At 37.0% G+C, this 576716-nt stretch overlaps 15 protein-coding genes and 2 long non-coding RNA genes across 36 annotated transcripts; 9 read left to right on the top strand and 8 right to left on the bottom strand.

Annotated features, from left to right (window-relative positions):
- Positions 1–15830: 15830 nt before the first annotated feature.
- LOC139963734 (uncharacterized) lies at positions 15831–27819 on the top strand. Of its 2 annotated transcripts, none has more exons than XM_071964849.1 (8): positions 15831–16036; positions 17045–17397; positions 18219–18371; positions 18737–18831; positions 19799–19922; positions 20939–21100; positions 25208–25351; positions 25819–27819. In XM_071964849.1, the coding sequence occupies exons 1-8, from the start codon at positions 16000–16002 to the stop codon at positions 26029–26031; spliced, it is 1281 nt and encodes a 426-aa protein (XP_071820950.1). In that variant the 5' UTR covers positions 15831–15999; the 3' UTR covers positions 26032–27819. The 2 variants fall into 2 exon arrangements, with proteins under 2 accessions (XP_071820950.1, XP_071820944.1); XM_071964843.1 differs by having other exon boundaries at positions 15839–16051.
- On the bottom strand, positions 27300–35275 carry LOC139963748 (serine/threonine-protein kinase 16-like). Of its 2 annotated transcripts, XM_071964871.1 has the most exons (8): positions 35135–35275; positions 34102–34324; positions 32790–32929; positions 32052–32172; positions 31359–31454; positions 30762–30886; positions 30314–30434; positions 27300–30106 (listed from the first exon to the last, which is right to left on the bottom strand). In XM_071964871.1, exons 1-8 carry the CDS (start codon positions 35209–35211, stop codon positions 30101–30103), a joined length of 909 nt encoding a protein of 302 aa, XP_071820972.1. In that variant the 5' UTR covers positions 35212–35275; the 3' UTR covers positions 27300–30100. The 2 variants fall into 2 exon arrangements, with proteins under 2 accessions (XP_071820972.1, XP_071820965.1); XM_071964864.1 differs by having other exon boundaries at positions 27300–30434.
- Positions 35276–35454: 179 nt separating this feature from the next.
- LOC139963720 (mediator of RNA polymerase II transcription subunit 24-like) lies at positions 35455–61326 on the top strand. Of its 3 annotated transcripts, none has more exons than XM_071964812.1 (24): positions 35455–35594; positions 36550–36729; positions 37706–37788; positions 37927–38045; positions 38201–38424; positions 39504–39581; positions 40476–40605; positions 41118–41292; positions 41793–41906; positions 42880–43010; positions 43930–44016; positions 44643–44730; positions 45620–45756; positions 46513–46633; positions 47912–47989; positions 52640–52806; positions 53425–53524; positions 54473–54654; positions 55420–55703; positions 56226–56417; positions 57089–57162; positions 58165–58342; positions 58913–59058; positions 60806–61326. In XM_071964812.1, exons 2-24 carry the CDS (start codon positions 36585–36587, stop codon positions 60929–60931), a joined length of 3159 nt encoding a protein of 1052 aa, XP_071820913.1. In that variant the 5' UTR covers positions 35455–35594; positions 36550–36584; the 3' UTR covers positions 60932–61326. The 3 variants fall into 3 exon arrangements, with proteins under 3 accessions (XP_071820913.1, XP_071820930.1, XP_071820922.1); XM_071964821.1 differs by having other exon boundaries at positions 35479–35594; positions 36583–36729; XM_071964829.1 differs by lacking the exon at positions 47912–47989.
- A 151-nt stretch (positions 61327–61477) lies between these two features.
- On the bottom strand, positions 61478–65609 carry LOC139963762 (serine/threonine-protein kinase unc-51-like). Of its 2 annotated transcripts, none has more exons than XM_071964891.1 (3): positions 65101–65609; positions 63920–64344; positions 61478–63342 (listed from the first exon to the last, which is right to left on the bottom strand). In XM_071964891.1, exons 2-3 carry the CDS (start codon positions 64043–64045, stop codon positions 62815–62817), a joined length of 654 nt encoding a protein of 217 aa, XP_071820992.1. In that variant the 5' UTR covers positions 64046–64344; positions 65101–65609; the 3' UTR covers positions 61478–62814. The 2 variants fall into 2 exon arrangements, with proteins under 2 accessions (XP_071820992.1, XP_071820983.1); XM_071964882.1 differs by having other exon boundaries at positions 63920–64334.
- Positions 65610–66538: 929 nt separating this feature from the next.
- On the bottom strand, positions 66539–68850 carry LOC139958446 (uncharacterized). The gene is made up of 3 exons (XR_011789786.1): positions 68630–68850; positions 67120–67212; positions 66539–66640 (listed from the first exon to the last, which is right to left on the bottom strand). It is a non-coding gene; the product is annotated as an uncharacterized lncRNA (long non-coding RNA).
- Positions 68851–68963: 113 nt separating this feature from the next.
- Positions 68964–72450, top strand: LOC139958440 (uncharacterized). Its single transcript, XR_011789785.1, has 3 exons — positions 68964–69221; positions 69553–69656; positions 70585–72450. It is a non-coding gene; the product is annotated as an uncharacterized lncRNA (long non-coding RNA).
- Positions 72451–116310: 43860 nt separating this feature from the next.
- LOC139963713 (serine/threonine-protein phosphatase 4 regulatory subunit 1-like) lies at positions 116311–176900 on the top strand. The gene is made up of 17 exons (XM_071964798.1): positions 116311–116649; positions 151199–151322; positions 154664–154770; positions 158233–158375; positions 160357–160503; positions 162803–162907; positions 165205–165270; positions 166152–166310; positions 166768–168042; positions 168405–168590; positions 169537–169698; positions 170465–170565; positions 171209–171329; positions 172299–172414; positions 172883–173043; positions 173754–173890; positions 174364–176900. Exons 1-17 carry the CDS (start codon positions 116376–116378, stop codon positions 174376–174378), a joined length of 3399 nt encoding a protein of 1132 aa, XP_071820899.1. The 5' UTR covers positions 116311–116375; the 3' UTR covers positions 174379–176900.
- A 15830-nt stretch (positions 176901–192730) lies between these two features.
- LOC139963702 (NACHT domain- and WD repeat-containing protein 1-like) lies at positions 192731–260740 on the top strand. Of its 2 annotated transcripts, none has more exons than XM_071964791.1 (11): positions 192731–193012; positions 215990–216342; positions 237787–237989; positions 239084–239342; positions 240016–240393; positions 243618–243949; positions 244892–245095; positions 246549–248285; positions 249261–249445; positions 251507–251631; positions 252192–260740. In XM_071964791.1, exons 1-11 carry the CDS (start codon positions 193002–193004, stop codon positions 252407–252409), a joined length of 4005 nt encoding a protein of 1334 aa, XP_071820892.1. In that variant the 5' UTR covers positions 192731–193001; the 3' UTR covers positions 252410–260740. The 2 variants fall into 2 exon arrangements, with proteins under 2 accessions (XP_071820892.1, XP_071820887.1); XM_071964786.1 differs by having other exon boundaries at positions 215972–216342.
- A 2341-nt stretch (positions 260741–263081) lies between these two features.
- Positions 263082–368056, top strand: LOC139963696 (WD repeat-containing protein 89-like). 3 transcript variants are annotated; one of them, XM_071964749.1, is made up of 15 exons: positions 263082–263481; positions 268175–268309; positions 270497–270600; positions 282716–282800; positions 284784–284833; positions 285919–286021; positions 295442–295505; positions 306513–306536; positions 348708–348839; positions 350633–350719; positions 351680–351724; positions 354630–354715; positions 357406–357511; positions 363386–363547; positions 363993–368056. In XM_071964749.1, exons 2-15 carry the CDS (start codon positions 268200–268202, stop codon positions 364092–364094), a joined length of 1260 nt encoding a protein of 419 aa, XP_071820850.1. In that variant the 5' UTR covers positions 263082–263481; positions 268175–268199; the 3' UTR covers positions 364095–368056. The 3 variants fall into 3 exon arrangements, with proteins under 3 accessions (XP_071820850.1, XP_071820870.1, XP_071820860.1); XM_071964759.1 differs by lacking the exon at positions 263082–263481 and adding an exon at positions 263637–263786; XM_071964769.1 differs by lacking the exon at positions 306513–306536 and having other exon boundaries at positions 263088–263481.
- A 6208-nt stretch (positions 368057–374264) lies between these two features.
- On the top strand, positions 374265–399762 carry LOC139963690 (serine/threonine-protein kinase H1-like). The gene is made up of 3 exons (XM_071964738.1): positions 374265–375663; positions 392465–392758; positions 394090–399762. The coding sequence occupies exons 1-3, from the start codon at positions 374806–374808 to the stop codon at positions 394174–394176; spliced, it is 1239 nt and encodes a 412-aa protein (XP_071820839.1). The 5' UTR covers positions 374265–374805; the 3' UTR covers positions 394177–399762.
- A 9481-nt stretch (positions 399763–409243) lies between these two features.
- Positions 409244–416462, bottom strand: LOC139963661 (lengsin-like). Of its 3 annotated transcripts, none has more exons than XM_071964673.1 (2): positions 416183–416462; positions 409244–412020 (listed from the first exon to the last, which is right to left on the bottom strand). In XM_071964673.1, the coding sequence occupies exon 2, from the start codon at positions 412016–412018 to the stop codon at positions 410597–410599; it is 1422 nt and encodes a 473-aa protein (XP_071820774.1). In that variant the 5' UTR covers positions 412019–412020; positions 416183–416462; the 3' UTR covers positions 409244–410596. The 3 variants fall into 3 exon arrangements, with proteins under 3 accessions (XP_071820774.1, XP_071820790.1, XP_071820780.1); XM_071964689.1 differs by lacking the exon at positions 416183–416462 and adding an exon at positions 413158–414063; XM_071964679.1 differs by lacking the exon at positions 416183–416462 and adding an exon at positions 412237–413104.
- A 7630-nt stretch (positions 416463–424092) lies between these two features.
- On the bottom strand, positions 424093–438761 carry LOC139963674 (dysbindin-like). The gene is made up of 12 exons (XM_071964705.1): positions 438587–438761; positions 437416–437497; positions 436257–436304; positions 433282–433314; positions 432921–432977; positions 432320–432380; positions 431012–431144; positions 430011–430143; positions 429343–429365; positions 428230–428370; positions 426766–427199; positions 424093–425887 (listed from the first exon to the last, which is right to left on the bottom strand). Exons 2-12 carry the CDS (start codon positions 437469–437471, stop codon positions 425831–425833), a joined length of 1176 nt encoding a protein of 391 aa, XP_071820806.1. The 5' UTR covers positions 437472–437497; positions 438587–438761; the 3' UTR covers positions 424093–425830.
- On the top strand, positions 432150–449756 carry LOC139963679 (biogenesis of lysosome-related organelles complex 1 subunit 4-like). 2 transcript variants are annotated; one of them, XM_071964728.1, is made up of 5 exons: positions 432150–432226; positions 445116–445187; positions 445737–445838; positions 447479–447604; positions 448494–449756. In XM_071964728.1, the coding sequence occupies exons 1-5, from the start codon at positions 432176–432178 to the stop codon at positions 448608–448610; spliced, it is 468 nt and encodes a 155-aa protein (XP_071820829.1). In that variant the 5' UTR covers positions 432150–432175; the 3' UTR covers positions 448611–449756. The 2 variants fall into 2 exon arrangements, with proteins under 2 accessions (XP_071820829.1, XP_071820819.1); XM_071964718.1 differs by lacking the exon at positions 432150–432226 and adding an exon at positions 442469–442688.
- A 3613-nt stretch (positions 449757–453369) lies between these two features.
- On the bottom strand, positions 453370–458647 carry LOC139963654 (uncharacterized). The gene has a single exon (XM_071964660.1). It carries the CDS (start codon positions 458440–458442, stop codon positions 457975–457977), a length of 468 nt encoding a protein of 155 aa, XP_071820761.1. The 5' UTR covers positions 458443–458647; the 3' UTR covers positions 453370–457974.
- A 3961-nt stretch (positions 458648–462608) lies between these two features.
- LOC139963638 (uncharacterized) lies at positions 462609–519921 on the top strand. 3 transcript variants are annotated; one of them, XM_071964647.1, is made up of 4 exons: positions 462609–462784; positions 508005–508233; positions 512841–512948; positions 518765–519921. In XM_071964647.1, exons 2-4 carry the CDS (start codon positions 508063–508065, stop codon positions 518849–518851), a joined length of 366 nt encoding a protein of 121 aa, XP_071820748.1. In that variant the 5' UTR covers positions 462609–462784; positions 508005–508062; the 3' UTR covers positions 518852–519921. The 3 variants fall into 3 exon arrangements, with proteins under 3 accessions (XP_071820748.1, XP_071820747.1, XP_071820753.1); XM_071964646.1 differs by lacking the exon at positions 462609–462784 and adding an exon at positions 498321–498513; XM_071964652.1 differs by lacking the exon at positions 462609–462784 and adding an exon at positions 498776–498906.
- Positions 470608–490416, bottom strand: LOC139963632 (uncharacterized). Of its 2 annotated transcripts, none has more exons than XM_071964638.1 (2): positions 490115–490416; positions 470608–476844 (listed from the first exon to the last, which is right to left on the bottom strand). In XM_071964638.1, exons 1-2 carry the CDS (start codon positions 490221–490223, stop codon positions 474899–474901), a joined length of 2055 nt encoding a protein of 684 aa, XP_071820739.1. In that variant the 5' UTR covers positions 490224–490416; the 3' UTR covers positions 470608–474898. The 2 variants fall into 2 exon arrangements, with proteins under 2 accessions (XP_071820739.1, XP_071820743.1); XM_071964642.1 differs by lacking the exon at positions 490115–490416 and adding an exon at positions 477040–477269.
- A 5830-nt stretch (positions 519922–525751) lies between the features above and the next one.
- LOC139963617 (leucine-rich repeat and coiled-coil domain-containing protein 1-like) lies at positions 525752–572227 on the bottom strand. Of its 6 annotated transcripts, XM_071964617.1 has the most exons (26): positions 572113–572227; positions 570397–570733; positions 569420–569637; positions 567544–567651; positions 566908–566966; positions 566534–566683; positions 565289–565390; positions 564584–564689; positions 562205–562352; positions 560968–561052; positions 559000–559099; positions 556427–556545; positions 555518–555652; positions 554960–555099; positions 554045–554161; positions 553141–553225; positions 550658–550737; positions 550080–550113; positions 548899–548970; positions 547291–547465; positions 545099–545262; positions 544745–544953; positions 543110–543247; positions 539960–540095; positions 538854–538993; positions 525752–531490 (listed from the first exon to the last, which is right to left on the bottom strand). In XM_071964617.1, the coding sequence occupies exons 2-25, from the start codon at positions 570672–570674 to the stop codon at positions 538868–538870; spliced, it is 3084 nt and encodes a 1027-aa protein (XP_071820718.1). In that variant the 5' UTR covers positions 570675–570733; positions 572113–572227; the 3' UTR covers positions 525752–531490; positions 538854–538867. The 6 variants fall into 6 exon arrangements, with proteins under 6 accessions (XP_071820718.1, XP_071820729.1, XP_071820679.1 ...); XM_071964628.1 differs by lacking the exon at positions 550080–550113 and having other exon boundaries at positions 550624–550737; positions 562205–562346; XM_071964578.1 differs by lacking the exon at positions 550080–550113 and having other exon boundaries at positions 525753–531490; positions 550624–550737.
- Positions 572228–576716: the final 4489 nt, after the last annotated feature.

The following is a 576716-nucleotide window of genomic DNA, read 5'->3' as shown; positions in this document are numbered from 1 at the left end:
GGATCACCAAACCGATGGTTAACATGAACTCTAAGGACATTGTAGAAATGTTCCATAATGCGTCTTGCCCGGTCCAAAGAGTGCTTGACCAATTTAAATGACCATTAAATCATTACTTCTTTAATGAGTGAAACGGGACCACAAAAAAGCTTTGGGCCCTAATCCATGCAGCACGCCTTGGATCACCAAACCGATGGTCAACATGAACTCTAAGGACATTGTAGAAGAGTACCATAATGCGTCTTGCCCGGTCCAAAGTGTGCTTGACCAATTTAAACGACCATTAAATCATCACTTCGTTAATGAATGTAAATGGACCTGCAAAATCTTTAGGCCCCAGTCAAGACCAGCACGCCTTGGACCACCTAACCAATAGGTCACAGGAAGTCCAAGAACATTGTAGAACGGTACCATGATGCGTCTTGCCCGTTCCAAAGAGTGCTTGACCAATTTAAATGACCACTAAATCATTACTTCGTTAATGAATGTTAATGGACCTGCAAAAATGTTTAGGCCCCAGTCAAGACCAGCACGCCTCGGACCACCCAACCAATTGGTCATATGAATTCTAAGGACATTGTTGAAGAGTTCCATAATGCGTCTTACCCGGTCCAAAGAGTATTTGACCAATACAAACGACTAATGCACAATCATTATCCAGTACATTCATCAATATCTTCTTTTTTGAATTTCAACTCTACGTCTGTACCAGTGTGGTGATACAAAACAAAAGCAACACCTTTGGCTCGCAAGTTTAATGCTAATTGGTGCTTTACAATCATCAGCATACAAAGTTTCCTTCCCATTCCGGAGAAACACACGCGCACTCTTTTTTTTTTTATGGGGGGGGGGGGGACCTTAGCGCAACTACATTTTCAGAATGAAGTGATTTCTGTAGACTGGCAACGAACTGAAAACGTTTTTGTTTTAATTATTCGTTCATAGAACTTAATTTTATTTCTTTTATTCATTTCACCCGTCAACCCTTCACATATTTACAGATTTAAAGAACAGAGAAGTGTTCTTGCCTCTCTTCTTGAAAGTGGTTTTGAACGCTTTAACCCCCTTCGTAGATTCTGAAAGATTCCACTGCTACATTCTAGAGCTGACCATGGAGCTATAAACAGACAATCAGTCATCTCGGGTCAAGCGGAGATAAACTGACTTTAATAGTTTATTTAGCAAAATAGTCTTCAAGTGAAATAGGTCTACCCAGACATATATTTTATGCCGAAATCCCTTTCTGCTTTATTTATGATCTCCATTAGCCATAGTTGGTAATGAACCGTCCAAGTTACCCTATAGTGCCATTCTATGCATTTTGATTTTATCGTGTTCCCATGCATGTGCTTGTTCTTTCTCTTAGTGATTTTTCAATAGAAAGTTTCTCTTGGAGTGTAGAAGGCAGATCCACCATAAGAAGTCTCACTGGGTTTATTCCAACTAAACATAGACCAGAGTTAGTGTGATTTTTTAGTTGATTTCCTTTCATTCAGTTCTACCTAATTATTAATTATAACGTCCATAATCTAGCCAGGGACGTCGCTAGAGGGGGTGTGGGGTGTCTCACCCCCCCCCTCCCCAATCTTGGTAAAACTGACGATAGTTGGAAAATTTTAGTGCGACAGTCGGAATTTCCGACTGTCGCACTCTAATTTTTCCGACTGGCGCACTCTAATTTTCAAATATTCTTGTAGTGACCTAAAATTTTCGGTCAAAATTGACCTTGAATCAGTCATATTTACTACGATTTCCTTGTCACAATGAGAAATTGTATGTCGCGATCTTTATACTCCACCATACAAAACTTCGTATGATTTTGAATACTCTAAAAAAAATGCCTAATACAACTACTGCACAACATATACGATTAAAACGCTCAATGCTAATCTACGGAAGCTTAAAAATGCCATCAACATAAGAACAACTTTGCCCCATAAGGTGAAATTTTTCTGTAAATTGTTTAGATAACAAGATAAAATGTTATAAAAAAAAACAGAAAAATGTTGCATTGCTTACTTGCTTTAAATGAGTAATTGAACAATTTTGTGAAAAATGTTTAATTGAAAACTAATCAAATCTCGTCAATTAGTCATTTTTTGCTGCAAAATATTCAATTGTTCATTTCATTCCATATGAGCAATTGAAACATTTTCTGAGAAATGTTTAATTGACAACTTATCTTATCTCGTCAATTGGACATTTTTGGCAAAATGTTCAATTGTTCACTTCATTCCAATTGAGCAATTGAAAAAATATCTGCAAAATGTTTAATTGACAACTTACGGTATCGTATAACGTCAACTCAACATTTTTCTGCAAAATGTTTAATTGTTCACATCATTCCAAATGCTCAGTTGGAATGAAGTGAACAATTTTTTTTATTCATGTGAGTGATAAATAGCCCCACCCCACCCCCAAGAAAATAATATTAAGCGCGCTAGGAAAAAGCACTGTATTTTTGGGTAATTCACTATGTCGTCGAATATAATTTGTTGACAAAAAAGTTTCCCCTTTGTTACATTAACATAGCTTTTTAAGTCAGTAGTCTATGTAGCTTACCAAGCAGATAACTTGTACTCAGTTGCTTACTCGCTTAACCAGAGTGATTAATAAGTTTGTGAAGTGAGGGCCAGTGGTACAAATGTACCGAGAAAAGTTTGGAACAAAAGTGCAGTCGCGAAAGATAGGGTGTCTGACTGACACTGACCAGGGTACAAGGCAGCAGTCGGAATTTTCTGGCTCCAAAACCCATCCAGTTGGAATTTCAGCCACTAAACCCCCAATCATCAGGCCTTTGCTACGTCCCTGAATCTAGCTATACAAATTTTACACAATACACAAAACACATTCAATCCATTAGCAAAAGTGCTAGATTTAAGGTCAATTTCGCGTTTGTTAATTTAAGTCAAAATTACACTTTCTAATCACTTACAATTGTATTTAATTAATGTATTAATTCTTCGGTAAATATCAATTAGGCTATATGCTGAGTCAATTATGGAAGTATAGAATATTACATGCTTAATATCCACCCCCCCCCCACCCCTCCCCATTTATTCTCTGATTGGATTGAAATATACTTGCAGAAGAGAAATGTTCATGCCAAATTACTCTAATCTGGTAGAATTAATACACTTTTACCAATCTATGTGCAAAGATGTTCCATACACTATTACTCAATACTTCATAAGATAAATTTGAATGAGCGGAATAAAGGACCATGCGTTCTGATTGTAATTGAATGATTCATTCAGAATGTTTCCTAGAAGTTTTCTCTCGTAAAAGAGCGCTTGAACATTAGGCTCGAACTAATTGATACCGATGAACGAGCTGACTGCCTACCGTCATTTAACGTCCATGGAATTACCTTTAAAAGGCTGAGAGTTCATATTAATCATAGCGTGATTGCTCCCTGGCGTCGAACCATTAAGCTTCATTGGGCTATCATGACAGTGCATGCCTGCTACAAGCCTGCTACAGCCTTGCTACGGCCTTGCTACAGCCCTAGAAAGATGCTGTCGCTTTATGCCATCGTGTTCAAATATCTGCCACATTGCAATTTTTCCCTTTTGATTAGGCTGAAATTTCGTAAGTGATTTGAGTAAGTTAAAGTGTTATATGCTAACATATCGATGAATTCGGAAGTCATTTAGAGGCTTTCTTAAATTGTATAAACTTTCCGATAGAATTTGGCCATGTATATAGACATGCTGCCATTAATTAGAATGCACTTAAAACGAGTTCTCTCTTTTTCATTCCTTGAGGGTCCAAAGTGCAATTTGTAATGCTACCGGTTGACACTAAACGCACGATACATAACATATGAGATGGACACTCATTTAAGAAGTGATGATGTAGTGGTCATTTAAATTGGTCAAGCACACTTTGGACCGGGCAAGACGCATTATGGTACTCTTCTACACTGTCTTAAAAAATCATATGACCCATCGGTTAGGTGGTCCAAGGCGTTCTGGTCTTGATTAGGGCCCAAATGCTTTTTATTCGTGATCCAGTGTTACATTCATTTAAGAAGTGATGATGTAGTGGGCATTTGAATTGGTCAAGCATTCTTTGGACCGGGCAAGACGCATTATGGTACTCTTTTACAATGTCCTTAGAGTTACTGTTATCCATTGGTTAGGTGGTCCAAAGCGTGCTGCATGGATTAGGGCCCAAAGCTTTTTCGTGGTCCCGTTTCACTCATTGAAGAAGTAATGATTTAGTGGTCATTTAAATTGATCAAGCACTCTTTGGACCGGGCAAGACGCATTATGGTACTCTTCTACAATGTCCTTATGGTTAATGTTACCGATTGGTTAGGTGGTCCAAAGCGTGCTGCATGGATTAGGGCCCAAAGCTTTTTCGTGGTCCCGTTACACTCGATGATGGAGTAATGATTTAATGGTCAGTTTAAATGGTCAAGCACGCTTTGGACCGGGCAAGACGCATTATGGTACTCTTCTACAATGTCCTTAGAGTTAATGTTACCCATTGGTTAGGTGGTCCAAGGCGTGCTGCATGGATTAGGGCCCAAAGCTTTTTCATGGTCCAATTACACTCATTAAAGAAGTAATGATTTAGTGGTCATTTAAATTGGTCAAGCACTCTTTGGACCGGGCAAGACGCATTATGGTACTCTTCTACAATGTCCTTAGAGTTAATGTTACCCATTGGTTAGGTGGTCCAAGGCGTGCTGCATGGATTAGGGCCCAAAGCTTTTTCGTGGTCCCGTTTCACTCATTGAAGAAGTAATGATTTAGTGGTCATTTAAATTGGTCAAGCACGCTTTGGACCGGGCAAGACGCATTATGGTACTCTTCTACAATGTCCTTAGAGTACATGTTACCGATTGGTTAGGTGGTTCAAGGAGTGCTGCATGGATTAGGGCCCAAAGCTTTTTCGTGGTCCCGTTTCACTCATTGAAGAAGTAATGATTTAGTGGTCATTTAAATTGGTCAAGCACTCTTTGGACCGGGCAAGACGCATTATTTTACCCTTCTATAAGGTCCTTAGACTTCCCATGACCCATTGGTTGGGCGGTCCAAGGCGTGCTGGTTTTGATTAGGGCCCAAATGTTTTAATTTCAGTTCCCGTTACATTTATTTAAAAAAATGTTGATTTAATGGTCAGTTTAATTGGTCAAGCACGCTTTGGACCGGGCAAGACGCATTATGGTATCCTTCTACAATGTGTTAAGAATTCATATGACCCATTGGTAAGGTGGTCCAAGGCGTGCTAGTCTTGATTAGGGCCTAAAGTGATTTTTTTCTGGTCCAGTTACATTAATTTAAGAACTCATGAAGTAGTGGTCATTTTAGTTGGTCAAGAACTATTTGGACCGGGCAAGATGCATTATGGTACCCTTCCACATAGTCGTTAGAGTTCATATGACCATGGGCCATTGATAAAACCTCTTTCCACGACCAAATGTTGAACATCTTGTAAGAAGCTTTTGTACCATTGTCGAATACGTAACTGAATAGGTAGCTCAGTTACTCATTCGCGAATATCGAACGAGGAACGGGGAATAAGTATCTAACTTCACACCGGTCGTGTAGAGTGTGTGGCCTCATTGAATGTAGCAGCCACTAAGAGCAGACACTAACAGCAGCCACTAAGAAAAAAAGGACAGTAAGACATGACACACAGTACTACAACTGCGGTCGTGTGTGTTTGTTATAACCAGTGTTACCAGCGACAGTTGACGAAAAAACGCTAGATTGGTGAAAATAAAACCCCAAACGCGCTGTATATACGTTATGTGTAATGATAAGAAAAATGGTTAATTTTTATTTTTTCAAAATCGATTAACTTTAGTTATGGAGCCTACTAGGATGTCCGGTTAGCACCATATTAAAGTAGACAGGTTCATCTTTCACGTGGTATACCTCTACTATCGGTAACAAAAATGATTTCTTGACCAAATATGGCCTTAAAGTTTTAACCCCGATCCGGACATCTCTAAACGCGCTGTATATACGTAATGTGTAATGATCAGAAAAATGGTTAATTTTTTTTTTTTTCAAAATCGATTAACTTTAGTTATGGAGCCTACTGGCATGTCCGGTTAGCACCACATTAAAGTAGAAATGTTCCTCTTTCACGTGGTATACCTCTTCTATCGGTAACAAAAATGATTTTTTGACCAAAAGTGACCTTGAAATTTTAACCCCGATACGGACATCTCTAAACGCGCTGTATATCTAAGGTGTAATGATCCAAAAAATGATTTTTTTTCTTTCTTCAAAATCCATTAACTTTAGTTATGGAGCCTACTAGGATGTCCGGTTAGCACCACATTAAAGTAGAAAGGTTCTTCTTTTACGTGGTATAACTCTACTATCGGTAACAAAAATGATTTCTTGACCAAAAGTGACCTTAAAGTTTTAACCCCGATACGGACATCTCTAAACGCGCTGTATATACGTTATGTGTAATGATCAGAAAAATTGTTAATTTTTATTTTTTTCAAAATCGATTTACTTTAGTTATGGAGCCTACTAGGATGTCCGGTTAGCACCACATTAAAGTAGAAAGGTTCATCTTTTACGTGGTATACCTCTACTATCGGTAACAAAAATGATTTCTTGACCAAAAGTGACCTTGAAGTTTTAGCCCCGATACAGACCCTTCTCTAAACGCGCTGTATATACGTTATGTGTAATGATCAGAAAAATGGTTAATTTTATTTTTTTCAAAATCGATTAACTTTAGTTATGGAGCCTACTAGGATGTCCGGTTAGCACCACATTGAAGTAGACAGGTTCATCTTTCACGTGGTATACCTCTACTATCGGTAACAAAACTGATTTCTTGACCAAAAGTGACCTTGAAGTTTTAACCCCGATACGGACATCTCTAAACGCGCTGTATATACGTTATGTGTAATGATCAGAAAAAGTTATGATTTTTATTTTTTTCAAAATCGATTAACTTTAGTTATGGAGCCTACTGGCATGTCCGGTTAGCACCACATTAAAGTAGACAGGTTCATCTTTCACGTGATATACCTCTACTATCGGTAACAAAAATGATTTCTTGACCAAAAGTGACCTTGAAGTTTTAACCCCGATACAGACCCTTCTCTAAACGCGCTGTATATACGTAGTGTGTAATGATCAGAAAAATGGTTAATTTTTATTTTTTTTCAAAATCGATTAACTTTAGTTATGGAGCCTACTGGCATGTCCGGTTAGCACCACATTAAAGTAGACAGGTTCATCTTTCACGTGATATACCTCTACTATCGGTAACAAAAATGATTTCTTGACCAAAAGTGACCTTGAAGTTTTAACCCCGATATGGACATCTCTAAACGCGCTGTATATACGTTATGTGTAATGATCAGAAAAATTGTTAATTTTTATTTTTTGAAAATCGATTAACTTTAGTTATGGAGCCTACTGGCATGTCCGGTTAGCACCACATTAAATTAGACAGGTTCATCTTTCACGTGATATACCTCTACTATCGGTAACAAAAATGATTTCTTGACCAAAAATGGCCTTGAAGTTTTAACCCCGATACGGACATCTCTAAACGCGCTGTATATACGTAATGTGTAATGATCAGAAAAATTTATGATTTTTATTTTTACAAAATCGATTAACTTTAGTTATGGAGCCTACTGGCATGTCCGGTTAGCACCACATTAAAGTACACAGGTTCATCTTTTACGTGGTATACCTCTACTATCGGTAACAAAACTGATTTCTTGACCAAAAGTGACCTTGAAGTTTTAACCCCGATACGGACATCTCTAAACGCGCTGTATATACGTTATGTGTAATGATCAGAAAAAGTTATGATTTTTATTTTTTTCAAAATCGATTAACTTTAGTTATGGAGCCTACTAGGATGTCCGGTTAGCACCACATTGAAGTAGACAGGTTCATCTTTCACGTGATATACCTCTACTATCGGTAACAAAAATGATTTCTTGACCAAAAATGGCCTTAAAGTTTTAACCCCGATACGGACATCTCTAAACGCGCTGTATATACGTAATGTGTAATGATCAGAAAAATTTATGATTTTTATTTTTTTCAAAATCGATTAACTTTAGTTATGGAGCCTACTAGGATGTCCGGTTAGCACCACATTAAAGTAGAAAGGTTCCTCTTTTACGTGGTATACCTCTACTATCGGTAACAAAAATGATTTCTTGACCAAAAGTGACCTTGAAGTTTTAACCCCGATACAGACCCTTCTCTAAACGCGCTGTATATACGTAATGTGTAATGATCAGAAAAATGGTTAATTTTTATTTTTTTTGAAAATCGATTAACTTTAGTTATGGAGCCTACTGGCATGTCCGGTTAGCACCACATTAAAGTAGACAGGTTCATCTTTCACGTGATATACCTCTACTATCGGTAACAAATATGATTTCTTGACCAAAAGTGACCTTGAAGTTTTAACCCCGATATGGACATCTCTAAACGCGCTGTATATACGTTATGTGTAATGATCAGAAAAATTGTTAATTTTTATTTTTTGAAAATCGATTAACTTTAGTTATGGAGCCTACTGGCATGTCCGGTTAGCACCACATTAAATTAGACAGGTTCATCTTTCACGTGATATACCTCTACTATCGGTAACAAAAATGATTTCTTGACCAAAAATGGCCTTAAAGTTTTAACCCCGATACGGACATCTCTAAACGCGCTGTATATACGTAATGTGTAATGATCAGAAAAATTTATGATTTTTATTTTTACAAAATCGATTAACTTTAGTTATGGAGCCTACTGGCATGTCCGGTTAGCACCACATTAAAGTAGACAGGTTCATCTTTCACGTAATATACCTCTACTATCGGTAACAAAAATGATTTCTTGACCAAAAATGGCCTTAAAATTTTAACCCCGATACGGACATCTCTAAACGCGCTGTATATACGTAGTGTGTAATGATCAGAAAAATGGTTAATTTTTATTTTTTTCAAAATCGATTAACTTTAGTTATGGAGCCTACTGGCATGTCCGGTTAGCACCACATTAAAGTAGACAGGTTCATCTTTCACGTGGTATACCTCTACTATCGGTAACAAAAATGATTTCTTGACCAAAAGTGACCTTGAAGTTTTAACCCCGATACGGACATCTCTAAACGCGCTGTATATACGTTATGTGTAATGATCAGAAAAATTTATGATTTTTATTTTTTTCAAAATCGATTAACTTTAGTTATGGAGCCTACTAGGATGTCCGGTTAGCACCACATTGAAGTAGACAGGTTCATCTTTCACGTGATATGCCTCTACTATCGGTAACAAAAATGATTTCTTGACCAAAAATGGCCTTAAAGTTTTAACCCCGATACAGACCCCTAACAAAACTGATTTCTTGATTAGATTTACTTATGATTCAATTTTGTCCTTCTTGTCGGAATAAACTGAATATTTGTGCTCCATAGCTACTCTTTGTATCAAATCTACTTCTGTGCTCCACCTGTACGGAAATATCAGACTATATAGACAAAATATGTAATCAAATAAAATTGATAACTTTTCGTCGTACTGTATTTTCTTTCAAAAGAAGTTAGTCATTTACCTTTTTGAGGCATGAGAAGAAAATCTTCACATCGTACCATAAGACCACATATAACCAACATGAAGTCTGTGTGGAATACATTGTACATTTAACACACGATCGGATACTTTTGTTAACTAGTACGAATCATCCTGCAGTATGATCTTGAGGTTCTAAAGAATGAATGATAATATTATCACAACAATAAAACGTCTTATAAGTTAAACAGACTTTCTATGAGACATGACAAACCCTATATTCACACTTAGTTACATCTAGTAGCATATCAAATACAAGCACTGGCGGATCCATTGCCTCTGTTTGGGAGGGGCCAAAGTGGCATTAGAGTGATATGGGGGAGGGGGTGCCCCCGTCCCCTTTGGAAAATTTTCTATTGCTGAATGCCCTCAGATGCAATTTGGTGCGACAAAAGTGTACAATGGTGATGTTAATTTACTTCTAAAAAAAATGTTTCCCAGGTGTAATTTTCTAAAATATTTATAAAACAAAGTTGGGATCATCTTTCTCAAGAAATTTTATTTCTCATAGGTTATAAATTTCTTACAACCAACCTGTAACTGCAAAATGGTGTTAAACTGTAAATCCTCATGCTCATACATTTACATAGCTCCCAACTCTTGAGAAGGCAAATGCTGGTCCATGCCACGAATCGCCGTCCTGGGGGAGGGGTATAAGGGGAGGGGGTGTATAAATATGCATTTTTTTTGTGTAACATCAATAAATTGAATAGTAGGTGATAATTCATTCTTTCCCGTGGCATGAAAATGTTCGCTGCTCGCCCCAATTCAAAGGTTCAAATGATGCTGTAAAGGAGGTTTTATACTCTATTATGCTAAATGCCAAAGAAATGATGGTTGCTAAGTCAAAATTCGATGCAAATTTTTTTATGTATACTTTACAATTACAATGCGGTTTTTTCGGACGCTTGTGCGGGTCAGCGGGTTTGGGTGTTAGACTGCGGGTCTAATTCCCGCGAATTGCGGGTCAGTTGGGAGCTCTGCATTTAATTTTAAACCAGAAAACGAAAAGGTTTAGACTAGTCTACCACTGCTATTCCTCTCGATTTTTTTTAATTTCCAATCATACGATTTAGCGGATGTTCGGAAACACTTTTTTGCTCACCTTTGGGGGGGGGCATGGCCCCCCTTGGCCCCCCCCCCCCCTTGGATCCGCCAGTGAATACAAGAACAAATGTATGATCCCAATCTATTTTACTCTCCAGTGCTTATGAAAGAATTGGAGACTGTTTTATTACCGTCATCTGCTTTTTGGTCTGGGATACTTCTCGGTGACTTGAACCGACATACTAATATAGATGTAGATATAAATAGTATTACCAGAAACGTTCGTAAAGTTTCGGTACCACGAACAATTGGTCATGCTGAATCGAGAATGAAAGTTCTTAAATCTAATCAGCTGAGTGATCGCAACATGAAAGGAATTGATGAATTACTTTCTGTTTATTACCAAGACTTGATTGGAATACAGAGACGATACAGTGATCAGATGATCAGTTCATACAAAACTAAGTGAAAACATAACACAAAGACAGTCGAAGAGTACGGAGAGCCAAACGTTCCATAAATGTCGAAAAAGAAAGTGGAGTGTCCAAGTTAATATATATGTCCAATTCGATATCAACATGTTACAATTCCATATGAACATATGGAGACAAAATACCAATATGTCATTACGTCTATCAACATGTCAAATTCAACATATATATACGTTATGTGTAATGATCCAAAAAAAGATTAATTCCTGTGTGGGCAATTGGGCCTTTGAGGTTGCTGCATGGGCCCCGTTACAGTTAAAAATGAAGTCGTTGGTATTTTTAGATACCGCAATGTCCAATAGGGCCAACACCTCTAAAAGAATTATCCTGATTTTGTTAACATAATCAAATCATGTGTGGGCCATGGGCACTTTATGGCTGTTGCCTGGGGCCCGGTACAGATAAAAGTCGTAGATGGTATTTTTTGGTTTCTCCAATGTATAAAGGGTCCAATGCAACTATAGAATAATCCTTGTGTCTTTGCACATGATCAAATCACGCGTGGGCCATGGGCCCTTGAGGTTGTCTGGGCCATGGTAGAGGATAAATTTGCAGTAAATCGACCTGTGACGTCATTATGATGGCTCGCATCTTGCAGTGATGTGAGCCTAGTTTATTGCATTGCACTGCACTTGGCCCGCGTTTACTTTCAACCCAGTCTGCATCGATTCGATACTCAACTGGACCGGGAACCCAGAAGATTTGAAAAGAGACAGAGGGTTTAATGGGCAGCTTATGTCCGTTTATGACCAGGATTCAATGTTATGTGTTGCTGCCGTGCCACACAATGTGCGTGTATGTAGTCTAAATGTGCCTTCAATTAAAATAGGGGGCTCAAATGTTGATTTAATCATGTGAAAGACGCAAGGCAAAAGCGCTGGATAAAACTCAAAGTAAGATACTTTTAGAACCATAGCAATGACAGTAATTGTACCTTGTGACGGGCCCTGCAGAAGGGCCCATCAAAATGGTATTAATCATGCGAAAAGAGACAGGGATAATTCATTTTGCGGTACACCAGTTAAACATTGGGGTGTCCCAAAATACTAATTACAGCAACTTTATGATGTACCAGGACCCATACAGCAGCCAGAAAGGGCCCATGGCCCACACATGATTTAATCATGTGAAAAGAGAGCAGGATGATTTCTTTTTATTGGGGCTGGACCATAAGGTTGTCGGGTATTAAAAAAAGAAAAACCTATGACTACAAATTTATCCTCTACCATGGCCCAGACAACCTCAAGGGCCCATGGCCCACACGTGATTTGATTATGTTAACAAAAAGCAGGATAATTCGTTTAGAGGTGTTGGCCCTATTGGACATTGCGGTATCCAAAAATACCAACGACTTCATATTTTAACTGTAACGGGACCCATACAGCAACCTCAAAGGCCCAATTGCCCACACAGGAATTAATCATTTTTTGGATCATTACACATAACGTATATACAGCGCGTTTAGATATGTCCGTATCAGGGTTAAAATTTTAAGGCCACTTTTGGTCAAGAAATCATTTTGTTACCGATAATAGAGGTATACCACGTGAAAGAGGAACCTTTCTACTTTAATGTGGTGCTAACCGGACATGCCAGTAGGCTCCATAACTAAAGTTAATCGATTTTGAAGAAAAAAAGAAATTCTGATCATTACACATAACGTATATACAGCGCGTTTAGAGAGTGGTCCGTATCGGGGTTAAAACTTTAAGGCCATTTTTGGTCAAGAAATCATTTTTGTTACCGATAGAAGAGGTATACCACGTGAGAGATGAACCTTTCTACTTTAATGTGGTGCTAACCGGACATGCCAGTAGGCTCCATACCTAAAGTTAATCGATTTTGAAAAAAATAAAAATTAACCATTTTTCTTATCATTACACATTACGTATATACAGCGCGTTTAGAGATGTCTGTATCGGGGTTAAAACTTTAAGGTCACTTTTGGTCAAGAAATCATTTTTGTTACCGATAGAAGAGGTATACCACGTAAAAGAGGAACCTTTCTACTTTAATGTGGTCCTATTCGGACATCCCAGTAGGCTCCATAACTAAAGTTAATCGATTTTGAAGAAAAAAAATCATTTTTCTGATCATTACACATTAGATATACAGCGCGTTTAGAGAAGGGTCTGTATCGGGGTTAACACTTTGAGGCCACTTGTGGTCAAGAAATCATTTTTGTTACCGATAGAAGAGGTATAACACGTAAAAGAGGAACCTTTCTGCTTTAATGTGGTGCTAACTGGACATCCCAGTAGGCTCCATAACTAAAGTTAATCGATTTTGAAGAAAAAAAGAAATTTTGATCATTACACATAACGTATATACAGCGCGTTTAAAGAGTGGTCGGTATCGAGGTTAAAACTTTAAGGTCATTTTTGGTCAAGAAATCATTTTTGTTACCGATAGTAGAGGTATATCACGTGAAAGATGAACCTTTCTACTTTAATGTGGTGCTAACCGGACATGCCAGTAGGCTCCATAACTAAAGTTAATCGATTTTGAAAAAAAATAAAAATTAACCATTTTTCTGATCATTACACATTACGTATATACAGCGCGTTTAGAGATGTCCGTATCGGGGTTAAAACTTTAAGGCCATTTTTGGTCAAGAAATCATTTTTGTTACCGATAGTAGAGGTATACCACGTGAAAGATGAACCTGTCTACTTTAATGTGGTGCTAACCGGACATGCCAGTAGGCTCCATAACTAAAGTTAATCGATTTTGAAAAAAATAAAAATTAACCATTTTTCTTATAATTACACATAACGTATATACAGCGCGTTTAGAGATGTCCGTATCAGGGTTAAAACTTTAAGGCCATTTTTGGTCAAGAAATCATTTTTGTTACCGATAGTAGAGGTATATCACGTGAAAGATGAACCTGTCTACTTTAATGTGGTGCTAACCGGACATGCCAGTAGGCTCTATAACTAAAGTTAATCGATTTTGAAAAAAATAAAAATCATAAATTTTTCTGATCATTACACATTACGTATATACAGCGCGTTTAGAGATGTCCGTATCGGGGTTAAAACTTTAAGGCCATTTTTGGTCAAGAAATCATTTTTGTTACCGATAGTAGAGGTATATCACGTGAAAAATGAACCTGTCTACTTTAATGTGGTGCTAACCAGACATGCCAGTAGGCTCCATAACAAAAGTTAATCGATTTTGAAGGGGAAAAAATTTGGGATCATTACATGTTACGTATATACAGTGCTTTTAGAGATGTCCGTATCGGGTTTAAAACTTTGAGGCCATTTTTGGTCAAGAAATCATTTTTGTTACCGACAGTAGATGTATACCACGTGAAAGAGGAACCTTTCTACTTTAATGTGGTGCTAACCGGACATGCCAGTAGGCTCCATAACTAAAGTTAATCGATTTTGAAGAAAAAAAATCATTTTTCTTATCATTACACATTAGATATATAGGCTACAGTGCGTTTAGAGATGTCCGTATCGGGGTTAAAACTTTAAGGCCACTTTTGGTCAAGAAATCATTTTTGTTACCGATAGTAGAGGTATATCACGTGAAAGATGAACCTGTCTACTTTAATTTGGTGCTAACCGGACATGCCAGTAGGCTCCATAACTAAAGTTAATCGATTTTGAAAAAAATAAAAATTAACCATTTTTCTTGTCATTACACACTACGTATATACAGCGCGTTTAGAGATGTCCGTATCGGGGTTAAAACTTTAAGGCCATTTTTGGTCAAGAAATCATTTTTGTTACCGATAGTAGAGGTATACCACGTGAAAGAGGAACCTTTCTACTTTAATGTGGTGCTAACCAGACATGCCAGTAGGCTCCATAACTAAAATTAATTGATTTTGAAGAAGAAGAAAAAAATATCAATATTTTAAAACGTTTAGGCCACTTTTGGTCAAAAAAATCGGCTTTGTTACCGATAGTAGGTGAAAGAAGAAATTGTTTTCTTTGATTTGATGCTAACCGGACCTCCTAACTAGGTCGATAACTCAAATCAACCGATTTTGAAATAATAATACGTTTGGATCATAACACATTACCGCGCGTTTCAAGCTAATTTTCCCATTTGCATCCCACTCCTGTTAGGATCGAACGGTTTGTAGCCATCGAATTTCAATAAATCAAAGTGTTACTGGCTGTTTTTTCATACCACGTGTAAGAGGAATAACTTAACATCGTCATTGTACCCCTCTTGACTGTTGCATATTCTCATAAATTAATTGTTTAGACATTTGAAAAAAAAAAGAAAAAAAATGGTATAAAAATTGCCGCAATTTACGCCTTTCTCCACAAGATTTGGTAGGATCACAAGTTTCAGTTCAATATGGATGCAGATTTCGTCCACCATTAAATTCCAAAATTATATTACATGAAAGAGCAACAACTCATCTCTCATATGGTGCAATTATTGGCATTTTACAGTATTCATAGCGTTAATTTTTATCGCTTTAAAACAGGTACGAAAAAGTAGCAGTCTTGTTATTGTCCGCTAATTTAGGCTGCCCTTAGTGGCTGCTGGGGATCCACTTTCCCGCCACAGCGTACCCAGCGCTCGTCACAGTGTACAAACATCAGTGGCCAACGGCGTGTAACGTTGATGTATACACTATTGGCTGCTGTTAGTGGCTGCTCTTAGTGGCTGCTACGTTCAAACAGGTCGCTTGATCAAGTGTAAACGATTATATCATCTGTGACCATTTTTGGTACTTTTGGCAGAATTGTTGTCTAGTTTTCATTGGCTAGTTTCGCAATCTTCACATGTGCATATAAAACATATTGTAATCGCGTGTGGCTGCGGAGACGTACACATGAAAACATTGACAGGCGAAATTTTCAACTCGTCTATTTGCTGTGTTGTAATATTTGTTATAAGTTGTGCAGAATGGGACGATCCAGTGGTACACGAGCCAGGAAAATTGGTAAAAGAGGAGCAGGTTTGTTGATTCGTTGAAACTTGAAAGTAAACACCATACAGTTTGCATACTCCTGTGCTAACTACATTGCTCGTGGAATAGGGCCAAATGTTATAGTATATCAAATATTAGTATTAAAGGCATTAACTAGCTGCCTTGCGCTGAGTTTATTATTTTAAGCATTGGCACTGTTTTGGATGACATTCGAAGAAAAGAATATTAAAAATTGACCTGCTGTTGCAATCATTATTTATCTGTGATACTTGAATTTTCACATCCAATTATCGGTAGGCCTATCTCTCAGTCTTAAAGGAATGTAGGCAGGCTAAGGCAAGTACAGTAATACTACTACTAGGTACTAGTAGTAGTACTACTGGGCTAGTAAGTAGTTTAGAGTTACCATTATGTTTGTTTCAAGAAGCAGTGCTGGCTTTTGGTCACAAACTCAACGACCAGTGCCAAAGGTTGTTGCAAAATTTCAGGGACATAACACACCCCTCCATGCAGGCTTGTATAGCGAAGTTACAAATCATGACTTACGTTGTTGTGCGACCTTACGACCTTTTTCTTCTGTATATTTTGGAAGGATTTAATTTTTAAATGTTTTCACTTACATATTTTATAAGTTACTAGATAATCATCAACATGTACAATGTAATATTCATATCATTCACAGTCAATTGAATGTTGCGACATTATGCAATGAAAGTTTAAAAACCTGATTACAAAAAAACAATGTGTCATTGCCCTAAGTTGTTGACATTTGAAAGTAGTCAAACTAAGAATTGGTCATGACAAAGAATATTTTATTATTTGTTCCCTTTATGTCATGTTTGTTAAACTAGTCAATAGTGAACTTATCAATTGAAGGTATTTTACTCACCTCATCATAGATAGATCATATGATAGATTTATCATTTAAGCCATAAAATTACATGATCTTGCAATATATCTTGTCTCAAATAAAGTTGAAGTCTCTTGTATGTGATCATGACTTACTTATCTATTCCACAGAGGCAAGACAAGAGAATGGGACTACAGATCCAGAAAGGAGGGCTGCTTTAGATGCAGCAATAAAGAGAAGAAAAGAAAAATTGGCTTTGAACAAACAGAAATCTGGAATGAATGGAAAGAATGGAAAGAAAGATGTCAAAGTTTCAAAGAAAGGAAAAAGGAATATCCAATCCTCTGTTAACACTGTTGATGAGTGCCTTGCCAAGGCACTGGAATCTATAGACACCTTTAATTTTGATCAAGCTAAGAAGTTTTGTAAGAAGGCAATAGAGTTGGATCCAAGAAATCTGAAGGCATTGGAGTTATATGGTGACATTCTGGCAGAGGAAGGAGAGATTGAGAAAGCAATGGAGATATCCTTTTCCAACTAATCCCACTTCCCCTACCCACCTCTCAAATTTAATCATCATTGAGCATATTGATTTGAGTCAAAATTCAAATTTACATTCTCTGTTTCAACTCAAATGAAAAGTGTCATTTTGATGATCTCTGGAACAAGTTACCAGATCACTTCCGAACATGCTCTAAACTTTCTACATTCAAAAGTCTACTTAAGACCCATCTTTTCAATTGTTCTTTTGTAAATTAATCTGCTTTCTTTGTAAAGCCCCTTGAGCAGTGACTTTTTTGGCGCTATATAAGTCTCATTTATTATGATTATTATCATTATAAAGTAAATAAAATGAATGATTTTTTTTCCAGATTACGTAGTTAATACACCTAGCTGTTTCGTTTCCACTTCTACCTAGTTAATATTGCTAGGATTGTTGTAAGACTTCAATTCCAGCACATTCAGGTGTGAGTTCCAATTGCATGTTTATTGCGTCCGCATATTAGTCTGACTGCTTACGTGCCCATGTCCCATTCCTGTTAGTTACATTGTTGCCAGATGACATTGATAATCTACAGGTGAATGTGAAATCTGAGTAATTTTGGAATGACTAGTAATACAAAGATATTAAAAGTAGTAATTTTCCTTTCTGGCTGTCAAAGACTGGTGGGAAGATAAAACTTTTCTTTTCAATAATAATTTAAAAAAAATAATCTGATGAATTGATTTACAGTATATTTAATAGTTTTAGTGGATTACTTACAGCTTCAACAGTGAAAATTTTCTGGAGAAATACCTCTTTCAAATTTGCATGGCTTCAAAATCCTTAATGTTCTTCTGCACTGCTTCAATAAAGCTATAGAGATTGAACCAAATGCTGGCTTTGCTAAATACATGTACTTGGGCCAACTGTCGGAAGGGTTGGAAGCAGTGAAACAGTATGAGAAAGGAGTGCACATAATGGAGGAAGAAAGAGATAAACACAACAAAATGCAGGTAAATGTCATATTACAATGCAACGTTTATACAATAGTAAAGTTAGTCATACCCGGCATCAAAAGTTTCAACCTGGCAATTAAACCATTGCCAAAATTTCAAAAAGTTGTGTTAGAACCTTTAAATGTATTTGTAGGAAAAAGAAGTATCTCAATGGCGAGTATTATTTGCAAGCTTTATTCTTGACACAAAATAGAATTAAAAGAAAGAGGAAATAGTCTTCTGCTATGTAAGTTGGAACGCTGAATTCTTTTCATAAATGAATTGTAAATGTGCAGCAAGGAAGTAGGTGACATGAAACCATGTACATGATGGCTGAATCATTGTTCGTCAAGGTCAACTTTATACATTCCTCTGTCTTTCAGGAAGATCAAGCATCAGGGGGAGATTGTCCTGTATCAAATATCGAAATATCCCAAGCGTATACATCCATCGCTGAAATATACTTGACAGATGCTTGGTAAGTGAAGAGGAAGTTATAATTATTAATACTGAGAGAACAAACTGCCCTATCTGCTGCACAAAGCCTGTGCAGGTAAATATGTAAAAGTTAGAGGTCTTGACATTTCGATCCTACCAGGATCTTTTCGGTGGCTAACCATTAGCCTCTGAAGAAGATCATGCTAGTATCAAAACTTCAGGCACTCTAACTTTTACATGAATATACACAATTATTAGTACTGGTAGATTTGGAAGCCTAATTTGTCAATTTCAAAAAAGACCCATTTCACTTACAGAATAGTCTGTAATACTCTTATGATAGATATCTCAGTAGAATAACTTTTAAATTTTTAGTCTGTGCAGTAAAGATTATTTGTCGGAATCTTTTCCCTCACAGCAGTAAATTTTTGTGTCTTTTTTTTGTATGCTTTAATGTATAATGTACTCACGTTCCAGCTAGTGTAAAGAGGCCATGGTGTAACTTTTCCTCAGTGAATTAATTGATTTTCAACAGCATACATAATCTACATTGACAGCATTTGGGTGTCAAGTTTGCAGTCTTTCTTCATGTCTTATGAAGAACTGTTAGCCAAAGTTAGCCTGCTGTCATACATAGTACAATGGAATAAATATTTGCCAATGATAAAATATGTGTTGGAAAACCAGTACAAAGAAACATGCTGCATATTCATTCATATACAGGATATTACAGTATGAAAGGATGCTGCAGCTTAGATTAGTGAACTCAGTGTAATAGGTATTGCTTACTATATATGATAAAAGTTTTGTTTCTTATATCACTCTCAACCCCATTGCCCCTTGCATCAAAACTGTGACCGAGTGATCGTGACGATGTTTCATGTCTAATGTACATCACAAATCCCTTGGAAAGGGAATAGATACTACACATGATCTTGGTACGCTAACTCAGTGTATACATAAGCGCTCTCATAATACCGCTAACAGTTTTGTTCCTTTCATCATAGTTTTGAAGACAATGCTGAACAAAGGTGTAAGGAATGTCTGGATCGTGCTGTGGAAGAAAATGTTAGGAATGCAGAGGCCCATCAGCTGATGGCTAGCTATTGGCTCAGTAAAGATGATCAGGAGGTAATTTATGCATGTGCAGGTTTATAACATTGGTTAATTGCAAACTATTTATAGATAAAGAAGTGGGTGTAATGTAGAATTTTTTTCAGAAGAAAATATCTTCACTTTTAATGCAAGTGATGTGGTTAAGGATCATAAAGTGAAACTGTTGTTGATTCTTATGTGGATGAAACTTTTAAATCAGTTTTGCTTAAACCAAAACTGGAAGGTTTGCAATTCTGATGTTAAAGATAAGGGCTTCTCAATTGGTGAAATGGGATGCTAATTAAATGCTGGTTAACAAAGACTGTTGGCCACTCTCTGTAAAATTCTTAGTTTCATTGACTGTTTATACTGGGAAGCATGCACTGTGTGCATCATGGCTGAACTTTTTGATTGGACAGTGGTCCAAGATGACTTATATATTTTTGTCACTGGGGCTTGAGGTGGTCCAATGCATAACCAGTGTATTTACAGTTGCATCAATATTAAATCATGCTTTCATCTACACATAATCTAATCAACCAACATTCATTCTGGATAACCTTAACAGCAAATCTAGATCATTCATGTGACTACTAGCAATTGTGATTACAAATTATTCCTACTCTTTAGAATAGTCTTCCATAGATTTCTAGTGGAAATCCTTTGCTCTGAGTACCTGAATAGTAGATGTAACGCATGGTGAATCCAGGATCTCGACAGAGGACTAGATGGGTATTGTTAGACATCAAAAGAATTCTACTGGGATAGTGGTGTGGAAAGAAAATATTTGATACAAGTATGCAGAATGAATTAAACACATGCAAAAGCATTCTGCGTTCCTGGGGTTTTTTTTGTTACCATGAACCTTGTAGTGGAAATAAATACAATTACAATTTTTTTTAGTGCTAATAAAAAATTCAGTGGCTTAAGGAGGATCCTAACTGGATCTGCCCCTGTAATGAAAAAGGTATACCTATAGTAGTGATGCATTTTGCAACTGTAAATCACTAAACGTGAGGCTACCATTATGCTCTTCTCTCCTGCATCACCAGAATGCTAAAGCTAGCATAGAGACCAGCTTATCTCTTTGGGTGAAGGAAGAGGAAGATGAGGAGACCAAAATGCCAAAAGATGAGGCAGAAGGCAAATATCCGATGACTTATCCATCTCGAATAGAATGTGCCAAGATATTAATAGAACTGGAAGAATATGATGTAAGTGTAACCACATCATTTCATTTTACCCTTAAATCAGCTTTACTATTTTTTTTATTTTATTTTAATAACAATGCTAAGACATATTTATCCCCCAACACCTGTGGTTTATTGGCTTGACTTGTCAAGTTTTATTTCAAATAATGTAGGAAAGTACAGGAAATTTTCTAATTTGTCTTTTACATGAATTTATAGTAACATCAAAAGTGTCTGTTGGGAATAAGGAGGGGAGGGGTATAATGTTATGTAATTTATAATCTTGCAATAATAGAGGATTTTTTTCCAATGTGTCTTTTACATGGGATGTAGATTAACATCAACCCTGTTTGTGGGATGGGGAGCGGGGGAGGTCAAATGTTTATAATTTAAAACCTGACAATAATAGAAGAGGATGTCTTACTTGCAATCTTATTGAGGAATGCTCGATCAATTTGGTAGAATTGGTGACAAAATGCAAAAAGACTGCAGTGACATCCTGTTATAGTAAAGCTGAAGTAGCAATGCTCTCAGTTAATACAGTGACTGCATTCCTGCCAAGAAAATTCTGGCTTTTTGGTTCCTTGCTTTAGCAAAAGGAACCTATGCAGTCAGGTTGGCGTGTGTGTGTGTGTATGTATGTATGTATGTATGTGTGTGTGTGTGTGTGTGTCTGTGACACTTGCTTGGGTACGCTCTATCTCAATAAGGGAATGTTGGATTGAGGCCAAACTTGGACTATAGATCCACCATATGGAGAAGGTGTGCCCTATTGTTTCTGGTGCCCACAAAGATCACCAAAGGTCAGTTATGGTCCAAAAACCGAAAATATTAAAACTGCAATAACTCCCAGTGCCAATGTGCGACAAGATTGATATTTTGAGACAAGTTGTGAACTGGTTAGGGGAGCATTTTCAAACTTAACGGTCATGTGATCCGAGGTCAACAAAGGTCAATTAATGATAAAAAACTAGTATTTTTGCGATAACTTGAGAACGAAATGTCCGTTAGGGTTGGGAGTTGCTTCAATGTAATCCAATTGTCGACCCGCACCTGGGTGACCCTTGACCTCAATTTGACCTTTGGTGACCTTTACGTGTTTTTGGGGATTTTTACAGTTTTGATGCTATTTTCAGATGTCAAAGGTACCTTCTGAACATAAATGTCAATAGGTTGACCCCGTGTGACCTTTATGTGCGAAGTTATATGGGGTCAAAGTTTTTCGGTCGGAGTTAGGATGGTTGTACAGACTTGTCGTTTTGTTTTTTGGAATCAGGAGATTAAACTACATTTGAAACCAAGGTCAAAAGGTCAAAGGTCACATTAGAAAAAATGTGCTTATTTTGGGAGGAAACAAGCAAAAAAGAAAATGTTTGGTTTTGATGCAAGATTTGGATACCAAAGGTACCTTCCGATCAAAAATGTCAATGGGTTGACACCCGTGTGACCTTCGTGTGCGAAGTTATACAAGGTCAAAGTTAATTTTCAGACATTTAATGCAATAACTCCCAGTTCCAAGGTGTGACGTGGTTGATATTTTTGGACAAGTTGCAAATGGTATAGGGGAATATTTTCAAAGTTAACGGTCATGTGATCCGAGGTCACCAAAGGTCAATTAATGTTAACAAACTAGTATTTTGGGAGGAGAAAATGGGCAAAGAAAAAACTGTTTGAATTTGTATAGTTTGATGCTCTATTTAGGTCTCACCGATCAAAAATGTCAATAAGTTGACCCAAGGTGACCTTTGTATGTTAAGTTATATGAGGTCAAAGTTAATTTTCAGACATTTAGTGTAATAACTCCCAGTGCCAAGGTATTACACGGTTGATATTTTGGGACAAGTTGCAAATGGTATAGGGGAATATTTTCAAACTTAACGGTCATGTGATCCGAGGTCACGAAAGGTCAATTAATGATAAAAAACTAGTATTTTTGCGATAACTTGAGAACAAATTGTCCGTTAGGGTTGGGAGTTGCTTCAATGTAATCCAATTGTCGACCCGCTTCTGGGTGACCGTTGACCTCAATTTGACCTCTGGTGACCTTTGGTGACCTTTTTGTGTTTTGTGGATTTTTACAGTTTCGATGCTATTTTCAGATGTTAAAGGTACCTTCTGATCATAAATGTCAATGGGTTGACCCCCGTGTGACCTTTGTGTGCGAAGTTATTTGAGGTCAAAGTTAATTTTCAGACATTTAATGCAATAACTCCCAGTTCCAAGGTGTGACGTGGTTGATATTTTTGGACAAGTTGCAAATGGTATAGGGGAATATTTTCAAAGTTAACGGTCATGTGATCCGAGGTCACCAAAGGTCAATTAATGTTAAAAAACTAGTATTTTGGGAGGAGAAAATGGGCAAAGAAAAAACTGTTTGAATTTGTATAGTTTGATGCTCTATTAAGGTCTCACCGATCAAAAATGTCAATAAGTTGACCCAAGGTGACCTTTGTATGTTAAGTTATATGAGGTCAAAGTTAATTTTCAGACATTTAGTGTAATAACTCCCAGTGCCAAGGTATTACACGGTTGATATTTTGGGACAAGTTGCAAATGGTATAGGGGAATATTTTCAAACTTAACGGTCATGTGATCCGAGGTCACTAAAGGTCAATTAATGATAAAAAACTAGTATTTTTGCGATAACTTGAGAAAAAATTGTCCGTTAGGGTTGGGAGTTGTTTCAATGTAATCCAATTGTCCACCCGCTTCTGGGTGACCCTTGACCTCAATTTGACCTCTGGTGACCTCTGGTGACCTTTTTGTGTTTTGTGGATTTTTACAGTTTCGATGCTATTTTCAGATGTTAAAGGTACCTTCTGATCATAAATGTCAATGGGTTGACCCCCGTGTGACCTTTGTGTGCGAAGTAATACGAGGTCAAAGTTAATTTTCAGACATTTAATGCAATAACTCCCAGTTCTAAGGTGTGACACGGTTGATATTTTTGGAGTAGTTGCAAATAGTATAGGGTAATATTTTCAAACTTAACGGTCATGTGATCCAAGGTCACCAAAGGTCAATTAATGATAAAAAACTAGTATTTTTGCGATAACTTGAGAACGAATTGTCAGTTAGGGTTGGGAGTTGCTTCTACGTAATCCAATTGTCCACCCACATCTGGGTGACCCTTGACCTCAATTTGACCTCTGGTGACCTTTTCGTGTTTTGGGGATTTTTACAGTTTCGATGCTATTTTCAGATGTTAAAGGTACCTTCTGATCATAAATGTCAATAGGTTGACCCCTGGATGAGCTTTATGTGTGAAGTTATAGGAGGTCAAAGTTAATTTTCAGACATTTCATGCAATAACTCCCAGTGCCAAGGTGTGACAAGGTTGATTTTTTTGGACAAGTTGCGAATGGTATAGGGGAATATTTTCAAACTTAGCGGTCATGTGGTCCAAGGTCACCAAAGGTCAGCTAATGTTAAAAAACTAGTTTTTTGGGGGGAGAAAATGGGCAAAGAAAACATGTTTGAATTTTTACAGTTTTGATGCTCCGTTTAGGTCTCACTGATCAAAAATGTCAATTGGTTGACCTAGGCTACGGGTGACCCTTGTGTGTGAAGTTATGTATACAAGTTCAAAGTTAATTTTTAGACATTTAATACAATTAAATCCCAATGCCAAGGTGTGACACGGTTGATAATTTGGGACAAGTTGTGAATGGGGTGGTGGAACATTTTCATACTTAAAGGTCATGTCATCTGTGGTCACCAATGTTATCATATCTGTTGACCCGCTTGTAGGTGACCTTATACTTCTTACATTTTCGACGCCATATTTAGATCTCAAAAGTGCCTTTTGATCAAAAATCCGATCACATTTTGTGATCACAAAAGTGTTGGCCATAGTGTTGGTTACTTTATGCGTACATGTAGGACCACAATTACTTGGACTATTTGAGCCCAATCTTGCTTGATAATATTATGTGTATTGTCATATACCCTAAGCAAGGAACCACAGTGCCCTTGGGCTCTTGTTTCTTCCCTACTTCTTTTAAGCTTGGCTTATCATTTCTCCGCCAGATTTGTTTCTATTGTTTATTGCACCAATGAAAAATTGTTATTTGTAATCCTTGTAGAACCTTTTGTTAACACATTTCATTTTATATTCAAATATTTCCACAGAAAGCAGAATCAGTTTTATGTGGCTTGCTGGAGGAGAGTGACCAAGTGGTACAAGTCTGGTATATGCTTGGACTTCTTCAAGTTCAAAGAAAAACCGAGGAAAGTAAACCATACGGCAGATATTATCTTAACAAGGCAAACAAGGTATGTAGGCCTTTTCATGCATATAATTTTTTTTATTATCAACTGCTATCAATGCAAGCACATATTGATTTTCCTCCCTACACACACACACACACACACACACATTTATAATAGGCCTGCTTTCAAGAGGAATTGTCAACACATTCTCATGAAATTGTGTGTGATGTGAATACCATCAATAGAGTCCTAAATTTGGACCATTGAAGACTTAAAAAGACTATAGAAAGTGTTATTATATCATATCCTGTCAGAAAGAGGTGTGCTATTAGCCTGTACTAGGGCAACTGATGTTAACAGTAAAGCCCCTATAGCACAATAACTGAAACTAAATGCCCAGTATTTAACCTATATATAAATAAACTGTATTGCAAAATTGCAGTTTACTCTGCAAATGACTTGCTGCAATATTATTTCTTTTGAGAGTATTTTACTACCACAATATCTACTTTACGATGTTTGTGAAACAGGTTTTTAAAGCCACAAGGTGTGGTGACAGACCTGTCCTGGAGCACATCGTTCAACTTTTGAAAGAATTAGGCCCAGGAGAGGGTGAAGAGGAAGGATGGTTGGAAAAATCCCAGATAGAGGAAGAAGACCTCAAGGAACTAGATGAAGAGGATGAGGAAGAAGATTCATCAGAGGAGGAGGAGGAAGAGGAGACGGAGGTCATGGAACCATGATAGTAAAAATGGTGGTACCTTGATAGAACACTAGCAATGATGTACAAGAAGTTATCAATCTTACTAGTTGTCGATCTCTTACCAGACCTAACTTAGTGTTGATTTCTATATAATCATTTGCTTTCTTGGGATGCCAGTCAGTTGTGACAGCACTTTGCAAACCATTTCACTGGGCTTCGGACTCGATGCAAAGCAGCAGGGAAGGGTTTTCTAGAGAAATTTGCAATTGGTATATGAAGTATCGGTAAAATCATAAACTGAAAGCTGACCGAGGTTTAAGAAGTAGTGATATGGTCTTTCTAAATGCAAGTATGCAATACAGAGAGTCGTACAGCTATGTATGTCAGTGTCTGTTCAACTTGACACTGTTTATCTCCTACCTCTCCTCGTCCCCTGTTGGTTTCCTTCTTTCTTCTCTCCATCCCTTGTCTACTAACCCCCTTTCATCCATCTCTTTGTGTTCACCATGCTCATTAACCTGTCTGTATTTTGTACGTGTTTTGTCCCTTCTGTTACTGTTACATGTCATTTAGCCTGCTAGGATCGAAACGTCAGGCCAACTTACTTTTACACAACTTGACACTTATAAGTTTTAAGTCTGCGAGTGTTTAAGGTGTCTTGAACACTTAAGGTATTTTAATAGTTACAATCCCATGTGCGATTGTCATCTCAATTCCTTCTGTTTTTCTTTTCTTTTTGATTTTAATATCATACCAATCTTCTTCATTGAAGATTTTTTTTGAAACATTCAAAATGGAATTAGAATAATATGGCACAAAAATATTTTAGGAGTTATTCAATTTCTCATAGATGAAATCACTCAAGAATGCCTGAATTTGGTGGGTGTTGTAATTTATCTATTGTTCTGATCTTTTGTTGATTCTTGTTCTTTTACATACAAAAAAGGAGAATATTATTTATCAGCAATGCTAAATAAATGGTGAAAATTGAAGAAAACCAAATGGTAAAGTATCTTCATCTCACAACAGCTTTTTTTGTAAGGTAGATAACCAAAAGGGGGGAGGTCCACCCACCCATTTTTGTTATGAAAATAAGCAAAAAGTTGAGGGGGTCCACCCATCACCAAGGTGGATTTCTTTTAAATTTGTAGCTTTCTAGTGGTGTACATACATCTCCATGGGTAATGCTACTGATTATTGAGTTGTGTGTAGAGAATTTGTCAGGAAATACTTGTACACACTCCAGAATTGGAATGGAAATAAAATCTTGAAGGTGAATAAATGGAAAAAAAAAACAGAGAGACAAACTTTCATTTATCTGGTCAATATATTAAACATTTCATGTTGGAAGATGGCATTTCTTAAAAGCTGCATTTTGCATTAACCTCACAATCTATTAACTATATCTAGTAACAAACCTGACAGTCAAAGAAAGGAAAGCCTATTACACCAGGAGCATTGAAATCAGGCAAATACAGTAGTTCAGTTAGTTTGCAAATGAAAAAAAAATAAAACAATACATTCAAATTTTGGGACACATTTTTTTTTGTATTGGATCTATGTGAAGCGACCGATAGTAGCGATTAGATAGATCGCTTAGTTAGAATGAAGGGGATCCGATTATAAATAATAAAAGATTTAGTTAAATTGATGCATAATTTATAACCCAATGCAATATGCAGCTTTGAATCATTTATATTATATTTGTAACATGTGGCAGATTACTAGTATAACATCAACACATCTTTAATTGAGTTGTCTCTTCTATGAAAGGGAATATAACATTTCAATTGGAATTTAAATTGAAAATAAACAATAAATACATGAATATAGTTTTCTATTGTGTTTCTCGGAAAAGCATGCTTTCTTTGCTACACCTATGTGGCATAAGTGGGGCTTTGGGGGGTTTCTCTTTGATAATAGCATGTTATATGTTGCCATTGATCTACAAAGATATATGTGAAACACAAATGTATCAATAAAGACCTAAAAGATTTCTCTAATTGCAACTGTACATATTTGTGTCACCTGTCCAAACGCCCGGCATAAAAAAAACCAGCATTTATTTAGCAAATCTGTGCATACTGCACAATATACAACCATGATGGTTTACTGTTACCACTGTCCTGTTCAAGGAATATACATGAAATCCAATTCAAGAGTTCATATCATCAAGAATATGTTACATTGTATTGTTATATTTGTAAGATCTGATGAAAGATCTTAAATAAACACAGAATAAAAGATATTGGAAAACTAACATACCAATGTCAAAGTTAGTAAGGATAAAAAAGATGAAAAGCAAATATAGGAGGAGGGACTACTCATAAACAAAGGGTTCTCATAGCTTGACTCACTCTGGTTTTCACATTTTAGTACACATTAGCTATGGAGAAATAGCTTGTGAAGTTTCTTTGAAGTTGGAGATTAAGGCATTGAAGACTCGCCCCAAACCGTGTGCGGCCATCTGAAAAAGTTAACTTTTTGTTGCTTGCAAGTGACGCTTTGTTCGTGTCGCTACAAAATGCAGACAGTAATGAAACGTGATACCTAAATTGTTATCTTTAGCTTACTGTGCTGTGGGTATTGACCGTAGCTGTATGTACTGACTATACACTAGTGTCTAATTACCGACGGTAGCAAGCTGTGTGTGTATTTTCTGGGATCGATGGTTGTGTTTAAAACTTCTGTTACACCTCATTCGAAACTAGGTCAAATTACTGGCATTAGACGTTTCTTTTGCACAAGTCTTCACACCCTTTAAGAGAGATGCAAAATGAACAAGGTGAAGGTGTTTAGTTTACTCTTGTATCCCTAAATAAATTACCTTTAGCAAAATTATTTGGTTATATTACACAGAAAACTACTCAATGCAGCACAAGGATTGAGTAATCTTTGGTCATATAACCTGCACCTTATAAATTTTTTTGCCTGAAAAAAACCTTTTTGCAATTTCTTTAATATCTCTAACTTTAGATTTCCAAACTTGTATGTTAGACAAAAGAAATTGCACATTTTTTGTAGATACGATAGCACATACATTTCTGACCAACAATTGCACCTAAATAAACCAATATTAAAAACTATCCCATAAACACGAGTATTCCCAACAAGATTGTGACATTCAAAACCACAACAACAACACAGAACTTTAAGGTATTACATTTACTTACAAATACTCCCGGCTTATTCTAAATGAGTATGAAATTGATACAACAATGCTTGCAAATGCTACTCATTTATTCTATTTATGGAAACTGAAATTATCCAAAGCCCCCAAACACCCCCACCTCCCCCTCACTCCCCTTTAAAAGTTCCAATTACAGACTGGATTGACAAGTGGAGAAAGCAAGAATACATGTGAAACACCCAAAATTCACATTATGAGCTACAGCACAACAATTCACTTGGGGCAGGGGGGGTGGGTGGCCAAGGATTGGACAATGCCCATAAAGTGAGCAACTGCCAGATCACAATAATGCATAATAAGATTCATTTCCCAAAGCTTGATCACATTTGATTAATCTTCTGGGTGGTCCTTTTCAAAGGCTTCAAGGCACATCCCCCCACCACACCCCCGCCTCCCATCTACACTCGGCGTTACGCCAATGAGTCCGAGCACTGCAGGTATACACCTTCAAGATAATGCTTTTATTACCTGGTTGACACAATGCATGCATTATTATACTAACTGGCCATCTTCCAGTGCTGCAGTTCTGTCAAATTGCCATCTTTCAAGAATTGATGCTGTTCTCTGACCTAGCCTCTGAAATCTGACATGACTTTGAGAAGTCAGTTCTTGACAAGTTGTTACACACACACTGATATGCGGGTGGAATTGCTTGTCTCAAATGAACAAGTCTGCCAATTCCACTTTAGCTATTGCAACCATATTTAACTTAAATGTACATGTGTCTTGGCTGTACTGCTTAATGTTATCATCATTCATGTGTCTTCTTTTTTCCATTCTGTGGATCTATTGCATGGTACTCAACTAGACCTGGTTATGGTACTCCACTAGAACTGGTTTTGGTACTGAACGAGCCCTGGTTATGGTGCTCCACTAGACCTGGTTTTGGTACTGAACTAGCCCTGGTTATGGTACTCCACTAGACCTAGTTATGGTACTCCACGAGACCTGGTTATGGTACTACACGAGACCTGGTTATGGTACTCCATGAGACCTGGTTATTGTACTCCACGAGACCTGGTTATGGTACTCCATGAGACCTGGTTATGGTACTCCACTAGACCTGGTTATGGTACTCCACAAGACCTGGTAATGGTACTCCACTAGACCTAGCTATGGTACTCCACTAGACCTGGTTTTGAAGATCCCTGTCTATTGTAGATAGCTTGTCCATTACCCAGTCTATGTTGGGCCTTTCTAATGCTTCCACTGTTAGCATAGAGTCCACCAATTCCTTGAGACCTGCAGAATACCTAAAAAGATAGATAAAGCAATGACAGTAAGTGTCACAGCCATGGGGCACAATATTCAGAATTAGCCACCAACTTACCAACTCATCCACCTACATCTCCCCCCCCCCCCCACCACACCCAACTTTAATGTATTTACCTACAGGTCCTACACAGGCTTTTTGCAGTACTGTAGATAAGAAATTTGTTTAACAGTTTTTTTTTTCTATCATTAACATGCAAACAAGTGTAATTCCATACATTAAGCAAGGAGAAAATTCAAATTTACAAATAAAGCTGAACAAATAAACAAATGTGTGTCATTTTGGACATGTCATATAATATACAAACCTAGAATTTTCCGGGAATTTGTAATTTCGTCCTAAAACGGCAAGATGTAGGCTGTCTCCTCTTTGATAGACTGGTTCAAAAGGTGATTGTAGGAATGCCATGTTATAGAAGACACATCCTAAAGACTGAAAGATACAAACAGGCGATATTGAACAAGATCATATCATTGCACATCTCCAAATGTGAAAGGAACTCCACTGTCATTCAACTGTGAGAGTTAACAGAATACGTAACAGTGTAAATGTTGGGATGAAAAAACTAACAAAATCAAATCAATGTCATAAAATAATAAATCATCTCATCAACTTAGACTTTCAACTGCCCATCTAAGACCTGCATGATTCAGTTATTCTGGACCAGTTGCATAAACATAATTTGTGTGTGTGTGTGTGTGTGTGAGGGAGGTGCAAGAGGTCCCACAGGGGTGAACTATTAATTCTGACCTTGTAGTTAACCTTGCACATTAAACTCTGCTATACCCTCTTATGGGGTTAAAAACTGACATTGAGCTAAAACGAACATCCAAAATATGAAACCGAGTCTATCCTTATAACTTTAAGGATTTGTTCTACAATAAACAGTACATAAATCACTTACCCATATATCAACTTTCTCATCTATAGTACAGTGACTGTCGACGTGGAAGAGTTCAGGAGCACGGAAGAGCATGCTGCATTTCTCTGCTGCTACATCCTACCATACGAATTAAAGAGACATGTATGATTAGAATAGTAAAAACCTGTATTATCCAGACCTGTCTTTGGATCCCAAATTCAACCACACCTCTCAAAAAGATCTTTCCCTACAGTCCAGTACTTCAAAATTACATTTAACAAAATACAACATCTTTTGCCACCAAAACTAAAAAGCACATTTTGGAAAGTTTCTCCACTCTATATTTCAAATTGCAATGTAGAAACGAGACTAAATACGAGTATAGGAAAATTTACTTGCGAGGTTTTTCCGTATTTATATAACCTCCTTTCGCAACCATTAATTCAGTTTTTACTGTACAAGGGAATATCATACAATGGAAAAATTCTCACTACAGTAATACCAGACCATAAAGGTCATTTGAAATTAACTTTTAATGTTGTCTTCAAAAACTTTGCAAACTGGTGAAGGGCAAGATTCATGGTGACTATGACAAGCACATGAAATCCTAAGTATTGAATCAGTTAAGTGATGGATTCCATTTGATTCATTCAAACAAAAATTTGTGTTTTAACTTAAACATTAATTCACTGAATTATTTACATTACAATGAATTATTCGTGAAGTGAACTTTACCTGAAGAGCGACTGCTTGAGAGCGTCCCTTAATCTCTTCGGGGCCTTGTGACATCGATCCAAAGTCCATGATGATGGGGTTGTCGTCATCAGCTAGCATCACATTACCAGGCTTTAGATCCCTATGAAGAGTAGATAGGTACATTGGTACCGTATTTTACATTTTATTATAGATCTGAAACTGGCAATATTTTGTGATCTTAATTGGTTTCTAGTCATAAAAATTGGAATTATAAACACTTCTTTATGATAACGATCCAACCAAGAGCTCATGCTTCTAACAAGTTATACTTTAACTACACCAAAACTTTATCCTAAAACCACTGATGAAAGACTGTGAATGAATACAAACATAGACCAAATAATATCAAATCTGACATGAAGAGAGAAGATCCAGTAAAACGCTACCAGTGCACTTTTCACAAGAGTTTGTTTGATATTTTGACATGGTATGTTTCATTTTAAAGAGTTACACTCCATGCTTCCACCGAATATTGCATGCTGAGGAGAGAAAGTCGACTACTGATCACAAATCAAGGTTTTTTAAAAGCGATGCTTCTTCATCTGTGATCAATATCTGAGGATGTCCTGAGTTTGTGACTTCACATTACAAAACCATTAAAGCATTATTTGGCAACATCTTCTATTCTTACTTGTACTGTTCAAGGTGAACTTTGAACATGGAGAGGACAACATTCATCGGTGTTCAATAACAGTACAAGACACAACTGAACTTTACCTGTGAGCAACCGGTGGGTCTGTATGGTGTAGGGCGTGTACTCCTTCACATATACCTCTAATTAATTTCCATAATCTCTCTTCTGAAAGATGCTCACTCCTCGCTGAGAGTTTGTCTAACTCATCTTGCAAGGTTCCTCTCTGAGGAAGGAATGTGAAAGTTTTAAGTCATGGCCTCAGAGTTCCAGACAGCATCTTGGCAGCAATCAAGCATTATTAAAGAAATTTAAAACAAATTGGCATTTTTATTTTATTGAGACAAATTTATGGATATTTAATATTAAGCTCCTGCGGAATGAATGGGATTATCTATCCTGGATGTAAATGGAAATCCCAGTGGCTGAAATAGATTGCTTAATAAAAGTGCTGGAATATTTCTTCATCTTTAGATCATAGCAACATGCTCATAGCATTTGTAATGACACAGATATGTTGTTTTCAAATCTGGTAGTATTTTGTGAATGCATCTGGAAACAACAGTGAGAATGCTTTCATCATGGTGATTCAGCAGGGAAAAAAGCTTTTTGTTTTCTTAATAATATTCCTTTAGAACTCACATTCACAGAGGAAATATTGTTTCTACAAAAAAGTTGAATTTTGTGAAATTCTAAATACAGAGAACATCGACAGCTAAGCAAACAAACCAAAAATATCACACTTCCCATGATTATAGTAGGGAAGTACAACCTTTGAAAACATCTACCATAGGGTTAACCCTAGTCTATCCCTAATCTATCACAGACCACCTACTGTACTGTGATCCAATCAGGCGTGTAGGGAGGGGCGAACCTGTAGGCAAACTATTAGAGCCGTAGATTCCGCACTGGAAACTATCTAAGCGTAGCACCACCATGGTTGGCGCGAAGCGTACAAGAAAATGGTGGCCGAACAGTGTAAGTGCATCTAAGCATTTTCTATTTTGAAATTACTAGCGATATCATAAAAACATACACAAAAAAATTTGCTCAAGGGGGGGGTGGTCGCCCCTTTGCCCCCCCCCCTTTCGCTACGCGCCTGGATCCAATCCTTGGAAGAATCAAGGGTTTAGCCAGTCAAAATAGGTTTACATTCTACCAACATTGAGTTAAAAACAAGCTATTGAGATGAGGTTTTCAGCTGACTATGGAATATTTTATTTTCTAGACCTATACATGTCACATTGTCTGCAACAGGAAGGCCACTTTAAATTGTTATCAAATTAAGGCTCTATATTGTTGCCTCTGTAGATCATCGTCCACCGCTAACATTATCTAGGACTTGTTACAGTAGGTTAACTCATATTATTAGAAACATCAAGCCCTCAAACCCAATACCTTTAAATATGGCAAAATCAGCAACACTTCTGAATCTTCCCCTGAAGCTGTCTGTTTGCACCAAGCTTCTAATGAAATTAGGTTTGGGCTATTAAATAACTGATGAAATTTAGCTTCTTCCTCAGCAGCCTTTTCTTCTGGAATTGAATGACACTGAATTCTTTTTAAAGCAAACTTTTTTCCTGTACTGCTCTCTTCCACCTGATCAACATAGCTAAATCCTCTATGGGAAGAGAGAAAAGAGAGAAAAAAAACTGGTAACAAACTACATGTCTACTGCAAAAGCCTGTGTAGGTAAATTTATAAGTTAGGAGGCCTGAAGTTTTGATCTTAGCAGGATCTTCTTCAAAATCAAACTTTAAACGAGGTGTGACAGGAGAAAATCTCCTGATCAAGCTGTGCGTACACAGCTTTTGCAGGATAACTGAATCAAAAACAGACCAAGGACACATTTAAACTTGACACATGATAGACAACTAAATGAACAATGAGTGGAGTAAAATAGACAGAACAAAGGAGGTGAAACGACTAGGACTTAGGAGATGAAATAGCTTTGGAGATGAACTCTGCAGATGGGTGTACAAATTTAGTAAGTAGATGAATGGGGGATGAATAAGTATCAATACCAAAAAACTTATTAATTTTTAATATATAATTCTTTGAAATTAATTACAAATAAAAAGGAAACTTTGGAGTTATAATGACTTCCAATGTTTTTTATAGATCAAATCCCTTCTTTCCCAATTGGATTCTTCCATAAATTTTTAACTGCCATTAAAGTGTCGTTCTCAATCTAATATGAGAATGACGAACACCTGACTTCTGTAATTGGGTTAAATGCTCTTACTAGGCCTAACATTAATTCATTATATAAAATAAGTAGACTAGCCTATATTAACTAAGTAAATGATATTGTAACGTGTCGTTCATAAATTGAGAATGACAAGTAAATTTGTTGATTTCAAAATCTTTGACAAGTAAATGAAAGACTCCGACCAGGGAAAGATGGAACTTGATCTGTTTTATATCTTACCCTTCACCAAGGCGTTTTATGACATAAAATCTTCTACCATCGATTGTTATTTTCTCTCTCGTGCAACTAGCCCCCATAATATTGCATAACAACACTAAAGTTAAGCCTCGCCTACCCTAAGCTAAAGACAGACCTATAACAAATAACAATTTACACAGCCCTCCGAATGATTATTAAGATCTTTTCGGTATTATATCATGAAACTTTCTTTCACAATTTAGAGTTCGCCCTTCCACAGAACATTTGATTCGCTTAAATTTTCGTGAGTTCTGGTTTGTTCTGGCTTACAAGACAAGTGCAATGCTGGCTGGCCTGGTGAACTTAGCAAAATAGATTGCTTGTTTATGGTCAGTCAACGTGTAGACAAAAATCTGTTGAAAGAGGAAAACGGCGGAAGAAACGAAGGCACACTCCAATTTCTCGAACACCGAAGGTTTCTTTGTTCAACTTCAGACCATAAGTAAACAGCTCCTTTTTATATTTCCTCTTTTTTGCACATTCGTTTACATTATGTACCAGTAATGTCGTTGTATGGCTACTTCGTTGCTTACCGTGATGATCGTGTTGACCCTAACAATATTAGCAGCTGTAGGAACTACGTTGGTAGTAGTTTGACGAGAACGCATGCAGTCTGTATATTACTATACTGTAGGCCTAGGAACAAGCTGGGTTTTGTCCGACAGATAGACGAATAAGGTGTAGTGGCCACACGATTCATCTGGCTGCCGTCGAATAAAAAAATGTATCACTTGTTACTCGGCAGCCAGACCAATAAGGTATACTTCCCTCCTTATTCTCCTTGCAGCTACATGAAGATGGAAATCTATGTTGATAGCCGCATGTCCTGTGTCTACTTAAAATGCCAATATTCCAACTGATTCAACTAACTACCACTATTCCCCCCAACCCCCTCACCTTCTTTCCCCTGCGTGAAGTTCAGAACTCATTTATTTGACGACTGAAAGAAAGCACCCTTTAGGAGGAGGATTCTAACTAACTGTTAATTGTCTATGTAGGCTATATACACATTATCAGCTTATAGTTGGATTGTCAGCAGGGTTGATCTTTTTGTACAGATATTAAGGATATTTAAAGATTACTATCATTCAGAATGTTATGAAAGTGATGACTTGGAAACTTGTGCATCAATGTATCTTGAAAAGTGTTGATAAAATTGTCACCGAATGTGGAGGGACAGTGACATGATTTTTTGCTGACACAAAATACAATTTTCCTCTTTAACAGACTTTCTCAAATCAGTATAAATTTGTGTATTTGCATAGTATGGACAGCGGGGTTTAATGGAGGTTTAGGTACTGTCAGGGGGCAAAATGTTTACCGTAAAATAGTTTCAAATAGATGCACTATTAGGAATTGTGTAACACTTAAATATCACATTATATTCCAATGTGTAGAATCAAGGATCTTCCTTGATCTGCTATGTTTAGGGATGATGATGGATGCCCAGCAAACATACACAGCAGTGCAGGAGCTCTTGCTGAGAGCATGGAAAGAGAGGCTGCCCGACATTCAGTGGAGTATTCAGATGAAGAGAGTGTTGAAAGGTGCCACCATCGATGGATATACACTCTGTGGTAAGGATACCTGCTCAGTGCAGAGAAACTAGTACAAATGATAGGAGCTTTCGTTATAGATCACCTGAAGTTTTTTTTTTTTTCACTTTTTTTATAATTTGGAGTAATACTTGTCGTTGCAAGGAACAAAATTACCAGAGATTTGCGGACCAAATATAATCGGTTGCTATAAAACCTGAGTGAATTCTGTTTCATACAATGCATACAACTCATACAATTCATACAATTCATGTTTCATACAATTCATACAACAAAGCATAATTATGGACGTTAAATATGGACGTTAAATATGAATGGAAGAGACTGACTTCGGTCAGCTTGCGGCTTTGATAAGCCAATGAGGCTTCTTCGCGAGTTCCTGCTTGCAGGAGGATCTAATATACATACATACATACATACATACATACATACACACACACACACACACGCATACATACATACATACATACATACATACATACATACATACATACATACATACATACATACATACATACATACATACATACATACATACATACATACATACATACATACATACATACATACATACATACATACATACATACATACATACATACATACATACATACATACATACATACATACATACATACATACATACATACATACATACATACATACATACATACATACATACACTATTACAAATATCATTAAGGAATATAATACTATAGTAATTCTTCCTAGGGCTGACTAGTTGACACATATTAGGCAGCCCTGTTGCAGATGAACAGTTTATAACCATCATTTGATTGCACCCTTCTGGTTGAGGAGAAATGCTTCATCATGATTTTGGAACATTGTCACTAAATATACTAATGTGTATCTGGTAGAAATTTGAATTTTTGATGTAAAAGTGACAATAGTGATATGCAACAGCTTTTAATACTTTATCTTTTTAATTTACCTCTTTAAACTTTTCTCTTTTTTGCTCCTTGTCATATTTTAACAGATATGATCCTCAGTCAGATGTTTATTGGTCCAAACCCTTCCTCTCTACTTATCTCTTACTTGAAGCACTCCATATGCACGCAGGTAAGGAATGGTTTAATTCAGTGTGATATTTGTAACTATAGAACTCTACCATATTGTTTTTGTTCAAGTTACTCATGACGCCATCTGCTGTATCGATTCTTTTACATTAACGGCTAACTCTGTTCAATTATCTTTCAGATGGTCTCTCATGTTGCCGTTCTTAGAAGTCTGGCCAAGTACGAAAATACCTGCGTCACTAGGCCATTCTGTATGAAAAGTCTTCTCGAAATTCTCAAGTTGTGCGTGGTAAAAATCAGGTGAACCGGTCGTTTTTCTTGCATATCACTTTTGGATATGATCACATTTAATGCTATCATTTTTTAGAACTGTTTGCAAGTTAATTTATTTACTTCATTTGCTATCCGGTCAAAGTTGAGGAATAACTGACGTATCAGTGATCTCTTTTTGACAGTTGTCTCGGCCCTCCAGACGAGTGCCTCCAAATTGCTGTAGCTCTGCTTCAGGTGATTCTGTGGTTAGTCAAATCGATTTGCCTGTCACTGGAAAAAATAGCAGAGAATGGCTCCAGCATTCAAATCGTAACCAACCTAATGCAGATGTGTGAACTTCTCTACGGTATTTGTGCTCAAGACCAGACCAGGATGCTACTCTACATAGCCAGATTAGAGGATGAAGGTATGTATGTATGTATTTTAGATCCTCCTGCAAGTAGGAACTAGCAAAGAAGCCTCTCAGGCTTATCAAAGCCGCAAGCTGACCGAAGTCAGTCTCTTAGATTCATATTTAATGTCCTTGATTATGTATTGTCCATTGTCAACAACTCTGTAACTGGACAACATACATTAATCTTGGAGTGACTCAAACTCGGGACCTTATGATTGGAAGGCACCGGCATTAACCACTGAGCTAACACTCTTAAATTACCCAAAAGAGAGGTATAAATACCTTTTTTTTATTCTGTTGTAGGTTACCCTATTTCTTACAGGAGAATCCAGTGTCCCTTCAAATCTCTGGAATGACATTGCTTCTTTCAAGTTTGAAAAGCTTTGCTACTTTATGACTGTTCTTCAACCATATATCAAACAATGAATTTTGGATATAACTGGTGGTGGAGGGGGAAGGGGAAGGGGTGGGCAAGGTCATCAAGGGGAGGGGGAGAGGGTTAGCTTTTGCACAAAAGCCTTAGTGCATCACTGGTATTGTGTGTTACCATTGCTAAAGGATAAATAAAATAAACAGATCATGAAGTCTATGGGTGACTGCTGTACAGATGGAGGGGATCTGTGCATGACAAAAAACTCCACTGGGGTACATGGAAAATGTTATGAAAGGCCATCCACTCATCATTAATTAGTCTTAAAAAGGAAAGCAAATTGATAAGCATCTGCCTCAGCAAAGATGGTCAGAAGCAATGAATCATTTAACCAAGAACGTAGTAGCCTAGGTGACGGTAATTCGAGATCTCTCACTTTCTCATGTCTTGCTATGGCAAGAGTTGGTTGGTATGGTGATGTTATTATTATGATGCAAGTTCTCTCTATCAGGTGTGCCTAAAGTGACAAACTTTCATATCCTGCTCACACAGAAAAGGATGTAATGACAGGTTTTGTCCATTCAGTATTTTATTTTAAATTTTGTACATTTGTTGTACTCTACCAGAGACTACAATTTACCCATGAAGCTATAAAGACCATCAATTACTGTAGATATGTGAATAGTCCTTGACACATGTGTCCAACATTCTTCATTAACAGCATTATGGAGCCAACTGGAAGGTGAAATAGCCTCGGTATCAACAATAATAAATGCACATGCATCAGGGACAAACAGAGGTAAGCTATTATACATGTGCTTCTCATAAAAGGGTGAAACTGTACCTGTACATGCCATCAGGCATTGTAATTAATCATTTTTAAGAAAGTCTTTATATTGACTTCAGCAAAAAAAGAAAGAAAGAACATTACAATTCTGCCATACTTTGTTTTAGTTCATAAGAATTGTACTGGGCATGATTTTAATGGTAGTTAGAATTTTCATACCAGTTTCCAGGCCGATTAAATTTGTTTATTCGATCAGTGGTGAAATACTGTTAAATGTCTGTTTACAAGAACTGCCAGGCAACTAACAATGTCGGCAAAGTTGAATTTACATCTTTCTGTTTTCTCATTACAGGCCTGTAGGTGGCATGAGTCATGTTGTGTTGCTTTACTCTATTGCATATTCTTTATTCATTTTTAAGTTGTGCATCCATCGGTCTATTTTTAAATGTGTCCCTACTCTTTGTTTCTTGTCTAGTGGGACTTTGAGTATGATCCTGCAAGGATGAAAACATCAGCCCCTATCACCTTTTATATATTTCCTTCATAGGTAATCATCTCAGCCCCTCTCACCTTTTATATATTTCCTTCATAGGTAATCATCTCAGCCCCTTTCACCTTTTATATATTTCCTTCATAGGTAATCATCTCACCCCCTTTCACCTTTTATAAATTTCCTCCATAGGTAATCATCTCAGCCCCTCTTACCTATTATGTATTTCCTACGTAGGTAACCATCTCAGTCCCTTCTACCTATTATACATTTCCTACATAGGTAACCATGTCAGCCCTTCTCACCTTTTATGTATTTTCTTCATAGGTAACCATGTCAGCCCTTCCTACCTTTATGTATTTCCTTCATAGGTAACCATGTCAGCCACTCTTACCTTCTATATATTTCCTTCATAGGTAACCATCTTGAGCAAGCCTTAAACAGTAACAGACAACAGCCCAGCCCACAGAGGAAAGACGGAAAGGAGAGAACTGTCAACGAAACGTTAAAGTTTAAATTAGAGAGAGCATTAGATAGTGCCCTTAAGTAAGTTGCTACTTCATCTGTGATTTGTTGACTCAGATTTTGAGTAGCTTTGTTTCTATGCTTCTCTCTGTTTTCCTGTCTCTTTTGTAATTGATTTGCAATTTGAAGGGATTGGAAGAAAGCCCATATGTCACTCGATTTGAGACGGTGCATATTGTGATCGATTATACTTTCACAGTTAGCCATTTGGGACATTTTTAGAAAAGAAAAAAAAGGAAATGTTGGCTAACTTTTGAATGGTTGATTCATTGTTCTAGATGCCTACAGCAATACATCCTTGTCGAGTCCCAAAAAGATACCTATGACAGTCAACATTTAGTTCATAAATCTGGAATAATATACATGTGTATACTAAATTCACATCACAGTGAAGTTCATTTAGATTAACTAGCCTTGTATAGTTTCGAATAATGGAGAAATATCTTCACTACTGAAAAGTTTTGCTTTATAATGTAGATATGTGGGATTTTCTTCTGATGATTAACTTCTTATGATGATAAATTAATTTTCAGGGTTCCAAATTGCAGTTACAGTGGTAAATACCTACCAACTACTCACAGCATGGAGTACTACACTGGCTATGTCAACTGTTATGTTAACATCATGACCTTTATCGAAACACATCTGACCATTACCCATGATCCTCAGCTGTTTGTTGATCAGATACTTCTTTATGAGAAGTTGCAGGTGAGATTGATATCCTATATATGTTTTTATTTATTTGAGTTATTTTATTTATTTAAAAAAAATACATTATTGGTAGAGGAGGTGCTTATATCATATTTTTTTTCCTCATCGTTTGAATTCATTGCATCCAATATTAAACTAGAAAATGTTTATTCTCAACAGAAATGTGAGAACCTCTTTACATTTTAGCTGTAGCACCTATATTAGCCAAATCATTTTAGGAACATACATTGGATAAGAAGTATTTCTTAGTGTTTCTTAAAACGTGTTTTGTATTTATGGACAAAAGGAGATCTCTGGGCAAGTGAGCAGGGGTTACAGAAAAAGCTTAGTAAATGAAATTTAACCCCTTAGTTCAATGTATGCTTAAGATCCTTCTTGCTCAACGTAGAAAATATTAGGAGTTTACCAAACGTTTATTAGTACAGAAAAAAGGAACAATGCCTTCAAAGATGAAATGGTAGCTTTTTAATTCTTTAAATTTTGTTCTCACCGCATAGAATTTATCCAGGAAGCAGTTGTACACCAGTTTATGCCAAGGGGCACTTCTGGGTCTTGTAGACTCCTCAGATGATACTGACCAGATTCGATCGTTTGCGTTTCTGTTTCTCAAGGTTAGTGGTATCATCTCATGGAAACATTACACAGTGGTTGTTGTTTTAGGCTATAAAAATAATAATAATAATCAGGTAGTTATTTTTACGATGCTTAAGCGACCAAGAATGTGGGAGAAGCCCAAAAGGGCATTTGGAGTATACTTTTCACGTCGGGTGGCTTCCAATTCAACATTTTAACTCAAATTTGGAAAAATTTTAATTTAGAAAGTCGTTTCAGATGGGAATATCGTAGATTGCTCATGGATGAAAACCCCACCTTCTATGACCCGGCCGGGGATCGAACCCCCGAACCTCCCGATTGCTAGCGTCATTGTTTCAAATGCCACCGCCTTTATCCACATGGCCACAGTTGTTTCTTGTTTTAACATGTAGGCATGTGTGTTGCGGAGAAAGGAGTAGGATATGTGATCATTTATCAAATTATATGGTGAACATATTCTGTGAGTGCCATTTATGCAGTATGTAGCCTTATTATACATGCTAAAATAGGCCCTTCTATTTTAAGGGATGGAGCATTCATAGAGTGGGATGTTGGATCTTGGTGGCAGTTTTTAGTCAAATGTTATTAACCTGTTTACTTAGGTATGTGATTTAGAAATTTATTGTTTGTGGCACATTATACCTTCAATTCAAATTTATGTCTCATATCATCGTACAGCAGAAAACCTTGGCCTCTCTGAATTCAAACCTCGTACTTTTAGGATCCTAATTTCCTAGACACATAAAAGGCAACCTCTTCTTCTGTACATGCTTTCTTACGTGTATCTTCTGTTGGTTTCATCTACGAGTGCAGATTGTCTCACAACCAAATTCAATTCTGCTGTTGGATAATTTGACAAGTAGCCTCATGATAAATATCTTTCATCTGTTCGACAGATATACATTGCTTAATAAATTGCCACTCAGGATAAAGTTCATATTTTCTGCGTCACTCATAAAGTTTCTTTGACTCATCTGTCTCTTTCTCTAGCTGCCCAAGATTCTGAGCTACCTCCATCATAATGTGTCATCCATTGATCCTAACAGTTCTGCTCTGTATCACGGATTAGACAATCTGTTGCAGTACGTCTCCCTGATCGACTCAGCAGATACAAAACACAAGTAAGAAATCATCCACGACTACTCGTTTTCTTCTTTCTTCCTTTTTCATTATAGAAAAGCTGTTTCCATTCACTTTTTAAATTATAAAAAATGTTTAAATACTATTCTGAAGTGGTCGAGAGGCCAAAATCATTTTGTGAACATAGTTAAATGACAATGTTTATTCTCTCTTTCTTTTCTCCATCCCTTGTCTACTAATCCCCTTACATCTATCTCTTTGTGTTCACCCTGCTCATTAACCTGTCTGTATTCTGTGTATGTTTTTGTCCCTTCTGTTACTGTTACTTGTCATTTAGCCTCTGTAGAAGATCCTGCTAGGATCGAAACTTCAGGCCAACTTACTTTTACACATAGTTAAATGACAGTGCATATATTCTTCCAAGTCTCTGGATTTGGTCCACAGGGCAGTTTTGAGAAATGTACCAAAGTATTGATCAAATGCGATAACATCTGAATGCATAAAGACACAGGCAGCTTGTTTTCATTCACTGAAAGCTACATGAGGAATGGTTAACGTTTTAATTCAATTCTGGCAAATTTCTTCAAGATGCTGCAGTTACATTAGTATTAACCCAAAACAAGCCCAAATAACACAGATTATTGACCTAAGAAGTTAAATGGTTTAAGGTGAAGTTCTGTAATGTGGATAGGGATATGGCATAGGACACTGTTGAAAATGGACATAAATGCTGGCCAATGACAACCAATGAAAAACCAGCCAGTCCTTCCCTCGACTCCCATCTCCTCTCCATTCATTCCCCTCTTTTGTCATTTCTATTCCTAGTAAGAGTCCTGTGGACTTGCATCTTTGCATGCTCATGTCGATTTCAATCAACATGAGGCCCATAAATGAGGTGAATTTATCTCCTCTCCTTGTTTTGAGTAATACCTATTGATAATTCTTTGAATCCTTTCACAGATGCGACTGCTTCCAACAATTCCTCAGCCAGCTTGTCAAACTTGAACTTCTGAATGAGACACAAGCTACAGAATTGATGGCTAAGAGGTAGGCGTACATTAGTTGGCCTTCTTTCTTCAAGATCGGTTAAGTCACATAGTCTACAAAGCCCGAGTCAAGTATTTGCTAATGTTGTTGCTACAATGATGAAGTTACTAACATTACCTGATATCAGTGATAAATTTTCTTATGTTCAAAGTGAAAATTTGGAAAAATAAAAAAAAAGGAAACTAGGAGATTTCACCTTTGAGTGGCCCTAAAATGGCATCATATGTTCATAAAATGGCTACTGCCATGACTTTTGAACAAAATCTCCCAAATGGAACGAAATTATTTGTTAGTTGTTTGGTGGAGTTGTTTATCAAACCAGATAAATAAAAAAATAGGATAAAGGATTTGGTTGGGATTGCTCCTTTAAATAATGGGAAATGGAGAAGGAACTAAAATGCCAAACTTGATCAAACAATAACAAATTGATAACATGTTAAGAAACACTGTTAACATATGTGTGATCACAAGGAAAGTCTTGACTTGATTCCAAGTACAGCTTTATCATTTTGTTTTATATTTTCTTTGCTGTTGATTTTTCTTCTGTTTTTCTTTCCATTTTTCATGAGGTGAAGAGTAAAGACAAAAATGATATAATCTTTTCTTGCTCTGTCTTTTGCTTTTAGGCAAGCGAGTCGTCATTCTCCAGCTGACACCACTCCTCAGCAGCACCTTGTGATCCAAGCAAACTCTACCTTGCCAACAATATTAGATGTAAGTCACTAAGTGTTCAACTCCTTGTAGTCAAGCTGTAAATGTAGTACATGTCTCATACACAAAATATCAGAATATGTGATCCAAGCAAATTCTACCTTGCCAACAATATTAGATGTAAGTCACTAAGTGTTCAACTCCTTGTAGTCAAGCTGTAAATGTAATACATGTCTCATACACAAAATATCAGAATATGTGATCCAAGCAAACTCTACCTTGCCAACAATATTAGATGTAAGTGACTAAGTGTTTAACTCCTTGTAGTCAAGCTGTAAATGTAATACATGTCTCATACACAAAATATCAGAATATGTGATCCAAGCAAACTCTACCTTGCCAACAATATTAGATGTAAGTCACTAAGTGTTTAACTCCCTGTAGTCAAGCTGTAAATGTACTACACGTGTCATACACAAAATATCAGAATATGTGATCCAAGCAAACTCTACCTTGCCAACAATATTAGATGTAAGTGACTAAGTGTTCAATTTTAGGAAAATATTTAGCTGCCAAATACTGGTTACCTTTAACTTGGAGTTTGTTTTGGTGATATGGCCTGTTAATGCAGGTTTCTAATCTTTCCATGGCAACATGTAGTACAGGTACAACAGCATGAGTCCAAGTAAAATTCCCCTTTATATCAGTAAGAGTACCAGTCTCTAAGCACAAACACGAGACTATGAAATATTGCACCAGTCTCTATGCTAGATTTCCAAACAGCCTTGAGTTATGTTAGAATACAAGTACAGACTCACTACAAATCCGGCTTTCATGTTCGTCGACAGCGTCTACAATTGTGAATGTGAAAGGAAACAAGTTTTGATCTTACAACACTGTTGCTTTCAGAACTGTTTTTCAATCATATACCTTTTATTCCTTCCTCTTTCAGTCCCTTGAAGTTCCTGACAAATCTGTCCTTGATGAGATGCCAAATGTTTTTCATCCTCTCATGAACAGTTTCCAACTCGTAGCGGCAACCTCGGCCGCCACCAATAAACTCAAGACTTTCTCCAGCAAGCTCATCAGGTATTTGAACAGATCATCTTTCGTCTTGCTTTCGTACGATGGAGGAGATCATTTCAGGAGGCTTAGCTTTGATACTAGTGTTCTTTGATGGATAAAAGGCTACTTGAAAGTTTAAAAATGGGAGATGTCAATATATGGCGAAAGAAAACACTGTTTGTGTTTGTTAATATGCTGTATTGTTAATCCAGCTTTGGTGAAATAAAGGCTTAGTTCTGATTCATTAATGTTGTGGCAATGTATCAGAAAAGTAAACATCGTTACAAAGTCACAGTCAGGAATGGCTCATGCTGATGATACAGTTATAATTTGCAGAGTTTTGCTTCAGGCACCAACAACACTGTTCTAAATATTATCCCTCTGGAAGTTTCATGAAATGTTTTACATAAAGATTTCTTTCCTTTTTACTGTTGTGGTCAGCTTAAAATGACATTGATGTACCTATTGGTTTAATAAATGAACATTCCATTGCACTCCTTGGATAACATGTGAATGTGAAATAGCCAATGTAACAATAAAATATGACAGCAACAAGCTTGCTTATAGTTAGCCCTTTACATTCTAACCACCCACCCTCCCCCCTTCCTCCCCTCCTCTCCCTCTCTCTATCTGATATATCTATATCAGTTTGTTTACAACGTCTACATTTCTAGTGAATTTAACCAAAGACACATCAACTTTTGACAACAAAATATCCCTTGTATATGAAAGCTACTCTTTATCTTTTCTTACTTTCTTTTAATGTCACAACTTTGACAGCTTCAATGAATTAACCAAAGCGACGGTGATTGATGGCAGCAAAGGATCGCATGTGCAGGCTGCCCTCTATGATATCTCATTTTTGATGCTGTGTCTGATATCGCAGCAGTACGGCATTGAGGTAAGATACATCAACACCACTGCCTTCCCTACCTTACACAAGGTTGTGTTATCCCATCTACATTTTGCCTAATCATCTGGTGTTAATTTCTTTAATTACCCTCTGAAATGACATTTGGATCTAATCTGAGGAATGCACAAGTAAATGCAATCGATGTATTAATCAATATTTAGTAGCAAAGGTTTTCTGCAAAGGAGTTTGATAAGACAAACATTAGATTCTGTGTGGGTTTAGTTGGAGGATTTGTCAAAAATGTAAAAGTAAAAATAATAAATACATTCCTAAGAGCACAGAAAAACCACCAAAATGACTGTCCATGGTCCTGAAGAATCAAAGTAATAGCTGCAAAGATGGGGTCCTAAGTTGACATTTAAATGAATTTATATTCGGAGAAGTTTTATTTGTAAAAAACTTCCACAGTGGCAAAGATGACCCAAACAAACTACATCAGCTCCTTTCACTTCTTCTTTGGAGTATTTCTTCTCACATAGCCCAGTATTGACTCATTTTAAGCATAACCTTAGTGGCTGGGAATAATGTTGTGAGGGTAAGAACCTGGAGGAAAATCATATTTGAATGTTTACATTTAGCAGTTTTAGCATGTAAAAAAACATTGAGAATGATACAGATGTCTTTAGTAGGTAAAAAGTGCTCAACATATTTTAGACACTGTGTCAAATAGCAAAGCTGCAGCAGCTGCAAGATGCCCTGCAGCAAGGCTGAATCAGTATATCAAACTATAGAGGTTAGCATGATAGACCAGTAGTACCGTGCCTATGGTAATCAATATATCAAACTATAGAGATTATCTTGAGAGACCAGTAGTACCGTGCCTATGGTAATCAATATATCAAATCATAGAGGTTATCATGATAGACAAGTAGTACCGTTCCTATGGTGTGTAACTGCACAGCACAACGTATTTTGTGTCCCATACAGCCTGGCGGCAGGATGCTACAGCCCCCTCAGCACCATACTTTTGCCTACAGTGACAATTCAACCAGTTTGCTCAATGTTTTGCTCATGAAGAGAAGAATTAAACTCTGACAGACTTTTGCAAACTTAACTTGCAACGTCAAAAGGAATAGTACAATATCAGGGAAATGGTGCACAAATTTTGAGTGAAACAGTGGAAACGTTTCAATACCATCACTCTCATATTTCTTACTCTCTAAGGCTGGTTGATATAAAGTGTGAGACTTTGTTGACCGCTCATCAGGGCTGACTGTAATTTCTTGCCTGTTTCTCTGTTTGTTTTGCCTCTTTTTATTCCATCAGTTGGTAAACACAGGCCAGTTCCAAGCTGATTCTTTGGGGAGATCATCATTAGGGTATCAGTGTCACTTCACTCAGCAGGTTTCGTAACATTTACCAATTTTTGCCTGCCGGTTTTGACCAAAGCGAGATAAAATAAATAAATAAACTTGCCAAAGAAGTTGCTTTTTAGGTGCATCATACACTAGCAAAAATAACAAGGAAACACACGAGTTGCTGTTAATTTTTCTTCTTTTTTTTTTTTTAATCAAGAGCATTACACAGCAGAAGCAAAATTTTGATGATGGAGATGACATTTTCTTGTAATTTGTTTGCAGTGAAAGAATGACTAAATGCTGTTGTACATACACTATTTCATGCCTCTCATATTTCATGCCTCCCTTCCTTTTACTTTAGAGTTGTTTTTGATCAATTTTTGATGCCATTTAATGCTTTTAGTCAAATATCAGTGTAGGTTATTTGCTTGATTAGTCCAGTTTCATTCAAAAGTTGCCATTTTGTTTTATATGCTTCATACCACTTTGAAAAGTGTGAGTGGGTGACAAAATGTTGAGAAATCTAATCAAATTCATGTAACAAGCATTTGCTCATTAAGCTTGAATTGGTCAAGCAATCAAAGCAAGGTGTATTTATAGTTTTGATCCATTACAATCTTTATTTGAGTCATATAGTACTTGGGTAAATTTGGTTAAATTGCCATCCAATGCCCAAAAGACTGCTTTTATTGCAACTGTAGGGGTTTATTGATAACTGACGATAATGTGCCAAACCTCTCAGTATTGCTCACGAAATTAACAAGAAACTTTTGGGCTGCAGAGGAATTAGGAGTCTTTGTGTATTGCTCAAAATATGATGGTAGCCTGTGATCAAAGCAGAAAGATACTTCACAACAGTGGTCTGCAAAATGTATGACAAGAACCAAAAATGGGCCACAAAATATTTTTAGTTGAAAAAAAGATGGTTAAAATTCTTTGACCATGAATGCTTTAGAATGAAATATTGATTGTGTTTGTTAAAGGTGTTACAGTTACTTAGTAACCACTTTGCAAAATAAGATTTCAACTCATAAAGATTGCTTTCATACAGATCAACAACTTTCAAACCATTTTGCCTTACCCTCATTTCCATCACGCCTTCACCACCCGTGCATATTTCCTACGTTTCCTTCTTTCCCTAACCCAGTCCCCCTCCCTGCCCCTATAAACCCCCCTCCTTGCTGCTATAACCCATCTCTCACTCATTTTCATGTTCATACTTACATATCATGCCCATCATTCTGTTGAGTATTGTTAGATTTCAACCTCAAGTAAATCATTTTTGGAGCAATGCTTGCATCAATGTTTGCCAACACCTCATTCATTGCTTTGTTTTCTCACCTGGTCCTTTCTAGCACTTTCAAGTCAATACGTTTTGGTCAGTGAGTAACTTAAGGGACAGTTGTGAACTTTTCCTTAATTTTTTGAAATGGAAACTTCATGAGTTGAGATATTGAAGGGAATATGGGGGGGGGGGGGTGGGGGACAGGGTTGAATTCATTTATTGCAACTAAAAAATATTAGTACTTGCTTCTTTCTCCTAATAGAACTTAAGATTTTAGTGAAACAGCTTCATCAACTTATGGACTTTAAATATGTAGGATATATTTATTAGGGTGAGATATGTTAGTTTACAAGTTGCATCATAAACCTGAAACAAATTCTGTTCAAAAGAGTTCTCATCATAAGTTTTGAAAATAGTTTATATTCTTAAAAATTCAGAATCAGATTCACTCAAAATAATTTGCATTGTCCATATTAGTACTTCTCTTTCAATGAGTTGAAGATAGCCTGTAACTTAACCTTTAACGATTCCTAATCATTTTACCATCTAATGCTTCCATTTGCTTATCATAGGCTAGGCCTCTTCAATGGTACATCTGCTGTGAGAGTGTTGTTAGCCTTTAACAATACCTAATCTCCTTATCATTCGCCATCTTCTGCTTATCCCACTTGCCTTATCATGTAAGGTGAACATATCTTATTTCAAAACATCCAGGACATGGTATTGATGTTGAGTAACTCATCATTTTGACACCTAGGAATAGTTATAGATATACTGTACACTGTATGTTAACAGGGATGGGTTGAACTTTGAGAAAACATCTGAGTGTTTGATGGTGCTTTGTTTGAAGGCCGAAGGTCAAATGCTCTAGATCCTGCAATACCTACATTTACCAGCTGGGAAATTATTCAATAATTCGGTTGCCTTTATCTGTGAGTGAACTCTTTGGTTTTACTCTTAAAGAGCTTACCCTCAACGTGTTGTTTCTGTGTATGGAAGACCAAACTGGCAAAAGTTAGATCATTCAGGTGCCTTTTAAGAAATCAGGAAAAGTTCTTGTGACACTTGCTCCAGGGATAGTAGATGGAATTTAGGGACAGTGTGGAGCTCTAGGACAGTTTCAATCTGGGGACAGTAAATGGAAATTGGGACGGTACGGTCATTTCTGTTAGCATTTAACATTACCTAAATTACTGAGTATTGTCTGCTCCCATGTCTGCCTATCATAGACTAGGTCTCTTGGTACGTCTACAGTGATAAGTGCTGTAAGCCTTGACATGTAAATGTAACATAAATGTAACATAGGTCCTTCCAAACAGTTAAAATGTGTTGACAAATGTAATATAGCAGACTCTTACAATATGCATGGTGTTTGAGTGGGTGGGTTGAGGGTGGGGAAGGTTGGGAAGAGGGGGAGGATAGTAAAACTGCTTTGCAAACCCAGACAGCTAATTAAATATTCCCAGTATTGTTGGGATATAACTAACACAAAGAATAATAATGTGGATTTCATCAGCCATAGCTCTTTCTGCAGCTTTTTTTATTTTTTATTCAGTAATGAAATTGTCAATTGAAATGTTATGAGAGTTCTAACCCAGAGTTTCAAAGTAAAGGTAAAAGTTGCATTAACAGTAGTATCAAATGACAATATTATTTTATGTTTGGTGCCTTCATCTTTACACCAGCTTTTAACAATGCTTCATTCTTACAACCATGTTATTTTTACATAAATAATGTTTTGAACAAATAGTTGCAAAAATTTAAGCAAACCATCATCTTTCAATTTTGCCAAGAGCTCTTGCAAGCAATGAACATTACAGCAACAGCAGGAAACGCTTGGCAAAATATCTTTTACTATTTGCGTGCCATGATTATGATATGATGCATTTTCCTGTCGGCTTGTAACTTTCTTTCCTTGTAACGAAGCTGGTAATAATTGCACACAATTGGTGCCCATCAATCATACTAATAAAGTTCCAAGTGGAGACAACTTTATGACTGCTGTTTATCGATGAGTTATTAGCCATTTAATCTATAACAAAAAAACAAGTTTTAAGATTTTGTCTGTAGTTGAAATGTTAGGGGGAAGGGTCATACACCCCCCCCCCCTTTCTGGATCTGTATGTGACACACTTGTTACTCCATGTTCTTGTGTGACACTTCATTTATCACTTAACAAAAGCTTGAACATGAAGGCGCACTCTCATAAAATCTACATGTTTTCAGGTTGCAAAGTAACCCAGAACCAAATGTTGCATTTACCATTATCCTTAAAGTAGTACTGAGGAATAAGTATCATCTGTTTGTCCTTTGCACCTTGAACTATGAAAATCTTCAGGTAAAATAGATTATCTAAACCCCATGTGTAACCTTGATGAATGATATTCCACTGGTAACATTGGAATCAGAATCTGAAATCATAGACAATAAATGCTCACATTCCAGTCTGTCTATTTTAACATTTCGCTACTTGGGTTGCAATCATATTTATAATGCTCCACAAATGTATCTGGTTATCGCCGTTTTGCCATTGCTAATTCGTGAGGTATTCATTGTTTAATACAATGCAAACAACTCTTTGTGTTCTTCATATTTAAATGTAACATATTTATGTTATATTTTGGTTTTCCAAAAATGTCTTTAAGCGTTTGCTTAAATTTTCATAATTTCTGGTGCATTTTTCATGGACTTCAGTGACAGACTTCAGTTACAAAGTATAATATTATCAGTGGAGTATGATACCACAAGAGAGAACAACTCCAATACAGACCACAGATATCACATACTATTCTAGACCTCTTTGTATCTTACATTATCAGTGGTATCAGATACCACAAGAGAGTGACAACTCAAATACAGACCACAGATATCACATACTATTCTAGACCTCTTTGTATATTACATTATCAGTGGTATCAGATACCACAAGAGAGTGACAACTCAAATACAGACCACAGATATCACATACTATTCTAGACCTCTTTGTATCTTACATTATCAGTGGAGTATGATACCACAAGAGAGTGACAACTCTAATACAGACCACAGATATCACATACTATTCTAGACCTCTTTGTATATTACATTAGCAGTGGAGTATGATACCACAAGAGAGTGACACAGACCACATATATCACATACTATTCTAGACCTCTTTGTATCTTACATTATCAGTGGAGTATGATACCACAAGAGAGTGACAACTCCAATACAGACCCACAGATATCACATACTATTCTAGACCTCTTTGTATCTTACATTATCAGTGGAGTATGATACCACAAGAGAGTGACAACTCCAATACAGACCACAGATATCACATACTATTCTAGACCTCTTTGTATCTTCTCCTGTCCAGCACTTAACCTGCCTTTTTCTTCTTCTTTTACTCTTTTTGCTTTCTTTGATCAGATGGTTTTAAATAACGACGAAGAATCGTTCTTTGAGCGCTGGGCTCAGCAGTGTCTCCCTGATGAGTTAGGTGCAAAACCCATGTATCTCCCCCTTGCCCAGACAGAACAGATGAAGATTGACCAATTGGTGCAACTGTTCTATACCTCAGGGGACATTAAGGCCATGTAAGATACATTACATACTCTCATTGGCTACTGAAAAATTACTTACAAATGATTTATGTTGATCTTTTTGTCACATGTCTTCAGTGATATGTTTTAATGTTTATAAAAACTTGACTATAGCAGATTGAAAAATAGCTTTAAGTAAATAATTAAGGGCAGAAGTGCTCAGCATTGTGTAGTTGATGATCTGCTTTGTAAATTTTATAGTAACATATATATAACATTGAGCTGAGAGTAATATTACACTCTGCCATGTGTCATATTAAACTTCATGGAAGTTGTTCAACATTTATTTAGATTTACCGTCGGTGAAAGGTTGTGTCAAATAGGTCACCTTAATAGGAAACAGGAAACAAGGCAATCACTACTATCACAGCATGATTGGATTTTGCAAAACTTCCTTTTATTTATCATTTTATTTCCCATTATTTGTGTTATGAATATGTATTATGAATATGTATTATTTGCATATGTATTTTTTATATTTATATGTTATTTGTATATATATATTATTGTATATATTATTGTATATATATATTATATTATGATACATTATTTGTATATTTATATATGAATATGTATTATTTGTATTATGAATATTTGTTTCCTCTCTTGCAGACAAATGGGCTGTGAAGAGCTTTGTCATTACATTCCCAGTGTTGTTGAACAGACACTGGCTGCCTGGGAGCATGATTATATTGGCAAGGAACAGGTCCAGGTAATAGTACATATAACATCTATGAGACATAAATGTTTCACTCCTAGCCACATGTTTCCAAGACAGAGCCAGCTAGAAACAAACCTTCAGGCCGTTCTCAAGAACGACGTATGCAGAATTTCGGTGCCTATGTCTCCTAGGTGGAAAATTTGAGCAGCTATGGTTGCTATGGCTATTATAATTTTCAAGATGTTTACTTTTAACATATGCTGAAATGTCTGAACTGCTGCTTTAAAGTTAGGTCGATGATGACTTTGGCTTCACAGTTTGAGGTCTAAATATTAAGGTTAATTAATTGTTATGTAATGTGTAATAAACTCAACCAAAAATATGTTCTTTAAATAACAGAGGACCTAAGCATGACATCCATTACCAGGTTCCTATATATTTGAAATGTGTTTATAAACATGTTTCTTTGAAGCCATTGAAACTTCATGTTTTTCTACTGACCAGTGCATCTGATGATCCTGTCCTGATGGCATGTGAGTTAGACTTAGTAGTTCAGTCACTTTGATTGATGAGTATCTGATGTTTAAAGGTTCATTTCTCAATAAAAAGAAAATGGTTTGTATAGAATTACTGTAAAGCCTGGACTATGGTTGTTATAAGAGAGCACTAGAGGGGGAAATTGGAGGGTCTTTTAAACACATTATCTGAACGACACCTGAGAGGAATATAAGTTTTATATGTTGTTGTCTCAGGTTGACTATAGGAATGCTATAGTGTGTCATAGAGTGAAGCAGAGATCATTTGAGGTCACCAGAGGTCAAAATTTGACAACTTTACCACTGTGAAAACAATTTGAATAGTTTTTTCTTTGACATAATTTTTCATGGTCATTAAAATCTCTGATAAGATCATTTGAAGTTGTCTATGATAATTTTGATTTCAATGAAACAATGTTTACATTGTCAGGGTATCACTCTGTTATCATATTCTTTTATGCAGAAAGTTGCAGAGGGGATCTGTAGTGAGATGTTTAGCCTGGGAGTCTGTGCAGCTGCATGGCTCAGTAGTAATGCTGTAGGAGTGGATGCTTCAGGAGACAGCAAGGTCTGGGCCTTCTTTGAGATGTTTCTAGAGCCCAAACCAAGCCAGAAAGTTGACTTCCACTTTAATAATACAGAGAGGTAAGATAATATTTCAGAATGGAACATAGTGAATAGCCACAAGAGGTTGGAGGAGTGGGGGGGAGTGGGGGAGAGCTTGGTGAACACTTGGTATAATTCTAGGGCCCAAACCCAGCCAGAAAGTTGACTTTCACTTTAATAATACAGAGAGGTAAGATGATATTTCAGAATGGATCATAGTGGCAAAACCACAAGGGGTGGAGGGGGGATAGGGAGAGCTTGGTGACCACTTGATATGTTTCTAGAGCCCAAACCCAGCCAAAAAGTTAACTTTCACTTTAATTATGCCGAGAGGTATAGGTAAGACAAGATTTCAGAATAGACATAGTGGTAACCCATTATGGGGAACGGAGGGGGGGGGGTAATAGTTGGGATCTCCCCTCTTTTTCACTCATCCCATAACAATATGGCTCAATAACGTGACTAGTTATATTTCATTTCAAATAGTGAATTAAAGATTTTTAACAAAAAGTTAGAAATTTCCAATTTCATTTTTAAATGTGTATAATAAGAGTAGGATGACAAAATTTTGAGAATTAAATGTGAATAATTAGTGATGGAAAACAATTTTTCACAAAAACATTGCCTACATAGGTGGGCTGTTTTATGTTAACTTAAGATTGGAATGCATCATCACAAAGGTCCAAGAATTTCATTTGACTTGCACGATTTGTCTCTTTTAGACTTTACTAAATGATGCTTGGTACGTATTTTCTGCTGACTATTTTTCTTCTTTTTTTTATACTATCTTTCTTTCTCTGCTAGAATTGCCATGATGACATCAGTCATCGAGAAAATGAAGAGCCATTCATCGGGGACCTCCGAGAAGGCCCAGGAATATGGTAGCAACCCCTCCCTGGCTTCAAAGGACCCCAGCACGTTTTTATTCTCCAGTGCATTCCAGGAGATCATGGTGAGGAAGGTGCTCTTTAAGAGGTTGCAGCCGCAGTTAGAGATGATGTTTAATATGTCAGGAGTGACCTGGATCTGTTGGAGTGTGATCAGTGAAGTCCTGAAACTAAACCGAAGAGATGATTTGGCATTGGCTGGTAAGTGTGGACAGTCCGCGACCGAAACATTGTAAGATGACTCTATCAAGAATTTATAAGATATTAACAACGTTATGAAGAAAGCTGTTCCTATTGGAGTGGGTGTAAATGTCCCTGAGAGAGAAGGCATCGAACCAGCAAAGCTTGACAGCTTATTTAACTGCCTGGTGTCTGTATGTCAGTCACTCTGTATGTTAATTGTCTTTAAAATCAGATTTTCAACACTAGGCATTAAAAATTCATTCACAAAACATCCTATCCCACACACCTCTACATTCTACCCTTCCCAATCATATTCAGACCCCTATCTCCATGCCAACACCCCCACCCACCCCTATCCCCTTGGCATATCAATGTTTTGCTAATGTAGATTGGTCAGTGAATCTTAGTGAGTTTCAGTTTTACTGAAGTAGGCAACAAAAATCTTATTCTCTTATTAAACCTCTAAGAATTAGGTGCACAGTCATGCATTTGTACCTCTAGGTTTTACAAAGATATGTTTAATCCATTGAATATTAACAGCCGAGGCAGCCTATGGAATATTCCAGGTGGACAACGAGCAACTCACCATCGCTCTCCTGAGAAGAGTCCTGCCCCGTCTACTCTCCGATCCCAGCCACAACAACAGCATCACAGACCCGAGAGGGCGTGCCTTGGCCAAGCTGACTGTTTGGTGCATTGCATCTACTCTAACCACACAGAATAGTTACAGAGGTAGGGAGGGGGTTGTTAGGGAGGGGCGTGTTTGTGTATGGATATCTAATATTTGATGTATCTTCTACTTTAATGACAGAAAAGAGCTATCAAGGTAGGGAGGGCTTTTATATATGGATATTGTATGTATTTTAGATCCTCCTGCAAGCAGGAACTCGCGAAGAAGCCATCATTGGCTTATCAAAGCCGCAAGCTGACTGAAGTCAGTCTCTTACATTCGTATTTAACGTCCATGATTATGAATTGTCATATGTCAAAAACTCTGTGACTAGACGACATACATTAATCTTGGAGTGACTCGAACTTGGGACCTTATGATTGAAAGGCACCGGCGTTAACCACTGAGCTAACACTCCACTATCTAAGTATTGCTGTATCTTCTTCCCAACCTCAGAGAAATAGTTAATGAAGTAGGAAGGGTGGGTACAGAAATCTCATGGTATTGTATTATCAAACAATTGAGAAATGTTATTAACAGACTCATTTATGGGATATCTACACAAATTTGAGCTGCAGAATTTTTGTTGAGGAATGAAAACTACACTTTTCGTATAAATCAGCTATATTTGTTTATGCTTTCTAGGGCCAGATTACGTTTACACCAATGCTCATTGATGCAGTGTGTGTTTTTCATCATCATCATCATCATATTATGGTTTTTATTTTACCAGCCGATCCAAAAGCCAAAGAGAATCCAATGAGAATCCGAAAACGAAAACGGACAAGAGGAGAACCAGATAGAGACGTAAGTAAAGAAAGAACTGCAACTTGTACTTTTATGATGGAAAACATTTTGTTTGTTTTAAAGTAAGAGGGTTACATTACGATGAACGTTTACTGCCACACTTTTACTGAGGTTTTCACACTGCTAGTTAAAAATTCCAGATATAGATCTTTGAAAATACTTGCCTTTGCCAGGTAAATGCTTTCTCCTTTCTCCCAGAGAGGGAATTTTAGTACTATAAGTAGGTTATCTGTGGTGTCATCAGTGCAAATGTATGTGTAGAGAAAACAATGTTCTCTAGTTGAATATTTCTTTATATTTGTCATCCTGTTGCATTAGTGTACAAATGTTATCTGTTCTGACCCAAGGTTAGAACTCACATACTAAAGGAATAGCATACTCCATGTCATATCCGCATTGACTTTCATATATCGAATTGTGAAACTAATGTGATTCCCAAGTCCACATATCTAGATGTCAATTCCACCCCTCACTAGATAGCTTTAGATTTCTTGCATCGAGCGCTCAATGTTTTGGTCACTTGTAAACAAACCCCTCTTTACTCACTGGTGAGAAAACTTGCCAATCTGCTCTTTGCAGGTGTAAAGTGGTCTAAAATGCCTTGATTGACTAAGTTTTACACAACATTTATTTTCCTTCATGCTCTGTAAAATCCAAGCCACACAACAGCCAAACGTAGGTATAATATATCTGAAATTATGTTCCCTTTGCCAGTTGACATCAATTTTGCTGAACACACAAGTGTCACTGATATAGACTCTATAAAGAGCGTTCCACTCGAAGGCTTCTTGAGGGTTCTGATGCTCAAGAATCTAATGAAGCATTTACAGATGGTCAAATGAGACCTTTTAGTTTGTATTTGCAAAGAAAACAGCTCCCCTGAATTGCAGTACAAAATACATAGTGTTATTTTTGGTATTTTCTAGCATATTTGTGGGCTCTGCTCCTGGGTACCCTTTATCACTCACATTGATATTTTATTTCCACTCTTGTGAAATTCAGAGCACCAGCACTTTACGGGAAGATAATCGACCGTCAAAGCTTCGCCGTCTCCTGAGCATTCCAGAGGATGAGAACGCTGCTTCTGGTCTGAACAGCACCACCCTAAGCACCACGTCCAACCCCCTCCTGGTACCTCAAACCTCCACACAGCTGGGAGAACCCCTGTACAAGGCAATAGGTAATATATTCATGATATGTTCTATCTTTCCTAACAACTACCTATGTTTTTTAAAATCGAGTTTTACTTTTAGTAACTGTATCACAAACCTAAACACAGTGTCATATCCCAGGGTGGACCTATCAGTTATTCATATCTATTGCTTGGCAAACCTGAGAGGAATCCAGTGAAAGAATATGTTTTGCAATTGGTCGACAATTGCCAGTAAGTTTACTATTAAGACTTATCGATTGTTGGTCACAATAAAATTGAAAAATGGCCAAACCAAAGGCATCCTCAGCTTAGATGAATATCAGTTAACGAATTACCCAGTCATGATTCTAAAAGAAAGAAAACCATCCCAGATTCACTTTTTTATATCAGTATCCATCTCATACAAAATAGTATAAGTGGTGAACTTTGCAAATTAAAAGAAAAAGACTGCTTTATGTCACATTTTCAAAAGTTGTGCAAAACAGAGAGGATAGTGCAAAGGTAATCTACCAAACACATCCTTTCCCCAATTTATTATGCTCAAAGGTTTGATGTAATCTTCTGTTAATTTGTTTGTTTGGTTTTTTATTTTTCCAGCATCCATGATGCAGTTGTTTGCCTCGGTCTTATCTGAGAATGCTCTCAGCAGCAGAACAGAGTTTATCTACTCCTTCCTCCAAGAGATTCTTACCTGCGGCGATGCTGTCTCGTCGACCGTGTTACAGTTTATGCCGGTCTCGATGGTGAGCTGCGTATTCTAACAGCAAACAAGATGGCTTCCAAATCTATCAATAAAGCAGCTAAATAATATATGATGCGACCAGATGGTGTGCTCCATGAATTTAATCATTTCTATGGTGGTTGGTAGATCTGGAACATGGAGAAGAATGAGAAGTTGTCTTATTGAGTCTCTGCTAACTTTGATGAGAAATGAACTGATGTTTGATATAAAACTAAAAAAAATAACTGACAGTATAGCATTGCTGTAATGCCATTATTTTGACAGAACCAGGAGCCCCAAATTAAACGGGCAAAAATAGCCTTTTATAGTTTTAAAGTTTTATCGCAACTACCAGAGAAGTACCCACAGTAAGACCATAATTGATCCAACCAAGACTTTTTGCAGCAAGATTTCTAAGGCTAAATGAGCAAGTAAATGAAGGAATTAGATTTGATAATGCATTGTTGGGATACTAGTCATATCAAATTACGTGCAGAGAAAAGAAGGTGCAAAACTTCAAAACGTTCCATTTTCAACTTCAGTATTTGAACTGAACCTTTAGTATTCAAGCTAGATGTACTACAGTGTGATGGAATTTTCACTCCAATTCTTAAGTACCATCAAAGAAATGTATTCACTGAAAATGCTGCAACTCAGAAAAGCTGCTTTTAAGTTTTAGTACCTGTTAAACAAGGCATTACTAAAAGGCTTTTTTATTTGCTTTTTCAAGCTTTGGAGATGAAATTGGTTAAGGAGGCTTAACCTTTCCACATCTTGAATGTTAATGGAAGATAATAACTCTGAAACTTTACTCCAATTATGATCAATGCTCTCAAATTATCATAAGGCAAAAGAAAAATGCTTGAATCTTAGATTTCCCATCAATAAATTTTGCATAGTTTCTTTGTGTTTATTTAAACCATTTTAGATGATTCCTTCACTTTTCTTAGCTCAATGGTCTGAGTGTGAGTCTAAAATTACTTAAATATCTTTGAGTGGTGCATCCCGATGATGTTTAAAATGTGTCAGTTGCTGCAAAAATAGTACCTGCAAAAACACTGTGAAAAGATACAACCTGTAAAAGAATTGAAAATGGTTATGACTGATTGCTCTTTGCTTCTGGAGGGAAACTAAATGAAAGTGAATACCTGCATACGTCAAGTTTAATCAGTAATGCTGCCCTCTATGACAGAAATATAAAAATATCTGCATAATCATCTTCGAATTCAACAATCTGCAATAGAATCTAAACGGCTTCAAACCAGACAGGCTCAGAAATGTATATGTGCTACAGGGGGAATGTTGACACAAGACCAAGATTGAGTCGTAAATGCTGGAAGTTAAACAAAATCATTAATATTCCACTATATGCTTTATAGTCCAAATATTGGTCATATTTTCAAAGAAGTGAATAAATCACGTATCAGACTTAACCATCCTCAATGTCTAGGACTCATTGGGTTGGTTTAAAGATTTAGAAAAAAACTACTTATAGAAAAGATTTAAGAAAAACTACTTTTGGAAAAGTTTGGCAAATTTTTCGGTATTGCATTTGATCATTATTGAAGATATTTTCAATGTGTAATTTGAACACATCGTAGATTTGTTCTTTCAATTATGATGAAATATTTAAAAGAAATTGTTGTTATGTTAGATGCGGGCCAATCACAGCTAACCTTTTATGTGATAGCCTACATTTCATGTTTTTTATTTGTCTTTCAACATTGTCTCATACAATGACCATTGCCCCTTTATCTCCTTTGCTGTAGGCTAACCATCTCTTCAGCACTATCAACAAGAACTTCATCCAAGACTTGGCATTAGCCATCGGACAGTTGGACAGCGTCGTGGCTCGAAGGCAGGCCGCGAGGGCACTCTGCATTATGGGAAGGTGATTTGGTATCCATAAAATGGACCAATCTTTGTAAGCCCATTCGACACCAGTAGCATGGTAGTGGTGATTGTACCAGTGGTAAACATACCTTTCACCTCTATAGGATGTGCAGCTAAATATCCAAATAAGGATGGAGATATTTTGTCAAATCAACTCACAGTTTGCAATGTCATAAAGGTTGATCTCTAGGCAGAGTTTTTGTGTTTATATGGTATTAGTCTCATAACAAATCAAAGACACCTGGATTGGAGGTGATGTTGCTTTAAAGGTTTTAGTTATGAAGAAATTCACCATTTAAATCATGTTCAATTTCTTTAATCGATCAGTAAGGACCTAATTGTTAATGTTTATCCATTCTTTTCTTAAGTTCTTATAATTCCACCGAAACATGTTCTTTCAGCTTCATATTTTAAAGCAAGGGAAAGCTACAAGCAGAGGTGCAACCATGTGTTTACTTCTAAAGGAGCTTTAGCCACCCCCCTGCCCTCCCCCTTCAAGGGACCTCAAAGGAGCCTCAAGGGACGTTGTGAGACCTTGCATCATATCAGGGAGGGAGGGGGGGGGAGTGTTTTGTGTCACGTGCCAATACATGGTGATATGTATGTAAACCGTTGCTCATTGTGGATATGAGAAAATTCATTTGTGATTATTTAGGAATGGGCCTCAGCTGCCTGGCTACTGGTACCTTATAGTAATGTTATCTAATCAGGTAGCTTATCATGTAATGTTATCTAATCATTGCATATATACCAATTGTGCGATTTAATGCATGTACAGCAATGTAAATAAATGGTTTTCATCTAAAACATGCAGTCTATTTTTTTCTATATTTTCTATCTTGAAAATACTTTGCAAAGTACAAATTGACTTCAGTTAATATTGGATATGCAGGGCCTCATTCCCCCTTTCCCTCCCTTTATGAGGGAGGTTGAGAATAGCATTCTTGAGGCTGAAATCATTCTCCTTCTTTGAGGGACAGCCTGGGTGGGGAGGGGTGCGTTCAACTTCAAAACACGGCTCTCAAGTCAGTATGTGAAAGGCGGAAGACGCACAGTGTGTATTTGGGTGTGTACGTATAATAAGTACGTCATAGATATCCAACAATTCTACTATAATCTAATTATTACTTGCCATCATGCATTGTACAAGTATTACATGATGAGAAAATTTAGTTCATCATCTCAAGTTTCCTTGTTCGATCCATGGCGGCCAAACCGTTATTGCGCTCAGTTACCATGGCAGTTATGTTTGCAGCATTGCCAGTGTGAGTCGAAGTTGGTTAAAGATCCTGAATAACCCACTCTACGTCGGATCAGCTACCAATATGCTATCCACAATAGTTTTATTCACAGAGGGAACAAATATTTTTTCCATCATGCATTGTACTCAACTATTAGATGATACCAAGATTTAGTCTTCAAGTCTCTCTCCTTGATAGATCCAACCTCTGCGCTCAATTATCAGCTGAGTTGCAACACTGCAAGAGTCTGGATCAGGTTTTATCGATCCCAAATTTAATGTTTTTCTCGGACTAGGATCCAATCAACTCTCCCCGATAGTTTTATTTGTCTTTCGCAGCCTAACGAAAAACAAGATTTCTTCCAATCATGCAATTGTTTCATAATATCAGAAGATTTAGTCAATTATCTCAAAGTCTCTCTTCTTGATCGAACCGAGACTTGTAAAACTTTCGGGAAATTACGGGACGCTTCATAGAGGAGCGAGTGTCAGGATCAAGTGCTATAGATCCTGAATAACTACTCGACTGTTTGGATCGGGATCCAATAAACGCTGGAACATAAATTTAGCTCCACAAGATATATTACGATGCCATCTCAGCAGACGGCTTTGAGACGCAAATGGTCGTTTTCCAAAGATCATGTATTAATAGATGACACCCACAGACCAGACTGTAGACTTGACCAAGTCGCACGCTCCGTTTAGTCGCTCGGGAAGTATGTTCCATAACAACGTGCCGCCAGCTGTAGGTACGATACATTTATCATTGACGACCTCCATGGCTAGGTCGCAATCGATGGCTTTAAGTTGATCTTGAGCACAAATCAACAAGTTACTGGGTTTCAAGTCTCCATGTACCCAGCCACTTCGATGGATAGCTACCACCATGGACACGAGTTGTTCGAGGAAGAAGAAGGCCAAAGTATCAGACAGCGGTGTTTGTCGTCTTAAATATGATGCAAAGGAAATGCAGCCGGTGGGTTTTTCCATCACTAGGCAGAACACGTCATCATTGCCTAAAGACATTTTACCGTAGCCGAGAAGATCCACAACACTGGTCACCGATTCCAACGCTAACAGAGCTGCTGCCTCTAAGGTATCCGTACAGTGGCATTTTGGGAAGAGTGGTCCATGAATTAATATCACTGCATTTGGTGAATTTGATGGCAACCCCTTGTAAAAGAACGAATACAGAAACATTAACAGTGTTACAGAAAGGTATACCAGAAACACAACACGTCAAAGTCTGTAGGCTACATTTTCCTTACGAACTAAACCATTAGTAAGCCACGGGATTGTTCTAATTGTGAGGGTATTTAAACGATCTTGAGATCAGTACGACACACATGAAAGTTACAGCCTAACAAATAACACCAACATAATATTAATAGCTTGTTTTTTGTTATACTTTATACCCAGGACGCTGCAGAATAATTAATTTACATCTCAAACAATTAAGAAATTATAAGCAGATATGTTATCATCGTTAGTTTCAAAATTGAACAGGCTTGATTAACTTTTCAAAAGTACTTTTTAATTTCCTCGGGTGTTTCTGACCTTCCATGTATTTTCCAGCCATTGAAGACAGTTATAATGAAAGAATAAAATTTCTAGTAAAGGGAAACTCGTCTTAACAGGGTGGCAGTAAAATGCATACTGAGATTGAAGCACCACTGACCTTATTTGAACTTTCACACATACCAGTGGAATATCACTGATGACCATCTTTTAATCATTTTTTTTTTTTTACCTTATTTGGGTCTCCTGTAGTATTGTTTAGTGGTTTTCCACTGTAGACCAAGTCAAAGCCGCCGTGTCTAAGCTGATCAAGAAGCTCGTAACCGGCTTGTCTCATTTCCGCCTGTGCCGTGGCCATGACGTCACGTGGCAGCACTGTTATCTGTCGGCTGGAACCAGGATTGGAGCCATTACTTCTGCTGCTATACCATTTCTGTGGTTGTTGCTGCCATTGTTGCGAGGAACGCCGCCGCGATCATAAGCACCACCGCCGCAACCGCAGTACCACCGTTGCCACCAGTGTCGGGTCGTGTGATGCTTTTAATTTGTTTGATCTATATAGTAACGTACCCACGCTTACATTCAGTAAGAATGAGTTGTCTATACAGGCATCTTTCGTCTTGATCTTGTTGTTAAGACCAGGATCTCTAGATCCCACTGTGAGACGGAGAGAGGAAAACCAGTTTAGTTTTAGTTGTAACGAGTTAAGGCACATGTTAATCAATTACTGATATAATACAATAACTATGCAGTCTCACATTTAAACTTAACTGCATATTTGGATAAGGCATCTGAATGGATTTTCATCCTAGCATAAACAAAAGGCTACTTCTAGTTCTTAAAATAATAAACTGAACCTGCTCAATCATTCTAATAATTCAATACATAACAATACAATCAATCTGGCGGGCCGTAAATACTTATTTCTATCTGGATCATTTCGGGGAATCCCCTACTCTTGTTGCTACGCAATGACGTTACCCCTCATGACAGTTCTAACGACCAAATGTACACGTTGTAGCCTATTCATAACGCTAGGTCACCGAGCAACATTACATACAAAGAAATTACCTAAAATGTCACACCCGCGGCATCCTGATACATATAATATTCTATTATTAACAACATCATGAAATAAATCACTTTTGTACTGATATGACTCGTGTAAATTATGATTTTGTACCACTAATCGAACTTCAACGACAAACAATTGTTATACGAATATACGTAGGCCCATGATAACACAGACATGTCCTACATGCAAACCTGACGGTCTCGTTTATAACTCTTATGTATCGATGGCAAATCTAGACCATCCGTCATAATGAAACACTTTTAATAACGACAAATATTTAATCAACAACCTAGTAATACTTTCATATTCACATGAAAGGGAATCAAGCATCATCTTACCTGTGAGACGGAAAGAGGAAAAACCAGTTCAGTTTTAGTTGTTGGTGGCATACTCCTATTAGAGTCTATATCAATCCGCTCGATTGTTCTCCTTCAGGAAAAGTGCCAAAAAGCAACAGGAGAACATCTTTTGTGACCTGTTATCAATCATAATCTAGTTTTTTTGTGGCTTTCATGTTGAAGAGCATGAATGGAAGTACATGTGGTGAGAAAATTGGGTCAATTGAGGCAATTTTAGACCCCTTTAGGCTTCCCAGGAGCAGCGTAGGAAATTTGTTTACCACTGAGTGAAGAGGTTTGTTTACAAGTGACGAAAACTTCCGGCTCGGATAGCAAAAAATTTTCACGGTCATGGTACGGAAAATTGATGGTGCCATGAAAGGCCAACTTGTCAGCTATCCGGTGATGGGTAGCGTTAAGCTAGTGAAAACTTCTATCTAGACTTAGAGACCACATTACTTTTGTGATTTAGTGTGTAAGTCAATGGGGCTTTTAATGGGCGTATGCTACCTGTTGTAACGAGTTAAGGCACATGTTAATCAATTGCTGAGGCTCCGCCCACCATACGCGCTATTGAACGCCAAAACAAACAAACAACAAAATTTTGGGTAGGGCACAGCTAATCATTGGTCGATGGACCAATAATAATTGGTTATCAAATGATGAGCTCTACAACGAAACCAACCAAACACCTTGGTCATCGATAGTCGCACATAGAAGATTGAGATTTTTCGGTCATGTAGCAAGACTCCAAGAGGACGCTCCAGCAAAGGTTGCTTTAAGAGAAGCACTGAGACATACTGCTAAACCAGTTGGAAAGCCCGTGACTACATTGCTTGGAAAAATAAAATCGCAATTCAAGGACATTAATATTAACAATTTCGAAGAAGCAATAAACCTTGCGCAAGATCGTGATACGTGGCGGAGGTTAATCACTGAGCATGTCGGATAGACGAGACTCAACTTACTACTACAGCTAATCATACCCATAACATTGTGACCGCTTTAGAAGTCTTTAAATAATTAAAAATTGTCGTTTTCTTTTGGAAAACCCTTTCCTGCATTTTCTTTCATGAGGTTTTGTATATGGAACATAGTTGTAGATTTTAAGAATTTAGACGTACATCTAAAAGATTGAACTTAGGTGATACTAGTCTGCGACGTTATAATGATGGGGAATAACGACATATTTTTTCATTATAATAGGCTCGCTGATTCCCATTATGCATGTTACCGAATGTAACTCACATTTAAAAACAAATCCAGGTAAAACAAGCCATTAATTTCACTACGGTGTTTGTCAGGTTCCATTCAGCAAATGCTTACTTATACCTAATATCCTCAAACAGAGATAACTACCGTATAACTGGGAGCTATGATATATGGATACTACAATTAATTTCTATTAATCCACAAGAAATATTTAAAAAATTGACACCTTTCTTTTCTTAGCATCTGGTCCATTTTTGGCGGACATTGCTCCTCTGCAACGACAGGAACGAAGTTCTTGTTTCAGTTTGAGATTTTGATCTTCAATCTCCTGATAGTGGTGAAATGCATGTGGTGAAAGATAAAATATCATCAAAATGAAGTTGTTTTCTTAAACTACACTTAATTGAATCATATAGAGTCGATTCAACAAGGAAATAAATTAAGGATGCATTTTCCGATGAATCTTCTATAAAAGTGACAAAGAAGCATCTATGAACTATCGGAACTATACAGTGGTTAACATTGAATGTCACTTTGTTTTCCTTCAGATATAGGGCTACGTAGTCTCAGGCGGTCTCAAGCAGAATCACATTTCCGTGGTAACAATAAACTAACACCGGGCCGATGAAAGAGAGGAGGAGGGGAGAGGGGGTGCTAAAATATCCATGATTGTAGGTACAACTTTATAGTGGACTTGTGTTGGCTCCCTTTCGAGTCCGAGTCCTCGAGTCTTAATTGTCTAACCGATTCCGAGACGTTAAAAAAAACTGATCCAGGTTAATACCCTTAATGTCGCAAAATACTTACTTTGACAAAGAGCAAACATCTAAGACCAGTGTATCAAACACTTAATCTATCTCTCGTCGAGCCTGGCGATTTCTTTGCAAAAGCCAAGCAGTCCTGAAAAAAAAAGTATTTTCGAATGATCCAATCAAATAAAGCCATTCGCGTATATCATGTTGTAGTCTGCTACTCTGCTGCCCTCTTTTCGTACTGGCATATACAAATAACGCTAACCTCCACCTTTCTATTCATTGTTATATATAGGACCCCTCGCCCTCATCGCAAATGACATAAACTTTTACATCTTCCAAAGTATACACAATTTCAATATTATCTCTTCTCGACGGTTAATGTGTCCATTCGTGTGAACAAGTAATATTTTATTGTACCAATACGGAACATATAGGCCTAGTCATTCTGGCAAATTTACACACTGCTGTGCTATTTTCCTTGCTATATATAAGTGAAGTTCGATGTTTAATTTAAACGCTCCTTCGATGAACACGCAGTATACACACCCACTCAAGCGAAACTTTCTTATGGTCATCGGACCTTATTTGACTCAATCGAAACCCCCCGCGTATTCTAATAAGTGCCACACAGAGACGTCCAGAGACTGGTCGGGTACCGGGCAAATTATGTCACCTGGTCCTCCTGTTACAGTTTTCATTTTTCCTCAATTATGATGAAAATCAAAATAAGCTGTTCGTTATCCCTAATTCCCGGACACCTTCCCGTTTTGGAAAGACCAGATATATTTCCTATAGAGTTGGTACTAGTACACTTCGCTGGTGGATTATGGGAAAATCAGTCAAAGCAAAACATTTTTTAAGGAGCCCATTGTAAACAATGTGAGTTACTATAATTACAAAAGTTATACTCACCAGCCAAGCGCAGCAAATCAAAATTATTTTGCTATTCATTCTGATGTTTCGATTAAATTACGAAGATATAAATAAGCTTTAGAAAGTACGTGTGCATGTAACACTCATATAACAAAACGCATATAATAATACTATGCTAGTACTATATACTGTGTTTGTTATTGTAGTCACATGTGAGGAAACACACGCTTTATTACGTCATATGTGGAAGCTATAGTGTCTGCGCGCACCTAGTGTCTTTGTGTTACATATAGTTTTTGTATAGCGCTAATAGAGCGCTCTATTAAATACATAGTAATGATAATAATAGCTGCGCTAAAACTCTGACAAAGCCATACAAGCATTTTATATTTTAAAAAATGCAAGAAAAGCTGCACCTTTTATTGGGTCACAGATCAACCAACCCCTTTCGTTTAAACATAACCAGAGATATGTTTACAGCACCGAGTCGCTAGACAATCGACTTTTTACAGAAAGAGAAGCCATACTGTTAATTTGTTGTCGTGTTAGGAATATCTGCCTTTGACGCAAAACAGATAAAATACATCGTAACTACAAATAAATCGGGATATTACCGGTATGATTCTTTATCTTTCCTTCCCTTCATCTCCTTAGAAACACTAGTTCCCTGACTTTAAGTCCAAACTTACCTTCTAAATAGTGCCTGAGTCTAGGCTACTTGTTTTAGAATATACTGCTATGGTTCCTAATATATCTGTACAACGAACGACAAAAATGGTTCGATCGCCATCTTGTAAACACGGCAAATCAGTCTCATGAACAGAATGCGCTGCAAGAAATTTATATTGTCAAAAACGTACGTGATCAGACGCGCGCGTGTACTGGCTTTACGTTTTTGTTGTAAACAGTATATATTCACTTAACCAGCTGCAATGTAACACGCTATGATAAAAAGCATCGAGAACGCGGTAATCTTCCTCAACATTATTGAAAACATAACAATCTTTTATACCGCATCATTAAAGTCTATGTAACTTGTAAGCACAACTGGACCATTAGGCTATTGCAGCCCTTTATAAACAAATAATTAATCTGCATCATGCAATGTAAATATCACTTCAGACCGAAACGTTGCATATAGCGATCTCTGGTTGTGCTTTAAGTCGAATATTAACCATGTTATTAATTTTTGATCTGATAGTGGTATTTTCCCCCGTGCTTTACCTGCTCTTTGACGCCGTTATTGTCATTATTCGAGAATGGAGATTCGGAGTTCGTGAAGTGAGTATCAATCGTTATATCATAGTTAAGAAAAGTTCTATAGAACTTAGTTAAGCTTTACATAGCCAAGTTTACGTTCAAAGGGTGTCTCTCTATACGACTATAGTCGTTTGGCGTAAGTTTGGTCAACTTTCCATACTCTTCCATATTGCGCCATGAATAATCGTTGCAACGCCTATACCGTGTAATGAGTAATACCGTCTGTATGCGCTGCGCACGGATTCTCATATATCCAACCACACTCACCGCTCCGCAAGAAAACGGTGTGCGAGCTGGGAGTGTGAATACAATACATTGTGTAAGCCAATTATTATATGCTTGTGTTTTATAGGGCGGATTGAGGCTTGACAAAGGCGATCAGCTCTCTACAAATCAGAATCAACAGCGAAAAGAATCAGATATGATGTAGAAGATCAGTATCTCTATACACCGTTGGTAAGAATATTTTTTTAAAGGGAACACAAATCCAGCCATCGTGGTTGTGCTGTGTTATAGAGATAATTGTCTTGAACAACTTCTCGAATCAGCTAACAAAATCAGAAAAGGAACAGGATGAGAAATTAAAAGGTTCCCAAATCATATTCGCTCTATGACATGGCATATATACAAATGACAGCTCCGAGACAGGACTTCAAAATATAGGATATCTTCCAAACGGAGCAAGATTTTCCTTAGCTGTTTGTGGGAGTAGTTCTTCCTACCGGGATGTATACATTGTACGGCCCCGTTAATGCGTTAATGGTGTAGTTAATTAGCATATATTGAGCAGAACATTACTTAAGATCTGTATGAGCGGACATTAACCTTTTAAGGAGGCTATATGCCACTATACTTATATAGAAGTAGCTATTATAGCAACACTTATCAATGATAACTTGAAAGATAAGAATATGTCAATTATTATATTTGTTCAGAATAATCTCTTTAACCTTTTAGACCCCAAACCAAAATGAAGATAACGTCTTTGCTTATGAAAGTAGGTATCAACGGGGGGGGGGGGGTGGGCGGGGGGGGGGCATGCATGACATATAGCAATAGACATTCAGATTCGCGGTCTATTACTTGTGTACAATATGATAAAAGATAATGTTTCTGTTGGGGATAGGAGAATAAAAACTCGAGATCGCGTCATGAATTTCTATTCACAGAAGCTCGTGACGTTATTCGATATTTAAAATTTGATCACGACAACCGAGAAAGTAATTTATTTACTTTTATATTGAAGGATATAAATGCCGGGTAATAGACATTAGTTTTGGGTTCATCTATATGATCATGCTTCTAGAACGAGACGCTTTTTGATAAAGATACCACTTGAAATATAACAATCTTACTAATATATAGTCTTTTCTGATTGTTTTAGGTGCCCGTTGATGAACCATGCTGCCTGCCTATATGTTCTCGCTGTGACTGCGAAGTTGCTTATCATTTTCGCTGAATCTCTGCTGCTCTGAGATGACATGAATAATCACATACCTTATACATCTGTAATTGTCTTTAGGGTTCTAATTAGCCTATATATATATCATTCTGAACGAGGCATATGATATGAAGCCTGCACTAATTGTGTAGCCCTCATTCTAGTTTTGGCTGAGGCTTCACCAACGCTATATATAGTCTATAGCATATAACTTAATCTGATGCACAAATGTTTGTGATCCACAAATTGTATGGAATTACTGTACAACTGCAAGCCAATATCTCCGATAAGCGCATGTACTTCTGAGTCACGACCCACCAGACTCCACCCATAATGGAATGCTCAGAATGTATGAATGGTAGCTAGGAATATGATTTTATATCGATCTAGGTGATGTAGACAAGCTCCGAAACGCTCGAGACCCACCGACAATTTTTCACAACCCACTTTGGGGTCGCGTCCTCTAGTCACACTAAATCGACAATTATATCAGTACCATGGTTACCTGATCTTTCCTTCAACAGTCGAGGACTATACTATACTACCGCAAATGTGATATAAATTCAACACAAAAACCAGCTTACGGATAAAGTCGGTAGTGTCCCTGCAAAGTTCTGTTCTAGCTTGATAAGGAAACAGAGGCTATGTATAGCACAGATACTGATGGATAGATCGGCATTATAGTATTATGCGTTCGGTAATTAGGTCTAGACATATGACGAATTAATCTGAATACACTTTCTCCCAGGCGCGTAGCCAAGGGGGTGGGGCGATGGGGCTACCCCCCCCCCCTTGAGCATATTTTGTTTGTATGTTTTTTTTATGATATCGCTAGTAGTTTCAAACTAGAAAATGCTTACAAGGCCTGGGAAGTGCCATTTCCAGCGACCTGAGAGGCATTTTCGGCCAAAATTTTCTTGTACGCTTCGCGCCAACTTATGGTGGCGCTACGCTTAGATAGTTTCCAGTGCCTAATCTACGGCTCTAATAGTTGCCTACAGGTTCGCCCTCCCTTGGCAAATTCCTGGCTACGAGCCTGTGCAAGTTCTCCATGAACTAGTCATTTTGGACTTGTCTTGTCATATTTATACGTAATTGGATACACCATGCAGAACCTAACATATAGAGTATGTGTGGTTACTACCGTTTTGCTACACCTTGGTGACGGGTTACAAAAATATTTCTGTCTCACCAATGTAATGTATTATTGCATGTGTCTTACATAATGCAAAGCTTTGGAGTGAGGTCATCATTAATTCTGCGAATTCAAGAATGATATTACTCTCTAGTTATCTTTCGTTTAGTATTATGATAAGCTACCACTCATTTTGACAAACCAACGCTAAAAAAATAAATGTCAAAGGTTACGAAAACTGGTACGCAATAATAGCCATCATTTCCGAGCACAGTTTATTTGTCCTGTTTTTAACTCACGCTGAGTTGTAGAGTGTTGTTTCATATTCTATAATTCATATAGTTTCATGTTGAAAGATATGCCGTTTCGGTCACTGGCAGTGAAAGTTCGCCACAAGTTTATCTTTCTCAAAATGAAGTCATAAAGAGAATATTAAGTCATACATATAGCTTATGCAATTAACGATGTCCATATTGACCGGTAATTCATTACAGACTAAGAGAGGATTAATTTAGGAAAGCTATCTATACACTGATAGAGGGTTTATGATTAGAAGACGGTCTTATCATAGTAAACAATTACGGAATTTTATAGTCAAAGTAAAAGAGCCAAAATCAGGCCCTTCATTATAGTGACATATTTGTGTCGTTTATGTGAATTATATATATATATATATATATATATATATATATATATATATATATATATATATATATATATATATATATATATATATATATATATATATATATATATATATATATATATATATATATATATATATATATATATATATATAGCGTGCCCCATGTCCCCCCCCCCCCCGGGTTTCGCCGCCCTTGGTTAGGATGCTAGCTCCTCAGTGCAGGCGTGCTAATGTTAAGCCATGGGTTTATAAATTATAACATAACTCATCCAAAATTGTTCCTTTCACTTCATATGAACAACTGAGCCCAATAAGATGGTATATCGTTTGGCCTTGACCTATTTGTAATACACTCTAAACTTATGTTGTTTGTGGTCAGAAAAGTCTTGTTTCCCATCCGGCGCGTAGCCAGGAATTTGCCAAAGGAGGGGCGAAACTGTAGATTCGGCATTGCAAACTATCTAAGCGTAGCGCCACCATGAGTTGGCGCGAAGCCACTGATCTGTACACTAACGATCAGTGCGCGAAGCGTACAAGAAAATTTTGGCTGAAAATGCCTCCCAGATCGCTGGAAATGGCACTTCCCAGGCCTTGTAAGTTGCTTCTTAGCATGTTCTCTTTTGAAAATACCAGCGATATCATAAAAACATTTAAAAAAAATATGCTCAGGGGGGGGGGGGCGGCTCCCCCTTCCCCCCCCCTTGGCTACGCGCCTGTTTCCCATTGAGTATTATGTTGCATTTGAGGAACTCACCTCTGATCTCTGTGTTAGACTAAGCAGTCCAGCCATTTTATTGATGAACCTCAGATTTTTAATCGGTATATAATCTGTATTGAAAAGTATTATTTCTAAAAAAATAAAAGTGGTGTGGAAAGACAACATGGATTATTATCGGCTGCAAGTTTTTTCGAAAGTTTAACCACATTAAATTACTTTTGTGGTTACACTGTCCTTTAATGAATTGTCGTTTGTTAATTAAAAACGCACACCTTCACAGAGATATGATCCTACATGGCACGTACTATTACTGGTATTCACATGTAAATGATTGATATCATTTGTCTTCTTGGGTTCTGTAGCTGTTTGGATCGGGCATGGGGACATCACGCACGCAAATTCTTATACCACAAGTTGTTGTTGAATATGGTATACTACCATTTAACATCTAATGCCCACGAGGGACGTGCACCCCCTCCCCCCCTAAAATTTTGCTTTACCCTACACAGTGGCGTAGCCAGGAATCTTTCAGTGGGGGCGCTGGGGGGGGGGCTTGACCATTTCCTGGGAGGGCAACTTGTTACTATCTAAGCGGAGCGCCACCATGGGTTAGCGCGCAGCGTACCGGAATTTTTTAGCTAACAAGGCCTCCTTGATCGTCGGAAATGACACTTCCCAGGCCATGTTAGCAGGGGCGTCAATCCGATTTGAAACTTAATCGACTTAATCGATTCGAGTTTTCCGATAATTCCGGCCGCAAGTACTATCTAAGCGGAGCGCCACCATTGGTTGGCGCGCAGCGTAGCAAGAAAATATCAGATTTCAACACCTGCCAGATCGCTGGAGATGGCACTTGCCAGGCTGGATAGCAGCCATCTAGTTGCGTGATATCGGGAGAAAATTACAAATTCGTCACTCAGGAAATCTGCAATAAAGTTCATGCGGCCTTAATTTTTACGGAATATGCTCCTATTTCCCCAATTTTAGGGAACAGGCACCGTCTTTGAAACACCATCTACAACTAAACAACAAATATGTACAGGCTTTTACTCTATAGCTATGAAGTGCCATGACTTCTTGAACTAGTTGTAGGCTCCGGCCGTATGGAAAGCCATTTTAACATTTAATCGGGAATTTTAGATATCTGAAATTGTTCCTTATTTTAGATATCTAAAATTATATTTCAGATATCTAAATTAAATTCGAGATATCTGAAATTTAATTCGAGATATCTGAAATTGAATTCCAGATATCTGAAAATGAATTCGAGATATCTGAAATTGAATTACAGATATCTGCAATTCTAATTTGAGATATCTGAAAATGAATTCGAGATATCTGCAATTGAATTCCAGATATCTGAAAAGCATATGCAGAAATTCCCGATTAAATGTTAAAATGGCGTAGGCCTACGTATGGAAAGCCATTTTAACATTTAATCGGGAATTTTCAGATATCTGAAATTGAATTCGAGATATCTGTAATTGAATTCGAGATATCTGAAATTCTATTTCAGATATCTAAAATTGAGTTCGAGATATCTAAAATTCTATTTCAGATATCTGAAATTGAATTCGAGATATCTGAAATTATATTTCAGATATCTGCAATTCTATTTCAGATATCTGAAATTGAATTCGAGATATCGGAAATTCTATTTCAGATATCTGAAATTGAATTGCAGATATCTCGAATTCAATATCAGATATCTCGAATTCAATTTCAGATATCTCGAATTCAATTTCAGATATCTCGAATTCAATTTCAGATATCTAAAATTCTCTGGTATTTCGAGATATCTGCAATTCAATTTCAGATATCTGCAATTATTTGTAGATATCTTAAATAAATTTGAGATATCTGTAATTTAATTTGAGATATCTGAAATTATTTCGAGATATCTGAAATTCTTTATTAAATGTTAAAACGGCTTTCCATTCGGCCGCACCATTATCCGCACACAGCTTGTGGTTTAAATCTGAAATTTCGCTCGACGCGACACACAGACAAAGTTGCAGGTCATACCGATGTGAAAACTCTCGTTCACTTTTCATAGAACTGAACTTCTAATATTCGATGATATGAAGCCCGAGATGTGTAAGCCCTAACCAAATAGAGCCACGACACTAATAAAATGTGTGTGTGGGGGGGGGGGGGAGGGGGAGGACATTTGATAGTGTGTCCCCAACGCATCGAAATTGGGGGACGTGTCCCCCCCCCCCCCCCCCAGGATTGACGCCCATGTTTGTAAGCTGCTCTGAAGTTTCCTCAACATCCCTCTGTAACATTATTAGGGTGATAGACTGATTCTCAGCGATAGTATTGTCTCCTTTCTTGAAAATTTGGTCGGCGCTTTTAAGAGCACAGGGTACGTCCCAGAAGTGAAAACCCGGCCTATATGCACTATGTCACGTCCGGTTTTTCGGCATAGCTTACCGCCGGTCCGCGGTCGAAGGGTCGTTCATGAGTGGTCATCGTGGAGATTCGAGACCATTCAGACCAATGATATAGTCTTCGCAAATGTAATTTTTTATCGACACCCAAAATCCCAGTGTGGGGGGCAGGGGACGGGGGGCAACAAGCTTTCATGGGGGGCTGTCGCACCCACGCCCCCTTGGCTACGCCACTGACCCTACACCACGATGGCTGGCTACACGCCTGGGGACATGGTCCCAGATCCTAAATCACAGTCGTATCCAACTTGTATATGCCATGATCCATATATGCATGGTATATAAAAGGGACTCATTCACTCAAGTTGTCTTCGTTATGAGCCTACGGCACATGTTCTTCAACTATACTATAAGACACATTTGCACGCGTGTTTTAGACCTAATCCCACATGATTATCCCTCTAATGTTATAATTTTAAACTTTGATTGCTGGATAATTCAAGAAAGTAAGACGTGAAGTAAAAGAGATTGCTTTCCGTCTTTATCGTACTTTGATAGCCATAAGAATAGCCTAAGGCTCAATGTGGAAGCCTATACCTTTGTATCACCTCTTACTTAGTTAACGTTACACATCCCAAGAACTTGGTGACCTTTCCCCATCATTTCAGGAAATGCATCATGGCGGGTGAGCAGTCTTTCTCAGTTCTTACTCTTGAGTACTAATACGGTCTTTAAGGGTACAAGACAGTGATTATTATTTTCACATGCTTTTCTCTGTTGTTTTTTGTTTCAGACGCGAACTTGATCGCCGATAATAGTATGAATGAAAATGGGAATGACTGTGAGTATCTCAGTCTTCGATACTTTATCCACTATTTACCGTACAAATGAAGTAGTACTAGTAGTAGTGTAGTAGTGGTAGACTGAATAACGTAGTTGACTACTGGCCTAAGCTACAAATTGTACGTGTTAATAGCCCTATGTTTGGCTATAGGCTTGCGTACTAATAACATGTAATAGGCATAGCCTAACTTTGTAGACGGTGTAATGGGAATGATAATCGGTAGGCAAACCTTCCGCCCAAAGGATGACTCAAGAGTTAATTTGATGTATCCACAATACTCAAAAGTTTATGTAAACTGTTTATCTGTCGTATTTCACAGCCCATGTAGAATATAAATTTGACCACAGTTTTAAAACTGTCTGCCCCCTCAGTCCTACTCCTAGTACTCCTAGTCATATTGCATAGGCTAGGCCTACAACCACTGATATTTTGTAACACTAGCTGTGTAAAGTTTAGAAGCCTGAGCCAATATGGAGGAATTGTAATATACTAGGGCTACACTACTAGGGCTATACTAGGGCTACACTCTTCTAGTGAAGACACGTTAGAGAAACTACCAAGGCTAGGTAATAATATATTCCAAACCAACATTCTCTAATGTCCTTGTACCAAAAGTAACTGTAATTCATCGGTATAAATGTGTTATACTTATCTTTCAAGATGTTTGCTTTAATCAATAATGGTTTGGGTATCCTTGATGTGTCAAGTCATAGCAGCTTTATATGAACCAGCATGTTGTTGTTAAGATATGACATGCAGTATTAATGTCGCAACCATTTACCTGTGAGTCTTGGAACAGCTTCTCTGCAATTTTACTTTCTCCTTTCTCACTGCCAGGACCGGTTAATTCAACATGTTTGTTGACAACTGTTTACCTTATGACTAGTAACAGCTTCTATTATTTAGAAAAAAAGTTGAACTTCTTCTTTAAACAGTTTCTATGTTCGTTCCAACGAACATACAGTGTTTTACATACCATAATTATCAATCTACTCTTGAATACATTCGTCGCAGCTTCCGTAATACTAATAATTAATTATCATCAATTCGAATGCTTGCTATTGCAAACTACAATTTTTCGTGATTCCTGGACTAGGGCTCGACAAGAATCCACCGCTATACGCCCGTGCATGCTGGTTGGCAGCCTCCTCGTCAGGATTGACAAATGGTTTCATTAAAATATTATGCTTCCCTTGGATGCAGGGGCGCACGTTCACCATTTTCTTTTTCAAGCGGGATGAAAAGCAATTTCGATACTTTTAGGTACTTTCCCGCCATGGGGAAAGTGTTTGTGTAGTTTCGGCAGAAAACCCATTTTTTCTAGATGGCACAAACTAATGTTTATCCTTTCTAGCAGAGTGACGGGTCACAGGGAAGTACTGTAGATGTTTCTTTCTAGATGTACTACTTATAAATATTCCTGAGAATGACACATTATAATGCAAAGCATCAACCTTTGGAGAAGTTGTTTCTTTTGAAATGCAAAGATGTTTGTAACAGTTATTGTACACAAGAACCATAGTATTTTGTAAAGGAACATTCACAGCCTTTAAAACTGCAATACAAATTTGAATACTCTCTGTACCACTTAGTAAACAGTTTTGAGAAAAAGCACATTATGAAAAACATTGACACCATTGCAAGAGTTGCTGTGGTGACTGTTTCTTAAGTGTGCATTAGGGATGGGGGATATTTGCTTCTTACCGTCACGATAAATAGTTAAAAAATTATCACGATATTTCGATAATTACGATAATTTTCCTCTAACAGAATTAACCTAAATGTTGAGCTTAGAGTGGATGGAGAAAGAATGATATATGGAGGGGACATTCAAAGAGAATATCTGAGTTTGTTATGAACTGTTCCCTTGAAATAAATAAATAACCATAGAATTTTTTGGGGGGGAAATTAATTGTATCATTTGCGCCAACAAATTTGTAATATTGACATTCCCAACTCTGGAACAAAGCAACTTTCTTAAATACATATACTGATTCCAGTACATGCTCACTTGAAGAAGTCCCAGTCGTATGACATTAGAATTAAAATAACACAAATAATAAGTTCTTCAATGCTTCTTGCCTACAACTCAACTAAAAAAAATTGACACTTAAACGTTGACATTATAGGCCTAGGTAGGCTAGCTTGTGTCACTTTCGTTCTTGATAATATGGCGCACTAACCTGAAAACACGTTATACTTCCATTAGAATGGGCACTTGCAAAGTTGCAGTTATAAGCGCACTATCTGGGCACGAATGAATGCTTAAAACTTTTCCAGGTACTGCACATGTGACTCGTAACGGTGAGACCCATATTGACTTCCCCCTCGATACAGTACAGCTGTTCAGTGCGTATTGTATATACCAGGGAGTTGTTCCACAACAACTCCCTGCAGGTAGTTCACATTAGAATTCAATAGTGAAGTAAACACTTTTAATACGGACCAAACACCAGGTCAAACACGCTCCGCAGTCTGGTTGAAAGTTGTCAGAACATAGTAATAATACAGCTCTGTGTATTGAACGTACAAACACATTATCTCGTAGTACTATGTGGTTTATACAGGGTGGGTCACTAACACCATTCTCTTTGTGTATATGTGAACGTAGTGAACATGTTGTAAAGGATGGGTTTGTTACGAAGTTCAAAAGTCAGTAAATGAAGTTGATAAACTTTATTTCTTTTTCTCTTTTCTTAACCATGGAATGCTAGAATAACATTTACACATAAAACGGAGAAAGGATAATCGCATTTTTTTCCACATTTATTTTAAATTTCTTTGACAAGAAATTTTCGTCATATGTTCAATCCTCAAAAAATATCGTCTTGAAAAAAAATTATCACGATAATAATAATTTTTGATATATCGCCCAACCCTAGTGTGCATGGTATTCTTAGCATGTCCTTATAACAGTAGGCACAAATGGACACTGAGTGAAAGGCCTACACACCTTTCCTGAAATCTCTCCGTCATTCATCCCTTCATGGGTTTCTTTTTTGTTCCATTTCAAATTTATTGAGTTCAATGAAAAAATGGAAAATAGTAAGTCATATATTTAGGGTCACAGATTGTACAAGCCTTGACTGGGTAAAGGCACAGCACAAAACATGTGAAATCAACAAACTTATACATACCTCATGTGCAAACTATATTAGTATGCCTATATTCTAGTAACAAAATTGTAAACATCACATATTCACACCTTTAGACAAACCCCTATGGCCCCTATCCAATCCTCCCCCCTCCCCCATCACCCTTCATTGTGGAACTTAAAAAATGTCCTTCTTTGGGAAGACTTGCACAGTACTTCTTGGGAACTTGGAAAACAAGTTTACCTTGTTTGTTAACAATTATTTCAAATGAGAGGAAGTTGTAAATATGGTTACTATAGGTTTAGTTGACATTCCAAGGTGGTTTAAAAGTTGGATATTTTTTGTTGTGATAAATGACAAGAATGACGAAAGTGTTACTGTTGTAAGTTGTAACTGAAGTAAACACAAGGGGTAAACAAAGGTATTGGGAATGGACATGCTACTTAGTGGTTTTTAGGTGAAATCACTTTCATACTAGAATAAAGGGACTGTTTTTTGACATTCTCTTAAGAAGTTTGTGATGCGTTCCATCACATGGTTTGTAACGGTTTACAGTTCGCTTTAATAGCGCAAGGCCTTAGCGCCAAGTGTAGAAACAGTTGTTCAGTTCAATTTCTTACTGCATTGTTTTAAAACATTTGGTTACTTTGAAAAGGATTTGATTGATAGAATGGAAAAATTTTCTGTTCAAACTTGTGAGCTCTGCATTGCTATGGGACTTTTAAGATACAATAGGACATAAGATTGACCAAAATCTGCACACAAGTTGCTTTACTACTATTTGAATGGGATTCTTAGATAGCTAGATGAAAGGTCACATGTATTGGAGCCAAAATTCAACAGTGCTTTAAAATTGTGTAAACTGAAAAGATTATCAATTTCCAGAAGTTTTCAACCGTCCAAATAGTTCACAGACATTCTAGAACGTTAATTAACTCAAAAAATGTTAGCTCAAGAAGAATCCCATTTTAGTCAATTTTCAGCATTGATATTGTCCAATATTTGATGCTCACAGCATATTTGAGGACAATTCCCCCCCCACCCCCCCTCCCCGTTAATGTCCCTATCTGCATTTCAGCATGAAGATTAAGTAGCCTTTACTTATCCCAGCAAAGAATCATATGATCATGATGAGGTATTCTAGCTCCTTTTGGCAAAAGTACCTCACCCTTCGTGGTAATGATGTCATCATTGTAGGGTACCTGTCAGCAATGGAAGAGCCGATTGAGGCTGTTAGATAAGATGTGACTTACAATTCTGCTGCTGCTGACTGGCTACAGCTACTAGAGGTGACGATAGCATCTTAGGAATGGCTGATGAATAATGGAGGGAATTAATTCGCGTGTGTCGTTATGATTGTGTGAGTAAGAGACAACCGTGTCCCCCGAGACCCTCAGTATAATCGACGTAGTACTATAAGATTATCTGGGAGGTTGGTAATGGTTTAATAAGTACCGTGATTATTTTAAGGCTGACTCAGAATGGATTAATCTACTATACGTACAGCGATTACAGTCAGTTTTTGTACGCCCAGTAATGATCTTTGCAGTGTACATATTTGGAAAGAAAATCAACAGAATTTTTAATTGCACAGTTGCAAAATATGATGGTGTGAATGAGACTGAAAAAGTTAAATTATAGCTGTTACAGAGAACTTTGTAATTTATGTTTGGTTTTATCTCTTTTAGTTTTGAATACAAATTAATAAGTGTTCTTAAAAACTATTGCAAATTACTGAATTATCAAAGCATAATGGACCTGAGTTTGATAACCTCTCATTGGTGTCAATGACATGGTTGCCATGGTGATATCTGTCGACTTACAATCAGTGCAATAAGCCATTGTCACTACTCAAGGAAATGACTAAACAATTCAATTTCTAAATCAAATAAATTATCAAATTGGGACAAGAAAAGTCTGTAGAGGTCGGTACCAAGCTTTCAGATTGTTGGTGGGTCACTGGATCCCTACCGTCACCTTTGTTCACCTCTTGTATTAACAGAAGAGAAAACTTCATTCATATTTTATTTATAACACTAATTATAACTTGAAACTATAGTGATGGGGTATAGCCTTCCCTTCATGACTGATATAGGGAGCTGCCTACTTTCATATATTTTGACACAAGTTTCACTTTTAATATTTATGATAGGAACTAGTTTAATGTTCACTCTCAGAAGTGGCTCTTAATTATGACATTAAAATTTGAAGTGATGAAGTCATTTTATTATTCATGACATGAACTCTCAGCAAGACATCTTTAGGTGTGGATACATCTCTTAGTGTCGCATCTTAACCAATGGCAGTTAAGTATTTGCAAACATATCCCTTTTAAAGTCTTGCCTTGTTAATGAAATGTGCAGCACTTGTAACAAATATCATGCTAGGATTAAAGGAATTCTTTAGTGGCAGTCTATTGGGTATATTAATAAACCTTCATAATTTTTTCATTGCCACAGTCCTAGTTCAGGGATTTTTCATCCTATGATTCAGGAGAAGTGAATTTTTGAATCCGCACCAACTTAATAATGTAATATATTTTGAACAGTGGAGAACGATGAGCGACTGTGACCACGGTCAGAAAAAATGTTTTTTTCCCTGGAACATAAATTTGACGAAGTCGGATTTCCCGCCGCGGAACGCAGTGTAGGGGGTGTCTGAGGGGGGAACTGAAGCTTTTTGAAAATTTAAGACCCAATTGACGCGATTTGGTGGACCATTTTTACAGTGATTGCCAGTGTACTACAAATGTGTTAAACCATGTTACGGTAGCACATGAGTCGTTTTGTTGCAACATGAATCCCGGTATCGTAACTACAACCGGTATTTTCCTCAACTTTCATCTATGGTTCAAAGCACTTAGTTCCGAGACTGTCAATGCCATACATTCAATATGCATAGCCTAGGCTACAGTATACATGTACATACTCTTACACGCACGGTTATAAAAAAAAATATAAAAAATAACACGCTATATTAGGGCCTTTGTTTTTTATCATACACTTCCAAAAGAAAAGCACAAACCTTGGAAAAAAACAACCGACACCATCCTTCATTCATACTCGACGTACGATATTAGATTATCACGTTCGCACATGGATTAAACTAGTAATCCGTTCTAGGGATCAAACGATTAGGCATAACAGAAAATACCGATTATTTTTTTCATAATCGTACCGATTCCGATTATTTCAAAAAGAGAAAATATCCCGTTTATACGAAACCAGCAATAAAATTTGTGATAGAAAAAATTATTGTTGTGATTTTCCTGTTTCCTTTTGCTTTCGTTGTAATACAAAGGCTCTTAGGTATCCTTTTGTTTGTATCAAACTACCTCTGGAGTTTCTCGGGATTTTTTTTTTTTTTTACAAATTTCCAAAATATGAAAATATGACATCCTACCTAGTCAGCACTGTGCTCAGCGAATGGCCTAACTACCTCGACGTGTATGTCACCTGTTAATGGCTTGAAATGGGCTAAGAATAGTTACTCAAAATATCCATCTCAAAAAGTATCTCAGACAAACCATCCATCTTCAATCTTTACCAAAGTGTAAATTTTATTTACATATTGGCTACATTCCGACTTTATTTTGTACTTATTTTCAGTATTATACCGTTTATGAAGAAATAGAAATGTTACAAACTTGAAGTTAAACATACCTATTTAACTCCATTCGAGTTCAATTAGAAAATGTATGCTCAGGCCAATCAAACTGAAAAGCAAATTGTACCATCGTAACTTGTTTAAAATTACTCTAGAATGTTACCAGATTGATGTAAAGAAATAATAACAACTAGAAACTACTCCAATATAAAATACAATTTTCCCTATTTAAGATATAGCACATACCTTCCAAACAAATGCCGATTTCCAGCAAATTGAAAGTTGTAAACTAAGCTACGCATTTTTTTTTTTTTTTGGCAAACCAATGGTTAGGCTACATTTCCCATTGACTTAGTGTGGTTGTTAGGCTAACATGCTTGTTGTTGCAGTATTTCATGGATATTTTAGTTTTAGCTAACTGCGTCACAATTTCAGCGAATAAAGAGATGCTAAGGCTAGATTTTCCCGTTGACTACGTGTGGTGTTCGGGTACCATGCACGACGATAGCAGCCTGGAAAGTATGTAAAAAAGCTACGCAAAGTATTGTTTTTTTGTTTTTTTTGGCGAAACGATCGTTGGGCTACATTTCCCATTGACTTAGTGTGGTTGTTAGGCTAACATGTGGTCGAAGATTGCAGTTTCCATGTATATTATTATATATTAAAAATTTTTGTATTTGCGACACAACTAGAGCGAATAAACAGATGGCTAGGTTAGATTTCCACATTGACTTAGTGTGAAGTAAGGCTACCATGTGGTCGGAGATTTGTGTGGATGTTAAGTTATTGTCGCTGGTACTGAAATTGCTTCGTGGAAGCCGTAATTTGCCAGTGACTTTGCGGGAAGTTCCCGGTGATTGTGCTCGACCCGCACTACTTAAAATTTGATGCGGGATTGTGAGAACTTATCGCGCTGCTAAAGCAAACGCATGTCACTATTAATTTTACACAGACACCTGATATAACGAGGGCGATTTTTTTTATAGTTCTCTGTTTTTGCTGTCTTGTTTTTTTTAATTTTTTTTTTTATCTCCGCTCCAAAATTTCCCGCGAGTGACGAATATTTATATTTTTATCTCTGCTCCAAAATTTCCCGCGAGTGACTAAAATTTCCCGGGAACCAGGTTCCCGTGTTACCTCTTTTTTCCTGGCCTGACTGTGACGTCATCCTGGCACATCGTTTCGGGGCCTACAGTGACGTTATCATTAGCAATCTACAGTGTAGCGAGGAAAGTTAACATTTCTGAAAGTAAAATAATGATTAAGATGAAAATTTCCTGGTTAGTTGCAAGTTAGCTGTTGGAGAGTTAAAATGTTCCAGAATTCCCTAACTAGGTTTTCTTCATAGTATGTTGTTCGATATTTGTTATTTGAGAGATTTTTTGCCATACGCAAAGTCTGAACACATTCCTGTGTATTGTATCAAGGCCAAGCTTATGGTGAGATCTTTTGTATTCACATCCATAAGCGAAGTCTGTACACATTCCTGTGAGCGAATCAAGGCCAAGCTTAGAGTGAGATCTGATTACTTCTGACCAGTGCGCTGCACTGATGTCACGTCTTGATGTAAGTCAGTGTTAGATTCAAATTTTCTGGCAGGATGGGCCAACATATTAAGCACTCTATCACAGAAACTAAAAATCATCACAGGACAAGGCTTAGGGCAGTATAAAGACCAAAAATGATATGACCGGAAGGATTGGATCCCATTTTTCACTAAAAAATTCCTTTAAGCTGTAGACATATATACTGTACATAATATACGTTGGAGTTATATCTTCTAAATCCAATTAGTTTGGTAGTTGTTTGTAAACAAGCTGTATTGGTTGAATTATTTGTTCTTCAATGCTATGTTTTGTCCATTCTTTATAAAAAAGGTCTGCATATTAGGGAAACTTGATCTCTCTGTGATTTTGTGTTTGTAGGTTACTTATTATTACTAAAAAAAACAGTTTTCTAAGCTTACATTTTTTTGGCATAAATTTTTGTGACATACTACTGTAAGAAAAATCATAACTGGTGCAGCTAAGAAATGAAAATTAAAGAACAGGCAATCCAGACACCTTGAATGCTATTTTATGAAAACATGAAATTTATATGGTTGCATTGTGTTATTCTACCATTCTGTCATATATAGTTGGCTATCTAATTCTGTTGGCTACACAGTCTTTTGAGGGGCATTGCATATTTCATAATTTATGAATATTCAGTTATTCAGTTTAGATGCATGTCATGGCCCTCATTAATTTTTACATGAGGATCAGGGTTTAAGGTCATTTGAGGTCAAGAAAGGTCCAAAGAATGAATTAGTTTAGGGTCATTGTAACATGCTGGAAGGGCACTGTATGATTTCCCTTTTGTGCCTGCCATCAATCATAATGCCTTCTTGTGTTATATGTGTTCTTCCTTTGGACGTTGTTATCGTCAACTGTGTACTTCAGGTTGAGTGTTTCACACGAACATATATATCAACCTTCGTCTTCAGTTTGTTTTGATATCCCCGGCATATATTACACAACTGTCAAGAAGGCTCTAAATTTTATTGCCATCGGTCTGCAGTCCGAACCCCCCCCATTCCCCCCTCCCTTCTCTCCAGAATAAATATTATATACGCACATGCCATCAAAGATGATCTGTAGATTTCTGTCGCTAGGGATTTCAATCTGGTAGTTGTTTGCTCTAGTTGTCCTCAGCATCTCCGGAATCTGCTCTGATAGTTTTAGACCTCTCACGTTTAACGATATTTACAATGAGGACCAATCCTCTGCTGTTGATGTTATCTTGACATTTAGGTGGGGAGAACAAGGATTTATTTGCTTCTTACGAGGGAGACTAATTCGACTGGTTTTAAAGCTGCAAAGTGGAGAGAGGTCTTCCCTTTTTCCTTGTTTTGCTATTTTGTTGGGTTTGAGTATTTGTGTTAAATTCTGCATATATGTAAGAAGACTACATTTAAAAACCAAAACAAAAGGAGCCAAAAAGTCTCAACTTTTTGTAGGATTTTAAGGATCTCTACTATTATAGTTTTGGAAGAACATTTTCTTGACGAATGTGATACTTTTTGGGGTATGTGGGAGGAGGAAGGTGGTGGGGGGGGGGGGGGAGATGTACAATTGATTTTGTCATCAATTCATGAACACAGGGGAAAAGATCAAGAAAGGCTGCAACTTATGTAGGATTTTGGCTTTTCACTGCAGGACATTTTGTTTAAAATATGATGCTTTCTTGAGATTTCTGCACAAGCTTTTGCACAATTTGACTGAGCTTTAGTATCGCTTCAACAGGACAGGAGAAAGCAAATGAATGATATTTATAGACGTACTTTGAATAATTTGTCTTTGTGCTGAACTACTTGCGTGAAAGTCGTCTGGTGAGAGAGAGGCGATGTGTCTGCAGATAATTTTGGATTGTTCATCTCTGGAAAGACGAGAGAGCAAAAGAGAAAAGATAAGAGGAAGAAGTGAAGTGAAGAGTGTTTCAGGTGTCTTAATGTCATAAATTCTACAAGAAAGGTAGTAGTGAAAGTTTTAACTGAGGTTGATTTGATTGATTTTAAAATCTTTCGCAAGAACTAAGACGTAACATTTTGTATCTGTTTCGAGAGATTTTGGATATTGATAAAACTATGACAATGACTGTTTATTCCTGCGAACTGGACAAGATGTTATGCCATTCCTGTTTCAGAGTGTAAATGAGTCTTTAAATTGTAAAAGGAACTGTTTCTTGAAATGGTGGATGGAGTAAGCCCTGCCCCCCATTGGTGAATTGTGGGAAAGTTATTGGTAAGTTAAGAAATTGTTCCAATAATTTTAATATACATATAATCATAATATGGTGGGATACTTCTTGATGCTGATTAGATTCCTGTTTTATTTTTAGTTTTTTGGGAGAAGATCCCTGAGATTTGAAGATTTTGTTCCCTGGCAATGTTGGCATGAATCTTACGGGGAGGTACGTAGTGCTAGTGAAGATGTTTGTCAAGGGGGAGCGTCCTAAAAGTGAAAGCTTGGTTTTCATTTTCCATTGATAGATTGTTGGTTTTTGTTTTCTTACATCACCTGAAAACTAAGTGACAGAAATAATATTGAACAGCGCCCTCTATTTTTTGTTTTTTAGTCAATAATGCCAATTGACGTAAGAAACCACCTTGGGTTGCTTCTTAAAGCTAAGTGAAACCTTAAAGGGGGATGAAGGGATTTCACAGGCCTCCAATTTGTCTGATAGACATCAACCATATATGTAAGAGGTAAATCAAAGTGAAATGGTTGTAACTTGTTTGTCCTCTCAAGTAGTCAAAGCATAAATCATTCCAAACCGTGTTATTTCTGATATTTTCAAGTTCCTTACCAGTAAGTACCCCACACTTGTAACTTTAGCCTTTTTTTTAAGGAGGAAATTGCCACAGCCAAGGTGATGTACTGACTGATATGTTTGAACTATTTATTTTGTACAACAGCAGTGTTAACAACATTTCAGATACACATAAATTCACTTCAACCCTCTCTTACCCGTCTCCAGACACATATACACTCGGATCTATGCTTTATTTGCAGCAGAAAATGGTTGTGGACTGCAATTGCATAGAGAGGGAACAGAGAAATAATTGTCAGTGTTTTGTGTGGATGTCAGCAAGTTATCAATTGCACACACTTAAACAAACACACGCGTGATATGTAGTTTACATTTGGACAGTGGTCCCAACTTGGAATAGGTTAAACCAAATACAGTGTGTCACATACTGTCTGTCCCATGACAATATTACACAACGTGACATAACAGTCGAAGCACCATGAAGACCTAAACCCAATTGTGGACTGAACTTGTTTACTTGCTTCACTACAAACTTGAGAGTGTGCACAAGCAATAGGTATACAGTGATAATTTGATAAAACTTTATTGGATTCTTGCTTTCCCTTTCACCTCTCAGTAACTGCACTCATGCTTTCCCAGAGAATGTGTTAACTGTAGATATAAGAGTAACCACAATGCAAAAATGCATTGTGGTTTCGATGATGTAACATGAGCAGTTTTCTTCATGAATCTGACGTAATATATAGTGAGGGTGTACATGTTTACAAGGGTTTCACGATTTGATCTCTGATGACCCCAAATGGCTTTTGACCTCCACCAAAAACAATAGGCTTCTTTAACTCAATGTGGTACTTCTACACACTAAATTAGAGGTCAGCCAAGCTTCTAGTATTGAGATATCGTGATTACAAGGTTTTCACAATTTGACCCCTGGTGACCCCAAATGACCATTACCCTCCACCAAAAACAATAGGCTTCTTTTACACAATGTGGTACTCCTACACACCTAATATGAGGTCTGCCCATATCGTGTTTACGAGGTTTTGACCCCTGGTGACCCTAAATGACCTCCACCAAAAACAATAGGCTTGTACCCACACACACATACATACACACACACGCACATATGCCATTATGAATGCAAAGGTTACCATTATCATCAAAACCAATAATTTGACTGAATTCTTCACTTCCCTTGATCCTCACGACACTTCACCCTCACTCTATCGTAAAGGTACACTGCTATATTATTGTGAAAGTATTTGACTGTTCTGACAGTATGTGACCATTCTGACAGTATATTCATGAATATGCATGTAAATCATAACTGTGGCTACAGAATAAACCCAATACAGACCTGTGTACTCTTGATATATTGGAATCGGTAAAGTTGATACAGAAGAGATATTACATGTGTATCTTTACCAGAGGGCAAAATTGGGAGCATAGCACTGGTCATCTTCTTCATTGTCGTCCATTCATGCCGATGTCAACTTTGTCAGGGTCAAACAAGGAAGAGCAGTTTCTTGTTTGTACCAGAGTTTTGCAATCCCTGTCCATTTCTTAAGTTTCATCGCTTTGACTGAAATACCTTCGATCAATCTGATTACCTGCAAACAGAATTATTCGGGTGCATAAATTATGATCGTGTGTATTAAAAAAATACATTAAATTTGAATATTGCTGTCTAAACTAGAGACGATTGTGTGGACTTTCTTGAAAAAAATGACATAAAAGGTTGTTTTGCAATCACAACGTCAAAGATACGATCGATTTTGCCTCCGTTAGAGTAAAAGCAGGACAGGGTTGACTCTCTCTGAGTTGAGCAACCTCTCTGTAACAGTAACCTTTTAGATATTTGGGATAATCCTATCCTGAACATAAGACTTTACTGTAGGAAGCCTTTGCAGGAAATTCCTTCAATATGTATCATGGTCTTTCACGATGTATCAGACAATTAGTGCAGAGGTCTAAAGAGAGCATCAAACATTCAAAGTGAGAATTTGACTGAATTATTGCTGTTGATAACTCGCAATAGGTACGGCAGAAGCATACACGAGGGAAATCAGGTTGGCTCAATGACCTGAAAGCAGGGTACAAAATGAGAATCACATGTATGTACGTTGCAATGGATGCTTGGTATTCTAGTGGGGCATCTACGTAAAAATGTTTCAAATAGTTGACTTAACTATACTGTAGCTACTTAAAGTGACACATGTATTTGATATGACCCACATATAAGCTAAGATCTTTTTATTGTTGCTCAAACTAAATTACTTAGTAACCATCCTAGTTTTTTATCAGATTTGATAGATTTCTACCTTTGCCTCTAAATACTTTTCTCTCCATCAATGCGTATGCTAATGACATTTGAGTTGAAAATTACAAAATCCTTGTAGAGTCATTAATTCAAGATTGCTGACATTCTATAAACTATTTATTGTGGTGTTGCAACGATATTGTTAATATCAGTATTTGGCCAATGACCGATATTTTTAAATCCCAATATCTGCCAATACCGATCTGATACCGATTACAATAATAAAAATTAGTAAAAAAAGGTACAGATATCAGACCGTTATGAGTGATGTCAGTTGATATCAATAACGCATGGCGATAATTTGTGCAACACCACTCTATGGGCACAACACTAGTCGATGGGTGCAACACTACTCTATGGGCACATCACTACTCAATGGGTGCAACACTACTCTATGGGTGCAATACTACACCATGGGCACAACACTACTCTATGGCTACTCTATGGGTGCATGCATCACTACTCTATGGGCACAACACTACTCTATGGGTGCAACACTACTCTATGGGCACAACACTACTCTATGGGTGCAACACTACTCTATGGGCACAAGACTACTTTATGGGTGCCACACTACTCTATGGGTGCAATACTACTCTATGGGCACAAGACTACTCTATGGGTGCAACACTACTCTATGGGCACATCACTACTCTATGGGTGCATCACTACTTTATGGGTGCCACACTACTCTATGGGTGCAATACTACTCTATGGGCACAACAATACTCTATGGGTGCAACACTACTCTATGGGTGCAACACTACTCTATTGGTGCACAAATTCATTCTGGGGGCTTTATATCTTCTTGCAAAATATACATTCATCCAATTTAGGGAAGAGGAGGAGATGATGAGGAGGAGGAGGAGGAGGAAAAATAGTCTGAAAAAAACAGCAAAGAAGAAGCTTAGCATATTCCAAAGGAGCTAAAGTTTCACATATTGCCTTAAATTATAGCTACAGCTCACCGTCCCTCCCCCATCTACTGCTGCCTTGTTCACACTTTTTGATGACACTAGAGGTGGATCCTATATTCATAGAAAATATTTACATATATATGGTATTTTAATGAAAAGAATCAAATTTTAAAAACAAAGGTACATATTTTTGCCTTATAAATCAGATGAAACCATAAATATTGGTGGTATGTTACATTTAGTTTTGTCTGTTTTATTTTTTTTATTAGTACATATAGCCTCTTATTCTACATCACAATTCACAACGGGCTTCCATGAGATTGCACAATTGATTGCTTCAGTGCATGATATTCATGTAATCCGTCTCTCAGTGTGATGTTTCGGTGGAATCCCAATCAAATTTTAACCCTCAAGTCTTGTCAAATTAAGGATTATCCTTGAACATTGTGAACTGCTTCACTTTCTTCAACTTGAGCACTCTTTGCCAAGAAGGACAACCCACAATCTGATAGAGCGCCACCATTTATGGTAATTTGCCACACCTAGAAGTGCCTGTCAGCACATGTGGATTAGACAAAGAGCAGGGCCCCTGCCAAGTTTGAATATTAAGTAGCGCCCTCAGATTTCCATTAGCCACTCCCTATTTCAAGTGAACAATTTTCCAGATGCCACGTGCTACAGTACAGCATGGATTCTTTGAAACATCATACATATTACATACATTGCAAGAGTGTGTTTTTGTACAGTAGCTTTGGAACAAGACACAAACTCTTGTGATGATGAAAACTCAGGGATGTCTTAAATCTTATGAATTTGCAATTTATCTCTGAGTGGGAAGAAACAAAACCGAGATGGTTAAAAGTAGGTTGTTTTAAGGGGGAGGTTACAAGAGAACAACTTATAAAGGGGGAGGGGGTGAAGGGGGGGGGGGAGAACAATGAAAGAAAGGAGTTGGAAGTGAAATACAAATGAGGGAAACATAAGTTCAATCCATTTCGAGTGACAATTAAGCTTCTTCTATTAAAGGGAACGAGTTGAGCATAGAAATGTTAATTAAGATTCCAAAACAAATGGAATAAAATATTGAGCATAATAAACTATAAAGTGCTCATGTGACTTGACCTGAATTAACCACTGGTACCAAAGGTTATAGACATGTATAATATCTGTCTGCCACAATTAAGGGAAAGAAAAGCTTGTTATTCTCCATTACGTACAGAGAATGAAAGTAGCTCTGCTTGAATAACCATGTAAAGAATATCAAAATGATTATCAAAATGAAAGTGAATTTTGAAATACATGCACTGAAAGACTACCGGCATTTGCACTTTGTAAGTCAAAGCCTGTATGATAATTCCCCATTGGTACAGTAGGCCTATATTCTATTCATGCACTGACATTCAGCTATCATTGTGCATGCACTCTTGTGAAACTGTCTGCAAAATATGGTCGTCTTTGAGACAAATAAAATACAAAAATTCTGAACACTTCATCCATCGTTGATGAATGATTCATCTTCTTCTACCTTCCCCTCCAGCTTCTAGTTTCATTTTTCTGAAATTTCTTTTGGGATAGTTTTGGAGGCAAAAAGCAGTCCCTATGGGGTTATGACATGATGCAAAAGAATACCATATATGTCAGCTCACATATATATATGTTGGAATTTACTAAGACTTTTCCCCCATGGATCAGTAATTGCATTATTTTTATTGGATTAAAAGCAGTGCTGTGGAATTTCATTTTAAATACAACCTTTTCTTCTTTTCTTTTTGAAGTACATAGTATTTCAGAGGCAAGATTACATAGAGAACAAACTGATGCTGCTTAAATCAAGATATTTTTCCATATTTTGATCGGTTGAGCTGGTCACACTCTTGTGACAGTGTTTGTCACACTTTGTATACTTCTGTTGGTATCATGGCCACCCTCATATTTGCCTTTATGGCAGCTTTAGCTGTGACCAATCAAACTGTATCAGTCATAAATTTTCATTAAAAAAGACCGAAAGTTAAAAGCAACTTCCAGAAAGACCTCTTTTATTCTAAATAAAGCTTTGGTTATAAACAGGGTACTACAAGACTAACACACTATCCTCATTTCAATGATCACCAAAAATATGAAATATGTGATATAATGGGTTTGAGCCATACTGTCAAAATTAGAATATTTTGTAACTGTGAACTCGGGGAAAGGTGAATACAATTGCGTTGAATCAATTTACATTTTCAAATTACATTTTGAGACCGGCGTAATGCTGTCGACTAAATTAGCACAGTGAGATAAATCTGCACATTCAATTAAAGCAAAAAGTTCAGAATGGTTTTGACTCATGGATCTACACAGGAGATACAGACCTCTGCCAAAATAAACAAATTTTTGTATACATGTCGTAACTATTGGCGTCTTTGTTTACACTATAATTTATGGAAGTTTATGCAACATTTTGACTAGTTTTTATAATCAATTTGTAGATAACATTAAAATATATTGTGAATCCCAGCGCATTCTAATTGAACAGTCCTTGTGCCAATATAATGCAGTATTTAGGTGTATTTGACTGCTTCATAAATTTGATAATTTGTGTTTTTATTTTCATGTTGTCATTCATACCTTTCTCATCAATGTTTTCTATCTAGACTTAATTCTTTCTTGATTGTACAGCTTTCGTGTTAAATATTTCTTTCAATGCAATGCATGATGGGTATTTCCCCCTCTTTCACAACTCGAAAACTGAAGTCATCCAGACAACAGTGGTGGTCAATTTCGTATGCTCCTTCCAATAGTCACTGTTCATACTCTTTTTTTAAAAAAATTTTATATTTTTTTTTATGTTATAAATACTTGTTTCTTTTGTCAGTTCCAAGAGAGAGAGGCCCTTTTCCAGTAAGGGAAGAGGCCTGCTAGTAGATGTAAGAGGTAGAAATCGCATTAAAACTTTAAATTGCCATAAAATTTTGATAACATCTCACATTATGTTGTGGATGATAATGTAGTGGAAAAGATATCCTTTTATTTATGTAAACTTGTCCTCAAGCAAATTGAAAGAGATCTTGGGTCTTTTATCACAATCATTTTGGAGGATGCTTTTACACATGTTATGGCAATAAAAGAGGAAGATTGGGAGAGTTCCTCAATTCTAAATCATGCTTTTTTATTCTTATTATTTTGAGTCATCAGTGGAATTCCACACTGTGAATGCCACCATGTTCAAATACTTCTTGAAAACGTTTTTCAGAGCTTCAAAGTTCCACCATAAAAAAAATAAAAAATTAATAGAAGATATTCAAAATTAATAAAAAGGTGTGGATTGATGAACTAATGTAGTATTACCTAACAGTATAAAAGGAATCTGAAAAGACGTAAAAAAAGAGACAATTCCAGAAAGACATTAATAAGAACAGAAAATTCCAGACAGACATTAAAAAGAGAGAACATTTCAAGATCTTCTTACTGGAACTTCCGTTGTTTGGTAATAATGTCAATACTTGTTTATATGCAGTTTGTTAGATTGGCTATTAAACCGACAAATATCTATTTTCTTTTATTTTGCATAAAAGAATCAAATAAGTTTACAAAAAGATAGATTAGTTTCTGGGATATGATTAATGCTGATTATTAGACAGTATCTGTGCTACCTGAAAGTGATTAAATTACCATGAATTTCACACACACAAAAAAAGGTATGTAAGAGAAGCTAAGAAATAGTGAGGGCTAATAAAAAGTCATGAAATGCATCTTGTTCTTTGGCTGTCAGAACCTCAGCTCGATCACCACTGTACAGTAGGACAGACAATCTGTAAGCGATATGCCTCATGTGGTCTCTATAAACATTCCAAGAACACAGGGAGAGCTCCTTTAAAGCATGGGTTGCGTGAGAATGTAACCGTCCCAAGATGCTCGTGAAGCTGCACTCTTTCAAAATGTGACTATGGGTCGGAACTTTTTTGGGGCGTTGCCCAGCCAAATGTCTATAAGTAGTGGAATATTCAAATTAGAACAATTCTTCGTCTGTTTTTATTCCTTCTTTGTGTGGTTTCTTATTTTTCTTTTCTCTTTGTTTTTATTTGTGTTCCACATTGAAGGTCAAAAGTTAATACATATGACCTTGCTTTAAGGAAGTCATATATTTCAGAGTGACTGGCTTGTGACCTTGCAGAACAAAGTAGCTATTTATACTACCAGGTTAGAACAGCACTGGGCAAAGGTACCTTAGGGGGGCATTGAAAATTAACAGCCTGAAGCAGGTGGCCTCTCTTGTCCTCCTAATACCTCTTGAAATAACAGGTGTTAACTTCTCCCTAATCTCCACCTCCTAAACTGCTTTAGGCGTGTTCAGGGGGTTGCCCACATAGCACTTTCTTTTCTTTTCATATATATGTGCTTGAATGTAGGTTGCTAGGGAAATAGTGGAAAAATAGCTGTCTGGTAATAAAATTGGTGGTTGTCCATTGTGTATAGTGTAAATTGTTCATGAATATATTTGTCCTGTAATAAGTAGATATGGGAAATCATTTTCATCCACTAAGACATAGCCAACTTATTCTCCACAAACTATTGTAAGAAACTTACTACTTGTTCTCGCTTACCTGTCTCCTCACAACCTATAGCGCTCTTGTTTTGGCATGACTCCAAGGGATCTGGTAACTTTAATCCTAAACAAATTTTTAGATTTGTTCATTTTCATGGATACAGCTATCCCATCGTTCTGTCAGGAAAGCAGTAAATGAACATCCAGGTTTATTCAGAGAGGAACACATAAACCGTGTTACACCTTTGTAGACCACGAGAAGATTATGTTGATCCGCTTGATGTGGAGGTATATTGGCATTTCTGCATGGCCACATTAATGACTCCGTCAGTTAGATCATGTAATGTACCTGTACTGTAAATATATAATAAGAACCCACAATATTTCATACATGAACTATAACTCTGTAACCATCTGATAGGTACCCTTTGTTCTGATTGGCTAATATGGTGTCATGTGACCATTCTTACCATTTTTTTTTTCTCACTCTTATGGTCAATTATCTTCACTGTAGGATACATATAAGTCCTTGGCAACAACAGGAAAACTTGCTTGTGGGACTTGTGACAGGTTGTTTTTCTTAGAGAGACAAGGAAGTTTTATACATGGATGAAGGTCAATACCCTAGAAACCAGGACATAGGGCTCTATAGCTGCCAGACAGTTCACCCCTACAGCACTTTTCCTGTTCACTGGATACCCCTCACTCTCCAACAACAACACACCCTCATTTGTGAAAAAAACTACCTATCTTGCATAGATATACTTTGCATGTTAAGATAGTATTTCAACATCTGTTTGCCACTTGCATACTAATAAGACCACTGAATGAGCTGTTCAGATTAGCTACCAATCATCCAGTGAGGTGAAAAGGCCAATTTTAGTTTTAATGTTAATAAAGTCGACCATAGTGATATCAAAGTACAGTACAATAGATTATGTAAGCTGATTCATGGTAGAGTATGTCATGACTCCCTCTTTGGGATGACCTTTGGTCCTAATTCCTGGCTTCTATATTTATCCAGATTGCTATATTAGGTGACATTCAGTTTCACATTGAATCTGTTTTGCTATCAAAGTAAAAGTCTCAATACGTGTTTGCTGATGAAGTTCGGAAAGAAAAACTTCCGAAGCAGATTCAATTTTCTTATTCTAAATTCACTAAGACCAGGTGGGTTTAATGGAGAAAAGCTGTTGCAATAGAAAGAAATTTATTTTCTGTTGCAGTTAGGGTGCGAACGATTTACCGTAAAATCACTGCCCATATCAGCATGTTCATTACATCGTCCACTCGTAACTCCTATGCCTAACGGTCGTAAACAATACAGAGAGATTTGATTGGCACATGATCTGTTGGGTGGGGCTTGCAAATTTTGAGTGAAGTTTGTTGAATCTACGGAACTTGTTAAAAATCTGGCGAATTTTATTCAGCTCAAAATGTTTAACGACAGATAAACCACTAAAAATAATGATTATTAATATGAAAATTGCATAGAACTGTGTTATTTTCACTGAGCTATTAGGGCAGTAAGCTGGAAAGATCGAAGGTAAAATTTTGCAAACACACATTGAGACTTTAAAGGGAGAAAATTGCACACAGGCTGTCCCTAGTTTTAGTTGTTATTAATTTTATTCCCCCCTCAACCTTCCCTCCCCCCCCCCAGTTTTCGATCTATACTTCCATTACAGATAAATATTTAAGAAAACCGTAATCACAAATAATGTAATTTTGATTGTATATGAGGTAAGAGTTCTAAGTAAGGCATCTGAAACTCTTTGCCACGTTGCCTTAGTTACTGTCATAAATTCTGTAGAAACTGAAATCAACAAAACTTGTCACAACAAAGACAGTATTGCAAGATAGGAGGGTACATTTTCTGTTGTTTCAAGAGAACTTGAATGTCAGAATATTTGCAATATAGATTATCACATGTGCCAACATCTGTACAGCATATCTGATCTTACATGTTTCTCTGTGGTGTAGCATACATGTACATTTTTCTGATGCTGCAGTAGTAGTAGTAGTAGTACAAGTTCTGTCATTTGTGAGTATTTAATGTCGTCTAAGAAAAAATTGTTGGCTAAAGTTGTTTTTTAATGAATTTATATAAAAGAAGCTTATAATAGCATTCATTGCCTAGTCATTACAGAACAGTATGCATTGCCTAGTCATTACAGAACAGCATTCATTTCATAGTTATTACAGAACAGCATGCATTACCTACTGTAGTCATCACAGAACAGCATACATTACATTACGTAGTCATCACAGAACAGCATACATTACATTACGTAGTCATTACAGAACAGCATACATTACATTACGTAGTCATTACAGAACAGCATTCATTGCATACTGTAGTCATCACAGATTCACAGAACAGCATACATTATATAGTCATTACGGAACAGCATACATTGCCTAGTCATTACAGAACAGCATACTGTACAGTTTAATTGTAACCAACAGTAACATGGTTAGCAGAAACTTTGGCAAGTATCAAACTTGACCATTAGAGAATGGGTTGTATTTCCTGAGTTTGCATCAAATGCTCACAAAATAGCATAATAAAACATAACAGTCCACCCCCTCATACGGATTTCCTTTCAAAAGCAAAATTTATAATTCCTGTACCACATGCTGCTATGACCACACATTGCTTCCTGTACAGTACCTATGTACACGTGTATAAAAATTAGACTCTTGATATGATTAACACCATTTATAAAAACTGAAATACCATATGTCTGCCAACCATTCCTAGTAAACTCTGCCAATTTGGAACCATTTTGAGATATAAGGCTAAATATAGTATGGATGCATCAGAATGACGGTGTCTTCTGTAATATATACAGTTTATTCACTCCACAATGTTGATCACCTCAATGTTGAGTAGTGATTTAGTCTTGCCCTTCAAACTAAATCATTGATGCCCTTGACTTATAATCTGACTTGTAACCAAAAGTGGTTTTGTAAGGCATATGGTTGCACCAGATGGTGAAGGAGACCTGAATGAACCTCATCCCCCATCTCCACCCCCTTCCCCCTATCCCCGTAAGGAAAAGGAAACATGACGTGAGGGCAATTGAAAATTAAACTATATTCCTTGCATCTTGAAGTGTAAGGAAGTGTATAACTTTGTTTAAATATGTCAAAATTTGATGTTCGTTGTATTACGATAATTCTGCTACAGTACCTACTGTAGGCTATCAAGTGTGGGTTGGTGAATGCAACCATGACTTGAGGTCTATTACATCAATGTGGCAATCATTTCCATGTGACACAAATGAATTATCTTTATCGACAGGAGAATAGGCTTTGTCGAAACGAGATGTTACAGTTCAGAGGAAATGACATACATACCCCACCTTTTTTATGATTCTTCCTTCATCCATGTTGCAGCCTCTATAACTATTTTTAACTGTGCAAGAATGACTCCATCAAGTTTTGGAAAATAACTCTAAATTTAATGTACAGTTTAGTAGGAGGTATGAAGCTTGGCTCTTTTTGTTGTAGGTAACATTAGTTTTTATGACCAAATTCCAAACAAAATGGTGAAAGATTGTCTGACAGGAAGGAAAGGAGTAATGCAGTGTCTGCTCCAAGACTAACAGGTTACTTCCTGACCAGAGAGCTCTTCAAACACTGGGCTTCTGAGATATTAGAATGAGAGGAACCAGAATGAAAGGCATTAAGATTGAACCATATGTGTGGTCGCCAGTAAAACCTGGATTATTCAGATGTGATAGGACCAGAGTTTTACCTGAAGGTGCAAACAACATTGATAATGAAGTTTCCCACACCGTAATAGGCTTGTCATCTAATCGTCTGTACATCTAGCGCAATCATCAAGTCATTTTTCCTGAAGTGAAATACAGCGATCAGTAATTGTTCACGTATAATACACAACTACTTGTCATAGCTTTAGAATTGCGTATCATAAAAAAATTGTACAAATTTTGCTGTGATGGTGCTGAAGAAAGCATATAGATATGTTGTATAATGCTTAAATGGAGGCTGAAGTACTGATGAAACATGTAATAGCTTTGATTGGTTGGAAATGGATTCTACAAATTATCATTTTTACAGTAAGAGTAATTTAGGTAGAAAGACTGATCACAGCCATCCATTCCCCCCACCCCTCCCCTCCCCTCCCCCACCCCTCCCCCCACCCATTGTCACTTCTGTGTATACTTTTTGTTGCAATGGTGCAATGTTTCCCAAGGTGCAACGATTCAGATTTGCCTTTCATCATTGCGAGAACTGCTCGCATGTTTAGAGATCTGCTTGACCAATTGAATCAAAGAATTCTTTGCTAATTTGACTAGGCATCTCATAAATATTCAGCAGTAGTTTATGCTTCCAAATTTGAGTTTTATTGCTAGACAGTCAGATAACGGTCACCCACGCTCAAATTTCAAAATGTATTTTACTGCCATTCTTAATGTAGTTGATATCCACACTAACATACTTAGTTGTATGGCTTGAAGTTAATTTTGATTTGTTTTTTTAATGCAGTCAAATTTCTCAACAAAAATTCAATGTGCTTGTTGCTACTTGTAAGTGATTAATACTAATATCCAAAAAAGAAAATGGCTGGGTGGCAAAGTGTCGGAAATGTTAAGAATTAAAGGTTAATGCAAGTAATTAGTGGGCTGTGTCATTTGTTGAGAGAATTAGAGGGAGCCTCAGTGTTTGATCAATTGCAAATTTTAGTAATATTAGTTGACATTTGGTAAAATTTCAGACCAAACATCAGAAACATGCTGCTTCAACTATAAAGCAACAATGCCTCTCCAAGGAGACATAAGGAAATGGTCAATAAAGACCATCCATGCAGGCAGCGTGTGACATAAACTGTGTAACCATATATACTGTAAGGCTAGGACAGTTCTGTACATTGCAAAGGAATGCATAATTACTTCATCATTGTATCCCATGATGATGTTTGTCAGCACTGACAGGGTGTAGACTTTTATGGTTGTAATAAAGCTCTCAAAGAAAAATATTGCTTTATTTATTTATGGTATTGGGAAAAAGGCAGGTAAGTTTCATTTAAATCTAAATCCCTATCCAATAGTGTAGCTGTCCGCCCATCATTTTGATACAACCTATTTGTTAGAATGGTACAGTCCATATCCTGGGGGTTCAATCAAACACAGTAGGTGGCATGTTTATGTAGAGATATGTTAGCAGTGACTTTGGCCTCTCACTACTACTGGAATGCCAAGCAAGCTATCTGCCAAACATGCTCCTATGCTATTTCTGGAGACTTCGAATGGGAGGCGGCAAATAGTGTTGTCCCATCATCTACATAATGTCTCTAGCTACATACATTGTAAGTATATATACTGACATATATGTATAGTAGTTGGTTATGGATGCAGAAACCTGAGGGGGGGGGGTTCATTTGGGAAAAGTGTTATACATTGCAATGAAGCTTGAGACAAAGGAAAGACAAAAAAACACAAATCAAAAAACAAACACACACTCACACAATGAACAAAGAAGTTGAAAGTGTTGCACTAAAAATAATCCTGTATCATGTTACACACTTTGCAGGCACCTTGAGAAATTTGAGAAATGTGGGAAACAGTAACATAGTATTCTTGCTGGTAGAATCCTTCACAGTGATAATTCTATAGATTAGATAATGTTTAGTGCTCAGTATTATTCTATTCAATTGCTCTAGTTTTTGAAACCTGTACAAAATGCTAAGTATTTGGTTACTGGGTTTTCTCCTCGGTTTACGACATCACCATTGTTACTGATAATAAATACAGGAAGGATTCTGTTGCCCTTTGTAAAGGTGGTGAAAACTTTGTGAGAATGTAAAAATGGTATACCATGAATCAAGACTATGTGATAGATATTTTGGATATCTGGTCATAAAGGATTATTATGTTTTTACCTAGAAGATCATCAGTATTGGCCCCAAATTTTAGCATCCTCAAAACTTGCGAGAAGTTTCCAAGTGTAAATTCCCGGCAGTTGTGCATCTCCTCAAGTTACTTCCAAGATAATGTGGCGTTTCAAATGAGACAATTTGATGTTTCAGTTAGGAGGAGGAAGAATACCTTGAGATGGCAGTAAAATTCTTGTTGAAATTGGAGTATGGCTGACCATAATATGACTACTTTCTAGCACTAATGACCTTCAATACTTATTCTATGCAAAGCAGGCTACCAAGATGCTACCATCTGTAATGAACACGTTTCATGCATCTAGTCTTAATTAGTGTTGTTCTTCTTACCTGAAATAATCAGATGCTCTTGAAGTAATTTCTTTTGTGACCAGTAATGAAAGAAGCAATATATATATATTGTGCAAGAGTTCGAAGCAACAATTTTGATGAAGGCTTAGGAGGAAATTAAATTACAGACGCAATAGGCTCCTTTAAACTATGTTACATGCGATAACATATACACCATGCAATAACATATACAATGCTTAACTGAGAGGTCACTGGGAACAGCTTGCATAACTTTATGCCTGGTTTAGTAAGAATTGTTTATAGACTTATCTGAATACCTCTGAATATCTCCTGATAACTAAAAGAATTTATTAGCTTCTACATTTTTTTTGTGACTTCATAAAGTGGTCAAGATAAGATAAAGGCCTCTTCTTGTTGTTTTACTCAAAACCCACTCAGCTTTTTAAGGTTACTTTTGGTGCTCACTTCCTTCAGTAAACATGTCAAGCTTGCAATTTCATGTTACAAGAACTGGAACAAGGCTTCAAATCATAATTTTGTAACCAGTGAGATATGAGAGTAATAAATGTTGCAAAAAAGCAAGCCTAAGTTGTCAACAAATTTTTAAAAACCTTGTGTTTGAATTTTAATTGCCCTAATATTTGAGCTCGACCAGAATTAAATTAGTGGCCGCATTTTTCCTCCCACTCGCTTGTATTGTATTGTAGTGCATTGTATTGTACTGAACTGTTCCAAAAATTCCATATGAATCGAGCAGGAACCTATGATCCGTCTTAAAAAACATGACTAATTGGAACAAATAGTTTTAATGGAGTCCTCATTTATTGACAAAGTTGTAATTATGGAGGCATTTTCAAGGTTCTCACTTAGGCATAAACAGCTGGATGCTTTATCACTGGGTTACAACCCATGGAGAACCCTCTGATGTAGGCAGCCAAATATTTCATAGCCAATAAAGATATACCACCAATAACATGATTAAATCTGCCTCCTGATTTCGAGACCCCTATGTGTGGGAGGAATTTACTCCTAGACCTCCTATGGGCTTTGGTATGAGGTGGTTTCATTTGATTGGTCACTAGTTGTTTTCACATCATTTTTCATCAGCATGGCGTGGCCCACGCAATCTGCCCCGGGATTCCGTTTATGTAAGGTACACTGACTTTGGGTTCAGAGTGGTTACAAATGATGATGGGAGTATCAAAATTTTCCCCCTCGTTTTATGGCTATTGGATGTTTTTGAGTATTTTATATAAAATGAAATATTAAATGAGCTGACCGAAGCCAAGGGTTTGACAAGTAATTTTGAAGTGTTTGAATCATCATCTCAAGGGATTTATCTGTTTCGTGGGTTACCAAGAATAGAATAATGGGTACTTGGCTGCTGAAGCATCTAAGATTAGCTCAGGTCCCTAGACATGTTAAATGGAATACTGTAGCCCACATGACATACCCTACCTCATTGTAGCATGCATTTCCAACATTAAAGCCTTTATTGATTCCTTGCTGGAGGCAGAAGGAATTTATACAGTGGTGATGGCATGTGTATGTGAGTTCATGTTAGTGTGCATGCGTGCTTGTGACACTTGCTTGCAAACATTAAACTCAAAAAGTTCATGGTGGATTATTAACATCATACTTGGTATGTGGATCCGTCTTCCTGAGTACAAGAACCCTATTTTTTTTTCTGTTCAAATGGTAATTTGGGGTCAACACAGATCAAAGTCTATGCAAAATTTGTGTGAAAACATGATAACGCATAAAGTACATCTTTGTCGAACTTCATACATGCTATGGCAAATCCAGCTTGGTGAATACAAGAACCCACTTGCAATTGGTGGAGGTCAAAGGTCATTTGTGGTTGATAATTAAGTCAAAGTCTGAAATATTGTAAACAGGCTTAACTCGAGAACTTCATCTTTCTTGAAGTTGATGCTTAGTATGTAGATCCAGCTTGGTGAGAGCAAGAACCTATTGAAATCGGAAGAGGTCAAATGAGGTCAACAGGTGTCAAGTCTGAAAACCTTTGTAAACATGAAAGCTCCAAAATTAAAGCTACAATTAGTATGTGAATACTCCAATGCTATGATTTTCTTTTGGTGTACATAGTTTTGGTCAAGTTCAGTTAAGTTTTGTTAAGGGGCACACACTATAGGTCTTCAAAATTGGTAAAAGAATATGTCCTTTTATTCATACATCTATGCATCTATATTTTAGGAAGACGTTTCTCTCCTTAATATTGACATTTTGGAATCAAAAATTCTATCCTGTAAAATCCTTACCAGTGGATTAAATGGTTGATGCCCACAAATGGAGTGCTACAAATAAGAGCTGAAAATCTCTAATGCTCACCTAATTCTTTGAGAAATTTAACTCACTCGCTCTGCATAATTAGTCAGATAGTTATTTGGAATTTTGAGAGATTAGTATGGCAAGGAAACACAAAGCGAACTGGCTTTCTGGTTCCATAATATTGTAAATTTTGGAATTTTTATCAGACTTTTCCAACAAAACTTTTTTACTCTCTTTTTTTTTGTCTATAGCTACTCAAACTTGGCGTGTAAGAAATGATGTTTATTGCTTTGTATTGGTTAATTGTAAATGCGATTTCGTTACAGCATGGTTTTCTGTATCTCTTGACATTTAGCAAATGGCATGTCCTTGCATTTGCAAAGGCCGCGAAGAATAACCTGTGGCGAAAAAATAACTGCTTTTGCGGGGAGAGCGCTCTGTGAGACTTCTCTTCCTCTATTTCATCTTCTCCTCTTCTTTCTGTTTTTATTTTATTCGTGGCTCGGTTTCAGCGCACTCCAGTAACTGTGACAACGGATGGTAAATAACTTAAATATCAGAATAAATGGATTCACCTTTAATTATGTTACAGACTGTGAACCACCGTGGAATCGTTTGAAACATTTGTTGTCAGATGTAGAATGGATGATTCAGATGCGAATAAATTATAAAATCACCTGCACGGAGGCTACCTTGGTCGGTTTGGAGCCTGAGGTCAGGTCATTAGTCACCGGGTGTCCTACTTTCTTCATTTTCTTTTTTGTTGTTGTAGGAGAGAATGCTAAGTCGACAATGATATTATACATTATTTTAGTAAATACTGAAAGTATCGACTTCTGCTACTTATCCCTTCGATGGCGTCTCATCTCTTGTGTTCCAACTGCATGGAGCAGCACATACACATACTTATTTCAGCCAGTCGTGTGGGATGCATAGAAGCTGCTACTTACAGTATGCTGGCATATCTGCGGCAGTGACGCATTGTTGTATCAGATGGCAGAGGTTCCACAGCGTTTACTCAACAAACGAAAATACATCGATTGTAACATCTCCAGGACAATCAGTTTCATAGAGACTTTTGTTAAGTTTAACTTGGACAACAATACCGATTTTCCTTTACTCAGGTGCACTTTGTGTTGGGTTGTGAGTTTGCGGCACCCTGACCAGAGAGTTGCCAGAGAAACTCCCTACCCTGAGCAATATGATAGCATACCCCTTAATATAGTTCTAAGAGATCCCTTAATCTAGTAGAAAGAGATCTTTGTACATGGCTTCATATACTGTGTACCTCCCTGCTTCAAATTTCGGAGTTTAAGGTTGATAGTAGGCACAAAGTTAATTTTGAGCTACTCTTGATCTTTAAACCACACACTGCTATCAGTCATGGTTGTATTCCTATACCACACTAAAATTTGGAGAAATGGCTCTTTCAGTAGTTGAGGTTCATCAATTAAAGTGACTGAAGCTTAAAGTCTAATACAGACAGACCATTTAGCTCAGTTCCACAGATCAACACAAAAAAAAAACTCAATGTGAAAAGAAGAGAATTTGATGGCCTCCTGTTTATAAGGTGTTACAAATTTATCAAGGACAAATGGTGTTTAATGTCATCGGAGGATGCTCTGTTGGTTTTTATGAAGTTAAAAGAAGGAGTCTTTGTTGAGTTATCATCCTTAGAATTTATGAAATGAAGGATTATTATTAATAGCCTACACTGAGGAGCTGAGGTCATAAAAGGTCAGCATCAATTTAACCTTAAAGGTGCATTTCAGAGATTAAAGCATTTATGGTGAATTACCTGAATATCTGGGGAAAACATTACCAGCACTAAAAGGTTTTCTTTCTTCTTAGGCTGTACAATATCAAGACCTAACATTCTGCCTAAAGCCATCCTTTAAATATGTTGTTTAGTTCAAGATACAGATAATATTGTGTTGGAAAATGTTTTGTGGTTCATGAATCATATTTCATCATTCTTGGCATGACCTTTATGGACTAAAATACTGTAGATTATGGTGTGAGAATCTCCTATCATTTTTTCTCTCAAGTGCTGAATATTAATGATACCACCAATCTCCACAAATTCTTGTAAAACCGTAGGGTTTCAAGAACAGGCGTCCTCCTCGACCTGCAAAGAGCCTGATTATACACATTATGATCATATCTTTCTACCATGGATTAACTTTGTACAATATTCAGTTAAACGAGGGGGTTTTACAAAGCCGTTTTGGCCTTGTGTGTGAAAGTTGTATGCAAGCACATGTTATGAGAAGCAAAGTTAAGGTGAGAAAAGGCAATTCAGCCTGTGCGTCATTTCTCCACGGTCGAGTTGAATTATTCGACTTTGCCAAATCCCATAATTTCGCTTGAGCGGTCAAGCATACTCGCTTCCATATGCGCCACCCGAATGCAGGCCCACAGTGCTAATTATTCTGCCCCTGGGTCACCCACGCAGAAAGAAAATAGTGCAGCGGTGGCCAGCTTTCATGCATTAAATATTGCAGGTCTAGCTAGAAGTGATCGCATGAACAGGGTTGGGTGAAGACGACTTTAAGCTTTAATGAGAAAAAATTGCGGTTTTACCGTCGCTGAGAAAAATATGGCTTTGAAGCCTCTGTGTCAGCTTTTGCCTGTAATAATATTATCTCAGGTTGTAGAGTGCAGTTGTTGTATATATATATGTTGTTTTAATGATCTCTATGTTCTGTTGGAACTTTGAAGATTTGAATTTATGTGGTTGGACTAGAATGAATGTTTTAGCGAGTGGACTAGAATGAATGTTTTAGCTTGAAATGGGAAAACAAAGGGGTTTGTCTGATTGACATCGCTGGAAGCAGTAAACAACTCGTTTCTACATTCAACCATACTTTAATGGTGGCAGGAGGAAGGGGAATAAGAGGTAGAAAATAAGGAAATATTAAAGAATAGCTCAGAAACTTTTCAGTATTGGATTAAAATGTGAGCAACTTCATGTCTAGGACTTTGCTAAATGGTGGTAACGTCATGGTTGTAACGTCACTATGAGGTCATGGGACCTCATAGTGAGCTTAAGAAGAATACAAAATTTGCATCTAAATTTTACTACATTGGCTCGGTTTGGGAAACCAAAAAGAGTTGTTGCAACCCAACTCCTCCCCAAACAGCAGCTCGAAATGTGTGTGTCTAAATCGAACAACCTTCCTATCTACCATCTGGTTTTCATTCTGAAAGAAAATACCAGCTACAATTGAGCTCTCAGAATTGATTATCAGCCATAGTATCCTGCAGATGAGGAGAGCTGGAGCCAACAGACTTGGGTGGTTTATTTCCTGCAACTTAAAATGGTAGTCTGTCACTACATGGTAACAAAATGGTGTCCATTAGTATGCTTGTAATATATATGTATATATATGTGTACCACACAGGTCTGTCTATACAAGACACTGCACAGTTACTTCCACAGTTGATGATAGAGGCCTGCCAAGTATTGGGCGGGCGCCCAAGATCCTTGAGATCAAAACTGAATTCCATATGCATGCACTGTATGTATGCGCTGGTATCTGTTTGTGTAGTAGGAAGTTGTGCAACAGAGAATATGAAGGGGAACAATAGGGTTCCTCTATTATACAATATTAAAATAGTGCTCTGAGGTCAAGTTTAATCACATTGTTGCTATAGCGATGGATAGCACAAACATTCCTACATTTCCTTCTTTGTTCCATGTCATGGGAATTGATGGAGATAAGCCAATTCAGGATAAATAAACTTTTCTGGCTGTCAAAAATCATGGCTGCCTTGCAGGTGAAAAGTTGGCCCAACTGTTCGCATCTCCACTGGGGAATGAGCTGAGGCTCAGACAAGGTCAAGCCGAGATGAATTATGCGTGTGACCTCTGTAGTTGCCTAGTGGCAGGTGTTCCTTTGGGCAATTGTTTCTAAATTGGTTCCCAGACATGCCTGGGTTATACTGGTTAATGCCAAACATTCCTCAACTTTTTTGGTGGATAATTTAATAGTGTACATGAACAGGCCATATTTCCTCCACTTGTTGACCCAATTTATGTGATATTCTGACAAAATATATTGGTGCATATGGATTCTGGAAAGATGTCAAAATAGCCTGATAAGAACTCCTCTACACCCTGGCAACTTCAAGGTTGTTATTTTAATGGGAGTTTTGTGGTGGTTGAAGTATAACAGTACTATGAAGAGAATTTATTGCACGACTCTCATAATGTGTGGTATATCTTTCTGCTGGCATTCATGTGTGGTGTGGACCTCTGTTGACAAAAGAAAAAAAAACACATGCACTGCAAAGTTCAGTGGATCATAGGTCAAAGATTTGCTGAAGCTCTAGTTGGTTGCAAAAGAGAAATTGTATTCCACTCTCATGGAGAGCTGTTATAGTCAGCCTTTAAAAGAACATGCAAAAGTAGGTACAATAAAAATGGTCATTATTTGTGACTTTTTAGCAGCATTTTGTATCTGTAATTGTTTATTGGTTTGTCTTCCTATTCAGAAATGCATGAGGTTTGCATGTGCCACACACAGTACTTACTAGAAGCCATACGAATGTTCCCACATGCCCGTCAAGCGTACTAAACGTTAGAATTGAAGTAATTAATTACGGGCGCATTATCATTTTCATTTCATGAAGAGCTAACAAAGTTTTGCTTTGGTTTGATCAATCAAGATCTTTGAATAGTACTCCCTGGGTTTGGTAAATTCGTTAATGAAAGAAACACAATGAGAGAAGGTATATTTTTTGATGGGAAAATGCTATTGTGACACCTTTTATCTATCAGTGACAGCTCATATATTTGTGACAGTTCATCTGCAATAGGTCCATATTGCATTTATTTGAAACTTTTAGCACTCCATTGTCACTTACATTCATTTACATGGCAGCAACTTGCAATTGAGGAAAGAGAGGTTACTGTGATAGCAAATTTACCCGGCGAACCCTAATTAAAGAGTAATTAACCTTTTCGTAAACATTGACAATTTTGTCGACCCAAACAATTATGCATGCACACCACACCTTTATTATTCATATGTAAAATCAACCAATCAAATCATATCTATCACGTGACGTTGGACAATAAAGAACCTCCGGTTCTGTTGCAAAAAGTTTCCTGGAGATTCTATCCTAACCTCAGCCCTCCCCCCTGTCCTTCCCCCTAATTAATTGCCAAACATTACAGATTGTAAATATATTTAATAGATACAGAGGATGTCTAAGTAGCAATTCCTACAGTTAATGGCAAAGTCAAGGAAGTATAGCCATAGAATTTCTTACATTTTTTAAGTCAAGTCATGAATTTGATCTAAAGAAACGGGGAAAAAAAAGGGAGATTCAAATTAGTCTTGAGGGTACTATTAGTGAAGGGCTTGTTGAAGTTACATGTGTTTAGAGCCAATTCCAAAGTTAACCTGTTGTTGTAGCACTGACTGTATTGAGAAAAAAGCTGCATTTGCAACTAATTTATGAATTCCCCCCATCAAGTGATTTTTTTGACAGAATCCTGACAAGAAGTCGGGTAAATATAATTTAGACCGTCCATGTGGATTTTAGTTTTTTTCTTTGCCCAAAACCCTCTAAATTTAATCGGATTGTGAATTCTCCGTCTGATCTACAAGTTTCTCAAGTATCAGTTTGACATGACTATGAACAGGAGGGATGGAATATCATCTTCCCTAAAGAATGTTGGATACCTGAAAAGTTACATGCATAGGGTAGTTTTCTGTTCTTGTTGTCAAACTCTAGTTGACTAGCACACTGTCTCTGCATTTCAAAGCTGAATTCTTAAAGGTTTACAATTGATGGGTATGATTTAACTAGTGTTACTTATCCAAGTTCAAAGCAAAATTGTCTTATTTTCTGAAATTTGTGTAACTAGTTTCTGAAACTAAGGTACATTGTACAGCTTTAGCCCACAGAACCTAACTAATTTTGGAACTTGTGAATACTTTTGGACAAACGTTAATTTCAAACCTTCCCTATTTTAGGTTGTAATTTTCTTCTTTTCCATTAATAGAGGAGCAAGTTCCTAAGAGTTTAAAGTGGCAAATTTATCGTCTAATTTTTCCGTTAAGTCTAACCTCCGTATGAGGCTTTAATGTACCGTGAGATCAGACACATAGAAAAAGACGACTTTATTTTTTTCTTAACGATATAGAATGTAGGCTACAAAGCAAAGCGTGTTCCGGCCATAAGAGAAAACGGAGGAGGAGAAAGCTCATGACCTATACAGAAAAAGAACTCTTTAACCGTAATGACTCCCTGCACATTTATACGAGCAAAAGAGAAAGTCTAGCATAACAAAGAAACACGATTGATTAATCATTAATAGCCAGCTACGCAAGCCAATTTGCAATGCTCAATTTGCATTTCATTTGCATAAGAAAGGTCTTTGACACTACAGTAGTATCCACACTACGGTCTAGGATTTGTATTGACAATGAAATGAGACGGACTTTGTCAAGAATAAAACTGTAATTGCATAGCATCTAAAAATGGATATTTGGATGGGGTAATATGGTTGTTTTGGTCTAGTTTTTATCTGATATTTGGTGATAATTGAGGAAATCAACTCCCCTACTCCTGATGAGCAAATCTCTTTCATTTCCCCTTTCCATTTCATTTCCATCCAGTAATTTTATCCTGGCCAAATTTACAAGCATATGTTTTATATTTGTATAGCAACAACTGCCTACATACCTCCACGATGCACCATACATGTTTATTAACTTTCATACTCTTGAGAGTACCGAAATTTGAAACGACTCAGTATTTTAACATTTGAGTTTCAAAACCAGCAACTTTCAATCTTGTTACCATTAGTGGGTGTGATAGATATGTAAAATACAAGCCCGAAAGAACTTTCCATTAAACCATATATGCTGAAATTCATACCCTCAGAAATGGAGAACTCCAGTTTCGGGACGAAATGAAAAGTTGGCTATTCAAGCTTATGAAGTGCCTAGACCATAGATACAGCATTTTGATTAGTTCGTATTTGTGATGTGGAGGTATCTGTTGATTCGTACAATACCCATTGCAAGTTATAGGCATTTGGAAACAGACCGGCCACACATGTTAACAATTTTAGATAGGCTTCAAGGTTGACATCTAATTGTGAACTGCTTTCCTTGAAATTGTAAAAACAAACTGGCTCAGCAAATCTGCTTCCCTTTAACTTAGACAGGAGCGAGCAAACCATGACAAAGTCGTGAACATGATGATGATACATTCAAAGTTGTCGCAGAATTTTGGCCTGTTGTAAAGTCAGCCTATGTCACACCATATTGTTGTTGTCAGTAGAAACATACCCTATACTGCATGCCACCATGCAAGTTTTGCCCTGCTTAATCAGGTGCCATTTGCACATAATTGGAATTGGATCTTTTTAGTTTTGGCAAGCTCTCTGCGTAAGTGAGAAACAAGTCTCTAAAGTAGTCAATTCCTTTGAGTAGTGGCTCATTTATGGAGTATGTAGAACATACATTACTTGTCCCATGTTTGGAACAACTACATCACCTCATCAAGATTGCAATTTGCACCAGTCACTTCTAGATTTATTCATCCTGGGGTGCCATTGTATATATATATGCTAAATAACTTGGCTGTCTGCTTTCCAGTACTCTTTGGTTTAGATCCCAAATAAAAAAATATTTCTTAATCTTTTGAAATTCTTTTCACAGTTAACATGCCACAAGTTGTTCTCCCTGTAGGTTATTTGATGCATGGTGGGACAGAGACATTATGAGGAGACTGAAACCTCAGGTTTCATCTCTCAGAAGGTTCTCACACATATATGTTTAACAGGTTGCTTGACAAGAGTGACCTCAAATATTTATGAGCAAACCCCTTCTGGCCTAGTGTGGTTAGCCTCAAGTATCTTGTAATGATAAACAGCCCAAAATTCCATCCACTTGTGGAAACAGGAAGTAAACTGTGTCATGGATTCCTTGCTGAAGGCACAGAAATCTTTGTGAGGTGATGGGATGTGTGTGTGTGTATGTATGTGGCATCTTGGCTTGTAAGCTCTCAATAACTGACAAAAGTACATTTTCTGTGAACTTGGTATTCGGTAATGTGGATTCACCTTATTGAGTACAAGAAACCATATTGTTTTCTGCAGTGATCAAAGGTCATTTGGGGTCAAAATCTCAGAACCTAAAACACAATGTTTAACTCAAAAATAAACTTTGATGTAGTTCATATTTGCTATGTGGATCCCACATTACTGAGTAGAAGAATCCTATTGTTTTCTGTTAGGTATAGTACCATCAGTTTGTATATATAGTGCAAAGCAAACTGTAGCATTATTTGTAACATGATGCTAAGTCTTTAAAGTTACAAGGGATTACATAGTTGCTAGGGGTTACATAGGTAGAAGCAATTCAAATATATTGCAGACAGTACTGGATCTAATGGATTTCTCTATGGATGATTCCACGTGGACCTATAAACTGTATGTTAGCTTGGTTAAAATAATTGACCAATGTCCCTCAGTGAGGAAGGAAGTGACCGTTGGTAATTAATTGTCGGCTGTTTTGTGACTTCTATTAAACATAATTAATCTTTTATTTCTATTTTCATCAGTGTAGAGGTTTCAGTCAGCGTTGATTAAGCTCTTCCTATCATGGCTGTTCACCTACTACCATGTTTATATGCTACTGGTATTGTGTACTAGAATATAGAAATTGGCTACACATCTGATGTTAGGCTAGCAAACGCAATGAAGGAATGATATTGCCAGAAAATATAATACCTTAATCCACAAAAAAAAAAAAAAAAATCATCAGAATCATAGTTGCAAAGACACTTGTCTTCCTGTTTTGTGGATACAGCTGTCTCCCCAAAATTATGGGGGCAAGAAAGAATAACTTTATATTGTACTTAAGTTTAACCTTCATGTGCTTTTCATTACCTTGTTGACAAAGTTGGCTGACTGCTGCTGTAAATTCCATGGCATTTAGCCAGCACAGTAAGGAGCAAGTAAGATAAAGCCTGATCTCACCACTGGCTTTGATTTCGATCCTGTGATATTACTTAGTAAAATACCCTTTCAAGACACATACCTATGATATGATGTGGCTTGCTCAGTTTTGTTTCGTAACATGTGGTGTCTTTTTAGACTGGGAAACATCTTTCCTGATGGCAGGAATTTTTTTGCCATTAGTAGGGTCATCTTTGGAGTGACACAGCGGTATTTCCTGATGTCAAGGGTAACGAGAGTGAAAGCCATCTGTGCCATTCATGTTGTCAAGCCTTGGATATGTGATATCAAGGATTTTTCAAAGTGAACACGAGAAGCCCGCAGAACTTTTTCGGGTCTACCTTTCCTATTCATGAAATATTCTTTAATTCTTACATTTGACAACATTTCAGGCAACTGTAGAATGTATTTGGCATACAAAGTATTTAAAAAAAAAAAACATTTTTTTACGATGGTGTTATTGTTTGATGGTTGGGAGTAAAACACAACAACCGTTGTTTTATTGTGTAGTTTTAATTAACAACCATGCACAGTAACTATTTCTGGTTTCTGTGTTTGGTAAAAGCAGTTAACTTTATGCACCGATGAAACAGTTCCACGGTACTGTCACATGACCGCATCGTGCGATCTACAGTAAGTAAAAATCCTACTGGGACTGTAACCGAACAGAAAGCTATAACAGGCAGTCGTGATAATTCAATGTCGGCTATCAGCTCGTTATAGAGCTCACTTGTGGGACAGCTTGCCAGCATTATTCATGAGAATGCAGATAGTAGTAATGGAAAGAGCTGGTTGGGAATAAATCCAATCTTCCTGTCGGAGAAAATGATAAGAAAAGTGATGGTAGACTCTGAGCAATGTAAAAGCATCAGCAACACAATTGAACAGGGAAAAAAATGGACTCGTTGGTTGTAGTGTTGCATGTAGTAGAAGTACGGCTTAGATACAGTTGTTTGTGATTATATGATTAGTGAAGGAACTTGGTATCCGGTAATAACCGTGAACTAAAAATATACCGAATAAGTAATGATTGGATCATATTACGTGGGTACTTTTAATTATCATCTTCAAATATCTTGTCAAGATATTTGTATGTCGTAAAGATTAAAATGTTAATCAGTGTGGTTTAAACAGAGAAAGCGAAACAGTTTGAAAGTGAATGAGATCATCCCAGTGTTGCCTTATTTTCCACAAATGCTGGACAGGTAAACTTGAAGGAAGGCAGCTCTGTAATTTGGTTGAATTTTAACTAGGCCAAAAAATATATCTCAAATAATAAGTTATTGGATCAAGGAGAAGTTCACCAAAGTTCATCACCCATTGATGAAAGTGCAAAAAGTGTTATATCAGTGAATGGTGATTACAGAGTTGATAACCCTGCTGAAAAACAAAACAAAATGTGTATGAATCTCTTTGGTGTTCTAGGCCAAAATATAATACTCTTAGCTGACATATATCAGTCCGATAATAAGCTGCACTATGATGCTGCCATTTGTGGAACCTTGTACAGTGATGTTAAAGCAATCTGCCTGGTCCCCTCCTCCCCCCCCCCCCCACCCCCTTCCACCTCCTGATTAAGTAGAAGGTACCAATATATTTTCCACCATGTTATAAATGAAGCTGGCCAGCTTGTTGAAAGCATTTTCTTGTATTTTATCCTGAAATTCATGTTACACTGCTCTGGAAAGCAGAACTTGATTAATTGCCCACATCTGTTTTTTACCAAACTTAGTACATTTAACTGTAAGATCTACCTAAAGACTTCATTTCTTAATTCATTTGATTGCAGTTGACTTGTATGTTAAGCACCTCGAGCAACTATTTTCTTGTTTCTGATTTGGCACTATATAAATCCACTGTATAATTAGTATTATCATTATGATTATTTTTAACTGAACACCAAGGTTCCACAAGGCCATATTTTACCCGCCAATATTGTGAGAACAGTTTACTGGAGGGTCTATTGGAATATGTGATTGGTCTGTCAGTGTATCCTTCCGGTGGATTATTTAAAGTCAATGAAGCAATTTACCATGGAAACTTGCAGTAGACGTCCACACACTTGTAGGTCCGGGAACCCAGGAGCTTCCATGAAAACTGAACAATGACTCACCAGGCCCCTCCCCTCCCCACTTCCCCCACTCAGGATTGGTGCTCAATGTGGAAAGAAGCTTGCTTGAACTGCTTGCTTTGAAAACCACAAATGAATTTCCCGATGTCGGGAAAATCCACAAAAATGTTGCATTCTTGCTTCACTTGTATAGAGCAGCTCTCTGGTAACTGTTTGGACATCAGAAGTATGGAAGGCCAACAGGGCCACAAATTAACATAATAATATTAGAGAACACAATGATAGTTCAAAAATACATGATGATAATGTAAAAGTATGTATGCTGATAATGCTAAGGTACTCAATGATAATGCTAAGGTACACACAAAGGTATTAAAGTATCATGGTGTATTTGTATTAAAAATTTTTATCACTTTATATCCTTACCACCTAGCATGATATAAAAGAGTGGTACAAGTTCTGAAAGGATTAGCAAATTCCATTTTAACCTTGGCCAATGTATCCTGTTAAGTAGTAAAGTTTCGGAAGTTAAATTTGCATCACTGAACATCCTTTAAATCAATGTTAAATTTCAGAGATTACTTTAGAAGAACAGACCAGTTTGAATGGAATAAAGTAGTTCATATTAAAAAGAAAAGCAGCATATTTGCATCACATATAAGTCCTTATTGCTTTGGCATGAATCAGTTTTAAGTAGTATTTCTCATCATGAGTGATCAAGGTATGTATAGTTACTCAATCTATCTGCACTATCTGCAAGATAACAGATCGACCTAAACCATAAACTTTGTCCTTGCAAAAACCGTAATCATTGACAACATCTTGATTCCGTGTACATCACAGTTCAGTAGGCAACATATCACTTGAATCTTTAACCAAATCAACTCAAACGTTAGACCTCTGTTTCTATTTCGTGACAAATAGGATTGAAGAAAATGTGAAGCTATCAAGGATTTGACTTGACAAAGCCATGGTTGAACCAAAATAATTCTTGGAATGAAGAGATTCTGAGGCTAAATTTTCTTTGGGTTTTTGGGTCCCATTGGAGAAGATCTGCAGTGCACTAATAGAGTAAATTTAATCATCGTCTATGTTCATACAGTTTACATTGCATATGTGTCAGCTGAGCATTGTAATCATGACAGAGGAATCGAACATACGGTAGCTCAGAGATGGGATGCATTCTACAAGAAACGAAGTTGGTTTGTTATTACTAGCCAAAGCTCCTCAATGGCATTTGCTAATCTTGTCGAAGTGATACTCATGAAAATGTCAAGCCTGTTCTAGGAAATAGTTTAACAGGGCAGATGATCGTCCCATTCAAGACAGGATGACGAGATTATTCATTAGTAAGAGGAGGACTTCTGGTTTAATGTCACTGTGATGATGCTATTTTGGGTGTGAACCCTTGCTCTTTGAACGGTGCAAGCTGCACAACGTTGAGATGGATGGAGCATCCTCGTCGGCTGTCGGTTTCGTCCCATGACTTTTAATTGGATGGCTCTTATTGTTATCACACACACACACATAAACATATACACCACCAAAATAGTTTGGTATTTTTGTCATCAGATGATGGGGAGCACTCGCATAGCTTGCATGCCTCTCTGGTTTCCGGCCAAGGGAATCATAATCATAACATATCGAAATTAGAAATCTTTATGAGGTTTATTCGCTGCTTAAATGTTTATTTAGATACAGCCGAGAGCCGGACAGCCTGGGATTCAGGCCCGCATGGCGTACCTTTCACCCGTACAGTGAAGGAGAGTATATATATCAGCTCCGTCGAGGAGGTTGCGATCATTTTTTTTTTTTACCGTTCCGTCCGGGAGATAACAACTTTGGGATGTGTATTATTGGCTTGTGACAGCTTCAAGATGAGTTACGTTCAGTCTGGATACGAGTGTATTCCTGTCTTAGCATGCGTCACTTTAGGTAAGCGATTTACTGTGATCTAATCCTATACTCGTTTTACTTGTCACGTTTACAATGCATGTTTGTTTCTAAATTGAGAAACGTCAAAGCTGGGGTAATCGTCGTGGTTGTCGTTGCCAGTAGTTACTTGTGTGATTTGTCCGCAGGCCGTGTGTGATACGTAGCTTCAGGGGGTGTTGTTTTTTGGGTACTACAGTAATCACTCCTCTCTGCAGGCATCACTTTTCAACCTCAAGGGGACGGTGCCTCTTTACATATCTTCATATAGGACAGAAAGAACGATAAATTCCGTCAGGTGCAAAATTTATTTTTGGCATGCATCGGCAGCGACTGTCAACTTTGTCCGTGCCACAACCGGGTCGAGATACTAGTCATTAGCAGGATGATAACGGAATGAATCAGAGAGTCAAACCATGCAGCCTGGTTTGATGATGATGCGGATCTCCATTGGATCTAGCCGGCTGATGTGGGTTTCCTCTCTACGACGAAGACGACGACTTTTGTCAATTTTCTGTGTTTTCAAAGGATGGCGAGACAGGATATGTATCGTAAAGTGGCCTCTTGGAGATCCGTTTCCTCGCACTGTAGTTACAACAACCAACATAAACGGAGGAGTTCCCCTCCAAGGCCTTCTTCACAGCCTCCACTGTCAGCAGTCATCTCAGGTATAGATAGCCCCGCTGCTCATCTAATGTTTACTTTTGTGAGAGAGTGGAGGGAGATCAAAAGGTTTTCTTTTGCACAGATGGGGCGTGACCCTTGACCGCTAGTCTCTTTTGTGATATTCCAAATAATTTGAATAGATTAGTTGAGAGACCCTAGGTATGTTTGCTTTTATGCATGTCTTGTGTTTGATCTCAGTTAAGACAAATATGTAGGTTTTTGCAGATTGATTTGCCTGTAGCTGTCTCTTGTAACAATATACCTGCCAATGTTTTAATCCTACTGAGATGTCAAAGGTCAAACATAGTGGAGCCTGCCAGTGAGCCTTGGAAGTAGGCCAGGAAGTAGGTCACAGGAGTCTCACTGAGGTTGCCTTTAGTGAAAACTTAAATGGCATGGGTGGCCAGGAGGTCAAATTTATTGAGGTGGAAGTATTTTCTGGATAATTTTTTGGTCTGTTAATTCTTGGAATGTGGATCGGAGTTGCCTTGATTGTTAAGTGTGTGAATTATGTGTTGAGTTTCTTCTGAGTTTGTGTCGATTTAGCTACTGGTTTCGTAAAGTGATGGTGGAAAGGTGATGTTTGTCATTTGTATTTAGTGACATCATGACACAAACAGTATCATTTGTGCATCTATAAGAGAAATGTTAGTATGCACATGTTACATTGGAATGATTTGCCATGCATGTTTACATGAGGGTGTTAATAGGGTATGGGCCTTAAGGTAACTCGGAGGGGGGGTGGGAGGAGGGGAAGGTGTTTACATGAGGGTGTTAATAGGGTATGGGCCTTAAGGTAACTCGGAGGGGGGGGGGGGGGGGGGTGGGGGGAGGGGAAGGTGTTTACATGAGGGTGTTAATAGGGTATGGGCAAAAAGGTAACCCAGGGGGTGGTAGGGTGGGGGGGGGAAGGTGACAGATGTGTTTGTTGTTTACATCTGAAACATGCTTACAGCTTTTTGAGGATGCTCTTATCTTGTATGTCCTCCACGTTTTAGCATCCTAAATGTACCCAAACTTTGTCAACAATTCTTTTCCGTCAAGTGTAGCATCTCAGTACTCACAATCTTCAAGCCTGGCAGTGAAGTAGTTGTTTGACCAAGTTTGAATGTGAGTGAGGGTGTATTTGATTTCTTTCTAACATTTTTGGCATCACCAAATTTCTTGGACCATTGCATTTTTGTGATGATCGTTGCATAGCAACATGTCATCGTCAGTGTATACCGATTGGCCTACTGGTTAACTGGCTTGGGTAAAAATGGTCCGGAACAGGACTAGTTTTATCTGAGGTGCCACAAATGCACCTCATTTTCAAGGTACCAGCAGTGTGCTCTTGGATTACTGAGACGGTAGCAATTCATGCCTCAGTCCATCCCCTCCCCTTCCCTCCCCCTTCCCCTCCCCCTCCCCCTTCCCCTCCCCCCTTCCCCCTCCCCCTGCTCAGTAGAGCAGTGATTGAGTTTAAGCATGTTTGCCATGTCTGACCACTTTGGTTTTCCCTTTTGGAACATTGCAATGTGCATGACAATTTAGATAAGGTTGCAACAAGTTGATTTAATTATATTAAGTTTGTAACTCAGTATTTTGAGGTGGAGGTTTTTGAAATATTAGGATTAGTCTTAAGAAATAAAGGCTAGAACACTTTCTTACATGTGGGTCTGTTTATTGAAAATGTGGACAACTTTGTGTCAGTCTACCTCTTGTTTCTATGCTTTTCCTCAAGAGGTCTTCATCCCCCTTTCCCTCCCCTCCCCATCCCTTCCCTCCCCTCCCCATCTCACTCCCCCTCCTCCCACCCATCATTCTATCTGTGTCCCCTCCCTCCCAGTCCAACTCCGTTATTCCATTTGCCTTTTAGTATATTTTTGCTTACCTCTGTGTAGGTTGCTTTTCTTCACTGCCAGTATTTGGGACTAGACTAAACCGGAATCAAACATATAATTATCAAAATTGTTTATTATTTATCATTTAAAAACAGCCTGTGTAATATGTTTAGTACCTATAACTAGGTGGTTCAGATTCTTAGCATTCACAACAAACATTTCCTACATGTGTGGTATAAGATTAACTGTAAAGATAATAACAATTTCAACATTGATTCTTATATAAATGCAAATTAGGCTAGGCTTATATGGTTTATATCTGCAATTTAAATGTGTGGTAGGCATAAGTGTGGGTTAATTTTCTCTGCAGGCAACAGCTTTTTATAGGGATAAAATATAACTCTCTCTCTCATTCAAGACCGGTACACCCAACCTAACAATATTTTATGCTTGTGTAATGATGTATGTTTGTGTGGGTGTGATTGTGATAGTGGGAGGTGACTTGTTATAAAAACACAACCAGCTGCAATTATTGATCAGCAGGTTTCTTACAAAATGATTCTGTTTTGTAGATATTCTGATGCATCTTGACATGAAGCAGACCTATGCCACCGATGACTCTGAAACTGATGATAAATTTGTAGCCGGCTTGTATTGAGTCCATACTTGTACTCATATTTCAGCATAGCTACCTATTATGGTACTCATAATGAACTTGGACTTCATAGTTATGACATTGACATGAGTCCATATATTGACATGAGTCCATACTTGTACTCATATTCCAGCATAGCTGCTTATAAAATAGAGTCCATAGGTAGTAGTAATGCAACATTGAATTCTCTCAAGGTGCTGCTCGTACTCTGTGTGTTGTATTCGTATTCATACTACACTCATGCCAAGGGGAATTTTACATATATATATATACTCGTACTTATCTCGATGTATCCGTCCTCAATATTTATTGCTCAATTTTTATCAAACCTAGTTTGATTATATAAATCCACCACCTCTACGATTTTGTTTTCTAAAAGATTGGGGGGAAAAAGGGGGTTGGGTAGGTAGTAATGTTATTCATTCATTGATGGTTTTCAACTGTTGTTCTTTTTTCATTTTTTTCCCCCCTTTTATTTCTTTTTCATTTTTTCAGAGCAGTTTTGATTGTGGAGAGTTATTTGGGTGCTCCCTTTCCATGAGAGCTACTTCTGTTTTTATAATCCCCATTTAATAATACCCTGAATATTTCTGAATGCTAGTATTCTCTTCTGTTTCCCACAAGGACTTCTCTTTTATCTCTTCACATTCTGGGAGCTAGACAGGACCAGTTATCAAAACAGCCCTAGGGATCAACCTGAATCTCAGGGGTACTGTCAAAACCACAAGATTATAAAGTTCTAAGGTCTTATTCTCCTCATTCCAGGCTTTGTATATTCCATTTCCTTTAGGATTTCGCAAAAAGACCCACCCACCAGCAAAATTTTTGTGTGACCTCTTGACCTCCCTCTCACTGTCTGAGTTTTCTTTTGTCCCTGATACCTAACTGCATAACTTAGACTATTGCAGTGTGGTGAAGATACTGTAAGGAGATAAGCAGTAGGACTGTCATAATGTTGAAAGCAGAAATTATGTGCAAAATATGCTCTGAAGTTTGTCAGACCACATTTTTTGTGGTTTTAACTTTGGACTGGTATCTGGCTGGGATAAGGATTTTCCCATTTCCCTTGTTCTGGTTAAAAAGGGACAATCTTTGTGGTTGAGAAAAGTGTAGTAGGAGCACTTCATTGCTGTAGTTTTAGAATATAATTAAACCAAGTTAACATATTTTGGGGGGATTAAAACAGTTTGCTGAGTAAAAGTCCTCATCTCATGAGCTTAGTTTTAACACTTTTCAGCTTGTGGTATAAAAGCAACTTTTGCAGTTGCTTGCCAGTTTCTGACGAGTTTGGAAACTGCTGAATATTATTAATGAGACAAGTGTACACAATTCTCTGTGATGTTATAGTTCAATAGTTGATGATTTATCTTGTATTTTGTTACTCTCACAAAACCTCCCAACTTTGTTCTTGGACAGCTGTTGGTTTGAAATTGCTTGTTGCATTGTTTTTTATTACTGGTTGCTTATGATTCTCCCTGAGCTTACTTCCCATAAAATTAAAATGTTAATTTAAAGGGATCTTCTGTTGACATAAAATGTGAAAATTATATTTGAAGGGAAAAATCCTTCACACTGCTAGTTGAAACCCCTACCTCAGTACATTGCTTCCTTACTCGAGATATATGTCTGATTGAAATAACCTATTTTGACTTGCTCTATCTTCAACTACCTACTGTACTCCAGGAAGTTGGATCACAGTGGGAGGTCTGTGATGTCATCTTGGCAGAAGATGTTCCTTTACAAAAGCTTTGTCTAGGCTTGTATATAATCTCCTTGATTTATCTCTAAAACCTGATAAAATTTGGAATGTTTGCTTTAATAGCTCTCAAAATTCCTTTGTACTTAGAATTTTATGAAAATGTAACTTTTTTTTTTGTAGAAATATTCTTTTCCTCTGTGGATAAATGATTGACCCCAAGTTATAAAGAAAACCAAAGACATTTCTATCTGAAGTGCCCTAATGATTCATCATCCATTTTGATGTTTCCAAATGTATAACTTATATTTACATCAAAAAATGTGTATCCCTGCTGTACAAAGACGCTATGGGGGATACACTTTTCGCCTACAAAGCAATCATCTTCAGTCTCCAGAAAATACTTCTTGAAAGCATTTTTGGACTGCTTTGAAGCCATACATTCAATTGTGTTTGTGTATGGTAAGCCAAACAAAGAAAGGCACTACCGTTAGTTTTATATTATGTAATATCTCCAAAATCCAAAATCTGCTAACTGTAAAGAAACGAAAGCTTCTAACAAGCAATTGGTTATGATGTACTATGGTATCCATGAGAATAATTCATTGGCCGGTGAAGGTAAAAACTTTAACATATGGATTTAACCACATGTGTGGGATGTCTCTGTCATTGTGGTGTATCCTGGCAGACATTAAACCATAAAGCGATACATTGACATTTGCCAGAAATGTATGGAATCTTAGGAATGGTGAGTAGTAACATGTACACGTACATAGATTAATGGTACCAGCTTACATCTCCTTCAAATCCAGTCTTCTTGTGTGCTCATTCGATAACAGTAATAATAATACATCGAGTGGGGGGTTGGAGGGTTCAGTATGTATGCTAAAGTACCATACCATTGTGTTAGGATGGCGCTTTCATATCTCCAACTTTGTGTATCATACCCAAACATTGAATTTAATTGGGTAATGGGTTTCCAATTTAAGTACTTTTGTTAACGATCTTGGTGGTAGGTTTTGTTCAGGTATTGAGAAATCTGTAAGTAATAAATAAAGGAAGTTATTAAGCTCTTGGTCATACTGTGGGCAGAAAGGGAGGTGGTATGGATGGTCATGTTGGTATATCTAACATAATAATTAAATATTGATATTCTTAAATCTGACAGTGTTTTGAGGTAAACCTGAGGAAAAGACTAAAGGAGGCAAACACTTTTCCAAAGGCCAGTTTTTATTTTTTACTTTATATTGACCAAGGAGAGAAGTATGAAAGGGAAATTGTGTTGATGTTAATTTTGGTCCTTGCAAAAAACACCCATTTGCTGTTTGATAGGACTCAAAGGAATCAATCATATCACATAGAAACACACATTATATTTCAACCCTTGCTGGTGTTCTTCAATGTCACCATTCAGCATTAGTAAATACTGCATGGTAAACTAAGTGATGTGTATAGCTTGCGTGTATGGTTTCATTTGTACCTGCAACCGATACACACTGGCTAATGCATATATATATGTACACTGATTTATATCATTACAAAATTTGATGTTGCTTTGAATGGACCGATCTAATCGAACAAACAAAGAAAAGTGGGAGAATGGAGGTAGGCCAAGCAGTACCATTGCTTTTGTTGACATGTATGCATAATTCACACCATGTTTGTGGTTGTTCTATTTGCCATTATATTCAAGCGTAGCTTTAACTGGTACTAATGTTAGAAACAAAAACAACAAACAAAAACAACTCCTGCTGTGAAAGTTGAGAGCTTGATAGTTTTCAAGATTATGGTGTTGTTTTAGTCCAGATAATGGAGGAAGGATCTGATCGACTCTTAATTGAATATTAAAACAAAGTACCAAATGTTATGTTTACATTATGCATAGTAATGCTTTGCTGCCCTAAAAATATCTTATCAGTGGGAGGGTTGGGTAATCAGGGATGATGATGATGTTATAGATAAATCCTTATGGATGGTGTAGGCTGTATATTATATATAGTTTTAGGCAACAACCTTGCGGTTTGTATAAAGAACTGTGGGTAGCTATTAATCGCTGCTTTCTGAAGGATAGTTACATGAACTGTGGTGTGGAAAAAATCATGTTATCTAGTTACTATGGATATACAGTGACAGCTTGTCAAAACTGCAGGATTCCTGTTTGCCATTTTCAATGAGTCATCGAAGCAAAGCGATTGATCGATTAATTTCTTGTTTGCTTTTTTTGTGATCAAAAAGACACAGAGTAACAGGGATAACATAATAACATCCTTTAAATCAATTCTTGTACCAGACCGACTAAATACATTCTCACATTAAGATAGCAATCAAAGGACCCTAGGCTGCCTTTTAGATTCCTTGACCAAGAGTTATGCATATTTTCTGGAATTGTTAAAATTTCATTACTCATGGTTTTGCAAACCGTAATGTCATATGATGTTCAAATTAAAGACCATCCAAAATATACCAAATTATTTTGAAAGCAAATCATGGTAGAGTTGGTGCCATGAAAGATACCCTTGTTGTCTCTGCAACTCCCTGAAGCGCTTCTAAGAGAAGTAGAATGTGTATTAGTCTTGTAATGTAGGAGTTGTTTGTCTACTTCCTGTTATCTTCTTTTTAGAAAGTTTCCGATAAAATTTGATTGAAACTCAAATATTCCCCCATACCCACAGCTTGACAGAATGTGTCTTAGTTGACCACTGTTATTATAACGTGTATCAGCGTTATATTGTCAGTTTGCATATTTGTTGGTTCACTGACTGGAACAATTTGAATGGACTCAATATCATCCCTATTTTATGCTAGAGAGAAAACAATTATGGTCACCAAACAATTATGGTCACGGTCAGCATTTGCTTTGATCATCAACCTGCAAAGCAGATGGTAAAGATGTTTTAAAAATGAGTCAGAGACAAAAAATGTTGCTATATGATCTATGAAGTTAGCCTTTAATTCCCTACATGCCTAGGAAAATGAGAAGGCTTCAACTAGGACTGAATTTTAATTTCTGGTCATTTTCAGCAACTTTGAAAATGTGAATATACTTTTCTCAAGGTTTTTTTTTTTTTTTTTTTTTTGCAGACATCTCATAATTGTTCCCAGATAGCAAAATCACATCATGTCCACAGGTCAGGGCAGCCTTGAGAGATTTGATTGAGCACAGGAGAAAATTCTTGTAAATAAATAGGATATTGCTTATAAAAACACGCATCACAGAAATTCTTTTATCTCTGAAAAACAGTTTGTATGATCGGATAATCATCCAAACAAATTTGATAAACTACTGTCATGTTTGATTTGAAGTAAAGGCATTCAACAGCCTGTTTTGTAGTTTGCCGCCATTTCTCTTGCCACTTTTGAGCGAACCAAGCCTTAATTAAGAAGGATTTAATCAAATGAAAGATTGCAGTTTAAAAATACCAAACTAAGGTACTGCCCACCCAATAAAAATCATAAAATCAGTGAAAATATTTGTTAAACATAATTTTTTTAAATTGTATTTTATTGCCCAGGCAATCGATAAATAATTAAGCACTAATCACATGCAATCAGTGTGTTTCAATATTTGTTATCATTTTGATTCCAAACTTCAAACAGTCAAACTATTAATGAATTGCAGTGCCCTGGGAATTTTAGTATCGCATAGTCATGGAACTTGTTCAAAATAAACCACAGGGCAGGCACTACTGATGTAAATACTATTTACAAGTCTGTGAGGTGACCAGACCAGTTTTAATAGTTGTAGTGTCTTATATGCGATTTGTGCCTCGTGGATGATATATATTCCTTTACCAAACGGGAAAACTATTTTCACCCGAGCCCGATTTGCACTTTGCATGTTTTCCAAACACAGAAATTTGTCAGTTACACCATGTTGAGTGGACCAGGGGAAGGGGGATTGGGCAGGGCAGTGAAGGGGCTGCGGTGTCCTGTTCGAACCCATGAATATTTGATGTTTGCAAATTTGTCACTGGAATTTGCAGTTACAGTCTACTAGTACATGAAGTATGTCCAATGTCGTGGATTCCTGTTGTAGTAGGTAATTATAGCACGTAATTATAGCACGGAATTGTTATTTAGATTGCATTGAAATGCCACAGAAAGGGGGATTCGGTTTGTAGGACAAAATATTGTAAACTTATCTCGGACAAAACATGTCCGTTTTGAAGAAGCAATATGGGTTGCGAACTATCTGCAAATGACATTAGTTTTATCGATACCGATAATCGGTGCAACGCTGTCTGTAATGGAGATGGGTGTTGAAAATGCAGAATCAAATATGTGGATGCTCTAAACATGACCTTAAAGATGATGATATTAAAACATGATGACATTGGTTTCAATGTCAACCCTTTTAATAGCATTCTATCATAGCATTTCACCTTGAAATATGAAAAGAAAAACAAATAAAAATTAGAATGTTCTAGGTTCCTTATGGCTCTTCTATGACATCACTGATTAAAAAATGTGACAGCCCCCAGACAGGACTTTTAAACTAGGGTATCTCCCAAACAGAACAAGATTCTTCTGTTCGGGAAGGGTGGGGGAGGGGGGAAGGGGTTTTTCATAACAAATGACCCTGTTATATAAGCTAAAGATGGCTGTTGGTCTTTTCTCGCCTTTAAATAAACTGTTCAGCTCTTGTATACATCAAAACAATGGTATCTCTTGGACAACTTTGTCAGGGTTAAATTATACCGATATGTTGGAATTAATAATTTAATAAAAAAAATAAAACCATGGAATGTTTCCTAGTTTGACCAATAGCTATCAAATTTGAACATCTGTTGTAAAGTAGACACAGGATATTGGTGTTAGAAACAAGACATGAGTGATTCTGGTTATTTTGTTATGATGCCTTGACCATTTCATTTTGTTAACGGGGAGCTAAATAGATACCGAGATGATAATTACTTTCAAATATGATAAGATTACCATCCGAGGACGAACAAAAACCATATCCTTCACTTTTAACTGTGTTCAGTAGTAATATATTTATGCTCCCCTGGAAGACCTCTCAGTTTGCACAGGCCTACACTTTAAAGCGTTGTATGTACAGTACGTGTCACTCTCCTACAAACAGCTGACGTACATATATTTTCTTGCTGCGCTTGCTCCCACAGCAAAGGCACATTGCGCATTAGATGATGACGACTTTTAATAGCGATCCCCAAAGCATATGGTTATAGCGCCATTAACATCATCAACCAGTGTAAGTACTGTCTTGGTAACGTAATTTCACGCTCTTCTGAACCCGGCTGAGATACAACTTTCTTCTCATCTCGTTACACATGGAGGACGACTTTAATAACAGTTTTCCTTAATTTGGTAAAAGCCAGCCCAACTTTTATGGCTAAACAAGATTTCGTCTTCGGTGGCTGCTGTACGGCTCGATTATAAAACCTGCAAATGGAACTCAGTGTTGTTTCTTACATGGTGAGCTTTTACTGGTAAGCTTGATAGAAAGAAATGAGAAACAAAACTGACTTCGGTTCTGTTTCATGTTGTAAAAATTCTCTGTTTCTTTTAAAAAAAATAAATAATACTTGAAAAGTAAAAGGCAAAATGTAAAAAAGGTTGTCAACTTAGAACCCTAGATGGAATAAACAATTTATAAAAATCATAACTCTCTCCCATATCCCTATGCTTCACTGTCTCATTAGGAACTAATTTCTTAAGTTGCAGATCTATGTGGAATTTTTAACGAGCAGGTATCTTCCGAGTCTGAGAAAAAAACAACAGAATAGAAAGTTCCTTTCAGTGGATTAGATTGGCCATCCTATCAATCTAAATCTCTGAATAACATACATCAGGAAATAATTTAGTGTTCACATTTAGTTTCTAGCATTTTTTAAAGGCTCTGCATTTTGTGTCTCTCAATCAATACTACAATTCCTGTGTTAGACAGTTCTGCTATACATCTTGAATATACATTTGTATAGCAACTTGACCAATTTGTATAGCATTTTGCGATGTGATACAATATAACTTATTCCCTGAACATATTGTTATTAAAGAATTAAAGTAACTAGTACAAAGATATTTTCAGGGAATAATTTCAGAGTACAAATTTTGTGTAGCAGTTTGATGGTTCTGCAGTTTTGTGTTGTAAACACACTATAGTTCCTGTGTACAAAATTGCCATACGTCCTTGCACTTGTACCGCACACTTTCACCATTTTCCGATGGAATTATGGATACGTCATTCCCTGGTGCTTGTGATCATATATTGTAATATATATTTAAGTTTCAATGTTGTGTAAATTGTCCCCTCCCATCGTCCTAAATATTCTGGAAAAGGTCCTACAACTATCACTTCAAATTCCAATATATCTCACCTCCCCCCCCATCCCCCCTTCTTCCCATTTCCAGCATGTCTGGGGAATAACATTGATTTGATTTTATTTGATTTTATTCGGCAAGATATCTTTCTTTATCTACATACAAACAAAAATTGCACATAAAGATAAACATTTAAAATACAAGATGGGAATATACTTGAATGCATCAAAAAGAAAATAACATGCCAAGGATAACCCTTTAAGCTAAAAGCTTATTTCCAAAGGGGTCCTTATAACCATAAAAATACAAAAGATAAGAAATAAACTATTAAAACATCTAAAACATGTATACAAACACTTTAAAAAAGAAAGATATTTACAAGCTAGACATTCATATGATTTAAAAGGTAGGCTTGGCATCTTTTTTAAAATTGTATTTCAGCAGGATGGATTTTATGTTTTCAGGTAGCCTGTTCCAGTTTTTAATTGCATTGTAATAAAAAGACCCAGCACTGTGCGTTTTAATTTTGGGAAGTTGAAAATTAAAAATACTACCTCTTGTGTTATGGCTATGAACACTATTTACTCTAATAAAAACATGTCCAGACAAGTTCTTTAGCAACCAGCTTTTAGCAATTTTTTTGGGGGGGAGGTGGTATGGTTGTTATTGTACGGCAAACACTGTGTACATTTGCAATAGGACAGGCAGACTAGCATGGAAAGAACCTACTCAGGATTGCTGTAATTTAGATAGAACAGCGAGTTTTGAATTTTGTCTGTGGGAGAGCTCTGTCTCCGCTAATAGTTATTGCAGTGATTAGGAAAGCATACCTGCTTCCTGAACCCTGATTATATTAACTGGGCTGTTGTGATGGCAAAATGGTGTCAAAACTCTAGTTAAACCTGTTAATTACACATGCTACATAGGAAGAGAGGTACCTAATACTCAGACCCATAGAATCGAATGAGAGAATTAAAACTGATAACAGACTGCTTATATGTAGCCTACTGGGCCTGACGTTTTCGATGGTAGCAGTATCCTCTACACAGCCTAACTGAATAGACAACGACAAAATGAGAACGGATAAGCAGATACAGATGGACAGACAGTTAAATTGGACAAATAAGAATGAATAGAGCAAAAATAGATGAAAGGAAAGATGGATGAGAGGATTAAAGGGATATGACAAGAGATTAAGGTCTGTGGAAATAAACTCTTAAGGGATGTAACAAGAGATTAGGGTCTGTGGAAATAAACTCTTAAGGGGTGTAACAATGGGATTAAGGATTATGTGGATTAACTCTGAGAGGTGTAACAAGAGAATAAGGTCTGTGGAAATAAAATGTTAAGGGGTGTAACAATGAGATTAAGGACTATGGAGATAAACTCTTAAGGGTGTAACAATGGGATTAAGGACTATGGGGATAAACTCTGATGGGTGTAACTATGGGATTAAGTACTAGGGAGATAAACTCTGAGGGATGTAACAATGGGAGGTAATTAGTAATGGAGGTGGAAAGTAAGTTGTCTTTACTACAGTATGGTTCTTTATTGTATATTACATATCATGGTGTATTGGCATGTAGACCTACATTGATACAATAGAGATACTGTAGAGACATCTCGCCTATTTTTCTCAATTGATTTTCTTTCATGTATGTGTATATGAAAGTAAAATAGTTACTCAAATTCAGGAAGCGAAAGTACCATATCCTTTGAAGGATGCTTGACAGATCCGCAAAGTGTTACAGGAGGTTTATAATGGTGAAGTATTTCCCTTTGTCAGCCATCCTCTGCCTCATTGAATTGTTACTCTCACGTCCCCTTCCATATCAGGAATTCCCCCCCCCCCCCCTTTCGGATTTCCACATTACAACTAGATTATCATCCCGGCAAATTTAACTTGTTATTATTTATTTGAATGAGGGACAGCTTTGTACTTTGCTTCTCTGATTCTGGATATTACACTGTTGAATGAGCTGTGCTTCCGATACCATTAGAAATAATAAAGTTAGAATAGCATGACTTTCAGTGAGTGCCAACTATTAATTGTACTCTCTCATAGTCTGCTGCACTTGATCTGACATTTCTCGGCTTTCGGAAGTCTTAGTTTGCTGGTGGTGCTGGTGCAAGGGTTTAAAACTCTTACTAAATGCATAGAGCCTTGAAATCGTTCATGTACTCATGCCAAGTGGTACTCTTGTGGTAATGGTTGTGTTCATTCTGTTGTGTTAGTACTAAAACATCTGACAGATAAAGCGTATTTAAGTCTTGAAGAATAAATCAACTCATACGTTTCTATTAAGTTGTTAGAGCTTGTCTGAAGTAATTTCATTTTTATATCATTTTCAAAAAGTTAATGGCCATTGCAAGCCTGTGGAGGATTTTATCCTCTCAACAGCCCCCTCCCCCCCCCCCCCCCACAATGTATTTTCTCCATCTTTGTAAGCTCTAGTTGAGATCAGATGGAGATACATCGCTTTTTTTTTCTTTTCTTTTTCTCTCTCTCTTTTTGTTCTTGGTCATATTCTACCTGTATACAAAGTATGTGTACAGATAACACTTTGGAATGAGTTTACTTCCAATACTGAACATCTCTATGGGTAGAGCATGTATGTATATACCTTGACGAATAAATTTATGAGTCACTTCTGTTCTTTTGCTAGAGCTTGCCTGAAGTAATTCATTTAAGTAAATTTTTATAACTGGTTAACTGGCCATTGCACCCCTGTGAAGAATTTTTATCCTCTCAGCAGTTCCCCGATGGATTTTAGTCTTTTCTCTCTTTTTGAGCTCTAGTTTAATAAAGATGAGACGGAGATATCGCTATTGTGTCATTTCTCAGCCTCTAAATATATAAATATGTGTTTTACCTATTCTTTCACCATACTGAGCTAGGGCCTCATTCAAAAAGATGCCTGATTTACATATAAATGGAATATGACAGAAAAAATTGCCACCTCTATGAATTTTGAGTAAGCTGCAGGAAATAGAGATTGCTCTTGCATGAAGATCATTTACTGGATTAAAAAAAATATAGAAAAAAAAAGGAGAAAAAGTATTAGAGATATAAAAAAACACGGTCTGGGTCAATCAGTTCGACAACCTTTGTCAGGCCGAGGTGGTTTGCTTCTATAAATTACTGAAATTGTTTTAAAATGACATCCTTTCCAATTGAGGGGTACTGCATAAGTGTCAGTTAAACTATGTAAAAATTGTGTAAATGCCACGTGTCATTTCCACTCCGTAAATTTAAGCAGATTTTTGGGGTCTGATTCATAGAATCTGGTGACCACACTTGACCATGATATGCAAAATGAAAGAAAGCTAGGGACATACTCTGTTTTATAAGGGCATGACAAATTTGTACCAGGAACAGTGAAATTAAGCAGAGATTTCAAAGTATTGGAAAGGGATGCATTAATACACTACCTTAAATTTGTAGGCTGCAAAATGTTTGTGTAGTTGATTAAATGGTAAAATGTGTAGGCCTAACTATATATATATATATATATATATATATATATATATATATATATATATATATATATATATATATATATATATATATGTGTGTATGTGTATATATATATATATGTGTGTATGTGTATGTATAATATAATATAATATACGTATAGCATGTTGTTACTGGAGTTTCACAAATGATCGGTGATAACTTCTGATGAAAGCCACACTCGGGTGAAACCTGATTAACAACATGCTATATGTTATCATATATACGTATACTATAATATGTACTTGCTCTTCTTCTATGTATTGAGCACTTTTGCAGCAGGAAGTGAAGAACTGAATCTTTTTTTATATATCTGTATCTATATGTATTTGGAGGCGGAAAGGATTTGAAGGGGTGGGGGGAGGGGGTTGGGAGGCATTCGATTCAATGTTGTACAGGGTATAATGGATGGAATGAAAAGTAGATTCTGGTTTAATTTGTCTTCAGCTTTGATGAAATATGAAACGTTCATATTTTTGTCTGATTCTGGCAAGAAGTGAACAAAGATACACAATGTGATGTGATTGATGTAAAAAGTATAAGTGAAAGGCTTCCTTTTCCTTTGGAAATACAGAAAATGGAAAAGTGAATGAAATGGTCCATATGTATTCAGTTTTAGCAAATACACTTAAGCTAGAAATGTGACTGTGCTAGTAAATTGCACTAGTAAAATCTCTACACTAGGCTATATACATAATTTGCTGGGGAGTATCATGAAAGTGCATTAAGTACTGTATACATATAGTTTCAAGCAGTGAGTGAGGTTTTAAGCTGCCACCTTCACTATGCAGTTCTGCCTCCTGATTTACCACAACATCTGCCAAATTAAGGAGAGGGTTCATGAACTTTTAATACAAATTTAAGGTGACCTGTGGGATAGGTGACATGGGGAGATTGATGGAGCAAACCACCATTTTGTTCTCAGGTTGTGTTTTACCAAGCTTCTTAATGGGAATTACTCTGCCATTAATTTTCTTCTCCCCAATATATAAAAAAACAGCATCCAGAGTTTGGTGGACTCAGTGGCGGAGCTAGGGGTATTGTTCAGGGGGGGCGAGAATGGTCTGTAGGGGCGCTTTCGACCCTAAGTGGAGCGCCACCACAAGTTGGCGCGGAGCGTACAGAATTTTTTTGAGTAAATATTCTCCCTAGATCGCCGGAAATGACCCTTTCAGAGCCTTGCTAATTTGCAGATAAAGAATTAATAGGTGTCATCGCCATTTTGTCAGAAAATTACATCAACAAAATGTGACAAATGTCAATAGGTATTTGAGAGCGCAATAAAAAAGTCAATAATCGCAAATAAGAAACAAGTGTTAAAAAGCTGAAAAGGGCGCCAGCAGTCCATTTGAGTCCGTCAGGGAGGTCATCCGCCCCCTCTGACTGTATGGACGCTCCGTCACTGGGTGGACTCTCTTGAAGCTGCATTATGTTATGAATTTGTCAAAATGTGATGCAAACTTTATTTTATTTACTGGAGAGAGCAGGTCCATAGAAACATGTAATCTGTTTTATGTAGTAAGTAGTTCACTGAGATTCAGCCCATGAATGATGAAATTTGTGCAGAAACGTCAGAAAGGTCAAAATGGAACGACAGAACGTTCCATTAAATTTGTGGGGCATGAAATTTTCTCGATTGTATTTCTTTCACGTTCCATAACTCAGTCACCTTAAAAATAGGTCTTGTAGTTCGGTTTAGAGGATTCGTCCAAGTTTTGCAAAATATCGCGTGAGCTTGTCAGAAATGCTTTGATGTTGGTCAATCAGCTCGACCTCGCCATGCAGGATGTAACTAGACAGATTTTGGGTTCCATTCTTTGCAGTACTTGTTTTTTATGTGCATGTTTAAATAAGGTTGTATGATAACTGCTGGGCTCTAGCAGTCTGCCCTGCAATAATCCTGCCAAAATTCTCCATCTTCTCCTGATCAGAGTTACACCTTATGCACTGCTAACGATAACGTGCAATTCCTTTGGTTTTTTCCGCTGTCAATCTCTCAAACCGTTCAGCTCCCTTTAAATATGACAATTACCTATTCTGGAAACAACGATATCATGCTGGAATCACAATTTCAAATCAAAACGAAAACAGAAAGAGACACCAAAAGACAACAGAACACAAGTGTTCCCCCCCCCCAAAAGGCATTGTGATAGTGAATGCAGCGCGGGGGCGGGCGTATGTACAGCCGATCTGTTTCAATTTAAAAAACATCTTACCTATAATCAGCTAAGTGGTTACTCCTTCATTTTGAGATTGAAATTGACAGGGAGAGAGATCATAACCAAGTATTGCATCTGTAGCCACAAACTGTCATTCATCCAGGGCAAGTAATTTACCGTTCAGAGTTTGTGTAGGTAGATTTAACATTTTGTACATTTTGTATTGATCTAAAAAAAATATATATATTATAAAAACACGAAAAAGATTTTTTTTTTTTTTTTTTTGCTGCAGTAAAACAAAATTGCTATATGTACATCTTTCCATATATGTTTAAATGCAATTTGACCCTTGTAACATCTAGGCAGTGTTTATTTTCTTATTTTGAGGGGGATTAATTTTTCCTGGCATTTGTTTTACTTCATATAGGGCAGTTCCTGGAGTGTTGTTATTGTTATCATTGAATGTAGCTATGAATATAGTAGACACATGTAGCACTATACGTAATACTCATAATTCAAGACAAAATCCATAGAGTCAAAGGCAGGTATTGCTGAAAATTAGGTGTCCAGTTTTAATATGATGTGCTCGTTATAGAAGCTAACAGTAAAATATTTTTCAAAATTATATGCTTCTTTCCTAATGAGTAATGCTGGCACAGCTTAATGATCATATACAGTAGATGTTGTTAATAGCCTTGAAGTCACTGAAATGGAATGTAAGTGGCTGTTTTGTACCTTGTGTAGTAAAGTACTAGTAGTAAAGTACCACGGAAACCTAGCCAGTTTGCCCCATAGTCAGTTCATTTGATGTGTTTGATAATCTCATTCAAAATCTGTTTTCGAAAAGCTCCTTTCGTTTCCAAGATAAACGCATTTCAAAGTTTTGATAAAGATGAGAAACTCAACAAATTTGTGTGAACTATGACGTGAAGTGTTGCGCTCATCATAACTTCTAATGTATAACCCTAAATAATTTAACCGCTAATTGCATGCCCACATATATATTATTTGAATAATGTGAAGTTTCTCTTTTCAAAGAAGACAAAAAATAATTCCAAAAGTCACCTTAGGCCATGAACCTGAGTTCAGTGTCCTCGAAACGAAGGTTGTAAAAACAAAGCAATAACATAACAGAAAGTTAGGCAGTCACTCCCTTTACATGATTAGTGTGTATAATTAGCTAATGTTTATTCATAAATGAAACTAGAATTAAGGAAAGACTTGTAAAATGGTCAATCTTTGATGGATTTTGATGGGAGTTGCAGCTAATTTCATGATTTCTATAATGCCTATTAGAGTGATTAGGACAATATTGTTCATAGGTGTCCATAGACCATTAAATAATGCAAATTTTAATGTCAAAGGGATGCTTACAAGAAGAAAGACTAGCTACTTATATTTATGTGTCCCTTCTGTTACTGTTACCTGTCATTTAGCCTTTGAAGAAGATCCTGCTAGGATCGAAACGTCAGACCAACTTAATTTTACACATTCTCTTACACAGGCTCTCTAGTGGATAAGCAGTTTGCTAACAGTTTTATTTTATTTTGATTGTTACTAATATTTATCAACACAAAGGGTAATGTATACCCAACATATGTGTGGAAGGTAATACTTTTATTAATTTATAAGAACAGCAATTGTCCAGTGTGTCTGCTCGTGGTGCAATGGTATCCTGTAGATGCTTTTATTCCACCTCTGCAAGTGTGGAGAAAATGTTTGCTAAGAAAGTATTGAGATGTGAGATAAGATTCATAAAACATATAATCTTCAGCTCGAGGACTGGCTCTCTTGTAATTGCTGTCCATTTTCCAGCAAATTGACCAAACCTGTTGACTTTTTGCTTTTTAAAGTAAGATTATACTGGGTCTTGCCCTTCTAGATGTTTCTATGTTACGAAGCTTAATTAGGTTAATTAACAAGCAATCAGTGATATCATTCTGCCCTTACAAGTCTGTCACCGATTCAACAGACAAAGACCAAAATTGGGATTGTAAAAAAAAAAAAAATTGAAGTTCTTGACATTATCATCTGATTCATGATGTAAGAGCTGGGTGAAGTAATTAAGCTAACGAGCTGTGTTTTGCCATAGAATTGTACTCTTTGAACCTATGAGAGGTTAAGTAACTCAGCTCACAAAGTTGCTGTAAAACCAATGCAGATTTCCTATGAATGACATTCAAAGTTTCTTTGAATCATTTACGGTTGTATTCCAAGTATTTGGTGGGAAATCAATTTTTACATTAATTTTCATTAGCTTCAAAATATGACTGCCACTACTAATTCCGTCATTCATATTGTTGGAAATTCATGCTCTCCTTTCCTGAATAAAATATTTGCACGTTATAACATTAACAGAAACCTTAGAAAATTCGCTCACACAGACTTGACATGTGCCAGAGATTGATTGTACCTTTCAAAATGTCAAAGGTAGGTGCCTTCTAGATAGAACATGGGCTTATTGTTCTGCTTGTAAGTAACTTAATTGTGAGTATTTGCAGAATTTAATTTAGGTTTCATTGACATGAAATGGTAATATTAGACAAAGCCAAGGATTAGACATTTCTTTTGAATTTTTGCATCAAAATAGTTTATTTAGTGACCTACAGGGGGCTTCTAACAATTCCTTACTTCATTATCATATTTCTCCATCCAGCCAATTTTCCCACCAAACTTTCCCTCCAATTTTTTTTCCCCCTTCTGCTTTTATTGGATTAGCTTCCTCTGGGGAACCATGCTGTTTGCCCACACTGTGTGTGACAGCATTGGAAAGGCTATGTTGCCTGTAGGGATCTGGCGAGGTCAGTGAGTGTTGGATTTCACTGATCAGAAAAGAGAAATTAAATCTAGCCAAGGGGTCACATTCCAAGATTTGCAGATTGGTATCATTAGTTAAAGTAATATAGCCAGAATCTGTACACGGCAAAGGCAATGTTGTCTGAGGGACCTATTTCTGTACTGTGGATCGGGGAAGTCTGAGAGAAGGAATGGGTGCTTCCTTCACTGTTGTATCGTTACTGGTTGAAAAAGCTGGAGATATTGTTGGGAGTCAATAGTTAAAGATTACACTCTGCAGTGACGAGAATTAAAAAGCAACGTAGGATATGTTCATATATTATACTCTTACATCACAGTGTGACTAAGTTAACAAGGTACACAGTATACAGTCATTGCGCTCATAATTCAGGGACTATAACAGTGGGGGAAAAAAACTGTAAAGGTTAAGTGTATAGTATCAGCATTGCGATAATACATAACTGTAAAAATGTTGTGCGACAAAGAAATGATAGTGTCAGATAAATCAAATCGGTACCACTACCGTGAGGTATGCACCTTGAAGATAACACAGTATTACATGTTTAAGTATAATTGAATTTCAAATGAGTCGCTTTAATGATGCATATATACATCACCCTCTGAAGTTGAAAGTCCACGTTCACAGATGTAAGCATTTCAGATGATTGCATAAATATGTATTAGATACAAACCATGCCATCAGTCACTGCCATGGGTAGCCAAAGTTAGCCCTCCTCTGAATGTGTATGTCCTGGTTCCTTCAGCCAAGTTACAAAAAATCCATCACTGGGTTTGACTATTATTCTGTTTCTTTGACCAATCTTGTTTGTGTATGCAAATGACCTAATGCCAAGTTCCAACAAGAAAGAGAACTCAAATTAAAGGCACTCTAGATAGAGTCAAATTTTCACTCTGGCCCAAAGGAGCTCTAGACAAAAACTATAGGATAGTTGGACTAAAATGTAATTGTGAGTTAGGGATAACCCCTTGGTTTTAAGCAGTATAATGTTATGGATGGACATTATTTTTAGTCAGTAATTTTTTTTTCCCCTCATGGTAATTGACGTAACAAAACTAAAGGGTATGATTACCCAGTCATGAAACTTCTTTATAGGTTATCAGCACATGATCAGGAGATGCAGGACCTAGTGTATTACTGATAAATCAGTCTTGTTTCCAATGTTTTACTGAATCCCCATTTCATTCTTTGATCATTAATTTAGGAAAACTTGCAAATATTAGATCCCTCAAATAATTGTCACAGTTTTGTATGAACTAATGAAAATGTGGTTTTAATGCCTTAAATTGTTGGTCCTGTAGCTGTGTTTTCTATATTTAAAAAGCAGCTACATGATATATTAGAATATTGATTTTCTAGTGTTTATGAACTAAAATCCCTGTTAACCAATTGAATTTAACTAAATATTAGGCTTTTGATTTGGCCATTAGCGATTCTTCAATCATATTTTAGCTTGATTAGAATGTTAAATTCTGTTCATTTCATTTCTGAATTAATACAATGTTAGAATCTCCCTCCCCAACCCTTCTACATGTATCATACTGCTTTAACTGTCATTTTCCTATCTTGCACTGCAAGCAATAAATCTGCAGAGAGCAGTACAGTTGTCAGCATACTGACACATTGTGTAAAGGGTGTGTTACTGCAGCATCAAAACCTTTAGCAGCCCAGAATCCTGACAAAAATCTCTTTTGATATACAGCTTGGAATGTCAGCTTTCTGGGAGTGAAAATGCTGGTATGGGTGACCTTACACCCCTGCCTTGTTAGTTAGTGAAAACAGGGGGTAAACCACAGGGAACCTAATCATAACCCAGTCATGTGTTTCAGAAAGGGCGGGAAAAAGCTGAACTCAGCACCAATAAGTAACACGCGGACAAGCTAGAAACCGATTCTGATGTGTCGTTGCGCAGAGCTGTGATAGGATAACTTTTTAACTGTAAGCACATGTCAAGTGGTGGAAGGTGGATTGAGGTTTCAATGCATACAGTCTGGAAAGTAACGCAGGAAGTGTGGAGAGTTGTTTCCCCATCCTGTTCTTCTTTCCTCCCGAGTCAGTCACATGTTGGAAGGAGTGAATCAGGACCTACTACAGTAATAGCAAAGTTGGATTTTTGCTTTCATTGAGCAGTAAGTTTATCCTTTTATTCTCCATTTTGAGTCACAAAGTTCAAATCTTGAATGGCCTAGTTTGGATTTAGTCCCTGTTTTTCCATTTATGGAGTGACTATATTCCTTATTGGAGTTTGACATTTTTTTTTTCTTTCCCTGTCTTCTTCTTCTTGATCTTTGTCATTCCTTATGTCGAGACGTCTCAACCACTTTTTGGTCGGAGAATTTCAGGTTCTCACCCATTTATTGCATCAGCCTCTTTATACACGTCTTGACTTGGGTTCTGCTTTTCTGCTTGGCTTTGAACAGTAAATTGTCAGTTATTTTCCTGTTGATCAAATGATCCCTTCAATTAGTTGATATGTGATAGGCCTTATTAATTTTTTTTTAAGTGTATTATCGATTGTACCCTTTTTTTAGGGCTAGTTTACCAGTTTTGTATGAAAATTCAAAAGTAACAGTAATAAATATTAATGCAATTGTTTTGAGGGACTAGCTCCTTTGATAAGCAGATGTATGCCCCACTCATTTCATGCTTACCACTAGAATTTCAAATCTCAAGGTGATTTAATAAAAGAGTATTCAGAAAGCAATGGCTAATTTTTCTTCCACACTTTTTTGTGGGAGGTAAATTGTAAGATTTCATAATCATGATAATTGGATAGTGAGAACAATTAGGTACTGTTCAATATGCTTACAAAGCAGTAGTATAAAGCCAAACATGTTTGATTTGTAATGGGTTCTCAAAGTATAGAAGTTGTTGGAAGCCCTCTCTCACCATCTGTGAGATTGTGTTTCTTTCTTGAGGTACAATTCCTCTCGCTGTTAAATCTCTCTTTCCAACTAATTTCTGCCCAGTCAATGTCAGTTAATTTGGCAATTGTATGGTGGAGATATCAATGTGGGCCTTGAGAGCCCAGCTGTAGAGACTTTTCTAGTCTTATTCCCCTTCTCCTACTATGGGAAGGGGTGCAGGATTCTAAGCCTGAGCAAAAGCAATAGTGTGTTGAATCTACTGTCAACCATACATTCTCAATGAAAGGTTTAGCATTAGTGGAAAGTAATATTCTGTTAATATAGAGGGTCCTGTCCGAACATTATTCAACGGTAGGATAGTACGGGCTTGTACATCTGACATAGTTGAATGTAATAGCTTAAATCATTCAGTATTTTATTTATTGAAATACTTCCTCATCTCTCAGCCTAAATCTAGAATGTTAACATTAGAAAAAACTCGATACCAATGGTCTATATTGAACGTAGTGCAACTGAATTTAAGTTCCCCTCCTAAACTGATTGATGTGATGGATGCATGTGTAAGAGCATTTGTTATAAAAATCAATCGTTCTGTGAGATAAGCCCTCTATATATATAGCTATAGGTATGTAGGAGTAAATTCATGTTTCAAATTACATCTCAAATAATCATTCAGCGGTTTTGAAAGAATTCTACCAACTATGCTAATTACTTGGAATTCAACTTCCCTCAAAACTTCTATTAACTAGTCAAGATGTAACATGACTTAATCGAGTCAAATGAGCTGCATTTTTCTTTTATGAATTTAAATATGATTTCAGTTAAGGCTGCATATCATAGATGAATTAAGTTTCCCTGCGGTACAGATATCCAAATTTTCTGGGAAATGTTTACTACCTTACTAGTAACTACCACATACATTCTATCTTCAGTGAACATTACAGAGTAACATTCCTTTTTTTGCCTCTATGTCTTTGCATTCACGACAGATTAATACCTTTAATGAAACTTAATGATATTGATTATAACTTTACACTTTCTGAGAAATGTTTATTACCTTACTAGTAACTACCACATACATTCTTTCTTCAGTGAACATTACAAAGTAACTTTCCTTTGTTGCTTCTGTCTTTGCATTCACTACAGATTAATACCTTTAATGAAACTGTTAATGATATTGATTATAACCACACATTTTCTGAGAAATGTTTATTACCTTACTAGTAACTACCACATACATTCTATCTTCAGTGAACATTACAGAGTAACTTTCCTGTTTTGCTTCTGTCTTTGCATTCACTACAGATTAATACCTTTAATGAAGCTTTTCATGATATTGATTATAACTTATGTTTGCTATTATCTTACAACATGGGGAAAAAACCTATTTGGATATATAGTTATTTTGTGTGGGTATATACAGTGCAATATATGAGCCATAGTGGAATCATTTGACCTTTCCCCTTTTAACGAACGAAAGGAAAAGTGAAAGCTGCAGTTGAATGCTGCTGAAGTTTGAAGCCTCCCCCCTCTCTAAAGTACTGTTTTGATCAAGTGTCTGATTATTGTTCAACATTGTTTCATATAGTTGATCATTCCTGACAGTGGGTCTGTGGACATATTGTTGAAACATGTTATTCCAATATATATACAGAAGTTTGAGTACTGTAGATTGAATGTTCAAATTGCAGGAAGATTGGTCGTATGTACTTGTCATGAAATAATGTGTTATCCATTTTTGTATGGGGGAAGACCGGAATTTTTTTTAAGCTGTTAATTTTTGACAGGGACTTATATGTGTAATTCATATTTCTAGTCCTAAGATTCTTCAAGTATGGGGTACTGTATCTCGAGTTGAAGATGGGTTTTCAAAGTTCTGTTAGATGTCCAATAAATTTGCCTCGTTAGAAGTAACTTGTATATATGTTTAGTTTTCTCAAAGAATTTGAACAATTTATGCAGTTTGACTCTATCGTTAAGGTCATTAGCATTGCTCCTGGATTTAATCATGCTGAAAGCACTTTTAAGCTTTAAAAAGGGTGTGCTTTGCTGGATGGTCCCATTCACATCATATTTCCTAGACATGGAGATTAAAAATTAGATGATAAAATGTCAAAGAGAGGGTCAAATGCTTTAAGGGTTGGAGTCAGTAAAATGGTTGACATTTTAGCTCATTTGCAGGACAAAAGTGATGAACCTTTAAAATCTGCAATTAGCATCTATAGGCTATAGCAATTAACATAGGTTGTTCATGTTGAATACCTATGACCCAAGCCATACAGCATGCAAAGATGAATTGGTACTCATCAATACTAAGTGTTTGCTGTTACAATAGCCCGATGGTACTCATCAATACTAAGTGTTTGCTGTTACAATAGCCTGGCTGATACTTAGAGACTATTAGTCCTGCAAATTGAATAATCTTATATATATAACGTAGAATGCATTTGTTCTGAGGTGATTTTATAGTACAAATATAGCAGCTTTTGATATTAGACTTGTGCTTTATCTTTAATTTTGGAATATCACCAGATAGGCCAATCCAACTCTTTAACTGCAGCTTTTATGTGTTGTTCACAATGAAGTACTCTAATTTCAGCAGTGCCACCATATATATGGTAATGATTTTTTCATTTTTTTTTTATTAAGAAGAGACCAACAACCCTGTTAATCAGTGAAATTATGCAAAGGATCTACTGTGAATCAACAATAGCTAATTTTCACCTCTAGTGTACCTCTAGTACCGGGATGTAGAACATGTAAATGTAGAAATGTTAGTAAATACTCTCATCCATGTAGTTGTAACATAAAATTAAGTCTAATTAAACATCTTAATACTATAGATTTGCAAAGTTTCAGATCGAGAAGCAAGTATACTATAGAAGTGGTTAGGCTTTATCCCCTATATAAACATGTAAGGATAGGATACAATTTGACATCGATAGCAGGTCTACTATAGAAGTGATTAGGCTTCATCACTTTGTTAAGATTTAAGAGTAGGATACAATTTGACATCGATAGCAGGTCTACTATAGAAGTGGTTAGGCTTCATCACTTTGTCAAGATTTAAGGGTAGGATACAATTCATTGTCTTTGGGTGCAGTATGTCAATATATGAAAGCTATTGCAAGAATTTGTATTCTTGCTACAGACTCTACTTACCTTGAAAAAATGTCATTTATTATTATATTTATTATTGAAATTAGAGCAATGAACTTAGTCAATGGTTTAAATACAACACAGGAAAACACCTTTCTAGGAAACTCTCTAGGAAAGTAGTTTAATTACGTACGTATGTGATAATATTACTTATGTACGTTGTAATTATAACGTACTTACGTAATAATCACTACCTACGTCATATTTATAATGAATTTAGGCCTACGTACATACGTATGTGTTTTTATTACATGATATAGCACAAAGCGAGCCTACGTGATTATACTGCGATATACATCTGCCTTTCAAAGATGAAATTGTATGATACATGTACTTAAGGTTTTACCCTTTAAATTGTCCATGTTATATCAGGAGTAAATATTCATCTGATTTGTGATCTTGACTAAAAGCAAATAGTGTTTAAATATTGAACAACATCCATAACAAGTATTTGATCGTATTTAAACTACCTTTGTCTGAAATGCCTCCTTCGTTCTTCTAATAAAAGGATGCCTAATTTGCATTAATTGTATTTAATGATAGTATTTACTGTAGGTGGACGAATTTTTGAATAGACAAACTAAAGGATAAGAATTCATCAAGAATTGGTTACGTAAATGGAGAATGAACATATAACTTCCATATTAAATATTAGCTTGTAACACTCTATTTGATGGTCTGTTTAATAGTTTATAACTGAATGGGTGATTCGGACCTTTTTTTTTTTAAATATCATTTTATTATGGTGAAAAATTGGCCATTTATCTATCCAAATAACTATTGTATCATTTGTTTCAATGGATTTATTAAGTCAGTCCTCAGATTTGAGAGAAGGAGATGAAAAGTTGGCATTTTCATTGCCGTTATTTATCAGATGTATTTCAGTCTTGTTCAGACAAGAATTTCTTCTGTTGCCAGTCGGGATGGAGTTTTAAAATCAGTAGGTTTATAATTCAAAGACGAAGCAGAAACGTTACAACCTGAATCGATTGGATTGCTCTTTTCTTTGAGTATACCGCTAGCAATCGTTGTGCCAGCTAGTGTTCAGATCTCAACGTCCTTCCTTCCCTTTTTTTAAGCATGTACATGTATCTCATCTATACCCTCACATAATACATGCCAACTTAATTTAGTATGCGGCACTATACTCTCAACGTAGCACTGCCAGCCAGCCCTCAGTGATAACGGCAGTGGCAACGGGCAAATAACGATACTGATGCTACCACTGTAGTAGTAGAGGGAGAGCCTCTGCCACAAACCGATAATATTGCAACAAGCCTCTGGCTGCTGCTGCTGCTGCCATGAAGAGAATATGCTGGTAGTCCCTGCTTGCAATCCTTAGCATTCACAGCCATTGGGCTGTGTGGAGGACTGCCTCCTCTGGTCTTGATTAATGCATGAAGCTAACAGCAAAGAATAAGGGAGAGGCTGAGATGTGATTAGTTGAATATTTTTCTGGAGGGAGCAAATGCATAGCAGAGCTGCTGCTATTAGTGTTGAGTGACTCATTGGATGCTACATGCATAATACAAGCTTTTCATTGTTAGACATTAACAGCAGTAGGCACAGTTCTCAGTTTGTAGAGCCGGCTTGCAGTAGTAGTGATAACTGTCAGAAATATGACCATTGATTCGAGAGCCAAGTGGAGGAGACGGCCAAAGTACGTAGTAAAATAAGGTTTTTTTTTCTTCTTCCATGTGGACACAGGAGAAAGGCAAGATTTGGGGTATTGTTCCATAGTAAGTCAATCATATCCATGTTCTTTGAATTTCTCTCTCCGAGTACTGCTAGTAGAAGTAGTTATGCCAGGTGTTGGACATATTGGCCGTTTCTAACAGCTTTGCTATACACTAGCCTGTTCATTATGTGATTTCAAATAGTAAATGAATTATTTCAGATTTTGGAAGTGATATGCTGCTACTCTCTTATGTAATTTGAACCTTTGGTGTTTACAGATTAGTTTTGACTTTTTCTTGGGGGGGGGGGGGGGAGAGAGCTATCTATGGTTATATCATTTTTAGTGCTTCCACTTCCTATATGATATAGTTGTTGCTTTATCAGTAAATTTTGAGTTATGAGCGTCTTCTTTGTAATATTTTAAGTTGCTTCTTTGTAGAAAATTTGCTGTTTTGCATATGAGTTTTCTGCAGTTATTCTCAAAATCAGGAATAGCTTTAAAATAATGATCTACTGAGAAATCATTGATCTTCTTTGTAGTATTAGCTATTGTACATTGTGATGGTCTTTGGTCATGTGCATACTATTTGTATTGATCATCCGTTTCAGTTTCAAATAAATTCAAATATTGTAATGTTGATCCTCAAATCAAGCAATGTTACAAGTGGGAATATGGCTTCCCATCATGGTTGGCTCTATCTGAACCAGAATTGGTTGGGAGAAGGGGATATGAAGGATTGAATTTTTTTTGGAGGGGGGAAGCAGAAGATAGTACCTTGAATACGTCTCTATACAATCACGAAATTGGCAAAGAAGAGATTTCAAGGGAAATTTGGCCAGTTGGGTGATGAATAAATTTGGTTTGTAAATGTTGCAGTGATTTTCCAGCTTGGTTCCTTCCAAAATTGATTCTTCAGAAGTTAGTGGCAGACCAGGGAAACTGTTATATAAAACTTTTCCTTTGATTTGGTCAGAATTTGTTGAAGGTTGTGAAAGAAAGTTGAATTTTTTTGGGCTGCACGATCAAACTTATTTGTGAATAAATTACAATTTTAAAATAGTTTGGTGGGTAGTTAAGTTTGCCTGTTACTTTGCAATACCAGCTGAATCATCAATCGTCATTTCCGTGAACACTTCTGTGTTTAAGACTCTTTTGATGTTAAGTGCTTTGAACTGGTAGACTTCATTTCCTTGAGTTCAACAAAGGTTATATATCCTAGCTATTTGATTTCTTAATGCTTTATTTAACCTGTAAATTCTGTTAACCTAAATTTTACATCATACACACACAAAAAAAACAATTTCTTTGGCCAATCTGAATTTTCACTGATCCATGGTAATTTTGTCCAAATATTGAAACTTGAATCACCATGTTAGATTGAATCCCTTAGATGTGGAAACAGCTAGGTAGGTCAGTTTTCAGTATTTTTCACTGAGACCCTTATATTTGTTACGGTATTTTACTGCTTGAGGTTTGGATCATTTCTGGAAATTCAAATAAACTTAGCAGATTATTAATCCAAATTTGTTAAATTGCAACGAGATGGAACTATGATAGCGACATTCCTAGATACTTCTCCTGAAGTACTTAGTAATTGATAACTTTCATTATTCTTTAATATTAATTGTCATACTAATATCGTACTACATTTCAAGGGTTGTTGGAGGCATATAAAATTGAATGAAAGACCTCACCGAAAGAAAAACGTAAAAATTGTGGCATGGGGCAACCCCCCCCACACTTCAATAGCTTTGAGAAGAGAGACATGTTTGTTACATCTATACAGAGCTAAATGCGGCCTATAAAGTCCATGGTTTGCTCATTGTCAGACTGCTTGTTTGTCAGCGTGAAGATGCCCAATGCAATTTCTTTTTCAAAAATTTTGAAAACGGCAGTGTTATTTGGGTCATTTTTCATTTGGCTAAAAGCTTTGAATTTAGTTTGAAAGAGAGATGGATTCTTTATTAATTTGTTAGAAGTTGTCGCTTCAGGAGACGGGCAGCAGATGCTGGATGGTATCTGGAAGGTTTCTTTCTCTTTTGCCGTATTGATTACAGTACAGTTCCGCCCGGGGACATTCTCTTAATTTGATTAGTGTACCCATTCTACTGTACGCTATGCATGTTGATGAAACGACGAACGGGGGTGTAGGTTTTTCAACGGGGAGAATATCACATCGGTTTTGATGTCGTCAGTAGAGTCTTTCGTTTGGACGGATGAAGTCAGCTAGCTTACTATTCGTGGGCGGGCGGCCAAGATTCTCTCATTCTGCTCATGAATATGTCGTTGCAAGTAGTGATCGGTGGGGGTTAGCATTGAAGAAACTAATCCCAGTGGTCAATGGTTCGGTGGTGTTTAGTGAAATGGTATTCTTGTAGGTAGTACATGTATGCTGATGATGATAGGCACAAACAAGTTAACCTTTTGAGTGGATCTTAATTTATTCTGTGATGCAAAGTTTTCTTGGACCCTTGTCTGTTTTCGTAAGTTTTGGTAGTTGTGGGACAATATTGAAGAGTGAAAGTGAAAATGTACCTACTTGCAGAGTGTCGAATAAAACCTTTCTTATTTGTATTAGAATTTGAAAGGTTTGGTTGAATTTCCAGAAACCTTAGACCAAATTCAGATCTATGTTCTCTGGAAGCATGTCTGTAGTTTGTTGGATTTATCATTTCTCCAGTGATTTATATCTGTCACAAAATTTTAATATTAATCATCTCTGAAATGAATAACTCGTTCTGACTGAAACAAGGGTTCAAGGCTATCTTTTCTAAAACTATTACCAATCTTTTATTTCTTTTTGTAGCCTAGAGGATTTTTCCCTCCCTCCTCTGCTTTCCAGTAATCCCTGAATTTCACCGACTTCACCTGTTCATTGAATTTTTTTATTAATTTAGTTGTTCTAAATGTGATACACAACCCTCATTCCTCAGGCAATCTGAAGTCTTCTAAACCCTGTCCATGAATTTGAGATCCAGTGGTGACTTCCAATTCATATTTGACAAAGGAATTAGAAAAAAACTTTCCTTGAATGAAAATCATTCTTAATCTGTATTTCCAGCTCCAATAAACTTTTAAGCTGATGTGTGTTTATACATGGAAGCACTGAATCAATATTGTAACACGATTTCACTTCACCATACAAAGAGAACTACAAGGACCAATGTATTGCAGTCACTATTTACTTCCCTTATAGGATATATGCATCATGTGCCTATACTTTATACTTTAGTCAGTGTACTAGCTCCCATATATATGAAAAAGATACATCATTAGCCGAAGTAGTGTATGGGGAGGTTTATTACATTTATTTTTATCAGAAAAGGTGATAAAAAAAGAAAGAAATCCTACAGGCCAGGTAGACCTCACAGGAAGGTATTAAGCTTTGACCATAGGAAGTGTATTCATCCAGGAATAAGCAAGTATATAAGTTAGCAATACAGCTGATCTGTGTTGTTGATAAGGGAATTGTACATTCATTGTGGTGTGGTTGGCTTATGGCTGGCTTGGACCTTGTCACCTTGTAATAATAGCTGAACAAAGGAAATAGTGTATTAGTAGAGGTTATTTAGTAAAGGGAGCTAGCTGTATGTGTAAATTAGCTTACCAGCCTCTTTAGAGATAAAAGATTGCTGTGAACATGTTGCTGGGTAAACCATCTGTTATAAAGAACAAAGGGAGGGAGGGAGAGAAAAAAAAAAGGCAGGGGTTTATATATTTACACAAAGGAAGATAGTGTGTGTAGCTTGGGCCACATGGTTCAGTTTGAATTGGCTGGGTGTAAGCAGTGGAAGATAAGACCATTTCAGTGTGGTACATTGGGAGGCAGACACATGATGTGGATCTTTGGCTGGCATGTTGGGCTAAAATTGTTACACCTTGTGTAAATATGTAAGTACCAAGAACAGCAACTTGTTTTACGTTATTTTTAAAACATTTCAGAAGAGGAAAGCTCTGACTTGAAAAATAATTTCATAATATGACATAACTTCTTGTATCATGTTGTATTTTTAAGCTGTAGTAGATTGTGCATGGTTGTTTGACACAGAAATGAGTTCTACATTAGTAGTCACAATTTGCAGTTACTAAGGTATGTCCTTATTGGGTTGCTTATACAATGCAGCTGAAAGATAAATTTATGATTATATTTGGATGCTTGAAAATGTTGTAAACCATTAAACCATTTCTTTTAAATCAGTCTGGCAGGATATCTGTAGATGATATTTTTGTGTGCTAAATGATTTTCATAGTTTGTGGTATACAAGGCTGTAAATCTACCAAGTTAACTAAAGGTATAGGAATTGGTCAAATGCTCCTGTGTGCCATTATGTTTCCCTGTTCATGTGTACAATTACTTTTCACTGACACATTCAGTTTTACAGTAATCACTGTTAATTTGTGCATAAAATGAATCGGTCATAGAAGGCAATGTTATAAGGGTCCTAACCACACAAGCAATGTAAGTGAAGGAGTACTAAGCAGTGATGGTTTACACTATTGTATTGTTAGAAACATATGGTTCCCCAATGATATATCTGATTAGCATCAGTACAGGGTCAGTGCATCATTTAAACTTTGCAATGTGCATTGCATCATTCAAACTTTGCAATGTGTAGTGTGCTGCTACTAAAACAATTAGCCAGTTAACAGAATATCCTGTTATTCTGTAGACCCAGATTTCTTGGGTTTATTAAGCCTTGCTGGAAGGAAGCAAAGGAAACACTACTTCCTCATTGGAGCAGCGCATCGAGTTACTGAACAGGCTGCACCATCATGAAAAATACATACATGTGTATAAATTAGGTGTATTTGATCTAGCCAATGTTTTAGACTGGTGTACAGGTTGTAGCATGTACTCTATGGAGCATGCTATGTATGTAGTATGGTCTATACCACAGTACTACACGTTTACCTGTGCTGCTGTTGTGGTGTATTCAAAGTTGGTGCTATATTAATAACATAGAAATAAAATCTTTGCATACATGTTAAGTGCACAAGAATCCTAGTAGTGGGTACATGGCTATACTGTATGCACAAGACTCCTAGTAGTGGGTAAATGGAACTCAGTTTCTGACAGGTTGGTAATTTAGGCACAGCTGAGATCAAGCATGGTTTTAAGCCTTTTTCTGTGTAACGCACAAAGGTATACCTTGACGCCACTTGATTTAGGAAACCTATATCTGTTCTTAGTGGATCAAGAGAGGCAAATTTATCCTGGTGTTTTCCTACAAGAGTATTTTTAGAATTTTGTATAGATTCAGTACATGGAGTTATGTAGTAGCTGATCAATAGTTTGTGCACAAAGTCGTCCTTGTAAGTTCAGTGCTATCCCAAGTCCATTCCAGCTGAGCTAATGTCTGGACTTTGTACAGTTTAATTGAGTATATAATTAGACTGCATCACTGCAAACAATGGACTCTTCCATCTCACAAGGCACTCTCTGCCGAGACCTTCACTGACAAAATGGGGTGACTAAGTACAAATTATTGTCGTTCATGCACATTCTTGATGATAATACTACTGTACTTGACATTATCATTTATGTAACATGGCAAGGACAGAGTCTTCAGGGATCAGAACATTTTAGGAAGCAAATGGTACGTGCAAAACATGCTCAGCAAGACATGCTTACAGAGGCATACCGAGAGAATACACAGTCCAAAGATCAAAGTCCAAAATGAAACCTGTCTGGTTAAAATTGTTAGAGATCAGATCGTTACTCGCATTTACCAATATTTACTGGGTTATAAAAATCAGCTGTTTGAATTACTCAATGCTGAAAGTAACTCGCTTTCGTTTCTGCAATTCTGTGGCCTTTCAGTAACAAAGCTGCTGCACTTTGAAAAGCTGTGGTTATTCTAAGAAGCTGTTAATTAGTTTTGTTTTTAAAGTGAGATCTAACTTGACAAAATAAAGAAAACCTTTGTGGTCTTCTTGTGTTGCGACAGCAGATGGGGATATGGTACCCACTTTCCCATCAGGAAAAGATATGAAAGTCAGATGTTGATCTAGGATACTTAATGCGTGTTGCTTTCTGTCCAGGTGAGATGGGGGGGGGGTTTCTATTCTAGGTAATAAGATGTAACAAAACTGCTCGTCTGCATTTTGAAGTACTGCATCATAAGAAACCCCTCATGTGTGTTCTCTAGCTTAGCTGGTAATTCCAAGCCATACGTTATTACTTATTACCTACTACTCATGATACTAAAGCTAATCAATAGTGTATCTTTGAAAGAATTACTTATGTTGTTTTCTTAATTAGGGAAATAAGTTGATATTAGATTCAACAGCTGTGTGCTATTTTTTTTGTAAGGTTCATCTCATATTTCTTGATAATTAATCTGAAGTGCACGTAGAGCCGTAAAACAGGAAGGCAATTTTCAAGACCGTGGCAACTTTCTGTACATTATATGTACTGCATATACATACACACTGTACAGTTGTGACTATCCAAGATACTGTACTTAGTAACAGTAAAACTGTGTGGGGGATATTGCCCAGACAGAAGGAAACAATATGCATGTCAGGATTTTTATAACTCTCATTTAATCGCTGTGACTTAAAGCTTGACGAGAGAGTCAGGTTAGTAGGAAGTTATTAACATCATACAGTACAACCTTATTGGAAAGTGGAAGTGTAGTCGAGATAATACACGCTAATTTCTACTGTATAGTGTGTGCCTTTGACACTACAGTATTTGTGCGGTTAAAACTCAACAGCAGTTAGTGCTAACATCCTGTGCTGTAAGGTGCATGCGTGGTATGTACCGTAAGCTTTCTCTGCAATTTTTGTATGTACCTTTCATCAGCAGATAGTACTGGCTGTAAACACTGTCTTGGACATACCTCACCTCATGTGTTACTCCACTGTGAATACACAGTAGTGTACATGTGGGATCTTGTCAGCTTAGGAATATTGAAACTGGTCAGTTCCTACAAAAGGAAAAGTATTCAAGCTGGGCAGGCAGTTTGTAAGAGCGTGATAAAGTTGGGGTTTTATAAGGCAACAGGTGGTGGGTATCCTATGCAGCTAAACACTGCAGAAATTGCTCATAGCTACAGTAGTTCCTGGACCCGATCTGAAGTAGTCAGCATATTTTGTAGATGGATGGTTTTCCATAAAATTCCTAATCAAAAGTAAATTCTTCAGCAGAGGTGCGATTCCTTCACATTTACTTTCTTCAGAGGTGATCGACTCTTTTCATTATTTTCAAAGTTTTGTTTTGTTTTTGCTTTCAGTTGGAGATGAAGCAGACGATGGATTGTCCATGGTCTCCACCGGGTTCTACCCCACTCAAGAAGAAACACTCTCTCCTCTTGGCAGGTTACAAAAGTACTGGGACAGTGACAATGTCTTCAATAGGTAAGTTCATCATTTTGTCCCCAATGTGTCTGTTTTTTTGTTTTTTTTTATGAAAACCTACCCTATATCTGCTGATTCTCTAATGTGTTGGATCAGGTTTGATTCTACAAGTATTAACTTACATTTTACAGGCACAACAGCTTTGCCATCTGCTCCAAAGACTGACCTTTTATACATCATCAGTCCCAAGGTATAATTCTTTGGGAAGAGCTTTCCATTTCCAAGGGAGTAAGTTTTGTAGAGAGAATTGCTGTGTTCTGGTCTACTATGTCGAAGATTGATATGTGCTAAGAAGCTAATATAATTCTTTTTCTTGGGTTAGTTTGCCCCAAGCTCTTAAGTAGTTAATTGGGTTACTATAAGGACCGCTGCAATACTGAGAAAGACGTTTGCAATACCGGTGATGATAGTAGCTTGGAAAAGAGGCCACACAGTCAAAGCCACTCACTGATTGTGTTGGATGCCAATTTAACCTAACACAGTCTGTCAATTACTCAATATAAGACTAACTCTCTAATAGCTAAGCGGTTTGGAAATCCACTCAGTTTGAAAATGTTGCTTTCGCAGGCACTTTCCAGGTATTAGTCTATCACATATCTATGTGAAAAGCCCAACTGGGAAACTTGACCTCAACTTTTGCATCATTATTTCAAATTAAGCTTGACTGATTAGCTAATGGACTACAATGTTATTAGATTTGAGTGTAGAGTTATGATTAAAAGTTGAACCACAATTGCCAGAAAAGTTGATTCAGAGGCAGAGTATGGAAGTTTGTCTCATCGGTGACAGCAGCGCATGAATCAGAAGCTTTTAGCCTGTCAAATCTTTCAACTGAGTGAATTTGACAAACAGAGTTAAAATGGTACCCTTGTCACCTTCACAGCATTTTCTTGGGCATCTCACACTGTTTCAGCAGTTGTATGAAATGGTACCATGTATTATTATATCCATCGAACAGTAGTAACCTTCATCATCTCCATTAAGAGTTAATATATTTTAACTTAAATTTTTTTTTTTTAGCACATTGCTTGAACCATCCACCATTTACCTTACTGTATTAATAGCAAAGACTCAGAACACCTGATAGCGCAGTATTTTTTCACACAAGAGATAAATTACCTCATTATAAAATGCTGTGAAAATGCAATCAGCTTTTTAGGCAGGAAATCATCTCTTCCCTTTCATCTTTTTTGTTTCCAGTGTCTTTAACACTGAAGAGTTTCTCACCCAGCCATTGTGCTGCCATGCCATAATGATTGCCACAGGCTAAGAGTGTATGAAGCCACTACTGCCTAGTGCATAGATTCATTCTAGACTAATTTCCTTATTAAGTTTTCCCTTGGCTGGATAAGTCCGCTTCTCTCAGAATTTCACACTCGGCTTAACGATTCCTTCTCTTGATGGGTGACATTTCAAGCAAAAAAAATGGATAGTGGTAATTTGTGGCTGTGAGAAAAAAGAGGAGAAAAAAACTGCCAGTCTTAAACCCACCTTGAGAAGAGTTGCTTATAAATTATGAAACCACTCCAAAGATTATACGTAGGTATGTTAGATGATCATATAAAGTTTATATAAATTGCACTGAGAAAGTAAGTGCAGTGTTTGTTCATAGTGATGTGTCTTTGTCTGGATTCAGTGGGGTGTTCCTTTCGTAATAATGAGGGGTGAAAATGTGAGAAAATGAACGCTTCCCAAACATTTGTGCATATATTGGAGGTGGAGATGTCATTTTCAAGCATGTGGTTTGCATCTACATTGCAACTTCTCTCACTCCATGTATAACGCATGTAAGTGGTTTTTAGTTTCCAGATGAATTGCTAGAAAATCTTCATGACTACATAGAGAAGTATCAGACCTTAACTGATCTTTCTTTTATACTAGTGTTAACCACGACCTACCCAAATTCACTACAGCCCAAGTTAGAGTTGAGAAGAAGTCAAATAAAATAATAATCAAAATAGCTCAAATCAAAACTATAATTTAACAAGTCCTGATATATATGCACAATGATTCCCATATAAAGTTTCATAAAACTGGTTCCCACCAAGAAAAATTTCCCCCCCCCCCCTTCTTAACATAATATTAAAAGACTCACACAAAGAGAGCACATACCCACAAATAATAGAGGAATTAGCAATGAGCTGTAGTTTGAACACTACTGTGCACATACCTGGAATGTGGCCTGATTGAAAATGACATCTTGCAACACCATTTATGGACATGTTTTGATATTTGTGGTGTTCAGTTCTTGGTGGGGTTGGTACCATTTTCAGGAGCCTTGTTACTGTTAACCATGCTTACATAAAGAATGGCATTTTGTCTGTCTGTAGGGATGGTTCTCATGAAAGTGGCTGATTTGTTATGGATAATTTTTTTATTATCTATAATCAGAATGATTTCATAGACATATATTTTATTTAATTTAGCAAGAAAATGTTAAATAACTAGATAACATTAATTTGTGGTATTGTAAGGCAAAAAAAAAAGGCTTAGGGGTCAAAACCATGATATTACAGTAAAGATCAAATATCGTTTTAAAGGCTAAATAAGAAATTGTTTTTTCAGCTGGCTTCTTTTGAATCTAGAACAGGAAACTGGCATCAGAGAATTGAATTAGTCTTGGTCAGAAATTTCAAAATTCCAGAGATTATAGACTTGGAATAAAAATGAAAACGTTTCAAATAAAACTTGGGAAGTGATGGCAGCAATGTAGATCAGTGTACAAATAGACTATTGAGTACTGTATGTGCCTACTGTAGGAGTGGGACATGCAGTATTTAGACTTACTTTTTTGGAAGATGTTAGTGACCGAGAATATTTTCCATAATTATCTGTCTGTGAGACAGAAAGAAATGATATGATCTGATACTTAACGAAAATTCCCGATTTGTCTTAGAAGTGATAATGTGATAATGGATTGTTCGTGTGAGACATAAAAAGAATGGGTTGAAATTGGTTTGTGAGGCACGTCAAGAAGGTTTTTCAGCTGTTAAATTAAGTCACACCATCACTGCCAGGGGACTAGTTTGTAAGTTAGGGGTGTAGGAGTTGGTTGCTTTTCATGGAGGGGAGGGGGTTGCTGTCTCCAAACTAGTTATTAGTGATTGGTAGATTCTCCATGATATCATGTCCTTCTAGACTCATGTTGGTGGAGTTTTTGGAATCCTTAGAGATAAATAACAACGATCAAGTATTGAACTAACAAATCGACAGACCGTCAGGTAGCAAACATGGCGGTAATAACTAATTAATTTTGTATAATTAGTTCCTAGTAACTTGAATGATTTATGACACATCAATGAATGCACTGTAACTATAATGATATTCTCTTTTAATTACAGGCAAATGGTTGCCAGGAACCTTCTGGACACCCTGAGGGCCATTTTTACCAACCATGAAGATCTCGAAGAAGGGTTGAAGGTACTGGTGTGCCTCTCGGAAGATATAGGTAAATGATAACATTCTTTAGCTTCTCATTAATGGATGTGGTAGTAATCAGGTGAAGAACTCATTTGGCTAGTTTCTGTATCTATTCTTTTCATCAAGACTGCTACCACAGTGACAAGTACAGTAATGTCAAGCACAGTCAAAATTGTAAAGTTTAGAGATAAAACTTAGTGTTAAGTTATATCTGTCCATCAAGGTCAATTCCCGATTCTTTTGAAACCATTTCTTGGTGGATAATGCATCTGGAGAGTTGAATGGATTTTGATAATTTTGTTTTGATGCAATGAGATACTTTGAAAATTCCATAATGATTTCAGCTGGCTAGTCAGGTTTCATTCTAGATATGGACCAAACTTTCTTTTGGTTTGTAACATTATCAGTACTATAACAGAGAGCATTTTACCACTATCTGCCCGTTCTCCCTCAAGTGTACCTGTACAATCTCTTAGCTAGTAGCAGAGACAAGAAGTCCTCCTACATCACACTGCCAAGAAGGGTTGCAAATAGTTCCTATTAACTGTAGCTTAAAACATAAGGCATGGTTATATACTTGTCCAAGTCCCATCACTTACTCAGTAACTCTCTACAACAGAAACATTATGCCTGGCTGTGCACCCATTATCTGCTCAGATCTCTCTAGGGAAGAAAGTAACAATTAGTGAGATGTCATTAGTAATGTCATAGTGTTGTTTTACAATAACCCTGCCTCTGTTTCTTTGGAGGAGCATGTCAACCTGAGGCCAGAGTAACATCCTGTCTAGCTCATATTTGGTCCTTACCTATTTAAAGTAGTTTTACATTTTATCTATTATTTACATCAGTGGACTTGCCATAGTCCATAGCAATATAGAGAGGGTTACATTTAATAGTTTTGGACTAAGTTTATTTCAAACATGCAGTAGTTCACAGTTTCAGCCAGCAAACGCCAATAAATCATGAAGTCACCAACTTCAAATATATGTAAATGGTAGCATCTCTTTCTCTTGTGTCTCTGTTAGCTCACACACCTCTATGACAGTAGAGGAGTGCAGTGACAGTAAAAATATATGATGGAACCGCTGCCAGCTGAATATTGAATATTAACAACTCGGAATAATTACAGTCTGGTCCCGGTACATTTGGTTAAGACCCTGGGGGGGGGGGACAAATGCAAAACGTGTGTTAAGGTTTAAAAACCACTAACCGTATGTATAAGTGTATAAGATGTAAGATGTATAAGTGGTTTATCATGATTGTGTTGCTAGTACAGTACTACTCATGATTTTCCTCTAGTACACCTCTTTGTCATAGTTCCTTTTCCTTGAATTGGACTTTGCTATTGCTACGGATGGATTCTTACCAAGTCATTGCTCTGGTGAAGCAATAACCTTTATAAAATGTGTGAGGTTGGTTGCTCAAGCACATCCCACACAGATGGCAAAAAGATACATATATTAGCCTCCTCCTGTCAGGTTCAAATTTTGGCATTTAGAATTTCATGAAGGTTCGTTCTGTTTGCGGTGTAGGCTTAATGAATTCCTCAGACTTCCTCATCTCCTATGCTTCAATACAGAGGGAGGCACAAGCTAGTGATGGTAAAATAGGATGCCCATTAGGGACGTTTGTCTTAAAATGTGAGGTCAGGACTATGAACATGTGCCTTACAGCCACGTGTTGTAGTTTGTTTGTACTGTGCTGTATCATCATCGATGGAAAGAGTTAAGAGGGTCTCTAGGAATCTCCACAAGCATAGAATCAGGGATGTTAAAATAATGCCCTACGCAGCAGTAGTATATCAGAGGTTTGATGAGAAATCAATGTCTGATGCATCAAAGTAATGTGGTCTGGAGGTAAAAAGTGTTGGACTGGATCAAACTTTATACCAAATACCCATTCAAGGAGTAGTTAAATAAATCTTTTTCATATTTCTGTTAGTTTTTGAGAATTAAGTTAATCAATATTTTGTTCCACAAATCGGTCGGCTCCTGCCCTTTGCAAATTGCACAATAATGTTTTTTGCGGGGGTTATTTTGCTCATTTAAAGCAGCTTTCATTGAGAAGATTTGATAAAGTTACATTTCAGATTTTTATAAATTGCTTATTTTGCTTTTTCTTAATGATTAATATTAGAATAAAATGTGTTGGGAAGAAAAATAATATAAATAAATATCAGAAATGAAAGAAGACAATTATTTGATGCAGTATATGAGGTTTGTCTTTGGGTTGATCAATTGAACACTTAGTTTGAGTAACACTGTAGAAGAATTTGGTTAGAACTGCCAACCAAGAGCCTAGGAGATACTTCTTAAAGCAGCATTTTGCGTTGGGTGCCTTTTTTCCACTTTTTTAACATGTGCATCGATTTTTTTACATGTATCAATCATAAAACAGCAATCTAAGATACCATCCAAGTTTCACCCTGCCAAGAGCGTTAATTAGCGAGTAATTAACGATTTATGTCGATAAATGAGAAGAGTGTCCTCGACAAATTTCACAGTTAAAATTAATCGCATACAATTCCGCCAAACCCACTAGTTTGAATTCAACCAATCAGAGATGCAGGTTTAGTTATGAGCCGTTGCTAAAAATAGATTCAAGACTTCGCGTTGGTTGTACCAGGGAGTTGTTATGCAACTCCCTGGTACAACTGCCATATAGACTGTACACAAATCAAGCGTGGTGTTATATTACGTATCTGTCAATGACGTTCGTAGTGTTTAAATATTCATATTATGGGCGAGGTTTATTGGGTTCCCAACGGAAAATATCTAGGAGAACAACAAAGTTGAAAGTTGCAAATTTTTCGACTTTTATGCCACCATTTGAAGTAAAATATAAATAGATTAGCTAGTTATGTATGTCGTTATGGCAAAGTGGAATCAGTGAGGTTGAGAAAAATCATAGAAAAGGACGCAAAATGCTGCTTTAAGGTCAGGCCTATATTATTATTTCAGCTGATTGGTGTTAGATTTGGTGTGCTTGGGTAGTATTCTCATAGGAGCGTACTATTCAGTCACTAACTGTGATGTTGTTTAGCTGAAACAGCGTCCACAATGTAAGTTGTAGTTTTATGAAGGCTAGAAGAAAGTTCCAAGTTTGAAAGGGATCAGTGTACCATAGTGGACATGAAACTTGCTTTGTAATAAGCGAACTTCTCTCTGTTTTTAACATGTATCCTTGGTATCTATCTGTAAGATCATAACAATGTGATGATCAAATTACTGTTTTGATTTGTTGGTGGAGTTACCATGACTACTCCCAAAGCCAAATTTTCCCCACAAAGTTCTGTGGGTCTGATTTCTTTACATCATGTTTTATGTTAAGAGACAAACAGCAGGTTATGGTTCTTTTATATTATGATGGATGGTGCAATGTACTTTAGAAGTTCAAGTTAGATAGAAAGTGCCTGGTTTAGTTTCAAAGAGGTTTCTTTCTAGCAGACATCAATTTTACTCCTTTTCCTTTTTTCTTTTCCTTTTTTCAGAACCAATGGTTCGTTCTGAGTTGATGGAACAAATCCCACACCTGGCTATGTTCTGTTCAGAAAACAGGGACTTCTTTCCCAATACTATCCACGACACTATTTTACCAACGGTGGTACGCTACTTGACAGATGGTAATAACCAGGTAAGTTAAACTGAACTAGATCTTGAATGCCCATTATTAGACCATTAGGGAATTGTTGACTTCCCTCATCAGATTTCAGGTCCTTGGTCTGCATCTCAGTACTCCATCTTTTGGGGATGAATTTTAGTCCAGAGAAATGATACAAGGAACCTTGTCCGATTGTCAGTAGCTTCATAACAAAAGGGTCTTCAGAAGAAACATATCCAAGTCAACCACAAACAAAACAATTAATGTCTGCCAAAATAAAACAATTTTAAATAGATTTGCTCCTTTCAGGAAAGAGAGTTAAAAGATGAAAGTTTCCTCTACAAAAGATATCTTACTTGTATACAACTATTTGGGAGGGAAGTACATAAAAAATATCAAATTATGTCATTTATACTTGTGTGGAAATTTTTTTTTTTTTTGAAGTAGGACGGTACAATTTTCTGCAGGCAACGAATATTTTAAGATCTACCCAAAACATCTCATGGGGCCTCACGGTTTGCTTCGAACAAAGATCATTTTATTTCCTGAAAAGCCGGGAGGGGCCCCCTTACTTTTATCAACGAACACTCTAAAATGACTGAAGACTGTTTTGCCTCTTCTTAATAAATTAAGTTCTGTCGGAAGTTTCTGCAATACATTTTGCATTTTCTCGCTGTTACAGAGTATTTATTTGCTAAGGCCATTAACCTGTGCTTGAACTAGCAGCTCTGTGTGGTATGCAAGCTAACTGTGAAGGGGAAAATGCTTTCTCTCATCACTAGCAGTACAATAGTTAAAATCACTCAAAAAAGCACTATGACGTTGACGAAAATATGCGCAAGTTAAATAGCAGTTGGGTTAAACAAGGGACGACTGACCTGGCCTTAAAAAAAAAAAATGGTAGAAAAGTGATTTCCTTATTTTATTATTATTTATGATTTAATATTTATTTTATAACTCGATGGTATAGAAGAACCTTGGTGATACTGAGTTTTGAAATATCACTTCTAGTAGAGATAGTTTAGAATCCTATCATTTTCTGATGTCCATGGGATGTACAAAATATGGAACTTATTTCTATCCTCTCCAACTTGACCACTTAGACAGTTCGAATATCAGCATCAAAAATGTAGTCATGTTTTGGGTCATTTCACATTAGACATCCCCCCCCACCCAAAATAAATGATTAGTACCATTATTTGAGTTGCTTATAAATGATCATTCACAGTACTAGTCCATACCTAACTGAGCAGTGACCACCACGATGCATACATATATACATACATACACACAGACGTACACAGGCGAATGGTTGATGGGTAAGCTGACAAAAAATTGAAAATATAATTAGTACTCAATAGGACAAATAAATGATTGACATGCTTAGAGGAGAGAGAGATTGCTAGGTGTCATAGCTTTTCTGGGTTGAAGTCCCACTCTGCATTTGGTCATCAATGCAGCCACACCTATACTGACAGCCTAAATTGCCTCCTCTGTATTTTTGATAATGCTGCTATAATTACCAGTCTTGCAGCTGTATTTTCTCCTTTGTCACAGACTCACAGTACTATTCCTCTGTTAGAGGAGAAATAAAGGTACATAAACCCATTAAGGTTATTGAAGAAAGAAGAGAAAAAAGTCTCAAAAGATGTTATTAAGCTTGATACCTTGTTGAGAGTCCTCCCTTCATACTAGGTTATGATGGATATGAAAAAAAAGTTCACAAGACTGCAATCACACAATGAACGTGTGATGTGATTGAGAACAATTGTTTGTGTTTGGCATATGAAACTTGCTAATATGAAGCTTCATTACTAAGTAGTTGGCAGTGATAGTAAAAGCTCCACAGTTCAGCCCCCTCCCCTACCCACACACTGCCCCCCAACAAAAAAAATCCCATAAAATACACAACTCCTGGTATGATGTACAGTACTGTATGTTCCAAGCTGGAGGTTTTTATTGGAAATGATATTTAGCAAGAGAATATAACACTTTCAAACGATTTTGTCTGCAGGTTCGAAAAACAAGTCAGGCTGCTCTTCTGGTGTTGTTAGAGCAGGAGTTAATAGACCACAGGGACATGATTGACCAAGTTTGCCCAGTTATAATCCAACTATCAAGTCAGGAGAGTTCTGACGATTACAGAACAGAAGCTGTTGCTGTAAGTAGACTTTTTTTTCTAGTTTTATAAATTTTCCGATAATTCATTTACATTCCCATGGAACTTCCCCACCCTTTCTCCTCTATCTAGAATACAGAGATATTTTGCCTGTGAAAGTGGTTGAACAAGTGTTATTTGATAAAAAAAAATATACAATGTGGATGAAAAATATACATCAGTTTTTCAAAGTAGTAAATATTTGTGGCTCTGTCATAAAATAGTCTCAATGAGAAAATGTTTAAAAGAAACAGATACCTTAGTGTATTAATATGGATTACTTAATGCCATAGCCACTTGTACCAACAAAGGAGATGTTGTTTTAGGTCAGACTGGAAAGAAATATTCCATTGGATTTGTGGTTCAATATCGGTGAAATATTGAACATTTTGTTGGAAAACCTATTTGTACTGTGAAGTATCAGTTGCAGAGATGTTTTAGCAATTTGGTCAATCAGTGTGTCCTCCAGAGCAGGACTGATTGTTTAAGTTTTTTAAGACGGAAGGATACAAATTCAGTCAAATTCAGCTGTATTCTTGCGCCACCACGACAGAAAACAGAGCAGTTTTTACCGCTACGAACTGCCCTCGCATTGGATGTATACGACTGCCTTCACAGTAGTCATCTTCACCTGTTTTCTTTATGATTAAAGATTGTGAGTTAATTTATGTAAACCTGATTGTCTGTCCTTCCAATCAGCTGACAGCATCATCATCTCCTGCAATCTCTCACAATGTGACTCGGGAGGTTATCATCTTGTAATCGTCAAGGCGAGGGGGGGGGGGAGAAGAAAGAAAAGAATCGCTTGTAATTCTATCTTGGATTTCCAAACTGCTTCTTTCCCTCCACATGAGGCCCTGGGCTCATTATGCAGAATTTTTCACCAGAATCACACCATAGCAGCAGCAGCAGAGAGAGAGAGAGTGATGGAGATACTGCTACTGCTACTACACACAGTGTGGAATGCATAGAAGCGAAGAAGAAGAAAGTCTGCAGGCGATAATGCATAGCTGTGCAGCAGCGGTGAAACGAGCAAGCTCGCTTAATTTATGCGCATAACGTCCTTTTGTCGATGAAAGTGGATTTGAGCAGGGCAATGACCTCATTACCATGCTCATTTTTGCCTATGACGGTCTTTATCCGTGCGATGTCGGTTGCAGCGTGCTGACGTTGGCGTGTGTGCGATAGTTAATTGGATTTCTCCCTTAACACGATAAAGGTGCGGAGCAAAGAATCTTCTGCGAACGGTTTTGACGTCTTTGTGAGGAGGCAGGCCTTTCAGTGCTGGCATGTTTGTTTCTTCTTCTTCGGGAGGCAGGTTATCCATTTCTGTAATTGTCTGCTGACAAAAGGACACCAAAATTACTCTTAGGTATAGGCAAACTGCTTTCTTTAAAACTGGATAATTGGAAACTAGGGATTACAAGAAATACGTGAATCTTTACATAGAAGCAAGGCTGGAAGGTGTTTTTTCGATGGGAAACGAGCACCTAGACACTTAATAATTACCAAGAGGAAGAAGAAGAAGGTATTGGCTGTCTTCTAAATCGAATTCACGAGAGAAAAACAAGTGAATTCCGTCATCGTTACAAGCCCTGCATAATCACCAGATTCGGCAGTCTGCTTTCAACATGACAAGAGAACAGAACAGCTGTATGATGTAGACAGGAGTTAAAGAAACTATGACTACAAGACCATTATGAACATTGCTGTGCTTTCACTGGGTTTCCTTGTCTGAAGGTAGAAAACACAACTAGTTTACAGGGCGAGTCTTAAGACAGCGCTGATGGTTTATTCCAAAAGGAAGGAGAAAGCTTTGGACAAGTCAGGTGAAAGACATGGGTAGTGAGATTGTAACTTTCAAAGATGATCTTGCTACTCTGTCTCTCATCCTGAAATGTCCGCTCATACGTCAAGCTCTACCAGCAAACCTCTCTGGAACTCACCATACTTTTGTAACAAACACACACCGGTACTCGGGAGATGGAAATATTTGAGTACCTGCAATGGAACATGGACAATCAGTGTGTGTTCCTGGAGATACATATAGGGGTTGTTACTCAACTGAACTTACACCCTACATTGCCTACTCTCCAATGAATTCTTGTTACGAACTTGACTTGAAATTATCCGATGAGTTAGCAACATATTGAAATTCAAAGTGACATATTTGAAGGTGAATTGGAGTAATAAAAGTCACAATAGCTCAGAGTAGTAAACTAACAGCAAACCACCCAGCTCTCTTGCATAAATAAAGCCCTACCTATATGATAACTTGGCTCACATTTCCTTTTTTCTGCAGCTTATGAGCAAAGTTTCTCCACTGACGGGATGTGAGATCACAGAAAGGTTTTTCCTCCCACACTTCACCGTTCTGTGTAAAGATAGTCATTTCCATCTCAGAAAGGTGAGAATTTCACTTCTCCATACACATTTACTTTTCTTCCGATAAATAAATTGAAGAAATTACTGCAGTGTTTTGCTAATATATGTTGTTGTGTGTGTGTGTGTTAATCTGGTATGAAGGATGGACTATGAAAAGATGTTGAGTTAAAAGATTTGCAACAGGATCTTAGGCTCCCAGCACTACAGACATCAACTGTGTGGGAGGGGGGTGGGGAAGCTGGGTGCAGAGCAATAGAATAATTGAACTACACTGTACTTCAATAAGATAGAAGTGTACGTTCCAGATGGGAATAGTGGTTAATTTATTCCTTTTCAAAGAATTTACATTAGTCCGTTTGATATCAAAAGTTGAAATTTTTTCTAAGCGAAATGTTGTTTATCTAGATGGGAAAGAGTTGTGCATCAGTATATCTGCTTCTAGATTCTGGACCAGCATTCACCACACTTGCTGTAAGCATGAGATGGACAACATACAGTACTCAATTTAACATCCCGATGCGGTTCATGTAGGACTCTTCCAATAGTGATTTCTTGGACATAATCTGTCCCCTCTCAAATTGTGGTTAGCCTATGATGCTTTCCTTTCATGATTCACTCTTGTGGCTGGCCTAGCCAGGACTTAGAGTTAGCTTACATGATTACAGTCTGCTCATCTAATTGTAAAAAGTAATCCTGATATTAAAGCCCATGGGATCGGTTGATTTGACAACTGGAATCTCTGAAATATTCACAAAGACAGGCTTGATGTTCCAATTATGACAGTGGTATCACAGGTCTGGCTTGACCGAAACAGTGGGCAGCATTATGATGGGGTTATGGTTCTAGAAACAGCATGATTGAGATTCAGGTCAAGTAAATTAAACCAGGGTTTAATTGGTTCCTGATTCTGGAAGGGGGGGGGAGGAAACCTCCTTTGAGAATACTGTGTACCAGATGACAAATCCAATTTGAGTATTTACCTAACCTCTGATTCATCCTTTTGGCTTTCAGTGGTTTATCATGTTTTGGAGGGAAGGAAGCAAGTGGAAAACGTTTTCCCTAATTGGCGAGTTGCCATTTTAACCTTGTGCTGCCTTTGTTGCCTTAGATTTCTACTGTAGGGTGGTGTGCCCTAAAATTTATTTTGGATTCATATCTTGATGATGTTAGATCCTACAATAATAGTGTAGAATTGTAGAGAAGGGCCTACTAGATATAGAGGTAGAATATAGCCTACTTAATATAGGGCAGCTTAGCTATGGGAAGTATCAGTGGGCGGTGCTAAGTTGCCTTGTGACAGGTAATCCAACAGTGGGAGTAAAGAGTATTCTTTGGTCTTGGTTTGTGTAAGACTATGATACAAATATTGAGTTGCAAAGCTAACTAAAGGAAGTTTTTTTCTTTAAGGCCTCAAAACCTGGAGGAGTTGTTCTTGTTTGATGAGGGTTATAGAATGCCACAGGTGATCTCTGTAAGGTGGTCATCCCTGCTGGGGTATTCCATTGTTTTAATGCTATCCTTCCAATCTATGTCCCTAAGGTCACTGAGTTCTCAGTGGGAGTGTATAAGCAAGTGGAATAGCATTTAAAGATTTATTTCTATGAGTGACAGATGGACAATTTATTTTAGAGGACATTTGGGGGGGAGTAGGAGGGTGATTTGTTAATGGGGGGTTCAAGAGTAAGGGGGAGGGGTTGGTGAGGAACAGTTCTAGCAGCAGCAGGCAGATTCCTGATGACAGTGCAATGTTTCTTAAATAGTGATTTCCATTGACCTTTAGAGAAGTTAAGAATGGAGTAGTCTTGTCATCAGAATATTATGTTATGACCTTAAATAGCTGTGTGCACTATTCCTGGCTTGCTACAAATGAGTGCCACAATTTTGATTTACTCAACAAATAAATTTGCTTTTAAATTGCAAACAATAAATTTTGGTGGAAGAAAATTCCAATAATTCAGACGTCACAGAGCCACCAATGTTTTGTTTTGGTTAGAAGTGTTGGCAAAAAATCAAATTTTTTAACCATCAAATTTAGACTGACGTCTACTCAAGATTCTCTTGTGTATTGAGAGTCATTTTGCAGCATTATTACTGCTCTAACTTTGCTGAATGTTGGCATGCAGTCAAATATTGAACCGTTTCTTAGACAGAGCTACTTGGCTGACTTTGCACACTGATAACATCAACAATAAGTGTGTGGAGTGTTCTGATGTTACATATATGGACAAAAACAGCTTATATTGGCATTGATTTGCATGTCTCTCAATATATGGAAAAAATGTTTGTATACTAAATGATTTATTCCTTCCCTCTTGGTAGGTCTGTGCTGCTAATATTGGAGATATTTGCAATGTCGTCGGTCAAGAGTCCACAGAGGCGGAATTGGTAAGTCTGAAAATTAAGAAAAAGACAAGAGAATTAGTCCTGATAGTGAAATTGGGGTGATGTCACATTACTAGTTACAGCTGCATTCTGTGATAATAATAATAAATAACATTTATATAGCGCTTGATGGATCTGTTGCTTTACATTGCGGTTGTTCTTAATCCAGAAAGAAATAAAGTTTAAAGTAGGGCTTGAAGATGAAACTGGAGGAATTCGTTCAATTTGTGGCACTGAGTAGGAACATGAAATGAGTGTAATCATATGATCTCTTAGCTAGATTTAGGGATATCCACTACAAGAGTGAATGTTACTCAGCCTGAATGACACAAAGCACAACCCAATGGTCACTTGCGACTTCAATTATTAAGTCTGATGACAAATAGTGGCAGAAATACATGCTGTTGTTATGACTATGGCCATTGGGCAGGATGTTGAGGGTGCACCCAAAAGGTGTGTGTCCCAACCTCCAAGATGGCATTACGGGGTCAGTATTATCATTTCACTCTTCGCCCAATTTATCCGCAACACCTTCTGTGCAAGAAGAAGTAAATATACTGGAAAAACAGTGCCCATCTGATCTACTTTCAAAAATAATATTAATACCATTGTATCAGAAAACAATTCAAGAGAAAAATTTGAAGATCATTACGTCACAGATTTGCTTTCATAGCAAATTCTTTTAAGTTAATGTTAATATTTGAGTGCATGATGTTTCCTAGTAGTTTAACACATGCTTCTTGGTAAAAAAATTTGGTGTGTGATGCTCTCATTAATATTCCTTCAAAGATGGAGAGCAATATAGCCTAGGATCATAACATGAAAGGAACACGTCCTCGGACATTTGACACTTGATAATTACATTTTTATTTCCGATCAAACAGCTCCCGAGGTTTGAAGCTCTCTGTCAGGATGGTGTCTGGGGCGTCCGTAAGGCATGCGCCGAGTGTTTCATGACCGTCTCGTGTGCAGTCTCCAGCGTTGTGAGGAGAGACAGACTATCACCTCTCTTCGTTCAGCTGTTGTGTGATCAGTCAAGATGGGTGAGTCTGCTGGCTGACTGACTCCTCGTCACCTTGAATTAATAATAAGAGTCTTTCTGAGTCAGTGTGTGAAGGGAATGACAGAAGCCTATTCCTTCGATACAGCCCCCTCTGTCCTTCAGTCCCAGCTGATACTGAGTTTAAACTTCATGCATAATGTTTCAGAGCGTCCTCGAACCATCAGAATAAAATAAGCACTGTGTGTGATACATCTCTGAACGGGGGAATCGCTTTGTAAGGAACGTTTGTCAAATACTTTTACCAAACCATAAGGTCAACAAGGAAATCAAAAGAGAAAAATATTTTTGACAAGTGAAATAATGGTAGTTTCCACATATTTTTGTCCTAGCCAGTCTGATATCCAAAGAGAGTCACGTAGTATGTGTTTTGGTTTAAGCAGCGTTAGACATGACAGGTCATTGAAACAGTATTTTTCTTTGTTTTATGCCACCTTTAGGTGAGAATGGCTGCCTTCCAGAACCTTGGTCCTTTTATATCAACTTTTGCCGACCCGAGTATATCAGGGGTTCAACTGGTCTACAACCAGGATGGCACGGTACATATACGTATGGTTGACCCCGAAGAAGGGTTACACGATTTGCACAGCTTCGATCAAGCTGAGAAAGATCACATGGAAGGTGTCCATGCCGGTGAGTCCCCATGTCTTTCGAACACCGATACATTTGAGATCCAACAGGAGACCCCAAATCCAACTCCACTTTCCACCAACGTCCTAACAAGTACTGCTAGCCATGAAACGGCACCCTCCCACCAACAATCACAGGACCAGGCGAAACCTGTCCAGGTGTATTCAGGAGTCAATGAAGTTAACTTTACGCCTGGTGGCACCAAACCCACGGCCGCTGCGGGAGATGGTCCGCGAGACCCATCCGTAGAAGATGGTCTAAAACCCGTAGGCCCGGCCGCCGATGAGGAAGCGGAGTTTAATTCCTTCCTGTACTGGAGGCAACCCGTAGAAGTGGTCGGTGAGAAGAAGGACCCTCCGGTCAGCGATGATAGTCCTGCCAATGTATCTTCTAGTTCCAATGATAAAACAGACAAGGATAAAGCTCAAACTGACTATTCTTTATCAAGTGTAGACCCTACTACTCCTTCAGAGAGTAGCTCAGATAGTGGCGACGAAGTCGAAACGACGAGTCAGGAAAAGTTAAGAGAAGCAGAATCCCTGTTGGTCAACCAGGTCGTCAGCTCTGCCACATTTAACCTATCGCGGCCGTCAGAAGATGGTGACCAGCAGTCAGACTCAGGAATCAGTAGTCCCGTCACCGTGACAGAGGACAAGGACAGTTCTCCTCCCAAGGAGGATGGGAAGAAGACCCCGCAAAATATTGACAGTATCAGTGCTAATATCGCCCAGATGAACGTGAAAGATCCGTCCAGCAGCATAGACAAAGACGAGCCAATGGAGATTGAGGAGGAGGAAGAGGATGATGATGGGAAGAAACCGACCGTAGGAGAAACCATAAACACTCACGAATCGCTGCAGTCGGCAGGCGTGAACGTGCACAGGGCAGAAGAGAACGAGTCCGTCTACGAGTCTGAGACTGTGACGAACATCGGAACGAATCACGTGATCGGAGCATCCCTGGAAGATAAGGGAGTGGGGTTTGTCAACGGGGTCATGGAAGAACAGTTACCGTACTGGTCACAGTCTGTGGAGGACAGACAGGGACTGCATGGTGACTCCAAGCTCTCTCTCACGAAATTTCAGGTGAGTTGGTGTTTCAATTTTACTGATACACACACATGAGTGAGAATGAAGCGGGGTTGTAAATACAAAGAACGGAAATAGTATGTTTTTAGCCCCTGGCATTGATTACCACATTTGTTCAGCTTCTGAGCAAGTCACACAAATTTACCCATCTTATTGCTTCTGATGACCTGCCCCAATTCATTGTCTTTTTTAGTTATCTCATAGGTGTATAAAATATGCTTGGCATTTTGCAATCAGAGCTTGAGCAACATTTAAAGATCCCAAGTGTTGCTATTATCGTTAGTCCCCTCTGTCACACATAACATTGTTCTTGTATTGTTCTTATTTCCCCTAAATTACCCTCTTCTGAATTTTCCCAGAATGTTATTCCAGAGCAGCTTCTAGAGCAGTACTTATCGATGACGGATCCCACCAGAGCTCAGACCGTAGACACAGAGATAGCTAAACATTGTGCGTACAGCCTGCCTGGCGTTGCCCTCACTTTAGGAAGACAGAATTGGCCATGCTTGAAAGACGTCTATGACACCCTAGCCTCAGACATGCAAGTAAGTTGTTGATATGTTCAGACGGAGTTCACATATTTTCTAATGTGCTTTTAGAGCAGCTTATTTTTGTGTATGTTTGGTCCTATCAGGTGTTCCTTCAAAAAGGAACGTAATGTAATGAACGTCAAAGTGAAACCTGATTCAAAGATTTGTTTTCTGGGTGAGGCAGCGAGTAACCAAAATGGCTGTGTGCGATCCTCTAGCATTCATCTCGCAGACACTGTTCCTGTTAAGTATTGATCACATGGTAAAAATTGCAGTTAGAAAATTTTCCAAAAAATCTTGAGTTTTGTGGAGTCCTTGACAAGGAATTTGACTAGGGACACTAATGCTGCGTTAACATGGTATGTTGTTAAGGAATAACATTGTAAAATTGATCTGACTTAACGCTTTTAAGGTTGATGTAACCTTGATTATTAAAATAGTTCATGTATGCCAGAGAGATTGCACACTGTGATTCGTCAGTAAAAGTTGTTCATGGACAGACAGAAAACTAGGATTGTAACTGTAGCGTGATATTTACTCTAGATGGTTATAATGTAGGGAGCTATGGGCAAGTTCAGCTCGTCTTCAGATATTCCTTGGAGATAAAGCCATCGATGGAGAGTGACTCTCACTTGATTTGATATTTGTTATTTGTTCCCAAATCCCACCACAGCTGTTTTCCTACACGTCTGACGTTTCTAGCTTTGGCTCTAAGGAATCATGGTGAAAACTTCATCCTCGTTTAACCTCATAGATTTGATATCAATTGTCTTCGGATTAATAGTAGGACTATTGAAAGCACTTTCAGTGTATCGTGGATTTCTGCTACATTTTGGGGTTCCAAAAAACATAACCTGGTTCAGTAAGGTCGGCTTGTGACCAATTTATCTTCTCCTACTGAACCTTCTCAAGAACAGGGTCAATCATGTTATCTTATTTGTACATATTTGTCTCCTTTCAGTGGAAAGTACGTCGGACACTGGCTTTCTCAATCCATGAGATGGCTCTCATCCTGGGCGATGAAATTACATCTCTAGATCTCGTTCCCATCTTCAACGGTTTCCTGAAGGATCTCGACGAAGTCAGGATAGGCGTTCTAAAACACTTTGCAGATTTTGTTAAGGTGAGGAAACTTGATGCTTTCGATGAGGTCATCACAATTGATCCTCAGACGCTATGGAAAACAGTTTTCCAGATTATTTCTATTTGCTCCATCATTCTTGAATTTAAGTTTTTAATTCTATTCTGACACATACTTCCATTCTGCAACCTCCTGTGTGATTGGCAGTTTGTATTTATGAATTGTCTGTATGTAAAAGTATGCTGTCAATCCAAGTAATGCATAATTGAAGGGATAGCACTTCAAATTTGTTTAGGAATGACCCATATGCAAGTGAGGTTTATGAATGAAGTGACTGGACTATTAAGTCTAATTGCACAGACTGGCATGTTGGGTCCTCAGATGCAATACAATACAAAAGACTTTGATAATATAAAATGACAGTTTTGAAATAAATCACAATTTCTGTCAAATGTAGTTGAATGTCGTCTAAGTGTGCTCTCTTGTGTATATGAAGTTAGAAGATAATGTTATACATTTTACAAAACATTGTCTTTGAAGCCTTAAAAGAGCATTCCACAGTTTGATGTTAGCGTAAAAGGTGCTTACCTGGAAAACCTCAATAACTACATAGAAGTTGCTAGTACATTCCCCGCCTGCCCCCCCCCCCCTTTAAGTATAATGTATCAAGATGAATGTGCTGGCTTCGAGTCATCCTTTGCATAGATAACACATACACTGTGTCACATGATAAGTTGTTTCATTGGTACCCGAAATGTCTTCGTTTTCACCCTTCAAACCTTCATTCTCCATTTCTTATTGATTTCAGCTTCTCAGACCTCAACTCCGTCAGCAGTATTTAAACCGTATGAATGATTTTTTAACGACAGACAACCAAAGAAATTGGAGGTTCCGGCTAGAACTAGCAGAGTAAGTGGTCTGGAGACTTTCAATAAAGATTTGTAATTGCATTTGGTCGTAAGTTTTGAAATCGTTTGTCAACCTCCATCTAATGTGAGAGACCGTCTGTGTGGTTGAAAACTGTTTGGGATTGTTACCAATCAGTATGTTTCTCAGCATTTAGTCCAGTGCAAATCTGTGTCCCAGAAAGCAGTGATTATCTTGTTATTATGTGTGGGCAAACCCACGGATGATTTTGTCTAACCTTGTTTATCCTGATGAATGACGAAATTAACGGCATGTCCAGGTACTATTGTCTTTCTTTCCAATTACTCTGTGTGGGCAGACACAAAGTAGCAAACTCAAAAAGATTAAACAGCTGGGGTTCTTATGATTAACTCTCTTACTCTTTCTTTATTATGATTTTGTTTGAGTAAATGTAATCTAGTCAGTGTCTGGGGCCTAATGCTATTCTATGAGTTGAACCCAACCTTGATTATTCAGCAGAATCGGGGGGGGGGGGGGGGAGGTTGTCTGTATCCTGCAACCCAAGTAAAATATCATCATATATTAATCCATATCATCATATCTGTATTAGTCCATAGCTTTAAACATCTACAAACATTTTTGCTTCTGACATTGATTAATGAATTGTTTGGTCTTATCATTGCAGGCAACTGATAGACATGTGTGACTTTTACTCACCAAGGGAAGTCTACGATAACATCTTACACATTGCCATGGAGTTAGCGTGTGACAGAGTAGCGGATGTCAGATTTATGGCTTATAAACTGGTAAGGACTCTTCTTCCATCCTACAAATTGACAGCGCTTATAGTTTGAAATGATTACCATGCAAATTCTTCAACATAACATGAATGTTTCCAGAGGTGTGAAAGGCCTGGAGGAGGTCTTTACACATATTTGTCACTTTCTTTTGCCTGGACCTGCAAGCTAACAACACTTGAACCATAACGAACTCTGCTGCCCCCTTCACAGCTTACATTGGCTAACTAGACAGAACAATTTTAAGCTATAGTTATGTAACGGTGGATGTTTTTAGGTAAACGTTTCTATTTCTTGTGCTAATAAATGTTCTCAATGGATAAGTTAACCTGTGAACTTGTAATTTAATTCCTTCCCTTTGGCTACTGCATGCTATGATTTCTCTACATATGCATGACAGTAGATTTTAAGTGTCATCTTGGGCACCAATCATATGCTGCTGAGAGTAAATGTTACCGAAATAGTCCATAAGCTGCTCATCATTCTGTCAAAAAGTAAAACTAGCAGTAGCTAACCCTTTGAGACTTTCACTTGACACTGGAATATCACGCAATGGATCAGATGTTGGCCGCCGCCTAGTAACTTTCAAAGTTAATATCTTGCAAGGAAAACAAATGTGGATGTATTTGTAACTTGGAACCCCACAGTTGATGTGTGGGTGCGCCCCTGCAGTTAATCCTTAAATTCAGACTTAAAACAGCAGTGGGCGGTAATGTATTCGTTGGTACTGACTATGCTCCTGGGAAGAGGCAGTTCTGTGATTGCTTAAGTGTATTGAATGTAAACCATGGTAAATGCCTTATAAAAGCATAATCAGTCAATGGCCAATTGTTTGACAGTTAATGGGAGTTGTTGAACTCAGCAGAAGAAGAGAAAGTGTTTTAAATTTAAATTTTCATGTAAGGGATATTCAAGTGAGTATGCAATGGTCGTCTTCCCAGTGAGCAACAAATTTTTGCATTTTAACTTCTGTTTCAGATAAGCCGTGTATCACGCATAGTGGCTGCCTCAGGGAATCTGGAACTAATGAATGGCATTATCAGACAGTTACAGGACAAATTTGCTCAAAGCGAGAAATGGTTCGAGAGACAAGCGTAAGTACCACAAGCTTTACCAGACTAAGACCCAGGTTACTCTGTTCACAGTTTCATCGACATATATAGGTTGACTTGTGTCGAACCATTATCAGTGGGTGTCGGTATTGGCCCAGACACCTCGTGATCCATTTTACTACCACACCAGAACATTTAAATCACTACTTAATATCTGGAAGTAGTTTGGAAGTTGCAGGCTCCCACCGGGAACAGTACTTTGAGTACTTTTTATCATGTTGTGGCAGTTTTTGTTAGAATTTTTATGCCTAATACTAATGAGCTTCAAGCAAAGCATTATGTATGCGAGAGATGTATAAGCATTCCGATTTTTAATTGATGCTATTAACTGAATCTGAGGAACAAAGATGGACTGTAAAAGATCAAATGAGGGAGGTGGGCTGCTGGTTTAAATATTGTTATAAGACTTGAATTCACGATGTTAACTTGCCATCTTGTTTCATCCTGTAGGTTCGTCCACATCTGTCAGAAATTTATTGAAGAGCAGTCGCTGGATATGGATCAGTTTGCGATGGATTTTTTGCCGAGCTTGTTAGACCTATCATTAGATCCCATTCCAAATGTTAGGATAACGTTGGCTCGGACGTTGGCTCAGTCTGTCATGCCCCTAGGTAAGTGGACCTTCTTCTCAACACTTGATGGGAACAAAATAATCCTCTTTGGAATTGACAGCATAGATTTCTTAAGACTTTTTCTGAAGTGACGCGTCATTGACGATTGATAATGTTTCCTGTCTAAATGTGAAGACTGCGATGAACCCGCTACTCATGAAATCAATTATTGAGAATGAATTTATTATTAAAGATTCGGTGATACGCATTAGAGCCATTAATACAGGGAGATTTTCTTTTGCTGGATTTTTTTTTTTTTTTTTGGTACGACTGATTACTCAACCCATCAATAACTCTCAGCGACACATTTGTTTTCGTCTGGTCATGTTTCAAATAGGCTGCATACGTGAATATGAAATGACCTAAAACCCTCGTTTTGAAGATTAAGATGGAGACAAATCTTCATTCTAGAAGGATCTTCTCCAGAGGCAATCTCCAGGAATGCCTTTGAAGAAGAACTTACCATGATTGAAAGTTTCAGCTTGATAATAACTGCAAAGATTACAAAGCTGATGAGATTTAATTGGATTCTGTTTCTGGTTACGAAGTTGATATTTTCCTGATATTTTCAAATCTACATGAGTCACACCTGTCGATGAATCTATGATTGATGGTATGGTTTAACCAGGAGATAATAAGTTATGCTATTATCCGGTATGCTTTCTTGGTAGCTTTTGTGATGTTTTGTTTATATGTTTCCTATCTGACAGTTTACTTCACTACTACACTCAACCCTCATCGGGAGAGGTTGATGGAGGTGCTCTCTAAACTCGCTGAGGATGAAGATGCCGATGTCGGTTACTATTCCAGGCTGGCACCCATCGGCGAAACCACCATTCCAGACGATGTGAGTACTTTGTCATCTTATAGCTTGCCCTGAGTAGAACAATGACTATCAGTGCAGTTTGTGTTCTTGCTCAAAGGAAGATTGTCCACTTATTGTCTCATTATGATGGCAATTTAGGTAGCCTAACATATAAATGTTATGGTGAAATAAATCCTAAGGTTACAGAATGCCACACAATTTAAAAAATGGAATTCTGACAAAGAATTCAGCAATCCCCTGTCTTTGCTTCATAATCTGTTGTGTTACCCAAGTAAATATTTATTTGAAAATGAGGTTTCTTTTTTTGGGAGGGGAGGGTGGGGGTTTCTTAATTTGATATTCCTATTATGTGTTAAGAGAAAACTGTTTCATGATAATAATTGACATACCACAGAAACCTAGTGTGAAATGTTCTTACTTTTTCATGCATATGAATGTAGCAAACCCTGATGACGAACATCCAAACTATGATTGTCTGTGTTTGTTTTCCTCAGGAACCACCAGTTTAGTCCATTTCCATCATTGCCAACCTGTGTCAGGATTGCTGCTCAGTTCTGCAGGCTCGTCTCTGTGGATGGATGTCCTCTCTCCGACTATTCATGGACGTCCTGCCGATTCAAGAGACAAGTATACAGGCCGTGGCAAAGTGTCTTATGACATGTTCGTTTGTCTCTCTTGCACGAAATCAGCACTCTGCGATTTGGCAAGGGATATCTGAAAATACCTCATTGATTTGCAAAAGCTGTATAGATACATTCTTATCGCTATGGTCACATCTTGCATAGACAAGGACTAATGACAGATCCATGCTGCGGATTAGAAGATCATTGACTTGAAGGCAAATGTGTTGAGTTGATCAGAAATAATGTTCTTCCAAAATAACATATGGGTCGCTCTGGTAGGTAATTCCCATTCTAATGGATAAAGAAACGCTTTTGTAATAAGAAGCTGTCACATGCCATATACCAGTGCTTCATCTGAGACAATGGGTTTACCACGATAGGCTTCTGGCTGGGAATGTAACTAGCAGAGTATTAAACATTTCTGAGGATTGGTCCCCACATTCAGGACCAAACAAGTTGATGACATTTGTAATCCATAGGTTGTCTATAATCTGCAAAGCTCAATGAGAACCACCCCTGCCTGTGAATGTATTGTGAAGCATTACAGTGGGCCATGTCACACGGATCCTGCAGAGAGGAATTTCTTGAAAAGGCAGCAGAATTAAATAAATTAATGGGAAAGCACTTGAAACTCTCTTTCCCTTAGTCGGCTCTTCATTTCTTCAGTTACAATGTTCACAATTACTCCTGTGAAAACCTGTTCGACAGTTTGCCTCTTGTGTGGTTTTGCTGATTGTAGACGACATTCATGTTGTGGATTGGTTCAGGTTTGCTCTTAGCTGAGGCCCTCAGCATGCCGTCATTGCACATTGCAAGATGATTATATTTAAATGATTTTCATAAGCTCTTCTTTGGTTACATTTCCAGAAGCGATTACTCGTCAAAGCTGAAGTACAACCTTCTGACCTTAGCAGACTGTTGATAGTTTTAAGCATGTCACTGTCACTGCCTTTGGCAAGAGAGATCATGTGAAAGAAGAGATTGCTTTTTGCATGGTCTTTGTCGTTTTCTAGTAACATTTAGAAAGAGGAGTAGCGAGGGTTGAAGGAGAGAGCGTAACATAAGTGGTGTAAATTTTTTTGGTCAAGTGTATGTAACTTAAGCATATATATAATTGCTTTCTTTCAAGTACATATAATAACACTGGTTTCAATGTACAGACATGTCACGTTTGACAAGTCTCATTCAAATGTGCAATGAATGAGCTGATCACTGTTTGATATTATGCAATTTAAATATAACATAACACAGTCTTTTAAGAAAGCTTCTTTTCTGTGCTAATAACATCTGAGCAGTTTTCCCCTTCTCAAGGTAACACGGCATAAGATACCATCACGATTTAGCCCGAGCTTCAATTCGACCGTACAACATGATACATCCAAGAAGAGATAGATTTTGAAGGAATAATTTACTCATCACACATAATCCTTGATAGTGTAGGCTGGCCTATCCTTCCATTACCCGAGTGACTGTCGTTCATTTATAGTGATGGACAAAGGAAATTACGAGGAAGTATTGTAACTAGGGCACCTCATGTGGAATTTTAAACAGTCTTTTTGGCTTTTGTTATTTCTTCTTCTTCTAAGTGTTTTTCTCTGTGTTTATGGTCATGAATTGGAACGATTTTCTGCCGTTACATCCCCCTCCCACACCCCTCTTGAGCAATGTAGTTACATTGCTCAATACATAAACCTATGAGACGCTATTTTACTCGACAAAGGATGGTAGAAAAATGTCACTTTAACTTATAGGGAATTCTTGGCATTTCCCTCCTAATTCTGCCCATCAAAAGATTTGAACTTCACTTTTTGAATGACCACGTGTCGATGTCTTCACTAATTCCTATCGTTCCATGATTGTGTATCTTTGCAGTGCGTACAAGATGCACTTCGATTTAACTATCCACTTCATCCATGTATCAAGTCTAAATGTAATAGCAAATTTTGTTGCACTTCATCACGGTTAATAAAAAATATCAGTCTTTATAGAAAATCACCACTTGATTATGGTTCAGACTGTAAACATGTCAATATTGGACAATTTATGAATCTTAAAAATTGTTAAACAAGTTTTCATAAACCCTTGTGACGTTTGGTATGAAAGCTGTTCCGAAGAATTTTCGTGAAGATCTCACTATTGTTTGTGGGAGATTTATTCTATCAAAATTGAGTTAACAGTTTTTAATATATTTCTTCTTTCTTTTCATTTCTTTTTTTTTTCTTTCGTTTTGTAATAACCTATATATCATTGGGAGAAATTTATACTAGGATATTGAATTTATAAGATTGAATACAGCAATATTTTATGTGATGTATCCTTTAAGGTAAGTGAAAGGTCAGTTCTTTGTCCATTTGTTAGGCTCAGTTCAAGTTGTTTAAACTAACAATACAAAAGATATTTTATCTAAATATTTACTTTTTGTCTGGTTTCTTTTGCTTTGAGTCTCCTTGCTGATCTCTAGTGTTAGGTGATGGCTGCAAGCACTAGCATAGTGCTGGGACGCATCCGAGAGGGAAGGGGATGAGGTGGATAAGCCCAACGGTTAAGATCGGAAACATCAATAACATCAACATAAACACAGTTTAAATATGAATTCCTGAAACATGAATATTGTGAAATACGAATATCAACAAGAACACCAAAATAACCTAATGTTATGACTGAAAGTATCTTTCACATGAATGATAACACTTTGGTTATATGTCAAAACAAATCCTAATTAGGTATACCATCTCATGATTCATGGGACACCCTTTGTACCATTTTACCACAGTGATCTATAGGACAACAAGGCAATAGCCTTGAGTTAAACTATTACTGAGGAACACTACCTCTTGATATCAACAGTATAATAACACTTGAATGATCATAACAGATAGTTTCAGATGAATGAATGATATCATGGAAATCACTCCACTCAGCGTTTGAATCATTTACGTTTGCCACCAGGTAATAATTGGTAGACACTATTTGGGGTCTCGATTCTCAACCACTTACAATACATAACCACCAATGTACTCACCAACCCAACGAGATCATTTAAGTATTGGATCCAACCTGAGATGGCAGCGCCCTATTATTCAAGGTTTGAGCTAGGACACAGAACCAATCATATTATCTTCCATATATCATTTGTTATTACCAAAACGCAATACTTTATCGTTGACTTCTGTTCATGTCTCTCAGTTAAGCCGACACCCCAGGCTAATGAGTGATGGCTGGGATGCACCACGCTAGCGTGCCTTCCATACAGCGCAGTGATACAATTCACATTACTACGTGAAACTGAAGACTTAAAATGTTTAATGTATATATACACTTACCATAAGTACGTGTATATATACCTAACGTAACTATTATCACATGAGCGGACTTTGTATTAACCAGAAGAATAAGGAATCGCAGTAATTATTTACAATAATGTTACTACATTAACATCGGTACAATACTATTATACAGAGTGAAGAGGGTCTCCAGCAATTGGTCAATCCTGAGGATGTAGAAGTAGTACCAAGATCTGCAAATTCAAAAATTTCAGCTCACCACAATCAAATTGGGGAAGGTGGGGGAGGGGGATGAGGGGTGTGGTTCACATATAGCTTAGGAAGGCTTAAGTTCATAGAAGAAAATATACTATAAATTCTCTAATTGAGCACCACCTAAAACCTGTTAAATCATTGTGTGCGAAATAGAGGACCTGTTCCATGCACAACTTGCCTGGTCTGCCAACAATACATAAGACTTGATACACCCATGGTATTAGATTCAGCATTGAACATTATGCACAAGTGGTACATGTTTGAAGGCTACTTAAAGAGTCAGGGCAGCTTGTTTTACAGTGGGACAGGCAAGCCTTTCTAATGGAATATACTTCTGATCCATCCTGAGATATTCTAACTTTTGACTTACATCGAGTGATAAACAATGTGACACTTGAATGGAAGAGGTAAATATTCTTTACTTTTAAGCTGAAAATAACCCTTGTTACCAACTTCAAATATGTAACTACTGTAACAAGATAAGAAATACACCAAGCTCTTCATTGTTATGTTACTGTATTGTCTTTGCTTAGAAAATCAATACACTTGAAATGTTAACATTAAACTGTCAATGTTTTGTTCATTTAGAATATCAATAATATGTACATGGTTCTCAGAATCCCCCCCCCCCCCTCAGTGGATAGTTAATTTGTTCAGTTAAACTCCCATCAAATTTAGAAATTTTTAGCTCTGCTACACACATGTCGTGAGGCGGTGGATTTGAGTTTGATGACCAAAAGATACACATAAAATTTACCAGTAAGTGTGTTTAAACAACGACTTCTGCGATTAGCATATTCCATCGAAAATTAGATCATATTCTGCCATTTCAAAAGGTAAAAGGCGGCCGATTACAATCAGGCTTGTGTCTTCAAGACCTACTCAATCAATATTAATTCATAATCGATACGTTTTCATCTGCCTCGTAACTTTAATTAAAGCCTTCATATTCAATTAGACTAATTTCGGTGACTGAATTTAAGAAGGGGTTCATCGCTGAAATTCCAATAACAGGATTTGGTTATGTCTGTTATCAGTAAAAGAAATATTGAATGAAACATCGGCTATTACTGACGATACAAAATTATAACAGGTCTTTGGATATCGTATTTCTGATGATAATACCTTAGTATTATTAGTTGCCAGGGCAACAGACATTAATACTGGTAAGGGAACACCCCCTATAGCCGTTCATGTAACATCTCCTATGACGTAATGTACTGTTTGCATTATGTTCTCGGTGAACCTCAGGCGCATAGCCAAGGGGGGGGGGGCGAAGGGGGCAGCCGCCCCCCCCCCCCCCTTGAGCATATTTAAAAAAAAAATTTTTAATGTTTTTATGATATTGCTAGTATTTTCAAAAGAGAAAATGCTAAAATGCAACCGCCAACCATGGTGGCGCTCCGCTTAGATAGTTTGCAATGCCGAATCTACAGTTTCGCCCCTCCCTTGGCAAATTCCTGGCTACGCGCCTGGTGAACCTCCTACACCATATATTAGATGCAGATGCCCATCTCGCTTAATGTAGTTTCTGTATGGCGACTCCACGTTATAGAAGCGCTAACGGCACACTTCTGGTCTGATTGATTACTGTTATTGTCTCCCCCTCCCCCCACCCACACACACACACCGTCACTGACTCCTGGCTCGTAAGTGATCATTTAATAGTGTTCATTGTTTCTGTGGTATGAAACGTGTAAGTCGTGATATGTTCTGACTTGTATATTTGTCGGTGTGGGGGTCATTAGTTACGTATTTTATTATTTACATGTTGGGTATGGAACTACTCGTTATAGATGTCCCTATATGCCTTATGGGCGTCTGTAAAGTTGTCTGTTTGGGAGTCATTAGTAACATGTTTTATTACTATTTACATGTTAGTTATGGAACTACTCGTTATGGATGTCCCTATACTCATATCCCTTATGGACATTGGATGACGACGCTCCTCCAGTCAATTTGTCAGGGTGGAACAGTTCCCCTCCTTTCGATTTCTCTCTCTCCCCGGGACCGGATTGCGAAATGTTAATCTAAACGGACCAAACGGCGTTGATATCGCAAAGAAAACAAGAATTCTCTTTCGACAGTTTGATTTGATTTGATTTATTCGCACTCAGATTGTTCAAAATACAAAAATACAAAAATACAAAATACAACTATTACAAAGACAAAGTAGACAAAGAGGACGGAAAAGAAAAGAACAAAAAGAGTAACAGGAGCTAAACCCATTAGGCTGACTGAACGTCGGCCCATTTCCAATGGGGCCCTATAGACGAAAAATTGCACAAAGAAATGAAGAAATTGCACAGAAAACAGGAAAGTGCCTCCCTCTCCCCCACCCCCAAAATTACATGAGATGCTTCCTTAACTCAGCTCTAAAAAGATGAGAAGACTTAATGGATTTGATATGATTTGGAAGAGCATTCCAATCCTGAATTGCCGTGAAGTAGAAAGTAGAGCTAACACCACCCTTAGAATCAACAACATAGAAATTGTGATGTCTTGAACGAGTCCCCTGGTTATGAATGACAGAGGTTTTGGTGAAATTGGTGGTGAGGTAAGGAGAACTACAGTTGTTAAAGATTTTGTGTGTATGGTTTAACCTAATGAATTTAGCTCTACTCTCTACGGATAACAATGCAAGACCAGAAATTTCCTCCTGCCCAACATGGAATCTCGGGCCTTGCATAAGAATGAAGCGAACCGTTTTCTGTCCCACTAATTCTCTTTACGTCATAACATTCATAATTATAAAGCCTTCTATCGCAAGTTTGTTATTTTAATGTCCTAATATACTGTAGCTCACTCTCCGGTTTCCATTTTACAAGTGGCACTTTTAATCTCGGCCGTAAACCGGAAGCGAACAGTTTTCTGTCCCACTAATTCTCTTTACGTCATAACATTCATAATTATAAAGCCTTCTATCGCAAGTTTGTTATTTTAATGTCCTAATATACTGTAGCTCACTCTCCGGTTTCCATTTTACAAGTGGCACTTTTAATCTCGGCCGTAAACCGGAAGTGACTTCCTTATCATGAGCATCGCGAAGATCGGCGTGTAGAAGGATATCAATCTGTCAAATGCTCTTGTCTCCTTCGTCGAGTCAACGTCTTAATTGGTCCGTCTCAGCTGGTTGTACTGAAATTAATTTGTTTCAGAGTCCTTTAGTCTAAGCTGCATAATTCTCGCTGTATACGTTCCGGAATACAGCTATATAATTAGGTCGCATAAACGTAAATTTACATATCAATTCATACGTTATCTTGTACAGGTACGTTATAAGAACCTGTAATACATTGTAATATCATCTCGAATGATTTCCGCTATAGTTGACGGGTTACAACTGCCCATTGTCATTGTGAATGTGATATATACATTTTTATTACGCTATAACTAGTGACAAGTTCTGCGGATATTTTATAGGCTTCCGTATAAATGGGGGAATATACTGGAATAACCGTTGTGTGTAAGATCACAATAGCAAATATAAACAAACCTCCTTATACACACACACCCCTTGCTAACAATGAAAATATCAACTGAATGTTGTATAACTAAACTTTGTAGAAGACAAAAACAAGTATTATCTTTATTTATCTAACTACTTTTACCCACTTTGGTCAAGTATTCAATTTACCTTGGGTGAAGAACTGTATCACCAAGGCAACCCTAAGTTATACACAACGATCCTTGGTATTGTAACGTCGCCTTCTAAGTGAACAAACTGCGGTGTTTCTAGCAATCTGCGTTGTTTTCAAGACACCGAACTGTATCAATACAGTCGATCGGAAACTTATCTTCTTTTTTCCTCTCTCTTTCTTGAAAATATAATACATCTATATAACCACTTTCATTTTACTGTCAAGTCGGTGTGTTCGATCGATTCCTTCTTTTCAAATTATCTTTTAACTATTTGCTCTCTTTCTCGCTTTCTAATTCTCGCGTTGAGTTTCTGTCAAAACTAGCGCTCGCATGGATATTTTATCTACCTAATTACCATGCAATGGAAACTTTCGTGCAGGTTAAATGAAAGGCGGTGCACAGACGCAATTGTATTGAAGTTTATGGTGAGTAAATAATTTAAGTAATAATGTGTTAGAACTATCTGCTTTGTTAGGAATCATGTTTTTTTTTCTTCTTCTTCTTAAAGTCTTAGTTTAGATGTAGCCTATATGTTATGGTTTTATATAACAACGGAAATAGGTTTGTGGCATATATTCTATATAATGCAACAGAGATAAAACTCAAATGCGATTTAAAGTTTTTATCACTTTGAAAGAATCGAAATAGGAAGTAAGAGGTCGTCAGTAGTTACAGAGTTTTCAGAGCGTAACCTAATTTTGAAGTGCTGTATGTAGTTTATACAGAGGAACTGCATGCATCGCGCAACTCATATTAACACGGTCGTTATAGTTTATAGAATGACTTTAGGCAGAATGTTTGCGGTCATAGTCCTATGTATCGCCTGTATATACTATAAACTATACTATTTAAATAAAATAAATTTCATGACGCTGTCACTTCGAACAATTTGTCAGCCTAATCTACTCGTTTTGTAAAGTCATATTACAGTATATATATATATATATATATATATATATATATATATATATATATATATATATATATATATATATATATATATATATATATATATATATATATATATATATATATATGTATGTATATATATATATATATATATATATATATATATATATACATCTATATATATGTATAATATAATATAACGAAAATCCACGTTTACTCCAAAAGAAAATATTATTAGAAAATAACAGAGAAATAAGATATGACTCACAATTGACATATAAGGAGTAAGTTTTAGAAAATATATTGGAATTTTCGGTCTCCCTGGGACCTTCGTCAGCAATACTTGGCAGTCGAATGAAAAGTACAAAATGTAACACAATGAAAGTATGACGCTAGATAAGTGTAAGTTGCATTGATGGAATTAAAACCATATAAACCATGACTATACAGGGAGCGTATTAAGGAGCAAAGAACGGATTACATATGCTTGTAGAACAGAATATATATTCAATGCATGATACATGTCGTGTCAATATAGATTACGTTGACTAATATATAAACATACATTAAACATTTCCGTTCATTATTTCGATAGCTATTACACATAGAATCGAAAACCCCCAGAAACATGTGTCGAAATGACATCACAGATCAACCATTAATTATAAGTTGAGTGGTTCATAGTTCGTTTATTTGCAAAGGAATAAATGCATGCTAGTAAAACTACAGGTGCATCATGTTCCTTGTGAACGCCCTATCCAGAAACATAAGGTCCATGCAATAAGAAGATCCCTGTTCTTATGACAATCACAGACATTTGCCTTGAATCTTATATGCAAATTAGTATAAGACAACCCACAACTGCTGTGAAAGTATTGTACGTCTTTATCGCCTAAACTGAACTTTATGAGTTACTGTAAGGTTACCTTTAAACAATGATTGAAGGACCAAAATTAATTTGATATGTACAGAGGAAAAATAAACCACTGCCAGCACTCCATTTTGTGTTTCTACACTGCTTTATTATTATTATTATTATTACTACTATTATTATTATTATCATTATTATTATTATTATTTTATTGCTGTTGTTATTATTATTATTGTTGTTGTTATTATTATTATTATTACTATTGTTGTTATTATTGTTGAACTGTGACATTTCAAATTCCTAGCATTTAAGCAGCGTCATACATGTTCAATTGTCTATTCTAAGTGACAAAGTCTTAACGAAACAGCTATATGACTAATCAAGTTCATTTAAAATGAAATCAATAATTTATGTTAATATGGAGCAACAAGGAAATCTATAGAAGTTAATGTCTTAGTTTGAAGAATGGCAATGACCATTGTTTGGGGGAGTATTTTTTAGGATGGTTGTTTAACATTATCTCAAATTTATGACCAGACAAGACAAAGACCTGTGTTAACACCGTTTGTAAACCAAACGTAGTTTTATTTTTCAAATTGCTAAGAGAGGTACCTTGAGTAATACATTACAGTATCATAAAGTATTTTTAAAGGGACAAACTATGTTTGGCAGTGAACCATATAAAAGCGGAAAATGACTGACATTGACTTCATTCTAATACTCACCATCAGTAGCGAACAATTCTGTATAGGATCCTCTGCGAAAACGTAAAGATTTTCAAACGAAAGTTTTGAAGTGAAATTGAAGCATTGATATTGAGCCTAAGACGCCTTCCCTTTAACTTCCATTATTCCTATGTTTCTACGTGCACTGTTAAAACGTTGCACAGTATTTCCGTTGGTCAAATGTTCTTTGATTAATATACTTGGCCTATCATGTTTTTTTTTTTTTTGGGGGGGGGGTGGGGGTGATTACTTGAAAAGTATCCAAGGGAAAATGCTATATACATCACCCCCCCCCCTTTAACCCAATCCTTTCTCCGAGTAAACGATGATGCCCTTCCCCATCACAGAAGTTAATTGTTGTGCCACATCATGTTTTAAACTGTCGCATCTAAACAAGTTCTCATTTTCTTTGCGAGTATATGAGTATATACGTATAGCCTCTATCCCGTTGACGTTGTATGTGATGTGAACCAATATAGAGCATTTACTGGTTTAATAATCCTTTTTATTTTTGTAATCTATTTATTTTTTATTTCAGCATGATATATTATTATTTGTTCCTGAGAAGTTGACAACTGTTATTTCACCAATGGGCAACACTTGTGCTAATATAAATAGTGTTAAAACCAACTCAAATTCATCATATACGCTGTAAGTATTGCTTAAAGGTCAACAGTACATGCCCTCAATTATGTTAGAAAGTCAAAAAATGGTCACTGGTTCTCAAAATTTCAACGGGCATTTTATTGCCCTTCACGGAACAGTTAGATGTCTAACTGAGTTCTCCTGAATGTGTAAGCACATGGAACTATTAATAGCTCCATGGTAATAATGACCTGGATAATAGAAACAATGGGAAAGTACCGTTTAGTACCTTGTAGCACTTTGCTAAAGTTTTGGGGCCAATCCTGCTGACCTTTAAGCATTTGAAGAGGATTGAACCAGGTAAGCCAACGTTGAAATAATTCCCGAAATAATGTAATTTATCATGACAGGGTGGAGACTGCCATAGGCACAGTATGTGTTTGTATAATTATGTATGAAATGTAACATTTGCATGTTTCCATAGCAACCAAAAAAAAACCCAGGAAATCAAGTGTTATGACGCGGTTTCGTACTACGCATATAGGCCAACGTAAACCGTTCTTTACGCATTGGATCTTCACTCAGTTTGCCTGTGGGGAAGAGGCATCTTCTATCCAATGTATGTGTGAACATGTTATCACATAACAGTCCATTGTTCGAGTGTGTCGGGGCTGATGTTTTGAGGCGGTACCGCAGTCACAACCTGTGATCGGTCCAATGGGTTCATATAGTTCATAGTGCGAACTCGGACTAAAGCCCGAGGTCATGACTTAACTGAACTGGGAAAGTTGAACGCTGGAACAGACATTGATTTGGGCTCGATCTGATTACTGGACTCCCCTACAGTTGCACATTAGTCCAGATATGTTCACTGGATTAGGTTTTTTCTCACATAGTCAACGTAATGATTGTGGAATCAACTTCCCAACGTTGCAGTTATAATGGACATATTCAGCGCGGTGAATTGGTCCACGTGGTATTAAGAAGACTGGTTTCCGAGATCCTTCGAGTTAATTTGCCGACAGCAAAGCCTCGAGAAGGAATGCTCACAACTTTCTTCGTCGATTTGCTCGGGAGGAACCAACTCTGCCGACTCTACACAACACAAAGTGCGCCCAAAGAGACTTTTCAGAGGTAGCAATGCAATAGGCCTATATGTGACCGCCCACTTTTGACCACTTTGATCAGAACTCGCTTACTACGATGTGCGCTGTCATGATGTTATGTCTGTCATCGATTTCTCTTTGTTTAGTCTTTAAAAGTAAACACATGCGAACAGGAGTAAGGGTATCTCTTCCAGTAAGGGTGATAAAAGAGAAATATTTGAGTAGCTCTTACCGTAACATGTGAAGATTTATCAGAAATCAATCGTCCGTAAATAGGCCAACAAAATCAAACAAAATGGACTTCAGAAGCTAGATGCACACTTGAGATCTGCAACTGTGCAAGGGCTATCAATACAAAGTATCCTTATTACGTAACTAGGGATCGTCATATAAGAATATAACGTCCTGGTACAGAAACTAGTAAACTGCATCAGCCTATACAAATTTGATATGTAAACATATAGGTCGCTCTAGTTTTACGAGGCTGTTGCGATTTTCGGGCCCACCTTTACTTGACCTGTATTTTGATTAATATTACGAAGTTTCAGAACAGGTTCAAGATATGGTATTCTAAGCATGGCGTACAAAGTCCGATATTGTGAATTTAAAGGACTGCGTGACTGTGACCTAATGTTACTATAAATAGAAACGTACGTTGTGTCTTCGAAATGTTAACATGCATTCACTTCAAAGTCCTAACGACGTCATTGATGAATTCAGCGAATATCCACAATTCGCAACACATTCATGAATCTTCCTCTGTTATAGGCTCAGTAACATCGCACCGTCAGGAGCAAATTAGCGGAACTGAGGCTAATTTTAATTGCAAACTATTTCGCAGCAGAACTGACGAATTGCTCACCATAGTAACATGAAGAGTTATAGGTTAATTCCTTGTTTTATAGATATTTATTTTTAGATCAAAAAGTCATACATCATTTCGAAAATTTTCAGCAAATGTTGAAATAGTTCAGTTTTACGTTACTCAGTTTTAGACAAAATACTTGAGTCAAGTATTAGTCTCACCGCGATCTGAATACGAGTCTGAGATGTGATGACGTCATATTCAATTACATAAACACTGCCGCTATGTTGGTAACGCAATAGTCAGCTAGCACTCATATGTATGTATTGATGTATGTGTTTTAGATCCTCCTGCAAGCAAGAACTCGCGAAGAAGCCTCATTGGCTCATATGCCCAGTTATATGCATAGCAGCTTACATGACTAACATGTGTTGTGAGGTGATCTTGCATGTTTGTGAAATTTTATGGATCTCTAAATGTTGTTGATATATGGCGTTTATAGTATTTTCTATGGTTTCTGCTGAAAGGGCCCCACATTCGCCTGGCCCAGGGACCCCAACAAGCTTCCCTTATCAACAATCTTCTCTTGCTAGTACAGAAATCATGTAACTATAATGAACACATTCAGCTATTACATCAAACGAACATCAAACAACAGATAGCCTATAGCAGCGTTTTACTGCGATAATAATATATTCGTCTTTTTCTCTTTCCTGTTACTAAAAACCTCTGTCTGAAGGCCTAATTAAGTAAGCCCTTGTATTATGCAGCGACGGACAGATAAAAAAATGTATTAATAAGAGAGAAAGATAAACAATTTCAAATCATATATCCATCTATGACGTCAGAAGTGGTATCTGCTTGGAATTCACGTACGATAAAGTTTACTCAAGAATACATTGAAAGTACTTAGACCTACCCTAACCATAATGGGAACTCATGTCGCTTGGAAAGAAAATAAAAGATCAGATAGTAAGAACGAACAAATCGCTTTTGTATACTTGTCACCATGGTCGTCAATATTCACCAAATTAAAGGTCATTTCCGTGTGTTATAATCTAGTGGCAAATGACAATGCATAAATCCAAACAGGAAAATTACTAGTAAAGCTAGTGCTAGTAATGTTCCCATGGCCAGTTTCCAAGATATTCACCTTTAATTATCTGGAATGCTCCTTTAAGTTAGGTGAAATCGATAATGACGTCGTCTCGTAATTGCAGGTCTTAATTTAATGTTAATGTTAATCCATTGCTTCATTAATTGTAACAACTAAACCAAAAGAACGTATAACAAAACCCTTGGATAACATTGAACGTCCATTAGTTCTTGGCAAATTTGTAATGCATTTTACATGTATACTGTATCGGCCCAATATATGCTAGATATTCAAATATGGTCACCTTTGGTCAACATTCTTAAACTGTCTTTATTACGACTTTGTTTCCTTACTGGTTTCCTCACTGGGATGTTCAGTCATATTGTGTGTTCCTTCAGTGGCGGAGCTAGGGGTATTGTTCAGGAGGGGCGAGAATGGTCTGTAGGGGCGTTTTCGACAGTATCTAAGCGGAGCGCCACCACAGGTTGGCGCGTAGCGTACAGACATTTTTGGAGTAAAGATACTCCCTAGATCGCCGGAAATGACCTTTTCCGGGCCTGGCTAATTTGCAGATAAACGAAGAATAAATAGGTGTCGTCGCCAAATTACACCAACAAAATGTGACAAATGTCAATAAGTAGATGAGAGCGCAATAAAAAAGTCAATAATCGCGGATAAGTAAAAAGTGGTAAAGAGCTGAAAAGGGCGCTAGCAGTCCATTTGAGTCCGTCAGGGGGGCATCCGCCCCCCCCTGACTGTATGGACGCTCCGCCAATTTGGAGAGTAAAAACCTCAAGGAAAGTACTTTTTGAAAACTTCTAGCAATTATAGCGTGCTATAATTTGGGGCCTATACTGACTACCTTTAAACATGTCATTTGAGGCCATAACAGTATTACGGTTTGGACTGAGTTCAGTGTTGCGTCTGAGCTATTGGTCTACTCTATGTGTTATACAGTATATAGTTCAGTCACTTTAATTGATGAACCTCGGTTGTTTAAATTCTGGACTGATAGCATTGATTTTAAACGATCTACAACATATCAGAATATATTATTGTTGGTCCTATAGTCATCCTTTACAGCTTTCTAAAATATAATGATAATGATAATTCACACAAGAACTTCATACATTTGCAGAAAAGAAGTAATTTGTTACCATTGTCGAGATAGGGGAATAACATGTCTTTGGGATTTAAAAGAAAAACAGAGAAAAAGTAAAATGGTGTTCAGATTCTAGTGGCTCTATGACGTCACACATTTTAGAAAAAAAAGGAAAAATTAAACATTTAAACGAGGATATCTTCCACACGGAGCAAGACGTTTTCTTAGGTTTTTGAGTGAGTCGTTCTTCACTAAGAATGACGAGCTCTTTCAAATAAGCTAAAAACATGATTGGGTTTGTGTCTCCTTAAATTATGTGAGAAATACTAACGACTTTTAACGTACACAATGGTCGTGGCACCTTCCAGCTTTGTAGCACTCTGACTTGTTGAGATAAACAATGTTCATTCATACTTAGTAAAGATTCCTAAATCCTATTGGTCCATTCAGGTCAGCTGACCGTGGTTAATCCTGTGAGTAACGCACGGTAAAATTACGGGGCATCACTTTAATAAATCTTTGGTTATATGTAACCAAAAATGTTTTGTTTTATGATTTTTCCCCCCACACAAATGGTAGTGTTAATGGGTGTTAATGCTATCGCTGGATGCACTCGGGCTCCGCCCTCGTGCATCGCTTGCATTATCCCCCGATCGTGCATTAATCCGGTGAGTAACGCACGCTAGACAGTTGATTAACCCCTTATTCAAATGTATATTTCTTCTTTTGAAAACGTTCATTCATGCTAAAGATGTCATACATAGAATATATATAAACAAGCAAATGCTTTATTTACACTTATTTAACGATTACAAAACATTGAGAAAGATCAAATAGTACAAAGGAAATGCTATTTTAAGTTGGTCACGGGTGGTCCATAAAACTTCTATAGTTTATTCACCTTTGCATTATTTGTTAAGTCATAAATAGAATGCTCCTTTAATGCCAAATTGATGATGACGTCAGCTGCTCAGTCCAGGTGTAATTGTGTTGTTATTTGCCGTGCACAGGAATTCAAAGGTGGGTGGCGGAATGGCGGTAAATTCAAAATCTTCCCCGACTGATTTAGGTATTGGTCTGACCCATCTTGGAAGGACCAGAAACGAATCAATGATTTGTATGAACGACGGGAAGCTGTCCTAGAGTCATTGAAGTCCATTCTAATCTAGTCAAATGTGTCAATAGATATACACATGTGTGAGGTTGAAAAAAGGTGAATCTACCCTCACAGAAGTGGTCTAATTCGTCCCCGGCTGTTTGCAAAAATGCCCGACTGAATCCGCACCCCCTTCCCATCCAGACGACTGAAGATGTGAGGTAGGGACCCCTTCTATCATCAAGACATATTGATTTATTAATATATAATATTAAATCTTTGCAGAAAAAAACTGTCCCCCAACAAAGGGGCCCAAAATATTATGCTAGGTGAACCGCGAATTGTTTTTGGGTATTTACAAAAACAAAGTTTAAAACAACTTATTGTATACGAACGTTGAACATGCCCTGTGTGAAAATGAACAAGTCTTTCACAATTTGTAATTAGCATTATATTGGACAGATATTTGATCTTTGATTTATTTTCCCCATTGGCAAAGATAAACCGGGAAGGTGGCTTTTAATTTTGGCTATATTCTATTAATTTATTTACTTATTGTTTGACTTGAACCTATATCCAGCCATTGTGGATGAATAACATCATAACACGCTAATACTCACCTCGTTTGTTTTCTTTGAAAGTATGCCGTGGAGCATGTTTTCCAAAAGGTGGTCAAGAAAAGTGGAAGTGTATATTGGGTTGTCTCTCAAGAGTAAAAGTTCTCGGCCTCAGCATTCAAGACGTCATTACATTACACTCGCAGGGGCGTATCCAGGATTTTCCAATAGGGGGGGGGGGCGCCAGGCATGAATGATCGCCGTCCTGGGGGATGGGTCTAAGGGAAGGGGTGTACAATTTTTGCTTTCAAAGAAGGGCTGAAATGCAAAATGGTGTCATAGGCATGGGCGGCGATCCGTACTTCCGAGTGGGGGGGGGGGGGGATATGACCTTGTTGACTATCTAAGCGTAGCGCCACCATGAGTTGGCGCGAAGCGTACAAGAAAATTTTGGGATTAACAAACCCTTCTAGATGGCCGGAAACGGCACTTCCCGAGGTTTCCAAGCGGCATATACCCAACTTTAAAATAGGGATGTCATGTCCAAAATATCTCATAATCAGGATCCAAAATACTTTTTTTGTTAATTTCGGGTGTTATTTTGGGAAAATTGCCCCTGTCAATCTTGTTTCAGGCGCAACGTTAGAATGTTCGAGAGCTCTGTTATATTATTCGATAAAGAAAATGGCCTCATGCAGGCTATTATAGGCCTATACACATGCAATACACAATTACACATAGTTACATTCCTAGGTACCGATTGCTAGGGCATCCAGGTGAAACGTGTATTAAGCATTACCCTGGTTACATGAGATTCTCAGCTGTTCGAGGGAACATGTACGTGTGTAGGCCTACTATAGGGCCTATATGAATACTATGAGGGTGCATATATGTACTATATCAATACCGTGGGGGCAATAATACATTTTGTTGTTATAGGGCCAATGAAGCCTACAGTCAACTATTTTTGCTTTATAAAGACGCTTTATTTGTAAAGATCGCACTGCGTTTATGGTAGGCGAGAAATGAAGCTAAAAAAGAGCCGTACATTAACGAAGATGCATAAATGTAGGCATGAAAATATTCTTATCCCTGGCATTTGGTGGGGGGGGGGGATATGGTGCATTACATCCCCTCCACCCATTTTCATGGGGGGATATATCCCCCCTCCACCCAGGATCGCCGCCCATGGCCATATGTGATCCATTTTTCGACCTTAATAATAAGCAACATTTCCAGTAAATATGGACACAAAATGCACAATTTAGTATGGCTGGCATGTCATTTAGTGTTTATAGTGATAATACAAACACAATTACCATCTATGTTTCTAAAACTATTATGCCGCCGAACTTCGCCAGAACCTTTTTTTGGCAAACAAAAAATAAAGCATACGGGAGCGGGGGGGTTGAGCGATCACCGACATCTCACATATAAAGGTCGTCATCAATTTTTTTTTTTTTTTTTTTTTTTTTTGCTAAACTTTTTTTTTTTTGGTGACGGCCAATAGGGGGGGGGGGGCGCGCGCCTGTTGCGCCCCCCTGGATACGCCCCTGCACTCGTTCTCACACCGAAGTCATGAGAGATATAAAATACGAGAAAGTGACTTCAAAGGCGTTTTGTCAGATGTCTAAATTAATTGCTAAATCTACATAAAGTTAATGAATGAGTTTTTAAAACTGTTCTGTTTCTTGCTGTCTCCCACGTGTTGTTGTCCACTGAATAACAGTACAGGATTGTTAGGCACTATTTCCATTCTCTCGAAAGGATTTTGGTAAGGAGAAGCAAGTGGTTAGGAGGTATAAATGTTTGAAATTAAATGATTGATACTGTATGTTTGTTGTTACATAACGTCTAAAATATTTTCAAATTCGTTTTGGAGAGCAAAGTATATTTTACCGGCTTTCTCATGTCATGAACAAAATTCACCCTAACGTATATACACGCCTTCAGTGAAAGTGACAAGCGCCATCATATTTTCTGGGCAACGCTTGTTAATATTCAACTTTCAAATTTTCATTACTGAATAGAAAATTTTGCATTTATTGCAAATAAATCGCATTTTCATCAGTGTAATATACATTAATAATTTCTTTAAAATTGCTTTTAATTTTTTTGAAAGCAAATCTATTTAATTTGTATGCCTTTCTGAAGTATCTATAATGTACTTGGTAACAATAGGGAGAGGTCTATTTATGTTTCGCACAACTGCTCGGCATAACAACAGGCTATTCTAACGCTAGTATGGCCATGGCTGTATCTAACGTTAGAATTTAGAGGCAGGGAGAAATGAAATCTGTATCAACGATGGAGATAATCCGGTGATTACGTGCTTAAACATCTCCGATAATTTTCAAGAATGTTGTGACAGAACAAATAAGTAAGGCAGTAAAGGAAACTTCAGTAAAGGACGACTTAGCCGCTCTGCTCTTCTACAAACTGTTTCTGGAGGGCAAATAATACTTCAAGGACAGAGATGGGCACTTGGTAGGTATTTGCATTGACCTTTCCTTGGCCTAAGTTAAATTAGCCTAACTTAGGCTTGCATAAGCCAGTATGCAGTCAGTATACTTTCACTAAATCTATAGTCTATTCCATAAGGATTAACCTAGGTATCACTTATCTCAGTTCTTGGGCTTATGGGTGGTGCCTAGGTCTAAAAACCATAAACCGCTTCTTATCATCCAGAGACAGGAGTTAAGTTTCCATCTAGCCTGAAATAGTAGATATCGTAATTAAGTTTGCCTAACTTTAGGCAAATGCAACTATTTCTTCTGGTTGGTACGATGCATGTGCAAATGCATGGGAATCTTGGGACAGAGTTGGAGTTGGAAATGAACACAAAACTGGTTGAGTCTCATCTTAGACCATTTATCCATTTATTTAGTGTGTTTTTCTAACTCAAATTGTTTTGAGAACAACACTTCATTCATATCCCATAATTTTTATAGTAATGAATTAATTTTTACACAATTACAGTAGCCTAGTCAGATAATTTGTCGTTCCCATAGTAGGATATATCAAGAACGACATTTTTTCATACCTAAGTTACGGTCAAATAATATGCATCCGAAGAATCCGAATTGAAATATAGGACATGATTCCAGAAAACTGTCACAACCTACATTAGCGTGATGGATAAAGCCAAACACTAGTAAAGCAAAACATCAAATTATGTTTGGTCAAATTTTAAGTAAATATGCTACATGTCCTTACCATGAAACAAAAAAGATGATGCTTTATACATCTTGTGAAACTCTATTGAGAGGAAAACAATACTTCAGCTTGATTAAAGCTTAAAAAAGTTGAAAGTTACTAAGCTGACCTGTTATCAAAAGCTTTAAACTACTTCGTATAATTTTCAATGACAAGTATAAAATATCAAATAGCCTAACTCTCTCTTGTGATTGAAGTGATGATTTACCCTTCAAATTCAAGCTCACATTATCAAGGAAAAGAAAGCAAAGAATTCATATCTAAGTAAAGTAATGTATTTCCGATAAATATAGTGAAATGTTCAACCACTGCTAAAAGAGCATTGTTTAATCAGTCCATATTTTTTTATCTGCATATTTGGCCAATTTTAGGATACTTTAATCTTGATCCAAATTTGAGAAATATTAACAGATGCTATTAATTAGGAGTTATAGATTTTGCATATATCCAGAAACTGTTTTAAGTGCACAGTGTTATGTATGCACGTCTTATGCAAATCTACGAGTAGTCACTCTGACACTATCACTAATTGGCAAATTGGTCACAAAGTAGATGTTACACAATTGAGGCCAAGAAATATTTTGGTATCTACTTAAATACATAGCAGAAACATGTGATTAAATTGTCCCAACTTAGGTAAAATATAGTAGGCCTTGTGGAAAAGTTATAACCTTATTACTGTACCTGTACATAGGTTTACCATTTCTTCAGTTTTGAAGGTACAGTATGGCATACACATTTTTCAAAGTGACATGATGACCCTTGGTCAGGTGTGCACATGATCGTTAAAGCTTTAAATTGAAGGGTCAATTTGAATAAGATGATGACTTGTTCGATATCTTAGCATGTTAACAGGCAAAACTCATAGAAACCGCACAGAGCTGTGTTCTTGTCAATGATCTGTAAATAATAATAATTAATTACAAACATAGTTAGTTACGTAGGAAAGCTTGTGATCCATAATGGGGCTCCTAGTATGAGTAGTTCCATTTTGTTAAGAATGTCACCACGTGCACTGTGACAGTTTGAACAGTCTTATTGATGATAAGAAACTCGAAACCTTGACGTTTAATATTACTTAATATGTTTTTCTGCAGACATTTGATAGTTGTTGAGTGTCTTATCGTATGTACCAAGCGTAAGAATCAAATAAACAAAGCGATAGTGAAAAATCAAGTTTTTGTGCATTCATCTTTTTGTTACTTGTACAATTCTACATAAGATATATCGCAATCTTGAAGTTAATGCTGAGTACTGATAATGTTAGTTCAACATACAGTAAGTCCACACATATGAGACAAAAAGAACGACCAGTACTTACAGTAGGCTCAACTGCTGAGATGATATATTATATGTAAGGAGTTCCTATCAGCTTTTAAATTTTTATCTGGTTAATCCCCATGGACGATGATCTCATCTCACTTGAGGCGTCTTGTATCAATATGTTATTCTGGATCATATAGCCTTCAAAGCTAACAATCTTTCTAGAAAAAACAAGAGACACCTGCCTCCTATCTACATTATCATCCTCAGTCAACCTAAATCGGTTCCCTTTAGCACATCGCCATATGACACCTATATCGAGTGTGAGAAATATTCTTGTGGCCGTCATACCGCAAACATGAGTTGACAGCAATCTTCTTCTGCGCTCCTCACTGAACTATGTGACAATAATCTTCACTTACCTCTTGAGGGCGATGCACTTCACTCGATATCACCTCACTTCAAACCTCACTACCCTTTACGGTGTCTCACTTACCAAACGTGACAGCCACCTCTCTTACTGCAAGTCAATAGAGCTCCTCTACCTCACTTGACAAGCTAGAACTCATTCCCCTTTCATGACAGCTTTTTGTGTCACAATATTAGAGCCTCACCTCACATGTGACAGCACATTAAGTACAGATTTCTTTATTTAGTGCTCTTTCACCTACGTGTTCACTGTACCTCAGGTATTAACAACAGTTTATTTTAACACTTGGCTGTTTTATCACCTTCCAGACATGATAGTGCCACACCTACTCACTTTAACAGTGCAAATATTACATGGAAACTTATATATGTATATATATGTGTTTGTGTGTGGGAGGGAGGAGGGTGTGTGTATTCATGAGACCTAACTGTTCTTTATGCGTATCTGCCTGTCCATGCATCATAGACAAAAAAAAATCTCACAAAGGAAACAAATTCTATCCAAAGCAAAGTTTATATGGTTTTGGCTCTGTCTAAATTGATAAAACTTAAATTTACACTTAAGTGTCACTCAAAACCTGGACAAATCTTTCTTACCATGTTAACTTTAAATAGTTCTTCTCGAGCAAATTTAGTGCAAGTATCTGTAAACACATGCTCTGTGTGACTAGGAAGTGTTCTCTCAAGCTGCATTAATTATAAGGTAAATTTATGACTGACACATTATGGTACTGCATTATGGTACAACTTTTGAAAGGTTGCTTGGTAATCAAGAGTAAAACTGGACTAGCCATGGACTCATGTTATGGAACTGCATTGATAGAATATATCTCAAATGTTGCAGACTGTTATTGTTATTGACTCATGTTATTGAACTGCATCGATAGGTATATCTCAAATGCTGCTTGATGAAGATTAAACTCAAATTATAATGCAACCTGTAGGAATCACACAATGATGGAATTTTTTTTTCAACTGGTCTGTGGCTAATCAATGTCATAAATTATTTGCCTTTAAAGTCATGCCTGGTCAATTACCTGAAAGGCCCCTTTTTGCTATATACTTTGTGAAAAGATGCCATGTTAGTGCTAAACCAACTTCAGTTTAGATGATCATGCCATGGTTACTACTATTGCAGAAGGCATTTCTGTTAATATTATTTTTGTTTACAACACCTACGTTAATTGATTGCTGTATGTTTTGCAAAGTGTTTCACAGTTTCAGTCATCTTTTAATATCATAAGTATATTCTATTACTATAAACTGTATCAAAGTTCCTACTGGTACTTGTACACTTATAGTTTTAAGTGTTACACAGGTTAGCTGCAGGGCTTTCCTTTTCACTTGCAAGTTTTACTTTGAGACACAGTACAGTGCCCATGTGCAGATGGCCATATTATCTTAATTGGCTCAAAAGGTGCGAAACAATAAAAAAAAAACTTCAGTGTGACAGATCGTTCAGGATCTCATTGATATGCAAATACAAGGCAGTTCATTATGAGTGTGGTACGAGGGGTACTTTCTATTTGATTCATTTATTCTAGTCTGCTACAGACAGTTTTATCTCATTACTATGCATGATTGTGAGAAGTGGTACGAGGGGTGACTGACAATTTTATATTTGATTAATTTGTTTAGGACTCTTACAGACATGTTGTTGAGATTTCATCCTGCTTTCTCATTATTATGATATGAAGATCAGGGGCAAAATTTTAAGGCTTTTCTCTTACTTTTTGATAGTCGGAGCATCATATTTGTTCGTCGTAGAAAATGTATGAAAATTGCAAAGAATGATCAATATTTACACTGTAGGAGAGATGTGATGATTTGGTGAATAGAACACCGGCTTTTGCACGGTCAGTAGAATTTCCCTTTGAATTTGAGGTAAACAGTTAGTTGTCCGCCGTACAACATCCAAAGCTGATTTTGGTCGTCCGAACAGAAATCTGGTCGTCATGGAAGATCGGAGGACCATTACAAATTTGCCCCGAAGATGAGAGTCTCAATATGACTAGCCCAAAAATATCTCGGTGCAATTTTTTTGGAGATATTATCACTTTTTATCATGATTTATCATGAGATATAACTTGTAACTGTTGAAAGCAACTTTCTGTAATTGGTCACCAAACCTTCTTAATATTACTCCAACAAAGATTAGAGAAAAAATAAGGAACCATTTGATATGTTTTTAACGAACGACAATTAAGGCGCAGTTAGTACTAAATATTTCCATTCGATTCTCATCATCACGTGTCCCAAAAGGTTTCTCAAAAGTGTTATTAAATATTTATAAAAGTCAAATTAGAAAGTTTCAAACCTTTTTGACATTTATTTCACTATTTGAAATGAAATGTAACTACGTTCAGGCTGGTGGCTCTAAGAATGTGATTTTAGTATGAAAAATGCTTTTAAAAAAAAAAAAAAAAAGACTTATGTCCCTCAAAAAGCTTTTGGGAAGTTTTTGTTGGAGTAATTTTGATGAACCTTTACAATTTTGTAGTTTGAGAAATACATTCGTAAACAGCACAAATACAGAGTTAATCATCTTGGTCTCTTTAATTCTGAAATTAAATGCAAGCCATCGATTTGCAATTATATGTAGCACAGGCCTAGTTTTACCCAAGATGATCAAGTTTTTATGAATCTTTCACTTTTCAAGTCTCTCTTTGTTTTTGTTTGATGATTTCTGACAATTTTACAGAGTTCCTCAAAGTTCTGAGTAAAATTCAAAATTGGATTGTGCAATTGATCAAACTAAGACAGCCTTTGATTTGTTTGTCACACCACATATGATACTTTATTATTAAAAATTCGATGAATAATTTGAATTTTAAGCATTTCATAAACTCCCAGTCGAGTTACTTTCTCATGCCGTCTTACTGACATACAAAAGCAAACCAAATCTTTTCAAAACCGGTTTGACATTTAATTCAGTAGTTGATGTGAAACTAGACTGTTTCAAACTAATGCACCGCATTGTTGTGGGATTATAGTAGTTTTGGTTGCCCATGCCAGACAATTTTCTCAAAAGTCTCAGAAATTTCTGAAAACGGTGTAATAGCTGATTTGACAAAGAAGGCTCTCTGAAGGTGTGTGTCTGAAGTGTGCTTAGTTGCATGTTCTGATATAAAAGGGTTGTATGGAGTCCCAAATGTATATATATGTATAACCTGTCAGCCACCTTTCCATTTGTTTTCAGATTCCTAGAAACTTTCCCAAAAGTCACACAACTGACATGTTTAGATCAGCGATCCACAATCTATAACACGGTCCACATCCCAGGATCTGCCATGAGGACTGAGCCACGACCCACCCCAAATACCACCCCCCCACCCCTCGTACATTGCATGAAAGTTAGTTTGGAATACAGTATGGACTTGATGTTGAAAAAAATACTAATAATCAATCTCCTTCAACAGGCTCTGAAAACTGCAGATAGTTTTTTTTTTTCAAAGTCAGGAAAAGTTTCGCAGCCCACCCAAATTGTTTAGCCGCCCAGTTACTGGGTCATGCCACATAGTTTGCAGACCATCATTTTAAATGAACTGTTGAACAAATAATCAGTATACAACAGGGATTCTCCATGAATTATACCAGGGGCAAGGGCTAGGGAGAAACAAAAGCTCACTAAACTTTAGTTTGAGCAATGTGCTTTGTAGCTCAAAACATGGTGTTACTGTCCTGCATCCCAGATTAGTGCAATGTTCCTTGTTTTACCCCTTTCCCTGGACCAGATTGTATTTTTTTGCAGGCTGGACAGGTTGGCAGGGGCCATAATGTGAAACCCTATTAGATACTTTGAGGCAGTAATGAAGAGATATTGATGAGGTAGTTTCGAGATGCCAGATTAGAGAGTAATAGCTTTAAAAACTCTATGCCGGTAAGCTCCAAGAACCGTAGGTAAATTTGCCAATGTCTGGCAAAAATACTGATACCCACTAAATGTTATTTTGCAAGCCCCTGTTGGGTTGCTCCCCATAGATTTTGGACCTTCCCCTCTATAGTCTTCACATTTGATGTCATTCTTGTTTACTTGCATGATCTTCAATTGAAAGAGCAGGAGCACTTTTGGTACTTTTCAAGAACCCCTGATAGTATCAAATTCTGTGCTAAAGTATTTGTTTACTCACTCCTTTCATCGTAAGAGCATCCCGAGTGAAAAATAGTCTCCTGCATGACGTTAGTAGAAGTTCATGTTACAAAGTTTCAAAAGACAACGTCAAACATCTTTTTTAAGAAAAAGAAAGGATGTAACAGTGATTATTAAAGCTCCTGAGTGCTTATTTCCCCAATTTTTGGTCTCTCCTTTCGAAAGACAAAGAAAGTATTAAAGTTAGAAGGCGTAATGTTATGATACTAACAGGCTACTCGTCAGAGTCAAACATTTAACTGAAGATGGAAAACAAGGTAAATAGACAAAAATGGGACAGACACATAAATTGAAAAAATTGAAAAGTTCAAATAAATAAACAAAATAGAAAGCAGGATAATGGACAGGAAACTGTCAGAAAAGAGATAAACAAGCAATTATGTTTAATTACATTTGATTTGTTTGATTAATTGTTGATCCTGTAAGTTTTGTAGTTTCCTATTCAGGTCAAACATGTTTGCGTATATATGCCATTTTAAATACATACTGGGTATTGGAGAGGATGTAGTGCGTAATGTGTCATATTTTCTACTTGTCACATTTTCTACATGTCACGTTTTCTACATGACACGTTTTCTGCATGACACGTTTTTTACATAGCACGTTTTCTACATGACACGATTTCTACATGTCACGTATTCTACATGACACGATTTCTACATGTCACGTTTTCTACATGACACGATTTCTACATGACATGTTTTCAATGAGTGGTTTTCTTGAGTTCATGCCCACATTCATCTTAAAGGGATTTCTAGTGACAGACAATGTAACACTTATCAAAGTAAAGAGAAACATACGTCACATTGGTTAGCTGGTAACCCAATCATAATATCTTACTTTTGAACCACAGATAAGATTAATTCTATGTAACCTACAAGTTTGATTGGCTACAGTACAGTAAGCCATGTTGGTTCTCCCTGAGAGAGGATCATAGCTGGTGATCTGTGATGTCATAACATTAGATCTTCCATGGGCAGCTTTATTTAATCTCACGTTATAATCTTTTTGTTGTTGTATATAAAATACCGGATACATTTTGAGTGTTTGCTAAGCTGTCAATGTTTTTTGGTTGTGTATAATTTAGAATTTCATCAAAGGGCATCTCTAGGCAATATGCTTGCTTACAGGCTCAAATCAGGTATGGTTTTTTTACAGTGGGCATGCGCCGTTTAAACTGTTTATGACGAAAATAATGGCATCGACCACCCGACAGGACAACTTCAAATGTTTCAGTTCAGAATTCTTACATATATGTTTGTATGATCTTGCTAATTCAATGACAACAATTTATTTCCAGCAATTTTGTACAGTACGTGAATGTTTAACAAAGTATTAAACGAATATTTTGATATACAATACAATCTAGAGAGATAGGTACAAAGAAAGAAAAAAAAAAACATTCATCATGATAATTTATATACTGTATAATATTTAAGCTATACAAATGCATGTAAAGGAGGAAAGAAAAGAAGCGCAATGCTTATAGAATGTTTTCCCCATTTAAATATAATTAATATATACATATACTGGAAAGAAATTGGTGAAAGGAAACAAAACTCAAATTAAATAATAATATAAAAATTTCCTTTAAACTTTCCCTACTACCCTCAAATGTCTCACTGAAACATTCTCTAAATACTAGTAACATTTCACATTCAACAGCTTTTACTGGTTGGAATATTTTAGCGTTTTTTTTTTTTTAGAATTGCTCACCTATCCGATCTTTAATGTTCTGAGTTGAACGCTAATAGTAGTTTGACCTAAGCTTTGCCAGATTGGCGTGAAGTTGCCTATAGATTGAATTGCTAAGTAGAAATATTGTCCCAAGGTCTTGCAATATGCAATTGTGTGAAACAAGTACTTCCTGATCAGATTTCTTACTCGATGACTTTACCGTAAGGGAGTTAGATATGGAGGTCTGGTGTTCGAATGATTTAAGGCCTTAACATTCAAAAACAAGAGACAGCACATTGGGATATGATTTGGCCAGATCCGACTTGTAGAGTTGACCTTGAGATATATGCAGAGATAAGAGACTAAATGATTGCAGGTTCAAACTGATAACATATCTTTGACTGTATGTAAAACCAAGTGTTCATTAGTTTAAGAACATTTCCGGTAAAATTTAAGTGTTAAGTAAGAAAAACGCCGGCAATAAGGTCTTACACTTATAATTAATATTAATGTGTGAGATTTTTCCTGCAGTTTAAAAAAAAAGTAATTTGTTTGTCCAAGTTTTATACAAGAAATGCATACACGCTAGAGGACATGGCATAGCACAGTGAATGCAACGTTTTGAAGATGTAACACATTATTACTGTACATGCCCTGAAAATGATTTTATAGGTCTTTATTTTGTTTTTCTTTGTTTTTTGTTTCAACTTGAGTCTAATTCTTCAGCTCACAGTAGGCACCCATACGGTAGACACCAACTCTGTAGCAGTTTTCTGTGTTTATCAAAACAAAACAAAACCTTCATGATCAGGTTCGGTGAAAGGCTGGCTTTGATGATAACGTTTGTCATACTGTAAGAGGACGGCACATTGATTTCATTTGCTTCTAATATTTCCTAGTCTTCGTTTCTATGTTATTTTTTATGTTATTTTAATTATTTTAATTGTGGGTAGTTGAAAAATATGAAAACGAAACCGTTAACCTCCGCCACTTTGCGGTAGTATGAAGCCACGATTTTACTATACGCATACATCTTCAGTTGTGTTAATATTCTGGCTTGGAAGAGGTCAAATTTGAAACAAGAGTCTGTATTTAGTTAGTACGTTTTACGAAGGAGTTCAAAATAAGGGAAAGCTTGCAGTCGGTGTATATCTTGTGTAACAGTCGGCAATGTGTCGTCAAACATGTGAACTGTGTTCGTAAAAGATTACAGTTGAGATCGACTCCCCAACTCCCAATTTTGTCTTTTTTTATGATTTATTGTATAATTTTTGAAGCATTGGACACTATTAATAATATATCTGTAAGGCCATTTCAACAAGCAAGCCTACATCTTATGTTCTTGTAATCATCCAAACCATGTGAGAGAGAGAGTGTTCAACATCAGCCATCTACTGTGGATGAATCACCTAACACATCACTGACATGGAGACCCCAAACTGTGAAACTGGCTAGCTTAGACAATGCTGCTTTCATTGCCCGTTCACATCTCACTGCTTTCACACACACGAGAAGGGCTTTACTCCTGAATTAATAGAAGCAATTGCATTGAACCGAGTGGTTCAGCGTCTGAAACCTCCCCGAGCATTCTAGTATCTCTCATTCATCGCCAGGACTGCTTATTGACGTCACGACTTGATTGGATAAAGGCTAGCCTGGGTAAAATCCGCTCACCTAATGAGTCGACATGAAATTACGCTGACGTATTCACGTGCAGTCGCGATGGGTAGTGCTAGGCCTGTGTCTTCCTTTTGCGTTACGAGCAGTGCACATGGCATATCCTGGACTGTAGAGGTGTAGATAACAAGTAGGTTGAAAAGCACAGCGATGATATTAAGAGGATTGCTCAAGCTACAGGCTAATGAGAAATATGATTATGCTGCATTTGAATATATACATATATATATCCATACATACGGAGTAATATGTAGAGAGGGGTTGTTGTAATTAAAAGCAGAGTGGGAAAGGTTCAGGCTTGCAATTAACATACATATATAGGAAATGTGTTGGGACAATAGCGAGACTTAAATAGTCTTATTATTAAGTTTACCCTTATTCTGCCACCGTGTGGGCAACTTGGGTAATTTCCAGTTTGCCAACTTTACTATTGGTTTGTTATCGGTGTGAATGTAAGGGCATGAATGAGTCTATTTGAATGTAAGATTGATATAAGGACTAGGATAGGCCTAGTCTGTTTACCTTTTCTTTTGTTTTTATTGTTTTATTTATCCATAGTTTTTGAAGGTACTTGCAGTGTTAAAACTTGAATTTTAAAAGTGCCATGCAATGATTTACTTCCATTATATTCACTTGTGATGAGGTGAGTGTGGAGCGACCGGGGTTAGGGGGGGAGGGGAGGATTGGAAGTAAATTGTTTGTGTGTATAGAAAGGATTAAATGCACTACAGGCTTAAAAGACAACCACAGTACAATTATTAATGTCAACATGAAAAAAATTATATTTTTACAAACGAACATTTGGTAGGGGGGGGGAGGTGGGTGGGGGAAGGGAGATGCAAGCTCATTTATCAGACATTTGGTTGAATATTTATTAAACAGTCCGGCTGTAAGCTTGCTAAAATTAGAATGTGATGCCTGACATTGCTGGTACAGTAATGTGCGACACACTTTCGATTGGTGTGCTTTTCAATTTCTGGGCTGGAAATTTAGTGAACATAGTAGATGAGGTACCTGTTAACTTCTTTTGACCAAATTTTAAAGTAGAAAAGGGTTTACCTATCAAGAATGGTCAAGCTTTTAACATTTAGTTTGGGGGGAACACAAATTTTATGTTTGTGTTGCAGATATTCCTTAATAAGTCACTTATAGTAGGGGACTGATTGTAAGTGCAGGAATCTCTTAGGTAAACACGGGGGGGGGGGGGGGGGAGGTATCCAGTTCTATCATGTATTTCATTGCTTGGCCAGATGAACACATACATTACAGTGCAATGCAAAATGTGGCTTTAACCAGTTGAAGGTCTACAGATTTGGCCTAAATATTCCCATCATTCTTGCTCTTGTTTCCGTATACAATTTATGCATTTAATACTGGAATATTTATTATCTCATCAAAGATTCCACAGAAATACGGCTGGCTTCGAGTCTCTAAACAATTTCCAAAGATGTACCAGCTTAGAATAATTGCCATGCACGTACCATGTAGGATATGTATGCGATGGGACTGAGTTTCACTGTCGTAAAAGGGCGCAACCCTGTTTTGCATTTCTATGCATATTTTGAGGGGTATCATTTGCACAGGCTGTTGGCTATGTGACTGATGTCCGGGGAAATTTATCTCGCTATCGATTTAGTGTCACACCTCCGTCGTGTTGTATTCTGGGTATACATATTGGGGGCTTCCTTCTCTGTTTACAGTAACATTAAATTATGTATGGTGTATTATAACTATACAAGATAAACATTTTCCAGTCTATCAAGGTTGTATTACAGAATTGGGTATTTATCCTGATAAATTTGAATATTCAAACAGTCTGCATGCATTTATAGATAGGTAAGTCAACACTTTAAGAGATAATTTAGCAGCATATCAAGATGATATCCCGACAGCTGGTGTTAATTTATTTATTCATTCATTGCTCATGAAGGTTCTCCTTATTGCACAATTTAGTAGAGCAGTGTCAGAAACAGGTCTGAGCATTCAAAACCCTTTGCGGTAACAGAGGGAATAGGGAATTTTAAAGAAAACACATGCTTACTTTCAACATGCATTGAAAACCATAAATTGTTAATACCGTTTGACGTAGTTCCATGGCCTAGAGTGAATGTACTATTAAACAAACAGATTAATGATAGCATTTGGGCTTTTGTTTGATGATGAACAGTGCTTGTATTGTGGATGATCATTAAAGTAAGAATTTTCCTCATTATTTTTCATAGAAGACAGATTTTCCATTCACTGCTGTATTACTACATGAAAATGACCAATATAGAATATATGGTTCTGTAGCTTAGGATAAGAGGAAAATTGATAGTGTATAGAGATGCCCTTGAAGCAATGAGGCTTAGCAATCGGGAGGTTCCGGGTTCGAAACCCGGCCCGGTCATAGTAAAGTGGGTTTTTCATCCATGATCAATCTACTGCATTCTCAACAACTCTCTAAAATTGAAAAGATTCCAAATTTGAGTTGAAGTGTTAAATTGGAAGCCACCCGACATGTAGGTTTTGATGCATTAACCCTTGCGACTTTTTCTCCCACATTTGCGGCTGCTTAAGCATCTTGGAAATAACTACTCATTATTATTATAATATTTATAGAGATGCTTTGATATACAGTAAATATCTGTGAAGGAAAAAGTCGCGAAAATTCAAACACCTCGATAAAGGCAGAGCTGTCTAGAAGTGAGGTTGTCCCAGTAATCTTGAATCAGTATTTTGTGGAGTACGTACACATAGTCTTCAAGTTTTATACGCTTGCCCAGGTGAAAATAATTCCAGCTAGCTACAGTAGCTGTTAGGAATGAATAGAACCAATGTGTGTACAGTAGTATTAGACTGACATTTCATGTCTCTCCCAATGCTTTGGGCACATCAGCTGTTGTCGTAACACTCTGCGTGTATAAATCTGTATCAGACTACGCCGCGGAGGATGATCGTGAGGAGGAAACACTCCTCAGTTTGACGACATGCCGCTGAGACTGTGCAGGAATTCACTGAAGTATCATACACGATATCCCTGTAGGGCCTGACTCGTCTACATTTTAATCTATCGTTTCAGATCATGTTCAACCCGTGTTGGTTTTCTGCTCGGCTAATCAATTGTCAGACGGAACATTTCGGTAGGCATAAATCTTCAGCGTGTTAGTCAGCCTTGATCTTCCGTAGAAGCAGCAGTAGCAGCAAAGCCTGTTTGTCACGAATACTAAGCAACTCGGATTTAATTTGCAATATCGTAGGATGTTTCCTCGGAGTAATGCTTGCGAAATTACAAAATAGATAATAAGCACTTCCTTCAAAGAAAACGAGCATTTAAAAGCTTGCTTTTTTTTTGGTTTAAGAAATAAACATGACATGAATTTCTTGCTAGTTTTATTGTTAGGTGAGATGGGGGGAGTTCATGGGAATGCTTAATGTTCATTATCCATATCAATTTGCAACATGGTAAAATACGTAAGCTGTCCCCTACACAGGTTTTAAGGATTTCATTAACTCTGAATACCAACTTCTGCAGACAAATTGTGGAAGTGTAGTTTCCAAAAGACATGCAATGCTACTGTATATACTGTAGCTCATAATACAGAAAACAATATATTTGCTAGCAACTTCTGGAGAAGTTGCCAATATTTAAACATGCTCAGAACGAGGAAATATTATGACCCAAGTTCAGTGGAATGATCCTGTCAGAATCCTGTTAATATTGTTCAGCACAGTATTTTATGATTAAAACAGAAGTACAAAAGAGGTGTTCAAGTATTCATTCCACGTGTATACTCCATTTTAATGTATTTGATTAACATTTTAACATTTACTACCAGTGAAGAAAATTCCAGAAACTTTGGAAACATTTCAGGACAGCCTGTGTCATTGTGACTTTATTGTTAGTCACATTGCACTGCTTTTCACTGTATTGCTAAAATCTAGTATGTTGTACACCCTCACATTACATTATGTCAGATTCATGCAGAAAATAGCTGAATGTTACATCATCGAAACCACTATGGGTGACTATGCACTTTTGCATTCTGGGTCTCTTTTCTTTTTGATTGTGGGTTTGTGCTGGATTTATGACAGTGTTCACAGTAAGGGCAAATTTTATAAGGATTTTTCTGGTTGTCCCTAGGACAACAAGGTCTCACCTTTAGGTTTTCCAAACTGTTAATTTGGTTGTCTGAAAACATGAAGCAACATAACAAATCACCAATATATACACTGTATGAGAGATATGTGTAGGTATGGTAAATTATAGAACACCAGCTTTGGGCAGGTTAAACTCCCTTTCAGGTAGTACATAGGCCAGTAAAACTCTCATTCGTGTAGTACATAGGCCAGTAAAACTCTCATTTGTGTAGTACATAGGCCAGTAAAACTCCCATTTGGGCAGTACATAGGCCAGTAAAACTGTCATTCGTGTAGTACATAGGCCAGTAAAACTCTCATTCGTGTAGTACATAGGCCAGTAAAACTCTCATTCGTGTAGTACATAGGCCAGTAAAACTCTCATTCGTGTAGTACATAGGCCAGTAAAACTCTCATTCGTGTAGTACATAGGCCAGTAAAACTCTCATTCGTGTAGTACATAGGCCAGTGAAACTCTCATTTGGGTAGTACATAGGCCAGTAAAACTCTCATTTGGGTAGTACATAGGCCAGTAAAACTCATTCGTGTAGTACATAGGCCAGTAAAACTCTCATTCGTGTAGTACATAGGCCAGTAAAACTCTCATTCGTGTAGTACATAGGCCAGTAAAACTCTCATTCGTGTAGTACATAGGCCAGTAAAACTCTCATTCGTGTAGTACATAGGCCAGTAAAACTCTCATTTGGGTAGTACATAGGCCAGTAAAACTCTCATTCGGGTAGTACTACATTGGCCTACCACTATAGTATTAGTTTTGTTCATTTTCAGTTTCTCCAAAAGTGATAGTTGATACCAATTTATCATTTGACCTATTTGGGGGTATTCAGTTACAATGTACTCAGAATTAGATGTAACCGACCAGTGGTACGCCACACGACCTCCACAGCTGACTTTGGTCCTCCTAACAGAAATTGGTCATCTTGGACAACCATTAAAATTTGCCTCGACATTTTTGCCTCATTTGTGCGACAAATTTGCCTCGGCAGTTTTTTAATGAACTTGTGGCAGCTAACTGTAATTCTGAATGAATTAAATCAATAACAGTCATATTGGTAACAAACATTTGAAAAGTGTCAACAAGATGATCTCAAACATAATATCTCTTAATGTCGGGAAACTTTACAGATACAGTTGCATAGGCTTGAAGTTCATGGTTAAAACCAGAGAAAATCCTACTGCAAGCTTATATTTTACACAGAATGATATTCAGATGTGTCATTTATATGCTGAGGACGTTGGCCTGCTACAGGTTGATTGTCTGACAAAGAGAATTTGCATTTGAGTATCACAAACAAGTTACCTTCACTTTTGTGATAGTAGAGTGCTTAGATTGAACTCTTAACAAAGTGTGCTGTTCGCAACTTCGCATACATGTATATTCCACTGAAAATCCCCATATGGAAAATGTCGTCACAATTTCCGCACAGCCTACTTCTTCACATAGAGAATGTGAAAGAATTGTTTCCTCTGGTTCACTGGTATCACTACATACGTATAAATAGGTCATAAGTATTTCTCCCAAATATGCTGGAAAGTTATTTGGTCACTCATTTGCCACTTTCCTGCCAGTTTCTGTCTATCAAGGGAGAAATGAAGCTAATTATAACACTGCAGAACTTATATGACGTGGATGATAATTGGTTCCTCTAGAATCAATACCGTCATATAACATCGGGCAATTGTATTCTGTAGCACTTCAAGTAGTTAGTAGTATGCAAACATCAAGATTCTTTTACAATATGACGTCAACTTGTCATTTTGTATATATGGAGACAAATAGTGCTGGCATTTGAATTGGCAGGTGAGTGGCGTTAGATAACATCATATCAAAATCAATACTCAAAAAAACCTATTAATGAAACTTAATGGTAAGATATTATGTCAACAGTTGTTTTTGACCTTGATAAAGCCAACTACAAAACAATCTTCTATCTTGACATACATGGAGCAGGCGAAAGTGACCAGCTCAAATTTGTGGTTGCTTCATGCCTGTTTATGCAAATCTCTGGAAAATTGTCTTTATGACTTTAGAAACGAGTCTCACACGAAATCCAGTATGCCCCATATACCCATTATTACACTGCTTGCAGTTTGGATTACAAGATAATTCATTGACAGTATAAAAATTGTTTGATTATATTGTGTATGTTTGACATTTCTTCATACTTTTTCACTTTTTTTTAATCACCATGTTAACCTTTGATAATTATGAAGAGCTTAGAGGATGCAAACTCTGCCATTTACAAAATGCAGTGATACTGTAGCTCTTCTTTTTATTAACAAATATGTTCGTCACTTCTCCAGCAGTATCACAGAAACTAATTTAAGGCCTAGAATCAGCATGTTCAATATTATAAGCTTTTAAACATATTCATATTCGCAGAGACTGTTGTGCTGTGAATCAAGAGACATGTTTCATTACATATGCCTATGTAATGAGTTTGTTTAAGATGAATCGCTCCTCATGTTCAGGCGAGCTATTTGCTGTTAGGACTGAACTCTGAAATGTCATAGGGAACTCGATGTAGGATAATCTCCTGAAATTGCTTGCGGCAGTATGGTAGTGATTGCTTACAATTTGAGATATCCTCACACTGCGCTGTGGTTTATCTGTACTGCTGTGTTATAGTCTGTATGGTAGTGATTGCTTACAATTTGAGATATCCTCACACTGCGCTGTGGTTTCTCTGTACTGCTTTGTTATAGTCTGTATGGTAATGATTGCTACAGATGTTTGAGATATCTTACACTGTGCTGTGGTTTCTCTATACTGCTGTGTTATAGTCTGTATGGTAGTGATTGCTACAGATGTTTGAGATATCCTAACACTGCGCTGTGGTTTCTCTATACTGCTGTGTTACAGTCTGTATGGTAGTGATTGCTACAGATGTTTGAGATATCTTACACTGCGCTGTGGTTTATCTGTACTGCTGTGTTATAGTCTGTATGGTAGTGATTGCTTACAATTTGAGATATCCTCACACTGTGCTGTGGTTTCTCTGTACTGCTGTGTTACAGTCTGTATGGTAGTGATTGCTACAGATATGAGATATCTTACACTGCGCTGTGGTTTCTCTGTACTGCTGTGTTATAGTCTGTATGGTAATGAGCTATAGATAAATGAGATATCCTAACACTGCGCTGTGGTTTCTCTGTACTGCTGTGTTATAGTCTGTATGGTAGTGATTGCTACAGATGTTTGAGATATCCTCACACTGTGCTGTGGTTTCTCTATACTGCTGTGTTAAAGTCTGTATGGTAGTGATTGCTACAGATGTTTGAGATATCCTCACACTGCGCTGTGGTTTCTCTATACTGCTTTGTTATAGTCTGTATGGTAGTGATTGCTACAGATATGAGATATCTTACACTGTGCTGTGGTTTCTCTGTACTGCTGTGTTATAGTCTGTATGGTAATGATTGCTACAGATATGAGATATCTTACACTGTGCTGTGGTTTCTCTGTACTGCTGTGTTATAGTCTGTATGGTAGTGATTGCTACAGATGTTTGAGATATCCTCACACTGCGCTGTGGTTTCTCTATACTGCTGTGTTATAGTCTGTATGGTAATGATTGCTACAGATGTTTGAGATATCCTCACACTGTGCTGTGGTTTCTCTATACTGCTGTGTTATAGTCTGTATGGTAGTGATTGCTACAGATGTTTGAGATATCATTACACTGTGCTGTGGTTTCTCTGTACTGCTGTGTTATAGTCTGTATGGTAATGATTGCTATAGATAAATGAGATATCCTAACACTGCGCTGTGGTTTCTCTATACTGCTGTGTTACAGTCTGTATGGTAGTGATTGCTACAGATGTTTGAGATATCTTACACTGTGCTGTGGTTTCTCTATACTGCTGTGTTACAGTCTGTATGGTAATGATTGCTACAGATATTTGAGATATCCTAACACTGCGCTGTGGTTTCTCTGTACTGCTGTGTTATAGTCTGTATGGTAATGATTGCTATAGATAAATGAGATATCCTAACACTGCGCTGTGGTTTCTCTGTACTGCTGTGTTACAGTCTGTATGGTAGTGATTGCTACAGATATGTGAGATATCTTACACTGTGCTGTGGTTTCTCTGTACTGCTGTGTTATAGTCTGTATGGTAATGATTGCTATAGATAAATGAGATATCCTAACACTGCGCTGTGGTTTCTCTATACTGCTTGTTATAGTCTGTATGGTAATGATTGCTACAGATGTTTGAGATATCCTCACACTGCGCTGTCGTTTCTCTATACTGCTGTGTTACAGTCTGTATGGTAATGATTGCTACAGATGTTTGAGATATCCTCACACTGCGCTGTGGTTTCTCTATACTGCTGTGTTACAGTCTGTATGGTAATGATTGCTACAGATGTTTGAGATATCCTCACACTGCGCTGTGGTTTCTCTATACTGCTGTGTTACAGTCTGTTTGGTAATGATTGCTACAGATGTTTGAGATATCCTAACACTGCGCTGTGGTTTCTCTATACTGCTTTGTTATAGTCTGTATGGTAGTGATTGCTACAGATGTTTGAGATATCTTACACTGTGCTGTGGTTTCTCTATACGGCTGTGTTATAGTCTGTATGGTAATGATTGCTACAGATGTTTGAGATATCTTACACTGCGCTGTGGTTTCTCTATACTGCTGTGTTATAGTCTGTATGGTAGTGATTGCTACAGATATGTGAGATATCCTAACACTGCGCTGTGGTTTCTCTATACTGCTGTGTTACAGTCTGTATGGTAATGATTGCTACAGATGTTTGAGATATCCTCACACTGCGCTGTGGTTTCTCTATACTGCTGTGTTACAGTCTGTATGGTAGTGATTGCTACAGATGTTTGAGATATCCTCACACTGCGCTGTGGTTTCTCTATACTGCTTTGTTATAGTCTGTATGGTAGTGATTGCTACAGATATGAGATATCTTACACTGTGCTGTGGTTTCTCTATACTGCTGTGTTATAGTCTGTATGGTAGTGATTGCTACAGATGTTTGAGATATCCTCACACTGCGCTGTGGTTTCTCTATACTGCTGTGTTATAGTCTGTATGGTAGTGATTGCTACAGATGTTTGAGATATCATTACACTGTGCTGTGGTTTCTCTATACTGCTGTGTTATAGTCTGTATGGTAATGATTGCTACAGATGTTTGAGATATCCTAACACTGCGCTGTGGTTTCTCTATACTGCTGTGTTACAGTCTGTATGGTAGTGATTGCTACAGATATGTGAGATATCTTACACTGTGCTGTGGTTTCTCTGTACTGCTGTGTTATAGTCTGTATGGTAATGATTGCTATAGATAAATGAGATATCCTAACACTGCGCTGTGGTTTCTCTATACTGCTTTGTTATAGTCTGTATGGTAATGATTGCTACAGATGTTTGAGATATCCTCACACTGCGCTGTCGTTTCTCTATACTGCTGTGTTACAGTCTGTATGGTAATGATTGCTACAGATGTTTGAGATATCCTCACACTGCGCTGTGGTTTCTCTATACTGCTGTGTTACAGTCTGTATGGTAATGATTGCTACAGATGTTTGAGATATCCTCACACTGCGCTGTGGTTTCTCTATACTGCTGTGTTACAGTCTGTTTGGTAATGATTGCTACAGATGTTTGAGATATCCTAACACTGCACTGTGGTTTCTCTATACTGCTTTGTTATAGTCTGTATGGTAGTGATTGCTACAGATGTTTGAGATATCTTACACTGTGCTGTGGTTTCTCTATACGGCTGTGTTATAGTCTGTATGGTAATGATTGCTACAGATGTTTGAGATATCTTACACTGCGCTGTGGTTTCTCTATACTGCTGTGTTATAGTCTGTATGGTAGTGATTGCTACAGATATGTGAGATATCCTAACACTGCGCTGTGGTTTCTCTATACTGCTGTGTTACAGTCTGTATGGTAATGATTGCTACAGATGTTTGAGATATCCTCACACTGCGCTGTGGTTTCTCTATACTGCTGTGTTACAGTCTGTATGGTAGTGATTGCTACAGATGTTTGAGATATCCTAACACTGCGCTGTGGTTTCTCTATACTGCTTTGTTATAGTCTGTATGGTAGTGATTGCTACAGATATGAGATATCTTACACTGTGCTGTGGTTTCTCTATACTGCTGTGTTATAGTCTGTATGGTAGTGATTGCTACAGATGTTTGAGATATCCTCACACTGCGCTGTGGTTTCTCTATACTGCTGTGTTATAGTCTGTATGGTAGTGATTGCTACAGATGTTTGAGATATCATTACACTGTGCTGTGGTTTCTCTATACTGCTGTGTTATAGTCTGTATGGTAATGATTGCTACAGATGTTTGAGATATCCTAACACTGCGCTGTGGTTTCTCTATACTGCTGTGTTATAGTCTGTATGGTAGTGATTGCTACAGATGTTTGAGATATCATTACACTGTGCTGTGGTTTCTCTATACTGCTGTGTTATAGTCTGTATGGTAATGATTGCTACAGATGTTTGAGATATCCTAACACTGCGCTGTGGTTTCTCTATACTGCTGTGTTATAGTCTGTATGGTAGTGATTGCTACAGATGTTTGAGATATCATTACACTGCGCTATGGTTTCTCTATACTGCTGTGTTACAGTCTGTATGGTAGTGATTGCGTACAGATATGTGAGATATCATTACACTGTGCTGTGGTTTCTCTATACTGCTGTGTTACAGTCTGTATGGTAGTAATTGCTACAGATGTTTGAGATATCATTACACTGTGCTGTGGTTTCTCTATACTGCTGTGTTATAGTCTGTATGGTAGTGATTGCTACAGATGTTTGAGATATCCTTACACTGTGCTGTGGTTTCTCTATACTGCTGTGTTATAGTCTGTATGGTAGTGATTGCTACAGATGTTTGAGATATCATTACACTGTGCTGTGGATTACCTATACTGCTGGGTTATAGTCTGTAATTTGTTCTTGTCTTATATGGTCAAGGAAGGATTTATGTGACATGCTACAATTGAAGCAGTGAAGGAAAGCATCAACCAGCAGGTTTACCGGCAGTTCTTGTTAAATTAGCTACAGTCTTTCGGAAGTACACTCTTGCATTAAAAGGATGGCAAGGTACATCAAAAGCAAGATTGGTTCGTCTTGTTATTCCAGAATCACAGCATGAACGATGAAATAAGTGTTTGTACGTTCAGTATAGTTTGAATAAAACAAGTCAATTAAATTGGATTTTATGATGGACAATAAATTCTGCTCTGAGTTATAAATTGGTTAATAAGTCACCAATTAGAAGGCAACAAATGATTTTAGTTTTTTGTCATATATTTGTAGTTTAATTTTTAATCATTGTGTGACCCTCAATATTTGTTATCCCAGCAGGATCTTCTTAGTTCCATTTACATTATACCGTGACCACGGCGTTGAAACCTGCGCCTGGTGTTGAATTTGTAATGTAAGCAAGGATCCAACCCCGCGATTAAATTTGTAATGTAAATCCATCTCAGTGTTGACTCGGGATCAGAGGTGACCTTTAACTTAAGCCATTGGGGATCACGATGATAAGAACAGGTTGAATATACGTAATTCACATAATCGGTACAAGAACAGGTATGAATATAGGTAATGTGCAAAATCGGTATAAGAATAGGTATGAATATACGTAATGCGCAGAATCAGTTTCTTCCCAATATAACTTGTTAGAGCATATTACAAACTATATGCATGTGAAGGAACTCGTGAGAACCATCTGGCGGGAAACTGTACTTGCGAGTACGGCAAAACTAGGCCGTGTTGATTATCTGGTTCGGTATATTTACCGGGTATTCAATGCATTTTTCGGATATATCTGGTATTTTGTAAGTTTTTAGAGTTTGGAAGCTGATTCTCATTGGTCTGGCATTTCATAATTATGTCTACCCGTATATTTGATTAATTAGTAATTAATAACTGCATCAAATTGTATCGCAGTGGTTCTCATAAGGCAGCCTGCCAGTCAGTTCCGGCCGAGGGAAGTCTGCAGTCGCCTACAATCTTGCAGTAATCGGGTATACAGGCCTCGAAAGTCTGTAGCTTTGTTAACGCACCCCCCCCTTTTTTTTCCTTTTTTTTGTTAAGGCACCCTAACCATGCTAATGCTTAATCTAGGTATATAGTGAGATTTTTATTCTCACTGGCCATTTGCTTCAACAGATGTTTCTCTGAGGCTCTTATAGTAAATTAATTAAATTTAATTGAGAATCCCTATTGCATCTTGGGCTAATTGCCAAACAGTGCATTTAAATCACAATAATTATGAACTGAAATAATAAATGATATGAAAACACAATACTTTTTCTTTGTCATGTAACTAAAATAAAAACAAGTGTGATTAAAAGTATATCAGTGGGTTAATGTGTACTCTTTTGTGTTACTGTTCCTTCCCCCCCCTCCCTCTCCCACTTCCAACTCCCTATCTCCTTCTATTAAGCCTTCTCCTTTTTGTCTCCTTGCCTTTCTTGTTATAAGTAAGTGAAATAGATAATATTTAAAAAATATTGGATTAGAAATTAAGGTTTGGCGAAACCATTTTCTATTTGGGGCCATTGATTGAAGCCAGGGCAATTTCTTTTAATAAATTTATTGGTTAATATTGAGTTATACAGCTAGTGATACATTTTGTTCTCCTTTCAGTGATTATTATAATTGTTAGAAACATGAATTTATGCATTATTAATATATGTCTCAATTAATATGCAAAGGGCATTCCATTTGAATTTTAGCAGTAATAGTTTGCTCTAAGTGATTAATTGCATAATTTATTGTTTTCTTTTGTGGGTTTTTTCTTCTTATTTTTTTTTGTTCTTTTTGTTGATATTTCCATTCACCATAAGGCAAGCTTACAGAATGCAATATTCTCTGAATCTAGTATTTCCTATCTTTGCAGTATGGGCAACCGTCGAAGCAGTCACTCCTCCCTGGAAGAAGATCCCAACAGAAAGGTTTCTCATTCGGGCAGCAATGTCCCTGCCAAACCAAAACAACCGACCGATAAGCACTCTTTCAATGCAAAGTCCGAGTCCCCCTCCACCCCTAACAACCCCGGGCCTGCCATTGCAGATACCCCTTCACCGAGGAAAGAACCCCCCGACCGGCCCCCGCCCATCGCCAAGTCCCAGTTGCCAGATTTATCTAAATTCCCCGAAGACGTTAGAAAGTTGTTGCTGGGTCATACGCCAGGCGTGAAGATGAAAAGGAAAGCAAATGTAGTTAGAATTTACATTAGCTCGATTCAAGATGGTAAGTGGTTTCCTCATTAGCGAGTGCATCCTTGAATCTCTCCTGGATACCATTCAGCCTCTCTCTTCATCTTTAATTACAAAGTTCTCTCTCCCCCCCCCCTTTGCAGGGTCCTTTGTTTTGCTTTGTCTTTTTTTCTCTTTGTGTCTTCATTCTCTTTGTATTTTTTTTTCTTCGAGTTTCCAAGACGTTTCACCTTTGATATTTGGAAGATTGTCGTCATCTTTCATCATTTCTCATAAATAAATAAATAAGTAAGAAAATAAAAGTCAGCTTTTGTGTTGGCTGCGGTGGTGGTGTTGGTTATGGTGGCTATTTACAATTGGTTGAATGGATTTTTTATCACTATCGGGAATAATTTATCTTTTCTTTTTGACGACTGCTTTATGATTTGCCGTCAAAATGAAGGGGGAAAAGGTTTGACTTTGATTTTGTAAAGAAAAGTTCGAGCCTTTTGTGAAATGGGTGATATTAAAAACTAATCATTTTGTGTACGACTTTGATAGGGGTTTGTTCATTGCAGTGATGTGAAACATTGACGCAATCAGGACTAAGTAGGCATTTTCATACGTGAAGATAAAATATGGATCATGCTGAGCTAATAGAGTGATGGGGGAGGGGGGAGGGGGGAGGTGTGGATTGGTCAAAGAACAAACAAAGATTGCAAAAATGCATTGTTTTGGTAGATACATTATGTATCTTTTTAAGATCTAAATTAAAGCTTTAAACATAGCTAGCTACATTTCATTTTGAAAATTACACAACTGCATTTCCAATTCTTAACCCGATTTGGAGTTTGCCCTCTTCCATTTGAGAAATTTTGGTATAACAGGATGCTTTTGAGATGCCCAAAATTGCTGCTATATATATTTTGCAACTTTTGAAACGATGTTGGAAGAATTTTCGACCATTTAGGTTCTACTGTACAGCACGTATGTATTATACATGGAACTACTGTACACAAGCATTTATTGTAATGTTCTCTCTACCAGTGGTGCGGAGGAGGGGGGGGCAGGAAGGGGGAGGGGGAGTCGATGGTGCTGAGCTGCCCAGATTTTATCTGGAATGCAAGTCCCAGAAGTATACATGGCTGCATACCCCTGTGTGTGGGTTTTAACCTTTGTTGAGGGTGAGGGTAAAGGGGAGGGGAAGGGAAATGAAGGTTTTTTGATCCATTATAATACATACACACTGATACCTGTCCTCATGGCCTCATGTATGAACACATTATGATGAGGTACTTTTACCTCCTGGCTTTCACAAAGTTAGCAGGAAAACAAATTTAGGATATATTTATATATATATATACACACATACATATATAAACATTGACACATACACAGGTTCGTATTGAAAACACACCGCAGGTAACATTAGATTTTGAAAACACAAACACGAAAGGCATTGTGCTATTACTTGCTTTGACCAGGGCTGACATTGATTAATAGAGGTACTCAGTATACACATTTTTGCAACTTGACCATTTTAATAACAGGAGTTGTAACAGAGAATCAAGGGAAGTCTTGTTTTCTTGGCATTAGCGATGTTTGACAGAGGCCATGAAGATCCAGATGTGAATCTGGGCTCAGATAGTAATGAATTGCACGTGACTAGTTTGCTGTTCATATCTCAAGGGTTGACCTATTGAAAAAGTGGGAATAGTGTTGACAAGCAGTTGCAGTGTCTCTGCTATACATAAACTGCAGGTTAGTTATCATGTGCAAATAACCAAGATACATCAAGATACATCACATGGTACAGTATATACCTATTGCACATAGTTATTAAAGAGCTTTGGAAACTATAATGTCTTGAATAATAAGCAGTAGCAAGTCAAAAGCTCATGCCTTCTTAGTCTCATATATCTGACATTTAGCAGTACCTCAGGGTACCTGCAGTGTGTCTACGAACCAAAGCTTATGTCCAGGTCAATGTTTACTCCCAAAAAGTGTTAGTTTTGTCAGTATGTGGTGCAAAAGACTCTGAAAATCTGTGCCAAAAGTATTACTCCCGGTAATAATCGTGATCGTTGGGTACAAATCCCCACTGAAAGAGAGATATAGGCAGTTAGTATAGGTATAAGTTCGTGTGTGTGTCTAATGGATGCAGATGGCTTATTAATGGTGAATTTGTGAAAATCTGGTTGTATGATTCTTGTCTGGCAAAGGGGTAAGGCCTTTTATTTCAGGTTTTGTACCCAAAATCACTGCAGGAATTGTGGAAGTAGGAATGAACTTCAGAGGTTTGCAAATTAAACAGCAATATATTATATTCATAATTTGTGGGACACAAAATTGTCTGTCTTTGATAGAATGATCACTAACTGGCTAATCATGGAGCAATTAAATGGTTGTATGTAGATAGGATACTGTGGCTCAAATATTACATGGCTCAGTATAAATAGTGCAAATTTACCACCCAAAGTAAATTGTACAGCATTTAACATAAAAAATGGAAGCCAAACTGTAAAGCTCAATCCAATTCCACCGCTGATTTCACATTTCCTGAGGTGTTCCAGACATTTCTTCTATAATCATTTACTTAACAGTCAATATTACTGGTCATCCTCAGTGGATGAATACCTACACATTATCATAGATGGGTAAAGGTTAGGCAGTATTACCAAAGAGTACTGTGTTATGTGGTAAAACATACATTATAGTTTATTACTAATCCCGATGTTTTGACAGTTTGACAAAAAGAGCTGTTGCATCATTGATACTGATACCTCAAACCCTAATGTATAGTTATATGTAGATATATATATATATATATATATATATATGTTGTCTGATGATCGTGAAAATGTGTGAAACTCTGAGTAACAACTACTAGTGTTCCACTAGTCTCAACTAATCCTCACCTATACTTCGCTCTGTCCACCGGACATAGAGCACTCTGTGCCAAGATAGACACCAACCAACCAAAGGTATATATATATATATATAAACTATATATATTTTATGTGTATTTATGTACAGCTATATAGGTATATCTGTATTGTTATAATGTGTAGTTAAATTGGAGTTATATTGTATAGTCACATTAGAAGTTTGTTGCCAAGATTATCAACGATAACAGGGCAAAGAAACAGCGCTATTTGCATGCTGTGTAACTGTGGATGTTAGGGTCTGTTAACTTGCAAAAATGAATAAATAAAGTACTGGGATGATGTGTGAATACTGTCTGACTTTTTGAAACTCCATTAGAAACCTTTGGGTTAAGAAAAAAAAAGGGTTGTCTGGTGATTAATTTATTTCTCGTTTTGAGATTGGGGTTAATGATAAATTAAAACATGGCCAGTCAAGCTTGTGACAAGGATTGTTATGTGCTGTTAGTACTCAGCAGCACTGAAAAATGTATTGGAGATCAACTCAAGAAACTGCTTTAACGGGTGGAGTCAAAGGTCATCCTAGGCTAGAATAGCTACGTGTCAAGGGTCATCATCGCTCGCTGACTTGCAGTACTCTCTTTATCGTGGTGAATTGAAGTGGACAGTCAACCAAAGTTGAAACTGAAATCAAGTTTTATATCTCATATCTCGGACATATACAGTAAATTCAGAGTTCTTAGCTCGATTGTCTATGATTTTGGAAGTGAAAATTATGAATCCTCCCTTTGTGTGTTGCCATAAACCAATGAATGGAATATTTCCCAAATTTTAGAGATAATTATATGAAACTATTTTGTCAATTCACTTATGGTATAAAAGAGTAGTTGTAAATGTAGCAGGGTCAGACAGGGGGGTGTTGGGGGGGGTTGCTTGTCGGGTTCGGGGCATGTAATTTGAGAAAGTAATCAGTAAACCTGTTAGGGCCACTGTGTCAATATTATAACTCACTTTACAACCAGTGAAGTTTTAGTTGATGAAAGTGTTTTTTCCCCCTTTAGGCAAGGAAAAGTTGTCTATTGAAATAACCTATATTTTATGTTTACTGTTTGCCAGTATTCCCATCACCAATTGACTGCTTCCCTGACCTTTAAGTTGATTAACATCCTAAAAGAGAGTGAAATTTCTTCCGTGGGTGACAGCGTAAGACCTCTGGCATGAGTTTCTCATATCTCTATATTTCTCTGGTCTTATTTAAGGGGACTCTGTTTTGTTTCTACTGGAAATTATGATTTGGCAGATATTTTGCATCTTACAGTAGCTGTTTGAGTTGATTTTAACCAATTGTTTTAATACTATCAGATACAAAAATCTGATGAGAATGTAGTTTATTTAGCTTTACAAGTGATCCGGCATGTTAGAATGCTTGTGAGAGTTCTGTCATGAGATTGAGTGCTTCTGTATGGAAGTGATCTGACGAGTAAGTATGCTTGTGAGAGTGCTTTCGTAAAATTGAGTAGGTCGGTATGCAAGTTGATCCGGCATGTTCGCATGCTTGTGGGAGTGCATTCATGACATAAGATTGTGTGCTTCTGTATGGTAGTGATCCGGCATGTTAGCATGCTTGTGAGAGTTCTGTCATGAGATTGAGTGCTTCTGTATGGAAGTGATCCGGCGTGCTCGCAAGCTTGTGGGAATGCTGTCATAAGATTGAGTGCTTGTGTATGCAAATGGCGTGCTTCCATGCTTGTGAGAGTGCTGTCATAAGATTGCAGGCTTCTGTATGCAAGTGATTCGGAGTGTGAGCATGCTTGTGAGAGTTCTGTCATGAGATTGAGTGCTTCTGTATGGAAGTGATCCGGCGTGCTCGCAAGCTTGTGGGAGTGCTGTCATAAGATTGAGTGCTTGTGTATGCAAATGGCGTGCTTCCATGCTTGTGAGAGTGCTGTCATAAGATTGCGGGCTTCTGTATGCAAGTGATCCGGAGTGTGAGCATGCTTGTGAGAGTTCTGTCATGAGATTGAGTGCTTCTGTATGGAAGTGATCCGGCGTGCTCGCAAGCTTGTGGGAGTGCTGTCATAACATTGTGTGCTTCTGTATGCATCCGACATGTTAGTATGCTTGTGAGAGTGCTGTCATGAGATTGTGTGCTTCTGTATGCAAGTGATCTGGCGTGTTATCATGGTTGTGGGAGTGCTTTCGTAAAATTGAGTAGGTCGGTATGCAAGTTGATCCGTCATGTTCGCATGCTTGTGGGAATGCGTTCATGACATTGTGTAACTTTAATTCAGAGATCCGTCAGCAAATCAGATTACATTCATAATTAGGAGTTTAGAATAGATATGACAGGGCCATCTGTAGAATTGCTGGAGAGCCCCATTGCCATCTTAGTTGTAATTTTAGCAGTACTTGATAGGTTTGGTGAAATTGCCAACGAAGTGATACCATCTGTTTCACAGAACCACATTTGAAAGATAATGTGAAAAGGTTCCAAGCTCTTGGGAAAGGAAAGACATTTCTTGTAGATAGGTAATCAAAGTCGTGATCTCCTGAAAGTCCAGGGTTTTCAAAAATGTGTTTAAATTATTTTACTATATGATATTCAAATGTGACTAAACTCCCTCTCATTTTCCACACAAATTTATTATTTGGTATGATCTGTACTTGGGCAGTACTAGAAAATAGAAAAATGTAGAGAAATGACATTGTATTATATTTATGTGTGTGTATATATGTAAACATGTTTACATGTATATATATATATATATATATATATATATATATATATATATATATATATATATATATATATATATATATATATATATATATATATATATATATATGTAAACATGTTTACATGTATATATATATATATATATGTAAACATGTTTACATGTATATATATATATATATATACATGTACATATATACCATGCAATGGTATATATATATATGATATATATACCATAGTATGTACTATATAATACAGTATATACCATGCAACATACCTTTTATCATAATGGAGAAGATTTCCTCTCATGCTTCCTGCTTTTGCCAGGAAGGTTTTGCTCAACATCACATTTTCAAGGCTGTATATTTTATGACTTTCTTCATACAATATGTCAGATTTTGAAAAGTCAGCCTTGTAATCTCTTCTTTCTTGACAGTCTTCAAAGCTAGGGTGTTTTTCTGCTTAGCTCATGTTCAGTTTGGACCATGATAGCGGCAGCTCACTCATCTCTCTCTCTTACAGTAGATCTATGAATTATGTTCTGCCGAGGCTCTACCTTTCATCAGGAGCAAATTGATGATAAATTGAGATGATTAGTTGGACATGATTTTTAATCAAGAGCTATCTGTCACCAATGGTCCATTCTGACGTCATTCATTGAGAGAGCTGCTGCTACACTTCTGTCAGGGCTTGTTTACACTTTGTAGCACAACAGCCTGCGTCTGTACGTAATACAAAAAAAAAACCTTTCTCTCTCTCTCTATCTCTCTGACTGCCTTTCATTCTTCCCTTTTGTCTAAGTTCCTGTCGCTTTTCCTTTTAATTTGACTCTCTTCGTGGAGAAGGTGAGAGCAGAGACAGGTTGATAATGTAGATGATTTGAGTAAATGCCTCCTCCTAGTTGCATTGATCAGTCTGGGTTATTCTGCACACAACGAGGACAACGTAGTGTGTAGGCACTGTGACAGCTAAGAGAGGCTGCAGTGAAATGAGAAAAGAAAAGAAGAAAAAAACCTCGGTGCTATCGATGTTCCTCCGTGCAGAGAGTATGAGAGTGATATTGTAGTACTTTTAGAGCTTAATAATTGATGCATGTGGTGCACAGTTAAGTTCAGATAATATATTTCGCATATACATAGACATACAAAACAGTGCAGTAATGGTATAAACAGGATACTAGAAAAAACATAAAATGTTTATCAAAGCTTGTAACCCTAAAGAAAAAGAAAGAAATTAACAGAACAAAGTAAGAAAGAAAAATAAAATGTACAAAATGAAATTGACATTAATATCAATCACGTTACTTGGAAGTTAGATAACTCTTTAGTTTATACTTAAATGAAGCATAGCATTACTGTTCACTCCTCGTACAGTAGTATCTAGGACTAGGTCCGTTATGCCCGACGAGGCCTAAACAGATCGCTCGAAAGAAAATGCTGGAGAACTGGTGAGGAAAGTGTCCTCTGTTAAGGCTGATATCTTACGTAGGTTTTCAACGTCATTCATGTTATGGTTGAAATACCAGAGGGAGCATCAAAAGAATTAAGATCTTGCTGTTGTTTGTATAATGTGTGGTTCATTCACAAGATGGTCATGAAAAAAATGGGAAATTTACAACTTTAAAACAAAATTTTTTAGGGGGGCAAATAATCAGTCACATTTTAATAATTTGCTATCTACAGTTGATGTGGTTTTTATGTTATTATGGTGTACAGTAACTATTTGAACTTATAGCGTATCAAACTTTGGGAGTCTAAGCTATGTTAGAGGACTAGGAAACATTCATGTCCCACACCCAGGGGGGTAGGAAGCTTCCAAAACATCAGAGCACAACATCAGAGGGGAACTTTCTCATTTCACTACCACCACTCGTTCTGCTATAAACCGATACACACCGGCCATTGGTAGTCTCCAAATTTGCTGAAAATAGTTAAAATACATAGTTGTTTATGTAGTGAAAATAGGATAGTAGACAATGAGAAAATGGGCGGTGTGATGTCCCAAACTTGTCTTTTCAAAATGAGCAAATGTAAGTAGGAAAAAGAGTACATGTAGTGACTTTACAATCTCTGAGTTCTACAAGGATGAATATACAGCAGTGATAATAGCTGCCAGTGAAAGTAGAAAGCAGTGTCAATACCACTGCCTCACTCCACCCCTCCCTCCATCCAACTCACCCTTCATAAAATGTAACTGTGTTGAATTTTATGCTTATGTCCTTTCATGTGCTCCCACTCCCTCCATCCCTTCCTCCACCCCTCCCTCCATCCAACTCACCCTTCATAAAATGTAACTGTGTTGAATTTTATGCTTATGTCCTTTCATGTGCTCCCACTCCCCCCATCCCTTCCTCCACCCCTCCCTCCGTCCAACTCGCCCTTAAAATTGTTTAACTGTGTAAGTTAATGAGCACTTACGTCCTTTCATGTGCTCCCACTCACTCCCTCCCTTCCTTCCTCCCTCCCTCCTTCCATCCACCTCACCCTTAAATTTGTTTTAACTGTGTTGAATTTGATGCTCACATCCTTTACGCTAGAGTACCAGTACCTCTCCTAGCTCTACCCCATCTCCAAAAAAATGAAAGAACCTGTGGCAACCATCTTATTAATTAATATTATAAGCTTGCTGAACACGTGGCAGTATCAACGCTATCTAATATTTATGTACCATTGATCCTTTGAAACAATAGCTAGGCTTCATCTACTCTCCTGTCAGTAAATATACATGTATGTGCAGATTTATTCTTTCATCCGATCCTGTGCGAGTTAAGATAGACAAACTTTAAATCTTGATAATGTCGATTTTCATTACGATCCTCATGTTCTTGATGCTTCTAGAATCTAGAATATGGTTAAAAGAGAAACCTCCGTCAGAACTCGTTAACCAACATCTGTATATGATATAAAAACGAAATGAGATATGATGTGTTTACAATATAATATAGCTTGTAAACTTGGTAAATACTGTAGTTGAACATGTGCCAAGTTATCAACTGTTTTTACAGCATTTTTGTTATGCCTGAAACCACCAGATCTGTCAAAAACCTGGTTAATGGGAGATGATATGTAGTAGAAGCCTTCACTGACATTTAAATGTGACAATCTGCATATAACGCCCATGATTCTAATGAAGGAGGAAGATTGTGATAATCTTGCTCTGCCTTCATCATTTAGTCAACTGTTTCAAGGAAGTCATGTAAAACCATCCATAAAAGCATATTTCGAATAGATTTGAATTATTCTGGTTAATTGTATCAAGTCAAATCCTTAATATAATATATCCTAATACCTAACCAATGATCATCTTTCTCTCGCAGACAGCTAAGAAATACGTTGCTCCGTTATGACAGATATTTTAAATGTCATATCTGATAGCTGTCATTTGTTGCTAAATATTAGCTGCTATGTTATAATGCACACTAGGATCTGAAATCCTTTTTGAAAACTTTTATCTTTGTTCTTTTCATTTCTGGTTTCCAAGGTAAAAGTGTTAACAGTGTCGACATTGAATCCATTGCCATCATTAGGAATCAATATTTTAGAGATTCAGCATAATTTACGAAACCTTTTTGACATCTCCATTTTAAGATCAAATAAAAATTGAAGTAAATAAAGAAAAATGTAAGCAAAATTAAGCACTATGTATGTGAGTCAATGATGTCATATTTAGATTTGATCAAGTAATTGACCTTGTTTCTGAAAGAAAAGAACAATCTGTGATAATCCTCCCAAACATAAAAACCAAAACCAAAACCAAAAGCCAACAAAATTGTTAGCTGTTTAGGGAAGTTATTCATGACATTTATCTCTATCACATAGACTTAAACATGGTTGGGTTTGTGTCTCCTTTTCAGGAAAAATCATAGATTATTGTAATTGTTGATATATATCTCATTTCTATCAAAACACGCTGCTCAATCAAAATTATGAGCAGCACTATAAAGAGTTATTGTACTACCCCTTGTATGGTTTCATATCAATCTTGATCATTGCTGACTGTTCTGTCATTATTAAGAACCAAACTAAATTGACTTTCACGTAAACATAAAACAATTCTGAAAATGTCGCTACCTTCTATGACTGTTGTAAAGATACTTTCTGTACTTCTACAGTACTAACATGTGCAGTTGAGAAAGCACTCTCCATTTGGTTGCCCATAATCCTCTCTCCCTCTCTTCTCCCCTCACCCCCCATTCTCCCTCCCACTCTTCCCAGCTGTCAAAATTTTCAAAAATATTTACATTTGCAAACAGCCAAAGAATTCCCAGTAACATGATTATAGAAGTAGTTGTACCCAACTTCACAATGCAGAAGTTACTAGTGTAACTGAAAGAGGGGGGGGGGGGGGGGTTAATATGAGTGGGGCATGAATGTTCATCAGGTTAAAAAAAAAAAAAAGTCAAAATTTTATAGGGTATCCCAAACTGTTCACATTTTCAGAGGCTTTAGTTTTGACATAAAAGTATCTCTTCAGTGCTCTCTGAGTATGGAATCTTGAAGAAATAAGTGAAAAGATTTGTGGTGCCTTTTGCTCAATTAAGGACAGAAGCAAATATCCCTAGTAAACCCTAAGTCTAAAATATATGTAAAACCACGGTTACATCCAACTAATTCCTCTCCCTCAAAATGCAAAAGCAAAGGACTGCCGTAGGAAAGACTGCACGCTTGAAATATTTCTTGTCAGCACCAATGAATTTTGAAGCTCCCCTCTTTGTTTGAAAGGCTGATGTAGTTAACTGGCATGACCACTAGGTCTTAATGTACCTTTTAAGATTAAAGAGAGTTTTACTCGGGATCGACCCGAACATTGCATCTTAAAATAAAATAAAACTGTTAGCAAACTGCTTATCGACTAGAGAGCCTGTGTAAGAGAATGTGTAAAAGTTAAGTTGGCCTGACGTTTCAATCCTAGCAGGATCTTCTTCAAAGGCTAAATGACAAGTAACAGTAACAGAAGGGACAACAACAGGCACAGAATACAGACAGGTTGATGAGCAAAAGAGATAGATGTAAGAGGATTAGTAGACAATACAAAATACTTGTCTGAAAATTAAAGGGATATATGATTGTGTTGAAAGTTTCTCTGCAGCATTTATATTTTTGTGAGTTGATAACTACAGTATGATATCATGTTCATTTAAACAAAGTTATGGAAGTTTTAATGTGGTAGAAGCTTTATGAATGTGTCTGTCAGCAAACACATTGAGTGACATGATGGACAAATTTAGCAATCAAGCCGAAAAAATGTCTAGGTTCAATTTCTTTATAATGTACCAAATTATTCATCCGCAGAGGATAAATTGTCAATCGAGACTTAGTCAAAGGTTGAGAAAGAATCAAAGACTAGATAATTAAATGGACAATAAATATTTATATGGCATGACGACAATGCAGAAGACCTCTGGTTTCCTCCTCTTTTTTTGGGGCTGGGTTTCTGAGGATTTATTTCAGTTTTAAAACAAAAGTAGGTTAGTTTCAAAGAGTCATTTCCAGGGTTAAAGAAGGAAGCATTTTAAGTATAAAGGTTTTCAATGAGCATTGCACATTATTACATTAAAGTCATATGTAGGCAGTGCTGCATTATTATCTGGACTGGATTGTCCCTTTAATATGGTTTAAACTGAACACAGTGACGTGCAGTTTTCCTTTGAACAAGTACAATCAGAAATAGAAGATAGTGTGTGAATTAATTTGATATGGTATTTACAGTTAAGTACAATCAGAAATAGAAGATAGTGTGTGATTTAAGTTGATTTGGAATATACAGTCAAGTACAATCAGAAATAGAAGATAGTGTGTGATTTAAGTTGATGTGGAATTAACAATCAAGTACAATCAGAAATAGAAGATAGTGTGTGAATTAATTTGATATGGTATTTACAGTTAAGTACAATCAGAAATAGAAGATAATGTGTGAATTAAGTTGATATGGACTTTACAGTTAAGTACAATCAGAAATAGAAGATAGTGTGTGAATTAAGTCGATATGGACTTTACAGTACAATCAGAAATAGAAGATAGTGTGTGAATTAAGTTGATATGGAATTTACAGTCAAGTACAATCAGAAATAGAAGATAGTGTGTGAATTAAGATCATATGGAATTTACAGTCAAGTACAATCAGAAATAGAAGATAGTGTGTGAATTAAGTCGATATGGACTTTACAGTACAATCAGAAATAGAAGATAGTGTGTGAATCAAGTTGATATGGAATTTACAGTCAAATACAATCAGAAATAGAAGATAGTGTGTGAATTAAGTCGATATGGACTTTACAGTACAATCAGAAATAGAAGATAGTGTGTGAATTAAGTTGATATGGAATTTACAGTCAAGTACAATCAGAAATAGAAGATAGTGTGTGATTTAAGTTGATGTGGAATTAACAATCAAGTACAATCAGAAATAGAAGATAGTGTGTGAATTAATTTGATATGGTATTTACAGTTAAGTACAATCAGAAATAGAAGATAGTGTGTGAATTAAGTCGATATGGACTTTACAGTACAATCAGAAATAGAAGATAGTGTGTGAATCAAGTTGATATGGAATTTACAGTCAAGTACAATCAGAAATAGAAGATAGTGTGTGAATTAAGTCAATATGGACTTTACAGTCAAGCACAATCAGAAATAGAAGATAGTGTGTGAATTAAGTCGATATGGACTTTACAGTACAATCAGAAATAGAAGATAGTGTGTGAATTAAGTTGATATGGAATTTACAGTCAAATACAATCAGAAATAGAAGATAGTGTGTGAATTAAGATCATATGCAATTTTACAGTCAAGTACAAGCAGAAATAGAAGATAGTGTGTGAATTAAGATCATATGGAATTTTACAGTCAAGTACCATGAGAAATAGAAGATAGTGTGTGACTTAAGTCGATATGGAATTTAGAGTCAAGTACAATCAGAAATAGAAGATAGTGTGTGAATTAAGTTGATATGGAATTTACAGTCAAGTACAATCAGAAATAGAAGATAGTGTGTGAATCAAGTTGATATGGAATTTACAGTCAAGTACAATCAGAAATAGAAGATAGTGTGTGAATTAAGTCAATATGGACTTTACAGTCAAGTACAATCAGATATAGAAGATAGTGTGTGAATTAAGTCGATATGGAATTTACAGTCAAATACAATCAGAAATAGAAGATAGTGTGTGAATTAAGTAGATATGGAATTTACAGTCAAATACAATCAGAAATAGAAGATAGTGTGTGAATTAAGATCATATGGAATTTTACAGTCAAGTACCATGAGAAATAGAAGATAGTGTGTGAATTAAGATCATATGGAATTTTACAGTCAAGTATCATGAGAAATAGAAGATAGTGTGTGACTTAAGTCGATATGGAATTTAGAGTCAAGTACAATCAGAAATAGAAGATAGTGTGTGAATTAAGTTGATATGGAATTTACAGTCAAGTACAATCAGAAATAGAAGATAGTGTGTGAATTAAGTTGATATGGAATTTACAGTCAAGTGCAATCAGAAATAGAAGATAGTGTGTGAATTAAGTAGATATGGACTTTACAGTACAATCAGAAATAGAAGATAGTGTGTGAATTAAGTTGATATGGAATTTACAGTCAAGTACAAGCAGAAATAGAAGATAGTGTGTGAATTAAGTTGATATGGACTTTACAGTCAAGTACAATCAGAAATAGAAGATAGTGTGTGAATTAAGTCGATATGGACTTTACAGTACAATCAGAAATAGAAGATAGTGTGTGAATTAAGTTGATATGGACTATACAGAAACAAAGACATACTGAAAATGCAAGTTCTTCATTAGTCGAAATGATTATTTAACCTAACATAAATATTACAAAGTCGTTCTTTGAATTGGACATCAATGTTGACTCATAACCCTACCCCCCCTTCCCAAATAAACAGGTTATGATGGTGTAACTGCAATCAGTAAATTTCATGATTTATCAGAACTCATTATTTATTTCTTTTGGTACTCTCCAAGATAAGTTGAAAATGTGATGTGCAGCACTCCCACTTGAATAATGCAATTCTACAGAAATTCTGTCTAGCCGAAGAATTTGGAGATGTTACTAAAAGCCCTCTTAAGTTCTGCTAAATGCCAGTGGAGTTCACTGTTTCCTTGTTGAGAAAAGGCACTAGCGTAGTTCTACCAGTAAACATTAAGAACATGAACACTAGCGTTGTTCTACCGGTAAACATTCAGAACATGAACACTAGGGTAGTTCTACTGGTAAACATTAAGGACATGAACACTAGCGTAGTTCTACCAGTAAACATTAAGAACATTAACACTAGCGTAGTTCTTCCGGTAAACATTAAGGACATGAACACTAGCGTAGTTCTACCAGCAACATTAGGAATATGAACACTAGCGGAGTTCTACCAGCAAACATTAAGAACATGAACACTAGCGTAGTTCTATCAGTAAACAGTAAGAACATGAACACTAGCGTAGTTCTATCAGTAAACATTAAGGACATGAACACTAGCGTAGTTCTACCAGTAAACATTAAGAACATTAACACTAGCGTAGTTCTTCCGGTAAACATTAAGGACATGAACACTAGCGTAGTTCTACCAGTAAACATTAAGAACATTAACACTAGCGTAGCTCTACCAGCAAACATTAAGAACATGAACACTAGCGTAGTTCTACCAGCCAACATTATTAAAACTAGTTAGTTCTACCAGCAAACATTAAGAACATGAACATGTGATAAGTGGGTTAGCAGTCATCAAGTCAAAGAATGGGCACGACTCCCATACCTAACGTAAGCCCTGCTTTACTCCTCATAAATAATCAGCAAGTAATATTACTGGACTGCTCTACAAAGCCTGTCCAGTAACTGATGTGGGTTGTAATTCAGCAACTGCCAGTTGAAACCTTGATTGTTGCCAAAAGACTTTTTGAAGCAATATATTAGCAAGTTGGTTAAAATTGCAAAATTATAGGCCTGTTTCAGTAACACTTGGAAGAGATATTTATTTCAAATTGCAGCTTTAATTAATAGAGACAAAGTTGTTATTCATCATTTCGAGAAATGTAGATCCTGGGTTATTCTATGCAGAAGAGCAAAATGTAGGTGTCTTGTTGATCATGTGACAGTCAAATTTATGCAACATGAATCTTTTAAAAAATTAAAGCAGTAGAGCTGTGAAATTGTTCAGAGGTTGAAGATTATTGAAGACTGAACTGTAGCCAATTTCAGTGTAGTCCTTAATGACAAGCTCTACATTTTGATTCCATTTTTGTAGAAATGCAATAGGAAAATGAATTTACGATACAAATAAAGCTCAAACGATACCAGGGTACTGCTATGAATAGGACGGTTATTCATTTAAAGGCATTGAAGACTCGCCCCAAACCGGGTGCGGCCATCTGAAAAAGTTAACTTTCTGTTGCTTGCAAGTGACGTTTTGTTCGTGTCTCTACAAAATGCAGACAGTAATGAAACGTGATACCTTGTTATCTTTAGCTGGACATGAGATGTCCATCGCTATATCGTTTGTATACTGTGCTGTGGGTATTGACCGCAGCTGTATGTACTGACTGTACACTAGTGTCTAATTACCCACGGTAGCAAGCTGTTTGTGTATTTTATGGGATCGATGGTGGTGTTTAACACTTCTGTTACACCTCATTTGAAACTATGTCAAATTACCGGCATTAGATGTTCCTTTTTGCGCGAGTCTTCACACCCTTTAAGACCGAACTGATTTGGATCTTCATAAACTGAACACTAATTAGAGATCATTAAACAATGTATAATATAATAATAAACTAAGATGTAGAGAAATTGGTATTTTGTTCTGCCTATACCTTATATATTGTTATAACAGTGTTTAGTGTTTTTCAACCCAATTTCTAATAAAGTGTCATTTGCAGCATACTACTAGTGAACACTTTTTCTCGGAGTGACTTTTCGTGCTGCAACCCAGTTTAAAACAAGCTTTTTGATCAATTTGGCCAACAATTTTTCCCATTCAGCAGTGCAAAGTTTATGAGGGTTTTTTTTTCTTCTGGTTATTAAGCATGCTTAACCTTTCTGGTTACCTGAACAGCAAAGTTGGTTGCCCCGGAAAAAAAAATATAGCAAAATAGCAATAACCAATATGTTCACGGTAGGAGAGATATGTAGGTTTGGTGAATGGAACACCAGCGTTGGTAGGGGGGTGGGGGAGGAGGTGGAGGAGGAGGAGGTGATACCAATTTATCATTTGACCTATTTGGGGGTATTTAAATATAACAATCTCAGTTTGATGTAAACAATTAGTTGTCCTTAGGAGGACATTCAACCTTTGATTGTCTGAATAGAAATTTGGTCTTCATTGAAAATCAGATGACCTTAAATCTGTTAGTAGTACTCAAACTAAGATTAAAATCCATCAAGTTAAGACATCCTTCTAAATTTTTCCCAAATAAACATTGGTGAGAGGATAGTCAATAATTTTGTAAAGATTTCGTCGACCAAACATTTCCATAATCATCATTCATTACGAGTAAAAGGCATATCTGGGGAAATGTCCAGAATTTTTGTGTGAGGATTTTTGTGCTGAATAGCATTCAAAACTCCCAATGAGGATGCTTTAACCTGTAGATGACAAGTCTGTGAGATGGCGATGTGCTTTGAAGTTGCCAATCGAGAAACAGGAATCAATGTGTTTATTTCCATTGTTACCGTACAAAGTCGTATTGAATTCTATTGATGCCGTCACCATGGATAACAGGTACCCTCAAAAGTGGAGCAAAAATTTATTAATTGCGAAAACTGCCGTAGTGATGCGTGTCTGTAGGCCTTTGAATTATTAGTTGACATCTTAGCTCGGAAATAAACTGTAAAGCTGCAAAGAGCCAAAAGAAGACTGGCGGTAATCATACCTGCCTTTTGTATTCAATGCATTCACTGATGTCATAACAATGTATGTGCTTCTTATTGTTAACCGCATCCAATACTACATAGCCAGTAGTGAATGTGCAAGAATCACATACAGGTTCGGTATAGGCTTCAGATAAACAGAATATTTGAATAGAAGACCTGTCGTCGTCAAAGATTTGCCTTGACAGGTTTCATCTAGTTCAATCCCGATATTCCATTTTGGAATCGGAGGTTTGTAGTAACTAATGTAAAACAGAGTTTTAAAGCAAGGAAGACAAGTTTGCTGGAGAATTAGAAATAAACGAATGTGTGCATGAATAGAATGAATGAGTGCATGGTTAGAACGAATTGTCAGGTAATAAAGAATAGATGACTGAACGGGAGAACGAAAGAAAAAATTAATGAATTAATGAAAGAAAATTTGATAGAACGAATGGATGAATAAATCAAATGATTAAGTTAATGAAATGAACAGAACAAAGGAAGGTAGGAAGAGAAGGAACTAATATGGTGTTATGGATGCTTTATTTAAATATCGTGGTACACGGTACTGCATACATGCTATGAAAAATGAAGGAATGATGCTGTAATGAAGCTGTTACTTTTCACTGTACTGTATTGTACATGACTGTATATTATTGTATATTACTCACTGTAATGTACCTGTTTGTTGTATTGTATATTACTGTGTATTAGTCACTGTACTGTATTGTATATTACTGTTATTGTTCACTGTACTGTATTGTACACGACTGTATATTATTGTATATTACTCACAGTAATGTTACTGTTTGTTGTATTGTATATTACTGTGTATTAGTCACTGTACTGTATTGTATATTACTGTTATTGTTCACTGTACTGTATTGTACATGACTGTATCTTATTACTCACTGTACTGTTATTGTTCGCTGTACTGTATTGTATATTACTGTGTATTATTGTATATTACTCACTGTACTGTACTGTTATTGTTCGCTGTATTGTATATTACTGTTATTGTTCACTGTACTGTATGTAATGTTACTGTTTGTTGTATTGTATATTACTGTGTATTAGTCACTGTACTGCATTGTATATTACTGTGTATTAGTCACTGTACTGTATTGTATATTACTGTGTATTATTGTATATTACTCACTGTACTGTTATTGTTCGCTGTACTGTATTGTATATTACTGTGTATTATTGTATATTACTCACTGTACTGTTACTGTTCACTGTACTGTATTGTATATTACTGTGTATTATTGTATATTACTGTACTGTACTGTTATTGTTTGCTGTATTGTATATTACTGTTATTGTTCACTATACTGTATTGTAGTATTTGCACGGGTTATCTGGGTACCCTCCCGACGTGATACTACGCGGTTCCTAATTTATTACCCGAATCCTAAGCAAAGTGTGATTTAAAAAAAAATATAAAAAAAATTGGCAAACCGACGGTTAGGCAGACTTAGTGTGGTGTTAGGCTACAATGTGGTCGAAGATAACGGCAATAACGAAGGGGCCGGCAATTCGCGATACTACCGGGTTCCTAATTTATTACCCTAATCATACGCAAAGTGTGATTGTTTAAAAAAGAAATTGCAAACCGATGGTTAGGCTGATTGCCCATTGACTTAGTGTGTTGTTAGGCTACCATGTGTTCGAAGATAACAGCAATAACGAAAGCTTTCCATAGATATCTTATAACTGCATCACAATTTCAGCTAATAAAACAGATGGCTAGGCTAGACTATCCCCATTGACTTAGTGTGGTGTTAGGCAACCATGTGGTCGAACGTAACAGCAATAACGAAAGTATTCCATGGATATCTTATAACTGCGTCACAACTCCAGCAAATAAACAGATGGTTAGGCTTAGCTAGATTTCTCATTGACTTAGTGTGGTGTTAGGCTACCATGTGGAAGAAATTATTATTTATTCATTCGTTTATTTCAAAGAAGGAAAGGCTGGAATTTTACGCGATGTTTATGGGTTATAGACGGGATAACTAAAAAATAGTAATCGCAAGTGGCTTTTTACTAATCGTTTATTCCAAATGCGATCAAATTGCGCGAATCGCTCAATCTCGCGGCTAATGCGAACCCTGGGCCTGCATAATAGATAGTAATAGTATGAAAAACTGTTTAAGAGCTAAATTGGATATTTATATGGTTTGATTCAATAGACGTGCACGAGCTAGCATAAGCAGCGGCGGCAGTGTGATGTTTGTAGTAATGCTAATTATAATTAAATAATTAATTTATTAACAAGTTAATGAAAGAAACAGAAGCAAATAAAAATTATTGAGGGAGGTTTTATACCTGAACATGAAAACATTGTCAGTAGAGAATATAATGCATTTATTACAGCATCCAATATGTAATTTCTTGAAAATCGTGATACACGAGGGTAAACAAATTTATTTCCGGGTACCCGGATACCCGACGGGTAACGGCCCTCGGGTAACCGGTTCCCGATTTTTGGACCCGTGTAAACACTACTGTATTGTATATAACTGTGTGTTAGTCACTGTACTGTATTGTATATTACTGTGTATTATTTTATATTACTCACTGTACTGTTATTGTTCGCTGTTTTGTATATTACTGTTATTGTTCACTGTACTGTATTGTATATAACTGTTTGTTAGTCACTGTACTGTATTGTATATTACTGTGTATTATTTTATATTACTCACTGCACTGTACTGTTATTGTTCGCTGTATTGTATATTACTGTGTATTAGTCGCTATATATTGTAGATCACTGTATATTGTATATTAGTCACTGTATCGTATATTATTCACTGTACTGTATTGTATATTACTGTATAGTAGTCATTGTACTGTATTGTATATTACTGTATATTAGTTACTCTTACTGTATTGTATATTACTGTATATTAGTCACTGTACTGTTTTGTAGATTACTGTATATTAGTCACTGTATTGTATATTATTGTATATTAGTCACTGAACTGTACTATTATTGTTGACTATACTGTACATGTCATTAAAGATTTCATGGTCGGAAATAGGGTGGATCTTAAGATATGTTGAGCTTTATGCCTTGATGATGTCATAATGATGACACCCAGTAAGTGTACTACAAGTGATTAACAGAAAAAGAGAAGGAGATACTAAATAATAATCACCACATGATGGACACATTGGACAATAGTTTAGCTCTGATTTTTTTTTTTTTTTTCTGGTGAGGTGGAGAAAGGAGATGGGTGGAAAAGAGTTTGAGTTTTAAATTTTGTTGTTCTTGAGAATCTCTATCAAATTAAAGTAAAGATGTTTGTTTTATGACTTTTCGGTCATGTTTGGTAATGGGTTCAGATATTTGTATCGCTGACATCAAATACACCATAAGTGTGTCTGTGTGTATTAAAAAAAAATTAAAAAACTAAAACTGATGCATAATCTCGATCCATTTTCTGTTAGAATATTTGAAATGAAAAGTAGATCTTATCCGAAGAGATCATTGGGTCCATTTAAAGGTTGTAAGATAAAACTGCATAACTGATGTAAAGGTTGGGCAAAATGGCTCATGAAATCAGCTGCAACATTAAGGCCAGCCAAGTTAATCCTTCCCAGGCGCGTAGAGAGGAATTTGCCAAGGGAGGGGCGAAACTGTAGGCAAACTATCAGAGCCGTAGATACGGTATTGCAAACTATCTAACTTGCGTAGCCCCACCATGGGTTGGCGCGAAGTGTACCCCAAAATATTGGCTGAAAATACCTCCCAGATCGCTGGAAATGGCACTGCCCAGGCCTTGTAAGTTGCATCTTAGCATTTGCTCTTTTGAAATTACTAGCGTTATCATAAAAACATACCCCAAAAATATGCTCTACGGGGGGGGGGGGCTGCCCCCTTCGCCCCAATTGGCTACGCGCCTGATCCTTCTGATGGTTCTGCTAGAGCTGTGCGAAACTGATCTCAAGTTCTTGTTCCTAGCTCTGGATATGATCCTCTGATGGCATTAGCCAGATATAAACCATTTGTGACTGTGTTGAAGGGAATATATAGTGTCCCAAAACTGCTGCATATGCCAAAATTGTCACAGTGTTAAAGTAAAAAAAAACTTACAACACACCTTTTTTCGTCTCTTCAAATGCCAAAAGGATGATTTCACAAGCATTGATGGCATGTCTATGATGTTCAAGTTTAGTAACCTGCTTATATTTGAAGAAACATGCTTGGTAATTTTGAGACTTGAAATGTCCCGCTAATGTCCTTGAATCTTTGTTTTTAATTTATATGACAGATTTTTAATTTTTTTTTTTTGGTATCTATTTGTGGAGTTTTCATCATTTTTGATAGTGGTTGTGTTCAGTCCTTACTTGTGAAGTAAACTGAGGAAGGCAGTCTTCACTGAAGTTTCTTATCATCAAGAAATGTTTTCTTCTTACCACACTTTAAAAAAATGATCCTTGAATCAGGTCATTGGTGATGTCATCATTGCACTTGTTATTCAAGTGCTTTGCTGTTCTTCAAAATTTTTTGGCAATATTCTTCTTGGATTGTCATATATTTGAAGGGCCTCAGCTTCGTTGAAATACTAATTGTTGTCACTAAGAATGTTTTTATTATTGTAAGAAGGTTTTGTTGATGTTGACAAGTTTTTTATTGATTTTAACAATGTAACCTCCACTCTTATGATGTATGTATTTCACTTCAGTTGCTATGGATACCTCTCACCCTGCTTTTGCCAGATGCATTCATACAAAATTCACTAATCTTTCTTAAATATTTGTATCTTTCTGATTAAAGCATGTAATCGGTCTTTTCACTTTGACTTAGCGGTGCAGAAAAATTTACCACAAAGTTGTGAAGCTTTTAGTTTCTGCGCCCATGAATGTTCTTTAAGATGACCATTGATTACTTTCTATGCTCTGTGATTAATTAGCACATTCTCCTTCATTCTTTTGTCTTTGAAAATCAAGTCATCAGGACTTTGTCTAGTTGAAAAGGTTTTGATAGGAACATTTGAATTCTATGTCACAGACACCGAAACGGAGAGAACTGCCTTGATGGAAACAGTATTCCCAAAGTTAAGAGAGTATGCTGCGACAAGAGGGGTGGAGCTACACGTGGTGGACCCACACTGGGGCATCTGGGATCCCAAGCTGGAGGATGAGAGGACGTCCGATTTACGTAAAGCCGAGATCGACAGGTGTCAAAGATTATCAAATGGTCCCAATTTTGTGGTGAGTTTAAAAGTGGGGCTGCAGTTTTGGATTGCGGAATATGTCGGATTCAGTCTGACGCGACGATAACTTGGTTCCGTCCTATATATGTTTGTTATATAGTAGGATATTCATCCAGCTGTACACTGCCCCCACTGACCCTGACCAGACTTGACTCAACCGTCCTCACATAGTTCTGATGTAGACTGATGTAATCTTACCCCCGAACCCTGCTGCACACTGCATAACTGATGGACATGCTGTTTGCTGTTCAAGGATGTTGCTCATTTCAAGTCACGTGCTCAATAAATTCCCTGTGATTGGTTACATTTGTGCAGACTTCCGACTGCCAATCGGGGAAAACACCACTTGTCGGTTCTCCCTGACTGAAGAGGATGCCACTCTAAATCTTACAGAATCTTTGTCATTCATAGTCGGGATGACATGCACGCTGCCCGACCCTCCAATATTCTACAGGTTATAACAGTCAAGATGATTTGGTTTTACATTCAATCCTGAAGTGTACGGCAACTGCCTTGAAGGGGAAAGCTTTTGTTTTTCAGCATTGATTTATTTGATATTTTAGTTAATTATGCATGTTATAGTGATATTGTGATGCATTCAGCCTTAAGGTCCATTCACAACAAGTCAGCTCTGTGGATTGTCTCGTATCCTCTAAGATCTAACCATTTTATGGCTCCATTCAATGAATGTAGTTTAACACTTCACAGTTATAGTATGTTAATGCCACAAATGTTTGTTTAATACCTTGCCAAGCTCCATGCATGAACGTAATATCTTGTGTAAAAGTAAGTTGGCCTGACGTTTCGATCCTAGCAGGATCTTCTTCAAAGGCTAAATGAAAAGTAACAGTAACAGAAGGGACAAAAACACGCACAGAATACAGAGAGGTTAATGAGCATGGTGAACACAATGAGATAGATGTAAGGGGATTAGTAGACAAGGGATGGAGAGAAGAAAGAAGAAACCAACAGGGGAAGAGGAGAGGTAGGAGATAAACAGTGGAGGGACAAAGAGAGGATTAAGGGAAGGGGGTAGGGAATAAACGTAATATCTTGTAATAACTCTGTTATATTCGTTTGTCTTTCCTTTAGGCATTCCTCAACCAGAAGTACGGGAGGGTCATCGCACCGTGTCGGATCCTGGCTTCTGCATTCGAAAGACTTCTGAAGAAAATAGTCGACATCAAAGAAAAAGACCTTTTATCCAGGTGCTATAGATTGGACGAGAACGCAGTGCCCTCGGTTTACATCCTGCAGGGCACCACGACCTCCGAAGCAGAAAAGGAGAATATCTGTAGCATTCTGAGAAATTCCTGGACTAAAGAGGAGAAGGAGCTGTACTTAGCATCAGGTACGACCTTTCCTTTCTTCATTTCTTCCCTTCATCTTCGGTCCAAATATCTGTTTCTTCACGACACGTTTTATGCCAGGTACCTTCGATTACTGATATAAGAGAGGAAGTGACCTATAAAGGCTTTCAAAGGCTTCCCTAGAAGGCTACTCCCTCAGAGAAAAACAAAAAAATATTGATTCCTTACGCAAGCTATGCACTGGTGATGGTGTCCATATGTGAGTTTTGTCTATGTGTGATTCTTGCAATTTTAGCAGGTTAGCTCAAAAAGGTTGACTGGCAGTATGAGCACAAGTATGCCAAATGTGTATTTTTTAGATGTAAACAGACGTAAATGTCTTAACAGCAGCTTGTAAACATGATAAATTCTCCCAGGTAAACTGACATGGATCTTGACACTTGACATATTGTAGGTCTGACTATGTGAATTCAAGGAAGCTATTTCTTATTTTAAAGGTGAATAAGTATGAAAGTCAGATCAGTCAGTGCTTTGTCCATAAAAAATCAGTGGTTTCAGGATTATAGCTCTCTGGAAGGTTCAGATCGGTGCAATAACCCACAACAACAAACCTGGAAAAAAATGGATAAAAATCCCACTCAAAAAGCTGTTTTTCAAAGTGAATGTCTACTTGTTACCAAATAAGGCTATTTCGCTTTTCTTTTGGTTTTGCAGTCTGTCAGGACGAGATAGAGCAGGGCGTCTTTTCGCCTCAGAGTCGGAGCGAGGGCGTCATCTGGCTTCACCGGCATTTCATCAACATATCACACAAGGACCCAGCAGCTCACAAGCACCTTGACTTTGGGGTGGACGGGGAGATCGACACGTTCTCCCAGGATCAACTCGCCCAACTCTCGAAGAGGCTCTCGGCCAAGGTGGGTCAGTCGAACTTTCTCAAGTTTGACATCCCGTGGAATGCTTCCGGTCTGGACCCGGACGGTATCGAAAGTCACCGCAAGTACATGGAGGATTTCTGCGGCAAGATTCACGTCTTGCTGAAAGATGTGATCGACAAGGCGATATCAGAGGAAGATCTGGAAAGAGAACCGAAACGTAAGTGGAAAATAGTTTCTGAGAAGATGGAAAAAAATATAGAGATCTAGAAAAGAGACCGAAACGTAAGTGGAAAACGGTTTCTGAGAAGGTGGAAATGTTGTATAGTGAAGAATATGGGGTTATCTTTAATGCAGTAAAAAGTGAAAAACATGTTTGTAATAACAGGCACGAGCTTTATCCGCGAATTCACGGAATATCTGTGATTTCTTTTCTACCTCGGGGACAAAAACTATTATCCTAACACACTGTAGCATACCCAAACTGGAGCCTATACCGCAATTTTTGCAAAGTTCTGTGATTTTTTTTTTTACCCCAGGCTCATCCCTGTAATTAGTAAGCTGGAGGAGTCTGTCAAGCTGTAAATGTTTTGATCTGGTTACAGTACACCACTGAGCAATATGTAATATAGCTCAATGGGCTTTCAGCTAAGAGGAAGAAAATCCTAAACTTTTAATCCACCCATGTTGTCATGGTGTGGTTACCAAGTGTGCTTCCCTTATATACCATAAGCCAGTAGTATTAACACTTCCCTTCTCTCTAACCTGTCTCTGATCTACATATAGACACACTTTCCTCTCGACCTAAACTAAATGACTGGAGACGTTTAGCACTGACTGCTGCCCCCTTCAACCAGCTCACAAGATTGTAACACAGCCCACTTTCTCCTTCTTTGGAATCTACCATTTTGCTTCCATTTTTGTAGACATTTCATCCAGACTTTTTCTTTAGTTTTTTTTATATAGGTTTATATACATTGGTATATTGGTTATATACATTTATATACATAGGTGTATATACATTTTTTTTGGGGGGGGGGGGGGTTAAAGTGATGCAAATATTAAAGAAAACAACAAAAGTATGTCACAGTACAAACAACCATCAAGACAAACAACCATAGAGCAACCTATTTGTTGACGTTCCTTTGTCGCTTTGTAGGTGTAATTATGATATCGAAGACTGACCAGTTTTAAATTACGATATCGAAGACTGACCAGTCTGAAATGAATATAAGCACACAATATGTATCAGTTTGATACAGACTCTGCATAAATGAGGGCAGGATATAGCATTCAGTTTGGGTGTGTAGTAGCATCCCAAACGAACATGACAAACTGAAAAGTGTTTGGGGCACTTCAAATTATTCAAATTAAGTAATTATAAAACAATCTTATATTTTTCTTTTTTATTGAATGGGTTAACTTCACTTTGCTTAGAAGTGCTAGTTAAAAGTAAGTCTTGGATATTTATTTTACCAACAGTATTTCTGACTTTTTGAAAAACCAAAACCAAAAAGTGTCTGTGGGTAACACACATGTATATATATAATATAATATAAAGTAAAAGGAGTGTAAAAGTAAGTTGGCCTGACATTTTGATCCTAGCAGAGGCTAAATGACAAGTAACATACAGTAACAGAAGGGACAAAAGCACGAACAGAATACAGACTGGTTGTTAATAAGCATGGTGAACACAAAGAGAGAGATGTAAGGGGATTAGTAGGCAAGGGATGGAGAGAAGAAAGAAAGAAACCAACAGGGAAAGAGGAGAGGTTGAAGAAATTAAAAGGAGAGCAGATTTGGGTCTTTTCGAGTCATGAAAATTATGTGTGTTATGTTTCACAAAATTGTCAAACATTGAAGAAAATGATAACATTTTTGATCACTTACTCACTCCTAAGGCAGGCTCTCACTCTGAACATAACTTACAGAGTTTCTGGTAACATCTTGCTACATCTACGCTCTTGTGTCAGCCAATGTTGATGCTTTGCCGTCTTTCTCCGTTAACCTACCTCAGAGTCTGTTCGCTGGATAAACCCTTAGATTTTATGAAAACTCCCATCATGGATGCCTCATAAAGCAAATAAAGAAGTTGCGGAGTCTTTTTATCTTACGCTATTTCTCTCTCTGTTGGCAATTTGCAACTTAATTATGCATATGCCTCGGATTTTCATTTTATCTGCCAGGAATCTTTATGAGCTTCATCAATAATTAACAGAAAAACAACAAATTCTGGGGAATTCACTTTATGAGCAGCAGCAAACACACTTGGTTGTATATCAGAAAAGAGGAGATTAAAGAAAGATAATTATGGAAAATCTCTTTCTTTAAGTAATACTTTGTTCTGAATATTTGTAGCCAATCAGTAGTCTCTTATACTCTCATATTCCAATTCTTCATAATAGGATTTTCTATTTAAGTGGAGCTTAAGTGATGGTATAGTAAAACCCAGATAAATGGCAGTGCCTTGGATTAAAATCAAGTGACATGTTGGGTTGTAGCATAAAACTAAAAATGTGCTAAATATTGTGTTTTCAGTGGAAAAAACTGTCTGGAAGCAGAGACTGCAAAAGGGCCTGTTTATACTTGATTCCAGAAATTGAAAATTCACTGCTTTCATTTGCGATTAACCACCTTCCTTGAGAATTTAAATGAAACAAGTTTAGACTAGTCTGGGATTGGATCGGAATCGGAAGAAGACTTTGCTCATTGCAGAGTGAGCGTGTGGTACGGCATATTACTCTTCATGCATCAATATGCTATTTATATATTGCAGAGATCATCTCTGACCCCAGATCACTGTTGAAAGTGTGCAAGCCCCATAATTTCAAGATCTATGTTTTACTGTACCCTTATATAAATATCCCAGTTGAATCAGGTTAACAGAAATTTCTAGTTAGAGCGTTGGGTTAAACTGAAGTCTTGTGTTTGAGTTCGATCAATCGTAACCAAACCACAAATTAACATCATTTTTTTAAGTGTTTGCACAGGGTATCCGCGTACTCCGGTACCCACCCGACGCGGCACTACCTGGTTCCTAATTTATTACCCGAATCCTACGCAAAGTGCAATTTTTTTACTTTTTTGGCAAACCGATGGTTAGGCAAGATTTTCCCATTGACTTAGTGTTGTGTTAGGCTACCATGGGGTCGCGATACACATGGGTAAACCAATTTCTTGGGTACCCAGATGCCCGACGGGTAATGGCTCTCGGGTACTCGGGACCCGATTTTTGGCACACCGATGGTTAGGCAAGATTTTCCCATTCACTTAGTTTGGTGTTAGGCTACCATGGGGTTGCGATACACATGGGTAAACCATTTTTTTTCGGGTACCCAGATACCCGACTGGTAACGGCTCCCGGGTACTCGGTTCTCGATTTTTGGACCTGTGTAAACACTAATTTTTATATACATGTATTTTTTGTTCTTAATCCTTCCACAGGGATAGATGAAAGACTGTATGAAGAGCTCCAAAAACAACTGAGTTTTTGTCAACAGCAGATGGAGGGTCTCCATGGACAGGCCGATGCCCTTCGTCAGTTAGAATCTTACCTGACTAGCAACAAGACAATGCCACTTATATTGCAAGGCAGCTCCGGGTCGGGTAAGACAGTACTGGCCGCAGCGTGCACCAAGCACTGCTCTCCCAAGACTGCTTGCGTGGTCAGGTTTGTTGGTGCTTCCCAGGAATCGTTGACCATCAATCAGATATTCAGGAGCGCATGCGAACAGATGGCATGTTTGTATGGAGAGCATATACCAATTACCTCAGGGGTAAGTACATTGACCACACTCTATATGCATGCTTGTTAGCAATGGTCACAGCTTGAAAGCTTTGTGTATTGTATGTAAGCTTGTCACATACTATCTGGCAAAGAATTGCTGGTTCAACCTGTTTGCTCTCTGGTTGCGTTTTTCATTGTATCTTGTTTAATATGTAGAGGAGAGAAAAAGTTACCAAATTTGCACATCTACTGCAAAAAGCCTGTGTAGGTTAGAAAATGTAGTACGTTCATGTTTAGAGTTGTCAGGTATAGATTTAAAATGAAAATAAAATAAAACTGTTAGCAAACTGCTTATCCACTAGAGAGAGAGCCTGTTAGAGAATGTGTAAAAGTAAGTTGGCCTGACATATGACAGCAACGCTTTGGTGCAAAAAATTGGCAGTTTCTAAACCAGTGAAGAAAATGTATAACATGTTTCATATGGAAATTATACATTACTCTGGACCTAAAATTTCAGGATATGAGCTGCTTGCTTTAGAAAATGCTAGTGCATTAAAGTCTCCATGCTAATATCAATTCCCAATAGTGATTTCAGTGGACCGATACAAAATGCAATATTTATCTATACTCGAAGAAAATTGTTTATGTTTTTCTGTATCGGCAAATGACAATATTCCACCGGCATTTAGCCAGTAAAATAGCCTGAATTTCTAGGCCTGGGCCATCCACTTATGAGAAACAGAATTCATAAACTTCAAATTGTGAAAACTTATTCCCCTTGGGGTTGACATGTGTCATTACTCATAATGTACAATGCATTAGGTTTTTATTTCTTTTCACTCAGCCAGGATACTTGCTGAAAAAGAGAAGTGCCCTTGTATTATATTAAAGAAACAAGAAGGACCTTAATGGCAATTTCTCTCATTCTTTATTTTATTTTATTTTTATTTATTTATTTATTTATTTTTATTTATTATTTTATTTTTTTCAGGGTATGGAAAGCTTACAGAAATTTTTGCCAAAGTTGTTGGACAAAGTGGCAATTGAAAGACCCCTGACACTCATCTTAGATGGAGTAGACCAACTGGCAGATTCGGTTTCGAATTTTGACTGGTTGCCGAAAACTTTACCTCCCTACGTTAAGATGATCCTGACGTGCAACAGTAACAAAAGCAAAGTGTATTCATCTTTAAAGGTTGGTCTCTGTTTTATCCTTCGATGAGCATCGTCGATTACATGGCATACTCTGACAATGGAGAGTCAATATTTCTAATTGAAACGTCTCATTTGTGTAGTCTTTCAAATGAATTTTGATGTATGGATTCCTCTGTTTTTCAGTCTATGTGAAAAAGCTGTGTAGGCCATGACTAGCACTCTCAGCAAAGAAAGTGTTAATTGATTGGTTTTGAACCAGTTATAGCACCCCCCACCGCCACCCCCGTTCACACACAAAGCCTTTGTGAAAAGCCTGTGTAGGCCATGACTAGCCCTCTCAGCAAAGAAAGTGTTAAATTGATTGGTCATGACACCAGTTATAGCATGCCCTCCCCCATTGACACAAAAAGCCTGTATAGGCCATGACTAGCACTCTTAGCAAAGATAGTGTTAATTGATTGGCTTTATTACCAGTTAAAGGATTGGTTCAGGTGTTTGACATGTCTATTTTGTATGAAAGAGCACATGAAGACAAAAAGAACAGTGAAGAAACTACCATGATAGCATGCTCTGTTAAGGAGATATGACACTTTGAAGATATCAAAATTCCTTTGAAAACGACTGGTGTAGAAAGACTTACTGTGAGGGTGTGATGTCACATCCTCACTTCCTTAACAATTGTGAATATATTTCTTTAAAAAGTATTTACATTTTTTAACACATTTGAAAATAATATAATCCAAAATTCTTCAGATGTTTAATCTCAAATACTTACTTTGACAAATATGAGATCTCCTGACATATCTTTTGGTTGAAAGTCATGAAATCTCACAAAATATTTAGAGAAAAAAAACAAAGACTTTTCAGGAATGTGAGGATGTGACATCACAGTTAGTCAGATTTCAGCAGTTTCTACACAATCTGATAAAACTCTACACTTGAATATCTCTTTAACCGAAGAAGATATTTGAACAGTTTTTTCACCATTGTGTTTTTCTTATTGTCCTCTTTTCATATAACATATACATGTATGACAATTGAACCAATCCTTTAAAGCACCCTCTCCCCCATCCACACAAAAATCCTGTGTGAAATGCCTGTGTTCCTTCAGGTGGAATTCTCCTACGTCATCAAAGTTCATGAACCAGTGTGACATCACCAGCAAAGTTTTGCTGTGGAGGTAGGGTGGGAAGAGGGACTTTGCAGGTGTATTTGGAAGGGGTGGGAGGGGAGGGTTGATTTTGACTAAAATGGTAATATTACTGTCTTCATAATCCATTTATTAGAGCTGATAATTTCAAGTGGATGTAGAGCAGTGGACAGTGGTGTCCCTTCGACAGGGGTCAATATGTCCCAGTCACTGCATAATTTGAGGGTCCACTTTTATCCTATTTCTGTGTACATGGCAGCAAAAAAACCTTAGGGTAGGCCACATGATTTTTTGAATGATGTTAGTAAAAGATTGTTTTTTCTTCTACTCCCATTGTTTTCAGTCATATCTTGGGGACAGTGCAATTTACATGGATGTACCACCATTTAAACAGGCAGAGACATCCAAGCTGACAGACCTCACAATGAAAAGTATATCGAGGAAATTAACCGTGGAACAGTTGAGACTACTCAAAGCGGCTAACGCTAAATGCCCCAACCCTCTCTACATGCAGCTCTCCTGCCGAATGGCAAGCAAAATGAAAAGTTACTCCACTCAAGAGGATGTTAGGCTAGAGAATGATGTATTTTCTCAGATTAATGCCCTGTTGGAGTCACTGGAGGCGAGGTATGGAGAGGATGCCGTAGCCCACACTCTCTCATACATCACAGCCTGTAGGTACGGTATAAGAGACGGCGAAATGATGGACGTCCTCTCTTGCGACGATAAAGTCCTGGACAGTCTGTTCGCCAACAGTTCTGTGGTGATAAGACGCGTTCCGAGTTTACTATGGATGTCGCTTAGTCTCGAGTTACAGGCGTTTCTTATAGAGAGGACTGCGCAGAACATGCACATCACATGTTGGAAGTACCCCATCTTTGGGGAAGTCGTCCGTAGGCGGTACATGTCGCGGGACTTAGATTCAAAGCAATTTCATAGGAACTTGCAGGACTACTTTCAAAGCCGTTGGAGTAAGAAGAAGAAGCCGTTCACCACAGAGGGCGGCATCGAGGCCCAGGTAGATCGGTTCGTCCTTTCGCAGCCGGATAAGTACGGAAACTATGCAAATGTCCGAAAGTATCAAGAGTTGCCTTTCCAGGCGTTCAAGGCTGGAGAGCAAGATTTTGCCAAGAAATTCATCTGGAACGCCGATTGGTTGAATAGAAAAATGCAATGTTGCAGCGTCTATGAATTTATTTCTGATATAGCTTTAGCAAGCTCAGTTAGCAATGCTGAGGACGCCGATCTGGTCACACTCAGGCAGCTGATAGAGCTGTCGTCGTACGCTCTCTCGTGCAATGGAGCCCAGCTGTTTCCACACCTGCAGCAGAGGATTAAGATGCATTCCAATATCCACAAGTCAAGCCACCCTAAGATCACTAAACTATTGGAATCAGCTGTTAAGTACCACATTCTTAAGTTCTTCCTGTCTGACGGGTTATTATGTCAGAATTCGGACACGGCCCAGCAGCAGCCGGACGGGGCCGCACCCCAGGGCCCGGCCATCACTAGATTGTTTCGTATGAAGGGCAACCCCTCCCACATGTTATCTTTATCCACCAACAAAAAAGAGGTCATTGTCTGGGACATCCTGTCCCGCAAGGCCGTCAGGACGTTAAAGGGCATCCAGAGCCCCAGGGACGTTAGGTTCATAGACGAGCATATGATCGTCGTGCTCTGCAACAGAGAACTGAAAATATTCAATCTTGAACTGGGGACCTTTGAGACGAAGCTGAAGGGGATCATGAACCTCGGGATGCCGTATTTCGCTCTCCATGACAAGGATCACGTGGTGGCGTTGGCCAGGAACCGGATGAACGTCAACGTCATCAATGTGGAGAGCGGCAACATCGTCTCGACGTTCAAAGCCGGGGAGGACAGATTCATCAACAGCCTCCTGGTCAGCGACAACGGTCTGAGATGCGTCTGCGGAGACGAGACGCAGAAGCCCAGTCCTCTCCTGGTCTGGGATTTACAAAACAGGAAGCTGATTCACGATTTTAGGATACAGCAGCACGAGTTTGTCACTAAAATGGCGGCTATATCCACCGATGGCCATTACGTGGTTTCCGTCATAAGGGTGAGTGTTGTGTGGTCTTATAGATGAAGGGTCGAGCGGTCTGTACCTAAGTATTAATTTAGAAAAGATTTGGACAGAAAAACAACTTAATATCTTGCAGTAAATCATTTGGTTAATAAGGACCAACAATGACTATAGAACTCATGGTAGCCATTCTTTGGTCTTCCCCTCGATAATGTAGAAAATGTAGTTCAAATTTTTTCGTGCCATATGTTTTATTGTGTCTTATATACCATGTTAGGTAAATTGTTCAACAGCTAATTTTGAAAATATAATTGTGTTTAATTGTTTTGCTACTGGGCGAATGTTATCTTTTGACAAGTTTCATTCATGATGTATTGTAGTTGAGCGGATGAAAATTGACGAAGTGAGAATCAACAAGGTTTAGATTTTTTCCCATTAATTTGAAGGTGTGATTGGTTTCTGCCCTATTATTGGTCAGAATGCTTAAACGTGCATTAAGTTAGTGCAACTTCGGACAAGAAATTAATTGTAATTAAAGAAGCCCGGCGACAATACTCAACCCTTGAAAATGGGTAGTGTTCACAAAGTCACGTAAATAAAGTTAAAAAAGGAAGACAGATGTCTAGCCTTTGCGGATAGATTACTGGTCATTACGTTGGGTTTGTCTGTATGAGTGTCTTTTGATGTAATGTGATTAATTTATGATCAAAAGGTTTTAATGCAAGTGATGTGGATAGTTAGACAGGACAAATTCTTTTCCAGAAGCATGTATGCTCTCGGTTATGGTTTCCACTTTTCCTCAGTTCAAGGTGTATCCACTGAAATGAGGTCTGTGAATCTAGTATCGTAGATCTGTTGTTAAGAGGTTTTGCAATTTTCATTACTTTGATTGATATTTCTGTTGCTAAATTCACCTTTCTTTCACGTCTGTAGTACATATTTATCAACTTGTCTCAATTTCAATAATTTTTTTTAAATTTGTAAATTTTCATACTCTTGCCCTTGTTACAGGAACTGGAAGACTTATCTCGTAATTTTGTGATCGTGTACGATCTCCAGAGTGGACAGCTGTTTAAGAAGTGGAAACCACCAGTTAACACAACTTGTGTGGACATTTCCTCTGAAGGGATGTGTGTTATAAATGGCTGTGAGGATGCTGCTGTTCTGGTCTGGGACTTGGTTTCAGGATCGCTCAAGTAAGAATATATGAGTAACGATTACGTTCAACAGAACTCACTTTAAGGTTTCAGTTTTTGTCTCATTTCTAAACTTTCTCCACATCCCACCAGATTCACTAGTGCATCATTACCTGTGGATGCTGTTGAAGATTTTGTTCCATCCAAAAGTTAGTGCAATATCACCCATGGATGCCAAGAATTATTTTGTTCGACCAAGAGTTGCAATTAGTGCAACATCACCCATGGATGCTATGAATTGTTTTGTTCAACCAAGAGTTGCAATTAGTGCAACATCACCCATGGATGCTATGAAGTTATAAGTTCATCCAAGAGTTGCAATTAGTGCAACATCATGCATGAATGCTATGAATTGTTTTGTTCATCCAATAGTTGCTATTAGTGCAACATCACCCATGGATGCTATGAATTGTTTTGTTCAACCAAGAGTTGCAATTAGTGCAACATCACCCATGGATGCTATGAATTGTTTTGTTCATCCAAGAGTTGCAATTAGTGCAACATCACCCATGGATGCTATGAAGTTATAAGTTCATCCAATAGTTGCTATTAGTGCAACATCACCCATGGATGCTATGAATTGTTTTGTTCAATCAAGAGTTGAAATTAGTGCAACATCACCCATGGATGCTATGAATTGTTTTGATCATCCAAGAGTTGCAATTAGTGCAACATCACCCATGGATGCTATGAAGTTATAAGTTCATCCAAGAGTTGCAATTAGTGCAACATCACGCATGGATGCTATGAATTGTTTTGTTCATCCAATAGTTGCTATTTGTGCAACATCACCCATGGATGCTATGAATTGTTTGTTCATTCAAGAGCTATAATTAGTGCAATATCACCCATGGATGCTATGAATTGTTTTGTTCATCCAAGAGTTGCAGTTAGTGCAACATCACGCATGGATGCTATGAATTGTTTTGTTCATCCAAGAGTTGCAGTTAGTGCAACATCACCCATGGATGCTATGAATTGTTTGTTCATTCAAGAGCTGTAATTAGTGCAATATCACCCATGGATGCTATGAATTGTTTTGTTCATCCAAGAGTTGCAGCTAGTGCAACATCACCCATGGATGCTATGAATTGTTTTGTTCATCCAAGAGTTGCGATTAGCTCAATATCACCCATGGATGCTATGAATTGTTTTGTTCATCCAAACTGTGTTTGAACATAAGAATATTGATTTAGAAAAATTTAATTTAAAAAAGTAATGTTAATCAGTTGAGAGGATTATTAAAGTGTAAGTTAATAGAAAATTAAAAGGTTGGGATGAAGCATGCAAATTCAATGTTAGATTCTCCTTTATGAATAGCTTTGTTGATTATGTTCATTTAAATCATTCAATTGTCCAACTATATTGTTTATTTTAAGCTTCAGCTAGCACTTTTCATCACTATCTGATTTAGAAATTCGGATTTGAGATTGTCCGACTATATCGGTACCATTTTACGGTGAATTATCAATTTTAGGACTATTTTATGTGCACTGAAAAGAAGGTTAGCTTATTTTGTTTAATGATATGTTTTTGACATGTTATAGTCAAATAACAAGAAAAAATTAAATGGCTGGTAATGTGTCTACAGCTATTCTGGTTTTCAAGATATTACCTTTGCAATATCCTGTTCTCTGGAACGCTCGTTCCTGTAAGGCCAAATTGGTGATGACAACGTCGGCTACTCAGCGCAGGTCTAAATGTTACTCCATTTGTTTTATTGTTTCTATAACTCAAGCAAAACGTGGTCCGTTAACTTCGTTTCGAAACAGAGCATCCTTTACGATAGAGTTCAACACCGATCTGTCCTTGAAATTTTTTTACTAGATTGTACAGATGTGATTTGAGGCCATAAATTGCATAGAATAGGGTTCTATTCTATCTTTGTAATTCTGTGCAGTAATTTATAATTTATTAATTTTATGAATAATTTTATTAATAATTAATAATTTTATTAATTATTTATTAATTTATAATTTATTCATTACATAGTATTTTTGTTGTGTAACAAAATGTTAAATTATCCCAACATCTCATTTCATGCTTTATTTCTTGTTTCAGGTACCGTTTAGTTGGCCACACCCACCCCGTGGATACCATTTGCCTCTCTGAGAAGGGAACACATTGTCTTACCTATGACTCGACGAATCAAGACAGGAGCGTCATCCTGTGGAACCTGCTAACTGGTGGGTATTACAAACTGTTTACCACACTCTTAACGTAACCCTACCCCTCCCTAGACGTGCTACTGCCTCCTGAGGTTAGAACAGTCTGGTCCCACACTTCCCTTCCCTCCCTGTACCTAAACCATAGCCAAGATTAGGGTCAGATGACAGTATCTTTGTCATAATAGGCTAAGCGAGTCGGGGAGCAAGCTTTTAGCCATGTCACACCGTTGTAGTGGAACAAGTTACCATCAGAAATACGAAGCCTTACCTCTATCAGCACTTTCAAATCCGCGTTAAAGACGTTTTATTTCAAACAAACCTATGGTTAAATGTATTCAATTGTATTTTGGTATTTTGTATATGTTTTGTTAAGCACATTGAACCCTGGGATTTTGCGATATATAAGCATGTGTGTAATAATAATAATAATATTATTTGTAGTAGTTTTACTACCTCTGTATCAACCGTTGATTTTTGGATACAGTGCTGTGTGGGGCATGAAGTACTTCTTTGAATTAAATTAATAAAAAGTTATGTTGATGAGCTAAACATTTTTGTATTAATCTCCTCATCGATAGGAGAGTGCTTGGCATGCATCACACCAGACCGGCCAATCAGCTGTTGTCAAATCTCAGCGGATGGAAGCTGTGCCGTGATTGGTCTGGTAGGACACCCAGACATAGTTACAGTTCGACTCCTTGACGAGAGCGGAAAGCCGAAGAAAATCGTGGATAAAGCATTCGGTGAAACGAGTAGGAAGGGAAACGTGTACGAATTGGCAGGTCAGATACTCTGATGGAAGTTTACATTACAGACGGTTGTAGATATCAAGGAAATGTTTGAAGTAGGAAATGAATTGATTTTTTTTATTTATTATTAATTCTGATAAAGTACTAAGAATAAACATGGTTTCCGTAGAGAAGCCAGAGCTCTGGACACTCAATCCATATTACTAAATTTAAATATCCTTTAGGTCAAGAGAAAAAGAGGGGGCCTTGCAGGGTTTGTATAGAATGGTTAAAAAGACTGAGCAGCTATCATGGTTTATACATTCTGCATTTCCACTCGGTAATTGCAATTTAAGGTTGTTTGATGTTTGCCCTGACCATGCAATTCACATACTTCAAATGAAATCGGAGATGAGAATGACAAGAAGGTTCACCACTATATATATATTTTTTACATTACTAATTATTTATGTGCAGTACTGGGAATTGCGTGTATCTTGTCAAACAAAACACTGGTACCTTAAAGTCTGTAATTCTGTACTTCTTTACTACAAGAAAAATGACTTGTGTTGATTTTGTCTAGATGTGGAAACATTGGATGAAACTCTTATAATCAACAGATAATTTACTGGTCACATTTAATGATATCAGACCAACGCTTAGAACCATCACATTGCATTGAGTATTTGATATCATAGAAACCAGCAGCCATTGAAGGAGAGATATGAAAGTACTCTAAACGCATCCTTCAAACATCCCAAAATATGATAAATAAGGATCAACTTGCAATGTTCATTATATAAACCTTTGTTGGACACAAACGTTGTGCATTAGATTAGAGCATTAATGAGTAGCCACTCTTTATAGAATGGTTGTGGCCACAGGGTTGGAGAGATATTCCTCATTATGCGGATATTTATATGGCTCGGTAAGAAGTAGACTCAACACTAATACAGCTTTAATGCCTAACGGATTCTGATCCTGATAAGGTTTTGGAAATCTAGCTAAAGTGTGAGTTTCAACTTGAGACATTTTAATTAGTTGATGAAGGATTGCATCTCCAGTTCTATCATAACAGGGAAACAACAACTGGGAGAAAACACCCTGGATGCTAATCGTGACAAAATAACTAAATATGAACAATATCATGCAAATGGGATTTTTTTTTTCTCTCTTTTTGTTCAGATTTGTTTTTCCTTCCCAGACATGGACACATTTAGGGCATAAATATTTATTGTATTAAAATATTAGTTTCAATTGCTAAGTATCTTATTTCTTCCGTTTTTGGAAGTTATATTACAATTGTCATTTTTGTAAAGTTGTTGTATTCTGCAAGTTCTAGATAATATCACACGAAACACAACAAAAGCGAGTTTGTAAAGTAATTTCTGACGAAAAAAGGGCATTAAACATTACAAACACTCTAGAATTCTAGATTTCATAACTTGGTAAAATTGCAGGTGAAAAATAAGACATTGGTGTTACAAAAATTTCAAAAAATTCATACCATTCAAATGTATTTGCACAAAGAGAGTTTAAGAGCATGCTACTGTAGAAGGTTTATAAGTCGAAAAACATATTTAAAAAAAATTGAAACCTTTGAAATCTAGTGCACATTACTGCTCTGCATGCGACCTTTATTTAGAAGTTTTATTCAGACACTACACTTGGTGATCTGTTGCCTAGGTTCAATGAAGGAACATCACCAAACATACTACGCTATTGCCCTTCTGTGCTATACAAAAATATGTAAGAAAAATTTAATACACTAATGGTCAAACCTGTCAGACTCATCAGATGTAAATTACACTGGTAGAGATGATTCATTGGTTGGATAATACTCCTGATAGAGCTATTGGTAAAAAAAAACGGGGAAAAAAATGCTATTAATAAAAACAGATTGTTTGAACAGTTCAGTTATGCCTTACAGGGTAGTATGGAGGTATTAGCTAATATTTTATAGCCAAAGAGAGAACTTGTCAGTTGGATAATTTTAAAGCACTAAATCTTGAGGTACAAATCTTCTGATTCTTTCTTCTTCTCCTTCTTTCTCTCTCGTTTTTTTTTTTTTTTTCGTTTTTATTTGTGTGCATATGTCATTGATTGGTCATATATATTTTAACCAATCAGTGACGATGATATTGGCAGCTTGTTACACTTCCAAAGATTTATGACTATTTTCTCTAAATTAAGATTGAAACTCATCTTCTTGTAAGATTCTGGATAATTTATGATGAACAAACTAATTGTGTACTGATGAGCCTTGAGTAGTACTCCAGTTAAGTTATAAACTCTCAGGATCGAAACATACATCATTTTGTCTTTTCTCCTGATATCCCTGTTTTTTTGTTTTTTTTGTTTTTTGTTGTTTTTTTATTGATCTCTTACATACTTTTTTTTATTGGTATTCTTTGTTGAATGAATTACAAAAAGGGGATTGCAAAAATGAACAATAGTAAATTGATTTCCTATAACCAACCCACCTATTTTTTTTTTTCTTAATCGTTCACTTTCAAGTTTTCAAAATTCATTTGTACATTTGTATTTAGTTTGAACTGCTACCTAACAGAAAGTGTGTTGTCTTTAGACAGACTTGAAGGAAGAGAGAGTGAATTGGGTAAATATAAAATTTAAAATGGTTGTAACATGAAATTCAGTTGATATACTGATTTGAAATGTTGTATGTGTGCTGGAACATATAAATTACTTCTGCCTATGTTTGTGCCCCCTAGTGTTCTGTTCAGCCTTCGTAGAACCTGGAGTAGTTGTCATTATAAAAGCCATCCCTTTGTTTAACGTAGTGGTATTTAATCAGTATTCAAAGAGAAAACATAAATTGTGATGTAGAGTACAGCATTTGGAAGGGAACCGTATGTGTATGATTGCTTGGTTAATTGAAGGAATTCATACATATTAATAGAGGGCGCCATCATATTGGTCCATCCAGTTTTGCAAAAATTTGACTAGCTACAGTCTTCGACTGCGGAATGTAACCGTGCCATGAGTTGATCACCAGTATTGTTTACAATTTCATGAGTAATTATTGAAGAAGAGATCTAATGAAACATGTTTATCGGTGTTTCACGATATTAACTAATTGTTTGTTAGCACCTTTACTTGTGTTTTCCTATAAAGGCATGTATTTTTTTCGTTAGGCCAAACCGCACAAGCAGAACCTTGAACTAGTCAATCACCCGGTGAGTCTGTATGCAAGTCCATCTGGCGTGTTTAGCATGCTTTTGAGAGCACTTTCACACGATCATGTTACTTGATTCAGAGATCCGTAAACAGTACAGATTACACACATTGGGACCCAAGATATCAGCTCCCCCCCAAAGGGGAAAGGGGAAGGGGAGCCATTGATATAACTAAGACATCATTTTCTTTCCCCAACATGAAACAATTTTCAATATAGGGAATTTACAGGATCCGTGAGAACCCATAATGCAACTGTTGTGCTTAGTTTTTGTCATCTTTACTTCATTTGTGTGCATTTAATGAGAAAGTGATCACTTATTGTATTAAGTAGATTAATCCATTAATCAAAAATACCTTCTCGATTTCATTTTGTGTTCTCTAAATAACAAAGGCATCACAAGTAAGTTAATCCATTAATCCAAAATATTCATCTCTACTTCATTTTGTGTGCTCTTAATTAACAAAGTTATCGCTTATTGTATTAAGCAAAGTAATCCATTAATCCAAAATAACCATTTTCTTGCCCTTTTGTAACTGTAGAAACTCTTAAATATAAAAAATTCAAGCTTTCAGACACCCACCTCAGAGATCGTAGCTGCACAATGTTTATTGCTTGTCATGCGATCATTGGAAGCACATGTAATAAACACATATTTAAATAACACTTCACCTATGGATAAGGATCTTAAATAAGAGTGTTTTGCGGAGACAGGTGTAGGGTTTCTTTTGTTTGTCGGTGAAGAAAAAAATTCAAAATTAATTAATATGTCAATTTTAAAGATATTGATATCTTAGTCTTAGTTCTAAGCAAACTTTGAATTTGTTTTCTTCTATTAACACCTTTTGTAATCTTCAGTAATCGAACGTGTAAACTGTGACTCAGTCTGCTATCCCATGGTCTTTGGAGACTGACTGCTGAATGTTTAAAGAGGCTACTTGTTGTATAGGACTGATCTATTTGGTTTCTTTTGAAATGTCATATTATTTTGGCTGTTTTCCTATTTTTTGCATCATGAGAACATTTCTTGCCTGTCTGGTAGACATATTATTTATGCAGTGTTTCTTATTCTTAAAAATGACTCATATAATCCTGGTCTTAATAGGGTGGGTCTTAATAGGGTGTTACCTCTGATACTGTGGTTAAAGTAAAAGCTGCTGAGGTGCAGGACGGGTGCTTTCGATGTGAACACGTTAAGTGAACGCGTAGTGGTTAGCCTGGTAAGGTAGGAATAAAAGCGAAGAAAGATGGCCCAGTGTAAATACAAATACAGAGAGTAAATTGGAAGATGAGGTATCGTGAAGGGAAGGGAAGGAGATGAGGTATCGTGAAGGGAAGGCAGTTACTGAATGTGAATGCGAGAGGAAGGTGGACGTTGTGAAGGAGGGGTGAATTAACACGTAGTTGTTGGTTTGGTGAGTGAAATTGAGGGAAGAAGGCTTATTGTCAATACAAAAGCGAATGGTTTGGGAATAGTAGGTACCCTAAAGGAGGGTGGTCAAGATGAATATCTAGGGGTCTCTCCGGGTAAGACTGAACAAAGGAGGTGGTTAGTTTGAAAGCAGATGTAGGCGATTCTAAAAGTTAGTTACTGCAGTTGAAGGGGTGGATTTTGAGAAAGGTGATTGTTAGCATTTTATGTTTCACATTCTTGCAAATGTTTGCTTGTAAATTTGTTATTTATTGTTAATTGTTGTACTTCAGTTTGTACTTTCGACCAAGCCGCACCCTTCCCCCCGCCCCTCCCCCTAGCACATTTTATCACCTTTCTGTCTTACATTGTCATTGAAAAGATTCAGTCTCCTTCACCAAAAGAATTTAGTTTTCATATTTTTCAAAACAAGATAAATGATTTAACTTTGGCATGATGTCCCAGCTTTATAAAGAGGTCTGCAGTAATGGGTGCAATGTTACTTTTGTATTATGTATATATTTATAGGTGTCTCTTTCTCCATTTCTTCTCTCATAATTTTGGCCAACTTGTTCAAATTTCATGCTTAAATTACATTTGTTCATTTTGACCATCTGGAGGGATCCAGTGCTCAGCCTTTACACTTTAAATGGATGTTGTGGGAATTGCTTTGTGAAAGTGTTTTGAAATTTTCTGCATCGGTAGGTCGAAACCCCATCCTCATAGAATTTTGTTTGGCAAAGATATGAATTTTTCATATTTATTGGTATTATTTGAATGCACCTGGCAACAGCAGAGTGAATAATGCCTTTCACTCACCTGTTGCCAGATGCATTAACAAAATGTCACAAAAACATTGAAAAATCTTTGCGGTGCAATTAGGCTATGAGGATGCAATTTTTGCCCAAAGGTTTAGGAAATATTGATATAATTTTGCTAAGCGATCAACTTCGTTCACCAGAAAATCCTTTTTAATACTTCGTCCTTTCCATCATTCTGTTATACTTGTTCATAGGCTTTTTGAAGTGTGCCAATTGACATGATGAAGATATTATCTGAAGTGATCGCAAACAAATTGAAAAGTCTTCAAACACTTGATTTATTTCTTAGCCAATGTGAATTTTGGAATTGAATCATGTGAGAAAATTTGACAACCCAGACCAGTTGTTAGCATAAAACTTATCTCAGTGTCTTTAATGTGTGGTTTATCATATCATGCAAAATCGTTGCAGTTGCAAGACAGGGAAAGCTTTCACTGCTTAGTAAAATGATGGGAGTTTATTGAATTTTGTTTCCAACGATCACCGTTTAGGACTTGAAGCTGTAACCGGAAGCATATTTTTCCTTCTTTCGTGTCTACCTATAGATGGATGGTTTGTTGTTAAGACCTTAAAGTCTTCTGAATTACTATTGGCTTTCAAGTTGAATATGCAAAGTGTTGATCTGTCTGTAGTTTTACTTGTGTATTTAGCATTGCAGCTATATTACCATAGCCTCATAGCTTATAGTATACTTCCTAAGCTTCAGGTCTGATTCGGCGGTCTCTCTGTTAGCTGCATTTTGGCACTGAAGTTACCACGATCAGACGGTACCTTACTAAATAGGTGACACAAAACCCCACCATCATCATCATAGGCCGCCTATGTGGTAGAGATCATGTTGAGCTTGAAGCTGGTGTACTGAAAGATTCAAATGTTATTGCTTCCATGTATACTTGGGCTTAAGATATAAATAAATATAGTGATGTCCAATGAGTTAATACACATATTCTGAACTTTGGAGTTTTGGATAGATACCTCACAAAGTTAGTTCTTCTTCCAAATATCCATAATTTCCATTTATTATTTAATTGTACACAAGAGACTTATCTCGGTATTAGTGCTACCACAATACCGTTCAACACCTACTGGAGTGTCAGAGATATTTAAAAAAACCACCACTTTGCAGTTGTTAGTCAGTAGGTTGTAAGCAAAAATTGATATTTTTAAGGGCTTTTTTGGAAATGGTGAGCTTAGGGGGATGGGGTGGGAGGGGGGATGGAGGGGGGATTGTGTGTGTGCGTGTGTCACGTATACATAATGTATCAGTGTAAGTATTTCACCTGGAATTCACTATTCGCCGAGTAACTTATTTAGTCATCTTCTGGTCAAGTATTTATCATGTATGTCATTTTTTCTACCAGTCCTGTGCTTGTTGGTTATAGCCGTGGATTATTTACCATTGTAACTTATATGTATATTATCTAAAATACAAAAGATGATGGATGAATGGATTTCATTTATTAACATAGCGGGGGGAATGTAATAATAACAGTCTCACTGTTTGAGGTATTGAATGTGCTTTACAATTGAAAACAGTAGAAATGTGATTATTTTTGACAAGAAAAACAAAAAGGAAGTTCGCTTGATTTGATGAATAATGATAGTGCTTTTGTTATTTTGTATATTTATTAGGATCATTGTCTTGAATATGAAGTGTGTTTTTGTATTATTTATTTATTGTTATATAATGCATCTCTATTTTTTTTTTCTATTTTTCTTTTCCCTAGGGAAAAGTTAATTTGTGCATCAATGGAAACTTGTGTATGTGAATATGATAGAAATGTTTTGAAATGATATGAGGGGCTTTGACGCCCTATATTATTTAAGGGGGCTTCACACTAGTGTAAAATGTCAAGTTGCATGTATTAAAAGTCTCATTTATTTGAACTGGTAGAAGCAACTTTCATCCTCTGAGAAAAGTGAAATATTCCACCTGAAAAGTTTTTTTTTTAAATAATTAAAGTTAAATTCATTATAAAAAAACATTTCTATGTTTACAAAAAAGTCTGCATTCTCTGGTGGATGCCCTAGCATATTTTGTGATTGATTACTCTTCCCCTTCCCCTCCCTCTCCTTTCCACCCTCCCCTACCCTGTGCAGGCTGCTTTATCGCTTCCCCCATATGTGGCAACTAAATGTGTACAAAAACTTCACACATTACATGGCACAAGTATTATGTCCCTCCATGGATCCCCCTCTCTCCCCTCCCTCCCATTCCCCAATTCTGAATTCCTGCTCTTAGGCCTGTGAGATTAAAGAGAAATTGACTTCTCCTGTATTTATTGATTGAGGCTGTGACAGGACAATATTGAAAAGAATATTGAAGTGTATGGATGCAGAGCTGTTTCAGCTGTGTTCTTTACTTTTCTAATAATATCTTATTTTCTGGGGAGGGATTTGGGCAGGGGGGGGGGAAGAGAATTAATGTTTAATTTATTTTTCTTTTCTTTTTTAAATTCCTAATTGAATGTCAGTGAAAAGGTTGATGTGATACAAGATTGGATTGCAATTCCTAGTTTTGAGTATTAAACATATGTTATTGATATGAGAGACTGGGAATGTTTTATACATTTTTGTGATTAGAATATTAAATTGTATATGATAGTTGTTTGGCTGCCTTTGATAGCATGTATTGGAAACAAAAAATATTCACACACACATAAAAAATATAAAAAAATAAATAAAAAAGTATATATATATGAAAAAAAATTAAATAAAAATGTCAGATTGTTGGATTGTAAATCATGATTATAAAAAAAAAATTCTCAAGAATCATTATCCTGTGATTTTTTTTTCTTTTTTTTTTTCGTTTTTGATATTATTATCATTTCTTCGTGTTGATAGTGATGAATGTGTTAAATACCATTTTTTCTGGCATCTTAATTAGATGCTTCACTGTTATTTGATGTAAGTATCTCATATTATACAGTGTGACTAGCTTCAAATTCAATACATTCCTACTACCTGAAAATCTGCCTAACTCAATTCTTTTTGCTGTTGATGTTTGGGATCGGTGTGGGAAGGGGAGGGCTTATTGTACTTGTTGATTTCCCGGTAAAGGTGAATGCTCGGTGTAGTGGTAAGAGAGTGTTTGTCCCACAATCTATAGAGGATTATGGCTGTGCAGTGTTGTTGAGCATAGACTGGAGTATTTCCAGTTTGCCATTTTTGGCTCGGTTCTCTTCTGACAGTAGTTTTGAAACAACTTGGGTTCAACATTGCTGCACCGCAGTGATGGTGAAATAGGGTGCCGTCACCTTCAGTATTTGAGAAAGTGGTCAGATTCGTCCGTCAGATAGGGGCCTTCATGCGGCAGTCTCGGGAGCAGGAAGGGGTGTGACAATAACTCTTGTGCCATATAATAAAACAGTCCTTGAAGAAATAATTGATCTCAGCGGGGTGTTCATTCAAGTTTTTACATTTTTCTTGGACTGAAATTCTGCCCAAAGTCACCCTTAAACAAAACAAATTTTGGGTGGGTATTGAAAGCAAAGAAAAACAAAAACGGTTGATGAGGGGCCAGTAAGGTAGCCAATGAAGCCGAGCTGTTGACTTATGGCAGCATACGCATGCCACTGGTCCGAGCGGATCTCGCTGCCTGGCCTGACATGTCGATCGTTGGATGATGGGTATGAAGAGTGGCTGCATCATAGAGCAGAATATTCTGCTCTATGGGCTGCATCTATCTTTCGACACTCTCCATGTATCCTGTGGACGGAGAGGTACTCGTGCCCACCATTCCTCTCTCCGTTGTCATTAGGCACTCCCATGTCTGATACCGGAGAGAAAAAACTTTTGCTCTACAAAGAGATAAAATACTCAATGTCCGTGATTACCTGTATATGAAAAATGGAGTCCAACGTAGACAAGACTTAGGGCATGTGTCTGGCAGTTTCTATTTTACAAATCTATATCATTCTCTCAAGTGCCAGAAAATTCATAAAAATATCAATTCGGAAAATCCTCTCAGATCTTGTCCCGTTCGTTGGCGACCGGCGACGAATGGGACATGATCTGGACATAGAATTCCATGTGTGTGCACAACAGGTTTTTGAACACCATCGAGTTTGAAATTACCCTCATCATTCTTGATACTAAACGATGTCATGACAACCATGACATGACATGACAGGAGAAGACCACAAGTGGCATCTTTTTTATCACCTTCAATACTGTGCAGTACATGTCACTTACAAAAGCTATACCTAATTTCTTTTGTTATTTTCTCCATACCCCCTCACTTTTATATTTGCTACAAGCTCCTGGCTGCATTAATTCTAACAGTCTTTGTACATTTTGAGGCTTTGAGGTTCCACATAGTACCTCAGTGGAGATCATGCAAAATATCTGACGCCGCGACTGTATCACACTAAGGGTTTAACATATAGTCCCATGGAAGGTTTCGGTAAATAATTACTGCATCACTGCTGTTGAAACACAAAGTGGCACAGGTCAAGCTGGGTCTGAGTTTCTTCACCCAAACCACTTTAGAACATACGAAACTTAGTACTCGGAAGGTTAAACAGTCAGGAGTATATGGGCCTCAAATTAATTTTAGTAAGCTAACATTTAAAAGAGTATTTCCTTGTCAGTTCCTAACCTACAGACTAGAGCTATCATCCGAAAACATCAGAAGTGTTAAATTATGCAATGATATGGTAGTCTCAGTGGGAGGAAACGTTTTGCAGATGGCGAATGAAACACATGCCATTTCTGAAGTCGTGCACCCTTCCCTTTTCGTATATCAGTAATAAACTTGTTAAACTAATTTCCGTCGGCGAACATTGCCAAAAGACTGTTTCTCTTTCTGAAGTGCTCGTGTTTTGTTTCTTCCGTCGTCGATTGTGATTGTACTTTCGTGAATTTATTTTCTTATCATACCAAGTTCAAGTCGCATGGCTAGCTTCGTCATTGATGGTGGTCTTTTTTTTTTTGGTGATCCCTTTTTCCTCTGATGGCAGTTACATTGTCATAATTAGTTTCTGTTCAATTAACTTGTGCCCTAATGTTTTCGAATGTCTATTGATGATAAGATTTATTGTAGACTTGTTACTGAACGTGTAGGAGATGGTTCCGTGTTGATAAACTCTGAGTCTATCACTGTTAAAGGCAGTTAAAGGCAGATCAACAGTTAAAGGCTCTTGGATCTAGCAGATCTTACAGGGGTGTTGTGGTTATGTGACATCTTCGTATTAAATTGAAACACAAGTTTTGCATCTTATGTGTTGCAGAACTGAGAGATCCAAATAGGGGAAAGAACCCGTCTGGACGGTCTGGTCGTATATTGATACGCTCGGCTGCACATATTCATTTTGTTATGTATTCTCAAAGTTACAAAACACTTTCCAACCAACACAGCTAGTTTTATATCAGCTTATCGGTAAAGAGCCCTCTACAGGTACTGATACTCGAACATACGTCATTTCAAAACTCAACTTGAAAGCCAATGTGTACCGCTCACTTGCACCAAACTTCTGCTAGCGATCTTGTTTAGCTGAACCTTAGAAACAGCTAGTTGAACATACCAGCGTGCTGCATGCTCAACATGCACATCTTAGTTTCGAGTTCAGGTAGACAGTGGCAAGCGTCATTGTAGTGCTTTGGAAACGTTAGCGTGAGAATTTGTTGATTCAAACTTTTATTGGCTCTTATCATCCTCTACGTTTATAAAAGTGACAATATCTGACGTTTTAATTGTGGTTTTCAAGCAAGGTAAGTTTATTTTGTAGTTCTTATTTGAGTATCAAAGGAAAAATCCCGCGATGACAGATGTACAGTATTAATTATTGTGTTGGGCCCAGTTTTGCGATATTCTTACCTTGCAGTTAATTTGTTACAGTGCCATTGCTGGATAACGTTTGTGCTTTTACTCAGCAGCAATAGTATAGGAAAGGCTTCATAATTGACGCACCTTCGAATTGACGCACCTTCAAATATTAATAGCAACGATACAGCAGGCAACTTAAGCCTTTTACAGAAGCAGAATTACATATTTCATGAGTTTGAATCCATTTCAGGTATGTGCTGATCAAATTGTTTTTTAAGCTTTTAAGACCCTGCCCCAAATTTTTCCACGTATTTTTGGCATTTGGAAATTTTACTCCCTAAAACTAACCAAATTTACCTCAACATTCTACTACTCTCTGGGACCTGACCTGTCTGAGCTTAGAAGTTAGAGGCTCAGAGCATAGCAAACAGCATCCAGAGTCAATGGATGTAAACTGTACAGTTAGTTAGCTCACTGACGAATGTGTCAGGTTCGGGGTATGAAAGAACTTGACACGGCAAACATTTTGTGGTCAAATTCTGCTCAAATGTATGTTGCTTAGGCACAGAACAATAAATATTCTGAGATCATTACATTTCTGAGGAACTACCAATGAAAAACGCATACATTCTTCCTTAATAGACATCGTTGATCAAATTTGTTAGTGCGTCAATTATGAGCCCACCATGCTACAGTAATTACTAAAGGCCTAGATCAATACAAGCAATTTAATTGTAGGAATATAAGACTAAGTTAGGAATTTTGTGATTTATAAAATGACTGCAGCCTTTATTTCACAGTAATAAAATATTCTTGTTAACTGGTTGAGAAGGAAAGAAGGGTACTGTAGTAATCAGAAGAAAACCACAGCCAAGTACAACCTACAGTTGGGGAACAACCTATTAATAAGCCTTATGTCATGTCTATGCTTACCTCTCCCTCATCACCCCCCCCCCCTCTCCAAAAGTGATTTCATAACTATATCACAACTCCAATCATCATCAGAGAAGGTCAAAACTTTTGGCAAGTAAGAAGAAAACAACAAAGGTCTGGTTATGGCTTTGCCATTCGAAATGACGGATGTTGTTTTCAAAAGCTCCTAGCACATATCTTAAACTTTAATGCTAGTAGACTATAATACAGCCCTATGCAAATTCTTTCACCATCAAATTTTGATAACTAATTTAGAAGGAATTATATGTCAAGCTGGGTTTGCAAACCACATTAAACTAAATTATAGACTTATAAGGGTGATTTCTAATGGATAGATCATGAACAACAGTAACCTCACCATCTGCCCTTCAAAGTTAAGTCTGCTGAGTGTGAATGTGTTCTAACATTGCTTCAAAGAAAGAACCCTTCATGGCTTACTTTCACATTAAAAACAGTTAGAACTAAGAAGGACAAAATTCTAAATAATAAAAAATATTCACATTAAAGCCCAGTTAATGACACACATTATTCACATTGCTTACATTTTCCTACTGAAGGCCTTTATCTTTGTTCCCTATTGTAATGCTACAAACTGACACAGAGACATCAGAAAGAGAGTGACTAATCACCAGGTTGTATTTCAATACATATTCATTCACAGGTGGAAAATTTGGAAAAAGGGGAAAGGAGGCGAGATTTTGATCAATCAATAGCTCAATACAGTAGGTAGTTAGTGTACATACATTGCCTAAACTCATAATGTTCAATATAATTGCTATGCAAAATGTGAACACACTAAATTCCCTGGCATTATTACTGATTTAGAGAAGGGTCAGATTTGTGCATATAGAGTTCATCCATTTTATCTAATTACTGTATTCTCACTTTCTAAATTTGTGTTTTATGAGCCCCATGTATACAGAGAACGTACAGCGCCTTAAAGAAACTCATTTCTCCAACCTGTGAACTGGAAAGATTCCTCTGTCTGTTGTGACTAAGGCAATGGTCTCCAAAGTCTGGGGCAATTCTCAAAATAGGGTTATGAAATATTCTGGTGGAGCATTGGGATTTTTCCAGAAGTTCATCATCCAGTTCCAAAATGTTTATGCATGTACTGTAAGAAATTTAATTATATATATGAGATCCAGGTTTAATACCACACTTCTGAAAAACCAGATCTCATATTAGTCATATATAATTAAATTTCTTACATGCAAATAAATTTTTCTGGATACAGCCAATTGAGAAGACTTTCCATTGCTAATACCACCCTAAACAGTCCTCTCATACCATGCTTCAAGCACTTGTACTAACAGCATAAACAGTTTCTAACCTTTAAATCGTATAGACACAGAATATTCTAACTGCTCATACTGTCAGTACGAGCTATTTGTAGCATGACATGAAAATATAATTAGTAAATTTAAAAAACAAAATTTGTCACAACTGGGTGCATCAAAATGCTTGGCTAAACGAGTATTCTAGTTTGAAATGTGCATCACACAATGATCCTTGATGCCTCGAAATGTGCACCACACAATGATCCTTGATGCCTCTAAGGACCAACACATTGCTTTAGGCTTTCTTTGATTTGATTGAGACGATAAAGCCTTTTGGAGTATTCTTAAGATGGAGTACCTTTAATAGCCTGAAACACTCACAGCAGTTGTTAGCAAGTCCTAATGACTTGAGAAATATATTGCTTTGAATGATTACGATGTCAGGAAGAATTGTCCCCAATCATTCCAAGAAAGCTAAAAGTATCGGTATTCACCTACTTTCCACAATTTTTTCTATTGTAGCCTGCGGTGCAATCTTTTTCTCAAGGATTTCTTTCTCACCGAGAAAATACAAGGAAATTTATATGTCAAAATAAACTTGATTGGACAGCAGCTCATGTTAGAAAATTTGGTTTGTAACCTTGACTAGATTTATGGTAATGACATTTTTCTTATCCTTGGGGAGATTGGGGATAAGGCTGAGACATCTTTCCCAAACAATGACAAAGTACAGTACCTACTCAACTGTACATGTGCCCTGCCAAGACGTTATAATCTATATATATCTAGGAATATATCTGGAATCGCATCGCAAAATGCTGGATGGAAAATGATCAAATTACTATTCAAGTGAAAAGATGTATGACAGTTTTGTAAGCAGTAATGATAATATTTTATATAGACAACAAACTTAAGAAAAGTTCAGAGCCTTCAAAACATCTAAATTTATAACATTAAATTTTTCCCTGAGATGTGTTTTGTTTGTACTAATGAGTACTGGCTTTTACAGTATCTTGCACCATTCAACTGTGTTTTGTGCATGCATGTATTACCATTCAGTAGATGTGTATAAGTTTTTAAGTTAATATATATCATTGGATATTGAGAAACTTTGAGAATATTGTTCTTAAATTCAAGACAGATGATTGACATTTCCCAATTGATGCAGATTTGACTAACTGTAACATTTAAATACACTTTAAACTGCAATCGTTAATAAAGAGAATTATTTCCCTTTTAAGATTCAAGCTCAGTAATGGCAACCCTAACGCAGTCAAATATTAAAATGCAACCTTTCACTGCTTCAGAGTGGCTGCTTGTTTGGTTCTCCAGGCATGCTGCCATTTAAAAACAGAGAGTGTGCTGTCCAATTGAGGTTAATACCCAAACAAGGTAGTTACTGCTAGAGCACTTTACTAATAACATCATTATTATAAACATCTTCAGTTAATCTCTGTTTTTAATAGCTGTAGACCAGTAGCGATTTAAAATCCATCAGGGCCCTTCTGCAATGTTATCTCTCATTACACTGACGAATGTTGTAAACTTTAAATATTGACTGCAAATGGATAATAAACAAATTTATGTGTGACCTTTCAGAGTTTAAAGCTTGCGCTGTAACGGCCGCCTAAGGCAGTTAAATAGATCCAACTATTCCATGGCTTTTCGTGTGGTTGCTTGTTTAGTCCTTTAGGCATAGTTATATCAGCATCCTAACAGAGATTGTTCCATTAAATCTGATGTAATCTAAACAAAGCAAGAACCATTCACATCATGAATGACATCATCAAAGAACATACAGTCATATAGCACTTTAATGATTTTCAAATCCAGCTCTTTTCCACACAATGTTCTGTCTAGATATGATTACACAAATTATACTGTTTATGACCAATTTAAAGAATATGCTCACTGTAATATGGGTAATAAAGAGAGTTCAGTTTATTCAGTTTCATGCCTGGTAATGGCAGCCTAAAGCAGTTTAATAAATGCCAATTTTTCCACTGCTTCAAGTGTGCCTGCTTCTAAGTGTTTTTTTCCCGTAGGCAATATTCTGTAGGCAGAGATTGTTGTCCATTAAATTTGATGTAATCCAAAGCAAGTTTAGCTTCTACTTTTACCTTAACACAATGTTCTGTCTCTCAATTACTGTACACAAACACACACACACTCAGTATAGGTCCATAGCTGTTTTATGATAGTACTGTACATTGATTTATTTTATAGCAAATATAGAAATTGCAATTGATGCTCTTTGGCATCTTACTGTATAAACAATCAATTTGGATGACAGTTTGTGAAGTATAATAAAATCTGTTTTTTGTTTTTCCTGTCAAAAGTATATTTTTGTTTCATTTCCTTTTGGAGAAATCATTCAAATCAAATTAGTTTTGAATTTGAGAATATATTCATTTCTTCCTTGCAGCTTTATTGCTTGTCAACTTGGCAAGATGTCCAGTACTCTATTTGCCCCGATAACGAAGCTCCATCTCAGCAATGTATCATCGATCGCTGCCCCGGAGAAAAACCTTTATGTCCTCGAAATGGATGTACAAAAGAGGTGAGTTGTCAGCCGGTTTTGTACCGATGAGACTTTTAATAGATGAGTTCTTCACAAGTCTGTGGAGATTTTCAACGGCATACTAAAACTGTATCGATAAAGTGACACAGTGTTTACTGTAAGTTGACTTGTAACACAAGAAGTTTAATGGGGTGTGTTTTCCTAATTCCTTTAAAGACCTGTTTCATTTTTGAGAATGACACATATTTTGAGCGCACACCCTTTCCCCGCCCCCCCCCCACCCTTTCAGAAATATGCGAGTTCTTATTTTGTACATTATATGATCACACAAAACAGGATAATTGCACAATAAAAATATATCTTGACACACAGATAGATGGAAATAAATAAGATTGTTTTTTGTGGTACTGATTCCTTGACAACACTCTGTACGCCGAAAAATATAGTTAAGTACTAAAGAGACAACCAGACCTTGCTAATTATTGCTTTTATCGTAGAGACTGAAATTCAGCTCCACTTCACACCGCAGAATTTCCTCCCTTTTCTTTTTTGTCGATTTTGTCGATAAGGGTTAAAACTTTCCAGCAAAGCTGAGTGAACCTTAAGGCAGTTTCAAACTTCAGATCTTGTTCGCATTCAGAATTTATCTCTGTTTTAAGACGCGAGAATCGGATCAAATTTTACCAAAGATGCAAATACGATCAGTCGAATTAAGACATTCTCCGCGATGTCTCGTCAGATCAACTTTAATTTGCAAGCACACGTAATTTAAGATTATATTTGATTGTAAATATTTTCTTGTCTTTGATACAATTTTTGATATCAGTGTTTTATTACTTGTAAAGAGCAAAAGAGAAGTTCCTCAAGTTGTCTGCTTTTCTTTCTGAGTTCAGAATGAAAATGGTTCGCACAAGCTTATGAATGTCTTGTTATGGGATGTGTGTATTGATTAATATGACAAATTATATCAAAATCAACTGAAAAAGCTCTTTTAAATCCTAAGACAGGCACTTTGGTCAGGATATGTCTCGTGCTACCACACATTAATATACATAAGTAATAAATATTTATAATAACATTGATGTAAAATAACATTAATATTGATAAAACTTGCCAGTACATGCTGGGTACAATGGAGGGGGGGGGAGCGAAGTGTTTGAAAACATCTTACAACTACAGGGTGGTTTTGAGTCTGAGACTTTAAAGGAAGCACTTAAAGGGATGGTCCATTGGCATTAGTTAGCTTTCTTTATGAAAAATTTGCTGCATAATTTTCTGCCTCTCTGGTTGAAAACCCTGTCCTTTGAAAGAGCATCCATGATGATACTGTGCCTCAGACCACACTACTGTAGTTAATACAACATTTCTGTGACCAATATTACTTTCAAACAAGCAAACCATGTCTCGAGAAAACACTTGCAAAAGAACACAAATAAGCCATATATGAACAATGCTATGGTCTATAGCTGAAATGTTTTTCTTCCACCAATGTGTCACTTCCAAGTAAGTTGCAACCTTTTGTCGAAAAATGTTTCAAGTGCCAATCTGTTTTGCCTACATTGCTTCACACAGTCTGTTGCACTAGAATTATAAGCACATGTCTTCAAATATGTGAAGGGGTGCAAAACAGTGAATGCAATTGAAAATAATATCCCCACCCCCCAGGCCCCTCTACTGCTCTTCCCTGCCCCAGTGCACTGCATCCTGATCTTCGCTAGATGTACTGTATGTCACTCGTTATTCAATTTAGTTGTTTACTGTACAGGACATGAGCCATACATTGCATCACTGCACAGATACTTTATTCATAAACAGGATACACTCCAATGCAGTGTACAGTACTTAATACGGTATCAATGGAAGTCATAATATTTCCTGCAGACATTTTACCATTTATATCCAGAGGCCTCCTTCTTTTTAGCAGCCTTCAGGCTTCAGACCAACTGTTTAGTTAAATTTAGAATTAATCAATTAAACCAGTCTTTTCTAGAATTCGTTCAATTGCAAGCATTTGATATCATATTGATTTTAATTATCCCTGATTTATTGTTGCATCAACTCCCATCACAAATAATGGATTGATTTTGACCGCATCTCTGATGGGTCATAATTCACTTCTCTGGCAATTTCCGATATTTGTTTATTCTTTTGGCTCTTGCATCATCCAAGCTTTTTTTCCTCCTCAGCATACGTCTTGTACTCAATATTATTATTCTCTTCCTTTAGGAAAAATCCTAATGCACCAGAGCCTATGATAGCCGCCGCTTGCTCTGACCATTCGCTTCGATTTTTCACTCGAGACAAAGTCAACCCCATTGGCAGTATGATAGGTAGGTTTTTAAGTTTTCAGCCTCCTTAGAGCAGCAGTGTGCAGTGTTGAGAAGGCGGTGTAGTTTGTGCTGATGACGGTATTGATTTGATCGGTCCTTACACGATGCCTCGGGCAAGAAAAGATTTGATTGCGAAACACCAAAGTATTGGAACAAGTTGCCCTGAATTTACAAGTACGGATTGCTCTCTTGGGTAGAAAATACACTGACTGTAAGAAAATGGCACAATTTGGGGAAATTTGCAGAAAATGGTCCCTCTGTGTAAGAAACTATTCCGTGGAAATATTCTAGTACAAAGCAATTGTTTTAATTTTTTTTGCCACTGCTAGAAGAAAAAGGATAGATTTTGTAAAACTTTAGAGACTGGGAAATGTTGTATGTACTGGACTGTCGTGGAAATTATTCTAGTATTTTATTTCACGGTGATCTTCATTTTCAACCTGTTTGAATAAATGGCTAAGTGTCAAATCCACCGAGACAGATGTGAAATGGGGAATATGGAGAAATTCTATTCCTGCGTATCAAGTATATACTGACCGGAATTGTGCAATTAACTGAATGTCCTGCTCACAACAGTGAATGGAAACTAGTTAAGTGCTTGTGTGTTTAGGTAATATTGTAGTTCAATGATAATAGATTGCAGCATCTGATGTATGCGCATGAACAAACGAGTGGAGTAATTATCAAATTGAAAACCCAAAATGACATTATTGAATAGTTTTTCAATATAAGCACTGACATAGTAATTAAATAAATGTTAAATAGACTACAGGTAATGTGTCCAATTTTTGAAGAGACTGATTTAAAACAACCATTATGCATTTGATTTTGACGGTCTGAGGAATCTTCTTTTCTTTGGTACTAATTGCATTGTAAATAAACACACAATCATTACAGGGTACATTCTTGTTAAAAATGTCCATGTTTTTGAACCAAAACATTAATGGGACGCATGCGTGGGCAGACATTTTGACCTCATGACGTAATATTTCAAAAAAGTGTAGCCTAGTGAACGATTTTGACTGGACTATGTAGTGCAATGCAAGAAACCACCAATGACTCACAGGTTTTGCAGAATGTGTCCTTCAAAATGTTCTCTTGCTGCGTGAATGTTGACAGCGTTAAAGAGAATTTACGATATGGAATGGTAAAATACGTAATTCGGCATATGAAATGTTACAGAGAACTTTATGGACGGAGATCGGTAAATACACAGGCACCACATGTATCTAATCATCGATTCATCTTGACTAAAACAATAACAAAGAATTAACAACATTATTTGGTTTGAATATTTGATTTACTGCATCTTTGAAAATGGGAGAAAACATTGGAAAAATGTACAGTGTCATGAACATGTGATTATTTACTACTAGTACCTACCCTGTAGTAGTACAATTTGAAGTACTGTATCAAAAAATGATTGTACAGTTAATATAGTGTAGGTTATTTCTTTTACATGGAATGCATAATGGGGCTCTATTACCTTTCTTTGCTTGTCATAGATTAAAGCATGACTGTCACAATCTCTTTCTCTCTCTCTCTCTGTTTAATTGGCCAGAATCTAAATGTTTAGACTAAATTTCCCACTTTGAAATCGATAAATTTTCTAATACAAACAACATCAGCCTCTCCAATTATTTCTTGATTGTACTTTCCCTTCAATCCTAATTTCCAGATACCGAGCTCAAAGAAATTTATGGCAATGGTTACTATGGTAATAATGGTATATCCATTGGTTGGACAAGCAGACAGTTTATGAAAGTAATTTACAGGATGTCTGGAATACTACTAGTACTGTCAGGCTATCACAGTGAAGAACAGATCTTTTAAGTAACTTGGCTTTGTTAGACATTCAGCAGTGGGAGGGGAAAGGGGCACAGCGATATGAGAGCAAAATTTGGGGGAGGGAGGGGGCACAGATTCTAGTAAAGGCCATGCGAACGGCCAGTGTGCCAGTAAACGTGAAGCCGAAGAGCCTCTGGTGAAGGTCAAGAGGTGAACTCCCATGTAGCATTGCAGGTTTGATAATTTCCAGAACTGATATCTACCAGATCAGCAGAATTTTGTAGGTAAATGGGAGTAAATAATAGTCAGGAGAAGTCAAAAAGTTGTGTATCTTCTTGCCTAGAAGGTTTTATTTGGATATATGTCAAAATTTTGTTTGGGGACCACCAGGGAGGCACCTAATATTTTTGGGGGAAACGTTCTCCCAGGTCATCCCCCTCCCCCCACCCCTAGCATAGTAAGAAAGCAGTCCCATTAATGACTCAAACATTCTTTACTTACACCTGATGTGAATAGTGTGTTCTTACATGCTTATAGCACATAGCAAGCAGGCAGTCCCATTAATGACTTTAACAGTCTTTACTTAGACCTAATGTGAATAGTGTGTTATATGCTTAAACCCCTTAACAAGCTAGTGTGTAATTATATGCTAATAGCCTACAGCAAGCGGATAGTCTCATTATTGACTCATATAGTCTGTTAAACACTTAAATTTGTAACATTTAAATACAATATTTCTTAATAACGTACATTATAGTTAGACAAGTCACGATATTGCATTGGCGGTTGTCGGAAGATTATCTGACGTGTACTAATGAAACTACTTACTTATATATTGATCTAGTTACTCAATTAGCTTATTGTGTTTGTACCTTAAAATACGGGTTCCCAATTAAACAGGTTTCTGACCAATCAGATGTGTACATTAATTAGTTTGAGGAATAGAGGTCAGATTGCTCAGTAATTCAAAACAAGGGCCTACTGGAGTGATTCTTTTCTTACATTATCTATGAACGAGCACTGTTGACAAAATTCTGTACCATTTAATAAACCTCACACCCACCCACACACTCACGCACACAAAAGAAAAGGGTTAAAAGTTGCTAACAGTCTCTTCGCACTGTGATTTAGATTGGTAAACAAATATCTACCTGTACATCAAATATCTACCTATACATCAAATATCTACCTGTACATCAAATATCTACCTGTACATCAGGCCTTTGCATTAAGCATCGTTATTGTCTGGCACAGCATACAGTAGCACTGTACATGTAAATCAGCAATCATTTCACTAGATTATACACAATCACACCCATAATCATTTATACACAAAACGTCAGAAATCAACCTTTGTTTCTATAGATGGCATTTCATCTCAGTCTCTGGTATAAATTATCACTTGCGTGTAAATCAGAAGATAACATGATGACTCACAACCTCTACAATAACATAACAAAAAGAAATCTACATCACATCTCATTATTATTTCATTTTACTCTGGGAATCATATATGTCTATTTAATGAGCTATATATTCTTTTGACTTCTTGAGACAAACCCCCCCCCCCCCCCTTTTCTTTTCTTACTTCAGGATATTATGAATCCATGGTTACACATTTCAATTTCGGAAAGTAAACACATCCAAGTTGTCACGGTTCTTTCTCCTCTTACAATAATTTCCAGAAATCAGGATCGCAAGTGATCATTTTTACAATTACCGCACTCATGAGTCTTTGCGAGATCTACCAATAGTTAACATGTGACCTTGGCTTGATAAATTCTGGAAAATTCAGTCTTTTTTTTGCGCTTCATCAGATCAGAAACCCGAGCTGAAGTTTTAAATGTCAGGTTATGTGAAGCTGTCAGTATTTTTTTTTTCTTTCTCGCTCCCCAGTTTGGTATCGAGTAAAACTTTTTCAAGTTTTTACTTTTGTAACAGTTTTAGGGAGAGAGAGCATGACATATATAATTGAAATGAACTGGTTTTTATTAGGTTACCGATTCTACGAGAAAACAGCTGGAGTTAAAACAGAAGCACCTGAATCTGTTTGCATCACTAAAATTCAATCAAAAAGAAGGAAAAAAAAAAAAACGGGGAGAGAAAAGTTTGTGTAAACAACTTGAAAAGAGTTACATGCTTACCAAATCATATCCTGTAACATTTTACAGTGACATGAATGAAGGATTACATTCACTGTTTACTTTAGAGGAAAGGTTGGAAAATCGATGACAAAAAGTCTATTTGAATTATGTTGAGATGAGCAACTTGAAAAGAGTTACATGCTTACCAAATCATATCCTGTAACATTTTACAGTGACATGAATGAAGGATTACATTCACTGTTTACTTTAGAGGAAAGGTTGGAAAATCGATGACAAAAAGTCTATTTGAATTATGTTGAGATGAGCGTGTTGAGTACATCTCAGCTTTGTAGGTGGGTCGATTATTGCCATGAACTTAATGCAATAAAGAAAGAGAGTGTTGGAATAAGATCTTTATTTCTTTCTGACGTTTTAAGGGGTTACGTATCGGCAAAATTAATGTCTTTCTGATCGACTTTTTCTTTAAGAAATTTTAATGGTACGAAAAGATCATGTTAGCGGTATAAGGCAAAAATGTTAACGCTGGCAGACATATATGATGGCGTACATTGGGAAGAAAAACAGAATGTTGTTTATAGTCAGGCGTGTTAGTTATGGATAAGATGCTTCTTAAATAGGCATGACCCATATGAACACTTTGGGAGAAATTTTTTGGTGAATACAACCACCAACGTTTGGTCAATAAAACTCTCGTTTGGGTGGATGATATGACTACCACTATATTTGTCTTATTTTCATTGTCTCCAAAGTACGGGTATTCAATTAATGAATTTGATGTAACCAACTAGTATCCTGTGGGTTGACCTCCAAAGCTGATTTTGATAGTCTGAACGGGAACTTGGTCGTTCTTGACGACGATCGGATGACTGCTTAAAATTGTACTTGCTTCTCACTTCAGACATAGCTCTATGAGGAGGGTTACTACTTGTTTTATTTTAATTTTTAAATACATTTTTAAAAATTTTATATTGTGCCATATAAATTTGCCATACCGGGAAGTGCAACATAGTGGGTAGCCTATCATACTATCATGGTACATGCATTACAATGGTGTAATCTCCTTACAGAACAATAGACGTCTCGTTTATTTATCCTTGAATAGTGATGTATTTGAAATGTCTTCTAAACTATCAATGTATCCAGAATTAAAGCCTTCAAAAACAATCCAAAAGGAGATATGAAATTGTAATTTCATAACTAATGAAAATGGTAGACATTTCCATCCTTAAATAAGTGATGATGTATAACTTTGGTGCTATAGATCAATGTCAGTCAGTTAGATTCATTACCATCACATAGATTCAACATGTTATATACTCTCAGCTAGTGAATGTATTTAAGAATATCGACTCAGCTCAAAAAACCATTTCACATTTGCTTTCTTGTTTGTGTTGTTAATAGTAGGGAATGATAAAGGGCTATTTCTATATCAGCAGTGAATGGAAAAGATTTATAAATATTTTTTTCCCCCTGGCAAATGGAAGTTCTCTAATACCTAAGACTTCTCCCTTCAATGTTTATGAAACTTTGAAGAGATGGATTCTTTTAGGGTAGCTATTTAATCACAGAGCTATTAATTTTGTTGTAAGCAATCACAAGTTCAGATGATAAAAACAGCTTTATTTTTTTATGTAAGCACAAAATTTTGCCAACGTTTCACCATTCAAGTATTTCTATATGGTTGTGATTACAATTGACATTTTGAAAGAGGGCTATAACCCTGTTGCCTGGGGTCAATTTAGATGTCTGATGGAGAGAATCTGGGAATATAGGAGATAAATAATAGTCACAAAAGCCTATTTTCAGTGTCATAGTAAACTCAGGCAAACTGAACAGTTCAAACAAGAGGGCAGGTTGATGCAACTGTCCCAGGGACCTAGCTCTCAACATCTCTCAGCTGCAGTGCTAACTTGTTGCCAATTGTGTAAAACGTAGGTAGATCAGAGTGCTCTGAGAGGGGACAGGTAAGTATTGTCGGCATTCTTAAATACCCAAACTAGAACTTGGTGGAGTTTGAAAATTTTGTTGACCAAACCTTATTTCCACAATAGTGATCACTAGTGAAGTCTGAAGAGCAAATCAGAAAGTTTCAAAAAGTTTGCAGATTTTCTTCATTATTTGTCCCCTGTATATTTTTTAAAGGTTTTAGTAGATTGAATATGTCCAATGTTCTAGCACTGTGCTGTATTTTTGCTTCACTCCTCTCTTACCTGTCTCCTTAACCTAGATGCACACCTATCTACCCTAGCCTATTAACTGGTAACATTCTTGCACTGCGTCCCCAATGACCCTGTCTAAGGTCACCCTCCACCTTCTTCCGAAGCTGCCATTAAACAGCCTTTGACAAGTGTGTCAATCGGATATCAAATAATTTTTGATTTCACAAAGCTCTGCCCTAAATGTCGCTCATGTTCTAGAAAAGATCTGTGCGAGATATGCACCACATTCTCTTCGGAGAACTGGGAAGGAGATGGAGAATGGGAGGCAGAGGCTAATCCATAAGATCCAGGCCACCCCCGACCTCCCCCGGCCACCCCCTGCCACACAGGAGCCTGTAGCACAGATAGAAGAGAGCCAACTGGGCTCTCATGTCTCCATCGGAACCCAGAAGCTCGTGTCCGATTCCATTGCCAGGAATTCTGCTGTGCTGCACTGTGCTGTATGTATAGAATTGAGTCTGATCCTCTTGTGCTCATGAATGCAGACTTTAAATTGTCCGTCACTGATACGATTTATGGTTTAAGATGGAAACCAATCCAATGACTGTCCTTCCCCTTGAAGATTATTATGGTAAATTAAACTTCATTGAAGTAGGCTAGGCATAATTGGTGAGCATAATTCACATCAGAGAGAGATGGAATCTACCTGGTAAATCTACAGTGCTCAGCAAGAAGGAGGTTTATAAAGTAAGCCTATCGTTGGAAGGCCTAAATAGATTATGGGTCTCTTAACTCCCGATCCAGAGCGGTAACAAGGTTGCCGCTCTGCAAAAGTCGACCTTCGACTGAGATTTATCAGAATGAGATTTATCTCTATGTACAGTATTCTTAACGAGGTGTACTGCCTGTGAAATGTATGGGAAGAACTACATACATGGATAAGATCTTATTTCAGGCAGATAGAAATTTTAAATAATGTGTCTCTGTAAAATAAGATATAAAGTTCTTGAAAATAGTCGTCCTTTAAAAGGCCAACAGAGTCTATTGAGAGGTTTTGTATGTTTGGATCTGCCTTTGTACTTGTACAGCATTTTGGTTTCAGGGAAAGTAAAAAATGAATTGAGTAATTTACGAGTTTTCCATCCTTAAAAAGTGGTTATTTAACTTGTTTTTAAAATTTTTTAAAACTCTACCTACCTAGCAATTATTACTAAAAATCAGATTGCAGTTTAACAATTAAGCTTAGCCGTCCTCCCAAATATACTTCGCTAAATGAATCTTAAAGCAGCATTTTGCGTTTGGTCGCCGTTTTCTCTTTTTTTGACATGTCCATCGAGTTTTTCACATATATCAATCACAAAACAGCAAACTAAGATATCAGCCAAGTTTTTCCCTGTCAACATCGTTAATTGGCGAGTAATTAAGGATATTTGCAGAGAATGAGAAAAGTATCCACGACAAAATTCCACATTTAAAATTAATCGCATACAGTACCCCAAACCCACTAGTTTGAATTCAACCAATCAGAGATGCAGGTTTAGTTATGAACCGTTGCTAAATATAGATTCAAGACTTTGCGTTGGCACAACCAGGGAGTTGTTATGGAACTCCCTGGTACAACTGCCATATAGACTGTACACAAATCAAGCTTGGTGTTGGATTACGTATTGGTCAATAACGTTCGTAGTGTTTAAATATTCATATTATGGGCGAGGTTAATTGGGAACCCAACGAAAAATATCTTGGAGAAAAACAAAGTTGAAAGTTGCAAATTTTTCGACTTCTATGCCACCATTTGAAGTACAGTACAGTAAGATTTAAATAGATAAGCTAGTTATGTATGTCGTTATGGCATAGTGGAGTCAGTGAGGTTGAGAAATATCATAGAAAAGGACGCAAAATGCTGCTTTAATTTATTGATTAGCTATTAAATGCATTCACTAAGTTCTCAAAATTCTGTTCTTCGTCACTTTTCATGATAATTAGTCAAAGCAAAGTTGAATTGTAGTACAGTCGTCCGAGATGACCAAATTACGTTTTGGACAACCAGTGGGCGGGTAGTTGTTCACTTCAGAGTCGGATTGCTTTGTAACTAAATACCCTCAAGTTGGGAAAATGATTAATTGGTATCACACCCTACCCATCTCTCCAACAGTGTACGTATTGCTGTTCTATTCACCAAACCTACCCTTCTCTTCTACAGTGTACGTATTGCTGTTCTATTCACCAAACATACACATCTCTCCTACAGTGTACATAGTGCTGTTCTATTCACCAAACCTACATACCTCTCCTACAGTACAGTGTACATATTGCTGTTCTATTCACCAAACCTACACATCTCTTCTAAAGTGTAGGTATTGCTGTTCTATTCACCAAACCTACACATCTCTTCTACAGTGTACATATTGCTGTTCTATTCACCAAACCTACACATCTCTTCTAAAGTGTACGTATTGCTGTTCTATTCACCAAACCTACACATCTCTTCTAAAGTGTACGTATTGCTGTTCTATTCACCAAACCTACCCATCTCTCCTACAGTGTACATATTGGTCATTGTTATGTTGCTACAATTTTTCGGACAACCAAAATGTGCCACCTGCTTGTCCGAGAGATAACCAGACAAAAGTCTTTAACAAATTTGTCCCGTTATTATTAATCACATGTTAAAGCAGCAGTTTAGGGACTTTCAAAAATTTGCACTTTTCTTCAAAACTTCAAACTAACATAAACTAACCAATGCTCCAAATTGTGCACTGTGAAAGCATATTTTCTTTTCTTTTTCTTCCTTTCTTATTTTCTTCTCTTTTTCTTAGTTCTTTTCTTAATTCTTTTTGTAAGTTATTTGTGTACTCTATGTACAGGGAGTGTATCACTAGATCAGCCCACAAGGGTTTCTGGATGCACTTCCTTTCACATTCCATAACTCTCTGTATTCGCTACATTTGTTGTATATATGTTGTGAAAAAACAAATAAATAAACGAAATGAATAAAATAAACAAAATCTTGGACTTCCCAAAATTGCAGTGTCATCCACACATATTTTTGCATTTGTAAACATTTACTTCAGCTCTCATATACCTGCTTCCTGCTATAAACATTTGGTCTCCAATAAACCATACCTTTACAAAGTGGTCAAACATACTGTACTTTTGCTCTGGACCCCAGCTGAAAACCCGCTTCTAGGTCAAAAGGTCAAAGCCCACAATGTCTTCCTTCTGCAGCCATACCTTCTTGAAGTAAATCAGAACTCAGAAGTTTTGTTTTAAGCCAAACAAGTCTGATGATACTTTTTGCGTTATTATTGTCAATATCTTGTGTCGATCAAGCAATAATATCATTTCAAAGAAGTTGCAGCCGCCTGAAAGAAAGATTAAATGCAACAGATGTCAAAACGTGATTCTGATTAGTCTGTGCTGGGCATAAATTAACCCATTTCAAAACAAGTTTAAAACACGGAGTGTTTTTGTTTCTTCCCTGATAGAAGCCCCTTAGTTTTAACCATGTTCTTTATTTTCTCTCAAATGGACTGAAGGATGTAATTATTATTGGCATGTATATCAGTGGATGAAGTTGATTTTGATGACATCACAGGAAATTAAGACAAAATAGTAGAAACGATTCTAGGGAAACTTTACAAGTCTTGATCAAACACTGTTGAACTTACATTTTCAGCCAACGATGGAGGTTGGTATCCAGGGTTACTACAGAGGTAATATGTTGGCCTCATAGATGTTTAGATTCTGTTTCGGTCTTATATTAACAGCAGGGTTACTTTGGAATTGAGTTGTGTGTACTGATGTAACATGTCAAAGGTTAATATAGCTGGTCTGGCCAGCTGTCAATATTTTGAATTCTATTTTAAATTCACTTTGCCCCAAATCTCGTTCCCTTGAGTATAGTAAAGTTTGTTCCAAAATAAGGAATAATTCCCCCCCCCCAAAAAATTTTTTTTTTATTTTTTTTAAATTCAACCTCTTCCAACTTGCTGTTAGCAGATCTGTTTTACATTACTATGAAAAGTGATCTCGGTAATAAAATCTCAAAGGTTGATCAAAATTCAATTATCTAATTGATCGTTAACCTTCATTTAGCTCTAAAAACATAAGAGTGTGTTTTAGGTTTATCAAGTGCAATCATTTTTTTAATTTTCCCAGTAATACCCAGGAAGTTTGGTATTATTTATGACAATGTAACAAGGTGCTTTAATATTGACGCCGAATTATGAAACATGTCTTGGTAATTCAAGAGAAAAAAAAACATGTTTTTTCTTTCAACAAATTTGTCCTCCAGGCAGACTAGACTCTGCACGAAACGTGACGATCTGTTTCTTAAGTCGTCTCGCTGATCCCCGACATATGGCTTATTAGGCCGCCACTTACCAAGGTCGCACGCATGACTTAGGTGGGACAACATGCATCAAAAGGTGTTGATATGCAGTGTCACTGCTGTTTTCAACAAGAGACTTTCATTAATTAATCTTGCTTTACAGCAAAGGTTGCCAGAGACAAGGCACCCACAGAAGCAACTTTGGCATCGACCGAAAAACCGTCTTCTGCCGTTAAGTGATTAGTAGTGCCATTAGTAGTTATAACATTGTGACAGTTTCAAGTATAGTAATGTGGATCAAATTGGATTAGAAATTGTTGAGAGAGAGAGAGCTACAGGTTTAGTAGTGGATCTGCTCGGTACTGTACGTGTGATAATCAAGGACTCATGTATGCGCCCCAAACATAAAAGATTTGGAATTGATGCTTGCAGGGAAGGTTTTGTTGGAAATTTAATTTAGAGAGTTTGGGTTAAAGGATTGCAAAAGCATGTTTAACAAAAATTGTCGTCAGATAAAACCAGTATTATTAGGACAGCGATGATTACACGGAAACAGTGTTAATAGTAACCTCTCTGACAGTGCGCTAGGTAAACTTTGTAAAGGTGACTGGTGGAAGACTGAAGGGTGTAGAATAAGTGGGGAAGTGATGGGGAAGAGTGTTTATGGGATGAATTGAAAACCATATTCTCTCTACGACATATTATTTAGTACTTACCCTATGAATGATATATATGTTAGTGATTAATTTTGCCACAACCTCTTGATAAGATACAGTAGGGAGTGGGGAGAGAGTACAGGTTGGGAACTATTTGTGACTGTCTCTTTGTTTAAGTTCATACATTTTTTTTTGCTATGTTGATATGATCTGAAGCATTGCCTTCAATATAGAAATGCATTTGCAAATATTGCATATTTCAATGTTTTAATCATTGTAAGGCTCACCTAGTTGCACGTATAGAAACCAAATGAAATGGAAGAGGGAACGACCATTCGACCAGTGTATGTATCCAGGCAAATTGATCCTAAAGAAATTGGTTTTGTATTGGTTGGATTTGTTTAAGTTATAAAGCAGTGGAGTTGTAGAACTTGATATAGCTACGGTACTGTAGGTTGATATCTCAGAAATCACAATGTGGCCTTATCTTTGGCTCATACTGTAGTTTGATTTTTTCTTCTTATAATGGTAATATCCTGACTATACTGTATGCTTTCTAATAAGTGTGTACTGTATACTTTCTAACTATTATACATCTTAAATGCTGTCTTACAACTACTCTACAGTATGTATGATAGAGGTGAAAGGTTTAAAGTTGCAGTTATAGGTCTGTTATATCCTAAAATATCACACCAGAATGCCCCAAAAAACCAGCAAGATTTTGGGTCGGTAGAAGTGCACAGCCCGTGCAGACATGAATCAAGGATGCGGGACTTCACAATGTTAGATTTGGAAGGTGGTGTTTGACTAGAAAGTTGGATAGTTAGGGCTCGGTGCTAAAATGTTATCAGATTTGTAGGTAATAGGTAACTAAGATAGCATGTATATACTTGATGACTGAAGATAGGTGAGTATCATCCCTGGTACACACACACCTGTAAGTTTTTGGAAGAGTCTCTCAAGACCAGTTACTAGAAGAGTAGCTGCATGACTAACTTACCTGTCTCCACAGCACTACTGCACACATGTCATTAATTCATGTCAATAATTTGTATATTTTGTCACATTTTTCAGGTCACAAAAGCAGAATAACCGGTGTGAAATTTGGCAAGAAGAATCCCTCACTGTGCTTCACAAGTTCCTTAGATGGAACAATAAGGTAATCCAGTCAGAAATTTTCAGTTTCTTAAGTTTGAATTGAGATACTTGTTGGAAATTTGATTTTGTGACATTTGAATTTTTAAACGACACAGTTACAGAAGCGCAACATTTTTGGAAGAGTATGGGCATGCCACACTATAGGTACAGCAAAGTATAATATGGTATATAGAGTCTGTATTTTGACTTATGTATTTTGTCTGTATGTTCAAAATAATGAATGTTGGGGCTGTAGTGGTGAAAGTGAAGGATAAGACAAATTTCAACTATAACACAACTATTCATAAATTTGATGATATAAACAAACAAGCATTTGCATGGGCTTTTGAAAAGTTAACAAAAATTCTCTTGTTTAGCCTGTCATATTTGAAGCTATTGTTAAAACTGACCCACTTTTCTGTTGTCATTTCATCAAATTTAAGTTTTTTATTCAAGTTTACATGTCTCCTCACTACAATCACACTCTTGCTGTATCGCAAGTACCCACTACTTGACAATATCTTTTGTAGATGTTTGATTTGGTTGGTGATCAATGCAAATCACCTGACCAAGTTTCTCATTGAGCTTTGAATGTTCACATTCCATCGGATCGATCCCATGCCCCTTGACCTCTCAAGAAGAAGATCAAGGAATTGGTGCTTTGGTGATAGGTTTTAAAAGGTTTGGAGTAACAGGAAGGAAGGTGGTTATGATAAAAAAGTTTTGCTTAGAAGGAGCCCATTATTTCTTGTCCGTAAAACTTGTGGAGTCTTGTTTCACAGTAAGATTGACTCTTTTCAATAAAATCACTTAAAAATAATTTGCCTTCCAGGCACTAAAATGTTCCCCATTTGTCTGATCTTAGTATGTCTGATTTCATTGAGCTGGAAACTCAATATGTATCATATTATACTTTTTCACTTGTTATTATGTCTATCTCTTCCGTTCCCCCCCCCCCCCCATTTAACAAAAAAAAAAACAACTGGATCATGGTTCTCATGTAATGTAATATGAACATCGGATGTACAGTAAAGTTTTGTAAACCCATGAGAGTGACCATGTTTTCATTTGCTATGCGTGTGTTTGAATTAATTTGGCTAAGTGCAGTGCATCCCCCTGTGATTAATGCATGACATGAATAAACCCTATTCCCTGGGCATACTAACGTACGTGCATCAACTCCAGTCACAAACTCGAGCCAAGAAAACAAGTAAGTCTTCCGTGTGTAAACAGCATAGATAGAAAATGACAGAACAATAACAATTATTTTAACAGAGATTGGTATCCTCTCAAGTCTTTTAGTGGGTAAGGGGAAGCGGGTTAAGATGATGTTTAGAGGGCTTGGCTGGGCCGGGGCAAAGGAATGGAGGTATAAAGGTGCTGAAATGATGGACAAACATGGTTTAAATGATAGAAACAGAAGTGCTGGATGATGAAATTCTGTTTAGGAATTATCTTTATAGACTTCACTAATGGTAGATCTGAAGGACAGTGGTGGTGCAGGCCTGGTGGGCATTGCTCCGTAAGCGGGTCACTGTTGGCACGTGTCGTTATAAAGTTGGTAGATTGGAAACTACAACGGTATAACCGAGACACATAATTTATCATTGTCTGTGATTTAAATAAACCGGTGAGGTTGCTGGGTATCCATGTAGTAATAATAAACTTTTAAAGTTTGGGCAGAAGATGGCTGAGTGATAAAGAGGGACAAAATTTTGGCGGACAATTTTAAAGAAACTCAGAACAGTGGTATCAAAGGAAGAAAGGAAAGAAACAAGTTTCCATCGGTAGAAATCAATTCGGACGAACTTTTTATGCTTTCTTTGAAAGCGATCAAGCTTCAAAATTTGAATTCTGTTCAGTCAGAACTCAGAAGCCACATTACCTTATCTTTAAATAGAAGAGATATTGAATAATTTAAATTGCAAACATGTATTAAATGTATTCTTCATTCAAATTGGAGGTAATTTTTCAGTTTCCTTATTAATTTATCTTTGTTCATTAGATGTTGGGACACCAGAATGAAAGGCTTGAAACCACCTCAGATATTCACAGGTATGAACAAATCTATATTAACAATTTATACATGTGTGATAACTAGTGTGTAAACTGATACGATTAGTCACTATACAGTGGTACCACATTTGCTTTTGTCACATTATAGCGGAATAAAGTGGATACAGCATACAGCAAATATTTCTCAGATGCGACGATGTTACAGGGACACCAAAGCCGTCTCAAGTCGGACCCTTAATTTAGGGAATGACTTTACTGTTAGTCTATCCTGTATCTTTGTGTGCAGTAACATACCTTGAGTATCTCCATCTCAGGAGGTGGTTGCTCCTCCTCCCTGGATCAAATCACTGGAAAGATAAACAGCAAGAATTGATTTTTTTCATGTTTTCTCCCAACGATAACTGGAGCATGTCATTCATCTGTCTGTTATGTCACATGTCACCAGTTAAAGCCGTTGGTTACATTGGCGGCGTTCAGTCCTGCTGCGAAATTACATTCAATATTTTGGAATAGAGCAAAAACAAATTCATGCCTAAATTTACTTAATTGCCAAATATTATTTTCTTTATTAAAATGATGCCAAAATGCTCCGTATCTGAAGAATTGTGTTATTTTACGAAACACATGTAAATACCAGAAGGGGGTATACATAGGAGAGTAAGACTTTGAAATTTACTTTGTTCCCCACTTACCTGTCTCCCCACAACCTAAGCACCGCATTCTACCGTGTCTAGTATGCCCTGGTAATCTTTGAATGCAGTTCTACCAAAATAAGCCAAATTTGCATATAAAAAAATGAGTGCGTAAATGTTTATATTGCCATCAACTGGATAAAGTACTCACTAGCTTACTAAGAATTTCTTCCCAAGACAAATATTTCATACAAATCATGCATGGCATTTTTACTGGTTATAGTTTTAGTAGCTCTGATGAGAATTGGAACTTGTATGAGTATATAATTTTAGTCATGAAACAAGACCAGTCGCTTTAATAAATCATTATATAGATCATATTTTGTCTGCACGTATGGTATCAAATGATTTCTAAAATGGCTTCCTATATCAGATCAATAAACTCAATAATTTGCTCTTCATAATCAGGTGATTCATGTTTCTTACAAATAGGTTACGAGGGCTGTGCTTTCACGTCGTTCGACGTTAATTGCGATGACGACGTCCTGTGTGCTGGAACTGAATTAGTCGAGGAAGATGCGTATCTTATGTTCTGGTTAGTATACCTCTCCTTTAATACTTGTCTATCTTGTTATTTCTTTTCTTTCTTTGTAGGAAAATCAATATGAAATAATGAAAATATTATTTATCTTAGGAGATGTGAAAGATTATTATGAATGATAAGTCTGCCGCTATCAAATGTATAGTTTTCCCCTGGTTGTTTATACAAGTTTCTCATTAAAAGTTGTGAGAAAAAGCTTTATTTTGCAAAATCATCCTAAGCATTGTTGCAAATGTTTTAGGCTTTCATAAGTCAGACTTTCTGATGTTCAAAAACAATGTTTTTGATAAAGAATATAGAAATGTGACTTGTCACATAGAATTTGTAACATGTTGTATAACACTAAAGAGTGGCCTTGTAGAACGCACATTCTAGTTATGTCAGTTTGTATTAATGTTATTTTGTAATTTAAGAATGTTTCATGTGTCACAGTCTTAATGTGATACTGCCCGGTAGGTTTATTACCCAAGACCGGACTCTGTTATCAGGATCTTTCTCTCAAGGAATTTAATTGACGATACTGCCAATGGAATGGGTGCTCAAGTACAGTGGAGTATCAGGAATATCATTCATGGATACATCTAATGGCACTATGCTCTTTTCAATATCGTCAGTAGTACCCGTGGATATGCTAGAAAGTCAGTCTAATGATAAACTATGTTAGAATACCCCAGTTAGCATCTATACCAGATTAACAAGATGCTCCGAGTACAAATACTCGTACTAATACTTGTAGAAATACTCGAGGGGACAGCACAGTCTAATGATAAACTATGTTAGAATACCAGCACAATCGTGAATTTTCAACAAATCAGTCGCTTTGCCAAATTTCAAAGAATACTTGGAAGACTAGCACATTTAGGAAGGTTTTTTTTTTAGGAAACATTTAGCAATTTTAGCCACTGTATTATTTTGGACCTATAGATACTAATGAGGTATTTGCTTTGGTACATATTTAAAGCAAAAAAAACATTTAGAATTTGGAAAGTATTGTAAAATCTACAGTACTGTATATGGTATTTAACGACCTGGCACCTGTTGTCAAGCGTGAATGTTTGGCGGGAGATCAGGTTTATTAAATACTTCAGAAAGAGTGATTACCGTTTCATTCTGCTATTAAGGGAATGACGATTAACCTTTATAGTTTCTAAGAAGGTTCCTATTAAACTGGAAATTCTAATATTCCTACATGATCATTCCAGTCTGCTTTGTAGGATGATCCATCACCCTCTCCTCATTAAACTTTCCTTTCCTCTAAAAGGTCATGTTCATTCCAGACTTAATTATCCTCCTGATTTCATCCTTTTTGCTTTTCCTTGTTTCTTCATCAACTGTTATTGTTAGACATCAAGACGACCAAGAGAGATCGCCCTCAATCGTTTGGTTTAGTTTGATTTCAATCATCTCTTAGTTTATCATGGTGGGAATTGATGTAATTTAAAATAAACAGGATGATCCTAAGTTAATCACATGATAAATCACCCAGCCCTGCAAGGTAGTTAAATTTCTCGATCAGGATTGTGAGAAGTGAAATTATGCACTGCACAAACGGAAAATTTCTGAATAGGTCGTAGATTTCACATGTCCCTTTCTAGGATGATTCAAATATAAACTTGTAGCTCTTTGTTGATGTTGGTATGAATGAACAAAGGAAAATTTAGAAATGTTTGTGAAGCATTGCTCTTGGATGGAAGTCTTTTTTTGTGTTCCAGCCAGGACCTTATCCTAAAACTACCAGATGCTAGGACAGGTGATAAACATATTCAAATATCATTGCTTTCTAATTATATCTCCTGACCATGCCAGTGGTTTAAACTATATTAATAGAACAACAGTTTTATTTTATCCATATTGAACTGTGTGTCTTTTCTTCCTCATGTATTAACTGCCAATCTGTAAAATATTAATCAATAAAGAAATTGGCATACATGTGTGAATTTGGAGTTTCCGGAAAAGAACTTTGTGGCATAGAATTCCCTGTATGGTAGTTTTCTAGCCACACGGAATATCGGAATATCGTTACTTTAATAAGCATGAAAAGTTTTCTTTTTATATATTTCTGATGTATTATGCTGCACTGCTTCACTTCAAGTCAGGAATCAGGTGGTTAGTGAAGCATAAACCAAGTCATGGCAGTTGTACTTGATCAGTAGTTAAAAAAACTGGTAACATTAATGCCTCCGTGTGTATTCTCTCAGGAACAAACTGGTAACATTAATGTTTCAGTGTGTTCTATCAGGAACAAACTGGTAACATTAACGTTTCATTGTGTATTCTCTCAGGAACAAAATGGTAACATTAATGTTTCAGTGTGTATTCTCTCAGGAACAAACTGGTAACATAAATGTTTCAGTTTGTATTCTCACAGAAGCAAACTGGTAACGTTAATTAATGTTCCAGTGTGTATTCTCTCAGACTGTAGAAACTGTGTCTTGAAGGATCATGTGGTTTAACTTCTAAATTATTTTAATATTTCCATGGTACCAGTCAAATGTTGACATTATATTCCAAAGTATCAAACAATCTGCTTTAAGAATGAGATCAAAATATTTGTGCTTTCATATCGGGAAGTTTGACGGTGTCTTTCAAATTTCAAGACTGCCTGAAGCTGTGATGGCCTAGAACTTGTTTCTACAGTGAGACGGTGGAGATTTATCAGTCTGAAAAAACTTTATTCTTGAATCACGGTTTTATGATAGAAATCGGACAGGGAACCCTTTCGACATAGACTTCCCCAGGCCGGGACAACTTGTCCTCATTTCTTTAGATAATGATATGGCAGCCTCACACAAGGCAAGATTGGCCTCTGAATGGCACACACTGCCAAACATCCGTCTAATACCATTAAATAGGTTCGATAGCACAGAAAATTATCATCCTGATCTGACTGGGTTGAGTCTTATTCTTGTCAACAATGTTTGTTTGACAAGTTTTATTTTTGTTTAACTGTAACGAATAAATGAAGTGGTTTGCCATTAGTTATGCATGTATAGTCAGGTGGTTGGTGTATCATCTATATGCTTCCACTGTATATTTGTTTTGATAAATATTTCAACAATACCTCTGGGAGGCCACTGCATCATCGACACAGTTGTTGTCTGATCTATGAAGCGTTATGTAAACTCACTATTTAAATTTAATTATTCATCAGAGATATTTTTGGAAAATTTTTGCATGGATGCAGCTTTCAGCTGTTGTTTGCTATTTTTGACAATTCTCTTTTTGCTTGGATACTGATTATTCTCGTTTTCTTGAGAGCACAAGTTGCCAAGGCAACGTCGGTGCATTGACCCTAAGTTGCGACAAGCGTGTTAACTGTTAAGACCTAACATAGAGCTAGACTAGGATATGCTAAGCCTACAGCTACCGGAAGTTTCTGCAGAGGGATTTTTTGTTTTGTTGTGCATTTGCATGAAGTTGGAATTGTTGTTTGATGAGGAATTGAGGTTGGGATACATTGACATAGCTCTCTGCTAATAAATACTCCCTGAAGTAAACAGTCACAATTTAGGTTTTGGGGTTAGATTGTTGAGTGACCAGTTTTACATGAAGCAGAATATCATTGCATTGAGTTTGCTATGTACAGTCAATTGGTACAATATACTGAACAATTGACAGAAAGATAAGTTGCCTATACACATAATAATATGCATATAAACTAGTTCACCAAAATATCCCCAGAACCAACGGAATGTGAAATAAACTTCCTATGGTTTTCACATGAAGTAGCTTAAAGGATGCCATGAAATTTTGTGGGACACAAAATTTTATGGACTAAAATTAAATTGTTAACTACAAGTAAAGGGGAGAAGCCGAACAAGGCTGTAACTACATAGATCTTTTAGATAGCTAGGTTTTGGGATGTTAGAAGGGGGAGGGGGAGGGGGGTATTCAAGTATACATGTGAATAATACATGGTTAGGTCAGACAACTTTACACAAAGGTACATTGCAATGCAAAATGCAACTTAAAAGTCTACAAATAGACTACCTTTGTTATTGTTTATACTTACCTATTTGCCTCAAAGAGGTTTCTGAAAGCAGTAATATTTAAATTCCAGTATTAGTACATACATGATGGAATTAATACTGCTATGATATATGCTGTGTGTTTGATATTGTGTAATTAAATGCCCACTTGCTGCGGTTACTTCTGATTCTGTTGTCCTCTTCAGACAGTGAGCCTTCTTAGTGCTGGGTCTGGTCCATAACTAGTTATTCAAATTTTGTATCTATATCTTCAGCTTATCAGCAAAATTATTCCATTTTTTTCGCCACAGTTTTGCTACAGTATTCTTTAAGAGTCTTTTAGAATGAGGATCAGTTTTGCACATGTACCACAAAGCTTCCCAGAGTTCATAGATATTAAATGTTCCAATTTAGTAGCTGGTTGTTTTCATTAACCTATAAATATATATATATATATATATATATATCAATAAACACCCTTATACCCCTCACCCAGGACGCAGAATTCGCAGGCTACCACCACTCCAGAAAATTCAACCGCCACCTGCAAAATCCTAGCTACAACCCTGCTAGTAATGATATCTGTTCCTTTATAATACATAGAAATGGCAATATACAGTGTAGCTGACAGAAATATTATTACCTAGTATTGATATCTGTTCATTTTATATTTCCTACAAATGGCAATAAGAAGAATTGATGCAAACTTCTTAGACATAAACAACAATAAACAAGCAGAGTTGAAGGCCATTGCAGAATTTATTGATATAGTTAAAATGGTTATTATTAGCTCTCTTAATTAATTAGACCAAGGGATACCCAGTTTATTAAAGGGGAAAGCAGGACAAAACTTAGCAATCCGAACACAGCTTTATTAACTCGTTTTCCAGTTGTTGACAAGTTGTCATGGTGGAGGTATACCTCCTACCGTTTGGAAGTGCGTTATTCATAATCTACGTCAGTACCCTTGACATCTGTTGTGACATAAATGTTGCTAAACCTAATACATGTTCTACAGTATATTTGCTTGACAATACACTTCACATCGCCAATGCAACTGGGACTGTGTTAGCCGTCTTCGTTCTATGGGGATAAAATTAATAATTCTTATGTGCAAATATTAGTCAAAAGGCCAGAATACGGCAGGCTGTTAGACTTCTAGTGCTACTATTGCCATGTTAGAACTGGCTACTTAAATGTTATTGGATTTTGAGCATGCAAATTCTGTATAGAAATTGATCAAAACCATATTTTCAAAATGCTTCCTTAGACCCCAACTTCACTCTCTTCTTGACTGCAACCAACTCTAGAAAAGCATTCTCCCATTATAGAAACATCCTCTTACAACTCTTGTGAACTGCGATATTTGTCGCCACAAGAAACGTTCATTTTTGTGCACTGCTTTGGCTTACGGGATTACCTGGATTTTTTATGTCAAGCCAAATGTTCTGTGTAGTTGTGATGTTTGGCTAATATTACAGGATATTATTAGGCCTTTATTTTAAAAGATTGTCATAACCATATCTGCCATCAGTGTCAACGTTATCTTTGGATCGCACACATACATTATTTACAGAAACATCACAGAAACGATACTTGATTCGAGAGTCTGAATTCATTAAATATGCGCATTTTTATGCCTCACTGAACACTATTCAATTTCTTCATCAATTCTATTTACATGATCAATTCAGATCATAAACAAAACCCTGTTTTTTAGTTTTTATGTCAACCAAGAAACATTACAGTTTTCTTTTTCTCTTGTCATGTTCCCTCTCGTTGTATCATGTTTATAAATTGTCTTTCGTCGGTTGGTAGACGCCTTGGACAAAATTGACTCGACAGTCGCCTTGATGAAGCCATGTTCATCCATCATAATGCTAATTTTGTGTTAAAGAAGCGTGTATGTATAGTATACGATGAGTTTCCTGTGAAGTTTCTATAGTTTGGTTCTATCACTTTATTGTAAGTACTGTAACTTTAAGGTGATGGCTATGAGTATTAAAATGACATATTGTTTGTTGACCAATTTCCTATTAATGAAAATTAACATTGTTGAGTTTGGTGGTTGATTTATGTTGTACACTGTAGCATACTATACATTTAGATAGGGGCTTCAGTTACAGTATTAATATGTTTATCTTGTGATACATTTGTGTTTCATCATATCATCCCCATGAAGGAGCTGTTGTTGCTTTCTTAACGTTCTAGTATACTTTTATACCTTTAAGATTGGGGCTATGGCTATTAAATGTTACCTTGGGATACATTTGTGTTTCTTCATATCATCCCCATGAAGGAGCTGTTGTTGCTTTCTTAACGTTCTAGTATACTTTATACCTTTAAGATTGGGGCTATGGCTATTAAATGTTACCTTGGGATACATTTGTGTTTCTTCATATCATCCCCATGAAGGAGCTGTTGTTGCTTTCTTAACGTTCTAGTATACTTTATACCTTTATGATTGGGGCTATGGCTATTAAATGTTACCTTGTGATATATTTGTGTTTCTTTGAATCATTCCCATGAAGGAGCTGTTGTTGCTTTCTTAACGTTTTAGTATACTTCATACCTTTTTAAGATTGGAGCTATGGCTATTAAGTGTTACCTTGGGATACATTTGTGTTTCTTCATATCATTCCCAAGAAGGAGCTGGTGTTGCTTTCTTTCTGTTTACCAGTGTTTAGTATATATACTATACCTTTAAGATTGGGGCTATGGTTATTAATATATTTACATTGTGATACATTTGTGTTTGTTCATACCATCCCCATCAAACATCTGTTATTGTTTTCCCCCCTGCTATAGCATACTTTACCTTTAAAGCAAGGGTCTGAGTTATTATTGATTCTCTTCTCGATTTGATCAGATACTAAAATATCCCACACCAATGTACATTAGTAGCTAAAATAGTCAAGTTTCATTTAAAAGAAAAAATTGGAAGTGATAAATAAATTATTACAAATTCTCCAATTTTTGTTGCTCAGGCAATTACACAAAAAAGAAAAATGAATGGATGGATGGTTGGATGGATAGATTGGTTTGGCATGATGTGGATATTGCATTTCTGGGGTCAACCTCAGACCTTTGGAGTGTTACCAAGACAAACAGGTCCAACATTTGGACACGCCATGCAGCATAGTAGTAACCGATCTACTCCCAATAATAATGTCCTTTCAAACGGCTTTCATGTCCCTCATCTATCCCAATGTGAGAAGTTTAGTCTCTAGTACTGAACAGAAAACACGGTGACGTGGAGCAGCATGCTGACATTGTTTAACTTGAATTTCATTCTTTTTATAGAGTTTCTTTAAGATTATGTGTGAAGACTAGAAGTGTTGAAACAAGAAGCCCTTCAACCTTTTCAACAGCCACTATAGTGAACGTGACTCTACATACTCCTTGAGTAGATCACCAATATTTATAGATCCTTCTTTTAAAATTTGTCATGATGTCAGTATGGGCATTTGGTGACAACATTATTGCGGTAAAAGGAAAACAAAGTTTTCAGATGATTTTGAAAAAAAGAAAAGATAAAAAGGCAGCTAGACAGAACTTGAATCATCCAACATGAATATGCAATGGCAATGACATACACTTCATATATGTTCATGACTGCATGGCTGTATTGTTGAACTGTTCATGTTGCTTACAAAGATCCTTGCTTTTCATCAACACTGCAATTTGTCAACAAGTCATTTTTATGAACATACATACTGTATATTGTTAAACTGTCCTTGCTTTACTTGAAATGATAACTATAGTTAATAAAGCATAATTTGCGAACGTTCATATTTTTCAACGTGTCATCCTTGCAAAGAGGAGGACATTTACTTATATTATGTTAGCTGTATGGTACAGAGAAGGACAGACATTATATTTTATTGGACTGCTCGGTATAGAAAAGTAGGGAAAATATTTATGTTATGTCATCTTCTTTGTGTAAAAATTAAGGACACAATATTTATTTAATTTGAGACAACTGTTCTGTATAGAAAAGATGAAAACGATAACTGGAGGGGAAAAAATAAATGGAGTGGAGGTAACACAATCTAATAGTGGTGTAGTCTCAGATGTTCAGTTCTTCGTTCAGGCAGTACAGTTCTCTTTTCCCTTTGTCTTCATATTAATTCATTCATTAATAATTTAATTTATTAATTAGTGAATGTATTAATTAATAATTGATGAATACATTAATTCATTCATTAATACAAAAATTGTCGAGTGGTAAGACACATGCTCAATAGAATGTGGTCCTTTTTAATTACATCTTGTTTTAGAAAATTACTTAAAGTTGATGTCAAAATAATTTGAATAAATAAATGATTGAACAAATAAATGATATCACCTTGATATTGTTGTACCTGTTACCATGGAGACATTATTATTATAATGATGTGTTGGACATTTTTTTTCCAGTCATGCAAACTGTTTGTGATCATCAATTATTCATTTCTTTATAATTTCTATGTAAGAATGATGTGACTTGTAAAGTTTCATGGCTTTTGCAGTTTAGCTTTGTTTCCCTTGGGGACTGTTTTTTTACTCAGTATCAGGTGGGTGTTTAGTTTCATCTGAAGCCTATAAGCAGTAAGGAGACACAGACTCATACATCATGATTATTAGTATATGTGATGGAAATAACTGTCATGAACGAATCCCCCCCCCCCCCCCCATTTGAGACATATCTTATTCCATTTGCGAGATTATCACAGATATATTGTTTCTTCCCACAAAAATGTGGGAAATATGATATCCTCCAGACAACATGTGCTTCAATTTTTTTTTCATATTTTCTTTGTTAATAACGTTTATTTAATATTGTCATGGACGACGACGTGGGACATGCAAATGCTGACTCTGAAATAGTGAACCTCATAACATGCCCTAATGATGATGGCATTGGTTTCTATGCCAACACTGTTAGCGTTCTACCTTAAAAATATGAATAGTGGCACTATGATATCACAAACTTAAACTATGATATCACAGACTTAAACTATCATATCTCCCCAATGGAACAATGTGTTTCCTGTATGTATGGGAGGGGGAGGAGGGAGGGGGGAGGAGGGAGAAGTTGTTTTCTTCACACAGATCACTTTCTTATAAGCCAAAGCTGATGGTTGAGTTGGTGTCCTCTTTAGTTTTCTCTGTCAACAAGTTTCATAGATTTTTATCCTCTCGAAATACACTCCATATTCAAAGCAGAAAATCCAACATCTCTGTACAGTATATATCGTTATAGGGAAAGTCATACAGTAATGATAATCTGCACAAATTAATAGTCTTAGTTTGACACAAAAACTACTTCATTGATTCATTGGAATACATTTAAAATGCAAACTGAAGCGTTTTAAGGTTTTTATATATGACTTTTTTCTTTCCTTTTCCTATGTGTCCTCCATATTTTTGCTATTTATATTTTTCTTTGTCTCATTTTAAACAGGGATGTTCGTTCCACCAATCTCTTAGGGGCCTATAAGGAGTCACATTCAGATGACATAACGCAGGTAAGATTTTCATATAAATTGTTCCCTCCCTCTTTTTCTTTCTTGCATTGCAGTGCTAATGTTTTTGTTCTACTTTATTTTCCTTGTAATTAAGGACAAGAATTATTCCTTGTAATTAATCAACATGATCAACAGAAAAATAGTGGAAAAAAAAAAAAAAAACCGGGCCAACGTCTGTCATCAAGCATCAGTGTAAATTTCTAAAAGACTCAAATAAGGATATATACACATGCCAATTGTCATGTGTGTATATATGTCCAAAGTAGTCTGTTCATCTGTTGCTTTGATTGATTCATTCTTTGACGCATAAATTTTTATACATACCTCCTCAAGTTTGTGAGGTTGTACTGTACCTTTGTCTCCTCCCGATACCCCCACCCTCACCCCCCTCACCCCCACCCTCATCCCCATCCCCTATACTATAACTCTTGTTATATAACTGCTTGTGTTTAATTACTTTTATTCTCTGGAGACCCTCAAGTATTTTACAGGTAATTGAATTGTTCCCGTACAGGAAGCAATGTAGTTTGTTGACGTGTGGCCAAAACACAGTGCAATTATCTGTTAATTTAGGCTTTCAAGGATAATGCCCATTTTGTAGATCTGCCAGATTTCTAATATGCTAGGCCTACTGTATATACCTCTGCTATAAAACAAAGATATCCAGTTTGGAAATTCACAGTTGTATATTCTGGAGTGAAACTTAGATCTGTCATTACTAATTTGAACAGAGCAAGCAAATAAATGATATTGTGTTTGTTTATTTCTATTTTGAATACAAGCTAGAGTTTAAACAAATGAATGTACTTGAGTGGGAAACTTTACATGAATTTGATTCAACCCTCAACGTTTCATTGGCAGAACACTTTTCATAGCAAAGTTCAAACTTTGCTACTTTTCTACCAAAACTTGACTGTAAACAATACTGTGTTACTGTGTTATGTTTTTTGTTGTTGCTATAATAGACTAGCATTGAACTGCTTAACAGTTTAATCTCCAAAAAGCTACTTCAAAAGCTGATGTAAATATAGATTACAGACCATAAGAACTAGTAACAACTAAACAGTTACAACATTGGAAGGAAAACCTCCCTGACCTGGGGGAATGCTTTATTGATGTAAAGAACTGAAGATATCCCTGATTGTTATTTGCTTGGAGTGCAATATGACACATACCTCTTTACTCCTTCAGCTAGATTAACATTGAAGAATGTTTAGTCTACCAGAGGACATGGCATTAAACTTGAAATATAAACATTTATATCTTAGGATGGCTATTTTTATTTGTCAAACACCGATTGTATCCTTCTAGTGTTTATTTTGTGGCATTTATTGCCTCATTCTCTCTCTCTATCTGTCAAGTTCAGCCAGCATTAAGCTTTCACTCCTGGCAACTCAAGATTTCCACTTTTGTTAAAAAGAAAATTCATCATCGGACTTTTGAATGAAGTCCCCGTACTTCACAATCGATATCTGTTGAAACTCTCCTTTTGGCAAGCGTAATGTTCTCGGGGGAGTCTGAAATTTTCGGCTCATGTTCTGAACAAATGAAATCTTTCTCCAAGAATACCTCCTTTTTCCAGTTTTATAATTTGTATCTGATTTTGAGGCAATGCAGATACAAGTTGACAGATAATTTAGATGGATATATATATACATATATATATGTTTCTTTTGAAGTGGTAGAGGTGTGTAGGATGAAAACTTGATCCCAGAGTTGCAGAGTTTGGCATACAGTAGGTACTGATTCTTATAAATCTCAAGTCAGATCTCTCCCGTTTCTATTTCCCGTTTAATATGAGTGAAAGAATGTTCAGTTACTCGTAAACTGAATTTTGCTCTTTTTTAAAATTTTATTTAATGTTATGTTTTATGTTTTTATTATATTTTGGGTTCTTTTTTCATTTTGCATATTACTATAGAAGTTTTGCTAGAAATAAAAGAAGAAAGTTGACCCCTATTAGGAGACAGCCAATGTCTTGTTTTGACGATCCTGTTTTGTAGAATCTTTCATGACAGTATCATATTTATGTTGAAATTAACTGAATTTTAAGGGGTAAGGTTGAATCTTGATACAAACTTAGTTCTATATCCATGTATGTAAATAGAATAAAATTAATTGTCCAGACAATTCTTGGTAGGTTGAGTAGAGAAAAGGAGGAAGTTCTTTCAATTCACCGTGGTATGGGTGGAGGTGGGGGTATGGGTGGAGGTGGGGGTATGGGTGGAGGTGGGGGTATGGGTGGAGGTGGGGGTATGGGTGGAGGCGAGGGTATGGGTGGTGGCGACTGTAGGGGTGGAGGCGAGGGTATGGGTGGAGGCGAGAGTAGGGGTGGAGGCAAGAGTAGGGGTGGAGGCGAGGGTATGGGTGGAGGCGAGGATATGGGTGGAGGCGAGAGTAGGGGTGGAGGTGAGGGTGTGGGTGGGAGGCCAGAGTAGGGGTGGCTGCATGATTTCAGAGAGACAATATTTCCCCGTTTTGTAAACGAGATCTGGCCTGACTCGGTCAGTCTCTTAATGCTGATTACATGTCACCCGGTTTCCTTTCTCTATCTTTTTTTCCCCTCTATTTCATGATACTGATTATTTTACTTCGTTCCTCGCTTACCTGTCTCCCCACAATCTTAGCACTCTTGTTTTACCATATGAACTGGAACTTGAATGAACTGGAATGATAATTAAGAAAGGATACTTTTCATGACTTTATTCTAGTATTTGGACATGATATCCCTCCTCTTTATCCAGTATTATAAACCGAGCATCAATTTCTTCCCCTGTGTCCATTTCACCTGCTTAATACCACAACGATCATTAATTCTTCCTCTTCCTTATGTGATGGTTCAATCAGTCAGTCATTCTGCACCACCGGTTCTCTCTAGGTGTATGATGCATCACGTTTCAGTAACGAGGCATAAAAATCACCCATAATGTGGTACTATTATAGACACATTTTTGAGATGTTCTATCTTACCTTGTCCAAGTTAAAACTCTCAGGATAACTTTCAGACAAGTTGGCCATTCGTGGCATCTACCTGGTATTATGTTCATGAGGTACAGTCACCATATATCTATGTACCTAGGACAGCTTCTATAGTTTCGGTCTGCGAGTCGGAAATTCCTCACCACTTTTAAAGGCATGAAATGATCTTAAATCGATTCAAGTGCCCCAAGTGTCCAACTGCATATTTATATTTCCGAATAATGTCTTTCAACATCCGAGTGACGGAAATACTCGACCCTTAATGTGGCAGGGTATAATTTAGTAGTGAAGTTTTATCGAGCAGGTTCTAGATTCTGTCACTGTTATAAAGTACTAAGGTTCCTGTATACGAAAAACTGATGTATACATCTTTGTGTTTGTATCGCCATTTTTGTATAACATTTTGCATATCATTTTGCTGAAATTATTCGCTGTGTAACGAGAGCTCTTTATAAAACTGTCCTCAATGCTTCTTATTGGCACTGTTCCGAAGGAAAACACATTGATGGATTGATATGAAATTCATACCAGCTGCATTTGAAACACTTTGTACTATTCCTTTACTTGTTAGTATAATGTAAGACGCATTGCTTTCATAATCATCTCAGTGGGTATAGTTGGGCGGCTTTGTCTCTTTGCCTCAAAATTATTGCATCAGGCTGAACAACTTAATCCATCACTGGTAATGTAATCTACATTAATGTGTCATAAAATCCAACCAGCCGTATTATATGCATTGGGGTTCGAAAGTTTATTACAAAGTTATAATACCTTAAAGCGGTATATTACCAAATTTTGGGTTAACACGAGGCATCATTTTTAAGGCTTTTTATAACCGTTGCATTAATAATACTTCTTTATATTACTTAATGGTCTTCAAACATTTCACCAAAAGCAGAATATTTTGAAATCTATCTTCTACTTTGTTGGAACAATTGTTAGTTTGGCATGGCTGCAGGGAAAAAATATAGAAAAAGAAAAGTTCACAGAATTTAGGTGTTTAATTTGGAGAATAAACCTCAGATAAATCATGAGAGACCATGTTGTGAGTAAGCAACGTTAAGACGGAGCTGTGTTACTAAATTGTATTTTCTTTTTTGGCAGTATTTACTCATGTAAATTTCAAACCACAAAAGCCCTACAGAGCTCATCATTGACGCAACGCACGATACCGTTTAAATTCTGAGTTCTCTCAAAACAGACTGTGTGAAACCAAAAATAGTAGAAAGTAGCCCTGATCATCTCCCTACACAAATACTACTCTTGTGCAGAAAATGTAATATTGTTATTTTTTGTGTCATTAATGTCACAATGTTACTTTTTGTACCACGGTTACTCACCATATGTGGTACTAGATCCTTCGCCTTGTCTGGGCCGAAGCTTTGGAACTCCGTTCATATCCCCATCCGCATGATCGAAAACAATGATTGATTGATTGATTTCATTTATTTGTTTCTCACAACAAACATATATGGAACAAGTATATATTAATTAATACCTTCATGACATACATTGCAAAAGAGAGTGACCTATAAAAATGTTTGTAGGCATGTCTAGTAGATTACACCCTGTATGACATTGTTAAACTAATACCGTACATATGTTGTAAGAAGAAAACAAAGGTCTTCTAAAGTAGGTGGGTGCTGTATTCTAATAGCTTTGAATTTTATAAGTATGGTTAAAACTTGAGAAACTTTGTAAAGTGTCCAATCAAAAAGCAGCATCATTTTCATTTTTAGAACTTGTATACCTCCCCCAGCCTACTCTACGAACAAGAATTGGGACAAAGTGTTTCATGTTGTCATTGATTGGTTATAGGTTTGTTACCGCATGAGTGCACCATCTTTAGCAGAAAGAAAATACTTCATTGGGTTGATACAGCATATCAAACAAGTTATTTATGTGACTTTGGCGGCAGTGAAATACGTTTAGATGAACTTCTTCTCACAAAACAACCAGCTACTTTGAATGTCACTACAAACCCTCTCTCTGTCATAGTTATTCTTCTTCCTCTTGGGTAAATTGATGAAAACAATCATTTGTTATGCTTGTAATTCCCCTCCCCCCCTCCCCCTCATCGTCCATTGTTTTGTGTAGGAAACACAAAGATTTGCAGCCTTAGGGTACAGTTGTATAAGTATTTTGAGGAAACTCTTCTTGTAGTCTGTCGCCTTGTTCAGCTTCCTGGGAAACTTGTAGTTGTTTTCTTCAAAATTATTGGAATGGAAATCATACTAGTTCAGGTTTAACTTTGAAGAAGCCTCTAGGTAAGTTTTGCTTTACACGAAACCATCCAAATATCTCAGGTGGAAGAGAGCGATGTAGAAGAAACAATCTGCCATGTGCAGCCTACTTCATTGACTCTCCGAGAAATGTAGATGGGTACTTCACTGACAGCTCTGGACTTCTTTGTTTGCAAAGGAAAGAGCGTTCTTAAACTACAGAACAGAAACATGACTACGAAAGATGAAACACGTCCATTATGCTCCTATGAATTGAATATACAGGGCTGTCAAGGTTTTGAATAGTTGGATCTTGTCAATCGGGATGATTTAAATGTTAAAAGTTTCCTCAACAAATTGACTGTGGAAAGTTGGAAATGAATTGTTAGTAAACAAACGTCCAAAATGTTCCCTTCAAAAGTTACAGAGATATTTGTAGGTTTCTCTGTTTCACTGTTCTTGGAGCTATCAGTTACTCACTAACTGCCCACTGTATTATTAATGCAGATTAGGCATGTTATCAAATGTAGTATACTATTAGATAGTTCATTAATAACATTACTTCACTCATTATATGTCTCCTCACAATACCTGCACTTCTCTACCATATCTACAGCACAGTTAAGCTAATTGGTTGCATTGCAAAGAGAATATGGGGCTATATTTATGCTCAATTGATTCAGATGGCATATTTCCTAGCCATTGGAGAGATCACATTCCTTGGGAGTTTAATTTGTATAGATATATAAATTGCATTCAAATTGAAATGAAATGGACAATTAGCAAGGTACAAATTAACCAGTCATTTTCAGTCAGCCTAAGTTGCCAAATGTCTAAATGAAAGAAATCATAGCCTTCTGATAGACAAATCAAGAAAACTGTCTTGCATATAAAAAAAAGCCGGAATTACACGGATATTGCTCAAAGCTGCTTGTATGGTGTGCTTCTTAATGTTTGCAAAAACTGCTGAGACTCACTTCCAAAACATTTTCGTCAAATGAGCGTCAGCTGTTTTATATTTAATTATTCTGCTCAATGCTAAATATATAGCTGTTAGAGGGCCTGAAGTTTCCATTCTAGCAGAATCTTGTTCTTTATCAGAAAATCTTACTTGGATATTGAAAAGTCGGGTCCTCAAACCTACGGTATACATATTTACCTGCACAGGCCTTTTTGCAGTAGATAAGCAGTTTGGTAAAAGTGTTTTTCTTTCTTCATTACTACACATTTTGTTGCCCAGACACTAATGCACCATATGGTATTACTTCATGCATAATTTATAGAAATGGCCATTTTTTTTTATAATTTCGTCAAAAACAACATCTTTACAGCTAAAAACTGGAAACCTGTGTCTCTCATGATGGCTGAGTGACCATAATACTATATATATTTATGCTGTGGATTCACCATGAAAGAGAATTCTGTCTGAAATGATAGCACCTTTACGTGAATAGTAATAACCTCTCTATTTCCTTGGGGGCTTAGTACCATGAGCTAAAACAAGATTTTCTCATGTTTGCAAAAAGTACATTCACTGTCAGAAACGTCTTCAAAATTGTCGCTACATGGATTACTAATCTGATAAGTTAGAACGTCTTAAAAGTATCGAGAATCTGGTTATTACGACAAACTCGTTCTACGGGCGAGGAGCGCTTCCCGAAAAAGAAGTATTCACCAAGGATTTGTTAGTCTGCCCCAAAGCAAGGATTGTCCTTTGATAGATGCAAACATGGGATTCCACCCTAATTGGACTTTAATTCTTAATGTCAGCATGGTTTAAGGTGTTACTGCTCGATGCAGTGTGGGTAATGTTTAAAAAAAAAAAAAAGAGAAGGAAACTATGGTGGTATTTTGTTCGGATCTGTTAACTAGTAGTCTGAGAGATATGCACTCTTGCATCCCACTTAATGGTTTTTATTTGGGGGGGGTGGGGGAGGGGCTATCCCTGCCTAAATTATGAACTTCGGCCATCTGGATATGTAGCAATACAGACTTTTTGCACCACACACTCATAGAAATGAACAGGAATATTTGATATCTTAATATCTGATAACGGGTGAGCTGTAGAAAGATTGGAATGAGACCAATGGATCTCTCTAAGATTCTTTGTATTAACTAGTTCTTTTAACATAAGATTTAAATGATCTCCCAAACAAATGCAGTAGATAACTGCAGATATTGTTAGCTTTGACAGAATTAATCTGCAAGGCGAGCATGCCATCAAATGTCATTCATATCCAAAAGCATGGCTGCTGTCACAAAGAATGACTACTGTCACCAAGAATGGCTGCTGTCACAATTCATGAAACATGCCATCTCATTGCTAGTTTCATGGATTGACTGTGATGAGATTTTGACGAGCATCTTTATTGAGAGATTGTAGAGTATATTACAGCGGGAATGGTTCGTTTCCATTTGTTTTATCATCAGCTTTTACTTCTTTGTCCAATGATAACTCCTACAAAATATAAACAGAGAGATGAAATGTCAAGTGTTGACAAGTATACAGAGAGACATAATATGATAAACTTGTAAGTTGACACACATACTGTGATTTCAGATAAGTAGGAATTCAGTGTTTGCAAGTTAAGTTTTATGGTAAAAATCTCAGTCAATCTATGGCGATGCATTTGCGACAAGTAAAATTGCAAGCACATACACTTGATTGTTAAATGAAGCAAAACACTGCAAATTTACTTCATTAATGCAACAGATGGGTAAACTCTTCAGAGAAATATTGCTTATACAGAAAAAGTACAAACTAAGGCCTGCTGTACCTAGCCAATGCTCCCTGGATATATTATCCTACTAAAGAGTTGTTTATTTTAATACTGCTTGTGGGACAAAATTACCACCTAAATACTTTTTTCTTGTAAGGGTGGGGAGGTGGGAGGGGAGGTGGGAGGGGTTGTGGGATAGGTGTGGTTGGAAAGTATTTGTTTAGCAAATTGATTACTTTGTTCACTAGTTAATACAAATCAGCACTCTTTTCTTTTTAGCATTAAAATCATATGCAATTGAAAATTGAAATTTATCATCTTTGTGACTTTTTCATGTTCATTTTTCAGTAACATTTGACTTTTGCTAAGCAAACACCTTACACTGTTGTAGGACTGGTGTCAAATTTGAAAAATTCATTAAAATTAATGCCAAAAAAAAAGAAAAACAAAGAAGGGACATTGAATATAATATAGAAATTTGGGTACAGGTAATACGAGAATAAAAGTTTAACCATACTCAACGTTCAGTGGATGGCTCCTTTTAGATTTGGTCAATTCATGTTTCATCATGATTTTGATTTATTTAATTCTGTTTTGCTCCAATCTGTACTTTGAGTTTCTCAAAATTCCTTTTTTGCTCCAGTCTGTACTTTTGAGTTTCTCAAAATTCCTTAAAATATTCTTGTCCATCTATTTTCTTTTTTCTTCGTTAATGTCAGCTTAGTAGATTTTGCCAGATAATCCTGTTGATTTATGTCTCTTTGCGGCCTCATTTTTCGGAGAAGAGAATTTTATCACTCCATTACTTAGAATCTCTTTCCGTTTGATGACGATGAGGCGCTTGCTTGGCTCTCTCAAATTTCAGTTTTTGCTTTCTACTCTCTTTCTCGATTCACACTTTTATATTTATTCAAGATGGTCATAACCAGCTTGCAGAATAATCAAACGGTGTCATATTTTACTTCTTCCGTTAATAATGACCATTTTTTCCCCTTTTAAATTCATCTTCGCAAGACCCTGTTGAAATTGACTCATAGTATTTCTTGTACAAATTAATGATTTAGCGTTTACACCGGGTTATTCTTGGATACCGGAAGAATGAATTTTCTGTCAGGATTTGTTTTCATGGTTAGTTTATTGTTAAGTAAGCACGCAGTACTCTATTATATAAACATTAAAGAAAGAATTATGGCTTCCGAAAGTTGATATTAGTAAATTATTGAAAGTGGAAATTTCACAGAATGTCAAAACAAGGAATTTCCTCTCAATGTGCTGCAATCTGTCGGGGTAAAAGTGATGCATGCTTCTGACAGATGCTATTAATTACTTTTCCCCTTTTGTTTTTGTAATTAAGCTTATAACTTCAAGTTTTTAGACAATGGCCTTTTTTTTATGCAAGTTTTATCAGTATAGAACCTTTCATATTACTAGTTGTACTTTTATGTAATTTGTTCATTGTTCATAGCTAGCTTTATTGTATGCATAAAGGGGATGTCTAACCAATCTTAAATTACTTCTGATAGTTATAGGTCTTGTTTCATAGTTCACAATGAAGCATCACTTTTAGTAAAAAGCGAAAAAAAAAGAAAAGGAAAACAAATGTATTTTGTTATGACATTCATGCAGTATATTTCACTGTATGAATATGAAATCTGCCATTATGCCTCTATCATGATATATGAATGAGCTTATCATACAAAAGATACAATTGTTGAGAGATATATTTCATTGATGCTTATGTATTGTTTATTTCCACATGAAATAGAAAAAAATGTGTGAAAATATTTGCTAATGGAAATTATGTATTTCCACATGAAATAAAAAAAAACTGTGTGAAATATTTGCTAATGGAAATTATGCTCTTTTGGCAGTTATATTTAAAGGCAAGATCCAAGCATATGAGAGATACTTAAAGTGACCACATGCATCTTAATCTGTCCCTCCATTCTATTGATCCCTTTGGATTTTCTATTTTTTGTTGTTGTTGTAACTAACCTATAATTATAAGGTTTGTATTCATAATAAGCATCAGTAGCCTTTGTTACAAGGTGAAGGTGTTTCTTGAACACTGAAGTAAAGTTTAAATTCTTTCTACAAACTTATAATAAATATATCATACATTGTGAAAATTGATAGGCCACATCAATTGCATTAATAGCTATCAGCATTCAGAGCACTGTCTGACATTCTTGAAATTTACTGAAAACATGACAGTCATTTTCTCTAATCTATGTAATTAGTTAGTTTGTTCTGCTTTAGTTTGTTTGTGTCTTAAACCTGGAATATTTGAGGTAAAATTCATATTCATTTCATTGATAATTTCTAATCAATAATTTTGAAACAGATTCTGTAACAAAATCTCTACCCCTGTTTTTGTATCTTGTTAATCTTACATATTCCGCAATGTTCATTCCTACATCAGCACATACCTCTTTAAAGCAAGTTTTTTTGAGTTAATTTGCAATTTGCCAGAAATGTGACCCAACTCCACTGAGTATTACTCATGCTAAAGATTTATATCTTTTCACCACAAAATGTTAATTATGTTAATTATGCAGTTATTAGTGACTACATACATTCCGTTCAAAACAAGTTACCACTCAGTCAGTCACTCAGAAGATATTTCCGATAATTATTAATCGCATGAAACTAAATCAAATTGCCCCTTTACAAGTTTTTTTGACTCTCTCGTCATTATTTGAGGTGAAACTACTAAACCACTTGATTTGTGATTGGATTCCAGTATTGAACAGCATCAAGAAATACATCAAAGTCAACTGAAAAGAAAATTGTCTTTAATAATGTTGATGGAATTATTGTAATTATAAAATATGAAAGAGAAATGATATGTGCTCGTTGTAGTTAGACAATCATTTAAAATTTCCAGGGATGTTTGCTAATTGAAACAGATATTAACAGGATCGGATGCGTAGTCAAGGTCTCGATGAATTAAGTCTGAGAACAGTTCAACAGTAGAGCACACAGATGAATGAAATTATTCGTAGCGTAATTAATGCAGATATGACTCTGACTTAATTATACGATTTGCCTAAATGATTATGTTTCGTTTATTTTCTCCTTACTAGAATAATCCATTCCAAGTGAGACAGGTTTGTATACTGAAGGGAGTGAATTGTTGCCATGATTCATTGTTAAGTGTATGTAACGATGCTACAGTGTATGCCATGAGTGCTGACAGACAGACATGTAATACAAAATTAATTATCGCACAACTGGTACCCACACAAACGTAGTAGGGCATGGATGCTAAAATACTAAGAATAATTTCATGTGCAAAACTTTAGTAGGATGCGTTGGATATGTTTAATGCAGGCAGGTAATGTTGTCTTGAATTCAAGTCCTTGCTGACTTCATAAATCTTCACCAAAACTTCCCAAAACCAACAAGGTTGCAGAGGGTGCAAATTACAGTGGAAATTTTGCTGCATTACCCTTCAGAACTGTTAAAATTTGAAGTAGGTCAGTGGATGCAGCACATTGCCAACTTTTGTAGGCTATTCAGATTTGAGTGCGTATGTAGAATGGCGACAGGTGAACACCATTGTTTATGTTATGGGGTTTCAAGTCAGTGATATACTGAAATGATGCTATGAAATGAAATGAACAGTCTACTTTATCACACATGCAAAATGTCAAAATGCTTCAAATTAACAGACTTTATAGAAACAAGAAATTGCATTTGATTAGGCCAGACGTCTCACTGTTTATTGTCATTTCTGTAAGAAAATAAAAGCCATAAAATAAAGAATGCAGTGGCATCGCAAACTGAGTTGTGACTGACCTTTGATTTAATGCTAAAATCTCTTTCATGTTGTATCATGAAAATGCTCTTAAAATGAGCTTTATAAAAAAAAACACAAGTCTTGAATGAATATATACGGTAGCTAACTTGACTCTCACTGCTATGTATGTACACCAAATCAAAGAAGCTGGTTGAATTGGCACCTTACTCTCTTTCTCTGACATTAATGATTGACTGGAAAGAATTTATTATCTTATTTTGTCGAATGAATGTCGCAATGCTTGTGTACATCATTTTCTTATATGAGGATTTTTATGGTGCATACCTTAAACTGTCAAATCTCATGGCATATCATGTTACATATTTCTTTGTGATGGTGAGCGGGCAACAATTCTTTTTATAAAATTGCATGCCAACGTGAAGTAATTTGCATATTTGTGAATAATTGTTGATTTACTTCCCTTCCTGATTTATTTATGTATTTTCTGGTATTTGCTCTTTTACAGAATTGTGATTATATCACAGATGGAATAGATAGCCAAATTTATAGCGACCTATAAACTCTGCTGTTCTTTTTAATTTCGATGGTACAGGTGCATAAATTTGTTATCTAAACAGACACTAGTATAATTTGCAGTCCATTTTCAATGACAACTCAAAGCTTTTTATAAATAGTGCTGGTCATTTTGCCCTATCTTGTACAACTACATACTGTAAATGGTACATGATATTTTTTTTATGTGATTGTCATCATTATGTAGCCATTTTGATTTTCCAAAAATGTTTCAAACTTATGTTAAACTGAAGATCTACCACACCAAGTGATTGTACATGCAAAACGATAAATAAATAAATAAAATAATGAAAAAAAAACAGGAGGATATTTGAGTCAAAACATCAACTTTTTTTTTTTTTTTTTGTGATTTGCATTATTCATGTTTTGTTTTAGTATCATTCAATGTACTGATGAATATTCATTGTTTGCACGTTACATATATGATCTTGTAAAGTTATGCATGTAAGTGGCTCCCACACATCCTTTTATGTTTGAACATTAAATTGTTGTCATTGATCAGTGGTATTTGCATTCACAGTTCTTGGCAAGGAAAACAGAGTGTGATACATTTTGAATTATTCAGTGTGTTTTAATCTCTGTAAACTGTTTTGAAACTACCCACTTTGTATTTGTGTCATCACTGAAACATAGATGTAATCAGCCTGAAAAGATAAGCAGGCATTTTACAATGCTAAGCAGCCACATGTGTAAATCGGAGAAGCCCAATGGCTAATTACTTACACTTCATATTGGGTGGCTATCCAGTGAACAGTTTTAGCTTATTTTGGCATTATTGCAATGTGGAAAGACCATATTTCAGATGGGAAAAAGGTGGTTTGCTCCTTTAGTGAAAATCCTACCTCATTTAATTGACCAGCCAGGGATAGAGCCACAACATCCCAGATGGATGCAATGTAAAGAGAAAAAGCAAAGAGAATGTGGAGAGGAAATGTTTATGAATTCTTAAATTTACTTCGTTCCCCCAGTTACCTGTCTCCCCACAACCTGTCTCCCCACAAGGTTGTGGGGAGACAGGTAAGTGGGTCACTCGTAAATATATAAACCAGTAAGTTTTATAATTTCTGTTTACAGATAGTTAGAGTTTTCATGAGCTATTATTTGGAAAGTATGTTGTTAAATTTAAGGACATTCAAATGGTCTGGCCCTTTTTTAAATATAAATTCAGTGTTGAATTGCCTTGTTAATATTAAAGTCTGTAATAATACAGATCATGCCATCATGTCTTATCTACCTGTTGTTGATAGAATTTAAGTCTAAAATTTAATGTCATATTTTTTCGCTTAAAACAGGTTTAATATATGGTGCCTTTATTATTGTTATTGTGTTTGTCTTGAACTTGGGGTTAAATTAATGATTGTGTTAATACAACACTTTTAGCAGAATTATTGATATTGTTCACCTAGCCTTTTAAAACGCCGCATATTCACGCAACTGAAATCTTTCAACTTACAAACAATGGAACAACTGGAATCGATGAAAACTCTTTCACACATGTGAAACACTTCATGTAGTTTACCTTTATACCTTTATATCTCATCACTTCATCAAGATCATCAGTATGGGCCCCAAATGTTACTAAACTTGTCCAGGAGATATTTTATTTTATAAATTCATGTACTCTCGGGGAGGCACTGGTTATCTTTATTATTCACAGAAATTGGAGACAGTCCATTTGATTAGAAAGTAAAACATCTCAGTTAATACAGAAAGAAAATTATGGGGCAGTAAAATGCTTATTGAAATTGTGCATTGGGTTTTGTAAGTCACCATTTTTTTTCATTTCTAGCATATTTTGGGCTAGTAATATTGACCTTCCACCCTTTGAATTTAATGTAGCATCTTTTGACAATGTTAGAGAGAATACCTGTTTACATTTTATGCAGCAGGCTATATAACGTAATATATCTTACCACTCAAATGCATGATTGGAAAATGTACCTTGCTATGTTGTATTTATGTCTACACACATGTTTAGTATATTGAGATAAAAGCATGTTACCTTGGGCAAATCTAATTATCATACAGACCTCTGGGCTGAATTGTTATTACCATTCAGAAATTAATGTAATTATGAGCTGATTGAGACATTTTGTGTGAGATGTAATACTACATAAGATCTTGCATAGACCAGTATGCTGCTAATATTTGAGAGTGAGAGATGTGCTGATCTGGTGTTAAGTGCAGAATTAAGTAAGTCAAGTTATCGTTAGGGGAAGGGGGAGGGGGAGGTGTAGCCATGTTACCTTATTTATTGTTGGGAACTGTGCTACTCTGGGTTGGTATTTGTGGATTTTAAGATTTTGAACAATAAAGCAATTAGTAACTGCTTAAAGTCATTGAAGACTCCCCCCAACCGCGTGCCGCGCTCTGAAAAAGTTAACTTTCCAATGCTTGCAAGTGAAGTTTTCTGCTTGTCGCTACAAAATGCAGACAGTAATGAAATGTGATACCTTGTTATCTTTAGCTGGACCTGAGATGTCCACGCTGCTATGTACACTGTGTTGTGGGTATTGACCGTAGCTGTATGTACTGACTGTACACTAGTGTCTAATTACCGACGGTAGCAAGCTGTGTGTGTATTTTCTGGGATCGATGGTGGTGTCTAACACTTCTGTTATGTACACCTCATTCGAAACTAGGTCAGATTATCAGCATGAAACGTTCCTTTGTGCGCGAGTCTTCACACCCTTTAACAGAAGAGTATAACATGGATTGTAGGAATTAAACTGTTTGGAAGTTGCTTCTGTACCATGTTACTTTGACAGCTGGCCAAACCAGATAAATCCATCTAAGACACTTTGCAACAGTTATACACATAGCTATGTCATAGGGGTAAAGCTTTCTATTCATCTTATGACCAAACTACACGGTAACATAGGTATGTCAGAGCAGTGTATCAGCATTGCATATTGTTAATAAAGAACACAATTAGTGATTAGCGTATAATTTCCCCCCGAATAATCGAGTATATAAGACTCCTATATCATTCCCAAGTCCCTAAACCACTTACACAGAGCTATTTACAACTCACACAAATCAATCTCACTTCTCTGTGAAGACAGTTTGATGCATGTATAAATGCCTGAAATGTACCAGTACTAATATTTAAGAAATTTTGGAAATTGCTCGTCTGGACAATCTGGATATGTTTCTCTTTTAGGTTTCAGAACAACAAAATTTCGTCGAGGGAAAATAAATAGTAGTAAAATGGGTGTGGCAGTCAGAAGTCTGTTCAGTTTATTCTGGATGACTAATGGTTTTCAGCCATGCAGTCAACCAATTATAGAGAGGGTGCTTGCTTTGCTGATAAAATATTTAGTCTGTTCAGATGATCAACAAACGGCTAAAAAATCAGTTCCGAACAACCAGGAATTCATTCGCTAGATTAACTTCTTCTCCCGAGGCCGTTTAACTCATTCTAATTTTCTACTGAGTACGTTTATTTTATTTTGCATCAAAACCCATCAATCTTATTGTTTATCCAGACAGATAAAGAAATGAGCTGGTATATTCTGATGCTAAATGAACATTAAAATTATGGTAATTTCAGTTATTAATCAGTATTTGGTTGGATTTAGGCTCTGCTCAGCTCATGTTGCATTAAGTTGAGCATTTAGAATCATTCATAATGATTTTTTTTATTACCTTTCCTTTCCCTTCCATGTTTGATTTTATTGATGATTTCAAGTATAGAGTATAAGTCAGAATTTTTTATGTTTTCCAAAATTTGCTTTTTTGAATGTAATCAAAACAAATATTTCAATAGCATCAAGTTGATAAAATATTGGGCAATTAATTCAGATTAATGATTCACTAGACATTCACTTGTCGACCAAAAACCTGCATTAATTATGTTGGTTATTTATGCTAGAGCTGAGAATATGAGAAGGTAATGACTTTTCATGCATAAAGCCACTGCTATCCCAAACATAACTAACTGGTTTGGGTTTATATAGGCAATGGTACTTACCTGTCTCCTCATTACTATTGTACTTTAAATTTCTCTCTTTGTTTCTTCCTAACTTGAAATTTTTGGGATCTGTTCCGTCTCGTCTCTCCGAGAGGAATATATGTTAAATTCACGGATACAGCGCGAGGCACACTCAGACAATAACTGAGCGAGAAATTAATTTGCATTAGAATAGAACCAGGATTTATTCAACTATGAACACAGACAGCTTTACAAACTTATTGGAGGCTTAAGGCCAAATATATTGCAACGCAACAAACCAAGTCTCTCTAACTCCAACAAAACTCTCTCTCACTAACTGCTCTTATTGGGATATACATATGTTATATTGATATTAATAATTAACTTAACTCATGATTGTTTCCGTAAGATCTCCAAGTAGGCTATGCAAAAAAGCAACTCACAGCCTCGGAATGTCACACGTCACATGTTCAACTCCGAAATGCAATGTCACTCCGTAAGATCACTTGTTGGCTTTGGGAAGAATCGCCAACGCTTGTAGCGTACTCAGATACCTTAAAAACGATATTCGGAAATAAATGTTGTACTTCAGTTTTTCCCATAACCGGAAATGATTGTGGAACCTCTGTTTTGCCCGTAACAGGAAATGATTGCTGTACCTCAATTTTGCCCGTAACAGGAAATGAATGTTGTACCTCTGTTTTTCCCCATAACCGCAAATGTTTGTTGTACCTCAGTTTTTGCCCATAAACAGATCTCAATCTCTATAGCTGTTTTGGTCATCCTCACTTTTCTCTACCTTCCCAATACTCTGACTCACACACAGTGTGCAATCAGGCATGAAATGGCCACGGTGTGTGTCTAGACATTAACAGTACCTCTTCTCTTGATACCCCTCTCCTAAACATCTGAACCCCCGATCTACCTGCCTCGGGAACAATTGGTATTAAACCTTTTTGCATCGCACCCCCTGTTGACCCCTTCTGGTGGTTGCCCTCTCCTAAATGTAAAGGATATAGACTCAGTCATTGCTTTTGGGATAACTTCCACACATAGATTAATTGCCATGTCTTCACAACATTAACATTAATCCTGTCAATATTTTTTGTGTATTAAATTAATATTCCATGTTTTAATCCAAACAACATTAATACATAACCACTCTTTTCCTCTGACCCCAAAACATGGAATGCTTAAAATTGCCAAAGAAATATCAAAATCTGCAAATTTCTCAATATCTCTTGAAAAGGCAACTTGAAACTTGAAAACCAAACAAGAAAAGTTTTAAAACTGTTCTAAAACCTTGTGAGCAGTTTTTATTTTTTATTCTTCAAATGTGCTTGTCAGCTAAGCAAGTCTTCTGTCTGTTGTCAACCACTTTGTAGCTATGACAGAATGCATCTTGGTTTCAAAGAAGAACTCATGGTCTGGAAAAGTGCCAAGAAATGACTCTGAACTCAAATAGATACTGAAACATGATGTTCTCATCTCTTGATAATGAAAAAGAAAATGGTGGAAAGGTGTTCATGGTTAAACTTTTGAACTGAAACCTTTTTTTTGTTGGGGGGGGGGTTGGTTTGTTTATGTCACTTGATAATAAATAGAGAAATGCAATCCATGAACAGGTTGCAGCAAAGCTTTAATAACTAGCACAAGTTTGTACAAAACAGATCCAGCAGTGAGAACAAATTATAGTTCTGAGGGAAACAAGCAGTAATTCCATAATAAATTAGTTTAGTAATTTTTCCTCTCTGCTTGTAATCAAATTCCTGCCAAAGAATATCTTTATGTTCGAGGGAATGAAACAACACGCATGATAAGATAATGTTATCCTTTGTAAACTTGGACATTTTTATTCAAAAGCTTGTAAGTGATTTTGTCACCGTATTATTTTTTTCTTGGAATAGTGATGTAGACACACCTAGCCTTTTATTTTTATAGTGAATCCTCCTAATTTGTTATACTTTCCCGTATATATATCCATACTGAATGACGTTAGTCATCGATTCCAGCAAACAATGTAATGTGAGCCTCTTTCCTTTACTCAGCAAGATTTGTTTGCCGATGTTTCTTGCCGAATAAAATAGTTTAGTACTCTCCTGCTGTTTGCAATTAAATCCCTGTCAAACAGGACCCCATTTAGATTGAAAGAAAGTTAAAATTCCTTGATATGCAAACGGAAGTGTTATCAATAAACGTCCGAAGGTAAGAATCTATGAGGATAGTAAACATCTACATACTAAAAAAAAAGATTGCCCTGTACTTGGAAATTTGATACTGAAGCTTTTCTGGCCATGGTAGTTCAACAGATTTCAATCAAATGAAATAAAATGGCAAGAATTTTGCCCCCGGTTAGGGTTAAATTTGCGGTTAATGAGCTTCTCTGTTAGAGTGACAGAAAGGAGAAGCTTGACAAGATACGGAATAGTAGACTGAATAACCCAGACGGTTCAAATTTCTGTGTCCAAGAAACCAAATACTGTACATCAGGAATAGATGGTTTGAACTTGGCAGTCTGGTACTGCTGGCAATGTGTAAACTATAGCTGTTGAAAAATACAAAGGAAAAGCTGCAGCAGCTGCAAAAAATACAAAGGAAAAATACAAAGGAAAAATATAAAGGAAAAGCTGCAGCAGCTGCAAGATGCCCTGCAGCAAGGCTGAATCAATATATCAAACAGTAGAGATTATCATCATAGATCGGCAATGCCAGTATTATGTCCAGCTGTAGTGACACTGCATTAACATAAAAGAATTTGTCCTTCACAGCTTGGCTGCAAATTTCCGCAGCCAGGCTGTGTTACGGCAGCTCCCACAGTGTTAACTCTTGACACATTGCCTGTGTACTCAAGTTTTTTTGTTTTTTTGGCGTACTCCATTTGGGATGAATTTTTTGTGCTGTTAGGTTACCAAAATCTTATAACAATGTTACCTATCAATTTGAATAGCTCAGTTTCTTTTAGTCAATGAATAAAAAATTGCAATTCTTCTGCTGTTATATGTACATGAGTTATAGAACAAAATATGTGTCTGATGACAAAATGCTAAGAATCAATGAGAAATTCTCACTTATGGTATTTACTAGCTAATTAATTAACCTTTGGTGAAAAAAGGAAGCAAGGAGTGTCGTAGATTGATCAATTGTTGGTGTGTTGTATTGCTGGTGTTTACAAATATGTCAATAGGTTGGGTCAAATCGTTGACGAAATGCAAATGAAGCTGCCTTTAAATATTAAGAAAGGACAAAAGGCAATTTTTATGCATATTATACAGATCTCCCTCACAAAGTAATAAACAAATGAAAATGAAATCCCTTAGCAATTAAACTATGCTGTTATAATCCCTTTTGTTTGTCAAAATTTCTGTTGAGAAATTTGTAGCTGTTGGAAAGAAGTAAACACTTCATACATCCCCCAAAAAACCAATCTAAAATAGTCACATCTCAAAAGAGGAAAAAAAATCAAAAATTAAATGTTTACATAAAAAGAGGTGGTTTGTTTGTCCTTCATTTCTCTCTCCAGTGAATGTCACCTCCTCATCCTCTCACCCCATCCTCTTGGCATCAAACTACTGTAGCTCTGACACTCTCTGAGATTTTTCTTTCATAATTGCCTTCACCAGCTTCTGATTTTACAGAGGGTCCCTAATCTTGAATCAAGGTTTTAATGTATTTAAAGAACCTAACGCTAAGGTTCTTCGATGTAACGCCGCACTTCCATCTAATTACTGTCAGATTATAATTCCCTGCAACCATCTCTCACTCTGAATAAATCTACTCGATTAGAATCATCTCAGCTAGATAGCTTACTGTACTAATATATATATATTCCCAACACTCTCATTCCTATCCTTCAAAGTTTCCAGGATGTTTTTAATTTCAAAGAAGGGGACTTGATACTTTGATAGTACCCAGAGACTAGTAGCCTTTTAGCTGTGTTAGATGTAATAACTTTGGTTAATGGCAGGTTTAAAGAGGCATTTGCAATTATTTCTAGTAGCCTTTTTATTTCATTTACATGTTGTGTTGTTCATGTCATCTTTACAATAGACCTTAGCTAAGAATCAGATGGACGTGGAGAGAGATTTGTCAGGCTCTTTGTTTTGCTTTCGTATTCGTCAAAATCTTCTATCATCTTTCCTAAAAAACTGTTTTCTCTTGTATTTATAATTATGTTTATAAATAGACTCGAGCAAGAAAATTTATTCTTTCTTTAGCAAATGTCAAGTCCTTCAAAGTTCTGTAAACCACTTTCACGATAGCCTGGTTAAACCTCTCACCTGTTGATTGGACGGCCTGTCATCTTAACCTGCTGACATTCAGGTTTCTAATTATTAAAACAAGGTTAATTACTGTCTTTTCAGTGTATTTTCAAAGCACTTGTTACGAAGAGGAATCTAAACGAGTTCTTGTGCTGAAGCATTACATGGACAGATCTGGTTTTTGTAAACGGGGGCGATGTTTGATGGCATTGAGTCAACTGTAATGTGTTTGTTCTATTATCCTTAGGCAGGCCAACATCTTGCAAGTGGTCTGGTTATAGTCAACACATTTCTAATCTTATTTTCACCCTTGTCCATGCCAGTTTATCACCTGAACTTAAATCCATACAGAAATTGATTCGATAACCGACTCTTTGGTGCTCCATGAGATGGTGCTAGGGAAGATTTCCTTTTCATATTCAAGACAAAAGGTAACTGTGTCCCCTGTTAATATCCCCCTCTCTGTCCACTGGTACACCTCTGCAGACATTGCCACTTTTCGGGCCATGTAGTATCAATGAAGTATTAAGTACACAGATTGCACAGTTTGCATGTCCCCGGAGATATACACACGGACAGTTTAACATGGAGTACATACAGAGGTAATACAATTACTTTGTTCCTCGCTTACCTGTCTCCCCACAATGTATGTACCCACAATGTATATATGTACCCACTATGATATGTTTAAGTACACCCATCTGCCAATACTACATTCACTATACATTCCATTTGTTGCATACCTTTCATTTTTCTAATTGTTCTTTTCTGGAATTACATCATCCTGTAGGATATTTATGTAGTCCTGTATGATTTCTGCAGCATGTCTTTTACATCCCGATTGCATAACATTTAGTGCTGGGTTTACTGTAGGAAGTGTATACAATATTGTACCCGCTAGGATATTTATGTACTCTTTCTGCTTTGAAACATTTAGTAAAACCACAAGTGCAAAACATTAATGCTTGTTGTGCTGCGAGCAAGCTTCCTCCAGCCAAGCAACTGGTTAAGTGCACTTTTAGCCGCAAGGTTTAATATACCCCAGAGGGAAGAAAATTTTATTTGAAAACATTAAAATTGATGTCATATTAATCAGTTTTCAAGGCAACTACAAGTTTTTTTTGCTTGTAGTATCTTTGTCGTTTCTCAAAGAACTCTGGAAGCTGCCTCGTAGATTAATTTGGATTTCAGAGAAGTGTTTCTTACTGCAGTCATATCTCTAGGGAGAGAAGGCAGTAATTAATTATTCTTAATCCTGCTTATGTGAAGATAATGTAGGACACAATCATTTTGGGTATTAATTGAAAATTTATTGAAAAAAACTATTTCAACAGAACAGTCGTCCCAAGGTCAATAGGGCTTATAGTATAGTGATACGTTTTAAGGTTAATTCCATAGTATGCAGCGAAACAGTATGTATTAAATATTAATAGTGTATGTATAGTACAGTCAATAGTAAAATATATGCCAAAGTATATGTGTTGTCTGTTATCTAATAAATAAAACGGAAAATGGGGAAAAAACATTCTAGGATCATTTGCCATCCTTTTTTTAGTGTTAATCCTTTGGTTAGCTTTATGAAATCGTTGCATATAATAAAACATGAAAAGCTGCTTCAAAAGGAAATATTACTGACTACTTTGTATTTTATAATTTCAGATGTATACTGTACATGCGTCAGTTTACCAAACAACCGTAAACTACTGACTGTACTTGTACACTGTATAGAGACTATAGGTCTGTCACTGCAGGCTGCACATAACAGATTTACTCCTAATTTATTTGTGCATCATAATTACCTAAGACAATGGATGATGACAATGTTTTATAGTAAATGTATTTATGATGATAACACGTACTCGCTGCTATTGTTAATTCGCAAGAACAAACAGGATACAATAGGAAACAGTAGCCAACAATGAAAAGAAAAGAGAAAAGAAAAGATGTACAAGAAACTGGTTGAGAAAACTTTGATTGTCATAGCTTTTCCTCGACAGACAAAAAAATTGTTTTTAGATGAACAATTAAATTTTTGAATAACACAAATTAATTTAATTGAAGAGTCAAGGTTACAAGAGTACTTGAGATTATCAAAAATAGCATCTGGTTCAATTATAAACATTCAGATAATTTAAAGTAATTTGCATACATTACCAATTGAATTATACTTAGGTCTGTTCTGTTCTAGCTATACAAAATACATTTAATTAAAAGATCAATCCGGGTTTTAACAAAACATGTCTAATTCAAGTTGTGTAGAATGCAGAACATAATAAATTATCTTTAGACAGTGGCGTAGGAAGGTACTTTTGAGTGGGGGGGCTGAAGACTGATGGCCGGCCTGGGGGAGGGGTCTAAGGGGAGGGGGTTTCCCCCTTTTTTTTGCATTTCCAGGTGGCCTCAGATGCAATTTGGTGCAATATAGCACACTTCAACACCCACTCCATTTTGTAAATAATTTCTCATTTTCACCTGGCCTTAGATGCAATTTGGTGCTCCAAATGAGATTTTTTTTCTCATTTGGAAATGAAAAAGGGGTTTTCTGACTTGCGAAGCGGGGGGGCGGAATGATACTTCCGCCCCCCCCCATATTTTTCACTGGGGGGCTGGTGCCCCCCGGTTCCTACGCCCTTGTCTTTAGATTAATAGTATGTAGCTTGAGTTCACCGGGGAGTGTGGGGTTGGGGGGGGGGTTGGGCGATTGGGAGGAGGTGTATACTGTATACTTATTTTCGGCTAATCAAAGAAGTAATGGAGTCTAGTAGATAGTGAATTTAATTTTCAAGACAACAGCTGTAAGCACAAGTACCTGTTTTGTTAGATCAAATGTACTAACCAAAAATAAATCTATTTTAAGCTGATTATAGCATAGTACAAAATGAATGTCATGTGTTCTGCTCAAGAGTATAGTTAATTAGGGACGCCTCACTTGAACACTCGATCTTTGGATCTTCACTACATGGTCATTGCTAACTTTTATAATGAACAAAGCAACGGCTCGATAATGGTCGGGTGTCGATGTGAGACTTCCCTGTATGTATACATAGTGATTGTTAGGTGTTGAAAACTAATTGCTTTAAACCTCTGTACCTCCAACCCCACCCCTACCCCTACCTCCATTCCCTCCCCTGACCTGTCCAGTGTCACAAAATTTGAGAAATCAAGTGGACCGGTGTCATCAGAAAATTTTGTGAGGCGCATGAAGGTATGAATGTTAGATCTTAATGGAGGAGAGAGTGTGCAGAGTCCCAGATGAGGGATTATATTACACAGTCCTAAAAATTTGTTTCCTCAAGAGTCAGGTTAGTAACCTAGCTTGTAAATACAAGTTAGTTTCGTGGGACACTACTACAGAATCTGAACCCAGACCTACCAGTATGACCTTTCTGACTCAATTTCATTGACGCCATTGAAATTGCTTTTTACTGATAAAAAAATGGACAAAGTGGAAAGCATCATTATATACTTGCGAGATATTGGAGATGTTAATATGCGCTGTGGCATAGTCTAATCGATTAATCTTAAAAGTTTTTACCCTCGATGAAAGTCAGGAAAACTCATCCTTTATTTGATCAAATAGCTCTGTGTAAAATGATCACTTTACCAATCTCCAGAAATGGTGAGATAGATCTTCTATATTAGTTTAGCAAACAAATACTTGTGACTCACATACTGATCAAAAGAGGCCTTGCAGCAGGGTGTGGGATCCCATTTCAGGGGGCTTCATACTTCATGGTCATTACACCCTTGTCTTCAACAGTCTAGTAAAATAGTTTTAGAAAGTTTTGCAATTTATTGAGGAAAACTAAAAATAAAGCACATTTTACAAATGAGTAATAATACTAATAATAGTAATTATAATAATCATGATTATAATTATAATAATAATAAAAATAATAATAATATTAATGTTAATAAAAATAATAATAAAAAATAATTTTAATAATAATAATAATAATAAATAAAATGTAAACTTAAATGGAATAGAAGTTTAACATTCTTATCTGAACCTTTTACATCTGGTGCAATTAAGGGCAAGATTTGTTCATCTTGACCTATGTACTGTAGATTAAAGAAGTTTAACATTCTTATCTGTACCTCTCTGTCCTCGAAAAGGATTTTTCAAACATGTATCCTTGAAATGGTGTCTCCTTTGAACCTCAAAATAAAAAAGTTTGAGGCAAATTTCATTTTTTTCCCCCTTCCTTTTTTCATCGAAAGTATAATTAACGGCACGTGTTGAACAATGTGAAAACATGTTGGAAAAGTACAACGCCGATCAAGTTATCGATTAATTTCTTTCATCGTGGATGCTATGTATATACAGTATCTCAGGAAGTCTTCCATCCGTCAAACCAGAAACACTGTTTTTAGGATGAGAGACTTTAGTACGAAAGGAAAATTAACAGAAAGGAAGTAAAACTAAGTGACGAGAAATACGAGCTTCGATAGATCGATTGATATAGGCAGAAAAAAAAGACAATAACCAAGAAAGAAGATGGATTCCTCTCACTTTTATTTGTCTACATAGTAAATGTTTGTCTACTCTCATTGAATTTGTCTTCTACCAATAACTGGAATTAGATCTCCTTACTGCTGTATGATAGTGGTATGTGTAATGGATTCCTCTATTACAGTACATAGAGTACCGTGACATCCGTTGAAGAGGGCGAAGTTGGTTCAGTAGTAGAGATAGTGTTTTGACTCTGGAAGCTCTAGGTGAGATCTTATACTCAAACAGTAATTAGAATCCATCAATACTTTGCGAGTAAAGGAATAAAGAAAAATGTTGAGTCTTAAAATAAACAGGTTTATTTTGCCGTTTTTATTACAGATAAAACCTTTACTTTAATGGTGCCCTCCCTCCCCCCATAAAAAATATTAAAAAAAAAAAAAAAAAAGTAACAGGGTGAAAAAATATAGGAAAATCAGGGAAATAGACAGTAAATTGAAACAAGGTTTTTCTGCTACTAAAATTACAGAACAATTTGGGACGCTTACACAATATACTTGTATTTGACAGTAAACACATTGTAAGTTGTAAACACACGTCCAAGAATTGTTGATGTTTTAGGGCATTGTGGCTCAATAACACCAGAACAGTTAATTTATCATAATTTTGCCAGCTTAGGTTGGTCGTCATGAAGATATGGACAAGAAAGTCTCAGCTACTGACCGTTTATGCAGAATGGGCATGTGTATTCTACTTGTACTTTGTTCTCAACCTAGTTTTATTCGGACTATGTGTTTTCAAGCTAGTTTCATATCACATACGACACATTCCCCCTCCCACCAAACCCCCCCCCTGTTACTGTAGACTTTCTGAATAGCACCGTAACCTCTGATGGAACTTTATACGATATGAATAAAACACTGCTATGGGGCCTTTGAATAATTGCAAGCATCTCTCTAGATAGTTGGAATTTGCATTTGTTAATTGCTTAAAATGTTCTGAAAATTACTTACAGTACTCCACATTTTGTTAAGTGCTTTCATAAGTACAATTGAAATTTTATAATAATGCATTATTACCATGCCATAACCAGTTGTAATAATGCGTGGGCTCCCTTGGAATGGATATTGAATCTAGGTATTGGATTTGTACATGATATTGCATGATATTGTAAAGTCCACAAATGACATACCTCTGTCATGCATAGATACTGTTTTTCTACTGAGAGTTCTTTAATATGAAACAACCACTACAAACAGCAAAATTATTTTAACCAATGATTTGGGATCTGATTTTTAAATGTTCACATTGAAAACTGTAGGTGTACATGCGAAGGATTGGGAGACGAGAAATTCTTTGATCTTCAGGTTTACAGTTGACCAAGTACCCTTCTTTCTAATTCATGGAATGCGGGAATAACTATTTTGAAAAGCAATTATATATATCCTTGGCAAGATCAACTCGGATATAAAGTTAAATGAGTTCACTGGTTGAAGCTAGAATTTTACACCACTCTATGGCTAATTGTGGTCCTTTATTTTACCAACCAAAATAACACATACGTAACTAAAATAAGATTGCAAAATTGATCTAACTAAAGACACCATCCAAGATATTTTCAACGAATGAAAATTGTATGAAAAAATCATATTAAGAATGACGTTAGGGGCTCAACATTTTGTCAAATATATTGACGGTTTTTCATATTGAATCCAGAAGTTTGGTGCTCTAATCACAAAGGCTGCACAGCAACTACATAAGCTGGCATTATGTATATATGGACAATGAACAGGATGGTTGGAAATTAAGTTATATAAACTTCATGTTAAAAAAAGGATGGAAATTAGAAAATTACAAAACTTTTGACATTCAATAGCATGCCGCTTCCAGTTAATTATCTAAATATTTAAGGGTGGTAAATATTTATTAGCATCACATAATTGAATGGAAAAAACTAAAAAAATCTTCTTTATAAGCAAATTATACTACTTGTTATTGGTAGCTGACGTGCTCTATACATAGAAAATGATCTATGCTTGTGTTTGTACCAGTTGAATTGACTATATTTACATCAACCATATATGGGAATCTGAAAACATATTAATAAAAAACTTATTGTTAAACGCATTCGTCTCTGTTTGGATAAACATGTTTATCAAAGCCTCCAAAAAGATAAATGAAGCTAAGATCGGCCTAAAGCAGGGTGTAACATCCTTCCACCAAGTTGATATTAATAAGCTGTGATTGATGAATTTGGTTCAATTCTCAAATTTTTGTCCCTCAGTATTGAATGGATGACGGTATGAAACATTATTTCCATACTGGTTTACCTGCCAGACGATACTGAGCCTGTACATACCAATACTATGAATATCAAAATTTTGGCATATAACTATAGTACCTACAAACAAATCATTTTTAAATCATAATTGCATTGTAACGTCCATGCAATAGTAACCCATAGTTCTTGGTATTGTAACAATGATATATGCCTGATTATATATGCTCCATTTTTACCAGACCTTTCTAGACGCTCAGACACTTCTGCATAATGTTAATTACATGCAAATTAATGCAAATGCGAAACTTGCAAATGTGTCAACTTTTACTTTCCCCCTTTAAATCCCAAATAATACTTTGAGTTGTCACATGGTAAAGAAAGACATGGTATTTCAGTCAAAACAACTTGTCCAAATCATGAAAAAAATGTCTGTCAAATTTCAGTTATTCTTGTTTCGACACTGGATAAGCGGATTGTAGAATTCAGGTAGACTTAGATTTATATCAAATGTTGCTAAATGAACACATTTCTGGGACAAAATACTTTCACCCAAGACAGCTGGTTGTACCCAGTGTCATAATAGTGGATGTGTGCAACTTACAAATTACAGTCAAATCAATCTTGTGCAAATGTCATAAACCGTGCTACATTTCCCTACTGGTTTTATTATTTTATGCCTGAGCGCTTTCTCTTGGGGGGGGGGGCGATATTTTACAAGGTCTTGGCTCCGTCGACTATAAAATAAGGTCTTGGCTCCGTCGACTATAAAATAATCCCACATTTCCTTCTTGGAGAATTTCTCAGAAGTAGTAAAATATGTTGTTTTATTGAAGATATTCAGTTGTGCAGACTTGTGTTTAATAATCTCAAACTGATAAAAAAATGTGAATGCCAGGACAGAGAAATCAGAGGCTTCAATTGGAGTTACAAATATATGTCATTTTTGTCAGTTTCCCTGGACATTTTGCTAAATTATCAACATAAAAGAATGCAGTTTTATGGCAAGAAGCAAAGTTGCATGATTTTAAGGGGAAAAAAACATTATCTGTAAAGATGACATACAAAATTTACTGTTTTTTTTTATTTGGTTTCATTTGCAAAAGTTAAAACTAACTGGGCAAGAAATAATTTTCTTATATTTTATGAGACACTTATTGTTAGTTTCATAAATATATATAACCCTTGTTTCTTTCATGTTTCCTTTGGTTTATCCGTTATCCTGCTGGGAGGGGGGGGGTATTATTACATCTTACATTTGTTTATATTATGCTGTGTGCAGACTCTTGCTCCTGTGAAAAAAATCATTGTAAACACAGCAACCTGAGAAGAAGAGATGGATAAATGTCGAAGGGAAGTAGATTTTCAAAGAAAGAATAACCGCATCCCAGACAGCGCATTGGACTCAAAAACAGTTTACAGTTTAATGTAAAAGGGAAATAAGTTTGACAGAAGAATCAACAAATTTGACATCTCTTTTAGACCAAACACACTTTAAGATGGAAAGACAGCGATCAAGAAAGTTGGACGAAGATAACATTCTTGATAACGAGCTGCAACCCAAACAGTGTTTCGGATGAATCTGTCTCTGTTAGTTTTATCGCAGTAAAGAAAGTAAATTTGACGGAAGAATCAACAAAGCTGACATCTTTGTTGCAACTAACCAACTTTAATAATAAAAAGAGAGTGGTTGTGTATGACAAAGTTCAGGTAACAAAAGGATTCTTGTTAAACATATCTCAAACATAGAATTGAAACAACCATGTTTATGATGGCTCTAAAGTAGAAGGAAAGTGAATTTATTACAGGTGTATCAACAAAGATGACACCTATTGTTAGCCCAAACCAGCTTTAACATGAAAAAAAAGAAAAGAAAAAGAACATGAATGTTTGCAACAATGTTGAGAGAACAAAATATTCTAGTTAATGTATCTCAAACAGTTGATGAAGTAGTTTACGATGGTTCACAGAAGGAAAGTAAATTTATGTGTCAAACTTGTCAACGAGGATGAATTTAATTGTAAGACAAAGGGAGACTGAAAGAAACAATAGTTGAATGTCTTTGTATTGAAAACATTCTATTGAGTAATTCTATTGAGTAATTCAATTAATTACGAATTTAACTTATTTGAATCACATACATCGAAACCAGGAACCCAAAAAGACCATGGAGGTAAAACAGACCTCCAAGATAAGACCAAATAACCTCTTTATAAGTAAAACCTTAATTAGATACCCACACACAGACCTCCACAGGTTGTAACAAGATATTATACATAGTAACAGCTGTCTGCAAGCTGAGGCTAGTGTTCTGTATGTTTATAAATTGGTTTATGCAGTGACAGTATTCATAATTGAAAATGCACAAACAACTCTATTGTAGGCCTTGTCTTTTTCTCATATGAGCTGACATTTCTTGGTATGGGCCCCCACTCTAGTTTAAGTGGAAACACTTTTGGGGGTGGAGTCGCTTCTCTCAAGTGAATTAAGGGCCTAGCAAAGACTCCAAACTTGATGCCTGGCCAGACAATAGGAGCTGCATTGGGATTCTGTCTTCTTACGAGATTAACACATTCTGTTTCCAAAGCGATAAAGTGTCACTATGACAACTGAAGGGTAGTTACAAGAACATATTCCTCCTGCAATTTTCAGCCTCAGGGGACTTTTGGAAAATCCTTACTAAGGATGCGATTGTACAGTATGTCCTGTAAAAATGACTGGTTAGGCTGGTGAATAATCTGTTGGATTTTTCAAATCGAAATGCTTTCCTTAATATTCGTTAGGATCTTACAAATTGGGAGAAAACTAGTGGAAATAAGTATGAGTAAAAATTAGGCCAGAGGATGTCGTAGTATGCATCAGGAAACGGTTATATTTCATCAATTATTAAAGCATTCTGCTATGATGTGACTGACAAGTTAAAGATTTCAATACAAGGCCATTCCATTCCATTTGGGGGAGTTTCCTCTTCTCCTTTCTTAACTTACTACCACTCTGTGTATGTACCTTCCTATCCACCTTAACTAAATGACTGGTAATAGATTACCACTTGTGGGATGCAGCTTACTTTCCATACTACCGTTCAAAAACCAGCAAGTTTTGGGATCCCATTTTAAAGACCCGAAAAACTGAGTTGACATTTGTATTTGAAAGAGAAAGCAATTTTTGATAGTTAATGAGTTAGCCACTCTGTAATGATTCATTTGTCGGGTGGAAAAGTGCAAAGAAATTTGGGCAAGAATGGGATTCGATCTAGTGAACTGAAGATTGCTAGTCCTTTTTCCTTTGCAAATTTACTTTATTTGGCCCCGAAAACCCTAATTTCTATGTTCTTTTAATAAAAAGAAAGAAGGATGTCATATCAAACACACAGCTTGTGTTTGTTACATAATAAATCTTTTAAATAATGCAAAAGAACTTGTCAGTCGTCGTTGGAGATTATGACAAAGCTCAGGTTCAGCTTGAACATTAAGGTATCATCTTGTGTCTTCAAGCATTATGTTTGTAAATGTTAATTAAGAACATGGGAAAATTCTCTTTGCTTTCAATTTACTTTAAATTAAACTTGGGGCTAGACATTTGGTGACATTAGAAAATCATCATTTCCCCCTCCCTTTTGCATCACTTATTACTCCGTGACAAAGTTGTATGGTTCACTTTGTGAAGTTATCTGTAAATATTTGCATCAGGCTAAAGATTTGTAGCATCATCAACAACATTAAATGACCGTAGAAATGACAGATTAGGCCCCAAGAGGGGTTTGATGCCGTCCGTCTGTCTTTTAATACCGAAGCACTCTACAGTGTTGCAGAGCCATGACTTGGATATGTGTGTTTGCATACATTTAGGCAAGGGGAAGAATAATTTAACCATCATAGATGCAGAGCATGAAATATTCAGAAAACCGTGTTGGCAAACGTTCTTTCAATGTAAAATCTGTGTAAAAGTCATGTGGAAGACTAAATATACAGTAGTTTGATTTTTGACACATTGCCAACATTGAATACTTTTGTACCATTTCTTATAATTGTGATCTATACAACAAACATCTGTGGTTGAAATTTGGGTTAATATCTGCAAATGATTTCCACTCAAAATTGTTATTTTCAGTAATATTCTCTTTGCCAGTCAGTAAGTGAGGAGTTTACCGTAAATTTATAAATGTAACAGTTAACAGATTCTCTCCATTGCAGGGTTCATATACTTGCACATTAGTGAAAATGCATTTTGCCTATGTTTTTTGGTGTGTGTCATCCGTGACAAGTCTTACTAATATCCTTAGTTTGGAGGAGTGGTGGGAGAGGGCATAAAAATAAATGATAAATTCAGGGAATGAAAGCAACTTGCAAAATCAATTGAGTAATGGGTAGAGCTTGAAAGAAGGCAATGACCCAGAGAGAGTCATTGTTGGGGTGCAATGCAAACATATTACCAGTTGTTATAGGCTTGGTAGATTAGAGTGCATATGTATAGGAGACAGGTAAGTACTACCATTCATAAATGCCCAGACCAGTAATTTTTGTCTAAGGGGGGGGAGGGGGGTTACACACTTTCTTGAAAAAAAAACTTTCAAGAGAATTTGTGAACTATGTAACGAGATTGATTTTACCAAGGAAGAAATGTATCAACAATTGCACACTTTTTAGAAAAGAAGAGAAGGTAAGGTTTCACCTTATGACGTCATAGACCCCCCTCCCCCCCCCCCTTTTCTCTCTCCCTCTCTCTCTTTCTATTTCTATCTCTGCACATGTACCCTTGTGGCATCAGCCTGAACAGTTGGGTTTGTTAATATGTAAAGTGTAACATATTTTAATGTTGCCTCTAATAAGCCTCAGTGGAAGGTATCAAGTATCCTTCCAGGCACACAAACAAGTTCATTGTTCGAAATTACTTTGCTCCTCGGTGGCAGAAAAAATGATTACTTTTTCTTTACCCTGAAGAGGCATCATACTTGTTTTTAGTCATCAAGTGACAACTATCTATGTCACTGGTAAGTTAGGTCTTTGCTTTAGGTCTTTTAACAAGCTCATGCAGACATGAATGTGTAGAAGAAAATAACAGCAGACTTCTTTTTTTTTATTCCTGAAGCTAGGAAAGAATGAAGAATATGGGGAACAGCACTTCAAAAAAAAAATCTTCATTTTACCCTAATTGAGATCAAAATTTCCCTTATAGATATTCCTTTTTGTATGTAAACAACATGAGGTTGATTAGTCAAAGACATTGATTGTGAGGAAATAGTTTTCCAATTTAGTAAATGAAAAACAAATTTAAGCAATTAGTGGTAAGTGACTTCAAAAGCATCACCCTTGAAAAAAATTCTGTTTTCAATTCTTTATAAAAGAGTTTTGCGCAGTTATTAAAGTATGAAATGAAGGTATTACATCTGTCTTTTGTGAGGAAAATGGACTAAGAGAAGTGATAACCCCCCCTCCAATTCCCTACCCACAAACATTCAACTTCCTCATCATGAAGCTATGAAATGACTCTCTAATTTGAAAAGATTCCAAATTTGAGTTAAAATGTTGAATTGGCAGCCACCAGACATGTAAGTTGTAATCCATCTAAGCCCTTTAGGGGATCTCCAACATTCGTGGTCACTTAAGTGTCGTAAACATAATGGCCTGATTATTATTATTATTAATAATATTATTACTATACAGAGACATTTTCTTTTATTACCAAACGAGACATATTATTATAAGGGATGTGATGTGTACACCCCCTCCCTCCACCCCTTCTACTGGTATTTTTTTCTCTGTGGAAGACCCACAGAGCCCTCCCACCCTACATGAGGGTTAGGTTCTATGACCCTAGAGCCACACCCCTCCTGTCTAAAATACTGAATCTGCCCCTGTTTTATTATATATACATCACAAGTGTCTAGTATTTACTTAAATCATTATTATATCTCCTATCTGTTAGGGTACAGAAGTTCAATGGTAGAGTCACATATATACTATTGTCATCAATGTCTTTAGTTTTAACCCATACTAATCATGTACAAAACAGTTATTGTTGTTATTGTGAGCAGCAATAGATGTGGGAGGGGATGGAGAGGTATGGGAGGGAGAGAAGAGATGAGAGGAGAGAGGAGATGGTGTCAAACCTTGTTAAATATAAACCTTGTTTAATATAGAAGTCATTCAGTTATGTTTATGTAATTTGTGGGCAGGTGTGTTATGATTTGTAAATTCATCCACCATGGATGAATCAGTTTACAGAGAGTTTTGAAGATTCATATCTGGTATTACAGATATCAGTGACGTTATATTAAACAGGCATAGATAGGAAGGAAAGGTGAAAACCAGTCGAGGTGACATTACAAGGTAAAATGATAGGCAAGGTAACATTGAAACATTAATGTGTGCGCTTATCGTCTGATGTTTTGGCAGCCTTCCAGGATCATGATAAGTTCATGTTTTCTTTTGTCCTGGTTTTGTCTCAGTAAAGTGTTGATGTCACATTGTGTAGTTGTGGATGAAGATTCCTGTCACTCTGACGTAATTTGTAAATGTTTAAACAGAATAAAATATTTAAAGTTGGCAGGATAGCAAGGGGGAACAACCTCCCCCCTCCCCCTCCCCCCTCCCTCGTCATTACAGTAATATTATATAAGTGTAGTCTACTGTAGTCAATTATTAAGAAGTAATACACAATTCCTATTGCTCAATATCAGGATAGCAATGTAAAGACAGTTTTTTGACATCTAGACAGGCAGAAACTTTTCAGGAAAGTTAATGTAAACATGCAGAATTCCAGCCTATTAAAATGGGCAAAAAAGTGACAGAAAATATAAAAGAAAGAATAAAAAAATATATATATATATATATATTAAAATGTTCATGCACATATTAAAAAGCTAATAACACTGTCGATCTTTCTGTCTCATGTGTTGACAGTTTTGGAGTACACTTATGTTCGTGGAGTTCCGTAATTTTGTGACGATCTGAATGAAGCAGTCACTGCTGAAGTTTGGTACCATCAAGCAATACTTTTTGTGTGCATCACTCTCCAGTTTGGTTAAACATGTGATCCATGCAGTGAAGAAAGATGTCTTTTAATTATTCTTTGTTCTAGTTGTTCTGGAATTCTGCCCTTAAAACCTAGGTCGATCCATATTAACGAGCATTACAAAGTAATTAAAAAGAACAGTTAATCGTTAATTACATATTCTAATCACAATTTCTTTCTCTTTCTCCTTTTTTCTTAAGTACAATTTGCTCTGCTAGGATTATTTGCAGCTTTAAAAAAACAGTCTCTGTCCAATTTATGTCATTTCATGATGAGACATAAATCTTGACAGAGCTGTGCATTATGAGACGTTGAAAGTGCCTTGCTGCTTAATAATAATAATAATGATAATAATAATGATAGTGATAATAATGAGCGGGCATTTCTAAAGCGATCTTACAAGAAATGTGTCACAGGCATGTACCAACAAAATAATATTATATATGATGCAATAGCATCGCAAATATAGAACAAATTAATGAACTACATTACATGTAAGTACAATTCATTGTTTTAAGAGCAGTCTTGACTCCAGCGAGTAAGTGAGCATGGCGGATTAAATGAGTCGTGCATGCTTATTAAACACCAGGATGCTGGAGCCCCCATGATGTGACACTGAAGTTTATGTTTAATGTGTTAGTGCTGGCAATAGTACGAGGTAATTAATTCAGAGTTGCTTTGTATAAAAGTTGTGTTGTAGGTGTTGCAAAAGGGGGCACAATTAAGTAAAATTAGGTTTTAGAGAATCAATGAGTTTTACATAAAGTTGCCAAATGAAAGCCAAAAAAGAGATAAACAAAGAACTAAGCATTTACAATGTTTATTCTCAAGAAAAAACCAAACAAATAATATGAAATGGAAAACAAATGATAAATGGTGAAGAATATTTTCAGAATAGTGAGAAATTTTATTCAACTGTCCTATTGACAGATTATGTGCATTTTCATATATACCCTAGGAGACTCTATTTCAAGCCTTCATTTTTTCATAATCTTAGTAATAAGGGAATGGGTGGTGCAAGGAGAGGATGGAGGATAGCATAATGAAGTGTATTACGTTACTGCACACCTGTCTCCTCATAACAACCTCACCCTAGCACTAGCTCCGCACTGTCCTCTCTTGGCGATTGGACCATTCCTTCTACCGATCTCCTCGCTCTTCATTCTACCAACCAAACTGTAGACTAGTATCTGATGCAAAGCAATGTACCAAATATGATATCAATTCATTGATTTTATCCCAGAGGATTTTCTGGTTTGTTTTAATTCTTTTGGATTTTTTTTTTTTTGGTTTAGGAACTTTTCTAGGAAAGTGCGACACAACTTCAGGCCAAGAAAGTTTACTTTAGTTTTTGGCATGTTGGATGGCGTGGAGGTGTTTGGGACAAAACTACCTATGCAAATATCCATCAACTTGTAATTCTGTTGAAATGCACCGTAAATTTTCATTAAGAAGTGAAAGAATATCATAATGGCATATGGCATATTTCTCGCAAGGCTTTCTGTGCTCTTCTCTTTTGCTTGTAGTCATACTAAAATACTGTGCCATTTTTCTCTAGGCAACAGATGGATATCAAAGAACTTTGCCATATAAGTGGAACAGTTCCCTCCTCCCCCCCCCCCCCCTTGAAACAGTTGGACTTTAAAAATTTATAGATGGAATCTAAATGGAACGTGATTAATGTTTGATCGAGTTAGTTCTTGTTTTCAATCTATTTTATCATAAATCCTCCTTATGTAGAAAGAAGAACAGATTGTATATTGCTTTCCATGTTTTATCCTAATTGTTTTTTTTTGGGGGGGGGGGGTGGGGATTTATTAAATCATGCTGTAGTAGAATATTGGCTATGTTTGGGTTGGGATTCGTCTAGACGAGAAGAGACATAGCCAATGGCATTATTATTACAGAAGGCCATACTAGTTTTTAGTCTAGAATCAGGCATGCATGTGTAGGAGGGATGACTAAGTTGTATTTTAATATTGATTGAGCTAATCTTAAAGCTTGTAGTTTGGATTGATTTGTACTTTTGTCAACTTTATAGTAATCTTAAAATGCATAAGATACCAGGTCCTCACTATAAGAGTTCTGTGTACATAGATTAGACATAGACATTTGGCTTCTCCTTGATTATCAACCTTTTTTCCTGTGTCCCACAAATTTTTGCATGTCTTCCCTTCCCTTTATTTTTCTATTTTCTTTGTTATTTGCAAAATTTTTGAGGCTGATGTCTAACTTCATAGTTTCTGATGCAAGTTTGGAAAACTAAATAAAATGGTATATATAGAGAAGTATCCATTTTGCAGATGATTACGTTTGCTTTAATATAACGAAGTATATTTATATGAACACATTTTGGCAAATGAACACAAACTTGACACTTGAACATGTACTGGGAAGTGAGTAGAAAAGAGGTTTTATAACTTATTTTTTTTAAGGTGTGAAGGTGTAAGGCTTCCCTTATTGGTTTGAATGCTAAATATTTGTTTCATTTCAAGAAGTATAAGTAAAAGAATATTTTTTATAATTTAGCTGTTTACTGTTTACATGTGTAACAGGATATGTGGTATCATTACTGTTTACTTCACTCCTTACTTACCTGTCTCTCTTAACTACACACACCTATCTACCATAGCCTAAATAACTGGTAAAGTTCTTCATTCTTCATGTAAGTTTGATAAAACTGCCAACCAAACACAATCTACTGCTGCAATTAAATGTGCATATATGTGACAAGATTTTCTAAATTGCAATAAATGTTGTCAAGTTGTTCATTGGGGGAAATCAAGTGATTTAGTTCACATAGATCTTTTATTGAGATTGAAGGGGGGTAGTATGTGTCTATCACCTGTGTTGGTCGGAGTGAAAGTTAGATTGAAACATGCTCCAGTTGGAGTGAAAGTCACTTCCCAGATTTTACATATTGCAGTTGGTAATTAGTTTCTGGGTATCAGTTTCCTGTCCCACACATATTGTCTTCAGGTGTCCTCTTAACTTTCAAGGAGAGATTGCAACAGGTGGAGGATTGGGCTGAGTTTACTTAATATCTTCAGAGGAATATGAAACAAAGAGGGAGGCCAAAAGAGACAGAGAATGTATCAGATGATCGTAAAAGACATCATCTGGTAAAGGAGTGAGCAGCAGATCGAATGTTTCTTGAGCTCGACAAGAAGTATCCTGAGAGAGCCAGCGATACTTCGACATTGTATCTGCTTCTCCACTGCAGAGAGGCCACTTCCTTTTCGTTTGTTGTTCCCAATTATTGATCGGCTTTCAGTGAAACTGAGGCCGTCTGTCAATGGGTGATGTTAAGTTAGGCAGCGTTATAGACAGTCGGGATGTTTTCTCTTACCGTCGGGTTAATTTGCATATCACCCGTCAAATAAATTTAACAGGGACCGCCACGGGTATACCGATGTATCGATCTCTTTTCGACATTTTTCGACTACTCTGCTTAGGCGGGTTTGTGAAATTGATGGTTCCATTTTCGTTTGTTTGTTTGTACGGCACTTAAACCTGCCGATTCTGTTTGTGCAGGCTTGATGTACACCCATGCTGTCAAAGCAGTTAAACACAAAGTACCTGTTGTGTATTGTTTTACATTTATAGGCTTACAGTAGGTAAGTTTATACCAAATCCCAAAAGTTGACAAAATTATTCAAGCTACCTAAAAAGTGGTTAAATTGTCTTGTAATTTTAAAGTTTGAAGAAAATTGGAGAGTAGGATCTAGTCCAAATGTTGCTTCGTTGTTGATTCCAGCTTTTTAGGCTTTTCCAGTGGTGCATTCCAATTAGCGAATTGATTAATTGACCTCACTGAGGTCAGAGATGATGGTATAAACCAGTGCTTTTGCATGGTGATGCCATCTAGGAGACAATGAATGGTACCATATTCGTGGTGGTGGGTTTGAGCCATGCATGGCTGCCATCTAAAGCATAAAATGCAGTTTTCATGCAGGCTATGTGTCTGAAATGGTCATTCTAAATGTCAAAACCAGTCTTAAATTAGCAAAACAAAGAGAGAGAGCAAACCACAAGAATACCATAAAGCTTCTTACTTTTGGGGAGAATTTGCACGCCACACCACAAAGTCCTTTATAGTGTACAAAAGGGTATATTTGTACTTAATGCCTAAATCAGGTAATAGAAATGGGTGATTCTCTATGAAAGGGGTTCTTTTCATGTGTTTTTTTCTTTTTTTTAAAGAAATACCTGGCTTGGCACATGTCCCAAATGCTCCCAGGGTTCCCTAATGGAGAGACAAACCTGAAAGATCTTAGCAGTGTACATGTATCAATTATACTCATTCTGTAATGAAGAGTTTAACTCTTTGCTTTTCTTCATTTTGATAAACAAAGCCAGCCCATTTTTCGTCCATTTCTTTTTGTGCTTTTAATTAATAAGCTATAGAACGAATAGGTTAGAGTAGCCTTGAGTGATTGCTCTCATTTTCTACAAGCCCTACAACTACCCCAGATTCATCTCTTTAATGAAAATCCAGTCAGGTATAGTAGTGTTGCGAACATCTCCCCCCACCCCCCCTCGCTCTCTAAATAGATAACATGAACGATAGCATATTGCAATAATTGACCCTGTTCGTTGTGCGACTTTTCTTCAATTTAATTTTTTCGTTCCGGAAATTTACGCTTCTCATTCCCAGAGGCTCCGGTGTTGGTCTTATGATGTGATTTCAACTCTGGAAGACAACTCTGGTGTTTGCTTGTTGCTATGAGAGAGGTCCCTTAAGGATGCAACAGGGGAGAAAAATGAGAGAAAAATGTCGTACAATTTTAATGATTTTGGTCCGAATTTTTGACAACATTTCACGCCTAGTTGGGAAATGAATTGCCATCTGTTCAGGAAGGAAGGGCTGATCTTTTTGCATTTATAAATATTTGAACTTGGTATGAATCATTTGTAGGAAGGATGGGATGTACAGGTGGGGGAGGGGGCAGGGGAGGGGAGGGGAGGGATGTTTTTGCTTGCTGTTTTGTTACTGATATCATTGATAAACCATTCCTTTCTCCATTTTGTTCCTTTCCCCCTTTCCTCTACAATTTTCCTCAGCATTGATTGTGCCATCATATCATTTTCACCTCTGCAAAGGTCAAGGAACATTTGTATTCACATTAGGCACTTTCGTGCACTATAAGTATGCAAACATATATGCAGATACCCAAGTATAAGTACTATTATAGACTATTTTTGAGTGATAAATGGATGAAATTTTAAGGATAATTAAGTAATGGAGACTATATTTCATGAATCTGAAAATTGGTGTCTGCTGATGTAGATTGATTTCAAGACACTTCACTGAGAAGATTACATTTTAACACCACAAGGAAAATTAATCCTGCCTCTTTTTAATGAAGTTTGCATATGGTATATGTTATATAGAAAAGTTTCTAGACAAAGAATAAAATAGAATCATAAATGATTCATTAATAACTAGAGTATGATCATGTGGTGAAATAACTAGGACACTTGTCGCAGGTTCATCAAGCGCTAGTTTTTTATTTTTTTGTTTTGAATGATACACGACTGATTTGGAAAAAAACAGGAATTAAGGCAATGTCACAAGTTGCTTAAAATGAAGAGACATAAATAACAGAACGAGGCAACATCGGGAATCAAGGACAAGGTACACTTGTTAGTCTAATTTACTGCCTCATTTTGATATATAAGATAGATTATCTGTGGATAATGTTTTTCCCCAAGAAAACTATTTACATTATTTCTTGCATTTGATGGCAACATTGTGGGAAAAGTTACTCTTCTTTGTGAGACTTAAAGAGTGTGAAGACTTGCGCAAAAAGAAACGTCTAATGCCGGTAAATCTGACCTAGTTTCCAATGAGGTGTAACAGAAGTGTTAGACACCACCATCGATCCCAGAAAATACACACACAGCTTGCTACCGTCGGTAATTAGACACTAGTGTACAGTCAGTACATACAGCTGCGTTCAATACCCACAGCACAATGTAAAAACGATACAGCGATGGACATCTCAGGTCCAGCTAAAGATAACAAGGTATCACGTTTCATTACTGTCTGCATTTTGACACGAACAAAACATCACTTGCAAGCAACAGCAAGTTAACTTTCTCAGATGGCCGCACACGGTGTGGGGCGAGTCTTCAGTGCCTTTAAGAACTAAAATGTTTTTTTTGTTGGCTTCCTATCTGTCTCAAGTAGCAACCTGACTTCAAATGTAACTTTTAACTGTGAAGGAAAATGGTGTATGTTTTAAACAAACAATTAGTCATGTACAGCTAGTTTGAGCAGGGTGGCCTCTCAATGCACAAACTTGTACACTCGGACTGTCAGAAGAACGTGACGAGACTGTAATGACCTGTACATTTTGGTGAATTTGATGGATTTCAGACCTGATCTTACCATAGATGGCCATTGGTAAAGATGTGATGATGAATGGCCTGACCTTTAAAACCAAACGCCAAGAGATTATCCATGCTTCTGGTTCCTAAGTAAGAAACATTTAGGATTAAGAATCCTTCATCGAAGATATTAATCAGGAGCACCGTGGCTGTTTTTTTTTTATTCATCTCATCAGTCAAATCCTGAGCGATTGTCCGTTCACTTAGAGATAAAAAGAGTATAATTGTCCCTTAGATGCAGCTGGAGAGAAAATTCCCTTCGATTGGCAATCGGCATCGGCTAGGTTCGGTGCATGGTTACAGGCTTAATTGTGACCAAAATATGATATAGTCGAAATATCTGTTGGAGGGACATATAAAGGTTATTTGTGTTTCATTTATTAATAGAATATTGTCTATGAGGAGCATAGTGGGTGCCTCACATCGATCCACTTATGATAGAAGTATAGAAAAGACAGAACCAGTATAATGTTACAGATGTATGAAATGCTTGTAAGAGGGACATTACTTTAGACTGTTTGTGCTTTGATTTTAATGGAATATTGTCTAAGGAGCATAGTAGGGTATTGACCCACCCAAGATAGCATTTTAGACAAGACATTTAACCAGTGTAATGTTACAGGTCTATGACATGCCTGTCAGAGAGATATTATTACCATAGACTGTTTGTTCTTTGCTATCAACAGAATATTGTCTAGGGAGCATAGCTGGTCACCTCAGATTGATCCAAATTAGATGATAGAATGGTTGACATGACCTATAAACCAGACTACTTTATGGATGCAATACATCTTTAAGAGTCTATTTGTGTTTCATAATTGATTGGAAGTATCCTAAAGTTAAAGGGGCTCGATCACCTCCATAAAGGAGGCTCACCTCATGGTGGCTCACCTCACAAATACCCACATATCAGACAACAGAAGATGAGGGAAGACATGACCGTAATATCAGAGGATTATTGAAGTAATTCTAGCTGTTCTTTTTGAATCCTCATATTGATATGTGATGACTTTAATTCCATGTTTCTCACTGTATGGGGTCCATATAACCATCAGGGGTCTGTGATAAGTTTTTAAGGGTCAATTAGGGCACTATACAGATATGCAGAGGGTCCGCAGGAAAATTGGGGTCTGCAGAAGCAGAATGTGTCAGTCAGCGATTGACATAAATGAACCGCATATGACATGTAGTCATAGCAACCGTGAGAGTGCCATCTTGGGCAAAGCAGAGCTACAAATGTTCTCACATCAGTCCTGGTCAGACTATAGTGGTGGAACAGAGGACAAAGGTGATATTCCCTGTGTCTTAAGTGGTGTTTGTGGTCCATGGATGATGGAAGGGCTGAACACATAGGGCCTGAGGTAAAGGTCTTCTGTATTGGCCTTGCAAGTAGTTGAAAGTCAAATGAAATGCTGAGACCCTCAACGAGCACTTTGCAGCTGCTGCACTTAAAGGAAAACCGTCACTCACTCTGATCGTGAATTGTCAAGTATGAACACCCTCGAAATGTCTAATAATGACGTGAATGGTTAAAATTGACAGGAAAAGCTTTTTCTAAGAGCCTGCAAGCAATTTTAGCCGGTTCAAACTTTGGTCAAATACTTTGACCTTTTAAGTTTGCTGGTGAGTCACATTTTAGTAATTGTTTTCTAGAATGATTATACGGACATAAAGTAGTAGCTATACGTTTAGAGGGATTTTTTTCAGTCCATTTGAGAGAAGTGAAAGGAGCGTTCTGTAGTCATCCTTAGTACAGAGTTTGATATTTCAGATCTTAAATAATGACTGTTAAGCATTAGTCAAACTCAAGGGCTATCCCTATCACCAGAGAATATAATTTAGAGTCAACATTTTGTGACACGTAGTTTTGAGGTTTTTGAATTATTATGTCATAAAACTTAACATACTTAAGATACTTTTCACCAAATGAGAAACAAAACAAAACTGCTTTTACCACTTTTCATTAGGGTAGCTAGTTGCCCATTTTGTGTAGTGGCTGTTGTGCAGTTTTAGATCAATCATGCCTCCCCTCCCTTCCCCACCCCACACCCCCAGACTTCCCCCCTCTAAAAGGTCACTTCACAGGTAGTAATAAGCACCAGTTGTTGAATAAATTATGAAACATTCAGCTCTAACTTTGTTTGGACCTGCAACTGATTCCTTACACAGTTCACCATTACAATAGTTTTTTCTTGGTTTTGTAAGTTTGATATTATTTATACCAGACTTGTGGGAGAATATAGTCAAGCTTTCCTTAGTGTTTTATTCCAAATTAACATAACTGTATCTAATATTCATGTGATGTTTATAGATTATACACCCCGCTGTATGAATATCTGCAACTGGCAGGTTTGACTTAATCATGACGTACTAACATGATTTTACGATCCATCTCTGAGTACACCAAAATGTTAAAATATGAAAAAGTTATTTTAAGCCGGGGGTGGTTACGTTGTCGGTGTGGTGACGCCCATGGGGGGAGATGGGGTGACACAAATTGGGGGAGATGGGTGACACAAATGGGGGGAGATGGGGTGACTGAGCCAAAGATCAGTTTTACTGGTAAGCAGTATATTAACGTTCCTCTCTAGCGAGCTCTCATAGAGCTTTTAACCTGCCATGCAAAGGTGAAAATAAACATTTTCGAATCAATGAGGTGTCGCATGCACGCTTAGTGATTACGAGCACTGAATAATTAGTAAAAGTTAACTTTGGTTAGAGACTTTTTTGCGGTGTGTCCAACCCTCAACCAAAGGAACTGTGGGAAGCCGAAAAGGTAAAAGAATGCGTCCTCCCACAGTTATATACATGGAGCAATATCTTTTTTAACAATTCTACATGCAGACACCATTAACACACCATGAGAAAGATACATTGATTTGTTGCCGAAAGGTACCTTCCTTTTTAATTAATGGCGCATTTTGCAACTGTCACAATCTATTGGGTACCATACTAGATTGTTAATGGAGATTCTGAAGCTGGTCCCTGAAAGAATTATGGTCTTTATTCAACTACAAATTGAATCAGGAACGATACAATATTAATGGTAAACGTGTAAAAGGCTTTACAGATATACAAAAAATTATTTATGTATTTATGTTTAATTTTGGAGGACACAATTTTCTGTACTGGATTTGACAATGAACGAACCGTCAACTATGGCTTAATTGTGACCATGTCTATCAATGACTGAGACAAAGGGTATCCTATTATGTGTGAAAACTACACAGCTTGGCTAAGAACACAAGTACATTATGTAGCTTATAAAGTATGAATTAAAAGGTCATCGTTAATTGCCCCAAATTTAAAGTTAAAAGTTTAGAAAATTAATTTCCTGGAGGTTCTCCATGGCTCACCAAGTTATTCCCAGAGATAGAGCAGTGTTATAAATTAGATGTTTAAATGACACGTTCAGTGAGAAAAAATGCCTTGAGGAAGACGATGCAATGCTTGATGAAGTTGGGAGCATAATTGATGACCATTATTTGACTTTTCTAGCTTATTTGGGGATAATACTGATGATTTGCATTTTAGGCAGAAGTTTATTGTTTGATATATCATTGTACAGTGCAGTGCCAAAATATTACTAATTGTTCTAAGGCAGGCCTGTAGTGCAAAAGTGCATATGTGTAGGAGAGAGGTATGAGTCATACCTAATTACCCAAACCAGTAACTATTGTCAAACGTGTCTTCACCTATAGCTAGTGATACAGGTTCATTCATGGTGACAACCATTCCCCATTATTCCATTAACCCTTTGCTTTTTTTTCCATCTGATAGAAAAAAAATTATGGTGTTAATATTTCCCACCGAAATTCAAATATGTTTTATCAAAATTGTTAATAACACTGTGTAGCTATGATACAATGTAGTACACATATTTCTTGTCATGAATTTCTATATGGCTTATGGATTAAATTAGGTAAAATATGGTTTGCGTTGAATGGTAGAAAGTGCAGTAATCTTTCGTATGTTACTTTTAGAAATTGTGTTTATATGTTCTAATATGGTAAATCTATCCCTTACTCGATTTATTTTGAACGGATATATTTGATTATGAATATTCATTTGAGTGTCAGAATCAAATTTCACACCAATTAAAACAACCAAGACACCCAAATTAGACTCTTTCTCTTCTACAGTCCATCAGTTCAGCCCACAAGATCCTAGAAGTAGATTTTAGAGTTAACGTAACTCACAGCCTGTTGTGTAGGAATGTAGGAATGGGTTATTCTCTCAACTGGCGTTGATGCCGCTGTTGGTGATGGCATGAATCGGGTCATTATAAAGCATATGGGTGCATGGGGGACGTTTGAAGAAGCATTATAGGAATGAGGTCCTAATGGATAGAGGAAAGCAATTAGTGATAAAGCAAGAGTTAGATTCGATCCATGCAGAACAGATTATTATGCTAATTAGATGCGTGCAATGATGGCTAGCAGTATAATCCATATCAGACCTAGAATGTTACAAAATTATCCTGTTGCTAATAAAAAATATTTAAAACATCTACTGATATACAAATATATCTTGTTAGATAAAAGACATTGTAAGACTCTTTTTCTTTTCATTTTATCTTGTGGTCAAATATAGAAAATTTGTCCAAACGGAAGGAAAAGATTTGAATGAATATATACAGAGATGTTGTGTTATAATAGTGAGTGCATCAATGAAAAAATAGTTCATAAAATTATATATGTAAAAATGTCAGCGTAGCTAAATTTGAACGGGTCATGCCTTCCAGCAATGACCAATCGCTCCGGTTAATGACGTAGCAAAGAGACTTAAGCTCGTTGGTATCATATAGGGAAGAAAAAATAGTCTTGAAGAAAAACTGATATAAAAAAGCCTTATACTTTTGAGATATTACCCCCCAAAATTCTCGTATATCATAGAGTGATTATAGCCAGCTCATTTTCTTTTTCTTTGATCTTTTATTTCCTCTCTATGTTTCTCCCCCCCCCCCTTTTACTTTTAATTCCAATCTTTAAAGATACAAATTTTTAGCTCTGATGTCAACCTCTCCCGTATAATAAAGCAAGCCTTAAATCTTTGTTGAATCATTAACGGTAATGGAGACCCGTCGTTGGTAATTAATCATTCATGAGCTCTCACGGCATGAGATGAGAAATCCTCCTCCTCCTCTCTCTCTCTCGTCTCTCTCTCCGTCTCTGCTGCTACTACCTGTTTGAACCAAGCCCCATCACCAATGCATGAGATCTCACGGTTACGCCGCCAGCATTGAGTAATTGTCACCGTCTGGGAAATCATTCGGAAAATTGACAAATTCACCGCCAACTTTTTTTATATCCGTCCCGTTTTTCGTGGCAGCATTTCACGGATACTGGATTTTTTTTATAACTATTCCTCTCCCCCCCCTTTTTTTGCTGCAGAGGCCTTTTGGGAAGGGCTTCTTCTTCTTCTAAGGTGGCTCAAATGAACATGAATCTTTAAAAGCTAATTTAGGAGCAAAATGTCACCTTAACCATATTCTAACAAGAAGATGTGAAATCAGTCAAGTGAGATGGAGAATAAACAAACCTAATAGTGTATTAAAAGCCTCTCTGCTTCTCAGCAATCGGAAGGAAGCAATTTCTGGCACATCAGCTGGAGACTCATCTTCATCAAGGGTATCTTAAATGAAAGAAGAATGAAAGAGCAGTCTCCCAAAGGAATTGTAAAACAAAAACAAAAGAAACTATAGGAAGAAAAGTCTAGAAAATAAGTGAGCCTCGGAAATCAAGTTTTTATATTCCAACACGAAAGATTACATTTGTGTTTTTCCCAACATATATTATTTTTTTTACTCGGCGCAGTTTAGGATTACAGGAAATTGTTTCTAGCCTGCCCTTTTGACTCATTTATATGGTTTTTATTATATTTATTGTTCATAGTCTAATAAAGGTTCCTGGAAAAAGGAACCCCAGCAGAGAACTTTTCACACTTGTACATGTCTGGAATTAAATTTACAACAACAACAACAAAGTACTAACAAGCAAATAACATGAACTTGCATATATATATATATATAGAGTTGAAAATCAGTGTCAAAAAGAAAATGGACGTCTCGTGTTTTGGTGCTAAGAGGCTAAGAGAGGATTAAGGAGCTGAAGGAGAAAGACTCATTAATAGTTTGAGACAATGGGAGTTAATTAGTAGTTGAGATGAATGAGGAGAAGGAAAGAATTGGAAAACAAACAACAACAACGTGAAGAGGAGAGGGGTAGAGGAAGAGGTATGGAAAATGGGAGGGAGGGAGGGAGAAAGGTTGTCATACCTTTCTTGGTCGTTGAGACCACGAGGGTGACTGGTACATGGGCGCTGCATCTACAGTCTTTCCCTGCTGTAATATGCAAATTGTAGTGGGGCGGTGTTCCTATTTGGTGAAGAAAAAAAAAATTAAATTTCAAAAAAATTAAAAAAAACTTCAAAACTGAGCTTATATGCAGATGGTGTGCGGATACATATGCGTGATAACTAATTAATTAATTAATTAATAAATAAATGGTTAATCCTAGTGTGTGTCTTGCATGATGCCATCTTAGTACAGTAATAGAACAAAGACCTAACACATGTTGACTTGCTCTCGTCCTGGTTAAGTTCAGTAACTTAATTCGCACATAACTGGATTCAAACTACTAAGGAGATCTTTGTGCTGCTGCTTAATAGTCAGTAATAAATCATTTAACAATACAATATAGTAAATGAGGGATTTTTTCTTATTTGATTTGTTATCAACAACCTCCAGACTGATAACAGTGACGTTAAATATCAACCTGTTTTTTTCTTTTTTTGTTGTAATTAAAGGATATTCCAGTGGCTGAAGTGGGCATCACTGACCCCACCACCACCATGCCAAATTCAAGATCTGCCTCTGTCCCTTCCAAAATGGTTCCTATTCCCCTACCTAGATTTTAACCCTCCCCTTCCCCCACCGCAGTCTTTGGAATTCTGCACTCATCACTACCTACTGTGATAACACTCCCTTGGGAAATCAAACTTTTAACCAATCAAAATAAGTTCCATTCATTCAACCATATCTTGAGTTCGAAACATGATATTGAGATGTTTTCAAATAAACAATGTAGAATATGTTTCTTTATCCTAAGAAGTGATACACTGTCAGCAACTTGTGGCAACTTCCAAATCAAGAGGTTTATAATATATGCTTGGTACATGGTGAATATTCATGGTTACCTTCTTTCTGTTTGTATTAAGTATTGATAATGTATTAAGTCATGTATTAAGTATTGGTAATGAAATGTATTAAGTATTGATAATAACAATTACCTCAATTACTTTGTACCTGCATGGCCCCATTAATCACACAAAAAAAGAGTGAAAAAATGGAACCCAGCAGCTTCTTAGACCTCCCTTCTCACACATATTTGCCCAAGGTAAAAATCACATAAAATTATATTTTCTAAAAATAGTTTCAAATTTCTTCAATATTACTTTTGACTAATTATGATATATAATAATATTAGCATATTGCTGAGTTTCAACATTACCAGCAAATAATCTTGCAGTTTATCACCATTCATGACAAATTGCTTCGTTGACTTCCCAGTAGATTTCATTCCAACTTTTTGTTTACAGTTTAAAGTTTGTTGATCATGAGTTGATTACAGTCATTGGTACTGGTGTGTTTTATTCTTTGAGAGAACCTAGACAGGACTGATGGCATATTCTCTCTGGCTTACAACGGTTGCAATTAACCCACATAAGACTTATTTAAATAGACCAAAAAACTAGGTCTAGCATGCCTGCATTAAGAATTAATGTGTGTCCACAGACTCCACATCAACAAGACCAGAATCACGAGCATGGATCTGGAAGAGATCTCAAGCTTTTCGAATCAATAAATTAAACCAGAATTCAATTCAATTTTCATGATTTGATCTGCACCAAGGTTAAATATAGCACTAATAAACAGCCCACTATGTTTTAATTTACAACAAGTACTTAACAAAAGGAAATTATCATTTTGATTTGTGTGTTATCAGACAAGATTCATTTCTGTCTGTGAATTAAATCTGGTTGTTTATTTCACAGTTTAATCTTCAGGTTTACAGAAAACACCTAGATGAAAAAACTTCCTCACTTAACCCTGTTCATTATAACTCATCACTTTTCATCAAAACATTAATTTTTCTTTCGTGAAATTGAGCAGTTGCATGCTTGCTTGAATATGTTTGGGGATAATTATGAGTGCCGTATGTGGTCAAGGCAGGCAGATAGATACAGGGTTAGGGGCTTATATACAGATGGAGGGGGGTTGTGAAAGATATTTGATAAAAACTCACAGTATTGGCATGGTAGGCATCTGTATAGTGATGGTTATGTGCCACAGGTGGGTCTAATATAGCATTTCACATGTATTTCTAAGACATTTACCAACTTGCAATTGTGTACCTATGTTAGATATGCCAACCTGGAAAATGTAGCCATGAACATTTTTCAATGGGAAACTATATGAACATTTTAATGTGAAGAGGTTTTGCCACCTTGGCAACTAACCATACAGTGCCTAATTGTCTTAAGATAAGGTAAGATAAGTAAAACTTTATTGATCCCAAAGGGAAATTCAGGAGGCAATTTCAGTCTTATCCACACCACACTACTTCAGCAGGACTTTTCATAACTTTTATGTTAAAGCGCCATTTCACAGAGAACGTTTATCAATTCAATTGCCAGTCAAAAAACACCAATTTCATTTGATCTCCCCCCCCCCCACCAGAACGCAGCAGGGAAGGGGAGACCAAGTGAAATTTGCTCTCATCCAATTTTATGTAAATCTTCTCGGGAAGTGTGGGTGCTTTCCATCTCGGTTGTTCTCATCTTTGGTCAATCTTGGCTTGAATTTTGCCTACAGGGGGGGGGGGTCTGTGACTTCGTAAATGTTGAGTCATGTGACCTTATAGGTCAGTAATGACGTCTGTTTTTAGTTTTCGTTTTCTCTCCCAATCAGACTTGGGGATGCACTCTCGAGGATAACTTCCTCTGAGATGAGCTATTTATCGATCTAGCCACTTTTAAACCGCAGGTTGCCTTTTCATTGCAAAAACCTTTTCAGTCCTCCCACTAGATTCACTTTTTAACCGCTGGTTGCATTTTCATTACAAAAACCCTTTCAATCCTCCCACCAGTTTTCACTCATGTCATTAATAAAATGTACGATATTTAGGAGTGTAGTCTGTTCCCAGAGGTCTTACCCACACATGGAGGTTATAAATTGACTGTTCATTAAAGTTACTATTCTCATTTAATGGCAACGACTGTATTTCTGAGCTGCTTCTGACATACAAAGTACCTTATGCTAAACCTTTATTAAATATACATCTGCTCAATTAAACACGTCGTAGCACTAGGATGTCTGTATTTATTTTGGTTTGAAAAGTAATTAACTTTCTTGATTGGCTTTCTTGAGGGATACGATAAAGATGCTGTGTGTGTTGAACAGTCTTCTGCTCATGTATAATGTACATTGCAATAGATATGCAAATGGCTTTAGCGCTTTAAACACATGTTGCTGCATCGAGAAGTCTGTATTTCATCTCAAAATGGAAACATCAATAAAGTTCTTAGCTAAAAGTGTAAGAATTAAGGCTGTGTTTTACACATTCCCTTTAATCTTCAGTCATTTTCTATGGAAGAGTAGTCACCTATGGGTAAGAAACAAGATTCGATATTAATCATAGTTAATGACCTATTGATAGATATTAATTATTGCTCTTTGTTCAAACTATATGAGATTTACTTTTCACTCCTCTCTTACCTCTCTCCATTCAACATATATGCACTCAAATCTACCTAGCTTATAAAAGTCGGTGACATTTTAGCAATGTGCTCCTTCCCCCCCCCCCCCCCCTTATTGACCTACTATATGAGTTTATCTGTGATCACCTATTGCTGTATTCTTCAACATTTTTGCTCTACTCATGTCCCCTTGGCAATTAAAAAAGAAAAGAAACAATTACACCAGCTTTACCAGCTGTTGAAGAACCGTGCATTTTGCATATAAGGTATTGGGGTTTAGTTTGTTATGTAGGCTTATAGCTACACATGCACCCCCTGGAGCCTTGTCTCCTACCCCCAAAGTGTATGTGAGTCACCCCAGGTAAAGAAATACTGACATACTGGAAAGGATATCTTTCTATGTTATTCAAAAATGACCAAAAGATGCTGAAAACTTGGTTTCAACTTGGTTTCGTCAGTTATAGTTATATAGCAATTACTGAACGTTTCAGATAATATTTCTTCTTTTGCTCGAGTTGCATTTGCAACTTTGTACTTTGAAAAGCAACATACTAGATATTCTCTAGAACTACTAAAAAAAGATTTGACTCTTGAACTCATCAACTGAAAATAACAGAAATATCTGAATTTACAAAGATACAATATTTTCAGCACTCTTTGATGTTTCCTCTAAATGTATAAAAGGGACCTTCAGGGTACGAAGGGCCAGGAACAGGTGCTTGATCAAACGGCGAGGTTTTTTCAAAACGTGATTTACAGGACGTGATAGCATAATAAGGCTATAGGCAATTCAAACTCAGCCATATGTGAAGTGTTTTGCGTTTATTGGTTTACTTTGTTGAAAACGGTGGGAATGGTTTCCTTTCACAATCGTTTAACATGTAGGATTCATATAGCGATCCCGAAGGAAGGACCTCGGGGTAGATTCTCCTCTTTGATGTCTGTAGAACTTTTCGGTTTCCTCTTTGCCGTTTTTAGCATTACGAGATTGTCTTGGTACGTCTATTTTGAGGACCTTATTTTCTAGACGTTTCCGCTCTGCTGGTTATAAAGTCCTTCAAGTGGTAATATCTTTCTTGAAGCTATCAGGTTTATGTTCTACGGTTGTCATGTGACTCAGAGGCCTTGGAGGTTATTATTTATTACCCTGCTGCCATCGTCATCATCGTCTTCGTACTCTTTATATCGGACAAACGAGAATATGGCATATTTTTTCCTGTCGATATTTTTCCGATCCTAAGAGGGATGTTTTGGTCATCAAGAACAGGACAGAGAGAGTGACACATCTGTGAAATAAATGAAATACAAGCATAAATTATTCTCTGAGACATAGTCAGAAGTTTCTTTTCTCATTATTAGCCCTAAGCTTTTATTTATGTATGCCACTGCAGATGTGCATTTCTTGTAAATGTAGCGTTGGATCGAATGACACAATGTACAGCGGTAGGACATATCACAGATCATATAGTACAAAACCCCTTGAAGTGTATCGTGGAAAATAGCCAAGAAAATGTCTTCTTAAGTCGCTCATCTTTCTTTGACATGATGTGCTTGATATGTCAAGTTTCATTTTGTCAAGGGCACATAACTTGAAATTGTTTAACCTTCGTCTTTCTTGGAACTATAAGAGATGCAGTCATCCCTGCGACACTACCACATGTTTGGACAGTTTTTATTTTACTCCCACTAGTGCTATGTCTGTGAGGACAGGGGATGGGGTTTCAGGATTTGGCTGCCAAGAATGTGTCATAGCCCCCTCCTCCCCCCCCCCCCCATCCACACCTCCTAAAAACACATATACTGTGCTAAAGCTGCTCCAAATTCAAAGGTTTTAGTTTCCATCATATAGACAAAATATAAAACAAATGTAAAAAGTTTCCTCTTTCAGTTATTCTCGGATGCAGAATAATTCATTTTTAACCATTCCCATTATTGTCTTCTTAATTTGTTATTATTGTGCTTATAGTCTTGCTTAATTTTGTGGATAAAAAGAGCTCTCACAAACTAAAATGAAGGTGGACCCACATATGCATGGTGCAAACAAAAAAAATTGTAAAAATTAAAATATTAAATAAACAATGAAAATTGCCATCAAGTTAGAACTAGAAATGCCTTCAGATGCACCTCTGTCCTCAGAGATAAACAAAGACTTTACAATGGGTGTGCCGTCTTACCCCTTCCCCCTCCCCTCAAAACAATTGTCAATTAGATGTGCTAACTGTGCATGGTTCCCACATATAATTTCACAGTGAGAGGTCTTAGAATGTGTGTGTGTGTGTGTGTATGTGTTGGGCTTCACACCTGTATTTAATATAACTGGATCCAGCAAATTTGTCCCGCTGTCAAAGGACATATTCTGTATCATGTTAAAACAAGTTGAATTAAACTTAATTTGAATTGTTTAACAGCAATTCATTTTAGTCTCTGTTTTGTCTAGTAGTGATTTTACTGGCCACTGCTGTTTTGTTACCCAGAGTGTAAGTTTGATTTTCCTATGTTAAGATCTACCTCTTTCTGTTCGTGACCGAAGTTGAACTACCGGCCTCAAGTTAACCCCGCATCCCAAAGATAAAAGTCATATTGATATACCATGCGCCCTAATTAAAATCTGAGAGTAGCATATTAGTGGCCCAGTTTATGTCATGGAGTCATTAATGACTTTTTGAAGTAATGAGTCTCTCGGGGGGGGGGGGGGGGTGCTATCTTGTAGGGAACTAATAATGAGTTTTTCATCTTTCTTTTCCTGGAATGTTTGCTGATAAAATGATAAAAATTTAAATCATTGAAATACCCAAGAGTGAATATTTTGAGTGTTGGTTTTTATGTCTGCAATTTGACTTTGATTTTTTCCTCAGGTTGAATTTCATCCCACCAAAGCAGACAGTTTGGCTACCGGATCTACGGACGGTTTGGTCTGCGTCTTCGATATCGGTAAAAATAACGAACAGGACGCTCTAGTAACCACACTGAATTCGGAATCCACAGTGGTGAGTGAACGTAACAAGTATGCATGTACAAGTCAGCAGGAACTTGATGGCAAAATGGGCTTCTATTAAAACTGCTATTTTTGTGTTGAAAATCCTTAATTTTGGTGGTGCTGTACTCTAACTAAAGGAATGACTGCAAAAACAATGGGTCACTTAAAGACCACAAAATCAGACCAACTCGTTAATCAATTCGGTGATACTTTAGTCTACCTAACTTGGACCAGCAACAATTACAGCAAGAATAAAGTTTCCAGAATTTCATTGCAATAAAGACAAATTTAATAGGGTGGAAGTGTTTTATTGCCATGTACTAGAATTTAGGACTAGTTTACTTGCAACCTTCAAACCTCTTCGCAAGTTGAATATGTTATCGAGAGCCCCGAAGAGCATTACGAAAACTTAGTAATCTTCAAGTAGAAGAGAAAGCAACAATAACTGAAACCTAATTATTTATTTCTGTTTAAATGTTAATTTCCTTTTGTGAAAACCTGTATGATCGCTTTTCTCATTATATCACAAAGTTTTGTTCAACCTCGAGAAGAAACCGACTAAACTAGTTTATTTAGAACCTTAATATTAAGGTAGCACATGTTACAAGCCTGTTCATTCTAAGATGCCGGGGGAAATCAATACCCTAGATAATGTAAGCTTACTGCCCTGGATGTAAAACAAACACACTATTTTCACAGCTGGAAAGTCAATTTCATAGCCTGATTATATAGTATTATGAAGACAGATCAGTGAGGTATGTTATCGTACACTACAAACGTTTTTAATTAGGAGCAGTTTCTTAACTTCCTTCTGTATAAGGAATATAAAGCAATAAGAGCAATGTGCAACTCTCTTAAAACAAATACATCCAGAAATGTGAAATGGAACTAATATGTAAAAGTGCATTATTATGTGTACATGGATAGTGGATGTGATGACTATATCTATGGATAGCAAGTACGTTGATTTTTGAGTAATTTATGATGTCTGCTCCTAATGATATCATTATGTTTCTTTTAATAGAAGTATGACTGCACATAATGAAGTCAAATATGTTTCTATTGAATGAGCTATTATTTCTGCTCCTAATGATATCATTATGTTTCTGTTAATTGATATAGAAGGCTTTATTGTCTGCACTTATATGAAATAAAGTATGTTTCTATTGAATGAACTATTATGTCTGTTCCTGATGATATCAGCAATGTTTCTCGCTGAGGAATCATGATGACTGTTCCTAATGATATTCATTATGTTTCTGTTAATTGAGCTATGATGTCTGTATTGTCTGCACTTAAATAAAATAAAGTATGTCTTCTATTGAATGAACTACTGTGTCTGTTTGAGATGATATCAGCAATGTTTCTTGCTGAGTGAATCATGATGACTGTTCCTAATGATATTCATTATGTTTCTGTTAATTGAGCTATGATGTCTTTATTGTCTGCACTTAAATGTAATAAAGTATGTTTCTATTGAGTGTCCCTTAAACATCTGTATGTAATGATATCAGATAAATTTTATACTATATTAATATATGAATAATAAAAAACTGACTGGAAAATATTAGTCAATGAAAAAGAGCAAAAGAGCAAAAGAGTAATGGATAAGAGCAAAGAATTAATTCCTTTGCTAGTTCCAAGGTTGTTACGTGACGAAATATGATGTCTACACTTTGTGATTTTACATTTGTTTTGCAGAGGGAATTGTGTTTGCATTTTGTGACCATTTTACATTTCTGTGAAGTGAATTATGAGGTCAGCACCTAATGATATCAATATTATATTTTTCATCTCTTGCAGCAAAAGATTGGCTGGTGTGGGGCTAACAGCGAGTACCTCTATTGCCTAACCGATGTATATTCTCTGATAGTTTGGGATGCAGTCGAGGTAAGCGTTTGTTTGCTATGCGACTTCTTCACTTTGTATCAGTTTTAGTTTACAGTTTATGTCACTTCCCTAAGTATGTAAAAAGTGGAATATTTACAACCTTTATCAACCACAGGCATGTCTTTGGCAAGTAAAACCACTCAGGAGGCACTGAGAATAGACCGAACTTAGCAATGTTTTTTTTTAATGGCAGGCAAACCCAAGGATTATGATTAAAATAATGTATAAAGAAGCTTGTGATAGACCACTACCCCCATCCATCCCACCATATCTCCCTAAGAGCTTAGAAAAACCTCATTTCAGTTGGAGTATATCATGGAGTATATCATAGCTTTGATGGTCCTCCATACACAAGACTGAACACTCGAGCAAGGATATATAACCTTTCAGCCATGATTACTTTAAATCTTTTTCCTAATAAAAAGCATCAGATATAACACTTGCTAATTTATGTAAAATATGTCAACAATTTGTATGGATGAAGTCTCTTGTCCTCTAGCTGCACCAGTGCTGCTCCATCCCCAGTCCCTTCCTACCCCATGCCACACCTCCCAGACAGACCTTACCCCCTTCCTACCCCATTCCACACCTCCCAGACAGACCTTACCCCCTTCCTACCCCATTCCACACTTCCCAGACAGACCTTACTTCCTACCTCATTCCACACCTCCCAGACAGACCTTACTTCCTACCTCATTCCACACCTCCCAGACAGACCTTACCCCCTTCCTACCCCATTCCACACCTCCCAGACAGACCTTACCCCCTTCCTACCCATCATCTGTCTTTGTCTGTGTGGGCGCAGCATGTGGATAATGGAAGTTACGTTCCAACATGTTTAGATTAATATAATGTAGTGTTCCTCTTGTATCAGACAGAGAGTCATCTTCTGTCTGTCCTTCTGATTGTTCCAATGTTATCAGTTGTATCGATAGTTTTAATTTTATGTTTCTATTGCAGTCGTCAACTCTCATCAAGTTTACAGATGTCAGAGAATCTTTAAAGGTAGGTAAAATCTGCGTAGCTCTGAAAAGGAGATCGCCGTGGTAACCTCTTTTCATAACTCGCTCTCATAACAGACATGGTTCCCTCATCACCTCGGGCTTTGTAGAGGAGCTAACCAGTCTCACTGTATCCTATCGATTTTATGTAAACATTTAGAATAAATACAGATTGGGAGGGAAATTAATGAAGTTGAGATGTCGCCATGGAAACAAATTAGAATGTATGTCAGATGCTGTGGAAGGTGAAACCTGGCAACCTTGACAGAATTTGTAGTAGGAGATGCATGTATACGTTAAAGCGGCCAGTTGGTTTCGATCATTTTGTTGACGCTGTTTTGATATTAATATATACCGTTACAATCTAGTACACTCGCCAAGTTTCATCTCAAAATAATGCAAAAGAAAGTTTGAAGATTTCCAATCTGCTATCTGCATGTAATTAAACACTGTAATTATGAAAGTTGTCTGGGTGATTAATAAACATTGAGAAGCAAATCATGTTTGTTACTCATTCTCTGATTAAATCTCACTTGATGGAAATTATTTAGAAGAGTTTCTTAGTTTTGATTATTGGCAGCCATATATTCAGTATTGGCTTGGATATGTTTGCCAAAAGTTTTCATAACTGAAGTTTGCAAATTTGTTCTGCAGAAGATTAATTCTATTCAATATGAAATTTTTTTTGTGTATAAGAAACAAAATCTTGAAACTCAAATCAAAACATGAGAAACACATTTGTTCATGAGCAATCACTAACAATGACAAAACAATACTTAGAAGCCTATCATAAATTGATAAGTCAGAGCGTTATTTTCAGCATTACGTTGGTAGGTTAGTTAATATTGTCGACCAAATGTTGAATGTGTCTGTGAAGCTGCGTATTGCATTTTATGAACTTCATCTTCTTTGTTGTCGCTGTTATGTCCGATCATTAAAGGAAAGTCAAGGTCACTGGAAGGAAACATGTAATATTTCACTCTACTTCATCAAAGTTCAACCAAAGTAATGAAAACATTTCATGAAATTTTGGGGGCAAAAATTGTTTTTTGTATATCAATATGAACGGTATTAATAGCGACTCATGGACTAGGTCAGCTGGTTGTAACCTATTTGTTTTGCTTTGTTTCGTTTCAAAAGTACACATGAACATGCTATTATACAGGACACTAGAAAAATATTAAAATGTTAATTGAAGCTAGCGACCTTAAAGGCGAAAGAAAAGAGAAAGAGAAAAAGAGGTATTTCAAAAGCAACTTGCTAGTAAGAAATAATATAAAAAAAACACATGAGATGTACTCAATAAAACTTGTAACTACAGTAGGAATTACAAAGGACTTAATCAGAGTATTTAGCAGTAAGGCAGTGCCTTTAGTATCACGGTAACAATTGCAAGCTCTTACATATAGCCCCCATATACAATGCCCTGAATGAACACAACCTGACTCAAAGCAACTGTCTTGACAGAGTTTTCGATAGTCTTGAAGGACCCATGCTCTTACAACTGACCCCACACTCTGAATGAGCCCTCACAATTCATTTTATCAACTTGCAGTACTCGTCTAGGTCACATGCACAATTACTTCCATGTGATTGGTTGCATTTGTCAAACCACGCAGTTTTATCAGTTAACGACCGCACACTGCAAACTGCCAGTCGGAAATGCATGGTCGTGTTTTTTCGATTGAAGCCAACACGACTGACTAACAACTGGCCTGTTTATGATTTTCCTGTAACGACATTCGAGTTGAGATCATGATCAGTCAGGTAGTGTGCAGGGGGGGTGGGGGGTGTGGAGGGGGGAGGTTAAATGAATGAGATGCTTTATGTCAGTATATGACAACTATTAAGATCACATTCTCAATATTAAATGGACATTTTCATCGCACATCACTTTTAATGGCATAATGGCTTTTAATGGCATATTTGAATATATTGTCTTAATGTCATCAACTCTTAATGGCTGCTTTTTGCAGGAACGATTTCATCCTCAAGTTACGTTTATGACATCAGCCACTTTTTGTGTTATGTGACTGATGTATTAAGCTGCTTATGGAAGTTTGAATTTTTAGTATGATGAGACTTTCTGTGATAATATTAAAGGGCAACTTTATTCAGAATTTAAGTTTTGTTTTGCTTACAGTCCAAGGAAAAGGAAAAAAATTGAGTATTAATAATGTTTCTATAGCTGTTGAGGTTTTTAAGATATTCACCATTAAAATATGCAATATCTCTGTCTGGAATGCTCCTTTAATGCTTTAGACATGATGATGGCTGTTTACTCAGTGCAGGCCTTAATGTGAATGTTAATCAATTGTTATATAAATGCATATAACTCAACCAAAACACATTTCTTTCAACTTCATGTAAACTACAGAGCACCCTTGGATGACATTAAACACCATTTGTCGTTGTCAAATTTTGTATTGCAAAGTATTGTAAAACATGTCAATTGAGGCTATAAAAGTCTTTTGTATTCCTCATTGCATCTTGAGGAACTGAAGACCTTCACCTGATTCTCCAGACATTGAGGAGTGTTTGTGAAGATAAATGTCTCAGTGAGTAAAGTTGAAAAGACCATTGTGACCATTCTTAAACTTTCTAGCATATTTGCTATCAACACTGTTGACCTGTAAATGTGTTGCCAAGCAAATTATCCAAAGGTGTTTTGGTGATATTAATGGCCTGACAAATTTGGTGAATATTTTCCTCTTTTTTTTTTTGGGGGGGGGGGAAGTGTTCAAGATTACTTTAGATCTGTGACCTTCCTTTCCATTAAAGATTGTTTGATTTACTTTCAACATTTTTTCAAAGCTTTAAAATTGTTAATGCTCGACGAGATAATGTCGGTGGTAATAAAAGTCTGATGACTCCTGATTTTCTCCGTTTTTTGCTACTATCTCTTTCAGGAGGACGATTGTAAGATAGATTACCTGGTCGACTGCTTCTATCATTCATCTCTGAAATCTCTTCTCATTCTCGGAGGAACAGAGGCGTAAGTCTTGACAGTCGATTGAATTATTAAACCTGCATGCTTGTAGATTCCTGTTTACGGTGACAAAACAACAGTTAAAGCCAATCTATGAATTATGTTGCGTGTTTGCCACCGAAATACCAGAATAGTACAAACAACATTATGATAGACATCCAAAAATCTATAAAGCATGCATAGGGTGGATAACATCAGAAAACTGTGGAAGAAAGACTCAGTTTAAATTACAACCTATGACTTTAATATCTGTACGTACGTGATGTGAAGATGTGAACTCATTCGAATACATATAATTTGCATATATATTAAACTGATTGTTGCAAAAACAACAGTTGCTTGATGTATTTTGTATAAACTATGACAGTGAGATATGAAATCATTCTTAAATATTGTTTGCTTTCTTTGCGATCTTTCAGAATGAATAAATGATTTTTCCAAATTAGTATGACTGTCTGTACTTCCCCAGATGTCAGGTAGAAAAGCTTTGTGGGTTGATTTTCAAGTTTGATTTGATTGGGTTGATTTTCATCAGTTTGTTAATGCTATTAACATAACAAATGAGAATATAACATATTAGTAAGAAATTTTGGCAGGTTGATATGAACTAGGCGATGAGAAAAAAATTGCAGAATAGGAAGAAATATCAGTTTTGTCATTAAAGAACAGATTTGTATGGAATATTAGAATGGCATGAACTAGCAGGTGAGTTAAACTAGCAGATTAGGAAGAAATTAAAACAGTTTGATATGAATGAACAGATTAGATAGAGATAGATTAGCAGACTGCTTGTATGAAATTATAGATTAGTCAGAAATGACAGGTTGGTGTGATCAGAAAAGAAACAGAAGCTGAGGAAAGAACCTTCAAGTAAATAAACAAATTTTCATTGAAAATAAAAATAAAGTGTAAAAGGAGCAATTGACATAATAATTTGTCAATTTGATATCAAAAGATATGCAGATTAGCACTTAGATATATTTGGTAAAGTTTGCTTATATAAATGCAGAATGTTTGTTTGCAGTCTGATGCTGTCATCGTTATGTCTGTCTTTTCCGGGAATTCGTCAAGAAGCCTAAAACCTGTTTTTTTCTACTTCACACTAACGCTAATTTCAAGCTGTATGACTCTAATTTGTTGAAAGTGGCTCCATCCCATTTTTTCCATCTCTTGCCATAAAGTATTCAAGCGAAATCATGAATTTTATAGTGACATTTTGAGGCCTTCCTTTGTGACAGATTTGTGGTAAAAGGAAAAAGAGTGTTTTCCAATTTGACCATGAATAATGTTCGTGCGTATTGATGGTTTCTGTGATGGAACTGACAGTGTTTGATTTAGAAATGGGCACAATTTGGAGCAGTTGTCATGGTAACTGTCGTTTTCTGCCCTATAGTCCTCCTAGGTTAGTCTTTTTTTGCTTTCATATAGCTGACATATATTACAACAACTCCCTTTTGAAGATAGTTTGAAAAAGTTGTTTTTTTCGTCCAGTGATTTTAAATGTTTGTCAGAGGTAATTTTACAATTTTACTTTGTTTGCAGACATTTACATTTGCAAAGGTTTTATAAGTATAAGAAAATATATATATTTTGGGTTTTTTAGAGCTATTATAAATGAGAAGAAGGAAATCAGTTTTTTTTAATTGAAAATAACTCTTTAGAGTAAACTGACATTTTTCATGAATTTTGAGTCCCTTTGATAAACTTTGACAGCAAGTTTGCTATATAAACACATCAGTACCCCCCCTCCCCCACCCTCCTCCATATCCATATGCTCCAACACCAATCTAATTAATTTGCATGAAATACTCTCCATGCCTCTCTGTTACACAAGCCTTCTTTTCATCAAATCTCTCATATAATTGTTTGGTTAAGGATGATGTTTTAAATGGGGGGGGGGGGTGAGGGACTGTTCTGATATTTTTCACTTTACTCTTGTTAGTAATTTTCTTTGTTTTTAGGAGTCATGGATGGGGGGGGCAGGGGGGCGGGGGAGTTGACCTGAAGCCTCTCTCTGCTGGCAGTGTAAGTTTAAACTTTTTCAATGAATCTCTTCTGATGTTGATATATTGTTGTCGGTTGAATCCTGTTTTAGTATTCAACATTGTCTATTTGCTGGCTACCACAATGAAAGCAGCTTAGGCTCTTTGTGAACGTGAATTATCTACAGCAGCTGCTCTGTGAGGATGAATCAGTATCAAGCACTAGGTGTTATCTAGGCAGACCTGCAGTGCCTGTGTGCCAATGGTATGCAGCACAATATGTTATGTCCTACACAGCCAAGCTGTATGGTGGTTCAACCCCGTCTAGCATCCTTATTGCATTGACTTTGCAATTGACCACATTTTTGATATACAAATCAATAGTCTGGTTATTCAATTTAAGATTAAAAAATGACCAAAGAAGTGCAAAACCTTTCTAAAATGTCTTATTTGCCCATTGTATCCTATTAGTAGTTATAGTTCTTTCAGAAAGGAACAGAATCAGGTGTGACCAACCGGTTGAATGTTCTCCTGGTGAACCAGTCTTGGAAGGTATCTTTGTTGGATCAATCTCGATTTGAGAAACACGTTAAAGGTTCAATCGATGAATCAACACAAAAATTCTACTGAAGAACAGTTAATATTAAAGTTTTTATAATTATTTTCTTAAAATTCTTATTTTTTGTGTTATTATTATTTTCCTTATTTATACAGGGGTGAGCTAAGTCTTCTTTCTGCTGGCAGGGACAGGTTACATGCAATTCACTCTCTCCCTGGTGCACACACTGGCATTGTTAGATGTCTCAACTGGGATAGTAAGGTAAATGTGACTTCTTTTAAACTTTATCACTGAACTATAACATTATTTGTACACTTCATAGTGATAGAGAACTGTTGTCATCAGTAAGTTACAAACATTGATTACAAGTCACCGGTAGCATAACAACTTCGGCAGATTGGAAAAAGCACAAAACATTTGTTTTGGCTAGAACAGGATTCAAACCAATTGACTCAGAATTGCAATTAAGTCCAGTGATCTACCAACTGTGCTATCCAGCCATTCGATGGTGGAGATCCCTATATAGCCATTTCTTGGCTGAGGGTGCCAGTCAGAAGCTGCAGTACCTTGCATACAGTGTAAGCAGGAATCATGACCCAGTTCCATTGGATACAACCCAGACATCGGAAGAGGCAGAGGGACTTTAAGAGAAACTTGGCTGTTTAGCTGTGAATTGCTTCAATCTTTTCCACGGTCTATGATTACTATGTCCTGTTTTCCGTTGTTCATTTACTTTTTTTATGTTTTTTTTATATTTTTTTATATTTTTTTTTAAACTTAAAAAAAAGAAAAATTTTAGCCTCTGATGAAGATCCTGCTTGGATCGAAACGTCAGGCCAACTTACTTTTACACGTTCATTTTACTTATATAAAGCTTTGGTTGATTGGCCTAGATTGATTCCCAAGTAAGCTACATTTAAAGGAGAAGCAAACCCAGCAGTCATCTGCGACTGCTGTATGGAAGAGAGACGCTAACGATGATCAACTTCACTATAAAGTAGCTAATAGTAATTTGATTTTTGTTTTGTGGATATATATTGATGGTGAAACCATTCTTTCATCTACTGGAGCAAGGACTTTGAGCAAGTCTAAAAAATAACATCTCAGCACCAATAGTGCTCACAATATTAAATGTTTTTTCCTTTGTTTGGTTGTTATTCATTTCTCAAGTCCTCATTGCTACTCAAATACAATCAACCTCATCGTAATGGAAACATAAATACGTTGAGAATTTGTACACTTCGATAGGACATTTGCAATCTGTCAGGGGGATAATTGACGACAGTCAATTTATTTTGTCTCGCAACCAGATCAAAGAGACTACATAATTAAGATTGAGAAGTTGTCACTACATACACGTTCCTAAGTGTTAGCTAAATCTTGTGTGTACTTTTGTTAATTTACTGAGAAATATTCATATGAGGCCTTCTAAAACGAAAATTTGTCAGTCATAAAATATCATCATAATACAGAAACTTTGTAAATTGTCCTAGCAAAGGAGTGGAAGCTGGTGACTAATTTTTCTCACGGTGAATTTAATTAGAGGAAGTAGATCTATATTCGTACCTGTGTTCCAGCCTCTTGTTTCATTAATCTTGACTTATTTTCAGCCTCGCTGAAGGGCTTCAGAAACATGTAAGCATCGGATTGGTCAAAGCTTGCGTCAGGTGTGACTATCAAATCTATTTCAATACAGCGAGGGGCACATTTATCTCGTTATGTTACGTTAGTTTACTTCCACCCTCATCTCAATTGTAAGGAAATGTTTGACATTTCATGCGAGAGCGGTAACTCATCCAGGTAATTATGTATAGCAAGTAGAAGTAGTCAGAAAGCCATTAGCAGCAAGGATTTTACAAGATTTATCCTGACAAGAATTGACGCTGTACTCTACGCCCGCCAAGGGTAAAGTGATAACACTTGCTAGGAGTGAAGTAACAAAGATGATGAAGGGACTACAACTTCTGTATAAAACACAGAGCAACTGACATTCTCATCCTATAGATGAATCAATCTTCATCAGCATAATAATAAAACACCATTAAAAGCGTTGTTTGCATTTGGTTGGCCATTGCGCCTAACCAACCGAGAATTATTTAAAATAAGATCGCAATCAAGATCAATCAAGACATGGATTTTATCGGCAAACTGACAGTGTACGTGCCAGTAATCAAAGAATTTGAATCAATCCTCAACAGCTGGTTGTCCACACCCATTATCATATTGGGGGGGGGGGGGCGGGGGATCCAGGGTTTAAACAAGGAGTGGGTGACACTGATATACATTGGAGCTGACTCCAGAATAAAAAAATTAAAATTGAAGATGGAAGATGGGAAATGGTCAATTCTGAGGCATCTTTTAGGCTACGAATCAGCTATTTAATGAAATAGGTCCAAATTCAGGTTTGTGCTAACAACTGCTACTTGGGGGTTGAAAAAAGGTGGTGTGTACACAATATACTCCCCTGCCCCCCCCCCCTCCTGCATTTGCTCCTGGTATTAATGATGAGTAAAAAGTGAATTGAAGTGGTCAGCTTTTACTTTGACCTAAATGATTAATGGATTGCAGTAATAAATCAAACAAAATATCAAAATCAACGTCCAAACCTTATTGATAGGAAAATCCTGAAGCTGATTGCTAACCAACTTGCTGAACATAATTGTCTGCATCTTTAGGTCATATCATTTTGTTAGCCTAAGATATGGACGCTTTAAATTCTGTGATACTTTGTAAATGCATTTGACAACAGTAGAGTGAGTGTTGTGATCAGGGCAATTGAGCTCATTTTTGTTTTCTATACCAAATTTTAATCACATATCCCCTGATAGATGAAAATAATATTTCCACTAAAGAAAACTGCATATTTGGTGAAAAGTACAGCTAGAGAACACTGACAGTTAAGCAAACATTACAATTTGATCAGGCTTTTATGGATAAATCAAGAAGTGGATATTAATCGATCAAAAGATTATAATAGCCAAAGTGAACCCTTAATATGAAGGAATCTGCTTATATGATATCACACACCACCTACAGTGATTGACATCCTGGAGTGAGATCAGGTTTAGCCAGTCAAGATAGGTTACATGCAATCAACCAAATCTCATGTTGTTGACAGTAGTTGTGCTGTTGGGGAGGTTATTAACAAACTGAATATCTTGTGAATGGCAGAGTTTCTAGCGATATTGTGATGAATACTGGTGCCCCCACAAGGTTGTGTTTTATCACCCGTTCTTTTCACCCTCTATACCTCTGACTGTCGCAGCACACAACCCAACACGCATATTGTTAAATTTGCTGACGACACATGCATTTTAGGTCTTATTGAGAAGAATGGTGACGAAACCGGGTATAGGCATGAAATATCCACCTTTACGAATTGGTGTGACGAAAACAGATTACAACTGAATGTGTCTAAAACAAAGGAGCTTGTTGTTGATTTCCGGCGTAGGGGGCACCAACTAGAGAGAATTGAAATAAGGAATGAGCCAGTAGAACAAGTCCATTCTTATAAGTATCTGGGAGTTTCCATTACTGATAAATTGGAGTGGGGTGAACATGTAAATACTGTTCTGGCCAAAACTAATCAACGTATGTTCTTTCTACGGAAGCTCAATTTATTCAGACTAGACGCCTCTCTCATTTCTTTGTTCTACAATGCGGCCATCGAGACCATTATTACATTCTGCTTGGCTGCATGGGGTGGCAATACGACTGCTAGAGACATGGCTAAGATTAATACACTTGTTAGAAAAGCGAGGCGAGTTTGCCGGTCTGATGATCTCAGATCAGTAGATGAGCTGCTTGTCAGGGTAACTAAAAGAAATATTATGTCAATTACGTCGTCGGAACATCGTCTAGGAAATCAGGTTGAGTATAGCAGTCGAACTGGCAGGCCATTTGTCATCAGATGCCGGACAGAAAGATACAGACGTTGGTTCTTGCCAAGGGCCATTCTTAGTCTTGCCAATGAGTTTTGTAGGAAATAGGGTTTTTTTTTCTTTTCAGAAACGCCAGTACATGGATTTTTATTGTCTTAAGAAATGTATATATTATAAATGTTATGTTTTGATGTATTTATGACTGTTTAATGTATGTTATACTGAGATGGAGTGAACTCCAATTCCTTTTATGGCCAATAAAGATTCTTATATCTTATATCTAATAAGTTTCAAGCATTTTTTATATTTTAACCTAAAAAAAGAAACATAATTTGATGTATGATGGTGTGTTGTTTAGTGCACTTTCTCTTGTAGTAATATCGCTGTAAAATATCAATCGCGCTCCCTAAAATAAATAATGTTCTGTCCGTTAGACCATGGTTCGGTAATCTTCTGACTTTATCTATTCAACGGATGAATTTAATTTCTTCATGTAAATTTTTTAAGATAAAGCTCTATTACCATATGTCTTAACATATAGCTCGGCATGTGATGGCAATTTTCTCTTAGTCATCTTTCAAGATGTGCCTTATAAATTATACAGCATGTATTGTCTACTTTTTTGTTTTTACTGATAGCAGCATTACAGTTTTATGATCTTGTTTAGACGAACTTGTAATTAAGCATAATTTTTTTCCTTACAAGAAGCACACTGGAGAGTTTCTCTATTCTTAACAAAATGTACCGATTATAGGCCTTGTTTTTTTTTTTTGTCGTTTTCTTTTGCGGTATGTTACAATTTACTTTCTCCGAGGATCTTGTTTCTAGGCCAGGGAATGCTGTCCGCTTGTCTTCTGGGTCTTGTAAAGTAAGAACACCATCCCTCGCTGAGATAATTTGTCGCCTGCTCAGACAAGCGCTCTAATTTAAACTGGTTATGCATGCGGCGACATTAAAATAATGACAGTGTGGAGATCCTCCCATTAGGCAGAACTAGTACATTCGATAGAATGATCATGAGAAAGATTAGGCTGAAGGCTAGAGCAAGAAAAGAAGGAATCTGGGTTATCGTGGAATAGTTTAGGGATATTATTCGAGCTGTCAAGTTTGTAGACATCACCGGTCTATCGGTATTGATCGGAACTTTCCAAAGCTACAGACTAGTGTCTTTCTTATATCCAAGGACATTATCCCAAGTTGTAAAGAATGTAGCTGTCTAAATTCTTTATATATAATGTTGAAATCAGTGGAAACGAGGTGAGGATTGGTTTCTACATAAATGTATAAATTTATATATATTTTTTAAACATATATATATATATAATTGAAAACGTAATGAGTTGGAAAATTTAGAACAGTGAAGATACTTCCAGCCTCCGCCGGGATTCGAACGCGGGCCTCCCGCTTTATATTCCGACGCCCTAACCTCTAGGCTATGGACGCTGATTATATGTCCAGAGGTTCGAAACAGGTAAGGAAGGTCGCAATTCCACTGTAGGCGTTTGTCACCTGTATATGGAACAATACTAGTTCTGTTTTTGGTGACATATTTGCCTTACTCTAGAGATCAAGCATGATAACATATGTATATATATATATATATATATATATATATATATATATATGTATATATATATATATATATATATATATGTATATATATATATATATATATATATATATATATATATATATACATAAATATATATATTTATATATATATATATATATACCCGGGTTCGAATCCCAGTGGAGGCTGGAAGTTTTTCACTGCCCTTGAATTTCCAACTCATTACGACGATTTCAATTATATATATATATTCATTTGCCTTTGTCATTTACCTCCATTTCATTAACAAAGTCTGTTCGAAGTATCTCTTTTGAGATCCGGCTTTAGGAATCACAAATGATTTCGAGTTGGTTAGCATATATATATTCATATTGGTACAATTGGTGGAAACGTGGCCATCAATTAAGACAGATATTGTACTTCAGGGAGCAGCCACGACTGAACAGTTGCAGGGAAAAGTCGAATGGATGGCTAGTACTTTAAATAGATGACAATCCAGTAACGGCTGTAGCCGAATTCAGACTCGTTTTGACAAATTTGTGAGACTTTTTTCAGAGCAGTTCTGTCCTACATTGTTGACAAAAAAGAAAATTTGAAGGTCAACATACTGTAGGCAGTCTTTGCATTTGGATAAAAATTATGTTACATCTTTTCTAACGTATTCCTCTTCCTTTGATTTGACAGAATGAAGTTCTGGTAACAGGTGGAGAAGATTCCATCCTCTCAGTTTGGAGGAAAAGTGCTCTTGATAACCCCATCCTGATGAGTGAAGAAGAGCTGGAAGGATTGAGTATAGGGAAAGACTCTTCATCTCATAAAGCCACCAATCCAACACAGGCTGCTATGGTAACTACCTGTTGCTATGGTTTCAACTGATACTAAATACTTTACTCTTTATATTGTACTTCAAGATGTTGTATCTGGATTTGTCTGTGCATTTTGGTCCATCCTGCGGACCCCCTCTCCCCCTCCCACATCCCCCCCACTTATACCAAAGAAAAAACAGGAAGAGCTTGATACATAATTCTGCTGGGGTGGGGGGCTGCCTAGGCTCTTGACGCCCCTGTTTATTCCCCTTGATGTGATTCTTAAAGCTGAAGGAAACCCTAAATACTGTTTTTTTTTAAAAAACACAAGTATTTCGCACTAGAAACAGCAACAATGTTCCAGATAAATAAAAGCAAAAAGAGTGAAAAGTTCACCCAACATTTGTTTGACACATGTCAGAACTGGTGTACCGACAATGTTTACTAGAGTTGTCATCAATTTTGTAATATTCTTTTTTCATCAGGACTCCCCAAAGATGTTGAAACCGAGGGTCACCAGATCCAAATTTCAGCGAGGCAGGAAACCGTACGGAAGAGGAGGTGGTCGCGGTCAGTTTAGGAGATGAGAATGCCAGTCTATCTGCCGGCCAAGATCTGATGTATAAGCTCTTCTACCGAAAAAGCAATCGGCAGTGACTCAAACACTTCTCAAAGCTACTTCTTATGAATCATAAAAACAAGTTCATTTCTGTTCTCAAGTACTATGTTTCCTTTTTGCAAATATGAAAGACGTTAATGAAACGCTGAGAAGGAACTTGTGGCTGTTTTTCAGGCAGAAGCACATTGTGGGCTATGTACTAACTTGATGCTGTACAACTTTGATATGTGTACCATTCAATTGCAAATAATCACTGCTCACAAGCTCTGGCCGTTTACGAACTGAAATTCACGTAGCGGTTTGTACAGATGCCTCTCCGGTTCGGACATGAATGGTGGCATTATGGGAAGCATGTGATTGTCATCGGTATTAAAGTGAAAAGTTTACTGGATATCTCTTGGCTTTAAGAAGATACTTTCTAACGGATTGGTAGTTACTTTCATATTATTCATGGGTTCATTTACAAGCATATCAAAGAGTGGTGTATGGGAAAATGATAATAATAATGATAATGATAACAGTGATTTAAAACACGCTCATATCTACCTGGAAGGGTGATCAAGGCGCTGGAAAGAACAAGAAAAAAGAAAGCCAAAAAGAATGAATAAAATGATCACTCTGATCAGGAATTAAGTCTCACTGCAGGTTTGTTTTGTTAATGATAAACTTGTGAGTTCTTGAAGGAAATATGAGTGTATGGACGAGGGATGTTAATTAATGTAGGTACTATGAGGGGGGAGGGGGAGGGGTTTTGGGAGGGAAAACTGTGTGTCATGGGAGAGAGATATGTTTACACTGCAAAGTATAGTAGTTTACATAATGCACAAGGCTGTTATGGTTAGCTGTATATCAAATTTGGTAGGGGGAAGGGGCTGGTAGGGGGGAAGGATGGAGAAGGGGAGGTTGAATGAGAGGATGAAGCAAGTGTTAACTTTCTTATGCCAGATTCTAAGTCTATGCACCCTTAGCTTAGGCAATGAGGCAGACTTAAACTATGCAAGTGTCTTTCTGTTTTGCAAGTAGAGCGGAACGTTTCAATCCATCGTCACATGAATCGTAAAGGTGAGATTTGTATTTCATTTAAATAGGCTTCATTCTAATATGTATTTGAGTGTGGTTTATGCTCGTTTACATGACAATGAAACTAAGATTAGTTAGAGTTCACTAGCAAGAACGGTTTGTAATACATCTCAGCATGAATTCTCTTTAAACAATTTCAGTTGAGGTTCTGTACCTCTCCCAAATTATCCCCAATCTTGAAGAATATTTAAAGTAACAGTAAAAGATCAAATGCCAGAAAGGAGACAGTTTGAGACAGTAAGACATGAATTACCCCCCCCCCTTCCCCTCCCGTTCCCCCACTCCTCCTTGGAAATGGCAACAATTTATTTGGGCAATACTATGGCTTTAATGTTACTTTAAATCCAAAGAAAAACACTTGCATATATGATTTTTCAACATGTTGTTGTTTTACTCATTACTTTGGGGTATTTTTTTGGGGGGGGGGGTGATATCGGGGGTATTTTCAAATGTTGCTGTTAACAAATTAAAGTCAATGGTTTACCTGAATACTCAGAAACATTTTTATGAACAACACTGTCTACTATCAAACCAAGCAGACAAGTATGAACAGAACAAGAGACAGAGACATGACACATTGGACAAATTAGCTTCAGTTTGTTTCTTATTTTGTCAATTCCCCCCTCCCTTTCTTTTTTGTGCTATATTCTTTGTAGTTGGTGGATTTGTTATCATTGTAAGCATTTCTGACTTATGACATAAAGATAATGATTGGGTTTGTTTCTTTGAAAAGCAATTAGAAAAAGATTGCTGATCATTGATATTCTCAAACAATTATTGTCAAAGCATCGTTAAGATTGTCCACGAAACAAGTGAAAAAGATGTTTGTAGACTCTTTTTTATATAAGGAGGACTTGTTTGGGTAAGGTAAGAAATTAATTGAATAATTTAAGCAATAAGCAGAAAATTGTGCTTTCATTTCTAAGGTAAAATGGAAGAGAATTGTGAAAAAGTGAAAAAGTTAAATTTACAAAGAAAAAGTAGAAATCTCATTAAAGTATCCCACCTAGTGAGTGCCTGTGTTTATAATGACTATCAGTGTGGTTTGGAAATGGTTAAAATGTTGAAATTTTTTGTTTGTTTTGTGGTCGGGCAAAAGGTAGGAGTGGTGGGGGTGGGGTCGAAGATGAAAATGCAACAGTCTGTGTCAGGGAATCTAGTTGCAAAGGTTGCTGTGTATGTCAATTAACTAATGTCTTCAGAGTAACCAGATGAAAGCAATAGGAAGAAAATAGGCCAAACAAAAAAAATATCCAGGCCGTGTTCTTTTGTGAGAGTTCATTCAGGTTCACAGCTATGATACAATTTGCCATCAGTGTTGGCTCCAACCACAGAGTATTGGCCTAATACTTCATATTGGTTCCATATTGACTATTTGGTCCATTCCTAGTATTGGCTTCATTATTAGTATGCTAACATTGATGAAAGTATTTAACAGTATTTTCCCAAGACTTTCCTGAGAAAGAAAAAAACTGGTTGAATTTTTACCATGGGTGATCATTATTTGATAATCTAGTATATTTGGGGACAATTTTGGTGACCTTTGAACTATTTGCTATTGTGTTAATTGGCAAGAACTTCATTAATGTATGAGGATAATAATGGATATTATAAATGAAATATGGTTTTAAATTTATTCATTGACAATTCTTGCAGCTAAGTATTTGTGACAATTTCTTATTATATATCTCAATAGCATTCCAAGTATCATATTCATGGTATGACAAGTTGAAGTGAAGGTGGTGGTCATATTTGGTGGAACTGGTCAAGGGTCGGTCAGTATTTTTAATCAGGTAATGTCACTTGACTTCACCACATTATTTGTTGATATCACACGGTGGCTAAAGAAAATTCAATGCACCAGAATGTTCAATTATCTGCAGGCCACTGAAACTGAACTTGAAACTATGAAGGTAGTAAAGAAACTTCGAAGGGCCTGGCCTGTAGTCAGGTTGAAGGATGGGGGGGGGGGGCTTTGTCCATCCTCCATGGAGGCTACTGGTTCACCCTCCCCACACATCTGAGACACCATCTTGTGTATAAATACTTCACAAGTTACAGGACAAGAGTATTGTGCCCCTCTTAAAATTGTTAGTGCCCCCCTTGAGTTGGTGGTGCCCTCCCTTACAATGTTGGTGCCCCTCCTTAAATTGTTAGTGCCCCTCCAACTCAGAAGTCCTGGCAACTGGCCTAGGTTTGCCAGTGAAAGACAAAGAAGGTACATGCAATTTGCAGGGCACCAAGTTTTCTCTGTGAGATTTAATGGCCAGTTACTTGCTTGCCAAAAGTACCGTTATGAATACCGCTTCGTTGATCTCTTAGTTAGAAATAGAATTACCCAAATATGAATTTGAATATAACGTGACCTAAAAGTCAGAGTGACCAAAAAAGCTACAATATGCAGTTTCCAAGACAAATTTCTACACCTGTCTCAACAAGAAGGGTTATATATCACCATTTATAGAGAGATGCAATTTGGAGTGACAGACCGATTAGAAAACTACAGAGTTCTTAAAAACTTAACATGAAATCTTCAAAGGGAGAGGCTGCTTTGAGGGAACATGGATCTTTCTTGAAGTTTATTCAACTGGCCCATTTTGTTGGCTGCTGGAGTTGCCTTTGATTGCTAAAGAAAAGCCTCACTAACAATAGGACATTCTCCTTAGAAGCTGTGTATTTAGGCTCACCACTGTTTTCTGTTTCGTGGGGCAAAGGCTTTGTAACAAAAGCTTTTGTGCAAAGTCAGTTATCTGTAACAGTCGGGCGCACTTTGAGTCATTCTGTCTCTACCAAATTAAATCAAGAATCTGTAACAAATAGATAAAGCCTGGCAAAGAACAAGAAGAAGAAGACAAAGTGAACGAATACTTGGAAAATAATGTTTACTTAAATTGTTGGCTCATTTAATCAATTTTCTTACATAATTACCAACATCAATACCTCTTGAAATTGTTGTTTTAATATCTTTGTGCCGGGCAATATTCCTTTCTAACTTTATGCTGATATTTACATCATTATTTTGAAAATTTGTTTACATAATCAATATTTTGGAATTGAGGATGAATACTATCGTTTACAGGTTCAACCAGGATCAAACATCCTAATCCCTTCCCTGACATTTAAATGTTTGATGCGGTCACAAAATTAGTAAGGCTACTGCTGTCAAATGTTTTAAAGGGGCACCTTTTATACAATTATTACAGGATTATAATGAAGATGCTCTTAAGCACATCCTGTGAAGTAAATGGAGCTCATTATGTGAACGTTGCTCCGATTCAAGAACATTTATCTACCAATTTATAGATTTAAGCATGAAAAAATAAGTAATTTTCATATTTCATTAGAAGGGTTTGTGATTAATTCCAACCATGGACAGTAGTTGAGACATAAAGGAAATGTGTATTAAAGAGTGACAATATAATACAATGCAGCATTGGGAGTTAAGTAAAATAATTATTATTGTTGTCATTACTTTATATTTTATGATTTTCAATATTTTCATCTATCAAAGACTACTTTCATGTATCATTCCGTTTGCCGTCTGATACATAAAGAGTTTTGAATTCATTTATAACTGAGTGCATGCATGCTGATAACCGGAGTACTGTTTACTTTTTTTTTTTGCAAGTGAGGTATTGAACAAGAGAGTAACTGCATAAATGTGTATTTATGTGCTTACTTAGTTTTGTCCAACTCATGTAGAATTTGATAACTAAACATTCCAGTCAGGCAACATAAACGCTCTTGTCAATTGTATATTATAATAGTTTTGAATACATAATGCTAATACTATTATATGCTCTGTTTTTTTTTTCAGTTTGTGTAGATTTAATCATATTTCCTTCTTTTCATTTTTTTTTTCTTTTTTGTTCATCTTTTTCTTGTACATTTTCTTATTATTTCTCTTTCTCGTTTTCTCTAAAAGTTGACACTCATCAATTGCAAAGCCTTTCATTTAGACACTTGATGAAAATAACCCCTTTCTTACCCCCCCCCCCCCCTATAATACATCTGATATGAAATTGTTGTGGAGTATAGGCATGGTACGACTCATTTTAATACATAAAGCTCCCTTGGTGACCACAGTCATGCATTGAGATTATTTGACTACCACTGTCAATCAGGCTTGGGATCCAAAAAGGTGTGATGAAAACTTTTCCTAATTCAATTTAAAGACATCATTACTAGAAATATTAAGATCAACTTTTGGTTATTCTTATGTAACTCCTCAAAGCTTTACATAGATTTTAAAATAGTTCATACAATAATTTTAAAGTACAGCTCATATCTTGTTATTATAACCATGTTGTCAATTTTAATTCCTGGTCACCGTTGGGACTAAGAATTTTGTGGCACTGTACAACCAAATTTCTTCCAATAGCGACCAATAAATGCGCTGGCATGGCATAAGATACTTATTAATATTGTCTAGCTTTAACCCCAACCAAATGGTCTTAGAATAACTTTTTGAATCTTTGATTCTCCAGAAAATGACATTTGGAAACATTTAGCTATTTGTAGCTGACTTGGGGCAAATTCTGACGACCTATCATTCAACATTTGCCTGTGTAGAGAATGCAAAAGAAACCCGAATTTTTAACGAGAGGGTTATGTATATATATTTGAACTTATCAACTATATGGTATCAACATGAAACATAATGATCTTTGGTTCTCCAAAACTTGCTAATCCCTCAACAGGGTTCGATGATTCAGAAAGCATATACTTGAAATTATTTTGAAAACCTTCTTTTCAACTCCTTAAAAGTTCTTCATTTAGCCTATTTCTTGTCTTTCCTGTATTTTAACTTCCAAATTGCAAAGAGTGGTTTTGGGGTCATTGGAAGATATTTAACTTCCCAATTTTATACAACCTCAACAGTGTGTGAACTAAAAAATCACCTTCAATGAACCTTCTTCATTGTCCTGGACTCCGGGCCTAGTTTGTGCTCACAATATGTCTCGTAGTATCATGGTGATTTTGAGTTTACACAATTGTGTACCTATACACAATTAATCACAGTTGTGAATAACACAGTTGCAGAAACTACACGGCCCTGATAGCTTCAAACAAGTATAATAATGTTCTCGTTTCTCTCCCGCCCCCCCCCCCCTTTAAATTTAACAAAATGAGCATGTTGTGAGCGAAAGTCTTTGAATCAGTCTATTGATGTACCAGCATATTTCAATCGCTTTTGAATAAGGAAGTAAACATTTTGTTCATTAAATAGGGCTTTGGCAAATTCCTGCAACTGACTCCGACCGAGGAAACCCATTCAGTTTCACGAAGTACAATGTTTCCCTGCGGAGACTTCAAAGGTTTCTTTAGGTTAGAAGTAGGGAAAATAGAGGCAGGAAACCTAACAAAATGTATGCTCTTGTATTCAGCCTTTAATCTCGGAGACTTGCAGTAATTTGATTACTAAGGAGTAGAGAACATTTGATCATATTGTGTGGTCGTCTCTGTCAATACGCATTGTTGTTGCCGCGTACAGTAAAGTGAATCGTTGCTCCAATATTGAACAATGTTTTTAAACTTAGAACAAGTTACTGCTACTCGAGTCGCTTCTGGGCCGATAACCGCAAAAAAAATTGTGGAAAAAAAAACAGAACATAAATCAGGCGTTCGTTTCACTTGATAGTGGCTATACGAGTGGACCGTTGGGTTAATGGGGTAGGCTATATGTAATCTGCAGCACTCTCAATATTTGTGGTAGGTCGGTTCCCGAATCATGAGCTGGATGCAAATATGAATCATTGATCCATCCAAACACACTATTATAGGCCTATTTGTATAATGCATCCAGGATTTTAAGCCTCAAAAGGTGCATTCTGAGGAATATTTAGGCTATAATGTAGGTCAAGTAAACACACAAGCCATTGCACTAATAATACTTTGTGCAACTATTTTGCGAGGTTGAAATGGGCGGGAGCTGAGGTGGATCTACATCTCCACATCCCCTACATCCGCGCCTGTATTAATCCTCCCAAATGAATGGATGTACGCATGTGTCGGGAGCCTGATCGGGCCTACAGGGATATCATTTTGTCACCGGGTATTTTTTATGCACTCTTCATTTTCTGCCAAATATTATGGTATGAGAATACACTTTTATTTATCCTATGTTTTTTCGGGCCTCGAGGCTGCAGCCTCCCCGTGACCCCTGTCTTCGAGCCTGCGTGCATGTGGGTGGACGTGGGGTATGGGTTACTGGATGGAAAGATTGTGGAGGAGACGGGGTGTGAGGGAGGGTTTTCCCTTTTTGGTCTTGTCATTTCAGTTCCAAGATCAATTCCAGCCCACCTTGATTCTTAAACGTTGTGAACCTATATTAGCTGACATTTCGAAATTTCGACTTTTCGATAATTTTTTTTTAAAGGTGATTTATATAATTTAATCATTAACCTAAGTAAATTGGGCGCACTCATTCAACCGGGTAGTGCCATAGGGCATCGGAACAAGGTGCGCATACACCGCGGCGGAGGAAATTAGCATCTTTCGTGGGCCAAGAGGAAACTGGCGACTGGCGAACCGATTCCGAGACGGTCGGTCATCGCATGCGTACATCATGTGACGTACTCACGTGATATCCCCTAGTGATATCCCCTGTGTGTATATATTTGAATTACATTGTTAGCAATTACAAAAGGTCGAAACCTTTTCGAAGATTTGATTTTCCTTTTTGAAAAAGAAAAAAAAGCGTGCTTTCGTTACAACAAAAAAGTGGAGAACAAACAGGGTTTTTAGATGGTTTGTCTTCGCAAGCAATTTACTAGCGTAACAGCGATAATCCCATGCTTACGTAGACAGTTCCCCTGGGCATTAACACAATCTGTACTATTTATCAGTTGATTGCGCTTTTATCCTCTCCACCATGCAGTGACTCGATCGGCTCTCCCAAGTCATTGCATATATATATATACTCATTCGATGTTATACCTTAGAAAGGATGTCCCGTTTACTTCGGGTTGTGGTTTGTTAACCCTTCAGTGAACATCAAGACAATAAGACGAAGCTGTTTCAAGTGACTTTCATAGTTTTCGCTCCCCACCCACCCCCACCCCCGTACACCTTTTTTTTGGCATCGAAAATCAAGTTTGAAGCCGCTGAGAGTTAGGTAGGCTACGTTTTTAAGAAATTGTGATTTGTACAAATTATCAATTTTGGCCCTACAACGAAGGTGCTAAAAGCTAGCAATTGCAAAGCAAAGATATGTGTTTTTCTCCGCTTAGAACTCAATAATGGGCTAAAACTACACTGACCACTTTAATAGGAAGAGCCAATGTTGTCATGGTCTTCACGAAAATTTGAAGTCTTGCGTTTCACTGAAAGCCTTGACTTAATTTGTGGTGAAATAGCGAAATTGAATTCTTGACACAGATTATTTGACCATTCTGTCTTTTTACCTTGATAAAATCCATTTGTTATCATGCCCTGTTTTTCAGTTTAGTTATCTTCGATCATCTTTGAATTATTTAAAGTTGAAAAGTTGTTTCTGTATTGAACCGAGTGACATCAGGATTTTTCTTTTGTAACCGCTGAGATTAATACTGGTTCGAATCTCGGTTCTAACCAGGGACGTAGCCAGGGGGGGGAGCAGGGGGAGCGACCGGTCCCCCCTTTCAGTGTCGATTTTTTTTTAAACTGTCGTTTTTTAGCATGGTATTTTGTCAGTGCTCTTTTGATCTTGAATACTCGTCAGCTCCGTTAACTCGATTGTAACCGTAGTAACATTCACGCCTACTGATTCAACTACTTACTTAGTTTGGCAGATGCAATTAGCTAAATTTTAGGCCACTGCATATCTGGCAATATTACAAAATATGAAAGTTTATATTGTCCATCAGTTAAGTTCGTCAAATGTATTAAAGTCCAGACATTGGACAATAAACAAGAATCATCCTACTGGAAAAAAAATTGTAAAAGAGCACTATGTTTGTCTTTCTGATATATTATGTAAAAGAACATGTAACAGAATTCAAACAGGAAACAAAATCTGCTGATTATGATATCATATGATCAGGGGCGTAGCCAGTATGTAGCACTGTAGGCCCGGGCCTACATTTTTTTGGCCAAGTTATATTTTTTTTAAAACACCCATAATTCAAATCGATAAGCTTGCTGGACGAGTTTAAGAGTCTATAGACAGGAAAAACTATTGAAATGAACGTAGCAAGAATATGGCTAAATTAGGTGACCTATTCTTCTGTCATCTAGGCTGTCATTTCTATCGCGTGCCGTTTCATTCAACACTCTACCCGCCGAAAAGATTGTTTTTTAACATGTAGTTAAGAACCCGTTTACGCAGATAATATTTCAGTTGAGAAAACAGTTGAGAAATTTGCATCAGATTGCAATCGTTGGATACCTCTTGCCTTCTCTTATTAGGCTAACTTAAACATTTAATAGCTACAGTTGTATCAAAGACAATTACTGGCTATAGTTATATCAAAGACATTTCAGGCCTAAGTTGTATCTATAAGTATCAGAAGTTGAAACGTAAGACTACTCTGTACATGTACCTTGCTAATTTTAAATACATTATGTAGTATTGAATTACGTACTATTTTAACTCATTTGTTTTTGGGGTTTAAAAGTGATATTGAATGAGGTGTCTCAAGATAGCAAGAGGCCAGGGAACAAGAATGAACACTCGGGAAGGGCCGTTTCCGGCCATCTGGGGGGTTTGTAAATCCAAAAATTTTCTTGTAGCTCCGCGCCAACCGATGGTGGCGCTCCGCTCAGATAGTCGTGCCTACAACTTTGAAAATCCACATCAATCGCAAAAAGTGCTCCCCCCCCCTTTCAAATTCCTGGCTACGTCGCTGGTTCTAACCAAACATATCTTTGCTCTTTGTCAGTATGTATATACACTTCCACACAGGTTTTCATTTACCTAATGTATTGGGATTATTTGAAACCATCTCATAGCTGGGATCTGGGTCAGAAAGCGGCACAAACAAGTTCGCCCTTTCAAATATGACTAACTTTGAGAGCGCCATCACCTCACAGTTCCTGCTCCTTCATCCATAGCGCCCATCTCCTCCCTTCACCAAAAACTCCGAGTACTCGAATGTTGTGCGGATTGTAGAGAAGAAATGAAGAACAACAAAATCATGAACAACAAGATTTAAATCTGATTTAAAAATGAGCGTTGATAGTCAGAAAACGAATATTAAGGTTCAAGCTCTCATGCTGTTCTGTAGTAATTGTAGTGGATATCTCTTGTCTCAAAAGGGAATCAAATTTTCTTTTCAGTGAGATGGTACGCGGTGTGGATACGGATAACCGCCAGGCGAATACTCGACCTTTGTCACCCATCACCAAACTACGTACGTGCATAGTTCTGTTTGTTTTGTTGTGTGCACTCAGCTGCAATATACTTTCACTACCACTGGAATGTGCAGTGTGGTCTTGCGTCGCTCGATCGTTACTAGGCCTGGTTCTGGATGAAAAATGGGAAATAGAACCAAGAAATTCATCTTATTTTCCTTAAATTGTGAATATGTGTGCAGATTTTCTTATGGATAACATTTTAAGAAGTGGATGTATCGGGTTATCCATGTGGCATCCAGTACGCAGAAGCACGGAGGTGTGCAATGGGTTGTGGAACTAGCAAAGCGAAAGCAGATTCAGAACTCATCATTGATAAGAATATTGACTGGGTGAAGACCGTTGAAACTGGTCAAAAGGCGAACAATTACTCACGTAAAGCGGATCCAAGGAGTAAAATACCTCGCCAAAGGGCGAAATTTGAGGCCAAGTTTGATGCAAGAGTTACTGCTAAATATGACATTAAAGCACTTATTGGTAAGGGTAGTTACAGTAGGGTTGTACGGGTCGAACACATATCGACCAAGCAACCGTATGCAATCAAAATGGTGGAAAAGAAACAGGTTGAAGGGAAACCCAAACAAAGCTGGGAGATTGAACTAAACATTCTGAAAAGAGTGAGACATACGAATATTATTCAACTCATAGAAGTATTTCATGGGAAAGACCATGTTTATATGGTGATGGAATTGGCCACAGGTGGTGAGCTTTTTGACCGCATTGTTTCCAAAGGCCATTTCACAGAACGAGATGCTACTGTGGTTCTGAGGATGTTGTTAGATGCGTTAAGATATATCCACAATTTAGGTATCACACACAGGGACCTGAAACCGGAGAACATGTTATATTACCACCCTGGTAGTGACTCGAAAATAATGATCACAGATTTTGGACTGGCTAGTTGCCGAACTGGTAGTGACGATACGATGAACACGGTTTGCGGTACCCCTGAATACATTGCCCCAGAAATATTACTTAGGAAAAAGTACAACCAGTCTGTGGACATATGGGCAACCGGTGTTGTAGCCTATATTCTGCTGAGTGGTAGGATGCCCTTTGATGATGAAAGTCGTACTCGACTTTACCGAAAGATAGTCCGCGCAAAGTACTCGTTCTCTGGAGAGGTTAGTATGTAATCTACATTGCTTTAAAATGTAATGGTTCAATATGTATGTTCTCATGTCATTAATACAATTTTTTTTTAGGATAGGGGATATATCCTACTGAGCAGAAATATTTAATTTTGCTCTGCTTGTCACTGATACAGTAAGAACTAAAGCTGTTAATAGAAAACTATTTAAAGTATCAATGTATAGACTTTGGTAAATACTCCTGCAGATAATATGATATATACTTGATAGTTAATGGTTGCCACAAAAATCTTGAAAATTGCTCTATCCTGGTATAGCCATCCATAATCTCTTTAATTTTCCATACAATTTAATTGCAAAACTATGCCCTATGGGTCCTTATTTTCACTAAATCATATAATTCATATTTAATATGGCAGATTTATACTGGTGCTTTTAAATGACAAGAATTGTGTACCACTGAATCCAGGACATTAAATTGACTTGCTTGGAATGTTTTTGGGATGGAAGGTGAATATTGAAGGAACTTCAACTATTGGTTTCATCCACCATCACTTGGAGATATTGACATTAACAAATATAGTTGTAGGCCTATGATTCGCCCAAAGGAGAGTTTATTTGGCCAATTCAAAGCTGGTTTTATATTCACCAACCTGCACTATTAAAAGTACATTTTGGTTGTGTAACTGTTGCTTTAATTGCTACATTTTTTATTGGAGGGAGGGGGGGGGGGGAATCCAGATTTGCTATTTGGCCAACCAAAGATTAATACTTGGTTGTCCAACCACAAATGTCCTGCAAAGTGCTGTTTACTCAGATTTTGTTGAGTGACAGCTGGTTGCTACAGCAATAAATGAAGAGCTCTTTATAGTTTATTTACATTAACAGAACTTGTCTTCCTCGACCATTTTAAGAGAGCTGGAAGAATTGCCAAAGGGAAACAAAGAAAGTCATTCCATTCCTTTTATATTCAATTTATAACTGAAACTTCACATCTCCCACCCCCCCCCACCACCCCCAATGATGAGAGTGACTGTAGCAGAACTAAAGAAGTTTATACCACTATCATCTGTTCTTTCCCATCTAATTTATTCAAATTGCAATCTGTGTCACAGTTGTTATGATCAACAGTATATCCTACCTATGGTAAAGTAACTGTTAACAGTTACATTCATATACACATCTCTAGGGTAGGCTATTGTAGGCACCTGCACTGGACAGGCAAAATCAATATCTTGATTTTTGATCATCTGGCCATAGTCACAGTGAATGGTTCTTCAGCTAAGAATACTTTACAAAGGCCATTAAGCCCAGCTTAGATGTATCCTGACAATTAAATCTTTTGAGCAGTAGTTACTACCAGTGGACAGAACAAGTTTTATTTTTGGCAACTATAGATCAAGTTTGGAAATCCTCAGACACTTGAACTGTTGTTACTTTGAATGAATCTCTTGCACTGAAGGTTTTTAGGAAGTTCACCCACAATTGGTAAAGTAGGTCTATATAGAAGGGTATATTATTTCTAGAGCTAGTTTTAAGGTTTTTTCTTCAGCTTGATGTGTTACTGATGTGCACACAATGAAACAGTGGAAACAAACTGGACACTTGCACAATATGTTGTTTTTATTGCCTATAGGTACAATATTTATCCAGGAATAAAAATGTTCGGTATATCACATTAATGTGACTAAATGGGCAAATTTCTATATAAATGAAACATTTGTGGTAGTTATGGTATCCTTTTCATGCTATTTTCCTAAATTTAAATAAGAAATTTTATGGCAATGCTGCAACGCTAAATTGTGTCATCATCAATTTAACTTCAGTTTGTTTGCTGTTTATTTCATCTGCCAGTACTGTGAGTAGACCTGTTTAGTAATTTGAAATGTTTGTGATTAATTACAGGCAATGAAATCTTCATAAAATAACATATTGTAGGGTTTATTATGCACTCATTAAAGGGACACCATACAGTATACTTATGTTTCATACTGCATACACATACAGTTCTCTAGACACACTGACTCTACAGTATGATAAGTTACACGCCTGTCATGATTTATCTTGTATTCCTTTATGAATATATGCCACACAGCCACAGTATGCAGAACTTCGCACATTGCTACATAATTCAAATACTGTATCATTTTTGTGCACATTTACCAAATTATTACCCTGTCATTTTTCAGTGAATCATGTGAAGCAAAATTAGTAAACCTCAAAACAGCTATTTATTAACAAAAAAACTGTAATGATAAATTTATTCCCAATCCCTGGTAACCCTGAAATCCCTGGAAATCAGGAATAAGTAATTGCAGGTGGTCTTATTCAGTAGAAAATGTGATATTCAATGTAACAACTTGATTGAAGGAGCAAAAAAATGACAAAGTTTGCTGATCTTGTTCTGAAAGGGTTAAGTGCAGGTCTTGAAATTTGTGCTATTTACTGGCTAAATGCCAGAGGATCTTGCCATGTAGACATGACAAATTTTAATTTAAACACATGGTACTGTAAGTCTGTTAATGATCACCCCTCAAAGAATTGCCATGATTTCAGTACCTACAGTAACATTTAAGCCCAGTACTGCTTTAATATCAGCAAATTTTGATTGGGCTGCATTCGATAAGCCTACACAGTAACTGATGTGTCCAGTATAGTAATTCAGGGAAATGCCAGTGAGAAAGTGATTTTAATAGCCAGTAGATTGTTTTTTAAAGCACAGTGGGCATCTACAGTAAGTGGGTAAATGATACAATTCTAGGCCCAAAGTGTCTCATACAGTATAGTCTGTAATATACAATGATAAGCATAAAGAACAGAAAGCTATAGATACATCTGAGCACTAATAGCAGCTATCACTCCTTCAAATTTGTTTCTAGGTCTACTTTTAGAATCAAACCTGGAACAAATACCTAAAAGGAAGATCAATCAACAAAGTGTCATTAAATACCAACTGTGTCCCGGCAACAGCTGCTGCCGTTGGCAAGCTACTTCCGCTAATAGAATTTAACTTTTGTCTCTGGGCAATTCCATGGTAACTCGCATTACACTTTTTGCTGTTTTTTTATAATCCAAGTGCTGTGGCTTGAATATGGGTTAGTGTAACTCCTCAATTTTCTGTGGTGTAATACCCAACATTCATAGCTACAATATGAAATTATCAAGAATTATAATTCTGTTCGCCTTAATGTATGGTGCGCTTCCAAATATCGGTAACTCGCATTACGGAAAAAGGACACCTGAAAAATTGACACCGGTACAAAATGGCACTGTGCTCAAACAAAGAATGATTTCTTCAATTGCATACATGTACAAGATATCTACCCTACTGATGTTTATATATCAGCAGTAGAAAATATGAAACAACTTCATATGTGGTATGGAGGGGGGAAAAGTCTGGTAACTCGCATTACGGTAACTCGCATTACACTTTTTCCAGTCATCGATTTTGCTCTTTATTCATCAAATTCTTTGAAAGAGATATGCTCCAAAGCCATTTTTGAAACACTTGGAAACTCTTAGAAACTGTAAAACTCTTTCCAAAACTTTTAACAACATTTTAACAACAATTTGCAAAACATCCTGACAATTATATCAATAATAATGGAAGTTGATTGAACCAGAAAATCAACTGAAGAATTGTTGACTAACAAGATTGCAATGTACATACACTATTGAATTATCAATCCATATTTCCAATCAAGCTAATCCAAAATTGTTGACTAACAAGATTGCAATGTACACTCTTGCATTATCAATCCAAATTTCCAATGAAGCTAATCCAAGCAAACTGGTAGCTCTCCTCTTCCATTTTAATGTCTCAAAACATCTACTGAAAGTTAAACGGGTTCACAGCTTATATAGTGAATTACAAGAAAAGTTTCTTTGGCATGTTAATAAGTGATTGGTCCTTTGGAAATTTGTATTTAGGGTTCTTAGGAAAAGCATGAAACTAATAAAACAATCCTTGTTCCTAATTCTATCAGTATAATAACACTATCAACAATACGCAATAGATGTTTCATCATGCGGTATGAGGGCAAGGTGGTAGGCTATAGATTCTAGATAACCTTGAATGGATGGTGTTTTGTATCAAATTAGAATTTGATGCAAACTTGAATTGGCCACAACTATTAGCAATCAAAGGTGTTCCCAACTTCTTTATCATCTGGTTTTGTCGATAGAAAGTTTTGTCATCCCTGGGGTTCGGCCATTTCCAGTTACCAATTCCCGTGAAATCCGGTGGCCTGCCTTATTTGTGTAATTTGGGGATTTGATATGCTTTGTAGTAAAGGTTGATTTTCACATTGTAGTGATAAGACACTCATATTGGGGAAAGGGGTTTGCACATCATGATATTTGGGGAACACACATTTGAATTGATAAACCACACCAATCTATTCCAACTGACCAAGCCTCCGCAATCCTGCCCCATCCCCCGCCCCCAGCAGCCCCAATCATCCCAGATGCAAACTCCCCGTCTGTCCCATCCCCTCTGCCCACCCCACTAATTCTGAGGTGCCCACACCATTGGCAGCATCAGCTTTCACATCAAGACTAATTTCCATCAAGATGTTAGGCATATTATAATGGTCATGATTTACAATATTTGCCCATCCTTGAACATATAGATTACTATGTGATAGGCTACAGACTAATATAGCCTAAGCTCTCACAATTTGTCCTAAATATGTACTACTAAGCAACTAATATCCCATGAAAATGCTAATGTTTAAATGGAGAGAGAATATGCTAACTTTACTCATTTGATGATGTCACAGTTGAATGCAACTTGGAATTTCCATGATTCCACAAAGGTCAGGTGATAAAATCATCAATGTCTGTTGAAACTGTCTTAAGGGTCACATGTGATGTAATGGAGGTTGCAGTGCATTCTGGGTACAGGAAGTACCTACTGTGCACACCTTATATAAGTATTTAGTGCGCTGTATTGTTTTGTTGATCAGTAGTACTGCAAGTGAGATTGGAATAAAATATGGTAACTCGCATTACAGCGGTAACTCGCATTACTGGTAACTCGCATTACAGTTTTCAATGGCTATTTATATCTATATACTAGGTACATTTCTAATTCTTTCAACTATTTTTATACTCTTTACTTTGACTAGAAGCATAATATGAAATGGCAGGAAATTATCTGCTCCAGTGAAAAAAAAAAGTTAAAAACTTGGTCTTTCGGTAACTCGCATTACGCTCTCAAGTCAGCTCTGTGTCGTTACAGCCAAATATGCCTAAAAACCAAAACTGTTTGGAGGAATTGTGATTAATATTTTAATATATCACTAATGGCCCTACCAATACATATATAACAAATTTATTTAGGGTGCTTTCAAATATGGAAATCTGAGACTTTGAAATATCCATACTATTTCCTCAAATATTCCCTCAAAAATCAACATTAGTCAGGTATTCACATTTTTTGGTAGAAGAACTTGGTAAAGCTGGAAAAAAAAGGTACATAATCCAGACCCTAAATGTGTTTATAGTATATTAAAAGCCAAAAATGGCTGCAGAAATGATTTTGAAAATTTGGGGTCATGTCCCTGTTTTCACGGAATCGCCCCTCTAGATCATATCTATTGTTGAGGCTGTTTCCACAGTGCTTGAAGAGAAACAGTTGGTTTTTACATATTTTTGAACTGAAAAATGATGTAGAAGAATAAAGAAAGTGCTTCCTGAAGTGAAACTGTTGTTTGTTTGAACTATGTGGTCTCGAACATTGGTCTCATTTTGTGCTGCATGCCAGCACATTGTGTTTATCAATTCTGACTTTTGAATGCCAGCCAATTATGTGCAAGAAATTGAAAAATTTGTGACATATACAATGAACCAAGAAAAGCTTTTAAAGGCTATATTTTATGTTGAATTTAGTTACAATCATAGTAAAAGGAAAGGCCAGGTCCGTAAAAACATTATTCCTTTTGTAAGACTTTCGTCCACCAAAGTCAGTGGAACAATGACATTGAGCATATAACGGTTGCAAATGAAACAAAGCAGTATCTTGTGGGTCACCTAACTTCCTCTACTAAATTAAAAAAAGGTTAATTAACTCACTCGTTGGTATTAACCAAATAATTTTTCCATATAGTTCACTAAAGATAGTTGGATACAGTATATATTCGTATAATCTGTGAATATTACATGGTTTGGTAAGCTATCAGAGTGACACAACATTATAACTCAGCTCAAAATGTATTCTTTGTGTAAGAGGAGAAGCAAACACACAGGTCTAATATGGTGGAAACTTTTTCATCTTTATTTGAAATGAAACTGTCTGTACTGAACATACAAAGTCACATTCGCATATTGTGTGCAGCTTGACGTATATATATCCCTATCAAAGACATTAAAAACATAATTAATCACTAATCATCAGGTGGTGTCTCAACACCGATGCCTCAAAATCAGATGGAACACAGTATTATTCAAAGTTGGTTTTGGAGATTAAATTTCAGTAGGAATTGCAATTTTCACCAGGATGCTTAGAATATGTTCCTCTTTTCATCAGCAAAAACAAATCTTCCTCTGACCGGATTATCCTGTTTAAAAGCTTAAAAAGATAAGCCCCATTCAACAACAATGTTCGCCAGTATTAATAAGAGAAAGTAATGTGCAGCACTGTCTTTGTGATTGAACACACAAAGCCACATGAGCATATAATGTGTGTGCAGCTTGACATACTGTACATTACCCTATCAAAGACAGTAACAAACAAAATCACTACTCTCATCAGGTGGTGTCTCGAGTTCTCAAAATCAGATGGAACGCAGTATTCAACAACAAGTTGTTTTTGGGGCTGAAAGAAAGGCATCCTACAAAAGCCTTGTGGTCTGATTTTAGCCAAGCTTGTGTCAGTGACAATCTTGGATGAATCACCCAACAACATTCCCCATGTTGCCTAAAGGTGTACAGTGTCTGCGGTGTCCTTTGTCAACTCATAGAGAGCTATTTGTCATGGCTCCATGCATGGAGTCCATGGTCTAAAGACAGACATGTCAGTCTAATGGGGCACATTGTGTGCATGTATGGTTTATAGCAGGCAGTAATTTTGTGACTTTCCAAAGCAGTACAGAATGTAGAAAGTACTAGGTTTATCCCTGTAAAGTGTTCTGATATTTCTGTTTTTCTGTTCGGACAACCAAAACCAGCTTTGGATATTGTCCAATGGGGGGACTGGTTGTTTCATCGAATTCAGATTGCATTGTACACTAATTATCCACCAAGTATATAAAATGATAAATTGGTACAGTATCATGTCCAAAACTGCTGTTCTATTCACCAAGCCTATACATCTCTCTTACTGTTCACCAAGCCTACACATCTCTCTTACTGTGTACATGTGGTCATTGTTGTGGTCATTGTTGTAGTCCTACAATTTTTTGGACAATCAAATTTGCTGTTAGGATGACAGAAAGGATACAAGGCCTAGTTGTCTGAGCTACATGAAGAAAAAATCTTTGAAATGTTTTCCCTGCTTGTTTGTATAATTTTAAGCAGTTCTCTGTGTTTTGTCCACCGAAGCTGATGAGTAATACTGCATTACTTAAAGTACAGTAAGTTACTGTAAGTGTATACTTAATCAAACTAAGCTTTTTCTTAGTAGCTTCTTTTCCACATGGGCAGTTCCATAAATAGGTATAAGATGAACCAAATCATGAAAATTTTAATGTCATCTAAAGTACATGCTCCAGTTTGTGATGTGAAAAGGACAGTATCACTTGCTAGTCAGTGATACATCTGATGATGCATCCGTTCAATTGTTAGGATTTTGATAGATTACATTGATTCTGCAACCTCTGATGAGTTGGTTGACCAACATGCAGCTTCACAATCAGAAATAGAAGCTACATATATAATAGTGTTCGACCGATTGTATGACAATCGGTTTTACCGATTACCGATTATTTCCTGTGACAATCGGCCGATTGCCGATTACCGATTACCGATTATTTCAAAATTTTCGTGGAACTGGCCTAATGTATGATTTAGTGTTATCACAGTTCGTTGTGTTATGCATGATTACCAACTTCTAAGAACACTGTAATACATACATAGGGCGATGTACGATTATAACGAGGAGTCGCAATATTGCAATCCCGCCACAACACAGTACTGTACAGACTACAGAAGGGGGAAAATAGTAGCCATTAGCTACGAAATGAAAAGCAAAAAAGTTAGGGACAGTTTTACAACTGCTATTAAAACCATTATCAGTGTTGCAACTCCAACGTTAATAAAGTAAAAAGTATATCGCACGTAAATAAAACATTCGTTATTTCGTTAGCTGATATCGAAATATATAATCTGATGTGAAAAAAAAATGTGTAGGCCTAAGAGTAAGTTGGCCTGACGTTTCGATCCTAGCAGGATCGAAATGTAACGCCACAGTATTTGTAACATATTCTTACACAGGCTCTTTAGTGGATAAGCAGTTTGCTAACAGTTTTATTTTATTATGAAAAATAAAACATTCCCGAACGTTTGCTTCAAGTTTTCAATGATTACCATCTGCGCGGTAAAACTTCCGATCGAACGAACGTTGTTTCAAACGATCATACACAGTAAGTCAATGGCGCTTCTCCATTGACTTAACTACATGTGGGAGAAATCACACACTAAAGTCCCATTGACTTTGTCGCGGCGTGTCACTGGAAATCAGACTTGCTTTTAGTCGGTTGCGGTAAGGAGTTTAGTTACTGTTAGCCAGAGCCGTATATAGGCTCTGCTGTTAGCACGTATGGGGCATAGGAAAAAAGTTCATCGGATTTTTCGTAAAAATATGCGTAAGAATGTTTGCCTAATCACAAAATACTGTTTTGCAGTAGAACTTCTGAGGAATGTCGCCAAACGTGTTTATGGATATTTAGGTGTATTTGGAGCCTTGATTTCATCATTTTATGCCATTTGTAAAATCTTGGGCGCATTTTCAAACTTAAAAGTTCTGAAGCTCAACCGTTCTTCAGCCAGACTAGCCTAATGTACGTAGTTCTCACAATGAACAAAGCCTAATGTTATTGTTTTCACTTTCCAGTTTTCACCTACGGTGAAACGGGCAAAGTGGTTCAAAAGTATACTTATTTGGTGATTATATTTAGTATAGACAAGTTTTCTTTCTTATCAATCGTTTAACATGATGACAGGTGGTTTTGTTAGATGCAACAAGCGAAGTAAAAAAATACGTCGTTCCCCTAAGCTTATCGCGGGTATACTGTGTGATGTTACGCGGGTATACTGCATGATGTTAACTGCCAAAACTGGATAGTGTATCGAACAGCATTTGTACAAACTCGCGCGAGGGACTTACGATACCGTTACACGGTAGATTAGCGCACCTTCCCCGGCTATGAATAGCATCAAATCGAATGATCAAAAATTTTTCTCCCGGTGTGTTTGTGGTGTATCAAAAGCGCGGAAAATACAATCCTTTATGTGGAACGTAATAATCGGTTCCAACTAATCGGTAGCGCAATGGATTTTGCCGATGCCGATTATTTACCGATTGTCTGATAATCGGCCCGATGCCGATTGTCTAACCGATTATCGGTCGAACACTAATATATAATACATGCTATGGGTGACTGGGTGGTCAGCTATGATGGAAGTAGAAGAACATGTACTGTATGTATGTATATGTGATCTTCCCGCAAGCAGGAACTCGCGAAAGAAGCCATGGAGGCTTGTAGACTCGCAAGCTGACCGAAACCAATCTCTCGGCACACAATTCATTTAACGTCCATGTCGGGAAGTTGTTATTGAACAACACCCTTGCCAGACGACACACATTGCTGTCGACGGGGAATCGAACTGGGGATCTCATGACTGGGAGACGCTGGCGTTAACCACTAGGCTATACACTCTGCCTAACATGTACATACACATGTATGTAACATACACATGTACATATACGCCTAACATACACATGTACAAGGGCGGCGGAACCGGGGGGGCACAGGGGGCACGTGCCCCCCCACTTTTCCTCAGGTTAAAAATGTGCCCTTTTTCTACATAAAAATTGCGGTGTCTCAAGTTAGCAAGAGGCCAGGGAACCAGAATGAACACTCGGGAAGGGCCGTTTCCGGCCATCTGAGGGGTTTGTAAAACCAAAAATTTTCTTGTACGCTCCGCGCCAACCGATGGTGGCGCTCCGCTCAGATAGTCGTGCACACAACTTTGCAAATCCTAGCTACGCCCCTGACTTTTAATGAATCTCTGTGGGTCAAACTCAAAGCTATTTCGAATGGAAAAAAAATATTAAGATATTAACAAGAAATAAACTCTAATTCGGAAGATTCCTACATTAGCAACTAGCATGATTTCACCTCATTTTGTCTCAAAAGAAAACTTGTTCCTTGTTTCCCAATTTGCACATTGGATATTGCAGTGCTAGTATGCATATTTTTCTTGAGGGGGGGGGCGTTGATGGAGTGATGTGTATACGCAAATAAGATAATACAATAAAGAGTTATAAAGGGTACTAAATATAAGGCTGCATCATTCCAATCGAATTTCTGCAAAGTGCCCTTTGATGTCGGTGCCCCCCCAGATTAAAAGTGCTTCCGCCGCCCTTGCACATGTACATATACAGTATGCTATTTGTGACTGGGTGGTGGTCAGCTATGATGGAAATGAATATCCAGGAGAAAATAACTTACCTTGGAATAAATTATATAAAAGTGAACGTCATGATAAGTAAAGCATTTCTTTTCATGTTACTCACATTTACTTTAAAATTGTATTCATTTCAGGGTTTATCCCTCCAGTGCAAAGCACTGTAAATAGTGTATGTTTACATGAAACTACTACTCATGGACTTGTGTTCTCATTCTCCTCCGGCGTCTTTTCAAAAGAGCTTGTGACAGTTGGGAGTATTACGTTCGTATTGTTTACTGTAGTCCACATAATCCAAACACAGTAGTGGGTCTAACATTTGGCATTGTAGGGTAGGGTTTGGGTTCTTATCACATCCATGCCTGTATCAGCAACAGCAAATCAATATGAAAGATCGAACAATGGTTCAGTTTTCATAAATTACTTTAAACAGTACACTGTTGTAACGTTATGAGTAATATGGTCATTAACATTTACACATCATATGGATAACTGTATGATACTATGTATACATAACATGGAAAGTGTGGTACCTAATAATCATCTTGTTTCAAGTGAAACTGTTAAGTGTATGTTTCTCCTATGTCATTATAATAAACATTGTTTTAAAGCACTTGAAGTAACTTGCATTAGGGTTGTTTTTCACATTTGTACAGGGTACATAGAAATTTCAGACATGTACGTCCGACACCCAAAAAATGTAAGTCCAACACCAAGCAATTACATTAATTAATCTGCTTTCTTTGTAAAGCGCCTTGAGCAATGACTTTTGCCTACTGATTTGGCGCTATATAAGTTTCATTTATTATTATTATATCTCACAGTTCCAACCATTGCAGGTAATTGTATCTGCTGTAGCGGACTACTAATGTTTACTATTACATAAAACATCAAAGTGCTCAATACATACATTATTAGATTTGGGATTAATTTTTTGGTTGCTGAAAATGTCATTCATGCAAGAATGTTTGACACCCAACCACATGTAGACCCCCTGCACCTTAGCAGTAAGAGTGATCAATTATTTTTTATAAGAGTTGATAGGGGTACCAAAGTGACATACTAAGTCCAAGAATAAACTTTTTCCAACATAGCATCTTAACCTTAGCAATGTTTAAACATCCCAAAATTTGTCTGAAACGTATGTCTGAAAATACCAATTGCCCAAATGTAGGTTTACTGTAATAATGAGTGAGTGATTACTGAATTTTGATGGGGTGACCTTTGGCTTGTATTTCACAGTGTCAATCCCATTAGCAAATTAAAAAAACACAACACAACAAGTTTTGACTTTCCAGTTTCTAAATATCGATGAAAAGTTGACTAATCGTGGGGAAGATTTCCATGTTATGCAGATGTTCTGTAAAATAATATATCGAAAATAATTGATAAATACTTGTTTTAAAAAAAAAGAGGCATTTCTGGATGCAAAAAGCTCTGCAAAAATGTTGTACATTTACATGGAAAGGAAGAGGAAATTCTTTGGAGTAGGAGGGGAGGGGGGGGCAGGGATAAAGTTTGCTCAATTTTGTCTAGCTAGATAATAAGTGAGCTAGTTTTCATAATTTTTAGTACAGTAGGTGGGAAGCCTGGGGAAATGACCAGTTGTCCTCTCTGCTATATATTGCCAGTATACTTGGAAAAAATTCTTGTTTATTTTCAGTGAATAAATCTTTCAAATTTTGCTGTAAAAGATATTACAGTACTTTATATCATGCTGTCACAAGAGACTTCTGTTTTGTGGAATACTTTACATACTAGTATGTAGTTGGCTACATCTTACTGTCTGTCCAATCTAAGTGTTGTATGTTCATGGAATGTGCAGAATCCTTGAGGGGGACGGGGGGGGGCAGGTGGGAGGATGAGGAATAGGGATGACAGCATTTAGACTCATTATGCCTTATCCTTCCATCTCAGCCATATGAGCCTTAAAAGTAATGATTTTTCTTTGTTACTCTGTGTGATAGTAAAGGGAGGTACAGTATACAGTAGTGTGCAGTAGATTCCAAATGACCATGTATGTACATAATTAATTTGTGGGACTCAACATTGTCTGTATTGAACAAAGTGGTATGTTACTCTGTAAATTGTCTCGATGATTGATTTTTACTGTTTCTGTCTGCACAGATCTCTAACTTAGTTAGCATGAGGTATCCAATTACCTGTCCATATTTCTTACTTTGGTCAGAATATAGAAGTTTTTTAAACTCAATGGGAAATATAGCTAAAAGAGACGAAAAGATCCCGTTGCACAGGGTTTTCTTGGGTCTTCTGTATATCTATGAGACACATGAAAACAAAGAGAAATGTCTGAGCACAATGCAAGCCCTATGTCATTGTCACACATGATGTAAGATTTATGTGAAGTAAGACTTCACATATGCGTACAGTATATCACACGACAGCCCATGGCGGTAGGCTGGGTCTGCATGGATATTGCGTGACAGGGTTCCCTTCTGTCAATATTGCAATGGAATGGAGCTTTTGTGTTTTCCAAACTGACTGTTCATTGTCAGTGGGGTACTTGAGCATCTTACCAAAGAGGTTGGAACACAAATCCAAATAATAACCTCTTGTATTGCTCTGGTCTGATCCTTAAGAGAAGGAACCATGAAAGAAGTCTGGCAGCTTTTAGGGATTGTAATTGGATATTTGCTGATCATGGGTTTCCTGGTATTACAGTGGGGTGTGCTATGCCTGCTATTATCTTACGGCCGGCCTGGTGGTGTTAACTGTAGTGAGATGATGATGTTCATTGGTGTTAGTGGTAGTAGTGTCGATCATAGCGGTGCGCATACTCCGCCTCCAAAACCCATCTCGGTGTGTCTAGTTATTCAGGGTCTGAATTATAGCCTTTAGTTCTATTTTTATCCGGTTGGCCTTTGTAAGAATGAGGTCATAGTGTTTGTCATTTTACCTTTAAGCTATGTTACTCAGACTATTTCAAAGTGGAGTTGGCACATGATTAGAGTATGGCAAGACAGTACAGTTTCTTAAATTGAATTTACTCTCTGTTGTGACAGAATGCCTTTTATTAGCAGCTGTCAGGCGGGGTAAATTTAGAAACGGAGGAAGATATTTTATCTCCTGTGTTTGAAAAAGAAAGAAAAAAAATCTAATGTAACATCTTTGAGTATGGAATAACCAATAATCATGAGACCAATCATTTTTCATAAGTTGAAATGTTGCAATGAATTTGTTAGAATATGTCATGGAAGCAGCTTCCATAGTCGTTGGTAGAAAGATACCTCTAGATGTACTGTACTTGGAAAGATAAGTTGTGGTTTTCAGTCACACCAAGTTGCTAATCGTACCTTTAGCCATTTGTAAAGAATGTGTAATGCATTAATTAATTTACCTGCTGCACTCTAGAGTAGACACTTGCCCATCTATCTGGTCTATAAAAACAATAATAAAAAAAACTTTAAAATTTTGGTCTTTAAATGAAAGTCATCATCATTGCCCACTAATATAAAGTCCTATTCTTAGTGGCTATCATTGGTTTAAAATGATAGGCTTGTTTCAGGAACTGTAATATTTTATGATTATATTTTAATATATTTATTATATATTTTATTTGTGTAAAGGTAAGTTGGCCTGACTTTTCAATCGTAGCAGGATCTTCTTCAGAGGCTTTTTAAGCCTCTGAAGAAGATCCTGCTAGGATCGAAACGTCAGGCCGACTTACTTTTACACATTCTCTTACACAGGCTCTCTAGTGGATAAGCAGTTTGGTAACAGTTTTATTTTATTTTGACATATTTTATTTTCCAGGGGCTATAATTGTTAAATTTGTCTTAATAATAAATTAGAATTTGGAAGGATAGGGAACCTTCCCTACTTTTCCAACAATACAGATTAATTAGCATTAATAGCAAACGTGATGGACCTAACAGGAAGTGTATGTTAACGTTTTAGCATTGACCCATTTTCCAGTTAATGCATCTTTCGTCTCCTTGCCAATCTCTCATATACGTGATTTTGCGAAATCTACAAATTCTAACTACAATGATGAATTTCTAACTTCACTTATCAGATCATTTAATATATACAGTATCTCTTCCAAGTTACAGTATGTTTTTTTCCATTCTAGACTTTACCGGTTAACAATCTTCTATTTAGTTGTTGCATAGAATGGAATGAATTGAATTCAAGATTGTGTCATTTCATGTGTGCATCTGGAGAGTTTGCCACAACCTAATGGGGGGGGGGGGTCTATAAGCCAAGTGCTATTGTGGAATGAATAGTAGTTTATCAGTCAAAACACGGTCTTACTCTAATCCACCAAAAGTTCCATACCTGGTTGTAAAAAAACAAAATATTAAAAATAAACTTAATATTACATTAAATTCCCTTTGACACAAATTTTTCTCTGTTGGAATTAAAGGTATAAGTTGAAATAACTTAGTAATTATGAGCAGTCAGATTGTAATGTGTGCCCAGTTTTACATGACTTGATTATCTGGAGTAAAGTACGAAACACAGCATTGTTGAAGAGTAAAAGAAGATGGGTGTTTAATTTAATTTCATTTCATTTATTTGTTTCTCACAACATGCATTTAAACATTTACAAATAACAAATAACATGAAGTAGTAGTGAATAATACATGAAGTGAAGGAAGCGGAACAAAAAAACCCTTGCGGGCTTGATGGGGTGCTTCGCTCCCTAAAATACAGAGAAAGAGACCAATCAAAGTACAACAAAGCAAAATACACAATTTCATACAATAGGACAATTTCAAACAATAGGACAATAATTGTTTATCACAACTTCATAATGTTGGGAGACACTAAGTAATTTGATATTCTATGAGAAGATTGATGTACAACATTTAGTGTTTCTCTCTAAGAAAGCAACTAACCGCTTACAGAGGAGTAGTTATGATATGTGTGTACACGTGTCCTCTGCCAGTAGGAGACTGAGGTAAAGTATAAACATCCCCTCCACCCCCCACCCCCCCCCCCCCGCATGGATTCAACCAGCCGTTTTGCACCTGCCTCTAAACCATTAGTTCTCATGAAATCCCCAGCTGTTGATGTTAAGAATGTAAGATGTACTTGGTATTGGTCTCCTGCTTGGACTAATTGTTTGTTCCAGATGAAGCTTTCTCATAGAAAGAATCAACATTCCACAAGTATCCTGGGACCTGTAAAAAGTTAATGTACATAGGTAGTAGCTCTTTGTCCTTGATCCAGACAATAATATACTTTTATGAAAGGCCTTGAAATCCCCACAAGGAGGACAATTTTCTTGTTGACAACTTTCCTCTCATGGTATATAGGGAAGTACTGTAGAATATTTTCTGAAGGGGGTATATTTATATTTCTTTAAATATGCGTACATTATAATGTGTGATACAGTTAAGTATTGCCGTGTACACAACTTGTGAAAGAGAACCAAACTTTGCAACAAACTTCAAAAAAGCTTTACAAACGGATGTGGCAGTTAAGCCTTGTTCTATTCCTTTCCTTTACAGGTTTTTGTCAAATTGAAGAGAACTGTAATGTTTGTTACTTTTTGTTCTTTGTTAGGGTAGATTTAAAGATGTGCTTGAAACTAATGACAATGTCTTGTTGAGATCAAATTTATTCATATTAATTGTATCGGATCACTTTTATTCATATTCAACTTCAGACTGTACCATATATATAAGTAAGAATAAAGAGTCAGAAAATTACAAGTGTTGAAAGTTTTTCTTGGAGGAGTGAAGAAGATTCCTCCATAGTTTCTGACCAGTGTAACAAAGGTTGCGCTGAGAAGAAGTATAAAAACTTTCTAGCAGAATGAGGAGATTTGTGGGTACAAAAATATATGAAGAAGTGTTAGTCACAGCCAGATTCATTGCCAATGGAGATTATGAGTGGTAGAATAACAAAGTAATGAAAGACTTTGGGAGGAGCATGGCCACAGGCCACTTTCTGAAGTATGTAGAGGGCCAGCGGAAGAGGTAGTGGGCCAATGGGCGCACTGTGCGTAAATTATGACATTTTTGTATGCTAGGTATGCTACAGTGCACAAATTGTTGTCCGTAAATAGTATTTAAATTATACCCAAACCAGTCAAGTTTTGGGCTTTATCCTTGTTTTAGTAACCAGCTTGCTGGAATAAAGTAGTCCCGAAAGATAAGTGTGTTTCTGTCCTTTGCTTTGCTTTCTCCCTTACCTGTCTCCTCATAACTTACACATTCTTGTTCTTTGTTTTCAGCCTTGGAAGGATGTGTCTCCAGCTGCCAAAGATTTTGTCAACAAAGTCCTCTTAGTCAACCCAGCGGAGAGGATGACCTCAGCCCAGTGCCTTAAACATCCCTGGATAGCTAGTGCGGCCAGCCAATCTAATCTTAAGAATCTCCACCATTCGATCAGCCAAAACTGGTTGAAGCGTACTTCGACCAGGAGCCGATCCAGCCGTTCCGTCCATTCCAATAGATCCGTGAAATCTCAGAGGTCAGGAAAGTCGATGCGGTCCTCTAGAAGCCAACGCCTGCCCCCTCTCAGAAAGGTATGTAGTGATATCTATACCTCATTATTGTAGAAACAACGGTAACGATGATATCAAACTTTTGTGATTCGCTTTACCTTTTTCATCTGCAATAGCAATTCTTCACTTTACAGTGCGAATATCTTTTTCTGCATTGTACACATCGTCACTACACTATACATTTCTTCATGACGGTATACATACATATCTTCACCCTGTTGCACATCATCACAACAGTCTTAAGTTTGTTCACAATGTAGATGCATATGTAATATTACAATATATCTCCATTACACTATAATAATTATCTTCCCTACAGTAGTTAGTTTCACTATTGTTGTGTATCTTCAGTACTGTATGCATTTTTCACTACATTATACATATCTTCAGTACTGTATGCACTACATTATGCATTTCTTCAATACTGTATGCAGTGCATGGTTATCGTTACTACAGTTTACATATCTTCACTAGACTATGTATACGACTATACATGTTGTCATACAGCATATTTTTCTTCGGTCATTTTGCACGTAGTACCTTCAGTATTGTGTGCATTTCTTCACAACAATGTAAGTAGATTTAGGTCTCCACAGTAGTATTTTATTCACTATGTTGCATGTTCTATAGTATTCCTTTCTTCACAGTACATTATGCTTATAAATAAATATTGATACTACAGTTGACTGTACATATCTTCACTGCACAACACACATCCTCAATACAGCATATTTATCTTCACTGTGTTACATCTTCACTATGTTGCATATATCTTCAGTACAGTTATGTTGCATATCTGTTACACTACAACATGCGCTTCTATTTTCTTCACAGTGCGTACCATTGTGCTTAAAAAGCTACAGTACTACAGTTTACATATCTTCACTAGACTATACATGTCTTCAATACAAGTATATAACATACCTAATATCTTCACTATGTTGCATATTATCACTATGTTACATATCTTGACTATAGTCATAGCATGTCTATTTGCATCATTGTGTATTGTTTTACTGCAGTGTACATAAGTTTAAGTACGGCAAATGCTCACATGTACTTTTTTACCTGACAATTTTGTTTCATAATAATAAGATTTTTAATTTTTTTTGTTCTCTATCATCTTTCTTTCTCTATAAGAGTACAATTGAAATAACCTATTGTCAAGAATGTGAAGGAGTTCTAAAAAATGTCAGTTCTTCTCAGTTGACAATGGGAAGCATAGCAATATGCGCTCTTATGAACTATTGTACAATTTGAAGTATTGAATTTTGCTTTGAGATGAAAAGAAGGCAATATTGATCTTATTGATTGATTAAATTAAGTTTTCTGTGAAATATTGTTTCTCTTAGGGTCCAGATGTCAAGGATGTTAGTAGAGCAGTTAGTGACAGTCATGCAGCTATTCCTAAGGATGGCAGCCAACAGAATGGAGTATGAGTGGTTATTTGGTGACATCTTTGACAGAAATGAAACAGTTAAATATGGTGTCATTACCAAGGACAGCATCCAACAGAATGGAGTATGAGGGAGTATAGTGACCTGATCTCCAAGGCAGAAGTAACATAGTGAATAGGAGCTAGTCATGTGATACCATTCACCTGCACAGTAGCCAACAGAATGAAGTATGAGGGAGTATAGTGACCTGATCTCCAAGGCAGAAGCAACACAGTGAATAGGAGCTAGTCATGTGATACCATTCACCTGCACAGTAGCTAACAAAATGAAGTATGAGGGAGTGTTCAGTTCATTCCACCTGCACAGTAGCCTGCAGAATGAAGTATTAGCTAGTATGTATTTCATTCTATCTGCACAGTTGTCAACAGAATAAAGTATTAGCTTGTATGTTGTTCATTCCACCTGCACAGTTGTCAGCAGAAAGAAGTAGTAGCTAGTATGTACTTCATTCCACCTGCACAGTTGTCAGCAGAATGAAGTATTAGCTAGTATGTACTTCATTCCACCTGCACAGTTGTCAACAGAATAAAGTATTAGCTAGTATGTATTTCATTCTATCTGCACAGTTGTCAACAGAATAAAGTATTAGCTAGTATGTACTTCATTCCACCTGCACAGTTGTCAGCAGAATGAAGTATTAGCTAGTATGTACTTCATTCCACCTGCACAGTTGTCAACAGAATAAAGTATTAGCTAGTATGTATTTCATTCCACCTGCACAGTTGTCAACAGAATAAAGTATTAGCTAGTATGTACTTCATTCCACCTGCACAGTTGTCAGCAGAATGAAGTATTAGCTAGTATGTACTTCATTCCACCTGCACAGTTGTCAACAGAATAAAGTATTAGCTAGTATGTTGTTCATTCCACCTGCACAGTTGTCAGCAGAACGAAGTATTAGCTAGTATGTTGTTCATTCCACTTGCACAGTAGCCAACAGAATTTCAGCTAGTGTGCGGCTGCATTCCCGAAGGACAGGCAACATGATGGAGTGTTGTGAGTTAAGTCTCATTGAGAATTAAAAATTTGGTGAAAGAAATCATGTATGGGTCATCACATGCTTATGTAAGAAAGAAGTTAATTCATTGAGGTTGTTTCAATACAATTCCATTGATACTCTTCAACTATAAATAGACTCAACTTTGAATGCAAGCATTGAAATTTAATTTTGACATTTGTCTAAAGAATGTCTCGGCCAATACACATTCAGATGTGGTTACCAAAGACAACATGTCAGTGCATTTGACTCAAGATTGATAAGGTCAAGACAACACCATTAGCATTGGCAAATTAATGTGAATGGTTTTCAATCTCATATTAATAACATTCAAATTCACATGTACCATACAAGATAGGTTAGAGTTTCCAGTTTGTGGATGTTACCACCTCCTTGTGAGTCCAACTCAACAGATAGTTTTCATATTTTAGACAACAGGCCTTTGCCACGGCTTTGTTGTTGGAGGTTGTAAGTTCGGAGACTATTGTTCTCCTTTTCTATTTTTCAGCAAGTATACTGAAAGAGAAACCAAGTTAAATATATTTTACAAAGGCAAAGTATTTTGACGTAGAATACTCTCTAAGTACATGCATAGAACCAAGATGGGAGTGCATTGTTGCTTGCTTACAGAAAATGTTCACTATGGCAAAAACATTCTAGCTGAAAGTAGGACCAGAATCAGAAAACATTCATGGTTTTAATAAGATCTAGAATCAATGGAAACATTTACAGGTATCATATAATGTTTGCTTATTCTAGAAAAATGGCAAACTGCTTACAAGTTCTAGAGTCATGGGCAGGATTCAATTAAAAATTCATTACTGTGCTTCTAGAATCAGGCAGGCAACATTCCATTTTTGTAATCACAGGCAACTGCAAAATGTTCTTGCGTAGCACAGGCAACTGTAATTGCTCTTATTACATTTCCCTGGATAACCTGTATTAATTGCTAGAATTAATTCTAGAAATTATAGGGGTTTTGTTCCATTTACAACTGTATTTATAGTGTTGGTTTAGCCTATGTTAGAACTACATCCATATGTATGGTGTTGGATTAACCTGCTTTGCACCTGCAACCATATGTATTGTGTTGGCTTAGCCTGCATTTAGATCTACAACCATATGCAGTATGGTGTTGGTGTAACCTGCTTTTACACCTACAACCATATGTGTGGTGTTGGTTACAACCATATGCAGTATGGTGTTGGTTTAGCCTGATTTAGATATACAACCATATGTATGGTGTTCATTTAGCCTACATTTATAACTGCAACCATATGTATTGGGGGTTAGCCTGCTCTAGATACATAGTTAATCGGCAGAGTGTTATTTTAATATATCTTGACACACTGGCAGTGTTCTATATATTTGTATGATGTCCAAATTCTTAGGCCTTCATTGTGGTGGAGTAAGTCGCCTGTACAGCACAGTAAGATCTGAAATAGCTCTGGTTTCAATCCGATGTATATCTTACTTTTCATTACCAACTTTATAGTACAGACGAGCAAAGATGTACTAAACTAATCTTGACATGAGAGGGTGAAAAGTTTAATGGTGAGGGGGAGGAGGGGGCAAAGAGGGGGTTATAAGGAGGGTACAACAAGCAAAGGGATGGTAGGACAATGGTACAGCTGGATGGATACTTTTCAAAAAGCTTTATTGTAGAGTGTTTCAACTCATATATAAACCCATTCATGTTAAAGGTACTATGTAATGAAATTCTCATGTTTCCTTCCTGTTTTGTATGTATTTATTGGTTATTGTGAGTAGTGTTTTCTATTGGTTATAGATTTCTTTTATTTTTGTATTCCTTTATTTCACTTGTACAAAAAAAAAAAAAAACTGTGACATGAGAAATATAATTTTACATTTAAGAATGTATGTAATGTGTAGTAGCGTCAAGTCAGTGCTAATAGAAGCCATTCTTTTTATCTTGTATTTTTGTATGCTTCTCATATTTCAAATCCTGTTAAAGATGGATTATTACTTGTGAGAAGTGTCATTGTAATGTGTATTCATTTGAATTGAAAGAAGCTTTCCAAATATGTATTCCAAGTTGTTTAGTATGTGGGATTTACATTGTTGCCATGTTTCACGTCCGTCCATATTTTATTCGAATCTCAGATTGATTGTTGAAGTAAGATTTTCCAAAGAATCTAGTTATCACTCTCCCTCCTTACTCTTTAAATATGAGAACTATGTATATTTGTCCGTCCGTGAAATGTGTCTGAACTAATTCTTCATCTATTGCCTTTCTTAAGAGCACCAAGTTTACTCCTATAAATTTGAATAAGTTTTTGGAAGATTGTAGAACAATACCTGTTGTGATAATCATGTGCATTTGTTATTTTCTTTTAAAACTTCAATACTACAAAGCAGGTTTTTGTTGAGGTTACAGAGTACAATAGGTTCCCCTAACTTCTGTTTAGGTGTTTACAGGACAATCATTTAAAAGTGTATCTTTTACCCTAAGTGGCAATCAAAACCATGGGGCTGGGGCAGGAGGGGGGGTGGCTGGGAAAGGGGGAGTTTTCCGACTGCAATATGCCGCAAAATATATATTGCTCAGATCTGTGTTGAACTTTTACGAAAGTCATTTTGAATTTAAAGTACACCAACACAGATTAAATAGAAATCATTGGCTTTCTGATCCCTTTGACTAAAGTATATAAGCTATTAAGCCATCAGTGTACTTTAAAAGTACTTTTCACATAGGATCAAACTTTCCTCACTTCCATGTCATTTAGCATACAGAATGCATGTAAAGGATGTTTGTTCAACTTCCGCTCATACTTTTGTCTTAGTTTTGATTTGAACAAAATATAATAAAAAAAAAATGCCAAGATGCCTTTTGTGGCCGGAGAGCTTCAATTATCTCATGCATTTAAAAAACTGAGAGCTGAAAGACTCTGATGGATTTCCATTGGCGCTGCCTCTGTCATCAACAAGCAGCAGTGTAACTGTGACGGTAATTGTGTGAATACTGCAGTCACTCAATGGGATCAATAATGCAACATGTGCAACAACAAGCTGCTAAAGTCTCTATTCAGAGGGCATTGTCTTGGTAGGCTGTCAATTGCATTACCCTTAAGAGGCTTTTTTTCTTTCTTTCTTTTTCAGCTCTCTGGTTGTAGTTCTGACACCCTTTAGTCGCAGCTGTACAATGTAACTGCTGTTTATAAGTGCTATTATTGTGCTAATTTTGCCATCCTATAGGTAAAGAGGGGAGATATACGTGAAATCTGCACAGAATGATTGGTGTAATGCACAGTAAACTCCCCTTACTAAGTAAGAATGGCATACCTCTTTCAAGTGTGTTGTCAGAAATTTGCTAAGTTCCCTTATGTTATATGTACAGATCTAAGATTTGAATTTCATTAGCTATAGTTGTGCCTGATTGTACCTTTCTGATCTCAATTCAAAGAAGTTAAAAACTTCCCCAGAAATATTTGCACTTGATGCAAAAGGAATATTGCTAGTTTGAAAAGAGAGGCTCAACCACTTCTTTTGGAGAGGGGGGGGGGGGGTTGTTTGTTGTGGTTGTTTTGGTAGTAGTAGTACTACAGTAGTAGCAGTGAATTTCTGTATCTTGCCTCTTCAGGGTGGGTCCTGGTGAAGATCCTTTTGGGGGGGGGGGAATTATCTCTTCAGACCCTCTGTAGGTAAGCCAACTTTTCAAAATAAATTTAAACAGAATGTACTGTGAAGTGCTTTCCTTTATTTGAGTCTACATGTGAATATTTGGCAGTTGTCCAATTGTAGACAAGTTTCAGCAAGTTTACTTACAGAAAGTCTTAAAAATAATATTACCATGTTTTAGCACGAAGCACCACTGCATTATATTATCATAAATGTTAGATGTAGTATGAGATATTTAATGTGTCAAGTTTATTTACACTCTTTTAAAGGTCAGAGATGGTTGGGAAGGATGGCGGAGAGGGGGGGGGGGGCGCAGTAGTGAAGATAGAAACAGGGAAATAAAAAATATCATGTGGTGGTAATGTGTCATGTAATTAAACTGCAAACATTTAACTGAAGGTTTTGATGACAACTGACAAATTAGTTTAGTGGATAAAATTAATTTCAGAAGGATAACAGCTTGAAAAGAAGAAAATGAAGCATTTCAATTCTTATCTCATTTTGGGGCTTGGGGGGAGCTTTCTTGATATATATGTACAGTCGTGCCTTTCTAAGCAGTCGTATCCATGACACTTCTTGACCATTTCCACATTTTTCTTGTATTCATGTGAACCTCAATTTGGTGTTAGTGGGTATACCACTACATACTATAAAGACAATATTTGATAAAATTAGAATAAATGCTGTGTAAACTTTACCTGCATGATGCTGCCAAAACAACAATTTTTAATGAAACAATTACTATTAAGTCTTAATACTGGATTGGTAGAAATATTTAGTAGATGTGGTGCCTTCCAAAAAAATTGTGTTTGCCTTTAAGCCATAACATTAAAAATTTAAAAAAATATTTTAGTTTTCAAGAATATCACTTTTATTTGTTGAATATTATAGCATTTATTAAAGGAAATAAAAACAGATGAATGAATTTGTAACCTGCCTCTTTTATCTTCTTATTTTTTTGTTCTTTTTGGCAAAAACATACATTGTGAGGTCTTTGTAGTAATCTACAAGATGCATTCACATGATGGTAGCAAACTTCAGTGAATTCTGTTCTGTCCACTTTAATATGAAAAATTGTGGAAACAAAGATTATCACAAAAGCAGATATTTCAAAACTATCCAGTTTCCATACTTTGTGACCATTATAGCCTATCTAGCACATTGGCCATTGGATGAAGTGCTGGCCTGATTACTCTCTGCATAGATGCAAAACCATTCATTAATAAATATAGGAAATACTTGTAATGGAATGCTGTGATAACATATTATACAACACCTTATTGTATTCTGGTCATTTGATTGGTCAATTGCTCCGCTCTATTCCACTCTATGAAATAGAACCATGGGTTAAACTTTTTTGGTAGCACTTTTTTAATGGTAAGAGAGCAGAGAAACCTGTCTGTTCAAAACAATCTGTTGCATGAGTGCATTTTACCATGCATCTTAATATAATATGTTGTATAAAACAAATAATGAATGGTTTCCGTTCGTGCAATAGTAGTGCAAATATTTCATGAGTTGAAAGATGGAATGTCCCATTCAACTCGGCTGCGCTTCGTTGAATGGAACATTCCATCTTTCAACTCATGAAATATTTGCACTATTGCACTCATAACCATTCATTATTTGTATAATAACAGACTTTTTAATTTACAACAGTCAACATAATGTGATATTGCCGGATTTAACTTGATACCCACCACCCTGGGGAGGTAAGTAACACACTAGCTGTGTGGACAAAATTACTTTGCCGAGTGCCCAACCCACCAAATTTTGCTCACCCAATAAATTATTTTGCCCACCCAATAAATAAAGCATGCCCATTGTCAAAATATTGAACACAAATTTTCAAGAAGACGTATGAGAAGAATTGTGAGAATTGCGCAATCAAACCCCTCCCCAACCGGAACCCACTTATTTCGACAATATTGTTTTGGCATATTACTTGTATTTGTAACGTGATAACGTTATCAAGTAGCTATAGCCTGTAAGGAAGCTTCTATCTGGCAAGTCTGTTCGACATTTCTTTGATGTTAATCTCGTAAGTCACAGCGCTCCATATGTAGAAGAAAACAAGTATTTTCAAGTAATAAATGTGTGTGTCTTAAATACAAAATACAAAAATTGATGAGCAATAGCCTAACAAGTAACATTACGGCTCAATTTAAAGTTCTGCTATGGTAATGTTAGGCCTAGTGTTATGGTACAATGGGTAGTCAACTGGGTATGCAAATACCATTTTGGAGTTAATGGAGTAAACGTCGTCCAAATGTTTTAGAGTATTTTCCTTTGGATGTAAGGGGCCTGAATTTATATCCTGTTTATTTTTTGCACCCTCCTCACAAAATTAAAAATAAAACAATTGAAAGTAGTAAAAATCCCTAGGCAATCCCAGCTAGCACCCCCTATTTATCAATGTAAATTTTTTTCTGTAGCAAAAATACCCCATTTTATTATTGAGATATTGACTCATGTTTATGAACTTTAAAATTGCTACACCAGACTGTAAGGCAGCTCAAAGGTCAAGTTCAAACATGGCTGGAAGACCAAGAAAGTTCAATGTTAAAGATTCGCTAGGATATAGATATTAGTACATTTTTCACCTCTACATGACCAAGGAAAGAGAATGAACATACCTACGTACGTAGGTACATATTGAACTCACTGACAAAGCTTACACACAATCTCGAGAATGATCAAGCTATCTTGTCATCTGCAGGAAACTCCGCATCCAGGGCTGGTGAGAATGAAGAGCTTTCTCATTCCCAAGAAATGCAACCACCATTATGAACAGAGGATGCACAACTCAGTTGATGCACAGTACATTCAGCCAGAGTTACAGGTGGGTCTTTAAAGCATATCGAGTGAGTTTTCTAGGAAAGGTTGTGAATGTTGATCATTTGCCTTCAAGCAACGGTGAGTTTAAGTTTGGTAAAAGGAGAAGACGTTTAATTGTCTGTTTGGTATGTGCACGAACAACATGAAAGCAGCATCGAACAGTTGGCTCTTTTGCAGCTGGTATATAAATGGAATGAAGGAAAGGCTGGAGCTCGGCAACTTTTGCTATGTGAGTGTCACAAGGAGGCTTCAAGACCAAAATCAATCTGAAGTTACAGGCTCAAGGTACCAACCACCCATTGGCAGGACTTCAACTACAATCTCCTAAGGCACTCCAACATGCGATCATGTTAGCAATGGGTTAATATAACGACGACATGTGTGAAACGGTCTCTACATTATCATGGACTTGTAGAATGTTAAGAAGTACAGAGGCACATCAACTTCATGCTGCCTTTGTGCAAGATTTACATTGTTCCTTGCCAGAGTTTAAACCTTCATCCATCAAAATGCAGCAAATAACTGAGCTATCTATACCATTCCAATCATTAGCAAAAGTCGTTTAAGATTGTCACAACCCGCATGGTTTCAGACTCCGGAGCCTGTACACCGAACACTACATGCATTGATGTCCTGGGAGAGCGATTCTTAACTCTGGAGAGCAAATTACATGATAGCAGATCACTTGCAGGTCACTATTAAATGTATTTGATGAAGCTAAAGATCTTGAACCTAAGGAAGAAACTGGACATGCTCTGCCCCCTGCTAAAGAAACGTGTAACTTCAAAACAAAATATTAAACGTCCTTGCCGCCATTACAACAGATGAAAAATCTGCAACACAGGATGCAATGGTGGACTGTGACCAGAAAGTAAATGATGCATTAAATAGAAACCTAATGTGTACCTGGTATGAATGCCACCAATCCGATCTAGAAATATAGGCCTAAGACCTGAGGTGAATTGTTCCAGAAATGCTTCACTGGATTAATGACAACAAGGTTTCTACAAACAACTTCAAGGCTATAAATCTTTAAGAGCCAATGCCAGGAATCACATTTTCTGCAGTACAGATATCTGTAACCTCTCCACTAACTAGTAAGATTTGCTCAACATATGCATGCGATGGCAAATTCCATGGGTGCAGCAGCTCATCTCGGCCATTAGATCTGCTCTGAATAATTTGGCAACAGTACGACAAATGTCACCAGATATAAGGCTAAAGAACTTTTCAAAACATGGTCATTCACCATACAGGTATTAGACAAAACTTGTGGATTTCCTATGCATAATAAGCAGGTAGCAGAAGGAGTTACAAGGGACTGATCTCCTTATTCTTGATTTTATGAGGATCAGAGATCCCTACTGTGCGCAGCAGGATTAATTTGATGGAAAGTTCACCATATCCCATAGGCTATATCGGTGGCATGTAGGAATCAAAAGACGACGAATGTCGCAAAGAATCATCAAATGATGATCAACTGTTACCACCGAGAACTGCAAGAACTCATCACACTCTGGTGACATCAAACTGCTTTTCACTGCTTTTCCGTACTGAAGTTGTTACATCAGTGTTTTTAACTGTTGACTGAGAGCTTACAAAGTATCTTGATTTCTTGTGTGCCACTGACTGTTGTAAAAACCATGGAAGGAAAATCATCCTTACATACAGAGTATCTGGAGCAGTTCACTGACAATGTTGTCAACATCTTCAAGGAAATGTCCTCAGAAAGTACTAAACCAATGAGACATTGTCAGAGATATACACAAGACTGAGAACTGGTAGCATTGAAGATACAACACTATGGCAGTTTCTGGATACAGTAGATAAAAAATGTAGCTACTGCTCATGTATCAATGATAATGGAAAGAACCAAGGCTCTTCCAAATTTCATCCGTTCCCCACGCTGCCAACAAATGACAGACCAAGGGTTAAAATGATTGTCTTCTCTTAGCCCTTGACAGCAGAGGTATGTCTCATCTGGACCCAAGAGAAGCAGTCAAGAAATTCTTGGCCATCACAAGGAGATCTTCGCTTCTTAACTTGATTTGCTTCTAAACAATTGATTAAAGAACGTTCAGAGCTGAAGAAGTTCTTCCGGGAAAATGGGATGTTCTAGGTAGGTAAATATCATTTGTATCTGGAGCACGGCTGAAAAACCATACTTTATCTAATTGACACAATGACCAGTGGCATAGCAAGAGGCAGGGGGGGGGGGGGTAAAATAGCAGTGATATGCAACATGCTACTTGTGTTTATGCATTTCAGGTTTTCCTCATTAGCCATACTTAGCATAGAACGAGAGAGGGGGGGTGGGGAGGGGTGAAATAGCAGTGATATGCAACACTGTACTAGACAGGCTACTTGTGTTTACGTATTTCAGGTTTTCCTCATTAGCCATACTAAGCATAGAACAAGATTAATAACAAGATTACATTCAGTGATAACACTTTTATTCAAGGTTATGTGTATGGTATGGAACTCTTATTTCATAAAAATACATCCAGTCCATTTAGCCAAATATAACGTAGATATATGAGATACCTGCGTGAACATACACACACTTAGTATTATGTATTTGTAAATTTTTGATATGGTTAATACTTATCTATAGGGCCATAGCAATTGGGGCATGTGGCTCTTCCCCTCCAACTTTCTTTCCAAATGGCTCACATTTGATAACAAGTGCATGTAAAGTTGTTAACTGGCATCGTGTTAAGCTGTACAACACAAATGCAGTTAATGATGGAAACCGGTTCATATCTAAGTCCCCTTACAGATTTTTTTGACTTATACCCACTCCCCAGAATGGACCTCAGCCAAATCATGTGCACAGTGCCCCCCCCCCCACCCCCAAGCCATAAAAGTTTGCAGTCGTAACAGAGGGCACATCCTTCCTGGTGTCATTAAAAGTCATCAATCAGTTCAAGTTTTAATTAAACCTTTATTATCTAACTATTATATTGGAGACAAAACTGGAGACTTTTCCCCCTCACACCACATGCACGAAGACTGGCAATAATGTACCAAGCATAGAACTGACAAACACATCCAGCAAGACCAAAACCAGAATGCAAAAATGCATTGTGGTTTCGATGATGTAACATGAGCAGTTTTCTTCATGAATCTGATGTAATGTATAGTGAGGGTGTACATGTTTACATGGGTTTCACGATTTGACCTCTGATGACCCCCCCCCCCGCCATTTGACCTCCACCAAAAACAATATGCTTCTTTAACTCAATGTGGTACTTCCACACACTAAATTAGAGGTCTGCCCAAACTTCCAGTATTGAGATATCGTGATAAGTCCTCGGTCAGAATAAAAACAAGTGCACGCACACACCCATATGCCTTCATGAATGCAAAGGTTACGATTATCATCAAAGCCAAAAAAGATTGACTTGAGCAAATTGTTCTATATAAGCAACAGACGTCTGAGCTAGTGAATCTCCACGTTGACCCGTTATTGGGCGTCCTTCGGTGTATCCGCAATATACACGCAATATACATGGGTGCTATAGTCACCTAGGTGTGGTTCATCAAACTGGGCCCACCAGGCTTCAAGGGCCCAGAGGATTGGTTTCAACATTATTAGCCAACGGATCACAAACCTGCTAATCACGTCCTACATGCCTATGTATCTTTTCTTTTTTTTGTCTAACAATTGTTATTTTATGTACAGTTGGTAAACCACTGTATTTACTCAAATGATTCAAGTCATGTATCGACGTGCTTCATTAGAGTTACGCACTTGACGTGAACCAGTCTGAAAAAAGTATGGTATGGATTTAATTTTTCGAAAGCAAGCTTGTTAATACAAGCTTATATATGATTAACTAGCGCTTGAGTGTGGCTGCTGCAACGTGTTTATTACGCGTAATTTTGTTCATTTTCACGGAGCACATTGTACAGTTTTGATTACATTGCTGCACTGTTGTTTCGTGCTGTTTAGTGTTCCATTCGGTGGAATGTCTTCCAGTTTTCATTCCGGAAAAAGGGTGATTTGTGTACCTTTTTTGATTATCTGGTTTGAATATATATGCTACACAAGCCTAGCCATGGAAGTACAGTGTAATACAGTGAATCAATATAGTGTTTGCAGGAACATCTTCCCACACACTGGGATTATACGCTACAGTGCTTCTCAATTGTATCACTACCGGTCAATTTGTAAGCCGCGCATACGTCCACCGCAGGCAGTGATTGACATATTACGGGATTATGGGATTTACAGATCCAGGGGTTGTCGCGGTCAAGGGGCTAGGAATCGCAGAACTGTTAAATGGCGATCTTTGTGGGACCACAACAACGGTGTCCATCGTGAACTTCTCCGATATTTCCCGACAGAAACCAGGTATGATAACAACGATCACTGTAGTTTCGGCCTAATTAATGCTCGCTCCCTACGAAACAAGTGTGAACAGTTCTTACACTTTGTGGTGACTGAAAACTTGGATTTCTGTATCGTTGTTGAATCGTGGATCAAGGATAGTGACACAATTGAGATCGCCAGTTTAAAAGCCGATGGCTACAACTTTGTCAATGTTGAACGTAAAGATCGCATCGGTGGCGGTATAGGAATTTTCTACAAAAACAATATTTCGGTCGAAGTAATTGATTCCGGGGAACGCTCATCTTTCGAATTTGCTCTTTTCAAAATCAGAATTGGTACGTTTGTGAATGATGTAGCCGCTATATATAGACCACCATATTCGGCAAATCATCCGATTACAATAAATACATTTCTTACGGAGTTTTCTGATTACACCAGTGACTTATTCCTTACATCGAACAGATGCATGCTCTTGGGCGATTTTAACATTCGCGTCAATCGTGTTCTTGAACCAGGCTCAGAGGCATTTATCAACTTGCTCAATGCATTATCGCTGAATCAATTGGTTTCTGGTCCAACTCATATATCTGGGAATACTCTGGACCTGATACTAGTCCGGGAAAACAGTGACTTTTCTGTCACAAATATTAGGACGGATTTTTCTCTTTCCGATCACCGATTCATATTGGCGACTCTATCTACATCTCGCCCAGTACTGGTGCGGAAACAAATTCAGTTCCGCAAGTTGAATTCGATTGATCGGGAGAGATTTAGATCGGATCTTAGTTACGAAATGGATGGGATGATGGCACTTGATTCTCTTGATGATCTGGTAACCGCCTATAAGATCCGTACCGAGAGAGTATTGAACGATCATGCCCCTGTCATCTCTAAAGTAATAACTGTTCGCCAAAGTGTTCCGTGGTTTGATAATGAGGCGTCAAGGCTGAAAACTAAAACACGGAATGCAGAGCGGCGATGGTTGAAACATCCAACCTCTGAGAATCATGATTCGTTTCGTTCATTCCGTAACGAATACAAAAACCATGTCGAAGCATTGAAAAGCACCTTCATTCGGAGGAAGATTGAATCATGTGGCAACGACACCCGTCAACTGTTTGCTACCGTCGCCAACATTACTGGCAGTACAAAGACCAATCCTCTACCGGAGGGTGTGTCAGACGATCAGCTGGCTGGTGACTTTGCCACGTATTTTTATAACAAGGTCGATGTCATCCGGAATGAGCTCGAGCACCATCCTATCTTCATCCCACCCGAGATGAGCGTACCACCTTTTGCTTCATTTTCTACCATTGATGTATCGACGGCTACAGCACTCATTCGTAATGCAAAGCCTACGACTTGCCAGCTTGATCCCTTGCCATCGTCTCTTGTCAAAGAACATTATGACATATTTGCTCCTATATTTTGCAAAATAATTAATACATCGCTCTCCACTGGTAATTTTCACCCAGACTGGAAACAAGCTATTGTCAAACCACTATTGAAGAAAACTAACCTCGATCATATAAAGAAGAACTATCGCCCGGTTAGTAATCTGTCCTTCCTTTCAAAGATAGTGGAGAAGGCCTCTCTGATTAGTTTTACTGAACACATCGAGAATCACGGTCTCCTTCCTCCGTATCAAAGTGCATACAGGGCCAACCATAGTACGGAAACACTCTTACTGAAATTATATAATGATATCATGTGCAATATGGAGCGCCAGTTATTAACTCCATTTGCCGCAATGGACTTGAGTGCCGCGTTTGACACAGTCAACCACCAGCTGTTATTGGACATTCTCAAGAAGTGCTTCGGAGTTCACGGGGTAGCTAGAAAATGGGTATCGTCGTATTTATCTGAGAGACAATTCGCTGTTTGTATAAACAAATCACTTTCTACGCCGATGAAGGTCAATTTCTCTGTACCACAGGGTAGTATAAATGGACCAGTATATTTCACCTGCTATACTAGCACAATGAACACATGTATCAGTGATGAACAATTCCTCATTGGCTACGCCGATGACCACAGTATCTACTCTAGTTTTAAACCCGGAGATGTTTCTTCAGAATTTGAGTCAATCAGGGGTCTTTCATCAACTCTAGAAAATGTGAAACTCTGGATGCAATTTAACCGTCTTAAGATGAATGATGAAAAATCGGAGTTTATCGTTTTCGGAAGCAATCACCAACTACCAAAGTGCAATACAGACGTTTTATCCATTGGGGACACTCCTGTCCGTCGTACCCATAGTGTGAAGCTACTAGGTGTTTACTTGGATGAAACCCTCAATCTCAAACATCATATTTCCATGAAAGCTCGTGCATCAGCCCTCGCCATGTTTAATCTGAAGAAGATCCGGAAATATTTGGACAAGTCGACATGTCTCAAAATTGCAAATGCCACGATTTTCTCTCATATGGACTATTGCAATGGTCTTTTTATCAACCTCCCGGCCTCCACACTTCATCCCCTACAAAGGATCCAAAATTACACGGCTAAAATTATTCTCGGCAGATCAAAATATGATAGTGCCTCCGCAGCATTGAAGGAGCTGCACATCCTCCCCGTTAATGTCCGCGCTGAGTACAAGATCCTCCTCCTCGTTTATAAGTGTATACATAATTCAGCACCAGCTTATCTGTCCGAGTTGCTGGAAATTAAGACACCTGGTCGTTCAACACGCTCGTCAAAGGGCATTCTTCTCAAGGTTCCTTTCACACGCCGCAAATGTTTCGCAGGCCGCTCTTTCAGCGTCACTGGCCCTAGACTTTGGAACGCTCTCCCCGTCGACACAAGAAATTCGAAGACCATCAGAACTTTTAAAGCTGCTTTAAAGACTCATTTATTTAAGAAATCGTTTTTATAATTGTTTTGTTGTTCAGCGCCATTGAGTGTTTTTACAGTAATGTGCGCTTTACCAAGTGTTTCCACCTTAACCTTAACCTTAATACCATTCAGGAACTATACAATTAACAAAATTTATACACATTAATTTTTATCTATATGGATGCACTCCATGTCAATGCTAAATCTATCAGCCTTGAACATTTGTATGAGCAAACAGAGTGCCAGGCAATAAAGTTATCATTTATCAAGTTATCGTTTTGATACCTCGTAATCCAATTATTCTGAGGTGAAAAGTCAAACTTTCGATGCAATAATGCCACAATTTTACAGATTTGTAGAAACATTATAACAGGGGATGCATAATAAACACAACACAAGTAGAGTAAGATTTCCAGTAGTATTATTATTGTAAAGATCCAATTGTATAATAATGTAATCCGAATAAATAAATAACAGTACAGTACTTTGTAATAAAGTAAAATGCAAAGTAATGAAGTAAAGTACAGTATATATGAGTAAAATGTGAAGCAAGTATGTTATATAGAGGAAGCTGGAGTAATACTGTGGAGAAAGTTACGAACGATATACCTTGTATTATGCTTCCACCCGAAGGTGCTTCAGCAGACTAAGGAAATCCTTAGTCGAAAATTATTGAGGTTCCAAGTTTTTTGTGCGTGGAAGGACACCGGCGAATCTCGCCTTCTCTTTTCGAATAGTGCCCTGAAGTAACGAGGCAGGGGTGTGTAGTCCTGCTCCCGGGACCGCAATTTAACGTCCCTTCAGAAGGACGTGAGTACCGCTTCCCACGTGTAGCCACTTTCCTACCACGAGAAAGGTTCCCTGCATCAATTTATACTTGCCAGCAAACAAAGCTTAAGATAATCCCTGACCACACAAAACAGCCAACAAAAGAAGCACCAGTGGGAAAAAGCTAAAGTTGTGATTCTCGTCAGCTGAACCTGAACGCTACCCCAACACCAGATAAATAGGAAGGGCATACCCTATTGTGTTGATAGTTTATGTCAAGATGACCAGGAGAAAATAAAAGAGTGGTCTGAATCTATGTGATAACTGTCTAAGAAATGCCAGAAGATATCATTTCAATTGATTCAAAGCCAAAATAAAAAATTAACATTTTAAGATTAAAACAAGATTAAAACAAGATTAAAACAAGATTAAAACAAGATTAAAATAAGATTAAAACAGATCAACATTTTGAGATTAGAACATCTTCAAATATCGAATACAGTTCGACGTGAACAATAAAGACCTAGTAATTATCAAAGGTGGATGTTTCATAAACCAAATTCACATGATGATATCAACTAGCTTAAAGAGAGTGAAGACTCGTGCACAAAGAAACTTCTGATGCCGGTAATCTGATCTAGTTTCCAATGAGGTGTAACAGAAGTGTTAGACACCACCATCGATCCCAGAAAATACACACACAGCTTGCTACTGTCTATAATTAGACACTTGTGTACAGTGAATACATACAGCTAAGGTCAATACCCACAACACAGTGTACATAGCAGCGATGGACATCTCAGCAGGGAGTTGTTATGGAACTCCCTGATCTCAGGTCCAGATAAAAGACAACAAGATAACACGTTTCATTACTGTGCATTTTGTAGCGACAAGAATAAAACTTCACTTGCAAGCAACGGAAAGTTAATTTTTTTTTCAGAGGGCGGCACACGGTTTGGGGCGAGTCTTCAATGCCTTTAAGTTTCCTTTTATAGATATGGTAAATATTCACGATCATAGAAGGATTCATCCCCCATTTGCTTAGCCTTTTCTTCCAGTTGACATTCATATTTTTTGTTAATGAGATACGTTTTAATAAATTCTTCTCCCAAAGCCTCACATATGACGTCATCCTCTTCTAAAGCTTTAATGGCATCCGATAACTTCCCAGAGAACATTTGTGACCCGCCATCATCTTCGTGCACGTGGTGTGCGCTCCCTTTAACCATCGGTGGGAGAGGGAGCTCGTTCAGAACTCCATCTAGACCAGCTGCAATATTAACGGCAAGAGTTAGGTACGGGTTACATGCAGCCGCAAATATTCTGTTTTCTATGTAGGTTTGATTTGGGCCGTAGCTCTTCACTCTGAACGAACACGTTCTATTATCTACTCCCCAGCTGCGATTACGCGGTGTCGCTCTGTCGAAGTGAAGGAACCGCCGTTGGCAACTAGCGGTTGGACAGCCAAAGATAACCATAGCTGGAGCGTGACGTAAAAGTCCAGCTAGCCAATGTTTCATAATCTTTGACATATTGTCAGAATCTTGACCGTCGAAAAATAAAGGTTTCCCAGTTTTTAGATCTAGAAGAGAGTGATTAAAATGACCACTCACACCACTCGATTGTACGAACGGTTTCGAACTAAATGAAGCCAAATAACCGTTACGTTGCGATATTTCACGAATGGTTTTCTTGACCCAAAAACCGTCATCGGCGGACTGAAGTCCCATAGACGGTTGAATCGGATATTCGTAGACACCGTTCTCACCCTCGCTGTCGATTTGCTCTACCTTTACATCTATACCGATAAGATTATCATAAATGTCAGTCAAGAGATCCCAGTCTTGAAAGAAACTTTTTACCCAGTGACCGGTCATGTCGGTATGGATAGGAACCATCGTCTTAGCATCAAGGACCGAAAATTCGTACTCTAAAGCGGATAGAATCTCGTATCCACACTCGTTGAGTCTCATCACCTGTTTGCGGGCGACATTCCTAGGGGAGAAACCAATCGCCCCTTGACCCATAACGTCGTAAGGATCGGCAATGACAGTCGCTACATCTTTCCTCCAAGGTATAACTTTAAAAGTTTTAAGATCAGGAAAGAAACGTAGATCGATTACTTCCATCGACGCTGGTAACTCAGGCATTTCCGGGATATCCATCTTTGGCAACCGAAAAAGCTGCCTACCAATCATCAAGATACCCTCCTCAAGTCTTGATAGGAATCGTTCCACGGGTATAGCTCTTCCTCGTTCCATAGCGTGAAAATCAGAATACACCACAAAAATAAATCGGACCTTCTTTTCTTTGATTTGTCGCCGTAGAGTGTCCAGCTCTTTTTTGCTGTATTGACTTGCCATTCTGTCAGAAGCAGCGTCCATGAGGATGGGTGGATTCGTATTAGCCATAGCTTTGAAGGAAAGAATGTAGGACGTTAAATCACAACATACACTTTTGTTCTTAAAGTTCTTACTTATTACTGTTGATGTATTTTACACTTCACGCAAAAAAGCAATCATACTTCATTTTCCACTGTTGACTGAATTATCATGCAATATGTTCCTGGTGTATCTGTTTTATGCAGCCTATTTATTCACCGGGAAGATGCACCTGGTCAAAACCTTACCTTCGTTAGAAAAATTGTGTCGAGATGTGAAAGGTTTAAAATTCTGCTGTATAGACCCCAACTATAGCACGCTACCATGGAAAAGTTTCTTGAGATTACGAAATCGACCTCTTTTTACCAATTAGTCTGCAACGCCTGACAAAAAATTTTCTTGTATGAGGGTCTTTGTGTGAACGCTGTATGATTTAACTACACTGTAGACTTTAACATATTTCCACACAGTGTTTAAAGAAAGAGCCATATGGTGTTAGGAAGCTATGCCGGCAAATAGTAATGCCTGAGGTCGATTTACGACCTGGCAGTTCGATTAAGTAATCACAAAACTTTCCAAGCTATAGCATGCTACAATTGGAGCCAACAAAGCAAATCTCTAAACAGCTCTGCTACACTACGGTCTTTGCACTTTTGTCCAATATATATATATGTATACACTGGATGTATATATTTCATGTAAACCCTGATCTGGAGATATTCCAAGAAATACCCTCACTGCATCCTGTAATTGTAACTGTACAACTTCCTGGGTGTATATAACTAACTACTATACTAATTCCCTCTGGATCTTCCTCTACCCCCCCCCCTCCGCCCCCACATCTCTGTGTTGGTAACGGTATATAATTCAGACACCTGTCGTATACATGTCTAGCATTGACCAGACACTGAATACAAAAGTCAAAGCTTAAAGGTGTGCTGTATTGACCCCAAATATGCTAGACATTCAAATCTGGTCACCTTTGGTCAAAATTCTTGAACTGATTGTATTACAACCTTCGAGGAAACTGTCCTCACTTAGACATTCAGTCATCTTGTGCGTTACTTAAATATGTCTGAGAACAATTTTGAGAGTAAAGACCTCCAGGAAAATACTTTTTGAAAACTTCTAGCAATTATAGCGTGCTATTATTTGGGGCATAAACTGACCTTTAGAGACAGAACGGGCCAACGGTTTGTCCTTTTCTAGAGGTTTCGTGTTTTGGATTCCACTTGTCTAAAGTTTGTATATCCAACTGTGTGTTTCTTCCTACACTGCACTACACTAGGCCTACTTTGCAGTAAGTGTCGTTTACCACAACTCATTGACTTTTGAAGGTAGCTAGACTGATATAAAGCTGAAATGTTTTAGCTGGTACCATGAAAGTATCACCTAACAGGCAACAAATTTGTTCTTCCCACCATTCGATACAACGATTAGATAACATGATAAAACCATATGATATAACGATTTAAACAATTGGAAGCTATATTTGCGCTCTCATGATGATTGATGTTGTGCCACAATCAATTGCTCCATTGACTTACACAGTAAATTTGTCACTTTTCCAAGGTCGCTTGGAGTTTAGATAGAAGTTTGCAACTGACATATCCTAACACCACTTGATAGATAATGGCTTTGGCTATCATAGGACAATGTTATTTTGCCACCATACCCGATTAGAGTTTAAACTAGGCGATTATGAATTTCTCGGTGGCGTGCACAGGATTTCAATGGTGGTGATGGTGGGAGGGGGTAGGGCAATTGTAAATTTCCCTGACTGATTATGTAAGAGGAGAAAGAGCAGACAGAAGGATTTGATGCAGGAGAGGGCGTGGCCCTGGGGTCGATGAAGCGAACTCCCATGCATGGGTGTCTGGGGTCCTCGCCCGGCCAGTAGAGGAAACCTTGTAGACGCCAAATGGATCATTCTATAAGTCACATATAGACTACAAATTAGGTCTATAATTCGGTTGTGCTAATAAATATTCTTGAAGTTTTGTGTGAGGTTGAAAATTAGAGGGTATGCACACTAGAGTGGTCTAAATCTTCCACGATTGGATGTAAAAAAAAAACCGACTGAACCCCTCCCCCCCTAACTGAACCAATTTCCCCCGTGGACTGACGATGGAAGGTGAGGCATGGCCCCTGCTCCACGCCGCCCCTCCCCCTGCCCCATTTGACTTTTCTCAACGGTGACTTGCTTATCTTTCAGTCGATTGTGGTATGTGGTAACAGTAGAATTTAGTTTCGGATGGCGCCTTCACCCATATCCGTCGCAGGTTACTCGACCCATCCAGATAATCGGCGAGGAACTTTATGTATCAGTGAAGGTGATTGTCGCCGATCAATTCCAGACCCATTTAAGTGGCTCTGAAAAGTTCAGCGAAGACGCGTGTTTGGACTTATGAATATTCAGCAGGCGCGTAGCCAGGAATTTGCCAAGGGAGGGGCGAAAATGTAGGCAAACAATCAGAGCCATAGATTTGGCATTGCAAACTATCTAAGCGTAGCGCCACCATGGAAAATTTTGGCTGAAAATGCCTCCCAGATCCCTGGAAATGGCACTTCCCAGGCCTTGTAAGTTGCATCATAGCATTTTCTCTTTTGAAATTACTAGCGATATCATAAAAACATTAAAAAAAAAATTAAAAACTATGCTCAAGGGGGGGGGCGGCTGCCCCCTTCGCCCCCACCCCTATGCGCCTGATATTCAGTATCTCAAGAATCTTAAAATCGGACAAAGCCTTTTATAGGCCGACATACATGATGAGATATTGATTTGGATTTATCATGGAATATCTAAATCTATATCTAGGTTTAGATGAATTTCAAATTTTATTCTACTTTAAGACGAGGCAAAACAATCAGCAACAACTGAAAACCGTGAAGAGCTGATAGCTAGCTCATAATTTGGGAAGTTTTTGTTGTGCCAATCAAGTGTACGTATACATACTCGGCGGATGTGTGTACCTTGCTGTAATTTAACAAACTGCTATTGCATTTGGAGTTTTCAAGGGTTCTAGTTATAGGCTCTCACTCATGAAAATGTGTAAGAACGTGATTGGAAGAGGAATTAACCCAAGGCATTTATTCAGCTATGTAGGCTACTATAGTATCTATCGGGCCTTTCAAGGGAGGGGACTCATGCAGGATACAACATTTGACGTCATAACTATCACATGGTCATTGTGCCTCTATGCAAGGAGACTGAGATTGAGAGGGGATCAGTCAAGTCGTTTGGTTTTCATGCCCAGACTTTATCTTGGCTATTTGTTTAGTTCCTTTGGCCGACCCGCCAGTGGCGGAACGTCCATACAGTCAGAGGGGGCGGATGCCCCCCCTGACGGACTCAAATGGACTGCTGGCGCCCTTTTCAGCTTTTTACCACTTTTTACTTATTCGCGATTATTGACTTTTTTTATTGTGCTCTCAAATACCTAATGACATTTGTCACATTTTGTTGGTGTAATTTTCTGACAAAATGGTGATGACACCTATTTATTCTTTGTTTTATCTGGAAATTAGCAAGGCCCGGAAAGGGTCATTTCTGGCGATCTAGGAAGTATCTTTACTCCAAAAATTTCTGTATGCTCCGCGCCAACCTGTGGTGGCGCTCCGCTTAGATAGTGTCGAAGCGGCCCTACAGACCATTCTCGCCCCCCCTGACCAATACCCCTAGCTTTGCCACTGCGACTCGCAATAGTTTTGAGCATACCACTGCAAGATTAATGTATGTCGTCCAGTTACTGAGTTGTTGACAATTGACAATTCATAATCATGGACGTTAAATATGAATCTAAGAGACTGACTTTGGTCAGCTTGCGGCTTTGATAAGCCAATAGTGCATGGCTTCTTCGCGAGTTTCTGCTTGCAGGAGGATCTAAAATACATACAAACATACACATATCGTGGCCGGGGGCCTATAGGTATGATTTGCTAACGGCATGAAAATACTACATTTGTTATAAAATAAATCAATCGTTCGAACAGAGCATTAAAAACATCACAAAATGTGATCAAAAGCACAAATATAAACTTTTTTTTACAAAAATATCGCTTGATGGCCAAGCTGTATCATGATGATATGGCAGTGTGTGATTATTATATATTTCTCCCCTTATTATTTAGAATGAACTGAATAAATTGTTCCATGCAGGGACCAAAAATATTGAAACATGCATGGAAACTCACCTCTAAATAGACGAAATGATGACTTGTGATAACGTACTGAGTTAACCTGTAACGGGTGCGGTTGATCAAACTGTTCTTCTTAGACTGAGTTATGAATCTATACAGTGGTTTTCAGTTGGCACTCCTTCTGTTTTACCTCCATGGCATTACGGAATATTAAGTTTACTGCATGGAGTCTTTGTTGGTTTCTGCTGATGCATGTTAAATCGAGATTGCATCTGTATAGGTCTATTTCACATGTGCTAAATAAAGGGTCTAAAGACAAAAGTACAATACCAGAGTTTTGCGGCATTAGTTCATGATAAAACATGTGAATGGTAACTAGGCTGATAGTGTGACAATGAAGGTCACACATGGTATGTGTCATGGTATAACCGACTGGGGTCGAGTTCACAATATAGCTAACTTAACCCAATAGGAGAATAAGAATTTCTTTCGCGGATGGATTCAACCATTGTAAGTAAACAAGCCCTTATAAAACAGAATGCAAAATGCATTGAGGTTTCGATGACTTCAATGCACTAGACTTCTGCTTGTTAGTATAACCAGAACTAGCTGTTACAATAACACTATGGCATGATATTACACAGATCAGTCTACTGTACATGGCTATACACACCTCCATCAAAAACAATAGGGGTCTTGTACTCAATGTTATGAATCCACACACCAAGTATAAGAGGTATCCACAATTTCCATCGTTACATATCATGTAAAAGGTTTTTCAGAGTTTGACCTCTGGTGACCTATAGGAGATCTGACCTCACAAGCAATAGGATTCTTGTTCTCAATATGGCAAATCCATATACCATGTATAAAAAGTATCCATGATTTCTACCATGAGAAATCATGTTGTGAAGGTTTTCAGGCCTCGACAAATATTTTTGAAAGTACTCGCTATTTGGTGACTGTGACTAAAAATCTACTCACCAAGTTCCACTCGCTACTATGCCTCTAATTGTTGTTCAAGAATCCAAAGTACAGATCTGCAACATCAATACTTTCTATGAACAAAAGGTTAGGCAGATGCATGGTGCTACGTAATTGCGCATTAGAAAGTCATTTTTCTTTGCAGTACCAAATTAAAACTTTTTCCACCAAAAGTAAGTGTTGAACAAAGTGAAACATGATGCAGAATCATAAATAAGCAGTTAGGCCTTACTGTAGTGACTGAAACAATTGAAAACACAACATTTATTTATTATCAGCGCACTGAGACTTAAGTGTGTATTTGCGCTTTATAAGAACTGTGTATTATTATTATTATTATTATCTGTAAAAATACCTACGAAACAGATAGCTTGGCTTCTGTTACATTAGGGCTCCTCTACTTTACTAGGCATATACTATACAGAAATTAGGTGTGCGGAAGTTCTAAGCATATACTGTACAGTACCTCACTGCTACTTTGAACCGCTGCTCAGTAAGAGCGGTGACTTCGTACAATTTCCCAATTAATTATCTGTCTTTTAGCTGCAGATTGATGCGCGAAAAATATCTCTATTACTCCATTTTACTGCCTAAATCAAATCGATCTTTTTACGCAATGATAACCTGAGGTTGTAAGAGCATCTCTTTGCCAAAATTCCTAGCAGTAACAACAGCAAACTTGTCTCAAAACTCCTTAAATTGTTCTATACTTTGTGACTGACAGGCAGTAGGAAAATGCTTTAAGAAATCATGAAGGAGATGTTTTGCCATCTTAAGTGTATTGGTATTCTGCCTCGTATTCTCCACGTTGTTGTGTTAACGAACCCTATTCTACCCAACCGTTGCTGGCCTTTGCAACATAAAATTGCTCACAGGCCTACCCAGGTTTGTTCTAGTTGTCCCATAATCATAAACGTGACGCAAGTGGAACATTACTTTTAAGGCCTAGCTATGCTGAAACTGGTGGAAGAGACTACACAAATTGAGATCAATAGCCGATCCAGACAAAAGCTTGTGAACTCACTGCCAAACTAAGACCCTTTGACCTCCACAAACAAGAGCCCAAGGGCAAATGGTTCCTTGCTTGTTAGGAATATTTACAAGGGTGCAGCACTGTCTTAAAATTGTCATGTGGTCCGATGTACACACACAATGTTATTGCCAAAAATATCACAAATCAACCATTGGTCCTTCTGAGAACCTGTTGAGGACCAGGTGTCTAATATGAGCAAGAGTTGTCATTTCTTTACAGAACTCACAGAATTATCCAAACTGTACTTATTAAGAATTTTAACCAAACCAAACCAAACCTTGATCTCTAATAACTTCGCACATTAAGGTTGCAGAGGAGTCAACTTATGGACAATTTAGATTGGAATATGGCCACGAAACTTCAAATAATCAACTTGAATAAAACTAATACAGGTCACTCTAGGTCAACCTGAGGTCAAAGGTCACCCAAATGAAGGTGGACTATTGGATTACAATAGCGTAACTCTCAACCTTGATGGACATTTGGTTCTCAACTTATTGCAAAATACTAGTTTTTAACCCCTAATTGACCTTTGTTGACCTTGGATCACATGACTGTTATGTTTGAAAATCCTTTACCCCATTTACCACTAGTCCCAATATATCAACCATGTCGGACCCTGTCAGTGCATGGTAGTTTCACAAGTTATTGAGAAAAAAAACCCATTTTAACCCATAAATGACCTTTGTTGACCTTGGATCACATCAACGCTATTTTGGAAGACGTGTCCCTACTTCATTCACAACTTGTCCCAATATATCAGCCATGTCAGACTTAGTGACTAGAAGTTGTTGCAAAACTTAGCATAATTTGGCAGCTTTTTGCACATAAGCAACCTTGAATGACACTGGATGACCTAATGGTTTTTATCAAAAATGTTCCCCTTGCTGATGTGCACACTGTTATTGCTAAAAAGGTATTAAAACCAACCTCATGGCCCCTCATACCTTGAGAACCTGGTGTCCGATTGAAGCGGGAGTTGGTTTCTTCTATTTAGCACACAGAGCTCTATCATAAATCAAATTCTTGACAACCTTTTTTTGTTTTGCCCCGTATCTCCTAAAATAAGCATATTTTTTAAGATTTGACCTTTTAACCTCATGGTCAGATGTAGTTTGACACGCTGATTCCAAAAAGCAACATGACCAGTCTGTGAGACCACCCTAACTGTACTTATTAAACACAAAAAATTTGACCTCTGGTAAGGTCGCACAGGGGTCTACCTATGGACAATTTTGATCGGAAAGTACCTTTGAGATCCGTTTACGGCCACGAAAATTCAAATAACCAAAAAACTAATAAAGGTCACCGGAGGTCAACCCGAGGTCAACGGTCACCCAGATGCGCCAAATATGTGCCAAATATTAGATTGCTCCAAGCTTCCCTACTTGAGATATCGTGTTAACAAGCCAGGCTTCACACACACCCACACACTCTCTGCTTGCATGAATGCATAGGTTACAATTATCATGGAACCAAAAATGAAGAAAGGCATTTTCACAATTGTAGCTGGCAGACTACAATCATTCTAAAATAACCTCCCAATTTTATTCCACACCAATTGAACAACACATCCACTCAATATGTTTCTGTATGGATGGGAAATATTATGAAAAACTTTTTGAGAAGATCTGTTAAAGAGGGTGTAAAAGGCTGGTTGAACAAAGTAATACAGTACAGATCAACCTTAGAACTGATGTTGACAGTAGACAGATACTATTGTAGTTACTATTGCTGTGGCATAAGTGTAATTGACAGGCTGATTAAGCTAAACACAGTAAGACTTTTGTACCCCTTATAAGATTCCTTATAAAATTCCTTATATGGTGGTATGAGGTTCATGCCACCTTCACTTCTTACAAGTTTCCAGAATTGGAAAAATGGTGATCTTTGAACTCTATGATATCAGCCCGGGGGGGGGGTGGGGTGGGGGGTTTGCACACATCCCTTTACCAAGTAAGAAGGTCTTCTAAGCTTTGCTGTGGAGGTTGTTGAGTTTAAAAGATTTTTGTACCTTGACCCATGTTGAGCTTAAATGGCCTTTGACCTATACAAAAAAGAATAAGGTTCTTGCACTACAGTGGAGTCACATTCTTAGTTTTGATGTTCATCCCAGCGTATCTGTTGACCTTTCGACCTCCAAAGAACACAATATGGATCTTGTACCCACTAAGATGGATCCACATTTCCAACTATAAAGTTCACCCACCATATGGTTTTGAGTTATCGTGTTTACAAAGTTAACATACCTTTACTTGTTGACCTCAAATGATGTTTGACCTTCAAAGAAAGCAAGTGGTATCTTGCACTCACTAAAATGGATCCACAAACTAAATATGAAGTTCACAAAACATGTTGTCGTGTATACAAAGTTTTCAGACTTTGACCTCAAATGACCTTTGACCGCCACAGAAACAAGGATGTCCTCACTACAATGGATCCACATACAAAATGTGAAATTCAACCGCCATAAAGATTTTGTTATCGTGTTTACAAGGTCTTCAGATTTTTACCTCTGTTGACCTCAAATCACCTTTGACCTCCACAGAAAGTTATAGGTACTCAGTATTAAGATCCACATACCAAGGATGATCATCCAATCTATTGGAGTTGTCCTGTGTACAAAGTGTTCAGACTTTGGCCTCAGATGACCTTTGAATTCCACAGAAACATTGGATTTTGTACTCACTGTTAATGGTGGACCAACATATTGAGTTTGAAGTTCATCCAAGCTTTGCTTATAAAGTTATAGGCTTTACAAGGTCATTAGTCTTTGAACTCTGTTGACCTTAAATTACCTTTTACCTACACAGAATACAATAGGCATCTTGTACTCACTAAGTTGAAACCACATACAATCTACTTGATTCATCCAAACTTTGCTTTTGAAGTTTACAAGGGTTTCAGACTTTGACTTCTGGTGACCTCAAATGGTCATGGACTTATACGACGAATGATAGGGTTTTTGTACTAAGGTGGATCCACATATTGAGTTTGAAGGTCATTCAAGTTTTCTTTATGAAGTTACAGAGTTTACAAGGATTTTTAGATTTTGACCTCTGGTGAATTCAAATGACCTTCAACCCTTTGCATCCACATGAAGTTAAACAACCGTGTACTTTCAGACCCAGAACCCCCCATTGTTTTTGCCATTGTTCAAATCCACGTACCCAAGCTTTTTGAAATACACCTTAAGTGGTGATTGCAAAGGTTACAATTTACATCAAAACTATAAAAAACTAGAGCACCAATGGTGCAGAAGCTCATACCTTTTCGAGCTTAAAAATGTAGGGCCCACAAAACTTTATGGCCCACCAAATTTCAGGCCATTTTTCAGATTCCACCAATTTTGGGCCAATGAGGGATAACCCCCCCTCCCCCCTCCGTTAGCAGAATCCTGGCCACACCACTGGCTATAATTCCTATTTTCCCCCTTTAAATCCTATTTTACCCACTCTCTCAAACAATACCACTGACCTACCCTATTAAACTTTCTCCCCTCTACCTGAGCAGACCTGAAGCACTCCTTGCCAAAATTTTGGCTGGCTGCCTACATACCTCAGGCTCAAAGACTTCTAAGAATCGGCAAGTGCTGATTGGCTATAGGGCTCTCATGCTTACAGTTCAACAGTTAATAACAACTCCCAGTCCTGCTTTAATTCCACTAACAGCCTCTGCAGAGCTTAACCACAAATGTAACAAACACTGCAGAGACTGGGTGAAAAAAGGTGAAGGCTCAGATTTTTTTAAACAATGGGGATTAATTGTAATTAATTAACTTTTGACCAAAAATTATTAGGCATCACCTTATTCATACACAATCCAACAATCATCAGTTCAACTTTGCATATGATCCATCAAAATCTTGAGGAGATTGAGATATTTGAAAATATTACGAAGAATGACCCCCGATGACCCCCTAAATGACATTTGACCTCAATTTTCCGAACACCCCTCGTAACTCTCATCCCGAGGAACGTTGTGACCAAGTTTCATTATAACTGGCCATACACTGTACGAACAGGAGCAATTTGAAAATATAGGGCCGCGGCCCGGGCCACAAAAGACCCCTAGTTGATCTTTGATCTCAAATTCATGAACACCCTGAAGGTAAAACTTCCATAGTACTATCGTGACAAACCCTCAACATTATACCATGGAATCTGTAGGAGAAGAAGCATTTTGCGTATTTCCACAAAATGGCCCATTACAGCCCACAGGTGACCTTTGACCCAAAATTTCGGACCATCTCTGATGGCCCTATACCCAATGGTCTTTGTGTCCAAGTTTCATGAAATTCCATCAAACACTGTGCGAGTGGGAGCGGTTTTACCAATTGTTGACGGATAGAGTGATAGAATGATAGAGTGATAGACGCCGCACTGTAACAATAGCTCACACCAGCATGCTGGTATGAGCTAAAAATCCTGAGGGATACAAAGAGGAACTTGAAATCATAATCTTCTTTATTGTTTTCTCAAAGCTTCGTAAATGCAGTATCTTGCGAATTGTAAATTTTCTTGCATACAGTATGACATGGTGAGCCTCAAATGGCCAAACTTGGGATTGCTTGCTATCTTCATCAATACATCAGATTTGGAAGATGGCATGTACATCACATTTACCTCTAGACCACAAAAATCCCAATGAATATGTGTAACTATGTTGTCTTATGATCAACAGAGCTCTGTGCTGTTATCAGGGTAAGTGAGATTCAGCATTATTGCTGCTCTATTTATGAGAAGTGAATAAGTTGAGAAGTTGACTAACTTTTGCTATGGTATGCTGGACTAAATGAAATTTAATTATATCCATAACAATAGCATATATGCAGTGATTTCTTTTACAATGTTTCAATCACTATTTCTTAAGTGTATGTAAATCCAGTGCTGACCACCCAGTAAATTACAAAATAGACACTGGTGGGGGAAAAATAAAAAGAAGAAGCTGCCCACCAAGTAAATTATTCTTCATTACTTCACTGTACCATCCCACTCCCAACACACAGACATTGGTCTAAGCTTATACAAGCTTATACAATCTCCTTGTTACCCAAAACCCTATAAATACACATTCATTTATTTGGCCCACAGTACATTACAAATTTCCAAATATCTGCTTTGATTTCAACCAGAGACATTACTCCAACATTTAGTACTAGGTATCACTTTCACTACCAAGGGATTCTGACTATGAACTTTTATCCTAGAGTAAGACTTGGTTCAAATCAAAAGAAATCAATTATACTTGAAGCAGACAGAGAGACTGGTTTTAAAATGAGAAGAGTTTATGGTAATGTGAATTGAGTGGAATACAATTTGATATTAAAGCAAAAGATATAGCTCAATATAAACACCATTACATTCTACATAAAAAAACAACAACATTCCCTCAATGAATCTATCAAAACAGCTCATTACAGATGATGTGTTTGCTTCCAGGTTGGTGATGTCACAGACTAATCTATGTGTAAACAAATCAAAATGCTGCATCATTCTGTCAATATCAAGTTTGAAAATCAAAGATGGTACCAAACAGAATGAACAAGATACTTGATGTCTTTAGTCCGACACCTGTGTTTAGAATGTACACCTCTCCTGACACTTTCCTGTTGCTCATAGAAAATGATATAGTTTCTACGCACGAGTTGGAAGATGATATGTACATCGCGCAATAGATTACCAGCAAACATTTAAATTATACAATAAAATTAAAAAATTTATACACCATTTATGAGAAATGATCCAAGCATTCTCTCTAGATTTGACAGCTTATTGAAACTCACTTCAAGTTGGCTATATTCGAGAGTGCCTACAATGTTGCAGAGTATGACAGCCTTGAACTCCTGAATGGATTGATTTCTAACATAGTGTGAAATTACAAAACAAGTTTAACAAGGAATAAAAAGAAATACCATTTTTTTACAATCGATATACATAATTTGAAATTAGATATCTGCGTAGTGAAAATAAACTCAGAATCAACAATAAGGTGATAAAATCTTTGCTTTCTATGGAAGACGTGTTATCAACATTTAATATCTAACTGTTGCTTCCGGTAACTCTCACTCATTAATAGAGCACCTAATTTTACTATATATTGTGTTTGTGAAAAATGAGAATTTCAACAAAGAGCTGGTAACATTAGGATTCTCTCAAAGTTTGTTTGACAACAGAAAATGAGATGTTCCTAAATTACAAATAATGTCAATATTTTCACACGACCCTAACCCAACTTTTTGAAGATAAACATGTCTACCAAAGCAGTTTACATTTAGAAATGTCATGATAAAGTAGCAGTGAGATTTAAAGGGCAGGATAAAGAAGTAACAATTATTTTCACAATGCTCCTCCACTTTATTTCCTATAATAGTTACACATTAAAACCTGAACAAAGGTACAACTTATGTGAACTTTATGAAGCAACTGAAAGTCTTTCCTTGATAATGTAAGACTGCATGACTACATTCCACTTGCAACTAGGCTTTAATACACATAGCAGATTTCTGCATTGCATTGCCATTCTACACCAACATTTGCTAACAATGTGCTTGACTAGACAACCTTTCTTTCAAGTAATAAAAAACCTCAAATACCATTGTGTTGTATGTGACAAATATTACTATGAAAAATGACTCATCTGAAAATTGTTTAGTATACAATAGAATCTTTAAGTACTGAATAGTTATCATTAATATGATAACAAAAAATCTGGTAGGGTGTGGTGGTTTGTGTCAAAAGTATTTTTGAGTACTAGTTTGTCATTTTAATGAAAATAATGACCAAACACACAAAGAGTATAACCTGAAGTAATGTTCCATGCGATCACGATACAGTAAGGGTTCTCAATTCATTTTCTATAACGACCAGAAACAAACATGTGTCAGAGAGAATCAAAATCTCAGAATATACCTTGACTGAGCCTTAGGTGTTGAGTATCCTCAAACTCGACGTAAAATTCCGTGCCAGTTCTTCTTTCATTGACAAGGTATGGACTGTATGCAACCTTTTTGAGAGCCCCTTCTATCCAGTGTTTCTTCTCACCAAAATATGAGCAGTTAGTCAATGACAAAACAACTTGTGACCAAATTCTAAAGGTTTAATCTGAGCCTACAAAAGTGGCCTTGGTTAAGTTTTGATTTTAAAACATCAAATATATAACAACTTTTCAGATGTAGTATGTTTGGGGAACATAAGGCAACAAAATAGAATGTTTGTTCCTATGCATTGAATTTGGGGGAGAGTTAACATATAAACATAACCAGATGCCTTAGTAAAGAAATAGAAATACAGTGGCAAGACATTTACTGTTGTAAATTAAAAACTAAAAATACATGCATATGTAAATAAGATTGGTCTTAACACTATGACACTATTATTGTTTTCTTATAAAATTGATCTTGAAGACAGTCCTAGCCAGTATTCCAAAAACACTAGCAACGTCATAAAAACCCTTTCCAGGGATACTCATGGCTGCCAGGCAACCAAACATGAGAATTCACATCATACTGGTAACATAAACAATTGTCATTTCAGACCAAACTATTCAGCAGATTCTTCTGAGTTTATGGACTGTGGTATTTGTTGACCTTTCAACCTTTGACCTACACTAGTAACATCTTTATTGTTTCTTTCTCTTCCCAGGAGGAGTATCTGAAAGCACCATGGTTGAAATTCACCATCTATTTATTCTTCAACAGCATCTTCAAATTCATCAGAATCTGCATCACCGTCATTCTTTTCCTAAATGAGAAACAAAAACTGATTCCATAACATTCAGAAACATTGTATCTGGCCAATGTGAAGGAATGTTATACCTAGCCAGATTATAAAATGTCCACAAGTGTAAATTGATGCGTTTGAACAAATGGTGCTTTTTGGTGAGAAACTGGTGAATTTGGAAACCAGATTTCTACAAGAAGAAAATGGTGAATGGGGACAATTTTCACATGGTTAGAAAGAGAAACATAAGAACTATGAGGAAAATGTATCCAAATCTTCCACCAGACAATTCCTTAAAGCAGAGTTTAACATCATCAAGGATTTACAATGTTCTGTTTCTTTGATCTGATGTTGTGCAGTTCATGTCAAACATTCATGAAAATTATACACAAAGCAGTTTTGAAAATTTTTGACTACTGACTAGTACAGACAACCTCTCTGTTTGGAGAAATTCCTGCAAACTGTTTGCACCAAGACCACATTTATAATGGGATGGACCCTTCTATTTCAAATAAACACTTTTTGACATTGCATTTCTGGTGTACGAAGAAAACCCCAAAGAACAGAAGCTGCAGCAAAAAACGGTCCAATTATGATGTTAACTTTAATATCACTAATATCAAGAAAGCTTTTACAAATGCCACAAATGTGTTAATTTTTAAAATGGAAATTTAGAACATACTCTGCAAAGTTTACATTGTGAATACTTTAGGGTCCTTCAGCATAATTCAACTTCCCCAAATGGTGCAAGTGATTTTTATTATTATTAAATTTGGCACTGAAAGGCTCTCCTCTCAGAACACAAACCCTCTCTGTTTATACTGTTCTCTAAATGATAAATAACAGAGATTAATCTACAGATGTTAAATAACAAGATTAGTGGTTAGAGATATACACACCTCTGAAGACATGTTCTCTCTATGATCTATTAGTCTAGATTTGGTTCCCTCTTGACTTAGTTCTGCATCATGTACCTCTTCCTCCATCTTACTGATTGGAGCATCCTCAATTGGTTCATCTTTCCTATCGCCTTGAGCATTGTCTCTTTGTTGCTCCATATTATTGCTTGGGGCATCCTCTCTCAATAATAACTCTTCATCTTTTTTATTGGCTACAACATCTGCCTTCTCTCCTTCTTCATCATCATTCCTTTCGACAAATTCATTTTTTTCAGAAGATTCTTTATTGCCTAACGATGATCCTAAATTGACCTCAGATGACCTTTGGTCCTCTGGTGGTCCCAGAAAGTCATTGAGAGCTTGCTGATCATGCTCATCCCATTCTAATTCAAAATCTTCAAGATGTGTCTCTGGAGCAGCGACCTCCATCGGACCTGTGTGGAGACAAGACAACGTGTTATCTCAATGTTATCATGTATTGGAGTCTTCGTGACAGAAGGCAGATTTACTTGATGTTCCTTTCTCTTCTCAAGTGTTCACAAAGACAAAAAAAAAAGCGGGGGAAGGGGGGTGGGGGAAGGGCTGTATCGGTGGTCAACAACTCCCACTCCTCCTGTGTAGAGACAATCTCTAATCTAAATGTTATTATGTTTGAGTTTTCATGAGAGAGTTCAATGTTTTACTTGGTGCATCTTTCTCTTTGATTGCTCACATATTGATTGATTGCTATAATTGATTGATTTGATTGCTCACATAGTGAAAAGGAAAAAAATAGCAACAACAGAACTGTGATGGACAATTTTGAGAGTCTTGTTTGGTGCCAAATACTACCATTCCAAGAATGTCTTCTGTATATGGTCAATTCCTTTAGCACTTCTTTCATCAACTTTGAGTACTATTTCTCTAGTGTTCAAAGCATTTAACCAAACATCTGTGTTCACATCCGAGGCACAGACAGACCTATGGATTCTTTCACCCAAAGTTTGATACACAAAATCCCTTCAAGGGAAGGCTTTTTAGACTCAGATATCTGAAGCAGAGTAAAACAGGCCCTAATGTTTTACCTTTAAAGTGTATCTTGTGTATTAAATAATGATATCATTATTCTTCCAATCACTTGTCCGTTACTTCTGTTCCCTTAATTTGGAACAATGACACTTACATTTATTACATCATGTAGATATGTACTGGAACCAGGAATAATTTTGAACGGAGAAGGGGCAAGTAATTTTTGTGTTACCAATTATTGCTGCAGATTGTGTACAGGACACTAACCAGTAAAGATGTATAGCTGTCTATAAACTCAGAAGAGGATAGAAATAGAAGATATCCCTTCTCCTTCCCAATACTCCTGGTCACACCAAATTACTTTACCATTGTAGAGACTAGAATGATATATGCATCGAGGGTAAAGCCTTTGTAGTATTTTAATCAAATTTAATAACATGGATGTGAATCACTTACGTTGCATTTGGCCAAATTCCTTGTAGTGTTTAAGATCGTCGGCAAAGAAATCTTGGAATGCTTGCTGCCTTTCCCTCTTTTTAGCGTCCTCCTCTTTTTGTTTCTTGTTCAGTTTCTCATCAAATTCATCTTGCAAACGAGCTGAAGGGAGAAAGTAGAAAGAGAAAACTATATGAATGAACAGAGCATGTATGCTTGAAATCCATTCAATCCAATAAATCACAGGCATTTTGAAACGTTAACAACTGTTTCTTATAGTACATTTTATTGTAGCTTGGTGAAATGGCTTTTATTGTAATATAATTGCAATTGATGAAATATGAACAAACAAACAAAAAAATGTTTTTTAAGATCTGTGGTTATCTTTGTTACACAGTTTACGTTAAACATGTAAGTTACAATATGGTTAGGAAGTCACAAAGCGGCTCACTCTTGACCGTAGTAATTGTGCATGGACAACAGGAATGTTCTAGACTTTCTTATAGAACCACTGTAATAGAGACACACCATCATGTCCAACAACTTGAGCCCAAATGTTATATAGGAATTAGGAAACAACCCCCCCCCCCACCCACTGGTATGATGGGGGAAGAAGTAAATATCATCATATCCCCCACCATTATGCTGGAATAAGGAGTATACATTCACAGATACCTCACTAGTATGATGGAAGTACAAAAAAAAGTTCACATATGCCTGACTAGTATGATAGGAATAGGAGTAAACATTCTGATATCTCTCACTAGTATGATAATAATAGGAGTAAACATTCTTTTATATATCCCACTTTGTACGACAGAATAAGTAGTGAACATTCACATATCCCCTATCAGTATGGTGGAATTAGGAGTGAACATTCACATGTCCCCTACCAATATGGTGGAATTAGGAGTGAACATTCACATGTCCCCTACCAGTATGGTGGAATTAGGAGTGAACATTCACATGTCCCCTACCAGTATGGTGGAATTAGGAGTGAACATGCACATATCCCCTAGCAGTATGGTGGAATTAGGACTGAACATTCACATATCCCCTACCAGTATGATGGAATTAGGAGTGAACATTCACATATCCCCCACTATTTCTTAATTTGTTACATGGCATACTTACCTCTCAGTAATCCTTCTTCATGGCTGACGAAACAAAATACAAATAATAAAAATTCATAATTTCTGTAAGTGATGATAAATTTGTAAAGAAATCACAAGTTATGGTCTTACATTGACAAAACTGATACAGTTCGAAGGCCCAAAGTAAACTATTACATCATTAAACTCACAGCCATGAAATGACATGTTTTTAAATAACAAGAAAGCAACAGGATCTGTCTTAGCAAGAAGATGCAAACACGATCATCTTAACCTCTTAACCTTTTATCTGATAGAGATGTTTGTAATGAATGGTTTACATTTACAACACATCTACAAAGATTCAATGTCTTGTCAGGGTACTGACATTTTGTACATTGTGGGATGACAGAGTAAATCTTTCCTTTCCTGCTTATACACTGATTGGATTTGCATTTCCCCTTACCGTCTATTTAAATTTGTGACAGAGTTATTTAATATGTAAGTCTTTAGTTTTTGTTATCAAACAGTAAAAGAATCTGCTTTGAAATTCCAGAGGAGGGCAAGGATGAAAACCGACTGAACATTTTATCTTTCCTGAAAAATGATATCAACATCTATGTATATCCTCACTTCCTTCCTTTTCTTAACAAATCTTTTGGGCTATTCAATCGGTACAATCAGGTAGCACCAGGACAGATTATTACTTACAGCTTCTGTTTTTGGTAATTTTCCAACTCTTTTCTCTGAATTTCTTCATTTTGTCGGTATTCTTCTTCATCAATCACATCCTCCAACTCTACGAGAGATGCCTCCACCTCTTCAAAGTCTGCCGTCAGTTTTCCTATTAAGAAATTACATCAAAGTCATTGCTGATATCCAATGGCAATATTGATACGAACATGCATGGTACATATGTTACTGCCATGAAATAGTAGGAGATATTACTATAAAGTCCTCATCAATAAGTCCCAGGTTCAAATACTCAGTTAATGGTTATTCATTTTTTGCTGGATAAATTGAAAAGCATGATAATAAAGAAAATAAAAGGAATAAACAACTACTAAGGATGAATAACAATTTGGGTTAAGTACAACATTACTGAAATGTCATTGACAGGTAGAAAACTAAATTTTCAAAATGTTTATAAAACTGAGATAGTTAAAACTGAAACTATACCCTAACTGACAAAACTTGTCGTATTTGTTCTTGAGATTTGAGGCACTTTAGTAATGATAAATCTGCAGTATTGGTCGTTGGATATCAGATCCAGATAAAACAGGTCTGGAAACTGCAAATTTTACTATAACTTTCTTTTACACCAAAGCACTGATCATATTATTTGTGGGGGAGAAAGAACTGTTAACAAGGTGTTTATCTATTGTAAAGAACCTGTGTATGTAAAATACATAAACACAGAAGGGCCTCACATCTTGATCTAGCAGGACCTTATTCAACGGCAAATCTCTACCTTTTGTACAAATTATTGAATAACTATCAATACTTTGGGACGCTAAACCTCTTTGATACAGCTTTACTGAATCATGATGCTGACCAAAGTACTACAATAACTGATAACAAAAATAACCTTAGCTCTCCTGTGCATCCTAAACAACTTTATTTTCTTCAACTAGAACTTTTCTCATCACTATTTAGCTATGAGAGGTGATCATTTCAATTTTTTCCTTTTAACTTCATGGAGATAATCTCACCTATCTTTGCTGTAATACTCTGTATATCTTCCAGGAGATTTGGGATTTCCTGCAGATGTTTTTTAATATCTCTCCATTCTGCAAACTTCTTTTCTTGGTTGAAGGCTATTTGCTGTATGAGAGCATCTGCATCCTACAAAGAGATCAGTTTTCCTTGAACCAAGTTTAATATTATCAAAGGCATATTTACGTCTTTGTAAAGTCAAATTTTGTGGCAGACAATGTGAAACTTATCTGAAAGAGAAAACTATTCTACACTGTTAGTTCAAAGCCCATCAAAATATCTTATCCCTAGCTCAAAGTATGGTTCAATGAATGGAAACTATTTAGACTGGCTAAAACTGCTCTTACTTCAGATGGTGGATCACATTGGGTAGTATGTGATGACATCATGGTAGCAACTTTTACTTTCCTTCTATAATCATCTTGTTGATTTATCCTTGAAAATGTGATATACTTGGACGTTTCCTTTGTCTTTCAATGTTGTTAGTATCTATTATTTTATCAAAATGCAATCTATTGTTAGAAATACTACTTTTTCTTCGCACAATGATTGAAATATTGTGAAGAAAAACAAAAACCTTTTCCACTCAATTGCAATGATTATGTCAATCACTCTGTTGCCAGATGCATTCACAAAATATCACCAGTCTGCTTTATTACTCAAAACTTGCACCAGGAATGATGAAATTAAACATAAGAGTTGCAAGTGAAGCACACAGTACATCAAACTTGAGGAACTCAAAATTCGTAGATCTCTTAGTTAAACTTTTTGGATCACCCATTACAGTATGCGGGAATATTACATGGCTTTGTCTGAGTGTCACAAATTCACAACCCACTGCAACTTTAACAGTATGCGGGAATATTACATGGCTTTGTCTGAGTGTCACAAATTCACAACCCACTGCAACTTTAACGTGACATCTTCCTGTACAAATTATTACTTTCCCAGTCCTTAAATCTTAAAAAGTTTTAATAGTTACATGCAAATATATAAACATACATGCAGTGTTTATAATAAGCCAAGACTCGAGTCACCAATTCAGGATGAACAGAGTCAAACAGATCTATGCTGTTTCTCCCCACAGAGATGGTACAGTGACTTAAGTGTTTTCTTGACTTGAGTATAGTTAATGACAAGACTCAAGTCAAGGATAACTGATGATGACGTCACCTTTAAATGAAGACACATGTCAGATTGGTCCTTGTCAGGTAAGGAGTAAAATTTTATAACTTTGATACATCAAGGAATGAATAATAATTAATTTTATAACTTTGATACATCTAAGAATGAATAATAATTACTGTTGCTCTGTTGGCGCAGTCTTCTATGGCCTCATGAATGTTTGTCCAGGTTCCTTGGAAACTATGTAAAGAAGAAAAATATTAAAAAATATTACAGGAATCTTTTACATCCAGTTTACACATTACTCTTGCAAACAGTAAACTTAGAAATCGGCTTTAGTTTAGTTATGCCACTAATGTGATATTATGGGATTGCAATCACAGTAGCTTCAGGTAGAGGGTAAGGTTAGTGGATCTTGCCCTGGTGGTTGATTAGTGATTTAAGTTACCAAGCCTATACATTACAGATACATTGAAAATCTGCAGCCCTTTAACACTGTCATGATAGTGTATGCTTCTTTATAGAGTGATCTCTGAAGCTGGAATTGCACCAAATAATCTGCATTCTAAGCCAACTTGATATCTCTTTATGTATCAGGAGATTTATCATACCTTAATATATCCAGAAATCACTGAGATTTATCATACCTTAATCACACCTAAATACATCCAGAAGTCACACAGATTTATTATACCTTAATTCATCCAGAAATCACACTTAAAACAAAGATAAAATAGACATACATGTATAGAACTGCCTGTGCAGTTATTATTAACTTACTGATCTAGCAGGTCAGCACCAGCGGATATGTGTAAACCTTCCCTCAGATTCGGTAAACTGTAATGAAATATCAATGTGAGTTTAAAACAAAAGTCATGAACACAGAGATTAGCTGTACATAGATATCAAGAACAGTGCTATGGTGTTTAATACGTACTCCCTTTATTATGTAACTTATTAAAGTAACTTCTATTATGGGATCTTCATGTTGATACATGCAATAAACACATGAATTTAATGTACAGTAATAACCTATTGCTACTCAAAGTTTTTATTCCAATCTGTCCCTGGAGAGCCTCTCCAAATTTCAAATATATATTTTAAACTGATTACAAAAATATAACAAAAAGATAAAACTTACTTGTCGTGTTTTGAAGATAAATTCTCTGAATTCCTATAGAAAAAAAAATAGAAATGGTGAATAATGTATTTTTAACTGGTATTCCATACAATTGAGATGGAAGTAGTGAAGTCCTGTTCATGTGTATCAGGACTTGGACTAAAACATATTTGTTTTATTTGACACAGAATAAGTCTGAATGAGGTGCTAATTGATAAGTTGCAGCCTCTTTTATTTTTTTAAGAGTTTTCCAGTTGTCTTAGATGATGACTAACAGTGTTGTTAGACCAAACTCTTTTTGTTAATGTGATCATAGATTATGATTTGAAAGCTGCAAAAAGCAAACATACTTAATTGCGATCCACTATTCATTCATTACCGATAATGAATGGATGCCATATATGAGACTAAACTATCTTCTCTAATGGCTTTGGTTCCTATTTACAGAACAAACACATGACAATATTGGTTACACTCATGTGTACTGGCCCCACCACTCACACTCCCAATAAACCACCAATCATAGTGGGCCGCTCAACCGAGCAATCAGATTGTCCGAAGATATGCATATAGGAATTAAAAAATAGCCTACTGTACATTCCCTACAAGATGATGAATTTTCTCTCAACAATACTTTTTCTTTTTCTGTTTGCAAGAACAACAAAAACCTGCAGAAGGCAAGCTGCGTTGACTTCGCAATCAATGACCAGCTCAGGAAATACCCCAAATGACAGGCTAAAATGGTGGCGCTATGCACTTATAAGTTACAAGAGATATCTCTGCTACAATATAATCCAAATAAAATAAAACTGTTAGCAAACTGCTTATCCACTAGAGGGCCTGTGTAATAGAATGTGTAAAAGTAAGTTGGCCTGACGTTTCGATCCTAGCAGGATCTTCTTCAGAGGCTTAATGACAGTAACAGAAGGGACAAAAACACGCACAGAAAACAGACAGGTTAATGAGCACGGTGAACACAATGAGAAAGATGAAAGGGGATTATAAGTAGAAAATGGATGGTGAGAAGAAAGCAACAGGGAAAGAGGAGAGGTAGGGAATAAACTGGAGAGGGACAAAGAGAGAAAGGTGTGGAGAAAAAAGGAGGGGAAGAGAGCTGTGGGAGGATGAATGAAAGGGGGGGGGGGAGGGAACAAGGGGAGAAGGAGTGGGGGACAGAAGAAAAGTTAGTCATGTCCTTCCTGAATGTTCAGCGCATGAGGTTGAATGGTGCAAAGGCGTTGCATCCAGAGACTCTCTCTGCTGATTCGTACTAGGTCAGGGCGGCTACCTAAGGATTCAATCCCCTGTAAGGACATGTCGTTAATGGTATGGTTGGGAAGGTTAAAATGTTCTCCAACTGGGGTCTCAGTCTTCATGGTGTTGACTGTGGATCTGTGACCATAGAATCGCTTCTTGAGAGTGGTTTTGGTTTCGCCAACATACTGGATGCCGCAAACTCTACAAGATATCAGATAGATGACATTGGTGGAAGTGCAAGTGATGTGACCCTTAGTCTTGTGTGTGAGTTGCATGCTGTGGCTGGTGATGGAATTGGATTCAACAATGTGGTGGCTGCAGACGATCACATTTGAAAGTACCATGCTGAATGGGTGAAGGGTTGGAAGTTAGAGGTGGAACAGCAGCACGCACAAGAAGGTCTCGTAGGTTGCTTGATCGTCTGTAGGCGATGATGGGTTTTTCAGGGACGGCTCGTTGGAGTCTATCTGAAGTGAGGAGAATGTTGTGGTTGTTAGAGGTGATTTTCTGAAGAGGAGGAAGATTTGGGTGGAAAGTAACAACCAGGGGCAGCTTGTTGTCGCAATCTCGTCCCTTTTTGTCTTTCACTGCCAAAGTAGATGATCTGGACTGGGAGTGGATTCCCTGAATGGCTTCACGCACCCTTCTGGCACTATGGCCCCTGGCAGTAAGGTGTTTTTCCAAAGCATCTGTATGGCGAATGAAAGAGGAGTTGTTAGAGCAAATGCGATGAAGACGAAGTGCTTGACTGTAGGCAGCTTGAAGAATGGAGATACTGGTGTGTCTGTGGGCTTGGTGTATAAGTCTGTAGAGAGAGAAGCATGTTCCTTGCGAACAGTCACATCGAGAAAGTTAACCTGTTGGTGAGAGTAATCAGAGGTGAATTTGATGGTGCTGTGGAAAGAATTGATGTGATTGATGAAGGTGAGCAGGCTAAGAAGGTCCACCCTTGTCCACCAATCTCTGACATCAAAGTTCTCATTCAACAGGTTCTCACCAAAAACAACTTCACGTTCATGGACAAGCATTACCTTCAAAGACACGGGACTGCCATGGGAACCAGGATGGCTCCTTCCTTTGCATGCCTGTTTATGTCTAGCCTTGAAGAACGCATGCTCAGTACAGCTCCCTGCCATCCCCTCATTTGGTGGCGCTACACTGATGACATCTTCGTTTGGACCAGTGATGAGGATAGCCTGCTCACCTTCATCAATCACATCAATTCTTCTGTTACTGTACTTGTCATTTAGCCTCTGAAGAAGATCCTGCTAGGATCAAAACGTCAGGCCAACTTACTTTTACACACAAAATAATCCAAACGCAAAAGAAACTGGACCTAGGGGTGGAGTTATTGAATTTCTAATACCATTTTTGGATTATTTTGGGTCACAAAATTTATTTTTTTGTTTCCAGATCCCCTGGATGCCTTATTGTGCCCTAAATGCAGTTATGTTTCGTTATCGCCAGGGAACCCCAAATCAGTGCCAACGCCCCCCTACTCCCGTGTACCCTGAGAACCACTGGTCTATACCATGAGCATCCATGATCGGTTTCCAGATCATTGGTGGTATAAAGAAAAAAGAAGCTCCAAATTCTTAGTTCTAAAGATGACACAGATGAAATGTTATACACTGGATAAAATTCCTCAAATTCTCATCATTTTTTAACGTCTTGAAGTACTCGCCTTTTCTGTTTTAAGTTGAGAACAAAGCAAATATAACACCACACGCACCACTTACCTATTTGTCTTGCTAGCCTTCTGTGCCTTCACACTAAGGCTTTTGATCCTAAAAAAAACAAGCAGGAATTCATGTTTGAAAAGAACAGCTGTGGGTTATTTAAGATATAACTGCTTTAACTGCTGATATAAATCCCATTTTCTTCAAATGAGAAAGAGATGTGTTTCCAAGTTGAACTATAACTGTAGGACATCTGGAAACCTCAAATCCACGAATCACTGAAAAAACATTCCACAACCTTATGGTATCAGTACATGTTGTCAAAAGGCAAGAAAACTTGGATGAAATTTCTCAGCTATACTTCAGATATTTGCACTATTGGAAGTGAGAGATAGCTACTACAAAAAAAATATATGAAAGTCAAACCTATACATTGTATCCTGCATTGAAGGCTCATTAAATTACTACAAATAAATGTTAAAAAATCCTCATATCTTGACATAAAAGTAGGGGTTCCACCTTTCATATATCTAATAAGCCAGATCCTACATTTTACAGGATTTGTTACATTGAGGTCACCATTTATTTTCAAATTTGTATTTTGATGCCTATACTGTAAGTTTGGTGGACACCAATATATTTTTAACAAAATGAAGCATCTAGTGTCCTTTTGTTCATGAAATACTGTGGTACAGGTCCAGTCTTACTTGTACTACAGTAAGTGGGAAGTACTGTCATATACACTTGAAGGAGCTGATTATATTGTGTTTTTGGGCATAAGAAAAGCTAAAAGTGTTCCTCGGTTGATCATTTACAGTGATGAAGGTAGTGACAACATTGTTGATTACTGCAACAGGAATGTTGATACAACCAAAATATTTGACTAAGAAATTTTGTAGGTAATGTAAGTAAATAATTTACTTTTTAACTTATGTGTAGAAGTTTTGAAGACCCTGAATTTTGTCTCTTATCAAATACTATGGTTTCTATGTACCAGAAAATCCTGCTGAACTGTATCTTTGGACTTGTAATATACAGCAAATTGACTATTTCACACAAATTTTTGTATGTGATACTGGATGGATTATCCCGGACTCAACTGCAGTTTGCATTGTACATTGTTTGATGAATAAAGGCATGAAAAGTATAAAAGGCGTTCAGTTGCTTAATAAAGAAACTAAAACTTGAAAAGAAGAAGAAGAAGGAAAAAACTGAGTACCCATCACTCAAATCCTGCTGAACAGCTTGGAACTTCTCCTTAAATTGTTCAAACATCTTGCCCAGTGACTTGTAACATTGAGCTGTAGGTGAAAGGGAAATATTTCAATTATTAAAGTATAATTTATGAAATTAGCATGTTTGGTGTTACATAAAAGAGACAAAAAATATTACATCTTTCCTGAGTATTCGGACCCTCAATTACTGTTTCTAAATGACTGCACTCATAATTATGATGCACTCATAATTATGGTTAACCAGTGTATCATCAGTTTACCATCGTTAGACATGATATCCCATATTGACTTTGTTTGTCTATAGAAATGACTGAAATATCTTTGAAGTTTACATGTATGAATTCTAAAAACTAGAGAAAACAAAAAATGGATTAACAAATCACACACTTCTGGCATCTATAATGCTTCATAACAAGTGTCCATAAAGACACCTAATTCTTCCAGCAATAACATTATTTTACTGCTTCATGTTCTATACCCCCCCCCCCTTTTTAAGGAGAGGGAGGTACGTGACTTCATCATTGTAATTTGAAGTGCAACACATCAATTCCATCACATTAATAGAACTTTAGGGACAAACTAAAATGAATGACAATTGACTTTGTACAGGGTTAATTATCTTTCGCGAATGACAATGAAGGACGGTGGTGAGAAGAGATAGAATGATTAACGGAGTGGAGTGAATGCGGTAATTGGTTTTCTGCGCAAAAATGATTTGAGGAAAAACATGTTACGTAGTTGCAGGGTTTTGGTGTAATTTACGGATAGAAACCACAGGGAAAGTTTTTGTGTGAGAATACGCTTGAGTGCTGTGCTTTTGACATTTACCTCTGTAGATTTATATGGAAAGATAACTGAAGTAATTGTTAGGTGCTGGCTAATTGGTATGTTTCAAACTGAATTTTTTAGCTGTTTCAAGATTATTTAGGCCTACTGTCTCCCTTAATGTCAAACGTACTGCAATAAATGTGCACTCATAAAAATTATTGTGTTTCTACATTGTTATAATGTTATAACGCAAGCCTAACGTTGTGATTGATTTGGGGTAGATTGCAGCGGGGGTGTGTGGAGTTTCGTGGAACTAGACCCACTTTTAAGTTGCATACAAGTAAGCGTACCTGGGGTAATTGTGTTTTCACTATCTTGAAAACTTACCTCAATTAATGCCTATTTCGTGTGTCAGCTTTTCTTTTGCAAGACTGACCGACAACATCTGCCAACAGTAAATTTCTGCCTATATTGGTGTGATTTTATCCGTTCTGACCCTTAATTGCGACATTACAGTATGTTACTCTATTAACACCTGACCAAATACGTAGTGCAAACTTGCTAGATTTTTTAATATATCTCGCATTGACTCTTACATGGATATTCCAGACGTAGACGATATAAGTATTTTCCACATTGTTATCTGAAAACTACGGAAGACTAATGCGGCAAAAAAAAAAAAAAAAAAAAACACGGATATATATACAAGACGAAATTTTTACTACGAAAAAAAATTTTTAATACGAAAAACAAAATTTTTACTACGAAAAACAAATTTTAGCATAGGGTAACCCCATGCTGAAATATTGCCGAATAAGGCGATCTCGATCCATTTCGAGACATTCAAAACGCACATCGAAAGTCTGCTTGCACCTGCACAGTCAATGTTTGTGAATGTGTGACTACATAAAATTTTTGTTTTCGTAGTAAAAATTTTGTTTTCGTAGTAAAATTTTTTGTTTTTCGTAGTAAAAATTTTGTTTTTCGTAGTAAAATTTTTGTTTTTCGTAGTAAAATTTTTGTTTTTCGTAGTAAAAATTTTTGTTTTTCGTAGTAAAAATTTTGTTTTTCGTAGTAAAAATTTTGTTTTTCGTAGTAAAAATTTTGTCTTGTATATATATCCGTGTTTTTTTTTTGCCATGGCCGCAATAGTCTTCCGTAGAAAACCCCATCTCATTATTTTCCTCTGTGGATAAATTATTCAAATATAATACTTTAACTGTTTACAGATCAATTTACAAAGTGCAGATTGCCATCCTACTGTCCTAAGTAATGGGATAAATCCTTTGAACAAAATTTCCCCCATTTTCAATGGCAACTGGGAGTCCCCAGATTTGATGTCTCGTCCCCGATTAAATATGTTCCGCGGCCTGATTTATATACCGTCACGGGAACTTTTAAACCTAAGCTGTGATTGCTACTACCATAGGGGTAGGAGCCCAATTTGATTTGGGGGGGGGGGGCTGTAAAAAAAATCTCAGCATATTACCCGAAGTTTCACAAAAATATTTGGTTGGGGGGGGGGGCTGCAGACCCCAGCTCCCCGCCTCCTACGCCTATGCTTACCACTATAGAAAAGCAAGGTTCATTCATGGCAACCCAGACCACTGAATAATTTCACAGTCGGTAATTCACATAGAAAATATGGTGCACTATTAAAGTGAAGAATAACAAGACGTCCAGTTTCCTTAACTACCATTTAGCAGTGATTTTTTTTTTACCAAAATATTTGTTTCTGGACAGCTAACACATGCTTTATTATCATATATCATTTTATCATGTAGTAATACATGCAATAATATTATCGTGGATGTTTCATATTATATAGTTAATATTATTATGATACGATATTATTGTATGATACTTAGTGAATCGGATGTTCTCGTGAATGAGGTATTCCCAACCGTGGGCATTTGACACAGCTTGAAACATAAAACCAGTAATACATGGAAAGACCCTCAGATTGGCACCCTCCTTTAAAGACACATTACAGGTGCTAACCTTTGGTGATGACGAAGCGATTACTTTGGCATGTCTCCACGTGTAATCATCAGGGAAGTATGGGAGAGGCGGGGGGGGGGGGTGAGGTGAAGAACTACCACCAAGGGTCAAAGTTCAGGACAATAGTTTCCTCTGGAAAGAAGGCACTAGTTTTAGATCTGTTGTAAATAATATGGTTTATTTTCTTAGTATGCCACTGGCTAGAAAGTTTTCATATTGAAAACAGAGAAAGGACCCGTGCAAATTAGAATGAACAAAGAACCGCTTTGGAAAGAGGCCAATCATGAGAATGTATTCATAAACTTGCAGATTTGGCGAACATTTGCGAACCTCAGCTGTCACTATAGTCTAGCTAAACAAACTGTGAGGACACAAAGAAATCAAGGCACCTTTATAGATCTTGTGATCTCAACCATAACAACTATAGGGAGAAAATAAAACCGTATATGATTTGTTCTAAAACTTTACACTTTCCCTAAAATGTGCCTTAAAATGTCGTTAGTTTAATTATTTCTGGCACGAGTTCTTTTCTGCAACGATCAGATGTCCAGGCAAATTGGACGTAAAAATATGTGATGAATTTCGTGGCGCTATTCATCAATATGGTATGACCATTCCATGTACAACAAGCAGATTATTTGGACGGGATTACTACGGTAGCCTCGAACAGATTACGTACATCGATGTTAATTGCTTTATTGTCTTACACCAGACAGGAAGCCAAGATTTCCGAAATGGAGGGGCACCAGAGATTAAATAAGCTGCATCAACAATTTGAGGATGGGTTTTAAACTCTTGTCCGAACTTGCATTCATTTTTTAGTTCTTGAACACACAATGATGATCGACTCAGATTGGGGGGGGGGGGGGGCAGTAGTCTCTATGGGGGGTAACCCTGTGCCCCGGCTTGGCTACGCGTGTGTCTTACACACTTGCTTTGCCACTTTTCAAAGCCATCAGAGCATAGGAGAGCGGAAAGTAGAAATGATACATTAAATTCCGAACATAACAAATGTTATCACCAATGTTGCACTTTCAGCAGCGGATTTACAAGATATACTGATACATCATGATGCATCTTGAATGCTTCTGAAGTTGGCGTCATCTGTATTTAAGTTTTAATTTCTTTACTTTCCAACAATAAAATCGATGACAATGTGCAAAAATCATAGGTCAACTCACTCTCAGTAAAATTCTTGTAAAGCAAATTCCCGAATTAATGTTAAACCTTTTGGAAAATGTGTATTACTGATTGTTATATAGTTGTATAGCCTGCTCTACGCTAGTTTTATGCGCGAAGTCAATCGTGGGAAAATGGTTCAATCCGGGGATTTCTTTGCATTCAGCCAGGGGAGATTAGGACCACTACTATAATCCCTCCTTTTTCAACCCCACACAAAGTATTAACTCGCCTCTGGTACTCCTATAAAGCTGCAGACTTATACCTAAATCAGTCTGCCAGGGGTGATGGGGTGGGGGTAATTTACTTTAATTTCTTATCACACCCTTAGTTTAAAATTATATATATGTATGTATAGACCTCAAGTATATGCCTCAGAATGCACCATTTGACATCAAGGTTTTTTTTTTCCCTGGGAGAGTAACCCCATACCTTCGAACATGGGAGTTGGTTTCAATGACCCCAGGCAGCACCCATTCCCATCTAGACCTCCCATAATAAATGGTTCAGGACTCATGACTTTCTAAATCAGTCGGGGATTTTGAGTTTAGGATTTTCAGAAAAAAAGGTTGCGTTTGAAGGTACAAGTAGCCCTTTTATAGTCTAATTATGCCTTTGAATGCACCATTTGACGTCTTAAGTTTTTCCTCCGGGAAGGACTCCCTACAGGTATATAAGAGGCGGCTTCAGTGACCCAGGTCATTCCCGTCTTTTTGTTAAATCCTTTCTTCGCCTCTGGCCCTTCCATAAGACGTCAGCCTCCTACCTAAATCGGTAGGGAGAAATTTGCAATTCCCACTCCACCTCGCCTCTCCTCAATGACTGGAACGGTGAGTTTCCGAAACTCGTCGAAAAAGTTAGCCGATTTACACTTATGTATACACTATAGCCAAACTTCAAAATTTTTCTGTTTACATCATATGACCACTGTGCATATGACCAATAAGTTGACTTCTAATCCACTGCGTAGTGCACTTTATGTTATTTTCACATTTCAGGAAGGAATGTAACATACGTTGAACAGAATCCCGCTACGCAGGCAAGGTTCAACCAGCTCAATAATAACACCGTCTTCCTCTGGAATTCATATACACAGTAAAGCATACAATTACACAGTGTGTTATTTTTTTAGTGCTACCGACGTCGTTAGTTTTCTATTTTCATTCTGAAAACGATTGATGTCATGGCTTCTGTCGAAGACAATATACAAGAACAGTCGGCTGCCAATAACAAAACCAGTTTGGATCAAATTGTACAAGACACTGCCTCCGATTATGCCTCATTTGTTGTGACAGATCCTGAAAAAGAGGCAAGGAATTTTGGCTAGAGTACTACTAAGTTACCTGTACTGTAATGTAACGTTATGGACAATAAACATGAAGTTGTATACATATAGATTAACATTAGGCTAGGCCTTACACGAAGTTAGCCTAGTTTTCTACAGTCGGGAAATGCCGGAGGATTAGGTTAACATTAAGAATTACCACTAAGAAGACCACTGCTCCCGGTGTACACCTCCTTTTTACAACCACACAAAAAGTCAAGGTATTTGTCAACACAACCTAGGCTATAACATCTATGATCTAGAGCTAGGCTAACATACCTAATTTTATATGCCTCTGAATGCACAATTTGTTGCCCAAATCTTTTTTTTTTTTGGTAGGGGAGGGGAGGTCCCATACATGTCCGATTCAACGGCTCCAAATTCTGGAAAAAATAAGTTTGGAATATTTCTTGATTGTTTATTACAAACACACAACAGTATAGCTCGTTTAACTTTTATTAAGTAACAGTAACACACAAGTTACTTGATTGTTATGATTTGGCCGTACTGTAGCATTACATCATTGTTTGGTTGGTGCAAAACACATTGAGGGACTTGCTAGTGCAGTCGAGCTTCCTTTCTCCTGCTATAGTAAATATAATGAAATTTCAAACTGTGTGTCAATTATGTGTCATAATAGGGGGTGTTACTAAAACAAATGACAATTGCGTTACACATAACGAATGACAATATGTTGTACACACTAAAAAATTGCGTTGACTAAAACGAATGACAGTGAATGACAACACAGACATTTGCTTCAACCGGATATCACAGTTCAGACTTTGTGGGTATATTAAATTATCGATTCTCTCATTCCACCGACTGAGGTTCTTTTCCCCGACTGATCATGAAGGTGGGGGCCGTCCCCACCCCCCCCCCCCCTTTGCGCACGCCACTGCTCGAACGCCATGTATACATTCCTAAGTTCCCTACATGAAAAATGTATATATACAGTAGGGGCCTATATGAGTTGCCGGATGATTCATCTCATTGGATTTTTCGAACTGCAGCCAAACGTTCCTAGAAAATTTTCGAGAAAACAGTGGTTGCTACTACAATTTTTATACTTTAATAGTACGATATCATTTTCCACCCAAAGTAATCGTGGATATATCAGTTTCAAACATACCAATTAGCCAGCACCTAACAATTACTTCAGTTATCTTTCTATATAAATCTACAGAGGTAAATGTCAAAAGCACAGCACTCAAGCGCATTCTCACACAAAAACTTTCCACGGGTTTCTATCCGTAAATTACACCAAAACCATGCAACCACGTAACATGCGATTTTCCTCAAATCATTTTTGCGCAGAAAACCAATAACCGCATTCACTCCACTCCTTTATCATTCTATCTCTTCTCACCACCATCCTTTGTTGTCATTCGTTGTCATTCGCTGTCATTCGCGAATGATAATTAACCCTGTACAAAGTCAATTGTCATTCGCTGTCATTCGTTTTAGTTTGCCCTATAATAGGTTCCTTGACTATACTGTGTTATGCTTCTGCACTGATAGCCACTATAGTTGTATTGTTTGACAGTCAGAGTGTTCACCACTTTTTTAAAGCAATTTTAACCTAGCAAGTCTTCACAAAATCTGTTAAATTGCTACAGTGAAATAAGAAAATATCAATTTGTACTTTGAAGCACTTTCATGAATCATTTCACCCATTTACTGCAGTTATGCAGTAAACTGCAACGCATGCATGTAGTTGAGGAAATACATAGATGTATATGGGCATTTAAACTGCAAGGCATGCATGTAGTTGAGGAAATACATAGATGTATATATGCGTCTTCGAGAAATCTGATCAAGCCATCATTGAAATAACAAATTTGAAGGACATAACTAACCCACTGTTCAAGATCAGAGAAATTGTCACACTGCTGGCCTTTAAAATAATGTTTGTGCTCTTAGCATCATGCAATTATTGTATATCCTTACTTCTTTGAGAGAGGGAGTACACTGCTTGTTGAAATGTGAGCATGGGTGGAATTTTTCAGCATATTTTAGGGGAATGCTGATGACCTTTCAGGCCTATTTAAGGTTAGGCCAGCTGAGATTCAGTGCAAACAGTAACTTGTTAGTCGTATTGTACGTATTGTGAGAGATAGACAAAAGCACTGCTTAATGTCTTATCATTGGGTTAAATCTGCTACTCCATTTATTAATCATCTGCTGCAGTAGCAATGTCAGTGGTGAGTGATGTTCTCAACAACTTTGTATTCACTTTATCATTTTAACATTCCAGCTGGAAATGAAGCTATGTAGTATTTGTACGTAAAATAACCTGACCCAAGCATGTTATTGATCAGGTTTTGTGTTGTACTGACCTATTAGTTTGCACCTCTTTCATTCAAGTTTATAGGTATTCATTTTTTCAATTTTTGCTTTAATATGTTGCAGAGGAATCATCTGGATGAAAAAATAGAGGAACTTCTCACAAGACTGGATGAATTTTGTGCTGTAGTGGATATTGTAAGTACTCTGTCATGTAAACTGAGATGTTTCAAGGAAAAATCTTACCTTGAAAAATTTCTTGGGGACATGGGAGGGGAGGGTGGGTGGGGGGCAATGGTGTATAGCAGGGGCAACCTGCATAGAATGTTATATGAGACAATGGATAGTCTTAACAGAAACAATGTTATAACAACAGAAAGAAACTGGTAACCTGTAATGCATAGAGGACATTCTACATAACTTGTACTCGTAAGTGTATACTAAATTTAAAGGAGACTGAAAGTTAGCTTATTTTCTTGTTGACTACAGAAGAAATACTGTTTTCTGATAGTCAAACTCTTTGGATACCTTTTGGGTGAATCAAAACATACTGTATCCATAGAAGGTAGAAGGTTTCCACTGACAGACAGAAGTTTGCTGTGAGATGTTTGCACCCACAGATAATTTCAAACTAAGAGGATACATCCAGAAAGACATTATTTACATAGATTTAATATTTATATCAATTGTAAATTTTTGTTATTGCAACTTTGGTTATGGTTATTTGTAATTTTTCCCCCCTCTCAGATCAGAACAGATTCTTCCCTTGCCCTCAACAGAAGTCTTCCAGAAGTACATGCCAAAAGTAAAGAGTTAGAGTCTGTCTTTCAAAAGGTTGATGATTTAGAGGTGAGCTCTACAGATACCACCAGGTCATCTAATTCTGTTGTAACCTTGCTATTAAGTACTAACCATACAGTAAATGTGTTGGTATGTGTCAAAGTCTATGCATGAATGTTTGAGTGTTTATCTTACTCAAAGTATTTCTTGAAGTACTGTACATTGAATGACATAAATGCGTGTTTGAGTGGGTGTAATAGCATTGTACATGTAAATGCATACACATGTCTGTGTTCAAATAAGTTTCACCAACAAAACAGCACAATGAAGTGAACATTGAAATCCTAGCATAACCAAAGTCAGGACTGGGAGGGGGGGGGGGAAGGGGGGTTAAGTCACCCAGAGTAAGAAGCATACACAAAGATTTTATAGGTAGTACCACCAAAACACCGGAATTGGTGTTTCTTTCTCAAATGTTTCCTTACACAAAGCATCTCTTGAAGTAAATCACTAAAAAGTTTGATCACATCACCCCTGTACTCTGTTCATTGCATTGGCTTCCCGTCTCTCAGCGCATCCAGTTTAAGATCCTACTTCACACCTACAAAGCGATCAACAGACTTGCCCCTCAATATATCACTGACCTTCTTATTCCTTTGTGTCGGTCAACTACAGTTACGCTTTGCTCTTCCTATCATGCGCATTTGCAATTAACTCCTGGTCCACGTACCCACACTTGTTATGGCGATCGTGCCTTTCTGTCGCTGAGCCTTCTCTTTGGAACGAACTCCCATTTCACTCTCGCGACTCTCCCTCCCTTTGTATTTTCAAGAGACAACTTAAAACATTTTCTTTATTTCCTTGGTTTCCTTTGTCTCTTTCCTGTTTTGTAAAGCGCTTTAAAACTCTGTATTAAGCGCTTTATAAATGTAATTTATTGTTCTTTTTATTATTAATTCGAATAACATCAATGTTGTTTGTTAAATAAGATCTTTTGGAACAATGACAGAAAACACTGCTTTGTCATTTAGAAATCGAGAATTAAATTAAATTAACATTTATTAAATTTATTAAATTAAACGAGAATTAATTAACATTAATTTGTACTCAGATGGGTACCACTGTACCCATCTCAGATGCGGTACCACTGTACAATATCTTCAAGATCAAACCGGTCTCAGCCATGTTGCAGAGATATTTAAACCATTGGGACACTGTTACAAAGCCAGTTCATGACAGTGTCATGTATTGACAACAAATCCTTGAATATTGAGTGTTAATTATATTTTCTACAAATTTTGCCTGTATTAACAATTGACATGTATACATTCAGTGAATGGGTTGTAGGAAATTGTACATTTTAGGCAGTTTCATATAAAAAACCAAAGTCTCAGATCTTTAAAAAAAGTTATGCTATGCATTGCACACTTCAGGTTTTATCTAAGTTAGCTAGTACTCAAAATAGAATGTCAATTGATTATTAAAACTAAGACACCTTGTAACATATTTTTGCACCAAATGATGTGTAATGAGCAAGCAATTAGTTCAGTTCTCCCAGATAGCTTTGATTACATTTAAAAGTTAGATTGGAGAATGCATTTATTTACTAGATTACATGAATAAAACAAATTCATTATCAACCATGTGAACTACTTAAATACTTGCCAATATTGAATGATATGGCATCCTATTTCTTTCAAAATCAACAGAAATTTGTGTCACTGGTTAAGAAGGATGTGATGGTCATAGAGGAACAAGTGAACACAGCAGAGAAAGACTTGGGCACCCTTACCTCTGTCAAGAATCTCATCATGTCATTCCCTCTCTTTAGCCAGGTAAGATGTAAGACAAAATATTGTCATGTAACAGGAATACACCACAGCTGAAGAAAACATGGTAGAGATGAAACAAGAAGAAACCGTTGTTGTGCTCATGCATAAGTGTTTAATGATAAACATATATGTTGCACATGGCTGTGTTTGTATAATTTCACTTTTAAAATGGGATGGTAGAGGGAGGGAAACAGAGTAATTGCTAATTTTGTCATCCACATGGATTATTTGGAAAGCAAATAATTTTCAAAAACCTTTAAGACATGAATCACATGTACAGCAAAGAAAAAAAATAACCTAAACTACAAAAGTGTTTAACAAAAGTCAGAACTTTTCTGTCCATGTTTTTACTCATTCTTACTCTCTGCTGGTTTGTTGGCAGGTGTGCAATTCAGTTGTACATTTATCTAAGTTGCTATTTGTTAGTTCACATTGGTCATGTTCAATGAACCCAGTTTCCAGTGATACACATGTCAACATACAGTTGGTAATACACACCTGTGTGTACCCTGGCTGCTGAGACCATCACAACTAGACAATAGACTGTTATAACAATGATGAGGAAAAAAGCATTGTGTACAGTCTATTTATGAAAGAAAGTTGAGTAGTTGACCAATATGTTATAACATTAACAGTTATCCAAAACTGCCATCAATCAGTCAAATGCCAGGCTGGAAATGACTGTGCCTCTTCCAAAATCTGGCTTTAAGGTAAAATAAAAAAGAGATATAAAACATACCAACGGGGATGAATCCGAAAGAGGTTACCAGTAAAATTGCAGACAGAACCAACATACTGACATGACAGGTTGAAATATTATTTGCAATGTCTTAAACAGTTTGGAAAAGTTTTTACTTAAATATTAATATAATATTTAATATTTTCTTTTTAGAAGAGAACAAGGAATCCAGCACACAAGCCTCTCAGGAGGTACGTCCCTCCAGAGATTTTCAGAACAGAGGATTACATCGCTCCTGAAGAGCAGCGGGACCAGTCTGGAGAGGGATGAATAGGGGGTATTTATGACAGTCCTGCGTAGTGATGCCTCAGTGTTTCCATCATGTATCACCACTGAGTGAAGATCAGTTTGGAATTTTGAAGGGAATGTAAGAAGATTTTTAGAACATTGATCGGCCTTAGAACATTTCAATCGTATGCAGTAGGGTAATTGTTAGCTGTGCTCAACACAGTTATGCCAGCTGTACTCGAGATTATATATGTGGGAAGAATAAGAAAAGGAGTTTCTATCTCTTAGCAATATTCTAGAAAGTTTTCTGATCGGCAGAGTGATAAATGATTAATGTATTTAATAAAGGAGACGTTTATGACATAATTAGAGATAACTGTTATTAAGTAAATTGTTACTTCTAAAGTTACACTGTGGCATTCTATATCAAATTAAGAAGCAACCTATATATGTTGTACTGGTTTTACATGAGTATTACATATGGAAATAAAACATAAAGATAGTTGCCTATCAACAGTTTTCAAGTTGTGGAATAAAAGTGATAACTATTTGAATGAAAAGCTAAAGCAAATTGTTCAATATACATTTTGTGTCAAAGTTTGCATTTATCAATCAATTTAAAGTTTGAAAAAGTTTGTCAAATGATACTGAAACAGGTATAAGTGGAGAATCAAAGGACTCCACAGAGATTTTCAGTTATGGTTTACTATCAAATATAGCAGGCAAAGTTTGTATTATTTGCTACTCTTACTTACAAGACAGACTTTTATTTTTTTGAAATGATTTCAAAAAAGTTTACAGAAAACACTACCAGGTGAAGGTCTGTTTACTTTTACATTGCTAGTGTCGGTCATTAAAGAAAGTCTAGTTCATGACAAGTATTAATTATATTTTAACACATTTTCTACTTTGTGAAGTAGTGGGGAAGCAGGTGGTGTAGGTGTATTGTCTGATGATAGCAAACTGGAGATAGCTATGTGTTGGAATGATGTTAATGGGTGCTATTGTTGAAGAAAAAGATGCATTAAATGTGTTTACTAATATCACAAATCTAGTACTGTGGGTGGAATATGTGTTTGAGTTGGATGCAATATTCAGACATTGTTTAAGATATAATAGATTCATATATATTAAACAGAGTCAGAAGATGAATACAATTTTAGCATTCTTTGAAGATGCTTGACTCAATTGCATGTTTCTTTATTTATCTCTTCTCATCTCTGACAACTCCCAAGTACCTAGCCTCTGAATAAGGCACATATTTTTTTAATTGCTCAATGGTGGACACATTTATCTGGGATAATAGTTTTTATTGCTTTATGTGTTTAGACTGTTGATGATGGCAAAGTTAAGGGGTTTTATTGTTAGGAATGTGTCATCATTCTGTGGTTCAATTGACTCTATCATTCAAATTCAGCTACTCAAGAAAAATTAATTTAGTATAAATTATAAAGTTTTTCTTCATAAGTGTCACTGGCTCCATCAGTAGTAGAGGACTTTTCTTACGGTTCATTCAGAAGTAGATGTAAATAGACAACTCTCATTGACATCAACTAGAACAAATTCTGCTATTTTATTCGGGAGGGACTTGTGCAGAAGCAAATCAAGCATAAATTAAAATGGTCAAGGTTGCTTTTTCTAATCCACTTAGAACCAGTGAGAGCATTGTGGATTTGTGGTCAAAGTGGTTAAGGCAGTGGACTTGTGATCTAAGGATTACAGATTCGAGCCCTGGCAAGAGCATTACATTGTGTACTTGGGCAAGGCACTTTATTCCATTGCCTCTTTTCACCCAGGTGTATAAATGGGAGACCTGGGAGATAAAACTGTCAGTTAGGCGCTGTTTAGCTGCTGCCATTTGGAGGAGTTGTTTGACAGGTTATCGTTGACCAGGGTAATATTACTATGCACCTTGAGCAGCGTTATCGATGGATATAGCTGCGCTTTATAAATTCTCAATATTATTATTATCAACCGATACTTTTTTATTATGTAACAACATGCTGGTTATGAGCTTGACTTTCTGGGTGATTCTGATTAAGAATACATCCACTGGATGAAATTATAATATTCCTCACTTTCAAAAGTATTTATACTGTCTCAAGACAAGATTTGTGGATACTAATCATTTTTTAAAGAGGGGGGGGGGGGGGGTAGCAGTGGGTTCATTGGTTGCCTAAAAAGTAAAGTTTTATGTAAACTTGAGACTTTTGCATGACACTTATGTACAGTTTCTCAGTACATTTAGAAATAAGATTTCTAAGTTGAAAGGTTGACTTAAGTTTAGATTTCCATTATCTTGAAATCAACTTTTCATCCGGAATATCAAATTTCAAATATGTAATATGTTATCTTCTATCAATTTCACTTCTGGGCCACTGTATATAGATGATAGCATGCCATATTAATAAAACTTTCTTGAAATCCTTCAGGTGGTAATGGGTACCAACCTTTCTAGGCTTAGAATAAGTTCCCAATCTTGGAGTGGGGATGGAGAACAAGACAGTGCCATATTGCGGTCCATATACACAGATTTTTAGTTCATATATCACAAGCATTGCCCTCTGTGTGAGTGATGGATGGTTGCCAAGAACAGTCTTGTGTTGGTTTCAGTTTGAGAAATGTTCTATAGGAGTGAAGTAAGTCACAGACAATTATGAGATTATTGGTAAAACAAGTCATAAATCAAAGGGAGGTGGGGGGGGGGGGTTGAGGGGTAAATGGGGGAGATTTATAGAGTATTATTAGTGTGATTAACAGGGGCTTCCCCTATTTGGAACTGGTGTGCAGCTGAGTCTAGCATCCAGGTCGCGTTGTCAAATTTCATTTGGTCACAAGAGGTACTAGTTTCATCCGCTGGTCTGAATGTGCAAGTTGCTACAAGGTCCAACACTGACAGTTGTTTCAATGTGCTGATAGCAATTCATGTTCCATCCTGCCCCTTTGGATTTATCAGTATGTATCTTGCAAAGACATTGATAGGGACCAATTGTTCAGCAATTATGCATATTGGCCTACATTGGCTATAACCCAAAGCGTGTTTATTGAAGTGTTCTGTGTTTATTCAGTTGGATAATAATTGACATAATCTAAATCTATTTGTACTTCTATTAGCACTACTATTGCAAAAGTTAGCTCACTTAAGATAGTAGAATAGACATCTTCCCCCTGATCGATACAGACACTATGATGTGGGGCAAACCCCCACTTAGCTCTTCATTGAAGGGTGGGAGGGATGAAACTATCCACTATGAATGGCACTACAACATGTGTGCTTCTTGTTAAAGTATGTGAGAGAGCCACAGGCCTTTCCTCAGTAACATAACTGATGTTAGTTACTGATTTCTTGCCCGTGGCAAAAGGAATCTATGCGATGGTGTGTGGGTGTATGTATATGACACTTGCTTTTAAACACGGTAACTAAGTTGATGGTGGATTAACTTCATACTTGGGATGTGGATCTGTCTTCTTGAATGAATAAAAGACACCTATTGTTTTCTGTGAAGTTCAACCGTCATTTGGGGTCAACAGAGGTCAAAGTCTGAAACTGTGAACACGATAACTCAATAGTACATCTTTGTTGAACTTCATACATAGTATGCAGATTCAGCATGTTAAGTACAAGATCCCTATTGAAATTGTTGGAGGTCAAAGGTCATTTGCTGTCAACATTTAAGTGAATGTCGGAAAATCTTGTAAACAGGATAACACAAGAAGTGCATTTTTCGTGAACTTCATCAAAGTATGTAGAATCAGCTTAGCGAGTGCAAGAATCCTATAGAAATTGGTAAAGGTCACATGAGGTCAACAGGTATCAAAGTCTGAAAACCTTTAAACATGATATCTCCAAAATTAAAGCTACAATTATTCTGTGAAATCTCCTATGCTATGATTTTCTTTTGGTGAACAAACATAGTTTGGTCAAATTCAGTTTTGTTTGTTCTGTGAAGGGGCTCTATATGTATATAGGTCTTCAACAAAACATACCTGACTTAAAGGTAATGAAATCTGCTTCAGAGTTCAAACTCTTGCTTTAAACATGCATTGAAATCTATCTGTATTCAAGGGATCAACAGGTTTTCTCAAATGGGCACAAACTGGCTCAATGGGTCAAAATGGTTATCTCAAATGGTAAAAAAACTTGGCCATTTTCTCAAGAATATGTCACATTTTATAAACTAAGTCATGTAACACTCAACTATTAAAGGGATTTGCTAGCTCAGAATTGGTAAAATGTGTCTGTCTTACATAGGAAAACTGTTCTTTCTGGATATTGAGACACTGCTTCAAAATTCTGTACTGTAAAATGCTTATGAGTGAATGACATGGTTGCTGCCCACAATGGATTGTTGCAAATTCTTGTCTGGTTCTTACTTAATTTTTGGACAGCTTTAACTCACTTGCTCTACATTAGTCAGATGATTGTTTTGAGTTTTTGGCAAATTGAATGGAAAGGAATCACAAAATCGACTGGCTTTCTGGTTGCGTCACTATTTTATATTGGACAATTAGCTTACCTAAAGTGCCTTGGTTGCTATGTAAACTGTATCAGGAACTCAAGAAACAAAGAAAGTCAGGGATGTTAACAATACCTAAATGAAATAATTGACTCAAATCAATTTGGTGGGGGGTGGGGAGGGGGAGGGCTGGAGGTTCTAAACACAATGGCCATAATGACTGGTTGGACACCATATAAACAGCTCCAATTTGACCAATTTATTGTAAATTTAATAGAAACAACACAATAGTACTTCACCTCGGGAACCAATCAAAGTACAAATATAAAACAGAAAGTCACATATCAACTTTATCAATCTGATATATTTTGAAATTCTTCTACACGATAATAAATCCAACATCTCTTACACCATTTACTTCCCAGTTTAGAGTTTCACCATTCTTTACTTCACCATATATGTATAAATCTTTTTGTATTACAACTTACATTCATGTGATAATATTCAACTACTGTTAATGAGCACACATGTTACATGCTAAAGTAAGTATATCAGTTCACTCTACTATATACTTACACAGTATCATACCAGTACAGACACAAAACAATACAAAATTTGTTATGCAACAAAATTGTGTAAAAAAATAGAGTAACAAAATCATTGTGCAAAAAATGAGGTTCTTGTTTGTCAAAACCACAGTATAACATTTCTGTCTGAATTACTGTAGAAGCCTTCAGGACATCAACAGTGTTGGAATTAATACCACAGCAGGTAAACAACTCAAATGATTTCAGTTTCTATAATGAGTGAAAATCTGCTTAAACTACACACCTGTTCGACTGGTAAAGTCATGTCATTGTGTACAACTGTACATTGTAATACATAAAATAGTTGCTGTTAGTTGGTTTAATGCAGATATTATGCACAAGTTCAATACACAGTAAGCCTATACAATAACACATGATAATCAGGTCAAATGATGCAAATGGATAGCAACACTTGTGTGTGGTGTGTTACTGTACTGTAAACACCAATTAACTGAGAACTGAGTGAAATTACACAATGAAGCAACCAATCACAAGCTTGCATCGAACAAAACATCACCTCACAGTGAGTCATATCTATAGTGTAGTCCCAGGGAGTTGTTATGAACTCCCTGGTAGTCCATATGTGTTTTGATGAAAACTATCACACAGTAAATCACAAGTTAACAACACCAAAATATGTAAATTAATAATAGAAAACACAAACAAAAAACAACCAAAATGGAAACTAGTTTATAACAAACAGAATTTGAAACCTTTGGTAACAGAATTTTACTGTATACTTAATGTCAACATTAAACATCAATAATACTGAACAGTGAGGATTGGTCTAGACCATTTTGAAAGTTTACTTCACAGAATAATGACAACATTTTAATGTAAGTTACCATGTAATGAAGCCTGATTTTGCATCATGTTCCTACAATATCATTAACAAGTAAGAAGGTATGAAACGAAACATTTTCCCTTATCTCAACAAAAATGACAGGCTTCTACACAAGTAAATACTATTGCATTTGGTCACACCCAATTTGTGAGTTATCACAATATATCTAACTGTAATGTTCAGCTGTAGGGAAAGGGTCACAAATACGAAACCTTTACCTTCACAGTATGGGCATATAGACTGAAAACTTTAATGGTTCCCAGGGCATTTTAAGCAAGTTGGCAGCTTTCCAAGAAATACTGGGAGCATGTATCATCTAATTTTGCCTGGTACAATGAATCATGATATTGGTGCTAGTTGTTGCCAACTTGGTTCAAATCAATCAATACTCAGAATTCCCACATTCTGTACGTGCAATGATACTCGTACAAGTACTGCTTACCAATAACAGGGGTTAGCAGGAGGCTACCAGACAGTAATGCTATTTATCCTACTAACAGGAAATCTAAGCTGTTAGAATGGAGCATTATCTGCCAACTGTTGGCAACTGCTAAACAAGTTTCAGCCAATGTATTAAGAAGCATAGAAGCATAAGCATACATAACCCAAGCATAGACTACATTTTCCCTAATATTGGTGGTAAAACAGACCAAAGTTTTCATTACTTGGAACTTACATTTAAATTACCTAACATTTAGACCTGAATATTAAAGAGTACCGACATCTCTGATACTTTCCATGTTACACCTATAGCTCAACTTGTGCTATGCAAACGTGCAGCTTTCTACTTGGTTAGTTGACTACTGTGTAAACTGGTGAACACTACTGATCTTCAAAGAATAGTTTAGCATGATCAGAATATATAAGAACTTTGTGCTGTGCTGTGCAAAATGGTGAAACGGTCTTTGGCTGAAAGTTTTAATTTCCTACATAGCCAGTGTCCCAACAAAATCATGGATTGGCAGATGTTGCCACAATACAGCCCAGATAAATTGAACAAAACTCACAATAGATTCAGCTCAATGAACTTTGTACTTCCTGGTAAACAGCATGAGTGCACAGTTCCCTGAAATCAACACTGCTGCACTGGCTGTGGGACACTCCAGGTTTTTGTAAACAATGTTATCAACTTGTCTAGCATCAGAAGGTAACTTCAGACATTTATTTTTGAATTTTTAATATGTAGAAGTTACAGTAGACCATCAAAACAACTTGATCATGACCTACCAAATATCAACATATTGTTTTTGTTGCTGAAAGTCATCTTGCATTGCATCACTTGGAATAAACATTTTATATGCTGGATCCCCATTGATGTGATATCACAGTTGCGGAAAATGGTACAACCCAAGTCTGCAACGATATCTATATTATGATCACATATGTCAACACAGACATGTTGTGCAAGGTTCCTTAAAATACAAACACTGATATCTTGGCAATGATATGTGAAACACAATGGAAACAGTCGCATATATCTGGGCAAATTTCCAAGTAACAGCCAACCGGAATCTCCCTGAGTGTGTTTGTTATACGCTGGATCCCCATTGACGTGATATGTCAGTTACTGGAAAATAGTACAACCCAAGTCTAGGATGGTATCCATCACGCATGTCAATACAGACATGTTGTGCAATCTTTATAGACAGACACTGAAAACTTGGCAATGATATGTGAAACACAAATGAAAACAGTCACATATCTGGGCAATTCTCCAAGTCTTAGCCAACTGGAATCTCCCTGAGTGTGTGTATCATACACTGAGAAACACGTAAAAGTACACTATATTCTAGGTAATGGAAGAATACTTCCTGTCATTGCAGTACATTAGCTGAACTTTTCAGTTTCAAATAGTTGGAAAACATTACAACATTAACTTCATGTTTGTTGTCATTTATAAGTTCAGATATCCTAATGAATAATCTGATATTCCATCACTGTAGCTTTGTTTTTTTATAATTTAAAGATTAACTTTACCAAGTGTAAAATGTTGTTCAATCTCAAGACTCGAAAATGGGGAAAATTAGTGTAATTAGCAAAACATTAATGATTATATTCCTCTTCTATGTTCCCTGACACTTTCATATTAGTTCCAATCACATGCAAAGTGCATATATATACCAAGGAAATCTTCAAAATTTCTGACTTAAATTGTTCATAATACACAATGTCAAGTAAAACACAACCTTGTAACACAAATTTACTAGACATGTTGAAAATTTATCTAACAAAATCAATGCGAAAAGCTGTGTTACGAGAACTATCTGAACTATAGTCAGTATTGCGAAGTTCGGCATACTGCGAAGTTCGGACACCCTAAGAAATACACGATTTCACCATGATAACCTACAGGAATAGCCAAATTTCACCAAAAAGTACGAAGCTACAGTTATTTTCTCTCCAAAATGACCCGTGTGCAAGAAATTACTTACATATTTGTCAATAAAATGAAGACGACCTATGAAGTCTGTTATAATTACTGAAAGAGCAACTGCGCCACCAATTTTATCACCAGCGCCACACTGTGGGTTGCGTGTCCGAACTTCGCAATACTCTAGCAAAGAAATACCAGTTCCACAATCACGAAGAATCTTCTTGGATTACAACGTGAAAACAGTTTGCAGGAAAGAAAGTTGGCCGTGTATCGTACTATAACATAATTCTCCCACCATATGAAGTATATTTTCCGGTGATTTATACCAGAAGATTTAGTTTGGGGGTGTTTTAAGGCTTAGGTGTCCGAACTTCGAGGTGACCATGCTACTACTTAACTGTGTTACACCCATGATCAGCTAAATGAGAAAACTATTGAAACATTTAGTGTTAGATCATTGGAAAAGTCTTAACTTTTAAATCTTGAGAATTCTAAACATGTTCAAACAACAAAATATGACAATTTGATCTTTCACAAGACAAGGGGAAAAAAGGGGGGAGGGAATCACTTTTGGGGAAAAAATTAGAGTAGACAGCCAGCCTCCAATATCTGGGCAACTAAACATGTTGCAATGCAAGGTAGCAAAAGTGATGCAGTTCTTTAGCAGCATACGATGCCACTAGAAATTCTACCAACTTGCTTCTGAATTTGGTCCGGCAGAGGTGCAAATAGACGCAAGCCTTTGCACAGCTGGTAAAACTCTGGGAGTGATCCTTCAGAACTTCCTTCAGTGGTTTTTAATCCAGAGATGAGACAAAAATATGAAATAAAATAGTGATGGATGATTGAACCATGACTGAGATAATGTATGTCTGGTTCTGGTAGTGTTAGAGTTGAATTCATAACTGTTGAATTGCCAATGTGTTACTTGTCAGATCTGACAGTGGTTTTAAGTATGAAGTCACTGATGATTTATTCCAAGTTCTCTTCAAAACATGTCTTAGACAGGCATGTTTGTGTAAAGCCTTAGGCTAGCCTTACATAGGCCTAACGGTAGCAACGTTAATCTTATACGGCCGTGACTTCTTTTTAGCTTGCACATCACCATTGTAGAAAGAGGTTGCAGCTAAATGGTAAACCAGGACTATCTGAATCGCAATTCTGTTTCTTCCGAAACTGATACTTTTGATGAATGAGGTTGTCTGTCTTTCAATCTTTGTACTGCTTCCTTTACAAGAGATCCTTCACGCAGCAAAGATCTGAGGAGTTCGTGTGGATCTGTTGGGTACTTTGTGTCGTATTTTATTGAACGACGGCACCTGACTGTCAAATTATCGCGAAAAGTGCTATTTGTAGTTGGACATTCCCTGTTCGGGCTGGATCGAGTTCTTTCCATTTTATGAACGGCTTGTTCGTTTGGAATTTCATAAGGATGAAAGGCTTTCCTAACACTCTTAACTCGCTTGACCCGTAGCTTTTGTTGGGCTTTGAGTTGTAACGTTTGTGATATCCGGTTAACCAATTCATCAACTTCTTTGGAAATGTCTAAAGATGAAACGGCATCGGTCCTCTCCTGACTACAACTTTTGTTTAATCCATCCAAAACAGGCATGATGATGCAGCTTAGGTTCTACTTATTCCTTAGAGAAGTATTTCCCGCAATATATGTCAGAATTTGAATGCTGAAACAGTTACTCCACATGAGAAAAACTGCCAACAGTGACTCGTTGCGTACACCAACATGAACGGACAAACAATAACAAGGGAGGATTTGTTTTGAAAACTGTGCGTCCAAAACATGCTACGGTATAGGCTGTAGTATACATGTACGTATGCAAAGACACGAGTCCAGACAGGGCAACACAAAAAATCTGAATATTCATTAATCATCCGACATCCGTTACTTATGGGTTCGACCATTTTATATTTACTTCACGGTAATAAATATCGCTAATTTTATTACTTATATCTTTTAAATCATTTTTTAAATTTCGAAAATTTGTATTTTTTGTTGTAATGGAAGATATATCATTTAATTCTCGATAAAACAAATAATATTGCTCCGCACCATTCAGTAGACAGGTAATGTTGGCACTATCCCAAAACAGAGTGTTCGTAAACGTAACATCATTCACGAGAAGCATGGCCAGTGTTTTCCTCAACCTAGGTCAAGGTCATGTTTACAAATTATACTTACAGACCACGGGTGCCTCGAAGATCCAAATACTGTGCAACGGTTAGCTGGCTATGTCATTACTTAGGCTACTGCAAATATATTGGAGGAAACTTTGCATTCGATTTATTAACATGCCGACGAAGAAGATGCAGCAATGTTCATGTTAAAACGATGCAAGGGTGGCGGAAGCACTTTTAATCTGGGGGGGGGGGGGCACCGACATCAAAGGGCACTTTGCAGAAATTCGATTGGACTGATGCAGCCTTATATTTAGTACCCTTTATAACTCTTTATTGTATTATCTTATTTGCGTATACACATCACTCCATCAACGCCCCCCCCCCCCCCTCAAGGATAATATGCATACTAATACTGCAATATCCAATGTGCAAATTGGGAAACAAGGAACAAGTTTTCTTTTGAGACAAAATGAGGTGAAATCATGCTAGTTGCTAATGTAGGAATCTTCCCAATTAGAGTTTATTTCTTGTTAGTATCTTAACAATTTTTTTCCATTCGAAATAGCTTTGAGTTTGGCCCACAGAAATTCATTAAAAGTCAGGGGCGTAACCAGGATTTGCAAAGTTGTATGCACGACTTTCTGAGCGGAGCGCCACCATCGGTAGGCGCGGAGTGTAGAAGAAAATTTTGGGTTTTACAAACCCCTCAGATGGCCGGAAACGGCCCTTCCCGAGTGTTCATTCTGGTTCCCTGGCCTCTTGCTAACTTGAGACATCTCAATTTTTATGTAGAAAAAGGGCACATTTTTAGCTTGAGGAAAAGTGGGGGGCACGTGCCCCCTGTGCCCCCCCCGGTTCCGCCGCCCTTGAAACGATGGCAGCAGACTAGGAGACTGGGGAGTCAGGTCGTCTTGGTGTTAAATGCTATAGAGAGTAACCATGCATAATGACCAAAGCAAGTTGGTTTCACTGCCAAGCTTCTCATGTTTCAGCAAATTAATTACAGAAAATGTTGATGCTGTTTTAAACATGTGTTTTCACATCTGAATGCTGAGACTATAGAAACTGAAGTCTGCCACGATTCCCAATTTTGAGGTAGACATTGTGTGTGTGTGTGTGTACTATACGACTTGTGGATACCGCTCCCCATTTCATATAAAAAAATAAGAATGCAGCAACACCCTACGACCTAAACAAAAAGTTGCCTCAAACATCGCTATCATAGCTGTGCGGGTACTAGTTGGTGACTAATGGCATCTATACACTACCATACTATTTTCTTCTCTCGTTATTGAGAACATCACGTAGTAGGTCGGTTTTCAATTTTGTTTTCATAAAAAAAAATAAAAAATCAGGCAGGCGCTGCGCAATCACGCATGGACATCTATGGTGCGACTAGTGTGGCATATAAGTCCTGAATTCGACATAATGTCGAATTAAATTGACAAATGTGGGTTTCTCGCGCTCTTATTGGACGATCAGTGTCATATGTGATTTTATAGTGCTCTGATTGGAAAAATTGACATAGTTACGTACTGACCCTTCCATTTTCTCTTTCATCTTACTAACAACATATGATATTTACTATAACCATAAAAATCGAGAGGGGGTTCTTTGAGTAGGCTATAACATAAGTCTCGTCAAACTGACGTAATAGGCACCGCGGGGAGGGATTGGGTGCATGGTGAGGAATATCCCGAAAATTGTGCCCGGAATACCTTCTTTCATTTGAAATACGATACCGGCAGTGAATATAATGGCGACTGAAAAATTTTGCAAATTTTTCAGAAAGTTGGGTTTTACATAAATGAGACTATAGAAATTTGAAGAAAGATTTGCTCAGTATCCTACATTTGGTGTAAAATCCCAGCTGGGTCGTGTCTTAGTTCGACCAACAGCCGTATTATATGAGATTTTATAAGATTGTCGGAGAAAGAATAAATTTAGGCCTATGAAATAAAATGAACTTCCGCTGGAAGTCTAAAGACAATACCGAAGGCTAACATCACTCTCGCCCACATGCTGGCTTTGTGTTGCAAGGAAAGAGGTGGATAAACTGGAAATTTCAAAAGGATGGGTGTGGCCCAGAGGTCATTGAAATCGACTCACAGGTAGCGGGCGGTCTCGGGTTTTTCCCTCAGTATATATATTTTTTTAATTTTAGACCTGAAGTGGTACAATCATTCTGAGGCATATACTAAGGCTATATATATATATTAGATCTAGTAAGTTGTGCTTTTAATGTAATTTTTGTGTGGAGTGGAAAAGGTGCTGGGTGTACACACCCATCCCCGGCCGTGGATCCGCGTATGGGATGTCGATCATCAGTACGAATCATTGAGAGTTGACTATGAAAGCGAGTTTGAATACCGGAACAGATTACATATTATATACCTTTTCATAGATTGCACAGCGTGTACACCATTGTATAACGTCGATCGATGTCATCAATATGACCTCTAGTCTTTGCACAGCTCAAATAGGCCCAAAGGTTCTCGGCAATCCAGCCCAAATCGTTGATGTTATTTCAATCATGCATGGTTTTATATTTTCATCAACCCATTGCTAAGTTATTGTACTTTAGACATCAACTAAAGTAGGGGCAAACCTTTCTAATATGGTTGTGCCATTCATTTGCAGTTTTTGAACCCTCTCAACAATGCCTCTATTTTATCAAGGAGGGAGGGGTCTTGTCCCTATGGTATTCCCATATGCAGAAAACTTGAAACGTTAGACGTCAAATGGGATAATAGGCGAAGGCACTTAAATTAGTTCTATATAATATATACATTTGATGAATGCATGGTCTACGCTGTTAATGATGACGTTATAGGTGATGACGTTGACGTTGTAGGTGTGCAGGGGAGCGATGTCCACATGGACCTATTGAATACAAAGCCACTTTGGAGACTTATCCTATAGCATCCGCATACGCTGATGACACGTCTATTCATGATAAGTTATCAGGTTCTACATTTAATTATTGTTAGATCTGTATACTCATATTTTCTGCTCGGACTCCGTTGCCCTATCTCCCAATCCTTCACAGCTTTAAATCATAGGAGCAATTTGAAGTGGATGCGCACATGTTTATATTTAAATAATTTAAATCCAAATACTAATCCTGGAGTGGATGATTTAATGCGGAGTATAGGGAAATCAAAGTATTGTGCTTTCGAAAGTTTTCGATCATCATTGTACAAGCCAAGACTAATACCCTAAAGTGGATGCAACGTTCGTTATAAGTGGGGGAGAAGAGACGAATGGACATCCGTGTCATCCGGATGCTAGGTTACATCCCTTCAGGGCCCTCCCCCTACAAATACAATGGTACTTAAGCAACGCTCATTTAACGGACGATCGGATTAATTAAGTAAGAAATTCATCCTGTAATTGCACAAACGGTGTGGTAAAGTGCAACGCTAAAACAGATCTGAGCCGTATATTCGGTGCTAAAGATAACTCATTATTTTAATTTTAGTTTTATGGTAAACAGAGCCGTATATACGGCTCTGATGGTAAATAGAGTTCCTTTATATATAAAGGAACTCTAATGGTAAACAGAGCCGTATATTTCTAAATATACGGCTCTGATGTAAATAAGCGAGAGCGCCATCTACATAAATCGCCAATGATCAGCTGAGTCGCGCCCCTCCTTTGATAAGGAGTGTAAGGGAAAAGAGAAATAGATGTATGCTACCACATGTGTGCCTTTCCGAGATTTCGCAATATATATAATAGGATATAACCACAATCGAAGTGCAAAGAAACTTGACACCCAAAACGCACTTTAGATTATCTGTCGCAGAAAGTTAAAGGTAAGTTTTGTGGTTAAAGGCAGGTATTTGCTTCATACTTGTCAATGTCACTTCAATAAGAAATTGTTAAAATGTAGGTTAGTTGGTTTTCTTTTCATTAATGACTTATGTCATTAGTAGTGGTTTCGCGATTAATGATTCCAACCTGTTCCGATATTGAAGATGCAGGATCATGCAGGTATATTATATACGTCAAATTGTGGAAGGGAAATTTGTACAGTATGATATTCTCCACGTATTCTTCCTATAGTGGATATGAGGTTGTAGCCAATGAGATCCTCCACGGTTACTTTCTCTTGAAGAGCTTTATCCTATAGGGTAAGGTTGACTGAATAAATATTTTGTGTAATACAGTAAAAAGTAGTTAATAAATAATACTGTAGTTTATGGTCCTTAAGTTATCTCTTATAAACTACTTGGGTTCATGTGTACAAAACTGCTTTACATTTTGGTATTTGTTTATTTATATGGTCCTTTGTGCGTAACACTTTGCCATGTAATACTGGACAAATTTTCCCAGGTTGCATCTATTTGCCAGATCCTTGGTTTAGTAAGAATGGCGTTTTTGCTTATTCAGTCACAGGAAGAAAGCTAATAAATGCATCAATATATTGCACACAATTCATGAAAGGTCTCTATGGTATAGTATTTTCAAGCATAGAGTTTGCAGCTTAATGTTTATCATCAGAAATGCTGAAAAACACACCTAGGCACATTTCCCTCCTTTAACTTTATATTTCATTCAATATTTCTTGTAAGAAATATAAAAAAAAAGGTAAACTCTAACTAAACCACATTACCATTCAGCCAGTCTCATGACTATGCATACTAGTCCAAGTGCAAATCTGCTAGAAATATGGTACAAGGAAAGAAACCATAACGTCCAGACTTCTAAAAAGATGGCCTAATGCAGTCATGCAAAACTGCTAAAATAGAACTTTATAAGTCTCAATTATTTAAATCAAAGTTGTAAGAAACACTATTTCATGGTATATCATTTAATTTGTAATAATTGTTGTGTTGTTTACAAAGTCAATGACCTTTACTTTTGCTGATTTTTGTAGTGGTATGAACTTCTATGGAAAGGCAAAGTGGTAGATCCAGGATTTTATAAAGGATGGGGTGTAGCTGTGGGGTCATTGAAGCCAACTTCCAGTACTCTAGGTCAAGGGGTCATCCACCACGCAAAAGTGAAATTTTAGTTGTCAAGTGGCGCATTCTGAGGCATATTTAGGCCCAAGAAATAATGTCTTTAATTTGGTTTAAAGCAATGCTTTTCTAATAAATACTTTTGAATTTTGGTGTTAATTGTTGAAAGGCGGCTATACCATGCTCAAAGCCCCTAGATCTGCGCCTGATGTGCCAGATGAGTGGTCTAATCCTTCTTAAGTTTTCTTCTAATTTTAAATGTAAAAAATATGTCACTGACTGAATGTTAAACCGGCAAATGGTCCCATCTCCAACGCCTTTATGCAACAGTGCACTGCAGTATTAGAACAATCTATCACTTAACTTCGCAAATGGACTTATCTCATGTGTTTTATTCAGTACAAGGCTGTGTGAATTATCGCATAATTAGCTACACTTAACTGGGAATAAATAGTTTCTTGAATTGGCATAGCACTGTACTTATTTATGAAATTTGTTAATAGTAAATACTAGGGATGCACCGGATATCCGGTCCGGCTGGACTATCCGGCCGGATAGTGAGCAATTATCCGGTTTCGGTCGGATATTATTCAAAATCCGCCCCGATCTTTTTCAAAATCTGGCCAGATCTTTTTCAAAATCTGGCCTGAATTATTCCTTAAAAAGGTGTTGGTATTAACTGAAATCAATGTAAACTATTTCCAAAAATTAATAAAAACATTCAAAGTAAGGAAAATTAGGTTTAACATATAAAGTATGAGATTTGTGAAATGGAGCTTCCCGTTTAAAACAAACTTCATAGGTAGTATGCAGTATTTTTCCAGCAAACAAATTTACATACTGTATCAAGCTTGTCAACAATTATATTGTAGTTATTTTATTAAAGAATGTAGATAACACCACTTCAAGTCATATTTAATCTCATAATGGGGTCTTAATTTCACCTTCTTTATAATATGTGTATACCTCACCTAAGATTTGCTCCTTGTTTCATACTTCTACTTCTTATTAATGATTTTCTTTTGTGTAATGATAAAATCCGGTTCCGGCCGGATTTTATCCAGCCAGATTTCATGTTCTATCCGGCAAAATCCGGTTCCGGCTGGATCCAAAAATTTGGATCCGGTGCATCCCTAGTAAAAACCATGTTCATGTGTACAATACCTGTTATGCTGCCGTGCATTTGGGCAGTAATTTTTCCACTTTGCATGATACTTTTTTACTCTTTGTACCAGACAAAATTTTCCCTGTATCTTTCTTGGTGCAATAGCTTCGTTTTCACTGTTCAATGTTCAGTGGTGGAGATTTCTTGTCAGAAGTGGGGGGGTTGCAGGCCATTGATGAAATAAAAAGTCATAACTGCTGGCTCACTATCTAAGTGGAGCGCCACCATAACTATTAAGTTGGCGCAAAGTGCACATGAATTTTTGGCAAATATTGCCTCCCAGATTGCCGTAAATGGCACTGCACTGCTCAGGCCTGGAAAAGCTGCATTAAACCATTTCATATTTTGAAAATTGAAATCTCATGTTCTGTCACTGATGTGTTACTATAATGAAAAGCAAGATTTGTCGTTTTTTTTCATGTTGTATTCTCAACTTGTAAATAAACGGTCACCATGGATTATATAGCCTATTGGCCGTATCCAATCAACTTTTTCTGAATCGCATGCGCTCTACTAGTGCAACATATAGGATACAGTAAAATCCATTTCAATGCAGTTTTGCAGCATGGGTGCAAAATATTCTGGAGTACCGTATGTTGTTTTATTAGCTGTCCTTGATTCTCTCAGTCAGTTACAGCATAATAGTTCTACACTAACCATATCACAGGTTTACACACAGGAACAAAATCTCAAACCTAATTCACATTTGAGTTCAGGTGAGTTTTCACATGATTCAAGTGAAGTTTCCAAACATATTCTTTCTTGTTTGCGACCTTCCTGCAAATTCCCGAGCTAGTTGAATAATGTTCACTGCATCCAGCTTTTCCTTGTGCACGTTCAAAACTTTAGGGAGAAAAGTGTTCAGAATCTTAACAGAAGTGTTCAAAATTATTTGAACACCAGATTGCGTGTGTTACATTTTGGTGTCAAAAGACTGAATTCGCAGTGTACAGAAACAGAATGAGTCATTAAGTTTCTACATGCTGCGTTTTTATAGAGTAGGCCTACCGAAGTGTGACGTCAGTTATGCATGACTATCGTGCCGTGCGGTCTAAACAAACTTTATTTTTGTTTGGAATTTCACTCTTTATGACCCACGAACAAGTCTGACCATGATTATAGGCCAACATACTTGCATTTGTAGAGAGATTCCTTTCGTAAGTATGACTCACTGACGATTAAAAACAGTAGTGCCCAAATCCTAATTATTTACGTTGACTTTATACGTAAACTGTCAACAAGTTACAGTTCCGCGAAATTGTGTGGGCCGGTGGCCATAGCAAGTTGGCAACGGGCAGTTATTTCAATCTACAGTCATCACATACTCCAAACTTTGCCAAAATAGTCCTAACTCCTAAGGTAGTCCCCTACATTACAACCAATGTAATTATTAATTCATGCCTAAAAACAATAAGAGTACATTTTTACCAAACGGTGCTGTGTAAGACGTAAGGCACGTGCGGGAAAATCGACCTCGCATTGATAGTGCCAAAGCGTGCTAGCCTAGCGACAGATTTTGACACTCATATTGCCTATGTACATGTACTTAGAAACACCTCGTTGAAGTTGGCAAGTGTAAACAGTTCCAAAGCTATTCAACAGCAACAAAACGTTATTTTGTGTATGTCTGTTGTGGGGTGAAGTTAGCGCTATGAGCTACAAGTTCCAATGCGCAAGGTCTTTAATTGTTGATGTATTAGGTAAAAGGTTGAAATGACTTTAACAATTTCAAATTTAGTACTTTGATTTATTATGCCATTTGGAGCACATAACATAGGCTATAACAGAACATTACTGGCAAAAACTAGGGGGGGGGGGGTTGATTGTGTGGGCCAACCCCCTCTTCAAAAAGTGGGGGGTTAAAACCCCCCAACCCCCCTGTTTCTCTGCCCATGTCAATGTTATTTACTGGAAACATGTTTCGTTCATATTTGGCCTTAATGATTTAGCATGTACTTATGGTAGATTTGTCTCATATTGTAGTTGGTATTGAGCCCCATTGTTATTGATTATTTTGGATATTTATAAGTTAGGCAATTGACTCATTTGACAACCCTCAGCCATCTAGGATGCCGGAGACATCATAGGTTAGACATTATTCACTAATTTCTATTTATCATTTTTGTTGGGTTTGGGTGGGCAAAGCTAAAGTTATAAGATGCCATGATGTTCCCATGACCAGGTGGAGCGCTGAACGGGTCTGTTTTATGATTAATAGTTAAAATTTATTGTTCTTTATTGTTTGACATTTTCTTTTCCTTTCTGCTTCCTTAATTCTAAATACATAAATTGCGTAGTCATATTCATACATATTCTTTTGTGTAAATTCTATGTGTTTGTGTTGTTGGTTTAGAGGAGTCAGTATTTCAAACTACAGTAGTAGTAGGTATTTATACGTCACAAGGTGAATGGGGAAGATGTGCCTAAGAACCAGGTATCACTGTGCAGGTAAGAGACCCTATTTACAGCCGAAAGAACTCCTCTCCCTGGAAGACATATGTCGCCTGGGTGGGTGCTCTGAACCTGGACTTACATGACAGTAGAGTTAAATCTTTTCTATTGATATGGCTTGTTCTGAGAGAAAAATAGACATCTTGCTCTGATGTGTCATTCACTCAGCTGCTAAGCAAGTCATGTGAACTTTGATAGATACTTTGTAATCAATCTTTAGAATTATACTGTCAGGATTTGCTTTTCACCTAAAGATGGAGAACATTTTTGACACCATCTGCCAGTTAGGTATTTTTTGTTTGTATGATAATTTTCGCTTTGAAATCACTGTGAGATCTTTGTATGATAGTAGTGAGCAGTTTAACATTTCAGTGATCATTTTCCATGCCACAAACTTGGTAATACCCAGAGCTGTTTAACCAATAGCACCTGTGTAGAGTATTTGAACAGAGTGTTTTTGACATGTATTTTGTAATGCTGCCCTCTGTAGGTAACCTATATGTTCATGTAAGCTTTTCATAGCAGAACAAAGAATCCCACTGTAGATTAATTATATATGGAATGTCTTTTGTAAAGAGACCAGATTTATTATTCAAGGGGCCTTATATACCACAGTATAGATATTATACTAATTTCTACAAATTAATTTCTTCTAACATATGTGATTGTACTTCTCCCCTTAGGTTTTACTGTAAACTAGAGAAAGTTTTGAGTGAAGTTGATGATGAAAATATATTTACAGAAAGTGAGATTGAACCATTCACCAAAAATCAGTGACAAAGACATTGGTATTTACTGAAATAATTTGAACAAATATCCCAAGTATATAATTGAACTGAAAGAGAATATTGCTGTGTAAAAGTAAATTTGCAATTTTATCCTAAAAATGCCTTCAGTTGTAAATGTTTCAGGTTTCAGATGAAATAAACTTCAATTTGGCATAAGCTGTAGGTACAGTACTGAATAATATTCACATTAATGTTCAGCAAGAAACATTATTGGTCCATGACATTGCAAGCAGTGTTTTTGTAAGGATCACCTGAAAATGGTAATTGTTAACATGTGGCAACTCTCTGTACAGTATCTCAGCCTTATACGACTTGATTAAAAACGAGGGTGGACACAAAATTTGGATGTTTGAATTTCCAGAGACCTCAAAGTCCATATATTTTACTGACAGTTGTCATCCTGGCAGGGACAGTCAGAGTCTGGCTTACCTAATAGTTGGAGCTGCATGCATGTCACAGATTCAGTAATTATGGTAGAAAAGAAATCTATGAACTTCTATACAATGTATTATCACTGAAGCTAGGCTTCCTGTTTTAATAGGTCACAGTTTCACCTGGTAGTACCCCATCCTACACTACAAACATTTGATGTTCAGGTTGTACTATGAAGAATGCGATAGACACCCAAGAGATCAAAATGTCATTACCAACATGTTTACAACGATTGAGACCATATGGTACGGTGTGGCTTTAATTAAATCTTTGTAATTTCCGATTAGAGACCTCAGTAGAACTGTTGAACTTCCCAAAGTATAATCCCAAAGGGAATACTTTATAAGAAGATAGATATTTTCATAGTTTAGAAGGAAAGAATGAATATTATATTCTTATTTGTTTGACTTTTAGCATTGTCAAGGTGGTATCACAATTGTGATAATAATCAAGATCTGTAGTAAGACCCTAGGCAACAGAGTGAAGCTTGTTAAGACTTAGTGATGCTGATCAGATATTCAGATGACAGCAGTGAATCCAAAGGAGGGTAACGTATTGGCATGTTCCCCTCACTTTTGAGATAAACCTGGAAAGTACCCCTTTCCATAAAACAGAAGTATCCTTTGTAATTAAAATCTGCCTATTGTTGTTTTTAGTACTAAAAAAGTGCCTTTAAAAAAAAAAAAAAAACCTCCATCAAATACTGACATTATAATGGTGCAAAATGCATGGAGAATCCATTTGTGTGCAGTATTTTTGAGGTAACATGCCTGTTGCCCCCTCAAATCAAAGCCACGTGTCCCATTTGAACCTTTCCCTTTAAAATTTGTCTCCTTCCCCCACCCCATTCTCCCACCTTCTCCCATCAGGTTAAATCCTCTGTGGCTACCCTTGGCTGGAAACAGAATAGAGATGGGGTGTTCCTTTTTCCGTATCCCTTCAATGGGCCCTCTTTACGGTAATGAAGTGAGATGCTAAGGGCCCTGAGATGAGACAGATAGTAGCCAGACAATACTAAACCATCATCATTGATCTATGCAACAGACACACTTGTAATGAACAACTTCCCTAAAGAGTTCTATATCTTATTCCACTTGGGAGATGTAGGCTAAAGTTGAAATAATGACATCATCAAGCTACGTGTATGGTTGAATATTTATGAGCTTTCTTTATTAACATGTATTCTTTCTGTAGTAGAGAATTGCTTTGCTAATTCATATTGATGAATTTAACATATTGAAGTTCTAACAGTGACATAATGCTGGCACTGGTGTGTACCATGTCAATACTATTGGCATTCACCTTGAATGAAAATCCAAGGGAAATTAAAATGCTTTACTACCTAGTGCCAGTATAATGAAGATTGGCCAACTGGAAGCCCCCCCCCCCTCCCTCTGACATTTAAACCAACAAGATTTTGAGGGGTTACTTGTTCATCATGATCATCTCTATCATGTTAGCTAAAGCTGATGGTTGGGTGTACCTCTTGTTGGATGTCATGGCCCTTACTGTATAGTAAATGTAATTTGTCAAATGCATGCTGTGTTACGTTTGATTGACCTCATTACTGTGATTTCTTCATCATTGTTACAGCACTGAAGATACTGTATTTGAATCATAATAGTTCTTCTGTATGGTCCCAAATATTAATGTTATTTTAACAAATAGACGTTGGGGAGTGTATATTAGAATGCAATACATTTCTGAGAGGGGGGAGGAGGAGGGGCAGGGGTGTACAAGTTTCCACTATTCAGGTTTGTAAATCTAAGAAGAAAGGACAAGTCTAACAGGAAACCAAAGTGGTTATTAACTTAAAAACAAGACAAACAACACTTGTGTAGTTGTTGGAAGATCTCTATTGCATACAGATATGTAAAATTTACAATATTTACAAAATAAGTTAGGAAAGGAATCAAAAGAAATGAAAAATCACATGGTCACAACTTTAAACCTGAAAACATAATTTTGTTAAAAATAAATTACAATTGTGAAGTCATACAAAATTAGTGTTTGTTTTTAGTTACAAAGAAGTATGTTTGCACCTTTTGTTTATAGTTTCTATTGTATATCTGTATATTTACTGCGGCATGCACAGAATCTATGCACTGGATTATATTTGAAAAATGTGCATTCTATTGTATTCAAAATAATTTAAGCAATATAAAATGTTAGAACTTAGTATACTGTACTGGCTACATGACTTATCATAAGACTTGAAACATCACATGGGTTACCAATACTGCAGTATATGACTTGCAACATCACACAGTAAGACACAGGACGTACTGCATACCAATTGCAAGATCATGTGACTGATTACATGACTTGCAACATCACATGACTTGCAACATCACATAATACTTACTACATTACTTGCAACAACACAGGACTTACTACATGCCTTGCAAGATCGTATAACTTATACCATGACTAGCAGACAACGGATTATGTACATGCCCAGCAAGAATCATGTGCCCTAAATATAAATCTACTCATAATCCACACTGATGGGGTTATCCTTGGTTTGTGTTGTCATTAATTATTGCCTCTTTATCGGAAGGAAGAATTAATTAGTTGAGTGTCTCTGAAGTGATGATGCAGTGTTAGGAGAGCATAATTAATTCGTCCCCCTCTGCCATTCTGTGTTCCCAACAGTCTGTTCATGGTTTAAATATATTTGACACTTTGTGTATATATTGGAAGTCGGAATTATTTAATTTGAAGGAGGAACAGCCAGTGGTTTGCAGTAAAAAGCAGTGTGCCAGGGAAGCTGTAGGGAAGACTTGTCTTGAAAGGGGAAGATAAGTTTGGCGGGGAGAAGGGAGGATGGGGCATGGTGTGCACATAGGGTGTGTTCATATATCAGTTACTGTGCAGACCCATAGGCTGGGTATTTTTAGTCATTACCTATCCATCTTTAAATCTAGTAGACCATGTAACATACCCTCGAAATGCAACATAAACTGATTGTTCCTGAATTTGGATGGGTACGTTAGATGACCTCTCTATTTGAATTCTGGATTCGTCACCTCTGCGATGCAGAGGCTCCCATGGTTCTTGTCATTTAGTAGGGCAACTTCGCTGTATTTTTAATGTATCAGAAATCTTACATTTGGTCAATTGTTTGTGATTACGCAGGCTTAGGTTCCATAATACTGAATACATGTCTAAACCTACTAGATTCGTCAAATAACAAACTTGTATACCACCAGTAGCTAAGGTAGGAGTTCTGCTATAAGTTGATAGTTTTATGTGTTTTGTTGATACTCAGATGGTGTGTTATCAAGTGCACCAGTCTGTACTGACAAAACAACCTCTGAAAAATACATCTCTTTGTAAATATGCAATATCCAATGTGCAATCTTTGTCAAATCCAGAATTTACACATCTTTTCTGCTCTTCGATTTGAAGTGAAACTAGACAATTCTAACCGATGAATTTCACTGCCATGGTATTCAGTCAGTGATGAGGAGAATATAGTACAGAACACAAACAAGCTGGTTTAAATTAATTTTAGGACAAGGTAAAATTTTGTTTCTTTTAAGTTACTACAATTAAGAGCCACAGGTATCATCTGTAAAGGGTATACTGAGGTGTGACTAAACAATACACACCTTAACAACTGTCAGTCAACACTTAACCATGCTGATAAACCTATCAGCTCGAGTTGGCTGGTTGTAGTGAGTAAACAAGAATGATTTTTGTTAATGAATTTAACCGTTCTTGAAATAGACTTTATCAAACCTCAAACAAAGAAAACTGGAAGCGCTTCAGCGATGGAAGAATCAATTCTGGGCCGACTGCTGTGATGGATCTACTACATGACTCTCTAAGATCCGGGCAGCTGCAGTCATCAGCCTCTACTTATAAATATTATATTGAAACTGACTCCAACTCTACAAATGGCCTGATCTATAATTAAAACCACTACCTTCTATTAATCTGAGTATACGGCTCTGTAATCTGGGTGGGGCTGACTAATCTAACTATGCCTCTCTACTTAGCTATAATTAGAGATGTCAGCTATCAACAGTAGTAAGTCCTGCAGCTAGTCTAGTCTTGACTGCAGCTGTCAAATCTGACTACAGCTCTTAATCAGATGTCAGCTATCTACAGTAGTACTGCAGCTAGTCTACTAGTCTTGACTGCAGCTGTCAAATCTGACTACAGCTCTTAATCAGATGTCAGCTATCTACAGTAGTACTGCAGCTAGTCTAGCCTGACTCCAGCTGTCAAATCTGACTACAGCTCTTAATCAGATGTCAGCTATCTACAGTAGTACTGCAGCTAGTCTACTAGTCTTGACTACAGCTGTCAAATCTGACTACAGCTCTTAATCAGATGTCAGCTATCTACAGTAGTACTGCAGCTAGTCTAGCCTGACTCCAGCTGTCAAATCTGACTACAGCTCTTAATCAGATGTCAGCTATCTACAGTAGTACTGCAGCTAGTCTACTAGTCTTGACTACAGCTGTCAAATCTGACTACAGCTCTTAATCAGATGTCAGCTATCTACAGTAGTACTGCAGCTAGTCTACTAGTCTTGACTACAGCTGTCAAATCTGACTACAGCTATCTAATTCTGTAATCAGAATTTAATACTGTAATCAGACTATTGTTATCAGATATCAGCATTATAGTCTGAACTGCAGTTCTCTCATCTGACTAGAGTTTATCTCATTTGACTACAACTGACTAAGCTGACTGCTGTAATCAGAATTCAACTCTGCAACACATCCTGACACTGTTGACAGTCTTAGACTTTCTTTTAATCATACATAACATATTGCAGCTACTGTTTAATGATAAAACAAGCACTTGTGTGCTATAAAACGAAATGCAGCATCGTTAGTAAAAGTTGAAGAATTTTCTGATGAAAAAAAAAATCGGCAAGCTGGAAAGGAAAGGACCTACTCCCCAATAGATTATAAGTATTTCAATATGTATGCAAAGGTTCGTACCCACAAAACAGGGAGACAAAATATCCCTGAATAACCTTAAATTAGTGCCCTGGTTTCTTTTTGTTAAACATAAAACTTGTAGAGACACACTTGTAATGCCAATGCACTATTTCGTCCTTGTCAAACTTGTTTTAATATTTTGTTTAGCCAATCAGTTGTAATGATAGTAAGCTGGGTTATACTGTACATTGTCTGTACAACCTTGGTTTCCTTTCACTAACAGAACTGAAGTGCAATGACACTCTCATCATGATGAAGGTCTAAAGCTAATATTGTTGGATATTAAGCACTATGAGTTTATTTTGGGTGGGCGTGTGTGCACGTTTTGTGAGTGTGGGTCACTGTTTAATACTCATTTAAATTCCATATTGTAAACAGCATAACATCAATTCACACATTCTTATCTCCGTAATAAATGTTCCATCAATCATCTCATGTGGAATTTGTAAACATTAACGCCTCTTATCGTGAACCAGACTTTTAAAAGTGCTTTTATCACCAAAGTGAAGAGCAATGTTCTTTACAGCCAACTGTTTGTGTTTAGTCACTCTTTTCCACATCAAAGATAAAGATTGAGAGTAATCACATTATATCATTAAAGAAGCTGTCCTAGATATAATCATTTCACCAGGTTTCCATACAAACTGCTTGCTAGGCCTTTGGACGTTCCTCATTTGACAGGTAAAAAATAAAATATTCCTAAATGGACTTTTCTTGCGAGAAGACTACCAAACTGCACATGAAGTTTCTAGCCGGAATCTGAAGTGGTGACAAATACATTAACCTTTATCTACCAGCTTCCTCCCCCAGAGACTAACACCCCCTCCCCACACCACCACTACTACCACAATCACCACCCACACACATGTTTGGTTGATTGAATCAATAATTGGTCTACACTCATACTATGCTAATACTTTAAAATCCTGCTCAGTGCTGATTACATGTGTTTGATATTTTGTGCAGTGAAGTGTTGAATAAATTAGTTAAGCTTGTACAGTATGTATGTTTACCAGTATTGGCAGCCATTTTGTACTGTACCCAGGTTTTTCTTGGTAACTTCAGTGTAATATCTTCTTCAGGGGAAGCTTTCTGTTTTGCTACTTTTCCTCAGCCCCCTCCCCCCCCCCCCAAAACAAGAGTAAAAATCAGAGTGTAGTCTTTGGTCTCAAACACAATTATCTTTCGTCCATAATATCATAAACTTAACAAAGCCCTCCTCCACTGTGTAACTACTGATCACCTGTGGGGAGAACCCTCTGTCCTTCATGTTGTATGTCCCGTCTTGTAGCATCGATCGGTCGACTCCCAGTTCTAAATGCATCCGGTGAGTTTCACCACCCGAAAAGATTGTGGAAAAGTAAATGTCGTCATGGTAACTATAGGAATGAGTGTAACTTAGTGTTCTACCGTGTCTCGCCATCTCTAGCACTAGTGACTTCATATCTTCTAAAGGAACTTTATCATAAATTCTCCAGGATGTAACATTCACTTTATCGAAAACGAAACTCACTATTTTTCTATTACCGTCCATGAGTACAGCTTTTCCTGTAGGTATTAATGACAGGTCATCTGTGTAAAACTGCTTGGACCTTTCAAAGATATCCTCCGTGGTTTCCAAAGCGTACCTCTGGTAGCCAGTGCCCCCCTTTGAGAACACAGCTATGTACTTTATCTGCCGTCCTTTGTAATATGGTTCAAGGGAACTAAGTGCAAACTTCTTCATCTGCAGTTCATCTATTTTCTTGCGAAGATCGTTGCCCGATATTTCTGTTTCGAGCAGATATAACTGGGTTGCGGAGGACCCCTCTTGCCATATACTACTAACATGGGTAGTACCATTGTTGTTGTAGACACTTATCCACTTTGGTCGGTACGACTGTCTCAGCAAAGCGTTAGAAAAGGATTTAAATTTCTCGGTTGGCACCCGAGAGTTGATCAGGACACGCCGACCACATTTGTCCACAAAGGAAACGTCCTCGCAGTCTCTGGCAGCCGGGAATTTGTTCGGCCAATGTTGCTGAGAAGCAAACATTTTGGAAAAGTCATTTTTCAGATTACGATGTTGATTGCCAGTACAAAGCACCGCCCATCTCAGCTTCCGATCGGTCTTGTGTCCCTTCCTTGGTCCGGGCTGAAAAATTAAGACCTCATTGGTATGAGGGTCACCAGTCTGCCACCAGGAACCATCATTACCCACATGGAGGCCCATCCCATACCACTGGTCTTGGTGTTCAGATACTGGGGAGGGTGGTGGAGACATCATTGTCTGTCGACTGGCCGATGATACTAACAAGTCCCCTTGTAGGCCATCGATTAACCTAAGCAGATCATAAACCGTTGTGTGCCACCCCAAACTTGCCTGCAGGAAAGGAGATTTAGATACGTCCACCCTTTGACTGTTGTACTTGTTCAACGGAAATTCATAATCTGGCATGAGAGTCGTTTGCCACATTCCCAAGGGTTCAAGAACTCGCTGATAAATGAATTGAGAATAAGTCGATCTACTCTTCCTTGCAATCACTTCACCGAGAATCGAGTACCCTAAATTGGAGTGGGAAAAACGGGAACCCGGTGGAAACACCAACCTTTGACCTGCAGAGTAGCGGATGACATCTGGCAGAGATAGCCCAGAAGTCAGTCCCATCTCTCGACTGATGTTTATAACCTTGTGTCCACGTAAGAGATGAATGTCGTTCAACTCAGACATGTGAGACTGAAGTCCGCTAGTATGTTGGAGAAGGTGAATCACTCTGATATCGAACAGCCTCTGATCAGCCGTTTCCAAGGAAGGGAAAGGTTCCAGGTCACTAAGGATTCCACCTCTCCCAAAGACAAAATCATAGAGTGTCAATTGCCCATCCTCGACCAGCTTCATGACACCGATTGCTGTAATAAGCTTAGATATGCTGGAAGCTGGTAAGACGCTCTTTGATTTCAGAAGGACGCCCTCTTCTGTCACACCATATCCCTGGCCGTACATAGTGTCACTTCCGTCGTCACCGTTGGCGACCCCAAGAGTGCACCCGGAATAGTGATGTCTGGACAGGAAATCAATCACAGAATTATCCAAGGTTTGGGTTTCTTCAAATGTCTTGTCGTTTGCGATGATATCTGAAGAAAAAACCAAAGAAAAGAAAACGAAAGATTAGACTAAGAAAGGAAGACGAAAAGGATCCAATTTTAATAGCATCTATGATCATAACATTTATCCTCTTTTTTGCTTAGTTTACGAACAAGTTCGTAAAGCAAAGACGAAATACGGCGCTCATGTTTGTTTGTTTGTAACATTGTGAAGGAGTAACTTACGAAAAATAGAGCGCGATTAACTAAGATCCGGCTATAATGAAGGCAGATCTGTTTGCATGTCACGGCGATCAAACACCAATGTGCCTCTCCTCGTGAAACTTGAAAGTTTGTATAACCCTCGCTCTGCAATTGGAGCAGCGTGAATACTACACTTGAATTCGGATAGCCAGACTGGGCGTTTTGGCTATATGGGTCAAGCAATCCCCACCACCTTACTCACATCCGCCGCCCCCCTTCCCACCATAGGCGTACGGGACCATTTCAGTTTGGGGGGGCAGAACTTTTTGTGCCCGAAATTTCCCGTGACACTATCTAAGCGGAGCGCCACCATCGGTTGGCGCGTAGCGTACAAGAAAATTTTGGGCACACAATGCCTCTCAGATTGCCGGAAACGGCACTTCTGAGGCCTTGCAAGTTGCATCTAAACATTCTTTATTTTATAATCTCACGTTTTAGAAATTTACACTTCCCCAAAAATTTGGTATATTAGAAGAAGAAAAAATGGTAACATCACTTTGAAGGGGAAAAATGGGACAGTATATTTTTTAAGCTCCTATTTAGTTACCTTATTTATTATTTTAACACAGTACTCAGCTACCTCCAGAAAAACATACATTGTTCAACGACACGTAAGCGGGATAATGTCGCTGTGTCGGGTGAGATTGCAATTTGTCTCACAAAAAAGTTTAAAATATAACAAAGAATATGATAAACCCGTACTTCTATGCTTGTAGGCACCCCCCCCCCCCATCATCCATGAAAAAGAAAATGTTTCTTCTATATACACTCATGTTGGGGATATACAGGTCATGGGCGGCGGAAGCACTTTTAATCTGGGGGGCACCTACATCAAAGGGCACTTTGCAGAAATTCGATTGGACTGATGCAGCCCTATATTTAGTACCCTTTATAACTCTTATTCTATTATCTTATTTGTGTATACACATCACTCCATCAACGCCCCCACCCCCCCCCCCCCTAAAGGAAAATATGCATACTAACACTGCAATATCCAATACGCAAATTGGGAAACAAGGAACAAGTTTTCTCTTGAGACAAAATGAGGTGAAATCATGTTAGTTGCTAATGTAGAAATCTTCCGAATTAGACTGGTTTTTTTTCTTGTTAATATCTTAACAATTTTTTTCCATTCGAAATAGTTTTAAGTTTGACCCACAGAAATTCATTAAAAGTCAGGGGCTTAGCCAGGATTTGCAAAGTTGTATGCACGACTATCTGAGCGGAGCGCCACCATCGGTTGGCGCGGAGCGTACTATAAAAATTTTTGGTTTTACAAACCCCTCAGATGGCCGGAAACGGCCCTTCCCGAGTGTTCATTATGGTTCCCTGGCCTCTTGCTAACTTGAGGCACCTCAATTTTTATATAGAAAAAAGGCACATTTTTAACCTGAGGAAAAGTGGGGAGCGGGGGAACGTGCCCCTGTGCCCCCCGGTTCCGCCGCCCTTAGTCCAGGTAAACAATTGACTAGTTAGAAAAAAAAAATGATCTTGCAAAATGCGTGGTAGCCCAGATGAACTGCGCTTACGGTGGTGTTACACGGAAATATTCGGGCATAATGATGCTGAATAAAGAAAATCATGGAATTATCGGGCAAAAATTTGAAAAAGATTCGGGCAAGCTACTGCATATTTATATTCCAGATGACAAGAAATTCGGGCAAAAGTCCTGCAAAATTCGGGCAGCCTAAAAAAAAATATATATATATATATATATACATTTTTTTTATATATATATATATATATATATATATATTTTCTCCTCTTAGGCTGCCCGAATTTTTCAGGACTTTTGCCCGAATTTCTTGTCCTCTGGAAATTTGGGGGGGCAGTCTGCCCCCCCTGCCCCCCCGCCTCGTACGCCTATGCTTCCCACACGCATCTTCATGCACCTTTGAACACTGTTATCATGGTAAAGCCTGGAGGAAACAATCCAGGTTACAATTTTGTGGTGTGAAAAGTTAATAATAGTGAGTTGATTGTCAACGCTTAATTATGTAGACAGTCATCACCATTGTATTGTATAGTACTGATTGCTATCTTAATAACTATTTCAACCCCCACGGATCCTTTTCATTATTATCTTTGCTTAAATATAGAGCCAATTCTCCCAGAGTCATTGGGTTTGTGGCTATTGTTATATCACCTATATCGTTGAGCAGTTGTCAAAAATCACGCGAAGTAATAGAGTATGGTTAATATTGCGCTTTTACAAGGTTAAGTGTCCCTGTCAAGGGAGATGAAACCCATCCTATTCTTCTGAAAGCAAATGGATCTCATTGTCGATGATTGGCCGGGTAATTAGCTTCCAGTAAATCTGGGCGTCTTTCGTGTAAAGTTTTGTCCTTTGTTGAATGAACGAAATGAGCGTTCCGCTTTTTGATCCGACTGATTGTGAAGATCGATTCGACAAGACAAAGGAGCTTGGAATAGTAAAACCTGTTCATTCTGCTTTTAGGAGAAGGAATGTAACCGCATGAAGTTAAATAGACCTGGCAGTAGTCGTAATAGAACAGATAGAACACTAATTTTTAATCGCCAATTATTACAACTCAACTAATTTAAAAGCAAAAGTAGTATACTGCAGGCCTAACCTTTGCAGCTAATTATAAAAAGACCATGAATCTATTCAGTTAACTGTAACAACCGCGGTATACCTTTCGGTTTTTCCTAGTTGAGTTGCTCTGATAACAGCCGTTTCTTTCTTCTTTTTGCAGGGGAGGGGAAGGGGGGGGGGGATTTGTGGTACAAAAACCATTTTAGTTCCACCGTATCAACAGAGACCCATGACATTACACACGTCGTCTGTGATTTTGTTTTTGTTAGTAGCAAAGAAATTAAAGTCAGCAAACCGCTATTATGGTAATTTTGTTGCGGTCTCCGAGTATGTCGTCCTTCGTGTTATAGTACTTAGACTACACACATATTATACGAGTTTGTTGAACGGTAATGATTGTGTTATCGGGTATATGCGGTTGTTTAGCTTCCCTATTATGGTATAGTATGTTATCACTCCATAACTACACATTATAGACGTTTCAACGTACAATGTATACAAATATATTTCCAAGAGAAGCCGCGCACACATGAAAGACCAATATATGTTTTTCATTACGTGTATTACTCGTTTTCTACCCGCACGCAAAAGTGATGTGTCTAGCAATAGAAGATATAAAGGCACTCGCTTTTTATTTTGCGTATATCATTTTGCGTGGTGTAAACCATTGTGCACTTAACATCGAACAGCAATGCGAAAGGACGTGATGTTATACACAAACTAAATAAACTTTTGAAGCGTTACTATAAAATCATTAGTCCCATACAGACCATTACGTTTATGTGCAAAGTATATTGCAGTATAGATATTTATACTCGTCCAAAGTGTGCTCTATAACCTTTCCTTTATGCGAGGAAAGAACCCCATTCTGGAAGGATAAATAGCGGTTTAACTTTGTCGTTGGGTTGTAACAGCAGGGCTTATAGTGAGCCATTCTAAGACCAAATCGTCTTTTCCCCTTTATTGTACTTACACAAAAGCTGTGAAGAAATCTCCATGGTTAGGTGCCAATAAGACACAGAATCAAGAAGGTATTTGTCTATCTACATGGTCCTGTGTCGATAGTCGATCATCTTGGGGAGTGTGTTATGGGGAGTCACATATGTCGCTAACAATGGGTTATTATTATTGGAAGGCTCATGCATGCAGAGAAGAATAAAGGAGGGAGTGAAGACATTTTGAAAAGATTTTGTATTAGCGGGAAAAAGGTCGCGAAGATCGGTAGTATAGGTCTGTCTATGATGAGCGTGGCGTGCTAATCGTCCGAGTCAATAGCTCTTATGTAAAAATGGATAAAAGAGTAAAAGACGTCATTAAACGGAAATGGTGATGGGTTGAAGTCAAATATGAATACATTTAGGCTATTACCTAACAGGTAGGCATATACAGTCAGGCAATGCAGTATTTTGTGTTGGGATTAGAAGAAATGAGTATATTGTGAGTGGGGGAGGGGGGGGGTTACTGGAGTTGGGGACCGATTTGGGGATGGCAGGACAGCGGAATCTTAGTGTAACGACAACTTGTAACAGTTCGTATCTGAAGTGTACCAATAGTTGAAAAAGAAAAAAGGGGGGGGGGGTTAGGATTGGGCTAGATCATTCAAATTGACAAGCCGATCGTTTCTGGTAAAGCTATATACGATCTTATGCAACATGTAGCTAACACATTTTTTTTTAATACACTTCACTTATAGTTTATGATATACTTCCGTAGTTTATATCGGCATAACATGCGAGATTGACAGTGTCATTTTTGTCCGTATTGTCACTCATGAAACATGATATAGACTCCACTGATAAACGATAAACAAACACACCTTATATGCATTAGGCGCAATTATGTGAAAAACAGGCATATAGTGTCACGTTCATTTGGTACCTTTCGGAAGCTGCAGAGTTAACCATTTTGCAATTTCGGAAGCTACAGATACCCGACGATTTAAGAGATTTACATGTAGAGGACACTCACTCATGTGGAGCACATTTTAACATAATACTTTAGTCAGATAAGTGAAAGCATCCAACAGCTGTATCCGTTATGAAATAATTTCGTTAGCAGAAATACTAACTGAACCCTAAGATTTCGGTTCAACTGTATTGACTCGTTGCATACGATAACCACCGTGACGTTGTAAAATTCAACTTTGCACATGTGACTTACCTGCATGATGGTCAATTCACTTGACTTTGAAAACTACATAATAACTCTTAGTTGAATTTTCGTTTATATGAATTCTTCTTTTTTTTCTTCGAAGCAACTAATGAACAGTTTTACACAATATGCATCATGCAATCGACATGTAACCGACAGTGGGATATAGGCGGCGACCTATCTGCAAAGGTGTCCTGGGTGTGTGGGGATGTATGTGTGCTTGGGGGGGGGGTTCTGTCGAGGGATTAACCAGCTTCCACCTGGAACTTCACTTTTTGTTTTAGCTATTTGGAAGTTTTACTTCTCAGTACTGCACTATTTCTCACTATTTGTTTTCTCAATGGTATGTGTAAGTCTTCTTTGGAGTGAATGAATTAGGTGGTCAGCTTACCATGATCAGGTGACAAATCATTGAGAGGAAAGTCATATACTCGAAAGAAATATCTACTGGTACGTTACAGGTTTAGATGAGATGCAACAAGATAATACAAAAGAAGGCATACTTTGCAAGAGAAGCAAACTCTTCTGCTTTTAATTAAATAGACTAGAGTGATATATATATATATATATATATTTATATATATATATCTATCTCTATCTATATCTTCTTATATATATATATATATATATATATATATATATATATATATATATATATATATATATATATATAATTGTTGCTTGTGTGTATGATGGGTGTGGAGAACAAAGAACTTTGAGGCGTATAGTTGAATATTTCTATTGAGTAAATATTTTGACTTTGCACAAATTCCCCGGCCTTTAAACAACAGAAATATGTCTTAATTACAAGTGGTTGTGAGGCGGTTCATAGAAACAGGGCTAAAGGTTTTTTTGTTTGTCGGCATCGTTATAAGTTTTCAGCTGACCCATCTTTTTTATCTGAATAAAGGTGTGTAAACCACCTCGAAAGACAAGTGGTTGAGTTGTAAAGTTTGTGTGCAAACTTGAAAACTGATGAGTTAGCTAATAGCATCAATACCCAAAAGTGGCTCTTGACCTCGTAAAGTCAACTTGGAAGGACATCCTGATGATTGGAGAGTAAACAAGATAAGAGGATCGTGTCGCCGTTACCGGACCTGGAAGCCAAATTACATGAACTTGCATTACTACCATACATAGGCTGTAGTGACCTTCGCTGGGTAAGGAATAGTTGTACATATATAGGCCTAGTTGCTACAGCGAAAACATTAACTATTCACCTTATGACAAACATATGTGCTTGTTACATACTTCATTACCAGTGTATTTGTACGAAAGGGAAGGTTAACAAAAAAAAAACTGGTTAAGGAACTTGTCAAATGAGGAGGTTGTTGGTTGGTTGGAAGGGGGAGGGGAAAGGGGTGGTTTGTGGTGTTTGAGGGGGTTGTGGTGTGGGAGGGGAAGGAAGTACATCGCTTCATGTTACTTTTTATTTTTATGGCGTAATTCTGTGGAATTAACTGGCTAATTCATGACCGGAAGCAAGTATGGGGCCGGGGAAGGGGGGGGAGGGGAGATGGGGAGCAGACGGTTATCGTTAAGTTGAATAACCCGTTGATACGCTATATTTATCGACTGTGTTAACTGTGCATACAGTACATACAGTAATGCATATTATATGTAGCCTATCGATATATCTTGGCAAGTGTTATCTATGTAAGTGGCAAAACGGATTTCCCAGCGGCAGTGTGCATCAATCATATAGAAACAGCTGGTGAGCTAATTTGTGCTTGTATTAACGGCAACCATCAATCGTGCACACCCACCACCTCTTCGATCGTGTATGTATACCTTCTAGTCGATTTACTTTTACTTACAGTGACAAGTCTCATATGACCATCGTTAAGAAATACCGTTGAAGTTTCTGTGTGACCATTCTTGTTCCTTTCGGACTGAATCTTTTTGAAACAAATGCTCTCATAACAAAATACGTATGGCACATATTGTCATAATTTATATGGCGGACGACCCGGCAACCCCACCCCTCCCAAGTCCCTTCAACACCCACTGTATATATATATATACCCAAGCTATCTGTTCCTCATGTGTTTAATTCGAATGAAGTATGTATATGTTGCTTTGTGCAGTGGCGTTTTTCGAACAATGGCGCAAGACCGAGGGGAGGGGGGGGGGTCTTGTGGGTGTCTTCAGCGGAAGAACTTAAGCATTACTGCTGCTACGGTGGCCCAGAATTGTCAAATTCTTTTCATTTATAATTTCAACTATTTTACCTAGAGATTCAACTTAAGCTAATCCTTGAAATTTCTATTTCTTTTTTTAAATTTTCAGCATTTTTTACAGAAAATTCGACATTTTATCTCAATAATTCTATACGAGGCTATCGTCCTCAAAATATTTACTTTTATGTCGAAATTTTTACTCGTTGCTCGAAAGTTATAAGGTTTACATTTTCCTAAAAATTTCGACTTCATGCCGATGTTTGTCTCAAATTTGGACTATTTTCCTCGCAAAATTGCGACTATTTATTCGTGGTTTTGACTTTCTTTATACTTCTTCCAGACTTTCTTGGCGATACTGCTATCAAATTGAACTTTCGACTGTATAAAACTATTTTATAGACTACTTTCCTCTCAAAATGTCACATTAAAATTACTCGAAATACGACCTTTCAAATTGTAATTTAGAGTTTTTTTTTTTTCAAATTTAGACTATTTATATCAAAATGTTAACTTTACATGTCACTTTGATTTGTTCTCAATTCTGTTTGACAATCTGAGGGCTTCATCAAATATTTGACTTTTATGTGAAAACTTATAGATGATAGTATACAAAAGGAGCAATTGCCGTTGGTCATTTGACATTTAGTACTATGGTTTATTCAACCAATTTAGAATTTGTGTTTACTGCATAAAGTAGTCCTATATATTTGAATAAGGATATATTGTTTACTGCGTAAAGTTTAAACATATTTGACGAAAAATGCGGTTTTCAATTATATTGTTCCAAAACGTCCAAAATGGGGGTTGTGTACGTTTTTATAGAGTATAGTATAGGCTAATTGGCACTTGGTTATAATTCGGTAGGCTACCCTACGTGATGAAGACGACGTACGGTATATATCAGTGGCGGATCCAGGATTTCGCCGAAGGGGGGGCCCAGATGGGAAATGCCTAATCGTCGTCCTGGGGGAGGGGTCTAAGGGGAGTGGGTGCCCCCCTCCCCTTTGGAAAATTTCACAAAATATGGAGGTCCTCGGTGCAATCTGGTGCTACTTTTCGTGAAAGTTTTGAGTAAAATTTATTTCCAATAAATCATGTATTCATGGTTTGCCGGGCATATATTTGCAATTTCGAGCAATGAGCTGGGATTTACGTCTTTGGGGAGTAGGTGGTGATGCAAACTACTTTTTACCAGGCTACTCCAGGCCATTTCATCTTGGATGCCCCCTTCCAGATGGAGACTATTGATGCAGTCAGAGTGCCCCTCTCACCTTCACTTTATCAGAATGATGGTGTACTCTTTTTGCAAATTTATTTTACAAAAAATTACACGCACAGTGGCGTAGCTAGGATTTTTTGAGTGGGGGCCATGGGGGGCTGTTCTTTCTTGTGGGGGGGGGGGCGGAGTTTACTATCTAAGCGGAGCGCCACCTTGGTTGGCGCGGAGCGTACAGAGAAAATTTGAGATTTCAGCACCCCCCAGATCGCAGGAGATGGCACCTGTGAGGCAAAATAGCAACCAAAAAGATGTGCAACTTTGGTGACAGAAATGCAAAAAAGTTTTTTCTCTTTCATGCTGACTGGCCTTGCCAACTCAGTCAGACTTTTAACTTGAGGGAAGTTGGCATCATTTGTCGTTTCAAGCTGTCAAGGCCTTTCTCCCAACTCAAACCCCTGTGGGCTACCGGTAGATTTGCAGGATATGCCCACATGTGGACTTAAATAGCATTAGAGGAAGGGGGTGGAAGACTAACACGCATCGATGTTTCGGTAATGGTCCACATTGGTGGCTCGGTGCTTATTAGGCCATTTATTGGGTTTCTTGAGGCAGCTGTCATCAGAATCTGGCTTTTTGTGCCAATCGATGACCGATAACATGTATTGGTATGTATTTCTTCTTCATATATCTAGCAACACTCTAAAAACAAATGAGTGGATTTCATTCCATTGGAGTGATCTTCAAATTAAGAGTGAAATTTAACTCTATTGGAGTTAACCCTCACTCCTAATATGAGTGAATATAACTCTATTAGGAGTTAAGATTTACTCCAATGGAGTGGAAATTCACTCTTATACCGGAATGTGCTCAGTGATCACTCTCATGGAGTGAAATTCACCTATGTTTTTATCAGTACAGTACAGTGCATATCATCATAGACGTACGTACGTACGTACTACTACGTACGTTCGTATATCAGACGCACTCGATACTCACGATACGATATGGTCCTGGAGAAACTATTTCCACTCATCATTTTTTAAGGCGATACAGTAGTGAGTATTGAACAGGCACAGCCGCATGTTTGCAGGAAATTCAGAATTCCCAATATTTTATATCTCTACCAGTAGTGAAAATCATGTTTTTCGACAGTTTCGTGGACATAAAAAGTTGTTTTGTGGAATATTCAATGACATATCAGGGGCTGATGCAGGATTTGTGACAGGGGGGGGGTCTGACTGGTCCAGCCGCGCCTGAACGTAAGACTATCTAAGCGGAGCGCCATCATCGGTTGGCGCGGAGCGTCCAAGAAAATTTTTGGCTTTACAAACCCCCAGATGGCCGAAAATGGCACTTCCCGAGTATTCTAAGCAGCATGTACCTAGCCTGAAAATATGGATCTCATGTCTGCAATTTCAGGCCCCCCGTAGCTACGCCACTGATCACGCATGGGGCCCTTTCCCTCGAACGCGGTAAAAAAAAAAAAAAAAAAAAAATCAGGATTTTCAAAAAGGGGGGGCCCGGGCCCCCCGGGCCCCCCCCCTGGATCCGTCCCTGTATATCGTATTGTAATTTGTTTTACTAGTAGTATATATGCATAACGTGCTCTCGGACTCGGTTCTACTTTACAAATTCTCATATATTGTCGGCTATGGGAAGGGGTGGAATGGGAGTAGTAAGGAAGAAACAGGTCATGGCTTTTTATTTATATCACAGTTTGCCATTTAAAGTTCTCAATTCCCACCATCCTCAGCGGTTTTACTTCCTCTGTAAGGCCATTTTTGGGGAAACACTTTAACAAAGCGGCTATTTGATGGTCGCCGCCTTCCGGTAATCAATTAATAATACATCGAGTATTGCTACTGTGGTCACATTATAAGGCTCATGATTCATATATATATATATATATATATATATATATATATATATATATATATATATATATATATATATATATATATAAATTTGAACATCGGTTTCGACGATCACCAAGCTATAATATTGTGTTGGCGGAGTAGGATGCATTCCGGTATAAATATAACATTTTAATTATAAATGTTGCCAGAAGTCGCATGGTTTTTTACCTCTGCTTTGCTTTCAATTATACCGTTAACGATACAGCCATGCACAGACACCGAGAAGTGCTTTCATGTGGACTCATGCTGTATGTGAGTATAGCACGACATATGCATGTTTCGCAATCCGTAAATTCATTTCGCTGACCACAACACAGTGCCGGTCTGAAAACAGTACATTATAGGGATTTTATAGATACATAAACACCTTATAACGACTTTTTGTTGCATACGTTATAGAAAACACTAAATGTCGTTATAGTTTTGTTGTATTGCAGTCGCCCGAAAAATTGTAGATTTTTTTTGAATGGCTGTATATAGAGCAACTGAAGTTCGAAGTGGCACGCTTAATAGCCGTTGCTGGTCACACGCAATTTGTCATCGTCAATTAATACGTGGAGGAATGTATATGACATTTGGACGTCATGCAATAACTCGTGTTTCACTTTATATTCGACGCCGCTGTGATGTTTCGTTGGTTTTATAGTATATACAGACAAGAGGATACAACTAAAGGAAATGATTTAACCATAAACCGGTGAACAACGTTTTGTGGATCTTGAAAGAAACCTTGCATATATTGACCGTTTCCTCTATTGGTATTAACCACTTCCTAATAATACTGATGAAAAGACATGGTTAATTACCTTTAATCGCTGTAGCTGCTACCTATACTCCAGGTATAAATATGACATGTTTGAAGAAGCAGGTTTAGGGGGCTGTACCAAATACAGGGGTTAATCTTGTTTTAAATATACTATAAGTTCAAGTTGTCACATATTGCAGGTGGTCGATGTTTCCGTTCCCTGTATATATGAATGTATGTATGTATAGATTACTCTACGGTACAGGCCGCATAGGCGGGGCGTTGGCAGCCAGGTCGGGCTTCGGAGATGATTAAATTTATGTCACGTGGTCCTTTCTGCAGCCTTCACTTTTCTTTAATTACATTTTTGACGTGCTTGACCCATATTCCCCAGCCGATTGACACCGGGCCAGGTAGCTTACATCGGACCCCTAATTGACCCATGACCCCAGGGGTGTAGTCCCTGACCCCTTCTCGTTAGGCCTGCGTGTAGGTGTCTCCCCTCCCTGTACCCTGTTTGGTTTCTCGCAGGTTTCGCTTTGAGCAACTGTATCAGCTTATCAACAGTGGAGTTCTCCTTAAAATTGAGCTTGAAAAGCAATAACAGTAAACAACAGGAACACACACAAACATATATACAACCAATGTCACGAGCATTCTTCTCAGTTACTGATCTCGAAGGGATTACGTCACAGACGTCATTGTGAAATAAGATCGGGCATGTTTTGCTTTTCGTCTTGGAAGTCAAAAACGTAGATATACGGTGAGAACTATAGAAGGAAGTATCAAGTTAAGTATTAAGTATACCGTAGATAGCAAGTCCATTTCTCAAGGTATAGTCAGCATTTCATGTTACTTGCTAAACATTATGATCCACGTAAATATATTTATAACGTATACAATATGCTTCTAGAAGTTGTGAATTAATAACTGAACTTTTTGCGAGGTTTGTCAGTCTGTTATTCTTAAACCATAACACGTTGTTCTAACTACATCTTTCTTCTAAGTTTTGATGTTTCAAGAATCATCAGGGCGTCATGTTGAGTCGCTTAATCCATCTCGCCTAACGCATGCATATATATATATAAATAATTTACATATAATATATATATGTATATATATATATTACTATGTATATTACTATATATATTACTATATATATATATTACTATATATATATATTACTATATATATATATTACGGTTTCGAACCTCTTGACATACAATCAGCGTCCATAACCTAGTGGTTAGGGTGTCCGCATATAAAGCGGGAGGCCTGGGCTCGAATCCGGGTGGAGGCTGAAGGTTTATTCACTGTTCTGGATTTTCCAACTCATTACGATTATATATATATATATATATATATATATATATATATATATATATACACACAGATTATAATATCATTCATATTGCACAACAATTGTACGCTAAACAAATTGTCACCTTCGCGAGGTGTTATGACGTGAACTAGGGGCTAAGTATAAATTTATTTAAAAGGAAAAGAAATGTGAAAGCGAAGCGCATGGTAAACTTTGCTCGTTGGATGATTGGCATAACGGTGAATATGAGCAGTAGAAGTTATCAACCGTATAGGAGGCTCACGACTTGAGTAAGAATTGGAAAGCGTTGTGGTCAGATGGGAAGGAATGGACTTGCGAGCTAATGATTACAGGTTCAAGTCCTGGGTAGATCTTTTTGTTGTGTTTAGTTGGAAAAGACACGTAATCTCCAATGCCTCTCTTCACCCATCAGATGTATAAATGATTATCTGCGAGGTAACTTGTAGAAATGGTTACCGGTACGTGTGCCGGTTTGTGCCTGACCGTTCCCCATGAGACAGTGCCCCTGGGCCGACTAATTTAATTGTACAGACTAGGGTGCATGTGAGGCAATTTACTAATGACCAGGGGTTAACAGTTGTAGAGTCATGTGGGAAGGTATAGTCCCTTGATACAAGGCAGGAAACCTCCCACTTCCACTTTACATTATTAATGAATGAATTTTGCCGGACCGGCCCCGACATGAAAACCATTTTGTTCTTAATTTCTTATCTTTAGGCACGTGACACATAACGATATTTGACATAAATAAGTGGAAATAGAGTGAGTAGTTTTCACCCGGGATGCATTTCGCTAAGTTAATGAAGAGTTTTCTGAAGAAGGAAAAAAATCACGTCTTAATCCTATATGAATGCCATTATTCATTGCCATTATTTGTGTTTACTACAAATGATATTTGTTTTGAGATGCTGATCACTTTCCTCTGCAAAATGTAAACTTTTACTTACCCTTGGAAATATCGGTGTCGGGGTTGGTCCATTTTATCGCTAATCCACTAACAGGAATAAACAAGAATATTAATGAAATTCCGCACAATCTTATATAAGTTATTGCCATTGTAGTAATCCCCGGTCGTTGCTTACTGTCAGTACAAGCAAGTTTTACATGATCGAATTTCCACGGTTTTACAACTTGTAAATTAAGTTGTAAAGATACGGTAGACTATAGGTTATTAAGTGTGTGTTAGTATATTTTTGTTCTTGACGAACACCGATATTTACGCACTATATTATCGCACACAATAGCAACTAGTACACACACATAGACAGTTAACAGCAGAATTGAATGGGCGGAGCTACAGTTGGTCACGGTTGATGCACAAGTTTCTGATTGGACGAACGTGTCGATTGAGCTCTGCTTGTACCAGTGCCTGTGTACTTTTCAGAATTCAGAGTGAATTGGATAGTTATTCGCTGTTATGATATGCAGGATACGAGGAATAATCACTAATAAATTACAACTATTACGTTCCAAATGTTGTAAATTTACTGTAAGTGAATCACAATTGTTGAAATTTGTTTTTATAAGGTGCAGTAATTTGGTATGATTATTGTCCAAAGTTCACTGGTATATATACTTGCGGCCACAAGGGGACCTTCATAGTCTCGTGAACATGGCTTAGGTTAACCGACTTTGGAAAGCCTTGTCCACCCAGATCTCAGCCAGTCACACGAGGAAGGTCAACGGAGAACTTTGGCATCAACCTCTTCACCTCTTACTACGCTTTTCTTGCGAGTCGCATTAAGAGAGGGCCCTCACATTGGATTTGCACGAATTGCCACTAAAGTGGGTCTGCTCCTTTCGATATACTTGTGGGTCTGCTTCTCTTGATATACTTGTGGGTATCCTGCTCACGTGGGTCTGCTCCTCTTGATATACTTGTGGGTCTGCTCCTCTTGATATACTTGTGGGTCTGCTCCTCTCGATATACTTGTGGGTCTGCTCCTCTCGATATACTTGTGGGTCTGCTCCTCTTGATATACTTGTGGGTCTGCTCTTGATATTCGTGTGGGTCTGCTCCTCACGATTAACACGGTGGGTCTGCTTGAGAAGTTTGCTCCTCTCGATAGACTTGTCCGTTTGATCGGTACATATACAGGGAGTGTGTGCTAGACGAAAACTGCGTTTGTTTAGAATAGTGTGAAATATAAACCCACTCTTTTTCCTCCATTTTTGTTAAGAGCTACATTTTGTGTTCAATTTTCTACAAACTGGTGGTCCCTTGTATGTATGTGGCTGGTTACGGAAAAGACCAGATGTACAAAGTATTGGAAGCATTATTTATTGACTCCAAAATATCCCCAGCAATGATAAGATTGATTTAATACACGTAACAAAACAATAGGTCAAGTTTGTGGAACACGTCACTGTCTGTATTGAGCGGCCAACAAATTTATTTCTGTATTGAGCGGTAACAACCCATACAGGACCTCTATATATATTTGGGATTGATGGGTATCCAATTCTGTGTGTGAATATTTCACACCAGATTGACACAGTCAACTCCAATGTAGCTAAAAGCTATAACGTCATCGTCGTGATGGGGTTAGTGGATTAATTGTGTTATATTTACAGCTTGTCACAACAAATGTATTACCGTTGTGACTTAATAAATGACCGACCTGGTATGGTTTATTTACATTTTTGAAGACCCGTTTCCTTGATCGGTCGTAATCACAAATACTTCTCATATTTGAACGTGAACCAAACTTACTGACCGTCAGTTGGACCATGTACATGGATGGTATGCTCGGCGGCACTGTGCAGGGTTGCAACGTGTTTTATAGCGATTGGTATAGGAAATGTTCTCTGAAGATATATATTAGTAAAATATGCGTAGGGTGTGTGTCTGCTGATTGGAAGGGGGGGGGGCAGGATTGTAAGGATCTGTCGACGGAAAGAAAATGATGGTTGCAAAGAAAAGCTGGAATGACTCACTTCAAAGAAATCGAAATAAGAGACAATAACTTAATATTGTAGGCACGCCACCAACCCAACCACCACCAGTCCCAGTTCCCGCCACAACCAGCCCGTTTGAAATGATGTTCGAAAAGTTACGCAGATAGCTTGATAGGCTACTAATGCATGGAAACATACATCTGCTTATAGGTCAACATTGGGCTACTTAACTTGAAGCAAACATCATTTTTAGAGCCGAAGTTCACCATTTGGTATATAAGCCTATCCTATAACTTGGATTCTAATACAACAAATTTGTTTATGCCTACTCCAAAATCAAAGATTCATGTTAAGACCGTACGTCACAAAGCAGTTCTGGGAGAACCGTCAATTAATCCATATTTTCCCTTTTTTTTGTTTTCTTGAGAAAAAAAGTCACCCTTTCGTTCAAACGTAACCGTATATAGGGCGTTTGCGTTCATTACTCATCCACGCCGCAAAACCAAACGTTTTAATCTTGATCAAACTATTCGTTTTCCTATCTTGTATTGGTCATTACCTATTTATATATTTCGATTTGTTAATTGATTTTGTTCAATTCCGACCATTGGTGCATGTTACCGTTATCAGATTGTTGCGCAATCAATGTTAGAATTTATTGAACGAGATTACTGTGTAACGATTCACTGGTGTTAATCTAGTCAGAGTGAGTATACACCCGCAGCTGCATAATTGATTTTCCTTTTCATCTGCCGACGTTATTGTCTGGGGGAACAGCGTGGATTACTGCAAGCTGAACTATGGTCCATGGGCCCTCGATCCGTGCGGCTGGTAGTAATATGGCAATGTGGAGGAGTTGTAGTTTATGAAATAAGTATGAACTGATGAAACTACGGTCAGTCTAATACTGGGTTCGTTTATACTTCGCCGTCGCACAGTGAAGAGTTCCTGCGTCCAATTTACATTGATCCATTCACTATTTGTTAGCGGTTTGATGTGAATAAGGTGACGGGCCTTCGTTTTGAAAATGTAGGAAGGGAGTGATGGGCCTGCGTTCTAAACCTGATGAGAGTGGACAATGTCTTTCAAATATATACACGTATCATTTCCATGCACTCACCACTTCCGTTTGGAGCCAGTACATAAGTATTGTTACACTATGTCCGCTTTACTCCATGTATATAAGGATGGCCATTAATTCCCTTGTTGTTCCAACAGTTGATTATATAAATATACATGTGTACTATATTCCAACATGTCGTATTAAGACTTTGAGGAAGACGTCCGTTTATAGTATGCGTGTGTGTATTAGGGCTGGGGATGGGGGGGGGGCGTGGCAGTGTCCTTTCAGAACCTGTGTCCCTGCATTTTTATTTTCCCCATGCATGGACACACATTCAAACCCTGTGTCGTATACGCATATTCCACATGTTATAGTCCATGCCACCCCGGCATTGTATAGTGTCTTCGGAGGTAATGATGTATCCTATATGTGTACCATTGAAGCAATGTAGTACATTAGTATATATAGGTACCAAGAAAAGTGTTTTTGTTCAACCATTATGGAATGTATACGAAAACCTCCATTTTGATTCAAACAATTGTCTTTGGGAACAAACTTCGACCTTTCTTCTTTCTAACAAGAAAGATGTGAAATCACTGCCACGTTGTCCACTTTGTAAGATGCTTATCCGCGTGTTTACCTGTTCACATATAGACCTATCCTACAAGCGTTATGGTAATATCGAATTATTTTTGTTATGATGACATTACGAAAATACTATAGCCAAATGAGAGAGCCAAAAAATTCCAGAAACGCCGTTTGGCAAATTTTTAAAAGGTTTGTTTGTGTGAAAATTATCTATGAAGTTCAATAGAATCTACAGGGTTGGGTTGAGGGATGGTCTTAAACAATACACAATAGGTCACACATGACTAGACGGTAAGGCAAAAAATAGGCCTATTCCTATATGTACAGATATGCCGATGACGCCTCATTGAAGGGCTAGTGCAAATATGAAAGAAGCTGGGTTTGTATATGTATATGTGTACAATCCTATACAGAACAATAGCCGTTTGCCAAATATACGGATTTCACGGAGAAGAAAAATAGCGCACGCAACAGGTGTCGGAATTGTCTTTTGGCTTTTTCGAGTTTGTTTGTAGAATCTGTTCTTAACTTTAAAATGTTTCTAAAACTTAGTTTGTTCTCGATTTGTGTCAGTAGCAATAATGGAGCACGGTATCCTTATACGCGTACTCTAAAATTCCAATGAGTGACGTCATGCCAGTTTAACTCTAAAATAATATATATATATTTTTCATTCATAAAAGCTAAATTTGCAAGCATTCACTCTGCGGAGAGGACCAAAATCACTCCTTTATGTAGACAGTGATCAATGTGGACACTCTCAGCGTGAATCTCTTTGGAATTAAAGAGTGTGTGTATGAACCGCTGACACACGGGTCAGGTATAGTTACCCTGTTATTGGTGCACATGGCGAGTATAAAGAGAGGGGGAAATCTGCACAGGGTTTGAACATGACATGATTTATATATATATATATATATATATATATATATATATATATATAGCATAAAATCAAGACACAAGGGGCGAATTTGGAACCGATGCACCAAGTTGAGGTGTCGAAGGCGCCGATTTTCTCTGTGTCGCGTGTGTGCCAGGTTCATCCGGGACGCCAAATGCGTCGCTTGATTCAAGGCCCCGACGCTGCCAGTTGGATCAGTGAGCCGGCATAATCACTTATATGCCCTAGTCCGCTCTTGTGTTAAACTATCAAAGGTTCGCTTATTTAAATTCTTCACTGACGATAAAACAACAGACACGATCTCATGGAATTATATATGTTCGTAAACGTAACACACATGCGCCGTATGCGTAGCGTCCTCCTGTGTCCCGCTGTATTTGATTATACTGAACATAAATAAACTCAAACTAATTAAGTCGCGCCTTAATTTGACCGTCAATCACGCAGTGAGGTGACGTTCCCTCTTCACAGGCAAAAAAACAAACAGACAATAACTTTGGATTCAAAGAGAAAACAAAAATATTTGCTTTGCAGGTTCGGATTGACCAGTGACCGATGAAGTGCAAGACTGTGTGCTCTACCATGCCAGCGAATGGAGAAGATATCATTTGCACATGTTCCCTTAAAATGTCAATGACATATATTTGTTGGTGACGTAAGTCAGAAGTTTAATCTTGGTACGTCATAGTCCAAGAGCAGAGAAACATTTTGAGTGATATACATGTTTAACTATAGCTATTCCAGTATCAATATATTCAAGCATCATCTCTGGAGTGCTCCTTTAATGCTCAATTGTCGATGACGTCGACTCCTTAGTGCAGATCTAATGTTAAAGTTAAGCCATTGTATTATAAATTCTAATAACTCTACATCATAACATGTTCTTGTAACTTCATTTAAATAACGTTAACAGAGCATCCTTGCGGATTACATTCAGTACCACGTGTCCTTGGCAAATTGTTTTAGTGCATTGTAAATATATTGCTTCTGAGGCCATAAAAAGTGTTATGTTTTCCTATATATGGAGGTTTGTGTTGCATCCATAGACATTGATCCTTATCAATTTCTATGGTTGCATCGCAGATAATGACATACAGTGTCTGTGTTAGACTCAGTATTTCAGACACTGTCATTGGTGAGCCTCATGTATTTAAACAAGTATTTACATACAACCAGGACTTACGGCACTGCTTTCTGACGGTCTACCATAATATTAAACTGAACCTAACTTAACTTTAATATAGTCATGTCGGTATGTTAGCAACCACACAAGATGTAGGCCTACCGTTTGTACGCGAAGGCATCCCCACACCAAATACAAACAATTTCCTGCATGGTTACGTGCCTGTTTACCGTATGCTATGTATGACGAACACAAAGACAGAACCAGCAGTGTAACGCGAAAATCACACCCTTAGTTTTCGAGAAATTTAAAGTTTTTCAGCCTTTGTATAATCGATCACTTTTCTTTGCAATGTAGGCTATTATTATTATTATTATTGCACTCGAATTTGCCAAACCCTGCAGTGTAAACTATTTGCTGAAATTACTTCTGACAGCCCACTGGTCTTGTTTTAATTTGATTAAGCCACTTTTTCGAGGAGAGCACGATTATTTACACCCCTAGGCCGAAAAAAACTTTACAAATTAGTCCAACTTTGACTTCTATAACACCTTTGGTCTGTCGCCATATCCCCGAGCTCTTAAATGGGGGCAACCGCCGGTACGTGTGAAGCCCCACCCGAGACTCGAAACGTAATGTCACCGACCACAATAAAGGAGAAATGTAGCGACTTTCGCCAATACCTCCGGATATGAATTTCGTTCGCACAGACAAACCGAACTCCGTAAATCATCAGATTGGTTCTGATTAATTTGTAATAACTATACAGTCGTAATAAACGCCGATATCTGAATAGTTCAATATATGATGTATAAGTACATACGGAACCATGTAGGCCTATAAAGCTAACCGATGGGAACTGGGGTGGGGTGGAGTGTGGGCGGGTGTGGACGGGGGGGGGGGGGGGGTTGAGTTTGTCATATGTGCGTACAGTTCTGACCATAACTGATCATTTGCGCAGTCACGAGTGACCACGCTTCGTGAGCTTCATGCGTCAAGCCTCTGGCCCCTCCCCATGGTTGCAATTCATACACACATGATGTAGTAAAGTTGCCAACCGGTGCGCAACCACTTCAAGGGGGGGGGGGGCGAGTACAACCGAAAAACTAAACAATTCTCAACATCGCTTCATTTTGCATCCATCTACGCACACCCATTTTAATATTCAACCAATTTATGTCAAAGCGGATGAGCGACTCCTCTTCTCGAAAACATAACATACTTATCCGCCTGTACAAAGATGGTGGTTTTCCACCCCTTCCCCATTCCCCTGCTGAGTAACATTTAACAGTGTCGTGACGAATATTAAAGCCCAGTCACATCTCACCGGATTGCAATAACGGAGAGGGAACGAAGACAAAATATGGCACTCCGTTGATATACGTTAGTATCCGTTTAGTATGCGGTTCTCCTCCGTCCGTCTACGTTTCATTACCGGGAGGGTCCGGTTTGTCCGGTGTCGATTTTGAACATGCATAAAACTTGGAACGGACATCCACCGAAAAATGTCTCCGTTATTTATTCGTTACTAATCCGTTAAGCTTCCGTTTTATCAGTTTCTCATGCGTTTTGTTCGTTCTGTATTCGTTTGGCATACTGTATTTCTCCGTTCGTCTCTGGTTATTGCTATTGCTCACCGGATCATTAACGGACAAAGAACGGATGAAACGTAGAAGTACAGTACCTATACCGTATCTTCGACGGACGCTAACGTAGAAATAACGGAAGTGCAAAGGAATAGAACTGACAATGAACGGATAGGTAACGTACGTTACACGGAAAAAACGGAAGAACTCAGACCAGGAAAGTATAACGGACGGACATAGAACGGAGATGCAGCGTACCTCCACCTTGTCCACTCCAAGCGTCCCACGCCTCATTCTGCTCCTATAACCTCTACCGTCAACACCTACATCATGGACCCTTCAGAAAGATTCAAGCTTCAGAACACACTGTCAGCTATAAAAGCACAGATGCTTATCATTGAAGCCAACATCAAGACTAATAAATAAGTCAAGAAGAGAAGGAAGAGACGTGCTCGGCTTAAATGTTGGTCTATAGGGCCTGGCTAGGTCCACACAGAAGACGGCAGTTTAGTCTTTATGACCAACCATGGAGCTCGTTCATAGCTCCATGGACCAACTAATGCAGGAGCTGCGAATGGAAGACCAAAATCTTTCATCAACTTCATGGGGATGCCCCCTGATTTTGAGGCACTCCGGAGGCCCAGGTTTTAGACCGTTTCTTCTCCGTTGCTAGTCCGGTATGTCCGTTACTTTTCCGGTACTCCTACGTTTTGTATGTTCTTTATCCGTTAATTGTCCGTTGTAAATTCATTACTATCCGTTGGTGTTCGTTAGTTCGTTCGTTGTTATTCCGTTGTTCGTCCGTTGCTGTCCGTCCCTTGTACGTTTGTAATCCGTTTTCACCGTTGAACGTCCGGTACGCTGAAACCCCCAGATGCATGCGCGACAACTTTTGCCAACGGAAATAACCGGATGACTGTTTCTCGCGCGTACTCTTGTCCGTTCGTGCAATCCGGTGAGATGTGACTGGGCCTTTAGATAAATTACAGATGCTGTCTAGAACTAATATTTAGTACTCCTAACCTTGTCATTGATTGTGGTTACAAATCACTCATTATACACAGGCCTACAATATTCACCAATTATTACCAAGCCATTCAATTGGAAGTCTACATGAGGAAGCTAAACTATCATATCACAACTGTAATCTTGCTGAATTTTTCGCTCGATGTGACCGTGATAACTAAGTAAGGCTACAATAATAAATAATAGGCCATCGGCGTATGCATATTAAATTCGATGTATTAGGAGTAGTCTAGGCCTAACTACGGTAGTCTACGGTTGTTCCTTTTGTGCACAGTTAGCCTATACGTTCGTTGGGCGTATTACCCTAAATAAAAGTTTAAGTAACGTAAACACATTCGTACTGGTCTGTGCTACGCCTAACGTTATCCCACAGCAACTGTGAGAACGAATGCTCATCTCCCTTAGACGAATGCCATATACATGCTCGTGATATAAATACATGCAAACATCCTAAGTAAGGCTTGGCATAAAACCAGTCTTTTGGAATCTCAAAATCTTGTCTTACTTTCGTTACGTTATCAAAGATCCATTTACTATCTGTTCCAGCAAGAATGGTAAATTTTGGTATCAGTTATCTGTGATTTTAAAAGCAAACACTGTGAAAGGCTAAGCCTACCATACTGTAGTGTCAACTTGCAGTGCAGTACGATGAAAGAACAGCATTTACCGTTGAACTAGTTTGTTGTAGATGCTTCATCAATGTGGTTCTTTTGCATGTTTCTATTAGAGAAGATAAAAGTAGTAAAAATGAACTGCAATGCATCCTTATTTAATTTCATCATTCTGTCCTTACAGTTATGTGATCCGAGAAGTGTAGAAAACCAAACTACGTGGGAACATTTATAACAGTTTAGCTCATGAATAAACCAAATTCACTTGCTTTGTATACCCTGCCCACGCAAGATCGTCTTCTGTGGTCAAACCAGCCATTTATGATAGTTTAACCAGCAGTTGCACAGTAGTAGGCATAATTTATTAGGTTGTGAAATTAGAAATAAATCTCTCCCCTGTGATGAGACTAATAACACTCTACATCATCAAATTCAAATAATTACCCATCAAAATGGATGACTAAACTATTCACTGCTGCAGATCAATGTATCCCTCAGTGCTACAGAGCAATTTGCTGTTAGTCACTTTATTCTAATTTTACAACTGAAATAAATATTTCAAGTGAAAATTTGTGGTATGATAAAAGCCAAAATACAGTTTTTCTTAAACAAAAAAGGTCTAGAAGCTGTGCCAAGTGGATAGTGGTCGATGAAACTGTTAGTTGGGTCAAATGTTAGTATGGTCAAGAAAACAAGGTAAAAGGTAAAAACAGAAAAACAAAACTAGATGTACCCTTTGGCAGTACTGCAGTAGCTTGCTTTAACCATGCTTTAACCAGTGGTGCTGTTGTGCAATGTAGTAGGTATACAGTTATGTCAGACCCCTGTAGATTTGTTCCCAGAGTTTTCTCAAATATTATTTTCTTTAGAAGTCAAAACATTGCCATTTTTCACTCCCTTGCTGTGTGCACTTGCTGGGTAAGTAAATACTATGGTTTTGCCACACAAGGTTGCAAGTGACCGCAATTAACCTTTTAATAGACACATACTCTTATTTGTCAGGAAATGTAAAAGTAGGGCAGAAAACAGACATAGTTGAAAGAAAAGCATATTTGTATAATTTGTGAAGGTCCCTCTTCATCTAGCACCATGTGCATCTCAAGTAGTTAAGCTACGAATTTAAATGCGAGAAATGTAAGGTGACGTTTTATTTTTCAGGAAATCCGTGGACATGATATTGATGTTAGCTCCTTCAAGATTGACATCGAGTGTTAGTTACCATTAAAGTGAGGGATTGAATTTTTAGGGCCTCCTGGTGCTTTTGTGTTTCTACATAACCACATGAATTTACAGGTCGTGAAATTTTTGAATGATCTCGGGTTGCCTTAATGTTTGTATTCGTAAACAATCACAGCTTATCTCCTATGAATTGAAGGTCAACTAGTTTACATATTGGGAGGAGAGGGGGAGGGGGATATTCCCATGACGGTATATAAATCTTGGGACATTTCTGGGGACACTCTTAACCAGAAGACTGAACATGGAATCCAGGGACTACCCCTGGAAATTGAGGACTGTCCCTGGAAATCAGGGACGTCTGGTCATGTGACCAAAGGTGCGGTAATATTGACAACCATTAATAGTGGCATTTGAATGGCTTTGAACATGCCTGTCTTGCCTGACATGGTCTATTCCTATTTAAAAACCTAATATATTTTAAAATATTACCGAAAAAGTGATCCCTTGCTAATATAAACAAAACATCATTTGATGTATGAATCTAAAAAGATAATCTAGGAATTGCAAACATTGATGTCTGTAATAACTTGAAGCTGCACCTGCCCAAACTTTGTTCCATGAGTTTCAGAGAGCTTTTCATCTTGTTGATAAAAGATTACAGCTAGCATGTTAGTTATCCTGAAGACATAGTTGTCAAACTTTTGATCACAACCAGGTCTTTCATAAACCATTCAGAACAATGATTAACTTCAGGCCATTCCTCGATTTTAAATGACTAATTTATCTCAGTAGTGACTGGTTCTGTAAAACATTGGAATTAACAAGGACAAAACCTGGATGGTGAAAACATGTCTACCAAACTTTATTTATCTTAAACGTAACAACTCTGCAGAAAATCATGTCCATTTGAATAATACATTCCAGGTCTGACTATTTATAACTAGTGCTGGGGTTTGGTGATTTAGTTGATATCTAATGGAAGTTTTATTTATTTCCATTTGATGGATGAATGTTAAGTAATTTTTTTAGGTGTGAGACTGCAAAGGGAATGATTTATGAGTCTGACATGAGGTCTTCACAAAACAATGAATCAAAGCTAAGCTGGCCTTGGATCAAATAATTGAAGTAATACCCTGACCAAGCTCTAGAGAAGGCGATTGGTATTATAGCCATTGCAGTTTGTAGTACAAGCTGAAAGTAATTTACAAACCAATGCCAGGAATTTTAAAGCAAGAGACTTGGGCATTTGTGAAATGACTTGAATTATGAACAACTCTGTCATCACTGCTTCTACATATCAATCGATTTTGGGAGGAGAGGAGGGAAAAGAGGAGAGAGACGAGGATTGGCTGTGGGAGACGGTGGGAGTGGGAGTTACTGGTTATTAAAAGGGTGTGAAGACTCGCGCAAAAAGGAAAGGTCTCGTGCCGGTAATCTGACCTAGTTTCGAATGAGGTGTAACAGAAGTGTTAGACACCACAATCGATCCCAGAAAATACACACACAGCTTGCTGCCGTCGGTAATTAGACACTAGTGTACAGTCAATACCTACAGCTACTGTCAATACCCACAACACAGTGTACATAGCAGCGTGGACATCTCAGGTCTTGCTAAAGATAACAAGGTATCACGTTTCATTACTGTCTGCATTTTGTAGCGACAAGAAAAAAACGTCATTTGCTAGCAACAGAAAGTTAACTTTTTCAGAACGCGGCACGCAGTTTGGGGCGAGTCTTCAATGCCTTTAAGGATTATTGGTTTGTCTGACATGCTTACCAGACAATCAAGCTTATTCCATCTGATTGGCAACTAGTTTATTAACAAACAATGAAAGTACTCTGTCATACTGTTGTATTATTATTATTATTCTTGTGAGATAATCAAGTTTCATGTATCAATCCTGAAAAACTTTATAATAAGCAGAAAGTCTAGGATGTAGTACAGACAATCAGTTCTCTTTCTGAAAAGTCTGCCCTGAGCATAATGTAGAGAATAATAATAATAAAAATAATAATAAATGAGACTTATATAGCGCCAAATCAGTAAACAATAGTAACTGCTCAAGGCTTATGCAGTACTGTTCTGCAGATTTGCTCATTTCTATTATAGAATTTGAAACAGCTGTTTTTTAATTTCATTTAGATTGTAAGTTTATTGCAGTTGGTTTCCAACTTGTAATACAAAGAAGTATGGTAGCTTGTACAAACCACCTTCACCAAAAGTGACACTATCATTCATTCATTTTCATTTCTTTATTCCAGTATAAATTTACAGAGATATTTATAAATAGGATAAAAATATAACAATATACAGAGCATCAAAATACAGGTTAAGACATATAAAAGTTTATGAGATTAAGTTAATAATGAAACAAAAAGCGTTACAAAAGTTATCAAAATTATCAAGAAGCTACAACAAAGGATCTAAGAAGCTGTCTTTACCAGTTTACAAAAAGGGGCTGCTCTGTAAATGAAACAAGTTCTTAAAGAGTAAAGAAAGCACTGTTCATAACAAGTTATTGGTTGTCTTTGCATCAAGAAGTCATATATAACACCTCCAAGGTATAAGATTCTCGTGATGTTTAACTGGTATCGACAACACAACTGATTCCTGCAGTACACTGCAGTGTAATAATGATAGTTCTAACAAAAGTGATATGATCATGCTCACAGCATGGTTTTATCTATAACATTTGCACTTTAACGGTTTTAGGAAATGAGATACTAGCAAAGCTCTACTGGTATGGACAACACTACCGATTCCTGCCATATCGTGTCAGGATGTTAGTTCTACAGTATCATATATGATATAATCATACTGCTCATGTACCAACAGGTTGCCATCGAATCCAACATTCAATGCTTTCAAGAAATAAGATATAGTACTGCAAAGTGCTACTGATAGCCAAGCTACTGGTCCCTGATATATAGTGTCAGGATATTAGTTCTCATAGCACATAGTCTCCCCATTCATATAGTAAACTGCTCTAAAGTTCTCAGATACTAGAAAAGTGCTACTGGTACTGAGGACAATGGATTCCTGTCACAAGTGTCAGGATGTTAGTTCAATCAGGGAGTTGTTATGGACTCCCTGGTTCAATGTAATTTCAGGATTCACGGTTCAGGAGATGATATGCCAAACTTCATCTTAATTACCAATAGGCAGAGACGACGGAAAACCTCGAGCGTAGTTCAATTGTACTTTCTTAATTAAAAATCCAGAAAATGAGAGTAGGTCTAATTGGGGGTCACTTGAAAATGATGAGGCTAACAGTAATTACTGGAAAATAATATTTACCTTGTCCTGGTTTTCTTTTTGGTGGTAATAGAGAAAGCAGAACAAGTTTTGTTTCCTGACAAGGAAGCTAAAAAACATACTACACTTCCAACAATAATAAAAATCCCTGTTTTTGTGGATTCATGGGGGAATGTTTTTGACTTTAAATAAATATGGCTTTTTGGGGAATGTTTCTGATTTTGCTCATGAAAGTTGGAGTATGTTTTCAGAAAGGATCACACCTCATTGTATCTTCAACATGTATGTGTTTGCTTTTTCAATTCTTCATCTCTTGACTGCTCCTATTTCTATCAAATTGGAAACGTTTATTCATGGATATTTGCTATTTAAGTAACAAAATGCTTTAACTGGAAACTTTGAAAATTGGTCTAGTACTGTAGTTAGCATTTGGTGGGTAACATGGAAGTTTGTTGTGGCATTTTCGGTGGAAAATCTCCCACTGTTTTGGTACCATTCTTCACCTTTGTAGGCAAGATAATATACCAGAATGCATCATTGGTTCAATACAGTAATACAACAAATGCCAACAGGAACACACATGATTAGGCACAATCTTCAAAGGAATTTGCAAATTATGCAAAATACTTAAATTGTTTTTTTTTTTTTTACGCTATTTGCATTTTTATTTTTGAACGATGATAACCGCTTGACTAGTCAAGCTTTATTTTAACTGTTGATTTATTTCATAAATTTGAAATGATTCAATCCCAGTTTTACATTTAAATAATACAAACTACATGTACTTGAGAGAAAGCCCCCCCCCCCCCCCCAATGAAAAATTATTGAGACTGAATAAGTTGCTCATATGTTCTTTAGATTCTGGGATTTTGTGTCTGGGTCCCTGTAATAATTTCATAGGATTGGTGAAATTTCTGTTTATAAAAACTACCTTAAAGCTTGACTAACAGATGATGTTATCATATATTTTAGTTAAAAACTCAGGGCTAGCTGGCCCTAAAAATTCCTCCCTCCAGCCAAACCTCCTCAGATGTCAAGCTCATGGTTAGCCTGTCATGATGGTACCTTTTCTGACCACCAGGTGGGCAGATCACTTAACATGTTTATTTACAATCAAATTCCAGCTTGCAAATTTCTCCTCTGGCTAGCTACTGGAGGATGTTGAACTCAGAGAGCTATTCCCTAGAGTATGATTTGTGGAAGTCTAGTTATCATACTTTCAGGTTATAATTAAGCTGACATGGTATGAAGAAAGGGGAAATTTGGGAGGGCAAGGGGGGGGGGGGGGGAGAGGAGAAAATTTATGGAACTAGTGAAGTAAAGCTAACCCTTGTTACTCATTCTTTTTGTCAGAAATTTGATTTGATTTGTAAGGTTACCAATAAATTCAGTTCATTCTTCTTGAAATGTCAAAGGTCATTTCAGTTGTAATTAGTGCTGTGATGGACACATAAAATACTCATGACCTCTTGCTGCCCCTCCCTCCCTCCGCTTGTTCAGGCTGTGAATATTTACGCCCATTAAATAAATGACTCCAAAGTGGCAAATTAAATCTTCTTTTCATATTTCACTCAGCAGACTGAGGGAACTTAACATGAAAATATATCAAGATCGTGTCTGCTTTGGCAGTCATCCTTTGGATAAAACCTTTGAATAGTTTTTGGAATGTTACTATCAAGTGATCTTAGGTTTCTGTATCTCAAACAAAGTCCAAAAGGTTATCTCTGATGCTCAGACATTATTCCTGTTCTTCCAGTCAGGTTTACACATTATATATACTAAATATTTTAATGTTTTCTTCATATTGCTGGTTCGTTTTAGATAATATTTTCACTGTTTGATTCATCACACCAGACAGGAGAATGAAGTGAAGTGCCTAACATTCTAAAATTGGCCAAACATGTCTGTTTAGATTATCCTACAAAGTAAATTGGCTTTCTGTCAAATGCATCCTGTTGATAAGGAGTATGCTAAAAGTAATGTTAAAGAAATATACATGTTTATTGTATTATGTGGAAAGGAAATGGGAGGAATTGGAGGGAGTGGGGAGGGTGGGTGGTGTGTATGTGGGGGGGGGTGGGGGAGGGTGGGGGAAGGAGTGAGCGGGAATGGGGAGTTGGCAGGGGACATCACTTTAACTCTCCACCCCATGCCTAGTAGGTGAAGAGAAACTTGGTTTGCAGGTTGTAGGAGATCTGATGCAGCTTTCTTTTTTATTTTAAAATAAATGTAAGTGTTAATCTCAATCAAACAGGACATTGGCATCTAAATGTATCTAAAAAGGATATCTGTGTATTTACAACAATTTTGCTGGAACTCAGTGAGTTATAAACTGTTAAGCTTAGACAAAAAATTTGACTCTTACAAAGATAATGTAACATGTTTATTATTTTTACAGAGGTACAACAAAAGGCCAATTTTGTTTTTGGAAAAAGTAAACAAAATTGATATAGAAAATTTCAGAAGATGCTGATGAGAAATGGAGGTAGAATTCTCTGCTCTGAAAGCTAAATTAACTCCTGTTCACACCAGCATTTTGCATTTAAGCACTATCAATCAAAGAAAAGTGGGAAGGGTGCTGGAGTAGGGGGATGTTGTGAGGTGGGGGAGGGGGGTGAGATGGGGGCAGTAGAATGTCCCATTCCTTTTCAAACACTTTGATGTGATTTTGCTCCCAAGTCATGAATTGGATTACCTATCTCTTCTGGTTAAAGCCATGTCTCAGATACTGGCAGAGTTGCAATAGTTTTAATATTGAGTCCATTCATTTCCAGAGATTTTTCCCGACGCTTGTCAAGTCATAGAGTTGAGTCCCTGTACTAACAACTTGGTGGGAAAAACAGTTAATAAACTTGTTCAAGTTGCCCAGACCTCTTAGTGGAAAATTAAAGAAATTATATGAAAAAATGTTAGTGGCCCAAATCATAAGTGCCTACAACATCGGGTACCTGTTACCGTTGAGTACGTACATCAACCTAATGTCAATCATGCACCATACATGTAGTGTTCTGTTACTACTTGAGATTAGTGTATTATGCCTGTATGTTAAATCTACTAATTGAATGCTATATATATACACTGTATTGACCTCCTGACGCACAGCAACTCAAGGGCACCTTATTGTCAAACAGCTTTTTACAAATCTTCTGTCACTCTTCGTGTGATATTTCACACCATTCTTTCCCCTTGCCCGTCCCTCTCCTATTTCTTAACTCAGTCAAAGAATCTCGACAGTTTTCACAATATTTGCAATCCTCTTTCTTATTTATATATATTTTAAAAGCTCCTTTTCTGTTTTTAACTATCTAAGTACAAAGTGAGAAATTGACCACAGTGTCCACAACAGTCAACTTTTAATGAAAATTGCTTTGGTCATAGGCACGTTCCTCTTAAAGGGAAAGCCCTCTTTATAACTGTGGCTGGTGATCAAGAGAAAATTGAAACATGGCATGTTCCGTTATTCCTTCCCTTACTCATTCCTCATTGAGCTGTTTTCTTTCTTCGTTAAAATAATCTAGTAATGTGAGCGACAGTTGTGTAGTTTTCTGGACCAAATTTGTCCTACATAGGATTTGAAGAGAACAACTTTTGATAAAATAATCCACTTACAGAAAGGCATTTTGATATGATGAGCATTTACTCTCTTTAAAGATGTTTCTTTATAGGAAATGAAGGTATATGGTCTGTGGGATTTGCACCTTGTTATCAACTACAGAGAACCAGTATAAAACAAATCCTTGCCATAAATAATTCTTGCAAAGGTGGCAAATTGATTTAAAAGAAGTTGACAAATTGATTTGAAAGGAGTACTTGATGGTGGAAATGTGAAGGGAAAGATTTTCCCTTTCATAGTTCTCTTAAGTTTTTATTGGTTGGATACTTTAACCTTTTAAAAGTTGCTGCAAATGGGTCATAATGAGATTAGAAGTTATGGATGTGACAGGTCAAGAGGGCAATGACTTGAGGGAGGGTGAGGAATGGTGGAGGAGGGAGGGGGAGGGGTTGAGACAGGGAAGGAGCCATGATCACAGAGGGCAAGGAACCAACATACCAAGGACAGGGGGAAGGAATGAGCATAGAGTGTGATAATTCTTGGCTGTGAGAAGGGGGAAGGAATTGGGTAAGGAGGACATATGAAGGGGAAGGGGGAGGAGAATAATCACTGAAGAGGAAAAGAAACCATGGTAGAGGGGAGGGGGTAAGGTATTAGGTTGATAGGTATAGTATTGGTAAGGAATAGGAATCAGAAGGAGGTTAAGGATTCTGGAAAAATTAAAATGAATTGGAAAAGAGGGGTAATGAAATATAGGGGCAAAGGATTAGAAAGCATTCATTTTGCCAAAAATTGTGAAATGGTGTTGCTGAGATGTATCTGACATGGAGGTAAAAACTGATTAATAGCTGTTGTGCTGAAAACTGTCAAATTATTTTTCCGTCTTTTTTCTTTTGTCAAAAGAAGGTGTGTGAAGGTTAAGGCTCAGGGTTATTTGTGTTGTATACATGTATCTTTGTCGCCCTTCATTACTTCATTGTATTTTTTTCTTTTACATTTTACTTGTGTTTAAACAGCCTGAGAATGACATTCAATATTTTTCCCTTCCCACAGATTTGTGCATATTTGTAAATTCACAAGAGTTGCATATTTATACGAGAGTGAGACAAGCATGGGGAAATCTAAGAAAACGCATAACCATCCAGCCAAGCCCAGTAAAGGCTCTGGAGGAAAGGACAACAAAGGAAAACTTCAAGGCTCAAAAAACATGTTCAAAGTCAAGAGCAGCAAAGCCAACAAAAGCAAGCATAAAACAAAGGCAATCACGTCCACACTGTCGAGGGTGAGTGCACGTTATTTTATAAAGGTTTGAAGGTTGATATAATTGTATTCAGACCAGCCCTCTATGTGATGTTCAAGGATGAGTATAATGGAATTTACAGTTTCACACCTCTATCTCCTTGAGGTATCTGTGCAGACATCGTTTCGGGTGAATTGAAACATGAAGTCCACACCATGCATGACATTAAGGCGCCAGGCTTTTCATGAAAGAAAATATATAAATTGAAGTGAGAAAAATGATAAAAGTTATGAATAATGAAGGGAGTATTTGACAGCTTGGAGGTCAAGCCCTCGCTGATCGTTTATGACATTTTAAGACTTTACCTCACTTCCTCTCTGAACTGTTGTGGAAGCATCAGAATGGAAGATTCAGAAGGAAGAAGGCAACAACCTGAATAGGTGAAGGGGAGGGGGAGGGGGGGGGGGCGGAGGCGGGGAGTGGTGCACACATGTTATCAATTGAAATAAACTAGGTAGATAGACGGAGAGCATACTGTATGTATAGGAAACAGGTGAGTATCATCACTCGTAAATGCTCAACCAATAAGTTTTGGGATGTTAAAGTTGTGTTTACCTTGGTTTGTAAGTTGGCATCCCTGGAAATACATCATTCATACATTATGTGATACCAGATAACAGTTTAAGAATTCTGAACTAGTAAGGAAAGTGCAGATAGATATCATTATCTATTCCTGATTGATTTCAATTCAGATATTGTCCAGTAGGAGTAAGTGACCATGTTTTTAGGTTTTTGTTATGATTTAGTATTTTTGGGGGTTAGATTCTATTTTGAACCATCAGCAGCTGTCATATTAGCAACTAAGGAGGTGAGAGGCTGATGTCCTTCTTCTTCAAGTCTGATAATAACATCACCTGTCCAGGAATCACTGACTCTGCTTAGATAAGATAATTCTGCCCAGTTTAGTTTACAGATTAAAACAGCTGGATCTTGTCTCAGTACACTGTATATGCCTGCTTCAACTTTGACCTCCGTCAGTGGGGAGACATTTAAAGGCAACATAGTTTAATTGCACAGCATGTAGCTTTGATGTTTTTGTCATAATACATTAAAGTTGACAGTACTTAAAACATATATACAGCCATGTTGACTAATCTTAAAGCTACATGCTGTGCTAGTTGCATAAAGTACACCCATCAAAGACATTCGTCATGGCGAAATGTCACTGCTGAAGAGAAGCTCTATCTAACCCATAATACTTGGGGTTTAGTTTCATCATTGTTTTTGACAATTTACAGGAAGAAACACTTGTAAAGAGTTGCCAGACACCTTCCCACAATCCTCTGCTACCACCTAAACCTCTCTAGTGGTTCATGCATTTACTCCTACATAGCTGTTTAAGCTTTGATACTCAAACACAAGCAAATACAACATGAACAGCATTTCTCTACTCATATTATATTTTGGTTAATAATAATCCAGGTTTTATTTTATGTCCATAATCTAAGTTGTACTATAGGAGGGCTGTCCATGGTTCCAAGTGCCCATGTGTGTGATTTAATTCCTTCGACCTAACTTCCTTGCGTTTGGTGATTGCTTTAAGATATAAGTGGCTGGAATGATGAACTCTGATATTTCACAAGTTAGTAAACTGAGTTAACTCCAAACCTTAGATACCAAACTACTGCACGGATAGTTTCTTGTTTAATAGTGTCACATATATTCCTCTTAGAGTATACAATGATAACTAGTAATAATTATGTTAAAGAGATGCCTTAATAAATATATCCATACATCTGCAAACAGTGTACAAGGGCTGTGAACCTGCTGTGAGCAGGTGTTTAAACACCGTATTCCTTGAAGTCTATACATCCATCAGTAATAAAACAAATGATGATAAACAGTAGTTTAAAGTGGAGCAAAACTGGTTTGTGTTTGCTGGCAGACTGCTTTAAAAGAAAATATCTGTTTACTTGTGGTTCCTAGACGTGATCAAGACCATAGGATGCTATGGTGTGTCGTGATGATGACTAATTTTGCAAGTTTAAGTTGGTCAAGATATATGCTTTTTAGGGCTCTGCTTCAGATCTGGTAAATTTCAATTGTAGTTTGGTTTGTGGTCTGATCAAGGTTTGAAAATTGAGACCAATATTTACCGTGACAAAACAGAGAAAGTTCGTACAGTGCTTTCAATTGTGCTTAAACTTTGTAAAATCTGAACTTTTACCAAGTGATATTTTGTGTTTTATGACCCAGTGGATGGAATAGATTTTTTCGCATTGCAAAATCCGAAGTTGTTGATTGTCATCAACTCACTGGTTTGAGCAGAGAGGTTTCTACCCACCATTATCACTGGTGTTTGGAGTCCTAAGTTCCTAACTATTGTTGGCCATGATACAGGTCCTGCCTGTTGGAATTCCCTAAGTACACCTCCACCTTGATTGATGAAATGAATTGACAGATCATAAATTGTGCTCATTACCATTGCAATTACCCCCACCATGGGTCCATTGCTTGTCACCACCTCTGCATCCTGCCATAAATCACAGGAGATGCTGTGATCTTCCAGGGTGTGATTCTTGAAGTATCAGGACACATGGGAGTCAGGTGGGTCATATCTTGACCATTCATTATATATCTTTGACCTGAAATCAGGTCAAAATGTTCCCACTGGGACCTCTTGTTTTCTTTAATTGTTTGTTCTGTTACAGAAATGATGCCCCAAGTTGTGGAAATTGTCTGTATTCTTCATTATCTCTTTACAAGGCTGCACAATGGTGCATAATAGGGCTATCAAAATGATTATTTCCAGTTTGGGATGATATTCCTATTAAGGCTGATTTTGATTTCTCTAATCTGTACATAGACATATCTTCATCGTTGTATTAAAGTGAGTGTGAAAGAATTTATAGCTGGCAACAGTGTAATCACATGAAACAGAAATAGGTTGTGTGATCTGAGCTTTGCCTTAAGTTATAAAGTACTATAGTTCCTGTGTAATAAGTTTTGCTATATAGATAACATAACATAACATACCAACCTGACCATTTTGTATGTATAGCATCTTGCTATGCATTACCAAATCAATTATTCCCTGGTGTTTGGTTATATATTAAACATTGCTTGGTCAGAGTGGAAAAAAAGTTACGCCCCTTTCTTTACCGGACTTATCTTGTAAGACATACATTTCTTTTATTTATTCAATATTTCCCAAGATGGCTGCTGACTTCTGTTTAGCATTTTGCTGCTTGATTTTCTTGTTTGTGCAATTCAGAAAGGAATAACCAGCCTTCAAAGGGGAAGGGGGTGGGGGGGGGTGGTGTGGTGTTTGGGAGGCTGGGATGCATCGGTGAGATTTTCTGATTTGTAATAGTAGATCCTCCTTCAAGACTTGTAAAATAAAGATGCCCATCAGTAAAGCAATATCCCCCCCCCCTTCCCTTCCCTTCTCCATCTTCCTGTTGCACCATAAATACTAATTTTTAGTTCTGGTTATCTACTTAGATCAGTTGCTCTTTCAAAACCACCAGTATTTAAAAGCATTTCAGTATATTGTTATAGCTTGAAAACAATTTGTACAGACAGAAATAACTTACAAAAAGGGAAAGAAATAAAGTGGCCATGGGGGGGGGGGGACAGGAATCGGGTGGGAGGGGGAAAGGGAAAAGGCTCAGGCAGAAAATGGAAATGAACAAGAAAATAAAGAAAAGAAACAGAAAAAAGAGCAAGTAAGCAAGTGAGTAAGCTAAAAATCTTGTTTCTATTACTGGATTGTTGGCTACATTTGGTGTACTTGCTTGAATTATACCACCCCACTAAATCCCTTATCTTCTTACAAAACCCTCTTGTTTAGGTAAGTCTGTGATTGCACTACTACAGAATCTTATCCTCTACCACCCAAAAGGTTCTTTATCATCTTCTACAAAGGAGGTGGACTTCAAAAACTTAAAAAAAGTCTGTCAAAATTTGGATGTATAAAGAGGAAAATAGTCTATTGTTATCTAATGCTACTTAGTCATACAGTAGTTCTGAAACTTCTGACCATTGGTTCAAGATTCTATACTTAGGGGAAGATTTATAAAATCAGCTCAATGGAATGAATAAATGCAGAGAGGATTTTGAAATTTTGGTTGGATGGATTATGACTTGATTTGAGGATACTTTGAAGAGGTTTCTAATCAGATGTTCCATTGAATATTCTCATCCCTGGGATGTTGGCCAGGGCAGGGAGGGATTGAACATCGATGACCGATTCAACTGTGAGGTTACAATCGGGCTTAGATTGTTAACAGTTAATGCAACTGTTTGTTTGTCCCACAAACTTAATCAAATGTCTTATTTGAGCACCTTCACAAGGCTTTTAGAATTTACGCCCAATTTCATCGTCCCCAGGATGATATTGGTGGAGTTAGTTGATACACTGGAGTACGGTGCCATCAGAAATGTGGGAAGTTCAACAGAAAAGTGCACTCGTGTTTGACAAACTTAAATTAAAAAGTTCATTCCATATTTCAAAATAGACTCCAAGGACATGCATTGGGTAGTTTCACTTTCTGTATGCAGGTTTGAATAAAATTATATGAAATTGATATATATCTCTCTTTCCATTGTGTCGATTCAAATTAATTTCTTTTCATCTTCCCTTGCAGATGATCAACCAAAGGAAAACACAGCCGTCCGCCTCTGAAAGTAACAAAGTGTATTCAAATATCCAGGATACCCTGCATGGGTCAAAGGTCACAGATCAAGGTAGAAAGGTGAGGCTAAGTCCAAGATAACAATTTTTTCTTGCCTGAATTTTTTTATTTCCCTGTATGTATCTGGCAGTAACAGAGTGAGTGACACCATCCTGAAAGTGCATCGTTGTCGTGGGGACAAACAGGATTTCTAAAGATAAGTAAAACTGTGGAGACAAACAGGATTACCAAAGATGAGTAAAACTGTCGTTCAGGAGACATTCTTCGTTACCTGCAGCCACTTTGATCAATATTCTGTATAGTAGGACCGATCAACCTGTCTCCTCTTTACAAGGTCACTTTCCACCGGTCTACCTATAGTTCAATAAATTGTTATATCCTAGCAAATCACCTCAGAATAAGACCTATTTTATATTTCATCTCCTTCCACAGGCTTCCTTGTCCTTCCCAAACTACTAATCAACAATGCCATACAAGTTTTAAAGAGGCTTTTGGAGTGGATGTTGATCAATTTCACATTTGAATAATACCTCTGTTTTTATTTTTGAAGAAAAAGTAGAATCTCTCGAAATGTGGCAAATTTGAACTTTTCAATTAAGATTTTAACATATGACTGGTAAAAATTTGAAAAAAGTTATGGATCAACAAAATATGAGATTTGAACTGAATCACTGTTACCTTCATTTGGTGTCAAATCCTACAAGAATGTTTTAGTCAGTTTTGCTACAATAGGTTTGGTCCATGGTGCCTACTGTTGTTTCGTGATCTGTACTGTTAACTAGTTTATATAGATTGCTTTGAAAATAGGCACATCAAAAGTTTAGAGATAAAAATTTGAGAGGGGAGTGGGGGATAGTGGTGGTTATCTAGCACTATGATTTTTTTCCCTTCTCTTTGTCTCCCACAAGACTATTGCTTTAATTTGGTGTGAATATACTTCTAGTCGAATGCCAAGCACCATATGAGACTTCCAGAACCCCCCTGTAAGTTCTATAACGAAGCAACTTAAATCAATTCAGCTCTCATTGATTTCATGGAGAGATCCAGGGTGTATCCTACCAAGAACCTCTCCTATTCTCCTTTGTGGTTTCAAGTCAATTTCGGTGGGTTGCCATAATTAGGTCATCAAAGAGTATCAAGTGTGAAATAACAAGGTCAATCATTTTGATTTCACTGCAAGAAAAGTCTTGATTTATAACTCATGAGAATTGCCCAACTTTACAAAACCCAAGGAGGCACACACAGATCTCAACAGTTCGGTACATGTTTTGAGCTTTTTGGACTGGTACAATGATGTTACAATTACAGTTAGAATGCCAAGGTTATTGCGTTTTGGTTCCGATGCGTTGGTATCCATCAAAACCTATGCCGTCAGTTTGACATATGTATTTGTGTGATGCCATAGCTTGTGAACATGGTATCTCAAGAAGGAAATTGATGTCATACTTGGTCTGTATGTTGGTCATGGTCAGTAGATGAACCCTATTGTTTGTGGTAGGGCTATCTTGCATATTAATGGGTGGGGGGGGCGGCTGAAAGTAAATTCTAAAAATGTCAATATCACTTCAACCAGGTCGGATGTACTAGTTCATTCTGGGTATGTTGATGTAACTACATAGTGTAGTTCTACATGTTGTTTGCAGCAACAACTTTACCTGATTATTATTCATGAGTAGTTGGGGCTTAATGGCAAATCTTCAAAAACAGCTTGTAAAAATGATATCTCAACAACCGCAAGTTGAATCAATGTCATACTTAGTAGGTAGATGGCCTGTGATGAGTAGATTGTTTTTGGTGCCCATGCAATGAATAATTTATTAATGAATGGGCAGAGTTTAACGTAAAATTTGGTTCGTGCTGGTATCGTGATGTTGGTACAAAATAAGCACATTTTCATGACATTTCCATCTTTATGTTATCAATATTCATCAAATTGCACGAAATCGCTTTTAAACACAAGACAAGAACCAAATGATTCCATGATTTCTATCCTTGACATACTAGGTTTGTTACACCACATGCATACAATCAACCGTGTTGCTTTTTGTGTGCATATCATCAATATTATTCGGTGAACATAAACTTTGTAATCAGATGTCTCTGAAACAGTATCTCTAATAATATGGATAATACAATGTAAGTACAGTATAGAGATACAGTACATCAAATTTGACCTGATTAATATCATGCATCCTATTTTATACTACGCCACTAAATAGACTTTGTCAACATGATAACTGATTCCTGATACCATAAATGTTGCAGTATTAGTCAATACATAGTCCGTCTTCATTTTGGTGTGCACAAGTTCATTAATATTAACATGAATGGCTTACCATACTGTAAATATGTTTGGGCATAGGAACCACTAAACGTTTTGTTTTCTGGTTGGTTTCCTGAAAGGGAAAGCTAATGAAGTTAATTCTTACTGACAGTGCTGATTGCAAAGTCAGCAATGACTATCACACAGATCGAAAAGTCTGTAATTACTATTACCGCTAGATTCGTCCAACATGGCAACATACAGAAACACTGTACTCAAAGCCCAAAGGCTTCATTGTTTGGCCAGCCATGGCAGACAGTCATTTCTCAGAATGGTTGCTATTACTAAAATCGTAGGGTCTGTACTGTCTGTCAATGTTAGAAAAAAAAAACATTGAACAGGTAGAATAAATTTATGTAAGGAACATTTAAATTGTCCTTGGTACTATTAAATTAGTTAATGTTGATAATATTATGCACAGTAACATGTCTTGAAATGTTAAAATATGTTAAAACCCCCTATAAAATAGTCAATTGTCTGCTGAGAAGGATCAATATGTATTTCACAATAATACAAATGAGTAACTGATCAACCAGCCTTTGTTTTAGATAATTAGTCAATAGCTACACAACATGGATGGTTACTACAATGTCATGCTGGGTTATGAAATTTCCCATTTGTATAAATTTACCTGTAGTGACTCTTAATTGACCAGTGTCTTATATCTACATGGACAGTAGCAGACCAGTCCACTATTCAATGGCTGTAGCCAAAGAACTGCCAAAGTGTGAAATAGTTTATTGATACGCTTCCCCAATTACATACTATTTACCAGTTCTGTATAAACTAGTGTTGCGCCGATATTACCAATATCGGTTTTGGCCGATATCCGATATTATCATCCCAATATCGGTCCGATACCGATACCGATACCGATATTTTTTAACAGACAAAATAAAGGCAAAATCGTACTTTAGTCATGCATACATTCACAAATAAATCTTCAAGTAAACAACAAAATATGGTGTTTTGTTTTCCTTTTGTCCTAAGTTGAAAAGAATGACTTTTTTCCTGATTTTGAAAAAGAGAATTATAATTGAAATCCAACCAGAATCTTTTTCACTGCAGCGCTGCACGCGATAATAAAATGGACGCAGTAAATGTGTGCCTTAACATCGTAAAGACTTACAAGTAGCTATAGTGTTAACGTATGCTTGCAAAATTGCATCTTAATTAGGTTACGAACTGTCGATCACAATGTAAAAATGATAATTTATTGAGTTTATACTCAATGTACAACTTATTCACTTGACCGTATAGAGAAGAAAAAAACTGAAAATCAGTAGAGAAATGACCAATTGTGTACGGAAAGTAAGGTGGTACACCTTTCAAATATTACGAAAGATCGAACAAAACACTTTCGAAAAATTCACGCAAAACTGGCATATCGTACTAAATGCAACTAATGTCATGTAAACAAGGCTCTAGTGCATCCATTTATGAATATACCGTAAGACCACATCTGTTTTTAAGCCGGGGAAAAAAGAAAGTATTTTCTAGAATTTCCAAAAATACGGAAAAAATAATATCCTACCATAGTTAATTGTATAGCAAATAGCCTAACCACCTCGGCGGTTACGGATCTCACGTAACTGAAAAGTTCCCTGGCAACTTGCCAAAAAATGTTAACAAACAGGTGTTACACAGGGGATGAGCTTACAGTGTGTTTGGGAAGGTACCTGGGAAAATTCGCAGCACATGTACGGCGGTAGTTGGGTATAGGGTTAAACACCGCAGTTGTAAAAATGTACGCATTGTGCACGCTATTCATTGTTAGGCAGTCTAGAGACAGGGCTTTGCTGAACGTTGTTTGTTTCATAATATCGGAAGTTTTGTAAGTTGCACTTTTTAAAGATTGAAAGACAGATTAAATCTCTTTTCATTTTATAACATAATATAGCTACTCTAACTTGTCATTTTAAAATTTTCATCTGTTTCGTGACAATTTAAATAAGAAAATTATTTTGCATACTCAACTGCGATTTTTTTTTTTATCGCCAGACACGCAAAAAAAAGCCAATTTTTCGGGGCTTTATCCCCCAGGATCCCCACAAGGGGTTCTACCCCATGACCCCACCAAGGCCCTAAGGCGGGCCCCTGGACACTACGCCTTTATGCTCGCGTGCTCGGCGTGTTCGCTGGGCGAACACCGGCGGGAAATCGGCAGTGTGTTCGCGGAAAATTAAAAGTGCAGTTATGCATCATGTTCAAGGTTTTCACGGAGGCCTTTGAGAAAATGAATGGTTAGTACAGTACAGTGTATACATGCTGCACTAATGCTATGTGTAGGCCAAGGTTCACGAAGGTCATTGGTTATATTCGCGCGCCGTAGACGTGTTTTAGAGGTTACGGAGGGTCAGGTTTCCATGGATATTAATCGAAAATGAATAAGAGTTTAACTGACGCTAAAGAAATGGATCGTCTTGGGCAGATTAACAAATCATTGCAAGTATAAATAAGTAGCTCTGCTGTGAAAAAAAAAGTTCAATATCGGCTTGCTGTTATCGGCAATTAGGCAAAATTTTACCGATACCGATATGCTGCCGATATTGCAAATATCGGCCGATACCGATATTGAAAACGATTATCGGCGCAACACTAGTATAAACACTGATCACTAAAGCTATATAAAGTTCTAGTACAGCCATACAAAGGGTAGTGTCCTGTCCATAACAGAAGGACAAAGGGGGGGGGGGGGGTGGAAAAAGGGAAAAAAGAAAAGATAAAAAGAGAAACACAGTAGGGGATGTGTGTATAACAATGAAGATACTTGCAGTACATCAGGTGGCTATAGAAAGAAATATGTGGGTGTAGCTTGTAGCTGTACTTGCAACCAAACAAGTCAATATCTCTTTATAAACTATAATTATGAGAAATCTGTAAGAAGTCCAGGCGATTTTAAGAGTTTTGAGATTTTGTATACATGCCCAGAAAGCTTGATGTAGTTTACTATCCATGATTCAAAATTTCAGTTGCACACATAGAGACCTAAACATTTGCCACTTCTGAAATTAACATTTTACGGCATATCGAACCATCATTTCACACCAAGGGAAGAAATGTTTGCAATAATTTGTTGGTAGAATATGTGTCAAACTTCAACAAAAGTTTTAGTAATTTTGATTCATAAATGAATGGCTTTGATGAAATACCTGGAGTTGCTTTAATAAAGTATTCTTAGTTTGTTAGAGTTTCATTGATGCAATTCAATTTTTTTCAATCTTCTGGTGTGAAATACCAACTATCTTTCCCATTAAAAATGAAATCTTGAGTTTGTATTAAGAAATGTGATTAACTAACTAGTCAGAGTTCCCCTGGTTGTGGAATCTGTTTTGTTGTATGGCTGTTGAGGTCATTTTAAATCACCACTCTATACACATCTTTTGCCTTTGTAATGTCAGGTATGTTTAGTCATAAAATTGCAATGATTACCTACAACAGAATTGTGTGAGTTTGGAAAAATAGAAAGCTGACTAGTTTGTAAATTTGTGAGTTTTACACATCAGTTGAAATTGATTTGAATTTCGTATCAAATTCCTTTCTTCTTTGTCAGGTTGCGAGTGATCAGACTAGACAAACAAAGATTGAGAGAGAACCTGTGAACATGGATGAAGCAACAGAGCAGTTGGCCTCACTCTAAAAGACAGTCACAAGTAGGTGTGAATACATTAAAGTAGATGACGATAATATGGCTAGTCATAAGGCTGTACTAGTCCGGGGGTACAGACAACATTGTGTCCCTCCTCCATGGATGGTTGGATGACTCAGAGGCAGAGGACATACGGGTCACACCCCAAATCTAGTGAGATCATCTCTGTATGGTTGGAGGTTAACACATCAGAAAAAGGAAGAGAGATGTGAAAAGGATGCTTGTAGCAGTCCTGGCCTGCTCAGTGTATTGGATGGATGAAAGGAGTGGATGGATTGTGAAGAAGTCTGCTAGATGTTTGGAGGAGAAGGCAGTTTGCAGTAGTGGTTGAGAAAACCTGTGAATTTAACTTGATAGTAAAGTAGCTCTATGATGGACAGGTGGGGTGCTCTAGGAGGGATCCTCCCCCCCCCCCTTTATATTTCCTGGGGTAGGGACAGGGGCTGTCAGGCTTGTCAGTATGTATCCAACAAGTACTACTAAAGTATCAAACACAGCTCAAAGTATCAAACAACAGATTAAGAAAATAAAACTGATTTATGTTTAAATGATTTAAGTTATCTAATGTCCAGGAGGAAAAGGTGATGTCTGTTTATATTATCAAAGTTAAGATATGTGTTTTATCGATATTATGACTGAATAGTTTTGAGGACATGTTTAGTGGAAAATAGAGCTATTTGGTCTGTGAGAATCTTGTAAGATTTTGTGAGTAGCTCTATGTCATCTGGTGATTACGTCTGAAGGATCTCTACATCCGTTTGAAATCGCAAGTTTGTGCTCGGAGAAAAAATGAAAGAAATCCCGGCAGATCCAATATTCTAATGTGAACTTGTGCAACTCACTTAAAAGAGCAACTCTTTGGCTGTAGAGGTAACATGATCTTGTAACCAAAAACACAAGCTTGGTGTTTGATAATAAAGCAGAACAAAGTCTCTGGTATATTAACTCAGAACATATCTATAGCTTAAAGAAATATTCCAGAACTCTCCCGTACTCCTAAAATTGTATTTGATGAAAATACCTGTCAGTCTGACCAGTGAAAATAAATCAGTTCATACCCACTGAAGTGTGTTGTTGGATTTCTATACCCTCTGAATTGAATGGACTATTTTAAAATAGCTCCGTTCAATGGCCACAGCTTGAAGTATTATTCTTGTACAGTACAACTGTACAAAGAAACTTTGTGACGTCATAGTTGGATAAACCATAAAAGATGCTAGCTATTTCTAGACTAGTATGACCTCTAATAAACTTCATCTTTTACAAAATTTGTGCCTCTATTCTTAGTTATTTATTAAAAAGCATAAAAATAATTTTTCACGTCTGACCTGATGGTGGCATGCAAAGCCTAAGAACGGTGATTTTTAAATATGAAGTCAACATTTGGAATATTAAATTGTTTGAAAGATGCAACATATAACAGAATATCTTATAAGCCCATAACTGTTAGGGTGCCTATTAAATCTAATATTGAAATAAGCAAAAACTTTGGTTCTGATATTTCTGATAATATGTGTGTGTGCTACTGTTAGTGAAAAGATTACCTTTAAAACATTTTCACATGACCTATTAAAGTTATAGTTAGCATGGCCCTTATTCAGTAACTTTCCCTAGACTCCCCCCTTTAAATGTTGCATGGTACATCAGAGATAGGATATATCACTAGAGGTACCGATATGGTGAAGAACACCCAGCTATTTCCTGAGTAGCAGCACAATGTAGGCAGAGCAGATATATATTACTTTCAATAATAGCTAAAGTTGTGTACTAGTTCCTTGCACTGATAATATGAAGGTTGCTATTCTTTATATCTTCTGGGGTCCCTATCAGGAGTGATAAAAGTTACTTTCTTATCTTTATTACCTTGTGGGTTATGATTTATGTTTTAATATTCCACTAGAGATACCCAGTTTCAAGTTAGAATGCATTTTTATGGCAGGTTGCTATTACAGAGAACTATGTTTACAGCTGTCTGTGATGTTATGGTCTGATCCCAAATGGCTGACCCATGAAGTCACCTATGATAATCGCTAAATTTGTTAACAAGCCCAATAATTTACAACAAAACTTGTCAAGTTACTGTTGTTTATCATAAAAAAAAAACATTTATCAGGAAGTGAGACAATTCTGAAGACCTAATGGGACCATAAAAGTTACAAATGAAATGTTTCAGCCATAACATACTGACATGACATTGATTTTGAGAACCCACAGACCAGATAGAGTGGTTTGGGAGTATGTTATTGTGTCCATTGTATGGCTCCAGCTTGGGTACTAATCTGTGAACTACTTTTGTCATCACTTTCAGACACTTCAGATAACAAAAGAAACAGGTATGAGAAAGTTAGCAGTCCCAACATAATGACAGTGTGTATGTATTTTAGATACTCCTGCAAGCAGGAACTCGCGAAGAAGCCTCATTCAAAGCCGCAAGCTGACCGAAGTCGGTCTCTTACGTTCATATTTAACGTCCATGATTATGAATTGTCAATTGTCAACAACTCTGTAACTGGACGACATACATTAATCTGGGAGTGACTTGAACACAGGACCTTATGATTGAAAGGCACCGGCTTTAACCACTGTTAACCACAGTAATACACAGAGGGAAGGGTTCCTTGAGATGGGCTGGTAGAAGCAATGGTGGTAGCACACTTTAGTGACAGGATGGTTGTGATGTCCTGCATGTAAAATAAACACAACCTTAGAGAATGACAACCAACAAAGAAATCATTTCAGGAATGACAGAAGTATTTTTTTTTATTGTTGCGTCTGTCTGCGGTTTATGGGGGTCTGGAGGGCCAGTAGTCTCTATGACCTCATCATGGAAGGGGTCAAAGAGGGTCAAAGATATTGGAATGTTAAGTTTGTGCAATGTATGCCATAAATCAGGCAGTCAGGGCTGGTACTGTCAAAGATTTTCTGTTTTTTGTTGAAATAAGCCAGAAATGATTCCTTACATGCCATACTGTATGTCTGTTCTTAGAACATGTGACCTCTTGACCTTGGAATGCAGACCTCTTCCATAGTTCAGTGACTCATAGTTTAGTAAACTTGCCCTGTAGCACATTATAGTGACCAGGCTATCATGATATCCATCCTTTTTCTGTTTGATTTCTGTTTTATGCCTAGTTTCTTTTTTCCTTTTTTTCCTTTGTCTCTTTCCTACTTTGTAAAGCACTTTGAAATGCTGTATTAAGTGCTATATGTAATTTACACAAAAAAAAATTACAAAAATGTAATTTATTATTAATTAATTAATTATTATTTGAAATAACCACAACCTTAGATAGAGAATGACAACAAAACAAAGAAATCGTTTCAGGAATGACAAGTCTTAATTTATGTTGTATTGTGATTCCATTTGCTTAATGTCTATGCCTTGATTCAAATAGCCATGTAGGTTTACCTGCACCGCTATGTAACAATAAGCTTCCTGAACAGTTTAGGGTTTCATATACACGCACATCCACTGTTTATGTATGTGATATGATTCCCATATGTGTACTTAAATATTATGCCAGGTGAGAATTAGTTTTTGCAGTAAGGTTGGTACATCACTGCAAGGACACACGCTTGTTTACTTTCCTGTAAACATGTTCCATATCATGTCCAAGGATAATGTACTATTTAAAGTTGGAAGCAACTAGTAACAGCAGTTGGAAAAAAGATCAAGCTATCTAAGTAGATGTATCAGTCAAGGTTAGACTTATTTTCATGAAGTAAACAGGTTTGGGCCCTAAACTCTTCCCTCTGGACAAACACAGTATCTGCTATTTTGACCTGTCCTAACAGTTAAGGTATTTTTCAATGCACTAGAATGTAGGTTGAACACAGTTGCTTCTTAAAAGGCTTATTTTAGAAGCAAAATCATGATATTTGGCAGGACATTCTAGAGGTCATTCAAATCCTCTGATTAGAATAGTGCATTAAATGACATTGGTGAGAGGAAGGAACACTCTACAGCATGGGGGAGATATTGGTTCTGTTCTGAAAGCAGAGGACAGTTTAATAGCTAATTCATTCAGGGAAATCTTGACTATAATACCACTTAATACTGAATTCCATGGAGCATAACCAACCAATGTCCCAGAGGGAAATATTTTCTCTCATGTTAATTTTGCTGTTCACTTGGATACAGAGTATGTTCAATTTTACTTTGTTCAAGCCTGTTAATATGGTTTACATATTCCACTTGTTTAAGGAAAATGTGGGTGGATCATATGATATCAAAAATCAACTGAATGCATGATGCAGCCCAAGGGGGGGGGGGGTCCTGTCCCCTCCCAAACAAAAATGATGCGATTAGTGGACATCTATTTCAAGTGACCATTATTAAACATTCTAGCATATTTAGGGGCTGCACAGATGGTAACAGTAGCAACAATCCATGTTTTATTGCACCACCTTCGTCCTTTTTATCAGCCCCTAAACCACTTATAAACCACTCATCAAGGATTTGATGATAAATGCTGTGTTGTACTGCCAGTCAGAAGCAATGACTTCTGAATAGTTGATCCCATCAATCTTATCCTTGAGTGTGTTCAGGTCTTTAAATGTAAACAAAAGAGGAAAAAAAACAACATCATAGAATGAATCTGTATTAGTGCATGGTGACATTTACAAGACATTATAGTGATTCAGACAAGACTTAAAATAATGTGAAGTAGCAATTAGGAGTGGAAGTTGATTGACAAATAAAATAAAAGGAACAAGGATGTTTTTATCCATCCAAGGATGTTTATCCTTTTATGGTTTGGTTATTGGTAGCCGTGTACTTACTCAGCTCCTGGTTAAATTTGCTCTTCTTTATATAATGATCTGGCTAAGTTTTTGTTTACCTTTCATCAAGAAAAGTTGTTGTCATGTTCTATTTGGCCAAGGATCCACATTATAATATATCCTCTGTGACCATTTTACTATGTTAAGCATTATCCAAATGATTTTAACCATAATGTTTCAAGTTTAATCCAGAGGTATTCAAGTACTATCAGGTAGTTATCCATCTTTACTGTTTAAGCTCATTTTGGGATATTTTATGATGTAAGAAGTCCATTTCAGATGTGAAAACACCCAGACTTCTGCTGGCTACTAAACCCTTACCTTACTTACCTTAACTGGCCAGGTCTTGAACCCAAATCAATTCCCTTGACCAACACATTGGTAACTGGCCAGGGCTTGAACCCATTTCAATTCCCTTGACCAACACATTGGTCATGAGGATACTGATTAATTTTTCTAAAATTCGTCTGCTGCCAACGAGCAGTGAATTATCGAAGGTATGGCTGGGGTTCATGTTCTCAGCAAGTCAGCATACTGCATTGATTAGTATAATTCAGAAGTTAAAGTACAATAGAAGTTGTACAGAAGTGAAGTACAACCTGTGGTTGGAGTTGCACCGAAAGACATCCAGACATCATTTTGAGGGAAAGAGTGGCAGTAGCTGCCATAGAAACGGCTCCTGTTTTTGTCATGGATGAAGAAGTCAATATATAACATTGTATGCAGATGATATTGACATTGTGTGTTAGTATGTCTATTCACATAAGTGGATGCTTCCCTTCGTCAATAGTTAACTAGCTAACTTCATGCTGCTCCCATATACTAGCAGTAGGAATACTGTGTAGAAACTCAACGAGTAATTAGGTTGCTTTTATCAGGTCACTTGACTCTTGGAGTTTGGTTAAATGTCATTGGTTTGAACCCCAAATAATTATACAGTAAAACAATTGCTCAAATTATCCAGGACACTTTTGAGCCTGCAATGCTAGGCAGCACCGAGTGACAAAATTATAGTATTTTGAAGGTGATAGCTGTAAAGTGCTTGAAATTGACCATGGTTAGACTATCTAGCATATTCGGGGGGCAATACTGTTGACTGCCAAGACAGCCACATTTAAACATAAATGACCATGCATACTCGCACTGAACGGAAAAATACAATATTCAAGGAATTGCAGAAATTTCGGTCAAATTAATATTTACTAACGATGACATCAATTTGATCATTGAGTCACATTTCAGGTCTTGGTAATAAAGAGGTTTGTTCATGCAAATTATTAATTGGGTCAATCCATGCCAAATCAACAGATTTTTGGGCCGATTCCATGTCGACCCTCACAGAATCGATATGGTGTCTTGCCACATGTCTCAAAGAATGAAATTGGGCAAAAACAATTTACAAAACCTTTTTGGTTGCTAGGATATGGCCCACCGATGCCTGTGAACAGTGCCCTCAAAAAATCACATTTTACCAATATTTTGGGCATTTCAAGGTCAAATTTGGTCATTATTAAAAGGGTTTTCTTGGTTTCAATACAAAACTAGTGGACATGTATATTTTTGATGCAAAGAATGAGTTAAAACATCTTTTTGACAATTTTTGAATGCTCTGATGAGCAGCTTAAAGTGGAGTATATGAGAGTTACATCAGCTCTACAGAAACATGCTTGCGAGGGCAAACAGTGGTAACATTGTATCTTCTCTCAAGGAGACCATGTTAAACAACAAAAGAAACTATTGAATTGTATTTATTAAAAGTGTTCTGTCTAATACTCTTTGGAACTTCAATTAATCTGTTTGGTTTAGGATTTTCCATTGAATTATTTCATATAGTATTATGCAATACAAACTAGAGCCTAGATACTGCAGCATATCTTTTAACCCTGCATATCTCTGAACCTGCACGTCTAACCTGCATATGTCTTCACAACTGTCAACACTAATACCCATCTAGTGTCCGTCAGTTTACCACAGGAAACCCTCACATGACATTTAACACAATGAATATTTCTGTGGCAACTTTTTCCATGGAGTTTGCTGAAAAACATCTGCAATATTTCACATCCCCACAAGAGAGAGAGGGTTGGGGGGGGGGGCGAGGGGAGGGAACATGAGGATGTTTGGACAACTTTTCTTACATTAAAAATGGATAATATTTTATTACCTTTGAGTGGGAAGGAAGAGATGGGATGACACAGGACTGTATAACCATATACAGATAAACAAATTAAATGAGCTTGTTACTCTGGTTCTCAATTCTTACACTCAAAATAAATTACACATGTGAATGGGGAAATGCCCATCTAACAAGGATTCCTGGGTTCCAAAAGCACATCTGTTGTTACCCCTTGAATTATCATTGTAAAGTTTGTGAAGTGGATTTTACCACATTCTTGAAACTGTTTTCCTGGACTAATGATACATTTGATTTTTGTGATCTCCCCCTTCTTCATGACCTTGTTTTTCTCATCACTGTCATCAAACAGTTGAATCAGGAAGCGACCACAGACAATTGTCACGATAGTAGCTACTCCCTTCTGTCCAAGGGTTTCCTGCCATGTAATCTCCTTGGCCTCATTTTCCAAAGGATTCTACAACCGAACAGATCCGAGAACCATTCAACTTATTACCGGGTGTTTTGATAGTAAGTTACCCATGGATGCAGGTGCATGGTTCAAGTCAAAAGTTGAACAGATTTCAGTCGCTGATTTTATACTTTTACGATTCCATTTGTATATTAACAGATAACATCACCGGAGGGCAGCATCAACGAATTATACTATGTCCACAAATTATGGCATTCATGCAAAAGAAATGATAAGAAAAGCAAACAGTGGCTCATTCTTATCTGCAACTTCCATCTTTTTCACTGTTTTTTTTTCTTTTATTGTGGCACCTTTACTCCATATCGATGTAAGCAATTTTAATATAAAATCACCTGCCAAAAATATGACAGAGAAAGACAAATGCATGATATAACAATGATTTGAACTATTCCTCAATTCCAAAATTAAACTCCATCAATTCTGCATCATATCAAAATTAAATCTACAACCAGTATACATCAGGGGTGGTTCCAAGATTTTTATAAAGAAGGGGCATGTTTTGATGTTCCATCTCAAGTTCCATTATTTTTCACCATCAATTTGATTTACATTTACATTGTAGATCTGATGTATTTGAGATGCATACCTGAAATCAGGGATTTGAGGTTTCTTAATCAGTATAAAGACATATTGTGTATATTTTAACTGATGGTGGTAGCTCTTATAAGTAAAATACAACAGGTGTGTGTTTGAGCACAACAGATACTTCTTTAAGCAGTTGGATGTTTGTAAATGTTTTGATATCGTTCTTAGCATTATATGCCATTATATTTATTAGCTCCACTATTTAAATTTTCTTTCAAAGGAGAAAAGAATAAGGTTGGAAAAAAAATGCTGGATTTGTTTTTTGTATATGACTATGAAAATGGTCATAACGATGAAAATATTTAGAAATTAATGGAATCAGTAATTAATCAGTACTTAAAGTTCACTTGAAAAAGATCGAACAGGTTTCAGGTTTGATCAACTCCCATCTTATTTTGAGTAGCCTAATAACTCTGTAGGCTTGGTGGACATAGTGAATAAAAGCTCCTTGAAAGAGCAGTAAAACCTTACAACTTTGCAAAATATGTCAACCAAATTGTGTATGTGTCAGTAAGAACCACAAAAGCTATTTACAGTATTACCACAGAACTTTGAAGTTGCCATGTTTGTAATGTGGTTTCTTTTTCCTCCGCTGGTAAAGTAAAATATTAGGGTCATATAAGTGAGAGTTAACAATCCTCTTTATTGGTTTAATTCTCCCACTCAACTTGACGAGAATGTCAGAGAAGGATCTGTCAAAATACACTCCCATGAAAACTGATGAAAAATGTTTCCTGTTTAAGCCAATCGAATCATACGAGGTTAGCATATGGAAAACAAAACATGCTGTTACTGACTAAGGATTTGACTGGTGGAAAACAATGAACTTTCTCCAAATTATTTAGAAGAAAAAAACTTTGTGAGTCGGTGTTGATGTTTGCATTAGGGGTGTCTGTGTTATCCACAAGCAAAGCATTTATGACAAACATCTTTTTGCCATCAGTATGGTATTTCATGTACTTGGAGTCATAGATGGAGACATAGGGATATATTTGTTATTTAGTCTGTATTGTTATATCATGTACTTGGTGTCATAGATGGAGACATAGGGACATAGTTGTTATACAGTCTGTATTGTTATTTCCTATACTCGGAGTTATAGATGTTGACACAGGGACATATTTGTCATACAGTCTGTATTGGTATTTCCTGTACTAACTAAATTGGTTGTTTGTTTTAGTGTCATAGACAAATAAATCAGCAGGGACAATTATTCCTTTTTCGTCTTGTGTTGCGTAAGGTGTGCATCTGTAGTGTACACAGCAGCATAAAGGAAGTATCCCTTTATGTGTTGGTATTTTTTGTTAAATTATTATTGGTATTTTTTTGTTAAATATATTTATTTGGTATTTCTTTAAATTATTATATACTTAATTATTTTTAATTCAACCTGACAGAGTACCACAACTACTAGGTAAAGTGTAAGAAAAGTTAAACGCAATGGACATAATCCTTTTCAATCTGTGGTGGCATTCATATGGTAGGGTAATATACAAGCAAAGCATTAGCAGTTTTCCTATCCATTTTGTTTCAGTATATGGAGGGAGACAACGAGTCAGGAATACACAAGTTAATACACAGTTGTTGCCAATGATTTTATTCTCTCGGGAACTCGTTAATGAACTATTTACTATAAGTTATTATGTTCAACCATAAATTGATAGAACAGTGCGAATTTTCTTTCTTTGTTACCCTTCAGGTGAAATTTCTAAGGTAACTGATCAAAAGAAGGAAAGAAATGATGCTTTCTTCAAACATATTTGAGAGCGGAAGCTCAGGCAAAACCTGTTTGGCTTTCTTCCCTGAAGTTTCTTTCCTGGCTTTCCTTGGCTTTCTTCCCTGAAGCTGTTGTATCAAACTAAACTCCAAGGTGTTTTTCAAGACTGTGAGAAAGTGACACTGAGCAGTAAATTAAGCTTTTTTATTTTTGTTCTTTTTATTTTTGATAAACTGCTCAGTTTGAGCTGCAGCGTATATATACTTAACAATCCTATCCATTGTCAAACAAATCTTAGCATACACACATTAACAACAACACAACATTAGCATTTTTAAAATATTTATATAAATTTATATTTATTTAAATTTTATTCATAAAATGTATATGAAAGTATCTACTTTTCTTTTCAGTATTATGATAACACAAAAGGCAACCGAGTGAGGATGGGAAGGTTTTTAATCTTTTGATCTTATCTTGATCCAAACATCACTTTTGGGAATTTGTCCCAAATATGAAAGAACTCTTCATAAAAATGGTTATATAAAACAGTGGACAATCATTGCTGCTACTTCTCTCAGAGTTTAATTTATCATCTATTTCTTCTAAAATTATGTTGTTCAGACATATTTTCTCCGGAGTTACATTAGCTAATGAAGCAGCTGCAACAGGAATATACTTTCACAAAAGAGCTTGAGAAGGAAGACAGATTTGGTTAACTTCGTAGATCACGTGATACCCAGAAAATCACCGTTTTTTTCTGGGTGTAAACCAAGCGAGGGGCTAACCAGGTTGTGAACTGGTAACGCAGTAGTACCCAGAGCAAGTTGTTGTTGGACAACAGTTTATTAACTATTCATCTACCATGGCATTATTATCCAACCCTGAATGGCTACAACAAATCTTTTTGTATCGATTCTTTACAAAGTTTCAATAACATTACTCAACGTGTAGATTGCGGTGCATAAACAACAAAGCAGTTTACTGACCTCCTACTTGACCAACCAAACAAACCATTGCTTATTGTTTATAGAATGAATGCTACCCCCAAAAGGGGGTGGATTCGGAAGCTGTTAAGACTATTAAACGTGTAAACAACTAGAAAGGACAGTATTAAAATCACTTCAGTTTGTTATGAACAGCGGACGTAAGGAATTCCTGTCTCATTAATGAGTAATTAACCCAGATAGGGGGGTGGCAATCCTTTCAGCTAAGCAACTGACAAGCAAATTTAAATGACCTCATGTTTTATTTGACGCACACACCTGGTCCTTCCAGGTTAACGATGTTACAGCATGAAATAAAATAACTACCAAACTAGGTGAATCAACACTATCTGGGACATTTGTATGGGCTGCATTTTACACTAGCAAGAAGTCAAAGAACTAGAAATGGGTCAAAAATGTGTATATGTGATATAATTCTCACACACTTTTCAATGCAGATTGTCCTTGCTTTGCAGAGGAAGCAATGCAGATTTTGTTACATACTCCATGAAGCCACAATTTCCTGGCAGGGTTGATGTACCCGTTTTTCCAAATGCTGACGTTAGGGTTATAGCAGATTTATCCTGTAATGAAGGAGTAAACAGCAGAGTACAAATTTAAAATCCATCATCCTTAGTCCTGAGTAGTCTACCATAGACAAATGCAGAAGTGTGTCACAGGCTGTTTTTTCCATTAGCGTAAAGTTTTTACCCGATGGATGGTTAAGTATTTACAACAGCACAAGTTTTATGTAAGATTGTGCTACGCAGCAAGTCTCTATACCCACAGACTTTACTGTGTCTGTTACTAGGGACAGAAAGGGGAGAGGAGGGGGCTTGTGTCCACTTAAAATCCAGATGACATCTATGACTTGTTTGGGGTCATTGTGAAGTATTACAATAGGTTTGAAGTTAAGGATTCAAATACTAGCACCTATATTTTGTTAGTAGATAAAAAAAGTGAGTCTACATCCAAATTTGAAAATGGTATTGGCAGAAAGTAAATCTAGATTATTATCCAACAGAATGAACTTAATAACTGACACTTTATTACTCAAACATGGAAATGACTTGTGTATTCAAGTTACTCAGAGCTTGTGCTAACCTGTAGTATACATGGAAGTATACATTGTCCTCCCCTCCCTCTCATTTCACAAAAAAAAAGCTTCCTGGATTGATATTTGTGCGTACACTTTGAGATTTCACCAGCCTCTTAGCAGACTTCATCAGCAGGTATTCGTTATTGTCTATCAGCTGACAACAAATCAAGCAAAGCCAACTGGTATAAATATTAGAGCTTTTAATAGATCGTTCCTTTCAAATTGCTCAAGTTGAATCATAAGAATCTGGAAAGTTTGGTAACATTCAAACTGGTCTCATGAGCAAGTATGTATATTAGATCTTCCTGCAAGCAGGAACTCGCAAAGAAGCCATCATTGGCTTATCAAAGCCAAAAGCTGACCAAAGTCAGTCTCTTAGATTCATATTTAACGTCCATTATTATAATATGTCAACAACTCTGTAACTGGACGACATACATTAATCTTGGAGTGACTTGAATTCGGGACCTTATGATTGAAAGGCATTAACCACTGAGGTGACACTCCACTGTAGCAAGTATGCTTAATAAAGACAGGTAGGCAAGTAGAGGTCTACCTCTGCCTTTAAATACTCCTCTTTATGACAGTGGGTTTACCACACAGGAATGAGACCGACTTCCTCCCACAGAGTGGTGAGACCATCTATCCACCACACGTATGCGAGACAAAATGTCTTCCAATAGGAAGTATGATACCTGCTGTAACAGTGTGATGGGACCAGCCAGCAACCACGCATATGGGACCAGCTCTCTCCCACGATTGGGGTGGGACTACCGATCTACCACATATAGGGGAGATCATTCTTCTTTCAAACAGCAAATGACATCATCAGCTACCACTCTGGGTTGAGATCACCTTAAAGACAAATAAAGAGAAGGAAAAAAGAAATGAATACCAAAATAAGAATCACTTCTGAAGTTAAGTACTAATTTTATAAAATTGGCTGAGTACTGGTTTTATACAAAGAATGTTTGCATATAAGCTGATGTAATCAGTGGCGGAGCGTCCATACAGTCAGGGGGGGGCGGATGCCCCCCCTGACGGACTCAAATGGACTGCTGACGCCCTTTTCAGCTTTTTACCACTTTTTACTTATTCGCGATTATTGAATTTTTTATTGCGCTCTCATCTACCTATTGACATTTGTCACATTTTGTTGGCAATGACACCTATTTATTCTTCGTTTATCTGCTAATTAGCAAGGCCTGGAAAGGGTAATTTCCGGCGATCTAGGGAGTATCTTTACTCAAAAAATTTCTGTGCGCTCCGCGCCAACCTGTGGTGGCGCTCCACTTAGATAGTGTCAAAAGCGCCCCTACAGACCATTCTCGACCCCCCTGATCAATACCCCTAGCTCCGCCACTGGATGTAATGTACAGATTGACTGATGAATACTGATCCAAACTTCTAAAATTATTTCTATTTATTTATTTGGCGTAGAAACCAGGCTTACGAGGTATTTTGCCCAGCATATTTAATTCTAAAGGAATCAACACTTTTTATCGATAGTTTGGAATTTTGGTCAAACTGAGTAGAAATAAATGATTTATTCTGCTGTTTCAAAGGTTTCCTGCAAGTGCTTTTATGGACAATGCGCTGCCTACTTTATTTGGAAAGCATTTCTAACAAATTTAACAAGGATACAGGGGAAGTTGTTGATATCCAAACTTGGCCCACACAGGGATTTATCTGGTTAAAGTACAGATATGAACATGTGTTGGTAAACTGCCTTTGGCTAAAAAGGCAAGGAAAGAAAAAAACAGGATTTTAATGGAAATGGTTGTGCCGAATAGGAACCGTGTGGTTAGGTATGGTGTACATAGAATGATGTCTACAATGTGTGGGTGCTGTGTGGAATAGTTAACAGGGAATGGGGTGTGGTGTAGGAATAAAAGAGATTGTTTATGGGAGAATGGTCTGTGGCATGGGCATTTTGAGAGATTGTGTATAAGACTATTGGGCAGGCATTTTGTGTGAGATAAATGACCTTTCAACTCAACAATAGGGTTGACATTTGGAACTGAGGGAGGGGGGGGGGGGAGCACAGCAAAATGAGAACAACAATTAAGATTGAGGGTAGAGGAAACTCTGGCACCACAAAGTCTAGGGTGTGAAGCCCCTGAAGATTTTCATTTGTTCTTTTGTAAATTAATTTGCTTTCTATGTAAAACTTTTGTCTACTGATTTAGGGCTACTGTATGTAAGTCTCATTTTATTATTCTTATCATTTTATTAAGATTTACTTATATCAGCTTCAAATCAATAGAATTTTGGTCAAATAAAATTGTGAATCTTGTTGCCTTAGGTTTTTCTGAACTAAATTCTGCAAATTTCTGGTTTCATGGGGGCGGGGGTCACCAAACATTTAGGGGTGCGGAGTGCTCCCCCATGTCCCTCCCCCTCTTGGCAATGTCACCGCCTTTAAGGGAACACTGTGGTTATGTTGCAGGGGTAATAGAACAGATTGAGACATTTCTGTACTTGTTTTGTTCTAAGAGGATATTGCTTAAGGATAAGAGACCCAAAATTTATAAGGTCACTGACAGGTAAGAAATTATCTTCTAACAACCTTTTATCTCCCAACCAACCAACCAACCACAGGAAATAACAATACTAAGATGATAAGGGGATAGCATTGTAATTTCAATATGATGTCGGCTACTATCTGGGTAAAAGGACATTCTGAAGTCCACACGTATACAAACCATGACACCTAGTTGTTATACCCAACTGCATTGCTTCTGTTCCTAGGTACGGCAGTCCCCCCCTCCCTCCCCCCTATTAATGTTTGATGCCACGCTCACTTTGCCATGTCTCAAAGAAAAACAAAACATATGTTGACCTCTACTGTCTATAATATACTTAAGTCTACCTCTAAAATTCTGACAATTTGAAGCTGATCATATATGTTCTGGTACGATATAGCTTCAGGGGGACCTCCCCACCAGAGGCCTTATGGGAGACCCCACCCTAACATGGCTTTGCTCCACATTCTATGCCCCCTCAAATGTTAGCTTGCTGTGCCCCCCCCCCACCCCCTCCGTCAGACTAAGCACCACTGACTGTGGTTGTGAACATAACATTGGTAGCAGGCTGAGGATTCGCACATTTGGAGATACCTGTTATACCTTCACAAAGTATTGCTAACTATTAAATGAACATAGTTCCCATCATCGACTTCTGACAACTCTTTACATAACTGCACACTTAACAGCCATCACATACTACCTAATATTTATGTGTAAAAACCAGCAACACTTCTTATGAAATGATGTGTGAGAAGAGCTGAGATTATTTTGGTAAGCATTTTGGCCTCAGGCAAAAGGAAACAAAAGGTGAAGATGTTAAGCAACAATTTAGATTTTGCTATCAGCTTACTACCCAGCAGGGCAGTACACATGGGATTTTTATAAAGTAAACAGTACATTTGGACATTGTTTATAAACCTTTCAATCTACATGTGATGAAAAGGCTTTTATCTGTTGCAAGAGATGTCTGTCAACTCTCATTGGAATAATCAAGGTCAACAGAGGTCAAATTTAAATAAGCATTTCATTCTTCAAGACTGAAATTCACATTCAAAATTAAGGAAACTACCCAAAAGAAGAAGAAGAAGTAGTTGTGAGAAAAGTTTGTCACTTAAGATAACTACCGGAATAATGAGGTGGGTGAACTTCCTGTTAAAGTAATAAGTGAGAGTTATTTACTCAGCTCCACGAAGAAAATATCATTAATAACTATCAATTAGGGGAAGTAACCAGTCATAAAGAGGAAGGAGATTAGATGTTAACAAGGATTGTTTTTACCATTATGGTAACTATGAAAGAGAAGGTACAATCTTCGGTACAAATAAAACACTCTGATATATATACAGATGTGGAATGAGCCTTACCCTGTAAAGAGATTGACTTCTTTCAACTTAAAATGAAATAAAAGAAACCATAGCATTAGGCAGATTTATTCTACATTAATTAGGGGGTGAGAAATAAAAAAAAAAAATTTTTTTTTTACTTTGGTGTTTCTCAAAGAGTGACAAATGAAATGTTTCTTTCTGTATTACTGTTCAATCTTTCAACTTCAGAGAATTATGTTTGTAGGAAATTAATATCGCAACAAGTTAACAACTTTACTGATAACTTTAGAGACACCATCACATGCAGGGTTGCTATAGAAGAGTATTAACTATAACTTCCTGTTAGTGCAGGTTACATTGTTAAATGACCATTAGTTTTTGAGTAAATTGCTGTAACATAGAAGATACCTCAACCAAACTGGCTGGACAACCTACTCTAGCACACTTTCCATTAGGTCAGCTGGTCAGATGCCACAAAAATATTAGTAGTAAAAAAAAAAGTAAAAAAAAAAAGAAGAATTTTTATGACCAGACAAAACATGTTTACAGTGCAATAACAAAATATAAAGCAGTTGTTGGACATCATCACTCAGGTGTTGGGTTGTGACCTTTGCTTTGTAAGGTTTCTAGGATGATGGACAGATTAACATTAACATCTGGACTGACATCATCCATGGTTAGACTTTAAAGGAGCATTGAAGAGTGACAATTGACAAATGTTAAAGATGAATACTTTGAAACTGAGAATGCATACCAACAGAACTCAATTCTTTCTTTGTTGTTGGACTATAAAATATCAACAGTAACTTTACCTCTAAGAGCAATCTCTTAATCAAGAATGCAGAATGTTCTACAAATGTAAGCAAAAATTAGCCCAGACATACTACAGGGACTGGGTTTGTGGTCACCAGGTACATCTTATGAAAGTGGGAGGGATGTTGGGGAAAGGGGTTGTTGTGTGTTGGGGAGGGGGGAGGGAGGTGGAGTTGTTGAGTTGGTGTGACGTGCATTGCAAAGTAGAAAGATCTTGTTAAGGTCAATATGATCAGTAACAAGTAAATGGGTAAGTCATGTCATTTTATTGACATTCTTCTATTACTGTAAGCATATATTAGTTTGGATGGTACAGTAGCTATACATGCCAACCACTAAGCAATCAGTCAGCAATATGGTAGAACAAAGACAACACAATGACTTCCATGTCACCATCCTATAGAGGTACCAATGCACCTAATTAACTAGCATATACTCATATGAAGCTCCATATGTACCTATATGTTCAACAAAGGAACAGGTCTATAGTTCCCTGTGAATCCCACCAGGACTCCATCCTAGAGCTACAAACACTGCATCCTAGAGCTCCCAAACACTCCATCCTAGAGCTCCAAACACTCCATCCTAGAGCTCCAAACACTCCATCCTAGAGCTATAAACACTCTATCCTAGAGCTCCAAACATTCTATCCTAGAGCTCCAAACACTCTATCCTAGAGCTCAAAACACTCCATCCTAGAGCTCCAAACACTCCATCCTAGAGCTCCAAACACTCCATCCTAGAGCTCCAAACACTCCATCCTAGAGTTCCAAACACTCCATCCTAGAGCTCAACACACTGCATCCTAGAGCTCCAAACACTCCATCCTAGAGCTCCAAACACTCCATCCTAGAGCTCCAAACACTCTATCCTAGAGCTCCAAACACTCCATCCTAGAGCTCCAAACACTCTATCCTAGAGCTCCAAACACTCTATCCTAGAGCTCCAAACACTCCATCCAAGAGCTCCAAACACTCCATCCTAGAGCTCCAAACACACCATCCTAGAGCTCCAAACACCATCCTAGAGCTCCAAACACCATCCTAGAGCTCCAAACACTCTATCCTAGAGCTCCAAACACCATCCTAGAGCTCAAAACATTCCATCCTAGAGCTCCAAACACTTCTGACTATGAAACAACCACATTCTTGACCCCTCCCCCAAATGACAAGGATTTTTTGTCTAATGTTACCACTTTATGCCAGTTGACCACAATACTGATCCAAATACTGTAATACATTCAGTAATTTTTATTCATACCATTGTATCAACCAGACTATCATAAACTGCAGCAAAATAACCCTGTTCAGGCATCAGCCTGTCATATCCCCACAGAGGATTATTTACGACACACTTCATAGGGTATTTTATGTCCATGCCATGATTATGAAAACTTCTCTCTCTTTCCAAATATTATACAAGAAGAGGGCCATCAAACAGGTGGAATTTTGTTTTGATGGTCACTTAAAACATTTAAACTGACCTTAAAACCTCCAATAAAAAGATTTCTTCTGAAAATAAAGGTAGGTCACATCACCTACCAACCTACCAGAAAGGTTTGTGATAAACATGTGTGCAAACAGCAAAGGTTACCTATGCCCTTGGGGTGGGGGGGTAGGAGGGGCTGTATGGGGCCCAAATGGATTCACAGCTGTGTGACAAACAGGTTTCTCATTCCAACAAATATGTTCCATTTGTTATTAAAGTACTGTAAGTAGTTAAGTCTTGCACTGGACCAGAAATACCTTAGTTCACCTCTGGTGTGTGTATCTTGGTCTTTAGCAAAGAGCCCATCTGAACTTGCCTCTGTTCCCTCCTTTGGGCTAGGATAAGCTTTTGGTTCTCCCTAACCTTTCACTGAGTAGGATAAACTGTGGAGGGGGGAGGGGAGGATCCACCAGCCTTCACAGTGTAGGAGAACTGTGGTGGCGGGGTGGGGATGGGTTAGAGACAGGGGCAGGAGAGGGATGAGGAAGTTTATCCCTAAAGTTATACTATCTTAAGTCAGAATATTTAGGAACAAGAAACTGTTTTCATTTTTAGTGCCACCCAGATGGTTTCTTGAACAGAATACACTGAAAGCCTCTTGGAGAATGTCTGGGAGAATGAGCCTACACTGGACCCCTCAGGATCGGGGTGGGGGAGAGAGGGGGATAGAAGTGCGCCATTTGACCCACGCCATTTAACGTTTGATCATGATGTGACATTCGTAACCCGCCATCACACCTTCACTAGGCCTGCAGTGTTCCATCTACTACACTGCATATATTATAACTTTCCAAATACAGACACTGTTGGCTTTGAGTTTACAAGAGACCTTTTAAATCAACCATAATAGATCAACTCATTGTCTTCCATTACCATAGTAACACAACTATCTAGTATTATGAAAGCTTCTTTGACAAGTTAATGTAGAGCTGGTACATTGCCAAGGTATTACTTTAAACAAAGGTAACCCTTGTTGGTAAATGGATACTATTGTGTCATGGATATGAGAAACAGTTTCGAATGCTGGCAAAAAAAATCAATAAAAAAAAAAAAAAAATAATAAACATTCAGAGATATCCTGCCTGTTTATGTGTCACTTCATGCTGATGGTTTTTGTCAAGTATCAAATTTAATATAATATTTGAGAAACGGTCAATGAAATGACTCACTTAAAGCAGCGTTTTTAGTTTAGATTGATGACTATTTCAATGGTATTTGGTACTGATATTTCTTTGAAAGGTAGGTCTTTTAGCTGGACCACTGATATTTTGTTCTTTCAAATAAAGACGAACAAGTTGAAATTGTTGTAATATTCCAACCTTGCTTTTTACAGGAGATTCATACAAATAAAAGAGGCTGATTGATGGAATGAAGAATTAGGATTGAATCAGGGGATTTATAAATGTCCCTCTCGTTAATCTTCATTCAGTGAAAACATCTAGGAGGTTGACATTTTGAACCTTCCGGACAACTGAAAATTGTTGCTATGGTTACTGAAATTCTTCTGTCATTTGGAGTCTGTTTCAATAAGGTGGACACATCTGACACTTAAAGGCAGAAAGGAGGAACATGACACATAATCTCTGAGACCAGATTTCAGACTAGGTAAGACCATCTGAGACTTGAATCCAGATCAGGAGACTTCTACGGCAAGCGAAATACTAAAAACTGGTTATAACGCATAGCCAATTACACTCAACCAATGACACATAACTAATTATATTCAAACGGATAATCCTACAAATGGGAGTGAAACTGGTATCAGGTTTCTAGGATAAATCAACAAGAAGTTTATAATAAGAAAGTATCAAGTCTTTGAAGAACATTTACTGATATGACACCACAGACCACCTACTGGGAAGATTCGAGGGTTTCAGCCATGTTACATTCAATCGACCATATCTTGAGTTAACAACAAGATATGGTGACGGGGGGGGGGGGAGAAGGGGGGGTTTCAACCGACAGTGTGGAATATTTTCCTTTCACATTAATATAAGTGTCACATTGTCAGCCACTGAATAAACTTTTACATCAGAAAGATAACATGATTTATTAACATCATACCCAGAGGTCCTGCTTCATCCAAGATCCTGTTGGAGGTCACTGAATACTTGAGTCACCCTCTTCAGTTTATCTTCCATTGCTTTCTTCTGATTGGCTGATTCAAACAGGACTTGTCTCATTTCCTCTTCAACTTGTATCACCTGGAGATGAAATAATAAAATATTATTTTTCAAACTATCGTATATCACAATATTATATTTATATCATCCCTACCAACACTTTCATATTTTCACATGATATCATATCATCATATCTCCATACAATGTATGGGTTTTGAATAGTTTGGAAACAAATCAATCAATCAATCAGAAAATATTTATATAGCGCCAAAATCAACAAAAGTTGTTCAAAGGCGCAAACACAAACTAAGATTCATTTAAAGTATAAAGGGTTGAATGCTTACAGTTTATCTATACAAACGGTATCTAAACTATTATTACCTTGGTAGTTTACAGTGGAACTCACTTCTGTGACTTAAATCTTAAAAGTAGGACAGGAATAAAGACATTTTAATTTTGATATTTGCTGAGGTGATTCACTTTGACTATAATATAAGTCAGATGTTTTTGAATTATTTTAAGTCAGTGCAGACAGTGATGTATATATACAGCTTAAAGCTATTTAATATCCACTCTATTGTTTTCAGGTCCCCTCAGTTTCATTCAAGAAAGTAAGATAATTTGATACATCCCTTAGGAATGTCTTAGCTGAATACAAAGGATAAGCATATCAATTGAGTTGAGCCAAACCAAGCAGCAAATTGCATCTTATAATAGCATTTGAGCTTTTCTACTGCTTGCACGGCAACATCTCAATATTCTATTCTGTAAGCGTTGAATTATTAGTGTATATTTTTCTGCTACATCAAGGAATAGCCAGATAATACTCTCTCATGTTCAATGTAAACATAAAAGTTATTATCCTCAAACAAACAATAAACAGCAGGAAGATACAATTGCATTCCAAACATTGAAGACCTCATGTTAGAGTTATAGCCTTTGCAGAATCATTTTCAACCGTTTTTTATCCTTCCTTGAATCCCAAGCTGCAACTGGATTGATAAATGGAACAAGAGACTCAGTTTCATTCCAAAGTTAAATGATTACCTTTTGGTTTGCTTCTTCTACTTCTGCTTCTCTCTCCTGCCTCAATATCTCCATGGTTTCATCGTATCCTCTCTGAGCAGTCTCCATCTGTTTCCTGAAAGCATTATCCATAGTCCGCATCCTCTCCTTACAAGCCCTGAATCAAAATAAAAGCATCTGTTTGCATCCCTTAATCCGTAATAAATAATTGTAAAATGTAATCTCGGTCATAGTTATTTGACAGTTATTTCTTTGATGTTCTGTTTTGTACAGAAGCTGATATTGTTCACAGTTGTTGGTTTATTGTTACTGTTATTTTTCTTTAGATTTATTAATTAGTTTGAAAAATAAAGCAAGCTTACAATAACATTGGGTACAGTAATATAAGAAATGAAGGCAAGATATTACAGAAGGAATTTGTTAACTAGAGAATATAAAGATACAGAACTTAAGAATATGTATCACATCTATCTATTTTCTGGGCAAAGAAAGACTGAAGCCAAGAGTCAGGCCTAAATCCTGTTAGATAGATAGATAGATATTTATTCAGCCAATCATATAAAAATACAATGGATTGGTTGATAACAAGAGCTCAAAACATTAAAAATTGTAAACAACATATAAGATGTAAAATAATATACATAGATATGAAAACGTTCCTATAAAATGTACACAAATATGAAAATGTACTCACAATATAAAGATGAACAACAATATAAAATGTACCTACAAAATATTAAAGGGTACAAAAATATATAAATGCCCTCATATCCAATATAAAGTATACAAAGTATGTAATTGTACATAAAATATTAAAATATTGGAGTAAAAAATTATCTGTTGACAAATCTTCTCTGTTCTTTAATACCGTTTGGCAGTAAAATCACCTATGATTCTTTCCATACATTATGATTCTCTTGTCCGGCTGTATTTGTCTAGAGTACCAGACTGTAGAACAATCTATCATCAAGTGAGTTCCAGGTGTAAATTAGTTTGTATTGCTAATGGAATACATCTTATATGTTATAAAGAAACAGAAACATTCCACACTGCCGCTCGCAAACCTTTTCTCAGCTGCTCGTTTCTAACTGTGGACATGATTTCGGAAACTAATCTTCATTTCGTCGGAATTACAACATAGTGGGTGTTTAAGTAATTGCATTTGGAACACTTGTCTAGCTGGAATACAGTTGGGCGTCATTAAAATGCAAATATTCTTTAAGAATATTTTAGTTGGGATCTGTTTAGTGCAAGAGAGCCGAAAAACAATTGAGTGCTAGTAATTTGTCTTTGGCTGTTCTGGTTATTCAAGACATTCAGCTTTACAGTAAAATAAACTCTCTGAAATGCTCCTTTAAGGCTAAATTGGGGATGACATCCGGCATTAATGTTGATATTAATACATTGTTTTAGAAATTATTATAACCAAATCAAAACATATTGTTTTAAGGTCATATCAACAGCAGAGCACATGTGGATAACATTCAACAGCATTTATCCTTGACAAGTTTGTAATGCATATTAAACATGTTATTAGAAGCTTGTTTCTCTATTGAGTTTTGTGTTGCATCTGATAAACTGCATGGTCACTTGCACGGCTCCTGCAGGTTAATTAGAACGTTTAGGTAATACAGACAATAGCATTTTGAAGAAACAAATGAAGAGGAAACTGATAAACTGATGATCTGTGTATAATAATAAAAGTTAGATGGTCTGACATTTTTATCCCAGCAGAGCTTTCCTCCACCCACTCCCTACCTTCTCCATCCTCTTACATGTCTTCCTATCCCTTCTCCATACTCTCACATCTATTTCTTTCCACATTCACAGGTTTACTTTCTAATCCCCCTTGCTTCCTTTTCTCCACAGTCCTTAACCCCATTGTTACATCTCTCAGAGTTTATCTTCAAAGTCCTTAATCCGAATATTACACCTCTCAGAGTTTATCTCCAGTCCTTAATCCCATCGTTACACCTCAGAGTTTATCTCCACAGTCCTAAATCCCATTGTTACACCCCTCAGAGTTTATTGCCACAGTCCTTTGATCCTTTCAGCACCTTTCCATTTGTTGTGTCATAATTTGTCCATTTAACTGTCTGTCCATCTGTGTCTCTGTATCGCTTTTCAGGTTGTTTGTTTTTAGTCAGCCTCTGAAGAAGATGGCTAAGATGGAAAGGTCGGACCCAGTAACTTCTACATATTTACCTATACAGGCTTTTTGCAGTAGATAAACAATTTGTAAACAGTTTTTTCCCTCTCCAGCCACTAAAGTTGACGAGTCTCAGATGTTTAATTGGGTCATTTCTCAAAATGCCAAAGTGGTACATAGAAACAAACCTGGACTGTTAGTCTTTGTTTTGTTTTGTCTAGAACAAAAAAATTAATTTTGTGCCCTATGTCATCATTTAGGGATAGTATCTCCTACTGCATAAAGATATGCACATTTAAAAGAGAAAATAAATATGTTTTCAAGCAAATTGTGATGACTACATCATTTCCACTCTGTTGTTGAGAGACCATCAAATTTCATTTCACCTAAAACAAATTAAAATCAAGTTTTGTGATAAAGTCTGCTAACAAGATTTAATTTTCACCCAGTGAAGCAGAAAATTAAAAGCAACAGTTTTGATACATCAAATTCTGCTGCTAAATGTCCCTTTAGGGTTAGGATCAGATGACAGTTCATAACAAATTGTTAACACCAAACTAAAATACATCATTCTGTCAGGTATCATCAAGTTGTTAACTTCTGAATGAATTGTTGAATACATCCAATCTAAATTCGCTTGATGTTCCTCCCACCTTTTCTACAAAAGATCAGGTTACTGGTCAAAAGGATCAGGTGGCTGGTCAAAATGATTTTATGCAGGATCCTGGAGGTGCATACGAGAGTGTGCTATGTTATGATTACCCTTTTGTTAGCTATGGAAAGCGTGCGAGCACAAGCTCACCTTAAGCAAACTTCTGGACCAATTGAGAGAGGACGGTATTCCTTTCATGATTGAGATGTCATTGTATCTTAATACCTAATTAGCAAGTTGGTCATTTCACAGTTTGTTACAAGTGATTGCATCATCTTGTTTTGTTGAGACTATTTTTTTTCTTTTTGTGGTTCTACTGATTTATCCTTTTTGTACCAACTATTTCTTAAGACTACTACTCATAATCTACCTTTCTTGTTCCATTGCTTTGTCCCTCTCTGCTTTCACTTTGGCCTCTCTCTCTTCAAACGTCTTCTTCACATGCATCACCTGCTCCTCCAGCTGACTGATCAGATCTCCCTTATCCTTCCACTTACGGTCCAATGCTCTTTAAAAGGAAACAAAAACATCTTGTCCATTTTACCCGTAAAATTTGCACCTTAGAAACTACAGAGTTACAAATAGTTTCCATGTAATTTTTCGATGACTACAACTCATTATATGTCATGAGAAATGGAAAAATGTTAAATAGAGTTTCCAAGATGTTCAATGTTGTAAGTATAAAACCTTTGGCTGGAATATTTAGTAGAAGTTTCTCTTAGGTACCGACCTCTTTAATTCATATATTATAATTATTATGACAGCCACTGAAGCTATATCAATATCAGAATGTTTAACAATACTAGCATTTTCTATCAACTCTTTATTCCCTAAGACTTAAATATGATGGTCAGTCCAAGGACAATGATGTCAGTGAAATGAACTTTTGTTTAACTTAAAATGATTTGAGTGTTTTAATTTGAATCATTATTTAGTTTTCTCCTAATGTGTGTCCATTTGGTTTCCTTCTCATGTATTTCGTTGTTGCTGGAATGTGGAATGAAGGTTTCTACAGCAAAGTCATCAAATTGAATCCATTCATTAGTTGGTTCAGACTAATCTCAGCTTTGACATTAGACTTCCAAGATTTACACACCTGCCTAGGACCTGCCTGTACTTTCTCGCTCTGTGTCAGGTGTAATACAGACATGAGATTTTGTGCCTGTCCGATTCACATTACCTTATTTCCTAGTTTGTAAAATAGCCAGTTTATAATATGTCTTTCAACCATCATGTATCAAGGCTACAACTAAAAACTGAATTAGATTCTATAAATTACACACAATTTCCCTGAATGTGAACAGGAACATAACGTCTCCAACAGTGAGTATGAGTCGTACAAATAAACTTGATATGAAGAAGCCTGAACCAATCACAATGCTGCTTTTAATGGGTTTCTTTAGGCAGGTTTTTAGTCCTAACATAACATAGTTCAAGAAAAAAAAGACAAAAAAGACAAATTTGATTGAAAATAATGTTTCTATAGCTATTCTGGTTTTCATGATATCCACATATAGAATCATGAATGCTCCTTCAAGTTTAAGGCTAAATCGATGAAGTTGGCTCCCCAGCACATGTATTGATTTTAATCCATTATCTTTTGCAATTCTAATAACTCAACCAAAACATATTCTTTAAACTTTACATAAACCACAGAAAATCATTGCATGACACTCAGCACCACAAGTCATTGAAAGAGTGTTACATCTGAGGAACTGACCCAACGGTCTATGCATTAGATTCCATAGTCCAGTCGTTTCAACTAACTGATGAACCTCAGCTGTTTAAAGAGTCTTTTCTCAAAACTTAAAATGTTATAGAAATGCAACTTGGACCAATAGTAGTACTCTATGAATACTCTACGACATATCAAAATTTATTTTGCTTGAAGTCATCCTTTATATCATTTTTAATATTATTTTTGATATTCATATAATATTTGACTTGAGCTGAACAGTGTTTAACCTGATGTTATTTCTTATTTTCTTTCATCTCAAGTACTCACCGATATGACCTCTGACTTTCATCGAGTTCCATCTGAAGTTCCTGTACCTGCTCTTTCAGGGCATCTTTACGCTGCTCCAGGTGTTCCACCTGCTCCCTGAGGTCCTGGCCTGCTGTTTGTTCCTCATTGATCGTATCTTCCAAAGACCTCTGAATTTCCAGGGATTCTTTCCGAACTTTTTTGATTTGATCATCTCTCTCACTGACAGCCTGTGATTAGAAATTGTAAATCTTGTGAAAAACATTTTTCATATTGGAAAGACATAGTTTATGTCAAAGTTAGATAGTAAAACATATTCTCTACATTATTTCATTTAATATTCCAATAATATTTTGTACAAGATGTATTCCTTACCTCCTTTAACTTTCTGATGGTATCTGTCTGGTCATCAATGACTTTGGTCTTTATCTTCAATCCTTCATTATCAGCCTCTTGCTGTTTCTTTAAAGATGCTACTTCTGCAGTCAGGGCTTCTATCTTGGCTTCCAGCCGTCCTCTGTCCTGAGCGAGGGATGAGCCTACCAGGATAAAGATAATATTGAATGTTACTCGGTTGGGCGTCTGTATAGAAATAGACTGTACAGTATGAGCGAGGGATGAGCCTATCAGGTTGAAGAAAATATTAAATGTTACTGGGTTGGACATCTGTACAGAGATAGACTGTACAGTATGAGCAGAGGGGTGAGCCTACCAGGATAAAGAAACTATTGAAAGTTACTGAGTTGGGCGTCTCTACAGAAACAGATTGTCAGAGCAGAGTTTCAGTATGCAAATTATTCCTGATTTGAGTGAGAGTCATTTGCAAAGAAACAAACTCTTGCTTAAAAACAGTAAAGGAACACAGCCTCTCTTCTAAGAATCATGGATATTGTTTCAGCATGTTTTATGTTCTACAGTAGAGGCAACAATTTCAAAGTACCAACTTTCAGAAGGGAAGGTGATAATGTTATTGTTAAGACTGAAATATATGGTATTATACAGTTATTTCGCATGTTGTCTAACTTTGCATAGTACATTATACATATCTTTCGGCACTGACAGATACTGTAGTCGACATGAGTGTATGTCACATCGTAACCATTTTCTTAAGCAAACAGCTAAATTTATTCCTTCAGAGGTAGAAACATCAAGGTTGTACTTTGTGGCACTTTCTTGAAATATTTTACCCAAGTATTAGAATAACACAGCAAACTTAACGCATGTGTAAGTTAAGTTTAATTTCTCTTGCTGGGTAATGGTTCTAAATCTGGACCTTTACAAGTACAAATCTGTCTTATTCTGGCGAAATCTGATCACACTTCGATTAAACTGACGTAGTTGAAGGATAAACCTATAACATAAGGGTAAATCAGAGAAATTATCAATACTTCTAACCATCAAAACAACATTTGTAATCTTAGCATCGCGAAACTAATGTCTATAAGGTAATTTTTTATTATTAAGGTAAATTGTTTATTATTAAAGTATTTTTCAGTTAACATATTCTCAACATGACAGCAATTGTTAGTCTTTTTGCAAGAGTGAATGTCAACATAATGTTAAAGCAACCTTCCAAGGGTGGTCAGTATATTTTTCCAAACCTGTCACGTTGTACTCACACTAAAACTTGCAATTGATCAAACTAACAAATCCTTCCAATTTTCTTTCACTAAGTGAAGATAAAACCCTCAGGAAGCGATTCTATGGTCACAGATCCACAGTCAACACCATGAAGACTGAGACCCCAGTTGGAGAACACTTTAACCTTCCCAACCATACCATTAACGACATGTCCCTAGAGGGGATTGAATCCTTAGGTAGCCGTCCTGACCTAGTACGAATCAGCAGAGAGAGGCTGTGGATGCAACGCCTTCGCACCATTCAACCTAATGGGCTCAACATTCAGGAAGGACATGACTAAATCTTTCTTCTGTACCCCCCTCCTTGTCCCCCCCCCCTTTCACTCTTCTTCTCATAGCTCTCTTCCAGCCTTTTTTCTCCACACCTTTCTGTCTCTGTCCTTCTCCAGTTTATTCCCTATCCCCGTCCCTTAATCCTCTCTTTGTCCCTCCACTGTTTATCTCCTACCTCTCCTCTTCCCCTGTTGGTCTCTTTATTTCTTCTCTCCCTCCCTTGTCTTCTAATCACCATTCATCCATCTCTTTGTGTTCACCATGCTCATTAACCTGTCTGTATTTTGTGCGTGTTTTTGTCCCTTCTGTTACTGTTACTTGTCATTTAGCCTTTGAAGAAGATCCTGCTAGGATCGAAATGACAGGCCAACTTACTTTTACACTAAGTGAAGATGAATGAACAAATGAATTATATTTGATCCTGAAACATAAACATTTCACTGGCTGGATAGTGTTTATTTTAGTATTAACACATTTAACCGTAAATTGGAAATTTATGCCATATAGCTATTTTCTAGCTAATATGTTTTTCAACATGTTGAATGTAGTTTGGCTCAAAACTACTTTTGTGTCACCATTCTAAGCCTACATGAGCATATATACATATACTGTATTTCAAGTCGTTCCATGCCAGATAATCCAGTGAACCTTTACCTTGTTGTGCCAGTTCTTGACCCCAGAGCTTCCTCTCAGCTTTTAGACCCTCTATCACTGACTCCTGAGCCACCAGCTGTGTTTGTAGTCTAATTTTCTCTTTACCGATCGCTTCCAAGTGAAGTAACTTCTTCCGAGCCTCCTCTAGCTGAGTATCCAATGATTGCACTTGTTCCTTAATGAAAACAAAGCCATAAGGCACATCAGTATTTCAGTTCTATTTTGAATTTAAGGATGCACTTTTGTAGAGGGCTTGCATCCATTCTGAGGTGTAATATCTTCCATCTTTATTCATTACTCATGAAATGATGACAAAACAAGCAAACTCACTCTTTCTACTAAGGTTTTTTCCAGTGCAACATAGACAACATTAATGTGAATACTAATTAGCGAAGGGGTTAACCCCAAAGGACAATGAAAATAGGAAAGGAATCACAAAAGGCACTCTCATACTATGGTTACATAAGGAAACAGACTCCATGGTAAGTGGACATGAGAGTAGGGAAGGGGAATTTGGTAAATGTTCGCAACCTTTCCTGGTTTTAAATTTCCAATTTCTTCATTATTCAATAGTTTTCTATTTATTTACTATATGTCAAGCAGCCCACACACTGCCACGACAGAATGGGACCAGACTCAACTCGCGGGTAGTGACTTAGTTTCAGATAATGATGAAGATCAATGGTCTTTAACTTGACCCTAGCATATAAGCAGCTGATGAGCACACACAATAACTGTTTCCTATTTACGACCAATGCTACTTTTGGTCACATGAAAACAAAATTCCCATTATTGGTTAAATTTGTTAAAACTAGACCATGTTAGTAGTAAACCGTCAGGCAACTAGTACATGTTGAGTTACCATGACTGTAAGCAAAGCACCATACAAGTCTTAAGCACAAACACCCACTGCCTGACTACCCATGATTTTCCATGGATGGCCGAGCAGAGTCGGGTCAGGTTCAGTAGGGCATTGCTCACGAGGCTTCAGACGTAGAAATTAATTCAAACATGACCAAAAATGTTGCACTTTAACACTCCAGTCATCTCTTTTACATAGCTTACAAGATTTAAGTTTTGTTGTACAGGTATTTAGCAAAATGTTACTCAAAATTACCCACAAACTGCCACAGTTTAAATACAAAGAATGAGTAGCAGGTTTTGTACACAAACCCTTCCCATTTTTAGTAACTTGTGATAACATTCATGCACTTCAAAATCACTCCTATAAAATGTGAAACAGTGAATTATGTCCTGGTTTGTCATTTATCAGTTTCATCACTGATTTACAGATATTTGTGAGCAGGATTAACAATCAAAGCATTAACTATTATTATTGGTGGCAGCATTCTCCCTATAATCCAACATTGAACGTAAGAGACTGAAAACATAATCTGATTCTTAAAGACCATCAATATTTGCCCCAGATATTATGGAATTAGATTGATTGAAGATTCAGTGGGTTGCAACTGGTAAAATAAAGCATAGCAATAAAAAGTGTTGGACAAAATATCGATATCAATTACATAATAGCAACCAAATGGGTTTATCCATGTCGGGTATCCATTATGTATGAATATTACAAATGAAATTAAAAACAAAACGAACCCTTGTTTTAGTAGCCATCTCCTGCTTTGATCTTGATAACTCGTTAAGTCTCCCTTTTTGTTCTTTCACCATCTGTGAGGGGGAAAGAAATATCTCATAATTGGGTGAAAATTAATTACATCCTCTTGAAGAAGCTACATGTTTTCCCCATCATGATAACTTTCCTTGTTACAGGAAGTAGGAAATGGAGAGAACTTTAAATCAATCTTGGAACAAAACAGATCACCTGGAACACAAACAAACACTTCAGTCAATTTGGTATGTCTCACTTACTAAACATTGTCTCTTTCATATCAGCTACACAAACAGTACAGGCATAAAACTTTGATTGCAAGAAATGGAGGCTGTACCACTATCTGACTTATAACAGAATAACTGTACCGTCGGGAAAGCCTGAATGAAAAGGTGCCTGAAAACAAAATCTCTTACTTTAATCTGACAAACTTACACACAAAAAAACAATGAAAATTAGCACCATTAGACAAAGGTTTGTAAAGAAAAATAAAGAGTTCCATCAACTGTGTGGAAAATATCATTCTTGTCCATCAAGTGACTTAACTGTTGCCTAAGGTAGCCAAATGTTTGAAACCACATAGATAGCTTAGTTTCATTTGGTTATCCTATCAGCTGAAACACTGACGGCACCATTACAAAAAGAGAAGCCAGAGCAGCTGCAAAATCACAATTAGGAAGGCTTAATCAATATCAAACAGGTTATTTCTGCAGACCTGCAATCATGTGACACATTATGTCCTATGCTGTCTATCTGCAGTGATGCTGCAGCCCCCTCAGCATCTGAATCTAGACACGGTGCCTAACTGGCTTGGTCTGAAGGATGTAAAGCTTAAATAGTAAACATTAATCCCAGATGTATTTCTGCATAAAAGGAATATTAAGTTTACTATTTATTACATGATGATAATCATAAAACTTAGGGTAGTTATTTCATTGACAAGAGCCGAGGCACACCTTTCTTAAGTTTACTATTTATTACATGATGATAATCATAAATCTTACAGTAGTTAGTTCATTGACAAGGGCCGAGGCACGCCTTTCTTAAGTTGACTATTTATTACATGATGATAATTGTAAAATTTACGGTAGTTAGTTCATTGACAAGAGCCGAGGCATGCCTTTCTTAAGTTTATTATTTATTACATGTTGATAATTATAAAACTTACGGTAGTTAGTTCATTGACAAGAGCGGAGGCACGCCTTTCTTAAGTTTTATTACATGATGATAATTGTAAAACTTACGGTAGTTAGTTCATTGACAAGAGCCGAGGCATGCCTTTCTTAAGTTTATTATTTATTACATGTTGATAATTATAAAACTTACGGTAGTTAGTTCATTGACAAGAGCCGAGGCACGCCTTTCTTAAGTTTTATTACATGATGATAATTATAAAACTTACGGTAGTTAGTTCATTGACAAGAGCCGAGGCACGCCTTTCTTAAGTTTTATTACATGATGATAATTATAAAACTTACGGTAGTTAGTTCACTGACAAGAGCCGAGGCACGCCTTTCTTAAGTTTTATTACATGATGATAATTATAAAACTTACGGTAGTTAGTTCATTGACAAGAGCCGAGGCACGCCTTTCTTAAGTTTTATTACATGATGATAATTATAAAACTTACGGTAGTTAGTTCATTGACAAGAGCCGAGGCACGCCTTGCTTAAGTTTACTATTTATTATATGATGATTATTATATAACTTACGGTAGTTAGTTCGTTGACAAGAGCCGAGGCACGCCTTTCTTTGCTCGTTGCCACCTCTATCCCATCTTTTATCGTTGATGACTCATGCCGTAAAGTTTCATAGGCATCATAGACCTGTTATTGAAACAAAATGAATATTTAACTGATTTGTTAAATGGCAAACAAATCACTCAAGGCCACACTTATTCTACAGAAAATAATGGGGGCCAATCACCAGCTAAGAAATAATGTATTATAATAGTTTGAGCTGTTTTGGGGGTACTTGCATGACCATTCCTTTTGTCTCCCTCCCTCCCTCTTCTCTCACTGGTTGAAAACATTTCAATGCAAATAAAATTACAACACCAAACGTGCAAGTTGGACCGAAATTCTTAGAAAATTATAACAATACTGAACAAGAATCAGAGAAGTATTGGTATTGAAGGATGGTATAATGTCAACAGTGTGAAGAAAATATTTGCTTTTTATTAAAATCAAGTTAAAAGGAGGAGAGGGGTTGATGGGAAATTGCAAGGTTGCTATATAGAACATTGTCTATACTTTGGACTTCCTTTTGAACAAACCTTAAAGTTTTCTTAAGTTTGCTCTGCATGCATATATGCAGAACTAGTAATTGAAACCTTCAAGTTTGGGATGTGAGGTAGGGTGATGGTGGTGGTGATCTCTAAAGTTTAATTTTGACTTATCATTCTGCATCTCTATTACCATACCACTACAGAGATATTAACTATGCTGTGATAAAACTACTGAACAAATCAGATTTCTGCACTCTGTTGTGATTTGCATAACATGTAACTGAGCCAGATGGACAGGAATCCTCTGGACACTGTTGTGTGAGTTAGTATGTGTTAGTATGTGCATTCTCTTCATAGCTGGATTCTTTATATTCTGTGTATGCACAAGTAATGTGAACTTATATTACTGGACATTGTTGTTTGAGTTAGTATGTGTGTGTGTGTGTGTTAGTATGTGTACTCTCCTAATAGCTGGATTCTTTATATTCTGTGTATGCACAAGTGGTATACTCATACTACCAATAAGTATTAAAGTACCACCGTAACCTACCAGCACAATATTATTGCAAGCAGTATTTCAGGACATTTTTGTCAGATTCAGCATTATCAGATCAAGTTTACTTTTTTATTACTATGGCTATTAGTGTTTAATTGGTACCTATTGTTATTCGTTTTTTGGCTGCTCTCTGAGTGATGGGTGCAAGATATCACATACTAACACACTAACTATAAATCCATGTTACGTAGCTCAACTAGTCGCTGATTAGTTTTTAATAGTTCCTGTTCTTCCTCTGTATGTTGTTTTTGTTCACTAGTATGGTTTGTTTAGTTACCTTTTGCATTTGTTGTGGTCAGTTCACATATCTACCTAGCTTCATATTTCACCTTGTATGTCAATTACGTTTAATAAGGAAATAAAGAGCAACAAGTCTTCTTGTAAAATTGAACCAGAAGTCTTGTCAATCATGTCTTCCATTGTGTCTTTAGTCTAGCTTTGTATTTCCTAAGAGTTAGGAAACCAACAGAAGCACATTTGAAAACTTATCCACGTGCATGAACATATGCTTATACCAAGCCTCCACTTCATGATGGCCAGGACTGCCACATATATAACATCCCCATCCAACAGACAAGACAGTAGCTAGCCATCTCACCACTCTTTAACTACCGAGGGGAGGTGGAGGCAGCCCATTCATCATCACTGTAATGCAGCTATGTTTTAAACAAATTGAAGCAACCGAACCAAACCCCAGTTCCCAATTTGCAAACCAGAAATACCAATTCTACAGAAGACTCAGCTCAGGAACACTGTCAAGCAACACTCTTGAATAAGTCAAGTGGCTATACCAGGTGAAGGAATGCATGGTTTAACAACCCCATTTACCTGCTGTGCTCAGCTTCCTACGTGTAAATCCAAGATATTACTGCAGTTCTCTGTTCAAGGTGATACGGAGATGCAAATTTCTTCTTTACGTTAATGTTCTTGTAGCATAATAAAATCACTGAATTAAACTGCATTGAATTGGTTATAGTACATAGCTATTCAAACAGTATTATTCAACAACTTAGCCCCTCGCCCCTCTCCCCCAGGCGATACCAATGATGATGATCAGCACCACTTATTGGACCTTATGCCCAGCACAGCAGTGTATGACGACCAATTGACTACAGATAAGTATTAATATCATATTTTATTCATTTTCTTAAATCTGGGCCTAAAAGATGTGCCAAATATCAAATAATTCTCAAACCCAAGCCCAAACCATGGTTGGGCATGGATAAATGTGGACTCTCCTTTGTGGGCCCAATTCTATTGCTGCACTGGTGCCAGGTTGCTCATTGCTACAACATGGACTGTGTTTGTATCTTACTGAAACCAAACTCCCTATAGCTGTCAGAATATAAACTGAGTCCATTTATACAACTGTTGATTACTGCACCTGACATTGCCTGAATGACAAACATTCCATCAGAAATATCACATTTCATGACTGGTACAAACCTTCTGGTATCTATCCTCTTCCAGTCTGAGAGCTAAACGGAATTCATCTTCCAGATCTGCATACTGTCTCGAGAGATCTCCAATTCTGTGGTAAGAAAGAAATCATGAATAATCATACTAATCATAATAATAATAATAATAATCATAATAATATAATACTATATGTTTATGTAGCACTTTACACAAAAGAAAAAGTAGTCAAAGAAAATATATATATCAAATAATGAAACTAATATAAACAATGTTAAGACAAATAAGTACTTGATAAAAAGTTGAGTTATAATTTGGGACTTAAAATATTCAAAGGTGCGTTAAAGACGAAATGCCTGCGGCAGGGCATTCCATAGAAGTGGAGCACAAATATGAAAACCCCTGTTACCATAACACTTAGATTTACTCAATGGTTGGTAGAGGGCCAGGGAATTTGAGAGAAGAATGCACCCTGTACAACACTATGTCAACAGTTCATTCATTTAATAATGTTATCTTATATAATGTTTCCTTATCGAAAGAAGATACAAACCCTACAATTATTATCATGGACAACTTCCACAAACAGCTACAAAATTTGTTCTTCTATTTGGGAGATTTGGGAGTTAGTGATCCTTCACACAGAAGGCTGGAGACTTGACCAAGTCTAAATATGATATCATCCAGCCACGTGTTTCAATTATATTATGTTTTCCTTTATTTTATTACAATGTTTCTTTTCTGTAATGGAGAAGGATTTTGCAAATGTTGAACCGTAAAACATTGAATCTCTTAACAGAGAGGCTAATGATGGTATCACTGGCAACACTGTTCACATTCTACCCTCAAAATATGAAAAGAAACAAAAAGATAAGGTAAAAGATGTCAGATCCTAGTGGCCAATATTTAATCCACAGCCAATAGAAACACTCACTTTTCTTGCTTTAGTAATATTTCTTTCTGGTGGCTTTCTTTCTCTCTGGCTACCTGCTGGTTAACAACTTCCTGAAGCTCTCTACTGTCAAGTTTGTAGAAATGCTTCATCTCATTCCTGTCAGATGGCAAAAGAAAATTATATGAAAATTTAAAAAAAGGATGAATATATATATCAACATTTTGTTATCATTACTAAAAACAAAAATGATAGAAATAGATTCCCGATTCGCATTTAGTTCCTGTACTTAATCACTATGGCAGAAATATTTTGCCACAATATGATTTCTGTTGTAATTTTTAATCTTTTGGAACTGTTGTAGGTATTTACAGAGTTTTAGCTAGACTCAAACTGCACAACCCCTAGTACGGCAATTGAATAGTGTTACTGTTGCCTGATTACTGTTGTAAATGTGTAGGACCAATAATAAGAAATACTTAGATAAATTATAAGTGAGTGAGATAGTTATCTGCAATTTAAGTAACCACCAGATGTAGGGATACCATGTAACTTCATCCTCCACGGCCATTGACTAACATTCTGCAACATCATTAGTGAATATTATATTCTTCTAACTTGCTTTCCTGTTTCCTTTGCCGTCACAACTGAGTTCTATTTGACTTAAAAAGTGCAACGAGTTCCTATTCGCTGGCAATCACCATAGCAACGGACTGACATGTCTCACTACCCTAGTACCTGTTGTCTGGCAATCACCATAGCAACGGACTAACATGTCTCACTACCCTAGTACCTGTTGGCTGCCAATCACCATAGCAACAGACTGACATGTCTCACTACCCTAGTACCTGTTGGCTGCCAATCACCATAGCAACGGACTGACATGCTAGCTACCCTAATACCTGTTGGCTGCCAATCACCATAGCAACGGACTGACATGTCTCACTACCCTAATACCTGTGTTCCTGTTCTCTTGTTGCCAATAGTTCCTGCAATTGCGTAATCTTGACTTCGGAGTTCTTCACATGAGACCTAAGTAGATCAAGCTCACGACTGCTTGCTCCCAACTTTAGCTGATATTCCTGTAACTGTTTGGCCTAAGCAGAATACAGAAACAGAAAATGAAATGTGTTGAAGGTCATAAACATAATTCATTTTAGACTAGCCAAACTGTACTCATGGATATTCATCTGTGAGAACTACGATAAATAATCTGTATTGTCACCCCACACACAGTAATCACATCAACACATGAATAGGAAGGAGAGGTGGTGATTTGAGGTGGTGGGGGGTGGGGGACACAGGAGGGAGGCAATTCCTCTCTTCACCTAAATTATCTCGATTTGCTCCAATAACATGGAGCAGGCTGTATTTAAACTGGAGTAATATTTTCTACTTACATAAAAGCAAAAAGGCCCTGTGAACTCACCATGTTTATAGTGCGTAACAAATGAGTGGGTTCTTTCAATTCAAGTTGCATGCCTTCACCTTATCCTTCATGCTAACTCTGCTTACCTCATGGGCTTGTTGCTGCAGTCTCTCTGATTCCATCCTCTTAGCTGTTATCTCCATCGCTTCCAAGGCTTTATCTTTACCCTCTATAGCTCCAACCACTTCCTCTAGCTTACCAACCAAGGTTTCAACTTGTCTCTACAAACAAGAATTAATGGAACACATCTGAGACAATGTTATTTTCTTTCTTAAAAAATTGCAGGCAAAAGTGTCACATATATACTTACATTTTAGATGTTACTTTAACCTGGAAATACCAGTACAATGTTAAAATCTCAAGAAAAAGAGAAATAAACTGTTCCTCCCATGCTATAAATCTAAATACCAGACTACAATTCTAATTATCCTTTGGTAATTTGAACTTAACCTTCAATTTAACTGATGTACAAGGAACATGCAGGTTGGAAACAATATTGTGGTTTTCAGACCCAACATTTGTTTGGCTGTTTTTATGCCAGCATTTAACTTGATTCAAACATCAAAGCAGACGACATCAAAATATATGAGATCGCAAGAATCCACAGTTTTAAACCATGCCAGCATTTAATTTGATTCAAACATTTGTAAAAGCAGACAACACCAACATATATGAGATTGCCAGAATCCATGGTTTAAACTTGATTCAAACATTTTTTAACTTGATTCAAACATTTTTTAACTTGATTCAAACACTTGAAAAAGCAGACGACTTCAAAATATACGAGAATGCAAGAATCCATGGTTTTAAACCTTGCCAGCATTTAACTAGATTGAAACATTTGAAAAAGCAGACAACACCAAAATTATATGAGATCGCAAGAACCCACGGTTTAAACTTGTACTAACGCAACATCAAGAAATGAACATTCCATGGGGAATAATTTGAACAATAACTGCAGTGCTGTTTTACATAGATTCGACAGATGTCTTTACCTTGAGAGAATTCCTCTCGTCTTCCAGTTTCATGCGGTGGTCCTTCTCCCTCATCAAGACTTCTTTGATTCGACTGGTGGCATGAACAGCCACACTCTGGATCTCTTGTTCCTCAGACGCTGTCCAGAAACAGAGAGATAAAAAAAGGCTAAACTTAACTTGTCAAATAGAAAGTATTAATTTCAAATACGAGAGAGACAAATATTTCAATGACTATTATTAAAATGTAATTTAATTGTGGGGCAAAACCTGGGAATATTCAAGTGATTGCTTACATTTGGCAAAGCAGTTTTCAAATTTGTTGTAATTTTTTTCATCATCAACCACTAGAAATATTTAGGTTCTTTCTACAGAGGTTGCTATATATTACATTGTAAAGTAAGACATGATGGAATATGGTCATGTATTCTTGCATTTTGCTTGGCATTAACAAGATGAATTGCTTCATTGTATGTCATTTTTCTCTAAGGGGTATTAATGTTAAAGACCAACTATGGAGACAAATTTTTTTTGTGGGATTTTCCATTAATTTGGGAGTTTACATACCCATAATCAACATGTGTAAAAAATAATCTTCGAAAACCTACCTTAACCCATCAAAAAACGACCACGAAATGGACATTTTGGGAAGTCACATGACATGTACCGCTGAAATGTCTGAAAACAGAGATTGACCCAAAGGAGCCTCTGGTCACCGTGTGACGTCATTGTTGGTATACCGCGAAAATCAAACGCTGAAATGGGCACTGTTTGTACACAGATAGCAGACAATTGTACTGTATTTGACTTCCAATTTCGAGCGCTTGAAAAGCTGTTAGCTTAAAACAGGAACACATACAGATAAACAACTAGTTTTAAGACAATTTTAAGCAGATAATTTAGTAAAATGGGTTATTTTATTAGCAAAATTCCACTCAAATGGAGGCATCATTTACATAGCGAAGCGTCAATAGTTACGTACGGTACAATATACTGTAGACAATGCATGCAAGCAGCTTGCCGATTCCGTAATACAATTTGCCTCGCAAGATACAGCAAACTGAACAGAAGAATAGACCTAAAAGATGCCTCATGCGTGATTTGTGACGGGAAAATGGCTTACATTACTGTCAACGAATTACCAAAAAGACACTAAACATAATCGAACAACTACGAGAAGATGCTGACCCGAATCAACCAGGGTAGCATATACATGACTAAGCTTCAGCTGAACATAGTACTTATTCGTTTTAATATCCAAAAGTACAAACACAGAAAAAGTATCCTTTCAATAAACCAAATTTAGCAGTGAATATCCAAATCCATGTTTCTCGTTCAATCCTGGGCGAAATACTACCGTGACTCTGTGTAATTCCATAGAGTTAGGTCTAGTTGAAACAGGCCTTGACCAGTAACATCCCACAATCACAAGACAGTCACTAACGAAATAAAACGTCTGATCGCTACATAGAACCGTTTTTATCCAACTCCTTGGACCATGCAGATGCCGGAATAAACATAACGGACAATATGACACATGTATCACAAACTCACGATACTGGAATACAACAAATGAAATAGATAAATGCGATGAAATCCTAACATGACTATTTACACATGCTGTGAGCCAACTCACTACATGTACTAACAATGCTACCCTATAGGCAAGGTATATACAAGGTCATCTCTTACAGTAAATATTATACTGTCAATTGCGTGATATAATGTTACATGTAAGGACGTCCAGGGCGTGTTTACGAGGAGACTTGAAAGGGTCAATTTCACATTAGCTATGTCCGACACAGCTGTCGACAGTATATAATTTTTGCAGAATGAGACATTTGCAGCATACACAGAGGCAGGGTTATGCATGTAGACTCATGGGCATGAGATACTCCGGGAGCTGAAAAATCTTTCCCTGTGGATCTCACAAAATTGATCCAAAGTCTATGGTGTTTTACGTCGGTTCTTCTACTCGGAAAGCTATAAAAGCTGATGCTTTTGTTGGCTGACGTATAACTGCAACCTCCAACAACACAGATTTGTGGCATTTCAGGGAAAAAGGAGTAATATCGTTGATGTTTTTGGCAGCTCAAGTTTAAAACTTTACACACTGAAAGTATTGTTGTGAGTGAGGTATACCAACGGTGACGTCACATGGTCACCTGATGTCTCAGGAATGTTTCAGAAATGTCTGAAATAGGTTCCCTAAAAAGCTGAATTTCTTCCCATTTTTCACGTATTTAACGTCCGAAATTGGTAAAGTTAATTACAGCAATGTAATTGGAGTGAGTTAAGGATGACATACATGCAATGGTGGGATTTTATGTTCATCGAAAAGTCTCCATAGTTGGTCTTTAAATGGTAATTTCACATGGCCTTTGTAAGGTTATGTAACAAATACTTCCAAGGAAAATGGACATTTGAATGTTCCTGTAGTCTCACAATAATTTTCATAAACCTTTCATTCAGTAAGAGTTAAAAATAAAGTAAGGTAAGAAACACTCTTTGCAATAGAAAATGTAAATATGGTGATTATTCTCGTTGAGAAGAGGATAAAAGTAAACAAAGTACCGTGATGGGACGACAAATACCTTGAGTCTGTAAAACTTTGATCCTATCAGCCAGCTTGATTGCTGCTTGTTCTGCTTTCCAACGTCGAACTCTTTCCTGATCCAATTCTTGAAGGAATATCTGGTAAACAGGTAACAACAATGATTAAAACCAATAATATAATAATAAACAATAGAATTGATGATTATCATGATACACAGAACTAATGATAATTGTAATGATAGTAACGATTGTATCAGTGAAGATGATAACAATGACAACAAAATTAATAATAATCTATTATATTGTCAATGGTCAATAACAATGGTACTAAACTAACAATAAAACAAATAAAACAATGGTGATCATTATGATGATAGTAACAATGATATTAATAACAATGACAATGAAATTAATAATAATCTATTATAGTTGATAGTATTGTCAATGATCAATAACAATGGTACTAAACATAAAAATAAAACAACTAACAATGATGACCATTATGATGATAGTAACAATGATGTAAATAACAATGACAATAACATTAGCAATAATCTTTTATCATTTTGGATAAGCACGTTGTACGATACTTTGTGATGTCATACATGGACAAACTGTTTTTCATTGTGTTTTTCACTGCTGCAATTACCAATATAAAATAAACATGCAATCACACAATTGAACTATTTCCCAAGGTTTTAACATTTCAATTTCAAGGAACACAAAAGCAGCTGTTGGTGTAGTCTGCGTATGACACCGCAAAACTTTGCACACCGTGCTCTTCCAATTAAAGACAAGCTCCCTATTTATCTCAAAAATGTATCAAGATATGAAGCTGGGAGTTGGATTAATCTGCTCTGTATTATATACTATATTAAAAATATCAGATTTCATAATCCCTGTAAAGCCAGCATCTAGCTACTGTTAAAACTCAACATATCCAAACTGTGCCTTCAAACCTTTAGCTTAATGTAACAGGGTAAACTTAACAGGCTGCCTTTTCTTTCCTGTGTTTTTAAGTAGGTATTCATGGGTCGTTCAACTTGTTAACAACTTCTGTGGTCAGAGTATAATTGATATGAAGGGACTTGATCACACTGCATCTACTACTGAGAAAATTACAGCTTTGTATTTTTCAGGCCTTTTTGTGTAATTCTTTCAGTTTAAGAAGAAGAAAGATAAAAAGAATGACTTTGATGTGTCTTTCCTCTAGGCCATGAATAATCTTCAAGCAGTTTATTGAGGTTGGTCAACAAGCTTGACAAGTTATACATTTACTAAAATTTTGTTTGAAATGAAACTTGATTAATCAAGCTAAAAAAGTAAAGAGTTTTGTGTTTTAGTATCGAATAGTATCTGAATACCGATAACAATCAACTCAAGAAAAAACTCCATTAAAATCTCAGAAACATACCAAGTTATAAAGTTGGAAACAGAGAGATGTCTTTTTTAACCATTCAGTCCTAATCACAAATTTGGAATGAATTTGTTAGATATCTAAACTATTCTGATACTTTTGTTGATCTTTAACAACTTGTTAGTTTTACAATCACTTTGATTATTATATAGATAAGAACCATAATTCTTACTTTTGGAATTCAATAAATACAAACCAAAGTAGATAGACATATAACAGCAATTCCAAATAATAATTTATTACTAACTTATTTATCTTAACAACATGTTTCAATCCACCATTTTACCACACATTTACACCCACAATACTAATTACAAGCTTTTCTGTAAGATATCTAAACTATTCTGATACTTATGTTGATATTTAACAACCAGTTATTTGAGCTTGTTATTTAAAACCACTTTGATGAATACACTAGCTATTCCTTTAGAAACAGAACCATAATTCATAGTTTTGTAATTTAATAACTACAAATCAAATTGACATATCTCGGCAATTCTAAATAATAATTTATTACTAAATTATTTATCTTAACATCATGTTTCAATCCATCTTTTTACCACACATTTATACCCTCAATACTACTTACAAGCTTCTCTGAGTCTTGCTCGACCGTCGATTTTGTCTTCCTCTCAGCAGAAAAACTTCTCCCCTCTGTCCTCTGGCCTGGTATCCTACGAGGAACAAAAGTATCTATTTAAGGCACGGTATTGGTTTAGATTTTTATAAAATTATCTCAAGTTCCATCTAAGATCACTTCTTTTAACTAAAGAAGTTTTAAGCTGCAAATGAGGTATGACAAATATCTAATGTTTTATGTACTTGGCTTTGAAAACAGAGCAATTCTTGTAGGAGAAGGGGGTAGGGGTTTAATGAGATAATGCACTTTTGACAAACTGTCAACCACAAATTCATAAATGGTAAATGAAAATCACTATCTCCTGAATAATTTTGTCTATGCATGCAGTTTGACATCTCATCAGGATTCAACTACTCGCAACAACTTTAAAGACACTCATTCCACACTTTCTCCTTCAAATTTCTGCAATAGTAACACACTTTGCAGAGAACGGTATTCTCCAAACACATTATTTGAACCAGGGTAGAGGGATGCCAAATCACATGCAACTCCTGATGGCAAGAAAAGACTCAGAAGATATGAACATTGGTACAAGGCTTTATGGGTAGCAGGAATCTGCTATTCAAGTACCAATCTGAAGTTTTTTTCTGTGTTATAGGGGAGGGGGGGGGGGAGTATACCCTAGCACATGCTCCAGTAAACAAACTACCAAAACCTGACTTGGAATGTATAAACAATAGAGAAGAGCAAATAAAAGCTAGAATGGGATTCCACCTAGCGACCTCTGGTAAGTTTTCTGTCGTTCATTTATTTGTAAAATTATATGAAAATCCAAATTTCTCTTAAATAGCCCTCTCCGGTTGCTTTCAGAATTGTTTCGAATAACACTAGGGTGTGATCCCTTGTTACACGTTATGCAAGGTACTGTGGTTTCTGACTGGCAACCCCAGCAAAGAAAAGGCTCTGACTGGCATTTCTCAGCAAAGAAAATGGCTATATAGGGATCTTCACCAACTAAGGGTTGGATAGCCCAGTTGGTAGAATGCTGGGTTAGTGTCAAATCCAGAGGACACTGGTTTGAATCTTGTTCTAGCCATGAAATTTATTCACCATTTTCTGTTGTTTATAATTTCCCAGTCAGTTTTACCTTTGTTCCTTTACTTCTATAAATAAATAAGTGAATGATTTCAGTAATGGTTGGCAGATTGATAGCTTGCATGGAATTTAACGGGATAGCAGTGGTTACCTTTGTAAGCTGTTGCATGAGGCTGACGAAGGCACTTGTTTATGAACTCTTCCCTTCTTCAAACTACTTTTTCTCTTAAGTTTCCTCTTTCCAGGCATCTGTTGGTTCGTAGTGTCACTCTGCTCACTCTCATCTGTAGGTTCTGTATCTATGGAGGAAAGAGAGTGGCCCGGTAACTCTTCAGCAGCTCACTACATAAATATATTGTTTGGTTTACAAGTAACTGGTTAGGTTCTGTATCTATGGAGGAAAGAGAGTGGCCTGGTAACACTTCAGCAGCTCACTACATAAATATATTGTTTGGTTTACAAGTAACTGGTTAGGTTCTGTATCTATGGAGGAAAGAGAGTGGCCCGGTAACTCTTCAGCAGCTCACTACATAAATATATTGTTTGGTTTACAAGTAACTGGTTAGGTTCTGTATCTATGGAGGAAAGAGAGTGGCCTGGTAACACTTCAGCAGCTCACTACATAAATATATTGTTTGGTTTACAAGTAACTGGTTAGGTTCTGTATCTATGGAGGAAAGAGAGTGGCCCGGTAACTCTTCAGCAGCTCACTACATAAATATATTGTTTGATTTACAAGTAACTGGTTAGGTTCTGTATCTATGGAGGAAAGAGAGTGGCCTGGTAACACTTCAGCAGCTCACTACATAAATATATTGTTTGGTTTACAAGTAACTGGTTAGGTTCTGTATCTATGGATAAAAGAGAGTGGCCTGGTAACACTTCAGCAGCTCACTACATAAATATATTGTTTTGTTTACAAGTAACTGGTTAGGTCCTGTATCTATGGAGGAAAGAGAATGGCCTCGTAACACTTCAGCAGCTCACTACATAAATATATTGTTTTGTTTACAAGTAACTGGTTAGGTTCTGTATCTATGGAGGAAAGAGAGTGGCCTGGTAACACTTCAGCAGCTCACTACATAAATATATTGTTTGGTTTACAAGTAACTGGTAAACATCATGTCATGAGACATTCAACATGATCAACATGATCGGGAGTCATATTACCTTCATTAACATATACTTCAGAATTGATATTTTCTGGTAAACTTTCTCCTTTGCTTACAGAGCCAGCTCCTGTAAAGTGGGCTCTTTATCTCTAAAATAAAAGCAAGTTACTAATTTACATTACTTAATACATATATAGTTAGATTTGAGGACAATTACAGGCAAACCTGTTCGTAACATCAAGTCTCTAAAACAGTTACTCTTCCCAAGAACTTGTTCAGAACAAAAAGGATGATTTCGTAATCAAGGTGATGGTAGAACTACTTGCTTTTTCTTCTGCTGAAAAGGCAACTTTGTTTGAAGAAAACTATTCACATCGTCATAATTTCTGAAGGATAACTTCTTGTCTAGCTAAACAACTAAATAAAACCTGCGTAAACAGAGAACACAAAATGTCAATAATCAGCAAAAAACAAGGCTTAATATATGGCTGGGTTTGTTCATCCTCGATCATCACATGGATAGGGTTTCAAATGAGCTTCTGTTAGCTTTCTCGGGAAATACTAAATTAACTAACTTGTATTAAACTAAATAAAATAAAACTGTAAGCAAACTGCGTATCCACTAGAGAGTCTGTGTAATAGAATGTGTAAAAGTAAGTTGGCCTGGCATTCGAACCTAGCAGGATCTGCTTCAGAGGCTAAAAAAAAAAAAACCGTTGTTTTTTTTTTTAAATTTATTTTTTAGGCAGATCCTGCTAGGATCGAATCGTCAGACCAACTTACTTTTAAACATTAAACTAAACTAGACTAATCCAGACTATACAAACTCAACTCAACTAATTACTTCAGTTTATGTTGGCTGTCCTTTTCATTAGTTCAATTTCAGTGCAAGCTTCCTATAAAGCTGTATTTTGCATTACGTTTGTCTTCAATCAGATGGTACCACAACCGACCAATAAAGCAAAGAGAAGGTACCCTAAAGCATACTCAGTTAGTTTAATACTCCATCAAAGTTAAAAGCAACTAACTGCTCTAACAATACACCTCCACTTAGTTAAACCGACAGGTATCTGATTATGCATGAATATGAATATGTATGAATATGAATATGTATAAATATTACAAAATCTGGTCTAAGAGGCACAAATTTACAATCATATTGCAATAAACAGCATTTATGTTTCATCCCAGTTCATTCCATAGCAATTCTTTCCAACTTAACATCTTCTTTCCAGATCTTTAGTCTAACTGGAAAAGGCAATTTTTGATAACCTGTTTTCTTTTCACATCAAAAAGAAATGATAAAATTCCTTTTTAATTGTCTTAGGGTACTTGAAAGTTGAATTGTACTATTGTTAAAAGGTCACAGTTGAAGATGATACATTCTCACTTTGCCTCCTTTAATATCAAGAACATACCTCTCTTTGCAGCCTTTGTCTGTTGCCCTCGACGACCTATAACCTTTGACTTCTGCTCTACTTCAGAGACTTGTCCATCCTCATTAATAGGGGTGCTCAGTTGAGTCTGAAAGCAAAGAAACGCCACAGATTTACAACATTGGTGATATCAAGTACTACAGGTACTATTCAGTACAAAATAGTAACAACAGGGTGAATACGTGTAAGTGATATCAAGTGCAATGGTTTTACTTCAAGCAAAGGCTCTACTAGTCATAGAGTCACAATTTCAAAGTAATTGAACTGAACCGTTCAGAATCTGGATCTAATATTAAAGGGATATTCATACTGCTGATACTGTCAGTACACGCAATTGAACTGAACCGTTTAGAATATGGATCTAATCGTAACGGGATATTCATACTGCTCAGGTAAGAGCAATGGTCATAATTCAAGAAAACAGCAGTCATAACTTAAGCCGTCGCAGGGTATTGAAATTTGTTGGAATGTGCTGCCACATGATAGACCCAAATCCATAAGAACCATGACTAGGTAAATCCATTTATACGACCAATTCCAAAAATTGTACAATATCACATGATCAGAAAGTTCAATGCAGTTGTTACATTTCATGTTTCCAATACATTAAATTTAAATGTACACTTTTACATAATTAATATTGCGAGTTTTTCATCCTCCAGTTTGACACACACACACATGACTTACAGTTGTTCGTCTCTCTACCATATCGCTTAGTTTCTTTTCCAATTCCAAAATTCTATTTTCATGATCTTTTGCTGACTTCATCTTTTCTGGTCTTGTTGTTATCTAGATAGAGGATAATGGAATCAAGTATTAGATATAATAAAAATAACATATCAAAATGAGTTACTTCATGGTCAGGAATCCAAAATTTTCTGATAACAAGTGGAAAACATTCTCATCTTTTCATTGACAGCCAATTTGGCATTTGCTGAAGAGAACTGTCATAATCATAAGGTCCCCGGTTCGAGTCACTCCAAGATTAATGTATGTCGTCCAGTTACAGAGTTGTTGATAATTGACAATTCATAATCATGGACGTTAAATATGAATGTAAGAGACTGACTTCAGTCAGCATGCGGCTTTGATAAGCCAATGAGGCTTCTTCGCGAATTCCTGCTTGCAGGAGGATCTAAAATACATACATACATACATACACACATAAATGTGAATGACTGATGTCCGTAACTAATGGTAAATCCTCATGCAAAACAACATATTGCAACATTCAACATCCATGTGTTGCATTGTGATAAAGCAGTTGATACTGTATTTTTTCTCACCATCATAAGTTTCTAAAGCCAACCAAGAGCCAACTCTCTTAAACTCCTCAAACTTGCTAATATTGTGCATTGCTGAGGTTTGAACATTGATAAATTACTAAAGTTAATACCATATGTATTAACTATATCTTTCCTTAGCAACCTGTAGTCTTACTAGATCAACATTTTCATTGTTGTGATTGCCTCTACAATATCACAATATCCAATAAAAAATGGAAAATGGAAAATTATTGAACAAATTATATGTATGCGGATGGCTTTCAAACATTTGACGCCTTTTTTGGTATTCTTGACTTCAAGGGAGAGGGGAACTGTGGGTGTGTGTGTGTGAAAGAGTGTAGAGATGGTTTGGCCAAATCCACATAATTAGGGAGCTGATGTTACATCAACGAAAAGGACCAGAGAATCAGGCAATCCTTGATAAAAGTAGAAAACAGCAGTTGTGTCACCAAACCTAACATAAAAGAATGTCCACAAAAACTGATTTAAAGTGATCGTGCAAATTTTGATAGAAAACCTGGCAGAGAGCCCTTTTGAAAATAATACTTTTCTCCAAAGTTATAGCAAACATATTTTGTATTAGGTTTATGTATTGTTTAGTCATATTAGAAAATATAAAACACTGTGAAATTCTTTTCACACCTACCCCATCTCTTACTTCAGCTCTATTAAATACTTCTTGCTCTGAGTTTGTGGTTGGGTTAGACGTCGTCTGATCATCGCTTCTCAGAGCCCCTTTCCTGAACTTCTCTAAAAGTGAATCGATCTTAGGGGTTATCAGCTGGAGTGAACGTTCCTGTAAAATGAAAAAACAAAATGTCAAAGTTCTGTACAACTTTTGATGAAGATTAAGTGCGATTGTGCTCAACTCCTCCTCTGACCTTTTTAATTCACAGAAATCATCCACAGCAGAATGGTTACTGTTATTACTATTTAACAGATTTACATGAAGATCTACATATCATCTGTGAATTTTAAATGCCTTCCAATCATCATTTCATGGCAGATTGAAGTTCTTACCTGAGAAGTTGAATCATTGGCATCAGATGAAACCAAAAACTCCAGGTAATGCTCTAAACCTTGTAGTAAGAAACATAAAAGAACTTCTTAGTTTAAAAATACAAACGACAGTTTTAAAACTATATTAATACTTCCCCCCAATGAAAGGACATGAAAATATATACAGTTTGAAGAATTTGCAAACATACAGCTCAAACTAGACTGGCATATTATTAATGGTCCCAGGATTGTCCAAATTTCTGTTCAGACATTCAAAATCAGCTTTGGAGATCGTCTGGTGTACGACTAGTTGTTTACGACAAATTGATGTTGCATTGTAACTGAATAACCCCAAATAAGCAACAGATAAATTGGTATCATCCACCATCACTACTGAAATAAAACAAATATAGTGGTAGGTCTATGATCCACCTAAAAGGGAGTTTTACTGACCCAAAGTTAGTGTTATATTCACCAAATGCACACAGTTCTTCTTTGCTATTTTACTACAATTTTGTGGGACAACCTACTTTGCTGTGATAGCTGGTTATCAATGAGACAATGAGTATTTTGATTATATTTCAATGGTCAAAAATGATCTGTCACAATGTCAACCATTTCATTTCATAATGTAGATTAAAATGTTAATTGATTTACCAGGAATGTCGTTCAGTGAAATTTCTTTTGTCATTATTTGTCCTCTTCTGTCTCTACCATCCAGAATTTTGAGTTGTGGTAGGGCATTAAAAAGTGCCGTTCTGTAACCTGAAAAGTAAGAGCACAATAGGATGTATATTTATAGCATATATATTGAATATTGTGAAGAAATCAATACTTGTGTCATTCAGAGGTTGAACAGGCAAAGAAAATTAGGCTCATTGGTCAAATCATTCATTCTGAAATAGGTTATTTTGTTATATATTATTATTATTAATATTATATATCCTCTGTGCTGTGTATTTGGATGAGAGAAGGTGATTTCATGAAGGTTTTCCAGGATCTAAAAAACGCAGAATACAGAAATGCATGAAACCTGGATGCTTCATTCTGCTTTAAAATATCAAATGCAACAACACATAAAGGAATGCAAAGAATATGAAGCTTTTTTGTCAACAACAGTCGACCATGAGCGTTGAATGCCAAGTACCAATTTCCTAACAAAGGATTTGATTGAATTGAAGAGCAAGGGGGTGGGAGAAATTGGCAAACTCTTTGAGCCCATTTATCTTCAATTTACATATAATTTACATATATGTATAGTTTCTGAGTAGACCAATTTCGGTGTCTACACCTCAGCATACATTGTGGTCAAACCAAATCTTGGTATTTTGTTGTTCATTAAAACTTGTTGCTCTCTAGTTAAAGATCTTAACAAATCTCTCTTGCGTGCAATCCCTGTGCTACACCTTATCCCAAGGGCGTAGGAACCGGGGGGGCTGGGGGGGGCGCCAGCCCCCCAGTGAAAAATATGGGGGGGGGGCGGAAGTATCATTCCGCCCCCCACTCCGCAAGTCAGAAAACCCCTTTTTCATTTCCAAATGAGAAAAAAATCTCATTTGGAGCACCAAATTGCATTTAAGGCCAGGTGAAAATGCAAAATTCTTTACAAAATGGAGTGGGAGTTGAAGTGTGCTATATTGCACCAAATTGCATCTGAGGTCACCTGGAAATGCAAAAAAAATCCAAAGGGGAGGGGGACACCCCTCCCCTTAGACCCCTCCCCCAGGCCGGCCATCAGTCTTCAGCCCCCCCACCCAAAAGTACCTTCCTACGCCACTGCCTTATCCATTACTTTGGGGTGTATCAAAAGCTACATTCCTTTCTTAAGAAATCTGTTCATTCCAATGTGGTTTATACCTGTGAGCCACTCATCCTCCTCACTTAAGCAGTTTTTTTAGTCGATTTTGATAAATTTGTGGATGCTATAATCCCATGACAATGTATGTCCGAGCTAGGTCATTAGATTGATGATTCACTTAAAAAAGGTGATCAAAGTAAATCTTCAAAATTTGATATTTACAACCAATTCCTACGAACCATTTTTGAGATGACATCATTTGAAGTTCACATGTTTTCTACCAAAAGTGAACATGAAGCAAACAGGTGTGATGCCATAGAAGCACTATGACAAATTTCTTTTATGTCTTTCTATAAAAGTTACATAAAATATCCTACTTCAAAATGGAGATACATCTCAATGGGAACACACTACAGTAACTTGTTACTGTATGTTTAACAACGCATACCCTTAAGTAAAAGTTGTAACCCTATCTAATCCAGGGTAAACAAAATGGAGTGAATAACAAAGGTAACTAAAACATTTTGCTGCCAGTTTGCCAACTATGACATCACACCTGTTTGCTTTAAGTTCACTTTGGGTACAAAATACATCAGCTCATCAAAATGATGTTTATCTCATGTTTAAGGAATTGCTTGCAAATTTCATCAGGATGCTTAAAATATTCCTTTTCCATCAGTTAAAAACAAAACAAAAATCTTCCATGGCCTATCCGTTTTAACTGCTCATTCTTACCATACATCTGACACACTGGGTTGCTACTCCCATCTTTCTCAAGAGTCAACTCTTCCAGGCATTGTAGTCCTCTTAAAGATTGAATGAGGTCTTCCACTGAGGTTAAGTTATTACCCTGTAGCTCCAGACTTCTCAACTGATAACTTGGACCCCACAACTTTCTTAGGCCTTTTGCTTCGCTGATTTGGTTATATGATAGGTTCAGATGCATCAAAGACCTGCGAGAAATGTGTAAGTAATATCAGTGGGCTGTCGAGCTGTTAATGGTTACATCTGTTTCATAAAAATCTGTAATATGAGCAATATAAGGATGATATCATACAGAATAAGGAATTGTATGTACACAGAAATGTTTAAGTATCTTGTGATTTTGGCATTTTACTAATAAATGTTTAAGACTGCCTATTGAGTTGATTTTGGCACATTTCAAAAGCAGGTTGCTTAGCTCCACTGGTCAAGCTTTGTTTCAAATAATAGAGAAAAATTCAAAAGTTGTGGAAATTTCAAGTTGGTTTTTCTTTTTTATATTAGTAACTACTACTTCTATAAAAACTGTCTGAGTGAACAAAATATTTAAACTTGAACAGATTCTTCAACTACTCATTTGGTGAAAAAACAAATCTACAAGAAATGACTGTAGTTTTGTTCAAAATGTTATCTTTCTTGTAGAAATACTCTGTGTAGATTTCATGAAATTGGGGACCAAATATATTTAAGCGACTATAATGTTGATTAAATGTATGGTAGTGTACAGCAGGTAACTTGATAAAGTATGAATGATTTGATATCTGATACATTTCATTCTCTAAGCATGGCCTGCATCTAACCACTGCAAGCCTCAAATACAAAGCCATAACTGTATTAAATTGCTGAACCAAAACCTTAAAGGTACATCACATTTTTATATCACTTTGTAGTTCGGCAACAGCTATGATCATATATTTATATTTTACAGATTTTCACTTCTAAATACTCACTGGAGATCTTGTAAATTTTCAACAACATTTATCAGATTGCATGATAGGTTCAAGGTCCGCAGAGCAACAAGACCCACCAGTCCAGCCATTGTTGTGATGGCGTTTGAGGAGAGATCTAAATGGCGCAATCCAGCCAAATTATGGAGGTTGTCGATGGTTGTGAGGGAATTACAATGCAGATTTAGAGTCTCTGTGTCTGGGCTCAGGGCCAGGTCCATGATATTTGAAATCCCAGCATCAATCAGGCAAACCTCCTTCATAGTCCTTTGGGCTGCCATTTTCAGTTTGCCTAGCTTTCCACCTTAATTGATGGTGTCTGTTGGCTCGTAAACTGTCACTGAATGTACAGAGAAGATAGTGAAATGGTATGAAAATAAAGAAGCACATGCAACTAATGACAGACTTTGAAAGTAAAAAGAGTAAAATTACCAGCTCAAATCAATATTCTAATATAGTGGGAGGTTCAAGATTGACCATAACTGGATACACAACAGTATAAAACTGAAATCAAGTCTTACAATGGGAAAGTTCTAAGAAGCAAACAGAAGGTTGTTGAGAATAAAGCTATACAATCCTATATTTCCTGATGTGACATTTCTACACCAATATACTCTAGGCTTAAATATCTCCAGACTACCCTTAGTCTGCATGTGAAGATAACTGTTAAACAATTCTGTAATATCTATCTAGGCCTAGACTCTGTACATAGGGCTTTGAACATTGGATTCCATCTTTCCTGCAGCTGCTGGCTGAAGTTCTAAAATGGGTCTTGTTATTTGTCATACGGCAGGATGAATGGTGCAGAAATTACGTTTAGTCCTTATTCATTCAGTTGCTGTATTTCTATATATATATATTCTCCTGAAAGCTTAACGAATAATGAGGGTTCTGATGTTGAGCGTAGCCTTCCCCTTCCCCTGACCTGAGCTCTTATTTGTCTGCAGCTGGGTGAGTACAGTAGCAGGCCTATGATTCCGAACTTTCCAATTGAGAAAAATGAATGCCATTTTCCTCCACCTTTCATGAGGACTTTTAGCACACTTTAATAGTTTACAATATCTTTGCTACAAAAAATTTGTGATAGTAAGGGTATTAATGATTTTTAAAGATAGGCCTACTGATGATGACAATCTCGAGTTAGCTCAGTGGTTTAGTTCTATACTTCAGCTATGTGATTTCATCGATCGCTTGACCAAATTCTGCCAGACATGGTCAGTATTGAAACAGCTCAAAGCAAGGAACATTTCCCTAAATTCACACATGCCTTGAAATTTATGTATTATTCCGCTAAATAGGTAAAATATTCCACAGAAGTGTCTCAAAATACAAAACTGATGTTTCTAGCCAAAGTGTCACTGTTGCATTTTTTGATTAGGTTTTGTAGATTAAATTGCGACTGAAGAAGTGGTTACAAATTCACAGCAATTAGTGTCTATCAGTATCAGTGCATCTACATATGTATAACACAGTACTGTACGCGAATTTAGGGGAGACGCGAAGTTAACGGTCTATATACTGTGTACCACCATATAACGTAAGTTGAGCACATATCGCGGAAATGCTACTGTATATTAAACATATAACTAGGCCTAGGCCGCATCCCATACCATTCCTCTACATTCCAGAAATTTGCTATGTACTATGTAGTTTATTCCATTCACTGTTTGGAAACTAACGGTGCAAATAATGACCATTTATCGAAAGTGATTATCCTACATGTATCTTCTGATGCAGAGATATTGCATTTACTGTACAGGTCTGTCTTTCTTCAATATGAATGATAGAGCGTTTGATAGTTCGATTTTGAACGGCCGCTGAATTTTTGTAGTACGTAAGTGAATTAACTACCATACTAGGTATGATCGGTACAAAGATTCCGGATCGGTACATATTCGGTACAAACATATTCGGTACATATAAACATATAAACATATAAACATATTCGGTACAAAATAAGGCATGTGAGAAGAAAGCCGATTTTGGATCTGGAAGTTACTTGAAGGCTATTCCAAGTGCTTTTTTATCGGAGAAAACATGTTCGTGTTGTTTACTTCAGGTCAATTAAATTGGAACATAAGAAAGAAAAGAGGTGGGCGGGGCAGTAGCCATGGGCAGGGATAAAAAGACAAAACGAACAGGGCTGAGCCTGTAATCCAATGGCAATGTGAAAGTATACCTTAGTTAGTTTACCTTTACAGAGGGTGAAGATAATCGTAGATGAACACCGGCATATATCACGCTTTCAATTTTTGATAAGTGTTCATAGAATCTACCAACCAGGCATGGCCACATATACTATCATCGCAACACACTTTCCTACTCCCGGGACTGCCACTTGACTCGTTGGACGATAGTGTACCTCAGAATCTGACCACTGAGGGAGGTGAATGCAATTCATCAACAGTATAGCACACCAATGGTAAACGAGTCGTTTCGGACTTGAAAGAACGGAAGGAACCCCACCCCTAAGAAATAAAGCAGAAATACAAAATCAACGGAACGGAACTCAACAGCTCTGGACAACAATGCTTTGGAATTGGGTTTATGAACCAGAAAAATAGAGGTTGTGGGGCGGGCACATTAACCGCTACAAGAAGCATTTCCCTCTACCGAATCACTAACTAGGAGTACAGATTGTGGGGTAGTTCATCAGTACCGCTCAAGTGTTATTTTATAAAAGAGTATTGATAAGTAATTGGAGGGCATTTCAAAACTTCATTTGATTCTCCAATTGAGCTACCTTTTAGATTTGAAAGAGAAAGATAATTATTTTATCGTGCAAAGTTGGTGCCATCAGGATGTCTTCATGTTTCGTCGGATCAATATATTGGCCATATAGGCTACCGGATACTTACCAGATAACCTCTACCTCACGTTAAAATTATATGAACTAAGTTGCTACAGTTATATAGAATTCAATGAATTGTAAACATTACATACGTGGGAATCGAAACGTATATTCCTTACAAATTAAAGCTGGTTAGAGATAGACCCTAGCTCGGTTATAGCGTACACTCACTAATCGTGTTAAGAATTTTATTTGCTAATATATTAATCATTACACACTCTCGAACAGCTCGTGCCGACGCTGGCAACTTCACAAAATCATACTCTCGACTCTCGTTGGAATATATATCCAAAAATCTACTTGACATATTAATTTCGAGACACTTTTAACAACCACTTAACTTAGTGATATTTAATTTTGATTCTGAGAGATTGCCGAGAGAACATTAAAGGGGAGAAAAGACCTGCTTCTCTTTTACTTGAGTTATCTACTCTTGAGAAATGTTAACACATCGTCTCTTCATCTCGCACGATCCATATCTAATAAGGTTTTTACAAGCCCTTTCCTGCTTGTTTAGCATTTCAAAACAAGATGAAGCGTAGCTTATGATTCCTATGGTCTATTAATACCAATAACGACAGACGCGAAGGTTTGTTAAACACTCCAATTTCGTCTCGGTTCCTCTCGCTTTTGTGCAGACCTTGTCAAATTTACGGTTATTGGCAATATGTCAGTACTGACTAACATTTGAGGAGATCCCTATTTCCGAGTCCTTACGACGGTGGGAGCACGAACGAAGTGAACGAGTATGATGTCGTGTTATAAGGGATTCAACGTCAAGCAAAAAAGAGAGGGCTCTTCCGCCTCAGCTGACGGCTCCGGGATTCGCCGGAAGCTCGAATACTTGTGCTTGTATAAGCCATGATATCGTGTTTTATATTTACCGCCTTTGTGAAGAAGACAATCATATACGTGTGTTGAACAAAAAAAAAAAGAAGGAACGCATATCAAAAGCAAGTTTGCTTTCGTGAAAAATTAATAAAGCCTCCGCGTGTCCGCTCGAATGGCTTTCTGACTCGTGTCTGTTCGTTATTCGTTTTGTTCTGTAGGCAAACTCAGGGACTGCAATAACCCGCAATGTTCAATTAAAAACCAACAAATTGAGCAACTATACGGATAGATCAGAGACTTGTGGCGGCATGTTTAGGAGCACCGTTTGTCCCAATTTTCATGTGCCTGATATTCGCGGCACCTCTCCATCAAAAGAGGTATATACATGGCAATGCTGCGTAAACATCTCATATTAAAACTGTAAGAAAATGTCGGACATTTTCTGTCTTCCGGCAAATGGAATCAACTGAAGCACGAAACGCCTGGGGAGAATCACGGACTTCTGTGCCCCGGCGAGAGATGGCGGATGGGGCTCAGTTAATATAGCAGCGAGATATTAACTCAAGTAAATTGTATGTCATAACTATAAACTCCGCATATAGTACAGACTTATAGGCCTATACTGGAAATAGATATATATATATATATACAGCATTAATAAAGTGAAATGTTTGAAAAGAGCGGTTAGACCATATTATTAACCCAGACCTACTTTTAATATAACTCCCGTGTTAGCTGCTCCCACAAATTAAAAAAAAAAAATCAGCTTATATGTTGTTTTCAATTTCTCTTTTATTGGCGCATGACTTCTATGAGAAAAGGTGTCCACAGTTATGATATTGAAAACAAAATTGTGTTTTGTCGTTGTTTAAGCTGTCTGCTATATACGCTGACCTACAAAGGAAACCGAAATGAACCGAAAGTGACGGAAGCAAATTTGTAAAGAAACGTGTTACACGAGTAAAATGGTCTCATTGGTCAGCTGATCCCCGTAATATTCCAAGGTGTCGACGAGGGAGAGAGTGGTGGTGAGATGTGAGTTGGGCGATTAATGGTGATCGAAGTAAGACATTACCCTGGAAGTCAAAGTTGTGACGTCACTCGATGACGGCGTAGATTTTCAAATGGGGGGGGGGGGATGTAATATAAAATTATCCTATTGACAATGGTAGTGTTATATCTAGGATTTGATAAAGCAGGCGATGTAGCCCTGGGGTCGTTGAAGCCGAATCCAATGAAGGGGGTGGGGGGTGGAGGGCTGGAGAGGTGGACCGCCCCAGAAAAATAAAAACTTAAACGTCCAGTGGTGTATTCTGACGACGCATATTTAGACAATAAACGAGGTTTTTATAGGGACACGCAAGGAATGGTTACAATCTTCCCCAACTGAATGTATATATATAAACGGCCCCAGTTACCCCGACTGACAATGGAGATGAGGCTTGGCCGCCCCGCCCGCCTCCCACCCCCCCCCCCCTTAAGTTTGCGTACACCACTGACGTCGCTTAGTGCTTCCAGTCGATTCCATGAATTATCGGTCGAATGTTATATACTTCGCAGGGAACATCATGCCACGTAACTGGTAGCTCCATATATACAGTCACAGCGTATATGGTAGCGGTATAAATCAAGATTACGTAGTATCTTGAAATTACCAACAATTTATTATTATGCGATTCTGAGAGATTATTTAAAGGAGAAACACGTTGAATCCGCCACCTTGATTTAAATAATAGAGATACTTACTTGTATACGATAACGAAATTGTCCAAAACGCTAAACCAAATCTTACCCCATTTGGAATGTATGTTATTGCCTTGTTGTGTCAAGTTGCCCCCATTTTGTGATGTATTGTGATATTAAAAAGGGAAAGCTTTTAGTTTCCCTCTGTTTGTTTTTTCACTATTTTAATATGAACTTTACTTTTAAGGTCATTTTAAGACGTTCAATATTATATCAGAATCAACATTGGCAAAACTTATAAATACCACAGGAGAAAAAAAGAGGGAAAAAGGGAATAAAGCGAATCATAAAGAGAATCAAACACAAACGGCTCGGATTATGTTATATTTAGACTTTATCAAGTATTCGAACTTCTAAATTAAATCCATGACATGTTTCAAATAATACATAAGCTTGTTTTAGGCTGTATCAATGTGGCCGCAATGTGGCCGCATCTAAACTAGGCTAATGAAAATGGATGGATTCCCTTCCAATAAAATGACTTTGATTTATACTCTAGACATGAATGAGATTTATAAAAAACAAATGAAACATTGTTTGTTTTCTTAGAAATATAACCTCGTTGACATTGGAAATTAATTATTTAGGGATGTTCGAAATTTCTTTCACTTTATCGATCAAGTTTGGATGTATATCATGAGTCATCCCGATTTATTAAATTTAATAATTTATCTTTCTATCTCTAATAAAAGGGAATATTCTGCACTGGATTAATATTATTATTATGATTATTATTTTATTGTCAAATTATAGTCAAGTAAAGACACACAAAAAATCTATCGTACTCTTGTTAAATTAATAATTAAAAAGAGGGATTACTTTTTAATTTTGATATTGCACGTCTTTGCTCTGTAAAGGTCAAACACAGTACACGAACTCACAAAGTTCTTCAAACCCG

The sequence above is a fragment of the Apostichopus japonicus genome, chromosome 3 (assembly GCF_037975245.1).
Source record: "Apostichopus japonicus isolate 1M-3 chromosome 3, ASM3797524v1, whole genome shotgun sequence".
Lineage (NCBI taxonomy): Eukaryota > Metazoa > Echinodermata > Holothuroidea > Aspidochirotida > Stichopodidae > Apostichopus > Apostichopus japonicus.
The sequence above is the reverse complement of the archived record's forward strand: the minus strand, read 5'-3'. Positions and strand labels throughout refer to the sequence as shown.

Excerpts from the sequence above, each read along its gene's own strand:
- LOC139963734 (XM_071964843.1), top strand. The coding sequence starts at position 16,000 with ATGGGACGATCCAGTGGTACACGAGCCAGGAAAATTGGTAAAAGAGGA. Across the intron at positions 18,372-18,736 it reads ATAAACACAACAAAATGCAG|GAAGATCAAGCATCAGGGGG; the intron begins GTAAATGTCATA and ends TCTGTCTTTCAG. Across the intron at positions 25,352-25,818 it reads ATCTTAACAAGGCAAACAAG|GTTTTTAAAGCCACAAGGTG; the intron begins GTATGTAGGCCT and ends TTTGTGAAACAG.
- LOC139963748 (XM_071964864.1), bottom strand. The coding sequence starts at position 35,211 with ATGGGGGCTAGTTGCACGAGAGAGAAAATAACAATCGATGGTAGAAGA. Across the intron at positions 31,455-32,051 it reads CTCAAGCAGTCGCTCTTCAG|GATGTAGCAGCAGAGAAATG; the intron begins GTAAAGTTCACT and ends TTCGTATGGTAG. Across the intron at positions 30,435-30,761 it reads AAATTCCCGGAAAATTCTAG|GTATTCTGCAGGTCTCAAGG; the intron begins GTTTGTATATTA and ends CTATCTTTTTAG.
- LOC139963720 (XM_071964812.1), top strand. The coding sequence starts at position 36,585 with ATGATGATGGATGCCCAGCAAACATACACAGCAGTGCAGGAGCTCTTG. Across the intron at positions 38,046-38,200 it reads TTGTGCGTGGTAAAAATCAG|TTGTCTCGGCCCTCCAGACG; the intron begins GTGAACCGGTCG and ends TCTTTTTGACAG. Across the intron at positions 55,704-56,225 it reads AGATGATTTGGCATTGGCTG|CCGAGGCAGCCTATGGAATA; the intron begins GTAAGTGTGGAC and ends GAATATTAACAG.
- LOC139963762 (XM_071964891.1), bottom strand. The coding sequence starts at position 64,045 with ATGGCCACGGCACAGGCGGAAATGAGACAAGCCGGTTACGAGCTTCTT. Across the intron at positions 63,343-63,919 it reads CTACAGGAGACCCAAATAAG|GGGTTGCCATCAAATTCACC; the intron begins GTAAAAAAAAAA and ends TTCTTTTACAAG.
- LOC139963713 (XM_071964798.1), top strand. The coding sequence starts at position 116,376 with ATGAGGTTTATTCGCTGCTTAAATGTTTATTTAGATACAGCCGAGAGC. Across the intron at positions 154,771-158,232 it reads GTGCCTCTCGGAAGATATAG|AACCAATGGTTCGTTCTGAG; the intron begins GTAAATGATAAC and ends TCCTTTTTTCAG. Across the intron at positions 158,376-160,356 it reads TGACAGATGGTAATAACCAG|GTTCGAAAAACAAGTCAGGC; the intron begins GTAAGTTAAACT and ends TTTTGTCTGCAG.
- LOC139963702 (XM_071964786.1), top strand. Across the intron at positions 243,950-244,891 it reads ATATACCAATTACCTCAGGG|GGTATGGAAAGCTTACAGAA; the intron begins GTAAGTACATTG and ends TATTTTTTTCAG. Across the intron at positions 245,096-246,548 it reads AAGTGTATTCATCTTTAAAG|TCATATCTTGGGGACAGTGC; the intron begins GTTGGTCTCTGT and ends CATTGTTTTCAG.
- LOC139963696 (XM_071964749.1), top strand. The coding sequence starts at position 268,200 with ATGTCCAGTACTCTATTTGCCCCGATAACGAAGCTCCATCTCAGCAAT. Across the intron at positions 286,022-295,441 it reads GATGCGTATCTTATGTTCTG|GGATGTTCGTTCCACCAATC; the intron begins GTTAGTATACCT and ends CATTTTAAACAG. Across the intron at positions 351,725-354,629 it reads ATGTCAGAGAATCTTTAAAG|GAGGACGATTGTAAGATAGA; the intron begins GTAGGTAAAATC and ends TATCTCTTTCAG.
- LOC139963690 (XM_071964738.1), top strand. The coding sequence starts at position 374,806 with ATGGGTTGTGGAACTAGCAAAGCGAAAGCAGATTCAGAACTCATCATT. Across the intron at positions 375,664-392,464 it reads AGTACTCGTTCTCTGGAGAG|CCTTGGAAGGATGTGTCTCC; the intron begins GTTAGTATGTAA and ends CTTTGTTTTCAG. Across the intron at positions 392,759-394,089 it reads GCCTGCCCCCTCTCAGAAAG|GGTCCAGATGTCAAGGATGT; the intron begins GTATGTAGTGAT and ends TGTTTCTCTTAG.
- LOC139963661 (XM_071964673.1), bottom strand. The coding sequence starts at position 412,018 with ATGGCTAATACGAATCCACCCATCCTCATGGACGCTGCTTCTGACAGA.
- LOC139963674 (XM_071964705.1), bottom strand. The coding sequence starts at position 437,471 with ATGTTTGAACAATTTAAGGAGAAGTTCCAAGCTGTTCAGCAGGATTTG. Across the intron at positions 432,381-432,920 it reads GGTGCTGACCTGCTAGATCA|TTTCCAAGGAACCTGGACAA; the intron begins GTAAGTTAATAA and ends TTCTTTACATAG. Across the intron at positions 431,145-432,319 it reads ACTGCGCCAACAGAGCAACA|GATGCAGATGCTCTCATACA; the intron begins GTAATTATTATT and ends ATCTCTTTGTAG.
- LOC139963679 (XM_071964718.1), top strand. The coding sequence starts at position 442,563 with ATGGCTTCTGTCGAAGACAATATACAAGAACAGTCGGCTGCCAATAAC. Across the intron at positions 442,689-445,115 it reads TGACAGATCCTGAAAAAGAG|AGGAATCATCTGGATGAAAA; the intron begins GCAAGGAATTTT and ends AATATGTTGCAG. Across the intron at positions 445,188-445,736 it reads TTTGTGCTGTAGTGGATATT|ATCAGAACAGATTCTTCCCT; the intron begins GTAAGTACTCTG and ends CCCCCCTCTCAG.
- LOC139963654 (XM_071964660.1), bottom strand. The coding sequence starts at position 458,442 with ATGCCTGTTTTGGATGGATTAAACAAAAGTTGTAGTCAGGAGAGGACC.
- LOC139963632 (XM_071964638.1), bottom strand. The coding sequence starts at position 490,223 with ATGGCAATAACTTATATAAGATTGTGCGGAATTTCATTAATATTCTTG. Across the intron at positions 476,845-490,114 it reads CGACACCGATATTTCCAAGG|ATATCATCGCAAACGACAAG; the intron begins GTAAGTAAAAGT and ends TTTTTTCTTCAG.
- LOC139963638 (XM_071964646.1), top strand. The coding sequence starts at position 498,440 with ATGAGGAAGCTAAACTATCATATCACAACTGTAATCTTGCTGAATTTT. Across the intron at positions 508,234-512,840 it reads TCACGTCCACACTGTCGAGG|ATGATCAACCAAAGGAAAAC; the intron begins GTGAGTGCACGT and ends CTTCCCTTGCAG. Across the intron at positions 512,949-518,764 it reads TCACAGATCAAGGTAGAAAG|GTTGCGAGTGATCAGACTAG; the intron begins GTGAGGCTAAGT and ends CTTCTTTGTCAG.
- LOC139963617 (XM_071964617.1), bottom strand. The coding sequence starts at position 570,674 with ATGGCAGCCCAAAGGACTATGAAGGAGGTTTGCCTGATTGATGCTGGG. Across the intron at positions 562,353-564,583 it reads GACAAAGGCTGCAAAGAGAG|ATACAGAACCTACAGATGAG; the intron begins GTATGTTCTTGA and ends TTTCCTCCATAG. Across the intron at positions 545,263-547,290 it reads TCAAGAACTGGCACAACAAG|GCTCATCCCTCGCTCAGGAC; the intron begins GTAAAGGTTCAC and ends TTATCCTGGTAG.